Raw genomic sequence first — 576,716 nt, forward strand, 5'->3', positions numbered from 1 at the left:
CTGTGATAATAAAATAGAAAAAGTAAAAACTCCACAGGTCGCTCAACACAACAAAAACGAAAATGTTCCAATACCCATCTGGCAAGAGAGAAACACTACATGCAGCCACAGGAAAACACTGGAGCAATTACAAGGCAGAGACTGAAGCACTCATGAAGGCCGTCTAAATGGTTGAAGACTCGGCAGAAGAAAGCTCATCAGTCGTCTTTCTCACAGATGCACTGTCTGTCATTGAAGCTCTGATCAACAATAAAGCTCCGCAGCTAGCGAGGAGAATGCAGAGCCTGAGTATAACCTGCAAAGTAGCACTTCAGTGGATTCCATCCCATTGTGGAATTGCAGGCAAGGAAGAGGCAGACAAACTGGCTAAGCTAGGAGCTCAGTCAGAACAACCAACAGAACTAGTGCGTTACAAGGAGAAAGTCACCATCATCAAGGCAATAACAAGACCAAGGATGGAGGAAGATGCTTTTCATCTCCTTGACCGTTCTGAACAAGTGATGATGGCCAGGCTCAGCTCAGGGCACAACAAGCTCAATGCTCACATGTACAAGAAATACAGACTGACATCACCGCCAACTTGTCCATTTGGTGAAGAAGATCAGACTGCGGAGCATATACTTTCGAGATTTAAAAGGCATGACCAGGAGCGAGCTGCGACTTGGCCGATAGATACCTCAATCCACCAGAAACTGTATGGAGGCATTGAGGGTCTGCGGCAAACCACAAGTTTCATCGAGGCTACTGGTCTTACAGTGTAGTCGCGAACGACAAGAAGAAGAAGAAGTATCATTGAATATAGTATAATTAGCAATAATAAATACAATAATACATTTAGTTCACATTCCATTTTTTTGTTGTTGTAAAGAAAACATTAGGATGATCGTATGCTTTAGCTTCAAGTCATTAATTGTCTTGAAAAACATAAATTATGTTTTGTATAATACGTTTTACATCAATTTAAATTACATACGGTACTGAATTACAAGAAAAACACAAAATAACCCCTTCTTTAGCTGCTCTTTTTGAATGCTTAATTATAATATCCATAGGCATATCGAGATATCTGCACCCCATGTACAGTATAAGTTTTGTAAAATAAGTTATATGAATTACAGTGTATACGTATATGTGAACTTGTTTTATAAAATACCCTTAATGAACCTCAAAATGTAAAGAATGTTTATATAAATGTCTGATATAGTTAAATACTAAAGTTAGTTTTGTTTACTTGAGTGATATAATATTCACACTTAAAAATAAAGTCATCCTGTAAATGAAATTTTTAAACAATTTTCACCCTTTTAGGGCCTCATCTATGTAATTTGTCAGTGTCCTATATATAAAATGTGTATAATATGTAACTAAATAAATATTATGTCTATTATATTTACTTATTTAGGGTATAAATTAACCTTTTGGACATTGCTTCAAAAATATATGATTAAGATAAATAAAATATAGGTCTCATTTTGGGGCCTCATTTTAAGCTTATTGAGGTTAGCAAACTGTGTGTCTCCTCCTTTTTTTTTGGATTCAACATACTTCCAAATAGTTACATACGACGTTTGGTGCTTTCTTCACAAAAGGAAACATCTTTTTCCTATGACCTACTCACTAATCCCCCTACAAAGGCGGAGGGTATTTTTTGGCGTTGTTTGTCCGGCTATTCGTCCAGTCAGGCGTCATTCTCTCCGTCCAAAATTGAAAAGCTTATAATTCAAATCCTATTTGAGCTAGAATCTGTACATGACCTTCGCCTAAATATTGTATTAACAGCTCAGGGCTCGAGCTAACAACTGCGCGATCCGTAGATCTAGGCTGTCCCTACTGAGGAAAGGGGGCGGAGTTTTTTCTTCGAAATCTTTCAATGAAACATGTAAGTACATGTACTATACAATAATATTGTTGGTTTTAAAATTTGATTCAACACCTATTTCTTCAAGATAAGGATTGTTTCCATTCCAAGAGAGAATTACAAAATTTACTATTGAACTTGTACACAAAACAATCATTATTATCCCGTGATAGATATGCAACGGTAAATAGATAAGAAAGTTTTCGTACAAAAAACTAAAGGTCGTCTCAGAATAAGTCAAACTGTCAATGTAATAAATGAGAAGGAACCACAAATAATAATTTTCTGTCTCAAAAGACAAATATACTCTCTGTGACTGTAGTGCTTCCTGTCTTATTAAAGCATAACGTGCACTGATTGTCTGTATATATCTAATACGATAAGAACTAGAAACAAGAGCTGTCTCCATAGGATGACACATGCCCCCGATGGCACTTTGAATGAATATATAGTTATGGCCGATGTTAGAGTTTAGGACCTTTGACCTACGGAACTGGGTCTTGCGCACGACACATCGTCTTACTGTGTCACACATTCATGCGTAGGTATTTTAAAATCCATGTATGAATGACAAAGATATGGACCGGACACGCCTATCAATGCACTATCATGAAAAATGACCTTTAACGTCTAAGTGTGACCTTGACCTTTGAGCTACGGACCTGGGTCTTGCGTGTGACACGTCGTCTTACTGTGGTACACATTCATGCCAAGTTATTTGAAAATCCATCCATCGATGACAAAGATATGGACCGAACACGCCCATCAATGCACTATCCTTTAACGTCTAAGTGTGACCTTGACCTTTGAGCTACGGACCTGGGTCTTTCGCGCGACACGTCGTCTTACTGTGGTACACATTCATGCCAAGTTATTTGAAAATCCATCCATCGATGACAAAGATATGGACCGGACACGCCCATCAATGCACTATCCTTTAACGTCTAAGTGTGACCTTGACCTTTGAGCTACGGACCTGGGTCTTTCGCGCGACACGTTGTCTTACTGTGGTACACATTCATGCCAAGTTATTTGAAAATCCATCCATCGATGACAAAGATATGGACCGGACACGCCCATCAATGCACTATCCTTTAATGTCTAAGTGTGACCTTGACCTTTGAGCTACGGACCTGGGTCTTGCGCGCGACACGTCGTCTTACTGTGGTACACATTCATGCCAAGTTATTTGAAAATCCATCCATCGATGACAAAGATATGGACCGGACACGAAAATTGCGAACAGACTGACAGACCGACAGACAGACTGACAGACCGACAGACCGACAGACGGTTCAAAAACTATATGCCTCCCTTCGGGGGCATAAAAAACTCAAAACACATATATATCACAGCTTGACATTTTCTTCTCCAAAATAATACTCCCGAAATCTCCAATATAGTTCTCCCGAATCGCTATAAGTGACATAAAGTTTGCTGTTTGAAATTTACGTTAGACAGATCTCAGGAAGTAATGTGACTAAATACCTAAGAATATAAAGAATTACTTAGTTGTCGTAACAAGCTACTAATGATATATAAAACACTTTGAGTAAATCAGTTAATCTTATTTACACGTGCTTGTATTCTTAAGGCTTTTGAGGTTCAATGTTTAAAACAATTGAACCTTGCATTTATTGTAATGGATGATAATGGTTTTAACTTTGTCTTGCCTGTAAACACTACTGTGTAGAACATTGTATTTCATTCCATTCATTCAAAATATTCTTCTCAAGGTTTATGAACTATCTTTAGAAAAGTCTATCATATTTTGTTGGATTCCCAGTCATGTTGGTATTCATGGAAACGAGGATGTTGATATTGCAGCAAAGAAATCTCTTTCATTATCACAATCTAATTTGAAATTACCACATACCGATTTTAGGCCTAATATAAACAAATACATTTTATCTTAATGGCAATCGTCATGGAACAATGCTTCATTAAATAAACTTCATGATATCAAACCTACTCTAGGGGAATGGCACCAAGGGAACAGATCTGTTCGCAGGGAGGAAGTTGACTCATTCTTATCTTTTAAATGAAGATCAACCCGAATGTGTACCATGTCAAACACCGCTAACTATTAGACATGTTTTAATAGACTGTGTGGACTTTGCTACACAGCGCGGTGCATATTATGACGTTCAATCTTTGAAAGAGTTATTTGAAAACGTTTCAGTCGGAAATATTTTATCATTTTTAAAGCAAATAGGGTTTTTTCCAAAAGTCTAACATTTCATGTTTTTATTTACATCTTTTGCAATATTATTATGTTTGCAGCTGATATTTTGACGCATGCGTGTGTGCATTTTGCATGACTGCTTTTGGATGTGCTTTGCATTTTTGCGTGGATGATTTTAGATATGCTTTACATTATTCAGTGTGCTTTACATTTTTACATGGATGTTTTTAGGTACGTTTTATATTTTTACATAAATGTTTATGCTTTACGGTTGGCGTTCGCAGTATGGCTTCTTCTCGGCAATATATGACCATTTTGTGTCGATTCGCCGTAAAACCCAACTCACTCACTCATTCAATCAAGAAAATGCAAAAGACAATGCTGTAAAGCTCTTCAAGAATACAAACCTTATTGTCAAACAAATGTTGAACACATAATAATACATAATAAACACGTGTCATTTGCAATTGAAATTTTATTTGATATCATTTGGGAGTAACCTTTTGTCAATTTTTCCTTAATGATTTTAGATTTAATTTTTTATACTTTTTTGGCAATAACAATTTAAGTCAGTAATAGCGTCAGTTGGGTTAGCGGAAACGCACATTTTTTTTCTGACCTTACGCAGAATGGAACTCACGAACACTGAAGCCATGTAGTAGTATATAGATTTGTACGTCATTAACATTTACACAAACAATGAAGTCAAAGCGTACACAATAAGGACCAAAGTAAGCCATTAATTATAACTGTATCATGAATTCCCACTTAAAAATCGTTATCGTTATATAAAAGTTCAAATGTATGATCGCATCTACTTTTTCTTTTTAATTTGTTATTAGAAATAAATTAATGATTCTTTATTTTCAAACCCACATATTAATCACCAATAAACAGGGCTGAATATACCTTCACCAGGTGAATCAAAGTAAAAAAAAAGCGCTATGTTAACCACAACAGGCTCGTGCAAATACTTCGAAAAATCACAACGTAACTAAACATACATGAATATACTCAATGCATGTACAAGGCAGAACAAGCAGGAGTAATGTTTTATTTATTTATTTATTTATTTGGGTTTTACGGCGCACCAACCGAGTATAGGTTATATGGCGCCAAACAGGACTACAAGTTTTGGTTTCACATCTCATTTACATCGAAATAAAAACATGAAGTATGGAATCAAAATTTGCATACCTGCTGGAATCACAGAGTTACAGCAAAACCAAGTGTTAAGACCCTATTAGTCACCTCTTACGATCATGCAAGAGTAAGGCAGTGGTTCCAATTCTTTTCATTCACAGATCGTCCCAGAACCACATGGGGCAAGGAGTAATGTAGCCGAGTGTTGTGTTTTACATGTGTTCACTTGTTCGACACATGTTACTGACGACTATAAATACCGTAAGACGAGAACGGGCGCAGTGTTCCAGTGGTAAAACAAAGTGACTTAGAATCTAGGGTCATGAGTTCGAGCCCTCGCTTCTCCAGCTTAAATTAAGATTAGGCTTAGAGTCCTTCGTATTGATGCTTTACATCCAGCACTCGTAAGCACTACCAAAGCTTCTTGAATTGGAGCCTCTTCTGTATTTTTCATGCACCATTCTCAAAATTTAAATTACTATCGTCTTCTGTACGAGTCGCATAAATGATTTACCGATGACGGCAGATTTACAAATAAACACACTAAAGAATTGTGTACCTTCATTTCACATTTGTATTTGTCAGAAATATTACTTTTCATACGATTTTTAGAACTGCAATAAGCTTAAAAGACTATATACAATTTCCAAATAGATTAAACGGTACATGCATGCTTAAAACGGTACACTCCAAATGTGATTAGATAAGGTACGGCCACATTACTTGACTAAAACATAATAGAACTAGTCGTAAAGATCTTTTACAGATCCACACAGAACCCCCAAATTACTAAAATGCTCAGTTACATTCAAAATTTTTCCAAAAGAAACTGACCTAAATAGTGAATACGGCAACTATATTTTAGTTTTCCATAGATCTTCTGAAAAGAACGATCTTAAAGGCTCATAATGCCTTTGGTTCTGATATGTCTGCGGCAGTGCCACAGTTTTGTTATGAACATAAAATATGTCCCGTTAAACCCTGTTTTTCATTTATCGTTTACTCATACCCTTGAATGTTAATTAACATAGTAGAAAACATGATTGGATACATATTTTATGATTACCTGCCTTAAGGACTGTAACCATATAAATTCATGTGCAATATCAAAAGTAGTATTAAACTCCAAAGTTCGCAAATCCAGCTGAATGACTTTGACTTTTACAGTGATGCATTCGTAGTTTTGTGGATTTTAATTCTGCTTTTTTATTTACAAATCCGCCGTCTGAGCAATTCAAATATTTGATAAATTGTGGTTTTAAAGATAGCTAAATGAATATATTGTGAAAGATCATGAACAGTATTATTAATCTTAATGGGTTTCAACACAATGCTACAAAACTGTCATACAATGTTTAGACTGAGACAATATTGTTGTTTGAACACTTAGCTATAATGATGTTTTCAAAGACAATTTAGAATATATACTTCTTTAACATTATGCATGTTACTTGTTAAAATTATTATAGTAGAGAACGCTATACTAAGATGACTGTTTTAGAGATTTTTGATAAAGTATTTGCAGCAATTATATTTTCTGTAAAGATTGATCTGTTAGATTTCTTTTAGTAAGGATACGAGTTATATGACCTAGGGCTGTGCCTACGCCTTTAGTATCTTTAACAATAAAATGTAGCATTCAACTGCCATATAGGTATAACCCCAATGCCTTGGCTGTACTCCGTCAATAACGCTGAACCTCGTCTATAAGCTGGAACTCTCTTACTATCTCAGTAGATTACCAAACACAATGTCTCTGCCTGAGCTTTCCGATGGTCAGCCTATATTAGCTACCGTATATAGAGTTCAACTACCGTTAAGGTAAAACTCATAAGCGCTGGCCCTACAACTCGAAACTTTGCTGAAATTCTGCAACTATTCTTTAGTCTATGAACTTAAAACATGTCCTTTTTTTAATAATGTATCCGTCCTGACCGTGTAGTTGTAATAACATCCACATCAAGGTACTTGGATAAACTATTAGTTGAATCCTCGGTGCGTGTACATCAGTCGCTGGATACCGAATGATCTCTCTTATTTATTTATACCTTAGCAGACGTGAGCTTTGATTGGTGCTAGTTACAGAACTTGTTTCTGATTGGTTCAAATTCGTACAAAGTATTTTACAACGAGTACGTGCTCTAACAAATATCTGGTTCCCTTTAACTATTGTATATAAAATAGCGTGTGATCCTGGAATCCAGCTGTCAACATAATGAACCCGGCCAAATCAGCCACAAATGACCAAAAGTCTATTATCTACAACAAATCAGCTATAGTTATAGCAATGATAGAATGAAAAATGGAGTCAACCACTATCTGTGCTTATTTGGTACGTTAGTAATATATGAGATATACAAATTATTCTGACACTTTAACATTCGAAATCCAAAAGTAAAGCGTCTCGGTTGAAAATGGAAAAGGTTTCGAAAAAGAAAAAAAAACAGTGCTAAGAAGTTCTGTGTTGTATAAACACAAACATCATGAAAAAGGCGAAGAATGTTCCCGGCAGAGATAATACAAAACTAATATAGCGAATAAAGTCTTTGGACAAAATTTCTTCAGTCGTCTCAGAATAAGAATGAATTGTCAATACAGTTAATAAAAAGGAACTACAAATAAATTTTATTCTATCTGGAATGACAAAATAATTCACTGTGTCTGTAGCTCTCACGGTTATGAATGTTCCCAAATTAGACGGAAGTCGACTAAATAAAATTGAAATCACTTCAAGTAGTTTATTAATTTCTGTATAAGTTTCAGAAACGTCTATTTTCATTGCCGAAGAATCACTTATCTAAGCAATGCAGGTGTATGTGTTTCATTTCACAGACTTTTCAAAGGATTTATATTGCTATCACATAAACATTTTCTTTCGCAATATAAGCTATCGTTTACCGAAAGAAATTCGATTAATTTTAATTTACGAACGAAATTTTGCTTGTAGGAGATCAGTATATTTATATGTTTATGTATGAATGCAGAGATAATGAGATTAATTTCATAATTTTAGGGCATAGCATTTTTTTGTTGAAAATTCACCTAAATTCGCTTTTCGTTTTCATGCTAATGAAAATGAGTGTATTTGTGATTCACACAACTACGTCGGACTTGTTTTCATAACTACTACATCTCCAACTATACTACTTTTTATTTGTGATTTGTTTAACCATTATCATGCTGGACACGACTGATTCTGCCTTTTCGACCAGTGTATCATGATCAGCAAGTACATCCGATCATGACCTGCACTGTTTGCCATTCAGTCAGTATCCTTTTGGTATGCACCCCTAACAAAACAGTTAATGGTACTGTCCAAGTTGAAAGACGGACAAGTTCATTACTGAAATTTAGCATGGTGAGGGAACTATAAGATTCTACATTTTGTTTGTCTCGCCTGACATTTATTTCATGTGTTGACTATAATTGTTCTTTGCACAAATAATTAGACAGGCGAAATATGCAAGATACGTTGGAGTCAATTGGGAAATTGCAAAATATCGTCATATGCCAACAACAACGTTGCGTCAATGTTAAACACAAATTGTCTATTACGTTGTTGTTTTGATGCAAGAGGGAATTTCTAAAAACTAAACTTGTGCAATAACGACTTAATGAGAAAACGAATGGGATACCTGGCTAATCGGAAGAGTGATTAGATATGATTGTGTACCTGTCAAAACTGTATGCAACAAAAATCAAAGTGAAAATGAGATAAATACACGACAAAAGCTGTCTTTATATTTAAAATTGTAAAAAGTTAAAAGCTGTTAAGCTATCTGTAAGGGATATTCCTTGAAGAATGAAGGTATATAAAAAGCCATTGATGCTTGTCAAGTATTTAAAATGTAAAACAAGAGCACCAATGTAGATAGCAACGCTCCTTTATTTTCTGATTATGAAGACATTAAGATTTAAAGCTTAAACTTATTATAACTATTATTATTATTATACCAGATTTATATAGCGCCCTTTTCCAGTTCAAAGGCGCTTTACAGCAACTGCAGCCACACAGGGCGCGAAATCATCCTCTATTAGTACAGAAACAGAGCAACTGACCAGAGGGACAGAGTGAAATAGAGCCCCCAGAACAGACAGAGTGATTTTTTTAGATACAGACGTGTCCGGCTAACTTAGCCTAGCTCTTTTTGAATAGACAGTCTGGTTCTTTAACGTACCCGGTGTATAGCACCGATACACGTGAAGCCGTCTTTCCTGAGAAGAACCAGTACAGGCCTCTAATTGGGTGGGAGACACTCAAGAGCATCTCAGAAAATTTCCAGTGCCTGGACCGGGATTCGAACCCCGGTCCTCTGGATTGACAGTCAAGCTTGTTACCACTAGACCACCGGCCCACCTGCATATTTACTTTATATTCTTTATTTACATTCAAAAGTATGGAAGCGCACCTATATATGTAATCATATTTAGTGCTTCGATCTATAAAATCTTATTACAGAATTTGTCTTCTGTAATTGATATTATGTGTTACATATTATAGTAAGCATTTTTGCAGTCAAAAAGTTTTAAAAGACAAAGATAGATCAATATGCTGCTACAAATTGAATAGAAATGGGAATGTAATTTATGAAATAATGAAATAATAAGTATCAAAATTAGGTTTATCGTAGAATAACCCAAGATTGGAGTTCTTATGCATATGAATATATCACGAAGGCCTGGGTGATATATTTCTACGCATAAGATCGACAAACGAGGGTTATTCTAGAATAAACCTTATTTAGATACTTCAAATACCGTTAGACGAGAATCAGAGAAGTATTTTCATCAAACGTAAATTACAACTGCGTGCTAAGCCCATGTATTGGCCAAAACAAGGTGCGCGCGAAGCATAGTTTAAGGTCGGTTTATTGCAAAATAACTAGAGACTGATTTGCTCTGCAAGTATGTAAGTTATTAGCTGGTCGTGTTAAAATACTTAGTTTACGTAAGGTCTTTTACACGAGTTCTACAACGAAAAGATTGCGCGGTGAGCTCTTCTGAAGGCGACTTCTGCTGTTAACGAGATTAAATACATTTTTGTCGATAGAATCCTCTTTATAACACAAAAAATTGCACTTGGAGAATGTTACACAGCAAAAGCCTGAAGGCACGCATCGAATATGGCAGTTTCAAATTATGCCTCAAATACAAAAATTGTATTGACAATTTTGGTCCCATCTTTTACGAATACCATATCAACATTTTCCCCTTGTTGCAGCTTCAAGACTATTTGTTATGCATTCATCCCAAAGAGGACTGTATTTGACGTTCAACAAAGGGTATGAATACATCTTTTGAATGCCCACAAAATTGTTGACAACCCTTTGACTTTAACATATTGATAATTGCTGCACTATCCAGAATATTCACATCTACATCTGGCGTTTTGTATTCAGGGGTGTGGGGTGCATATCTGCTCTACATAGTTTAACAGTTCTGACTTGTTTCCTATTCTAAGACGTCCAAACTATGAAACTGAAGGTGGATATTTATTGTTCTCGTGTACGAAACACCCACTGAGGTTCCCCTTGCGTACCTGACATGGTATGTACAATTAAGAGAAAAGCGAAAATTGATCCATCAGTGAGGAAATCTTTGCTCTTTTCTTTATATGAAGGTCTACTGAAAAGCGGAAACATGTTCTGTTGTATTGGATCTGTAATAGGCTTTTGTCTTGTATAGAATCGTTCCATTATGAAATTTTCATATTGTTTCTTGCCAATCCTTTCTATTTGCATGAATGTCTCCTTAGTCTGATCATCAAGTATACCACGAGAATCTAACACTAGCAGATCTTCTTATACACTTTAAATGGATTTGCTGTATCTCCAGTGACTGTGCGTGTCATTTATCTGTTTTACAGACTTTAATTGTGTGCTATAGGTCTGTTCGTGGTGCCGTATATCTTTGGCTTCGTTTTGTAAATGGTTCTTACATTCCTACAAATACTCAAATACATACCTCCTGCCCTGATACCATTTATCTTTAAAGTTGGTCTGAGTTTCAGTAAGACCGATGGCTCTGCAATCGTCTTTCACAAGTTTGTTTGTTGTTGTTTCTTTCTGTTGTTATTATTATTATTATTATTACTACTATTTGTTCATGAGTTTGGTCAAAAGGAGAAAGCATAATCAGATTTGCTTACAATAAAGTGGCCATTTTCAAACTGCTCGACCACATCATGGTGAATACGATCTAAATCCATCATGTCACATGTATGTACTGAAAACCATCGTTCATAGTTTGAATAGTCATTGGCAAAAATCAATGGAAAAGGTTTGCTAGTGACATATGTAAGCTCAAGTGTATATTTATATAATAAATTAATTTCAGTGTCAATTATTAATAATATATTACGTCAAATATTTATAGGTTGTTTTATATATCATAAAACCCGATGCTATGATAAGTTCAGTGTGCATACACCACATATAGTCCCACAATTACAATGCAAATTTCTATGCCAAATCATATTAATGCATCCGAAATCGTTTACACATAAAAATACAATGTTACCACACTCTTTAATGAATTCTAAAATTAGTATAATACACTTGTTATTAGTCATATATCTAAACATAAAATACTACCAATAATCTTGATATTAGCGCAAAATTGCTGTTAATCCATCCATCTATCCAATTACTAGTGCATATCCGAATAATTTTAAATTTTAAAAGTCATCGAGCATGACCCTGTTAAAAAGTTACCATTGCTTAATATAATTCAAACCAAAAGAATAGTACATAGGAATGACTAACAACCTAAATATATCAGCAAATCTTCTAAAATTGGTCACATTTTCAAGAAAACAACTTCAAAAACCTGAACAGGAATGGAAGTCTGCTACAAACAAATGGGAAATACGTAACAAAGGGAAGTAACTTTGATCTATTGCTTTTATTTATCAGTTGCTACTATTATGCTGAAAACGAAATGTTCTGAAAAGAGACACATATCATGACTAAATTTGTACCCTTTGTAAAGCATTTTTCCTAAGCACGCTATTCATTGTCTTTACCAATTTCGAGATAAAGTACCTGCAAATTTATAAAATGTGGTCTAAGCACATTTGCATGTACGTCATAAGTCCAACAAGAACGTTACTGTTTCATGTATATAGATTATGACCATAGCTAAGCAATTTATACACAACCTCTTACTTTACACCGAATACATAATCATAAATACGTATGAATAAAAGCTTAAATATATGTTTTAGACCATTTATTTACCTTTTGACCTTCAAAACTAATACAAACATTGATAGTATTTCAAAACAACTTATCTGTTGGACAAAAATAATCCAGTACCAGTACAATGGTATAAAATATGTTAAAACAGTTTATATACAAAACGAAATATCAACATAAACAATATTCTATTGAGTATTCCTGAATTGTTTGTGCATGTTGGCGGCCATTTTTAAAATTTCTTGAAGGCTCTATAGCCTATATTTTGATAAATGCAATGTACAGGGTTTGCTGCTTTTATCACAAAGTGAACAATTTCCATGCTATCAAACACGATAGGTTTTTTACTATAAATCTTAGTTAAAACGAATATTGCATGGAAGAGGAAATTTATATTTTTGATGACATGAAATGAAAAATGTTATAAGTTTAGCCTATAGCACTCGTTGCTTAATCTGCTCATTTTCTGGCGGAAATGAACTGCAGAGTCTGCCTCTGAGACTGTAGACAAAAGTATACCATTGACTATTTGCATTGAGCGCCAGACATACGTATAATGATTAGACCTAGACAAGAAATAATTGTTCCAAATATTACTTCAATCTTTTGATAGTAAACTGATTTATATATTTTGGAGAAACTTTGATGAGTGGATGTCATGGAAAGTATGCTTTATGATATCACATACAATTCTATGACATTGTTACTTTAAGGATCATCTGTATGCGTGTTCACTTTCTTAGACAGTATAAATTATACTGATGAACCTGAATGACAGTTTTAAAACAAACCCGAAAATCTTTTGTATGTAAAGAAAGTCTTTGAGTTTATACCTACATTGTTCTTTAAGTGTTTTTACACCAGTATTTACATACCATGCCTATTAATAGCATTACGTGTGACAGGGATATACCCGGCGAGGATTACGTTTATTTACTGCGTGACGCGACATTAACTGGTTCAAACTCAGAAGTGGTGTTTTGCTGCTGCAAGTTCCATGGCGATACTCACTGTTTACTTTTATTGTTTTTGTCCCTTTTGTTTGTGTGTATAAATTTACATTTGTATTCTGTGTATATTATATACATATATACTCCTCTAAAATTTCGGTTTTAGACGGCTCCATTCTTTAAACGCTGCTTATTCTTGAATATTTTTCCTTGTTATTGGAATAATAGTCGATAGTGTATTTACAGCTTATATCAAGGACCGTTGTTCCTTGCTATTGGAATAGCAGTCGTTCTCTAGTAGTATATTTTTTATATTAATGATTTGTTCCATGTTATAAAAATAATATTTGTAAATCATATATTTACAGCTTACATAAAGTGTCTTTATATGCATCAGTAAATCCAAGAATTTGATTAAAAATAAATACAGTGCAAAGGTTTTGCTGTTCAAAAGTTGATTTATTGACCAACATTTTTTATTTTTATCCTGATTTATTTCAATACCGTCTAACTAGCTGCACCTTTACAAATTCATATTATTTGATATCATAAATCTGATAAGACCTCTGAATTAGCTATAAATCTCCAAATCCTTAATTGATATCAAATGAGAATACGCTCTAAATCAACAGTAAATCTCCTAAACATAATTTTATATCAAGTGTGATTATACCTGTGAATAAGCTATATATTACTTATACCTAAATGGATATCAAGTATGATTAGACCACTGAATCAATTACGTTTGTATTAATCTCAAAAACATTAATGGATATCAATTGTGAATAGACCTCTGAATCAGCTATAATCTCCAAAATCTTAATGAATATCAAGTGTGATTAGACCTCGAAACCAGATATATATCTCCAAACCTTAATGGATATCAAGATTACGATTAGATTTCAAATACATTGTAACAATTTTAGTATTTTTAGAGATGAGAAAAAAACCTTTAGCATAGGATTGAACAGTAAAATAAACCGTATTGCATTGTGCTGTAACTGAAACTGCATGTTGTCATTGAGAAATACTGCATATATTAATCATATTGCAATATCGTATGGACACCATCAAGTGCGGCGTCGTTTCGAAACAATACGTATAATGTAGTTATTATCACATATAAATGTCACTTTTCTTAATACATCACAGCCATATTTGATACCACAAGAGAATACAAAACAACTTATCATATATCAAAGAACGTTAATTAAACTGGTGTGACTACAAACAACCACAGAAACGCAAAAGAAGTCATATCGCTTGAGTTTATTTGAATTATGTCTCTTTATCAACAGCTATTTAGATTTTATTTTGGTTTTGCCATTATCTTTTTTCACTGAAGGTCTGTTGTTCTCTTTATCTAACATTTCAATTAATTAGAGTAGGCAGCATAACGTATGGTATTAACCCTTGTCCTGCTAAATTTCTACAATGAAATTGTCCATCTTTCAGTTTGGACTGTACCAATAACTGTTTAAAAAAGGTGCTTACCAAAAAAAAAAAGATACTGACTGAATGGCAAACAGTGCAGATCATGATCAGACTGCACTGATGTGCAGGCTAATCATGATCTACACTGGTCGCAAAGGCAGAATCAATCGTGTACAGCATGATTAAGTTAAGAAGTTAACGGTTTCATACATCAGGGTTTCGTGGACATGAAAAGAAGCATTGCAATTACACACCCTTTAGGAGATTAAACACTTGCTGCGACCTTAAGGATATTAGGTATCTCTAATTCATTGCAAGGTGTTCCCAGTCTAATAATGTTTTCTTTCATACAAACATCCTTTCCGTGATATAGATAATTAAGATCATACTGTTTGATTTGTAATCAACTTTTTGAACCGTCTGCTTTCTGAACTGAAAGCGTCGCCAGATATTTAAGTTAACACTTTTCACAACATTCCTAAATTAAACCGTTTAATAATTCATGCAATTTTGTATACATACTCTGCACAACATCTGTTCAAACACTTACAAAAGGAGTGGGGGTTGTCCTAGTGCTGAAAGTATGAATGTGGATGGAACAAAATGAAATGGCATAGCTGAAATATTTTGTTGTTAAAGAAGAAAACACTTTTACTGATTGTTGAAAACTGTCCTAAAAGATATCATGAGTAAAACCTTTTTTATATAGATAAGGAGACTCTTAACCGTTATAGGGACATCCACGACCAAGTGGTTAAGGTCGCCCGCTTAGAGTCACTTGCTCCTTACAAATGGTGTCGGCCCAGTACAATTTCTCCTTCTTTGCTGTATTATAGTAAAACAAGCACTTTTGGACATGGATTGTGAATTTCACAACAAAATTGCAGCATTGACAGCTCTGTATTTCTGAAGAGTAATACTATCCCAGTCAATATATCACAGAAAAACACCACGATCAACATTGAACTTTTTTGCTACACATCAAAGTATCTAGTCCATGTTTAAATTTCCCACTGACATCTAACATGGCCCCCAGTCTGGTGTAGTTTTTTAATCCTTCCGCACAGAAATGTAGTCCTGTAAGACATACATAAAACAACTATTAAAGACATCAGAAATGACAAAAAATGTACACAGTATCAATAAATACATTTGGAATTTAACTTGTCAAAGTAGGGATAGCATTAAATTGGGAACTTCAAAAATTCAAAGAACTACTTCCTAGGATACAACGACCCGGAAGTACTTCAATACCGGGGTGACACCAAATGTTGTTTCGAGACCTATCTTTTTGCGTGGCTGGTTTACGGAATGTCAACGGTTCTACTAGGTGCCAACACAAGCCTGAAATAATGTACAGGTACCTGTGGTCTTTCTTTACATGCGTCAAACGCTTGACAAATCACTATTTTTAATGTCTCTTAATCCAACAAAATCACGCTAAAATGTAACCGATATAACTCTTCTGCGCATGCCTGGAAGTGATATTCAGTTTGTAGCGCAAGGCAAAAATATGCATATTTTTGCATGTCCGCACGCATTTAGTGTATAATATGCATACAATACTGACTAACGGTTAGGGTTAGTATCACCATGGTTACAAAATATATACATTTAAGATATTTTTCGTTCAAATTTAGTTAATCCGGTATATACCGGAGTCTGTAATTTATATCAAGTCTGCATTGAGTCACAGTCAATATGTAACAGTTATATCGTTAGTATTAAATCTCTTTCCGACATCGAACGGTGTCATCGCACATTTCACCAGAACATTGGTTCATTTAATTTTGTCGTGTATTTGTCTTTCAATTCTTTCATTATATTTTTTTAGCTTAACCTCAGGTATTTCATGCATTTGCAACCTGTGGGTATGGACTAACCGAACTTGCAATACTTAGGTGATATACACCTGCAACATATTATAGCTATATCTTTAACATTCTTTTACATTTTATGTTTGCTTTTAGGATCAACTGGAAACAATAACGGTACAAGAAAGATATTGTATACATTTTAACTAAAACATATTGGTATAAAATATACGAAAGAGTCCCTTTTTCAACAAATATTCGTTCTTTTTACGCCCGTTTCAACCTTGTTGTTTATAGAACAAGTAAGTTAATGATCAAAGTCACAATGTCCTGGACACTAAAATGGTTTCTAGAGTGTATGTACGACTACGACTTTAAAACTGTTAATTGTTATTAAGTTCTTCCAGAGGGATTACTATGTCAAAGTTCAAAGTAACAGGGACCTGACTTAATTGTTTTTATTATTTTTATTTTGCTTTTTTTTAAGTCTTAGTCACAAAGTATATTAGATATAATGTTTCATTTAATGGAAGAATCTCGCTTAGGCAGCAGTTAAGTTCGGATCAAAAGGCTTGTAAGATATAGGACTGCAACTTGTAAGAGAGACGTCATAATCTGATAATCATACGCTTGGTGTAACCCGAAACATGATCAACGCACATAATGCCGTTTGCTTAGATTTTATATTTGCTTTTGAATCATTCGATGGATTTTTAACAAGAATTTATCAAATGTTTTTCTTATGTAGTTACTTGAACCTGACTCTGTTTTAAACACCTTGTTAATTTATTTCGATTTTTTTTTTGGTACAAGGAAAAACAAAGAATTTTTTATTGTTATATTACATCAATTTCGTTTGGTATCATTTGGTATAATTGAAGTTTTTTCAGTACCTGCCATTACTATCTTACAAAATCACAACATCTTTAGCTTTTCGTATGGCAGAACTAAAGAAGAAAGGAGTTTTTATCTTATGCTAACTAATGAAATACTGTTTTCTATCAGTTGAATATTTTTAAATCTCATCGCACACACAGTGCAAATATGAAATCTATATTTTCACACTGTGACTGAGAGATATAGCTCCGAATCCCCCCCCCCCCATACATTGTTTATAAATTTTAAATTATTTGCTTAAAACAGGATGGAAGTTGTAGTCGCATTTTGTTCTTTATAATATATTTCTCGATTCAAATTATTTTACTTAATGAGAATTTCATAACGTTAAGCAGCAAAAAGTAAAATAAAATGGAACTTTATGTTGTGTGCGTCTTTCTAACGTCACAACACGTCTGACGTCATGTCTGTTTATGCGCGTCTGTTTCCCGCGCAGAGATTGAAAATTGTTGGAAAATGCACATCTCAACGTAATTGAGCATAAAACAAAAAGAAAAATTGTTTGTTTTTCGTGAATATTGAATATATCTCACCTCGAAGTGAGAAAATGTTCACATTTTCACTCGCGCTACGCTCGTGAAAATATTTGAAATTTTCTCACTTCTCAGTGAGATATACTCCATATTCATTCAAAACAAACAAATATCCTCTATATTTTTTCTTTGCTGTATTGAGAAGCATAGCAATGACACATACAAGGAAATCTAAACATTTATGATCAATTTAGACAATTAATTATTACAACAGTTTGCAAAATGTATTCTATAGCAACTTTGAACCAATGACAAGATCGATGTACATTGAAAATTGTAACAGACACATTTGGAAGTTACATGGCACTGTGTGTCACCCAGGGAAAAATCAAATAACTCAATATCTCGGTGTCTACAGATCCAGAAGTTTTAACCTGCAATTGATTTGATTTCACTGTTTACGCAAATTGCGTTAGATGAGCGCTTGGTCTTAACTTTAGAGGAATATTTATGTTGCTGTACACTGTGACCACTGACCACTATGACAGTTGTGATAAGCAAATTTCTCACAGTTTTTATTCCACTAAAGCGCTAAAGCCGGTGCTAGGAATGTGAGGGGTGCTGTCCATTTCATAACCTCCCATTGAAAGACAGTCAAGCTCCTTTCTGCAAGGATGCGCTTTATAAACCTTCAATCATAAAATGCACCAGTATTTGATCAGATGACGTTACACTGAATTAAAAAAAAAACATACGAAAGTGAGGGACATTGAAATGATTACATTTATATTCATTATTCAAAGAACTAACACCGGTTATGATTAATCTAATTGTGCAAATTCTCCAAGAGGAGTGCCGCGTGTCGTTGGGGATGTAAGTTAATCGAGAATTTCAGCTCGTGTCAAAGAAAATATCTCCTTATAAATGGAGGTATTCGATTTTCAGATATGTCAATAACAGAAAGAGGTTTTACTGTAAGATTCTAATGGCTAAATTTTAGCAATTGTATCTTTGAAATCAAGTAATCAACTGCTAATGAATATTTATGTGCCAAAATATCTCAGATAGTGCTTTGTATGAAGGAAAAACAACTTATTTATCTTTGAAATTAAGATGAAAACCTCACAGATATATCTTACTTCAAAATGTCTGATGGAATGTTGAGTTATTTCTATATCTGTAGGGAAAATTTATGTTATCTATTGCACAAATAGTTGAATAACTGCGCGTTTGAAAGAGTTGCCTAGATGTGCAGAAAAGGCACTTAAAAGTAGTTTGCTTCAAGATTACTACACTACAAAATGGGTCAAATTAGGTGTGTTACCTTGATCATAAAAAATTTAGTCTAAGATTTGACCTTACAGTGGGACAAGGCAACATGTCAATGATATCAAAAATATCTAGCGCGAAGGCAATTTAATTTATTTCCTCCAAGACAGACAATGCCGCTCTATTTTCTCTGTTTAATAAATGAATGTTACCTCTCTAAATTTAAATGATTTAAATGATTTAGTTTTTTCCTGCTTGGACATCAAATTAAATTCTATAGCAGTTATAAATGTCGTAAACAGGACAAATTAGCCTTAATGCAGCCTAAACGAAGCGATACTGAGGCAAAGAAAATAGACATGTAAGCTTCGTTACATAGATAAATGACCTAAATACTTCCCGTTTCAATTTGTTTCAATGGCATACGTCGCCTATACATTTATGATCTCAATTAATTGCATATGAGTTTGTCTGTACAAGCATGGAAATAGCCGTTGCTGAAAGTTTGCATTTAGTTTAAGGCTTTCATTTCAATTGTGCATTTCCAATTTACGTGGCTTAGTGTTTCTTTGTGTTTGATATTTATTGTTATATTTTTTTCTAATAAAATCTGTAAAAAGATCCTTTGGAAGCAAAGACTGCAACCAAGAAGAATAATAGAATATGATCTGGAAAGTAGATCCCTCGGAAGCACCGAGAACAATGCAAACAGTGAAAATTGCAGACTCGGTTTGATTGAGTCTGTTCATGAGCAGTAATGGAAAATGCAACACTGCCCACGCCCCCTAGCACCGGCTTAAGCAGTATTCAATCTTCAAATCTAAATGAGTTGAAATCAATGATCCCAAAGGACCAGAAAATATAACAACACTGAGAAGACTCGGTTTGATTGAGTATGTTCTTGAGAGGTAATGAAATGTAAAGCACCTCTCACGCCCCCTAGCACCGGCGGCTTAAGTTGAACTCTATTACACATAATGTTAAATGGACTCCATGATCCCAAACGACCAGAAAATATAACAACTTACACTGAATTCAAGTACGGGGAGACTTTTTACAGCCGCCACACGACACTTAAAGATTGCTGTTGTGATAGTTAATAAAATTTGTAAAAATGATCCTTTGGAAGTAAAGAATGCAACCAAGCAATAGTACATCTCGCGTTTTCATAGCATGCGGTCTTCAAATAATACGTTGGTGTGCAATTTTAGGGTACTAAATGGTACAAATTCTTAATATTGTAGTAAATGATTTTGGAAGTATGTTACACAATAATATTACAAGTTATTATATCGCGAAAATTAAAACATAAAACGTCATCGAATGATGAACGCTTTAGATATTTCAATACAGGTGTTTATAGAAATATTTGAAATTTTAAGTTTCTGGCAATGTAAAATAAAACAGGTTAAGTAATCGAAGGAATATACAAAGCATGTAAACTAAATTCACATGGTATTTTTGCATTACATGCAATCTGACTGAAGTACTTGATCTTCTAAACGAAGATCTGAAAACGACACATTCACATTCGTCTTCTGTATATTTTGGATTTCCAATATTGCTATTTTTATTTTCGCAAATCTATTTTTGTTTGAACCAATCAGACAACTTGTTCGAATGTCAAAGAGTACGAAAAAGTTTTTAATTAATCCAGGGCTCGAACCTGGGACCTCTCGTTTACAGCGCAAGTGCCCTACCGACTGAGCTAACCGGCTATCTGAAATCTGTCGACATAAAACTTGTTGATATCGAAACTCAAGGCTTTATAAAGCTTACAGAATGCTGTAAGGTAGCTTTTGATTGGCTAGCGGAAGGGTTGTCAGAACGATGCCATCAATAGCTCGTTGTCAGATCCTATGCGTAGCGTAATAGGAGATGTACTTTAGTCAGATTGGCATTACATGTATCTTACACACTGTTAGTGTAAAAAGGCTGCTTTTGTTTCACATTAACATTGATTTACATCCTGACAGTGTAAAATTTTATCAAGTTCATCATTTGTGCGCAATTGTAAAATTGCAATATCGTTTTAATACTATGTTTCCTTAAGTGGCAAGAACGTTGAACGTGTCATTTTATTACATAAATGCTTACACAAATAGAAGTAACGCAATCGTATATAAAATGTATTACTGTCTTAACAAGGTTACATAAAAATAATAAATAATCCTGTATTATTTTGTTTTTCAGCTGTGTATCTTTATCTTAAGTTTGTCAGAAATGTTTTTTGCATGCATTATTAGACTGTGTCACAGGCTGAGCAATTATGTCAAACTTTTTAATAGTAAAAACGTGTCCGAATTTCGGAATAAACAGTGCATGTGTACATTTCATCGAACGTATGCACTTTACTTTTGACAAAACGAGATTTTGCCACACTATATATTCTAATTTACAATTGATACTGATCCCATGTATGACCTATTTCAGTAATTTGTTTATTCATGCCCAGGAAGCTTTCTCTATAAACATAAATGACCGTAACGAAAGAAAACAGCCTTAACAAATCTGTAACGAACCCCAAAGAATTCCGTTTGTTAGATGGGAAAGCTTAGTTACATTCCAGGTCTTCCGGACATAATTGACCTAAATCGTGTATGGAAATAATTGACCTAAATCTAAATCTTGTATAAAGTCAATAATCGGAAATAATTGACCTCAAAGACCTGCTCCAGTCCTACCTTTTAACCTTAAATTGTCACTGAAAAAAACATAAAAATCCTGACTATGAACAGTGACGCCTGTCAAAATAGAGTCTATTTTATATAAAATTCTTTATAACATATCTGTGGTGCTAAAGTGTGGCGCGTGGTCGTTAACTGTTACCTATTGTAATCATGTGTTGCATACACACAATAGAATTTGAATAGCCGTGGAGCAGGGCTTTAATCGTGTACACTGTCAATAATCGGAAATAATTGACTTAGGGTATTGGATCCCTAATGGTAATGTTTAGACAATGGCATTTGCTTGGTATGTTCTTAAAGTTGAACATGTTTCGCACTGTGTTGCAAATTTTAAACAACTTTTACCGTGCCGTTTTTTGTAAATTTTGTATAATTTATGGAATTCCCTAAAGCTCAAGTAGAGACAAATTTCAATGTGATGGCCACTATCTAAACCGTTTGCAGAGAATTCATTACAGCATTAATTTTGATAAAAGAAATATCAAACTATTGTTAAACAATTATAAAATACACAATAAAACTGTAAATATCATTTTTTCTAGGGTGCCTCAAGTAAACAAATTTAATGAGACAGACTTCTAACTCAAACAAAAATTAAGGTCAAATCCTGTGGGTCTGTCTTGAATTTTGCTCACTTCATTTAAAAATAACCTTGGGGCAGAAGTAAAACCTACCTGCATTTCTTCCACAATATGTAATCTAAAGAATGAAGGCAAAATAGAGAACTTTTACCGCAAGTTACTCAGTATTTTTAAAGATGTCTAACTCTACCCCTCCTGATTCAGAGGTAAATTCACTTTGAACAGCAAGAAATCGCTTATGAAATGAAAATTTTCCACTTTTGTACAATACATCCATAATAAATCTTAAAAGAAGTAAAAACTTACTAGAAAAAAGGAAAATATGGTCCCAGTGGGGCTTGAACCTACGCCCCAGTTAAATTGCAGTAAAGTAGGTTTATGGTAGGAATTGAATACTCTACAAAAAGGAGGTACTCTATTACGGGTCCGATACCTTAAATCGTGTACAAAGTCAATACTCAAAATTATTTTACCTAAATCACGAACACCGTAATATTTCAGTCTACTATAGTTCTTCCAAGAACAAATGCTCGTTTAAATTCCAGTTATGGAAAGTTGCGTTGCTCATCATTTATAGTAAGGTTTAAGACATTCAAACTTTTGAATTTAAATTTTTCATTTTTTGTCGAGCCCACTTACGGAGTTTGACTTAGTCATCACTTTTGGCGGCCGGTGTATGCGCGTCCGTCCAATTTTGTCCAAATTGTAACTTTGACATACATAGACAAATCTTATTTATATTTGGCATGAATATTTATCTCAATGAGAGGGAGTGTCATGCGCAAACCCCATGTTTCTACCTTAAAGGTCAAGGTCACAGTTGGAGGTCAAATGTCAAATTGAAGTTTGTCCGGAGCATTTCTTCTTCATGCATAGTGGGATTTTGATGTAATTTGGCATGGATGTTCACCATTATGAAACAGAGTGTTATGCGCAAGAACCAGGTCCCTGTGTCTAAGGTCAAGGTCTAACTTGACAGCTGGTGTGCTAGACATTCTGCCTTTGGGCATACTTGTTTTACTTTTCCAAGAATGTTTTCTTGTTTAAGGAATTTAATAATATTATAATTATAAGATCCATTCAAATATTTGACGAGCTGATTACTGTATCAGCAAAATGAAAATGGTGTCAAAGATCTTGAGCTATATAATTTATCTTGATCGTTTTTGTCAAAAACATTGCTAAACTAACATGAACTGTTTCCTCTAGCAAATCTTGAAGCATGATTGCATTTTGGTGTTCGACCAAGAACACTTTCAAATCAGTTTAGAACAGACACTTGAAATATATCCATGCTGCATATTGTCTTGCTTATGTAAAGAAATAGAAAAAAAAGTTCTTTTGTTTGAACACAGTCTTACTGAATATCCTTCTATCCCTACAATGTATCTAATTAAAAACTTATAAAAGTAGCAAAAACGTGTGAAAAAACTAATTTGGTATATTTCAAACCAGGCATATGAAATTTCTCATTACTTCAAACATTATTCATTTTATAGATCTAATGTCACAAAAAGTTTCCTTTCATAAACATTATTACACGAATTCAAAATTTTTCTGAGTTATAATCAACCAATAGTTAATTAAATGTTACAGTTAGACAGGAGTCACGATCGATCATCAACAGTGTTGATATAAGTGTTCAAGGTTTTCATAAAACGAGTTCTCAATTATATTTCTTTCTCAATTATTATCATGAATGTTTAAAGGCGTGAAAATCTAATCATATCTGCTTTCCTAGATACAGTTTGCTTTTATATTTTTAAACATTCAAATTAAATCTACAAAACGTGCAATAGGAGAATTTCATTGAAGGACATAATATTTTAGTGAGTCTGAAATTACATCAAATAATGTATTTTACAGCTTAGGGGAACAAAAGCCACGGTGTTATCAATATGCTATTCGAGGGTTCAACGCAATAAGGGCGTATCTACATATAATAATTATATGTAGATACGCCATTATTGCGCTGAACCCTCGTATTATCTTTTCGTTTGCTATTCTGTACGTTCTTCGTTTGTTTCTTTAAGAAATTTAAAAGGAATTTCAATCACAAGGTGGTCTATTTCGCAATACAAGTAAAATGTAAGTATTTCATTAAATACATAGCACAGACTTTAAGTTTAATGTGTATATACGCTTTACAGGTTATTTTTAGTTGAAAGAGGATGTGATGAAACATCTGTGTCAGCAGAATAAGGGACTTATACCAATTTTTAGTTGATAAATGCTAATGGCACGTCAAAAAGACACACCAAAATATACACGCTCATCACGTACATTCGTCATCGATATCAATTGAAGGTTTTAATCAGTTTTACCGGATACGTTTCTTTGTTGTATACAAAATGTATCATTTTTTGTTTGACATTTTGCAGTTATTGAAACTAGTTGTTTTATTATACTTTTTTTACATTATGTGAGACAAATTAAACATTTTGATTTTATGTATTAATTTATTAACTGAATGTTACTTTATTGTTTTTGGGCCCCCATCCTCAATTTTTCTTCGGGGCAGGGGGAGGGACCTCGTCCGTCAGACTGTATGTCCGTCCATCCAAATTTGTGTCGTTCATATCTCAAAAAAGCATCTGGCCTAGCGTCATTAAACGTCAAAGGATTATTATTCAACACGGGAAGTTTTGCATTTGGAGCTCACACAGCCAGACCAGCGTTATAGCCCTTAACTTAGTCAAAATCTATGTATAAAAGGGCCTAAGCTATGTCGCAAGTATCTCAAAAAGTATTTGACCCAATATTATGAAACATTGCAGTGACTGTATTCAGCATGTGAAGTTGTGTACTTTGAATTTTGTTAGAGATAATACTCAGCCAGACCAGAGTTTTGGCAATTCACTTTGTAAAACATATGCCGTAAAAGGCATAAAAGTTGTGCCGCAAATATCTCAAAGCGCATTTGACCTGGAGTCATAAAACACCAAAGGAAAATTATTCTGCATGTGATGTTGTGCACCAGGGATTTGTTCCAATTTCTGTGACAGACCAGAGCTATTGCCATAGATTGTCACAAATATGCATAAACGGGATAAAAGGTTATGTCGCATGTACCTTAAAAAGTATTTAACTAAGAGTCATATGTCATTACGGAATAGTATATAGCCTGTAAAGTGAGCATTTTGGTGTTCTTTTGGGATTACACTCAACCAGATGGGAATTATGAGCATTGACTTAGTGAAAAATACATATAAGTGCTTAAATGTTTGGCTTGCGCATATCGTAAAAAATAAAATAGTTCACCTGTTGGCATGAAACTATGCAGGAATATTATCCGGTATGTGAATGTGTGCACCTGAGGTTTCTTATTTCACTTTGCAATACCACAGTTATGGTGTTCGACTTAGTCGAAAAATAAAAATGTGTGACCCATGTATTATATTAAAATGTACTTGAATCATAAAACATTAAAGGATTGTTTTTAGCTTGTGAAGTTGAACACTTGATGTTCTCTTTGGGGTTTCACTTAGCTAGGCCAGAGGTATGGTCCTTCATTTAGTATAATATACACAAAGTTCTTAAAAGTTTGTGTTGCAAACAGCGTAAAATATATATATATATATTATAACAATGGCATTTGTACAGGATTATAAAACGAATTGTGCAAGAGTGATACTAAATGTTGAGTGAACATACGAGAGCAATTTTACTGCCTGTAAGAACCTAGTGCATACCTCTAAAAAAAACAAGAGCTCGTCGAACACGAAATGCGCACTTTGATGCATTCAGTAACTGCACAAGGAACAGAAATTATTTGTTCACTGTAAACAAAATTTCTACTGTTCTGGTTCAATGTGACCTTGACCTTTGACCTATTGACCTCAATGTCAACGGGGGTCATCAGCTGGTCATGATTAACCTCCCTATTAAATTTCGTGATCCTAGGCCCAAGCGTTCTCAAGGTATCGTCCGAAATGGGTTTAACTGTTCCTTGTCAATTTGACCTTGACATTAGGCCTACTGATCTCAAAATCTATAGGAGTCTTCTACTGGTCATAGCCAACCTCCCTATCACGTTTCATGATCCTAAGCCCAAGCGTTCTTAAGAAATTGTCTGGAAACCGTTTACATGATCCGAGTCACTGTAACCTTGACCTGTGACCTACTGACATCAAAAAATCAATGGGGGTAATCTACTGGTCATGATGAACCTCTGTATCATCTTTCATGACCCTTGGCCCAAACATTCTCAAGTTATCATCCAGAAACCGTTTAACTGTTCCTAGCAAATGTGACGTTGAACTATGACCTAATGACCTCAAAATCATCTGCTGGTCATTACCAATCTCCCTATCAATTTTCCTGATCCTAGGCCCAAGCATTCTTCAGTTATTGCCCGGAAACCGTTTTACTGTTCCTGGTCACTGTGACCTTGACCTTTGAGCTACTGATCTCAAAATCTTTAGGAGTCATCTGCTGATGATGACCAACTTCCCTATCAACTTTCATGATCCTAGGCCCAAGCGTTCTTGAGTTATCATCCGGAAACCGTTTAATTGTTCATGTTCACTGTGACCTTGACCTTTGACATACATATCTCAAAACCAATAGGGGTCATTTGCTGCTAATGACCAGCCTCCCTATAAACTTTCATGATCCTAGGCCCAAGCGTTCTTGAGTTATCATCCGGAAACCGTCTAACTGTTCAGGGTCACTGTGACCTTGATCTTTGACATATAGATCTCAAAATCAATAGGGGTCATTTGCTGGTAATGACCAACATCCCTATCAACTTTCATGATCCTAGGCCCAAGCGTTCTTGAGTTATCATCCGGAAACCGTTTAACTGTTCAGGGTCAGTGTGTATTGTATAGGACAATATTAAGATTTAAGAAGATCTCAAAACCAATAGGGGTCATCAGCTGGTAATGACCAACCTTCCTATCACCTTTCATGATCCTAGGCCCAAGCGTTCTTGAGTTATCATCCGGAAACGAATTGGTCTACATTCCGACCGACCGACATCTGCAAAACAATATACCCCTCCTTCTTCGAAGGGGGTGTGGTGTGGGGGTGGGGGCATAATAACAACAGTTGTTGTTACATACCAATGTTTTTATACGTGCATAGTCTAACGATGGCATGTCAATAATTATAGAAAGAAAACGTTTGTAAATTTTGAATAATTGTATAGGACAATATGAAGATTTAAGAAGCGTATGTAATAAGTCGGTATACAAATGTACACAGAATGAATTATTTTAACCTGAAAGCTTTGAATGTGTGAGCAAATAGTAGTTCATATTTTCAAAATGCACAGATACCATTGATGAAAAGCAAAATAGAAAATTAGGACGATTTATGAGTTACTAAAATACATATTTTAGACGAGATAAAACTGCAATTACTCTTTGAAATTAAGCTTCGTTAACAATGAGAATATAAATAATTGTTCACAGTGGTTTCCCGAAAGAAATAAGAAGGCAAGACCAAGTATTTAGTAAAATTTGGTTACTCCTTGTAAGCGTTTAACGGAGTTTAATGGAGCTATTGTTATTTAAGATTAACGAGTATGTTTTTCATTTTAAAACTGCAGTTTGGTTAAACGCCATACTGTCGTATCCGTAATAAAATGATTCAGTATGTTTACCCGTGTATACATGTCCAACTGTTGTGTTATTCATGTATATTTGCATATGATTGCCTCTTCATTGCTCTCTTTATATTCTTATTTTTCCATTTATCTTTTTTACGTCAATTTGTACACAATACTAGTGCACGTCTATACATTTCCACGTCGAGTTCTGTAATTTGTCCTGTTTGACTTTTGTCTTGGCTGTTTAACATTCCTAAACATACAACGAAAATCTATATAATTTGTTTAATCAAGATATAGAACTTTACAATTATGAATTGAAGCAGTCAAAGCCTAAGTAAACGATACGGAAATTTAGCATTAATTGAAAATTGTGCTGAGAAGGAATCAAAATGGTTTAATATCAACATCAACATTTCTAAAGCACGTGTCAAATCACACAAATCGTTGCTGTATCACTTTTTGTGACAACGGATAATTTTGTTTTTCAGATGACAGGAAATTAAAAATATCATAACTTGAGCCTATATTATTGGCAAATTACATACTATCATTCTGTAGAGGAAATTGCCTGATGATACGGTCTACATCGTCAGACAAAATTATACAATTTTCTATACCATTGACAGTAGCGCATACATCGGGGTGATGAATATTTCAAAGTACTATCTCGTTCTTTTGATAAACAGTTATATGTATCTCGGAGAGTACTACGTACTTTGGAGCTCAATATAATATCCGTTGTATAAAAATGTACAAAAGAATACATTGATCCTCGTTTCTGTCAATACCAACATAACTTAAAGTCCTAAATATGATTGATTCTTATTAGATAATGTAATTCAGTGACCTTATCAGACGAACCAAGTATAATATCAGACACTGCAGTTGACATAAAAATGTCAGTTTTTCCTTATATATCTGGTGTTCTATGTATAGCAGTATTTCCAAAAATTAATATGAAATAAAAAAACGTATCTCATAAAGGTTTGTTATGATTCAACAAATAAGATACAAAATAAATATCCTGTCTGTGTTATTTGATGGTGTTCTAACATTAAAATGTTTATAAGAATTACATATATACATAGAATGTGTACTGTTCTCTACATTTACAAGAACTATTTGAATTTAAATAGAAGACCATAATCAGTATATAAATATACACTTATTGAACGACAGTAGTATGACTTTAGTTGTTACTAGCACGACTAAATCTATATTTGCAGAAGGGCGTAGCCCAGGTGCCACTTCATGCGGAGTGCTACCAGCCACTAGAGGCACATAATTGCTGTTTAATGAGTTGAGTTGTTACCAAACGTTTGAACGCGAAGACACAGAGTGAAATGATGACAAAATGACTTCAAATATTCATGGGGATCTAATATCAATTATTGAGTTTTAAGTGATCCTCCACATAAATATGTTGGGTTAGTATGATAAATGGAGGCAGGTTAGGCATTATTTCCATGGACTGTCCTAAAGCAAACCATATAATTGCCACTTATTTGTAGCCTTGAACGACATGAAAATCTACTCATCCTCCAAAGAAATATAGGATTCACCACGTGACAACTTTTTAGCCAGTCAATACGCCAGGTAATCATCTGGGCATTATTTCAGAACCATCAACCGTCAATAAGCGAGATGGATGCCTTACTCAAATGAAAAAGTTCGAACTCACAGCGATAAGGGGCTATTGATTTGTCAGAAACCTTTACCAATCGGCATGTTCCATCTGAATATTTGTCCATGTTATTATTATAAACGGTTACATTTCTGCATTGAACTTTAATTACTTGGTTGCCCTAAAAGGCATCAAACACTTCTGAATGCTTAAGTAAGATTAACATACAAAACATATATAAAAGTGGCAAAAAGTGCTTTTCTGTCGTCACTCGTCTAAGTTTTAGTGCAAGTAGTAAAATGCTATTTTATAAGTCATAAGATTTTTTTATCCCTTCATAAAGGACCAATATTTCCACAGTCAAGCTCGAAATCAGCCGAATAAGGTCCATAATGATGTCAGCGCAAGCAGGGTTCAACTGGAATAACCCGAAGAAGATTTTGTATAACTGATCGTTTCATGTGGCTTTTTAGCGAGTGGGACAGGTCCTCGTAATCTACAGAATCCTTGGGCTTTGTTGGTACCTTCGCATAAGCAGAGTCGTGCACCAACCAATTAATAATACAATAAAACATACAGTATCCCTTGTAAGAAAACGCTGTTATTCTCATCTCCATATCTTCAATGTCTGTGATCTTACTAGATAAAGAAGTCTCATTTCTTTTTCGTGGCCCTAGACGACTGCAAAGTTGTTTAATAACTCAGATTAGAATACTCTTTATCTCTTATTTCATTATAGTCCTGTGTCCATTAAATTACCCGTATCAACTTCACTCCGCTATACAATGAAATCGCTATAACTTTTATCAGTTATTAATAGTGTCTGGAATTTTGTTTTGTAATCTATGATGTCATTCAGCCTTGGGTAACAAAAGTTGGAGAATCGAGTTATTGTGTGATATTCTAGGTACTATCTAGACGGGGTCTTTTTTTTCAGATGAAACGAACAAAATCTGACTCCTAGAAATACTTCTATGCATTTAGTAGTAGCTTGTAATAAAGTATAACAAATTCAGCTGAACCTCACTACCGACCACCTGCGTAAAGCAGCACCTTTCCGTAATCAGCCAGTCAGCAAGGTTCCGAAATTGATTATTTGTTCGAATTTCCACTTGTTTATGCAGCCTATAGCAGACATATTTTTGTTGCCTCCTTGGCAGACTGCTTAAAACGGGTTTGATAGAAGAGATGACTACCACCTTTTACAGTTATTCAAATTAATAATTTCTGTGAATTTTTAAGTGAAACAGTGTTCAATACCAGAAATAAGTTTCATAAAGAAAAGATATAAAGTCATCAGAACCTTTAAGCAATTGATATGGCGTAATACCCTTTAATAAATTAAGTTACCAAATGTTTATATCTTTTAGTACGCCTATGCATTTTCGGAGACGGATGTAAATATCACAACTTCACTGTACTTTACACACGCCCTCAGCCAATCTGGTCACCTTGGCCTTTATTCTACGCAATAGACCTCTGACATAATAAGGCGCCAAACTGGACTACTTTCAGTCACATAACTATTAAAAGGCAACCTCCATCAGTCCCGTTACTTGTATTTTACTTAATATTCCAAATTTGATCAGCGGAAGTGTTTCCAATTTGTTTCTTTAAAATGGAAATAATGTATTAAAATGCTGGTCAGCTTTTATGTTGCTCTCAGATGAGTAATTCAGTACGATTTGTATTGAGCTTGAAGTTTAAATTAAATTCACCAGGAGCATGGGAAGCTGGCGATGCAATATTTGTACAAATGTTGTCGAATGCTTAGGTACCTACTGATAAAATAAAATTTAATTACATCGTTTTGTGACATCACAAGGATGAAAATAATGAACATTTTGATTGAACATAAAGGGAGATGTAGACAACAGCTCATCTGAACTCTACTGATAGTTATAGACTTTATTTCTCCGAACTGCTGGATAAACCATCATACTGGTCACATTACAGAAAACTGTATGATTCATCACAGGTTATCAACATTTGATTAAAAGGGGAATTTTAATTAATCATTGTAAGGCTGTGAGTTATATTGGTCTTACTTTGATTAGATCTCTTGAGGATTACCTACGACACGAGACAGAGAAGTTGACATGCATTATATCCTCACTCACAGATCATGCATTTTAGGAATTTTTAAACGACAAATACTTGATTTGTGGAAGGACATCAATATCCACGAACTAAAAACATAATGCAATATTATAAAAGAAAACATGACAGTTCATAATGGACTTGATCAAACCTTTGTTCTCTATGTCATGTAAGTATACATGTTATCACGTTGACGCGCCAATCTTGGAGTCACATCTACGTGGCGCGGTATATTGTATAATTATGTATGACGTCCTTGACGTCACTTGTTTATGTGTTGTGTATTTCCGGCAGTCAAACGAAAGCAACAGAAGTAAACTGTAAAACAAGAGCTCGTCGAACACGAAATGCCCCCCTTGATGCATTAAGTAATTGCACAAGGAACAGAAATTATATGCTCACTGTAATCAAAAGTTCTACCCTTCTGGTTTAATCTGACCTTGACCTTTAACCTATTAACCTAACAAGAGATTACAGAGTGATCTTAGCGCCATCCACTGAGCCATTTTTGAATGTTCCAAATTTCAAGACTTGCTCAAGGTCAAAATCAAGGTCAAATTTCATTTCAGAACACAAAACAATGTGTATGTGGTCCAAATTTGAAAGCTGTGGCTTGAGAAAACTGAAAGCAGGTCACTAGATCAATTTCAAGGTCAAAGCTCATTTCGGTAGACAGAACTATGCATGTGCTTCAAATTTGGAGGCTGTAGCTTGAGAAATGTGAAAGTAGGTAATAGGTAAAAATCAATGTCAAATTTCAATTCAGAACACAAAAATATGCATGTGGTCCAAATTTGAAGCCTGTAGCTTGAGAAATGTGAAAGTAGGTCACTCTCAAGATCAAAGTTCATTTTGGTACACAAAACTATGCATGTGGTTCAAATTTGAAAGCTGTAGCTTGAGAAATGTGAAAGTAGGTCACTAGGTCAAAATCAAGGTCAAATTTTTGTTCGGAACACAAAACTATGCAAGTGGTCCAAATTTGAAGCCTGTACCTTCAGAAATGTGAAAGTAGGTCATTAGGTCAATCTCAAGATCAAAGTTCATTTTAGTACACAAAACTATGCTTGTGGTTCAAATTTGAAGGCTGTAGCTTGAGAAATGTGGAAGTAGGTCACTAGGTCAAAATCAAGGTCAAATTTTATTTTGGAACAAAAAACTATGCATGTGGTCCAAATTAGAAGCCTGTGCCTTCAAAAATGTGAAAGTAGGTCACTAGGTCAATAACAAGGTCAAAGTTTTTTTTCGGTACACAAACCTATGCGTGTGCTCCAAATTTGAAGGCTGTAGCTACAGAAATGTGAAAGTAGGTCACTAGGTCAAGATCAAGGTCAACTCATGTCAAGGTTCATCTTGCCACTCAAAACTATACATGTGGTCCAAATTTGAATGATGTAAGTTATGGACATGAAGATTCTAAGTTTTTCCCTATATAAGTCTATATGAACCATATGACCCCTGGGGCGGGGCCATATTTAACCTAGACGGATAATTTGAACAAACCTGGTAGAGAACCACTAAATGATGCTACATTACAAAATATCAAAGTCATAGTCTTTGTGGTTTGGACAAGAAGATTTTTAAAGTTTTTCCCTATGTAAGTCTATGTAAACCATGTGACCCCCAGGGCGGAGCCATATTTGACCCTAGGGGAATAATTTGAACAATCTTAGTAGAGGACCACTAGATGATGTCATATACAAAATATCAAAGCCCTAGGCCCTGTGGTTTTGGACAAGAGGTTTTTCAAAGTTTTTTCCTATATACGTCTATATAAACCATGTGACCCGCGGGGTGGGGCCATATTTGACCCCAGGGAAATAATCTGAACAATCTTGGTAGAGGACCACCAGATTTTGCTACATACCAAATATCAAAGCCCTAGGCCCTTTGGTTTTGGACAAGAAGATCAGAAACCGTTTAACTGTTCCTGGCCAATATGACCTTGACCTAATGACCTCAAGATCAATAGGGGTCATCTGCTGGTCATGGCCAACCTAACTATCAATTTTCCTGAAACTAGGCCCAAGCGTTCTTGAGTTATTGCCTGGAAATCATTTTACTGTTCCTGGTCACTGTGACCTTGACCTTTGACATACTGACCTCAAAATCAATAGGGGTCATTTGCTGGTCATCACCAACCTCCCTATTAACTTTCGTGACCCTAGGCCCAAGTGTTCTTGAGTTATCATCCGGAAACCGTTTTACTGTTCAGGGTCACTGTGACCTTGACCTTTAACATACTGACCTCAAATTCAATAGGGGTCATCTGCTGGTCATTACCAACCTCCCTATCAACTTTCATGATCCTAAGCCCAAGTGTTCTTGAGTTATCATCCGGAAACCGTTTTACTATTCAGGGTCACTGTGACCTTGACCTTTGATGTACAGACCTCAAAATCAATAGGGGTCATCTGCTGGTGATGACCAACCTCCCTATCAACTTTCATGATCCTAGGCCCAAGCGTTCTTGAGTTATCATCCGAAAACGGATTGGTCTACATTCCGACCGACCGACCTACCGACCGACATCTGCAAAACAATATACCCCTCCTTCTTCGAAGGGGGGCATAAAAATACTCAACGTCTTATATTTATAAACCACTACACGACACCCTGCAAAAATTATCACTGGTACAGTCTGTTTAACATTAATTCACTTAAGCTGTATATATAATGTTAGACATAAGCTTTTTACAACAAATTATATACATGTATGTTGTAACCAGTGACAAATTGCTCGGAGGTCATGACAACATATTCTTGAGAATTCCATTACCTTAGAAAACTGCGGTGAATAAATAAACTGTACAATCATTTAAATCAGTTAATGTATATACATTTTATGAATAGGTAATATTTTGTGTAAGACGCCGGATATCGTACTTTTGTTTGTCGTCGATTGGCGGCAACGATGCTACTGTTATGTTTCCTTTTAATAAAAACACACATGTCTCCTGTTAAGGGTTTTATTAACTTTTAATTGAGAGCTTTTAAGGAAATGAATACTCAACAAGAGCTGCTGACTGTTGACAGCGCGCTCGACTATTCGAAGAATTGATATAAGTATGGGGTCAAAATATCATATCAAAAAGACACTAAAGCATTGTTTTCTGAGGATTTTAACATGTAGATGGCTTCTGGATCTCACTGGCATTTCACTCTTATGAGCCTCCCTAATAAAGTTGCATACATCAGCTCTCAAAGATGCTTGAAACACTTTCTAAAGCCTGCTTCCCTAAGAAAATTGAAGGAGCAATTTTTTTTTTTTTTGAATATTTGTCAATATCATTTGGAAAAATTGGAGTTTATAAATGTAAAGACAAGTGTCAGATCAGGATTCGAACCTGAACTTTCCATTAACATTGTACAAACGTGTTTTGGGTGCTCTAACAAATTAAGCTACATGACAACGAGTTTCCACATTGAAAAAATTATTGGAATTTCTAATTTCCAAGCAAGCTATGAGATCTTTATGTCATACAGATTTGTAATATGGAATAACCACATTGAATCAACGATTTCCAACCATTATACACTCAACCAAATTCCTAATCGGTTAGTTTATATTGTATTATTTTTTTCTAGTAATGCATGTATTCACACAAAATTTCACATAACGATATTTGAACAGGTAAAGCAGCGAATTATTGTTTTTTTAGCCAGCTCGCAGTGAAAGCAATCGTATTAGGCATGTTGACCATTATAGCACGTTTTGCACCTGCGGGGTATGGACACTTATTTGCACGTGTTCGTGTACACTTTTATCATTGCTAATGAAAATCCTTCTTGAAAAACATGAAACATGGTGAGAATGTCTGAAGAAGAACGCGGCCGAGCCATCGGAATGATACAGGCCGGAACTCATTTACGGCAGGTGGGTTCTAGTTGTTGGAATTTCATAAGAATATTGACATAATTTGTTTGTAGCTATTGTATTGGTGGTTATTTCCGTTTTCAACTTATTTCAGGTGGCAAGAACCTTCAATCGGCGGCTATCCACCATACAAGCTCTTTGGGCGAAATTCAAACAAACCGGAAGTGTGGCTGATCGATCCCGACGATTCAAACAGAGTGTCACAACACCACAGCAGGACAGATACATGATCATATCACATCTCCGTGATCAATTTCTACCAGCTAAAACGGCATCTAGGCATACCAGGGGGACACATGGGCGTTATGTATCAACTCAAACCTCATTTATTAAATGTATAAATGTAATGTCAGTATGTTAGAATATTCACTAACAACACATCTGATAATTCATTTTAACACTTTAATCATTTTGCCATTCTTTGTCACACTTCAGATTTTACCCGTTGAGAAACAGTACTGTACGTAGTGAAACAATCTATTGAGTTAACTATTCATAAACAAATTGATTTATTTTACAAGACGCCTAGAAAAGCCTTACGGGTTAGGCTATACATCCGGTTAACATAAGACTAGAACGAAGGCTAGGCATCCAGTTACTTGACGGGTAGACACTGCCTTAGAACTAAGTAATGGCGAAGCAAATCTAAACATTCACAAATCAAAGCCCAGCAGTTCCAGCACCTAGCACTCTTTGCTAATCTATGCAAGAGTACATGATACGTCATTACATTGTTGGGACAAACCCGATAAATACACATTATTTAATGTCACACGTGGTGATTCAGTTTTACAGTACTATTCTTGGCAGTCAATCCAGTGGTTTAAGATTCAAATCCCTGTCTTAAACTTTGGAAATGTCTAAGATGCTCTCAAGTGTCTTCCATCCAAATAAAGGGACACCACTTGTTCTTTTGCAAGTATACAGATTTGTGCGAGTATAAGCTCTTTACATAAAGCTCATAAAAGAATCAATCAAGGTATTTTATAGTTCTTGTACTTGCATAAATATGTCTCTCCAGTATATCTGCTCCTGCTAGATAGCTAAATCGCCCTAGTAATAATCGCTAGTAATAATCATGAACAAGTGTTCAGGGGTAAGAAGTTTGACTACGGTCAGCTGATCTTTGCTCTTATTTGAAGAAATGGAAATACATGAATCATGATGTCGCGAATATACTGACTCTATCTATGCGTCCGCCATCCTATATAATGATTGTCAAACCCTAGACACTTTATTATGCCTTCTTCATGTAGGCAGTGGAACTGAAATACAAACTTTAAGTAGGCACTACCTATTTTAGATTATGTGTAGTTAACTGTATCAAAGTCTGAAAAATAATTAAAATATCATTCTCTGAAAAAGTGTTATTTGATCTGAAAAAAAAATGATCCTGGATAAAATATTTGGTAAAAAATGGAGACAACTCCGCTAAGACTTTTTATAGGCTTAGGTGACTATTGACTTAGTACCTCATGCAAACCATGCACTTTTTACAACTAGGCATGACAAAAGCATGCATAATTACTACAGTCTGAAAAGAAAACTATGTAAAGATCAAGTCAATTACTGCCCTGGAGAAATTGTGACAGATGATTTCTTTTTGAAAAAGTCAAAAACCCACAGAATTTCACGAGCTTAAATATGTTGAAAAAGCTACTGTTGGAAAGAGAACAATCTCTGCTACCCATATATATACGTCAAAGTATGGGAAATAATATCTAGAAATATGAGAACATCAGGACTGCTCGATGCATGATTGTGTTATCATACGTAGCATTTAACATAGATAGCTTACTTTTCCATTTCATTGATAAAACGTAGACAGGTTATGGATTGACAAACGGTGTTCACTCAACAATTTCACTTTATAAACTGATTGTTTCCCTTGTATAAAGAGGGCTTAGGGTAAGTCTCTACTACATGTCAATACCTGAGGTGTGTTATATGGAGAATACGGAAATACCCGATGTTTCACGATTGGCTCTCAGCGCATGTCACACAACGTTGGTGTACATGTTTATAAATAGATCATACATCAAAATAAGCCATCAATGTTCTATGTTCATAATGTATTTCTAATCATTAGAATTAAATGTGTTTATACGTGAAAAATGTAAGAAAATCAGAAATGTTCAAATATTTATTATACGTGATAGTTGTGTTAAAATTTAAGGCCACACCAAATTGATTACTTGGTCAACGGATTTCCCGCTCCATTGTATTCCAGAATTGAAAACAATTATTTTTTTTGAAAATCAGCTTCCGCTCGCTTCAGTTTTTGCAGACCGGTTTCAAAATTTCAGGGCGGGCGTTTTTTTACTGTTATGGAGCCTTAATGTCGGTGTGAAGAGACAGTAATTCATAACATTTAATACTTTTAAACCTAAGTGTCTATTAAAACACCAGAAGAACATTTATGAGGCTCTGTGTTGCCCCAGTTTGCAAAATTGACAGCCGAGATGACAGTTAGATTGTGTAAATAAATCTCGGAAAGATCATTATGAAGAGTTTCCGCAAGACATTTTTTATCAATATCTCATTATTTAAAACGGTGTCATCTAATAATGGCTCATGATTAGAACAACGTTTTGCTATGATCCTAAATATTATACATATATATCAGCAGTAACTTGGTTGTACTTAAATGATGAACAGGCTGTATAATTCAATTTGGACTTCACAACCAGTGTTACATCATAAATAATAAATTGTTGAAATAACTGTGATTTTAAGGAATGGTAAATTGCTTCTATCAACTATGAAAAATGAACACAATTTTCTGGCGGAGAAGGGGTACGCACATGGAACTTTATTAGGGCAAAGGAATCCCAAATAGCTTACAAACTCACAGTCCAAGAAAACATGCATTAAATGCTTACTTTTTTCAAGTAAAGTTGAAATACAAGAATATTATATTATTGTTTATAGATCCTTTTTCAGATTTGTTTTATTGGGAACCATCAGATCTATTTATCAAAAAGGAACTGAGGATGATAATGCATTTGTTGTTAAGACTTGCATCATCAAAAGTAAGCCTTTCCTTATCTGCTAAAGTTAAATGTGAAAATCAAAGAACAACAGAAATTGCAAAATTTGTAATTGAATTTGCAAGTAAACTGGGCCATCAGTGGATGATGGATTTCCTGGTATCTGGTGAAATTGCATGGAAAGTTGACAGACACTATGATATTTATGTCATAAGTACGTAATGTACTGGTGAGGTGATTGCAGTATTTTCCATATATATATAATGATTTCTGTTATACACTACATGAGAGTTATTTTTATGACATAGAATCTAAGGCGAAACCCTTTAAGTGGCCAGGGTACTGGCTTGCCAAGGATACGAACTTAGCGAACATATTTAGTTGTATACTCCAGAAAGATGGTCAAATTGCCAGATTTTCTTGTCTCCACCTGATGTCCCTCCAGTTTGTTTAAATGTCTAAATGTTTGTAAATATTACAATATTAATGTAGCGCGACCCGGTAAACATAGATATATTTGAGTCAGGTGTCGAGTGGCTGCCATGTATTTTGGGAACAGTTTGTCATTAAACCTTCAACATTTAAAGATATTTGGTTCTTTTATGTATTTTCAAGCCATATTGATATGTTTTTGCAGTGCTTGTTGAACTTTGTGACAAAGGTTTTATATTTATTTCTTCAAATCGCTCCTCGCCCGCTCCAACAATTGGTGAAATCCAAAAACAAATATTTTTATTTCGCTCGCCCGCTTTTTTGGAAAAAATCCGATGACCAAGAAATTAATTTGGTGTGGCCTAAGTTAATTCCGAAGCTGCACAAAGCTTGCCTATTGTTTCAGGTAGTTGAAATATTCCAATATATCAACTGTAAACTTAAAACTAGAAATTATATTGAAATTAAAAGTAATAAACCACTTTTTAAACACTTGTATTAAAAGACGATAACTACAAAAATTCATAAAAAGGGATGAATTATACATTTCAAATAGGGATCTAACTCTATGTAATGGGTATTTTTGTTCCTTGAATAAATCTGTAATAGAATATATTAACACTGAAAAATGTTAGAAAATGTTGCCCAAATGTTATTGACCGCCTTTAATTTCAATAAATGGTATTTGAACAGTCAGAATATATAAATTCTTGCAATTCCACGGGAGGAAATTTAAAGGTCATGTTTGATGCAAGATACTTTCCGCCAATTAGGCACTGCAAATTATCTATAATGAAACCTGAAATTGTTATTACTGGTAGCAATTATTTCATTTCAGAAATATCACAAAAATGTTAATAGACATGTAACATGAATTCAGCAATATATTGCAATGCTTAATAAAAAGTTTTGATGGCGAGACCATCTTGACTCTTACGTAATGAAGGGGGTTATCCCTTATTGTATCTATCCCAATTCAATTTTCTTAAATTTTAGGTTAAATTCTACTTTGTACTTGTGAAACTAAATTTATTAAATTTTAACATATATTCATTAGGGTTTTTCTACAACTTCTGCCGTTCTAACAACGCTAATCTTCGAGTAAGCTTTAACTTTTCCTATAAAATGATCAAAATCGGAGCTTTTGTGAGGATTGATTTTTACAAAATTACCAAAAATGAGAATGAAGCAAACACGTTGAGTTATAATGGAAAAGACATCTACAACAAATAGATATTATGGTAAATCGAGTTTAGACTGTACATTATATATACAAATATGAAAACAGGCCAAGAGTCACACAAACTTTGACTGATTAACAAATACATGGTTGATACACATCGCTTTCTGTTAATTTGTTTTGAAAATCATAATCAATTGCAGTGCCTAGAATTGTGGAACAATCAAATTTTTCAGCTTAAAGTGACTGATGAGTGAATAATCATGACGAAAATCACATTTATCAATGCTAGTCAAAATAAAGCGGAAAAGTAATTCTACCATTGTGGGCACCACTTCTGTAATTTGAAACACAATTAGGCTGGTCATGTTAACTTTTGGGGTTGAACTAATTCCAACATCAACTTTTTTGTGTGGAATAAGTAGTATATAAGGAAATAAAACATAGAAAGAAGTCCTCAAAAATATCATAGCACATTTTTGTGATATTGCATCTGGAATTCTGAAGTAACCTGTACTGTACGTATGGTGATCATTACTGTGGACCATACGCCATCTTGTTCTACTACTGGTATATTATGGCATAAATAATTTCTTTGAATATAGATAAAAAGATATTTTAAGATTTCAAGCAAGTACTTGTAGGCTACATTTAGTGTTTCATCATCTTTGTTAAAAAGCATCGAGGTGCCAAAATTAAGAGCAAAGGTGCCAAATTCAAAACAGAATTTTATCCAAATTGATACACAAGTATTTCGAAAACAAACTCTCCGGCTTTGGAGATGAAATGGGTTTAACACCAAACATGTGTATCTTAAAGTCAGAAACAAGAAAAAAACATTTATAGGGGATTCGTAAAACAAAAATGTATTTCAATGTTACTGCAGATTGGTGGGGTACTTGATAAAATCAGTATTTGCTTGATATTTATAAACAGTTACGGCACTTATATATGCTTCTTGAACTGCTTTTTTTATGTAATGCATGGATGTGAATAAAGAAATGTTTCTAATATTTCGTTTAATTGATTTTTAGATATATTTGCAATACTTTGTTCAATTAAAATCTAAAGGAAGCTATATCCTTATATATCAATTAATTTTACTAGAGTTTGGTTTTGATTTCTTTTGAGGACTTTTCCTGTAATGTATACTTAACTAAAGATAATAAATCACCTATAAAACTTCATGCTGGAATTAGTTTAAGGTTCTAAATTATTAATTTAGCAATATAACCAGCCTAAATGTCTAGTTAGACATCAAAGATAAATAATAGAGGCAAATTTACTAGATTTGTGATTTGGGGCCATTAGGTCAAGCGCCAAGGTCAAAGTGATCTTAAAGTTGATGATTATTTCCTTCTTATCAATAACCGGACTCACTGCAGTCAGGTTCAAAGGTTGGAACCTTGTTTTCATAAGATGATTTAATTCCTTTGGATCATCAGGTCAATTGTCAAGATTTTATTCTTTTAGAGACTGAAAATTACATATCATACCATCATGGGGACACAAAGGCATGTGTTTTGCAAACAGCTCTTGTCTAGTAATTTGTTTTGCGACATAAATATCATGTTTTCGACATTTCAATGTAGAAAACTATTTCTGCTGCTTGTATAAGCGATTACATAATTTCCTGAATTGTTGAAATGCCACACGCTGTTTGAAGTGGTAATGGTAATTTCAATTAATAGCATGATAAACACCATAATTTTGCATAATTGTTTCCTGCTTAAAACATTAATATCCCATGCATGCGTCATTTTACCTAATATGTGATTACTGGTATGCCTTTTCTATTTTCTTCTAATAAAATATTAGCATTTCACATATTTTTTTTTTTTTGAAAAACATTTTTTTGTTGGAACTGCACTCTGTGCGTCATTGGAGATCCCATGTACACCGTCGTATGAACACACCTACTGATGTCTCCGAATTTGGTTGAGTTCTGCTCAGCCCGGGGCTAGAGGGCGTGCACGGCAGCATGCAGTTTCACTACCGTACATGAACCTAGCCTTTTGTCATGTTTGGCGACCTTCCAGTTTTTGTTATTTGCGATCGTAAAAGGTATCTCCGTACACTCAGTCAGCTGTTATATTTTAAAGCGGGGACCATACGTAATTTTTCATACAAGTGCACTCTGTGCACCATTGAAGATTTCACGTACACCGCCCTATGAACACTTTGCGGATGTTTCTGAACTGTTCTTGTAAAATGTGTAAATGTTTACGTTATACTTCCCACGACTAGAGGGTATGGACGGTAGCATTCAGTTCGACAACCGTCCATGTTCAGGCTCAATTAAACCGAGCCCGCAATAGTTTCATTTTCGTCGTGTGGGGACGGCCTGTGGAGTTTCCACTTCTTTCCATTTTTTTCAATCTTTTAAGTTTTAAATCTGCAATGTCAATTGTGTGGATTTATTGTTGGTATGAAAGCGGATCATCAAGTTTATGTCATCGCGTTAACCTCTGATCCTCAGACTTAAAGATAACATTGGTCATGGTCATTGCATAATTTCTAAGTGGGTCAAAGATCAATGTAAAAGTGACTGATAATACAAAAACCGTTTTCAAAGCTTGATAATTCATAAACCTAAGAGCTTTAATCTTGGCAGGCATATTTCTCATGGACGGTGCAAGTCCACTATTGATGATGGGGTCAGTAGGACAAAGGTCAAGATCAATTTGTTGAGTTTAACGTCGCACCGACACAATTATAGGTCATATGGCGACTTTCCAGCTTTGATGGTGGAGGAAGACCCCAGGTGCCCCTCCGTGCATTATTTCATCACGAGCGGACACCAGGGTAGAACCCACGACCTTCCGTAAATAAAATCTAAAAAGTAGATCCCTCGGAAGCACCGAGAACAAGGCAAACAGTGAAAATTGCAGACTCGGTTTGATTGAGTCTGTTCATGAGCAGTAATGGAAAATGCAACATTGCCCACGCCCCCTAGCACCGGCTTAAGTAGTATTCAATCTTCAAATCTAAGTGAGTTGAAATCAATGCTCCCGAAGGACCAGAAAATATAACAACACTGAGATGAAGTCGGGGCGACTTTTTACGGCCGCCACACAGCACTTAACACCCGCTGTTGTGAAGTAAATAAAATCTAAAAAGTAGATCCCTCGGAAGCACCGAGAACAAGGCAAACAGTGAAAATTGCAGACTCGGTTTGATTGAGTCTGTTCCTGAGCAGTAATGGAAAATGCAACACTGCCCACGCCCCCTAGCACCGGCTTAAGCAGTATTCAATCTTCAATCTTCGTAAGCCAGCTGGATGGCTTCCTCACATGAAGAATTCAACGCCCCGAGTGAGGCTCTAACCCACATCGATGAGGGGCAAGTAATCAAAGTGTCAACGATTGTTAATAGAACAACCGTTTCCGCTTAATATCATAAGAATGTATTGACCTTGACCTCTTTCTTGTCAAAAATCAAGGTCTCACTGACTGTAATCCTCTGAAGGCTTTTAGAGCGATTCGACCTTTGCAAGGTACATAGCCAATGGACAGTAGAGGAACACTTACTGGTCGAGGTTCATGGTCACAGAAACTGTACAAGAAACTTTAATGACTTCACCTACGACATCCCTTGGCAAGCACATCCAAGGGTCTAAGAGTAAGTTTAAAGAGACCGTTAGTTAAAAGAACATTCTCAATGGAACAGGTCATGGCCACTGTCGTGCGAACTGAGAACTCGGGTACGCGTATTGTGTGATAGAAGTAGTCATCCGTCCGTCTGTTTGCAATTTAGTTTCCGCTAAATAAAAGGTCCTTATCTCAAATGTCAAAAAGCAACGATGAATATCCAACAGGGAAAGCCACGTTCTAAACACGCAGCCTCCCCAAACGTAAACCCAGCACGCGGACGAGCACACGACCAAAACACACACACACACACACACACACACAAAGTAAACACACAAGGACAAAACAAATGAAGGAACACAGTGGGGCACCGCCTGGGAACGGTCAATGGCAAAACCACCACTGGGGAGCTTAAACCGATTTATGGTGCACATAACATCACTCTTACCCCCACCATGTTCCAAAGTCACAGGACAGTGTAAATAAAAGTTATCCCCGCCAGGTGAAACCCTAACGTACGCAAAAGGCAACAGAAGGCATGTAATGTAAAACACTAAAAACAAAGACAAATATCAAACATGGAATGCCACGTACCAAAAACGCAGCCTCCCCAAAACGAAACCCACAGCACGCAGACCACAAACACACACATATACAAAGCCAACACATTAGGACAAAACGAACAAACAAAGGAACACAGTGGGGCACCGCCTTGGAACGGTCAGTGGCAAAAACACCACTTGGGAGCTCAAACCGGTTTATGGTGCGCACCCAACCTTACTCTTACCCCCCACCATGTTCCAAAGACACGGAAATAAAAGTAATCCCCTCCAGGTGATTCCAGGTAAGTCAAATGCTATTGTATATAAATATACGCACTAAATCACCACCACAATATACCAGACCACATTCAGCATATCGTAGTCTGCACAGAAACAATATGTTTCTGTTAGATCTTTCGGAAACAAATGTAACTTTCGGATTGTTCAATGAAAGTAACGCATTTAACCATACGTTAATAAAAATACCGTACCTAGACGTCTGGAAAAAGTGAAATCTCACATTCTGGTTTAACATAATAAGGAAATAACTCGCGAAAACCGCTTGTAATAGATTATATGGATCGAAAAGTAGGGCATTGTAAGATTGCACGTTCCGTAAACATAGTTGATCGTTAAACGTAAACTAAGGTAGTGTAAAAAGTGTTTTACATTGTATAACCTTTTATTTCTTTCGCAAAGTTCTGCTTAATCTTCCTCATCATGCCCCTGGCTATAGCGATTAAACTGTCCGTGCTTACATTTGCATACATAGATGGCTATACTGTACTTTTTCTTTGATATCATTCATTCCGTAAGCTTTTATGTTGCTATTTTTGTTTTACGTGGCTAAATGAACAATAGAGAACAAAGGAGTAGCAACATAAATACCCACATATAGGAACGTCCATCCGTCAATCCGTAGGAAACAGACTATAACCTACATGATTAATGAATCGATGTTCATACACTCAACGATCCATGTGGCAAGACTTACAAATTTGACCTTGACCCTTCGATGACATTCAAAACATAAAACCATAACAAGCAACATTTTCGGTCCTACAGCTCACATAAATGACACAATCTAGTTCATATACACTCAACAAACCTTGTGGCAAGACCTACAAACTGACCTATATATAGATGACATTGACCTTCATATGATCTTCACCTTAAACTAAAACCCTCAAGCCCGCCCGCTTAGCTCAGTAGGTAAGAGCGTTGGTCTACGGATCGCGGGGTCGCGAGTTCGATCCTCGGGCAATTGCGCTGATGCACTTAGAATTTGCCTGCCTGACACGTTTTGCTTTCCAATAACTGCTAGCTATCTGACACCGGTATGTATCCCTGAATTAAATGTACCTACAGTGACGTAATAAGAATGTTCGGTCAATGACGGCGACAAAAACCAATATAGGCCAGTGGGTAACTTTCTTCTGGTAATGCAAAATGCTCATGGTGTAACATAGCATGCATTGCACAAAACTATGCATAAGGGGAAATTTGATACACATTTTTCTTTCCGTCATTAAAAAATCACTGTGTTCACAATCATGTCTAGAAAGCTCAAGTACCTCGATATAGCCAATTAGTGTGACTCTGTGGGTGGACCTTCAGGGGAGGTAACTTGAGTCACGGACTTGGCAAAAAAAGTATTATTTTTCCTAACGTTTACTATCACGTTTATTAAATTTTGCAACTTTCCTGTTGAAGTATTGTCCATGTTTATTTTCTCGTTCAAATGGGTGTACAATTCAAAAGCTGATTACAGTTTATAAAGCAAACATGTTATTCCTCCACTATACATGAAGAACATTTTCTAACAGAAAAGACAAAAAAAACAAAGACAAACATCAAACAGGGAATGCCACGTACCAAAAACGCAGCCTACCCAAAACGAAACCCACAGCACGCAGACATACACACAAACATACTCACACACAAAGCCAACACACGAGGACAAACGAACAAACAAAGGAACAGTGGGGCACCGCCTTGAAACGGTCAGTTGCAAAAACACCACTGGGGAGCTTAAACCGGTTTATGGTGCGCACCCAACCTCACTCTTACCCCCACAATGTTCCAAAGTATTCACTAGGAAATATTAACAATTACACACTAACAATTCGGCGTAACAGAAACTTACAGAAACATACATCAACTCAGTGTACAGAAACATACAACAACTCATTTACACCATTATGGAATACTTGATGTTCGCAATTATATTAATACCAAGTTTTTGGTTCGGAAACTTTTTTTCCGTTCTTTTGCGACTTAAGTTATCCAGACCTGAAAAAATCCACCACATCAAAGATCAAGCTACTGTGATAATAACTAATGTCATTTTTCAAAAACGAAAGAAACTTACTTATTTGATGAAAAGATATGTTCTGTAGTTAGAGTAATATCTATATTGTTCTAAACAGAAAAAATATATATTGCGTACGATCACCGTCATGCAATATTACGGAAAATCATCACAATACCACTTTATTGTTGAATTAATACTTCTTTTTAATTCATGTTTTATCGATTGATTTTAATGTATGAGTCAGAATTCTCATTTTGCTTATTAAACATTGAATATTTACATTGACTACACTGTTTGGGGTGGTACATATGCCTACAACATTGACAGATTGTCTAACTTCAAAAACGTGCTGCTAGGATACTCCTTAAAGCTGACATTATGACACCCTCGGCGGACATGTTCAGGGACTTGGGGGTGGCTTCAATTACTAAACGAGTGACATATCACATATGTTTACTGATTTAAAAATTACTTGATAATATGATACCGCAATACATTAATAAATTGATCACAAATGTTTCATATTCTAACAATAGAACCTAAAGGTCGGTCACACAAACGAACATCTCAAAGTTCCTAGATCGAAAACAGCATTATATGATAGGTCATTCTCGGTTTGTGGTCCCAAGATGTGGAATGAACTCCCCTACGTGATCAGAAATCGCAAAACTTTAAGTCAATTTAAAACAAGAGATAGCTTTAAAAAAAGATAAACGGAACATTTAGATTAAAGACATTAGTTTGGTATATTAAAACACAAGAGGGCCAAGATGGCCCTAGGTCGCTCACCTAAACACACCATAACAGTGTTAACATGTTTGACATAGTGATTTCATGGAAACAAATATTCTGACCAATTTTCATTAAGATTGGACCAAAAATGTAGTCTCTTGAAGTGTAAACAAGTATTTTCTTCAATTTAACATAATGACCTAGTTTTTAAGCCAAGTTAACCTACATTCAAACTTGGTCTAGATTTGATCAAGGCAATCATTCTGACTAAATTTCATGAACCTCAATTGAAAAATACAGCCTCTATCGCATACAAAACCTTTTTCTTTGATTTGTCCTAGCGACCTAGTTTTTGATCCCAGATGACCTGTATGCAAAATTGACCTTAATTTCATCAAGGCTATCATTCTGACTAAATTTCATGAAGATCAATTGAAAAATACAGTCTCTATCGCATACACAAGGGGTTTTTTTTATTTGACCTAGTGACCTAGTTTTTACCCACAGATGACCCATATTCTAACTTGACCTAGATTTCATTAAGGCAATCATTCTGACTAAATTGTATATATATCCAGTGTAAAATGCAGCCCCTATTGCGTACACAAGGTTTTTCTTTAATTTGACCGGGTGACCCAGACAAACATTCTGATCAAATGTCATGAAGATCCGGTGTAAAATGCAGCCCCTATTGCATACACAAGGTTTTTCTTTGATTTGACCTTGTGTCCTAGTTTTTTACCCCAGATGACCCATATTCGTAACTGGCCTAGATTTCATCAAGGCAATCATTCTGACAAAATTTCATGAAGATCAATTGAAAAATACAGCATCTATTGCATACACAAGGTTTTTCTTTGATTTGACCTAGTGACCTAGTTTTTGACCCCAGATGACCCATTTTCGAACTTGGCCTAGATTTCATTAAGGCTATCATTCTGACCAAATTTCATGAAGATCAATTGAAAAGTTCAGCCTCTGTCGCATACAAAACCTTTTTCTATGATTTGTCCTAGCGACCTAGTTTTGATCCCAGATGACCTGTATTCAAAATTGACCTTAATTTCATCAAGACTATCATTCTGACCAAATTTCATGAAGATCAATTGAAAAATACAGTCTCTATCGCATACACAAGGGTTTTTTTTTTTATTTGACCTAGTGACCTAGTTTTTAATCACAGATGATCCATATTCTAACTTGACCTAGATTTTATTAAGGCAATCATTCTGACTAAATTGTATGTATATCCAGTGTAAAATGCAGCCCCTATTGCGTACACAAGGTTTTTCTTTAATTTGACCGGGTGACCTAGTTTTTAACCCTAGATGACCCGTATTGAAATTCAACCTAGATTTCATCCAGACAAACATTCTGATCAAATTTCATGAATATCCGGTGTAAAATGCAGCCCCTATTGCATACACAAGGTTTTTCTTTGATTTGACCTTGTTTCCCAGTTTTTAACTCCAGATGATCCATATTCGTAACTGGCCTAGATTTTGTGAAGGCAATCATTCTGACCAAATTTCATGAAGATCAATTGAAAAATACAGCATCTATTGCATAAACAAGGTTTTTCTTTGATTTGACTAAGTGACCTAGTTTTTGACCCCAGAAGACCCATTTTCGAACTCAGCCTAGATTTCATCAAGGCTATCATTCTGACCAAATTTCATGAAGATCAATTGAAAAATACAGTCTCTATCGCATACACAAGGGTTTTTTTATTCGACCGGGTGACCTAGTTTTTGAACCTGGATGACCCATATTCAAATTCAACCTAGATTTCATCCAAACAAACATTCTGATCAAATTTCATGAAGATACGGTGTAAAATGCAGCCCCTATTGCATACACAAGGTTTTTCTTTGATTTGACCTTGTGTCCTAGTTTGTGACACCAGATGACCCATATTCGTAACTGGCCTAGATTTCATCAAGGCGATCATTCTGACAAAATTTCATGAAGATCAATTGAAAATTACAGCCTCTATCGCATACACAAGGTTTTTCTTTGATTTGACCTAGCGACCTAGTGTTTGACCCCAGATGACCCATTTTCGAACTTGGCCTAGATTTCATCAAGGTAATCATTCTGATCAAAATTCATGAACCTCAGTTGAAAAATACAGCTTCTATCGCATACACAAGGTTTTTCTTTAATTTGACCTAGTGACCTGGTTTTTGACCCCAGATGACCCATTTTCGAACTTGGCCTAGATTTTATCAAGGTAATCATTCTGACCAAGATCAGTTGAAAAATACAGCCTCTATCGCATACACAAGGTTTTTCTTTGATTTGACCTAGTGACCTAGTTTTTGACCCTAGATGACCCATTTTCGAACTCGGCCTAGATTTCATCAAAGTAATCATTCTGACAAAAATTCATGAAGATCAACTGAAAAATACAGCCTCTATCGCATACACAAGGTTTTTCTTTGATTTGACCTAGTGACCTAGTTTTTGACCCCAGATGACCCATTTTCAAACTCTGCCTAGATTTCATCAAGGTAATCATTCTGACAAAACTTCATGAAGATCAGTTAAAAAATACAGCCTCTATCGCATACACAAGCTAAATGTTGACAGACGACAGACAGACGACGGACGCCGGACATCGAGCGATCAGAAAAAAGCTCAGGTGAGTTAAAAATACACAGTGGTGCTTATACATACTTTTCTTGCCCGCCCTATGAAGGCGTGTTCAAAACTGTGATATTTACTGTTGGAATTTAACCCTGGGTATTTGAGGCCCAAAATATCATTCATTTGTGTATACTGTTCATTCTTGGACATTGTAAAGTTCACGAAACGTCATTCTTATATATATCCATAAAAAATATTCATTATTCTCTACACATCTACTAATTGTTTTTTACTTAGTTTACCTAGTGTCACTGTTTTCGTTTTATTGGATGAGAGAGTTGCATGGATCAGAAAAAATAGTAACTCGTTGCCTTACCTATTATGTTGTTTTGTTTATCACGGCAGAGGAAAAGTTTAGTTTCTGTGATTTTATCTTTCTTTTAGTTTTATTATGATTGTCGATTGTATGATTGATGTATATTTTCAGAATCTCAGCTGACTTTTCTGAAGAAAGATTTAAAAGCTAGAAACAAAATTGCCTATGCCGAGGGTTCCAGAAGGAACCTTATAATACAGTGGGATTCATTTATATTGTTCTGTACTTATTTCAGTCTGAATTATTTACCAGCAGAATTATACGTACAGTTCCTTAGTTGATCATTTAAATTTACAGATAGTATGAAGAATTCTATCAATGCAGTCAGAACTATACACTTATTATTAGGGTACAGTGTTGATCATTTGAATTCATTCTGTTTTGATTAATTTGTCTTTAAATGGCATAGCGAAGTTTAATTTGCATATAATCAAAAGGGCTGAACCGATGACTCCAGATATATTAGAAAATATTAACACGGTGTTGGATTTTTCTTGTACATATAATCTGGTATACTGTTGTTTATTCTTGTTTGCATTCTTTCTTATGACAAGAAAATCAAACTTTGTTCCTACTCATACAAAACCTAACTTTCTTTTAAGAAAAGATGTGGAAAGATCTGGATGTAATCTAATTGTTCATATGAGGTAGACGAAAACCATTCAAGCGGGTGAAAAAAAATTATTGACTCATTTGACTGTCATAAAAGATTCGGTGTGTCTAGTTAAGGCTTTCATGCATTTCCACTATTGTCCATGAACAAGCTAAATCCAACCGAGCCTGAAACATTTTCGTTTTTGTCGTGTTGAGCGACCTGTAGAGTTTCCACTTCTTCTATTTTTTTCAATCAAATGGTTAATAAATTACCAGCTTGGGAGGGGTCTCCGTTTTTTAATTTAAAGTCAGGCAAAGTTGTTTTCTATAATTTATTCCTATCAAAATTAAGGTCAGTAATCAGAGATATTGGACTTGAGCCCAAACAGTTTTGCACGCATTCAGTTAGAAGAGGTTTAGCAACTCTAGCCTTCAGACTTGACATTCCAGCAGATCTCGTTCAGCTTATGGGAGACTGGCGTTCTAATGCGTATAAGAAGTATATTGAGTATTCTTTTCATGACAAATTTAAAGTTTCGCAATTAATAAGTCAAAATATAATCAAGCAAACATAAATAAAATATAATTTTTAAAGACAGTATGTTGTCTGACATCATCTTATAAGGAATTTCCGTCTTAACAGAGGAAATGTTTCTGTGGTCAGTTTGATGTTTCAACCTCCTGCGCAGAGATGTCTGCATAAGATGGTTTACATGCATGGGGTACTTCAAATTTGTAAAATTTTACAATTCATTTTTAATGATAGTCTAGATGACATTTTGCTGCTATATACAATTTCATAATATTTATTTACTTTAATTCAATTCAATTAATTCCGTCTTAATAGAGGAATTTTTTCAGTGATCATTTGGATGTTTTAACCTACTGCACAGAGAAGTCGGCATAAGATGATTAGAAGTCTACACCGATTGTTAAAGAAAGCTTCATTTGAAAGTAGGCAGCGATTTTGTCAAAAAGGCAGTCGACAGTTGAAATAAACAACTTTTAAGATTGTTGTTTGATGTCTGGGATGTTTCTTTTATACATCAGGAGATTCAATTGTAAAGTTTTTGCCACCGATTGAGGGAGTTACTGTGCCATCTTTTCCAGGAGCTACAATTGGTAAATTGTCATTCTTCGTAAGCAGAAAAAAAGGGTTAATATGTATGATAAGCAATATACGTACGTTTAATACGCATTTTGATTTGATGCTAAGCTTAAAATTAAAATACAAGTACAATAAATAAGGTTCTATGTCTTTAAAAAACCTATCAAAATTGCTTGGTAAATAAATTAAGTTGTTTCACACACAAACATTATACCATTAATATATATACACTTTCACGCTTCAGGTGCGTACGAAAGTCTACAAGAAGTTATCTGGTTTTTAAACTATACTGCCCTCGAACAATTCGCCATGATCGCCAGTAACATGCGCAGTTGCTATTGTGCGTATGCTTGTTTAAGATCCATTTAAAACTAGTGGTATATAGAGGAAAATACATCATTTGCAAATACGTTGTTGTTATGCTCGGAAATCTTGAATTATGGTTTCAATTTGTTTTATATTTTCAGTATAAATAAAAATGTTTGAGCTTTGCACGGTATAAGACTAGTGTTGATCTCATGTGAAGAAATCGAAAAAATGAAGGATATATTAACCATAGCAATCACTTTGCTATATATAGGTAAAATATACTATATGTTCACTGACGTAATTAAATTAAATTTAAAAGACTACATCTATTAAAGAAATGAATATATATTATGCATTATATCCTGTACATATATAAAACCGAGACATATTTGATTTTCTTTGTATTTTTATACATATTCATGCGGTCCCAATTGGAGAAACACTCAGAATGAACAGTTTAAAGTGGGTATGTTACATATCATATTTGCCATGTGAATTTCACTAAAGTGGATGTGCTAGCTCTTTATTATTATTGTAGAACTGTTGTGGTCAGGGAAAACTAAAAATGCGAGAAAAATCATAAAACATATACTTTTGAAAATTTTCTATGACGAGTAGGGCGAATATATTACACATACATGGCTCCTCACTGGCTCTTCACTGCAAACCATTTGTATTCTTTCCGATTAGTTGTTTTATGATAAAGATAAGTAAAATAACGGTTTCACGATACTAATGTTTGAGACAAAAAAGTCAAAATGCCTTTACATTGAATGTTAAACCGACATACTATATTAAACAAGTAAATATGCAACGTCTTTTTCGGCAATATTTCATTCGTGCAACTTGTGCATTTTTATATACATCTATCATTATCATTTAATTTTAAATGTGGTGGTTTCTTGTGTAATATTCAAAGCATAACATTTGCGACATGTGTATGTGGAGCTCATGTTGTAATTCTTGTTCATACAGAATAAATAGAATGGAAGTAAAAACAAATGATAATGCATATGAATGTAAAAGTAAAATGTGAACCACCATTTCTGCAAAATTGTCAAAAATAACTCAGCGCAATTTAACTCAGTTATTCGAAGAATATTTAGAGCAGGTGTATGCACCAGGCAGTCTGCGTTGCCGTCATAGTTGTCAGACATTGGTTAAAGTTTTTGTCTAATTAATTACTGCATGTACTTGTTAAAACTGCATGCACTTGTTAAAACTTCAAACAATGCTTCATTTTCATGTTTCGTACATCTTTCCCAGTTATGTTCCTTATCTAAACTTAGAAGTTGTGTAATAGTTGACACGCCTTGTTATTAAAAGGAATCGGTAAAACCGATGCATGTGCTTGTCCCAATATGGGAAATACGTATTAGAAACAAAATAGAGATATTAAAAAGAAGAAAATTGAATAAAGGGATATGATTTAAGAAAGGAACATAGTATTAAGTGTAATTGTTGCCTCTATCATTTTGTGAAGTTGCAATGAATTTCCATTTATACTTTTCAAATAATGCTCCGGACAAGCCTAATTTTGTATAATAAAGAGCGATAAATAAAAAAATGGTAAAGAAGAGTTATGGTTCTTTGACACTGTACTTCCTGTCAATGGCTTCTATCATTTTGTGAAGTTTAATAAAATGCCGGACAAGCCTTATTTTGTATAGTAAAGGGAGATAATTCAAAAACTAGGTAAAGTAGAGGACCACCAGATTATGCCACATACAAAATATCAAAGCCCTAGCTACTGTGGTTTCGGACAAGAAGATATTTAAAGCGTTTCCTTTTGGTTGCCATGGCAATTAGAGTTATGTATGGAATTCATTTCTTTGACTTAATTTCAATGAGGATCATTCAAGAAACATTCCTGTGAAGTTTCATCAAAATTGGACTGGTGGTTTAGGCTGGGAGGTATTGACGGACGACGTACGCAGACGACGACGGACGCCGGACAATCACTGGCCACAAAAGCTCACCATTGAGCGCTTCGTGCTCAGGTACGCTAATGGAAGTTAATTGAAAAACTAAATAAGGTAGAGTTATGGTTCTTTGACACTGCACTTTGTCTCAAGGGCCTCTATGTTTATGTGAAGGTTCAATCAAATGCCATTAGTTTTTTTTTTCAAGCTATACACAGATCATAAGTGTGGACGGAATGACAAAGCAATAACTATAAGCTCGCCCTTCGGGGAGCATAAAATTCATTATCAACTGTCATTGACAAGCGTTTACTGAAGTGTAGGTATTAAATAACATTCAGTAATTTTTTTACTGCGGAGACAACCAACGCATACATTGTATCTGACTGACTACGATAAAGGGCCTTGTGTAACCTCGTGTGACATAAAATCGACTACATTTTTAATCATGCCAACGTCACACTCGAAAACGTTTAACAACGTATTAAACTCAGTTTTACTGAATACCTTGGTCAGTTTATTAATATTTGATATGTGTCAAGATCTTTTCCTTCAACCGTCGAACTTTTGTTTATCCGAATAGAATCAACCCGAGTAAGAATTTCACAGGCGGTAATTTACATTTTCTCCACATAGGTCATGTATCGAATGTCACTAAATGGATGTTGCATTTTTACTTTTTTTAGTGTAAAACCCATTGGACGAATATCCATTGGGAAAAGTCAAGTTCGAATAACGTACCCACCCCCTTAAAATGGTATCCCCATAATTGTCTATAAGTGGATGTGTAGTGGATGTGTACATTACACACGATTACATAGAAAAAGTAGCACACGTAGACAAAGAAGTCAAATAAAGAACACAGTGGAGTACCGCTTTGGAACAAAATTTCAAAAACACCACTGGTGTCAAAACTTGTTAATGATGCAGCAAACCTCACATTTAAACTTTCAAACCTTTCGATAATGTTTAAATGTGTATGACAATGTAAAAAAAAAACAGGCTAATGCCTAACAGTAGTGCTGGCATTATACGTGCAACACAAAAAGTTTTTTTGTTTTTGTAATCATTGATATTGAATAACAAAATACATGTGTCCATTTCATTCTGAAATCGGCTGAACTACTTCCATTTAAACAAAACAGATTTCATAGGTCCTTGATCTACTTTTTCATTTTTATCAAAATAAGAGAGGTTTCAATATGGTGACTATGTGTGCATCTAAAGTGAGCCGTTTACGGTCTGTTGGTACAAAATATCAATGTGCCATTTACTCTAAAGGAGACACTCATTCCAGTACTGGTGTCATATGAGATGTAATTTTAAGATGAAATCCTAGTTGCACTCGATATACTGACCTCCAGGTTGATGCTAAACAATCTCTGTACAGATACAGATCACCTGTCTAATTTGAGTTATGAATAGCACTGAGTTATTAGCTGAAGTAAATGATCGGATTGCTGCAGTGAGTAAATACCATTTGAAGTAGGTTTTATAACCAAGATGGTCCCAATGTTGAAGCATATTATTAATTTCTTTACAGCTTGCAGTAGTTATAGACATGATGTTTCTGGCACAACCTTGACCCCCCCTGACCCCTTGTCCCTATTCTAAAAAATCCAATGCCGGACACTTTAAAACCCACAGGCTTTATCAAAGATACAAGCTGAAAATCTTTTAAATCTTTAGTTAAACCGAATGAAAACCTTTGATTTAACCAAAAAAAAAAAAAGATTTTGAAACAATTTAACCTCACTTAACCTCTTATCCCTATAAATTTTAACGACACCGGTGTCGTTTTCTTTAACAAGTTTATTAATCAATATTGTTTGTGAAGCGACGAGTTTAAACAAATATTGGCTCAATGTAAAGCGACACCGGTTTCGTTTTATTGGATTTATTTTCATTCATAAAACCGATATGTTTACATTTGTAGTACAATTCGTTTAAACTTCCTTTTGATCGATTTACGTTTTACAGCTGATTTAATATAAGTGTCATAGGTAAATCAAGTGCATTTTCTAAAAATGGCTATGTAGGAAACCACAAATTCAACCAATCAAAAGCCTGCCATTTTTCTGCCACGAAGGCAGCAAACTGTCATTTGCTTTTACTTTGGCCGAATCTTTGGCCGAATCTTTGGCAAAACTTTGGCAGATTATATTTATTAATAAAATGTAAGGTATTTGATCTTATCTTCAATTAGTAAGTACATTATTAGGGTACACACAGTAATTAGTTAATTAAAGTTTTTAACTCAAAAGTTTGTTTCTATCAGGCAATACGGATTCATATTTATCCAATACAGGTTCATCCGATATGTAGAATCTAATGTAACTATCCCTCATAAGTGAAAATGTTACTTCTGTAGATGTTGAATCGTCATAAGGATGAATGTCAAACATTGTCCCTTGTTTTAGATAAATTTTAATTTTTTTCTTATACATAGATATTAACTGATCAGTGTCAAAGTCCTCAGCTGCCTCAGCTGCTATATTTACATTATCAAATATATCAAAAAATACAGCATCATCCTGAAACCTATTATTCCGCCACCAAAATATAAAATGTGATATTGGGCTTTTAGTCGATTTATACGATTCACCTATAGGGATCGAACCCGTTAATAAAATCTTAATATCTATTATATAAATTCCAGGTTTTTTAACTATAAACACACCACTCAAAAGCACATCTAGTACATCTATTTTATATTTTTGGTTTGTGTTTATAAAATCTCTATAATCTACGGTAATTCCATATCCAACTTCAAATACATTTAAATAGTTCAAACCGGCCATATTTTTATATGTTGAATATATCCAGGCACCACGACGGTCAAAATACTTTTTCATTTGTATGTAATCAAAAGGAGATTTATAATAGTATTCAAAGAGAAACACTTCACGTCCCACTTTCTCTAGTTTTTCTTCTATTTTCCTGTCTTTCTTTTTAATTTTAAGAATTATTTCAGCTAAATCATCAAGTCGTTTTGTTACTTAACTCTTCGTACTTTATATTGTAACGTGCATCAACATTATTAATCATATCTACAAGTTGTTTCTTTAAATTTTCTAGCTGATAATTAATTATGTTAATTGCTTCAGTATTAGCAGTAATTAACTCTCCTTGTTTAACTGATTTTTCAACTACAAAGTCCAGTTCATTTTTATGTTCTTCAACTTTAACATTAAGCTGCGTCATATCTTCTTGTAATTTTTTTGTAATATTACTTAAGTCTGCATACTTTAAATTATGACAGTTGTCAACAACACTAATCCTATTTCGAATTTGTTTTTTAAAGTCATCTATTTTAGAATTGAGCTCTTTTTTAAAGTCATCTAATGCTGTGTCATGGTCATCACCTCTTTGTGAAGCTGCCTTTTCCAATTCAGCTTTATATTCTGCAAGTTTATTTGAAATTAATTCTAATAATTCTTTATGCTTATTTTCAGTTTCAGTATTTAGTTTATTTATTTCTGTTCTGATTTCTAACTGATACATATTTTGTAACTTTTTCTCAGCTTCAATAATCTTGTCTTTTAGTTCTTCATGTTTAATCATACTATCTTTTAATTCTTGAACTTGATTGTATAACTTTTCAAAATTGGTTCTAAATACTTTTTTTATGTTATCATCTGTCAAATCAGATTTCTCTTCAAGTTCTTTAATAGAATCAGTCATAGCTTTCATTTCTACTTCAATTTTACCTTGTAATTCAACTATTAATAATGAATTCTTTTTAAAATCTTTTGTTAATTCTTCAATATTCTTTACTTCTGCTTCTAGTGTTTGTTTTATACTTTTGACATCTTCAAGTTTATAGTCATCATTACGCTTTGAATTTTTTTATACACAAACCGTCTTGGAACTGCATCAGCGGGTTTATCTGGATTTCCTAGGTTTATAAGGTTATTACCTCCCATATCCAATGCTCTGTTCATTGTGTTATCAAGTTCCTTATTTCTGTGAAGATACGATTCCGTTTCCTTTTTAAGTTTTTTGAATTGCTTTTTAGTAGCATAATCACTTAAATCAATATCAAATTTAACTTTACTTATACTGTCAGGTTGATTAATTTGTTTTACATCATTAAAAACTCCCATCTATATAATTCCTGTAAAGTTTTTTCTTAAAAACTTCCTTGGTTTGTCAATATATAAGAAATTATATTTTTGATTTGTTGCATTAGCAAAAGAGTTAGGGTTAATATTTTGTTCATTACAAATCATATCATTTTCTCGTTTACCTGGACTTTCAAATAAAATATAATGTGAACAGTTAATTCGAATATCTTTTGGTGTTTTATAGTAAGACTGACTTAAATAAATAACACAACAGTTTTTGTGACGTCCTTGAATAAAGTATTTTGTTATTTCATTTTGAACTTTTTTATCTTCACATACAAAATCATCAAATATTACTACTTTTTGTTTTTCTGATTCAAGATTCTCACAAGGTTCAATTTGGTTGGAATCAGCTGAATATTCAAGTATTTCATTTGGATCTACTTTAATTTTTTTTGCAATTTGGCTTAAGTTGTTAATTAAATCTTGATATTTAGATTGTTCTAGGTTTTTAGCATACAAGTATAATTTATCATAATATATAAGAGGTTTTCGAAGTATATGCATTAATGTATTTGTTTTTCCAGATCCAGAAGATCCACATATTAACATTCTAAAACATGAATCTGGCATAAAGGGATATTGCTTAAATTGTTTAAAATCATTGGATTTATCACTTTTTGTATCATAATTTGGAATTTCCATTTATATAATATTACATTATTTTACATTATTTTACAATATCTTACATTATCTTACATTATTATATAAATGCAATCAAAACTTAATGAAATAAGAATAAGAAAAAACTTAGTCGGGCAAAAGATGAGAGCTCTTAGAGAAGAAATAATGAAAGAAAAAATTAAAAAAGCTACAAATCGGGATATGTACACTGAAATTTATAAACCAATTACTGAAGGAATAGAAAGTCAAAAAGAACAATTATCAAGTCAGTTAAAAGCATTACCTGGAATAAAACAACAATTAGCATTACTAGGTGATGAAATGAAAGACATACAAACATACCAGGGTTTACCACAGCTGTTCCAAGAACCGCTACCATCATTACCGGACTCCTCTGAACGTGTTAAAAATCTTGAAAAAATATTGGCAGATTATGAAAATAAAGTAAGAAAAGAACAAGCTTTAAAACCAACTTCCACATCAATAGATTGGGGAGATGAACCTGTCGGATGGGTTCCTCAAGATGAACTTAAAAGATTAGAAGATTATGGAAGAGAAAAGATTGGAATAACTGAAACATCTGATGATACAACTAGAGAATTTGAGGCAAATTTAGATATAAATATCGATAAAGATGTATTATCAGATTGGAACTTACCTGTATTATCAGAGTTAGCAATAAACAAAGATAAAGATGATTGGATAAAAACAAGAAAAGAGGTTACCGAAAGTTTAAAGAAATGTACTCGTAAAATAAATGATTACTTGGATTTGAGAAAAAAAAATTGGAAAATACTGAATGGGGAACTACAACACCAAATATAACTAACTCTGTGGATACAATTTACATTCATTGTGATCTTATTGATAATTCACTTGTTGATGGTAATTTCAGTGATATTATTTATGTTTTAAGTACTGCAGATTTAACAAGAGCTTATCCATTTACAAAAGAACCACAAAGAGTTGGATATTCTGAAATTAATAAATATATTGTAAATTCAATAAGAATATATATTACAGATGTATTTGGTAGAATAATTAATTTTAATGAAGTTGAAACAAGTTTTACACTAATTTTAAAAGAAATATGAAATTATAAATTTTAGTTTTATATACTGTACAAAAAAGTTTATGACAAAAATAAAGGAATATTTATTTATGTTGATGCTCACACGGGAAAAGAAATCATACACGGTACAGGTATCTTTGACACTTTAACAAAATTGCTTTCAAGTGGAGTTGCATCTTCAATTAGCACAGCTGGAAAAAAAGCTTTGGAAACAGCAGGAAAAGCAACACTTGAAAGTGGAACAAAAAAGGTTGGAACTGAAGTTGGAAATTTAGCTGCAGCTAAAATTGTTGAAAAACTTAAAAAGAAACCTGCTCCGGCAGTTGGTAATTTAATTGCCAAGGAATTACAAGAAAAGAATAACAGTAAAAATAATAATGAAAATAATAATAAAAATAATAATGATAATGAGGAGGATATTCATATGAGAATAAATCGAATATTGTCAGGATCTGGGACACGTAAACGTATTAACAGATTAATTTATAAAAACTAAAGTTTTAACTTTAATAAAAACTAAAATAAAAAATAAAATAAAAACTAAAATAAAAAATAAAACAAGAGCTGTCTCCATAGGATGACACATGCCCCCGATGTCACTTTGAATGAATAGTTATGGCCGATGTTAGAATTTAGGACCTTTGGCCTACGGAGCTGGGTCTTGCGCTCGACACATCATCTTACTGTGTCACACATTCATGCATAGTTATTTTAAAATCCATGCATGAATGACAAAGATATGGACCGGACATGCCCATCAATGCACTATCATGAAAAATGATCTTTAACGTCTAAGTGTGACCTTGACCTTTGAGCTACGGACCTGGGTGTTGCGTGTGACACGTCATCTTACTGTGGTACACATTCATGCCAAGTTATTTGAAAATCCATCCATCGATGACAAAGATATGGACCGGACACGCCCATCAATGCACTATCCTTTAACATCTAAGTGTGACCTTGACCTTTGAGCTACGAACCTGGGTCTTGCGCAAGACATGTCGTCTTACTCTGGTACACATTTATGCCAAGTTATTTGAAAATCCATCCATCGATGACAAAGATATGGACCGGACACGCCCATCAATGCACTATCCTTTAACGTCTAAGTGTGACCTTGACCTTTGAGCTACGGACCTGGGTCTTGCGCACTGCACGTCGTCTTACTGTGGTACACATTCATGCCAAGTTATTTGAAAATCCATCCATCGATGACAAAGATATGGACCGGACACGCCCATCAATGCACTATCCTTTAACGTCTAAGTGTGACCTTGACCTTTGAGCTACGGACCTGGGTCTTGCGCACTGCATGTCGACTTACTGTGGTACACATTCATGCCAAGTTATTTGAAAATCCATCTATCGATGACAAAGATATGGACCGGACACGAAAATTGCGGACAGACCGACAGACCGACAGACGGTTCAAAAACTATATGCCTCCCTGCGGGGGCATAATAATATATAATATATACATGTTTAGAACAAAACAATATTGTGAAAGATATGAATTAACTCCTATTCAATTAGATACAGCTTTAATATCTGTCTTGGGAAATAATGTTAAGCAACAAAAAAACGGATATCACTTTACAATTAATGATAGAAGCTCATATTTTGATTGGTTTAATGGTTATTTTGAAGTAAGTTTTAAAGTAAATAAACTTGCTAACGGTGGTGATTATGATGGTAATGATAAAGTTGCTTTAATTAATAATGCAGCTTCATTAATTGATCAGTTAGTGGTTAAACAAAATGGAAAAATTGTTTATGATTGTAATAATTTATACAAAGTAATAAATGTAAAGAGTTTGGTTGAACTATCTGAAGATTATGCAAAATCAACTGGAACAAATGAGTTTATTTATTTAGATACTAACGTTAGCACTGAACTCAGACCTGACCAAGCTGGATATAATAGTGGTTTTGCTATTAGAAAGGCATTAGTCCAGGGTAATAAAGAGGTAAATACTAAAATTCCATTAAATAATTATTCATTTTTTCAGGGTTTAGAAACTAATATTATACCTCAAAGTCAAATTCAAATAACACTACAGCTGACAGATGATGACGAATTAATTTTTAGAGCTAATGCTGCTGATCCAGGTAGAGTAATTGTAACAAAATTAATTCTATGGGTTCCACGTTTGATTTTTAATGAATTTGGACTTAATTTAATTGCTGAAAGATTTACATAAGCAAGATGGTCATACCTTCGGGAAATGATGACGCAATCAACTGATACACAACAAAATAATATAACCTTTAGAATAACAGCTGGTATAACAAAACCACAACATGTATTTGTTTATTTACAACGACCTGACAAAAGTAATTCACAAGAACATAATCCACATTTATTAGATACATTTAAAGTTAATGCAGCAAATGAAAATTGCACTTTGAGCTCTTGTCGTCTTGAAGTTGGTAATGGTGTTTTTTATCCAGAAACAGAATACACAAGTATATCAAGAATATATGATGATGTAATTGATTATTATTATAAACAAAATAATAAGACTACTGGAAGTCTTTTAAATAGATCAAATTTTTATAATTATTTTGGATTTGTTCATTTTAACTTAGAATATAAAACAGAAGTAACTACAGAAGATCCTAAGCATATTACATTAACAGCTAAATTAAATATTCCACCAGCAGCTAATATTCGTGTTTACGCAATTGTATTGTATGAAGAAACAGTTGAAATAAATACTATTGGAAATGAACTTGTTATTCTTTAAATAAAATAAATATAATTTATATATAATGACATCAAATTATATTGAATATAAAGTTAAAATTACAGATGGACAAAAGAAAAATTTAGCACAAGCTTATAATAATAGAATTCCACATACTTTTAGATTAAAACATGAACAATTACATGGAAACTTTCCTTTACTTTTAACAAAAACACAAATAAATCAAATTAAAAAAGCTGTTGCAAATAATAAGGGATTACAAATTACAATTTCAAAAAAAACAAATGTCCAGTCAAGGTCAAAATGGTGGATTTTTAGGAGCTTTGGCTGGTTTGTTAGGAAAAACAATTCTTCCAATGGCAGCAAAAATAGCTCCAAAAATATTAGCCCCTTTAGGCATTGGAGCCCTTTCTGGACTGGCCAGTACTGGTGTTAGTAAAATACTTGGAAATGGTATGATTTCAGTAGCTAATGATAAGAGAAATATGATATCACCATATCTTACACCTAATCAAAGAAAGCAACTAGTAGGATCTGGAGTGATTAAATTAACACAAAAACAGAAACAAAATGGCGGCTTTTTAGGTATGTTGGCTGCTAGTCTAGGGATACCTTTGATTACATCTTTGTTAAGTGGTAAGGGACATGGCCAGGGTATACAGATTGATTCACAACGGAGACCTTACAGACGAATTCCTATAGTAAAAAAAAATAAAATTTATAAACAAACCTATTTCTAACTTTGAAATTGAACAATGGGTAATACAATTAAAAATTAAAAACTTTAGGGGTGTATTTAGTAGAAATAATTTATTAAAATTAAAAGTAAAGGACGAGTGTGGAATAATCAATTAAGATGACTCTGTTGGGTCTGGAACACATTGGGTTTGTTACTTAAATAATATGTACTTTGATTCATTTGGACTTCCTCCACCAAAAGAACTATTTAAGTATATACCAAATGTAAAATACAACAATGTTCAATATCAAGACAAAACAAGTACACTTTGTGGTTATTATTGTTTATTTTTCATTAAAATGTTACAAGATAAAGTACCGTTGTATGATTTATTGTATAAAGTACTAAAAATTAATAATGTAAAACAAAATGAAAAAACTATTAAAAATTATTTTAACCAATAAGGACATGTAAATTTTCTTCCGGGTTTTAATTAAAACTTATTAAAACTGTGTTTTATTTAACTGGAATAATTAATATAATGGGAATATTCAATAATATAAATGAAAAAGTAAATTAAATAGAAAGATGGACGTCAGTCCTTGAGAGCTGGAAGCTCACACAAATTAAAAGAAAACCTCCATTGTTTTTAACAAGTTATACCCAAGATACCGATGGTGGATTATTTCAATGGAAAACTGTAAATGCTAGTCCTGGTTTAGTTCAGGGTGGTAATATTGTGGCAATTAAACAAAATTGCATCTTAATTATTCTTGTTGATGCAATTAAATTAGATAAAGGAGAAGCTAAATTAAAAATAAAAAGTAAAGAAAGTGTAATTCTTCAAAGTTATCATGTAAATAATAATAGAAAAAATGAATCTATTTCTATTAATTATGCAAATGAATTTAAAATAAATGATTTTATTTATATTAATTCTTTAAACGTTATGAATATTCAGTTAACAATTTATGGTTCTATAATTTAAGAGTTAATTTAAGAATAAGCTAATGTATCAATACCATTATCAAGAATATATCTTTTATCGTCATAACATGATAAAGATGTTTTATTTATAACATAACTGGAAAGATTGTGTTTATCAGAACGAATAACTTTAAAGGTGTGATTACTTTGGGTTGAATTAAACAAAGTATCTTTATAATTTTCATGAACTATTGTTTTCTTAACAACAAGTTTTTTAATTCCTTTACATTTTTTAACATTTACTTCATTTTCTAATAAATAAGAATACATTTTACTTCTTAATCCGACAAATTCAACAATGGGAATGCCGGCAGTTTCATCTTTAAATTTTCCAATTACTTTTTTATTATTATCGAAATAAAATTTTGAATTAATATCGTAATCACTATTATCAAATAAATCCTTGTCCTTATAAAAATCCTCATATGCATCTTTGGTTTTTATTTCATAACATAATGAATCAGTGTCAGTGAATAGTAATTTACAATTACCCTCGTACTTTTCCTTAATGTAATTATAATGAAAATCATACATTAAATATTTTGATAAAATTAGAATGCACATTCCAACATAACAAGGTCTGTTTAATAACAAACTTTCTTTTATTCTATGAATACCAAACAAATTCTTGTTAAACATCGTTGAACTAACAAATGAAGGTTTGGCTATGTATTTTAATAAAATATTTTCATCATGAGTTAATTTAATATTAACCCTCTTGCGTAAATTCTCCATCGTCTTACCGAATACAGAATTGTTCATTAACTTAAAAAAGTCCTTTTCAAATGAATTTTTTGCTTTAGATCTTTTTTGAATATTAAAATCAATATACTTTTTTAACCAAGGAGATGAATCAAAAGTTAATATTTTATGTATTTTTGTTACTTTTAACCCTAATTGTGTATATAGTTCAAGATTTTTAAAATGAACTACATAATTTTGTTTTTTCATTAAAGTTGGAACTAATATTTTTACATTACTTTTTCCTATTTCAAATTCTGTTTTAATATTTTTACTATAATCAGAAAGCCATTGATCTGGTATTTTATTTTTTTCTGGAGCTAAAGGATAATCGTTGTGGGTTTTATGTAATTCTTTTGGATATTCAAGATCACATTCAACTATAAAGTTAGTTTTACCTTTTGTAATTAATTTCTTGAATTGTTTTTCGGATATAAATTTAAAGTTTCCAGAGGGCAAAGGTTGACACATAGCCCAACCGTAAAGGTTATTGGCGTCGAGGTACATAATGTATTTGCTGTCAAGTTAAGGATTATAATCTTTCATATATTTATTGTTTGCTTTACTGTATCTGTTTGAAATATAACTTATTCCTCCTCTCAGTCCCTTTTCAATAAAAAGATACATATCAATATCAGTTATTAAATCTAACTTAATTCCAGTCATTTTTAACATTGCATCCCAAGCTAAACCAGGACTACTAAAATAATGACAAGGATCTAATTTGTAGTACTCTAAACATAGTTTTCTAAAATTTTCAAATACATCAGCTAAAAGTAATACGTCAGTTTTTAAATATAGATCATGATATTCTCCCATTGTTTTAATTTTAAATTTATTCCAAACATTTTTAGCATGTTCATATTCGTTGTCAGATATGTGTGTTTCATTTAAAATTGAATAAAACTCTTCTTTAGAAGGTAATTCGTTTCTTTTGAATTTTTTAAATGAATCCATGTAATCATATGGATAAACACCTTTTGTTTTTAATAATTCTATATTTTTATCAAATTCTTGAGATAAGTATTTAAATTCTGGAATATTTTTTACTAGGTTATCCAATGATTGAGACATAAACTGGAATGAATCAATAAAGACCAAGTCGGAAATCATAAATGCCATATATCTTTCTATATTGTTAGGAATAACATTAATTTCTTTTTTAAATTCTTCTTTTTGTTGCATAATAAAATGACCGTCATAACCTCTTAAATTATGAAAAATAAAAGGAATTTTGTGTGTTAGTTTAAAATTAATATTACATTCTGAGTGAGCGCTTCCTCTAAATTTTCCTGTTATATGACAATGATCACGTACTTTGATTGAATCTTCTATATAGTCTTTTTCACAGATATGACAAAACTTTTGTTTTTTAAATTCAATTTCATCTTTTTTAGACATTCTTAGTTCTTTGTTAAAGTGCTCTTTAAATATTTCTTTACAATATTCCTCTTCCTCAAGCATTTTTTCAATAAACTTATAAACTGCATTAGGGCCTCTATAAATCTGGGTTGGTTTAGTATATTTATCGTCATAACAACAAACAACTTTATAACCGTAACCACAATCTATATGATTTTGATCTGGTTCAGTAAATGAAGATTCAGTTGATGGTAAAGTAGTTAAAACTTTTTTAGTTATTGATTCAAAATCAGCATAAATTACAAAAGGTACTGCTAAACCTTTATGATAATTTTTAAATTGTACTTTACTTCCCTCTTTTGGCATTTTTACACCTTGGATACCATTAATAGCTAAACAATTTGGAATATGTTCATTTAATATTCTTTCTTGAGAAAAATGTTGCAGACAGCTTTTACAGAAGTGTTTTTTATTTGCATGTTTTGTTTTGTTAAACATTAATCTATTAAAGTCTTTTATCCAAACATAATGTTGGACTACAGTTCTTGAGGGCTTACAGTCATCATCAGTTATTTTATCATTTATTTTATCATTAGTAATTAGCAACATGTCACAGTGTTCTTCGTATTGATATTTTGATATGTACAATGGATAAATACTATTTTCTTCATAACCAAATATATTAAATGATATTTCATTTAAAACTTCAATTTTAGGTATTTGATTTAATGTAACAGGAAATTTAATTCCAGTATAATCAAGATCGTTTATATGTTTTTTTATAATTTGAAACTCTTTGAGGATTTTTTTCAACAGGAAATTTGTAAGCTAAATGACACCATCTAAAACATTGATTATCATCATTCTTTATATTTATTAATCCTTTCTTCGGATTTTGTAATGGTTTTGGTAATTCTAAATAACTTGAAGCAGCCAACGGACTATACTTATATCTATTTATATAATGAGCATCAACTGACTCTATTCTCCAGCCACTTCCTTCAGAACGTTGGTCTACGGATCGCGGGGTCGTGAGTTCGATCCTCGGGCGGGGCGTATGTTCTCCGTGACTATTTGATAAACGACATTGTGTCTGAAATCATTAGCCCTCCACCTCTGATGATTCATGTGGGGAAGTTGGCAGTTACTTGCGGAGAACAGGTTTGTACTGGTACAGAATCCAGGAACACTGGTTAGGTTAACTGCCCGCCGTTACATGACTGAAATACTGTTGAAAAACGGCGTTAAACCCAAAACAAACAAACAAACAAACTTCCTTCAGAAATCCAATTACCAATTCTATTTATTATTTCATCAAAAGCTTGACGTAAAGTGTTTTTTATTTCGTTTGTGTTAATAATTTCTAAAGCCTTTGATTTAAAATAAGCTGATTTATATATTGTATCAGTTTTATCCATTTTTGCAAAAGTTATTTTTAAAACAACGTTTATTTTTATACCTTTTAAAGTTTTAAGTTCAGATTTAAGTATTTCATAAGAGTCGTTTATAGTTAAATATAATTGATTTTTTGGATCTTGTCTATATGTAATTTTAATTTCAAATTTCTTATAATATTGTTTTGTAGATCTCTCGATTTCCATCTATATATTATATTTAGAAAATAAAATTCGTTAAGCAAAAAAGGATTAAAACAATAATTAAAAAAATAATTAAAAAAAATAATAAAATAAATAAAGTTTTAAATTATCTTTAAGAAGAATTAAAATATTTAAACTTATATCTTTTTCCATTATTTTTTGATATTCCACATTTTACTCGGTTTTCTCCTTTGCAGCACATTGTTATTAACCCAGAATTAATACCAAGGTCTTTAGACGCTGCATAATTGCTTTTATATGTTTTTTCTTCATTAGTATCACAGTCGGTTACAATAACTTTTTTAGGATTGTTTCGAATATTATTTGGTCTGGGACAATCACATAATCTTTCAGCATTTTCTTCTTCAGTTAATAGACAACCACAGTTCCATTCAAATAAATTATTTTTTAAAAGATAAGGATCTATAACATTTTGTAATTTATCAATGACATGATTTTTATATTCATCGCTAACTATTTGATCAAGTTTTGATTTAATAACATTTCTTCTTTTAAGAACTTTCTTATATGAATTTTTGTCTGGATTCATTATTTCTCCTAAAGTGCTAGATAATTTTGGCATAATCATTCTATCTACCTTTCTATTAACCATCTATATATAATATACTTATAGAAAAAAAATTTTTAAAAACGCACCTAAAGAAATTATATTGATTTGAGAAATTTGTTTATATTATCTATATCTTTTGAATAAGATTTTAAAGTCATTTTTTCTAAATTGTTATCAACTGTTAAAATTTTAATACCTCCTTGAGACATTCTGTTTAACCATTCTTCGTGTAATTTGTGTAGTTTTTCTAAATAATCTAAACCAACTTTGTTTTCTTCCGTTCTGTTTCTTTTTTGGAGTCTTTTAAAACATATTTCTGGGTCGGTTTTAACATAAACAAATACATCAATTGGGTCTTTTCCGTATGGTTTTATAATATAATCAGTTAAGAAAAGATTGTATACTGCCCACTCGGGGTCATTTATAACACCGTTGTCGTGATGTTGTTTTGTAAAAACGTTACTGTTAGTTAAATAACAACGTTCAAGGACAGAAATACCATCAAACTGTTTAGCAAAAGATAACATTTTTATATGACTATTTAAAGTTGTTAGCTGAAAAGGAAATAAATATTTGGAAGGTTCTTGAGCAGCAAGTTCAAAAAGGTTATATGAATTATAATCAGAGTCCATAACATTTTGCCATTCGTGAATTGGTTCTGGAATTATATTAAAATTAGGATTATATTCTTTAATAATATCTAAAAACGTACTTTTTCCTGATGCAATATTACCTTCAACTGATATAATTTTTCTCATTCATATAAAATACTTATAGAAAAAATCTTTAATTAAAGTTAAAGTTAATACAACTCTTCTTTTTTACTTTTATATCCGTTAAGTTTAAATTCCTTCATATACGTTTCAAAAGGCATTGAATATTTTTTTTCTTTCTGAATTTCTAATAGTATTGTAAAAATATCCTGAATGACTTGTTTCTCTTCTTCTTTATTTACTTTTCCAATCCGTGCTTTTGTTATAAGTTGTTTTATTTTGTGATGATGTGCTTTTAAAATAAATTTCTTGTCGTCAAGTTTTAGTCTGTTAGTAAATATGGTAATTACTGATGGAACAGCGCCAGCAACTGCTACAAATATAGGAATAGCTGGAACAAGTTCTAATGCAGCTGAACAACCAAAAACACCTCCTGTAATATATAATCCGGTACTTACTCTCCCACAAAATTTATAACTTTTTCTGTAAGCAGCAGCTAGTTTGGTTAAGTGAATAATTAATTGATCTACTGTTTCTATTCCATTACTAGAAATTAAATTTTTATGACTCATTTATATAATTAATATTAATATTAATATTTTTTAAATTAAATTTCTTCCAATTCACTAAATGGTACCCAACTATTAAATTTTTCACTATAACCTTTCCATTTTACTAAAGCTTGTTTTTTCTTATAGTCTCGTCTGATAACTTTTTCTATTCTAAAAACCTCTTGTGTAGTAGGTAAAAGTTCTTGTTCATAAAATGAACCTTGAATTATTTCATCATTTAAATCTTTAATAGTGTACGTTCTGGGATTTGTATTATTAATTTTATAAATTATAAATATTTCCTCTGTCCAGTTTGGTGTATATCCTTTTACAAAATGTCTTTTAAGTTTGCTTAAGCGAACTCGATCACCAATTTTAAATTTTGTTTTACTCTTTGGTATCTTTAAATCACCATATAAATTAAAGTAAACAGTACCTTTATTAAAGTTTTTACTAGCTTCGATTGGTGTCATTTTTATACTAGAATGTTTTGTTTTGTTATATTCATCAACCATATCCTGCAAATTATTTAAGTAAGTATAAGTATTATTTGCTGTAAAATATTTCCACATTATTCTTTTTAAACTTCTATTAAATCTTTCTATTACTACAGCCTTTCCTTCATTAAATGTATGATACATATTAATCTTATTTTTATTCAAAAATGATTCAAACTTTTTATTATAAAATTCTTTTCCTTCATCTACCCATAAATTTTGTGGAATCCTTGCAGTCTTCGGGGACTTTCGTCCCTGAATTCTATCTTCAGAAATTATTTTTTCAAATGCTTCTGTAACAGATTCTCCAGTTTTATTCTTTAATGGAATAACCCAAGCATATTTACTGAATATATCAATAACGGTTAACAAGTACTTTACTCCTTTATTATATTTTGAAAAAGCTTGCATGTCAACTAAATCAGCTGACCAAGTATCATCAATATCTTTAACAATCACTCTTCGTTTCCTAAATTTTCTTTTAATTGGTTTGTGTAATTCTTCTGCTAATTCATCGCTCCATGTGATTCCGGGGGTATACTCTACCCCCTTTTCCCGTTTTTTGACTTTTGTTTTTGTCCCAGCCCAAGTTTATATTTCGTTTTAATTATAGGTTTCACAACTAAATGTTTTGCAATCTTTTCCCCAAATGTTTTTGATTTAGTGTTATTTAAATTGGAAAGCATTTGTTTATCACATGTACCCTTTTTTACACCACTGTCATAGCAAAAATCATGGTTCATACATACTGCATCCAGTTCATTGACAGGGGGTCCATTATCTAGGGGATTTCCTGACCCACAGTAATTATATCCTGGGAGTGTTAAACCTTTCTTAGGTAATAAAGGTAACATTGCTTTGTGAATATCTAAATTACCCCCTGTACTTTTAACAAACTTTGATTTCATTTTTCCACAAGATGAACAAGTAGCCCTTATCATTTTTCTCCCGTTTTTTGTTGTAACATAATGAGGATTTATATTATCAGTAAATCTTCTTTCTTTCAAACAATACATTTTATTCTGTAAACTCATCTATATCATATGTATTTAAAACTTTTAACTGGGTTTAAAACCTGTGGGTTTTAAATTGTCCGGCATTGGTCAGTCCGGACCAAAGATTAAATCTTTTTTTGGTTAAACCAAAGGTTTTCATTCGGTTTAACTAAAGATTTAAAAGATTTTCAGCTTGTATCTTTGATAAAGCCTGTGGGTTTTAAAGTGTCCGGCATTGGATTTTTTAGAATAGGGACAAGGGGTCAGGGGGGTCAAGGTAGTGCCAGAAACATCATGTCTATAACTACTGCTTGCAGATTATGTTCCTCTAATTGTACCCTTTCGAAAAATAAACGTTAGCCACCTCAAAATCAAGATGGCCGCCATTTTGAAGACGGAGTGCCGCTTCTAATTAGCTCATTTGAGCCAAAGGCTCAAGGTGAGCTATTGTGATCGCTCACCGTCCGGCGTGCGTCACACTTTCCTTTAAAAAACATCTCCTCCTAAACCATCAGGTCAATTTTGATGAAACTTCACAGGGATGTTCCTTGGAGAGTCTTCTTTAACAATTGTTTAAAGAATTGAATTCCATACACAACTCTGGTTGCCATTGCAATCGATAGGAAAATCTTTAAAAATATTTTTGTCCAAAACCACGGGGCCTAGAGCTTTGATATTGGTATGTCATCTGGTAGTCAAAGGTTGGTCAAAGTTTCACCCTAGGGATGAATATGGCCTTCCCCTTTTGTCATATGGTTTACAGAGACTTATATAGGAAAAGCTTTGAAAATCTTCTTGTCCGAAACCACAGGGCCTATTGCTTTGATATTTGGTGTATAGCATTATTTATTGGACCTCTACTAAGTTTATTCAAGTTATCCCCCTACGATCAAATATGGCCCCGCACCGGGGGGTCAAATGGTTTATAAAGACTTGTAAAGGAAAACACTTTGAAAATTTTCTTGTCCAAAACCACAGGGCCTAGGCTTTGAAATTGGTATGTAGCATCATCTAATGGTCATTTACCAAGTTCGTGGAATCATTGCCCTATGGTTAAAATATGGCCCCGCCCCAGGGGTCACATTGTTTATATAGACTTATAAAGGAAAAGACTTTGAAAATCATCTTAGGGCTTTGATATTTGGTATGTACCATCATCTAGTTGTCTGCTACCACAATTGTTCAAATTGTCCTCCTACAATCAAATATGGCCCCACCCCGGGGGTCAAATGCTTTATATAAAAAAATCTTCTTGTCCAAAATCATAGAGCCTAGGGCTTTGATATTTGGTATGTAGCATCTTCTAATGGCTCTCTATATAGTTTGTTTAAATTATTCCCCTAGGACTATTTATGGTTCTGCCGGGGTGGGGGGTGAAATGGTTTATATAGACTATTTTAGGGAAAAACTTCGTGTACAAAACCGCAGGACCTATGGCTTTGGTATGTAGCATCATCTAATGCTCATTTACCAAGATTGTTCAAATTATATAGGGGGTACATGGTTTAAATAGAAAAACCTTTAAAAATTTCTTAAACTATAAGGCCCAGAACTTATATTCAGTATGCTTTATGCTCTAGTGGTTGAACTCTATCAAGATTGTTCAAATCATGATCCTGGGAATATAGGCGACGCCCAGGTGGTCCCTTATTTTACATAGTCTTATTTGTTTTTGAAGCAGTGGCAAAGAATTTGTTTAAGCAAGCAACTAAACTCGATATAGGGCCGTCATGGCCCTCTTGTTAAAGATTACAGTGTAAAAAAGGTTCCAGAACTTCCTGAAACTTATACAAATGTTCACCATTTTAAACACCATAAAATCTACTCCTGCAAAGGTTGATTACCCAGTCAATCTTGAGCCTGAACTCTCAAATGAATTTGAATGGTTGGCGAAGGTAAGCTTTATTACTTATAAAAATCTCAGTATACATGATCTGCGCATCATGCATCTAAGAAAAGAGGTCTAGGATTTGAAGTAGGCATTGCTTCATTTTTACCCCTTTTTCGTGGTGCAACCTTCTCCATTGCCACAGTATATTGTCAAGACTACAGTCAGATACCTTAACCCTTGCCAAATGCCTGTAATCACTGCAGATCGATGACATAGTGCTATAAGGAAATAAGTTAACACCTTTTTGAAATTTTATATTTTCAAATACTACAGATCAGTGCACATGTACTGATCTTGGTCCCATGTCCATATCATTATTACAAGCCTCGCTATGAGGTTTTGCTAAAAGGTGATAAGTAAACAAGAGGACCATGAAGGCCCTGTATCGCTCAACTGACCTATTGACCTAAAGATCATCAAGATTAACATTCTGACCAAGTTTCATTAAGATATGGTCATAAATGTGGCCTCTAAAGTGTTAACTAGCTATTCCTTTGATTTGATGCCGTGACCTAGTTTTTGACCCGACATGACCCAGATTCGAACTTGACCTAAAGATCATCAAGATTAACATTCTGATTAAGTTCCATTGACTCATTCTGCTCTAAAGCGTTATCTCCGCTTCTACTCTGGAGATATTTATCTGTCAGCCACCTAGGAGGCTGATAAGTCAATCTACCCTGAATACCTAGAGATGTTTTGAGAGATAATATTGATTTTTTAGTTTTTTGCTCGGGATATTGTTGTTAATTAGTGACATATGACATCAAAGTTAATTTCATGCAGCTGTGTAATACATTCATTTCAACAGACTGTTGAATAGACACAAAACATAAGATTTTGTTTAGGCTAAACAACATTCATAAAATGCTAAATTTTATCATGCACAGATTTAAACAACAAATAAGAAGAATTCTTAAAATATTTTTAAATAAATATTATTGTCATTTTCTAACACTGATTCTACTCTGTTATACGCATCCAGGCAATTAAAACATACCAAAATAAAGTTATTTCTCATAAAAAAAGTGTATGTATTTAATATGAAGATGTAACTAAATGAAAATAAGTGAATATTTTAACTATTTTAGACAAAAACTACAGCGCTGGAAATGAGATTATTTTGGACTAATTTTCAGAAATCATATTTTTTTTATGAAAATTTGAATTTTGAAACAATTTTGTTTCTAAAGTATCACACACGAGCTGTTGAAATAATTGAGTTATTATTAACATTGTATTCCATATATCAAGAGACAGTTTCGAATTTAACAACAAAATAAATAGATGAATATATATATAAATAATTCCGTACTTATAAAGAATAAACGCAAGGCCTTTTCTAGCTCCATATCTGGTTTTTAGTTTTATCTCTGCTAAATTTTGACAGATTTGTATGGAATTCTGGCACAATGTTAAATGATTTTTTATTGTAATAAAACGTAAGAGCGATTATAATCAGAAGTGAACTCATTTAGCAGTAAAATTGTTTGATCCCACAGATGGTATTATTTGCTGCACAGCGACGAACGAAAAAGTATATATTTTTGGTTGCATTATTTCAGCTGTCATTTCTCAATGAATCTTCGTTGGTATTTATTTATTTATTTATTTCTTCATTCATTTATTTACGTATTCTATTTTGTTTCGATCATATAAAGAATCATCCGTAATATCCAGGCTTTCGAGAAATAACAAATTATAACTCGAACGACGCTCGCTTTTACAGCTTTCTTCAATGAAAGCATTTATTTTTTCACAACATCCGGTTTTATTTATGTTTAAAAAATGTTACGCAACAAAATATTTGATTGGTCCAATTTCTTAGAAAGAACTGACAGATTTCATTTAAGACCAATGAAATGTGACGACTAAAAGCGTCAAGCGGAATTCAGAGCTGTTACTGTATAGACGCATGTACGCGGCGTGCGGTTTCCAGATGTAGATAACAACACCGCCTAGAAGCGGCACGCGGTATACAGATAACAATCGACCGACGCATTAATGCGTTGCAAGTGCAGAATGAGTTAAGATATGGTCATAAATGTGGCCTCTATAGTGTTACCTAGCTTTTCCTTTGATTTGACCTGGTGACCTAGATTTTGACCCGACATGACCCAGATTGGAGCTTGTCCTAAAAATCATCAAGTTTAACATTTTACTAAGTTTCATGAAGATACAGTCATAAATATGGCCTCTAGAGTGTTAACAAGCTTTTCCTTTGATTTGACCCGGTGACCTAGTTTTTGATCCTACCTAACCCAGATTTAAACTTGAGCTATAGATCATCAAGATTAACATTTTGACCAAGTTTCATTAAAATAGGGTCATAAATGTGGCCCCTATAGTGTAAACTAGCTTTTCCTTTAATTTGATCTGGTGACCTAGTTTTTTATCCTACATGGCCCAGATTCAAACTGGACCTTAAAATCATCAATATTAACATTCTGACCAAGTTTCATGAAGATACAGTCATAAATGTGGCCTCTACAGTGTTTACAAGCTTTTCCTATGATCTGAAATGGTGACCTAGTTTTTGACCCCAGATAACCTAATATCGAACTCGTCTAAGATTTTATTGAGAGTAACATTCTGATCAAAAAAATAAAGAAAAATATCAAACAGGGAGTGTCACGCACCAAAAGCGCAGCCTCCTCAAAACGAACCCCCCAGCACGCAAACGCGTGCACCACACACACACTCAAAGCTTACACATCAGGACAAAACGAACAACACACACACACACAAAGCCAACACATAAGGACAAGACGAACAATAAGCATGTTTCATTAAGATTGGGCCAAAATTGTGACTTCAAGAATGTTAACAAGCTTTTACTTTGATTTGACCTGGTGACCTAGTTTCTTATCCCAGATGACCCAATATCAAACTCTTCCAAGATTTTACTGAGGGTAACATTCTGACCAAGTTTCATTAAGATGGGGCCAAAAAAATGTGACCTCTAGAGTGTTAACAAGCTTTTTCTTTGATTTGACCTGGTGACCTAGTTATTGACCCCAGATGACCCAGTGTCGAACTCGTCCAAGATTTTATTAAGGGGAACATTCTGACCAAGTTTCATTAAGATTGGGCCAAAAATGTGACCTCTAGAGTGTCAACAGTCATATTGTTGATGACGGCGGACGAACGGACGGACGGAGGACTGACGACGACGGACACAGGGCGATCACTAAAGTTCACCTTTGAACACTTCGTGCTCAGGTGAGCTAAAATGTTCAATTTGAGGTGGTAAAAAGTGTTAACTACCATTTATCACCTTCTTGTTTTATAGGCAAGCAGACAAATATTTTATGCTAAAAGGTAATAAGTAGCAGATACGACCTAGAAAATTTCGAGAAAAATGATCACGAAATGGTGATACTACCACTAACGCCCTTCAGCATACAAAATTTACGTTATAATAACCTATGAGTTCAATTACTATAAACTTAAATACAATTACTTGATAAATTGTTTGGACTAGGTATATTTGTATCATTCATTTTAGGAAAATCAATCTGAGAGTTATTTATCTGATGACAAACAGGAAGAAATGCGGATGAATGAAAAGTTGTAAGCATAGTTACCAGTTGGTATCTTTGTATCACTGAGTTAAGAATAATGCCATTGTTTGACGTTATGAGGAAAGTGATTATAAGGATCTTACATGCCTACCTGTGTAAGACTGGGTTTTCCCTACCCGAGGGACAGTGTGAAATGGAAAACCGAGCGTTAGCGAGGTTTTTTATCCATGCTGTCCCGAGGGTAGGGAAAACAGCTGTCTTACACAGGCAGACATGTTAGATCATTTTTCTTGCCTATCATGTTCAAAATAGATCGTGGAGACAAATAGGTTTTGGTATTTCCTGACATTATTTATAAAGTTTATGACGTCACAATGGTACCAGTACTATGTGACTTTACCTTAGTGCACGCTATTTTAGACAAGGTTTTTCTCTAGGGAAAGACAGGAATATCTATCCCCGGCGCGTGCTCGGATAAATGTATACTATCCCCGCTAGGTAGGCAAGAATCAACAACCATCTCTGATTAAACATAAAGTCAATTTCCTTCCTCATTCTGTAAAGTCCTTAATTTTCAGAACCGAATTCCAAATTGCTAAGTCTTTGTAGAGCCATAAATTACTTTTATAATCTCCGGTTTAAATTTTTTTCATTATTTTTTATTACAAAAATACTGCTGTGACTGTACATTAGAATTGAGTTGTAATTTTAATCTGAAAGTTACTGAAATCTGAGCTGTGGAAAATCCCAAATTGAGAAGTTTAGTGAAAATTAAAGACTGATGATTAACTAAAAAGAAGAATCCCTTGACTAATTTAAGAACATTAACATGATCAAGTTATAATACATTTGGGGTTACCTGATATAAGATGTATACTGGCAGCACGCATTACCATGGTACTAAGGAATCAAATGAACATATATTGTAAACAATGGCAGCTGTTTAACTCGACCATTCGAAGAATAAGTAGAAATATCCTACTCACCACGGCGTCGGCATCACACATTGGTTAAGTTATTCGTACCAGTCACCATTTTGACAAACTCTTTTGATGTGATTTAGCTTTGAAGCTAAATAACACTTATGTACATGTTCAGTTTTAGGCAGGTCAAGGATTTTGGTTGAAATATGATGCTATTTAACTAAAAAATCTTGGTTAAGTTTTCTGTACCAGTTCATATTTAGTGTAAACTGTTTTGACATTTGGCTTTGAAACTTTTAGCACAAGTTTGTTATAACCGTTTCTATACGTCAATTTGTCAACTATTTTGACTGAATATGGCTCTTTTTGGACTCAGAAATTGGAACAGTTTTCGTACAAGTCCATGTTTTGTCAAAACTATTTGATATGTTACTTTGTAACTTTGAACACTTGTTTCATCTGAAGGCAAGAGTTCATAACTCTGGCAACTATTTTGGCTGAATTATGACCCTTTTTGGACTGGAATTTTTTTCAGTTTTCAAAACTATTTGACATGTAGCTTTGAAACTTTGAATACTTGTTTATCATCAAGATCTCCATCTATAGGCAGGAGAACATAACTTTGTCAACTATTTTGGTTGAAGCATGGCTCTTTTTGGACTTTTTTTAATGCCAGTTCATAATTTGCCTAACCTTTGAAACATTTTTACCATCATAGTCTACATATGTAGGCAAGACTACATAACTAGAAGGGCTTTAGCAGAGTTATAGTCTTTTTTGACATAGAAATAATTAGGTTTTGCATACCTTACCATATCTTGTCTAAACTGCTTGATATATGGCTTTGACACTTTGCATATGTGCTTGCCATTATGATCACAAGTTGTGACGATAGAAATTACAAACAAAATAATAATTTGAGTATAGATACCTGATATAACGTGTATAAGGAAACCAGGGGTACTTGATACAAGCTAAATCACTTATATGGATGATGCTACCTGGTACAAGATGTAAAAGTAATTAAGATTATTTTCTTGACACAAGTTGTATAACAAGTACGTGGATTTTGACCTGATACAAGTAACAAGTATGACTCATCTAATAGAAGTCGTGTTACTAATTTTATCAAAGTTCCCGGTACAAATACTTTAATAGATAAAAAATATTTTATCTAAATTGAGTTTAGTTACCCAATAGTATTATTATTCTTATACCTAACTTATATAGCACTCTTTTCATACAAAATATGTACGTTCAAAAGTGCTTTACAAAAACTTAAAGAACACATACATACATGAAAATATATTGGTAAAAGATTAAATTGAACAGTAATTAAAACAAGATCATCCATAAATTATGTTCAACGTTAAATTACATTACGAGACCAATCCCTTTCTTCTTTCATAGTTTTTGGTTTAACGTCATTTTCAACAGTATTTCAGATTTTGTTATTTATTTATAACATGTGTGAATCTGATTTGGTTTAACGCCATTCTCAACAGATTCCAGATTTTGTTATTTATTTATCACATATGTGAAAGAGATGCGTTTTCAAAGATTTTTTAATGCGGACAGTGTGCTTGAATCTCTGATGCTTGCTTGGAGGGCATTCGAAAGCTTTGGAGCAGCATGCTTGAAACTTCTGTCACCATACGTTACTGTTCGACTCCTCGGTACAACCAAAGACACCGGACCATTTGCCGACCTCAAGTCTATACGAGTAGTTGTGTGTTTATCTTTGGTACATGAGTGTCTGCGCTATTGTTGTTTATGTTGTTTTTAAAGAACATGACATTCCCTTGTATATTCGTCCTTGTTCAACTCTCCCCTTCGGATTCTTCACCTCCACCCCCTACCCCATTTCGCCTCTTGCCGTTTCCTTCCTTCCCCTCCATCAATATTTAGCATAATTTAATATGTACTTGTTGGCTGTTTGAAGCAACCCGTCTGAAATATTTTTCCATTACAGCTTCTTTTTTGTTGTTGGCCTACTATGTAAATGCGTGGCTCTGTGGCTGTGTTTTTGGTGCTCTGTGCTTCCGAGAAATCTACCCTTACCTATTATCTTTTCTACATGTCCAGCATATCGACAATTTACTTAAGACATTCATTATGCATGGCTTTGTATGTAAGTGTCAAGATTTTGAACTCAATGCGGTGCTTAACCGGAAGCCAATGCAACTCCTCCAAGACCGGCGTGATGTGTTCGTATCTTGGAGTCCTGGTTATGATGCGGGCCAATGTGTTTTGTACACATTGAAGTTTTTGCAGTGAATCTTTGGAAATTCCATACATCAGCGAGTTACAGTAGTCTGCTTTCGATGTAACCAGAGAGTTCACAAGAGACTTGGTAGCATCAGCTGTGATGTACTACCTGATGAGGCCAATTTGCCGGAGTTGAGTGTAACTAGCTCTACAGAGAGTGTTAACATGCTGTGTCATGACCATGTTTGAATCCATTCTAGCACCGAGATTCTTCACACAAATTGATGGTTTAATCCGAGAAGGTCCTACTTTCACGCAGATATCTTCGTTTTGTTTTTTTTGTGTGAAACAAAATGACCTCAGTTTTGTCAGTATTGAGCTTCAGCATGTTCTGCTGCATCCAAGAGACTATGTCGTTGAGACTGACTTCAATCCGAGATAGGGCTTCGTGTTGATGGGAAATATTTTTTGGCTTGAACGGTAAGTATAATTGTGAGTCATCGGCGTAAAAGTGATGATTCAGTCCATAACTTAACTTCTGCAGATTGAACCAACGGGTTATGTGTACATGGTGTAGTTTTTTGGTCCTAGGACAGATCCTTGTGGTACACTGTATTTCATATGGACTGGAGTAGATAGTTCGCCATTTACTGATACTGGGGCCGTCTTATCAATATCGTAACTTTACGAGAAACTGGCGAGGTCTATTTCTCGTAAGTTCCGATTTACGAGAATATTTATGATTCTCACAAACCGTCTTATCAACGTCCTCGTAAGTCCGCATATCGCAATCCTCGTAACTTTCTCGTAACTGGTTAAACACAGTGACGCAGTCTACATTTTTTTTTAACGTCGTGTAAATAAAACGGGCACTTGCTTAGTAACAAAACAACCGGCATAATCTAAACATAAACATATAATAAAATTTATTAATCTTATTTAATAAGCATATTTTATAAAAGTTTTCTTCGGCGGAGAGATAAATGTTTAAAATATATGTGTTCTCAAACACAAACAAACTATTTGCACCGGAAAACTAGATAGTTGAGATGATATTCAAGTGTTCATATTTCGTCTGTTTGAATTCGGACTGGTAAAAAAGCAATTTTTATGCGTACATCATATTCAGAAGATCTGACGTTGTGTAAAATGAACAAAGCACAGGGTGTAGTTCTCACCTGGGATAAACATGTCACTTTTTTCAAAACTAGTAGGAAGTATGTGTAGCCTATATTGATCCTCGATGTGTTTTCTGATCGTCCAAGAATTGGTTTATCGTGCGCAAATGATGAAGCATGTTTGATTTTTAAATGGTCTGATAATATTTTAAGTAAATATATTTTACAATGATTGATCCTACCATAGAAGAAATTTACAAACAATTCGAAAAATCGTGATTTTTTCGAGTCTGGATTGTGCGTTGGTGTATAATCTGAAATACATTTTCATCTTAATCACAGTCATTTATATTTAAATGTGGAACCACAAGGCATTAAGTCACCTTTTTATCAAACAAAATATCATAATGTCATAGGCTTTATTTTACTATTGTCACAGCAATTCCCGGCGTCGGTTCGTTACTCTCTTTCTTATTCCGTAATATAAAAAGGCTAACATAAGATAAAATAGGCCTAATACAAAATTGCACAAACAATAACTCACGCATTGTGTAAAGAAATACAAAATACAATGTCAACAATATATATTATTTTTTACCACAACAAAAGTGAATTAAATAATTCAAAATGATTTGAATTTGAAGTAGGCCTACTAGTAGATTCTATATGTAAGATTTACCATCTCACAATTAGGAGTAGAAATAAAATCTGGAAATAAGATCGCTGGAAAGTAGATCTTAGGAGTAGAAAGACTGTTCTGAGGGCCGAAGGAATTCGGCGGTGAAAAGTGCAAAGGGATTTAAAAAAAAGAAAAAGAAATAAAAAACAGACCGATATATTTCTTTCTCTCATTCAAATTCTCATTCAGACACGACGATTGGACATATTAAAAAGAAAGAAAAAAAAACATGACAAGTGTGCACAAAGACTGCATGGACAAACACACGGATGAATTACCTCTGGAACCTACGTTAATATCTGTGATATTACGTACATTACCGTGGATTCCCGTTTCAGTAAAATAGCAGACGACACAAACATAACCCTCGGGAACTCCGTTAATATTCGTGATATAACGTACATTACCGAGGATCTCCGATTCAATGAAAACGGAAGAATAGGCGAGCGGATCAGGCGACGCTCAAACCCCTAAAGCTTACTCGGTATCGTTTTGAAATGTTAAAATAAAGATATAAGTCATCAATTACGATATTTTCGGTTTACTCTGAGCTACAGTAAAATGCAAGTGTTTGTATTGTGAATTTGGATGACGAAAACGGCCATGTATTATGAAAATTTAAAATCATCACCAAATTTCTTTCTTAATTTTTCACGGGAATTATACCTCTAGATCTATCTTGAAAACCCACCACTCTCACTCAAAAAATTGGAGCCATCATTACCATCACCCGTCTTATACTTCCTTTATATATGTGTATTCCCAAACTAAATCTCTGTTTTTGTGAAAATTAATTTTCATTTCCAAGAAATAATGTTTATTTCAGACAGAACTGTTATGTGAAAATGATACAAAACAAGGCATTTAAAACTGAGACCTATGCATGTATCATTGAAGACTTTATATAAAATTTATACATGTGCCATGAAAGAATGTATAAAAGTATGGTTCCTTGTTCCGGTCTGAGTATAGTAATCTGGATATTGATAAGTGTCACGCAGACGAATTGTTATTGTTTGAAGGATTGTGTAAGAAATAAAGAAACTATTGATGTGTAAAGGAGGTCAGGAACATACCCTGAACATAACTTGAGGCAATTTTCGGACATCTGGGAAAACCATAGGACAGGCAATGGAGCTGATGTACAAACTTAGAAACAGTACGATTTTTTTTTACATTACCTGAAATGATTTTGGCCCGGTTAAATCCCCTATAAACTACAGAGGATACACCATTGAAAAAGATCCGATCTATCACGGCCCAATTTGCAAGATTTTCAAGTGCCTCTGGGTAATACATGAGCCGCGCCATGAGAAAAACGAAAAAGTGGCTTTGCGATTAGCATGGATCCAGATCAGCCTGCGCATACGCGCAGTCTAGTCATGATCCATGCTGTTCGCTTTTAAAGCCTATTGGAATTAGAGAAACTGTTAGCGAACAGCATGGACCCTGACCAGACTGCACAAAGCCACTATGTTGGTTTTCTCATGGCGCGGCTCATATTTGCTTAAAATAACTATGAATGTGTAGAAATATACACAAGACAATGTACGGTACCATGTTTCCATGCATTGCGTTGCACCAGTTGCTTGGTAAGATTAATGGATGGTGTCTCCGAGTGGTAAAGGTCGCTGACTTCGAATCACTTGCCTCGCTGTGGGTTCGAAACATCACGTGAGGATGTTTTCAGTATGGCTTACGGGAGGTCAGTATTTATAACAGTTTCCACTCGTTCTTAAAAGAATGCCCGGATTGGCACCTGTGATTAATTATTGCATGTACTATTCAGAATTTTTCGACCTGGCAGACATGCCTATCTTACTCTGTCGAAATACTTGAAGTTGACAGGACAGGTGTACAGAAACAGTGTGCGAGTTTCTAACGCTATGATTTCAACTAGTGATGAATATTTTGCACGCAGATAACAGTTTGTAACTTGAATTCATCAAAACAAAAACAACAAAAGTAGAAAATGTGACATTGCTTGTAAACGTGTATTTTTGCGATTTGATCTAGTTTTTGATCCAAATTTCAGACTTGATCGCGATTTTACGAAAATTCCAGCCTTGTTTCGTACAGATCATGACGAAATGACACTTATGGCTGTTTTTTTCTTAACCTAGTGATAACAAAAAACTTCCCATACTTCCAATACAGGTTCAAACCCCAGCTTAGTCTGTAAATCATATGAATGAGCATCTTTTTCACTTTGACCTTGACTCATCAACAGAAAAAACCTCAAGTGTCGTATGTTGAAAATAGAAAATAAGTCTGTGAAGTTAGTTTTTTTTTTTGTTGTTGTTTAATTCACACCGACAATTATAAATCATATGGCGATTTTCCAGCATTGATGGTGAATGAAGACCACAGGTGCCCCTCCGTGTATTATTTCGTCATGAGCGGGCACCGACCTTCCGTAAGCTAGCTGAATAGCTTCCTTACATGAAGAATTCAACACACCGAGTGAGGCTCGAGCCCAAGTCGGTTAGGTGTAAGTGATTTGAAGTCAGCGACCTTAACCCCTCGGCCATGGAGGCCCCTGTGAAGTAAGAGTAGGAAAGTGTTCTAGTTAATAAGCAGAAACGTTTCAGTCTAAGGGTCAGTGACCATGACCTTCGACATACTGGCACGTAAAAAGTATGGGTCATTTACATTCAATCTCCCTAGGACGTTTAATGGCTGTAGGCTAAAGGGTTCTTCAGATATTGACTGGAGAACATTTTCAGTCTACAGGTCACCATGACCCTCAAACAACTGACCCGTAATGATCATTTGATGACGACAGGAAATCATATTGTAGTTCTAAATTTGTCAGCTACAGCACTCTTCAAGTATACAGCAGACAAAGTTTTCAGTCTCAACGTCCTTGTGACAATAGAAGTCTACTTACCACAGACACCTGTATAAAGCTTGGCGTCAGTAGGCCAACGCACTCTTGAAATATTGGTCGGAAACTGTTTACAGTCTCAAAATTACTATGAAAGTTATTCCACTGATCCCAACAACAGGAAGGGTCATCTGCTGTCTACAGGTAATAGTCCCATGAAGTTTGACTACTGTAGGCACAAGTATTCTCTAGTTACTGATCAGACAAGGCAGTCTGAAAGACAGCTGTCCCCCGCCGCTGTTATAGATAGTGAAAGGGCTGATAGTAATGGGCGGAAGCACTGTTAATTATATGACAACATCTATGAATTTGAGAAATCTTCAAGGGGTTTAGAAGATACAGAGCAGACCCAAAATGAAGGCTCAAACCTTTGACCTTGAGTTGTGACCTTGACCCTAAGCCAACATGGCTGACTCATAAGTTCTTAAAATTGTCTTGATGAGGTGATCAATTGACCAAAGTTTCATGAAAATAATTCAAGGAGTTTGGGAGATACAGAGCTCAAACCTTTGACATTGAGCCAACATGGCTGACTGGCAAGGTCTGTATACTGTCTTGAAGAGGTAGAGGTGATCATTTGACCCAAGTTTCATGAAAATCGTTCATGGGGATTAGGAGATGCAGAGCAGACATAAAACGGACGGCTCAAACCTTTGAGCTTGAGTTGTGACCTTGACCTTGAGCTGATATGTTTGACTCATAAGTTCTGCACATCGTTTTAATGAGGTGATCATTTGACCTAAGTTTCATGAAAATCCTTAGACTAGTAGGATATACTTAGCGATACAAAATGTTACGGACAGTCGTAAGGACAGAGACCATTCCTATAACTTCCCACCACTTATGGCTGGGGATTAAAACGATGCCGACAGACCAACAATGAGCAAAGCAATTCACCACCTATTCAAAGTTGGGCATAAATATGACCTTTTGACATCTTCTCCCTATACGAGATTTAGAGACACAAAAGTATTTGGCTTGTGAATAATGGCCTTAGAACTTGACCTTTTAGCTATTGACCAATCCTCCTGTTACAGCGTTTATATTTAGTAATTTTAAACTGAACTTCACGGCATACATTTATGTCTGTAATCGATCAATTAACACTATGGTTAAGTGGTAGCATAAAAATACAAGAAGTTGTCTGTATTTTTCAAATTGTATTTCCATTTAGAACTTTATAATAAATTTTCAAAAATAACAGCTTGGCTTTCAGTTCTGTAAACACCATGCATGGCCAATCTTTGATGGATACCTGAAAATTAAAAAAAAATCAGTCAAGAGCCACATATTCCTAAGAGCTGTTTGAAGAACGTGTATGCCCCCATGATGGGTTGTTCCTCTGATCAGTATGACCTTGACCTACTAATTCCCAAAACATTTGGGATCATCTACTTCTTAAGCCTAATCATCCCATGTATGGTAACTGTAAGAGCAACTGAGTACACCAGCTAGTGTGACGGACGAATTAAGAAGGCCCAAGACCTTGACCATATGACAGTGAATATATTTATGACACACTGAATCATGAATAATAATATTTGTGATAAGTTTAAAAGCATAAAACAGGTCATGTGCCCTCATTTGAACAAATTTGAGAGATGACCTTACAATGATGCTATAGATCAATTTTAATGAAAACTAGAGTTGTCACAGGAGTGACGAATTATACCCCCCACAATATGTCCTTGTCACAGAACTAAGCCAATGTCGACAGTGAACATGCTTGACCTTTGACCTACTGACCTCAAAATCAAGAGAGGTAATTTATTATTAACATGGCAAGGGTCAGGGCTTTATACAAGTTTTATATAATATAAACTCTTTCAAATAACTCCGTATGTAATTACCTACTTATAGAATATTTCTTATACTATATGCTATAACCTACTTTTGACAAATAAAAAAAGAGGTTATTTGTTGGCCATGATCAACCTCCCTATGAAGTTTCATGATCCTCGGCCCAAGCGTTCTCAAGTTATTGTCCAGAGAAGGTTTAAATGTTCCGGGTCACTCTGACCTTTGGAAATCAGAATCAATACAAATCATCTGCTGGTCATGACCAACCTCCCTATTAAGTTTCATGATCCTAGTCCCAAGCGTTCTGAAGTTATTGTCCGACCTGTGACCTACTGACCTCAAAATCTGTAAGGGTCATCTGCTGGTCATAACCAACCTCCCTATCAATTTTCATTAACCTAGACGCAAGTGTTGTCAAGTTATCATCCGGAAACCGTTTAACTGTTTGTGTTTTTGTGACCTTGACCTTTGACTTACTAGCCTCAAAGTCAAACTTGACCTGTACTTTATCATTTTCATTAACCTAAACCCAAGCATTCTCGTGTTATCATCAGGAAACCGTTTAACTGTTCCGAGTCACTGTGACCTTGACGTTTGACCTACTGACCTCAAAGTTTTACTTGACCTGTATTTCATGATGTTACACCTTTGTACGAAAATTTTAGATTCTAGGCCCAAGCGTTCTCAAGTTATCATCTGGAAACCATTTAAATGTTCCGAGTCACTGTGACCTTGACCTTTGACTTACTGAACACAAAGTAAAACTTGACCTGTATTATATGATATTACACCTGTGTATCAGAATTCATGATCCTAGGCCCAAGCGTTTTCAAGTTATCATCCGGAAACCATTTAACTGTTCCGAGTCACTGTGGCCTTGACCTTTGACCTACAGACATCAAAGTCGAATTTAACTTGCATTTTATGATGTTACACCAGTGTACCAAAATTAATGATCCTAGGCACAAGCGTTCTCAAGTTATCATCCGGAAACTGTTTAACTGTTCAGGGTCAGTGTGGCCTTGACCATTGACCTACTGACCCCAATTTCAAATTTGACATGTATTTTCTAATGTTACACTTGTGTACCAAAAATTATTACAAGAGCTGTCAATGGACAGCGCGCTCGACTATTCTCAGTGCTTGATAGTATAATATAAGCAATGAGTAAAACTTTAACATTACAATAAGCATATTATAAGTCGAAAAGGGGCCATAATTCAGCCAAAATGCTTGATAGAGTTGCCTCCTCCTTTTTACAGACTAGGGTCATGATGGTAAACAAGTATGCAAAATATGAAAGCAATATCTCAATGGACTTTGAAAATATTTGGGGTGGTACGCAAACTTTAACATTTCTTCTTAGTCGAAAAGGGGCCATAATTCAGTCAAAATGCTTGATTGAGTTGCCTCCTCCTTTTTACAGACTGGGGTCATGTTGGTAAACAAGTATGCAAAATATGAAAGCAATATCTCAATGGACTTTGAAAATATTTGGGGTGGTACGCAAACTTTAACATTGATTCTAAGTGGAAAAGGGGCCATAATTCAGTCAAAATGCTTGATTGAGTTACCTCCTCCTTTTTACAGACTGGGTTCATGTTGGTAAACAAGTATGCAAAATATGAAAGCAATATCACAATGGACTTTGAAAATATTTGGGGTGGTACGCAAACTTTAACATTTATTCTAAGTCGAAAAGGGGCCATTATTCAGTCAAAATGCTTGATAGAGTTACCTCCTACTTTTTACAGACTGGGTTCATATTGGTAAACAAGTATGCAAAATATGAAAGCAATATCTCAATGGACTTTGAAAATATTTGGGGTGGTACGCAAACTTTAACATTTGTGTGACGCGCACGCTATCGCTCACGCCGACGCCGGGGCGAGTAGAATAGCTCCCCTATTCTTCGAATAGTCGAGCTAAAAATCGGTCAAGCCTTTCATGAGTTATCATCCGGAAACCATGACCCACATGACCCAGTTTCAAAAGTTTCATAAAGATAGAGTCACAACTGTGACCTCTATAGTGTTTACAAGCTTTCCTTTGATTCGACCGAGTGACCTTGTTTTTGACCCAACATGACACAGATTAAAGCTTTAAGTAAGTACAATTTGGCATTTTTGTGTATTTTTTTTTTACCTTGTGTCATTATGATGTGGGAGATGATGTGGAACAACTGCAATGTATTTCAAGTTTTAATTAATTAATAATTACTAGAATGAAAAGTGCACTGAAAATTTAACCTGAAATTTTTAGTACAAAAGGGGAATAATTTATGAAATATTGATGCCAGAGTTTTGTCCCTTGTGTCATATGATGTGGTTTTAAGTTTGAAGCAAATCCACACTGTACTAACAGGTGTAGACATGGATGCCGGGGCAAGTAGGACGGCTGTCCATATACTTCATATAGTCAAGCTAAAAAAGCTTCAAATGAATTCAGTTTAGCAAGTACTTACTTGACTTGTATTTAGAAACTCAGTAGATAACAGGGCAGCATTAACAAGGTGTCTTGGGCCATTGCTCACTCAGAACTGTCTACAGTAGGATGTCTTGTACAGATGTCAACTCATATAATACCTGAAAAAATTAAACATATATACATGTTTTTCCATCAAATAATGTAAAGAACCACCCTCAACTACTTCAACTGACTAACCAAAATTGTTCCAATCCTCATTTTATTTTCTCTAGATGAAAACAAATATCCTATTATCTTCTTTCAGTCATAATCACTGTATTACTTTAGCGCAATTTCTGAAAGAAGTTTAGTAGAATGTAAGAACTGTTTAATATTTTTTACATGTAAGTACAAATTGCTCCGTCTGCAATTCTAGTTTCAACACTGTATTGTGAAAAAAAAAAATGATAATCTACCCATTTCTAAAACTTTGGTATGGGCAAAACAATAATTTCAACCTACAGTGATATAGAATATGTATATGCCACTCTGTTAGTTTCTATAGGATGCCATAATGATTGGCTGTAAAAACTAATTGTGTTTATGGGGATGGGTTCTTCTCGTTCCTTTGTTAAAGTCAACCAATTGCAGTTTTACTATTTTAATATTAGTATCTCCATAGTATTTAGTATAACACATCCTGAAAATACATAATATGAACAATACTTACTATAAATACTTACAATCATGTAACACACAAAGTTGTTACACAAAATACCATACAGTTCATATTAAACATATCTCTTAATCAAATAATAACATTTCAGGCTCAAACATATACATGTGTGAGTAGTGGCATATTACGGCTAAAATACATAAACTTCAGGAAGTATGTAAACTAAAATGTACATTGCTATGCCATTAATTACAGGTTACAAAAACAAATTATGCATACCAGGTTGTGGACCTAAAAGCACCATATGTCACAGCAATATCTCAGCACAGCATAACACACACACACATTCTGTGATCCGGTTAGAGGTCTGTAAATGATTAAATGGTTTATAGTGCAAATATAGAATGAGACCGTGATATAAGAAAGTTTGCCAATTATGAAACAAAATATTAACAAACTGTCTAAATAGAATGAGCCAAAAGCATAAAAGATAAAATCATTACTAAGCACTTTACGAGATCATTGAATTGATAATTACAAACTGTAATGGCGTGGTCACACTACACGTAGTTAATCGTAGTAAGGAATGATCGTAGTTGATCGTAGTTGATCGTACTAAGCGTAGTTACACGTAGATAATCGTAGTCAAACGTAGTAATGATCGTAGTTCGAACTTATAATTTGTCCGTAGTAAGCAAATAATTTTTTCGACATGTTCAAAATCTGACTACGATTAACTACGATGTTTTGACCCTAGTGTGACCGTAGTTTGAACGTAGTTGATCTTAGTTAAACGTACTTGATCGTACTTAACAGTAGTGTGTATCGGTTTTGATCGTAGTACAAGAAAAACACATCGACAACTACGATCAACTAAGGCTCCACTACGGCTAAACTAAACTAGGGCTCCACTACGGCTAAACGCTTTTCCGTAGCTCAACGTAGTTGATCGTAATTTGTCGTAGTTGTTCGTACTTCGATCGTAGTATATACGTAGTGTAACGTAGTAACTCGTGGTAAGACGTAGTGATACCCTAGTTAACCCTACCCGATTTACTCGTAGTTGAACGTAGTTGTTCGTACTTACACGTACTTCAACGTACGACAAACTACGTTTAAAATGAACTACGACCAACTACGTGCGTGAACGTAAATGTGACCATTGCTTAATGAGTGAAATAAAAAAAAATCTGTATTTAATCCAATATGAATTCAACTGTTTTAAAATAAAAAGCTCAATACATGTATTCAGGGATATAAATTAGCATGGGCCCAGTAGTCCATGGCTCGTAGATTTTGGGCTGGGCCCCTTAATTGTTGGAGAAAATGCCTATATACCTAACCTTTAACATTCATTTTTGACAGTCTGGGTCCCTAAATAAAAATAGCTAGTTTATATCCCTAGTATTCAGTTACAGACAATGACCAGGTATCTTATGAAAGCCTAATCCAATGAAATGAAAGCATTTTAGAGGGAAAATTTTGACCTAGGGTCAATGCACATGAATGCACACAAAACACAATAAAACTAACAAAGGGAGATAACTCTAATTTTAAAATATTAATATCCAAACCCTTAAAATCAGGGCTGTCACATATACATCCATGTTTATGTGTATGGATGTATATGTGTATTTAACTATTCTACAGCTGAAAATAATATCATCATCATATTGGAAGTTGTTTATGAGAAACCAGCTTGCATGCATTAATCTTTAAATATTAAAATTTTCTAAATTAAAAGGGGCACAATTCTGCAAGACTAAAGCTAGAGTTATACAACTTGCCCTGTGATGTTATCTGATGACAGCAAAGTAATTTATAAAGGCCTAGTAGTTTTTGAGACACAGGCAAAACTGTCACCAAAATCTCTAAATTAAAAAGAGGCACAATTCTGACATAATAAAAGCTAGAGAGCTCTATGTGACCTGTCTGTGAGATCAACTAATGATAAAGAAGACATGACAAATCGAGGGTTCAACGCAATAAGGGCGTATCTACATATAATAATCATATGTAGATACGCCCTTATTGCGTTGAACCCTCGATATGTGACTGACCTTTTAAAGCATTTCATAAAGTAGTGCTTGAGAAACCTGCTGACATGTAAAACTCCTGTGGCACATTATTAAACATGATGGATTAATTTTTAATTTGTAGAAATTTCAGCTAAAATCTAATTTAGTTCATCAAGCCATATAAGCATATTTTCAGTTCATTGTGGTGTGTTCAATGTAACTGCTTTCTTGTTAACATCAAAACATAAGGAACTTAAAGGTAGCAAACTGATTTTTAAGTATGACTTTCAAGCTTTTGATGGTGGCAGAAGACCCCAGGTATTGTTTCAGGCAAGAGCAGGCACTTGTTTTAACAACCAACACTATGTAAACTAGCTGGATTATATCTTTCCTGCATGAAAGAACGCTATACCCCTAGCGTGAGTTTCAAATGCACAGCAACAAAGGGCAACTGATACCGCATCAGTTGCGAAAAGTCAAAATATTTTCAAGCAAATAAAAGGTGTACTCTATATGGACAAACAGTACTGTGTGCTATCTGGTATGACATATTATTTGATAAATTCTTAGAAGTAAAAGTGAATATGTATAGCATGTATAAGTCTTAAACATGTCCAAAATGTCTTAGGAAAGACAAAAATAACTTACTTTTTTTTCACAATTTAAAACTCTGTACTTGCAGACCTCTAAAAACCTGTGTTGACTCCAGGTTTCATACCTGAAAATGTAAAGCTAATACATGTTCAAACTTATCCTGGTTTATTAAAGCTAGTTATGACACAAGAGCTGTCACAGGAGACAGTGCGCTCGACTATTTCGGTGCTGGATAGTGAAACTGGGCACATCTGAAACTAGAGCTGTCACTGGAGTGTTAAATGACTCCAATTGTGGATGAAGATATTGCACAATAGCCTGAGCCTATGTCAAAAATATCAACTTAAAGTAATAAGAGAGGTAAAGATAAAATGTATTAAAACACTATATAAGTATATCCTAAGCAAAAAGGGGCTTAATTCATTAAATATTGGTACCAGAGTTATGCATCTTGTGTCATATGGTGTGGGTGATGATGATGAACAACTATTTTAAGTTTGAATCAAATCCATTCAGTAATAACAGAGACAGAGTGAAAGTGCATCAAAACATTAACCTAAAATTCTAAGTAAAAAGGGGAAATAATTAATGAAAAATTGTTGCCAGAGTTAAGCACCTTGCATCATATGGTATGGGTGATGATGATGAACAAATATTTTAAGTTTGGATCAAATCCATTCAGTAATAACAGAGACAGAGTGAAAGTGCATCAAAACTTTAACCTAAAATTCTAAGTAAAAAGGGGGAATAATTAATGAAAAATTGGTGCCAGAGTTATGCACCTTGCATCATATGGTGTGGGTGATGAGATGATGTTGAACAACTATTTTAAGTTTGAATCAAATCCATTCAGTAATAACAGAGACAGAGTGAAAGTGCATCAAAACTTTAACCTGAAATTCTAAGTAAAAAGGGGGAATAATTAATGAAAAATTAGTGCCAGAGTTATGCACCTTGCATCATATGGTGTGGGTGATGATGTTGAACAACTATTTTAGGTTTGAATCAAATCCATTCAGTAATAACAGAGACAGAGTGAAAGTGCATCAAAACTTTAACCTGAAATTCTAAGTAAAAAGGGGAAATAATTCATGAAAAATTGGTCCCAGAGTTATGCACTTTGTGTCATATGATAAGGGTAAAGATGTTGAACAATTGTTTAAGTTTGAATCAGATCCATTCAGTTATAACAGAGATAGAGTGAAAGTGCATAAAACTTTAACCTGAAATTCTAAGTAAATAGGGGAATAATTAATGAAAAATTGTGCCAGAGTTAAGCATCTTGTGTCATATGATGTGGGTGATGATGCTGAACAACTATTTTAAGTTTGAATCAAATCCATTCAGGAATAACAGGGGTAGAGTAAAAGTGCACCAAAACTTTTAACCTGAAATTCTAAGTGAAAAGGGGGAATAATTCATGAAAACATTGTGCCAGAGTTATGCACCTAATGACCTTGTGTCATATGATGTGGGTGATGATGTTGAACAACTATTTTAAGTTTGAATCAAATCCATTCAGTAATAACAGAGATAGAGTGAAAGTGCATCAAAACTTTAACCTGAAATTCTAAGTGAAAAGGGGGAATAATTCATGAAATATTGGTGCCAGAGTTATGGCCCTCATGTCAGATGATGTGCATGATGATGAGGAATAAGTATTTCAAGTTTGAATCAAATCCGTATATATATAAAGATATATATCTTTTGAATGAAGGAATTTTATGATTACTTCCTTTTAAACATTTTATAAACTTTTATTGACATTTTCCCTGGTTCTATATATATGAATTCAAGAGGACGGAAAAATACTCATTGTTTTTATTTGTCACATACCACCAAGAATACCTGACTAAAATTCGAGTGGGAAACAAGACGTCTGCTTTACGTCATGCTGCTATCTGCAGTTGACCGAGATTCCAGGACTTCAACTCAATGTTCAACATTGTCCACCATCTGTTACAAAAATAATGTCACTGTTTAGAATTTTATTTATAATACAATATTATGAAAACAGAAAGAGTTGGTTTAATGTGACAAACTACCTTTGAAGGGTTATAATGACTTTGCTTATAATTGGCAGCCAATTTTTTTTTATTATGAACATAAAAAATATCATTTTCTTGCTATTTCCTATTTTCTATAATTATTATCTCAATAATAACTCATATATTTGTCATAGGTTTAAATATCTGCTTAACAGTTTAAAAGGTATTATGGATTCCACTCCTTTTATTACCTCCCTTTATGACTTTGACAGTGGACTTGCAAAATCTCAGTTTGTGCGTAAACCCATGTATGCAGCGCTCTGTCCCAAAAGTTTGCCTTGAGCAGTGCTTTTTTCCAGGTCTGGTTACTGCACTGAGCAGTATTGTTGTCTGTAATATCTTCTGGCATTCTGCAACATTAATTAAGATTTAAAGACATTATAATAATCTGTGATACCAAACTTGTGTGATAAGAATGTTTCTTTTGTAACTTACATTGCATGACATATGTAATATCACAAATATGTCAAATCAAGATTTCAAGCCAGATAGGCATCTGGTTACCTGGCGGTTATAATGCAGGCTAGGTGGCGTTCAGTTAATTTATTGGAGGGCAAGTCAATTCCTTGGATTTAATATCCAATAAACATATCTTCAATACAGACAGGTCATATTAGTTGCAATACTGTCAAACATACCCTTTGATTGTAGGCATTTGTCCCATGCACAGATCTAGAGGTGGGGTCCGGACCCCCCTCGAAAATAAAAAAAAAAACAAGAGCTGTCTCCATAGGATGACATATGCCCCCGATGGCACTTTGAATGAGTAGTTATGGCCGATGTTAGAGTTTAGGACCTTTGACCTACGGAGCTGGGTCTTGCGCGCGACACGTCGTCTTACTGTGCCACACATTCATGCGTAGTTATTTTAAAATCCATGCATGAATGACAAAGATATGGACCGGACACGCCCATCAATGCACTATCATGAAAAATGACCTTTAACGTGTAAGTGTGACCTTGACCTTTGAGCTACGGACCTGGGTCTTGCGCGCGACACGTCGTCTTACTGTGGTACACATTCATGCCAAGTTATTTGAAAATCCATCCATGGTTGACAAAGATATGGACCGGACACGCCCATCAATGCACTATCCTTTAATGTCTAAGTGTGACCTTGACCTTTGAGCTACGGACCTGGGTCTTGCGCGCGACACGTCGTCTTACTGTGGTACACATTCATGCCAAGTTATTTGAAAAGCCATCCATCGATGACAAAGATATGGACCGGACACGCCCATCAATGCACTATCCTTTAATGTCTAAGTGTGACCTTGACCTTTGAGCTACGGACCTGGGTCTTGCGCGCGACACGTCGTCTTACTGTGGTACACATTCATGCCAAGTTATTTGAAAATCCATCCATCGATGACAAAGATATGGACCGGACACGAAAATTGCGGACAGACTGACAGACCGACAGACGGACAGACGGTTCAAAAACTATATGCCTCCCTTCGGGGGCGTAAAAAGAAAGAAGTTCAAAAGAAGGAAAAAATGTTTTTTTTCGAAAAATCAACATTAGGACTGCATTTACAGTGTATGTGGCAGCTGCTACATACGACCCTGACGTAATTCATATTTATGTTAATTATCTCAAAGAAACTAAGAATTTTACCTTTAAGAAAACTTAATTTTATTATTTTCCCACACATAACATGTTAGTCCTTAAAACAGTGAAAACAAAGAGTATATTGTATATAAAATTGCAGTGGAAAATGTGTTCTTAAATGCTCCTAAAATGCCCCAGAATGCAGGAAATGAAGCACTGAATTTCAAAATTTTGCAGAGAAGGGAGGGGGCGGTGGGGAGTTAGGCATGCCCCTGGACCCCCTAGCTTACCAAACACGCAAAAAACACACCATCAAAATATTTAGTGTATATAGACACACGTTTGTCATAGCTGGAACGGTCGATACGTAATTAGCTAAACCTTCCTGGTCTTGGTTAGGGGGCCGGTCAGACCCCTATTGGTTGGATCCGCGCATGTTTCCGTATCGAATATAGATCATTGATGCCTATTTAATTTATTTTTATATTATAACTTGTAAATCAAGTCTCGTGCACATTCAGTTACTTTTATTATATAGATGATAAAAACACAGATACGAAGTAAATAGGGTACGAGTCGACCACAAATAACCGTTGATGATGAATGTCTGCAATATTGATACTAATAAAATTATACCTAAATAACCGAATATTTCTACAATAATTATTACCAGCATGTTCCTCCATTTGATCTGACAACACAGGAAGCGAAGATAAACAGAATTTTTGTGTTTTAACACTCGCTTCTGCTTCGTGTCGCACTGACCAAAAGCGCGTGCTGTATGATCGATGACGTAGTTCATCCACTGTTGTGCAACATGTACACGGATAATCAAGTTTTACTGCAGAACAATCTGTAGTATTTTCGGCAGAAAAGTTTCGTAGTGGTTGCTCACACGGATGCCGCCGTTTTATTTACGATATCTTAAGTATTTACGAGACCCCTGACCCTCTCGTAACTTTACGAGGATTTTGTGTAGAAACTTACGATATCGTAGCTACGATAATTTTCATAAGACACCTGCCAGACTTACGAGAACCTTGCGAGAGACTTACGAGAAAGATACGAGAAATATTCTCGTAAGTATCTTGATAAGACGGGCCCACTGTTTGGTAGCGGTCATTAAGATAAGAAGTCATCCACTTTAGTGGTTTGCCAATGATCCCGAAGTCCTTTTCCAAGCGTTTAAGCAACGTTTCATCGTCGATAGTATCAAACGCAGCTGATAAGTCAAGCATTACCAACATTGTGATTTCGTTTTGATACAGGGATTGAAGAATGTCATTTTGAACTTTGAGATGTGCAGTTTCTGTCGAGTAATGCTTTCTGTATGCTGTTCATGTAGGTTCTTCGAAGTCAGGTGGCACTCAATGCGTTTATCTACTACTTTTTCCAGTACTTTTGAGACCAAAGGTAGGTTTGAAACAGGCCTGTAGGTCTTTAGTTCATTGGAATCAAGGCCTGTTTTTTCAAAAAAGGTTTAATGTTAGACTTTTTAAATTCTCTTGGAACATACGCGGTTTCCAGTGATGTGTTGATAATTTTTGTCGAAGCCGGAAGGAGCTCGTCAAGGCATGTCTTTAAAAGCCAAGCTGGTATTGGGTCTAATTCACACGACTAACATGGAGATGCCTGAATAATATTCTTCACTTCTTCTGGTGTTGCTGGAGTAAAACAGTTTAGGCAGTCCTCCATTGATGGTTGTGTTTCAGTGTCCTCAGTAATGTCAGATACAAAACAGGATGCTTTGTTCGTCCATATTTTGTCTATTTTCCTTATGAAAAAGTCACTAAAGTCTTGAGCGAGTTGTTTGAAGAATGCAGCTTTTGGTAAAGTGATGTCATTTGTAGCACCTTACAGATGTTTTGTGATTTTGAAAAGACTCTTTGAATCAAACAGATGTTCTGTGGTTTTGAAAAGACCCTATGAATCTTTTTGGCAAGATTATACCTTATCCGAGTAGAAATGTATTTTTGCCTTTTTTAGTAACCTATTTACTGTTGCACACTGATCTCTGTAAAGCTGGTGGTCTATTGTCAGTATCGATTTGCGCCATTTCTGTTCCAACTTGCGCCTTAAATATTTAGCATCATGCAGTTCTTGTGTATACCAGGGACAGGTTGGTCTCTGAATAGGTTTTGTGCGCAATGGTACATGCTTATCAATAATTGATGTAAGTTCTTGTGTGTGTATTTTCATTAACTCATCAACATCTGTCTTTTGCATGATTGCTTTCAAGGACTCTGACTTCAGAAGATTCCCTTTGAATGAGTCAACATCAATTGCCCTAAGTTTTCGAAAGGAAACAGTTTTTCTTATCGGTGGAGGCCTAGAAGCCTCTGCTTTAAAAGTCACAGAGAAATGATCGCGAGCGACCTTACCACTGTTGACTGACAGACCTAGATCAGTGACTTCAATGTTTGACACGATGTCAACGTTAGTTATGACAACATCCAGGATATGTCCATTGACGTGAGTGGCTTCATTTACATGCTGTTTCATTTCGTGTGCATCCAAAGTACTTACAAGGTTAGCTGTGTGTCTGTCAGTCGGAATGTCAAAATGAAAGTTTAAATCTGCAACAATGATAATTTGTTTGTCAGTTGTTGCAAATCTAGATAGAAAATTGGGCCATTCATTCTCAAGAAAGTCTCCTATTTTAAGTCCATTTCCCCGGAATGGTGGTGGTCTATAAAGGACAGCTAGACGCAAAATGAAATTTTACATGCTCAAATTGCAGTCCATGTATTCGAAAGTTGAGAAATCTTTGTCTCGTGTTGATGCCAAAAGGCGGACACAAATACCAGTGGTATAAAAAATTGAGAATTTAAGTTACTGGTTACGAATGTTATAACTAATTTGCGGTAAGATATCTGATACTAGTTGTATGTTCAACAGGGTTTCTCTTGCAATCTTGTGTGAAAGTCGGCACAGTAGCAGATTTGAGGGTTTGGAAATTGCGTTTTTCTTGTACATAGCTTTTCCACTTTAAACGTTGGAATCATTTGACTGGAATAACTTTTACAGTTTGAGAGGACCCGGTTGAACTGATTTTGAATCTGGTCTTGCATTTGCTGCTGCTGACCTGACGTTGCAATTAAATGAATTGTATACTGAAACAGTTAGGTTTTCTTACACTTTTGACATGTTTAACTGTTACATTATGTATGTTACAATCTTTATAAATTACCATTCGATAATATTGGTTTATTGTTTAAATTGTCTTACAGAAACTATTAACCACTCAACAAGATATTAGAATTGTATACATATTTTTCCCGATCTAAACGGAAAATGTCCCTCCGTGGTCTAGTTATTAAAGTAATGAAACTCTAAAAAAAGCGGTCTTATAGCAGAGCGTTGTAAAAAGACACCTTGTCCAATTATATCAATCAGCCCCAAATTAAAACAAACAAACAAACACAGTAACTGGTACAGGGCTGCTACCTTTAAACCAAAGTGCAGTTTTTAGAATTTACATTATAATGTCCAATTACCTTAGTTTCAGAATTGTAAGTGGAAAATGCAACTGTTAAATTACTTAAGATAAAGTGAAAAATGTTGTAACCGGTAGATATAACCATAAGTTTAAGAAACAAATTGTTTCGAAATTCGTGCTAAAGTGGGTAAAGCGGTAGATAGGGCCTTTTTACTTAAACTAAGGTAAAGAATCTCGCTAAATGTTTAAAGGGAGTAAGAGCTTATTTGTCAACTGTAAAAAGATTTAACGATTATTAAGAAGGATCAATATCATGAATTATCGCAGAAATACCTTATACTTGTATGTGCAAAATTCTGTATAAATGACGGCAGAAATAAAATCAGTAGACAGTTTTTATCGATTTTCTCGAAAGTGCCATTTTACACTTACTTCCTTACAAAACAAATACAGTGGAAATGGCCTCCACCATACAGCGGAGACAAATTTGTCATCATGTTTAGGGGATTTCACATTGAAATGGCTGCTTTAAAGTCTGTTGGATCTTTACTTCATTCAAGTGGTTAGACAAGAGCCTGAAACAGAAATAGCTTCTTCTGAAACTGCCGCGTCTTCCCTATATGCGTAGCGTAACTCGAACACGTAGCTTGCATCAGGTCACAGCATGCAGTCTCTTGATACTCCTTAAAGAGGCTTATTGTTATTACTGTGCGAGAGTCCCCAGTTTTCTTTCTGGCATCTTGTGTTTTTAATGGAACGTGTTATAATCTCTTTAGTAAGGGCATTTCGTGGACAAATGTCATCCCATTTCGTACCGCCAAGCCCTTTCCGTGTAAATATCTCTTTTCCTTGCTAACAATAACATCAACTACGCGCGTTGAATTTCTATCCATTTCTTTGGAATGTTGACATCCATAGCTGTATCAAGAGTTCTGTGCGAGGAAGTTTAAAGTCTAAGCAACCTGTTTCTGCAATGGCAATAGATCACGCACACGAGCAGACCAGTGCAGTAATAATTGGTAACGAAGGTGCAATAGGTGTAACTGACGATCAGGCAGCCTTGAGAAGGTGACTACAACTGGACTTGAGGTAAGTCGTATTGCTGCTGGATATGATTCCGCATCCGGGGGAAAAGATGCGAATGGATCTCTAAGTCATCTAGCAAAGACAAAATTCTTTGCGGTTTGCGGAGGTACAGAAACTGTACAGTGCTCTCTCAGAAAAACAAAACAAAACAAGGGCAATCCTTTTCAAGAAGATACGCTAGACATTCTTTCATTAGATACTAAGGGTGTTGAAACTGCTAGTGTAGCAAAATTGGTTCAAACTCATTATCAAAATGGCCAATGTTGTTTTAGGAGTTTGTAAAAGGCTTGGGAAGAGATGAAGAGAACCAAACTGAATTTCTTTGAACTGAATAAAAGAAAAAAGTGGAAACTTCACAGGTCGCTCAACACAACATAAACGAAAATGTTGCAGGTTCGGTTTGATTGAGCCTGTTCATGGACGGAAGTGGAAATGCATGCTACCGCCCACGCCCTCTAGCCCCGGGTTGAGCAGAACTCAACATTTACACATGCTAAAAGTACAAAAAGCACTTTAGAGACATCCGCAGATGTATTCAAACGACGGTGAACATGGAACCTTCAATGATACACGTGTTGAGGCGTGTAATTCCATGACGAGCGGCGTTTGGTCCCCAGATAAAATAATGGGTTTGCCCCAAACGCAAAAACAATGGGCAGAACTAAACAAATGGAATTTAGGAAGGGGGTCTGAGGTCATGGAGCCTGCGTATCACAGGAACTTGAAGCGTGAACCAGTGTCTGAAGATATAAAGAAGAAAATGTTTGAAAGAAGAAATGATGACTGCTGTCTATTTTTCAAACTCTTCATATCATGCAAATCCCCAGAATGTGAATTCATGAAAGTAAATAGACGTTTTTAAATGAGTATGTATAAACTTATTTATAATATTTGCATACTTATTCAATAAATCCGTTAAGTTTAAACGCAACCTGAAACGTCAATAGTTCCATGACCTCCGTAAATTTTACGTAATTAAAGTCTATTTACTTTGGGATTCAACTTTATCAAAAAATGCATTGCTTAACGACATTTTGTCGTTATCTATATTTTATAAAAAAGCGTATGAAAATGAAGCATGCTTCCTTTGATCACAAGACCAAAACAATTGTTCGTCACGTGACCAAAATAAACAATAAATAACCTACAAAAAGAATACTATCCACGTGGTCTATTAGGCCGGTGTAATGAAGTATTTCGACCCCCATAGAATAATGACCCCCCGGTCATTATTCTATAGAAAAAGTGACCCCCGGTCATAGTATTACGACCTCCAGATCATAGTACTATGCCTCCCCAAGTGATGTAAACTGAACCTCACGAAGAATATTGACTCCCATAAAAAAACGACCCCCGGTCATTTGGTCAAATTTAGTGATAACTCATGTATCTAAGGCCTAATTGCTGCATTTTATGCCCCCCACTCGGGGGAGGGGGCATATAGATTTGCCCTTGTCCGTCCGTCCTTCCGTTTGACCATTAGCCCCAGATACCATCACTTGACACAGAAATCAGAGCATTCGCAACGGGAAAAGGGATTCTATTTCTAGACGCTGTATCTTGGTGTATACATTTGTTTTTTAGCAAAATAACAATTCACAATACGTTCACAAAACACACCAGTGTCAGTAATCCCTGCAAACTTCGGTATGAAGTAATTCTTCAGAAGAAAACTGCACAAGAAACTGCTAGCATAGAACTTAGTGTTAATAGAAGTTGCAATACTTAGCACTGGCAGTAAAGTACGGTAGCGGCAACAATAGAAAGTAGTAGAAGTAGTTTTAGTAGTAGTAGTGGCAGTGGTAGTAGCAGTTGCAGTAGCAGCAGCAGCAGCAGCAGCAAAGGAATAAGTGACAGCAACAACAGCAGCAGGAGAAGAAGAGGTAGATGTACAAGACGTATTAGTGGAAGCAGGTATAGTAGTATCAGTAGTAGCAGTAGTAGTAGTAGTAGAAGAAGTACATGTAGTAATAGCAATAGAAGTAGCGGCACCAGTAGTAGTAGTACAATCAAAATGTTAGCTATTGGCAATGGAGGGTATTAGAGTTGTAGATCTAGTAAAATTATCCGTTAGGTTTCGTGGGGATCACTTTTTAATAGATATTATCGTCGAAAGTCTTTTTAGGAGCCGGTATTTTACACGGTAACTTTTTTAAATAGAATAATGTCCGGGAATCGATATTGTATGAGAGTTCGAATGTAGTAATTTCGGCAGTGAGTATTTTACATGGAAGGAGTCACTTTTTCTATAGAATAATAACCGGGGTCGTTATTCTATGAGATTCGAAGGTAGTCATCTTTAGGGAGTCAGTATTTTACTTGGAGGGGTCAGTTTTTCTATAGAATAATGATCGGGGTCGTTATTCTATAGAGTTTTCAAAGGGAGTCAGTTTTTTATAAGGGGAGTCAATATTTTACAGGGAAGGAGTCACATTTTCTATAAAATAATGACCGGGGGGTCGTTATTCTATGGGGGTCGAAATACTGCAGTATACCGGACCTATAGTCTATATTAAAACTGAGTCTTTTGTAAACATTTTAAATTAAAACTCTGTTCCTGCTAGAAAAGTTAATCGAAATTCATTATTACAACAACACCAAAGAGCTTGTTTTGGTCACATGGCATGAACAGAAAACTTTTAACTTTCACAGCGTGATTCTATTTTGATACGATACTGAATGATAGAATTGCACCCGTGTATACGTCAAAATAGGTTTGTAGCATACAAATGGGTTTATGGAGAGATATATTGCACGAAATGAACAGAAGAGGTGTTATCTAATTTATTTTTCATAGAGTTAGATACGATTCTGTCATAATACTTACGTAAATAAATCATATTTGCACAACTTGGGAAAATAATTGCAGCCGTAACGGAGGGGGCGAAAAATTCGTACCTGTTTCCCAAAAATACGAACATAATAATATTATGCACTTTAATTTGACTTAATGTTACATTGTAGCTAGTGTTTGTGATTGTCTTATCATTAAAGGGTATAATTAATTCGAAAAAAACATTCGCCTTTTAATCGCCGGTAGATTCGCGGTGTTTTCGTTCAAAAATATGCACGTACTGGCGTACGATTTCTTTTCTCCCCTGTAAATTTTGGGCTCATTCGATTAACGATAAAGGTCACAGGGGGCTGAACATGGAAAACGGTTTCCCTGAGAACCACCTGACGCAGATATTTGAAACTTCATATGGTGATGGGACATGCCATGTAGATGATCTCTATTGCAGAAAACCATTAGTGTCTCTTTGAATTTCGCTCCTATCCTCTTTTGACTTCTTCCCTATTACGACTATGCATTGGGGGAGACATGGGCCTCTTCTGATTTGAAAATTAATTGCCCTCCTTCGAAGGAGGAGGGGTATATTGTAAAAAATACTGTTTCCGGATGAAAACTGGAGTACGCTTGGGTCTAGGATCATGAGATCGGGAGATTTGTCATGACCAGCAGATGACCCCTTTTGATTTTGAGTTCGGATCAAAGGTTAAGATCATATTGACAATAGAACTTTTTTGCTAGAAAACTAGATTGTGTTTTGGTCTTAGATCACATTTGATACGGAGGTCATTTAAGACTGGTAAATGACCCATAATTATTAATTTAAGGTCAATATGTCAAATGTCCAGTGAGCAGTGACCAGATAATTTCTGTTCCTTGTCATTATTTGATGAAAGTGTATTACAAATTCTTGTTTTTTATAGAATCTCCAAACATCACATAATCATTTAATAGTCCATAACCTATGCTCACATTTACTGTTATTCCTCTTGTTCCAGTAAAAGCAGTGTTTCCCCATTGATTTGCCTATGAGCTTTGCCAATATATTATTTTATCCCCATTGACAGAGTAAAAGCAAAGTTTAATCCCTTTATTTGGAAAACACTGTTGAAAATGCTTATTAATCAAACGTAGTTTAACTAGAATCACCAAACTTAAGGTATCTGTTCATGCCCATCATCAGAAGCTGTCAACCGCTGTCCACATCAGTCCTTTCAGTGCTTTGATTATGAAAAAGAATTCTTATCGACTTAGTCCAAGTTGAATGGAAATGATCATACCTATATATTGTATTGAAACTTTTCCTTATATGAATTATGGAAATAAGATTTCTATTCCATACATATAATGTTCAGCTACAAGATTTCCGATACTTTCAAAAAATATAAATACGCTTTGCTCTAGCATCCTTTATATGGGAAGTTATCTTCTAGCAGTGATAGCCTCAAAACGCTTCCGTAGATTTTATGTGCATTACTAAGTACTTTAATGTAGATTTTATGCTATAAGAGTTTTCACAAGTGTTTTCCTACCAACACACTGTTAATATTACCCACGAGAACAAAAGACGGATTAGCAGTAATGAATGTATACTTCACTGTTACAATGGCTGTGTTACTGGTCTATCAATGCTTTACTGATTATCAAAAATAAAGCACAGAAGGTTAATAATATATCTACCAAATTATAGTCCGAATCACCAATTATACGTCTACATATACATTTCAATATATTTTCTCCAATTTAACCATTTAAAATTCATGAAAATTTTAAGTCCAAAAAAAAAAAAACACGTCTGCCCGACAACATAAATGAAATTAGAAAGGTTATTATCTTGAATATTGTTTTAGGTGAATTGGTTAGCGGAAGACTGAGAGACGAAGCGAATGTGGAATACATAAACAATGAAACTACAATAACGACTTTCGACACTGAACAAATATATAGATGGATAATAGAATATCCCACTGGACCTTTTGTGAGAATCGTCTTCACAAATGTATCACTGGAAAATAATCAGGTATAGTTGGTTAAAAAGCTTTTTTCAAAGTATTTCAGATAAATAAAATATTTATTTGCAGGGGATGGGGGCTATATAGGCATCATTTTGTCTCGTCCGTCCCTTTTGTTGTCCCGTCCCATTTAAAGAATCAAAAATGTATAAAGCTGAAACTTACAATACGTTTTGTAGTAAAACTACTAGGTCCCATAACTCTGACTTCAATTTCAGATGTAAAATGTCCCAAAATTCAATGACATTCCTTTCCGTATTTCTGGAACCTATTCATGCATTTTACTGAAATTTCACACAAACGTTTGATGATTTAATTATATACGTTTACACAGTCAAAACGTTCTATAGCTCTGCCTTTCATTTTTTACAAATTCGCTCCCCCATTTACATTCCCCCAATGGTGAGGGTTAGAGTGAGGTTGGATGCGCACCAACAACCGTTTTTTACAGGTTGAAAGGCATAAGGCACGTTTCTTTACAGAAGTCCCAAAATTATTACTTTCATTTTGATAAAACTAGAAATGTATTTCATTACTTAGCAGCTATATTAACATGCATTATTTTTACCTTTTACTGCATTAACAAATACTTAAATATGCAAAAACAACAATCGTATAAAAAAGTGAAAATGTATAAAATCTTGATTATTTTCAGATTTATTAGCTCAATAATCAAATACTGATTACATCGTTAATAAAAAAATAGCAATACAAATGATACTTAAACATTTGTGAAAATATGTAAAAGCGATAACATCAAGATAGATATGAAGCAAATTTATATAATACAAAGGTAGACATAGTACTAGAGATCAATTAATGATACCAAATTTAATTCTATCTCGCATTTACCCGTGTACCTGCCTGACACAAGTTAAAAGGCATAACGAAGTAAGTATATGGTTAAATCTCAGTGATAAGTCATTTCATTGTAATGTCAATTTACTTGGTAACTACTGAAGGTTTTTTTGTTGTTGTTGTTTTTTCTGTTTTTGTATGTAATGACTTTATTGTTTTATGAGGTACAAATTACACTTGATCTTAATTTTAGCTTAAATAGTAGATCTAAATTTATTTTATTAGACTTAAAACATGTTCAAATGTCAGACAGTAATCATGTATTTGACATATTATTTATTAACTGAGATAACTTTTCTTGCAATAATCCAGGTATAATTGGGGATTAAATGTTTATCAATGACTAGATATGTAGGACTATCTGCAAGAGCAGCTGCATGGAAATAAAAGAAGAAGTGTCAGAATATCTTAAATAATGTGCTTCAAAATGATCAAATTATGACTGCAGTATCACGTCAGAATAAGTCTTAAATGTTACATATCAGCAACCAGCATTATTTTATAACTGGTTTTCATACTCTAAAATGTTAGGTGCTATCTGGAACAAAGGTCGATAAAGGACTTAGTGTTCCTTCTAGCCATAATGGCATTCAGAGTTCCAAAATTGCATTCGAGCAAAAACCCTCAGACAATTATAAGAGTGATGCACCACTGTTTTGTTTTATCTTAATTGTCTGTTTGTTTGTTTAAGGCTGTTAATTGTGCGCGTGTGTGTCTTTGTCATTTGCAGGTGGGTGTCTACGCTGCTGTGGTTAACGTTTTGTGCTTACTGCGTTTAAGGAAGGGGAATTTCCCTTTTGATTATTCATCGTTGTCCCACTTTTCCCTTACACCATCAACCCCCTCTCTCCTTTTTATGTATTTTGCATATAATTACAATGTAGTTGTTCATTTGAAGCAATACGTCTACAATATTTTTTTCCGTTACAGCTTCTTTTGGTCGTGGGCCAACTTTGCGATGCATGACTCTATGGCTTATTTGGGGTGCTCTGCGCTTCCAGCAAATATACCCTTACCTCAACTCTTTTAAGGTGTAACCTTATGCGACCGATGAATGTACGTGGAAAAAAATTAGATTAAGCATACGCTATCAAGCAATACATTGTTATATGTTGTGAAGGCATTGTCATTGACCAATGTAATATAAATAACATTACCATGTCCGCATTTTGTCATAACTCTGAATGAAAGTATATGGTATATATTAAATTAATATCAATTTTATATTTGTGAGTCGTTCCTTAGCAAAATATATTTTTATTCTGAAAAGTTATTTCATTCTTCTTTTTGCAAAGGCAGAAAGTTACTCAAAGAATTAGTCTATAAACTGCTTGTATGCATTCTTCCGTGGTGGTTACCTCCGACTTCAACTCTGTTTAGCGAGCTAAATTTCAATGTTCATACAAAAATTTTGATTGTCTGGAATTTGAAATAATAAACACAAAATTTTATTGACGATCCAAATACCCTGTATTGGCTGTCTGTAAAAAATACTACAGTTCTGTTATTGCATATGTTCAGATTAAAGGGCATGCAGCGAACTTTCTAACACATAATTTATCAGTGAATAGCTAATTATCAACGCTACGAAGCATAAAAATGTACCGGGTATATGCAATATTATCATCATTTGACGCCTACATTATATTAATGTTTTACAAAACGAACTAAATAGCACTAAAACTTATACATTGAGTCCTTCTGTTGAAAATAATTTGGTCACTGATCACATCACTGAAGTTTCTAATTTAAAAGTTCGTATAGACGATCAGCAAATTAAACTACCAACCATGTACTGGATTCCTAAATTGCATAAACAACCATGTAAAGCCCGCTTCGTCGCTAATTCAAGCTCTTGTACAACTACAAATATTTCAAAACTATTAACATCATGTCTAACTGCTGTGAAAGCCCACGTGGAAAGATACTGCGATAAAGTATACGAAAACTCTGGTAAACATTTATTTTGGTCGATTAAAAATTCTAGCTAAATCCTGGATAAGTTTAAAGTTAATAATTACAAGGTATCTACAGTCAGTACATACGATTTTTCTACTTTGTATACCACTTTACCACATAACTAAATAAATGACAAACTAACTGCCCTAATTCAAAAGACTTTTGCCAGAGAGAATGCTACATTTCTCGCTTGCAGTTTTGGTAAAGCTTTTTTTACTAGCAATATTATTAAACATTATACAATGTGGACCTATGACGAAGTTTATAAAGCCCTTTCCTTTTTCTTGAACAACATTTACATAAGGTTTGGGAATGCAGTTTTTAGACAAGTAGTTGGTATTCCCATGGGAACAAATTGTGCACCCCTTGTCGCAGATTTGTTTTTATATTGTTATGAAAGAGACTTTATGTTGAGCCTTTCTCCAGATACGCAGGCAGATATTATAACTGCATTTAATAATACATGACGCCATCTGGATGATATTCTTGATATGGATAATCCGTTTTTTTGGTCAATTTGTGAGTACTGTTTATCCTAGGGAGCTTCAGTTAATTAAAACTAACAATTCGGATACTGATACTTCGTTTTTAGATTAACATCTCTCTATTTATGACAATATTATACATACCAAAATTTATGACAAGAGGGATGATTTTAACTTTAGTATTGTAAATTTTCCCCATTTGGATGGGGATGTACCTCAGACTACATCTTATGGGGTATATATTTCTCAATTAATTCGGTTTGCCAGAGCGTGTAGTCATGTCAAGCATTTCAATGAACGTAATCTATATATTACAACTTCTTCAGCAAGGCTATCGTTATTACAAATTGCGTAAATATTTTGCTAAATTTTACTATCGTAATTCTGATTTAGTTTTAAAATTCAATAGTAATTTAAACACACTTCTGCGAGAAGGTATTTCTAAACCAGGTTTACAAACTTCGTAAGATCTTGGGTCATGGTAATTTTCCAAATGTATTTGGTAAAATTATAAAACGTTTTATTAAAAGTGGTTACGACCCAACTGTTTTGAGCAGTTTTTAAATCCTACCAGGACTGAACTGTTTTGATATCTGTTATCTGGCCTGTTTCGTCGGGCCCTTAAGGGTGTTACCCTTGTTGCTCTGTCTTCTGAAAAGGCATTGAGTACATACGTTTTTTGGTTCTAAAGGATTGCTTTTTTTTTTTTTATACACGAACATTTTTGTGTTATACATGCCATGCCTTTTTGTTTCCATTACGTGTGTTAGAGATTCACCTGGAGGGGATTACTTTTATTTACACTGTCTCGTGTGGGGGTTAGAGTGAGGTTGGATGCGCACAATAAACCGGTTTAAGCTCCCCAGTGTTGTTTTTGCCACTGACCGTTCCAAGGCGGTGCCCCACTGTGTTCCTTTGTTTGTTCGTTTTGTCCTCTTGTGTGGGCTTTGTGTGTGTGCGCGTGTGTGTGTTCCTTTGTTTGTTCGTTTTGTCCTCGTGTGTTGGCTTTGTGTGTGTGCGCGTGTATTTGTGTGTGTTTATGGTGTGCACGTCTGCGTGCTGTAGGTTTCGTTTTGTGGAGGCTGCGATTTTGGTACGTGGCATTCCCTGTTTGATATTTGTCTTTGTTTTTTAGGGCACCTATAGAAATCGGCCACAGGCCTTAGTGCTGTTGAATAGAAACGAGAAACGGCGTTCCTATATTTAGATTTGTTGCGCCTGTTTGATTTCAAGTCAAGCCAACACATTCATATGTTATATTTCGACTTTCCAGCTTTGATTGTGGAGGATGAACTCGGGTACCCCTGCATGCATTATTTCATCACGGGTTTGTACCTTTGTAGAACCACCGACCTTCATTAGGCCGGCTGGAAATGAAGAATTAAACGCCCCAAGTTATGCTGGACCCCACATCGCAGAGGGGCAAGTGATTTGAAGTCAGCGACTTTTACCCCTCCTATATTTAGAAGTTGTACATTTAAGATATTTATTCTACATTGAACGTACAATTAAAGTTATGAGAAAAGTTAATAGGAATAGTTTGTATATTTCTGTTAAACATGGTAATCTTATCGCAGGATTGCTCCGAAAAACTACTCATTAGCAGAACCACTAACAACACAAGAGCGCAAACAATTGATCATCGTTACAATGGGAGAGTATTTGTTGTTGAAACGAGTGAGACCAACTTGACCATGACCTTCTTGCCATGTCCAATGGAGAGGAATACGAGCAGGGGATTTCGAGCAATAATTACAAAACAAGGTAAAATATGTTCACTTGTTATATTTTATGTATTGAGGATATGGTATACCGTGTCATTATAGAAAGACTGGTGCGGTTTCTTTTTTCATTAAATAAATGTTTAAGCTTTTGAAAACATTGTATGTGCTTGACTGTATCTCTTTTTTAAAAATCTTAAAATAAATATTCAGTGATCATGAAATTTGTTATTTCCTTGCCAAAATCCGTGTTCATTATTGACGATTTTAGTTAAAATGTGTTTTAATATTAAGAGCTTGAAAAGCATGTGTCGCGTAGTTGCAAAGTTTGCACTCTAATGTCAAATTGAATGTACTTTACCTAGTATTTAAACAAATATCTAAGCTTTAAAGTAATTGAGGACATAAGAAAAAATACAGGGCATATATGATTTTGCCAAGTGCAATAAGTAAACAGTTTTGTAACGAATGCAATAGTGTATAAATTATTATACACCCAAAAACATCATAAGATAATTTTGAAATTCGGTTGATAAAGGTTTGGCAAGTAACAATAATTAAACTTAAAGGCTGTAGAACCCAATTTAAGGCGAGTTATTGTTTTAAAAGAAAAATGACGTATCAGATCTTAAACTGTCCGCATTGTTTAGACAAACAGCTGTAATTATTTGCTCTGCACATGTCTATTGTATAAAACAATCGGTCATCGACTTCATATTATGATCAAAAAATTATTTTGAACCTATTACTGGAAAATTTCTACATTTAACAGAAAGTCACGTCTAAAATGAAGCGTGTATATATTTTTTATAAGGCGTTTACCTTTGTGCAATAACGCTTCTGATATTTATTATTATTATTTACATCGCAATACTAAAAAAAAAAAAAAAAAACATTGCAAGTTTGCTTGTCAAAGTAAGAGAGACTGCCAATAAATTCTTGTACATAATAACACATTACTTACTATTGGTATTTATAAATAAGACGATGCATTTATATATAAATAGCAAAGAACAGGATATATTATAACATTTAAGACGTGCCTGCTTGTGTTGCGAAAAGTTCTGTCGAGACGTGGATGAATGAACATCATATATGTGACAGACCGACGATGATGCTCACTTCAATGTCGATATTAAACTTTCCATTCCTGTACACAGAAGAAACGTGGGAGATAGTTGTTGCTCGCCACCATACTATTCATTTACATTTTACTGACTTCTATATGGAATGTTTCTTCGGTAAGTCAGTGTACGTTTTCAAATTTTAAATAATTATCAAGTAAGTAAGTTTGTTAACAAATGTTGACTGATTTCTACGCCAAACTTGTGCGAAATATAGATATAGATCATTGCCGACGATGGCAGTTAGAAATAAATGATATGTTAAACCACAGACATACGATAGTAGTTAAAAACATGATGGAGCGAGCGTTTTTGACCCCATTTAACCTTTAATCCTCGGTCCGAACCAACTAATGCCGGACAATTTAAAATCCACAGGTTTAAACCCAGTAAAAACCAACTAAAAGGTTTTAAACACATATAATATAATGAGTTTACAGAATAAAATATATTGTTTGAAAGAAAGAAAATTTACTGATAATATAAATCCTCATTATGTTACAACAAAAAACGGGAGAAAAATGATAATGGCTACCTGTTCGTCTTGTGGAAAAATGAAATCAAAGTTTGTTAAAAATACTATCACAGCAGGTAATTTAGATATTCATAAAGCAATGTTACCTTTATTACCTAAGAAAGGTGTAACACTCCCAGGATATAATTATTGTGGACCAGGAAATCCTTTAGATAACGGGCCTCCTGTCAACGAACTGGATGCAGTATGTATGGACCATGACTTTTGCAATGACAGCGGTGTAAAAAAGGGTACATGCGACAAAAAAATGCTTTCCAACTTAAATAAAACTAAATCAAAAACATTTGGAGAAAAGATTGCAAAACATTTAATTGTAAAACCTGTAATTAAAACGAAATACAAACTTGGGCTGGGACATAAGTCAAAAAACGGGAAAAGGGGGTAGAGTATACCCCCGGAATCACATGGAGCGATGAATTAGCAGAAGAATAACACAAACCAATTAAAAGAAAATTTAGGAAACGAAGAGTGATAGTTAATGATATTGATGATACTTGGTCAGCTGATTTAGTTGACATGCAAGCTTTTTCAAAAATACAATAAAGGAGTAAAGTTCTTGTTAACCGTTATTGATATATTCAGTAAATATGCTTGGGTTATTCCATTAAAGAATAAAACTGGAGAATCTGTTACTGAAGCATTTGAAAAAATAATTTCTGAAGATAGAATTCAGAAACGAAAGTCCCCGAAGACTGCAAGGATTCCACAAAATTTATGGGTAGATCAAAGAAAAGAATTTTATAATAAAAAGTTTGAATCATTTTTAAATAAAAATAAAATAAACATGTACCATACATTTAATGAAGGAAAGGCTTTAGTAATAGAAAGATTTAATAGAAGTTTAAAAAGAATAATGTGGAAATATTTTACAGCAAATAATACTTATACTTATTTAGATAATTTGCAGGATATGGTTGATAAATATAACAAAACAAAACATTCTAGTATAAAAATGACACCAACCGAAGCTAGTAAAAACTTAAATAAAGGTACTGTTTACTTTAATTTATATGGTAATTTAAAGATACCAAAGAGTAAAGCAAAATTTAAAATTGGTGATCGAGTTCGCTTAAGCAAACTTAAAAGACATTTTGAAAAAGGATATACACCAAACTGGACAGAGGAAATATTTATAATTTATAAAATTAATAATACAAATCCCAGAACATACACTATTAAAGATTTAAATGATGAAATAATTCAAGGTTCATTTTATGAACAAGAACTTTTACCTACTACACAAGAGGTTTTTAGAATAGAAAAAGTTATTAGACGAGACTATAAGAAAAAACAAGCTTTAGTAAAATGGAAAGGTTACAATGAAAAATTTAATAGTTGGATACCATTTAGTGAATTGGAAGAAATTTAAGTTGAAAAATATTAATATTAACTATATAAATGAGTAATAAAAATCTAATTTCTAATAATAATGGAATAGAAACAATAGATCAATTAATTATTCACTTAACTAAACTAGCTGCTGCTTACAGAAAAAGTTATAAATTTTGTGGGAGAGTAAGTACTGGGTTATATATTACAGCAGGTGTCTTTGGTTGTTCAGCTGCATTAGCACTTGTTCCAGCTATTCCTATATTTGTAGCAGTTGCCGGCGCTGTTCCATCAGTAATTACCATATTTACTAACAGACTAAAACTTGACGACAAGAACTTTATTTTAAAAGCACATCATCACAAAATAAAACAACTTATAACAAAAGCACGAACTGGAAAAGTAAATAAAGAAGAAGAGAAAAAGGTTATTTAGGATATTTTTACAATACTATTAGAAATGCAGGAAGAAAAAATTATTCAATGCCTTTTGAAATGTATATGAAAGAATTTAAACTTAACGGATATAAAAGTAAAAAAGAAGAAGAGTTGTATTAAAGGTTAATAAAGATTATTAAAGGTTATTAAAAGTTATTAAAGATTATTTAAGATTATTAAAGATTTTTTCTATAAGTATTTTATATAAATGAGAAAAATTATATCAGTTGAAGGTAATATTGCATCAGGAAAAAGTACGTTTTTAGATATTATTAAAGAATATAATCCTAATTTTAATATAATTCCAGAACCAATTCACGAATGGCAAAATGTTATTGACTCTGATTATAATTCATATAACCTTTTTGAACTTGCTGCTCAAGAACCTTCCAAATATTTATTTCCTTTTCAGCTAACAACTTTAAACAGTCATATAAAAATGTTATCTTCTGCTAAACAGTTTGATGGTGTTTCTATCCTTGAACGTTGTTATTTAACTAACAGTAACATTTTTACAAAACAACATCACGACAACGGTGTTATAAATGACCCCGAGTGGGCAGTATACAATCTTTTCTTACCTGATCATATTATAAAACCATACGGAAAAAACCCAATTGATGGATTTGTTTATGTTAAAACCGACCCAGAAATATGTTTTAAAAGACTCCAAAAAAGAAACAGAACGGAAGAAAACAAAGTTGGTTTAGATTATTTAGAATAACTACACAAATTACACGAAGAATGGTTAAACAGAATGTCTCAAGAAGGTATTAAAATTTTAAAAGTTGATAACAATTTAGAAAAAATGACTTTAAAATCTTATTCAAAAGATATAGATAATATAAACAAATTTCTCAAATCAATATAATTTCTTTAGATGCGTTTTTAAAGATTTTTTTTCTATAAGTATACTATATATAGATGGTTAATAGAAAGATAGATAGAATGATTATGCCAAAATTATCTAGCACTTTAGGAGAAATAATGAATCCAGACAAAAATTCATATAAGAAACTTCTTAAAAGGAGAAATGTTATTAAATCAAAACTTAATCAAATAGTAAGCGATGAATATAAAAAACATGTCATTGATAAATTACAAAATGTTATAGATCCTTATCTTTTAAAAAAATAATTTATTTGAATGGAACTGCGGTTGTCTATTAACTGAAGAAGAAAATGTTGAAAGATTATGTGATTGTCCCACACCAAATAATATTCGAAACAATCCTAAAAAAGTTATTGCAACCGATTGTGACACTAATGAAGAAAAAACATATAAAAGCACTTATGCAGCATCCAAAGACCTTAATATTAATTCAGAGTTAATAACAATGTGCTGCAAAGGAAAAAACCAAGTTAAAAGTGGAATATCAAAAACCAGCGGAAAAAAGATATAAATTTAAATATTTTTAACTTCTTTTTTGTATTTTTCCTTGGTGATTTTTTTTCTAAATATAATATATAGATGGAAATTGAGAGATCTTCAAAACAATATTATAAGAAATTTGAAATTAAAATTACATATAGACGAGATCCAAAGAATCAATTATATTTAACTATAAACGACTCTTATGAAATACTTAAATCTGAACTTAAAACTTTAAAAGGTATAAAAATAAACGTTGTTTTAAAATTAACTTTTGTAAAAATGAGTGCAACTGATACAATATATAAATCAGCTTATTTTCAATCAAAGGCTTTAGAAATAATTAATACAAATGAAATAAAAAAACACTTTACGCCAAGCTTTTGATGAAATAATAAATAGAATTGGTAATTGGATTTCAGAAGGAAGTGGCTGGAGAATAGAGTCAGTTGATGCTCATTATATAAATAGATATAAGTATAGTCCACTGGCTGCTTCAAGTTATTTAGAATTACCAAAACCATTACAAAATTCAATGAAAGGATTAATAAATGTAAAGAACGATGATAATGAATGTTTTAGATGGTGTAATTTAGCTTATAAATTTCCTGTTAAAAAGACCCTCAAAAAGTTTCAAAATATAAAAAACATATAGAAGAACTTAATTATAAAGGAATAAAATTTCCTGTTACATTAAATCAAATACCTAAAATAGAAGTTTTAAATGAAATATCATTTAATATATTTGGTTATGAAGAACCTACAGGTATTTATCCATTGTACATATCAAAATATCAATACGAAGAACACTGTGATATGTTATTAATTAATAAAGATAAGATAAATGACGACTGTAAATCACCAGAGACCCCAGTCCAACATTATGTTTGGATAAAAGACTTTAATAGATTAATGTTTAACAAAACAAAACATGCAAATAAAAAACACTTCTGTAAAAGCTGTCTGCAACATTTTACTCAAGAAAGAATATTAAATGAACATATTCCAAATTGTTTAGCTATTAATGGTACCCAAGGCGTAAAAATGCCAAAAGAGGGAAGTAAAGTACAATTTAAAAATTATCATAAAGGTTTAGCAGTACCTTTTGTAATTTATGCTGATTTTGAATCAATAACTAAGAAAGTTTTAACTGCTTTACCATCAACTGAATCTTCATTTACTGAACCATATCAAAATCATATAGACTGTGGTTACGGCTATAAAGTTGTTTGTTGTTATGATAACAGTTATACTAAACCAACCCAGATTTATAGAGGCCCTAATGCAGTTTATAAGTTTATTGAAAAAATGCTTGAGGAAGAGGAATATTGTAATGAAATATTTAAAGAACATTTTAACAAAGATTTGAGAATGTCTAAAAAGGATGAAAGTGAATTTAAAAAACAAAAGTTTTGTCATATCTGTGAAAAAGAATATATAGAAGATTCAATCAAAGTACGTGATCATTGTCATATAACAGGAAAATTCAGAGGAAGTGCTTACTCAGAATGTAATATTAATTTTAGACTAACACACAAAATTCCTGTTATTTTTCATAATTTAAGAGGTTATGACGGTCATTTTATTATGCAACAAATAGGAAAATTCAAAAAAGAAATTAATGTTATTCCTAACAATATGGAAAGATATATGGCATTTATGATTTCCGACTTGGTCTTTATTGATTCATTCCAATTTATGTCTCAATCATTGGATAACCTAGTAAAAAATATTCCAGAATTTAAATACACATCAACTGAATTTAATTGTGGAAGTGTTGAATTATTAAAAACAAAAGGTGTTTATCCATATAATTACATGGATTCATTTAAAAAATTCAAAGAAACAAAATTACCTTCTAAAGAAGATTTTTATTCAATTTTAAATGAAACACACATATCTGACAACGAATATGAACATGCTAAAAATATCTGGAAAAAATTTAAAATTAAAACAATGGGAGAATATCACGATCTATATTTAAAAACTGACGTATTACTTTTAGCTGATGTATTCGAAAATTTTGTTTAGAGTACTACAAATTAGATCCTTGTCATTATTTTAGTAGCCCTGGTTTAGCTTGGGATGCAATGTTAAAAATGACTGGAATTAAGTTAGATTTAATAACTGATATTGATATGTATCTTTTTATTGAAAAGGGACTGAGAGGAGGAATAAGTTATATTTCAAACAGATATAGTAAAGCAAACAATAAATATATGAAGGATTATGATCCTAAACTTGACAGCAAATACATTATGTACCTCGACGCCAATAACCTTTACAGTTGGGCTATGTGTCAACCTTTGCCCTCTGGAAACTTTAAATTTATATCCGAAAAACAATTCAGGAAATTAATTGCGAAAGGTAAAAGTAACTTTATAGTTGAATGTGATCTTGAATATCCAAAAGAATTACATACTGTACGTAATGATTATCCTTTAGCTCCTGAAAAAAATTAAAATAACAGACGAATGGCTTTCCAATTATAGTAAAAATATTAAAACAAAATTTGAAATAGGAAAAAGTAATGTAAAAAAATTAGTTCCAACTTTAATGAAAAAACAAAATTATGTAGTTCATTATAAAAATCTTGAATAATATACACAATTAGGGTTTAAAGTAACAAAAATACACAAAATATTAACTTTTGATTCATCTCCTTGGTTAAAAAAATATATTGATTTTAATACTCAAAAAAGATCTAAAGCAAAACATTCATTTGAAAAAGACCTTTTTAAGTTAATGAACAACTCTGTATTCGGTAAGACGATGGAGAATTTACGCAAGAGGGTTAATATTAAATTAACTCATGATGAAAACCTTTTATTAAAATATATAGCAAAACCTTCATTTGTTAGTTCAACGATGTTTAACAAGAATTTGTTTGGTATTCATAGAATAAAAGAAAGCTTGTTATTACACAGACCTTGTTATGTTGGAATGTGCATTCTAGATTTATCAAAATATTTAATGTATGATTTTCATTATAATTACATTAAGGAAAAGTACGAGGGTAATTGTAAATTACTTTTCACTGACACTGATTCATTATGTTATGAAATAAAAACCAAAGATGCATATGAGGATTTTTATAAGGACAAAGATTTATTTGATAATAGTGATTACGATAACAACTCAAAATTTTATTTCGACAATAATAAAAAAGTAATTGGAAAATTTAAAGATGAAGCTGCCGGCATTCCCATTGTTGAATTTGTTGGATTAAGAAGTAAAATGTATTCATATTTATTATATTTATTAGAAAACTAAGTTAACGTTAAAAAATGTAAAGGAATTAAAAAACTTGTTGTTAAGAAAACAATAGTTCATAAAAATTACAAAGATACTTTGATTTATTCAACCCAGAGTAATCACACCTTTAAAGTTATTCGTTCTGATAAACACAATCTTTCCAGTTATGTTATAAATAAAACATCTTTATCATGTTATGACGATAAAAGATATATTCTTGATAATGGTATAGATACATTAGCTTATTCTTAAATTAACTCTTAAATAACTCTTAAATTATAGAACCATAAATTGTTAATTGAATATTCATAACATTTAAAAAATTAATATAAATAACATCATTTATTTTAAATTTATTAGCATAATTAATAGAAATAGATTCATTTTTTCTGTTATTTTTTATATTATAACTTTGAAGAATTACATTTTCTTTATTTTTTAGTTGTAATTTAGCTTCTCCTTTATCTAATTTAATTGTATCAACAAGAATAATTAAAATGCAATTAAAATCAATTCTTACATTATTACCATTTTGAACTAAACCAGGACTAGCATTTACAGATTTCCATTGAAATAATCCACTATCAGTATCTTCGGTATAACATGTTAAGAACAATGGAGGTTTTCTTATTAATTGTCTTTCTATTTTACTTACTTTTTCATTTATATTATTAAATATTCCCATTATATTAATTATTCCAGTTATATAAAAACACTGTAATTAAATAAAGTTTTAAATAATGGTTTATTCCAAAAGTCTGTTTCCGTCATAAGATACATGTACATATTCATCATTAGATCATCATCATTATTCCACCACCTAAATGCGATATTGGACTTTTATGACTTTTACTCGGTTCAGCTTTAAACCCGGCCCCCGCTAATAAAATCTTAATATCTATTATATAAATTCCAGGTTTTTCAACTATAAACACACCCCTCAAAAGCACATCTGGTACAGCCACTTTATGTTGTTGGTTTATGTGTATAAAATCTTTAAAATCTACGATAATTCCAGGTCTTAATTGAAAAGCATTTAAATAGTTCAGACCGACCATATCTTCATATGTTGAATTTATCCAGGCACCATGACGGTTAAATACTTTTTCATTTTTACGTATTCATAAAAAACCGTATTTAAACCTTGGATCTGTTTCATAAAAACTGTTATATTCAAAAAGAAACACTTCATGTTTTACTTTTTCTATTTCTTTTTCCAATTCTTCTTTTATTTTTTTATCTTTCTTTTTAAGTTTAAGAATTATTTCAGCTAAATCATCAAGTCGTTTTGTTGTAGCAGCTTCAGAAGCAGATAGATTGTTAACAGTATTCTTTGTTCTAGCTAATTGTGTTTCTTGTTTCAAGAAAGCATCTTTTACTTCTATAATTTTTTCCCAATTATTAGAAATTTTTTCATCATTAGTTGCAATTTCTTCAACATTAGCGGTTATTGCTTTAGTATTAGCAGTAATTACTTGGGTATTAGCAGTGATTGATTCTCCTTGTTTATCTGATATTTTAACTACAGAGTCCAAATCATTTATTATTTTTTAAATTTTATTAATAAATTCATTAATATCTTCTTGTAATAAACCTTTAAGTTTACTTAAGTCTGCGTACTTTATATTGTGACGTGCATCAACATTATTAATCATACCTACAAGTTGTTTCTTCAAATTTTCTAGCTGATTATTAATTATGTTAATTGCTTCAGTATTAGCAGTAATTAACTCTCCTTGTTTAACTGATTTTTCAACTACAAAGTCCAGTTCATTTTTATGTTTTTCAACTTTAGCATTAAGCTGCGTCATATCTTCTTGAAATTTTTTTGTAATATTACTTAATTCTGCATACTTTAAATTGTGACGTGTATCAACAGTACTAATCCAAACTCGAATTTGTTTTTTAAAGTCATCTATTTTAGAATTGAGCTCTTCTTTAAGGTTATCTAATGCTGTGTCATGGTCATCACCTCTTTGTGAAGCTGCCTTTTCCAATTCAGATTTATATTCTGCAAGTTTATTTGAAATTAATTCTAATAAATCTTTATGCTTATTTTCAGTTTCAGTATTTAGTTTATTTATTTCTGTTCTGATTTCTAACTGATACATATTTTGTAACTTTTTCTCAGCTTCAATAATCTTGTCTTTTAGTTCTTCATGTTTAATCATACTATCTTTTAATTCTTGAACTTGATTGTATAGCTTTTCAAAATTGGTTCTAAATACTTTCTTTATGTTGTCATCTGTCAAATCAGATTTCTCTTCAAGTTCTTTAATAGAATCAACCATAGCTTTCATTTCTTTTTCAATTTTATCTTGTAATTCAACTATTAATAATGAATTCTTTTTAAAATTTTTTGTTAATTCTTCAATATTCTTTACTTCTGTTTCTAGTGTCTGTTTTATACTTTTAATATCTTCAAGATTATAGTCATTTATTACACTTTGAATTTTTTTAAACACAAATCGTTTTGAAACTGCATCGTTGGGTTTATCTGGATCTCCTAGGTTTATAAGGTTATTACCTCTCATATCTAATGCTCTGTTCATTGTGTTATCAAGTTCCTTATTTTTGTGAAGATACGATTCCGTTTCCTTTTTAAGTTTTTTGAATTGTTTTTTAGTAGCATAATCACTTAAATCAATATCAAATTTAACTTTACTTATACTGTCAGGTTCACTTATTTGTTCTATATTATTAAAAACTCCCATTATATATTACCAGTAAAGTTTTTTCTAAAAAACTTCCTTGGTTTGTCAATATATAGGAAATCATATTTTTGATTTGTTGCATTAGCAAAAGAGTTAGGGTTAATATTTTGTTCATTACAAATCATATCATTTTCTCGTTTACCTGGACTTTCAAATAAAATATAATGTGAACAGTTAATACGGATATCATTTGGTGTTTTATAGTAAGACTAACTTAAATAAATAACACAACAGTTTTTGTGACGTCCTTGAATAAAGTATTTTGTTATTTCATTTTGAACCTTTTTATCTTCACATACAAAATCATCAAATATTACTACTTTTTGTTTTTCTGATTCAAGATTCTCACAAGGTTCAATTTGGTTGGAGTCAGCCGAATATTCAAGTATTTCATTTGGATCTACTTTAATTTTTTTGCAATTTGACTTAATTGGTTAATTAAATCTTGATATTTAGATTGTTCTAGGTTTTTAGCATATAAGTATAATTTATCATAATAGATAAGAGGTTTTCGAAGTATATGCATTAATGTATTTGTTTTTCCAGATCCAGAAGATCCACATATTAACATTCTAAAACATGAATCTGGCATAAAGGGATATTGCTTAAATTGTTTAAAGTTATTAGATTTATCACTTTTTGTATCATAATTTGGAATTTCCATTTATATATAATAATACATTATCTTACATTATATTACATTATTTTACATTATTTTACATTATCTTACATTATCTTACGTTATTATATAAATGCAATCAAAACGTAATGAAATAAGAATAAGAAAAAACTTAGTCGGGCAAAAGATGAGAGCTCTTAGAGAAGAAATAATGAGAGAAAAAATTAAGAAAGCTACAAATCGGGACATGTATACTGAAATTTATAAGCCAATTACTGAAGGAATAGAAAGTCAAAAAGAAAAATCATCAAGTCAGTTAAAAGCATTACCTGGAATAAAACAACAATTAGCGTTATTAGGTGATGAAATGAAAGACATACAAACATATCAAGGTTTACCACAGCTATTCCAAGAACCGCTACCACCATTGCCGGACTCCTCTGAACGTGTTACAAATCTTGAAAAAATATTGGCAGATTATGAAAATAAAATAAGAAAAGAACAAGCTTTAAAATCGACTTCATCGATAGATTGGGGAGATGAACCTGTTGGATGGGTTCCTCAAGATGAACTTAAGAGATTAGAAGATTATGGAAGAAAAAAGATGTGAATAACTGAAACAACTGATGATTCAACTGACGATACAATTGAAGAATCAGACGAAGAATTGGGAGCAAGACCAAAAGTATTTACAGTTAATTTTAATAAAGATATTGATTTAGATCTTTTAGATGAAAAACAATATTATACGCCACAAGAAGTGTTTGATTTTTTTCACACTGAATCTGAAAATCCTGATGAAAAAATGACTAGGGAAGAAGTAGAGGATATCATAGAAAAGGTATCAAAGAAAATAAAAAAATTGGGTAATGAATCTGGTGCAATAACTAGAAAGAAAAACAAAACAAATTTCGATCTGAAGCAAAAGGAAGCAATTATAGCTAAGTCGGAAAATTATAAAAAATATAGAGACGTAATCATTGATATTTTAAAACAAGGAAAAAAGTATATGGGAAAAGGAATAAGATATCATAACCCATATAAAGTTTCACCAAATGGACAATATGGTAATTTAATTATTAACTTAAATAAACTTTATGGTCAAAACAAATTAATTGCTAAGGATCAAAGAACCGGAAAAGAAGTAATTAATACTGAAGTAGATAATGATTTGATTGATTTGATTAATAAAAGATATAACAATAATAAAAAACATTCAATTCATTCTAGAAAAATATTTAAAGAATTAACAGAAAAATCAGGATTACCTATAAATAAAAGATCTATGAAATTTAAAAAAGTAATTAGAGGACAAGGTTATGACGTTTGTCCATGTAATCCAAAAGAATTGGTTAATGAGTTGGAGTTAATTTGTGGTTCAATTAATGCTGGAAATAATAATGAAGAACTAAAAAATGAAGGTATTAGCATAATTGATAAACTATTAAAAATGAATTCACTCTTACCAAAAGAACATGAAATGTTATATAAAAATTATTTTTCTTGAATTTAGATTTTAATTATATATAAATGGAACAAAAAAATAGCATTTAGTTCTGAAACAGTTAAAGATAATAACAAAAATACTCCGAGTGATTTTACAATCAGATTTAGTCGTTCTTTAGTTTTAGATAAAAATAAAACTTATGTTGTTGGTTTGGATAGTATTAACACTATGACCTATTCTTGGCATTATATTAGTGATGAATATGACAATAAAAGAATTCGTTATCATAATGGTAAGGATTGGAAAGATATCATATTTACAAATGGTTGTTACAGTTACACAGATATTAATAATTATATTAGGGAAACATTAATAAGTAATGATGATTATGAATTTGATAAATGAGACATTGCTCCAATAAGTTTGGAATTTGATTTAAGTAGTTTTAAGATTTTGATTTCAATTAAAGATAATTTTATGTTGGATTTGGAAATATCAAATTTTCATACATTGCTTGGATTTGAGAAATAAAATTAAACAATACTGAATGGGGAACTACAACACCAAATATAACTAACTCTGTGGATACAATTCATATTCATTGTGATCTTATTGATAATTCACTTGTTGATGGTAATTTCAGTGATATTATCTATGCTTTAAGTACTGCAGATTTAACAAGAGCTTATCCATTTACAAAAGAACCACAAAGAGTTGGATATTCTGAAATTAATAAATATATTATAAATTCAATTAAAATATATATTACAGATGTATTTGGTAGAATAATTAATTTTAATGAAGTTGAAACAAGTTTTACACTAATATTAAAAGAAATTAATTAAAATTTAGTTTTATATAATGTACAAAAAAGTTTATGATAAAATTAAAGGAATATTTATTTATGTTGATGCTCACACAGGAAAAGAAATCATACATGGAACAGGTATCTTTGACACTTTAACGAAATTGCTTTCAAGTGGAGTTGCATCTTCAATTAGCACAGCTGGAAAAAAAGCTTTGGAAACAGCAGGAAAAGCAGCACTTGAAAGTGGAACAAAAAAGGTTGGAACAGAAGTTGGAAATTTAGCTGCTAATAAAATTATTGAAAAATTTAAAAAGAAACCTGCTCCGGCAGTTGGTAATTTAATTGCTAAGGAATTACAAGAAAAGTATAACAGTAAAAATAGTAAGGAGGAGGAGGATATTCATATGAGAATAAATAGAATATTGTCAGGATCTGGGACACGTAAACGTATTAACAGATTAATTTATAAAAACTAAAGTTTTAACTTTAATAAAAAATAAAATAATATATAATATATACATGTTTAGAACAAAACAAAATTGTGAAAGATATGAATTAACTCCTATTCAATTAGATACAGTCTTGGGAAATAATGTTAAGCAACAAAAAACGGATATCATTTTACAATTAATGATAGAAGCTCATATTTTGATTGGTTTAATGCTTATTTTGAAGTAAGTTTTAAAGTAAATAAACTTGCTAATGGTAATAATTATGCTGATGGAGACCAAATTGCTTTAATTAATAATGCAGCTTCAGTAATCGATCAGTTAGTGGTTAAACAAAATGGAAAAATTGTTTATGATTGTAATAATTTATATAAGGTAGTAAATGTAAAGAGTTTGGTTGAATTGTCTGAAGATTATGTAAGAACAACTGGAACAAATGAATTTATCTATTTAGATACTACTGATACTGCTGAGAGCAGGAAGGATCAAGCTAAATATAATTTGGGGTTTGCTAATAGAAAGGCATTAATCCAAGGTGGTAATGAGGTAAATGCTAAAATTTCATTAAATAATTATTCATTTTTTCAGGGTTTAGAAACTAATATTATACCTCCAAGTCAAATTCAAATAACACTGCAGCTGACAGATGATGATGAATTAATTTTTAGAGCTAATGCTGCTGATGCTGGTAGAGTAATTGTAACAAAATTAATTCTATGGGTTCCACGTTTGGTTTTTAATGAATTTGGACTTAATTTAATTTCTGAAAGATTTACAAAAGCAAGATGGTCATACCTTCGGGAAATGATGACGCAATCAACTGATACACAACAGATTAATTCAACTTTTAGAATAACGGCTGGTGTAACAAAACCACAACATGTATTTGTTTATTTACAACGACCTGACAAAAGTAATGCACAAAGACAGAATCCGCATTTATTAGATACATTTAAAGTTAATGCAGCAGATGATAATGATTGTACTTTGAGCTCTTGTCGTCTTGAAGTTGGTAATGGTGTTTTTTATCCAGAAACAGAATACACAAGTATATCAAGAATATATGATGATGTAATTAATTATTATTATAAACAAAATAATAAGACTACCGGAAGTCTGCTAAATAGATCAAACTTTAATAGTTTATTTGGATTTGTTCATTTTAACTTGGAATATAAAAAGGAAGTAATAACAGAAGATCCTAAACAAATTACATTAACAATTAAATTAAATACACTTCCCACTGCAAGATATCGTATTTACGCAATTGTATTGTATGAGGAAACAGTTGAAATAAATACTATTGGAAATGAACTTATTGTTTGCTTAAAATAAATATAAATTATATATAATGACCTCAAATTATATTGAATATAAAGTTAACCTTACAGATGGACAAAAGAAAAATTTAGCACAAGCTTATAATAATAAAATTCCACATACTTTTAGATTAAAACATGAACAATTACATGGAAACTTTCCTTTACTTTTAACAAAAACACAAATTAATCAAATTTAAAAAGCTGTTGCAAATAAGAAGGGATTAGAAGTTAAAATTTCAAAAAACAAATGTCCAGTCAAGGTCAAAATGGTGGATTTTTAGGAGCTTTGGCTGGTTTGTTAGGAAAAACAATTCTTCGAATGGCAGCAAAAATAGCTCCAAAAATATTAGCCCCTCTAGGCATTGGCGCTTTGTCTGGGTTGGCCAGTACTGGTGTTAGTAAAATACTTGGAAATGGTATGATTTCAGTAGCTAATGATAAGAGAAATATAATATCACCATATCTTACACCTAATCAAAGAAAGCAACTAGTAGGATCTGGAGTGATTAAATTAACACAAAAACAGAAACAAAATGGCGGTTTTTTAGGCATGTTGGCTGCTACTCTAGGAATACCTTTGATTACATCTTTGTTAAGTGGTAAGGGACATGGCCAGGGTATACAGATTGATCTCAGAGAAGACCTTACAGACGAATTCCTATAGTAAAAAAAAAAATAAAATTTATAAACAAACCTATTTCTAACTTTGAAATTGAACAATGGGTAAAACAATTAAAAATTAAAAACTTTAGGGGTGTATTTAGTAGAAATAATTTACCAAGAGTAAAACTCTCGGAGACCACAGGTTTACCAAAATCAAAGTTGAATAATGAATGTGGAATTATAAATCTAGACGACTCTGTTGGACCTGGAACACATTGGGTTTGTTACTTAAATAATATGTATTTCGATAAAACCAGAGGTTTTCTGAGAAATGCTTTGTATTTCGATCCATTTGGACTTCCTCCACAAAAGGAAGTAATTAATTATATACCAAATGTAAAATATAACAATGTTCAATATCAAGACAAAACAAGTACACTCTGTGGTTATTATTGTTTATTTTTCATAAAAATGTTACAAGATAAAATATCGTTGTATGATTTATTGTATAAAATACTAAAAGTTAATAATGTAAAACAAAATGAACAAACAATTATAAATTATTTTAATAAAAAAAGTTAAAACTATTGTTTTAATAAAAACTTACTAAAGATAAACACAAACATTGTGCACGATATTTCAAATATAAAAATAAGCGTTTACATTGTAAACGTTACTAAAAATAGGCGTTTACATTGTAAACGTTACTAAAAATAAACGTTACTAAAAATAGACGTTTACATTGTAAACGTTACTAAAAATAAACGTTACTAAAAATAGACGTTTACATTGTAAACGTTACTAAAAATTGGCGTTTACATTGTAAACGTTACTAAAAATAGATTTACTTTATTTTACTATAGGTTTTAACAATAATTTGTTAAAATCTTTTTTTTTCTTTTTTTAATTGTCCGGCATTAGTTGGTTCGGACCGAGGATTAAAGGTTAAATGGGGTCAAAAACGCTCGCTCCATCATGTTTCTAACTACTTACTATGTATGACTCAGATAAGTGCCTTTCATATTTTTCCAGTAATAAAACCGGCCTCGTTGCAGATGTGGCTATGTCTCTTATTAGCTGATGAATAATGCGTAACATTTTTATGATAAACGGCTGATCAGACCTATATATCACATGCATACACTTTTTCCTCTAGCTACATTGCCCTAATAGTTCTAGTACCATTGATTTTGAATGTTTTGAATCTGTTTAAGGTATTACTCAATATCTTATACTAATTGCATACGACTGATGATGTTCAGCTTCAATGTAAACGCTATATGCTTGAACTGTTCTTCCCTGGTCTATTCCCGTCAGACGAAGTCTTTGAATCAACAACTTGCGAGTCCTATCGTGTAGACGTTTACCCTTCATGTACAATGTGTTGGTCTATTTGACGCACCTAATGCAAAAACTGGTTTGCAAACTACAATAAAAGCAATACATTAAACAAAACTTACCTTCAATCAAACAGAAAACTTCATCTTTTGTCCATATACAATTTATTACGATGGGCAAATCTTTGAAAATAATTTAAAGTCACTTTTTATAACACATGTCATAGCTTACGTCATAGAAAACAATGTTAGTTTTATACTAATTGCATACGACTGATGATGTTCAGCTACAATGTAAACGCTATATGCTTGAACTGTTCTTCCCTGGTCCATTCCCGTCAGACGAAGTTTTTGAATCAACAACTTGCGAGTCCTATCGTGTAGACGTTAACCCTTCATGTACAATGTTGTCGGTCTATTTGACGCACCTAATGCAAAAACTGGTTTGCAAACTACAATAAAAGCAATACATTAAACAAAACTTACCTTCAATCAAACAGAAAACTTCATCTTTTGTCCATATACAATTTATTACGATGGGCAAATCTTTGAAAATAATTTAAAGTCACTTTTTATAACACATGTCATAGCTTACGTCATAGAAAACAATGTTAGTTCTGTCATCAGACGTTCATCTTTGTAAATAATGTATAGAGGTATGGTTTCTCTAAGAGCAGTCCCTGCCGCTATCACTGTAGCAGTAGCACGTCTTCTAGAAGTGATGATATATGGTTTTTCCCCCTTCCAATTGCAATTTTGGGTAGTGGAAAATCTAACGTTATGTCTGTCTCATCAACATTCCATATGGATGCAGGCATATTCAAAAGTTCATGTTTAATGAGAAATTTCTCAAGTTCATCAAAATAGTTAGCAATATTACTATTTGTGCCACCCTGTACACGAGCAATAGACCTTTTTCTGGTACTTCAGTATTCCATTTGTTTCGAACAATAAAATCACAAATCAAATGGTTTATCGCGGCCAGAAATTTGTACAAACCGGACAGAAGTTGCAAAATTGTCATTTGTGCAGGAAAGAAGCGTTTACCATAATGTCCAGTACTGGACAGGTATAGTGACATACGTTTAAGATATCATGCTTTCTGTTTATGCAGGTAAACTTGTGTTTGGTTAAATTTCAACAGAGCACAACTGTCTGAACAGTGTACAAACTCATTACTGTTTTTTCAGGCAAGGGTGAAAAAAAAGTAGTAGACAATGAAAGCAGTAACATTTTTATTATTCTTATTAAAAAAAAAATAAACAATGAGACAAACATTTCCAACATCTTTGGACGGTTCAAAAATCCCATGTTAAACATACGATAAAGCCCGAAACGCGTGAAAATGTTCCGAATGTAAATCGGGTGAAGTAGGCGCTCTATGTATAGAGTTAGATTATGTGTCTTGATACTGTACCAGAGGGGTCGGTCAATTGTGGGTTATTGATTACACTGGGCGAGTCTACTTACTTATAACTTGAGGATGAAAAAAAACGTGTTTTTTAAATGTTGCTCTTAAACAAGGGTGGCGGTTGAACTACAAAAAGTACAACAGTTAATTCACAACAAATCGTACGGTATGTTTTATAATCAGTAGAAGCTAGTCGTATTTACGCTTATGAGACCTGTTTCACCCATAAGTAAAGAATTCACAGGTCCATCATGAAATATTTTCCCCAGCGCGCATATACTTCACCTATTCAATATGATCGCGGCCTCCAGGCCACGATCAGTAATACTAATCTTTGCCAACTGTAACTTTAACATCTTTAAAAGCAAGCATATTTTCAGCAACTACACAAACCTGCCGCCGCTGATACCCATAACCTAGCCTAGACATCTTTTTAATATGCTGTGCCAATTCTGCTTCCTCTAGTGGTGTGAAATAAGTAGGATGCCCAACTGATCCAATATTTGCATGGCTTTTAATGTGTGGACGAAGTCCTGATAAAGCACACATTTACTGAACTCATCCAAATGTTAGTAATGTTAGACTAAAGTCACGGCCCGAGGTTTCGTAGTCAAGACAAGGTTACAGTCCATTGTGTCTGCTCTTAATGCATTTTCTTAACTGGGTAGAACTATAACATCCTTTGCACTGCTCATGCAGCTCTTCGTAATATTTTTCTGAGTTTGCGCTCGAACTCAGTAATACTGCATTTGTACCTGTACCTACTATGTGACTTATAACTAGTGCGTGTGTGTTCGGGTGTAACGTCTTTGTCAACAATTTTTCAGTCATTAAGTGACAGTGTCTAATTTGTAGCAGTGAGCACAACGGACGACTTTATAGTGCTGCCTCACTGGAAAAGAAATATCACACCGTGGCATGATATCCCACCTAGTCACATTATACTGACACCGGGCTTAGGTGTAAGGGAAGGACAAAAAGAGGTCTGTTAAATCAGCTAGTCTCTTTATGAAGTATAATTTACTCTTGTAACTACTAAGGTTGTCTGAAAACTATAAGCCACTTTTTGTCTTTGGTGTTATTCAGTTTTTTTAAATATATATATTTTGATACAAACGTCAATCAGGTATGACATTTCAAAATTTTTAATGCACCGTATTTTCGTTTCAGGAGGAAAGGGCGACAAGTATGCACACGCAGATTACACGAATGGTGAGGAAAAGACGTTGATTTACAATTATAGGTTTAAAAGATCCATAGACTTGTATCCAATTATAAGTTTATGACCGCACTCGAAAACGTAATATAACGGTTGAAGGTCACAGGGTAATACTATACTGAACAAAATAGCTAAACGTCTTTCGCTAATGTTCCGTGTTGTTATTAACAAACTAAAAGTTTAAAAAAGAATATTAAGTGACGCGAACGCATAATTTTATTCAATTTACTAAATCACACCATTTATAAAAAGTCACAAAACACATAGAAGCTGTGTTTTAGAAAACGAGTGAATACCATTTGTAAGAATACGAACTTTTCATACTAATATGTTTTACTAGAGAATAGTATATGACACGTATGATGAATGCTCTTTTAAGAAAAGGCACATTAACAAAGTTATTTTTTAACATCTTCCAAAATACATTTTAGTTTTAAGTATGTACATGTAAATTGTAAACATTTTTATTTATTTTTGTGACCTGTCAAAATTGGTTGAAATCGTAAAATAAATGAATATATCTGACGACATGCTTTGATTTTGTTGAAATTTCGGCATTTCATCAATAACATATTGTTCTGAGTGTACACTACAGCTCAAGAAGTATTTTTTATCATTTTGAAGATATTGGCAAAATGAATGGGGTGGGATGGGGGATGGGTTAGCTGTTTTGTTCAGTATATGTTGGTTGTATATAAGTTTAGTAAAGCGTTTATTTTATAGATAACAAACGTCCCAGAAAATCTTTATGTAATATTTACATGCATATTGATATGAAAAACTGTTGAAGTTCACCTTCTGGCAGGACACGTGTAAAGTTTTAAATATTTCTTTTCGTTGCTTCACTTAAATTTGAAGTGAGGCTACCTAAGTAGATATCTCTAGTTTCTCGTTTAGGAAATATCCTTCATTTAACTGATGCAATCAGTTTGATCATATAAATGCTATTCAGTTTAAATGTCGCAAATATAGGTCGCAGTAAGTGCTTTAAAATGGTCATATTGTCTGTTGACCGCCAGAAGGTGCTATCAGCAAATGATATAAGGCTTATAGCACCTTTTGACGGTCAACATACGAAATTGCCTACAGAAAAGATACATAATCTTGCATATAAAGGGTATAATTATCAACTACAACAATGCTTGCCATTCAATCACATTAATATTAAAAAGAACAAAACTAAAGTGCCTGTAATTTATTCTTTTCTCTTTTCAGAAGAGTAATTTGGTATGTTGTTCCATTCTATGATTAAAACTCGTTGTGTATCCGATATAAGCCTCAAACACAAATAAACGCATATTATTTAGAAAGATTCAGGACATAGGCTTGTTTATTCATGCAAGCTATATAAACTTGAATAGCTTAACCCCGCAGGATAGAAATGGGTTCAATGTACAATTTGTTATAAAATCGTCTATTGCATTAAATGGAAGTTATTGTCTTCGAGTGGCACATACAGGAACGTTCATTATCAACAATAGCTTTGGTGGCTCAACATAACATGGTTACTAAAATAGTATAGACGAAATAGTAAATGAAATGCAAGATATTTATATGGTAAAATTAATTAAAAAAAACAGTGAAAGTTAATACCAGTGTTGGTTAATGCAGATCTGTACTGCATATTAACGTATTCTGTTGCAATCATAATAGTGCTGTATTACCTATATATACAATAAAGTTATGACTTGTGTCTGTTTTCATATTCTGGAAATCTATTGTATACCAATAGATCAGTATACCAATCGTATTTTCATTTTTGAATTAGTTGGAAAACTGATGTAAAAAACATTTATTGTACTGTATGATATAAAAGCGAAGTAATTTCATCTACAAACAAAAAATAAACTTAATTTGGGTGCATGTGAACTTGACCTTTCCACATGTCATATTGATTGTAATGATGAATATTTGTACAGAGGTATGTAAATATACATTCATGCATTAAAAGTTACAGACCAGACAAAAATACCAAAAAGTTTTATATCCAGGTGTGACCTTGGCCTTAAGAGGTTTGGTCTTACATGTGACGAATCAGTTTGCTATGGCGGCTGTTTTTGCCAAGTAATTTTGTTACTTGAATTTTCATTCATACAAAGTAAACTAAATGACCTGAACAAAAAATATTTACTATGTTTGACTGCTTAGTGTTCCATTGATCTTGAGACAGGGACCTTGGTATTGCATGTGATACATTTTAGGCAACAGTTGTGCAACGTATTTTCAAAATAATTAGGTTAATGGCAGGATTATGAGTGACGGACTGAAGGACGGACTGATGAAAGCAGCCCATTCTTATACCCACTTTTTTCTTCGAACATAAACGTTTCAGATATTGTTATTTTTATTGTATACCTGTATAAATTCTGTAAAAAATCGGCTTTTCATTCACAATTAATAAATTATGAACAGGCAGAAAAATCCGTATTATACCTTTTAAAGTACGTATTGTACTTTTTGTATTGTATGCTGCCGGTCTACTTTCGCTTAGTTCAATTTTAATATTGATAAAAATTGAAATTTTAGTTCAGTTACCAAAGCAAAATGTTAAGGGTCATTAAAACAGTAGCTAGATCTGGGATTTTGTATTCGGCTCTAGTTGATCTTGGTCGGATCACATTCGGCGCTTTCAAGCATCGTGAAATCCGATCTGGCAAAATTCCACTACCAGATCAAGCTAAATACGGTTAAATATAATACCCTTATTGTATTGTTTCAGTACAGTTTGAACAGTTTAATAATTTTGTGAATCATAAATTAAGTAATAGAAAGAGCATTAAAACTCGAGGGTAAACGATTTGTACGAGGGGGCGTTTACCCGAGAGTTTTAATGTTCTTCCTGTTTTGTATCATAGCCATCCATATATGGTAGTTCAGTAGGCGTTCCACATTGCAATATACAGCAGTTCAGTGAGTACTTACAATCCTTGCTTTACAAATGTGTAAAGCCCAGGTAAAATAAACCAATGCGAGAGCAGAAAATCAATAGACTTTGCTGTATATTGTCCCAGACACGCTGGCATACTTTCCTATCCAGCAGTGCGGAAACTAGCGTGCGGGTATTATATACCTGCACACTTTTAGTTACCGCACCCTGCACTCAATGTATACAATTTAGCTGCACCAAATTTGTTAAGAAAAAATACCGAGCTATGATACAAATAGGTAAAATGACTTCACATGCCGTCCAACTGTATTTAATTACAAAAATACAAACTAGTTTCGCCTTTCGGCTCTTCAGTGTACATACAAATGTAACGTGACGTTACTATATAAAGTTCAATTTGCATATATATATATATATATATATATATATATATATACAATTTGCAAGGAATTAACAGCAGTAGACTTCTGTGATTTTTTCAATTATTTTAATTCAATCAATATTAATTTAATATTTTAATATATATATACTTCACTGACTACTTGACTTTATCAAATCGATAATTATATCTTTGAGTTTTCTCTAAGTCTGTTGCATTAGGTCTCATTCGTGCATTAGGGTATTCATGAAAGGAACAATATCTGACGCAGTTAGCATACAAATAGGTTTTCGTCTGTAACTTTTATACCAAGATTGTCGAAAACATATGTCCAAAGAAACAAGTAACTCTTTGCTGCTATCAAATGTTTATTATAAAATAAACACGTATTTTAAATGTGTGTTTTCACAGTAACGACAAGATAACATAAACAGTAAGTTACAGTATGGTAACGTTTATTTTTAGTGGCGTCGGGGAATATGCCAACAAAAATACTAGCCAATATATGTATTATGTAAGTGTTTGTTATGTGAGATGATCTTGGCAGTATGTGGGCGTCGCTAAAACGTACATGTACTTGTTAACTCATAATTACAGACCAATATTCGATATTGTCAAGTAACTTATATGTGAAGTTTGCAAAATAGCAGCATAGCGCAATGGGTTCATATAAACTGCGTTCCTATCCTATATAAAAATTCATTTAGTTATATAACAAAACATTTACTTGTTTTGACGTAAAAGTTTTTTAATCTAAAGTTTCTTGTTTAACGTGAGTCGTCGACGAAAGTCCTAACCTGAAATGAACTGAACAATTTATTTCCAGCTGAGCCCACGGCAGGTGTCATATTTACCTCCTCAGCATCCGGTCTAGGCCAGTACTTCTGGAAACGGTACCAATTTAAGTATATCACCCAGCACTGAACACTGGAAGGGATATTAGCCCCGATCGGGAATCGAACCCGGACGGCTGGCGTTGTGGCCTAGCCTGGTAACCACTACGCCACTGACTCTCTGTATTTAGAGAGCTTTAATGAATATAGGACATAATCTTATTAATTTACGTATGTACCAGTAAGCTGCATCTGGTAAAAGATTGCAGTTTAAAGTATTTTCTATAAAGATTTATTCAAAAGTCATTAAGGTAGTTCTGCACGTTTGATAAACTGGAAGTGATGGCGTAACGTCATTTTTTCCGGAAAACGTAGAATAAAGACTGGATTCTGCGTACGGAAATGAAAATCACTTTATGGATTAATCGCAACCTGTGAGTAAATTTATTACATTGGCTCTGTTGCATCATTTCTGAAGTCGTAATGTGACATTAAAACATATCACACGTTAAATTATTCAAAATAATGTCTTCAAATTAGCGTGAAATGTCCGGTTTACTTTAATCATGGTCAAAATCTCAAGAATAAGCGCACGGACCTATACATTTTATATCATCAAATCATAGGCCATGTCTTTATTTACAATTGTGAGAAAATTCATCAAAATCTACATTGTAGAACAATTTCTATACACGAAAATGTTATGAATGTTATGTTTTGCCCATAGACTCCCGTTATGAAGTATTGCATGTGTATTTTTCAAATCAGTCTAGCAAAAAAATAAACAAACTACCCTATCTTTTTTATTTGCTGAATTTTCTAGGTATATTCTGAAGTGTAATCAGATTCTGCATTGTAGAAACAATTCCGATCAGAATGTGCAGAACTACCTTAACTTTAGAGATGCTTGTTAGTCCCCTACTGGTTGAAAACCAGTTTCGGGGACTATATGAATGCGCTTTTCCGTCATTCCGTCCGTCTTTCCGTCCGTCCGCAATTTTTTGTCTGGTCCAAAATTCTGTCATCAATGAAGGGATTTTAATATTACTTGGCACAAAGGTACCTCATAATAAGACGATGTGTCATGCCCAACATTCAGATCCCTAGCTTAAAGGTCAATGTCATACTTGGCAGTCAAATGTTAACATGGCATGAACAGGGTCTGTTTCGTGTCCGGTCCATAACTCTGCCATCCATAAAGATATTTTAATATTACTTGGCACAAATGTTCCCCATGATGAGTTAACATGTCATGTGCAAAACCCCGACCCCTAGCTCAAAGGTCAATGTCACAATTGGAGGTCAAAGATCAATAGGGTTTTTTCCTGTCCGATCCAGAACTCTGACGTCCATCAAGGGATTTTAGTATTACTTGGCATAAATGTTCCCCATGATGAACTGACGTGTCATGCGCAACACCCAGAACCCTAGCTTAAAGGTCAAGGTCACACTTGGAGATCAAAGGTTAATAGGACATTTTTCCTGTCCGGTGTATAACTTTGTCATGCAAAACAGGATTTGAATATTACTTGGCACAAATGATCGCCACTATGAGAGGGAGTGTCATGCACAAGAACCTGGTCCCTAGGTCAAAGGTCTAGGTCACACACAGATGCCAAAGGTCAGATACAAGAATGACTTTGTCTGGAACACTTCTTCTTCATGCATGGAGGGATTTTGGTGTAACTTGGCATAAATGTTCACTATCATAAGACGTATTGTTGTTGCAAGAACCAGGTCCCTAGGTCTAAGGTCAAGGTTACGGTTAGAGGTCAGATGCCAAATTCAAGAATGACATTGTCCGGAACATTTCTTCTTTATGCATGGAGGGATTTTGATGTAACTTGGCACAAATTTCACTACCATTAGGCACTCTTGTTTTTTTTTTAGAATTATGTCCCTTTGTTGTTGCTATAAATAGCTTATTTTGTAACTTACTTATTGCAGGCCGCAGGGAAAAATCGAGACCAGTTTTCTGTGGTACAACATGCATGTTACATCCAATGTTTAGGTGTATTTTGACCTATCTCTACCTGGTAAAGGGTTTTGTAAGGACTTATATGGATACAAATTTTAATCCAAGTCTTTTGTTTATAACATACTGTATTATAGTGCAATATTGTTTATACATCATTGACAGATATCAGTTCATTATGCTATGCTGCGAAAGAGAAAATTAGGTGCCTTCCAGTAGGGGACTTTGTATTGCTTGGCAATACTTCATTCACTTGTTAACTAAGCACTGAAATTTATGCTCATTGTGTAACTTTGAAAAATTTGTTAGTCTTAAATGTTATAATGTTACGTAGATTTTAGTGAAATAAATGGTACTCCAAATAAAGCATGATATCTTAGTGCTAGACAGACATTGCACACAGTTTTTTATATTGTGGGAGTGGGGCATTTTATTCATTAAAATTATGTGAAAGCGACGTGTAAAAGGATCTTACAAATATAGAAAGAAATCGAATTATACCTGTATTATGCAAAACAGTTTTTCATATTGTGCATCATTTGTGTTTGACGATATGGTTCAGACAACTAAATTCTATAAAGGGGGATAATTTAAAACATAGGCAAGGTAGACTCATGACATTTATACACTTCATTTTCTTTTAATGTCCTTTATCATTGTCTGAAATTTCAACAAAAACGATTGAATAATTTTGAAGTTATTCTTAAGAAAAGAAATGTTATTTGTAAGTTTAATAAAGGGAGATAATTATAAAAAGTAAGCCATGTAAATTTATTGTAATTGTACAAAGAAGTTTTCTCTAATGTCTTAAATCATTGAATGAAGTTTGAATAAATTCCAGTCATCGCTTTTGAATTACGTATTACTAGTGTCTTGAGATTGACATTGTCTTTACGTGAATAGTTACAGTGCATGACCTGTGACCCTAATTTTAGACATTGTTTCTATTGGTCATGTTCTGTTTTAACTTTGCATCAATTTTAGATTACTAAAAAATATTTTCATAAAACATTTAGGGTACAATTTTCAAGAAAAGTAGCCGGTACATAATCACTGAAATAAAAGCTGCACAGAAAAATCGCTTAATCAAAATTTCATAGCATGACTTTTTGACCCCTCTGATTTACACAAAACATTGTTACATTTTTGGAGACAGCTATCAAAGTATCCACGATAACCGGGTAGGTTCAAGTTTCAACATAAATGTTGTTTTCGGGCATTAACATGCTGGCCCTCATAAAGTGATTTCTAGGGCACTTTTGTCACTAAAACCACCTGACTTTAAGGGAAGGACAAAAGGAGGATCTATTATTTTGATCAGTTCTGAACTGGAAAGAACTATGTATACTATAGCATCTTTTGCGCTGCTCATGCAGCTCTACGTACTATTATTGTTAGTTTGTGCTCGAACTCAGTAATACTGCATTAGTACCTGTACCTTCTTTTTGGCTTATGACTAGTGTATGTGTGTCCGGGTTTAACGTCTTTTTCAACAGTGTTTAAGGCATATAAACGACAGTGTCTACATGTAGCAGTGAGCACAATGGCCAACTTTATAGTGCTGCCTCACTGGAATATCACGCCGTACACACGTGGCTTTATACCCCACCCAGTCACAGAATACTGACACCGGGCTGAGGCGTATGGGAAGGACAAAAGGAGGTCTATTAAATCAGCTAGTCTCTTCATGAAATATAATTTGCTCTTCAACATCACAAAAATGAACTGAAAATTTGGTAACTTTTGCCCTCGCGCAAGTTTGACTTTATACTATACGCAACTCATTATCTTTGGTGTTGCCCATTTTTTAAAGTTATATATTTTGATACATAATTATTGAATGATTTTCGAACAAATGTCTATCTGGTATGACATTTCAGAAATATGTATTCACCGTACTTTCGTTTCAGAGAGAAAATATCCAAAGTTTGCAATCAAAGAGTACACGTCGAGTGAAGAAAAGACGTTTTGCATCACAGACATTCTAAATGGTGCTATAAAATCGAAGACAGAACACATTGTTGTAATATACCAAAATTTTGAACCTCTTTCGATAGTCAGAACGGAAGGATTTCGGCTCCAGTATTCAGCTGTAAACCATTCATTAGCTAATATCACAGATAGTACGGACAATAGATTGGGTAATATTAAATACATTAATCGCTGACATTTTCGTTCTCCGTTATGAGGCAGTAAGCGGTGCAGTTATTGTCTTTCCGGGCCGATTTTTGCCTCATAGAGCGCAGCATTGAAGTTTTACCTCTAAATAACATTTGTCAGTCATGAATTCATTCTTTCAAATTTGCGATTAGATTCATTGATTTAACATGCACTACTGGATGCACATACCATAAAACATGGTTTAAAACCCTGTAAAATATCCATTAAAATAGGTAACCCCATTAATTCTTGCATCACTTTATTTGACAGGTTTCAAAATATTAATGGGTTACATGTTAAAATACCATTAAAACACCCATTTTTGACCATGAATCATGCAATTAAAAATTTAGTTTGGTAGCTAAAAAAGTTAATGGCTTTGAAAAATAGTGAAATTCTGTATATTTTGAATTTAACAGGATTTTTCATGGCCCTTAAATTTGATTTAATGCCCATTAAATGTTCAGATTCTGTACGATTTCATTTAAGAGTAAACTTAATGACCCTTAACAGCAATGTGATGCCCATTAAATCCTACATTCTGCAAAATGTGATTCGTATATTTTCTTTTTTTTGGTTTTTGGCTTGCACTCCCATTGAATTCTTATAATTCCAGTCCCATATTGTTCTAAAATGGACTTTAATCACAATAAATACATAGTACGCACACATCGTCTATAATATATCATGATGTTATATTTAGTGGCATTAAAGTTATTTCCCCTCGATGCAGTTACGCCAAATTTTCAAATGTTTTCCAAATTGTGTTCCTACAAAAAATCGAAAAAATGTTAATTTATTTGATAACATCAATCTACATTATTTTGGTAAGTGTAAATACGTATTGATGCATGCCACTTTTCTGTTTTTGTTTTTCCTGTCCAAATAATCAGCATTTGTATAAGAAAATGGGTGGGGTAAGGAATTTACATAATAAAATGTGTTCAGACCAGTTTAGATTTTCAAATTTTCCAATCCTTGAGTAGAAACTAAGGTTTATAGAGAAGTGAACAGTACACATGATTGTGAAGATTTACAGTCTGATTTAAATTCATTTGGGGCATGAACAGACCAATCGCTTCTTCGTTTCAATTAATCAAAGAGTGTGGTACGCTTGCTTGGAGAGGGAGGAAGCTACTTGTGATGCAATCCCTCAAACATTTGCTTTTAGCTGTTTAAGTGCATGCACCTGAGCTCAAAGTACTGAAGTAGAGCTAAACTGTGATTGCCTATTGTGCACTGACATTTTCATCAACAGTTGCTTTGGAACACCTGATGCCTAATGTCTGTACCAATAAAACCTTGGTCAGAATGTTTGTCAATATTATAATGTTGAATAGTTAAAACTACCCACATGGTCACTTTAATTCTATCTATTAAACCGGTACCTGTAAACCCTTCTCAGTACAAAACAATACAATACAATATCCATTTATTTTCTCATTTCATATGAACATATGACAGAATAAGGATACAATATGACAAATGTTTGTAAGAGCTGTTGCATGTTTTACATTACAAAATAATGAGAGAAAAAAGAAGAAACAAATGTTCTTCTAGCATTTTACTAAACAGTATATATGTATAGATACTTTAACATGTGTAGTAATAGGTACTTTAAATCAATACGGCAAATATCAATATGAAGTTGATTGTCTTAAGATGTCTAATTCTGATGGCAATTTTTATGCCCCTTAATTAGATATACCATTAAAATATTACGAGCCCATTAAAATTGAATCTGACATATTTAATGAGACCATTTATCAATTTTTTTAATAATTAACGACCATTAACAGAGTATTAAAAAATAATGGCCGCATTAGTTCTTACTAATTAATGTGGAATTAAGGGGTAATTTTTAATGGCACATTAATATCATGCCTATTAAAATTTTTCATGGAGTTTTAAGGAGCCTGTTAACTTATTTTAATGGCTTATTTTAAGCAGCTTTTGATGGCCTTGTCATTTGAACAAGGTATATTTTACCAGGGTTTTAATATACTTATTTCATGGCTTTTTAATGTATGGCATTAAAACTATGGTCATGAAAATCCCATTAAATAGTAAGAAGTAATGGGTGAATTTTAATGGTGACCTGTTCAAACTCTGTTAAAACCGTTTGAAAAAATTAAGGCCAATTTCAGGACCCTTTTAATTGGATGTGCATCCAGTAGTGATGAATGTACTTCTTTCGTCGCTTAAGAAAATCTCGTTTCATTTCTCTTCAGAAAGCGTTAGTTTGTGAAGTATTTTTTTAAATTACCCTTTAATACATAACACAGCATATGAAGTAAATAAAAATTTTACTTATAAACTGTTTGGCTGGTCACCATGCTCTGTCCACTTAGATAGACTCATGATTATATTTTACCATTGACAGAAGAAATAAAATTAAACGAATAGCTTTCTTTCAAATACTATTTTTTCTCAGAAGTGTAAAATGTTTGTTATCTGGAGTTAAAAACTAGTTTCAACTATAGAAAACCTGCCTGATCTATATCAAATAATATCAAATTGTTTGATTTGTTTTAAAGTTAGGTTCAGTTTAAAAATTGACAATTCAATGTCAGAAACTCGGTCACTAATCTAATAAAGACAAGTCGTTATAATACGCCAAATCATTTACCTGAATACACGAAGCACGATCGGAATGTTTGCCTTTATGAATTCTAGCTGAAGTTTAAACTGACTCATCTGGCGTAGAAAAATGGGTGTGGACTGACTTAAACAAGCGCTATCGCGTGGTAAATTAAAATATACATCTAGGTGCTTTGTTAAATATATGAAAATGATATTTGTTTTACCTCCCATCGGATTCTAGCCCTTTCATTGGTTGAATAGTGTCACGTGGTTGCCCTCTATATTTCTATAGTGGGCCAGTGGGTTACCCTACATGAAAATTGCAATTCAAAATGGCCGAAATTTCTTCTATATTTCTTCTTTAATTATGACTTAACGTTTTATTTTTCAGGTTGACTATTCAATGAATGAAGAGCTATCCTACTTGCCCGGAAGAAGTAATTAAGTGGCCTCGCTCTCTATAAAGCATACTGATCCTACATATTTCCGTAGAGGGTCAGTAACAAACCCAATAATTAATATTATTCCAAAACTTTAAATTGCAAATATTGTTATTTGCTAAACAAAATTACTTCATTGAAGACTACGAAAATGAAATAAGAAACATTAACTGTGCTGTATATCATACAAATAAGATATGAACTTAAATATCGATTTGTGACTCTATATTTCATAGGTGTGTACTTTAAGAGCCGTCAGTTCGTCAAAGCTTTCGTGTCAGATCCATTAATATTTTATATTTCACGTTTTTTAAGACTTGTATACATACTCGTTATAATATTACGATATTTTTCATAAGGACAACATATGTTTATATGGTCCATTTTGTGTCCAGTTCATATCTCTTGTTAGTTATCATAGTTATCATGAGATTCAAGATAGTTTGCTATCAATTATCAAATCAGGACTGTCACAACGAGTTCCATAAACATAGCTCCAAGGTCAACATTGTCCAACATTGTTTTTCATTAAGAAACTTTGTATAAATATTTATCAAAACATGTTTTCGAATGACTTAGCCTGGGGTGAAAAATTCTTTTATGTGTAGAAGCCTGGTTTTTTTACACCATATAAAGCTTGAAAGATGCCATATGCCTTATGCTAGAAAATATATCAGATAGTAAACAAACATGACAATATCTAGCGTTTAATATTTATAATGTTACTGTATTTAATATAACTTAACCAATAGATGAGTTCGATTTCTGCACGTAAAATCAACGCTATAAGTGGCCTATGGACTTCAAAACACCCGTCCCTTACCGCCTTTTGTCTTAAACACTGCTTCAAATGAAGATTTTTCTTGTGTGTAGGGAAGCTATCCAGCTTGCTGGCGGATGGATAGGGATTCTACCTAAGTACTTATCCATACGTTAAATAACATTCAAAGGGACTACACGGGTCTTCTACCATCAAATTACTTAATTAAACAAACGAAAAGTGAAACCGACCTCGTCCAATGTTAGTTAAAGTCAGATCAGGTAAGTTATGGTTTGGAGCAGACAGGAAAATTCCCCTTCAAAAGTAAATAAATTTGGTCATGACATTGACCTTAAATCGACAATAACAAATGTCAAAATATTTGAAAATACCAATAATAGTTGCTTGACCGAGCTGCAAAACTCACATATTATGTAACATATGAGACATAGTTATAATAAATACCGTACGGATTCTCTTAAAATACTACCAAAAAAAAACCTAATCAGCAACTTACTTTAACAACATTTCACGTTGAATCATTATATTCAAATATACCCAATGCCCTAGGAATAAAATCCGTAAAAGTTCGAATAAGTTACACCCTTTAACAGCTTCACAAATATTTACAACTCTAAAGCATTATTACTTTTTGCAATCAAATTTATTTTCAAAAACAACACATTCCATTTTAATGATAAAATTTACCGACAGAGCGAAGGCAATGTTAATGGCGTGAAATTTGCACCAAAGTACGCCATATAGATGATTAAAAAATATATGATAAAAAACTAGAAAATATTCTAGATGATATTTTTATTGTACGGCCAAAATTGAAAACGGTTACAAAAAGAGCATTAATTTATTCAAGATGAATTAAGAAAGACAAGAGCAAACAAGACAAAAATTAATACTTCACTAATCAACATACGAAAAATTTGCCACATTATTAGAGAAGGTCGAAGAAATCTAAATGACGATGCTGCATTTTATTATTTTGTTTCACAAATTTAAATAAAATCATAAATGGATTAGAAAATCAGCCAAAATTAGGAAACTTCTAACGTCATTTATTGAATTAACAAGGAAACCCAGAAATATAGAAACTCTTCTACAAGCCAATCATCATATTGTGGTTTGCTCAAAAGATTTACTTAAGATATTCCGAACTCAGCAGTCTCGTTACCGGATACAGTTATCTTCGAACCAGATATTCCCATTTGCATCTACAACCAGTAAGAAAAGTCTAATAGTATCACTTCTGCAGATCCTAACGGGTGGAAACGGTTGAATTATATTGTTTTATATTACTAAATTGGATAAGGATAATCAAAATGTAAAAAATAAGGGCATCTTAATTAATCTGTTTTTCCCTATTGAATATTCGTATTGTCAATAAATACTTTTTGGATACGGTCTACGACCATATGAATTGTGTAAAACATCCGTAGTCCTCCGCACCAGTCTTGTAAATTAATCCTGCGCAAATCGTCTATGTTTTTCTAGTAAGAAAATATTTATACTTTTTATACTTTTACTCTCACACAAAAAAGGAAACCAAACCTGGACGCTTTTAACGTTAAGACTTACGTGTAGAAATCAACTGTACTACATTTTGCTGACGCTTACTGATTGATACATACAAGCGGTAAAGTAGCATCCTGTCAATTGTTATATGATGCGTACTCATTATAATAATGTTTCCATGTTTCTAGAGATAGTATTTGTATTATTATATGTTTATGAATGGAAAATCTACGTCATCGTTCGTAAACATTAAGATGTATTTGAACACTATGAAACTGTTTTGAACCCTTTATTCATTTTGTTTTGCAGGTATATCTTGGCCAAATTGGAGGAGTGGATATTCCATAGGTAAACTATTTTCTTTTGTGTTTTTTCGTTTTACGAGATATATACACAGTTGCAAAGTAAAGCAAACTGCATACTGTCAGAAAGTCTTATGAATGGCGACTGATTTTGTAAGATATGCTTGTAAATATACAAAATCTCGAACTATAATTGATGACGACGTTAACGGCTACTAAAATTAAAAGTTCTTACTACTAACGTAATTATATTTGACAGCTTTTGGTTGGCGGATGAATGAAGAAAATTTCCCTGCAAAACATGATTCAAGGGTTATAGTTGAATGTATCGCATCGAATTAAATATTACCCTACTTACTGTACAAGATTTAATCTTCTTGAACTTATGACCTAAACTGGATAAAGAGAAAACAAATGGCACTTTAGAACGAATATTATTCAGTGCCTTTTAAATTGCTGTTAAACATGTACAATCAAGGCATCATATTTGTCCATAATTACTATGTTACATGATCGTTAACTTATGAACAGCTTTTGTTTTAGATCTGGTACTTATGCCATGTACATATTATATTAATATATTTGTGCTGCTGTTTTTGGAAACAGTGTTAAATTTCAAAACTGAAACTTCTTTTTTGTGAATAATAATCCCTTAAATTAGGCGTTTCTTTGATTCAGTACATTATAAACGTCATTTGCAATCCAGACTGAAATATTATTCCAATCGTTGCTAAAATCGAAAATGCCTTATTTCTTGCTGCGATATTTGTTGAAACGTTTAACATACTAATAACAAAATTTCACAAAATTGTGTACACTAGGACTGTATGCATAAGGTATAGAATACATTTCCTTTAGCTCTCAACGAGTGCCTTATAATAATTATATTGTTGTACACAGAACTTGTGAAAACTGCCTGTAGTCTTGGTAAACTGGGGGTAGTAATACTGATGTTGATATTGTCGAAAACGGATCTGTATGAAATTTTCCGATTTACAAATTTGATCTTTGTTCGTTATAATAGTTCTATGCCACACTGCATATTATGTTTATTTTCGAATGAATTCTTAATGCCAGTAAATCTAAACAAAATATTCCAAAACCGTAAAACGTCACTTTTATTTTCTTCATAATCCAACAGTGTGGAATATATACTTATTTTCGCTCGCTTAATCCCTAAAATAAAAGTATTCTTAGTTTTATAAGTGTTCTGCTTATATAAGAAATCGAAAAAGAGTAAACCGTGGAACATGATTGGAATGGCAAACATGAATACATATAATTCAAATAAATGAGGAAATGAGTCCAACGGAGCAAATGTAAACAATATTTCGAACAGCAGCATGCTTATTTCAAAGAGCCTGCCTGAAACGTGCAACGCTAATATCACGCAAATCCCGAAAGACGAAAGGTTCCCCCACATCATATTATAATAAAGAGCAAACCTTAGAAATAAAGAGAAACTTACATAATTCAACACAAAAGAGCAATGATGGCCCTATATCGCTCACCTGAGTTAAATTGCTTGCTTGATCAAATAATTTGCTAAAGCTGCAAAAAAAAACCCCTGAGAAGTGACAAGTGGTAAAGATTCTTCAAGATGAGTATTGAAATCTGTTAAAAATTTATACAAATCTCTTTGCTGTAGCTTCAAAAACAAGAAAGTAGGTCATTAGGTCAGGGCTAAGAACATTAAAGATAAGTATTTGTCATCCGAATTTCAAAGTTGAGTCTTAAAAAAACAAGAAAGTAGGTCAAGGTCACAGTCAAGTGACCCCTAACTACTTGAGGCCATCAGATCAGTTAATCATAATAAAACAATCTCTGAAATATCATCAGATATTTTTTGAAGTATTATTTTCCTATATAACTCATAAACAATTGAACCCCGGGGCGGGGCCTTTCTTCACCCTAGGAGCATATTTTGAACAATCTTGTTAGAGAACCACTAGGCAATGCTACATACCAAACATCAAAGGCTTAAGACTTTAACTTTCAGACGAGAAGATTTTTAATTTTTTTCCCTATAAAGGTCTATGAAAAATCATGGGGCCCCGGAGCAGGGCCTCTTTTCACCCCAGGGACATAACTTGAATAATTTGGTAAATGACTATTAGGAAATGCAACATACCAAATATCAAAAGCCAAAGCCTTGGAGTTTCAGGCAAAAAGATTTTTAAATTTCTTTTTCAATATGAGTCTATGAAACACTTGGTACTCACGGGTGGGTCCTCTTTTCACCCTAGGGGCATAATTTGAACAAACTTAGTAGAAGACCATAAGGCAATGCTACATACCAACTATCAAAGGCCTAGGTCTTGTGGGCTCAGACAAGAAGATTTTTTTTCTGCATAAGTCTATGTAAAACTAGGGACCCCAGGCAGGGCTTCTTTTCACTACAAGGGCATAATTTGAACAATTTTCATGGAAGACCATTAAATTATGTCACATGCCAAATATCGAGTCTCTACGCCTTGCGGATTTTGACAAGAAGTTTTTTCTTTCGGTCGCCATGGCACCCAGAGTTCTGTGTGGAATGCAATTCTTTGAACAATTTAAGTCAAAAATCACTTTGCTTATGACAGAAGGCGTAACAAGAAAATGCTTGTAAAAAACATCCATTTCCACCACCAACACAACGGCCACCTCCACGGCCGCATGCCGCCACCACCACCACCACCTCCATCCCTACCACCACAGCCAGCCTCAACCCCACCCCAACCAATCACCGCCACATCAAATACCATCGCCGCAGCAGCCGCCGTCCGCCGCCGGCGCTACAACTACCGCCGAAGTCACTACCGTCTCCGATGCCTTTTGTCAAAAGCGTAAGAATGTTCAACAAAACTTGTAAGAAGATAAACAGTGTCTTATTGATAAAAAAAGACTTTTTGTCCCTGTTTTAAAAATGAATCAGTGCCTTGTTTGTCAAGAGTGGTTCTCTAGACGTGACGTCATGCTGAGACATCAACGTAGTAAGCATAGGAGCAACACCGAGTTTGGGAATTATTCACCATTACTACAAATATTGGACAATGCAAGTGAGATGATGTTTCAACATCCATTTTCCATGGACGATTTAGGACTTGAACGATTCCGAATATATAAATGGAACCTGCTAATCTTTGACGATTTGAAGGCTGAAGCTAAATGCGATCAAAGAAGTGCTGATCTCTTTACCAAGGGCAGTCTTTTTAGATACATCTGTTCCAAAATTTATTCCCTAAAATTAAAGCCTGCAGAATTAACGCTTTGAATACGCAGTATCTGGTGCTATTTAATAACCCTATTAATAGACAGCAAGTAGCTAAATTGGCATCCAGTAACAACTTTATGAAACTGTTTGAACAAGCGACATCAAGACCGCATGGTTATTTGGTAATAGACCTTAAATCGAGCACACCAGAACAACACCGTTTACGCGATAACATTTTCAAGGCAAGCAAACCAAAAAAAGAAAACTAAAAGATAGTAAATATAAACCAGAAGTTTGTTTGTTTGTTTGTTTTGGGTTTAACGCCGTTTTTCAGTCATGTAACGGCGGGCAGTTAACCTAACCAGTGTTCCTGGATTCTGTACCAGTACAAATCTGTTTTCCACAAGTAACTGCCAACTTCCCTACACGAATCAGAGGAGGAGGACTAATGATTTCAGACACAATGTCGTCTATCAAATAGTCACGAAGAACATACGCCCCGCCCGAGGATCGAACTCACGACCCCGCGATCCGTAGACCAACGCTCTTACTTACTGAGCTAAGCGGGCGGGTCATAAACCAGAAGACTTTCACAATGGTGAAGGAAACTTATCTGACAAAAATGATGGAAACACAAAAGATGATGTTGAGGAGGGGGATAATTATGATGTTGGTGATGATGATAAAAATGATAATGAAATAGAAAATAGGAATAATGACACCAGCTTTACACATACAGAAGCAACCTTTGTTCAAGGAACCTCCTGGTAAACGTAGAAAAGTTGAGATTATAGAAGAGCGATCACGTCGTGAGATATGGGATAAGCGTTTTCAGGATCCTCTCAGACAATCTGTTAAAGAACAATTTATAGCTAAAGTTAACAAGTATACAGAACAATTGCTCTCCTTTGAAGAAGCTTACCGTCGCACTGCTAATGACAAATTGCCTAAACTAAGAAAGAGACTGAGACAAAATTATGCCCGATTTCTAATTGACTTTTATAAGCTACAAAACGATCCTACTCAGAACAGATTCTTCTGTCGGCTAAGAAATTCAAAAGTCAGCACGACTTGACTGTCAAAGAATCTATTTGGCAAGCCATTGCGCCTAGAAAAGACCTATTTGATGAGTTGTGGCCCGATCATAAAAGCAAAGAAGAATATAAAATGGAGGAAAATAAAGAAATTGATGACGACCAAGAATCGGATGATGATGAATGAACGTTGTAAGGATTAGCGTGCTTTACCTTTCAACACGCCAAAATGGGTTCCATTGATGTGTACGATTATAACAGCAAAAATTAGAACCGTATGTACCTTACCCGGAAAAGTGGTATCAATATTTTATAGACTTGAGGGATGTATACGTAAGACCGGATCATAAGGGTCGTAACATAGTAGGTAGTGGAGCTCTTTTCAGAATAATGACCGAGTTAAAAGAAGAACAAGAAAGGGAAGCAATAAAACAAAAACAAGAAAGGGAAGATCTTCCTGTAGTAAAACTTGTGACACCCGTAGCTCAAGCGGTCGATAATGCTAGGTCCGAAATAAAACGGTCACAAAAGCATAGTAATCTAAAGCGACGTAGGAATGCGATTGACACAACTAAGAGACATGATTTGGACACCCCACGACGTAAGAAATATCGCGAAAGCATGACACAAGATACTATGGATTGGAGCACTATAGATTTTAAAATGAATAACTATGAACTCGAGGAGATGTTAAAAGAGTACCCTGTGACAATATGTGCTGCGGATCAACTTCAAATAAGTAGGGGACAATACGTCATTTCAAATACAGATACGAGCCAGGGATCGGGAAAACATTGGGTGGCCTTTTTTTTTCTAAAAGAGGACCCTGCGAATTTTTTAGTTCACTGGTAAATAGACAAGAACACTTTAAAGTTGTTTTTCGACCAAGTGATAAAGAAGCGTTATTGGATGAACTTCAGCTACATACAGGATACAAATGCAGATATATGCGGGCTGTATTGCGTATATTATATTATGAACCGATTTCTGAATGAAAAATGAAGGACATTTTAAAACCGTTTGATGTGCATTGCAAGAAGTTGAATGATGACTTTATTTTCTCTTATTTTAGTTCATTCATGTAGTCTGTAACAGTAATACAAGCTATGGCAATAAAATATTTAAAGAACAATATATCTTTATTATTCATAGCACATACATTTGAATTTGATTTAACAGAAATGTAAGATGGAACATTGGTAGGTGTCGTCGTGTACACAACTAAAACAACGTATTCGTTTTTTGTATTGATTTCTTCAACATCGTTTTCACAAAGTGGTATCATGCTTGTCAATAAGCGCCCCTCGCAGTTCTAAATGAAGTATTGCATCAGTGATATCTACCGATTTCGTAAATACTAGACGATTGTGTTTATTATTATTCTCTTGGACTGGAAACCAATCGTATTAAAATGCTTGGCCAAATCCTCGAACGACATCTTTGACATAAAGCGCTAATTCCTCATTCTCCGGATATAATTCGTCCAGTCACTTTCACTGATCGCCTTAATACTCAAATGCATCTTATGAAAACGAATCATGTCGACCAAAGTGTCTTTAAAAGATATAAAAGTGCTCTTTTGATTTAACCACTGTTTTATTTTTCCGTGGGGAAATTTTTGTGCTGTTATTTAACCAAGAGCCATTTTATACGGTTCATAGTCCAGCATGTAATTACGTAGACTGGCTCCCGTCCCTATGTTTGTTCTTATTTACATAATATCAGTTTTCTTCATAAAGAGGGAAGTAACTCCAGAAGGTTGTTTCTACATTGACGTTTTTTATTGCCCCTGGCTCCAAACATAGGGACTGGTGAAAGCTGGCTACCAGTGTCTCACAAATTTGTGAGACAAATTCCCATTAATTTCTTCCAGTGACAATCTGCTGCTATTACTGTGACCTGTTACCGAAGGGTTTCATCATTTAATGAACCGCAGCCAGTTTACCGATTTATGGCCTGTCATCAGGTTGTATTGGCTTATCAGACAACAGTAATGTTCTTTTACATATTTATCAGAGGATTTGTGATCTTATGATCAAGAACTAAATCATTTTCAACTTCACTTTTAATGATGAAACCCTTAAGTGACGTCCCATAGCTCTGACATGCATTGTCCAAATCATGCCCCCGTTTTAGTCTAATCCTGGTTAAGTAAATTTTGCATCCAAGTTTCCATCTCCAAAAACGAATGCAGATACTGGATTGAAACTTTACAAATATTTTAACATTTTAAGAGGGTAATATTCCTGTTTCTGGGAAAACAATTTGAATAGTCGAACATTGGTTGTCTTACGGACTGCTCTTGTTAAGAATAACACTCCAAAACACATAGACCAAAAAATATGAATAACAATAATGTATAATTTAAACGCTTTATAAAACACACAGTTCATCATTGGTTTAAAACTTTGTGTAAAATTTCATTAACTTTAGAACTTTAAACTACGATGTTCAGCATCTGTCGACTCATGATGTCATTGGAAATAAAATTGCAATTAATCTACTGACTTAGTGTTATCAAGAACTGGCTGTAGCTAAAGACATCTCACTGACGACCAAAACAGAATTCAGGGCCCTAAGTACTATTAACATCACAAGCACCCTTCATTATTATTTTTAGCTCACCTGAGCACAAAGTGCTCAAAGGTGAGCTTTTGTGATCGCCCTGTGTCCGTCGTCGTCCGTCCGTCAGTCGTCCGTCCGTCGTCCGTCCGTCGTCAACAATTTGACTGTTAACACTCTAGAGGTCACAATTTTGGCCCAATCTTAATGAAACTTGGTCAGAATGTTACACTCAATAAAGTCTTGGACGAGTTCGATATTGGGTCATCTGGGGTCAAAAACTAGGTCACCAGATCAAATCAAAGGAAAAGCTTGTTAACGCTCTAGAGGTCTCAATTTTGGCCCAATCTTATTGAAACTTGGATAGAATGTTACCCTCAATAAAATCTTGAACGAGTACGATATTAAATTATCTGGGGTTAAAAACTAGGTCACCAGGTCAAATCAAAGGAAAAGCTTGTTAACACTGTAGAGGCCACATTTATGACTGTATCTTCATGAATCTTGCTCAGAATGTTAATATTGATGGTCAAGGTCCAGTTTGAATCTGGGTCATGTTGGGTCAAAAACTAGGTCACCAGGTCAAATCAAAGGAAAGCTAGTTAAAACTGTAGAGGCCTTATTTATGACCATATCTTAGTGAAACTTGGTCAGAATGTTAATCTTGATGATCTATAAGTCAAGTTTAATCTTGGTCAGGTGAGGTCAAAAACTAGGTTACTAGGTCAGATTTAAGGAAAAGCTTGTTAACACTCTAGAGGCCACATTTATAACTTTATCTTCATGAAACGTAGTCAGAATGTTAATCTTGATGATCTTTAGGTCAAGTTTGAATCTGGGTCATGTGGGTCAAAAACTAGGTCACCGGGTCAAATCAGAGGGAAAGCTAGTTAACACTTTGGAGACCATATTAATGACCATATCTTTATGAAACTTGGTCAGAATGTTAATCTTGATGATCTTTAGGTCAATAGGTCATGTGAGCGATACAGGGCCTTCATGGCCTTCTTGTTTCTTTGTTTAATTACAAAAAAAAATATCATTTAAAATACAAACTTTTCTCCAGTGAAACAATATTAATATGGTACAACCTCTCCAAAGCAGCCCCCTCTTAAGCACAAGCCTTTCTATAAAAACATCATCAAAATTTCCCTAAGCTGAAATATACCATCAAATTTACCTCTTCAAAACCACAACCTCTACATAACAGTCAATATTTTTATCTCCCAAAGGGTGTTGCTCTACAGAGGTTGCACTGTACCCAAACGTTGCTCAGTTATGTACCAGTACAAGTCTGTTTTTCTTGACCATGAAACACAAGTGCTGTCTTTCTTTTCTGTTTTTTTTCATTTCTCCACATAAAGTACATTTGAACTTTTTTGATGTAAGGGTTAATTTTACCATAACAGTAAACACTTTCTGTAGTTTGAGTTTCCATATTTAACATTTTATAAAACCTAAAAATCCATAAAAAAGATCCTGAATTTATGTTACTTTCAAATGATTATCCACCTACAATATTTCACTTTTACATTTACTAGTAAACTGTTGAATCATGAACTCTTCTAGAAAATATCAACATCTGATGTTTTCTCAAATGACCCCTATCAAATTGGTAAGGAGAACTTGTCATTACATAGGATTGTTAATTGCCTTACAATTGATAGGGTTCTCAGTAGTTAATTATTTACAGGGGCAATCTAGGGTTACACTGGCCAACTTTCACCAGGCTGTATGGTTCAGCCATCAGACAAAACTGTGCTATTTAAGAGGTTTAAAAGTTTCTTATAAAATGTTTCCAGTATTAATGTAAAAGATAAAAGCCAGGGAGCCAGGCTAGTAATTACGGTATGCCTGGTCTTTGTATTAAAATATTTTTCCGCAGAGATCTGATAGTAACATGTCCATCATTTTTTTAAACTGTCTCTTTAGCCTGTCCTTTACACAAATTTCGTGTCATTGATCAACACAAATCAGCAACAAAGTTCAAGTCAGACACGCTTTTAAATGCTTATCTAACAATTTCTGTTTGCAAGATGATCAGAGAGCATAGTAAGTACATCTACGCAGATATTTTCGTGTCCTTCAGGTTCCGTACCGCTGTAACAGGGGTAATAGGAATTTGGTTGGAAACAATGTTCGCACCACTTGATTTCTATTTTCGGCTTATATTTACTCATATATTGTCAGAGCATATATACCCATGTAGAGTAATTCATATCGAATTCTATTCTTGTTTCTGTTATTTGCTTGTACTTAACAAAGAGACACCCTCCGCTTTCAGAAAGTCGCGTAAAGCACACTCTATATCTATCAAATAATGACCTTCTTGCAAACTGTCCCACATGTCCCTATATAGATCACCAGTGTGGATGATGGAGAAATCTACATTTAAATCCGTCCTGTTTCTTATATAGGCTGTAAATAATTCGACAAGTGTCAGTTGAAATCCTAAGATGCACTTTACTGAGATGCGCTCCATTAATCGATACTTTGTGATGTACTGGACACGTTTCGTTGAGTTCTACACTGAAGGAATTCACCATTGTCTCGTATATTGTTGGCCTCCTTTCCATGATTTGAGTTCTGAGGTCAGAATGATTTTTCCTAGTGAAAGCGTTGTTATATACTTTGCATTGGTATTTTTAGTAACAATGGTCATTCCAATTAATTCTGATTGTTGGTTAGAAATAGACATTCCGAACAAATGACTGACACGTTTTAACATGTAAGCCAGCCTTTGTTTGAGGATTAAATCTTTTGAATTAATCAGAATGCGTCGTATTACCTACCAATCAGAACACTGCTATTTCTTATATTGGCCAATTAAAACGTTGCTTTGACTCTATTTATTTTACTTCGTCCTTTGAATTCATACATTTTAGATATCAAAGTGTAAGGATCAGATAAGCTTACTTTGACGTATATTTCGCATGAATGATTACTCTTCCGCTTTCAAACCACAAACAGATAGACGTTGTGAAACCATTACGTAGGATACAAAACACGGGTATATTCGGTTGAGTAATTAAGGTGGAAATCGCATAAGTGATTTAACTTCTGGTTTGAGTTTATTGCCCGATAGTACTTATTGAGACCTTTCGTTTGATACCCTACGTGCCTTGTTTAATAATGAAGGAATTAGCCGGGTTTTAAAGCTTGAGTGATTTTGGCTCATTATTCGGTCCCTTTTGGAAATACGATTATCTAAGTTTACATTTTCCGAATAGTCTTGACGAGACTTTTCCAACGACACCTCATTTTACCAGGTTCGACTCTAGGAACGCGCAGAAAATATTAATTTAATGCACGACTGAATTCACTTCCGGTTTGAGTGTACCAACTTAAAGTACTCGTTGAGACCTTCGGTTAGATACCCAACATGCTTAGGTTATCTTTTGAATTAATAATAAAGGCGTGAACCCGGGTGTTTCCAGATGAATGATTCCGGTTTTAATCTCCATATCTGAAAAACGGATAGAGATAGACCCATAATAGTACATATTTTCGAAACCGACTTTAAAAGATCTTCCTAACGGTACTGATACTAAGCCTGTACAATGACTTTGAAATTAAATGATTTCATTTCGGGTTAGCACCTAGGTTATGGAATCAGAGATGCAGGAAGTGCACTATCACGCCTGAGTGCCAAATGGAGAATTGAATGACTTTTGCATCTGGTATAAATTTACGCATGAATACCAAAGTTCAAACATTAAAGACTTGTTTGATTAATATTCATAGCTATGAGTATACAGTACCAAAAAATAGTTGCACCGGCGTCGAAAGTTCATTCTAAAATAAGACTATGAGTTCATTTGAATGACCTCTTGTTAAAACAGATACATGGTTATTTACTTAGTTGAAACCGAGGGGTGCATATCGTTAACAAAAAAGTAATCTTCAGTAAATCTTTTTTAAACATGTATTTATCTTAAACAATACTTAATGTATTAATTTTAATGTGATAAATATTTCGTTTTAGATTAGTAATGTTCTTTGCTTTTTAATATAATCTGTTTTGCTCAAAAAATGTATCTGTTTATTTAGGTCTGAAATAAATTTATATGGTTAAATATAATTAATATTCTATTTGATTTTCTTGTAATATTTTGTTTACATGTTATCTCCCCGTCTAGGGCTGAGCACCTGACCCTCAAAGTGCGCGAGCACTCCTTATATAGTTATAAGAGACAGTCTTAAAATAGATTTATAATGATTGTTTCTATTTAAAACATTGTAAAGTCATTCTTAAAATAGAAAGATGATGTCATTCTTAAAATAAAATTCAAAACGGCCGCCGTGCATGATGTCATGCGCAGTCGTAGGGCCAAAGAGGGCCCAGTACCACTGCTAAATAATAATATGACTTGATTCAATTACGCCAGCGAAGACGAAGCCATTTTGTTTTAATCAAAATTCATATCTGAAATGAGCATGCAGGATATGGAATGTATCCTGTCTCCACTCGACGTCTATTGACCAATAGAATTGCAAGAAACTTGTAGCAGACAAGATAACACTGGTCACTTGTTTCGTGAAATAATTAATGACAGCTGTAAATAACAGATGCTCTCATTACAGATGTGCAGTTCTGTACCAAGTCGAATTTAAGCACAATTGACGCTATTTTCTTGTTAAATAAAATTATACAAGATCAAACGCGAAACTGTTCTACACCCTACTGTTTTTTCTGGATCTCCAAAAGGCATTTACAGAACATCTTTGTGGTTTAAAATGATTGACAGTGACATTGATGGTAAACTAAACTACTGCAAGTAATGCGAAACTTATATATTAACATTAAATCATGTATAAAACAATGCAATACTCTTTCAGATTTCCTACAATATGACGTGTGTCTATTCAAAGGAGAGAATTGCTTACCATTTCTCTTTTCTCTATTTATAAATAAACTAGAAAATGAGCTACTACATTCGGGGATAGTCTTTACCGAAAATCGTTATATCTAATCCTTTTCTTAGACAATGTAGTTATCATGTCCGAAATCGGTGAATGTCTTCAGGGTTCAATAAACAGTTTAACAATAACAAGGCATGTGAAACAAAATTGATTGAGTTTAACGGGAAAACGAAAGTAATTGTATTTCGAAAAGGAGGAAAATTATCCGACAATGAGAAGTGGTGTTACGGTGATGAAGAAATAGGATTTGTAAACACGTTTAGTTATTTAGGAATGGTTCTCACCCCTGGAAGATCATTCCGTACAACAAGCCAAGGGATTTAATGCTGTAGGATCATTTTTCTACCGAGATAATGTTTAATCTATCTGACTCATTTGAAACATCGGTACTCTTATATTCTAGTAAAGTATTGGGCTTTTCAAGTGCTGACTATCGAACGTGTTCATAGAATAATTTTTATGGTCATTGAACATAGTATTATGATGAATGAACCTGGATTTCGCGAGGTATGGGTTTACAACAGATCTGTTAACGTTAACCTGTTTGTGCCTGTTTTAAAACAAAGGCATTGAGATACAGTTATATCTAGCTTGCATGAAAACATGAACAAATACCATCTTTATTCTTGAAGAATTAAAATAAACGTTTGAAATGCCCGACTATCTTGAAATGTTTAACAGTTTAAATATCTATATATTTTTTCATAATTAAACTCTCCGTGATGTTAATTTGTGATCAGCAACAAGGCTAGATGAGAGAACAGAGCAAAACTACAAAGTAGCTTTATATTTATTTAAATGAAAACATTATAAAAAGAAAGTATTATATATCATTAAGCTTTTAATTCATACGTAGACGATTCCATTTCCAATTATAAAATACATATGATAATATTTATAATTGTATTTTATCGCCTGATCGAAAAGTAGGATTCGATCATATTTAGTTGTGTTTTATAACTTTTCTGTGATCAAAATACATTTGCAGATTTTGTTCAATAAAACTTTGATGTATAAAAGTGCACACAATTTGAAAATTTATTTTCGGAAGTCGATTATTCGAGCAGAAAACAATTTGCAAAAGAACAGTAAGATGAACTACTTTTGTTTAGATGAGATTTATGTATGAACTACCACTGTATAATATCCAAACCCTATCACAACTTGAACCTGAAATTGTTAAACATTTTATTTCAGTTGTTTGCATTAACTTTTATTATAGTCTCATCTATGTACATACAATACAAGAACATTAAATAACAACAATTCACAGTCATTCGATATATTTAAATTATAAGAGACATCTTTTTTAGCTCACCTGAGCAGTGCGGGTTTTTGCGATCGCTCGATGTCCGGCGTCCATCGTCTGTCAATATTTTGCTTGTGTATGCGGTAGAGGCTATATTCAATTGATCTGCACGAACTTTGGTCATATCATTGCCTTAATAGAATCTAGGTCGAGTTTGAAAAATGAGTTACCCGAAGTGTAAAACTAGGTCACAAGATCAAATCAAAGAAAGTCCTTGTGTATGCAGTAGGAACTGCATTTTACACCTTCAGTCATTTAAAAGACAAAAGAGTGTGGTTCATTCTTTTTTATCTTCAGTAGTTTTATATGTTTTCATATCTAAGTTCATACATTTTACTACCTTAAAGAAAGATGAAAAATGTTAATTTTCCTGGCTAAGTTTTTATGTGCTCACACTAAAATAAATGCAGTTAAAAAATTAATTTTACTCAATTTCATTACGCAGAATGCTCCTTATAGCTATCAACTTGAGAAAATGGAATATTTTAAGAGGAATAAGACAATTATTTTTGAGACTTTTGGGGCATTGAGATTTAGAATCACAACTGATATAATATTTAAGTAAAAACAAACATTGGTCTTGCTGTAAAAACAAGCACAGTTCTTTGCTTAATGTTTTTTATTTCAATAAAAACGTTTAGATAGTAAACTCATTTGTAAAAACAAAATGATATCAAGGAAAATACAAAACACAGAGCACTTTTTCTGCTACAGGCAGTCTTCTTACACCGGTTTACAATATCTTAAATGTATAGCTTTAGTTTATAATTCATTTTATTTGTTACATATTATATTTACAAAATTCTGCCTTTACAGCGTGTTCAGAAACCTATATGAGATGTTATACAGTATACCCTTGCAACGAACCTACAAATTGGGATTATGCAAACAAGCACTGCAAGACGAACAATCTTCGGCTTGTTTCTGTACAGTCAAAATACGAAATGAAGTACATTAACTATGTTTTACGGGACTTTTTATACAACAGTGGATGGGTATTAGAGAAAGTGAATTATACGGCACATATTGGTGAGTTTAAAACACACATTACAAAATTTCTAACCGACAACATTCAACTCGAAATCTTGACTTCTTTAATGTCCAAACGCACCCAAGTGACCAACTTTTTTTCCACCCATGTAACCTTCATTAAAATTGTTCTAATAATACATGTATAGTACAACTAAACTACACGGTGATAAGTTTGCAGTTTAGGTCTTCTCTGAATTGATGTGTTTTCGTAATATCAGTTGCAAACTTTTTCAGCCGTGTATCTTTTCAGTATAGTGTAAACAAATAAATAACTATCTTACATTGTAGAAACAAAAGTGTGGCTTACACTTAAGTAATATATCTAGTACAGCTACATTAATGCAATAGATTGTGAATACATTAAATACATTGTTTTGGTCTAACATATGTCATTGTCAGTTGGTAAGTAGATACATATTTTTCTCATTTTTTATGCAAATTATGTATATTTACCATTATGGAAAATCAAAGGAATACACTTTTTCTGTGGTTGCCTTTAAAGAAAATATATACAGGTGGACTATGTTTCAATATTTCGAAACAGTAAGAAAAGGTTATACGCCTGAGAAATAATTTCGCGAGGACGTATAACAAATTTGTATTGTTGGGATATATTGAAACATGATTCTGCTATGTATTATTTTCATTCTAATATGTCTTTATGTAAACAAATAGATAGATTAGGAAGTATTTTTACATGGCACACGTATGACACCATATATAGCACACGTTCCGAGTGTGTAGACTTCTGCTGAGTTATGTTTTTTTTCCGCGCCTGAAAATCGATAGTGTGTGTGAATTAAGTTATACTACGTTTTGTTATAACACTTGTAATAATGTTTTTTCTATGTCAAAAGTACTTCATCCATTACTTATTTTCTTTAAGCTCACCTGTCACGCAGTGACAATGTGAGTTTTGTTATCAAACTCGTCCGCCGACCGTCGTCTTCCGTCTGTCCACATTTTTTTTTGTGAACACGATAGATATCGATTTTCATCACACTTGCACATAACTGTATTTGCATAATATATCGGTTCCTTTCGAAAACTGGCTGTATCCCATCATGGTTTATTATGGCCCCTGAAAGGTCCAACATTTGCTATTTTGGCTTTTACAACCATATAGAGACTTTATTTATGGTTTGATTTGATACAAATTGCAAAACATCTTTAACAAGAAAAGGTCTTGGATTCCATGATGAATTCATCAGATCGAGTCGTACGTTTCGGAGGTATGGTCCCTGACTGACCCCTGAAAGAGCCAAAATTTGCTAATTTTTACCTTGTGAACACGATAGAAGTGATATTTTCCGTTCGATTTTAACAACACTTACACACAACTTAAGTCACAATAAGATCTCGGTTCCTTTCGAAAACCGGCTAGATTCCATCATGCCTTCTAGATTTACTACCCCTTTATGCTTTGATTTAATACGAACTTGCACAAAATGTTTATCTTGATAATCTCTAGGCCAAGTTCGAAACTGGATTGTGTGGCGCCCAAAAATAGGTCACTAGATCAAATCAAAGCTTGTTAACATCCTAGAGGTTATTTTTATGAGCCTATCTTCTTGAAACTTGGTCGGAATATTTATCTTGATGATTCCTATGCCAAGTTTAAAGGATAATAGGTAAGGATAGATTTCTCGAAAGAATAAAGCACTAAAAACACAGCCTCAGAGCCACGCATTTGCAAAGAAGGCCTACAATAAGACGAGGCTGTAAATGAAAAATATTACAGAAGGTTGCTTCAAAAATCCATCAAGTACATTTAAATTTTATGCAAAATATAGGTAGAGGGAGAGAAGGGTAAATAGTAGAAAGGGCTTGGGGGCGTTGAAGGAGAAAATAAAACCAGGATGAATATACAAAGGGAATACTACGTTCTTTAATCACATTTACACTACAATGTAAATAAAATTTGGAAAGTAGATCCCTTGGAAGCACCGAGAACAAAGCAATCAGTGAAGATTGCAGGCTCGGTTTGATTGAGTCTGTTCGTGAGCAGTAATTGAATATGCAACTCTGCCCACGCCCACTAGCACCGGTTTAAGCAGTATTCAATCTTCAAGTCTAAATGAGTTGAAATCAATGATCCCGAAGGACCAGGAAATATAACAAACACTGACATTAAGTCGGCCGCCACACAGCACTTAACTTCCGATGTTGTGTAGTGAATAAAATCTGGAAAGTAGATCCCTCGGAAGCACCGAGACCATGGCAAACAGTGAAATTTCAGACTGTTTGATTGAGTCAGTTCATAAGCATTATTTGAGAATGCAACACTGCCCGTGCCCCCTAGCACTGGCTTAAGCAGTATTAAATCTTCGATCCTAAACGAGTTGAAATCAATGATCCTGAAGGGCATATATTCATATACCAAAGTGAACACATACAACCACACCTAACTAATTAACATAGATAAACAGACAAGATACATCAACACTCTAGGGCACCGTTAATACCCATATGCACACAAACGCACACATATAAACTGGAAACAACAGTGCAGTTACGCCTTAGGATTCCGGTAGCTAAAAAAGGTGGGGCACGAAAACTAACTCATGCTAAAGTGGGAGGGGATTCCGAAACAAGAGAGCGCAATTGCAAGGGAAAAGGATGGCGTGGAGGTGGAGGAAAACACGCTTACAACAAACAAGACAACATACGCAACACAAAAAAAACAAGACCGAAAACCAGTTGAAAATTGGGGCACCGCCTTGGAACGGTCAGTAACCAATGAAAAGAAAACTTGGGGTTTACACGCGTTTAGGGCAAGCCAACCTCGAACTTACCTTATGTTCAACAAGTTAGACAACACGATATGAATAAAATCCCCGCTGAGAAAGGCTCTAACATTAGCGAAAAATGCCAAATCATATTGTTAAACATAAATGTAAGGTACATCTGAGGTATAATTACAATAATGTTCTCAACAACTTGTCTGAAGTCAGAGCATCAAGAGCCTAACTTTTAAGGGAACGATCAAGAAAGCTGCAATACAAAATTCCACTCAGGAGAAAAGCATCATGGAGTTTTACACTTTATTTGTCATCGCACCATCAAATAGGAAAGCGTAGCGATTAACTGTAGAGGGGTCAATCACTGAACATGCACTGTGCTTCACGATTTTCGCATCGTATCCTCTTTCGATAAGTTTTTACACTTTTTGCAAATTTCTGATTAAAATAAGGATTATCAAATTTGATAAATAGTAATGATACTTCTACGCCGTTTTACGCAGAATAATATTGAGTAAAAACAGTCACCCGGTGGAATCAAAGGAAAAGCTTGTTACACTCTTGAGGCCATATTCCTGACTCTATCTTCATGAAACGTGGTCAGAATGTAATTTTAAGATTTGAACAGAATAACATACATACTGCATTAATAGCTTCGACGATAGTGCTTGAGACATGCAACTTACTTTCAAATACATACAGTATGATGACTAATGACTGACTTATAGTAAAAAAAGAATAAAGCCAATCAAATAAATAGATATACAGATTTATCAGTTAAAACCCTACAGATCTGTTTTGTTTCGTTCAGTACACTAACTGCATACACATATAAAGTGACTAAATTTGAGTTATTCCTCAAAAATTATCATATTCAACCATCACTGCGTGGACAAACTGACATAAACCTATATTATATAATGATTTAACACCTGTATTGAAACCATTTCTTCAGATGCTTGAGAAGAATACCGTATTTGTAAATATTACTTAAAAAATGAGATGTATTTTCGTACAAAGTATTTCTTTCTTTCATTATATTATGTATTAAAGATATATGTCCTGTAACAGTTTTTGTTATAAAAAATAGGGCGATTTTCATAATAAATAACAATATGTTTTCTTTCGTATGATATAAGCAGGCGCCCTATTGATAACACGAAAAATAATAGAACACAGTCTCGTGATTTCTATAATAAGGAAAATGAAAAACTTATCATGCTGTAGTTACTTGCAAACATCTTAAATGAGTAATTTATATCTTTCCTTAATTCAAATAATTGGTTGTATGTTTGCTTCTGGGTTCAGCTCCATTTTTCTTCAACAGTATTTCACGTATTTATGTAACGACAGTCAGTTAACTTAACCAGTGTTTCTGGATTATCTACAAGTAATAGCTTATTCTTAGCAAGTATCTACAAACTTCTTCTTATGATTCAGAGGAGAAGGTCGAAGTTACTCCTGACACTATGACTATCTAAGGATCGCCAAGTCGTGAGTTCGATCCCTCGGCGAGGCGTATGCTCTTTGACGACTTGATAATAGGCAATAGGCATCATTTTATTAGTCAGAGCAAAGCCTAAATTCCATCTTTTTTTTTTTTTTTTTTTGCTGCATGAAATGTGAGAAATGCATTTGCAGTGTCATTTTATAGTTACGTTATAAATACACGCAATACTTGCTATTTTAATATGTAAGAAAGTTCAGTTTTAATATTTGACCTGTCTGTGACATTGAAATTACCTTAAAAAGGATCCTTTTATACGACAGTACCAAAACATTTCTGCAGTAAACTTATATATAACGATAAGCATATATGTCAAGCATTAGCACACTTTGCCATAAGAGGCCACATATTCCAATATAAAGACAAGCTATAATAAATAATTATGTAAATAGCTTTTCTTGTTCGGAACCAGTCTCCGGACACGTGTAATATCCACTTTATTTCGTTGTTATTCATGCAAGATTATTTAGATGTTTGTTCTTCATGTTGACAACAGACCATTATATTACCAGGCTGTATAATGTTAGATTTTATGATGCTAACTCACCTGTTTTTACAAAACAACTTTCTGTCTTAACGGGACATTATGGTAGCATTGCGCATGCGCAGTAGTTCACACTCGCCGAGGTATCAAGTAGGGAAGAAATCAAATTAAATTAATTAATTTAACTTCATAATGTTTGTCCTCTGATAACATGTGCTACTTTTAATTTCACGGTAATTGTTACATAAAATGCAGAGCTGTCGATTTTTGCACTAAGTTATTCTATATCTGTTGGAATTTACTAAGAATTCGTGTAAAAAAACTAAGACAAATATCAAACAGGGAATGCCACGTACCAAAATCCCAGCCTCCCCAAAACGAAACCTACAGCACGCAGACGTGCACACCACAAACACACACACACACATACACATACAGGCGCGCACACACAAAGACGAAATACGATTTTTTTATAGTCAACCTCGGTTTGCTTTCATAGCTGCTATTGAACGTCAGGTTACGTTTCATGTGCATTTTTTGAAGATATCATTGATAAAGAAATGTGTAAAAATAGTCTAATTACTTATTTCGATATCAAATTAACAGCAAAAAAAAAATGACATCAACATATTTGTCCGGCTACTGGTTCACCTCAAGGGGAAAATAACTTCTTTAATGACCCCATTTGAGGCCCCATGAAACCCATATTTTACGTCACAACACGATGCTGATTACAGTATCGGATGCAGACGGAGCTGAAGTTTGTGCAGTGTGGGCTTCATTTATGTCAAATATTTTTCTTCGGAATAATGGAGCCATAATATGAAAATATGTCCGGAAAATTGCTTCCAATCAGTATGCATATATTGTTTCAATTTTATTAATGAAATATTTGATGGCGTTTAACCAGTTTAGGGGATTAGAAGAAAATGAAACGAGTGCACAGCGGCATAGTTTATTTATAATGCACTTATTTGACCTTTGACCAACTATACTGTAATGACAAACCACAGAAGGCGACAGCCATTTTTAAATTTCATGTTTGATTCATTCCAAAGACCACTTTTATACTAATATCCGAGCATTAACAAAAATGCCATCAGAAGTCGCATTTTCCTCAGATATGGGCACACTATAAATAAAACCGCTACACGCGGAAACATAACTTTATGTTTTAATAAGGTATAACCCCATATTTTTCTACTAACATCATCAGCATTTAAATAACACATAATTTGTAAAATCTGTCAAAGTGGAACAATGCACATATTAACCATAGGAATATTATTTTGTTTAAACATACTTCATACCAATTCTTAGAACAATTTTCATACCCATCTTCGGGTACATCTATAAACAACTGGTGAACTGTATACCCTAATGCACTTCTGGACCTTACATTTGACATAATTTCTACTTGATAAATATTATAGATTTTGCCTACTAAACTTACACATGTTGTTACAGTTCTGGTATAGTTTTCATCAGTGTAAATAATTTAGTAAATGTCTGCAAAAAAGCTTTATTGAAAAACTTTAAAAGGATTTATCATGCTTCTAGCCTTTAACTTCGTTAATGTTTGATGTGTTGTCAATTAGTAGTTCGTATTTTTTGTCTTGTTATTAAACGTATGTCTGCGTCCAAAACGATGTCGCAGATAAGAGACTTTCAATTCTGGTGTTTTATCAACACTTCGGGAGTTCGGGAGTTTCTGTTGCCTGATAGGTAGGTTTTGAAAAAAAGATGGAAACGCTTACCAAAGATTTCATTTAGTTCGGCCTTACCTTACATTTTACTGACTATTCGAAGATAAATCTCATGTTCTCTTACAAGAATTATACCGTTCATATACTTAGTATTTTAACATTATAATTAACAATCGGGAACATTTTTCTGTACAACACAAAGAACTATAATATTCAACTAAAGCTGTTCCATTTAGGATGATAAAGGGGTTGCAACTTTATATTTGTAAGGATACGCATGTTTATTATTTCTTAATTCTAATTTGGAGTTAATTCAAAACACGTCTTGGATTTGACATTTCAGCACATTATTATATTCACACAATTTGGCCATAAACGTTCAAAATAACTTTGTAAAACCTCAGTCATTAAGTCCTTCACACATATGAGCCATGCCATGGGAAAACCAACATAGTGGGTTTGCGACCAGCATGGATCCAGACCAGCCTGCGCATCCGCCCAGTCTGGTCAGGATCCATGCTGTTCGCTTTTAAAGCCTACTGCAATTAGAGAAACCGTTAGCGAACAGCATGGATCCTGACCAGACTGCGCGGATGCGCAGGCTGGTCTGGATCCATGCTGGTCGCAAAGCCACTATGTTGGTTTTCCCATGGCACGGCTCATATATTAATGTGCAGGGAATACAAATGTAACACATGACTCAAGTTACGATATTATCCCAATCATTGTTGAGCGGATTTAAAGTTTTGTACGCACCGGCTTGACATACATGTATGACAAAATAGTATATAATTTGAAAGATTTTGTTATATGGATTGCCAATGTGCATGAATAATATACAATGATGCATCCCTAAATAGATACTAACATCAAATCTTATGTTGCATATTTAGTTTGTAATGTTTTTATTATATACTTTGTTTGCGATCATTTCAAAAGAAAGATGTTTTCAAAACTCAGTGTGCTTAAGTTTAATCACGTCGCTTGATACTGACATATATTTTGATTCAGGCCTGAGATACTACGAAAAAAATGGAGAGAAGAAATATATCTGGGAGAATACTTCACCGGTTACATTCTCTGCTTGGTATGTTAGATAGTATTCTTAAAGATTTTCTACACGAAACGTTTCGAAGCATCATCACTTTTTCTTTGTGTAAAGATTGCGTGGTACAGTGTCGAACAATCATCACTGGCACCAGAATATGAAGAAAACAACCCATTCCCTTGGTATAGTATGGCAAACGTCGTTGGTTTACAAGTAGTATTTGCGCAAAATTTTCTGTAACGTTGGCGAAAACTTAAAATACGTGTCTCTATGATCAGACACATTGAAAAAATATGTATTGTATTTATTTGTTTTTACATGTGAGCTACTCGAATAAAATGGGCTAGTATATTTCCCGTTGGTGACAATGTCTATCATACGATGCCAAGTGGTGCTCCATGTATATTGACATTTTAGTACTGGTCTGGTACCAGTGTAAAATGCAATAATAATCAATTTACAATGTATAACCAAAGGAACGATGCTTTATTTAAGAAATAAAATATAGCAGAACAAAGTTGTGATACTTTGAAAAAAATGCAATAAGGTTATTTATCTGCGGATTTATTATACAGCCAGTGTATACTGTTTTGTTTTGTTGAGATTTTAAACGTTCGCTATATATTCTTTAGACTCTAATATGCCACATATGATAGGTTGAAATGAAGGTAAAATGCGTGACGGTGGTACAGAACAGGGAGTAAAACGTCCCGAAAAATAAATTAGGGGTACGCAAACGTATCGATACAGTGCCTGTGAATTAAGCGTAACACTATCCTATTTTATAATTTCCTATCCTAGGTGTGAATATATAAAAACGTTTGTCAAATATGATAGCACTCTTTCTCGGTGCATGTGTGGTATAAAATAATACGTCAATGTGACGTAAATATTGCCGTGATGTAACGAAAACGTGCGTGGATTTGTTCTATTAGAATTAAGAAATAATAAATAGCATAACCACATATTAAAATGAGGTTTTACGCTTGTAGAATAATTTCAAGGTAGCATAGCAGGCAACGTTTAACCGATTTGTCTAGTTGAGGTATATAAAACGTGAATCTGCTTTGTATGATTACGATTCTAATATGCCTTTGCATGTAAGGAAGAAGACATTCAAAATAAGGAAGAACCATTTCGTGGTACATGTATTGCGCCAATTATAGTAGGTTGACGTGACGTCAACTCGTAACTGTGTTTTAACAGTTTTAAAATACGGTAAGTAACACGTCACGCGGAATTTAGGAGTACGTATATGTCTAATGAGGTCTTCTACGCGCCTAATGATCAAAACAATATGTTTTCGAGTTAAATTGAAATACCTTTCTTATTTGTGATTATAAAACGCCTTTTATATACATTCCGCACCTGTATTAGCGTCTGATGACCCTTTTAATGCTTCCGTAGAATCAAAATTTAGTACACGAAATTCATTTGAAAAAATTATTTCTGAATTGTCTAGTTCTGGCGATCTCAAATACGAAAATATCTGACATCCAGCTCAAGTCCACGCACACATACTTAGACGGGGTGACCCCTGTACGAGAACTTTTATTACAGATCAATGCAAATGCGACTTTCGTTTTAAAATTTAGCCTGTGTAATTTCATTTTCTTTACTTCCGGGGAAAGCTAAAGGGCGTCTGACGTCATTGTCTGTATTGCCTGACGAGATTGTATTATAAGATTCTTTCACTGGTGGTAGGTGCAGATGGGAATATCCGGCTTAAACGGTTACCCGAGATCAGTGATTTGATCTTTTTCTTCGATTTCATATTCAACCAATAATAGCAAATATGATTTAAACAAATGATTTTCTTATAACATTCTTTTCTCAAAGAAGCGTATTCACAAAGCGCGGGAACTTTACGTCGATAAACAGGAAGTACGTCGTGACGTTACAAAGACGAAAACAACGTAATAATTTCGGTTGTGTTTTGTCCTATGAAGTGAAACGTTATGTTTTGTTTTGTTTTTCCATTAAATGACGCTTTCTGTATAGAGAACTATTTGATAACTTAAATTAAAGATAAACTACCAACTTGAAGGTATTTTGTTTTTATCCCGTTTAACCTAAACCATACTTTTACTACACAACTATACAACGCAGATATAGATCGGTATACGTCATTTACAGCACAAGAGTTTTCCAGAACCGGTGAAATCACCAGAAATCTAAGTCTGGTATGCAAGAAAAAATGTACCGGACATCCTAAGGATATAGAACAGTGGATCACATGTGTTACCACTCCTACTTGGTGCCTGTATGGTACGCCTGTATTGAAAATACCTCACTACATATTCACTTAAGGATTTAGATACTATATATACACATACACAGATGGTAAAAGTCGAAAACGCGATGGTGAAATGCAAGTTTACGATGATTTAATCTCCAAACTAGAATTATGAAAGTCGAAATCACGAAACCACGATGATGTAAACGCGATATCATTGTGGTTTCGTATTTTCATAATCGTGCTTTCGACTTAAATCATTGTGATTTCGACGTTCAACATCATGCACTCGACTTCACTATCGTGTTTTCGACTTCCAGCATCGACTATTTTTTTTATTTCAACTAAAGAGATATGGGGTTAAGAAATAAAAATATCGATGGCCCAAACAGAACAAGATACGTTATGGATTCATACAGCTCGACAGCACACGATGATGAAGTCGAAAGCCCGATGATGACACTCGAAATCACGATGGTGAAAGTGAAAACTATGACGATGGAGTCGAAAATATCAAACAGGGAATGTCACGTACCAAAAACGCAGCCTCCCCAAAACGAAACAGTCGGAAGTTTGATGGTAAAAGTCGAAACCATGATGATGAAAAAACGAAACCACAATTGTGAAAATGGGAAATGGTATCGCGTTTTCATCATCGTGGTTTCGTGATTTTGACTCTCACCCTGTAGATTCGTGTTTTCGCCATCGTGATTTCGACTTTCACCATCGTGGTTTCGAATTTTGTCCTCCTCGTTTCGTGATTCCGACACCGAGGTATTGGGTTTAGGAATAAAATTCTAATGGTTCAAGTGGAACACCGTAATGACGATATGTGGAACTTAGAACAATCAATAGAGAGGTTAATATTTTCTATATTGACTTTTTATGTCTTATAACCCGATCTATTGGTTTAAATTTAAAAAGTAATACCAAACGCAAGTGATTTAAGAACCGTCATAAGCATTAATATCAATTGTGTTTTTACAAGCATATATATCCAATGCAAAACTATTCACTTCAGGAAACAAGGGCATCCCAAAGCAGGCAAAGAATGTACTCGAATAAACTTTCTTTACGTTGAAGAAGATACCTGGGAATCTGAACATTGTACCTTGGAAAAAGCTCAGTTTATTGTGTGTATGTCACCAATTGAAGGCAAGGAGGATACAATAGTCGGTAAGAAATAACATTTCATTCTAATGACTATTAAGTAGATATTTATAGTTTATTAGTTTTGAATCAAGAGAGAATAATGGATGAGTTAGTTTCGCAATATAATGCCGATAGAAGACGAGTGCATTTTTATAATCAATGCAAACCTATTAACGTTATTTCATATATTAGTATCTTTTAAATATTATGGATTGTTTCAAAAGTTCAAATAAAATTGACAATTCTAAAGAAAACAGATAAAAAAAACAAGATTTCAAAATATAACTCAACAACACACGTTTAAATGACACCATGCACCCAAACTGAAATTCATACGTCAGTATGGAAAATCCCGGTCCGCTGTAAGTTAAGGATAATAAAAAACGAGTATGTAATAATTTCTAATATCGTTGAAAATAAATAAGCTTTGATAACTCGAACTCGCTTGTCTCGAAATATCGAAAAAATCTGGAGGAAAAAAAATATATAAAAAACTGAAGTACCACGGCTCACTTGGCATCTTGGGGTGCCACGAAAGTATATGCAGTCGCGTCTGGAAGGTATGAAATTCAACTTTTTAGGAAAAATTTATCTAATGACTTTAAAAATCAAGCTTTGAATATTTATATTGCTTGGTCCAGTTAATGTTGATTTGTTTCTAGATGTCAAGTGATGTGACAGTTGAATATCTGGTTATATGTAAATAATTTACTACATTTTAAGAGTAAGTACTAGAAACCATTAAAGTAAGAATAGCAAGGGATATACTCTCATAGAATTTTATTTTTAACTAGATTTCTAATAATGAAGTCGTTGAGTAATACATTTCATACTCAGAAAGGCAAAAGTTCGATCTATTATCAATTTATTTCAAGACATTTTACAGACTAACTGGTCATATTATACACTTTACAAGGTGCCTCCGTGGCCAAGTGTTTACGGTTGAAAGTATTAAATCAGTTATACTAGTAGTCTCTGTGGGTCCTTTATCATTCAGCCATGCATTGCTCTGATATTGACATCAATAAATAACAGTATTACATTATAAAATACACAATAACTTGATGACAATATCTACTGCATATATTATTCCCATGTTCATTTGAGTCTAATTTAAAATTTAACATTTTTTCTACCACAACAGCGGTTGACTTATTTAGCTCAGCAATGGAAAAAGGTGCAATGTGAATGTACATTCTAAAATATCTGAATATTTTCTTCTTATTTTGTTATAATTTTTAATTATTTTCCTTTTTATCAAATCAAATCATAAATATTGACAACTGTTAACAAATTTTAGGTCACCTTGACTTTTATTAATGACTTAAATGCAATGAATTCATTGATAATTGAATTACTTTGAAAACATCATGCCAATAAGCAAAAACAGGTTTTAGTGATTCTAATTCTTTATTTTAAAATTGTAAAACATGTGATAAGGGACGTGGAGAAATAAATTCTTTTTGAGTTTCCATCATATTATTTACTTTATTTACATATTTAATTATTTTCGGTACGTTTGACCTAATCTTTATCAAATCTGAAGTATAAGCTCTTCCGCGGCCGTCGTACGGCTCTCTTTTTGAAAAATTTAAAATGTGTATTTTTAGTTAAAATAAGCATTGGTATTTAAGGTATGTCTACTATGAAATATTTTAACACAATAAATAAACTGGTACCATGCAGATTATCAGTTTTATTGACATTTTTGAAAATAAACGAAACGGAAAAAATAAAAGTGGAACAAAACATTTGGTCCCTAACTGTACTTCAGTTTTTTCCACCCGAGTGCCCATCATAACACTGATGCATTGATCATATCCTATTGTTTGTTTTCTATACATCTATTGCTATACTGTATTTATACACATGTACAATACTGACCGGGCATTATGTGGAGGATTATTATTGAATACATGCAGTGGTGTAACTGGCCATACATTGGCGTAGTTGGCCTTTTTCATTTGAAATGGAGGGGTGCAGGAGACTGCCTATTCCATTGCGGATTCAGGGATGCCTTACTTTTAGCATTTTATATCAGTGGAACAGAACTTCACTAGCTAGTATCAACATTTATATATATTCTTGGGGTGTCTGTGTTAGTTCTTTGAGGTCCTTACTAGTATTTCGGTTGGCTTCGAAATAAGTTTCAGACGTGTGAGCGAATTGATGTTAATTCTGGGGGTGTCAGTGTTAGTTATGGGCGAGACAGTATTAGTTCTATGGGTGTCAGTGCAAGTTCTGGAAGCAACTAGGTTAGTTAATGAGATGGTGTCTGGTGTAGTTCTGTTAGGGTAGAGGATGCTGGGTCGAATAAAAGCAAATGTTGCTCTTAAAATGCATTCTAGGTTCGCTTCAACTGTGTCCTACAAAAGGTAAAAAAAATGCACCTAAGTGGCACTATTTCATAGAAGTTCACGTTTACGTTATTCCAAAAAAATTGTCATGTTTACGTTGAAGACACATATGTAATATGTCGAAGCCACTTGCTTGGTTCTTGACTTACGACAGATGCAGTTGTCTCAATCCTGATGACACTCAATCGACGGACTTAGACTGTCGAGAGGTAACAGATCTGATTGAAAAATTCATAAGATATACTTATAAGGATCTGTCTGCTTTCTAGCTTCACTTTCTATGTCTCTTATCTATTTAGTTTAGTGTTTTCTGTGCTTGAAATATTTACAAAAATGAATAAAGCTGTATATATGTAAGGTTTAGGAAACATATGCAATAAGTGTCAAATATTTATGTAAAACTTTATTTGCTGACACCCTGTACGTAGTTTTTTTTTTCAATTTTAAACACTTTCCCACCTGTGACCAAGTGCCATTTTTGCAGCATACGTATATAATAATTATTTACAAAGGCATGTGAACTATTTTGTTGTGTCACTGGAGGGAAAGATGTTTAAAACGTAAAAATGATTTATGTTCATATTTTAATAGAAAAGAAAATGAGAAATGTCTACAAAGTCTTCTTTTTTGTTCATAAACTTGTAAAATGAAGTCGCTTTTATCAAGAAATGGTCTTCAACTATCATAACTATGCAATTTCAGAAGTCTATCCCTATGTCTCTTTTTCCTTAATCGGATAAGCAATCTGAATAGGAAAATGTCCAAGGTCCTTTATGTCTTTTCCCCAAAACCATTATAACGGGCCTTAAATTGTCAAATTCATATCCGCGCCAAAGTAGTCGAATTTCACGGCTATGTCGTGATTCCCGTGAAAATCGATTTAGCAAGAGTTCACGCCTATGCCGTGAGTCCCGTGAAATCTGGCGGGACATAACCCTACAAATAGACTGGACTAGATATCTTTAATGCACAACATCTTATGACAGTCTTGAGACGAAATTATGTCACTTTGGTTTTTCTTGGTAAGAATTTTGCTCGATCGAGGTAAGAAATTAATTTGTTAGATTTTTGTATAATTTTTGAATTACGATTTTGATTTAGTAAATTTTGTGCATTCTACAGAATTTTGTAAACGTTTACTTTTCGGCAAGACATTAGCTAGTTTCGGTATGTCAGGTTAATTTATTAAATTGTTCAGACTTTTGTAATTTTTTTTTTCGAAAGAGGAATCTAAAATGTTTCGTTTGTATATTCTGTAAGATTTATATTCGAAATTGTGAAATATAGTAAATTAGAAAATTATCTTTGTCATAAATCGTATATGTCAATCTTTTCATTGTAAATTATGGAACGCCGGTACTGCATTGCATTTTAATGTATATGTTGGCAATGGTTTACCCAAAGAGCAGTTTTATGCCCTTATTGTTTTTGCTATGGTGCTTACCGTATGTTATATATTTTAGTTTCTTCCACCAGGCGACTTTTTACCTGGTGATGATTTCACGACCCGGTAGTATTTTACCCGAGGTTCTCTTGATTTTACTCGCCTGGATGTTACTTTTCCCAACGCAGAGATCCTTCGTCCCATGGTTGTGCCTTAACCGCCAAGATGCTGATTTTTGTAGTCAAATGAGACAGCTCAGGGATACAAACACCGGGAGCCAAAAAGGAGTCAACGTTTTCACGGTTTAACGGGACATTATTTTACGATTAGTTCTTTTTTCTACTTTCAATTGAAATAAAAGGAAACACCTGTGATTCGTCATGCTAGAAATAAACTGTAATTTATAGCACTGTATATCTTCTAGAAAACATATACTGAGCTCATATCTTTTTCAGTTTTCTGTTTGTTCTTTTGTTCTAATAAGAATTTTTTTTCTTCATTGTAAATAATCATTTTCTGCAAATATTGTAATGAGTGTTGTTCAGATAGTTGGTGTCCCCGGTTCGTCAATCCTGTCACGCTCTGTTCGTTATTGTCCATCTTGTGGATATATTTTTATTATTTTGTCTTATTCAAATTTTCTCCTATTTCTTCCTGTCGAGCAGCTTTTTAAGAAACAAGTGAATTTTTAAAGAAATGGTAAAGATTTTGACCAGGTAAGAAATATCATTTGTCAAACATTTTTGATGGATTGATGCAAAGTGACTCAATGTTTAGTTAAGGACGTATGTTTTCTCAGTAATTTATACAGTTCTCACTTATATACACGTGGTATAAATAAATAAATTATACAAAACAGCATTAAATATTACATATCTAATTTGTGCATGGTGAATAAACAGTCATAGCGGACTCTTCACCGAACAATGCTGCATGCATTGGATGGACTTAAATTTAACTATTTTCACCCACGTAACCATTCAGGACTTGATAAACTAACTAATAAAGCACTAGTTTACCTTAATGAATAATAACACACAGTTTAAAGTTCGCATGAAAGCACATTATTCATTAAATATATAGAATGGGTCATGACTTCTTTACACGAATTCAACAGTTTCATTATCTTTCCTATAAGGTATAATCTCTCCTTTGGAAGGCGCTAGCTTTCCACCGCTCTGTCGATATCTGTCGTCTTATTACACCCTAAAAAACGATCTGGTGACCTAATTTGTACCTGATTGTGTCGTGCACTACACACCAGGACAAGGTCTAAAGGTGTCCGTGAGTAGTAATGTAAAATAGCGCTTCTAGGTCAATCTGACCCCATTTAACCTTTTGACCGCTTCTAAAAAAAAAAAAAAATAAACAAGTTTTCATAGTACTATATGAAAACCTATAGTAAAATATGATTAAACACTTCTGCCAAATTTTTACCAAAATCCTACCACGAAAACAGAGTACACCGAGAGATAAAATGTAGAATAGGTTTGGCCTTATATAACATACAGGAAGTAAAATATAGTGTGGTTGAATTTAGACCACATTTATTTTCTGTTTAAATCACTCTTCTACTTCCTTGTTTTGTAATCCTTTTACATAGATAAAACAACTGTTAAAGACATTAGAAATGACACAAAATGTACACAGTACCAATAAATACATTAATAATTATCCATGAAACAAGAAAATTTCAAACTAAAAATAACACAGACCGGGAAAACCAAATGCTAAATATAACAAATATAACAAGGTCAGGTTATTTACAAATCTATCTCTCTTTAATAATTGAAATTAAAAAACAAATAATATCTCCATTTGATAACTGAAATTCATATAAATTATTTTAATTAATATTGGAAGAATAAAATTACTTTAGGAGTTGTTATTATTTAAAAACAAAAGTAATTGAATAAATTATAACACATGAAAAATAAAATTATGATAATTTCAAAACCATAACATTATTATAATAAAGAATATACACTATATAAAACCGGTTTCAACTTTTATATCATTGAGTCGAGTTGTGTTACGCTTAGTTCCGGAAGTTTATCTGACGTTTCCTTATCTGTTTAAAGGTAGCTTGCAGTATGGTTTGTGTACTGGGTCGTCTTGTCTGTTAACGGTTACAGCCTGCTGTTATGACATTGACTGGTTCTGCACATAAAGAATTCTTCCGTCAATGTCGTGATAGCACTGAATTGCCTTACTTCGTTCTTGTCTCTTGTTTCGAAGGTTTCGGGAGGCAACGAACAATGGGGTTGAAGGTGATTCTGGCTGCAAAACCGGGCAGGTTTGATGATTTAGGAAAAACCAGCTGTATGGTGAGCCTACAGATGAGGTCTCTTATGAAAGACTAACGGTTCACCCCGGCGTCGGGTGTGCACGTAATAAATTCTACCTGGCGTCGGGGTTAAAATGAATGTACGCAACACGGCTTTTGCACTTTTTTAACAAACAAACAACTGAAATAACTCAACCGTTTGAGTATGCCATAGGCATATGCATGATTGAACATACGCTTTTGAATATTGTTCAACCATGCATCGTCGAATGGTTTCAGTTGTTTATACAACATTTACGAACATCGTTCTTTAATGGAATACAACATAACCGCGTTAAGGTATTAGAGCATTTAAGTATTATCATTATTCTGTGTTAATCACAATTTTAGGAGGGCGTAGGTTCGAGTCCTACCAGAACCCATTTTTTTTAGTAAAAATGTTTTTTTAATAATTTTAAATACATATAATATAAATGAATCAAAAACAAATATATTGTGTAAAAGAAAGGAAATTTACTGATAGTATAAATCCCCAATATGTTACAATAAAAAATAGTAGACTTATGTTAAGAGCTCAATGTGCATCCTGTGGTAATATAAAAACACAATTTGTTAAACGTTCTGGAGGTGCAATTGATATTAACAAAGCAATGTTACCTTTATTGCCTAAAAAGGGTATAACACTTCCGGGTTTTCGCTATTGTGGGCCGGGAAACCCCCTAGATAATGGACCCCTGTCAATGAACTGGATGCAGTATGCAAAATCCATGACTTCTGCTATAATGATACTAGTCAAATAAAAACAAATGCGATAAGCAAATGCTTTCCGACTTAAATAAAACTAAATCAAAAACATTTGGGGAAAAGATTGCAAAACATTTAGTTGTGAAACCTTTAATTAAAACGCAATACAAACTTGGGCTGGGACAAAAGTCAAAAAACGGGAAAAGGGGGTAGAGTATACCCCCGGAATCACATGGAGCGATGAATTAGCAGAAGAATTACACAAACCAATTAAAAGAAAATTTAGGAAACGAAGAGTGATTGTTCATGATATTGATGATACTTGGTCAGCTGATTTAGTTGACATGCAAGCTTTTTCAAAATATAATAAAGGAGTAAAGTACTTGTTAATCGTTATTGATATATTTAGTAAATATGCTTGGGTTATTCCATTAAAGAATAAAACTGGAGAATCTGTTACAGAAGCATTTGAAAAAATAATTTCTGAAGATAGAATTCAGGAGCGAAAGTCCCCGAAGACTGCAAGGATTCCAACAAATTTATGGGTAGATGAAGGAAAAGAATTTTATAATAAAAAGTTTGAATCATTTTTAAATAAATATAAGATTAACATGTATCATATATTTAATGAAGGAAAGGCCGTAGTAATCGAAAGATTTAATAGAAGTTTAAAAAGAATAATGTGGAAATATTTTACAGCAAATAATACTTATACTTATTTAGATAATTTACAGGAAATGGTTTATAAATATAACAAAACAAAACACTCTAGTATAAAAATGACACCAACCGAAGCTAGTAAAAACTTAAATAAAGGTACTGTTTACTTTGATTTATATGGTAATTTAAAGATACCAAAAAGTAAAGCAAAATTTAAAATTGGTGATCGTGTTCGCTTAAGCAAACTTAAAAGACATTTTGAAAAAGGATATACACCAAACTGGACAGAGGAGATATTTATAATTTATAAAATTAATAATACAAATCCCAGAACATACACTATAAAAGATTTAAATGATGAAATAATTCAAGGTTCATTTTATGAACAAGAACTTTTACCTACTACACAAGAGATTTTTAGAATAGAAAAAGTTATCAGACGAGACTATAAGAAAAAACAAGCTTTATTAAAATGGAAAGGTTACAATGAAAAATTTAATAGTTGGGTACCTTTTAGTGAGCTGGAAGAAATTTAATTTAAAAAAATATTAATAATATTAATTATATAAATGAGTTATAAAAATCTAATTTCTAATAATGGAATAGAAACAATAGATCAGTTAATCAATCACTTAACTAAACTAGCTGCTGCTTACAGAAAAAGTTATAAATTTTGTGGGAGAGTAAGTACTGGGTTATATATTACAGCAGGTATCTTTGGTTGCTCAGCTGCATTAGCACTTGTTCCAGCTATTCCTATATTTGTAGCAGTTGCTGGCGCTGTTCCATCAGTAATTACCATATTTACTAATAGACTAAAACTTGACGACAAGAAATTTATTTTAAAAGCACATCATCACAAAATAAAACAACTAATAACAAAAGCACGGATTGGAAAAGTAAATAAAGAAGATCCAAATAAAGTTATTCAGGATATTTTTACAATACTATTAGAAATGCAGAAAGAAAAACATTATTCAACACCTCTTGAAATGCATATGAAGGAATTTAAACTTAACGGATATAAAAGCAAAAAAGAAGAAGAGTTGTATTAAAGATTATTAAAGATTATTAAAGATTTTTTCTATAAGTATTTTATATATAAATGAGAAAAATTATATCAGTTGAAGGTAATATTGCATCAGGAAAAAGTACGTTTTTAGATATTATTAAAGAATATAATCCTACTTTTAATATAATTCCAGAACCAATTCACGAATGGCAAAATGTTATGGACCCAAGTTATAATTCATATAACCTTTTTGAACTTGCTGCTCAAGAACCTTCCAAATATTTATTTCCTTTTCAATTAACAACTTTAAATAGTCATATAAAAATGTTATCTTTTGCTAAACAGTTTGATGGTGTTTCTGTCCTTGAACGTTGTTATTTAACTAACAGTAACGTTTTTACAAAACAACATCACGACAACGGTGTTATTAATGACCCCGAGTGGGCAGTATACAATCTTTTCTTAACTGATCATATTATAAAACCATACGGAAAAAACCCAGTTGATGGATTTGTTTATGTTAAAACCGACCCAGAAATATGTTTTAAAAGACTCCAAAAAAGAAACAGAACGGAAGAAAACAAAGTTGGTTTAGATTATTTAGAAAAACTACACAAATTATACGAAGAATGGTTAAACAGAATGTCTCAAGAAGGTATTAAAATTTTAACAGTTGATAACAATTTAGAAAAAATGACTTTAAAATCTTATTCAAAAGATATAGATAATATAACCAAATTTCTCAAATCAATATAATTTCTTTAGGTGCGTTTTTAAAGATTTTTTTCTATAAGTATATTATATATAGATGGTTAATAGAAAGGTAGATAGAATGATTATGCCAAAATTATCTAGCACTTTAGGAGAAATAATGAATCCAGACAAAAATTCATATAAGAAAGTTCTTAAATGAAGAAATGTTATTAAATCAAAACTTGATCAAATAGTTAGCGATGAATATAAAAATCATGTCATTGATAAATTACAAAATGTTATAGATCCTTATCTTTTAAAAAATAATTTATTTAAATGGGACTGTGGTTGTCTATTAACTGAAGAAGAAAATGCTAAAAGATTATGTGATTGTCCCAGACCAAATAATATTCGAAACAATCCTAAAAAAGTTATTGCAACCGATTGTGATACTAATGAAGAAAAAACATATAAAAGCACTTATGCAGCATCCAAAGACCTTATATTAATTCAGGGTTAATAACAATGTGCTGCAAAGGAAAACCCAAGTTAAAGTGGAATATCAAAAACTAATGGAAAAGATATAAATTTAAATATTTTATTTCTTCTTAAACTTTATTTATTTTATTATTTTTTTAATCCTTTTTTTCCTTAGTGATTTTTTTTCTAATATAATATATAGATGGAAATTGAGAGATCTACAAAACAATATTATAAGAAATTTTGAAATTAAAATTACATATAGACAAGATCCAAAGAATCAATTATATTTAACTATAAACGACTCTTATGAAATACTTAAATCTGAACTTAAAATTTAAAAGGTATAAAAATAAACGTTGTTTTAAAAATAAATTTTGCAAAAATGGATAAAACTGATACAATATATAAATCAGCTTATTTTCAATCAAAGGCTTTAGAAATTATTAACACAAACGAAATAAAAAACACTTTACGTCAAGCTTTTGATGAAATAATAAATAGAATTGGTAATTGGATTTCTGAAGGAAGTGGCTGGAGAATAGAGTCAGTTGATGCTCATTATATAAATAGATATAAGTATAGTCCACTGGCTGCTTCAAGTTATTTAGAATTACCAAAACCATTACAAAATTCAACGAAAGGATTAATAAATATAAAGAATGATGATAACGAATGTTTTTGATGGTGTCATTTAGCTTATAAATTTCCTGTAACAAAACATTCTGAAAGAGTTTCAAATGATAAAAAACATATAAACGATCTTGATTATACTGTAATAAAGTTGCTTGTTACATTAAATCAAATACCTAAAATAGAAGTTTTAAATGATATTTCATTTAATATATTTGGTTATGAAGAACCTATGGGAATTTATCCATTGTACATATCAAAATATCAATACGAAGAATACTGTGATATGTTATTAATTAATAAGGATAAGAAAAATGGCGACTGTAAATCACCAGGGACCCCAGTTCATCATTATGTTTGGATAAAAGACTTTAATAGATTAATGTTTAAAAAAACAAAATATCAGCATAAAAAACATTTCTGTAAAAGCTTCCTGCAGCATTTTTCTCAAGAAAGAATACCAAATGAACATATTCCAAATTGTTAAGCTATTAATGGTACTGAAGGTGTAAAAATGCCAAAAGAGGGAAGTAAAGTACAATTTAAAAATTATCATAAAGGTTTAGCCGTACCTTTTGTAATTAATGCTGATTTTGAATCAATAACTAAAAAAGTTTTAACTGCTTTACCATCAACTGAATCTTCATTTACTGAACCATATCAAAATCATATAGATTGTGGTTACGGCTATAAAGTTGTTTGTTGTTATGATAACAGTTATACTAAACCAACCCAGATTTATAGAGGTCCTAATGCAGTTTATAAGTTTATTGAAAAAATGCTTGAGGAAGAGGAATATTGTAAAAAAATATTTAAAGAGCACTTTAACAAAGAACTTAGAATGTCTAAAAAAGATGAAAGTGAATTTAAAAATCAGAAATCTTGTCAAATTTGTGAAAAAGAATATAAGGAAAATGAAAATCCTGTTGAGGACAACAGTCCCCAAGGGCTAACGCCCGTCCGAGACCATTGTCATATAACAGGAAAATTTAGAGGAAGTGCTCACTCAGAATGTAATATTAATTTTAGACTAACACAAAATTCCTGTTATTTTTCATAATTTAAGAGGTTATGACAGTCATTTTATTATGCAACAAATAGGGAAATTCAAAAAAGAAATTAATGTTATGCCTAACAATATGGAAAGATATATGGCATTTATGATAAGTGATTTAATTTTTATTGATTCATTCCAATTTGTGTCTCAATCATAGGATAACTTAGTAAAAAATATTCCAGAATTTAAATATTTATCTCAAGAATTTGATAAAAATATAGAATTATTAAAGACAAAAGGTGTTTATCCATTTGATTACATGGATTCATTAAAAAAATTCAAAGAAACAAAATTACCTCCTAAAGAAGAGTTTTATTCAATTTTAAATGAAACACACATATCTGACAACGAATATGAACATGCTAAAATGTTTGGAATAAATTTAAAATTAAAACAATGGGAGAATATCATGATCTATATTTAAAAACTGATGTATTACTTTTAGCTGATGTATTCGAAAATTTTAGAAAATTATGTTTAGACTACTACAAATTAGACCCTTGTCATTATTTTAGTAGTCCTGGTTTAGCTTGGGATGCAATGTTAAAAATGACTGGAATTAAGTTAGATTTAATAACTGATATTGATATGTATCTTTTTATTGAAAGGGACTGAGAGGAGGAATAAGTTATATTTCAAACAGATACAGTAAAGCAAACAATAAATATGTGAAAGATTATAATCCTAAACTTGACAGCAAATACATTATGTACCTCGACGCCAATAACCTTTACGGTTGGGCCATTTGTCAACCTTTGTCCTCTGGAAACTTTAAATTTATATCCGGAAAACAATTCAAGAAATTAATTGCAAAAGGTAAAACTATCTTTATAGTTGAATGTGATCTTGAATATCCAAAAGAATTACATACTGTACAGCTCCTGAAAAAATTAAAATACATGATCAATGGCTTTCCAATTATAGTAAAAATATTAAAACAGAATTTGAAATAGGAAAAAGTAATGTAAAAAAAATTAGTTCTAACTTTAATGAAAAAACAAAATTATATAGTTCATTTTAAAAATCTTGAACTATATACACAATTAGGGTTAAAAGTAACAAAAATACATAGAATATTAACTTTTGACGAAAGTCCTTGGTTAAAAAAGTATATTGATTTTAATACTCAAAAAAGATCTAAAGCAAAAAATTCATTTGAAAAGGACTTTTTTTAAGTTGATGAACAACTCTGTATTCGGTAAGACGATGGAGAATTTACGCAAGAGGGTTAGTATTAAATTAACTCATGATGAAAACCTTTTATTAAAATATATAGCCAAACCTTCATTTGTTAGTTCAACGATGTTTAACAAGAATTTGTTTGGTATTCATAGAATAAAAGAAAGCTTGTTATTAAACAGACCTTCTTATGTTGGAATGTGCATTCTAGATTTATCAAAATATTTAATGTATGATTTTCATTATAATTACATCAAGGAAAAGTACGAGGGTAATTGTAAATTACTATTCACTGACACTGATTCATTATGTTATGAAATTAAAACCAAAGATGCATATGAGGATTTTTATAAGGACAAAGATTTATTTGATAATAGTGATTACGATAACAACTCAAAATTTTATTTCGACAATAATAAAAAATTAATTGGAAAATTAAAAATGAAGCTGCCGGCATTCCCATTGTTGAATTTGTTGGAGTTAGAAGTAAAATGTATTCATATTTATTAGAAAATGAAGTTAGTGATAAAAAAAATGTAAAGGAATTAAAAAACTTGTTGTTAAGAAAACAATAGTTCATAAAAATTACAAAGATACTTTGTTTAATTCAACCCAAAGTAATCACACCTATAAAGTTATTCGTTCTGATAAGCATAATCTTTCCAGCTATGTTATAAATAAAACATTTTTATCATGTTATGATGATAAAAGATATATTCTTGATAATGGTATTGTTATATTAGCTAATTCTTAAATTAATTGAAACTTAAATTAAAACTTAAATTAAAACTTAAATAATAGAACCATAAATTGTTAACTGAATATTTTTAACGTTTAAAGAATTAATATAAATAACATCATTTATTTTAAATTCATTAGCATAATTAATAGAAATAGATTCATTTTTTCTATTATTTTTTACATTATAACTTTGAAGAATTACATTTTCTTTATTTTTTAGTTGTAATTTAGCTTCTCCTTTATCTAATTTAATTGCATCAACAAGAATAATTAAAATGCAATTTTGTTTAATTGTTATATTATTACCATTTTGAACTAAACCAGGACTAGCATTTACAGTTTTCCATTGAAATAATCCACTATCGGTATCTTCGGTAAAACGTGTTAAGAACAATGGAGGTTTTCTTATTAATTGTCTTTCTATTTGTCTTTCTAATTTATTTACTTTTTCATTTATATTATTGAATATTCCCATTATATTAATTATTCCAGTTAAATAAAAACTAAAGTTTTAACTTTAATAAAAACTAAAGATTAACTCAAAAGTCTGTCATCATCATAAGATACATATTCATCCGATATGTAGAATCTGATGTAACTATCCGTCAAAAGCGTATAATTTTTTTCTGTAGATGATGAACTGTCATAAGGATGAATGTCAAACATTGTCCCTTGTTTTAGATAAACTTTAATTTTTTTCTTATACATAGATATTGTTTTGTCCGATCCAATGTCAAAGTCCTTGGCTACTATATTTACATTATCGATAAATATACTAAGAAATGGATCAGCATTATCATTCCACCACCTAAATATAAATTGTGATATTGGACTTTTATGGTTTTTATTCGGTTCCGCTTTAAACCCGGCCCCCGCTAATAAAATCTTAATATCTATTATGTAAATTCCGGTTTTTTCGACCACAAACACACCTTTTAAAAGTACATCTGGTACAACTAGTTTATATTCTTGGTTTGTGTTTATAAAATCTTTATAATCTACGATAATTCCAGATCCTAATTCAAATGCATTTAAATAGTTCAAACCGGCCATATTTTCATATGTTGAATATATCCAGGCACCCCGACGGTCATAATACTTTTTCATTTTTACGTATTCATAAAAACCGTATTTAAACCTTGGATCTGTTTCATAAAAACTGTTATATTCAAAAAGAAACACTTCACGTTTTACTTTTTCTATTTCTTTTTCCAATTCTTCTTTTATTTTTTTTGTCTTTCTTTTTAAGTTTAAGAATTACTTCAGCTAAATCATCAACTCGTTTTGTTGTAGCAACTTCAGAAGCAGACAAATTATCAACTGTATTCTTTGTTCTAGCTAATTGTGTTTCTTGTTTTAAGAAAAAATTTTTTACTTTTGTAATTTCTTCAGCATTAGTAGAAATTTCTTCAGCATTAGTGGTAATTTCTCCGACATTAGTGGTTATTGCTTTAGTATTAGCAGTAATTACTTGGGTATTAGCAGTGATTGATTCTCCTTGTTTAGCTGATATTTCAACTACAGAGTCTGGATCATTTTTATGTTCTTTAACTTTATCATTAAATTCATTAATATCCTTTTGTAATAAACCTGTAAGTGTACTTAATTCCGCGTACTTTAAATTATGACGTGTGTCAACAGTACTAATTAAGGTTCGAAGTTGTTTCTTTAAATTTTTTAGCTGATCATTAATTGTGTTAATTGCTTCAGTATTAGTAGTAATTGATTCTCCTTGTTTAACTGATTTTTCAACTACAAAGTTTAGATCATTTTTATGTTCTTCAACTTTAGCATTAAATTCATTAATATCTTCTTGTAATTTTTTTGTTATATTACTTAAGTCTGCATACTTTAAATTATGACGGTTGTCAACAGTACTAATCCAAATTCGAATTAGTTTTTTAAAGTCATCTATTTTAGAATTGAGCTCTTTTTTAAGGTTATCTAATGCTGTTTCATGATCATCACCTCTTTGTGAAGCTGCCTTTTCCAGTTCAGATTTATATTCTGCAAGTTTATTTGAAATTAATTCTAATAAATCTTTATGCTTTTTTTTCAGTTTCAGAATTTAGTTTATTTACTTCTGTTTTGATTTCTAACTGATACATATTTTGTAACTTTTTCTCAGCTTCAATAATCTTGTCTTTTAGTTCTTCATGTTTAATCATACTATCTTTTAATTCCATATGTTGCTTGTGTAAAATGTTTAAATTGACCCGAAATACTTCTTTTATGTTGTCATCTGTCAAATCAGATTTCTCTTCAAGTTCTTTAATAGAATCAACAATAGCTTTCATTTCTTCTCCGAGTTTACCTTGTAATTGAACTATTAATAATGAATTGTTTTTTAAGTCTTTTGTTAATTCTTCAATATTCTTTACTTCTGTTTCTAATGTCTGTTTTATACTTTTAATATCTTCAAGATTATAGTCATCTATTACATTTTGAACTTTTTTATACATAAACCGTCTTGAAACTGCATCGTTGGGTTTATCTGGATCTCCCAGGTTGATTATTTCGTTACCTCCCATATCTAATGCTCTGTTCACTGTGTTATCAAGTTCCCTTTTTCTATGAAGATATGATTCCATGTCCTTTTTGTATTGTTTCTTAGTAGCATAATCACTTAAATCAATATCAAATTTAACTTTACTTATACTGTCAGGTTCACTTATTTGTTCTATATTATTAAAAACTCCCATTACATAATTATTATATATTACCAGTAAAGTTTTTTCTTAAAAACTTCCTCGGTTTGTCAATATATAAGAAATCATATTTTTGATTTGTTGCATTAGCAAAAGATTTAGGGTTAATATTTTGTTCATTACAAATCATATCATTTTCTCGTTTACCTGGACTTTCAAATAAAATATAATGTGAACAGTTAATTCGGATATCTTTTGGTGTTTTATAGTAAGACTGACTTAAATGAATAACACAACAGTTTTTGTGTCGTCCTTGAATAAAGTTTTTTGTTATTTCATTTTCAACCTTTTTTTATCTTCACATACAAAATCATCAAATATAACTACTTTTTGTTTTTCTGATTCAAGATCATTAACATCAATTATTTCATTATTAGAACATTCAAGTATTTCGTTCGGATCTACTTTAATTTTTTTTGCAGTTTGACTTATGTGGTTAATTAAATCTTGATATTTAGATTGTTCTAGGTTTTTAGCATATAAGTATAATTTATCATAATATATAAGAGGTTTTCGGAGTATATGCATTAGTGTATTTGTTTTTCCAGATCCAGAAGATCCACATATTAACATTCTAAAACATGAATCTGACATAAAGGGATAATGTTGTTTAAAGTTATTAGATTTATCACGTTTTGTATCATGATTTGGAATTTCCATTTATATATAATAATACATTATTTTACATTATTTTACATTATTTTACATTATCTTACATTATTTTACATTATCTTACATTATCTTACATTATTATAGAAATGCAATCAAAACTTAATGAAATAAGAAAAAGAAAAAAGTTAGTCGGGCAAAAGATGAGAGCTCTTAGAGAAGAAATAATGAGAGAAAAAATTAAGAAAGCTACAAATCGGGATATGTACACTGAAATGTATAAACCAATTACTGAAGGAATAGAAAGTCAAAAAGAAAAATTATCAAGTCAGTTAAAAGCATTACCTGGAATAAAACAACAATTAGCGTTATTAGGTGATGAAATGAAAGACATACAAACATATCAAGGTTTACCACAGCTATTCCAAGAACCGCTACCATCATTACCGGACTCCTCTGAACATGTTAAAAATCTTGAAGAGATATTGAAAGATTATGAAAATAAAATAAGAAAAGAACAAGCTTTAAAACCAACTTCCACATCAATAGATTGGGGAGATGAACCTGCTGAACGGGTTTCTCAAGAGGAACTTAAGAGATTTCAAGATGAATTTAAGAAATTAGAAGATTATGGAAGAAAAAAGATGGGAATAACTGAAACAACTGATGATACAACTGAAGAATTAGAAGAAGAATTGGGAGCAAGACCAAAAGAAAAGAAAATATCTGCAGTAGATTTAGATGCTTTTCTAGATGATAATGTTTTAGAAGAATATAGGTATTACAAACCGTCAAAAATGTTTGACTTTTTAACTGCAGATAAATCTAATCCAGATAAAATAGATAAAGACGTACTTAAAAATACAATAGATGATGTTACTACGGATATCAAAAAATTAAATGGTCCAATAACTAGCAAATCAAGATCGAAAGATCCAAATAAGCAAAAAGAAGCAAAAGAATTAAAACATAGCCAAGGCGAATTAATAAAGTACAAAGACCGGTTAAATCATATTCTTGGTATGTCTTCTACATATGGACAAGGAATAAGATATCATAACCCATATAAAATTTCACCAAATGGACAATATGGTAATTTAATTATTAATTTAAATAAACTTCATGGTCAAAACAAATTAATTGCTAAGGATAGAATAACTGGAAAAGAAGTAATTAACACTAAAGTAGATAATGACTTGATTGATCTAATTAATAAAAGATATAACAATAATAAAAATCATTCAAGAAAAATATTCAAAGAATTAACAGAAAAATCAGGATTACCCATCAAAAAAAGATCTATGAAATTTAAAAAAGTAATTAGAGGACAGGGTTATAACGTTTGTCCATGGAATCCAGAAGAATTGATTAATGACTTGGAGTTAATTTGTGGTTCGATTGATGCTGGAAATAATAATGAAGAACTAAAAAATGAAGGTATTAGGGTAGTAGACCAATTATTAAAAATGAATTCACTCTTACCAGAACAACATGAAATGTTATATAAAAAATATTTTTCTTAAATATATAAATGGAACAAAAAATTGTGTTAAGTTCTGAAACAGTTAAAAACGATAATAAAAATACTCCGAGTGATTTTACAATCAGATTTAGTCGTTCTTTAATTTTAGATAAAAATAAAACTTATGTTGTTGGTTTGGATAGTATTAACACTATGACTTACTCTTGGCATAATATTAGTGATGAATATGATAATAAAAGAATTCGTTATAATAATGGTAAAGAATGGAAAGATATTATATTTACAAATGGTTGTTACAGTTACACAGATATTAATAATTATATCAGAGAAACATTAATAAGTAATGGTGATTATGAATTTGATAAATCAGACATTGCTCCAATAAGTTTGGAATTTGATTTAAGTAGTTTTAAGGTTTTGATTTCAATTCATGATAATTTTATGTTAGATTTGGAAATATCAAATTTTCATACATTGCTTGGATTTGAGAGAAAAAAAATTGAGAAATACTGAATGGGGAACTACAACACCAAATATAACTAACTCTGTGGATACAATTTATATTCATTGTGATCTTATTGATAATTCACTTGTTGATGGTAATTTCAGTGATATTATCTATGCTTTAAGTACTGCAGATTTAACAAGTGCTTTAAGTACTGCAGATTTAACAGGAGCTTATCCTTTTACAAAAGAACCAAACAGAGTCGGATATTCTGAAATTAATAAAAATATTATAAATTCAATAAGAATATATATTACAGATATATTTGGTAGAATAATTAATTTTAATGGGGTTGAAACAAGTTTTACATTAATTTTAAAAGAAATATGAAATTATAAATTTTAGTTTTATATAATGTACAAAAAAAGTTTATGACAAAAATAAAGGAATATTTATTTATGTTGATGCTCACACAGGAGAAGTAATTATACACGGCACAGGTATCTTTGACACTTTAACGAAATTGTTTTCAAGTGGAGTTGCATCTTCAATTAGCACAGCTGGAAAAAAGGCTTTGGAAACAGCAGGAAAAGCAGCACTTGAAAGTGGAACAAAAAAGGTTGGAACAGAAGTTGGAAATTTTGCTGCTAATAAAATTGTTGAAAAATTTAATAATAATGATAAAGAGGAGGATATTAATATAAGATTAAATAGATTATTGTCAGGATCTGGGACTTCAGCTCAGCGTAAACGTATTAACAGATTAATTTATAAAAAATAAAATAATATATAATATATACATGTTTAGAACAAAACAATATTGTGAAAGATACGAACTAACTCCTATTAAATTAGATACAGCTTTAATATCTGTCTTGGGAAATAATGTTAAGCAACAAAAAAAAACGGATATCACTTTACAATTAATGATAGAAGCTCATATTTTGATTGGTTTAATGGTTATTTTGAAGTAAGTTTTAAAGTAAATAAGCTTGCTAATGGTAATAATTATGCTGATGGAGATCAAATTGCTTTAATTAATAATGCAGCTTCATTAATTGATCAGTTAGTGGTGAAACAAAATGGAAAAATTGTTTATGATTGTAATAATTTGTACAAAGTAATAAATGTAAAAAATGTAGTTGAACTATTTAATGATTATGCAGAATCAACTGGAACAAATGAATTTATTTATTTAGATACTACTGCTACTGCTGCTACTGATGATAATAAAGGTTTTGCTTCTAAAAAAGGATTAATCCAGGGGGGTAATGAGGTAAATGCTAAGATTCCATTAAATAATTATTCATTTTTTCAGGGTTTAGAAACTAATATTTTACCTCCAAGTCAAATTCAAATAACATTGCAGCTGACAGATGATGATGAATTAATTTTTAGAGCTAATGCTGCTGATGCTGGTAGAGTAATTGTAACAAAATTAATTCTATGGGTTCCACGTTTAATTTTCAATGAATTTGAACTTAATCTAATTGCTGAAAGATTTACAAAAGCAAGATGGTCATACCTTCGGGAAACGATGACGCAATCAACTGATTCACAACAGATTAATACAACTTTTAGAATAACGGCTGGTGTAACAAAACCACAACATGTATGTGTTTATTTACAACGACCTGATAGAAGTAATTCACAAGAACATAACCCACATTTATTAGATACATTTAGAGTTAATGCAGCAAATGATAATTGCACTTTAAGCTTCTGTCGTCTTGAAGTTGGTAATGGTGTTTTTTATCCAGAAATAGAATACACAAGTATATCAAGAATATATGATGATGTAATTAATTATTATTATAAACAAAATAACAAAACTACTGGAAGTCTCTTAAATAGATTTAATTTTCAAAGTTTGTTTGGATTTGTTCATTTTAACTTAGAATATAAAAAGGAAGTAATAACAAAAGTTCCTAAGCATATTACATTACACTTTCGTTTAAATACACTTCCCGTTGCAAGATATCGTATTTACGCAATTGTATTATATAAGGAAATAGTTGAAATAAATACTATTGGAAATGAACTTGTTATTGTTTAAAAATAAATTAAATATAAATTATATATAATGGTATCAAATTATATTGAATATAAAGTTAACCTAACAGATGGACAAAAGAAAAATTTAGCGCAAGCTTATAATTATAAAATTCCACATACTTTTAGATTAAAACATGAACAATTACGTGGAAACTTTCCTTTACTTTTAACAAAAACACAAATTAATCAAATTGAAAAGTCTTTTAGAAATAAGAAGGGATTAGAAATTACAGTTTCAAAAAAACAAATGTCCAGTCAAGGTCAAAATGGTGGATTTTTAGGAGCTTTGGCTGGTTTGTTAGGAAAAACAATTCTTCCAATGGCAGCAAAAATAGCTCCAAAAATATTGGCCCCTCTAGGCATCGGGGCCCTCTCTGGGTTAGCCAGTACCGGTGTTAGTAAGTTACTTGGGAATGGTATGATTTCGGTAGCTAATGATAAGAGAAATATGATATCACCATATCTTACACCTAATCAAAGAAAGCAACTAGTAGGGTCTGGAGTGATTAAAATTAACACAAAAACAGAGACAAAATGGTGGCTTTTTGGGTTGGCTGGCTGCTAGTCTAGGAATACCTTTGATTACATCTTTGTTGAGTGGAAAAGGACATGGTCAGGGTATACAGATTGATTCTCAGAAAAGACCTTACAGACGAATTCCTATAGTAAAAAAAAATAAAATTTATAAACAAGCCTATTTCTAACTTTGAAATTGAACAATGTGTAAAACAACTCGGTATAATAAACTTTAGGGGTGTATTTAGTAGAAATAATTTACCAAAATCAAAGTTGAATAATGAATGTGGAATTATAAATTTAGACGACTCTGTTGGACCTGGAACACATTGGGTTTGTTACTTTAATACTTTGTACTTTGACCCATTTGGGCTTCCTCCGCCGAAGGAGGTAATTAAGTATATACCAAATGTAAAATACAACAATGTTCAATATCAAGACAAAACAAGTACACTCTGTGGATATTATTGTTTATTTTTCATTAAAATGTTACAAGACAAAGTACCATTGTATAATTTACTGTATAAAATACTAAAAGTTAATAATGTAAAACAAAATGAACAAACTATTATAAATTATTTTAACTAATAAGGACATGTAAATTTTTCTTCCGGGTTTTAAACTTTGTGCACTTACAAAAAAGAAACAAGAGGTTAAGTGAGGTTAAACTGACCCTGTTTTCGTGGTAGGATTTTGATAAATATTTGGTGGAAGTGTTTAATCATATTTTACTATAGGTTTTCATATAGTACTATGAAAACTTGTTTATTTTTTGGTTCTTTTAGAAGCGGTCAAAAGGTTTAAATGGGGTCAGATTGACCTAGAAGCGCTATTTTACATTACTACTTCCGTGAAATGATTAACCAACTCGAATGAAACAGATGTTTTGCTACAGGTAAAAAACACTTATGTACCGTAACAGAGCAGTATTGGTTCCGAAATTTTGTGAGGAAACGAAAAGATTAATGATGTAGGACTCTCCCATTTTTACTGAATATACACGACTTACATTACAATACACAGCTTTCCTATGTCTACACGCACTTAATTCCGAATATGATAATACCTTGTTTGGCCTTTATTGATTAGAAATCCTGGAGATTCCAATTTATAATGTTAATGTTTTCTTACTTTTATGGATAGTTAATATGTACAGGTGCTAGTACAGGAACTTTTGCAGAGTAGTTTACCTCGTGAGTCCGGTCTAACCTTGCTATAGGCACTGAAAGTAAAATGATAATTTTGCCGTCAGCGAAGAATGTAGTACTCGTTAAGTACTGAAAGTAAATAAAATCTGAAAAGTAGATTCCTAAGTAATGCCATACATCGTCGGCTAATTTTGGCAAAGTCTTCTGAATTTCCTCGGGAAGAATTTGTAAGTTAATTATAACAGGTGTTCAAATTTAACCCAGAGATAGTATATCTAAGCGTGCTTGTAGATTAGTTAAAAGTGTTTGAGTATTTTCCAGTAGTATTCGAATTGTTTCTATTACTAAACTCGATCTTGTATATGCTTCAAATATACGGCGATTCTCATCAATCTTACGTGGTAAAGTATTGCCAAATGATGTGATTTTAGAGTCTGACTTACTAGAACTTCGATGTTTGATTTCGCGGATTAGGATTCTACTTTCATTTATTACCATGACGCTATTTTGTACTGCATATATAACAGAATGCTGCGTTTGTGACATATTTTAGACTTGAGTTCTAATTTCACTTATTTCTGCTTCACTGATCAAATAACCAAGACAAAGCATCTCCTATAAATAGAATTAAAGACCTACACGTGCGTTTTTTATGTACATTTGTACCATATACCGTATTTGTCCTACAGCATCGGTGATATCTCGTTTCACCTGCTGCAAGTCTTCTGTTTCCCGGTACAGTCCTCGAAACATATTACGAAAAGTTGCAAATTCTTCATTATCAGCAAGATAGATCGAAAGTACAACACTTTTTCATGCCGTGTTCAACATATCCCATAATTTGATCGAATTCATCAAAATCAATCACAAAGGACAGTAGCCCCTTCGCCCTACTTCTCGAAATTTCATTAGTCATATAGGAAACATTATCTCGAATAAGTAATGTCTCGGCGGAATTTACGGCCGTCAAATACCACCTCGGACAATTGAGCATAGCAAGTACTGCCAGAATGTTTACTGTAGTAATTATTATTTTTTCCTGAAATCACAACAATGCAAAAATTGTTTACCCAATAAAAGGATAAGTTATGAAACCTAATCATGGACTTCGGAAACCACTGCTTAATTATCCTTATATCTATCAAGACTGAGAACGAATATTCTGTCGCTTCTTACTCCATCTATGTTTACTTATGTCTGTAAGTACCATTTTCAATGTCAATGTTCACGTCTGTTTCATCGCAAGATGAAGGGGATGAATCGAGCTAATAGAATCAGCATCTCGCTCGGCCATAGCACGTGATTTCAACCTTCTACGCTGCTCTGTTAGAGGAATATCTTCTCCAGAATCACTGTCTGAGCGTTCTCTGCAATACCTGTTTTGCCGGAAAGTTCGATGACCTTGTTCATCATTTGACGAATCTGAGTCTGAGCCAGAAGAAGATGAAATTAGAGGAGAAAAAACATAACAAGCTGAGCGTTACTTGGCACCTCCTTTATCTGTTGGTATTTCCAATTCGTTGAGATTTGCAGGTCGGAGATGTCCGCTGTGAAGCTTAGTAGTAGAACTTGTAAGTATATTTATAACGGTGTAACAGGTGAAGTTTGGTCAAGTACCCGATAATAGAGTTGCTATTTGACACCTAATTTATGCTTTCTGGCATGTTTACGACAGTAAACAGCTGCCTACCTTGTAAGTGATATCTTTAGCTTTTCTGTTTGTATACTCATTTCGTTTATTTTTAGCTTTTTTCTGTTCCTTTGTACTTAGAGTAAGATAAGATAGTGGAACTAACAACCAACACAGATTAAAATTTACAGATTTATTAAAATGACCGACGTTTCGACTCTTCACGAGTCTTCATCAGGGTGTTTCTATGTAGTAAGAGATATGCTTGATAATTGCGTTGAATGGCTTCTTTATGCGGACGTTGACTTAGGTATTAAGAATCGGATTTGTTAGACCCATTAACACCAAATCTAATTGCAGCTAAGGCCGGATTTAGAAACACATCCCATGTTCCACTTGTCAAAAATAGGCAATTTATTTGCCGAAACAAACACATTTTGCCGCCATTTTGTGTTTGCTATTTTTTGGCATGACGTCACAATGACGTCTCCATCCAGTTCGCACGTTTTGTATTTATACTTAAAATGGATTAGAAATAAAAAAAGAAAAACTTAGGTCCAGAAAGAAACCTCCAGTATTGTCACTTACGAAACTTAAGAGTTTCAGTAAGTCCAACGGCGCAGCAAGTCTTAAGTTGCGCAGTACATTTGGAGTAGCAGTAAATCCAGCAAGTCCAAAACGTCCAAGTTGTGCAGCAAGCCCAGTAACAAGCTCATTACTAGTAAAGCAGCAAATTCAGGCTGCACAGCAAGTCCAGATTTTGCAGCATGTCTAATAAGAGGAGAAAATTCAGTAGGCGCAGCAAGTCCAGAATGCGCAGTAAGTCCAATAAGAAGAGCAAGTCCAGTAAGCGCAGCAAGTACAGAGTGCGCAGCAAAAGGTCCAGTAAGAGGAGTAAATCCAATAAGAGAAGCAAGTCCAGTAAGGGCAACAAGTCCAAGTTGCACAGCAAGTCCAAAAAGAGGAGTAAGTCCCGTAAGTGCAGCAAGTACAGGTTGCGCAGTAAGTCCAAGTTGTGTAGCAAGTCTAGTAATGGGAGAAAGTCAAGGTTGCGCAGCAAGTCCAAGTTGTACAGCAAGTCCAGTAAGTGCAAGAAGTCCACGTGCGCAGTAAGTCCAAGTTGTGCAGCAATTCCAGTAAGAGGAGCAAGTCCAGTAAGCGCAGCAAGTCCTTGTAGCGCAGCAAGTCCAAGTTGTGCAACAAGTTCAGTAAGAGCAGCAAGTCCAGTAAGCGCAGCAAGTCCAAGTAGCGCAGCAGGTTCAAGTTGCACAGCCTATCGTGGGAGTGTAGCAAATCCAGGTTGGGCAGTAATTCTAGTGAGCGCAGCAAGTATTATAAGTGCATCAAGTTGAGGAACCACAATTATTGCAGTAGTACATTGCTTGGAAGATTGTCACCTTTGATAGTAAACCCAAAAACTTGACACCACTGTCAGCTTGTATTTTCTTAGAAGTGACGTCAACAAGTGTGCGATGAAAGCATTCAATTAAACAATTACTCTTTTGGTGGTTTAATGAAGTAGTCACATGATGTATGTTTAATGTAACCAGTGTTTCCTTGACAATCTCATTTACATTTTCCGATATGTTATCTGATAGGATCTCTAACGGACATGAATACCTTACAAAATCCCATCAAACATCAATTGTGCTATTTACGGGGGAAGCATACGCGTTTGGGATACCTAAAAAGAGGTCAATACAATGCAAGACATTAATTGTGTCTAGACAGTTGCAGGACCTACTATGTATTTTGTTCAATACAAATATTTTTGTGTTAGAACTAATTAATGAGTAACTATGCTTAAGACATGTATATGTATACAATGCAAGACATCAATTGTGTCTAGACAGTTGCAGTATCTACTATGTATCTACTATGTATTGTGTTCAATACATTTGTTTTGTTTCAGAACTAATTAATGAATAATTAATCTTAAGATGGCCAGTCCGCACCTTCAACACTTGATCATAAATCATCCGACACTATCCTCTCTCGCTCGCTTTTGGTGTGTGCCTCTTTGTAAAATATCATACAGTGAATGCTCTGCAATGCTATACACCTTCCAGTACGCAAAGTTTTTAATATATGTCTTAAACGAACCATAATATCCAATGACTAACATAAGCTTTTCTACCTATAATGTAAAAGGAATTGCATCAAAAGATAAAAGAATGAAAGTATTTGAGTTCCTGAAACAACAACAATTTTTGATAACTTTTCTACAAGAAATTCACTGTATACAAACTGATTCTAAGAATTGGAAAAGGCAATGGAAACATGATTTGTTCAAAAGTGGAAACAGTAGTAATAGTAAGGGGGTTGGGATTTTCATAAACGAAAGTCTCCAATATAAACTTATAGAATATAAGGAAATTATTATCGGCAGACTGCAAATGTTAAAAATAGACATAATGGGAAATATATATGTTTTAATTAACGTATATGGCCCGAACAATGATGATGTCAGCTTCTTTAAAAAACTAGAAGAAGTGATAATAGAAAATAACAGCGAAACATTAATAATAGGCGGGGATTTTAACGTAGTTTTAGATTATAATCCGGATAAAATGAATGGTAGACATGATACAAATAATAATTGCTCTAAAATAGTAAACAATATAATGTTAAACAACGATTTGTTCGATATATAGCGCATAAATAACCGCAATAAAAAAGGTTTTACATGGCACTCGAATCACAAACCACCTATATACTGCAGACTGGACTATTTTCTCATCTCAGAAAATATATTAAATTTAGTTTCAAAATGTAATATTTCAACCAGCTACCAATCAGACCACTCTATTGTGCATTTTAAACTAATGCAGAATAAACAAGAAAAAGGTCCAGGTTATTTTAAACTAAACAATAGCATTTTTTACACCCTGAGTATCAACAAGAAATTAGAAATGCATTAACTGAAATAGCCAACTTGAATTCAGAAGCAAATCCAAACACTCTATGGGCACTTATTAAAGGAACGATTCGAGATGTTTCAATCAAATATTCTATTAAAACAACAAGAGAAAAAATGAAGAACAAAAAAGATTAGAAAACACAATTAAAAAACTTGAATATGAAATTAACCTTAATCCCTTAGATGAAAGACTGGCAGTTGAACTAAATAAAAATAAAAACATTTTGAACGAACTATTAGATGAAAAGTTGAAAGGATTTTTAATTAGAGCAAAGGCTGAATGGATAGAAGGATCAGAAAAAAATACTAAATATTTTGCAAATCTAGAGAAAAAACGCTCTGAAACAAAGATAATAAATAGATTAGAAGACAATGGAAATGAAATTACTAAGAAAACTGAAATAATTGAATACATAAAGAAATTCTATGAAACTTTATATACGGAGGACAAATTAATACTTAAAAATAATGACTTTTTCGAATCGAACAATGTCAAATTGGATTTTGAACAGAAACAATCCTGTGAAGGTCTTATAAATGAAAATGAGTGCACGCTAGCATTAAAAGATATGAAAAATATGAAGAGTCCAGGATCAGATGGCCTAACTACAGAATTCTACAAAATATTTTGGAATGATATAAAAACGTACTACGTGAACTCTATCAATTATTCTTTTGAACATGGTGATTTAACAGAGTTACAAAAACAAAGCATTACAACACTATTACCCAAAAAAGGAAAACCTACAGTAGACATCAATAACTGGAGACCTATTTCACTATTATATGTTGATTATAAAATCGCAACTAAGGTTATCGCCATCAGAATAAAAAAGTTTTATTCAAAATAATAAGTAATAACCAAACGGGATTTATAAAAGGACGCTATATCGGCGAAAATGTACGAATTCTATTCGACGTCACAGAACAAGTAAATGAATCTGACGAAAAAGGTATTATTTTCTTCTCAGACTTTCATAAAGCTTTTGACAGCCTTGACCATTCATTTATTTTTAAACGTTTAAAACATTTTGATTTCGGCCACTCAATTTTAAATTGGGTGAAACATTTCTATACGGATGCTAAGAGTTGCATTACAAATAATGGACATATGTCAGAGTTCTTTCCTATTAAAAAGGGAGTTCGTCAAGGCTGTCCTTTATCCCTTTATCTATTCATAATATGTATTGAAATCCTTTCTACAGCTGTTAGGAATAATACAGATATTAGAGGTATAAAAATGTCAAATACCGAGACAAAACAAACCCTCTTCGCTGACGATGCAAGCTTCTTTTTAGATGGTAGTAGAAAATCCTTTGAAACCCTAATAAATACACTGGATAATTTTGGAAACGTATCTGGTCTAAGACTGAACGTATCAAAATGTGTAGCTTTAAGAATTGATTCACTGAAACACTCAAATGTTATATTCTGTAGCAACAAAAAGTTCACATGGACATCAGAACAAGCAACAACGTTAGGAATGGTATTTTCGAATGATTTAAACCAGACACATAAATTGAATTTAGAACCAAAAAAAAAGCAGAATTTAAGCATACACTACTTTCTTGGAGTAAATGGAGCTTATCATTAATTGGAAAAATAACAGTACTAAAATCGTTTGCGTTTCCTAAACTAATTTATCCATTAACAGTTTTAAGCAATCCCACACACGAAACAATTTTAGATTTAAAAAGAAGCATGTTTAACTTCCTTTGGGACGCTAAACCAGAAAAGTAGCGAGAAATATAATCATACAAGATCATGAAAATGGAGGTTTCAAAATGATAGATTTGGATTCCTTTATAATTTCCTTAAAAGCTGGCTGGGTTAAAAGACTACTCCAAGAAAATAATGCACAATGGAAAATACTATATAAACATGAACTTCAAAATTTAGGAGGTACATTCTTTTTCAAATTTAATTGCCATTCGACGGATATACAAAATATGAACATAAAATATAAATTTCTTAAAGAAATATTGAATGCTTGGTGCTCGATAAATTATCATACAAATAATGAGATCATTTCACATCAACTACTATGGTATAATCACCACTTGAAAGATAAAAGAGGAAATGTTTTCTTTTACAGAAAATGGTTTGACAAAGGGATATTATTTTTAAAAGACATTTACGACTACAGATTTAAAAAGTTCTATTCCTTCGATTTCGTTAAAAATCTTTACGATATATCAGAATGTGATTTTATGTTATATCATAAAATAATAGGGGGAGTAAAAGCCAATTGGAAACTGAGATTAAAACATAAAGACATAAATACATAGTACAGCAAGAATATTTGGTTTCAAAAATAAAACAGGATACTCAAGTCAATAAACTGTTCTACCAATTACAAGTGAGGGCGAAAAAAATTACTAATACCCGAAGTCAAAAATGGGGAACACTTTTTTTAAACGACAATCTAAATTGGAAAAGTGTATATACTTATCCCATTATCAGTACAATTGATACCATATTGAGAACATTTCAATATAAATACTTAATGAGAATAGCACCAACTAATGTATTCCTATACAAATGTAAAATATCTTCATCAAATATATGTGAATTTTGTTCAATGGCACCAGAAACATTTAAACATATGTTTTGGGAATGCCAATCAATACAAACCCTATGGAGTGATATTAAGACATATCTTAAAAGTTTCAAGAAAAAGTATCGCAGATATCCCTTTTAACTTTAAAACTATTTCACTAGGTTTCTATGGAAACATTAGGAAACGCAAACAAAAAAATTATTAATTTTATTCTAATTTTAGCAAAATATTTTATTGTTAAAAGCAAATACAACAAATCTCCACCAAGCTTTGAATTATTCAGAGTATATCTTCAATACAGAATAAACATAGAATATACAATTGCAAGTATAAAGAATAAAACGGACACGCTTAATGCGAAATGGAAAGAATTTCTTGATGTTGCATAAACAGTACCAAATACAATGTACAAATATATGTGTATGTGTGTATATATATATATATATATATATATATATATATATATATATATATATATATATATATATATATATATATATATATAATATATATATATATATATATATATAATTTGTGAGCAAAACAAATACTCTACTCTGATTACTCTTTGTATTTTTACATTATATTACAAATAGAGACACACACCAACCACTCCCCCCCCCCCCCCCCACTCCCCACACACCCCTTCTCCTTTTCCACGACACTCCCTCATCATTTCATTTCATTTATCATCATTTTCCATTATTCATCATATAGAAAAACATTTTAGAACAAAAACAAAATGCATGTCTTTTATTTCTGTTACTGTCTGTCATTGTTACAAAGTTTAGTTCAGAACTATAGATATATATAACTGAATAATCTTCTATTTGTATTGTCAGATAGAATAGTATATGTTGTTAGTTGTTTAATTTGTTCTAAAGTGAAATAAAAAATTGCCAAAAAAAAAAAAAAAAAAAAAAAAAAAAAAAAAGAGGTCAATGCAATGAAGCTAATATTGTATATGTTTCCAGACACTGGATGTTTTCCACTTACATCTATGGCACATTTTGCCCACGCAAATTGTGGTGTGTCCGTTTCTTGAACTGCTGGTTTGGGTTCTTGGTAAATGCGTTTTTGACATATAACACAACTTGTGATGTAAGAATTTATATGTTTATATACGTTACTCCAGTAATACTTAGATTGAATGACATTAAACGTTTTGTTTATACCCATATGCACTAAGGTTGTGTGGTATTGTGCTATAAATGTTTGATATAGGTGTTGTGGTATACATAACCTATGAAAGGGATCAGCATTGGATATGTAGTACACAGTATTACCTTAAATCATGTATTTTCGAACAACAGATTGTGGATCTTAGTCATTTCTATGATATTGCTTGACCTTTTTCAAGACCTTATCCTTATCTTGTTCTTCAACCATATTTAGTGACGAGTCATCATAAACAGGCTTGTTAACCTTATCTTCAAACTGGGGCTTACAGCGTGCAAAATGTTTTGGTTTGAACCTGTTTGTATTCAATGCACTTATTTGGTACATCTGACTACTGACTTCAGGATCTGCTAAGGTTGAATTATCAACCTGAGCAACAGAAGTTGGCACGCGAGAAAGAAGATTAGCGATCGATTTCCTGTGCCTGCAAGATACTCAATCTTAAAGTTACAACAACAATAGAAAAACCCCAAAGCGATACCGTACGGTTCTGCATGTGTGATTCCAACAAATATTTCAATCGCGTATGGTCACATTTAATTATACACTCTTCACTATGCAAAAATAATTCAGTCGTTCATGGTCACATTTAGTTATACCCTCTGCATTATACTAATATGCATTATGCAAATAATGATCTAGTTTCTGAAAACTATGATAAATTGCATAGGCCTCCTTCTCAGTAACAGACCACCAAGTTTGTGTATCACTTAATCTGTGTGAGAGATAATAGATATGACGTTCAACTACCTGATCTGATTTTTGGACATTTTGTGTAAGACATGCGTCTATACATTTATCACCAGCAATTGTGTACAACGTAAATGCGAATCGTGTATCCCAAAAAGCTGTGAGAGGTAATACAACTAGAGCAGATTTCAAAGCTACAAATGCTACCTGACACTCTGGTTTCCGTAGGAACCTCCCATATTTTCATGGAAGAGCAATGACTGCTTCGGCTATCTCGGAGAATTTGGGAATAAAATAACGGTAATAACTACAAATGCCAATAAACAACCTCATCTCACGAACGTTAGTTGGAGGAGGTAAAGCTATAATCACATGTACTTTTTTGTTTCTGGTTTAATACCAACCAAGATAATTTGTATCAGAAAGCTACACATCTTAAACTTAAGCCACAAATGGTACGTGCGCAACCTATCAAACACTTGTTGAATATGAGCCAAATGCTCTTCCAATGAATCAGAGTATTACAAAGCATTATCAAGATATCATCCAAATAAGCCATTGTGAAGTCACTTAACCCTTCAATGACACGATTCATTAATTCTTGAAACATCGCGGGAACTATTGTCTACCGAAATATCGTGACATTAACGTGATTAAAGTGAAAGGAACATCTGTGACAGTTAAAAGCCGCCTTTTCCTTGTCACATTCATCCATAAGAATCTGTCATTACCCACTTTTTAAGTCAAGATAGGTAACGAATTTTGCTTTTGCAAATAAGACCAAAACGTTATCAATGTCAGAAAGCGGATATGAATTTGACTTCGTGACTTTATTCAGCTGCCTAAAATCAATACTGAAGGGTTTGTTCCATTTTTCTTATCAGCCCCTAACAACTGGAGATGACCACGCTGGCAGACATATTTCAATAATCTTACCGTCTGTGTAAATTGCAAAATAGTCCTTGTAAGTTGCCTTGATTTCATGATATTTGGACTTGAATATTTCAGGTTTTTTTTCAGACTTTCTAACGACAGTTTTCAGATCGAATAGAATTGTAGGGGCATGAAGGGTCCATGGTGATGTATCTGGAATTAAATATTCTTTATAACCATCGAATTCAAAGTCAGTTTCATTCATAGAAGATTTTATGCGAAATTCAAACGGTTTGATTTGTTTTGTTTTTCTCATATGACATATGAATCGGAGTACTTTGGTTTTAAACTAATTTCATGAGCAGCATTGGATTTGTTGTCAGCTAATCTTAAAGCATATTGCAATGAAAGTTTTCCTCGGCGTGTGTAAAGAGATGGTTCCTTTGCTTCGCATATAAACTTTCAACTGGTGATGTTCGGAATGCACCGAGAGCAATACGAAGACCTTGATCATGGATGGTATCTAACATTTGTAAATAAGATTTTCTTGCTGAACCATAAACAATACAACCGTAATCTAGCTTAGATCTAATTAAAGCCCTATAAAGTGTTAATAAAACCTTGCGATCGGCTCCCCAATCAGTATTTGAAATTACCTTTAAAAGATTCAATGAATTCAGACATTGGGCTTTCAAGTATTTTATATGCTGCACAAAGGAAAGTTTTTTATCAAAGGTAACGCCAAGACATTTTGCTTCGTCAACAACGGGTATTTTTGTCCTATTTAGAAATAGCTCAGGATCACAATGATGTTTCCTTAATTGAAAAAAGTGGACACACTGAGTTTTCGATTGGGAAAATTTAAACCCATTTTCTATGGCCCAAGTTTGAACTCAAACACTGTTGTAATTGGCGTTCAATCGTTCGCATTTTTTGTATGATAACATATCAAAAAAGTCGTCAACATGTAATGAACAGTCTGTCCCTGGTAACAAACATTTCACAATGTTATTAATTTTGAAGGGGCCTCCGTGGCCGAGTAGTTAAGGTCGCTGACTTCAAATCACTTGCCCCTTATCGATGTGGGTTCGAGCCTCACTCGGGGCGTTGAAATTTTCAGGCAAGGAAGCCATCAAGCTGGCTTACGGAAGGTCGGTGGTTCTACCCAGGTGCCCGCTCGTGATGAAATAATGCACGGAGGGTCACCTGGGGTCTTCCTCAACCATTAAAGCTGGAAAGTCGCCATATGACCTATCATGTGTCGGTGCGACGTTAAATCCAACAAAATAAATAAATATTCATTTTGATGCTAAAACGTGTGACAGATAAAATAAAACCTGAAAAGAGTCAGAAAGGGTATCACCAACACGTACTTTAAAACTTCGATCAGATAAAAATTGTGATATAAATGTTGGCAAACGACCTTTAAAAGCTATGTCGTCAAGATCATTCATATTACCATATTTCCATGTAGTGTCATAAGCTTTTTCTAAATCGAAAAAGACAGACACTAGACGCTCTTTTTTAATAGATGGATCACGAATAAAATTTTCCAGTCGAACAAGATGATCAGTTGTGCTGCGTTGTTTGCGAAAGCCGCTTTGAAAGATTGTTATAAATCCTTGCGATTTGAAATACCAAACTTGTCTAGGAGATGCGCAAATTCATATCATGATTAAGACTCATGTAAGGCTTTGTGGATCTATATCAAATACTTTTTGAGCTAGGCGTGTCACAAAGTGAAAATGTGCATTTTTTACTATTTCAGGGGCCATAACTCTGAAAATAGGGGTCGGAGCGCAAGTTTATATCATGATTAAGACTCATGCAAGGTTTCATCAATTTATTTATTAAATACTTATTGAGCTAGGCGCGTCACGAACTTCGGACGGACGCACGCACGGACGGACGGACTGGCGCACGGACAAAACCAAATCTATATGCCCCAAACACTCATGGAGGGCACAAAAATTCATCATCGCGAGGACAAATTGACATAGAAATATATCATAAAATGACTTATCACCAGTATTGAAAAAGTTAAATGTTGGATAAATATACTGAATATGTTATTTCGTACAAAGTGTTTATTTCTTTCATTATATTATGTTTGTAGAGATATTAGTCCTGTAACATTTATTGTTATTAAAATTGGGGCTATTTTCTCGTAGAAAAAAAGAGACAATATTATGTTTTCCGCATGATATGTAGAGGCATCCCGTTTACACGACAAATGTTATTGTATCGTCATTTCTATTTTAAGGAACATAAAACATTATTATGCTATAGTTATGAAAAAATATCGTAAATAGAGTTAGTATTATTTTTCTTTAGTTTAAATACTTGGGTCATTTGTTCATTTTTGGGTTCTGCGCCATTTTATCAACAGTATTCCAGTCATGTGACGTTGGTATAACCTTACCATTAGGAAAAAATTACTTCTAACAGAATGTTTGTTGTCAAATTTTCATGGAGAACATACGCCTCGCCGGAGATCAAACTTGAGCTAAGAATATATGGTTCAATATATTAATGTAAAGTGATGTCAACAGTTGATATGATAATTCTTATATGTCTATGCATAATTCATGTTCGGTCATAGTCTTCTATGAAAACGTCTCAAAACATACTGAATTTTCCCTTTCACACACATTTCTCAAAAAGTGTACAAAAAGTCAACATTTATTTAATAGTCAGTGCAAAGTTCAAATTCAAATTTTACTGCTAAATGCATTTGTCGTGTCGCTTTATAATCATAATTATTATCAATACAGACGTAATTTCCCAAAGACGTAAAAAATGGTACTAGCAGTTTCCTCGCTTGGCGCTCAGCATTAAGAGGGTAGTGCTACTACTGGTCAGCCCGGTGTAATGTGACTGGGTGGGGTATCATGTCACGTGACTACGGCGTAATATTCCAGTGAGGCAGCACTACAAAGTTGTGCATTGTGCTCACTGCTACAAGTAGACACCGTCGTATATATGACTGAAAAATTGTTGAAAAAGATGTTAAACCCGGTCAAACACACACATTCATAATTTTGCTACTTTTGATATGTTGGAAGTACGTTAACTAAAGTTCAGTTTTAACCTTTGACATTTATGTGACCTTAACACGACGCTGAATGATCCTTTGATACGACAAAACCAAATATTTTTCTGCATTTTACCCAAAAATAAAGATAAAAACAAGGATGAAAATATGTCAAACATGAACACAATTTGCGATCAGATGCCACTGTTCTTGTCAGATAAATAGACATTATTTAGATATGTCAATATGCATAGCACTTTTTCTTAATATTGTTATCAGTTTTATTATACTAGCGGAAAAAAGAAACTGTGCATGTGTAAAATGTTCATGTATCGCTCAATTTTATAAATTAAAGCTTGAAACTTTACACAAGTAAGCTGTGTATCCCTCTCGGTCATTTACACTGGTCAGTGCATGAGTTGCACGGGTAGTTTGTCTGTCTGGCCAGTGTCTTCGTTTTCACGTTGTTTTTCTCGGGCAGTCAATCGCAAACACGTTTGTCGCCCAAACCTGTGAAAAAGCATAGTGTTGATACCTGTAAGACACAAAACCAAGATAATTTTGAAAAACGTCTTTGATACGCCATGCCAAGGTTGAATGAAACTGACAGATGCCGCGCCGTAGGCATGATTGAAGCTGGTGAACGTCATACTGACGCTGCCAGACAATTTGGTGTGCACAGAAATACTGTAGACGCCTTGTGGAAACGGTACCAACAGTGTGGGACCACCAGAGACCGGCTTCGGTCAGGACGTCCAATCGCCAGGATACGTACATCTGGGTGGTTCATCTCCGTGAACGACTCAGAACTGCTACTTTGACGGCTAGAAGTATTCCTGGCCTTAGCAGAATTAGTCACTGAACGGTACGTAATCGATTGCGTGAACGAGGCATACGTCCACACCGTTCAGCCATACGTCCTGTTCTCAAGCATCGTCATCGTGTAGCACGTTTTGCCTGGTGTAGACGACACATACACTTCCCGCAACTGGACTGGGCACATGTTTTATTCACGGATGAGTCCAGGTTTCATCTCGACAACAGCGATGGTCGTTCTAGAGTGTACCGTGTTGTATGTGAATGTTTCCATGACAGTTGTGTGATTCAACGACGTCTGTTCGGCGGAGGTAGTGTCATGGTGTGGGTTGGCATCTCATCCCGTGGCAGAACAGCTCTTGTGGTTGTGGCCGGCACACTTACAGGCATCAGATACCGTGACGAAATCATACGGCCTCACGTCCGCATCAGATACCGTGACGAAATCATACGGCCTCACGCCCTTCCATTTGTGCAGCAACGTAACACCACGCTGCAACAGGATAACGCTCGCCCGCACGGCGCGCGGGTCGTCACCGACTTCTTGATCCAGAACAATGTGAATGTGCTGCCCTGGCCTGCAATGTCACCGGATTTGTCGCCTATATGTGGGATGAGATGCAGCGTCGCTTAAGTGGCCTCGAAAATCAGCCGTTGACGTAACCTGACCTGTCACGTGCGCTAGTGAGAATCTGGAATGGTATTCCCCAGGCATTTGTCAGCACAATTGTCGCATCAGTGAGGCGTCGTTGAACAAGCATGCATCGATTCCAATGGTGGACATACACGGTATTGATGAGCTGAACTTTGTTTAGAGAACTTCTCTGAAAACTGATCTCTATCCAAGACGCTGCTGATGCAATAACCATATCAACTGAGCTGGTGTTAAATAAAGGTCAGATAAAACCATGTTTAAATTTTTTTTACGATTTCTTATAAACCTCCTAAGTTATAGCATATTATACACATGCACAGTTTCTTTTTTCCGCTAGTTTCTTTTTTCCGCTAGTATATATATTAAAAGTGTTCAGACAAATACTTAAAGCAATTTAGATGTTAGATAAAATATAACGAGTGTACAACGGCATAGTTTATCTGTAAATGCACTCATTTGACATTTGACCCAATTATACTGAAATGAGATACCCTAGAAGGTGCCAGCCTCCTTAAAACTTTATGTTTGATCCTAAGGATCACTATTTTACAAATATCAGAGCATTAAAAAAAACTGTCAAGCGAGTCACATTTTCCTTAGATATTGACACATAATTTCACAGTAAAGGAAGGTCAAGACAAATATTTCAAACTAAATCAAAACATGGGCGCTATATAATGTGGCACGTAGTTTAAGTTGGAAGACAATAAATAATGTTTTCCTTATTTTGGTCTTAAATTACGTATCGTGCTTTTCTTGAAACTGAAGTTCCACCTAGCTCTGCACTAATGTGTAAAAACAGTCCTGTTATTCTCACCTTTATTAGACTTAATCATGTTTTGTTGCAAGGGAATGTGGCGTTTCCTGTAACAAAATATATACTCAACAACAACAAAAAACACAAAACAAAACGCAAGAAATGTCTTTAAAATGACAATCGGCGTAGAGTATATAATGTTTGGCACATGGAAAAAAACAAAATTAAAGACGATGTACAGACAGAACAAATTTGGATATGCATCTTCATTTGCAAATATTTTAACTGAGCAGCAAATCTAAATGATCAATAGGTACCCTTTCAGTGATAGAAGGTCAAAATGATTGACGTCCTTTGCAGAGTCTGAAATAACTGCTTGTTGTGTCAGAAGCCCCCATAAGTAACCCACATGCACATTGTCTCGGGCCGCATACAATTAGCTAGCTAGACTAGAAAAAAAGACCCTAAAGGCTTTTGAATCACTTGTGACTCAAACAATTCCAGTTACTCTATAAAGTTCTCAATTTTAATAAAACTTAAAGGAGAAAATCAAGTTGATGCCAGTTCAACATTTGCAGATTGAAAAAACTTCAATAGCTGTTGATACATTTTTTTTTAATTTGGTAAAGAAATAGGTAATTACATATATATGATAGAATGGTGATTGTTTAATTTAATATGCACACTGTTGTTGTTTGCATAGTCATTATTTTCATAAAATATAAGTTTTTTTACAGCTTACCTAAGCGATGTAAGCAACGTGGAGGAGGAGGAAGAAGTTTACTTTCAATTTCTCTTGCGATAATAAACCTACTAAATATCCCCTATTTTATATGTGCCTTCTGATATAAAATGTCATTTATGACTTAGTTATAAATGGCTTATCTTTTAAGAACGCACCTATTCTGTGCCCAAATTATACAAAATTATAGGTCAGAATCTATTATATTCAGCTTAAGCCAAAAAAAAAAAACATTTAAAAAAAAATATAAAAAAAATAGGAGAATAATTTGATCAAATTGTTTACAGCTCTGATAAATATTTTGGTTATTTTTATCTTAAGTTGCATATGGAAACATATGGAAACGAATGGTCATTTTAGCTACGAGTCGTGAGCTAGAACTTATGAGACTTTTCATGTAGCAATGTATCGTTTTCGAAATCACCCAGATATTACTTTTAAATATATTCTGTCTGATGCTTACACGGAAATTTTACCACCGCCGTCAAAACCGGGCCAGAGTAATATAATATATTTTTTCAAAAGACATATCAAAGTCAGCTGTGTCATGTGTTGGCAAGTGGATGCACTGAACTGGATATTCTAGTAGATAATACATACGGAATTTCTACATCACATGTCCCGACAAAACAAATACGATTTTTTATATATTAAATTTTTCATGTTTGCTTATCAAGAATTATGTTTTCTGTAAGGTAATACAACCAGATAGACATGTGTAATTACAGTACAATCCATGCAAAATGTGTGCATTTAATGCTAGGACTATTATCAAACAAAATAAACGTGAATAACTTGTAAATAATTTGACGAAGCAAAATGCGACACATTGACTGATTAAGCTGGAAAATATCAATGATGCATGTTCACTGACACAACATATATCACGTGTGTCTGATATTTATTTCATATATTAAAGATATTTTATCGCACAAACTTTCAATTCTAGAAAGGAAATTGTAACTGTGACAACTCTATGACTTTGCAAGGTCTTTGTGACCCTTACCTATCTCTGACAGTCATAGTCATAGAGATTCTTATAATTCGTGTGTAATCTTTCAATCCAAACGAGGTAAATGTAGGTAGTCCAGTGGTCTAATGGAAACACGCTTGATTGTCCAGTAATAAGGAGTAAAGTCCCTGTTCCAGGCACTTGAAATTTCTGAGATGCTATAGAGTGTCTCCAACCTAATTCAGAGGCCAGTACTGGTTCTTTCCAAGAAAGACGGATTCTCGTGTATCAGTGCTATACATCGGGCACGTTAAATATTCGCAAAGAGCTAGGCTAAGTAAGTCGGACAGGCCTGCATCTTAAATCATTTTTCTCCCTCTATTAGTTGTGCTCTAACTCTGTCCTTCTGGTCAGAACACGTTATATATATACTAGAAGAGGCTTGATTTGCGCCCCGAGTGGCTATCTATTTAAAGCGTTTTGGAACGTGTTAATTATGAAATGGCGCTATACAGATTTGTTGTGATGAAATAATGATAATAATAAATATTGTATACTTCGATATGAAATTCTTTTAAAGTATCTTTTCTCGTTTGTGATTGATGATAAAAGACGCATTTATTTTAGATTTCCTTCGTACTTATCACTTAAGACTCCCTTAAAATAGATACCTGTGACGATACTGATAGTATACCGATCAACGTGACGTATTCTGGAAAGGTCTGTCAAAGATGGGACAGGCTAACAGAAGAGGCTATGCAGCATTTCGAGGCCCTGTTTCCAAACCAATACATTCCAAGTAACGCTTCAAACAACTGCCTTGATCCATCTTCTTCGGGGATATTTGGATGTTATATCGAAGGCCTTAACAATACATGGGAACCATGTGTTTTTCAACGTAAGTATCCTTTTAGCCAGGAGTCCATCAGGAGAAATTGTCACGTGCCATTGCATCAGAGAATAAAATTCGGCATGCATGCTGTATGTTATTTTTGATATGTGTGTAATCTGAAACTGCCACGTGCCATCCATGATGCTTGCCTCGTTTTCGCAGAATTAGGTCAAGGGCAAGCAAGTATATTTTTCATATGATCTCACTTGAAATATCATTATATCTTTGTCAGTTTTCGGAAAAAAATACAAAAATGGTATCAAAACGAAGCTAATCTATTTCATCATGCATTTTAATGAGTTTTCCCAAAAATGGCAAAATTTCGTTAGAAATCGACGTGTATGAACAATACATATGTCATAACATCGTCATGAGACATTAGGCTATTATTAGTTATAAAGGTTTTTGACGGGATATACGGAGAGTAATAGCCTGCCTACGATTCATATAACCCGAGGCGATATAAAGGGATATACGGTTTTATACATGTATATATATTTGTCATTAGTCACATTTATTAATATACGGAAACAAATTTATTGCTAAAAGTGGTTGGGGGTAAATTGACACATGTTCACAAAAATCTCAATATCGTCAAATGTAATCTAAATAAATAATACAAATATTTATTTTATTTATCTAAATATGATTTATCTCGGGTATTGGCTTTAGATATTTACCATCTAAATCAAACTAGGTCAAGGGTAATTTAAGTGCAAAAGACAATTAAGTTCTTGTTAATTTCGAACTATGTATCAGCGTAAGAAAATGCTACACATAATCCACAAGAATACATTATATGTAATATTAAACAAAACTTGAATTGATAATTGGCTCTTGTAGTGTGTAGTTCTGGTGCGTCACTTGTCAACGAAAGCATTTCAAGCGTTTTCGTACCCTTAACAAACAGAGAATATCTTGCATCATCAACTGATTCATTGATGCCATTCATCAAGCATACAAACTTCTTCATAGTTTCCAAATGTAACTTAGCGATCTGGTTTACCTAATGTTTGTATCAATGCATGACCATCGATCACTACAGCCGTTGACAAAGGTGCCGCTGGAAGGTCCACCGTGACATGAACTGAATTTTTTGTAAGGACTTCAAGTAGATCGGATTTGTCTGTTTGATACATCACTCCACCAACTTTTTCAAGTGACAGTGGAATTTGAGACAACTCATTTTTCAATGCAGATCTTATTTCTACAGTTATCTCAGATTTAGCAACATTGAATAATCGTTACATCAGTTTTCTGTCACCTTCTATTTTTATGTGTTGTTTGCTTTGTTTTAACTTGAACTTGGTACATTGTAGCAGATGTTTTTAATGTCAGTTTTTTCATCGGACCAAAGGAAGGTGTTGTCTCTGAAACTAGTCTCTCTCTTGAGTTCTTCCTTCAGCAAGATCCTTGCTTACTTCCGGTCTTGCTACATCTTTGGTTGCAACAGCTACTGTTTTGAACACACATTTACGTGTAGCTGAATTCTGTTTGCTACAGTATCTGTATCATGGTATTCTTCTGTGAGTACGTCAAGTCCTGTATAACAAAACACACCCAGTTTCTCAAGCTGTTTCATGAGAGATTGAACATGGCTTTCATGAATAAAATCCTATGAAAGGATCCTTTGAAAGCATAAAATGCAACCAAGCAGAATAATAACAGACTTGGTTCGATTTAATCTGTTCGTGAAATGTGCAACACCTCTCATGTCCCCTAGCACCGGCTTAAGCAAAACTCTGTTACACAAATATTAAATAGACTCCATGATCCCAAAAGGACCAGAGAATATAACAACTCTGAATCCAAGTACGGAAAGTTTTACGCGTAAACGTTCAAAATCGACCCCTGTATAGTAAACTCATCTTCGTCACCTCCTCTGTAGAGAGCTTCTCATCTTCTGCGATATATTAAAGAGAAAGGCCATTATATGCAAAATTTTCTCTTGTGGACTCTGTTCTAGATATTTCTATGATTCTATTGTTCATTTTGTATAGTTTCTTAATGAACTCTACGACTTGGTCCGAAGGGGTTTAGTTGAAGTGATTAGTTCTTCTCTTGACAAAGAAATTTCCATCCATGAAATCGCTATCAGCTTCTGGAGCTCTGTTCTACAGATCTTCCATTTTTGCTGAAAACACTGGTCCTTTTCGTGCATAGTTGCATAACTGATCATAAACCGTTATCCAAGGCAATGTGGCAGCAAGTACGAGGGAAGGACAATAAGTTCGCCAGTCTTTCAGTCAACAAAGACACTTTCACTCAAACATTTTCACTCTTGCTTGGGAGTTGAATAACTTGACCCATAGGTAAAGATGGAAAATCAGAATTTGGAGATTAGAGCTGTAATGAAGTTCAGAGGGATCAAATGCCAGAGAAATCCATCGCCGCATGGCTGATATGTATGGTAAAAGTAGCCCGCAGTATTCCACAGTACATTGTGTTCTGCCGAATTTAAACGTGGACGAAGCTCTTTCGGCCTGCTGATGCCATCAGTGAGGAGGTGGTTGATCGTGTTGAGGGTCTTGTAATGAATGATCGTCGCATCAAAGTCGAGGACTTTGCTAGATAGTGTTGAATTTCCCATGGAAATGTTTGCTGTATAATTCATGAACATTTGGGGATATCAAAGATTTCTGCCAGATGGGTCCCCCGAAATCTGAACATGCATGATCGTCAGCAAAGGTTTGAATTCAGTCAAGAGCTTCTGGAAATTTATAATGCAAAACCAGAAGACTTTCACACTCGTCTCGCAACAGGTGATGCCATGTTTCAAAAACAAAGCTGCTGAAAAACGAAAGCCACAGCCCGCAGACTTCGCACCACACACACACACATTCACATACGCGCGCAGGCACACACGTATACAAAGCAAACGCACGAGAACAAAACGAACAAATAAAGGACCGACTTAGAACGGTGATTGGAAAAAACAACACCACTAGGGAGCTAAATCCGGTTTATGGTGCACACCCAACCTCACTTTTACGCCCACCATGCTCCAAAGACACGGGACAGTGTAAATAGATGTAATCTCCCCCCAGGTGAATCTCTAACACAACCAAAGCAATTTCGTACTCAAACATCGGCTTTCAAAGAAATGACCATTATATTTTGGTACTCCAAAGCGGTGTTATTGATAAGACTATAAACCTGCGGCCTACTATGCAACTGTTACGGGCTGCTATTAAAGAAAACGAAGGGGAAGATAGCAACTGGTATACTGCTTCTGCATGACAATGCCCCTGTGCACAAGTCAGAACTTGCAGAAGCGGCTATTCATGAGTGCAAATTCGAACAAATGAATCACCCTTCTTACAGTCCAGACCTGGCCCTAAGTGATTACAATCTGTTTCGAAATTTAAGTCGCAATTGCGTGGATGATGAACTCAAGGCTGCCACAAATGCATGGCATAGACTGCTTAAAAGAAAAGTGGACTAAGTTCATTGAGGTAAAGGGGATTATGTTGAAAAATAATATTCAAACCATCAGCATACCTATACTTTAAACCCCGAGTTATACGAACTTTTTAACCTTCCCTCTCACTTCAGTGTGAAATTTCAATTTTTTTTCCTTTCAGCATGGATAAACAGAAGTAGCATATTGACCATATCTATGGGCGGCGGTAACCGCCAAAATTAGTAAAGATACAATCCATTCGTAAGCAAGTCAGTCAGTGCGTGCATTTCAACGTCGTCCACAAACCCTCATACGTTAAGATATATACCGGCACTGCACTGTGTTAGGCCTTTCCTGCCTGCATATTTGAAGTCACGTTGGGAGGATAAACCCCAGCACCAACACATAAATCTCCATGACCGGCTGATTCCATATGAAAATTTTAATATTCATAAATGTTCAAATTTATTTTGATAAAAGAATACGTGTAATGCGCGTTTAATGTTAATTTGAACAGTAATGTGTGCGTGCGTGCGTGTGTGTGTGTGCGTGTCAGGTTTGTATTAACCCAACCGATCTTTAGCGATCTTTGTGCGTAAAATTAAATGATATAAATACAAAATACACTAATGCTATAAGTCAGTGAACATATCGACACATGTGCTGGACAAAGACAACCATCATTGATGATCTTTCTATTATATAAATTACAATCTTCAAAAGTGATTTTAAGAAAAGAAAAAGAACAATTTTTATCAATATATTTAAACCAGAGCTTAATTCAAGACATAAATAACTAATACAAATAACTAGTTAAGAGAATCTTCACTTCATTTTGACGTCATTTGACGTTGTTCGTTTGCGACGTAATAGGCGTTATTATCACTCCTGAAGTTCTGCACAAGCAGTGAACCGATTGAGTTCTTTTCTTTTTGTTATTGGACAGACTCTGAATAAACCGCATATGTAATATTTGTGTTTCTTCACTTTCACTTTCTTCTTTTCTTTCCGTGTCTTTAAATAGTAGAAATAACGAGGATTTGTTATAAATATGTCGTCCATACACATCGATTTTTATCAAGTTTACCATTTTTTCAATAGCCTCATTAATATTCATTATTATATTACTTAATTTGCCTAAAATAAGTGTAAATAAAAGGCCAGTCCTTTAGCTTCATTTTGATATCATACTAATAATACTACCTGTAAAACTGACCAAGATATAGTGCAATTTTAAGTAGATGTATGACAAATGCACTTAATTGAACTTTGACCTCTATTCTGACCTTAACAGGGGGCTTTGCCCGTGGCATCGGTCAGAACCACAGACAACTAGTTTTAGACAACACAAATATGGTTTTGAAACACTTCTGCTAAGAATTCCATGGACTATGAGAAATTTATCCTGATGGACTACCAGCTATTACCTATCATGACTTAGCTGTATTGTTCGTTGTGAGAAATTATCAAAGATGTGCATTTTTAGCAAGACTTGTAAATGTTAGTACATACTTTGCTAGTATTTTATTTGATGTCCTTTGGAACAGCATTATTTCACCTAATAGTTCTTTGTTATTATTGTGCCTATTGGTCAAAGGAAAGTAAAGAAATAGAAACAGTTAATGTTTTTCATGAGACTCTGTTTTACATTCGTCGGTGATCGAAATTAGTGCACGTTCTTGTATTTTTCAGTCAATGAACCACTTTTAGAAGGAATACAAACTGGAAACAATCAAAGCAGTGATAACCTTCCACTTTCATGTCGTAATAGTTCAAACGTATCTTTGCTTAAACAATGTGACTGGTCGGTTAAGTGCAATGGTACCTGGGATGAAATTTTATGCTTTTACAAGATAAAAGGTCTGTTGAAAATTATTTACAAACTAAATGAGATCGGTTTAAGAAATATACGTTAATAAATGTATTACCAGAAATGGTTATAGGGTTGATAAGACGTATTGTTAACAATATTTCAGAAAAGATAGTATTTTCTGAAGAGTTTATTTATAACAAAAAGCTTTTTAGCGAGATAAATATTTGGTTTAAAACAAAAATACGTTTATGGTGAAACATAACAATACCAATAGTATTGTTTTTATCACTGAATTCAAGTAAAAAGACCATTATACACGGCATGGGTTTCATAATATGACTCTGGATAACGTCAATGAAAGATATATTCATATATATCACTTTAGGCCATCATCTTATAGACACAAACCAATTACATGCAAGAGACCGTCTACCTTCACGTCTAGTGCAAGGGTCATTCTACCGTTGCGGAAGCATGGAATGGATATCGATTTTGGCTAAATGTGATGGTGTTATAGACTGCATTGACGCATCTGATGAACTTCATTGTGAAAGAACAAATGAAGGTAATGCAGATAACTTTTTCAGACCATACTTCGTCAAACACTTCACTTGGCTGATGAACAATTTAATGTATCGCTAACTAGAATTATTTAGAAATACAATTGTTGCTAGACAGAGAAAGGTTCTGCTTGGAATGCAATTAGTTTGAATAAAAAGACGAGTTTTGCATTTCATGTACATGTTCTTTGTAACTGATATGAATATCTTGGTTTACTTTGTCAATGATTTTTAATATTTATCATGTACACATCCATAAATGCACTGATGTAGAATTACATATCGACATGACTGCATTATTTAACGCGACTGCGCCTATTGCATAATTGTTGTTCTTTTTTAAGTTTTAAAAGTTGCAACATTTTTGTTTGTCTGTATTGTAATATAATCCCCACTTTACAGAAACATAAGTGTTTTCCTATATGATGCTGGTGTAATAATAATAATCCTTCTTGGTTTCCTGTATTTAAATTATTGTAGAAGGAATAAGGCTCGCACAGAAGATCAACTTCTTCATATAGATATCATTATTTTGTTCTTCTTAAATGTAACAGAATGTGGTGAGAACGAGTTCTCGTGTGGTGATGGTAACTGTATACATATAAGTAAAGTATGCGACTTCATTTCCGACTGCTCTGACTCGAAGGACGAGTTTTGCGGTAAGTTACTTTTCATTAATCAATAGATTATTGCTTTTTTGCTCTGTAATTTATATATAGAACACTTGTTAGAATAATATAGAGTAAAGTAATAAGCCATTCCTTTAAATATTCTAAAAGTTCTCCTAAAATGATATTTTAAATTGACAGAGATGCGTGTACATCTACACGTTTCTGAAATTCTAATAATCCAATTATTGGAATGAGAAAAGCTTATAAGGTAAATCTCTTACGTCAATTTATTGTCGTCGTATTCATTTAAGATTTTGAGTCAAACAGACAGTTTTGGAACCGTGTTCAAAAATCGTTTTGATAGAATGTGATTACATACAGCATATTCGCTAAAATCTTTGATTGAATGGTGGTATTTAGATTGCCTTTAATTATTTCCTTGACACGAATGCATATTTTCAAACGTTTTATTCACTTGTTGAATGTTGAAACCTTACAGTTTTTAGGATCCTGTGATAATTACAGGAAACAGACAGAGCCTACCACCCTTCTAGGGTGGTAATATTTTTCCATTTTTGTAAAAAAAAAAGATAACGAACGCAAGGGGCTAGTATCACGGTAGCCTCCCATTCTTGCAATGTTTGCCATTTGGCAGGTGCGATGTCATGTAATGGGCAAATGTTAAACAGTATGTTTGTGTAACATTTCTGTGCATAACGTGTTTATAAATACATAGATCTAGTTGTAGTTCCTGGATATGTTTTTAAGCAACTCGTATTATTATGCATAAACTATTCAGACTCTGAAGTCAGTATTCCTTAAAATTAACTGATTGATTTGTTTTAATTGTTATTCATTTACTTATTGTTTTAGTAATTTATCTATGTACATTATCAAGATGATATTGATGTACATATGATGTAGTGATTAGTGATATGAGAACTAAAATTTTCTCTGTCTGACTGATATCTGTAATAGACTAGCTGAAAGTACATTTTTCTAAATTTCTTCTTTCGGGTTTATATCGGAATAAACTTATAAATGGGAATGAACTTGTAAGACAAGCTCCGATTTTGTATAGTTTACTGAAACTATTACCGAGTTGATTTGCACTACACTATCATTGAAAACTGGGTGATGGTTGACAACTTTCGCAAGTTATGAAATAGGCTGCTTCGTCTTCATTAAATGGCCAGTTGAACAATTTCTGGATACACAAAACAAGAAGTAAGTCATTGAAAGGACTAAAGTTTGCATCATCTTATGCATAAACAAGTAATATGTCAATATAAAGAGGTAAAATGAATTTTTCGATGCATATTTCCGTTTGGTGTAGAAAAAAAAACGATTTCAGTTAAATGTTTCCGTAAAAAAATTCATATGAAAGTTCATATTGTCATGTTTAATAGCTCTTTAAGTGATCTGAATACATTTTTTTTTCGGGTAAGTTCAAAGTATTTGCTAATTGTAAACGCTTGAAGACGCTTGAAGAAACAAAATAAGTTATAGGTAAGTACAGCAGTGAACGAAGGGAATATATGACAAGTACATTTTACTTGGAAGGTATTCTTTTATTTTGTACAAGCTTTTGTCGTCAGCTGATATTTGTATTTGGGGCTGTGTCTTGGTGTAAAATGGTTACTGATTGCCTTCTTACCCGATGCCATACATAAAACGAAATAAATCAAGTGATAGATATGTCATAAAAACATGTAACAATGACTGTTCCTTCGACACTAGCTATAATAAATAGAGAATGTTAATTGAGTGTCTTTTTATATAGAAATTATTAAACGAGTTTAATAATATAATTAAATGCGAGGCTCTGTCGAGCTTTTATAAATTTTATTCAAGGAGTTTAAGAAATTCAACTTCTGTCTTTACCTATTATAGACCAAGTAAATTCGACCAACGTTTTCTATACATAAACAACGTCGGCGTCAAAGCTTTATTTCACTAGTGTATCATCAAACTTATTAAAGACGCACGGGACAGTTTCTTTTTTTTTTCTCATTAATAGATTTTGATAAAATGTTCTGTATTAAAAGATCATGGTATGATATATTGAAAAATGAAATAAAAATACTAGGTCACCAGCTTTGTTTCAGTTTAATTTGCCCCTAGATATGGTGCTTTTTTTTAACATTTTTCAAAATTTTAATATTCCTAAAATATATTTCAGTAAAGTACAATAACCAGCATAAATTTGATATCTAGGCATTTTTATGACAGAAAACAATATATCTTTTTGAAACATGCTCAGAGAAATCAAAAGAAAATGATTTGGAAAGAAAGGAATACTTGTTCAACAGACCCAAGGGCTAATTTTGCATATTTTTGTCAATTTTAAGTTGGTACTTCTGTTATTTTATCGAGTTTCACATAATAGAATTTCATCAAACTCTGCACGTACCTTTGGTTACGTCTACCTTATCTAAAACAAACAGAAAATTGATAGGTCACCATATTAGATTTCGCTTAATCAAATTACAATGAGGTGAGGTGTGGCGCACATTTATACAACGCAGGTTGGTACCAAATACGTAATCAATTCTTATTTCAAAAAGGGCATATATTTAGCCAAACTCTTGACAGTATTATGTATTTGTCCACAGCTTAAGGCAGAGAAATTTAACAAGAGGATCAAATGGCCCAAGTAAAGGTCGCTCACCTTAGAAACATTTGGAATAAACTCGCTGAATGTGTGAATGCAGAACTGTTTTCTGGATTTCTGTAAGAAGAAATCATTTTATAATTTCGGCTGCCGTATCATTTACCTTTAACATATTGATTTTAAATGCAATAGGTGTATCCTCTCCATTAAGCCAATCATCTCGCTAAGTTTGAAGAGTAAAGGTTAAAGGCCTCTCGGCAAATGCCACGGAAACTCTTTCAGTGTTTGAGCAAATGACTTAGAGATATATCAAGATATCCAACGGCAGATTTCTTGATAAGCGGATTTTAACGTGTTTCTGAAGCATTTTGATTTCATAGAACGATGTAAGTTTCCTCCTTTCTCCGAACAAAGCCTACAGGTTACGAATACGGATGTACGGTATGGGTACGGTACGGGATTAGAAACAGTTGTGACTCAATACAGAGTTGGATCGCCGGTATAAATTACAATTTGAACTAAAAGTACTTTAAATGTATATATTTTCTAACCATTGTGATACTAACCCTAACCTCTAGTCAGTATATAATACATATTATACACTCGATGCGTGCGAACATGCAATAATTTGAGCACTTGTGCCGTACGCGACAGTAGATAATCACTTTCCGGGCATGCGCAGAAGACCGCTCCAACTCTGCAGTGAGCTACAGGTGTGACGGTATTAAAAAAATTTCTTCATTGAGTCATATTAAATTGTCAAAGTCTACAGTGTCTTATTTTACTTTTCCTTTCTTTCACTTGCTGCCAGACTTTGTTCCTTGTATAAAATAATCCAAATCCTATTAAAACACAGAAAAAACAATATGTCGACCATAATGCAACAGCACCGGCTAACTTCAAATGGCATCACTATTGTAAACAATGTATTCTTCCGCAAACTTGCCCAGCATCCTCAGCTGTCACTAGGCAACATCACAAAACTACATATAACCATCTTCCATATAGTGACCTCTTCTAACATACTCTAGAAGGATATTATTACTGATTAAATTGAAAATAAAAGCAATACCTAGCATGAAAATGCCTTTTATTACCCCGAAAATTTTTCGAACTATATAGTGTCAGGGACTACATTCGAGTGGACCAGGGAGGAATACCGGCGGATTACTACCGTCATACTATACGAAAAAATGTTCACTAGGATTTCCTAAATATGCCCATTTTTAGGTATTTCAATGTATAATGAATAAATGTGAGAAGTTTCAACCATATCTGCTCAGTGGAGGATTCACAAATGACATTTCTGTACGGCTTATGAAACGGGTTTCGAACATCAGCATTTCGGCTATTTTTTCCACAACACAGTATGCATAGATTTCTAGCGATATTTCAAGAAAAGCGTCAAACTTTTAATAAAACTGGTCTGGAGGAATGCGAAATAGTAGAATAAGTACCATAAAGAGTGATTTTATTACTCTTTTCCACAACTGCCAATATTAGGTCAGTTACAGCTAAAAGAAATCATGAAAAAGTACAAAAAAGTCACTTCTTTCAAAATTGTCGTCAATATTTTCCCTTTTTTCAGTAACAAATGTCTTTAAAAGTACTTTAATCAAACAAGTTGACATATCAACAATATGTAATGAAAAGCTGCAATAGCAGAAAATAAAATCTGAAAAGTAGATCCCTCGGAAGCACCGAGAACAAAGCAAACAGTGAAAATTGCAGACTCGGTTTGATTGAGTCTGTTCATGAGCAGTAATGGAAAATGCAACACTGCCCACATCCCCTAGCACCGGCTTAAGCAGTATTCAACCTTCAAATCTAAATGAGTTGAAATCAATGATCCCGAAGGACCAGAAAATATAACAACACTGAGATGAAGTCGGGGCGACTTTTACGGCCGCCACACAGCACTTAACACCCGCTGTTGCGAAGTAAATAAAATCTGAAAAGTAGATCCCTCGGAAGCACCGAGAACAAAGCAAACAGTGAAAATTGCAGACTCGGTTTGATTGAGTCTGTTCATGAGCAGTAATGGAAAATGCAACACTGCCCACGCCCCCTAGCACCGGCTTAAGCAGTATTCAATCTTCAAATCTAAATGAGTTGAAATCAATGATCCCGAAGGACAAGAAAATATAACAACACTGAGATGAAGTCGGGGCGACTTCAGAAGCCATGTTTTCTTCATACATTGTCACCAATTAAGTTAAGGGGCTTAGAAATAAAAAAAGTAATCTGTGGCTCTAAAACCAGGTGATTTGAGCAACAGCACAATGAAAAGTGACACAAATGAGACACATGCATGTTTCTAGGTAATGCTTCTAAGCTCCTGTCAATCTGATACATCACTCTGTGTGCATAATAGTACTTTCAAACATATAAATCCTGGAAATTTCACCCTCAGCCTCCTGTATCTTACAGATGTTTGATCTGTGAGGGTCCAATCCCACCACAGATATCTAATTTCACCAAAAATTTCACATTATTCCATTTTTCTTTCTCTAGTTTGCTCATTAAACTCATTTAACTCCAGTATTATTGTAGAAGACAAAAAATAATAATGAACTACATACTGACCCGGAAGTACTTTTAGGTATGACGGTATAAAAACATTTCTTCTTTGAGTCATATTAAATTGTCAAAGTCTACAGTGTTTTATTTTACTTTTCCTTTCTTTCACTTGTTGCCAGACCTTGTTCCTTGTATAAAATAATCCAAATCCTATTGAAAACACAGAAAAAACAATAAGACGACCATAATGCAAGAGCACCGGCTAACTTCAAATGACATCACTATTGTAAACAATGTATTCTTCCGCAAACTTGCCCAGCATCCTCAGCTGTCACTAAGCAACATCACAAAACTACATATAACCATCTTCCATATATGTGACCTCTTCTAAAATACTCTAGAAGGATATTATTACTGATTAAATTGAAAATAAAAGCAATACCTAGCATGAAAATGCTTTTTTTTTACCCCGAAAAAATGTTGAACTATATAGTGTCAGGGACTACATTCGAGTGGACCACGGAGGAGTACCGGCGTATTACTACCGTCATACTACATGTATAAGAAATGTTAACCAAGATTTCCTAAATATGCCCATTTTTAGGTATTACAATGTATAATGAATAAATGTGAGAAGTTTCAACCATATCTGCTCAATGGAGAATTCACAAATGACATTTGGTTAGAGACCACCAATTGTTTTCCCATAGACTTACATTGTAACATTATGGCGTGTACGGCCTTCCATACATCGAAACATGTATATTCCTTTACAAGTTTTTCAAGAACTATCTTAGTTCTACCAAAATATCGGACGAAAAACATATGAATAGTGATACTTTATTTAAGTAATTTTCGTGTGAATGAGATGACCCCCTGTTTACATCATTGACATGGCGGAAGAAATTCGTTTGATAAAACTTTTTTTCAATACACATAAAATGTAGCAAATTTTGTCAAAATGTATAATAAAATACTGTAAATGCAGTGAAAAAATAATCACTTCCTGGGTTTGTTTACATGACTGACCAATCAGAACGCACAGACGTTACCTTATTCCCAGGTACACACTTACCTCATTCCCAGTAAGTTCCCTGTACTTTTTTGAATTGGTGGTCTCTGACCTATAGATGAATGTTTCGTATCACATTTCCCAATTTTACAGTGATATTGTAAAACATGATCCAATACCAAATGTCTTACAAAGTTTCATCAAGAAATGTTCAGTTTTAAGAAAGATATGGACAGTTTACTGAGGTCACCCCCTGTCGTTTTATATGCCCAGACTCAGTCTCTGTCGTCGTCAGATTGCATTTTTTCGTGAAAATTTCAATTATCTGCATTTGAAATACGATTCATTCCGTAAAAAATAGAAATAAAGTCTAATAATTTTGATCATTCTCTAACCTTACAGAGATAAAAATTATCCTTTTTGGCCCAAAAGCTCAGATAAAAATTGGCACACCTGTTAAAAAAGGAGGCCACAATTTTAAAAAAGATCAAATTTCACGCTTATTTTTGCACGAAAACGTCTTTCTACATCATTTACGACAGATTTGTGGCCATTTACATTACCCGTGATGGCTTCCGACGAAATTCATGGTTTAGCTCTATTATAGGTTAGAGACCACCAATTGTTTTCCCATAGACTTACATTGTAACATTATGGCGTGTACGACCTTCCATACATCGAAACATGTATATTCCTTTACAAGTTTTTCAAGAACTATCTTAGTTCTACCAAAATATCGGACGAACAACATATGAATAGTGATACTTTATTTAAGTAATTTTCTTGTGAATGAGATGACCCCCTGTTTACATCATTGACATGGCAAAGAAATTCGTTGATAAAACTTTTTTCATACACATAAAATGTAGCAAATTTTGTCAAAATGTATATAAAATACTGTAAATGCAGTGAAAAAATATCAATTTGAAAAAATAATCACTTCCTGGGTTTGTTTACATGACTGACCAATCAGAACGCACAGACGTTACCTTATTCCCAGGTACACACTTACCTATTTCCCAGTAAGTTCCCTGTACTTTTTTGAATTGGTGGTCTCTGACCATTTCTGTACGGCTAATGAAACGGGTTTCAAACATCAGCATTTCGGCTATTTTTTCCACAATTTCAAGAAACGCGTCAAAATTTTAAATAAAACTGGTCTGGAGGAATGCGAAATAGTAGAATAAGTACAATAAAGAGTGATTTTATTACTCTTTTCCACAACTGCCAATATTAGGCCAGTTACACCGAAAGACATCATGAAAAAAATACAAAAAAGTCACTTCGTAATTCCGTCAACCCTTTCCTGTCTGTCTAAATTTAATAGTCTATTATCACGTTTTTGCAATTATACAAATGTATATTAGAATAAAATAGTTTTTGAATATCTAGTACACTGGTTTAGCATTAGAAATCTCACGGTAACTTTATAGCGTGTTCTTTATCTAATAAAGGGATTGAGTATTTCAGTCATGTAACGGCGGACAGTTAACCTAACCAATGTTCCTGAATTCTTTACAAGTACAAATCTGTTCTCCGCAAGTAACTTCCAACATCCCCACATCAATTATCAGAGGTGGAGCACGAATGACAGAAACAATGTCTTTTATCAAATCGTCACGGAGAACATAAGCACCGCCCGAGGATCGAAGTGACGACCCCGCGATCAGTAGACCAAAGTTTTCCCTACTGAGCTAAGCGGACGGGTTTGCGCGACCTAATAAAGGAGTAATTATAATCTTAAACTAAGGGAATTACTATAAGCTCTGTGATCATGATTTTAATGAAAGGACCGATAAAAATATTAACTTCGAAGAAAATAGGTTATTGACCAGCACTAATAAAATTTCCGTGGTTATACAACGTATGTTTCTTTCAATACCTCTAAATATTCCTCTAGTATAAAAAGTTTAAAACGTAAATTTAATTAATACATTGTTTCATCTCCCACTTGATAGATCAAATACGGGGACATATGGGTAATGTCCATTAATGGTCATGTATTACCTTTATTATTAAACGCGTGTTCGTCTCATACTATATAAGCGCATAAATGGGTAAACCGTAACTTAACAATTTAACATTATGAACAATTAGATTAAAGATTATTGTCATCGAGTAAATGTCAGAAAATTGATTATTTGAGAACCGGCGTGAAAAATGAAATATTGTGTAAATATTAATTAATTCATTCTCAATATTGATTTGACTTGTGCATGATTTCTTTTGTTGATTCGGCATTTTCAGAAACAAACATTATCGTTCATAATACTTTAACGGAAGATCATTTTCGGGTGCATTTATGTATTCTTTATTCATTACTTTACGATATATAGCTAAACATGAGCAATTATCCTATTTATGAGAATTTATTTATTGAGCAGTTGAAGTAAATTCGATTAATGAAAGAATAAAACTTTATTATTTTGGATTTTTATTTTATGTACACAATATCCGATATCTGCCCCATTAATTACCCCCTATTCGCCATAGACGGCAATAAAAGCAATAAGCGAGGAATAACTATTTAAGTCTGGAGCGTATGCAAATTTATTTTATCTGCTTCAAATATTTAAAATATTTCGAAATTTTTGACGAAATGAAAAATATTAATTTACACATGCACACCCGATTCGGAAAGCAAGGATTTTTTAAATCTAAAATTTATAATTTAAATGAATACTTATTACACATATTTTGATATTTGTTGATATCTCTAGTTGCGTTGATTCTAATGTAGAAGTATCGCATTATGTGTGACGTTGTAAACAACTTGACAAATAAACAAGCTGAATGAAATCAGCAAAATCTACTAGAGCACTATAATTTCAACTTGATTAATACTTGACAATAAGATGATTATATTTCTATTTCACGGTGTCTCGCTACTTTGTTGCAATCTTTTAATTGTCACTCGTCAACGAACGTCTGTAAACTCTCCTAGAATATAAAATATGCATATTGGACTGACATAATTAAATTCACAAAATAATCTCATTTAAAGTGTAATTATTCTCACAAAAAGTCAATGTTAAAAATGGAATTGCTTTCTGTCCTTTAAACGACGCATAAATTTGATAAAAGTAAGGGACTGAAAGACTTATAAAATATTATAAAACAAATTATGAGATATATCTTATAATTTGGAAGTACTTGGCAATATTTCATTGCTATATTTGGTCTACAGTGCAGAGGGCTGACATCTAAAAAAGAAAAAGTTCGTTTCATTTTTTTCCAAATTAATAGTATCACAGAACTTTCATTAACTGGTATACAATAAGCAAATAACATTACTTTTATAATAGGTTGTATGCAGTTTCTTCTGTTATAATGTCTGCGTCTGGTAAAGCGAATTTTGTAACATTCGCTTTTAGACAGGGTTAGTTTAATTAACTGTTCAGTATTTGTTTGGAAAGTTTGTTCAAGTTGATTTTTTATGTTATGCCCCGAGTAATATAGAAAATAATTAGCCTCCCTGAATTTAAATGGACCCGTATCTAAATTGATAACTTCACACGTCATAAAGACTGATTAAGGTTACTATATTAAAATGATTTGCTAAATCAAATACATGTTCACTCTTTGATCGAATGAGCTCTAAATGAAAGATTTAGGGTTAACTGCATTTTTAGAATTGTTTCATCCAATGGGTTATGACCTGTAGCATTATTTCACAGTTGCAATATAAATACGATCACTTAAGATATTGTGTCGTTAGTCTTGTGCATCTGTTACTAAAATATGAGACGAACACGCGCTATAATCTAATATAATAACAAGGTAAATATCAATGTTGACAAATGTAGAGAAAAATGGTTAATGAGAAATCGAAGAATCAGACGTTTTTGATGTCATAAAGTTTAAAAAAGGTGCTTACAAACGGACGATAGTACGATTTCATCGCTATATTTGGTGTAAATTGATATATAAACGCGAATATTTTAATCTATTGAACTCGTACTTACTTTACATTATTAGAACATAGAACAATAAGCGCTTACAAACATTTTTTATATGTAAATGAATGTTTTATACATGTACTAGTGTAGTTCTGGGAGAAGGTGATAAGTTTCAAAAATTACCCTTTTAATGATTCATAGTGGAGAAACTTTTACCTGTGAAAGTCTAGTTAATGTCTAAGACAGATGTTCTTACGGTAGTTAATATGATTTCAAAAATGACTTGTCTGCTAAAAATAAACGATTAGTCAGTAACAACAGATGAGATCAAATAGATTTGTGAAATATTATAATTTTAACAAGATTTGACGAAGGGTCAAATGGATACTTTTGGTAATAAAGGGAAACACGACCGTTAATTGACATTGTCCATATGTCCCCGTATTTGATCTACCAAGTGGGAGATGAAACAAAGTATTCATAAAAAATTATGTTTTACTTTTAATACTAGAGGAAAATTTAGATGTATTGAACGAAGCATACGTTGGATAACGACGGAAATTCAGTTAGTGCTGGTCAATAACCTATTTTCTTCGCAGTTAATACTTACGGTCTCTTCATTAATATCATTGTCAGAGAGCATATAGTAATTCCTTCAGCTTAAGATCATAGTTACTTCTTTAGCAGGTCGCGCATGATGCTATAAATACATTTCCGAGTAATAAATCCGCTGCCTATCGTTCTTATATGTAAATAAGTTACTATAAATAAACTGGATGTAATGTAGCCCATATACTACTAGCGACAACAATGAGTTTTCAAACCCTTTTTTAAATTCATCAACTTAAACAGTTAGTTATCTTAGTTAACATTCATGTCTTTCTTCCTCACATGTTCTCGTCCTCAGTTGACCGTAATCCTCTTGACTTGTTTACACTTTTGGCCCATTCTTCATTAAATTTGTTCAGAACGTTTATCTTAATAAAATGTCGAAGGAATTTGATATTTCGTGATCAAGGATCACACAATATGACACTTTGTTAAATAATAGAAAACCTTGCTAATATTACTGAGGCCACATATTCCATCTAATTATTCAAAATGTATTTTTAATCCTCCGTTCAGGCGATGTCTGTCCATAAGTCCGTGCCTTTCTCCGTCCGAGCATGAAAAGGGTTTTGAGTCAGAAAAAAACTTTAGCCTGAATCACCAAACCTCATATAAGCATTACCTAGCGCATGAACTTTGCTCACATATGATATTCTTAATACTGAATTAAAAAAGACTTTCCTCTATTGCATTCAAAGGGGCTCAGGGGAAGGTGATTGTGGTTGCTGATTTCTGCCATGAAGCGTTAGCATGCTGCCGAGGTAAGAACACTAAAACTTAACACGTTTTACACGAAGATGCCGACACGACATATTTGTTTGTCGATATTCGTGTTGACGGGTATGAATATGTGTTTTTGGCGCCCTTTGTCATGTTGTCGTGACTTCGCCAAAGCCTAATTTGTCGAGTTTTAGTGGGGTTTTTTGTGTGTCCTCGCCCCGCTGACAGGATCGACAAATGTCTGTTTGTCGAGTTGCCTTGTTTTTGCTTTGGCGTCTTCCGTTAGACATGCGCCGAACAATTACGGATATGCAAGAAGCGCAAAGAGATCTGGACTGATGATATTTGATATAGCGCACAGTAAGAAAATGGCCTATCTTGCGCTCACTTTTATGCGTAGTTAACAGCTAATGACTAGGGTATACGGTGATAATGTTCAAAATATCTCCCGTTATAGGCTCTTTTTCTACCAGTTAAAGTGCTATAATCCTCTTGCTCTGCGGGAGGTTCAAAATGTTTTAGCCGCCGTTCAGATTTCAAAACCTAATTTTCAAAATGTGAACATTTTATATATCTATCAACATTATCTAAATGTTTTTGTAGCACAACCTATAAACATGCACACAACATGTTGAATACGTATGCTAGTTTAGTATGAGTGTGTGATACTGCAAAAGGATTGTTGATGAAGTATGTAAAACTACTTTTTTCACTCATTTGTAAAGCATTGACTGAATTTTGAAGCTCGCTATTAGATTAAGCTAGCACTGAGGTGGATTTCTGTCGCAAACATGATATCATCATTAATTTAGTTTATCTGTGATCTTTGCAACTATTTTCCGATTCTATTGTCACTTTTCCCTGATAATGGTCTGTGAATAGTTACAAATACTATGTAAGACAGCCGTATAATAATTTCTAAAGAATGAAATGTATCATTTGTTTTTAACGTAAACCTCAAATTCAGTAAATAGATTATAAGCATTTAAAAGATAATTTGTTTCATTTTTCAAGCGCGGTATAGAATTTATGTCACATTCTCTTTAAAAGTTAGAAACAGGCCCTTTCGGTCGTCGGAAACATTAAACATTAAATATTAAAATTAATCAGACAAAATATGTGTTTATGACTAAATGTTTGTGCCATTTTAAATTAGCACATGGGCTAAGACATACTTCATACCACATATAGCACTGTAAATTGCAACTGTTCATCAAAACAAAATTACTTTTTGAAAACTATTTTTCCTACCTGGCTACCCAGCTTTTAATTAAATGGGAAGCGGGAGAAAGATATTTTAAGGTTTAAGAGTATTCATCAAAGCATAGAAATATTTGGTAAACCAACAATATCTTTACCAACAATCTACCTGTCCATTACATGTTCCATCGTTTTGTCCTTTAGGACTGGATACTTGAACTATTCTAAAAGGTTGTCCTTCTTTAAAACTTAATGCCATTTGTACAAAAATAAATGTAAACACTTGCTGAAAACTTCGTTAAACCTTTCTATGTGAAATTTTAGCTCATTATTGCACATGCATCAGCACGAAGATATGTAACAGTTTTATTGAATTAGTGAGTTTTTAAAGGCGCTGAACTGTCCGAAAGTGTGACACTTTTATGCATTCCTTTTCTGGAACTCAGTGTATATATCAGTAAACTGACAATTATTTTGTAGATTATTTTACAAGTTTTATATGCTCTCAATATTTATGTACAACAATGATTTGGTGTAGTTTGAGTTTGATATTGTTTTCTCAAAATATGGCGATTAGCTGTAAGGCTTGCCCCATAGATACTGTCTTATTATCAAAATATATCTGATACCTCACCAACATTGTACAATTTTGTTTGTGGTCACATGCTTCTATAATCACGCCCTTGTCTTATTGCAGATTTCTTATATGACAGTTATAAGAACAAAGTTTGATTTAAATGATACATACTATATTACTGAAACAGCAAGATTGAACATGTGTAAGACCAATGATACCGGAGAATTTAAGTTAAGTGTTAAGTATTTGTCGTGTGTCTGCGGAGCGAAAACACGAAATCACGACAAATAAGGTATTTTTGTGTTTTCCTTTCGGCTGGACGAATAAAAAAGCACGAAAACTCATATGGAATGTGTCGTGTTTGTGTGTCGGCGGCGCGAAGTCACGACAATACGACAACACGACAAATGTAGGCGCCAACATGACATATTCATACTCTCAAACGCAAGAACTCGACAGATACATTTGTCTTGTCGGCGCCCTCTGAAGGTAGGATTTCTTCGTAGAATGTGTCATGTTATCGTTTTGTCGTCCGCCGACACAAAACTTGATGACAAACACCTTTTTGTCGAGTTTTCATATTGTCGTGTTCTTGCTTGACAGTACGCCAAAACGCATTCGTTTTCTTTCTTCCAGCCATTCTTCTCTGGAACAAGCAACTAAGGGTACACTATACACATCCCATAAGTTTCTTGGATACTGTGCAATTTTCACAGTAAATATAATCTGAAAAGTAGATCCCTCGGAAGCACCGAAAACAAGGCAAACTGAAAATTGCAGACTCGGTTTGATTGAGTCTGTTCATGAGCAGTAATGGAAAATGCAACACTGCCCACGCCCCCTAGCACCGGCTTAAGCAGTATTCAATCTTCAAATCTAAATGAGTTAAAATCAATGATCCCGAAGGACCAGAAAATATAACAACACTGAGAGGAAGTCGGGGCGACTTTTTACAGCCGCCACACAGCACTTAACACCCTCTGTTGTGAAGTAAATATAATCTGAAAAGTAGATCCCATGTTGCAAGAACGCAGCCTCTTCAAAACATAACCCTTCAGCAGCGCATATATAATTATAAACGTGATAGAAAGCATCACAACGCAAAGAAATGGAACAACGCCTTTGAATGGTCAGCAGAGGTTTTTAAACACAAACCGTACACTCTATACCCCCATTATGTAAATACTTTATTAAACAGTATACAATGTATACATAGTAATCGCTTATACACGCAGTGGTTACTGAAGACACGATATGTAAAACACAAGAATGATGGTGTAAATAATTACATAAAAATCTTCCAGTCCTTTTTACTTTTTGAGTCCGTTCAGTATCATTATAACAGAGTTCCGCTAAAGCCGTTGCTAGGTTGCACATTTCTTTACAACTAAAGAGCAGACTCATACTAAACTTGTCTGCTATTGTTTTGCTTGGTTGTGTTCAGTGCTGTTACAGCAACGTTTATCAGCGGACCATTTACACGTGTATTGATGCCATTGCAGAAACACTACTAAATACAGCAAGCAAACGTTAATGCACTTCAGTGTCAGTGAACATCAGAAACTACCTATCATTTGTTTTCCTCAAATTTCATTAGATCTGAAGAGCGAAGTTTAGCGGTCAACTGAAAAAGGCTGAATAACAACAACAAAAAAAGAAGCACTGTATCTCGTAATAAACCGGACCATACCCTCTTGTAATGTAACGTTATTGTTTAACCAAATTTGAATGGTAAGTTGTCAGGACCAAGAACACAGAATTTCTATCAAACTTAGTATAGAGAAAAGTGGAAACTTCACAGGTCGCCCAACACGACAAAAACGAAAATGTTGCAGGCTCGGTTTGATTGAGCCTGTTCATGGACGGTAGTGGAAATGCATGCTACCGTCCACGCCCTCTAGCCCCGGGTTGAGCAGAACTCAACATTTACACATGTTAAAAGTACAAAAAGCAATTTAGAGACATCCGGAGATGTATTCAAACGGCGGTGAACATGGAACCTTCAATGATACACGTGTTAAGGCGTGTAATTCCATGAAGAGCGGCGTTTGTCCCCAGATAAAGTAAAGGGTTTGCCCCAAACGAGAAAACAATGGGCAGAACTAAACAAACTGGAATTTAGAAAGGGGATCTGAGGTTATGGAGCCTGCGTATCACAGGAACTGTCAAAAGACAAAATTAAAAAGCAGGTACCACATCCAAGGGGTGATTATACAATACCCAAGGCTATGAAAGCGGGAGTATCATTAAAACAAATATAAAGTAGGAAGGTAACAGTGAATAATAACTTCCGCGATTGAGGACAATGCTTGTCTTTCTAAACCATATTGAAAATGTTCATTAAAGTCTTTTGCAAATTGGATTTATCGAAATTTATATGTGGGAACATCCAAATGTAATAAGGGGACTTACTTATATTTATTTGAAATATTGAAATTTTATTTTCTACTGTTTTTCTGAATTTTCTACTGACAACAGGGTAATACCATAGTTTGCATTTACATTATCGAACTATCTTTTCACGCGATTGAATACGTTAGTAGTGCTCTTAAAGGAATTTAGTATGATTGTTTAAGCAATGTAGTAAAACAAAACATATTGAAATGTTTAAATATGCTGATCAACTATGCGAACGTAGAGTGAAATGTTTAGCGATCAAATCCTGTTCAATTGAAGGACTCGGGATGTAAGTTTTATACACAAAAAAATTCCTTATGAAAACCATAAATTTGTTGTAGGCGTATAATTGATCATTATATCATTGTCAGCCTAGTCTGCTGGAATTGAATCATTCTTTCTGTTACATTCTGAGGTTTCTTAAATTGATCATAAGTTTAGGAGGTAGTATGTATCCACTGGATTTATTAATAGGACAATAAAACATATTGTTTCCGTTTTAAACGTGTTTATGCATAAGAATAAACTTGCTCTTGAGTGCATCATTAATCAGTTTTTTATGTATTTTGCAATCAAACTGATTTGTCGCCGCATTAAACTGAACAGATACAGAAAACAATAGTATGTTTATGTATATATGTAGTTATTTTTTATTCGATTTGACGACAAAGAACCAGATAATAACTTTAATTGTAATCGAACATTTGTCCCATCAAACAAATATCTTTTGTCTAAGTATCTTTATTTGGTGATTTTCCTACCTTAATCACTTTATATATCTTCAGTATCTTAAATTCAAGTATCTTTCATGTGACTGCTTTATCTGCTAGAATAAACACTTTTTCAACAAATTTATCAATACTGCACTTGCAAATCGTTTTCAAGGACTTTGGCATCTGAAAATCCACGAATCACTAACATTATGCCGTTTTAATTTCCTCTAAGGTCACCATATCTATGACGTCATAATTTTTCCAATCGTTTACCTGAAAAGGGGTACATGGGTGTCAAGTTTTGGGTTAACTATAATGGTGACAATATCTGAGGTATCTTCCAAGCAGTATACACGATGAAGGTTTCCTAGATATACTTGACTTGCTGTACCCCTAGACATGCTTCACGTCTTAGACTTGCTTCGCTTCTTAGACGTGCTTCACTTCCTGGACTTGCTTCACGTCTTAGATTTGCTTCGCTTCTTAGACTTGCTTCGCTTCTTAGACTTGCTCCTTTAATTTAAATTGCTCCTCTCACTAGACTTGCTGCGCAACCTGGACTTGCTTCACTTGGAAGACTTACTCCTCCGAATTAGACTTGCTCCTTTTACTTGCTGCACAACCTGGACTTGCTGCACTTGGAAGACTTACTCCTCCGAATTGGACTTGCTCCTGTTACTGGACTTGCTGCACAACCTGGACTTGCTGCACTTGGAAGACTTACTCGTCCAAATTGGACTTGCTCCTTTTACTGGACTTGTTGCGCAACCTGGACTTGCTGCACTTGGAAGACTTACTCTTCCAAATTGGACTTGCTCCTTTTACTGGACTTGCTGCGCAACCTGGACTTGCTGCGCAACCTGGACTTGCTGCACTTGGAAGACTTACTCTTCTGAATTAGACTTGCTCCTCTTACTGGACTTGCTGCGCAACCTGGACTTGCTGCACTTGGAAGACTAACTCTTCCGAATTGGACTTACACCTTTTACTGGACTTGCTGCGCAACCTGGACTTGCTGCGCTTTGGAGACGTACTCCTCTAACTGAAACTCTTCAGTTTCGTTAGTGACAATACTGGAGGTTTCTTTCTAAACCTTATTTTTTTCTCTCTTTTCTTTTATTTCTAATCCATTTCAAGTATATATACAAAACGCGCGAACCGGATAGAGAGACGCCATTGTGACGTCACGCGAACAAAAATAGCATACACAAAATGGCGGCAAATTGTGTTTGTTTTATACAAATAAATTGATATTTTTGACAACAGCCTCCTTCTAAAGAAATATTCCATATTTCAAAATCATGGCAAAAATATCTGATTTATTCTGTCTGCATATCCTCTGTTGATATTGTAATGTGGGGACTGTCTTCATCATCTTCATCTTGTCTGCTCAGATAATCTGCAAAGATGTTGTCTGATCCTTTTATTGCCTCAATCTGGAATTTATATGACTGCAAAAATAATGCCCATCTCACTAATCTTCCATTATCTGGTGTGGATTTCTGGATATATGCTAAAGAATTGTGGTCTGTTTGTATGACGAATTCCTTCCCAAAAAGATACTTCTGGAATTTTTTTATTCCGAATACTATGGCAAGGCACTCTTTTTCTCCAACCGAGTAGTTCTTCTCACGATCGAGCAGCTTCTTGCTGGCAAAGGCAACTGGAAATAAACCCTCTTCATACTGCTGCAGTAACGCCGCTCCAATCCCGGTACTTGAACCATCACACTGTAAAATGAATTGTTTAGAAAAATCTGGTAGTCGAAGAATAGGCGATCTGGTGAGTTGATCCTTCAAGGTATTAAAAGCACTATCTTGACTTGCTTCCCATTTGACATAATTCAGCTGTCCCTTTTTCGTCAAATCTGTTAGAGGTGCTGCTATTTCGGCAAATGAAGGTATGAATTTTCTGTAATAGCCTGCTAATCCTAAAAATGCCCTAACTTGTCTTTTGGTTTTTGGAACTGCTGCTTGCCTTATGCGATTAAGTTTCTCCTCTTCCATCTGAACTATTCCATTTCCAACCATATGTCCTGTAAATCCAATGTTGCCAAACCCAATAAAACATTTTGATAGTTTAACTGTAAGACATGCTTCTTTAAGTCTTTGGAGGAGGTCTCGTAGCATAACAAGATGATCATTCCAAGTTGGAGTATGTCCTATCATATCGTCGATATAATTATCAACGTTGTTACATCCTGCTAGCAGCTTCCTCATCATACGATTGAAGGTCGCCCTAGAGTTGACCATTCCAAATGGCATTTCTTAAACTGGTAACTCCCTCTGTCTGTAGAAAATGCTGTCATTCTTCGCAACTTTCAGCAACTGGAATCTGCCAGTAACCTTTACATAAGTCGATCTTTGTAAAAAACTTATCATCTTTCAGTCTTGCCAGAATATCATCCACACTAGCCATAGGTTCTGTATCAAACTTGGTCACAGAATTAAGGCGTCGAAAGTCAATGCAGAATCTATTGCTTCCGTCTTTCTTCTTTACAATTACGATAGGTGCATTGTACTCGGATACAGATTGTTCTATAACATCAGCTTCCAGCATCTTCTTAATTTCATCTTCCACATTTTGACGCTTAGCGTATGGTATTTGGTACTGCTTCACTCGGATAGGTTTCTGGTCAATCAGTTCGACGTGGTGCTGTATGAGAGGAGTTGTTCCTGGTTGTTCGGAGAACACCTCACTAAATTCTTGAAGAAGATCTAAGACTTGCTTTCTCTGTTCCTGAGTAAGTCTTTCACAGATCTTGACATCACAAAATGTTTCACCACTTGTGTATCCTGGAAACTCTAGAAGACTTTCATCATCTACCGCTCACACCTTGAATATGGTTGTCATCTTCTTATAATTGCCACACTTGCTGCAATCGTGTCTTTGCGTTCTTCATACTTCTTTAGCAAATTAATGTGATATGTTCTCGTTCTATCACCAACATTTATTCTATAGTCAACTCCCGTTGATAGCCTCAACAACTTCATATGGTCCTTTCCATTGTAGCATCATCTTATTCTTATCTGTCGGAAGCAGGAGTAGTACTTTGTCGCCAAGTTTTTAATACTCGTTTGCGAGCTTTTTTATCGTAATGATGTTTGTATGTCTTCTGAGCTCTATTTAGACTTTCTCTTGCTATCTTGCACGTTTCTTCCAACCGCTGCTTTAAATCAAATACATATTGATATGTGTTCTGTGTCTCAGGATTTTCTTTCGCTGTCCATATTTCTTTCAACACTTGCATTGGTCCCCGCACTGTTCTTCCATATAAAAGTTCAAAGGGTGAGAATCCTGTACTTGATTGTGGTACTTCTCTATAAGCAAATAATACTGCCGAAAGGTATCTATCCCAATCTTTGGGTCTTTCTTGGCACATCTTCTTTAACATGCTCTTCAGGACTCCATTCATACGCTCACAAAATCCATTGCACTTCGGGTTGTATGGTGTGGTGAAGAGTTGCTTCACTGATATAAGACGACTTACTTCTTTCATCAGGTCAGAAGTAAATTGGCTGCCTCTGTCACTTAAAACTTCACCTGGAAGACCTACTCTCGAAAAGATGTCAAGAAGTGCTTCTGCTACTCTTTCTGTGTCAATTCGTGGTAATGCTACCGCTTCTTGGTATCGCGTGGCATAATCAACCACTGTTAATATATATCTGTTTCCACTGTCTGACACTGGTGCAATAGGTCCTATTAAATCTATGGCTATTCTGTGGAAGGGTTCTTCAATCACTGGCATGTCTCCCAAAGGAACCTTCTTAACTCGGCCTTTCGGAATGGTCTTTTGGCATTTGTCACAAGATCGGCAAAATCGTCCAACTTCACTTGAAATCCCAGGCCAATAGAAACTTGACGTGATCCTGTCCTCTGTTTTCTTCGCTGAAAGATGTCCTCCAACGATCGATTCGTGAGCAAGTTCCATCACTCTTTTGCGTTTGCTTGCTGGTACGACAATCTGTTTGATCTCGTAGTCATACGCCCCTTTCGTCTGAAGATAAACTCTATACAGCACTCCATTTCTTATTGCAAATTTGTATTTTGCACCACCCTTGGTTTCGAGCATGTCTTCTGTCTTTGCTAAATCCCACAGCTTTTGCAATGCTTTATCTTCCTTCTGTGATGCCTTTAATGTCTCCACATTAACTTCTGTTTCACAGGAGGGTTTCGGCACATTCAGTGCTTTCATTGGTAGCTCTGCTTTTCTACTCTGTGATCTTGTCATAACCGCAGCTACTGATGTATAAGCAATCTTCTTTTTCCATTCAGGATCAGGTCTATCAAGTACACCAGGAACATTCCCAATGACTAAGTCACAAAGCAACGATTTTGGTACCATTGCCTCAATTTCTCCAATGTAATACGGAGTGTCAACCCATATCTTCGCCATAGGTACAACTTTGGCGTCCCCATCTATTGTGATCATCACTATTTCTTTGCCTAGAAATTGCTCTTCTTTGACTAAGTCTCGTCTTACAGCAGCGGATTCGCATCCAGTGTCCCTTAACACTTTTACTTCTTCTGTTCCTACGAATCCTCTCTGTACCTCTAAGTTCCTCTCCCCTTTTAAGCTGTCAATGGTACAAACTCCTGCAAGTATTGGGACTGACTCCCCACTTGCCAACTTCAATTTTCCGTCTTCAGTATTGTTTTTCAATGGACTGTTTTCTACTTCCGTTTGAACACACACTGCTGCTAACTTCTGGTCATTCTTTGCTGGAGCTGATCTCATCTGCTTACAATCTCTGGCTAATTGTCCTGCTTTATTACAGATAATGCAACTCTTTGGAGTGTTACTCCTGCTGTTTTGTCTACAGTCACGCGCTAAATGACCTGCTTTATTACATATAAAGCAGGTTTTCCGCAACCCATTCTTCTCTTCTGTCTTTCGACTGGACTGCTCATGATTGGTAGAGTTGTGCTTCCTTTGTTGCGCAACACTCTTAGACAATATTGAAGGTGTCCCCTTATGTGCTTCGATGTACTGCTCTGCAAGACGTGTTATCTCGTCCATCGACTTTGGTGTTCTCTCTTTCAGAAACACTGCTAATTCGGCCGAACAACCTTCAATAAACTGCTCTCTTACCATTAAATCACATAAGGATTCATACGTCTTTTCTATTCCAGCCAGTTCAGTCCAACGACTGAAGTATCTCTTTATTCTTGACACAAATTGGAAGACCGACTCTCCTTGGTCTGGTTTACTTTGTCGAAATTTAGATCTGAATCCCTCTTCAGTCAACTGATACTTCCTTAGGATCGCTTTCTTGAGAGAATCGTAATTACAGGCCTCTTCTTGTGGCATGCTTGTGTACACCTCCAGTCCCATTCCTGTTAAAAGCGAGCTAAGACTTATGGCCCAGCTCTCCTCTTCCCACTTTTGACTTTGAGCATATCTCTCAAACCTTTCCAGATATGCGTCAATGTTATCGTGCTCTTCATCAAACTTTGGAATCTTAGGTCAGTACGCCTTACAAGTATCAGTACTGTCTACTCTGTTGACCCTCAAACGCTCAATCTCTAAGTCTCTCTCCTTCGTTTGCAGTTCAAAGTTCATCTCCATCTGTCTCCTTTCTTCATCACGTCGTTGAGCTCTCTCTTCCCTTGCTATACATTCCTCTTCCTTATCTTTGATGAAAAGGATCAGGTCTCCACCGGACAATCCAAGTCTCTCGCGAAGTCTCAACTATTCATCGTAATACATCATGCTTGTTATGATAGCTGCAATATTATTATAGTAAATCCCGGACGAGCCCCCAATTTTTTCAAGTTTTGGGTTAACTATAATGGTGACAATATCTGAGGTATCTTCCAAGCAGTATACACGATGAAGGTTTCCTAGATATACTTGACTTGCTGTACCCCTAGACTTGCTTCACGTCTTAGACTTGCTTCGCTTCTTAGACGTGCTTCACTTCCTGGACTTGCTTCACGTCTTAAATTTGCTTCGCTTCTTAGACTTGCTTCGCTTCTTAGACTTGCTCCTTTAATTTAAATTGCTCCTCTCACTAGACTTGCTGCGCAACCTGGACTTGCTGCACTTGGAAGACTTACTCCTCCGAATTAGACTTGCTCCTTTTACTGGACTTGCTGCACAACCTGGACTTGCTGCACTTGGAAGACCTACTCCTCCGAATTGGACTTGCTCCTGTTACTGGACTTGCTGCACAACCTGGACTTGCTGCACTTGGAAGTCTTACTCGTCCAAATTGGACTTTCTCCTTTTACTGGACTTGTTGCGCAACCTGGACTTGCTGCACTTGGAATACTTACTCTTCCAAATTGGACTTGCTCCTTTTACTGGACTTGCTGCGCAACCTGGACTTGCTGCACTTGGAAGACTTACTCTTCTGAATTAGACTTGCTCCTCTTACTGGACTTGCTGCGCAACCTGGACTTGCTGCGCTTGGAAGACTAACTCTTCCGAATTGGACTTACACCTTTTACTGGACTTGCTGCGCAACCTGGACTTGCTGCGCTATGGAGACGTACTCCTCTAACTGAAACTCTTAAGTTTCGTTCGTGCCAATACTGGAGGTTTCTTTCTAAACCTTATTTTTTTCTCTCTTTCCTTTTATTTCTAATCCATTTCAAGTATATATACAAAACGCGCGAACTGGATAGAGAGACGCCATTGTGACGTCACGCGAACAAAAATAGCATACACAAAATGGCGGCAAACTGTGTTTGTTTTATACAAATAAATTGATATTTTTGACAATGGGAAATTTCGATCACTGTCTTCATCCAACAATGTATTATAGGCCTCTCTATATTTCTATGTATTATTTTCACGACGGCCATTATTCCCACAAAATGCAATGCACTAGTAAAATATCTTTCTAAATATAGGCTCATGAAACAACCTATTTGGCGAGGAATATCAATTCAATTCACTAAAGTTGCTTGTTGTTAAACCTAAGCGAAGTGGTTCAACAATGGGTCGCCTGTGTTAAAAATAGACCACGAGGTCAAATCATATAAAAACGCTGTTGGCTAAAGGCAACACTTTCTACCTGATATACAACAATGTACCTGCATTTAGAACCAGACTGGCTCAGAAGTAAATAAAATCCATTAAAATATGAAAAATGGTGTCTTTAACTCATTTGTATATAATAATTTTCGAAAAGATTATTGTTTGCCTATTTGAAATGGCTGTCATCTTGAATAAAAATTAATACTTTTGGATTTGCTTCCCTTTTAACGTTCGCCATGGGATATTTTACGCTTGCATCAGCTTTTGCAATACTTTCATCATTCCTATCCCACTGGCAAATAATAGGTGTCAGTTTGCAATTCGCTCAGAATAAAACGAACCATACTTTAGGCCGACTGACATTAATTAGAAGTTCTTAGGATTGTCCGCATAAGTGTTAAATGTTTAAAAGATCTGTCGCGCAATGTAATATTTGAAGCAAAAACTTCAATGGTATCTTTACCTTTTACCTACAAAACAAAAAGAAAACGAAGTTAAAGTACAAAAAAAACTGACAAATTTTAAGTTAACTATTTATTCATATTTTTGAAAGTTTTTAGCAATTGAGCTGATACATTATCATTTTTTATAACATTATAATTTTTTCAGGATTAACACCTTGTGAAAACGACGAATATAGGTGTGATACATACAAGTGTATTTCTGAAGAAAAGAGGTGTAATGCAATTCCTGATTGTGTGGATTTCAGCGATGAGAGGACTTGTGGTAAGTTCTTAATATTTTAAAACTTGTTTTCAGGTTACGCATGACGTAAAAAAATGACGCCGTATCTAGATTACTATACATACGAAATGGTGCATATAATATTTCTTAAATGTTGTTGCATGGTTAAGAAAAGCTTGGAAATTGCTTTCAATAAATATATAGCTGTGTGTGGATATGTGTGTGCGTTTGCGTGTTTGTGTGCGTGAGCGTGTACGATTATGTCAGTCATGGAGTTCAAGAACCATAGTATGTATTGTATACATTTTGGTGACTCTCCCCTACTATATTGATTGGTTACTGTTTTATTTTGTCACTTTAAAGCGTTTTAAAAATAACTTCGAGGAACGCTTACTTTTGGGGAAAATAAAGTCAACACTAATTTTAATATAAGGACCTTTCATTAAAAATAGAATAAATGGGGAGAGTTTCTGAAACAATAAGCTTTTAACTTCCTAATCAACCCTCTATGTTGACATATGTAACATGCACTTATGTTGAATAACAAACCAAAAATAGAACAATTTTGAAGTCAAAAATATATTCATTAGTTTGTAATTGACTTCTATAAGTTAACGACGAGCTACACATTTACAGGTGAAAACAGAAACGCTTAAAGTATCATGAAATAAAAAAAAACGTTATATTTGAACAGATGTGATCGCTTGCAACAAACCAGAAAGAAAACGCGCCCGAATATGTTATGCTCTACCCATAGGTATACTATAAGAACATGGTCATGAACAGGAAATCTATTAACCAATTTCAATCGCACGTTTATCATCTTCGGCAAATAGATAAAATATGTATTTAACTCGCGGTGGAGAACCCACGTGACTTGAAGGTACAGTCGATGGCTAAATATTACTAAATATAGTAACTTGGTCAGTCGACTCAGTGTTGTTATATTTTCTGGTCCTTTGGAATCGTGGAGTCCATTCAACATATGTCTAATAGAGTTCCGCTTAAGCCGGTGCTAGGGGGCGTGAGAGGTGTTGCACAATCCCATTACCTCTCATGAACAGACTCAATCAAACCGAGTCTGCTTTTATTCTTCGTGGTTGCACTCTTTGCTTCCAAAGGGTCTTTTTACAGATTTTATTTACTATCACAACAGCAATCTTTAAGTGCCGTGTGGCGGCTGTAAAAAGTCTCCCCGTACTTGGATTCAGTGTTGTTATATTTTCTGGTCCTTTGGAATCATGGAGTCCATTCAACATATGTCTAATAGAGTTCCGCTTAAGTCGGTGCTAGGGGGCGTGAGAGGTGTTGCACAATCCCATTACCTCTCATGAACAGACTCAAACAAACCGAGTCTGCTATTATTCTTCGTGGTTGCACTCTTTGCTTCCAAAGGGTCTTTTTACAGATTTTATTATACCTTTTTTAATACTAGGTGGATTTTCTTCAAATAAAGAGCAAAAACCCTGGGAAAGAAAGCACGTTTTTCGTCTGTAAGTCAGAAATGTTACCATTATTTAGAAATCTTTGCCCAACTGATTTTGCGTCGAAGGAAGCCAAGTTTACATTCAACATTAGCTAGATTATACGAAGTTTTTCTCATCTTTCCTGTTATCCTTTCTGATATTGCAACGTGGTCCTCTTTTTGTGTACTTAATAGATGACTTCTAACGATTTCGGTTCCATCCTCTATCATCACAACTGTGTGACTCTGGTCTGTTATCAGCCATCAGATTGTCTTTCTGATCTATCTGGATGTCTATATTCTTTTGAACCATTTCTAGTGTTCTTACATTTCTCTGCCAAGACAGACTTACCTTACTGGCATACATCACATGACCGGCAAAACCTTGTTGCTTCATTTGTTATGGTTGGCCAGTGAAAACTTGTTCGTATTCCATCAACTGTCTCTTTAGCTGGTAAGTGTCCCCTGACTATTGACTTATGAGCAAATGTCATAACACTTCTCCTGAACTGTGTTGGGACTACTATATGTGTAACAACTCTTTTTTTTTTCTGCTCGGAGATTCTATATAATACACTCTTCGTCACTTCATAATGAAACCTGACACCTGTTTTTGTTTTCAGTTTCGCCTTATCTGTAGCATAAGTCCAAAGTGTCTTTAACGTCTTATTATCTTTCTGAGCATTTTTCATTTGCTCAACTTTAAACCTTTGTTCTTTGACTTTGCAAACCTAAGACGGTTCCGTAGTTTCTACTTTCATTGCATGCTGGGTGTTCGTCATCCCAGTTGCAGCAACATCTTCGCTGTATGAAGACTGTCTTTCATCTCGTGTTTTCCAGTTTATGTCTGGCCAATCTGAAACTCCTCTTATATTACCAATTATCACATATCATGTTTGGCACACCCTTTGCCTCAATTTCACCTGTAAAATATGGTGTATCAGCCTGTATCCTTGCTGCAGGAACTGTGCTTGAACGTCCATCAATCGCAACCATTAGATACCTATTATCCAACATTTGACTCCCTGATACGAGGTCTTTCCTCACAGCCGCCAACACACAGCCTGTGTTACTCGAAAGCTGGACATCCTTATCGCCTATATATCCTTTCTTCAATACCAAGTTCTTCTCACCTGTTGCTGACTCAATGGTACAGGTGCTTGCTATGACCGAAATGGTTTTTCCACGTGCTAACATAAACCGTCCATCTTCTATGCAGTCCTTTAACTGTTCGTCATCTAAACATATTGCTATAACTGAGGCCGCAACTTTCCTGTCATCAGACTGTCTGTCTTTCTGCGCTGGGTCTTCCTTTCTCCAGTTTGTGGGTATGGAATCTTGCATGCCATGCCTATTTTTTGTCTTTCCTCATAGGATCCCCTCCTAGCTAAAGCAGCACCGCTTATTTTTATGCCCCCGAAGGGAGGCATATAGTTTTTGAACCGTCTGTCCGTCTGTCGGTCTGTCCGCAATTTTCGTGTCCGGTCCATATCTTTGTCATCCATGGATGGATTTTCAAATAACTTGGCATGAATGTGTACCACAGTAAGACCACGTGTCGCGTGCAAGACCCAGGTCCGTAGCTCAAAGGTCAAGGTCACACTTAGACATTAAAGGTCATTTTTTATGATAGTGCATTGATGGGCGTGTCCGGTCCATATCTTTGTCATCCATGGATGGATTTTTAAATAACTTGGCATGAATGTGTACCACAGTAAGACGACGTGTCGCGCGCAAGACCCAGGTCCGTAGCTCAAAGGTCAAGGTCACACTTAGACGTTAAAGGTCATTTTCATGATAGTGCATTGATGGGCGTGTCCGGTCCATACTTTGTCATCCATGGATGGATTTTCAAGTCACTACGCATAAATGTGTGGCACAGTAAGACGACGTGTCGCGCGCAAGAACCAGGGCTATAGCTCAAAGGTCAAGGTCACACTTAGACGTTAAAGGTCATATTTCATGATAGTGCATTGATGGGCGTGTCCGGTCCATATCTTTGTCATCTATGGATGGATTTTCAAAAAACTTGGCATGAATGTGTACCACAGTAAGACGACGTGTCGCGTGCAAGACCCAGGTCCGTAGCTCAAAGTTCAAGGTCACACTTAGACGTTAAAGGTCATTTTTCATGATAGTGCATTGATGGGCGTGTCCGGTCCATATCTTTGTCATCCATGGATGGATTTTCAAGTAACTACGCATAAATGTGTGGTACAGTAAGACAACGTGTCGCGCGCAAGACCCAGGTCTGTAGTTCAAAGGTCAAGGTCACTATTAGACGTTAAAGGCCATATTCCATGATAGTGCATTGATGGGCGTGTCCCGCCCATATCTTTGTCATCCATGGATGGATTTTCAAAAAACTTTGCATGAATGTGTACCACAGTAAGACGACGTGTCGCGCGCAAGACCCAGGTCCGTAGCTCAAAGGTCAAGGTCACACTTAGAGGTTAAAGGTTATTTTTCATGATAGTGCATTGATGGGCGTGTCCGGTCCATATCTTTGTCATCCATGGATGGATTTTCAAGTAACTACGCATAAATGTGTGGCGCAGTAAGACAACGTGTCGCGCGCAAGACCCAGGTCTGTAGCTCAAAGGTCAAGGTCACACTTAGACGCTAAAGGTCATATTTCATGATAGTGCATTGATGGGCGTGTCCAGTCCATATCTTTGTCATTCATGGATGGATTTTCAAATAACTTAACATGAATGTGTACCACAGTAAGACGACGTGTCGCGCGCAAGACCCAGGTCCGTAGCTTAAAGGTCAAGGTCACACTTAGACGTAAAGGTCATTTTTCATGATAGTGCATTGATGGGCGTGTCCAGTCCATATCTTTGTCATCCATGGATGGATTTTCAAGTCACTACGCATAAATGTGTGGCACAGTAAGACGACGTGTCGCGCACACGACCCAGGTCTAGTTATTTCAAAATCCATCCATAAATGTCAAACTTATACTAACTCAAGTTAGGTCAAGGTCATACTAACAAAATACCCATTTTTGATAGGTCTTTCCCACTGACAGATAATTTTATAACCTTGACCCCTGAATGAATCTTGAAGATCCAATTGTCCTAAACTCTAACATCGGCCATAACTATCATTCAAAGTGCCATCGGGGGCATGTGTCATCCTATGGAGACAGCTCTTGTTCTCTTGGATATGTCTCTGCATTCCCTAGCTATATGACGTTCCTTCTTACATATAATATATACAAGCTTTTTAAAAGCTGGCCTTTCTCTTTGTGTAGGCTGAGACACTGGTTGAACCTCGGTCGAAGGCTGTGGCTTCTTGCTGCATGACAAATTTCTTTTATTCATCCGGTTAGATGTGATAGAGCCACCGTGAGCTTCAATATATTATTCTGCCAACTGTGTTGTCTCAGCTCTCGAGTTTGCAACTCTTTCCTTTAAGAATTAGGCAAGCTCCTTGGAACAAGTTTAGATGAACTGTTTTTGATCATAAGGTCTTTCCTCCATATGAGATACTAAGTCATACGTGGAAGATTCTAAGTGGTACGTTAGACAAATATAAATCTCTCTGCTGGCACCAGGACGCTGCCATAATTTATTGAACAGCGTGTTTAGGGTGCGTAATGTGCGATTGAAATGGATAGTTCATGATCGTGGTTTTTATAGTTTACTTAAAGTAGGGTATAATATTTATAGTAACATTTTATTTACGGTATGGTGTCAGTGGAATAAATAATAATAGTTGAAAATCAAGATATTAGAATATCTTTGCACGAATGAAATAAATACCATATATGGATGAGGTATTTTTAAAATCATTGTGTGTGTTAATTATATTGATTATGTACTGTTAATATTTTGCAATCCATGTCGTAATTTGAAACAAAAATAAAAATCAATGGTCACTCTTTATTCTTAAAATATCTGCTCAATAGATATAATGTCCTGTAAACAGTCTTTCCACTGCGATGGGTTCAGGTGCATCTCAAAGCAACAAATTGGCAACTCAATTCCTGATTGTGAAGATGGTAGCGATGAGAAGTCTTATTTTCTGTATTGGTGTTCGTGTGACGAAATGTGGAAATCTGGATATCATTCCACTGGGTATTACCAATTAGGTATGCTAAAGCCTGTATCATTTTGAACAGTTACGTTACACTGTCTTTGTCAATAAATTTATATTTAAGGTGACTCTGAAACAAAGGAATGCAGCGATGGTGTTTAAAACAAGTTGTTTTTTGTCTTCCGTTTTAGCACTATTTAGCCAGAAGTGCCCATGGTATGCTTTCAAGCTGGTTTGTTGCCAGTCGGCCGTCCACAGTTTTAAGAACACCTCCGTTTAAACATCAGAGCTTAAAAGCTGTTCCAATTAATTTTTGACCTCGATTAGTTAGTTATATTGCATTAAAAATTGTCACAATATAGAATCGTTAGAAGACTTAACAGGCGGGGGACTCTATGATAGGTAGTTCCTCAATCCAACCGGGACTGACTGAGATTTGTGTCTTCTGGGTTGTTTTGTCGGGTCCTTAAGGGTGTTTTCCTTGTTGTTCTGTTTTCTGCAAAGGCATTGATTACATGCGTTTAAGGTTCTTAAGTATTGCAAAATATTCAAGAGCATTTTTGTGTTTCACATAACATGCCTTCAGTTGCCTTTGCGTATGTTAGGGTTTCACCTGGCAGGAAAAAGTTTTATTTACACTGTTCTGTCCTGTGATACTGGAACATGATTTAGGTGTTCCTATATTTGTTTGTTTTGTCCATGTGTATTTTCTTTGGGTGAGTGTGTCCGTTTGGTCAAGATCCCAGTTTCTAACATAATTTGTTTTTTTCTCACTGTGATTGTAAAAATGTGGATTCCTGTTTATAATATTAGTTTTCATTTACATAAGATCATCAATCTTGGTGTACAGTACAGCAAGCTTATGTCAAAAATAGCTTTGGGTGACATTTGGGGTCACTGTTACTAAAAATAGAAAATGATTCCACACATCTTTAGTTTTGGTACACCTATTCTCATCAAACTTGGTGTTATGATGGCTTTTATCAAACACAGATGTTGGGAATGTATTTGGGGTCACTCTGGTCAGGGTCGACGTAACTGTACATAGAAAACAAAGAAAAACATGGTTTCTGCTGATTCACATTATTTAAAATTAGATAATTAATCTGCAGAGTTTGAAAGTTCCTATCTGGTCAAGAGCGTTGGAGTGATCGTTTGTGCTGTGGAACATATGGATCGCGAGTCAGATCCCAGTCGGAACCTATTTTTTGTGATAACATATTATTTCAATGCCATTGAGTCAAGTTTAAGGTTCCAATTACTAAGAATAGTTTTTACTATGATCAACAAAAAGGTGGTTGACAGTTTATAACTTTAGAATGAATGAACAAAGGCACAAATTTTCAGTAAAGCTACTAGCAGGTAATAGTACACATGAAACAATAAAGATGGTCCCAATGGTCACTTGTAACACTTACAACATAAGCACATTTTAAAATGGCCGATATTTTTCAGATAAATAGCTTTACAGTTCTATAAAATGATCTAAATCATTACAAAACGACACAAAGCGATATGGTAGCTCATGCTCAATTAATTTGTGATTTTAGTAGATGGCATAATTTGACTTGTACACTACGCGAATAATATCTGTAATATTTTCTTTACTTGAAATATATTTATAGCATATCTTGGTGAATATAAGGCTACGAAGATTGACTCTTTAACGGAGTTAAGGATAACATGGTGTAATAGCCATATTTCATATCTTGTAACTGGATGGTAATATTTAAATTAATTTGGTCATTTTAAAGACATTCAAAATTAAATTAAACTTTTCACCGAGAGATGTTTTAAATTTTATCATTTTTGGGGGAGATAATCGGTATTGAAGTTAACATTGATGCCTATGGGAAATATATAATTTCTTTGATTATGAGAATCTGAACTTGAGTTTCGAGAAACTTTTGCGGTGTAGAAAGCTGCATTTTATGATTCTGATACAAATATCAAAACGAAATCTAAAATTCCCCATAGGGAAAAGGAGAAAATCATTTTTCTAGTTTTCAGGGAAGGTAACTCATGAAAAACTAAAATTATTAGGGGAGGTAATCTAAAGGAAATTTTTGAGAACTTCTGTCATTATATAACTTTTCAATATGCACCTTATTTCTGTCGTTTGACATTTTTAAAGCTTACATCACAAAGTTGTATGTACGCTTTTGGTGTAATTGAGGCCTATTACACCATGTTATCCTTAACATTTTGAACAATTCAAATTTCTGAATATTAAACATCATTTCATCCATTAGTCAAAAGGTCAAACCATATATCATAGAAATATGGTGCGAATGCCCCTACCCTTAATTGGCCATCTCTGTATAAACCCCGGGCATTGCATATCTCCACTTAAAACTTGCCGAAGAATAATGAATTCTGATCAGAGGGCGATAGTTTGCGTTAAATTAAGTTGTGCATTATATCTTCTTTGGCAGCAGCACACTGCCTCTTCGCAAACATTTAAAGATTTTAGCATACAAAACACACGCTATCTTGACTCAGTATTACTACTTGTAGAGAAACCTGGCTGTATGATAATATCTTTCAATGGAAATAATACAACCTTGAGATAGGATTGACCGCCTGTCAAAAACGTAAAAGGTCAAGAAACCCCTCTGTGTTTAACGTTAGCTCAACAAATTGACCTCTTACACTATTTCCTTTTCCAGACCATCAAATATGATATCAGGCGAATGTAAAAATCTGCTTGTCCAGCAAGTAAGTAGGCTCGTGAGAGCTCTGGGAGCAGCGGATATCAAGCAGCAGTTGTACCTGACTTTCCGTCATATTTATCTCACTGTAGTATCCTCTTAGTATCTAGAAGTGCATTCTCATTCATCGTCAAAATCCCGAGACGAACCTCTGATTTATTCATTTTGATTCATTTAGTAAAGATGTACACACGTAATAAATGCTGCGAGTGTTTTCAGTCATTGTTCTTAATTTTTCGACATGCCAAATTCAAACATGAGCATAATTTGCTACATGTAGTAAGACAAAGTTTCGTGCATTCTGTTAACATTGTGTCCACCGTCTGTAAGAGATAAGACTGCAGAAGCGAATTCCTCCTTTGAATGAGCTGCTACATAATTCAGACTTCAAAGCATTTTATTTTAAATGTATCAATACATTCATAAATGTTTGTGCTAGTGACCACCTGATTAATCTATAGATAACAGCAGTTTATAAAACAATGCGTTATATGAACATATGCAAAACTGAACTAAAAGTGTTATTTTGGTGGTTTTAAACAATAAATTTGACATTTACATCATGCTTTTGAACAAGGGCTCTTGCATATGAATAGTTAATGACTGCATTTTAAATTGCTATAAACTTAGCTTCAAATGCATAAAGTATAAGTATGGACAGTTCTGGTGTTTTATCTGGCTGGATTAGATAACACCTTAAATCCAGGCTTCATCCTCTGGCCCAATAAGTAAAATGTTACTGTTACATGAAACTGAATAATTACCCAAATTTAAAGAGAGATATTCAATGTAATACATTATTCAACGGACTTTAATCATACTATATACTTCACATGAAACCATTTATGTCGCAAATACTTCGGCAGACAAGAAACTCACTGGCGCTTCGCTAAACCACAGTGAATTCAAACATACAATGTTTCACCTGAAGTACTTATTCTTCTGTTTAGGTTCTTCACCCTGTTTCTGTAACTTCACCTCTATTGGTCACCCTAATGGTGAAATAACAGCAACGATCAACATAGATGAAACGTTACTAACGAGTAGAGGCTACGGATATTATACGGATGCTTGTGGAGAAATGACCAAAAAACCTGGCACTGTATGCTACCTAAAGGTAATATGGGTAACAATTTGCAATAGTGCTTTACTTCCTGTACTTGTGGTTTTGTGAAAACTGACTACTTTCGAAATATACTTTTCAGGCGTATGCTATCAACTTGTTTCAGTTGGTTTGATTTTATTTGTATGATTCTCCTCAGTGAGCAATTCTGAGGTAGCGTAAATGAGGTCTGTCTCACTTCTTTATACATGCAGATGTGTTTATTAATTTCATTTACATCGGGATAATTAAGATAGAAATACAAAAATGTTTTGATACGAAATTCCGTCTTAGAAATAGGCGTTGAGCTTTGTTGTTATACTGTAACTAAACGTAATGACAGAATGAACGTGTTGAAATAATTACGGAATCCATAAACATCACAGGATTGTTTTTATTGTTGTTGTAGATGCGAAATAGATGTAAGTTTGCCATAAAGTCTGCTTTTCTTGTTGATGATCAGTATGTCAGTGATAATTCGACGAATTGCCAGTGCTCGGTTTGGACATACAGGTACGTAACGAAGTCAATAATTGTGGACAACAAAGGTTTAGGATAATGTGATAACATAATTATTTCCCTTAGCAGATATAACTGAATAGTACTGATCAGTTTCCACCGCGGAAAAATAAATAATACAGTGAACAAAAACGCTTGATGAGCCCCGTTAAAGTTTTAAATGCAGCAAGCGTTCCACAATTTTTGATTTTAAAATCCATGTTATGATATTTAAACCATTGAAACTAACCTTTTCATCACGTTGCGCTTAACCTTCGAACATGTGAAGAAAAACAAAACATGTGTGTCAAATTATGAACTTTCTCTGCATTTGTGACATTATTGTAGACATTTTTCTAGACTTTAAAACACGAAAAATTATTGACGTTTTGTACATTTTTAAACGAGCAGTTTACACGCGACTACAAATTTATTTTCAGATATTATTGTCACGTAAGCAAAACTTGCAAGGCTTCATAAAAAAAGTTTATTTGCGAACATGGCAAAATCCACTTCGGAAATTCGTTTAGTGATTATTTTCTGTTTCTCATACTACTAATAGTCTGTCTATATTTCTGAAGGAGTGTTATAGTAATTGCCTTTGATGACATTCTTATTTAGTGTTCCACACCAAAATTGAAAATGAGTAAGAATTCAGGGGACTATCGCCATCTTAAGATTTTAGTAGGGTAATATTTTGTTGATACAATGGAATATTTAAGGCAAAGCCTTTTATAAAGGCTCTTTTTGTCATCTGTATGTTCATAACAAGGTCAAGAGTATCATAGAAGATGCTGATTTTCCCTATGTTACAGAACATAAATGACCGTTTATAAGTTACTGCCATTTTACTGATGTTCAAAATATCACGGTGCTAACAAACGGGTAAGTTTCTACTATTTGTCAAGCATTTTTATCATCAAATCCTTCTGTAGTATAATTGAAGCACTATCATCGAAAGTGTTTAATAATATAATTTTTTTCCTTAAGGTTTGGCAAACGACTTTTTTCACTTTCTGTTATTTTGAACTTTATCCAATGTTTCCTTTAAATCTATATCTATTCTCACATCGATGAATTTTAATATAAACCTACAAGAAAGCTTATGAAAAGTTGAAAAGTCGAAGTTTGTAACGCGACAATTGTCGTGCAAATGTCAACTTATCGACTGAATTTGTAGGGCGAAAAGTATAAATTTAAGTCTTAATTTCTACTTTTGGTGCCAGTGCTTTGGCAGATAATTTCGCGATGCTTAAATTTCGACTTTTCGTTCTAGGGTTAGAGTTAGGGTCACTTAGTTAAGGGTTAGGGTTAGGGTTAGTTAGTAAGTCCCAGAACGAAAAGTCGAAATTTAAGAGATAATATCGCGATATTATCGGCTGAAGAACTGGCACGAAAATAAGAAGATAAGCCACCTTATTTCAACATTTCGCGTTAGATTATGGGCCGATAAGTTAATGTTTGCACGACAATTCTCCGGTAAAAATCTTCAAGATTTCTACTTTTCGTGGGACGTCTTTGCGCGAGAAGTTAAAGTTAAGGCTTTTAATTTTTTTTTACTTTTCGCGCTTGATTCTATATCGAGAAGTTGACGTTTGCACGACAATTGTCTTGTTAAAAACTTCAAGTTTTCGAATTGTCGCGGTAAATTTTTAGCGCCAAAAGTTGAAATTAGATGCTTTATTTCAAAAGTTTTCGCGTATCTGTCAGATCGAAAAGTCGATGGCTGAAACAGGATTCCGTATTATACGGATTTAATACTCGTCTTGAATAGTCTTAATCATGACCTTCTGACCTACTTTCTTATTTTTGAAGATAGGTCATGGAAATTTGTTCTCCAAAGGTTTGGTATTCACTTTGGGATTGGCGTATTTTTGAGATTTTTGCCATGCAAATGGCGGCAAATTTTGGCCAATAAATGATTAGACTCTCCTTAAGGCAGCGGGTTTTTAGATTTAGTACCAGTTTATTCAGACACTAATCCATTCAGAGTCTTGGAATAATCTTTAGCGTTTTCTATTTTTTTCTGCGTATGTTTCTCTTTGACGTTTATTTCAAAATTGTATTCGTATCCTACTGCTGTATATGACTCAAACTGATATGTTTTACCGTAACGCTTCCATGTACGCCCGAACTTTCTAACTTGTTGTTTTAGATGTTGCAAATGTTTTTTAAACAAATGGTTGGGCGCTCTCTGAATTATAATTTTCTCTTTTAGAGGAGCGGGCTTGTTTCAGACATCCTCTATTTCCGATTCAAACTCATTCACAAACTTGTTGAAATTCTGTGAATCAACGTTTATTGCATGTAGGTCTCTGGAAATTCGTTCAAATTTTGAAGTTTCTAAATGCACGCTTCTACTTAAATAATAGTGTCTTTTTTGAGAACCTTAACAACAGTGATTAAATGAAAATGTCTCTACATGAACACTCAGTTATAACTAAATCCAGGCTATTATCCTCTGTATGAGTACTGAAATCAACATGTTGTTCCAGGCCAATTACTACTGGGTAGTCCTTGAAGTAAGAAATATAACTCGTGTCACTGTTATAATATGCAAAAATGTTTTCAGTAACGAACGTGGTGCTAATCGATAGAGGTGATTGTCTATACACACCAACTATTGGTATTGTCAAATTTCTTGAAAACGGGTTTCCTATAACATATTCAAAGCTTCGAACGGTACCATGAGTTGGCAGTGTTGCATTTTCCATTACTGCTCATGAACAGATTCAATCAAACCGAGTCTGCAATTTTCACTGTTTGCCTTGTTTTTGGTGCTTCCGAGGGATCTACTTTTCAGATTTTACCCTTCGCATATTAATCATGTTTCTGCAAGTGATCGCAGCACCACCACCCTGTTTATTTTCTATTGGTAAAATTTTATTCATATCCGTTTTGGTTCAAAAGATAATAGGTAAGGGTAGATTTCTCGGAAGCACAGAGCACCAAAAACACAGCCCCAGAACCACGCATTTACATAGTAGGCCCACAAAAAAAGAAGCTGTAATGGAAAAATATTTCAGACGGGTTGCTTCAAACATCCAACAAGTACATATTAATATAAGCTTAATATTGATAAAGGGGAAGGAAATGGTAAGGGGCGAAATGGGGTCGGGGGTGGGGGAGGAATCCGAAGGGGAAAGTTGAACAAGGACAAATATACAAGGGAATGCCATGTTCTTTAAAAAGAGTCGCACTAAAAAGTAAACCACAATAGCGCAGACACTCATGTACCAAAGACAAACACTCAAAGACGATCAACTGAATAACATAGAAAAACAAACAAGCAACACATAAAAAACAGTAGAGCACCGTTATAGACTCACAAGCTTACAAACGCACCCAAACAAGTAGGAAAAAACAATCAAGTACCGTCTTGGGATTCAGCTGCCAAAATAAAGAGGAGCCACGAAAACTTACTAAAAGTAAAGGGAATGGGATGCAAAGAGTAGCGTAAATGCAAGAGGTTAGGGTTAAGGTAAGAAGTGTAAAACTTACGTTGTGCCTCGTCCGAGAACCAAGTTTCAGTCAAAATAGCGAAATCTGTTTTCTCATCGTTGAGGTATCGGCCCACAAAATCTTTGTTCACGACAGGTCTACAGTTCAGAGAGATGCAGGATACATTTGCTTATGAGTTATGACCGTAATAAACGCAACATTATGAAATCAGTAATATGTGAAAAATGCATCTGGGAAGTAAAAAATATCTAAAAAATATATAAAGTTTTACTTTTAATATAACTGTGACCTCGAAATTATCCCTATGATACGACAGTCACAAGATTATTTCGCAGCTGAATCGCATATGTAGATTAGTTTAGCTGCCAATCATGAACAGACTTTACCATCTGAGTCCAGATATATAGGCAGACTATATTTTGTGCCAATAATCACTGAAGTCAATTATATTATGATAATTTTATCTTATTAATGCAATATTCAAAGGCATTAAGACATTATGTTTAAAATAGAAAAAGTGGAAACTCCACGGATCGCTCAACACAAAAACGAAAATGTTGCATGCTCGGTTTGAATGAGCCTAATCATTGACGGTAGTGTAAATGCATGCTTACGCCCACGCCCTCTAGCCCGGGTTGAGCAGAACTCAACATTTACACATGTTACAAGTACAAAACTGATTTACAGACATCCGTGTTCATACGGCAGTGCACATGGAACCTTCAATGATACACTTTCATGTAATTCCATGAAAAGCTGTGTATGATCCCAGTTTACAAATTAGTTTGCCCTAAACGAGAATAATGAGCGAACCTAAACAAACTGGAATTTAGAAAGGTGACCTGAGGTTATTGAGCCTGCATATAACAGGAACTGCCAAAAGACAAAATTAAAAAACATGCACAATATCAAAGGGGTTATTAGAACCACCCAGGCAGAAATGTTCAAGCTGTAACCAATTTAATTGTTTCTTGGTGGGAGCGCGACTATATCAAAATATTACGAGTTTCAATGGTATATTTTATTGTTTTTCATGACCTCCGTGTTCATACGGCAGTGCACATTTTTAAGTTTGTCTTTTAGCAGTTCCTGTTTTTGTTTTGATATAAAGACCCGCTTAAATACTTTTATCCTAGCATTAACAGAGAATACGATCAGAGGTCACAATTTTCTACTATATTGGCAGACTGTTAACAAAAAAAAAAACAGAATGAAATTAAGGATATTGTTTGTAGCCTAACATACGGAATGGGAAGTTTTGTATGCATCAAATATTCCCAACAACTCTTTGAATAATTATGTAGGTGAAATTCTCAAATCTTGGTGCCCTGAGAGAAATCAAAGATTGCAGTCAAGATGACCGCCAAAATTTACAAGAAATGTTTGCTAATACCTTGCTAACTGTGTGACTGAAGTGAGCTTGATATGGTTCATTTGATCACATGATCGAAGTTTCATACTCCACAAGTATTCTGTCCACAAAGGTCAAAGTTTTTGACAAAACATAATTAAATATCATTGAAACTGTCAAAAATATTTAAACAACCAGTATTATTTTCTCTTTATGCCATTGAAGGTGGGAAAATTAATATCGCACTGTCCAAGCGTCCGTGTATACGTCCGCTAAATTCCTGTCCGGGCTGTAACTCTTCCATTCATAAAGTGATTTTTAAATAACTTGGCATAAATTTTCACCAAAATGAGGCAATGTGTAATTCGCGAGACCCAGACCCTAGTTCCAAGGTCAAGGTCGTTCTTAGACGTCCACGTTTAACAGGGTTTGTGTCCAGTCCATAACTATGCCATTCATTCATGGATTTTGTAATTACTTGTAAATGTTCCTCATAAAAAGACAACGTGTCATGAGCAAGACCCAGACCCCTAGCTCCAAGGTCAAGGACACACTTAGAGGTCAAAGTTTAACTTGATATGTTTCTTGTCCGGTCCATAACTCTGTCATTTATCAAGGAATCTGAAAATAGTTTGACACAATTGTTAACCATATTAAGAAGATGTGTCACGCTTATGACCCAGGCCTCTTATGTCAAGGTCAAGATCACAAAATGATATGTGATGTTTTGCTCATAAACAGAGGCATTCTTGGGCCTACTTCGGGGGCATTTGTCACCAATAGTGACAGCTCTTTCTCAAGTTCTAAATTGAGAAAAAAAAGATGACCGCGTCGATAATCGAACCCCGGTCTGCTGAGGCAATAAAGACATTTTTCCGTCATCGTAACCAACTGCGCTATAGCTGAAGTAGTGAATAATGACTTCAAAATATAGATATTTATAATCGAGACAGTTTACCTGTAGTATAAGCGTGACAAACGCTTTCCGAGTTTCATCGTAAAAAGTAGTAAAAACAGCAAATTCTCATGAGTTTCCGTAACGTAAAGTTTGTCAGTAATTGAGGTTTTACGCCTTCTTAAGAAATATAGTATTTATTTCAAGATATCTAGAAAACAAATTGTTGTTGAACGATCTGGAGGCATTCCGCTTTAACCCGATTTAATTACAACTTTGTACAATTAGTAAATCCAGGGTTGAGCGCATACATTCTTTGGCTTTTAAGGTCATTTTCAAAAAGGATCTTAGGTAGGTCTCGGTTTTGCCCCTTTTTCCATTCAAAAAACTATTTCATATCAGCATGTCAAAAACTTTTTCACAAAATTGAAGTTACGTTGCGGTGTGTTCATCCGTATATCGTCAAACGCATCATTAATATTCCTCTTTAAGTCTACCCCACGAAACATGTTCTTCAGAACTATATTGAAATCACTTTGTCCCATCTGGCTATCTAACCCCGAGTCCTGAAACATTAAAGACAAAACTTCGACAATCTGATTGGAACTGCAGTAGGAGGAATTCGTCATATAACTCCCTCTAGACTAATTTTAGAAATGTCTTCCTATTTGTACTTATTTTCTACATTTTTAAGTTAAAGACAATAACAATGGCTCCAGATTTATGTATGCAGTGTGAAGCAGTCTCTTTAGTCAAACATCGTTTCAAAATCTCCTTTTGGTAGGGGTTTCAATTCTTGTGCTGTTTAGCTCTTTTGAACTTAATAAACACAATATTTTGTTATGCTGAGCATGACATGAGCTATGTAAATGTAACTAGGGGTCTTTAATAATTAATTTTCTTGACTAAATCATCAAAAATGTTTTTTTTTTATCTTAACAGCATAAGGTGTCACAACAAGGCAATATTTACATTAGTTTTTTTCAAATTGTGCCTTTGAAGTAAAGGTCAATAAAACCACAATTTTCATACTTACTGCCTAAGTGTGGTTCTTCAGCTGAAGCTTTATCTAACCGATGCATACCAGTCTCTTATTATTTTCTTGACTACAAAGCTGAAGCGTTCCGAATTATCCCCGAAATTGTCCAGTGTTGTCGGAACATTTGCTATTCCTTCAATCGGCGTTAGTTGACGATTATCCGTTTCCAGAGATCTATTTGATTAAAATATTTTCCTTTCTAATCAAATAAATCAATTTGAAACAAAGGATGATAAACATGAAATATAAGATTGAGTCATGGTTTAAACAGCCTAACTTGCCAGAAGTCTGAACGACAACATCCACTACCACCACTACTTCTACTATCACTTCTGGCCTAGATCAAACAACTACCACTAATATTATCACCAATACTACTATCGTGACTACAAATGCCACTTTGGTCTGCACTACCAACTCTTTTCTTTATAGCATTTTAGCTCCAATAGTACCAAATGCTTAAATATTGCATAGGTAGTGCAGAAGTCGTTTGTTTGAATCCCGGGTAATATGTTTAGTCATTTGTATTTTTGGTAAAGCTCGGAGGTCGTCGGTAAAGAACACATAAATTCTGGTACGGAATTAACAGTGTAGATATCTTTTAATATCGCATACATGCATCAAATACACCAGTACAAAATTATGATATTTGTTGACATAGTTTAGAATATTTATATGAAGAATTGATTTTCTGCTATAAACAAACGTATATTCGTGAAATAACATTTTGTCTTGAAAAAGTAGCTACATACTAACTTGTTGCATTATTCTTTGTATAAATTGCTGGTCCATATCTTGTGCTATTGACCTGTTTGAAGTTCAACACAGATGTGCTTGGCTCAAGTCAAAACATATGGAAACAATTAAAATTCTTTCATGATGATATGAAGGAAAGTAATTATTGAATGATTTGCGGGTCAGTAATAAAACCGATTATCCCATTGTACTTCGGACCTTTGGTCAATTAATCATTTCTTCCATTTATTATCGTTACTACAAATGCCACTTCCGTCTGCACAATCAACTCTTTTTTTTAAAGCATTTTAACTACAACAGAAAGGTAACCAATACCCAAATGCTTCCCGGGCAATATCATTTGCCTATACATAGCTCAACATTACCAACAAGTATGACCAGTTAGCGTTATTCTCTCATGGGTGGGTCTACTGTTTTCTGATAATTTATCACACCCACTACATTTTATTAGCAAAGAACAAGGTAAGGCATATAAAGTTATAATGACATTATGCTCATAATTCCTAAAACCATGGAAGCTTAAAAAAGCAGACATACAAAAAGTGAAAATGTGGCTCTTAATTTCTTACTAGGCCAATTCAGTAAATTCCTGTCTCACAACAGTTGTAATATTTGTAAAGCAAACGACTCAAAATTTAGTAAGAAATGAAATCCAATTAGAAAATATACTTTTGAAGCTTTTGACTCAAATTCAGATGTTGTTGGCAACCATATTTTAAAACATAAAGTTGTGTGAGTCGGTTGGGGGTTATGTGAATGTTGTGAATAGTTACAATTCCATTTTAATAGATATTTCATAAAATACAAACAATTTATAAACATATTATGATGCGTAAAAAATAAGTTTATGTTGAATAAAAATTTACGTGCATTTTTTCTCATGAAATATCTGATAAAGAATGATTATTCGAAAACTAGTACTGTAACAGTTTCAATAAAAACCATGTTTTGTGACTTAAATTATTAACGTACAAATATGATTGTATATCATGGCTAAAAGTCACTATATTAAAAATTGAACAGCGCAAGTTATTATTATCAACACAAATGAGGCTACAGGGCTGTTATATTTCGATCTTCTAAGATCGTTCAGCACGACTTTTATGTCGTGTTTTTGGAACTGTTTAGTTTCTCATCATGATCATTTCGGCCTGGGTGGTTACAATACCCCCGCTTACATAGCCTTGGGTATTGTATAATCACCCCTTGGATATGTTGCCTGCTTTTTAATTTTGTCTTTTGACAGAGCCTGTGATACGCAGGCTCCATAACCTCAAATCCCCTTCCTAATTCCAGTTTGTTTAGTTCTGCCCATTGTTTTCTCGTTTGGGGCAAACCCATTATTTTATCTGGGGACCAAACGCCGCTCTTCATGGAATTACACGCCTCAACACGTGTACCATTGAAGGTTCCTAGTTCAACGCCGTTTGAATACATCTCCGGATGTCTCTAAATTGCTTTTTGTACTTCGAGCATGTGTAAATGTTGAGTTCTGCTCAACCCGGGGCTAGAGGGCGTTGACGGTAGCATGCATTTCCACTACCTTCCATGAACAGGCTCAATCAAACCGAGCCTGCAACATTTTCGTTTTTGTCGTGTTGAGCGACCTTTGAAGTTTCTCTATTTTACTAGTTTTCGTGATGAATTCAACCGATTTAACTTTGAATACAAAACTCAGTTTGGGTTTTAATTTGACCTATTATCGTTGATTTTGTTTCGAATATGCTCAAGTGGAAACCTTGATCAAGTATGATACACGAAGTATAAAAAGCCTATTTCAATTACAAAATGTGTAAGGCTTTGGCAGATATAATTATGAAGTTTTATGCAAATAGAAGTTAAGGCGGCCACCTTAGTGGCTGTTCCGAATTTCTTGGAGGGCACCATGATTTTATACTATCACTATCGATTTTCTTGCACATCAGATGGTCATTTACACTATTCTACAAACAATTTTATAGGACTTCTAATGCACACAGACCCCCTTCAAATACTGTAAAATAAGGACGCGTTACGTTTGAGATATTTTACAATTTAATACACTTTATTACAAATATAATTTGATATGCTCAGTCCTTGATAAATATTTTGAAAGTTGTGGACGTGATTGTTTTCAAATTGCAATGTTGTGAATGGAAAATATTTTAGATCACGAGCAATGTGCTACCTGTCAATTTCTTGTAATTGTTTTTCACGAGCTGTCCAAGTTATTTTCTACTTCTACTTCTGCTGGATACTCGTCTGCAGATCCTCTGAGCAGAGACAACATCGACGAGGTGCGCGAGTGTGACACTGTGCTCCATTTAAAAACGTGGGCTTACTTGACTCTCATACGCGGCGTCAGGCGTTCCAAGATAAAACTTAATTTAAAAAAGGTGAATTTGTGGGTACCAATGGTATGGCAGTCCATCACTCATTGTTTTTTTTTTAATTTTTTGTTGTTTTTTTTTTTTAATTTTATTTTTAAATCCAACATGTGTTTATACTATACAAGTGATATCTATTCACATTGTGAAATGGGTGTAGACAGCTCTTTTGAAATTGTTTAGATCTTCCACTGTTGTAATGTTAACTGGTAAATTATTCCACTGGACCTCATTTCGCGGGAAGAATGAATGTTTATAAACATCGAGTGTGGAGTGGTTTGTCAACCTTTTTTTTTCAGCCTGTGTATCTTGACGATAGTAGTGTATGGTATTCAGTTGGAACTGCAACTAGGTTGTTAATAACTTTGTACATGAGGATTACGTCAGGACTTTGTCGATGTTGTTCAAGTGTTGGCCATTTCAGATGTTGCAGGAGAGATGTTACACTTCCCGGGTTATTATAGTTAAAAGGCCGATTCATTACAAAACGTGCTGCATTCCTTTGTATTTGTCCAATCTTTTTTATGTTTGTTGTTTGTTGGGGGTTCAAGTTTAGGTCTAACGAGTGACAGGTATGCTCTTTCTTTTACTTTGATACCACAGTGTTTAGGTTCTTTTTATATTTCCAAGTGTTTTTGAAGCTTTTGATGTTAATGAATCAATGTGATGGTTGTATTTCAAACTGTCTGATAATTCGACGCCAAGATACGGATGGTTTTTTACAACTTCTAGTATTTGATCTTTCATCTTGTCTTGATATAAAGATTAATTTCTTTTGTTGGTTATTGACATGATTGCACATTTTTGAACATTAAGTTCCATTTTCAAGGTGTTGCTCCATTTTACTAATGTGCTCAAATCCTGTAGAGTAGCGTAATCTTTACTAGTGGTTATTGGTCTGTAAATTACGCAATCATCAGCAAAGAGTCTTATAAGAGATTTTATGTGACTGGCTTTATCATTGATGTATAAAAGAAATAATGTTGATCCAAGAATAGTCCCTTGTGGAACACCAGATGTTACTTTGGATATTTGGAATCTTTCGCCATCTACGAAAACTTGTTGGTAACGATTATTTAAGAATTCGTTGATCCATAGTAGAACTTCATTTTTGATACAACACTCCATTTTTACGGAAAGTTTACTATGTGATACTTTATCGAATGCTTTTGAAAAGACCAGTCATATCGACTTGATGTGCAAGAATCATATTACGTGATAGTTTGTCAGTGATTAGTAAGAGTTGTGATTCATAGGAACGCTTTGATCTAAAACCGTGTTGATTTTCGAGTAAGATGTTTTGATGGTGTAAATGGTCCATTTTGTTTTGCGACACAATAATATGCTCGATCTTCTTTGCTAGAACTGCTGTTAAACGTACCAGACGATAGTTTGATGGTTTTGTTCGATCACTTTTTTTAAAGATTGGTACAATGTTTGCGTTTTTCAAGTCCAAAGCTATTTGTGATGTGTCAATACTAGTAGAGTTTTGGAATAAATTTGACAAGATTGGAGCGATTTGATGTACACAGTCTTTCAAATTATAATTGGCATCTTATCTTATCATTTTTGTCTATCCATTCTTCGTATGCATTATATTTTTATCTATATTTTTGTGTTGGTGGGGAGGTGGGAGAGCTTTAATTGAATATTTGCTTGGTTTATTGAAAATCTAAAATTTAAATCCACCATAAACATAATAGTCTTGCGTTGTCATTAGAAAGTATCGCATGAGAATGCAAATACGTTTCATTCAAGAAAATTATAAAGTATATAAAAAAAATACTAAACATAAGATGAAACTATCAATGTAAAGTCTATGGCTTGTGGATTTTGCCTTTTCTGCGTTACAAACTGCACAAATATTTAAACTGAGGGGAAACTCAGCGATGATTTTAATAAAATGTACGCATTTTCTATTGCAGTTCTATTTGCATCGATTATGCTTTCTATGATTAACTGCACTTTTAAAATAATATGATTTATGAGATTAACCTTGTTTTAACATGTTCACATGTATTTACTTTATGCGCTTATTTTTGGTAGACTTCAAATGGTACATGTAGTGTTGATTTTTTGACTGTGATGAATTACTGTTTACAAATATTTTACCAGTACTCTTTGAAGCAATTGCATGAACTAATGATATGCAGATGGGTTAGTGTTACAAAATTATGCTTGTCATTAAGAAAAAAGTAAGTGGTAAACAAATTTAAAGACAATAGGGTCAAAAACAAAGGGCCAAGAAAGAAACAGGTAAACTACGCTTTTTCAACAACTTGAAGGGACGCATGGCACACTTTGACATTGTTTCTGAACGATTTAATGAGGCTCGTTCAATTTATTTCAGAATCAAATGTGATGAGGGCTATCGTGACGATTATTTTTTCTATGATCGTAATATAACGTACGATGATTTTGATAATCTTACGTATAACAACTACCATTACGATGAAGAGTAAGTGTTTTGTTTAATTTGTTGAAATATTATAAAATCATTTATCATGTACCTTTTGAGTCAATACTAAACAGGATATATTTATCTGAAAATCATACACATGCATTACCAGACCACCTTTACAGTTCAGTTTTGTCTTGTTAAGTAAAAATTGTGTTATATAAGACCAGCTGTGTTCAGATGGTAACTTTTCCCATTCCCATTTTGAGGTCTTTTAATGTAAGTTACACTTAGCCTATATGTATATATCAGTTGCAGCTATCTTGTACACGATGACATTCTTTTACGGGTTTTACAAGATGTGTTGAATTAATGAATAACATCATAGAAAATTATATGTAGTAGTTAATTAAAATCTAATTGCAAAAGAAAATATGTACCTTAATGTCATACATTTAATTCTGTTTGAATTGGAACGATATATTGTTTCGACTTTCAAGAGAAAATGAGTACCTGTCTGTGCCAAACCTTTGATTTGAATATTATTCTCGTAGCGATAATCTTTGTATCGTTTGTTTCTGAGCGATTATTTTTGGTAGCATTTAAAGTTCGTTGATTCAAAATGTGTAAAGTATGCACGAAGTCTTTAACTACAGCGTGCATTTAAATAGAGTCCTGTAAATGCAGTTTTGTATGTTTCAAGGTATCCTCAGGTTTTACAGACTTTTCCATTTTGTTCTGCAATTTGTCTGAATAGTAACTGAACCAAAAGGATTTTTAGCCCGCCCGCATAGCTCAATAGGGAGCAGATTTACGGATCTCAGGGTCGTGAGTTCGATCCTCGGGCGAGGCGTGTGTTCTCCATGACAATTTGATAAAAGACATTGTGTCTGAAATCATTTGTTCTCTACCCCTGAGTCATGTGGGGATGTTGGCAGTTACTTGTGGAGAACAGGTTTGTACTGGTACAGAATCCAGGAACAGTGGTTAGGTTAAATGCCAGCCGTTACATAACTGAAATACTTCTGAAAAATGCCGCTAAACCCAAAACAAACAAAATGAAAAACCAAAAGGATTTTACCTCCAATTTCTGTGAAGAAAGTTTTTATTTCATATGTTGTAATAAACTATTTAATATGATGGCACAGACACAAAAGTAGTATTGACAAGGTCAGAGAAAGAAATTGCGCTTCACACTACTTAATGTTATGTTCAATTAAGCAATGTCTCTGTCTCTGTCAAAGCGACACTTTAAAATACTGAAAAAAAAGCTTTAGTATACATGTATACGCAATACAAACAGTCATTTTAAGACACAATCAATCATATAGTGGACGCAACTTGACCCCGATGGTTGACCTTTGTATTATAATACATAATGAGGTACAACCTATTATTGAAAAGGGGTGTACGTAAAACACGAACTGCATGAGAAAAAGGAGATATAAATTTGTGTAATTATAAGTTAGTGTATTAGAAAGTTTTAACTCATCAAATGTAAGTATATATACTTTGATACTGAACTGTATACAAACTAATTCCATATAAATATACACGGCTACCCTAAGCACCCTTGATTTCTACAATGAAATAATCGATATGAATAATCAGCCTAAGGTCAACCATCGCGGTCAAGTTGCGACTACTATACTACTTATTGTTTACGCTTTACAATAATTAAAGGTATAGGTATCGGTTTTGGTGTAAATAAATATGCGCCATTTTGTTGTAAGTAAGTGTGCATGCTAATACTATACATTTAAATTGTACATTTGGTCACCTAAAATGCTCAAAATTAAGATTTTCAACAGATTTCACAGTTTTTCGCCGGCATATAATGCATTAACTGCTAAAACTAATTTCATATTTTATTTAATAAAGACTCCAACCATGACCTAAGGTGACCAAATCATTCAATGTTTCGGTGCATAGGACAGCAATATCTAAGCACCAAAAATGTTTCAATTCCGTAATAAAACCTGCGTTGGACCTATGCTGTCGGCATCCTAAGAATCCGCCGGCGATGTAATGTGTAATATTTTTTTGACATACATACCAGCAATATGTCGACATAAATTAATGCATCATCATCATTCGATCATTTTTGCATCCTGAAAGTCCGTCGGCAATGTAATATGTACTTTTTTAACATTCTTGCATACAAACTACTTTTTTCACTGGATCCGGGTATGTATTAACGGGAAAAAAATCGTGTATTAGGAAGGCAAATCATGTGCTGTTTATATAATTTTTATTTTTGAAATGCTGTATCAGTGCCAAATATCTTTTCTTGCGTCGCTGTTTACTCTCTTTTGAATTGGGCGTTAGGAAAAGTTCATCGATAGCCAAGAATGTATTGATTCGAATGTAACCAATGCGACTGTTTGTTTTAACGATCTTGGGAAGTAGCAATCTGTATGTTTTTATTTTAATGTCTCACAGAATGTATAAAACCTGTATTTCTGCACTGTAAAAAATACCGTATTTAATGGGTTTTACGGTTATACAGTAACGTATACCAGTCTGTAGTATATGTTACGGTATAAGACCGTTGAATCGGCGTGTATTCTTCGAACTTATTGATTGTACTTTGAAAATAAATTGCAAATTGTACGTATAGATAGAAGAAACTATTTTAAAGACACACATACTAGTGCATCTGTCCTGATTTTTATGGTCTAAAGCAGTTGCGTTCAATATTTACATCGAACACTGCAGTATATGAATGAGAAACGTCGGTAAAAGTGGACTCGGGTTCGTTCCAAATATATTTGTAACCATGTTGGAAGGTCGGCTATAGCTCAACACACATTGCTACGGTGAAAAGAAAACAACGCTAGTGCTTGCTAATGAGGACATTTCTCATAATGTACAGTCTGTGTGTGCTGTGTGAAGCCTGATTTTAATATTTTGGAGGCAGCTTTGAAGAATTGTGCTCTCAAAAAAAAAGAAACAAAAACAACACACTAACAACAGAATTGGTAAAGTTTAAAAGTTATGGTCACAAGTTATTGCGCATTTATTATCTGAACAGGTCAACAGTGCTCAAGTTTTTTTATGTTGAAAAAACACAGAAGTGTATAAAAATGTGTTCATATCTGATGATCTAACTCCATTTAAAATGAAGCTTAGAAACATTGTTAAAGCTCTCAATGTGTTGCAAGGGGATGTGTACAAAGTTGTACACCAGGGATGGTAACATTCATGGCACATGTAAGATGAAGAAGTGTCTTCTGTTGAAGATCAGTTTTGAGTTAAATATTGAAGTTGACTTGGAAGCTGTTGATTTGAAAGATGGTGACTGTTTAGGGAGACGCTAAGAGTTGATTATTTGCAACAGTTCTGAATGTTCTTCACATTCTGAGGTTGAAACTTTTTTTTTCATTCTGGTTGTGAAAAATGCAATGTTGATTAATTGTTCAAAGCTAGTCGAGGTAAGACAGATTGTCTTAAGAACTCTTGTTATACTCATTCTATAGAACAAAACATTCAAATCAGTAATATATAAATGTATTTCTTGAAAATGCTCCTTTGTAAGATACGGTCATTTCTGAAAAATAAAGTAATATTAACTTGTATACCATGGTTTTGTTGTCAATACGGTTAATAAACGACAGTAAAATAGCGTGGTGAAGCTAAGAAATCCGGGTAACATAAGACACCGTTAGGTAGGTTGATCTACCCTCCATTGTATGGCTTATTGTTGTACTGTCCTCTATTAACATTCGATATCTAGGTGCAACGTAAGTAACCCGATTCCCCAGAAATTGGGCCGTGACGTAGGGTTCTAAAGCAGCTCCCTATTGTTAGGTAATTGTCTGCTACAAACGTATCTGTTCTTAAAAAAGTCCCTCCACCGGGTCTGATGACGTCATTTATATAGATAAAGAAGAACAATATTACCTATACAGATGAGGTTAACTACTGTAGAATACCAAACGTGCGTATCTCAAAATCAAGAAAAAGGAAAAACTTTTAGACAAAAATGCATTCATAACGTTAATTCAAATGGTTGTGGTACTTGATAACTTTGCTCAAAATTCATAAACAATTATAGCAATTATTTATAAAATGCGTGTTGAACTGCTTTATTATGTAATGCATGCATGTGAATAAAGAAATGATACAAATATTTCGCTGAAGGAGGTAGGTTACCTTGCTACCAGGGTAAATTCAAATTAGTTGAACCACAACATTTTTTTTGTATTTCTGTAATTTAACGTTGTAATTGCTACAATCTCAATTTCGTTTATCTCTGTCCCTTCAAGTACAATTTTTATCCAGGTTTGAAGTACATGACCCTCCAAAGGTATTTTATATTGAAAGAAGAAGGAAAATACGGATATTTACCTTTTTTCAGTGTATTTTCGTTTCATTGCTATCCGTGGAAGTCTGCATAATTGATAGTTTTACTAGTATGCGCGTTAGCTTTCTAATATAAGCTTAAAATGTATATGTCGCGGGGCTCGTGTTTCCATGGTACATGTAACGCATTTTCTCTCATTTTTAAACAACTATGTATGAAAACGGGTTTTTCGACGGCTTCAGTGCCATTCCGTTAAGGTAGTTCTGCACGTTTGGATGGAAATCTTTTCTACAATGTAGAATTTGATTTAACTCTGATTTTTCAAAACTTCAGAATATACCTAGAAAATTCAGCAAATTAAAAAGATAGGGTCGTGTGCTTTATTTTTTGCTAGACTGATTTAAAAAATTTGGACCTTACGCAATATTTCATAATGGGAGTCTATGGGAAAATCATAACTTTCGTAACATTTTAGCGAATAGAAATTTTTCTACAGTGTAGGTTTTGATGAAACTTCTAGAGCTTAGCTTTGGTAAAAAAAGTAACAAATTATCAACGGAAACTGAAAATAGGTAATACAAATCAAACTGTCCAATTTTTATTTGAAAAATGGCCGTAATAAGTAACTTTTCACCTAACTATATTCCCAATAACATTAGTGACCAGCATCCATTTTCTTACATTCAGCATAACATTTCAATATAACTACATATCACGATGCGTTAAAGAGAAGCAAAATATTCATCATTATTCAGAGCGAAAGACTCGTAAAAATATTTCTGCAAATAATGGCTGTTTAAAAATATTTCAAATAAAGAAAATGCATAGAATTACGTACTTTCAAAATAAAAGCTATCAATTTTGCGCGGTAACTGACACGTAACGTCGTGACGTCAATGACGTGATTTTAAGGCATCAATGTTTTGAAGCGTTTCTGCGACAATTTATTCATTATTTCTGCATTATCAAACCATTTTGCATCAGATCGGAGACGGGTTCAGGATTTTCTTTCAGAAGAATGGATATACAAACACATTTAGTTTGTCAATAACGTCGTCGTAAATCGTCACGTTAGCTTCCGGTTGGGCATGCGCACATACAAATATTAAGGTAACCAACCTCCTTAATGAATCTATTTTAGATAAATTTGCAATACTTTGTTAAATTATAATCTAATGGAAGCTCTTCTTAAATATTGCCTAATTTGGAAAGTGGAACAAGGATGAATATTCTAAAGGGAATTCTACGTTCCTTAATCACAGTTACCCTACAACGTAAACCACATCAGCGCACACACTCGCGTACAAAAGACAAATACAAACACACACACAAACATAACTAACTTACATAGATAAACATACGAGTAATATATAACAACACAGACGCACAAGCACACAAACGCACATACATAAGCAGGACAAAACAACAATCGGGCACCTTAATCTTAATCACCACTGCTACGAGCCAGCTTCCAAAACTGTTACATAAGAATACCTGACCAAATATGTATTACATCCAAACATTGAACAATACCTTCACTGATCCTGGTATAGCATCTATAAGTTCCACACAATTCAATCAATGCGAAATATCACTTTGTATGAGCACTAACTGAAACTGAAATATCACAAAGCACTGCCGAAATAATTCTAGCAATTGGTTGAAAGATTATTCTCAAATTTCTTTTCTTCGATGTAATGTTCTGGTGACAATTTTCTATCACGAGTTTTGTACCCCCGGACAACCAAGTTGTAGGTGCGGGGGATGGGGTTGGTGGCGGGTGGAGATCAGGTTGTCTGTCGGTCCGTCCGTCCATAGACACAATCTTGTGCGCACCAACTCTCCTCATCCAACTGACCCAATTTAATTAAACTTTACACAAGTGATCAGTTATAACAGTCGTGCATGGTGCATGTAAGGTTCTTTTAAAAAAAAATGAAGAGTTATGGGACTTTGATTTTTGTTACTATACTATATACATAGAGTCTGCGTATGCAATCTCCTGAACCAATGCACAAAATTTAATAAAACTTAACACAAGTGATCAGTAGTAACCCTAGTTGTAAATGGTGCATGTTTGATTCTTTCAGAAAAAATATTCTGCACAGTTATAGCACTTTGCTTTTTGTTTACATACTATATACCTACAGTTTGCATATGCAATCTTGTGCGCGCCCAATCTTCCGAACCCTTACACACAATTTAATGAAATTCACTCAAGTGATCAGTACTAACCCTAGTCGTTCATGGTGCATGTTACGTTCTTTTAGATAAATATTCTGCAGAGTATTGGACTTTTTTTTCATCAATCAGATTGTATTAATATGCATATGTGTCGTCAAACAACACTGTGTCAGGATGCATTGTTAGGATTGCTACTGGAAATCAAGATTAAAATGCAATCTGTAGGTATGATTTAATGACAATAATCTGGATTTTATGGTGTAAAAACTAGGTCATTGGGTCAAATCATAAATCAGCCTTGTTAACAACACATGTCCAATATTTTATATTAGTCATCTCTATGACCAGAATGTCTGAGGGCTATATTTTACGTTTCTCAGGAGTATGTGGGAGGGTATGCGTGCTTAAATGGCAGTGTATGTTAGCGGTTGTGCTTGTGTGCGTGCGTACGGTAGTGAGAGAATAAGATAAGTTGAAAATATCAAAGAAAATCCTTTTAAAGACACCAAAAAACACTAGAACATGAAAAATATTTATAGAGTTTGAGATAATGTATGTTCAAGCAGTATCAGTAGTTGGATATAGAGGCGAACTCGTTCAACTTTAAATACCTTTTTACAAGCGTTACATAATGTTGATGCCAATCAACAATAATTGGCTTGTAAAATAGTTCTATTTTTAGCTATATTGGACCAATATTCAGCAATTCGAGACCGTTCAGTGCAATACGAGATAAACGCCGTTATAACATAACTCTGTATTATCAATCGCCGGTCTATATTTGTGCTATTTACCGGTCTATCGTTCAACAATAAATTTTGCTTCGCAAAAATAAAAGAACTATGACAATGTTTTTCTGACGTCATGTAATAAAACGCTTTGGCTTGCTGGTTAATTGCTGTGTACTATAAAACATCCAAGTTGTTATGTCTCCTTGATATTTCTGCCCTAGAAGTCTATGCAGGGTTGATATTGTGAATACTATTTTAAACACATTTTTGGGGGAAATACATGCACATGTGCGTGCACATCATTTTTTTCATTTTGTCTGATGATATGTATGAACGTATGTACTATATGTACCATCTCTTTACCATAGGAAAATTGATAAGCACTGAATCTTTTTAAAAATATTTTATTATTTGCTTTGCAATGTCTTAAGAAAATATACTTGGGAATAAATACTCAGATCATGCCTTCTTTCTTTCATAGATATATTGACCACCAGTTTGAATATGTCGGACACGAAGGATGCAATGGAGAGCACAGAGACAACATATCGTCCTTATACGATCCGCTTCTACTACTACGCCAAAGTAAAAAACCATCAATAGAAATAACGCCAGAAACAATCACGTGTATTTACGGTAAAACTTTATTTAACTTGAAAATTTGTTGGAAGTATGGAATATAAAGTATTTATGTATCAAAACTGTTAAGACGTCTTTTTTTAATTTCAGAAGGAATATGAACTTGTCAATAATGTTGTCCTGTATATTGGTCATTCTGACTCATTCAATAAGAAGACCTATCGTTATGACATAATATAGTATTATATAATAGATCATTCAAAGTACTGATAAATCTTTGCCTTCCCTGTGTTCATGCAGAAACTAGGAACTAGCTTATAACAAATAAGGTATCGAAGATAATGCAAATGGTACAAAATTTAACAAAATAAAGTTATTTGTGTTGCCTTAACAACAAAAATAGAATTAAAACTAATATGCACCTCGAGAAGATAGTGGTTTAAAGCAAAAACGTCCTAGATAAAAACAATTAAGGCCAAGTTTTTTTTTTCAGTGTAGTGTTATATAATTTCGTTCTCTGCCGACCGATTTCTTGCGATTTCTTGACACCGAACATGACTTTTCCCTATAAGCCGTTTATTGGCTAACGCTGAATATACGACTACTTCCCCAAAATAGCGCTAACTTATACATTCTGTTCCGGTATTTTGTCAGCATCTACTATAGTTATGTAAGGAAATGTTTTTATTTTTTTATTAAAATAAACCTATTTGATTTAAACGTCTTGTACTAGCGGCAGAGATTTTTTGTCGTGTAAAACTGCAGTTTCGTCAGTCATTCAACAGAATATTGATGAATCAGCATGTTTAAACCAAAAGTACATATTTTCAATCTATCCCAAAGTATGATTTATGCTTTTGACCCGATTTCTATTGTACAGTATTACAATTAAACTTATGTAGTCTACGGCCATTTTTGTCAGTTCTATTTACAAAGTCGTACTTTTTTAAGTTTTATAGACTCAGTCTTTCAAAATCTATTAGATATACTATTTATTATAATTATTTTTGGTGGCTATCGTGATTTCAAAATGGCCGCCATAAGTTTTGTTTATATTTCTCTACAAGATAAGTATGTACATTGTATATTACATAAATACCAATGCTTGTTTAGCAAGTTCAAATGTAACATAACATCCTATCTTGTGTCTTAAAGACAAGTTATATGTAAAAGGGAGTTAGATTTCTTGTAATTTTACAAAATTTGTATATTGCGCTATTTCTGCCAAACGTTGAAAGTGTGGTGGTTCTTCCCTCACAATTTCCATCTGTTGTTAGGCGATGTTTTCTCTCTACATTCATTATGGAATTCTAGTTTATTGTTTAAATAGTGCTAAACATTTACCGTTGTTGATATCTGCAATCGGTATATTTTCTCGAGTTTAACTATTATAATGAGAAAACATTGATGGAGATGTGTTAGGTATTTCACTTTAGTAAAGTCGTAGTCCGTCGTCGTGCGTCGTGCGGTGTGCATCGTGCGTCAACATTTGCCTTGTTAACACTCTAGAGGTCACACTTGTGACTCAATATTTAGGAAACTTGGTCAGAATGTTTGTCTTGATGATCTCTGGGTCAAGTTTGAAACTGGTTCATATGAGGTAAAGCATTAGGTAACTAAGCCAGATCAAAGAAAAATCTTGTTAACACTCTATAGTCAACAAATTAAGTTTAAAACTCGTGAGGATTGGTCGGAATGTTTGTTTTGATGACCTCTTGGCCAAGTTCGAATCTGGGTTATGTGGGTTCGAAAACTATGTCATCCGGTCAAATCAAATAAAAAACTTGTTAACACTCTAGAGGCCACATTTGTGACCATGTCTTTGTTGAAACTTCGTTTAAGATGACAGTGTGAGTTAAATATTTTCCTTATTGTTTTAAAATTTACACCTTTTTTGCCTTTCTCACTTCTTATGGGCAGACGAGTACAATATAGCATTTATGTTACCTCAAACAAACGGATAGTTTAGTTAAGCTGGATAGGAAGATGTTTTATTTTTACTGACTTAGTTTGTGGTTCACCGTCCAAAGGTGGTGCTACTGTTTCAGATCTGATATTGCGTACACTGCTTGTTGTTGAGTTACTGTAGTGTACCCTTACAGTATAAGACACAACACTCCACAAAATTTCGAACATTTTTTTTTTTAATTTTGAAGATATATTTGGAACAAACTAAACAGTCTTTTTAACATTCGGTTATAATAGTTAAAAACTTATTTTAACACTTCGTTTTGCAGCAGTATACAGTAAAGTACATTAAAAAATAAATTTTGAGTCAACAAATATTTTGATAATTTCACCTACAGCAGAAACACATTATTAAGAAAGCATTAATAAAATGTTTCAGTAGGAACGTATGTCCCTTTCTCGTGTTAAGGCTCAAAATTTCATCTTTATTACTGAAGCAAGGGCTTAAGCGAAGGTACTATCACATATTATGATATTCGTTTTGTTGCGCTAAATTGTATTGTTTCGCATGCCCGCTGTGCGCCCAATATGGTTTGGCATTGGGCTTGTTCACGGTAACAGAGTGTCATATGTCTTCTAATGCTAGTTTTTCTTTAATAAATTACAAGCGAACGTGTTAGATATTTCGTCAGTGAATATGTTACATATTTTTATACACTCTTTAATTAGACTACAGAGCTAATGTGACCGATAGAGAGTTTAATTGTGACAATGAGAAGTCGATACCAATGTCACTGCAGTGCGTGTATGACGAGGATGGTTCTGGTTACATGACTGGGTGTCGGTCTGGCAGTCATTTACACAATTGCAGTGAGTTTATTTGTTAAATAATTAGATGAAATGATGGATATTATTCTGCTTGAAATTCGTTGGTACCCGAAGAACAAGTCTTATTTCTATATATAGGATGCCTCCTTGTAACTTCGTATAGTATATGTATCCCTATTAAAGTATAGGCTATATAACAATTAAGTAATATCTAGAGCCAGTACGTTTATCAGCTAATTGCCATTTCTGTTTAGTACTAAATATTCTTTGTATATTTTTATCAAGTGAGATAGGCACCTTACAAATATTTTTAAGTATATATTTTGTTAAAATGTTCATAATTTTTCTTAATCACCAGCTCAATTTTTTTCTGTAATTCTTCAATGTAAAAATCGCTTTTTCAGTCACTTTGTTTTACATATTCAAATGATGTTTTTGACAGACACACGTAACTTTGTTTGGCGTATTTTATTAATTTACAACTTATTTTATTATTTCATTATTTCTACAAATGTGGTGTAAGGAGGACTTTCACGAGTTTAGTTGCTTTATGGACAAGTTATAACAACTGGATGAAATGATTGTTAAGCTCTTAAGACTTTTTATGTATAGAATCTACTTGGTCTATTTTGAACACCAATTAGAAACATTTGAAATTATTTTTTGTATCTCACATAATAATGACAATAATCACAAGTTTTCAGCCGTGTCTCTTTTTTTGAATAAATCACAAACACCAGGGTATCAAAATTCAAGATTTAATAATAGGAGGAATTTATGGTCGGTAGGAAGTGAGCATTTAGCAGTTGCAGGCAGTTACAGCAGTTAATTCAAAACACAACAGTGATCATAGATGACGAAATAAACAGACAATCCCAATAATGATAGTGGTCAATAAAATTTAATATGAAGAAAGAAGGCTTAGGCTATGCATCAACAAGACAATGTAATTACCTCCCGTGATATCATGTCACTAACACTTGTAGATGAAATTTACATGCATAACTGTTCAGTTCCTAATTTATCAATACAGCTGAGCTGAGGAGGCGGAAGTCCACTCTCCCTACAACGCCAACACCTTGCCCCCACCGGAAAGACTCCGTCTTCTTCTACAGTTACGGGACTGAACGTCGCTAAGAAAAATGGAGAAAAACCGTTTAGAGCCTACTTTCATACCCGCTTACGAGAAAACAAGAGTGGCCGCTATGCCGGGTCCGCTACACGGACACTCTCTGTGGGACCCGGGGTTCTTCTATAGTTACGCCCAAGCAATCAACTGCTGGAGGCAAAAAATCGTTTTGAAGCATTTTTTGCAAAACATTTCAGCCCACCCTTGCTCAGATGCTCAGAGACGAAAGTTTTCCCAGGATGGCCACCACTATGGTGTGACGGGCGACTATTGAGAATATCCGTTCAGAGCCTACTTTCATACCCGCTTACGAGAAAACAAGAGTGACCGCTATGCCGGGTCCGCTACACGGACACTCTCTACAATGGCCACAAGGTGTGATCCAGGGTTCTTCTATAATCACGCCCAGGCAATCAACTGCTGGAAGCAAAAAAAGCGTTTTGAAGCATTCCTTGCCTAACATATCAGCCCACCTTTGCTCAGATGCTCAGAAGTTTTCCAAGGATGGCCACCACTTTGATGTGATGGGCGGCTACCATCTCTACAACGCCCACCCGGTGCGACCCCGGGTTCTTCTACAGTAACGGAACTGGACGTCGCTAAGGAAAACTCGAGAATATCCGTTCAGGGCTGACTTTGATGCCCACTTCCGAATTTTCCCGGGTGTCCGTTATGCCGGGTCCGCATGCACGGATCACCTCTATAGTGGACACCAGGTGGGTTCTTCTTTGGCTACGCCTACGCAATTAACTGCTGGACGCAAAAAAAACGTTTTGAAGCATTCCTGGCCATACACATCATCCCATCTTTGCTTGGAAACAAGGTTTTCTTTTTCAGGATGACCTCCTGGGCTTTGTGGATGTCCACCTTCTCTACAGCGCCCACCCGGTTAGACCCTGGGTTTTCTACAGTTACGGGACTGGACGTCGTCAAAGAAAATAGAGAATATCCATTCAGGGCTGACTTTGATACCCCCTCACTCTGTTGGTTGCCTGACCGTACAATTTTTATCATTTTCATCTGTCCTTAGTCCAACTAACATGATAAATTATAACAATCATATAAAATTCGTCTACGAGCTATATATAACTTATGGTACTTACAAATCAGTATTTCCTACTATCATGATCTTGTCGAAAATTCATAGCATTAGTCTTCTTTCATGACCACTATCAATATTGTGATTATATATTGTTTATTTCCTCACCCATAATCACTTTGCCAGCAGTTGTAGCAGTTAACTGCTCTTACTGCTGCAACTGCTAACTGCTCACTTCCTACCGCTGTTTTAATGATCTGTCAGTATTTGTCATCTGCCAAAAGATTTTTGCCTCTTCATCTTCATGAGTATGTCTTCCTTGTAAGCCATTTTATAAAGACTAAATTTAATTATTGCGTTTGCAATAGATCTTGTAAAGTAGTAATCTATACGTAAGTTGGATGTTAACGGTTTGATTACAGTTTAATTGTAAAAAAGCAGATTTTTGGTCAAACGTTTAAAAGTTTATTTTTTGTTCTAGTAATTCATTTACATCCGATTTTGTATGTCAGAAATGTATATAAATATAATGTAAGGCGCTAATTTATTTATGTTTTGGAAGAAAAAAAAATAACCTCTTTTTTTAAAACGTTTTATTACACATTTAAGCAACGTTTGTATGTCCAGAAAATACAGTGAAATGCCCACAAAGCTACTGTATTCCTCTTAAATTTGTTTGTGACGGGAAAGTGCATTGTCCAACAGGCGAGGATGAACTTAATTGCAGTGAGTATTTCATAATAACAACATTTTTATAATTCTAATACGTAATAGGCCATCACAGAAACAGTGGAAGAAACCAGCGTTATTGTCCTTCATGTGAGCTGTATGAACATGAATACTTACCATTTTTCATTGTGTGCTTTTTATAATTAGAAGTAGTTTTTCAAATAGGTTAAGTTCATTTGGATAAATAACCCTTTCTTCCACTATTTAGCATTTGTTGCACTTAAATTTATGTAAAAACTTCACTATTTTATATCTGTATTATTGTGATCGCTTTGAAATTCTAAATAATCGAATGTCAATTTCGTTTTAAGGTATAAGACCAGTAATAGAGTACCTCCTTTTGAGGAGTATTCAGTTCCTACCATAAACCTACCTAGTTTGAAATTTTTCAGGGGGCGTAGGTTCAAACCCAACTGTCTCTAGTAAGATTTGACTTTTTTTAAGACTTAATATTGATTTATCATAAAAAATGTGGATTTTCGTATCATATAATAAGCGATTTCTTGCTGTTCAAATTGAATTTACCTCTGTAAACAGAAGAGGGTAGACTTCGACATCTTAAAACATACTGAGCATACTCTTTAGATTACATATTATGGAATAAATGATGATAGGTTTTACTGCTGTCCCAAGGTTATTTTTGAATGGAGTGAGCAAACTTTAAAACATCACCACAGGATTCGACCTTTGTTTTTCAATGTTGAAGTTCTCTCTCATTAAATTCGTTTACTTGATGCACCCTAGAAAAAATGATATTGACAGTTTGTTTTTGTGTTTTATTATTGTTTACCAATATTTTAATGTTTCTTTTAACAAAATTAATGGTAAAATGAATTCTCTGCAAACGTTTTGGACAGTGGCCACCACTTTGAAATTTGTCTGTACTTGAGGATATACCATAAATTATCCAAAGTGTATTAAAAAAACGACACGGTAAAAGTTGTTCAAAATTTGCAACACTGTGCAAAACACGGTCAATTTTAAGAATATACCAAGCAAATGCCATTTTTAAACGTTACTATTAGGGGTCCAATAACTTAAATGTGTTCAAGGTATCAAGTGTTTGATATAATACATTTTGTATAGTGGGCTGTTTTCTTAAATGAAATAAGCTCAATATGATACTAATTTATTTTCAAACAAAATTATTAAAGCTAGTAGCGGTCTTCACGGCCGATTGATTAAGGTGGCTGACTTAGAATCCCTTGCCCCTAAGTGTTGTTAATGTGAGTCCTGCTTTAGTAGTCATGTGAAGGAAACACCAAGCTGGCTTACGCAAGGTTCTATCCAGCCGTGCCCAGCATACTGCCCAAAGAGGGATCTTGGATCTTCCGCGACATCTTAAGCTGAAAGGTCACCAAATTACCTAAATATAAAGATATAAAACTACCAACAAAACTAATAATTTCAATAAGTATGTATGTATGAAGCGAAAACAAACGCAAAATAACAGTAACACGAAAAAACACGACATACAGATCTGGCTTTCGAATACGAAAACTGTTTGAATAGTTGAAAAATGAATATCTTTAAGCTCACAATTCTTTTATTTTTACCAGGACGTTTTATTTCAATTATCAATCATATAATCGTAAAACCTTAAATGCATTGGGTTTTTTGCAGCTTGTTCTGTTAGAGAGAGAGAGGTTATAATTATTGTAGAAGATACGAATCAACAATCAGATAGCAAAACGGCAGCTGTCAAGTTAGCAGAACAATTCTACAGCCCCGGCAGTATCATTCGATTATTACACTTCAAGAAGACTACTGGAAACACGAAGATTCCTATAAAACATGAACTATTAGAAATTCGTGAAGAGCGTGTAATAAAGTTCCGCGCAGATACACCAGAAACGAACGATTGCATTTATGGATCAATGGCTCGGAATTTACTGCATATCTTACGATTTTCAAGAGCTGATGGTGTTTTATTTATTGAAGACAGTGTGTATTCATCTTCTGTTGCCGACCTGATGTTTTCAAATCTTTCAAGGCCATCATTTTTCACTTACCGTGTCATCAAAACTAATGCTTCAACTAACAACAAACCAGACCGGTTTAGGTTTGTGAAAGACATTCGCATTATCAGATGGGAGGCATTATTTTCGATCGGGTACAGACGTTTTCCTGAAATATGCGAAGGTAAGGTAATCAAATTAATTCGGAATTATTACATGCATATGCTCTTCTAATTGGTTGTATCTCTCAAGTTGTATTCTCACAAGTCCAGACGTGCGATAAGGAATATGATTTTAATTCTGTATGTGAGATCAAGAGTCATGTAAATAAAATCTGGAAAGTAAATCCCTCGGAAGCATGTTCCTGTTGTGTTTTCCTGCAATGTGCGTTTAACACGTTTTCCGTCACTTTGTTATTATTTCCAAATGTAATGCCTAAAATGTAAAACATTGAGCGTGCTAGCAGTTGGATACTAAAATTAAAGTTAAAAACCTCAGAAGACTGCTGTTGTTATTTGCCTATAGGACTATTTCGGTTGAAAACCAGTTTATAAGATTACATTCTTCCGTCCGTCCGTCATTCTGTCATTCCGTCTGTCCGCAATTTCGTATCCAGTCTATAACTCTGTCATTCATCAATGGATTTTAATTTTACTCAAATGTTCCCCTTATGAGACGACGTGTCATGCGCAAAACCCGGACCCCCAGCTCAAAATTCAAATTTGGAGCTCAAGTGTCAACAGAGTTTTTTAATGTCCGTTCTTTATCTTTAACGTTATCACTTGGCATAAATGTACCCCATAATAGCACAATGTGTCATGCACAACTTTCAGACCCCTAGCTTCAAGGTCAATAAAATCTTGAAAGTAGATCCCTCGGAAGCACCGAGAACAAGGCAAAGAGTGAAAATTGCAGACTTTGTTTGATTGAGGCTGTTCATGAGAATTGCAACACTGCCCACACCCCGTAGCAACGGCTTAAGCAGTATTCAATCTTAAAATCTAAATGAGTTGAATTCAATGATCCCGAAGGACCAGAAAATGTAACAACACTGAGATGAAGTCGGGGCGACTTTTTTTTACGGCCACCACAAAGCACTTAATAGCCGCTGTTGTGAAATGGGTGTGTGAGTTGAGATTTATTGCGAGTCGACACAAACTGGTCATATATCGTCGAGAAGAAGTTATATTGTAAACGTGGATTGTAAAGCATACATTAAACCATTTATTTAAAAATGTAAAGCTTACCTAAAATCATCCATGTAAAAGTAAAAATGTAAAGCATATCTAATATCATTTATTTAAAAATGTAAAGCATATCTAAAATCAGTTATGTAAATATGTATGAACGTATGTGTTAAAATATCAGCTGCAAACATAATAATATTGCAAAAGATGTTAATAAAAATATGAAATGTCAGATTTTTTAATAAATTCCTATCTGCTTTAAAAACGATAAAATATTTCCGACTGAAACTTTTTCAAATAACTCTTTCAAAGATTTAACGTCATAATATGTACTGCGTTGTGGAGCAAAGTCCACACAGTCGATTAAAATATGTTATATTGTTAGCGGTGTTTGACATGGTACACATTCGGGTTGATCTTCTTTATTCAAAAGATAAAAATCAGTCAAACGGGTATGACCTATTCAATAGTGAGAAAGAACAACTTCCTCCATGCGAACAGATCTGTTCCCTTGGTGCCATTCTTTTAGAGTAGGTTTAATATCACGAACATGGAGTTTATTGAATGAAGCATTGTTCCATGACGATTGCCATTTAGATAAAATGTAGTTGTTTATACTGAGCCTAAAATCGGTGTGTGGTAATTTCAAATTAGATTGTGATAATGAAATGGATTTCTTTGCTGCAGTATTAGCATCTTCGTTTCTGTGAATACCAACATGACTGGGAATCCAACAAAATATGATACATTTTTTTAAAGTTCATGAACCCTGAGAAGAATATTTTGAATGAAAGGAGTTTCCATATTTCGGTTATGAGTTGAATGTAAAACAGAAAACGAGTTGGAAAAGATAATTTTTTCTTCGCTATATTTTGATATGAAATTTAAGGCTAAATCAATAGCTTTTGCCTCGGCTGAAAATATTGTTGCATTATTTGGCAATCGTTACTTTGATTGATGAAGGTGGCTGGCAGAAGCACAGTCAATCTTTGATTCATCTTTTGAACCGTCTGTGTAAATTGCAAAATAGTCCTTGTTAGTTGACTTGATTTCATGATATTTGGACTTGAATATTTCAGGGTTTGTTTCAGACTTTCTAAAGGCAGTTTCCAAATCGAAAAAAGAACTGTATGGGCATTAAGAGTCCATGGGTGTATATCTGGAATTGAATTTTCTTTAATACCATCGAATTCAAATTCAGTTTCATTCATAGAAGATTTTATGCGAAATCAAAACGGTTTGATTTTTGTTTTTTTGGTTCTTTTCTTATATGTCTCGAAGTACTTGGGTTTGAACATGATTTTATGAGCAGGATTAGATTTGTTTGCAGCCACTCTCAAAGCATATTGCAATGAAAGTTTTTCTCGGCGTGTGTAAAGAGAGGGTTCGTTTGCTTCAGCATATAAGCTTTCAGCTGGCGGTGTTCGGAATTAACCGAAAGCAATACGAAGACCTTGATTATGGATGGTATCTAACATTTGTAAATAAGATTTTCTTGCTGAACCATAAACAACACAACCGTAATCTAGCTTAGATATAATTAAAGCCCTATAAAGTCTTAATAAAACCTTGCGATCGGCTCTCCAATCAGTATTTGAAATTACCTTTAAAAGATTTAATGACTTAGTGTTTTTGTTATCAAAGTTAACACCAAGAAATTTTGCTTTGTCAACAACTGGTATTTTTGTACCATTTAGAAAAAGCTCAGGGTCACAATGATTTTTCCGTAATTGACAAAAGTGGACACACTGAGTTTTGGATTTGGAAAATTTAAAACCATTTTCCATGGCCCAAGTTTGAACTTTATTCAAACACTGTTGTAATTGGCGTTCAATCGTACGCATATTTTTTGAACGATAACATATCAAAAAATCGTCAACATATGATGAACAGTCTGTCCCTGGTAACAAACATTTCACAATATTATTAACTTTGATGCTAAAATGTGTAACAAATGAAGTTGGGCCTTGTGGAACTCTCTGTTCTTGCTCAAAAGAGTCAGAAAGGGTAGAACCAACACGTACTTTAAAATTGCGATCAGATAAAAATTGTGATATAAATGTTGGCAGACGATCTTTTAAACCTAAGTCGTTAAGATCATTCGTAATACCATATTTCCATGTAGTGTCATAAGCTTTTTCTAAATCGAAGAAGACAGGCACTAGATGCTCTTTTTTAACAAATGCATCACGAATAAAATTATCCAGCGGAACAAGATAATCAGTTGTGCTGCGTTGCTTGCGAAAGCCGCTTTGAAAGTTCGTAATTAATCCTTGCGATTCGAGATACCAAACTAGTCTAGGATTGATTATACGTTCTAGTTTTACATAAACAGCTAGTAAGGGCTATCGGTCTTTAACTACTTGGGTTCGTGCTATCTTTTCCGTTTGTTATGGGAATAACAATAGCTTCTCTCCAGGAGTCTGGAAAAATACCAGTTTTCCATGTAATATTGCTGTTGTGAAATAAATAAAATCAAGGTCACACTTTGCAGTCAGATATGAACATTACACGAGCAGTATCTGTTTGTATCCGGTCCTGAACTCTGTCATCCAAGAAAAGATTAAAACTTTACTTTACGTGGCGTAAGTTTTCCCCATGATTAGACGACGTGTCATGCGTAAAACCCAGAACCTTAAAGAGAATTCCTATAGTTTTTTTCCTTTCATAGAATTTTTTCAAATTCACATATATGATAGGAAATTCTGTGCTGAAAACAATGAACAAATAAAAACAATGGGTCACCATGCTCGTTTTTGTGAAAAATTGTTTTGAACACATCCACTGTTGCTGAATCTTCCAGCGATTTTCAACATTTTCATAATTTTCTGCTTTTTTATAAATACCAACCAACATATACATCAAGACAGCACAATAAGGTTGATTCTTTTTACAGATTTTATTATATACTTATTAAATATCATAGTCATATTTGTAATACTATATCCTTACAATAATGGGTACAAATGAAAAATAAATCTTGTTTCCTATTCACTTTTGTGAACTTTTTTCAATAAAAAATACCCATAGTGAAGAATATTTTTTTAAATTTTGGAAAAACTGTTTTATACAATTTTTTCTTATTTTTCTTGTGTATGAATAATTGTATTGCGAGAATAAAAATGGCTTAAAATGTATGGGTCACTAGGCTAAATTTTATGTAAAGACCGCTTGAATAAAACACCTGTTCGGACGAAATATGGCGCGAACCTGACCAAATTGATTACATGTATATCTGCTAGAAGATAAAAAACAGTTTCGAAAATTCTTAATTCTTTCTATAACTGAATACTAAATAATCTGAAAGGTGATATTGTCTTATCAATACTAAGTCAATTGTTTTACATTATATGAACAACACTGTCTTTGTACTAAAATGCGATGTGAAAACACAACCACAAAATGGCAAGAAACCTGGCAGGCTTGATACTTGTCAATACAACATAAATCAGTATCAACATTTGATTACTGATAAAACTTATCAAAAATGTTATTGCATTCAAGATTCCTCATATTTAAGGTTGTCTGTCACATGTTTCAACAAATGCTGACTTCTTTTCAGTTTTCCATAGAAAGTGTCGGCTGCGCAGAAAGATGCGCATAAAAACTATAGGAATATAGGAATTCCCTTTATTTCAAAGATTACACTTTGAGATCGAAGGTCAGTAGGTTTTTTTCTTTCCGATCGCTAACTGCCATGCAAAACACAATTTAAAAAGCAGTTGGCACAAATATTCCCCTTTATGAGACATGCCATGCGCAAAACCTGTACCCCTTGATCAAAGGTTAAAGTCAAACTTTGAGGTCATAGTTAAACATGACTTTTACCTGTCCGGTCAGTTACTGGACACTTCATTAAGGGATTTTGATATTACTTGGAACAAATTATCATATAATAAGACAACATGTCATGCCCAAGCTCAAAGGTCAAGGTCCCACTTGGAAGACAAATATCTAATGTTTTTTTTTCCTGTCCGGAAGCACTCGACACTCCATAAAGGGATTTTAATATATCTTGGCACAACTGTTCCCCATATTAAGACAATGTGTCCTGCGCAACACCCAGAACCCTATCTCAAAGGTCACGGTCAGATATAGAGGTAAAAGTTCAGGGGTTTTTTTCCTGTCCGCTCCATAACTGACATTCATTAAAGTATTCCAATATTGCTTGACACAAATGTTTCCCATGATAAGACAACATGTCGTTCGCACCTATATTCCTTACTCAAAGGTCAAGGTCACAGTCTGAGGTCGAATGTCAGTAGGAATTTTTCCCTGTTTAGTCCATACCTCTGTCATTCAGAAAGGGATTTTAATATTACTTGACACAAATGTTCCCCAAAATGAGGCAATGTGTTATTCGCAATACACAGAGCCTTTGCTCAACGGTCAAGGTCACATTTGAGGGTCAAAAATCAACATTGATTTTTTTTCTGTCCAGGAAGTAAAAATATTTTCTATTAGTTAATTTGCAATATGGGTCAAATTAAATAGACTATGAGCCAGAAGGGGTTTTGCTCCCCCCCCCCCCCACCCCCAGGGGGAATTTTGTGGACCATATTTTTTTGAAACTCCAATGTGTGATGAACATTTTGGCATAAAGTTTGCAACTGGCGAGTGGGGCTTTTCTCCGTAACAACACCTTAAAATACGTTACCCTCAAAACCAATAATTTTTTCATCAATTTTTACAGACAAATGGTACCATTATGTTAGTAAATCATTTCAAGTTTGCATATTTTATTACAAGGTGTATACTAGATGCTGCAATTTGATAAAATTTCAATATCTAAAATGTGATGTTAAAGAAGAAAAATATCGGAAAAAGATACGTTACCCTAAAAAAAGCAACATTTTTGGCATGAAGTTTTTATTGCAAATTTAGATGACGAGATAATTAGAAATTGAAGTTACTATTAAAAAGTTCAAAGTTCAGCAAAAACAATGATATATAGATTGCTAGTATAAGTTAAGGGAAAGCATACTTTTAGCGATTCTTAAAATGTAACGTCATTCTTCCAAAATATGCTAATTTTCAATCATACCTACTTCAAACATGTTTTTCATAAAAATGTTCTATCAATTTTATATTGACATTCTTTAGTTACATGTAATACAACTATATACTTATTTATCAACAAACCTCTAACTTGTAAGATGTCTTACATTGAATTCTACATTACATTTTACGTTACCAAACATACACATTATATTGTATGTCTTCATTTTCTTTTAAACACACTTTATCAGTTGAAAAAAAAAATAAATATAATTCTGTTCTCAACAGTATAGTTTTGCATTTCAAACTGAAGGTTTAACTTAAAACACGTATAAATATATCAAATTAAGTTACAATTTACGTTACCGAACAAACTAACTATATCTCTTGTGTTCTGTTACCTTAAATATACTGTAGCACTTAGAAAAAGCTTATCTACAATTCAATCAAAATATGTTTTAACATAGCTTTGCATTTTAACTTTAAACCCATGTATTTAAAAAACAGTCTACGTTACAATTTACGTTGTACGTTACCTAACATATAAGCTATACATTTTCATGTATTCTGTATTGTGAACATATACTTTATCTTGGAAAAATAGCAAACTTACAATGATTTTTTTTTTTTTTTAAATATTTTGCTTTCAGTTCTAAACACATTGTAGAACCTAATTTACATGGTCCATGATTACACCTTCACGAGAACACTATGCAGCCAAACATTTTTTAAACAATTGATATATATATTCAGCAATTTAAGCACATTGAAGTGCCATACTTATAATATATACAGACATTGCCCAACACAGTGCTCTATAAAGATGCTAAATTTAAAACAGGCATATCACGATATTTAGAAATCTTGTGCATGTTTATGCACACACATTTTACATTTTGTTAACTGCTGTATGTTGTAACTGTGATTGTTTTGAATGTACAGTAGATTCATTCATCAACATAGACTTCATCCAACATGTTGTCAATCTCAACTGTATCCTTAAGTAGATATACCATATACATGTATCTTCTATGGAGCCGGTATCCAGTAATGGTCATGACTGGAATACTGTGACTTTCTTTAATACGATATGTATATATTGATGGTAGTTCAATAAGACAATTATAGGAACTGCCTTAAAATAGGATATTCTGCAAGTGAAATTAATGTAACTCTAGTAATGTAACTCTAGTAGGTAAAGTAAAGTGCATTTGATTGCCCACTCTGAAGGCAAGTTCTTACAAAACTAACTCTTTTGGTGGCAAATATGGGTGAATTCCGTTACCAATTGACAAGTTTATTCCAGACAGAGGACCTATTTGATTTCCAGTCATTTGAACCTCAACTGGTTTCTAGAGAACCTAAGGTCAGAGACAAATAACACTATTGGGGAATATTGTTACTAAAAGTCAAGCCACTTGTGATGAAGTTTGGAGGCCACTTTTTCCAAAGGTTTGTGTACCTCATACTAGCAACCCTATTCAACATCAACATCAAAAGCCCGCTTGAGTACTGCCCTTCAGTCATACTGGGCAGTTGCCTTTTAATAATGTTGGGTACCAACAGTCAATCTATCATTGTTTTTTCTAGGTCACGAGGGCATTTGTCTAGGTCATGAGGACATACAGGCCTGGTGGTTGCCACCACTAGAAATCTTATTGTATTCAGTACCACCTTCTCTTACAGCGTTCCATCTTCCTGCAATCTTAACCTAAGTGCATGTACATCAAGTCCATCTCCATGACAGCAACTATGCAACAAATAAATGTTGAGCAATACTTGTCCTGCATCGCAAACTGCAGTGTCGTTGTTTGGGGATCAGTGTCCTTCATGTCTATTTTACTAATTCCTTCATTCCGAGGTTGGTAGTTTACACTACCCTTACTGTGCACATTTCGGGGGAAAGGGTTGGGTTATGACAACAATTACTGTATGGACCTTGCTCCTGAAACTATGGCTTTACACAATTATGGAAACATCGACTTGGAGGGGCTGGGTCTGTGGGATGTGTTCATGTCTCCTGTTTTGATGGATAGACCAATAGGGGCACGTTGTGCCAGAGTCTCACTTATTGGTCTGGTTTTGGCTTGCTTACCCTTACTCAGTAAATGGACGTGTGGATTTGGTTAAGTGGCGGTAAGATCAACTTATCTCCAGTGTGAGACTGCAGTCTCTAAAACTGATGGTAGATATGGCTGTGCAGCCTTTATTTAACCACAACATCCTTTGTACTTGGGTTAAAACACGAGTCCGTTCCAGATGGGTATTGCTATTTTGGGATCTTTTGAGGGACCTGTCTGGTTTAAGCAATAGAGATTCTTGGGCTGGAGGCCTAGGAAAGGGACTTTGGGTCATGGATCATTTACTTGAGACCCTCGTTTAGATATGTGTCAGCAGAGGCAAAGCCCAGTCCAGCAATAGACGCAGAAACTGTGTCCATTTGTTTGAAGTCTTACCAGTTTCCTGGGTATCCCAGGTTTATCCTTGTGAAAGATGCAGAAGATATGTCCATCCATCCGCCAAACTTTCAAGAAAACCCAAGTTTCTCAGATTTGTATGTTTTGCTAGGTATCTTGACTGTGTTTTAGAAATATAGGTCAGAATGAGTATCCCATAGTACACATTAGTATGGGTATTCCAGCACGGTAATAATTTGGTACATTTCTCCGTGCAACCCAAGAGTTTATGAACTAATACAGTATGTGTATCACCTGGCATACATTAGTGTCAGTATTATGGTATTTGCTCTGGGTATCCCAGGGCCTTGATAAATTGGTATTTTTTCCAGGCATCCCGGAAGTTTATGAACTTGGGTCAGGGTATCCCATGACCTTAAGTTTTGTTATTATAAGATATGTGTGGAATAACTGCTTCAGTATAGTAATTAACCATCTATTGGGGAATCTCGTCTGTTTTAAGAAGGAAGTACTTCTGGTCTGCTTCGCATTAGATGTATGATTGTTATTGGCAAAACCTCCATGTTAATTATCCTGCAGGGTATCCCTGTTATGTCTGCAAGGAATCCATTTGTGGCCCCCCAAGCCCTTATGACCCACTTTATAGAACAGGGCTGGGGGAGTGTAGTGAGAATGCTGTTAATGGTTACCAAGGTCACTGTCAGAAGTCACAGGAGAAACAGCAAATCAGCGAGGAGGACTAGGAGGATCAATCATTTACGAGGAGTATCTCCTCTAGACCAGCCTCTATCGAATGCAGTTGTATTTATCATCAACAACCGAAATCTAAGGCCATCTGCCTTTTAGCATTAGAAACCTCTTCCACGCCTAATAAGAGTGTATAGTGAATACCATTTTTCACTTCAAGCTCAATGTCACACTTAGTCGTCAGAGGTCATACCTTAGGACTAACATTGCTTTGCATTGCGGAGTCTATGTTATTTAATTATAATTATGATATGCAGTCATACTGGTATATTCAAAGAGCTATATATTCTTAATATACATTTAAATAATATTTCTAATGAATTATAAAATCTATATAAATTTATTTGATAATGTTGTTCATGTCTGGTGATGTTTATTTATAGTCCAATGTATAATTTTTTTTAAATCCTGACCATACAGGTAATACCAAAATTTTAAATATTTTTTCTTTAACACATATTTCGGAAAGGTAACGTATCATATGTGACATATTGAATAAGTTAACTCTAGGGACAGTTTTATTATATTTAAATTTAATTACTGAACTGTGTATTGGCCATTATCAGTATTTTACAACTTGAAAAATCATCATTGTTGATATATTTCTATGTTCTAGTAATTTCAAAAGAAGTAACGTAAGTTACGGATAATACATAACATCTATTCACCTAAAATGATACGAACATATGATAATTTCTATTTTAAATACATAAACATATCTAAGCGTCTTGTTTATTATGATTAATTGTACAACAGGCATGTTTATAGTATTAAATTAACATAAATGGTGAATTAAATGAAAATTTGCATGGTAACGTATTTCAAATCTCCATAACTCGTTGAAGCCCCAACGGGAACTTGCAAACTTTTGTCTGTGAATACCAACTACCATAAGGTTTAAGAAAATAATAGTGTTGAAAATTCCCCCTGGGGGGAGCAGGGTCAATTGTCAGCTCAAGGTCTAAAAACTATTGTTTGTGTATTTTCTTCAGAATTACTTCCCTTTAATTTGATGATTTCGTTCATTTTTTCTCATATTTTTCCACGATTTCGTAATGAAATATTATCAAAATTGTAATTAAATTCTTTTATATATTTAAAGATGATATAAGCAATCAATATAATAACTAGATTTTTATGAATGGAAATTTTAATCCAAAGTTTGTGTTGTAACATATTGTAATATATAGTACAGTATTATTTACACATCATTGACAGATATCAGGTCGTAAGTTGCTTTCCAGTAAGGGACTTTGTATTGCATGGCAATACTTAATTTACTTGTTTCTCTTGTTTTAATAACAATCACTAGGATTATAAGTGATACGATGTCATCTAAGATGATATATCGCACAGAATATTTATAATTATATTACAGCTGCGAGTGTTGTTCCCTGCTCAGGGGGATATAGATGTTCGTCAAGTCAGCAGTGTATACCATTGGAACAGATTTGTGACGGTATTGCTCAATGTAGCAGTAAAGACGACGAACAACTTTGCGATTTCAGTTGTCCTTATAATTGTTCATGTTCTGGGTATTCGGTTAGCTGCCGAGCAGCAAACATTAAACTAAAACAAGCGTTGGCACTACCAAAAAGCACTAGGAGTGCAGATATTAGTTTAAATCCAGAAATATATAAGCTATTAGAAGTGGACAAACTACGATTACATTTCTTGGTCAGGCTAAATGTATCCTCGTGCAGGATCAGAATTCTTAGCAAAGAGGCATTTGCTCATTTAAACAACCTCGTATCACTAGATATTGGATATAATGAAATAACTAGGTTGCCAGAGCATGTATTCTCTTTTTTGAGACACCTTCGACATCTAATTTTGATTGGTAATGTTAACATTCGAGTTATATCCTCTACAGCATTTCATGGGCTGGAAAACATTAATAGTCTGCAAATAACTGGAACAAAGCTGGAACGAATTTCTGCATATACCTTTTCCAATTTAACAGTAAAATTGATTAACATTTCATATAACAGGATACAAGAAATTGAAGATTTTGCTTTTAATAATATTTCAATACAGCAATTAGACATGAGAGGTAATGAAATTTTAATTTTCAACAAGCACATTTTTCGCAATGTAACATCTCTCCGAGAACTCCGTACACCTGCTTATAAATTTTGCTGTATTCGTCCATGCTACGTCAAGGAAAGTGAGTGTTACCCAAAAAGGAACGAATTTTCCTCGTGTGAAGACCTCATGAGACATCCAGTCCTTCAGGCAGTGCTATGGATAGTAGGGGTAGCAGCATTAGCTGGAAATCTTGGATCGATTATTTACCGTTTGGGTTATGACAGAGCAAGATTAAAAATCGGCTATGGTATATTTGTGACCAATTTGGCCACAGCCGACTTTCTTATGGGAGTATACCTCATTACAATTGCTGTAGTAGATTCATATTATCGAGACAGGTATTTTGAAATTACATTTTATTTAATTTATTTATGTTTATGTGAATGGCTTCTCTAATATGGTTGGTAAAGCTCATAATACCCAATGCAGATACATGTATGCTGAATTCGATTCTAAAAGTATTGAAAATGTGTTCCCCCTGATGTTGTAACCAGTTGCAGCTTTTCAAAATATTCTTACCAGACCTGTGTTAGAGATTGCAATTGCTAAGGCCAATTAATTATTGCCGGTTAGAAATCTAGATACGGTTACTCATGTACTTGATTTTGGCCAATTTATAGGGGCCAATGGGAACTAGTTTAAAACCTTATATATAATTATTATAAATAGATATTTGAATAGCATAACAGATATATTTATACGTTTTGGTCAACTTACGGTACGGTCATTTCTGTAGTTTGCTTTTTACAATATGTAGCCACATCACAAATTTTGAAGATAGTTTTGCAACAGTGTTTTTGGATATGTCGCAGTGGTGTCTTTACAACCATATTAAAAAATACATTCATGATCATAAATGCATAATTAAATAATAACTACACCATCATACAACTGTTAATAATTTACGATCAACTAGACTGTTCACACAGCAGTTGAAACATGAACGCATTGTATTTCTAAGTTCTAAATTTGATTATTAACTGTTATATTTTATTTGCAGGTACATTTTCAAGGATGAGCAATGGAGAAATAGCAAATGGTGTGTCACTGCCGGTATATTGTCTACTGTATCTTCCGAAGCGAGTGTCCTCTTCGTTTGTTTGATAACCTTAGACAGACTTTTAGTCATCAAGTATCCCTTCGGCACCGTCAAAATTGGACCTAAGAAGGCGCACATCGTTTGCTGCATCTCCTGGATATTTGCCATCTCTTTGGCTTTGGTTCCTATCATATTCACTGACATTTTTCAGAACAGATTTTATTCCAGATCGGGGGTATGCATCGCCCTTCCTTTAACGAGAGATAAGCCTCCAGGCTGGATGTATTCGGTTGCTATATTTGTTGGCTTAAATTTTTGTACATTTATTCTTGTGGGTATAGGCCAGTTGGCTATTTTTATAGAGCTACGAAAAGCAACAAGCACTATAAAGAAAACCGAGAGATCAAGAAAGAAAGATCTAAAAGTAGCAAGGAACCTCATTCTTGTTGCAACGACAGATTTCCTGTGCTGGTTTCCAATAGGTGTAATGGGTAAGAGAATTACATATAAGTTAATAGTTTATAAATAGCCATTCGCCATTAAACATAATACAATACAAACTTGAAAGCTACAGTTATCTATGACGATTTTATAACTCTATTCAAATAAAGTAGAGGGCGAGCTGTTATCCACTTTTGAGTGCCTGGCACTTCTGCGGTATAAATATCAGCATACGTATGCGACTTCTTATCCTCACTGTGTTCTTTAAAGGTATAATGGCATTGAGTGGATACCCTATCTCTGGAGATGCTTACGCTTGGACAGCAGTGTTCTTATTACCACTCAACTCGGCACTGAATCCTGTTTTATACACACTCACGGCAATAATTGGAAAACAGGTACTAGATATTTTACAATTTTGATCACTTCTTCAGTTAGTAAAGATGGGTTAAAGTCTTCATTTTGTTTAAACGGAAACGAGAAGCATGATCGTTTTGGAAAACGTACGTATTATGCCGTCTGTATGTCTGCCCGTCGTGTTTCGTGTACAGAGCATAACTCAATAACCATTAAAGTTTTTTACTTTAAACTTAGCACATACGTTGGTGGCAACGATGCAATATGCAGAGCGATTGAACCAGTTCGGTTGGTTATAGTCAAGGTCACAAAATAAGTTTCAAGTTCAAATTGTCCCTCATATCTCGTTTCCGGAGCACAACTTAATAATTGTTAAGGTACATGAATTTACATGGCATATTAGTATTTGGCGATGTGTCGATGTGAAGAGCATATAAACCTTGCCATTAGGTCAAAGATGGAGTTATGCATCTCGAAATAGCGCTTCCGAATTTGATCAAATATTTTACTTAATAGCATACTTAAAACCAAATGTCGCATAACACGACCTTCTTGTTTTAACAGACACTGAGTTGATTATTCGCATTACAGACTACGACGGGCTTTCAATAAATAATGTTACTCCCTATGTAGTTTCGTATTTGGTGGTTAATTTTAAATGTGGTTTTCGGCACATTATTGAGCAATGTATTTGAAACAAATTGCCATAAGAATGATAAAAATCGGTAGATTCAACGTGAAAATATAAACATTTAAGTGAGGTGTACCCGGGTATACTGGACCATTTTATGTCCAAAATGTTGAGATTGCAATATGCAATTCCTTGATTCTACTATTCAACAACTAGAACTGTAGTTCAATTTTCAGCTTAAACAGTTGAAACAAATCATCATCTTTACATAAACATTTGAAAACCCAAATAAAATATGATAACAGTTTTAAATGGTGTGTGCATATTTTTACTTGAAACATGATAAGTTAAGTACAATAAGCCTCTTCAATTTTGTCAGGCGTGATGTTCATCGTTGAAATCTTGTATTTTAAGTTGATACTAATTTCTTAATTCTTGATTGCGAAACAAGTTTTTACAACTTTGATTAATCAATCTCGAGACTCATTCCAAATGGAATCAACCTCGCATTTAGATATTTTAGTTGTTTTGTAAAATGAAAAACGCAAGAAGTATTTAAAACAAACTCAAACTCATCAAAATTTGCTGTACCTCGTAGAAAAATGATAGAATTTTATCATTTTACAAGTAATTCTATTTTTCTGCGACCCTGGATGTCCAGGACAAAGCTAAGTTATAATTATTCTGCTATGGTCCAGTACACCTGAGTACACCTCACTCAAATGATTATATCTTTATTTTGAATCTACCGTTTTTTATATTCATAAGTCACTTTCTTACCAATAAATTTCTCTAAAATGTGCTGAAAACCGCATTCAAAAATTAACACCGGCTACTGAACTACACACGGAGTAACATTTATTGCACGCCCTTCGTAATTCGCCATCATTTGAGCCCTAATGCAATCCTTCCTCACGAATATATAACCTTTTCCGGTCCAGTCGTGTATAAAACAAAGGGGGTTGACAACCTACCGTTTGACGCCGTAAATGCGCAAAGAAACAGTTCTATAATATTTGATATCAATTGTACAATAAAAGACATATTAGAATCGAAATGATTTATAGCAAATCCGTGTCTGAACACTATTTATACACTCCAGCAGTTATACGTCATAGGAAATAATCTCACTCCGACTGCGCCCTCATGATTTTTTACGTCCGACATATAACCGCCCTTCGTGTATATATAGTTTAAAAACACGGTTTGCAATGAAATATTTATTCAATTAGCTAGGTCATTCGCTAATCTGGGTGGAGTAAAACTATTTCATAACTTGTGACCGATCATTGGACTGTATAAACTATGAGAACGTAAGCAAAGACAAACGGCAGACAGTATGTTCAGATACCGGCTGCTTAAAACGATAATGTTGCGTAACAATTTTGAAAATGCTTATTTCTCGATTGAAAGCAATAATAGTAATGCATAAAGCAATTTGCGATTCCAATGTGGTTGTAAATAAACTTGATAAAGAGATATGACATAACATTTATTATTCTACCTTCTGACATGTTCTATCAAAAATAATTTCCTTTTCACAAATGTACATATCTTTAAGCTTTCTGTTAACCATCTCATGGTCCAATGTGTATCACAACTATGTAAAGTGTATACATTAAGTTTGTCCTTTATGCTGACTTCAGAAATTTAAAGGTATTTCCAATATTGATAAGTAACACTAAGGTAAGTAAGATTTGTGTACTGTTACTGTTTTGTTACGGACTTCCTTTAAAGCTAGTATTTAAACTTAAATTTTGTAATTGTCAGCTTTATCAGTATTAATAATAATAATACTTTCTACACCTGTAGTTCGTTTCTGCCATTTTTCGTTATAACAAAAGAAGTTTGGTTCAAATGTATTGTATGCAAACTGTGTTATTAATTTGTATCTATGGATTAAGCAGTTTTAGGCACAGTTGATTGTGCGCGCCCTTATACAACGGACATAAAACGCCAACTCTATATGTCGCCTTTTCTAGATTACTTTATTTGTTAACTATATTCTGACGTATATCTTTCTGTTTGGTGGAAAAGTTTACCCAATGTTATCAATTGAATTTCTGATTTGATAATTACAGAAATTCAACCCAAGTACTGAGGAGCAGAACAGAACAGAACTTCAAAAGGGTAAGCTATTTCATTCAGGAGTGCATGCAGAAATTGTAAATCCGCTAAATAAAATTATCAACAAGGAAAGTCTAGCATTTGTTAAATAAAAATAATCTCTCAGTGGAAAGGGACATAATCACCACACGAAATATAGAAATGGATTGTGAAGGCGATATATAGTATTAAGTAAAATCTATAAGAAGATCCTTTGGAAACATAGAATGCAACCAAGTAAAACAATATAAGATGCTTATTGTGCCTTTGCCACCAGTGCAGACCAAGATCAGCGTGCACATATTCTGCAGTGTTCGCTATTCAGTCAGTAAAGTTTTGGTAAACATGCCTTTGATAAACAAATGGTACTGCCCAATTTGAAAGATGGACAAATCCATTTAAGAAATTTAGCCGGGTAAGGATCTAAGGATCTAACTTAATTTTTACATTTATGAATAGTTTACCTCTCCACTTTAGTAATCATAGTTTTCATATCAGTTTTAAAAGTCCTCTTTTTTAAAAACAAAGTGATGCTTTCCTTGAAATAACCATTAGAGGACATGAAAGTTGTTAACTGAGAAAAGAAAAATAAGGTCGTAAGTGCAAAAATGCTATTTTGAGAAAACGAAAACACGAAAATCTGCCTACAAAGAAGACAACCCATTTTATGTGAAAACTGTTAGATTTTCTTAAAAGCATAAATCAGATGCATTTGATAAAGCACTAAATCATTATATGACTAAAGAAATAAAGAAATAATGTTCGAAAAATGAAAACTACTTTTTAATTTTCGAAAAATTTAAGGAAGTCATGCGATGCAATTAGGCCGTAAATGCCACATACTACCTTTTTTCTAATATTACAAATTATTCAAACTTTTGATCAAGTCGTAACTGCTACTTCTGGCCACTTCGCAAAATTTATGGTTGAAATTCAATATGTACTACTTCAGTATAAGAGTAGAGTACGCATAGTAAGGGCATGGCCTTAAATCCGAGTTATAATTTTGGGTCTTTCGCCATTATTAAGAGATTAATATACGACGGTCAGCTTCTTTTCTATGATATTGATGGCATTGTTAACGTTAAAAGCAATACAAATAATGATTTTAAGTTTTTGGAAAATATGTGAATTGAAAATACCAAGATAAATACGAAGCGGATGTATATACATGTAATAAAAAGGTCAATAAACGACTTGGTTTTGCCTTCCTGCCATAATGGCACATCTAGTGTCATAATTGCCCAAGGGCTTTATTACCTCCACACAGGTCATATGCATATACAAACAAACCGTAAGTGAAAACGTATTGTGCCTGCTCATCCATATCATTCTATTGACGCAATGTTAATTACATCTAGATAGAGTTTTATGCCTTATAGTTTAACATCACTTTTTACTGACGGATATGTTTAATAAACCATTAATTAAAAAATAACTGGATGGTAAAAGTACTTAATTTTTTAATATTCTATGAAACATAAGTTTATCTTGAAAATATAAAATTTGGCAAAAAAATTTCGAGCCGTTTTTTTTTTCAAAAAAATCAAAAAAAATTGAGAATGACGTTTTTCTTCATTTTTTCCATAATTTTTAAAACAAAAGTGACAATTATTGTCTAGCGCCATAGACCTTTGTATAACACCCATAAAGATGTACGTTTCATTGCTGTAAATTAAAAAACAAACAAATGAGAGAAAATAAACCATTTTTTTTATCTCTTTTTAACGTGGCGCCAAAACAGACGTGCATGGTAATGTTTGCGTCGTCACAGCTAACAGGTTTCACTTAAAAAAAAAAGTGCTATTCCATCTTAAATATCACCAAAAAACGCTTTTGTGTGCTCTCATCTTACCCTTTTAAAAATAAATATGTCTGACTTTACTTTGGTAAAATAAATACATTCTTAATAGGTCTATATATTCTTACTCTTCTCTTTACTCTGCGATCTTGATATCAGTTCAAAATTGTTGAAAATTATAAAGACGTAGAAATATAGTTATTGTTTCTAATAATCGGATAGATATAATATGGTACAGCACACCAGCTCAGCTATTCCTGTATATGTATTTATATTGACTTATATAAATCATATCACATTTGTTTCTTGGACAAAAAACATAACACTTGCAAGCAGCCAATTTCAATAGAGGTTAGAATGGAATCTATTTGCTGATACGACCTTCTTTTACAAAATACCCCTTCTTTCTGGTTACATTGAAAATGTCATAAGTAGCAGATACGACCTTCTTCTTCGACATTCCTTTTAAGTGCGACTGAAAAAAGGTCGTAAGTAACAGTAACGACCTTCTTTTACGAACTCACAATAACAGGTTTTACTTAAGACCTTTTTCTCATTCAAATTTGGTCAACTTAAACTATTACTATCGGCTTAAATATAGGACCATTGCATGCGTCTTTTAATGCAGATTCTGAATATGTATGGGTCATATAAGGTCGTAAGTAACACTTACGACCTTATTTTTCTAAGGCGTCGAAATGATTTCTTTCTGTAGGTATTTCAGTAAAATGTGTAACGAATAGCTGCCTTACACGTTTTTATTTCTTTAAAAGCATTAGATTGAATATTGAAGTCTAAACTCCTTCGTTTAAAGCTTTATAAACTATTCAAACTTGTCCGTTGTAACAGTTTTATTTATAAAGGACATTTATAAATGAGCGTTTAGAGTCCTGAACTCGTTCCATTTCTTCTACGAAATTCTTATATACAAATTGTTCATTCTCACCTTCAGAGACAGGTTCAGCAATCCTTCAATTTTACAACTGTGGTAGATCTATGGGAATTATAAGGGGACCATCGAAAGGAGAACACAGCGTGCAAGACGTGCTGACAAAAGAAGGGAACATTCCTGCTGTAGCTGTTGCAGCGATAAGTCTGAAACTTTCAAAGTACTTGACCATACTTCTTGACTCTTCCATCGCTGTAGCTCAAATATCGGAAAGAAACACTTACATTCGAATGGATAGGAAGAAGGTATGAAAAATAAAGAATTCATTTATGAACAAGTATACTAGAAGTGTCTTTATTTCTCAAAAATCTGTTTTCAAAAGCAACAAAACGAGATAAATTTCCAAAACAGTATGATATTTTGAATGGCTTTATTATCTTTTATAAAGCTAATTGTTATCCCTTACATTTATTGTTTTCAGAAGCAAAATGTCAGATTGGCACTCGATTGGAAGTTATCCGTGGTAGACGACAAAGAAAAGATACAAAACAATATTTACGAGTTTGGTATTCTTCTGCGACGACTTACTTCGAAACGGAACACATAATGATTGTTCTAACTTTGAAGTAGTAAAAAAGAGATAACAGAATTTTCCTTTATGTATGTTTTGAACTATATACGGCATATTTAGGTTTATTCTTTTATTCTATCAGAACAGTTATACATTTCTTTTGCCTACTTTGTAATATTTTTTTGTATAGTTCTATAGGTATTTTATGCGATCAATTAGATTGTGTTGTGTTTGATATAAACTGTTTATTCTATCTTCCAAGTTATTCGCAATTTACAAAAGTGATCGTACACTATATATTTTGTTTTGGATTGAATATATTCTATTAAGGACACCGTCGCCGAAAGAATCTCAACGTCAGTAAACGACTGACGCAGTGTCGTGTCAGTGTACCTATCGATTATCAATCGTTTCAGTCACCTGGAATGGAAATAGACGCATGCCAGTTTGAATTGATTTCCTTTTTAAAGAGAAAATGAGAATAAAAAAAAAGTTCATTTAATATCTTCCTGTACAATATTTGGTATATTTGAACGTGTATCCATCCGAAAACTCTATTGCAATATTCATGTTTCAGAATGGCGACTTGTCAAAATATATCATCGTATTGTACAGTTCAATATAAATAATTTATCAGTCTTGAATTTTATTTAATTTTATGATTTTACCTATTATTGTATTGTAATGACTTATATTCACTTGAATTGTATTGCACTACATTGTATTGTTTTGTTTTGTGTTGAGTTCAATTGTGTTGTGTTCCATTGTGTTGTGTTGTCTTGTCTTATGTTGTGCTGTCTTGTGATAAATTATATTTTATTTTATTTTATTTTATACTATTTTATTGTATTGTATTGTATTGTATTGCTGTAGCTGTAAAAAGCACGAAGAGCTCATGACGAGCTTTTAGTATCGTTGCAGCTACTTTGTTTGCCCGTATCGTCATTAACTGGTGTGTTGCAGCTTCATAGTAGCATGCCCAAAATCTGTAAGAATGCGACATTTTTTCTGTTTTTCACTCTAGCACCTGAAATAATTCCAAATCCTAATCATATTTGTTCGGGAGGTCTGCAGTGCCCATAATTTATTATCAATATATGTATTTCCCAATGTTGACATTCTTGCCCCTTGTCTGCAGTACAAACTATCAACTCTGCTTGCATTTCATATGTCAGGGTATAGTTATAGCCCGGCTAACGACCAGGATAGTCTTTTCAAGTTAAAATAAATAATCTTAAAAATGTTCATTGTTTCGCCTTTCTTCTCTGATCAGAATTTCCTTTTATATTTTATACCTCTGATTATTCCCTCTATTTGAATAGAAAGCGAACATAACTGTATAAAGTTTGAATGGCTTCGAGCGTAAACTCCTATGAACCGTCCTATGGACTAGGTCTAGATAAACTCCTATGAACTCCTATGGACTAGGTCTAGATATGACACTTTTTGTCAATAGGATAGGATTTTTACTACTTTCTTTTGTTTTGTTATGGTCTTTACAATAGGAGAAAATATACAAGTATGACGATTATAAAGATTCTCGGATTTTGTCTGACTTAGTACAGTTCGTTGCACGCCCTTGATATAACTACGTTTAGAATTTTGACACTATATTATGTGTTTGTATTCACTTGAATTGTACTTAGCTATCCTGTATTTTGTTGTATTGTGTTTCATTGTGTTTTGTTGTGTTGCACTGCACTACACTATTTCATTACATTGTATTGTACATATCGTACATATTTTGCATTTTTGTATCTTGAGAAGAAAGCGAACGTAACTGTTTAATACTTGAATTGCTTCAGGGTAGTCTCCCATGAACCTAACATAGATTCTGAATACAGACTAGGTGTAGATATGACGCTTTTGGTTTTATTACGCTCTTTATGATATTTATTTAGTGAAAAAATACAAATCTGCCGATTAAAACGATGATCGGACATTGTCCGAAAAATTAAAGTTTAATGTCCGCCCATGATAAAGCTAGGATATATTTTATACTGGCTATAGTGTGGGTGCAATGTGTATTCCTAAATCCAAATTGAAGCATTTATTCTGTAACTATATTCTAAGTTTTTTTTTTTATTTTGTTGCGTTTAAATCATGTCATGCTTATTTATGCTTACTTATATATTTTCAATTTGCAATTTCACATTGGTTTATTTAAACTTGTCCAAATGAACTCATTATATATATAGTTGTTTTAAAACCTCTGTAAATGAAACATATTAAAGGCGGTCAATCTCGATTAGGAAACTTGTCCTTATTTCGTTTTAATTTTCATTCTATTTATAATGTATGATTATTTCATGGCTGTAGGTACAGATGGGAATTTCCGGTCTCGAGGGTAACTGTTTAGGCGGTAACGAGGCATAATCCAACAGTTACCCGAGAGCCGGATATTCCCGTCTGCACCTATTACCAGTGACAGAATCGTTTTCGTGCATTCCGATTTCAAATGATAATAATAATGATAAGAGCAAACGAATGGCTTTCTTTTAAGAACTATTTCTTATAGCAGCGTATTTAAACAAAACGCTTGAAACCAACGTCCGTAAACAGAAAAGACGTCATGACGTTTCAAGGACAAATAACAATGTCTAGTTCCGGCTTTGTTTTATCAGTTGCAGCGTAACATTATGAATCTTTGATAAAATAACGTAACTCGAGACATATACTATCAGGAACAAAGAGGAGCTGTCAAGGTACTGGATTTTCATTCCGTATTTCTTTTTTTTTTTTCTTTTTTTTTAAATAAAATTGAAATTACTACATAAATCTTCTTCATACATGTAGTTCGTAATACGTCATTTACTGCACGAGAGTCATCTTACACCCCGGGATGTAAGATGGAGTTTTCCAGCACCGGTGAAATCACTAGAAATCCCAGTCTGGTATGCAAGAAGAGAAAATGTTTTTAAACAAAATGACGGTTTTTTTATTAATAAATCTCTTTTTAAAAAAGTGCATTTACTTTATCTTGAATTGAATCATTATATGAATATTAACACTGTTTCTGTCAGGAACAAGAAGAAAGTTTCTTAAAATCTTATTGACCGCCTTTATCATTATTTGTTGAATTGACTTTCTATAAACTTTTTTTCTATTTTTTACATCTTTTTTTGCTTATTGTGTATTACAGTTTGAAAATGTATGACCTTTTAGCTTACATGTACCAGATCCGAAGTTTCAGGGTCAGGTAGTAAACATAGTAAAGCTGATTACATCTCCGTGGACATTCACAAAACAAACCCTATAACATCCGTTAACAGATTATTTTGATATTCCGTGCTTTCTTTATTTTACTATGCCCCACTTCGAAGAAGGAGGGGTATATTGTTTTGCAGATGTCGGTCGGTCGGTCGGTCGGTCGGTCTTACGGTCGGTCGGAATGTAGACCAATCCGTTTCCGGATGGTAACTCAAGAACGCTTGGGCCTAGGATTATGAAAGTTGATAGGGAGGTTGGTCAAGACCAGCAGAGGACCCCTATTGATTTTAAGATTTGTGTATCAAAGGTCAAGGTCACAGTGACCCTGAATAGTAAAAAGGTTTCCGGATGATAACTCAAGAACACTTGGGCCTAGGATCATAAAAGTTGATACGGAGGTAGGTCATGACCAGCAGATAACCCATATTGGTTTTGAGGTCATTAGGTCAAAGGTCAGGGTCACAGTGACCCTGAACAGTTAAACAGTTTCCGGATGATAACTCAAGAACGCTTAGGCCTAGAGTCACAAAAGTTGATAGGGAGGTTGATCATGACCAGTAGATGACCCCTATTGATTTTGAGGTCAGTATGTGAAAGGTCAAGGTCACAAAGACCAGGAACAGTAAAATGGTTTCGGGGCAATAACTCAAGAACATTTTGGCCTAATATCAGGAAAATTGATAGTTAGGTTGGCCATGACCAGCAGATGTCCCTATTGATTTTGAGGTCATTAGGTCAAAGGTCAAGGTCACATTGGCCAGGAACAGTTGAACGGTTTCTGATCTTCTTGTCCAAAACCATAGGGCCTAGGGCTTTGATATTTGGTATGTAGCAAAATCTAGTGGTCCTTTACTAAGATTGTTCAGCTTATTTCCCTGGGGTTAAATATGGTCCCACCCCGGGGGCCACATGGTGTACATAGACTTAGATAGGAAAAATCTTTGAAAAACCTCTTGTCCAAAACCACAGGGCCTAGGGCTTTGATATTTTGTATATGACATCATCTAGTCCTCTACTAAGATTGTTCAAATTATTCCCCTAGGGTCAAATATGGCTCCGTCCTTGGGGTCACATGGTTTACAGAGACTTATATAGGGAAAAACTTTGAAAATCTTCTTGTCCAAACCACAAAGACTATGGTTTTTATATTTTGTAATGTAGCATCATCTAGTGGTTCTCTACCAAGTTTGTTCAAATTATTCCTCTAGGGTCAAATATGGCCCCGCCCCAGGGGTCACATGGTTCATATAGACTTATACAGGGAAAAACTTAGAATATTCATGTCCATAACCTACATTATTCAAATTTGGACCACATGTAAAGTTTTGAGTGGCAAGATGAACCTTGACATGAGTTGACCTTGATCTTGACCTAGTGACCTTCTTTCACATTTCTGTAGCTACAGTCTTCAAATTTGGACCACATGCATAGGTTTGTATACAGAAAAAACTTTGACCTTGTAATTGACCTAGTGACCTACTTTCACATTTCTGTAGCTACAGTCTTCAAATTTGGACCACATGCATAGGTTTGTATACTGAAACAACTTTGACCTTGTTATTGACCTAGTGACGTACTTTCACATTTCTGAAGGTACAGGCTTCAAATTTGAACCACATGCATAGTTTTTTGTTCCAAAATAAAATTTGATTTTGATTTTGACCTAGTGACCTACTTTCACATTTCTCAAGCTACAGCCTTCAAATTTGAACCACAAACCTAATTTTGTGTACTTAATTGAACTTTGATCTAGTGACCTACTTTCACATTTCTCAAGCCACAGCTTTCAAATTTGGACCACATACACATTGTTTTGTACCGAAATGAAATTTGACCTTGATTTTGACCTTGAGCTAGTCTTGAAATTTGGAACATTCAAAAATGGCTCAGTGGATGGCGCCAAGGTCACTTTGTGATCTCTTGTTAGATTAATAGGTTAAAGGTCAAGGTCAGATTAAACCAGAATGGTAGCTCTTGTTCGAATGGAAATGTTCAACTGCACTAAGTGACCAACAATCTAAAAACCCTTAAACGACTCATGCACATCTTTTAGATCATCATCAAACCTAAAGAATCTGTCATAAACCTGTCTGAATTAGTGAAAACGGTCCCTTTCTTTCGCATTATCATGGTCACGCAGTCTCTGTATCATTCTTGCATTGACCTTTCTATGAAGATATTTGGTTTAATTCCACAACTTCAGGGTCTTAATTGTACATTTTTCTTAAGACCATCACTTTGATTTGGGAAATATCTGAGCTCTTGTCGCCTAAAAACTGATATTATTTTCCATAGAAATCCTTCTTTCTCCTGATAACTACGAAACCTCTTTTCAATGGGAAAGTAGCATGTAAAAAGTTATGTTACAGCATAATAAATATACATTTATCAGATGACTTAACAGGCTTAACGACTAGTCATGGAAAAATTTGTAATCACATATAGATGTCAATTGTCTTATACGACTGGACAGGCGTAACCACATAAAAAGATCTTATATAACTGCCTGACTAGAAGCCTGTTGCTGTTAAAAGTTATGACACCACATAATGAGGTTAACCTTTCGTAATGTATGTCTGGATATGCTGGATTTGCAATCAAATCTCGGAGCGGCTTCACAAAATTAGCCTTAATAGGTTTGCTGGATATTAATATTTGTACCACTGTTTATGTTTTATATTTATTTATATTACTTTCTTCGTGTATAAATTTCCAATATGCTGCCATATTCAGGCACGGATCCCAGATGGCTGAGAAGTGACCTATACTCATAAAAGATAACCTACTTTTTTGGCAAAGGACTAACTTCTTCTCAAAATTTAGACCCAGAAACGCACCAGAGGCCACCATTTAATACCTGTATATCAAACATTTCCAGGGGAGAGCCCCCTGACCCCGCTATAATGAGGGGAGTACAGCCACCAATAAATACACCAGAAGCCACCATTTCATACCTGTACTTCAAAAAAAATCAAGGGGGAGAAACCACTGACCACCCTAATAAGGGCAAAGGCAACCCTCGAATATGACATCTTTGTTCTAGAATGGTGCCCCCCTAGTCAAAAAAATCTGGATCCGGGCCTGATATTTATCTCAGTGTTAGATATTGTTGTTGTTTTTTAAGCTCACCTGTCACGAAGTGACAAGGTGAGCTTTTGTGATCGTGATTGTGTCCGTCGTCCATCGTCCGTGCGTAAACTTTTCCTTGTGACATCTCTAGAGGTCACACTTTTCATGGGATCTTTATGAAAATGGGTCAGAATGTTTATCTTGGTAAATTCTAGGTCAATTTCGAAACTGGGTCATGTGCCTTCAAAAACTAGGTCAGTAGGTCTAAAAATAGAAAAACCTTGTGACCTCTCTAGAGGCCATAATTTTCAATGGATCTTCATGAAAATTGGTCAGAATGTTTATCTTAATGATATCTAGGTCAAGTTTGAAACTGAGACATGTGCCTACAAAAACTAGGTCAGTAGGTCTAAAAATAGAAAAACCTTGTGACCTCTCTAGAGGCCATATATTTCACAAGATCTTCATGAAAATTAGTCAGAATGTTCACCTTGATGATATCTAGTCAAGTTTGAAACTGGGTCACGTGCCTTCAAAAACTAGGTCAGTAGGTCAAATAATAGAAAAACCTTCTGACCTCTCTAAAGGCCATATTTGTCATGGGATCTGTATTAAAATTGGTCTGAATGTTCATCTTGATAATATCTAGGTCAAGTTCGAAACTGGGCCACGTGCGGTCAAAAACTAGGTCAGTAGGTCTAAAGATAGAAAAACATTGTGACCTTTCTAAAGGCCATATATTTCATAAGATCTTCATGAAAATTGGTCAGAACGTTCAGCTTGATGATATCTAGGTCAAGTTTGAAACTGGGTCATGTGCCATCAAAAACTAGGTCAGTAGGTCAAATAATAGAAAAACCTTGTGACCTCTCTAAAGGCCATATTTTTCATGGGATCTGTATGAAAGTTAGTCTGAATGTTCATCTCGATGATATCTAGGTAAAGTTTGAAAGTAGGTCACGTGCCTTCAAAAACTAGGTCAGTAGGTCAAATAATAGAAAAACGTTGTGACCTCTCTAAAGGCCATATTTTTCAATGGATCTTCATGAAAGTTAGTCTGAATGTTCATCTTGATGATATCTAGGTCAAGTTCGAAACAGGGTCATGTGCGGTCAAAAACTAGGTCAGTAGGTCTAAAAATAGAAAAACATTGTGATCTCTCTAGAGGCCATACCCTTGAATGGATCTTCATGAAAATTGGTCAGAATGTTCATCTTGATGATATCTAGGTCAAGTTTGAAACTGGGTCACATGCCTTCAAAAACTAGGTCAATATGTCAAATAATAGAAAAACCTTGTGACCTCTCTAGAGACCATATTTTTCAATGGATCTTCATGAAAATTGGTCTTGATAATATCTAGGTCAAGTTCAAAACTGGGTCACATGAGCTCAAAAACTAGGCCACTATGTCAAATAATAGAAAAAAATCGACGTCATACTCAAAACTGGATCATGTGGGAAGAGGTGAGCGATTCAGTACCATCATGGTCCTCTTGTTTGTATTATTGACAAATTAAAAATTAAAATCTGAAAATGTAAAAAAACAATTGACTACTCTGAGATTCATTCAAGTTTAGGTTGACATTTTGGAATGGCTGTAATCTCTTTTCTTACTTGAATAAAATTCTGGGAAAAAAATAGCAAGTTTTGTCATAGTTCTATTTAAAGGTAACGAGTAAACCTCATCTACAATCATTGCATCATTCTATGTTATTTCGAACATCTTAACAGAAGTTCAGCATATAAGAACTTTCATGATTTTACAAAACAAATGTCACCAAATGCGATAAGTTTACTATAAGAAACATACAGAAAGGAGTCACAATTTCCCCCCCCCCCCCCCCCCCCCCCCCCCCCCCACCCCCCTACACACACACACCTTATAATGAACCTACATTCGAATAATAAGAGTGCCAGACTGTCATAAAATACGCGCGTTATCGAACTTTGCCTAATTCAAGGGGCATAATCCAAGAGTGCCTGGGGCGATTTTGGTGGTTATCGAACTTTGCCGAGACATTGTCTGCAAGTTTCGTGATGATTGGATGAAAACTGTTTGGCTCAGAGAGCGGACAAGGCTAAATTCGCAGTATTTTTTAGTAATTCATTTGCCATAATCCAAGAGTGTCTGGGGCGATTTGGCTGGTTATCGAACTTTGCCGAGATATTATGCCCACTAACATTGTCAGTAAATTTTGTAAAGATCGGATGAAAACTGTTCGATTTAGAGAGCGGACAAGGCTAAATTCGCCGTTTTCGAATAATTCAAGGGCCATAATCCAAGAATGCCTGGGGCAATTTTGCTGGTTATTGAAATTCGGCCGAGAAATTATGCCCTCAAACATTGTCAAGAAGTTTGGTGAAGATCGGATGAAAACTGTTTGTTATAGAGAGTGGACAATGCTAAATGTGCAGTTTTTCAAGTAATTCAAGGGCCATAACCCAAGAGTGCCTAGAACGATTTGGCAGGTTATCGAAATTGGCCAAGATATTATGCCTACAAACATTGTCAGGAAGTTTAGTCAAGATCAGATGAAAACTGTTTGATTTAGAGAGCGGACATGCTTCGGACACCACCCGCCACCCGGCGCCACGGGAATTTTCATAATACGCCCCGCTGTTTCAGAGACGGGCGTATAAATAGTAAGAACTGTTTATAAACTGAAAGTAAAAGCGAATAAAAATGAGTTTTCAATGAGATTGTTGATTATACTACATATATATCTATATGCAAATATATGTCTACAAAGAAAATGACAAAACATATACTTGGAAAAGGATACAATAGGTAAATATGAAATGGGCGTATGTTTTAAGCACATTTGTAACACAAGTACTTAGTGTGATTTTTATGATCGTCCTGTGCACGGCGTTAACCTTTATTCGTCGTGCGTTGTCAAGATTTTAGTGTTAACAATATAGCTGTCACAGTTTTGGTTCAGTCTTAACAAAATATTGTCAAAATGCTTGCCTAAATTGATCTACTTAATACCCCAGTCACACATACAGCGCGGATAGCTACGTCTAGCCACGGATGGAAACGTAGTAATCCGTATCGATCCGTACCTTAAAAAGTAGTAATCTGTATCAATCCGTAACAATCCGTATAGCTCAGGTACGGATCGATACGGATTACTACTTTCTATCCGTGGCTAGACGTAGACTGGGGTATTAGATATATAATATACTCAAATTACTTACTAACAAAAAGCTGGATAATATTTATCTTTTTACTCCTGCGTTATTCAGAGAAGCATGTTTAAGAAATAATGTCGAGTATTTGTTAATATTTCAACAGCCGTTAAACTGAAATGATTCATAGTCCAAAGTCGTTTAAATATGTAACCTGGAAATTAAATCATGGAGTTCACAATCTTTTTAGAGGTTTTGTTGTATATATATTCTATGTTTGTGTATAGGGCGGCTTGACACATAAAGTATGTGCTCTTCACCACTGTACCTATGAGTCGTGCAACATCAAGTTGTAAAAATGAAATGAATGAACTGGCACGCAGAAAAGTGCCATTCAAATATTCCTCATGACATTGCAAACACAACCAGCCGTGTCCAACTGTATAAAAACAGTTTGGTTGATTCCGAAAGACAAGCATCAACACATCCCGACATGCACCAACAGTTGCCCGATGAACTCCCCAGAAACAATACCAGATAAATTCCCTTGCGAAGAATTAATGGCAAGTTAAGGCCTTTACGCGCGCGCAACGCTCCTTGCCTATCCGGCCCGAATCCGAAGCAACCCCCAAGCAAAACTGTTCACATGTCTTCTTCAAAGTTAATATCTTCCATGAAAAAGTGATTATGGAGATTTTTGTAAACCATTTGTTTTAAATCATTATTCAGTTTGTGTAAGGACCTGGCTGGATCCTTATTGAAGGTGGCCACCAGTTCAACCGTGTAATCACTATGAATATCGTAGATGATAAGACAAAAGTGTTATGTAGTAATTGTGATGACCATCTAATCTGCCTTCTGTTCCCAAAAATATTTTATATTATGTGTCATTGGTTACTTGCATTTGATTCAGATCAAAACGGCTGCTGTTTGCCACCCAAAAACCATCTACTGAGTCAACAAGCAATCTATCCATCCTAATATCCATGTGATCATAAAACAATTCAGGCGGCGAGACCACACCCGAAATCCGAAACCACACTAACCTATATCTCAACCCTAAGACAACAACAACAATCCTCTCCAAATTGTGACAATGCGAGATACTTACCTTAACACAATGAGTGAAACCATTAGGGCACCGCCATAGAACCATGTAAACTAAAATTCCGAGTATGTATCAAATTTTCGTCCGAATTTTGGACAGAATCTCTAATATTTAAACAATTTCAACGACCAAAAGCTTCTAGATCACCCATTCGTCCAGACCCCCGGTCATACCGTACGAACCTCACCTGCCCGAACTAAAATGGACCAAGCAGAAATGCGCCGAACCGCCCCTCCAACATGCAGAGATACACCGCAACATAAAATCAAGCAGAACCATTTACCAAAGCATATTCCGGATCTTGGAAAACTATCCCGGCAAAAATATCGTCCAACGGACTAAGCTGACCCCCAAAAAACTCAGACAAGCATCAAATGTCAGTATCTAATCAAAAATTTTAGTTAATATATTAAGAAATAAAGCATACAGTAAAATCTAATTTGAATCATAGAGTGAACAGGTGCTGGAAACAACCGTACGTTGCATCAAACTTCCATATACCTAAAAATGTAAACATGCCCGCAAGATCTCATTCCCAGTTATACACAGTGTTCGTCATTACTAGATGTAAGCGCCCACGACCTTGCCTCCAAACAAACGTAACCAAGCAGAGATGCATCGAAATGCAATAAAATTATATACAGACACCTCTTGGAATACTGAAACAATTTATAAACACCTGATTAACTCCGGAACGTTAGATAAAAACCCGTCGATTACCAAGCCACTACAATCTGACACGCGTCCGACGTTAGTATCTAATCAAATATTTTCAGTTAATGTATTTAGAGTGAAAATATATGGTATTATCAAATACGGGAGTGTAAACCAGCAGTCCATGAAGCCGAAATGCCAGTTAGAGACAACTGCATTGAAAAACAGCTGGGCACCGTCTTAGAATTATACGACCCCCAAACACATCCGTAATTCAGTGTGCTCGCAAGTCATGCAATCACCCGCCATAACTACACACAACGTAGTAGGCTCCCAGAAAAACTCGGACAAGTGTCAAATGTTAGTATCTAATCAAAATTTTTAGTTGATATATTAAGAATTAAAGCATACAGTACTATCCAATTAGAATCAAACAGTGAACAGCTGCCGGAAACAACCGCATGTTGTATTAAATTACCATACACCCTGAAGATGCCAACATGTTCGCAAGGTCCCATTCCCAGTTATACACAGTGTGCGTCACCACTGGATGTAAGTGCCCATGATTTTGCCTTTAAACGAATGAAACCAAGCAGAGATGCATCGAAATGCACTAAAATCACACAAAGACATCTCGTGGAAATACTGAAGCAATTTACAAACACCTGAGTAACTCCTGAACGCCAGAAAAAGAAAGAAAAAACTCCGTCGATAATCAAGTTACTGTTAACAGACAGGCGTCTGAAGTTAGCTTCTTATCAATTATTTTCAGTTAATGTATTTAGAGTGAAAATACATGGTATTATCAAATACGGGAGTGCAAACCTGCGGTTCATAATGCCGAAATGTCAGCCGAAAGACAACTACATTTAAACACAGCTGGGCACCGCCCTAGAATTATATGACTTCCAAATATAACTGTAAGCCAGTGTGTGCGTAAGTTATGTAATACCTCAAACATATTAAAAACAGTTATTTAAATGCCAAAAGGAAAGCATGGTACCGTCTTACACTGCAGCATTATAAACTGTCAGATTTTAACCAGTGTGCGGCATTACTTGTACTCTTGTTCCTGGACTAGATATGGTTGTTTCTTAAATAAACTCCCCCACACCCCTCAAAAAAATAAAAAGAATTTGTCTATAAACTCTGTGAAAATATATCTACGTTTAACTAAAATAATTTCACGGCTGATCAGTAACTCTCAACCCTTATAATATGACGTTGAAACATGATGACGTCATGACGCAACTGTTGAAAGATTCGGAAAATAGACGCATTGTCCGCGTTATATATTCTGGGATAAAAACTGCCAGACCGTACGGAACATCATCACCATTGCAACCCCCTCCCCCCTCCGTTCCCAGGCTCGAGTACCCTAACTGCAAAACCTCGGCGCCGCGCATCCCTGCCACCTTATCACCAGATGCACAGTGTAAAGGATCGTGTATACGTTGGGGCACCGCCTTCTGATGGTATTCAGCATGAAACGGTCAGCGGCACACCTATCATGGAGTTCACAATCCTTTTAGAGGTTTTGTTGTATATATATTCAATAATTTGAGCTGAAGAGGAACTATGTAAACTTAGAGCTTAATCAATCCGTAAGAATACATGCAAGTGAGGACTACCACGATTTAGATATTCCATACGTGCAAAATAATCAATAACAGACCTAAATGCTGCATATTGACCCTTAATAATGTCACGAAACAAAATATTTCCATTTTCTTTCAAAATGTACAGAAGACAAGAGAGGATTTTTAACTATATTTGAGCCACGCCATGAGAAAACCAACATAGTGCATTTGCGACCAGCATAGATCCAGACCAGCCAGCGTATCCGCGCAGTCTGGTCGGATCCATGATGATCGCTAACGGTTTCTCCAATAGCAATAGGCTTTGAAAGCGAACAGCATGGATCCTGACCAGACTGAGCGGATGCAGATAAGCAGATAACTGGTAGATGTGATGTAAAACTTTAAAAATACATGAACAACATACGATTGTTTTGAAGAATTGGGCCATGAAAAACTGGGAAAAATATTAAACAGGAAATGCCATGTTCCAAAAGTGCAGCGTCCCCAAAACGAAACTCAGTTCTGTTTTTGATAGTTTTATGTCAGGCCAAAAACAACCCCCCCCCCCCCCCCCCCCCCCCCCCCCCCCCAATACTGTGCGGTACTCTAGATAGCAGTCTTTTATTAAGAAAGGATCATAATTCTAGAAGAATATATGCACAAAAAAGTCTTATATTTATGGTCATCTTCACTTTAAGGCTCTTCAGCCGTGAAACCTTCAAGCATGACCTTTCATATGTGTTTTCGGAACGAGTTGGACACACAAGATGTTTCCCTATATTATATACAGCAAAACTGTCAAAGGGCCATAACTGCGGTAAAAATAATCACAAAAAAACACCTTTTTATGATCATCTGCACATCAAGCTTGTTCACATATGAAAGTTTGAAGCATATCGGGCTAATAGTGTGGGAGGAGTTGGACACAAGATTTTTCTCTACATAGCAAAACTATCAAAGGGCAATAATTTTTGTAAAATTAATCACAAAAAAAGGTCTTCCTTTATTGTCTTCTGCACATCAAGGTTGTTTATCTGTAAAAGTTTGAAGCAGATCCGAATAATAGTGTGAGAGGAGTTGGACACATAAGAGTTCGGGACGGACGGACGTACAGACGGATGTACGGACGGACGTACGTAAGTACGGATAGCAGCAACTCTCTATGCCCCGCATTAATGTGTGGGGACAAAAAAAAGGTAAAATGTTAATGTTTATTACAAATATCTAGATATCGATTTCGCATTTTTGTAATTATCTGTCTTTTTATCAAACCCAGAAGATAAGAATAATACTGATAAAAACAGAAAGTTTACCATGTCTTTTTTAAAATAATCGCTTCAGTGATAATTGAATTATTTGATCATATACGATGTTACGATGCAAATGCATATTTTTTGTGTTTTCTATCCCTTTATTGTGTCGTTGAAACTTCACATATATGCTTTAAATGGTAAATAATACCTTACAAGACATACAGTATGGTTGAGGTTTGTTCATTTCATGTCAGTGAATAAGTAGCAAATTATACTAAGTTTGTAAAATTAAAAAGAGATTTATAATTATACTAAATTTGTAAAATTAAAAAGAGATTATTCTCCTTTTAAACAAATATATTTTTCTATTTAAGATCGGAGGAGAAGTACTGCTCTAAGTATTTGCAATTACCACAAGAAAGGTTTTTCTAATGGAAACGCTCGGAGAATCGGAAAATGAATCATCTATAGCGTTTGTTCAGGATTTGAGGTTTCTGCACTTAAATCGGGAACTATTGCATCTGGAATAGAATGTAATTGAACGAAATCATCGAGGAAACGGTTGCCTATTTTTTCTGTTAAGCGGCGTTATGGCTTGTATAAATTTAAGTCACGTCTAACGTTTGCTTGTTGCGAATGGGTATCAGACATGCAAATGAACTTCGGATAAAACTCATTTGGCAGCAAATTAAAATCAGTCATTTATGTCAACAGAATACAAGGTTAGCCTTTGTTTTCACGCTTTTATTTGGGACTTTAAAGAGCTATTTCAATGCAGTATGTGTGTGTAGTTTAGAGGGCGTATTAACTTTTAGATAAAAGGCAGACAAATGCCTGCTTTGTTGTAAATTTAATTAAAAATGATTTAAAATCAGAAGGTAGGATCAAAAGAACATTAGGTTACTTTCTTTATAAATTTAAGTTTATTAGATTCGTCTACAAATTAAAAGTCTCGGCAACAGCCTTGTCTTTTATATTATCTTCGCCTTGCCTAATAATATTTAAATTTATAAGACAGTCACCTAATATTCTCTTTATTTTTTGAACATTAAAACAAAATGATATGACTTTAAAACATCCCTGTTGCCATGGTTACTTTTCTATCGATGCTGGAAGTATCCATCGCACACTCCAGGATGTAAGATGACTCTAGTGCCGTAGATGACGTATTACAGACAGCATATATGTAGAAAATTATATAGTAATTTAAATTTTATTAAAATACCTTGTCAGTTCCTTTTGATTCTTGATAGTATATTTCTCGGTTAATCAAAAAGCGTTATTTTATCAAAAACTCATAACGTTACGCTGCAACTGATACAAAAACAGGTGTAACAGGCCAGTTTCTTCCCCTGTCAGCTTTTCTTCCCCAACACCCACCCACCCTCAATTTTTGCAACAAAAAGGAATACTTGTTTTAGTTAGACTGTTTGAAGAATAAATAGAGCTATCCTACTCACCACGGCGTCTGTGTCACACCTTGATTATGTTTCTTGTACCATTCCACATTTTGACAAAACCTTTTGAGATATAGCTTAGAAACTTTCAAAACATTTGCACCATCACCAAATCCAGCTTTAGGCAAGACTACATAAATCCATCGAAAATTTATGCTGAATTACGGCCCTTTTTAAATTACAAATCTTAGTTAAATTTAAACTGTTAGATGTATGGCTTTGAAAATTTTATCACTTGTTTATTATAACAGTTTCTTTTTGTAGGCAAGAATACATAACTCTGTCATCTATTTGGCTTGAATTATGGACATTTTTGGACTTGGAAATTGGTACAATTTTCGTACAAGTCAAAGTATTGTCAAAACTATTTGACATATGGCCTTGAAAATTTTATCGCTTGTTTATTATAACAGTCTCTATCAGTAGGCAAGAGTAGATAACTTAGAACGTTAAGATACGATAACTCTGTCAGCTTTTTTTGACTGAAATATGGCCCTTTTTGGACTTGTAAATTGGTACAATTTTAGTACATGTTCACGTTTTGTCAAAACTATTTGACATGTGGCTTTTAAACTTTGAACACTTGTTTATCGTCATGATTTCAATCTGCAGGCAAGAGTATAACAGCAAAATGACAGTAAACAGCAAATATAGCCCTAAAACGTGTTCAATGAGGAAAATAATTCCATGGTTGAGGTTTCATACTTGAAAACTAGGAGAAGGTTTTTATTCTTAATTTCAGTGTGGGTCTCACAGATGAAACTTACTGACGCAATTAAGCCAAACAAGTCTGTTCAAAACGTATTCATTTGTCCTAATGTTGAAGTTTAATACAGGTTAACATGAAACAAAGACAAAATTTCCATGCTTCCGTCACAATATTAATAAAAGGGGGTTGCTCGTTTTTTGTTGTTTTGAGTGTCTGGTCCACACCTGGAAAATGTGTCACCCTACAGTTGTCAACTTTAAAAGAGTGGTTGATTGTGGTCAGTATATGTCCCCTTACCTTTCTGACATTAGTTGGTCCTCTCTGACATTAGTAGGTCAGAGATCAAGGTCAGTGTGAGTTCAGGCTGCAAATTATTCCATATTTATACCTATTTATCTATACCTAAAATAAATGTTTTTGCATATAGCTGTACAACTTCATAGAACCATTACTTTTCATCAACAGGTGTTTCCTTTTGTGTATGGGATTAGCAGGTCACATTTCAAGGTTACAGTGCCTCAGTCAGTCATAATAGCATCCAATTTACATTGACCTTGAAAATTGTTTCTTATCAACCGATAACTTAAGACAGTTTGTGCCAAAGACTATAAAAGTAGGGGATCATTGTCTATGGTTAGTATTATATTTGGGTTTAGTAGATCAAAGATCAAGGTCACAGAAACATTAAGACAATAAAGAGTTTCAAATCATTAACTAAAGAAATGCTTAGGCCTAGCGTCATAAAACTTATAGCATGATTGTCCTTGATCGGCGCTTTTGTTTACAGGGTCAGATCTTCTACGGACAAGGTCACAGCAGACTGTAGACAAATATTTACTGCCTAGGTACCTGTGACTGAACATAATGGGGGACACATTTTGTTCAGCAGCTTTTAAATCAAGTTAAAGCAGACACATTTTACTTAGTAAACTGACATAATATGCTTCTTGTAATATATATATTCAACATTGTTTTTGTTTAATTTCTTATAGTATAATATTTCAAATTGATTGAAATGTATGCGATTACAAATTTAATACTTAATGAGTTTTTAGCTCACCTGTCACAAAGTGACAAGGTGAGCTTTTGTGATCGCGCAGCGTCCGTGGTCCGTCGTCAGTCCGTGCGTAAACTTTTGCTTGTGATCACTCTAGAGGTCACATTTTTCATGGGATCTGTATGAAAGTTAGTCAGAATGTTCATCTTGATGATATCTAGTTCAAGTTCAAAACTGGGTTACGTGTGGTCCAAAACTAGGTCAGTAGGTCTAAAAATAGAAAAACCTTGTGATCTCTCTAGAGGCCATACTTTTCAATGGATCTTCATGAAAATTAGTCAGAATGTTCAACTTAATGATATCTATGTTAAGTTTGAAACTGGATCACGTGTCCTCAAAAACTAGGTCAGTAGGACAAATAATAAAAAAACCTTGTGACCTCTCTAGAGGCCATCATTTTTATGGGATCTGTATGAAAGTTGGTCTGAATATTTATCTTGATGATATCTAGGTCAAGTTTGAAACTGGGTCACGTGCCATCAAAAACTAGGCCAGTAGGTCAAATAATAAAAACAACTTGTGACCTCTCTAGAGGCCATATTTTTCATGGGATCTGTATGAAAGTTGGTCTGATTGTCCATCTTGATGATATCTAGGTCAAGTTCGAAACCCAGTCAAGTGCGATCAGAAACTAGGTCAGTAGGTCTAAAAATACAAAAACCTTGTGATCCTCTAAAGGCCATACTTTTCAATGGATCTTCATGAAAGTTTATCAAAATGTTTACCATGATGATATCTAGGTCAAAATTGAAAGTGGGTCACGTGCCTTCAAAAACTAGGTCATTAAGTCAAATAATAAAAAAAACTTGTGACCTCTCTAGAGGCCATATTTGTCATGGGATCTGTATGAAAAATGGTCTGAGTATTCATCTTTATGATATCTAGTTCAAGTTCAAAACGGGGTTACGTGCGGTCCAAAACTAGGTCAGTAGATCTAAAAATAGAAAAACCTTGTGGCCTCTCTAGAGGCCATACTTTTCAACAGATCTTCATGAAAGTTAGTTTGTTTGTTTGTTTTGGGTTTAACGCCATTTTTCAACAGTATTTCAGTTATGTAACGGCGGACAGTTAACCTAACCAGTTTTCCTGGATTCTGTACATGTACAAACCTGTTCTCCGCAAGTAACTGCCAACTTCCCCACATGAATCAGAGGTGGAGGACTAATGATGTCAGACACAATGTCGTTTATCAAATAGTCACGGAGAACATACGCCCCGCCCGAGGATCGAACTCACGACCCCGCAATCCGTAGACCAACGCTCTTACCTACTGAGCTAAGCGGGCGGGCTCATGAAAGTTAGTCAGAATGTTCACTTTGATGATATCTAGATTAAGTTTGAAACTGGGTCACGTGTCATCAAAAACTAAGTCAGTAGGTCAATAATAGAAAAACCTTGTGACGTCTCTAGAGGCCACATTTTTCCTGGAGTCTGTATGAAAGTTGGTCTGAGTATTCATCTTGATGATATCTAGGTCAAGTTTGAAACTGGGTCACATGAACTCAAAAACTAGGTTACTATGTCAAATTATAGAAAAAACGAAGTCATACTAAGTTCTAAACTTGGTCACGTGGAGACAGGTGAGCGATGCAGGACCATCATGGTCCTCTTGTTATATATAATGATAGGTCCTACATTTTGTTCCGACAGAGAATTGTTTTTTAATTTTACACATATTTATTTCAATATTTCCTTAATCTTTTTCAGTCATCATTTGGATATGTCACCATGCCTACTTTTAAGATATGAACAGGACAAGTGCGTGACAAATGTGAAACTTAGTTTTAGATATGAAGTATGAATGTAATTGTATGACAGTTTTTTTTTTTTTTTTTTTGAATTTTCACTTCAGCACAAAGAATATTACATTTAGTGATACAAATAATTATGTAAACATAAAAAGAAAATTTCTATTTCTGAGGAAATATCACGTGAGTAACAAAATGTAAAAATTTTGCACATTTTTATTATATTTACTTCAATGTATAACTTTTTTCTCATTTTTTACTGTGCAGCCTACATCATAAACAACAGTTACATACCACAAATAAATAGGTATCCATCCTTTTCATCTAAGAAATTTAAATCAATTACTCGGATTCACGCGCATTTTTACAAAACAAAAACTTATTTCTAGGACTAGCTTAAACGAATTTTGTTTTTATATTGCTTATCTCTGACAGCATATATTATTTCCTACATATATTACAACAGTATAAATAAACTACCATTATGACTTCCATAAATCATGCGCAGAAATAAACAGTTAAAACTGCTCTCTGCAATTCCTTACTTTCCGTCTTCTTACTTGTAAACAGACATTTCTGTTTACAATGCATTTTGTCTTTCCTTTAGATAGAAACATATCTTTTGGCTTTTTATCGAAAAGAAACATTTTCATAAGTAAACTGTTTGCGCTAAAGGTTGCACACTACCAACTGTCGGAAATGCACGTAATGTTTCAAGAGGAGATATATATTGTGTTCCAGTCTGATGATTTTTTTCACCCAGTTATTGCCCTTTGATTATTCAACAATACTATACTTTAATACAATTCTTGTCTGGAGCATTTCTCAGAAACCACTGGATGAAATTTAGTGATACATCGAAGGAAGCTTCACTATCAAGAGGAAATGCGCATATTTTCTTCGTGTTTCGATCGGATGATTTTCATCGAATAACTGTCCTTTTATTATTAAACAATAGTATACAATAGTACAATTCTTTTCTTGAGTTCTCTGCAACCACTGGATGGAACTAAGAGAATCTTCATAGAAAGCATCTTTATCAAGAACAACAGCGAATATGTCTTTATGTCGGCTGAATTTTCACCGAGTAATTGCCCGTTGATTATTCCACTGTAGTATACTATAGTACAATTCTTGTCCAGAGTATTTCACAACAACCACCGGTTGAAGTTTTGTAAAACTTCATAGGAAGCTTTATTATTAAGAGGAAATGCGCATATTGTCTTCGTGTTTCACTCAAGTTATTTTTCATTGAGTTATTGCCCTTTGATTATTCAACAATATTATAATACAGTACAATTCTTGTCCAGAGTACTTCTCTGCAACCACTGGTTAAAATTTAGCGAATCTTCATAGTAAGCTTCATTATCGAAAAAAATGCGCATATTATCTTCGTGGTTCTGTGGGCTGATTTTATACCGAGTTATTGCCCTTTGATTATTCGACATTAGTACATTATTGTACAATTCTTGTTCGGAGTTTTTCTCAGCAATCACTGGTTGGAAGCTTCACTATCAAGAGCATATTTTTCTTCGTGTTTCGGTCGGATGTTTTTCATCCAGTTATTGCTAATTCATTATTCAAAAATAGTATACTGCAGTGCAATTCTGCCAAGGAGTATTTCTCATCAACCATCAGTTGGACTTTAGTGAAACTTCATAAGAAGCTTCACTGTTAAAAGGAGAAGCGCGTATTATCTTGGTGTTTGATTATTTAACATTTGTAACTATAGCGCCAACATAGTCAGGAGTACTTGTCAGCACCCACTGCCTGGCATTCAGCAAAAATCACAGGACACTTCATTTTCAAAGGAAGTGCGCTTTTTTTCTTCATTATCCGCTGGTATGAGTTTTCAATAAGATAACTATCGGACAAATAACAAGACCAATATTTTATAATTTAAATATAAGCATTATTGTATAGATTATAATGATTGGCTCCTCAGGAAACTCTCATCGTTTTTATTTTTGTATTTTACCTTAACGGTGTTTCCCATGTTGCTCTGTCTTCTGCAAAGGCATTGAGAACATGCGTTTTAGGTTCTTAAGGATTACATTTATATACATATATACAAGAGCATTTTTCTGTTTACATTACATGCCTTCTGTTACCTTTACGTATGTTACGGTTTCACCTGGCGAGGATTACTTTTATTTACACTGTCCTGTGACGTTAGAACATGGTGGGGGGTTAGGTACACCATAAACCGGTTTAAACTCCCCGGTGGTGGTTTTGCCACTGACCGTTCAAAGGCGGTGCCCCACTGTGTTTCGTTATTTGTTTGTTTTGTGTGTGTGTTTGTGTGTGTGTGTGTGTGTGTGTGTGTGTGTGTGTGTGTGCGCGCGCGCGCGTTAATGCGTGCGTGCGTGTGTGTGTGTCATATGCGCCTTCACGTGCCGGGTTCACGTTTAGGGAGGCAGTGTTTTTAGAACGTGACTTTCCCTGTTGGATATTCGTCCTTGTTTAATCTGTAAACCTTAAAAAAGGCCTTTGAACAATGCATCTAAACATTCAAATAGATGTTTTCGAGATCGAATCTCAATTCTATGATATATTAATTTTCTCAGAAACTTTCCTTACATCAGATATCGACAGTAATGACCTTAAAATTCCAAATTTCGGTCTCCCTTTCAGAAAAGATCTAGTTGATAGAATCGATGGAGGTGTTGCAATCTATTTACGTGATACCTTACATAGAAATATACGAAATGAACTCACGGTCAACGGGTTAGAAGCTATCTGGATTGAAACAAATAAAAATGACAAGAAATTACTTTTAGGCGGCGGCTTGTATCGACCACCTGATGCCAATAATAAGTACTGGTCACTAACACATGGCTAGTATATTCTTCAAAAAACAGTAGAAGAACATAAACATTTAGGAGATATATTTTCAAGTGGTAGTAAATGGAACCATTATAACTCGTACGTGACAGAGAATAGGAATATCACTCTAACGTCTTTATATATCTTTTATAAGACCACTTACTGAGTACAGTGACGTCTTTTGGAATAAATGGACTGAAGAACTTAAACGCGAACTAGAAGCGATACAAAATGAAACAGCGAGAATTATTTCTGGTGCGACGAAGCTTTTTAACATTAACAACCTGTATATCGATTTAAAACGCAAAACACTGTCTAGCAGAAGAAAGAAACGTAAACTTTTACTATTCTATAAAATGAAAAATAACCTTTCCCCAAGTTAGTTATTTAACCCTATCCCTCCTTCTACACAGATAGATATCAATTAAGAAATAACACGAATATACCCTGATTTTGTTGTCGTAAACAATAATTCAAGGATTCATTTATTCCATCCGTGAATTGAACCCGTTGTCCGAAGATATCAAAGCAAGTCCTTCCTTGGCAATACTTAAGAAACGCTTACAGCTCATCTAAATCCATGCTGCATTACCTACCAGGAAGTAGGAATAGTCAAATGTTAAATACTTGTCTCCGTCTTGGCTGTAGTTCCCTAAATTATGACCTTTTTCGTAAATCAGTTTCAAATAGTCTTTACTGTACATGCGGTGGTATAGAAACAGCAAATCACGACCCCCCCCCCCCCCCCCCCCCCCCCGCCCCCACCCTCCTGCACCGGCTTAAGCAGTATTCAATCTTCAAATATAAATGAGTTAAAATCAATGATCCCCGAAGTCGCAGCAATACATCGTTGCCTTGAAGCGATTGTAAACTTTATTGTATGTATGTGATATATGTACATGATATATAAATAAATAAAACTGTTTAAACTTAACTTATTATTGGTTATTGGATATCTCTTTGGTGATATGGCAAAACAATTAATAGTGTGGTTTCTATGTGATCCATGTGGAAACTGGTCAAAAATATCTTTGATCAATTCAGGGTGATGTGCACAACTATCACTGCGTCATATTTCTATCTTCAACGATTTCATAACATCCCTTTCCGCTTTTTTGACGACAGTCATCCTGATTTTTGTCTCAGATTCTCAGATTTACCGTTTGTCATCACGTTCAGAAATCGAACCTTAAGATGCGAACTTATGGGTAGAATCTTGAATGCATACCTGATTTTGCAGGTACTACAAAGAAGTTTTGAAGGTACCGTAACGGAAAGAGATAATGCAACTGACTGATTACCTCGCGACCGTGAAATTATATAAGACTATAGTAAGAGTTACGTCTTATAAATGACGTACAGCATTAAGTGACGAATCGGTGGCTAAAAACTCCACTAATACCTAGTCTCGGTGTTATTTTATTTGGTCATCCTCTCGCGAATAGCTCAATCAAACTATGTTTACTATTGTTTCGCTTGATGGTATTCTGTTTCCACAAGATTTTCTTATATATTTTGTGATATATAGGTTATTTGTTTGATAAAGTGTGAGATCGAAATATCTTTCGCCGTGTGATTATCAGCTGCGGTATTTTCACAAGTGGTGTAGCCACGACTTGAATGAGAATGTAAAAATTTGTGTTCACGAGTGGAAGATATTTGATTCTAATTTAATGTCTTCATTGGATTTTAGAAACTTTTGTATATGTAATATTCTTTTTCCAGCAATGAATATATATTATATAGTTCTAATATTTCAAAAATTCATTACGGTTGCAATTTATATTAATAAAGAATAAACACTACCAAATCAAATTTAAGCAAACGCAGGTTACAAGTAGTCCAAATATAAATATCCTTATCTTGTTTCCTTCCCAGTGTCATTTCTAAATAACATCTTGTTTTCTTTTTTCTCTACTGCGTTTTTTATGTATTTGAAGAATTCTATTGAAATATGCGTGCTCCCATCTCATGGTAGATGCATATGGTGGCGTAAGAATTTTAAATCCGAAAGGAGATACTGGAAGAAGCGAAAATTCGGGGAGTTAATTTAGATGGCTGTAGTTAAGGAAGCATAACGTTCTTACATAAAAACTATTACCTTTTTTCTTATTATATAGGAGAGATATAGTTTTTGACGGAAATATAAGTTCTACGTACAAATGTCGAAAAAAAACGTTACCAGGCAAGTGGGTCACATATGAAATAAAGAATAGCCTGATTTTATGGTGTTCACCCTAAAGCATAATCGTGACTATACCAAAGTAGACTACTGCACACCTTTGTTTTCTATTTCCCTTGTAAGTTATATAAATTATATATATTATTTTTTTGCATAATAAATACGTATTTAATGGAAGTATAATATTGTTGAAAAAGCTGTCAATGGAAGTTTCATTTTGTTGAAAGCCTTAGCATGCTCATAAATAATGAAGATTATTCTGCTCATTGAGTTATTGCCCTTTGATTATTCATTGTACACATATATCATATGAAACCAGCAATTTTAATATAATATCGGTTTCGCGACATATTTTAATTAAGTAAAATGCCAGATAGAATGTGATATATACAGTTATAGGCAATGCCGATTTGAATGCACTATTATTTTAATGTTTCGATTCTCATGTAAATCTTTATGAACTCAATTAACAACTTACGTTGTTTAAAGACATTTAAAAAAAATAGGTGTTTTGGTTCCGACAGACAAGGCAGCCGGTAATATACACGTGTAATTATCATTACACGCTTGCATTGAATTTAATGTTTTACGAAATGATCGTAATAGTAAAAGAACATACACTTTCAGTCCTACTATTGAACAGAGTTTTGGTCACTGATCATAGCACTATCTTAACTGTTAACGTCATGTCTAACTTCTAAACTCAACGTGAAAATATATTGTGATAAAGTTTAAGAAAAGTCAGAATAACACCTTTTTGGTCAGGGATTACCTCATACGAAATTCAAGATAATTTCAAACTGGTGATTTAAAGGCAAATATTTGCTGCTGTAGGTGCACGTTGCGTCACAGAGGTAAATGCTATATGAAATGCACTTGACGACATGTAAGAACGCGAAAAGACGACAGAAAGTCTCTGTCTTTGAGGTCAATGTAATTCTTCAGAATTGAAAACAGTTTGATGGAAAATGTGAAACGGATTAAAGGAAAATAAAATTTGTATATATTATTTTTACTTTGAAAAAAATGGAAAGAAAAGTTTTTATCTAAACTAGAACGTTACTTCAGAGTGTCATAGCTTAATTTCGAAGAAATTTCTTTTGTCAGTTCACTACTCTTTCGTCTTTCATTCTGGTAAATTCTATAAGCAATAAGTAGACTGCTTGTTGCCACGTAAACAGCTGTTCCTGTAGAAATATAGTACACCATACGGTAGTTACCCATAGCATCACGAACGATTCCTATAAATATAAAACAACGTTAAATAAAACCAAGTCACGAACCATTACAGAAAAATCAAAACGTCAAGTATAATAAAATAAGAAAATAAGTTTAATTGACATCTAAGAACAGATCACAAAGTCCAAATTAAATTAAAAATGCAGATCGCATTTGCCCTTCCATGCATTGTCAAAAGATGAAGCGGTACATCGAAAATATCAGAAAATATAGTGTTGGAAACGAAACTGGTTCGGTCTATTTATTTGTTCTTCATCTTCCGAGATTTGTTCCTATTGTTAAAGTAAACGCCATGAATATGGTCCAACACTACAATTATATTCAATACTCCCAATACATACTCACACATCCTATAATACATTATTGTGCACGGGAGACCTTATTCTAGAGTTTAAATATTTGCTTGTATAACATTGTTATTTTACATATTCGTGTACATTTGTCAATATGGTAAGGATCATATGACCTAGAATATTAAACAAAAAAACAGTACTACATCATAGAACTGCATTACCTCCTAAAATAGCGCTAAGAAAGTCGCCAAATCCAATTGATACGTTTGCACATGCCATTGCAGCTGGGTACTTCTCAGATCCCGCTGCTTCAAAAACTACTGCCGGCGTAAGCCCATTAAACATTCCAAATCCAGTCCCACGTAAAAGGCTTGCCAAAACCAGAAACGTGTAAACGTTTAGAAGTTCCAATACAAGGATGTGTCCAACAGCTACAACTACAGACGCGTATACCAAGTGGTTTATCACTGGCCATCTCGTACATTTCAAAACTGTAAAACTAGCAAGGATTCTCCCAAGTACAGCTGCAATGCCGGTGAATGACATCAGCACTGAACCTTTATTACGTGAATAGTTTTTACCAATAAGCTGGTCTACAATGAAAAGTGCTTCAATATTTCCTGCAAAAATAAAAAACAGCAAAGCAAATACATTTGAAGAGTCTATAGACCAAAACATGGGAATGAAACTGTATGATATCTTAAAGACATCAGTCAAACAAACGCTGACTTCTGTAAAAATGCCGTATTACCAGGCATGATTAGTTGCGTAAATAAAGCTAAATTTATCAACACGCTTATGTATAAAGATAAAGGCTTTAGCGAAGAAATAAACATTTTCATGTAAACAAATATAGAAAATTGTTAATTTATTTATAATCAAATACATGTTTCATATTTTCTACACCAAATATTATAGCATTAGGCAGAAACAGTACCATGTTTTGATTGGAAAAACATGACAAAAGCATTGAGCATAAAACGACTATGAAATCTACAAAAGATAAACATTCTTTTTTAATTTTCGTTTAATAATTAAATTTATAAGAAGATCGTTTTGAAGCATACAGTTCAACCAAGCAAATTAATAACAGACACGGTTTGATAGTAAGTTCGCGAGAGATGATGAAATAAAAAAAAACACCTCTCATATCCCAAAGCACTTTTATATATTTAAATGTCTAGTAATTTGATTTTGTGAATGATAAGCATTATATATCTTTAAATTAGTAGCTTGCATTTCTGCTACCAATGAAACCGCGCCTACAACATTTTCATTGATGTCACGTTCGGCGACATGTGGTTTTCCACTTTTAATTTAAATAATATAAAAATTGGAAACTGACCTGTCATAAACATCAGCAAAGTATTAATAAGAACTGTACAAAGCACCATATCTTTCAGAACTAGAACATCACAAACAACAGGTCGAGAAACTTTTTCTTGTTTTGGATCGTGATCTTTTCCCGAGAGTAGATACATTACAAGTCCAAACGGCAAGCACTGCATTACGACTCCCGCTAAGAGTATAAAAGCTCCGGACAAGAAGTATTTTGCTATTAATATTTCAAACAGCATAGGTATAGCAATATGTCCACAGCTGGCTCCTATTGTAAGGGATGTCAAGAAAAATCGAGGGTCATCTTTGAATGCCTCACTTACAGAGATAAACGTCGACAAATAGCAAACACTCATTCCAAGTCCTGTAAAAATCCCATTTAAGGTATGGTTTTAAATAAATAACACGCTTACTTAATTATTAGATAAATTGCTAAAGTGGACAGTGTAAAAATTTTAATTGCTCATTACCAAAACAGACTTTTCTAACATATTTAGATGTTGATATATTCCCTATACTCTAGATTGGGTAATTGTTTTAATTTCGCAAATAATGACACGTGCGAAAACAAAATATTAGTGAATGTTATTCTACTTCGTGTCATAAAACACAAACACTTGTGATTCGAAATTTCTTAATACCGCGTTGAAGGCATATCGTGAAATTGCTAAAAAAAAAAAAAATAACAAGTCTACAGTATCATATTCTTTTTTTTTTCCATCTGCGTCGCAAATGAACTACCACCTAAATCATTTTGAGATTTCGTACACAAAACGTGTATCTATCACGTACAAAACTGCCGAAACTTACCACATATGACTCCAGCAAGTGCAATGATTTCTGCTATGTGTGTTGCAAATGAACAAACAAACAGTCCTGCAGCAGATAAAATAATACCAAAAATAGTTGTTGGCCCAGTTCCGTATTTGTGAATAATGCCACTCCATAATAGACCTGAAAAAGTCTTGAAAGCATTGTAAACAATAAAAATAAGGATTCACTATCTAACAAAGTTATGTAAAACAAACAGAAAAATTATCAAACAATAGTTTAACGCTTATTCTAAAGTGTATATTCTTGAGGCTGTGACTTCAAATAACTAATATATAATAAGTATATTGGTCTACTAATACTGACCATATTTATATAAACGGTGTGTTAGAGGTAACCTCACCGGAAACAATATTTATTCTCACCATCGCAATTAACACATGTTGAATTTAGGACAAGTGTTAGTTTGACTACCAAGAGTTCTCAGACTCGTGCATTCTTTCAGTTTAACGACGCATAAATCTGATATGTCAAACGGCAATAAGATGCGGATATTTAGCAGACATATTTCTACGAATCTATTTGCCCTTAGTCTCTTCGATTTGCCATTTACATCAAAGTAAACTAATTGTTGTAACTTATTTCATGCTCATTCTATCTACTGAAACACAGTTTCACATTATTGAAGCTTTTAATGAAACCTTAAGGTACTCTGATGATTTTCTAAATATGGACACCCTATATATTTTAGAAATGGTGAAACACATTTGCTCAAAAGAATTTCAACTGCCTCAGTTTTAGAAGCAGCGTCACTTTTAGACTAACATGTAACAATTGTGAAAAGTAATTAAGACTAAAGAGACGAATTATAAAATTGTCGGATCCCTCGGGCGACATCATGCGGTAATATTTCTGTTTTGTATGAGCTTGCACAAAGTCAGAGGCTTTAAATGATAGAAATCTATCTTTATATTACCAAGACCTCATAAAACACAGTTAAGTATCTTATAAGCTACGGAAGGCTTCTACATAAATTATCCTACAAATCGTCATAGCTTTTAAAGATATTAAACACAAACCTTAAAAGACTTCTCAAAGTTTGGTCTTGCACACTCCGCATAGTATTGGCATACAGTTTATTAACTTCGAAAAGCTCAACATAATGTTGATCTAAATCAAATATTCGTTAAATGTATAAGTAAGTTTATCAAAAGAGGATACAATGCAAAAATCGTAAAGCACAATGCATGTTTTGTGATTGACTCATCTACGGTAAGTCGCTACATTTTCCTGTTTAATGGTGAAATGACTTATAAGGTGTAAGACAACTTGATGCTTTTCTCTCCTAAATACTATAGAATTGCGTCCTGCGGCTTACTTAGTCAAGCCCTTAAAAGTTACGCCGGTGCTCTGACAAGTTGTTGTGTGCACCTTAGACTGCCTCTATTTAGATGTTTTACTTTATCTTGTATTGTCACTAATGCTAGCCTTTCTCAACGAGGAGTAATTTTATCTATACTGTTTAGTCTAACTTGTTGAAAATCTAGTAAGTGCGGGGTAAGCATGCCCTTTATGTAATGTAGGTAACTGACAGTTCCAAGGCAGTGACCTATTTTTAACTTGATTTTTTCTGTCCATTTCGTATTCAATGTTGTTGCTTGCGTGTCTTTTCTCCCCCATTCACATTGCCCCTTGCATTTACGCCCTCTCCTTTTAAAATGCATGAGGTAAGGTGACCAACAGTGGTCCCTTACCGGTGCCTTACAGTTTTGTTTTTCCTGCTTGTTCGTTTATTTGCTTTATGTGGATGTGTGTGTTGAATACTCATTCTTGCTTTTTCCTACTATCCCCAACACCCCTCCCTTTTATCTGCCCCTTACACATTTTTGTATTCTGCATTTAATTAAAATGTACCAGCTGGATTTTTGTAGTAACCCGTTTGCTATATTTTTCCGTTGCATTTTCCTTTTGTTGCGGGCATTCTTAGCGTTTGGTTGCGTTTAATGATTCCAAAGGATATTCTACAGGTTGTTACTTAAACTAGATCAAGGAATTACGCTTCAGTGTTTCGGTGAAGGTTCCATGTATATCGCACACGAACACATCTGATGACGTCTCCTAAGTTTTGTTTTCTTACTTGTAACATGTTCAAATGTTGAGCTCTGCAGAAATCTGAGCTCTGAGGCGTGAAGGGTAGCATATTTTCCACTATCTTCAGTGAACGGGTTTGATCAACCCGAGTCTGCAACACATTCATTTCTGCTGTCGTGTTGGGCGACCAATGCAGTTTCGATATTTTTATTACAACGTTTGTAATTTCATATTTTCATGACAGAAACAATATAAACCTTACGCCTTTTCGGTATCATACATTTGATTAAATTAGGAAAACACAATCATATATTTTCATCTTTCAAAGGTTCTCTAAAGAGATATATACCTCCTCTAGAAGCCGATGAATATTCCTTACACAAAAAATAGGAAGTATTAATATACGTCCACCGGAAGTCATTAAGAAGCACATACCTCCTCTAAAAGGCATTGAGAGGTATATCTCTTGTACAAGAAGTCAATAAGAAGTATGTAACTCAACTGATAGTCATTAATATATAGCTAAACTTCTACTAAAAGTCATTAAGAAGTATACATCTCACCGAGAAAGCAATAGAAGTATATCTACCTCCACTGAAAGCGATCGAGAAGTATATATCTCCACTGAAAGTCGTTTAGAAGTACATACCTCCACAGAAATTCATCAAGAAGTATATACCTCCACTGAAAGTTATCTAGAAGTACATACCTCAACTGAAATTCGACAAGAAGTATATACCTCAACTGAAATTCATCAAGAATATAAGGATCTTACATGCCTGCCTGTGTATGACGGGATTTTCCCTACCCGAGGGACAGTGTGGAATGGAAAACTGAGCGTTATCGAGGTTTTTTATCCATGATGTCCGGAGGGTTGGAAAATCAGCTGCCTTACACAGGCAGATATGTTAGAGCATTTTTCTTGCCTATCACGTTCAAAATAGATCGTGGAGAAAAATAGATTTGGGTATTTCCTGACATTATTTATAAAAGTTATGACGTCACAATAGTGCCAGTACTTCGTGACGTCACCTTAGTGTACGCTATTTTAGACAAGGCTTTTCCCTAAGGAAAGACAGGAATATCTATCCTAGGCGCGTGCTCGGACAAATGTAAACTTTCCCCGCTAGGTAGGCAAGAAGTATATGTCTCCACTGGAAGTCATTTAGAAGTATATACCTCAACTGAAATTCATCAAGAAGTATATACCTCCACTGAAAGTCGTTTAGAAGAACATACCTCCATTGAAATTCATCAGGAAGTATATGTCTCCACTGAAAATCATTGACAAGTACATACCTCCGCTGAAATTCATCAAGAAGTATATACCTCCACTGAAAGTCATTTACAAGTACATACCTCTACTGAAACTCATCTAGAAGTACATACCTCAACTGAAATTCATCAAGAAGTATGTCTCCAATGAAAGTCATTTAGAAGTATATACCTCCACTGAAATTCACCAAGAAGTATATACCTCCACTGAAAGTCATTTAGAAGTACATACATCCACTGAAATCCATCAAGAAGTAAGTACATCCACTGAAATGCATTAAGAAGTACATACCACCACTGAAATTCATTACGAAGTACATACCACCACTGAAATGCATTAGGAAGTACATACCTCCACTGAAATTCATCAAGAAGTATAACCCTTGTACAAAAGAAGCGGTAAATCGTGTGGTATTGAACACATTGAGGAGTTCAGCAAACATAACGCTATATCCATAGCCTAAACCAACAGAAACAAACTGTATGAACAGTCCAGAGATGAAAGTTCCATATTTTCGTCCGTTTTGCGTTTGCATTCCTCACTTGTCTCTATAAGAAATCTGTTCTGAAACACACTAACTAATGTATATTGCACCTTATGTTCGTCACGAAATAGAATATTCATTAGAACAATATCAAAACAATTTTAATTACAACTTAATTGGATCTTTTACATATATATATATATACATTTATTATCTGATTTAGTACTTTAGAGAACATACTGCAGTTATAGTCCAGTGTGTAGAAAAACAGATAATGGTTATTAGATATTGCATTAGGAATTAAAAAGCGTTTTTATTGCAGTTTTCAGTCATTCATGTACTATTCAAGAAGAAACTGCTGTTATCGTAGGGTTATTTTTTTTTTGCAAGTCTTCAACCCCATGGTGCTAAATTTGGTTATATAAATACCATGATCATAAATACCTTCTTTTATTTTGTCATATGTACAAATGCTGTAAACAAGTATTTAACAGTTTAATAGAACTGACCAAGTTTGAATATTCAAAAGGTAGTAAAATATATGAAAAATGTGTTAATATGTGTTTAGAACACTATTCTACGCTAATTGACCTTTCATAATAACGCAGATGTAGACTATAGTGACGTTTCAAGAAAAAATTATCACATTACTTTAAGTCCAATGAAATTTGGTCTGAGACAGAATGCGTCAATCTGATTCTAATCAAATATAATTGAGCCGCACAACATTGTCATTCATCCTGTGAAGTTGTGCAAGAGTTATTGCCCTTGATTTAGTCAAAAGTATACATAGCAGGTTATAAGCAGAGTTTATGAAGAGGATTCCTCTTGAAAAAGAAACCGATCGGGTTGCACAGCGACAATGTTGTGAGAATTGATGACATTGTTCAAATACCTTTTGAGATAAATGTAACATAAATTAGGAAGGACAGGTGGGAACAAAACATAGCGGAGTGGCCGACCTATGTTTCTTTTTCTCGAAGAATTCTCTTAATGGGTCATTCGGGTCGGTGTATGGGTAGAGCGTCGGACTCCAAATCCGGACGTCGTGGGTTTGAATCCCGTCAGCGAAATTTGACCTAGCTGCCAAAGTCCTTCTATTCAGCGCGAGAACTGTTTAGTTTCCAGGAAGTAGACATCGAGAGTACTTGAAATAAGTTGTAAAATCTTGCTGTACAACTGATGTTAAATTAATAAGTGTTAACTAAACATTCATTCGTGCATAATTAGCCTTTTTCATTCTGACATTCATTTGCTTGTTTCTGTTGTTTTTTTGTGTTGTTGGTTTTGTTTTGTTTTGTTTTGTTTTGTTTTGTTTTGTTTTGTTTTAAGCGTTTCTATAGAGAACCGGTTCGGTCTCTCAGTGTCCTAAAGGGAGATTAAAGAGGGACAAGCTGAAGCAGTCCCAAAGAAAAGGAGAAAAAATAATAACTCGGCCGTAGCAGTGAAGCGAGACTAGGCGAAAAGTAGAAACGAACTTCCGGAAAAAAGGAAAGAACCTAGATATCCGATACCATTGGATGTTAGAAAATTGAGCGATTATTATTTGTTGTATTATTAGCTGAAACGGTTTGTAATTGCAATTTGTGGGTAAGGCAGTAGAACCTATCCTCCAAATACAATAACGCTTATTGTAAATAGGATTCAGAAATATCTTAGAAATAATTATGGTTTCGCAAATTTCTTATTTTATAAAAAGGTTGAGTCTACCTTTGCTGAATTTCAAAAGACTGTAGACGCAAAAATAAAGCAGCTTACGGCCATGGGTTTTTGTGTTAACACGGAGTCGTCTGTTCAAATTCCGCCGGACGATGAAATAAGTTCGTGGGAAACTTGAGTGTTTGACTTCCATACAGCTGTCAAACTGAGCAACACTATGTTTTCTGTAACGCTAAAACCTTTGGCTTCCGCGTATACCAAGAGAACTTCGACTGTCAAGCCGACCAATTTGACTTTGGATTCGATCATTCAAATGACAGAAGTTTTGTGTGATTCTTCAAGTCTAAATCAGACGAAACTTAGACGAAGGTATTATTCATTATGACTGTCCAAAAAATCTACACAGTGTTTTCAAGTTGTATCAGACGTAACTGCGTTTGATCCCCGGCAAGGGCGCCTTTTACAGAAAACCGCTTGGGGGTGGGGGGTGGGGGTAAAAATGAAAACCAAAACCCAATACTCTGCTGGTTCAATTCCACAACGTAAAATGAAAACAAATATTGAAGCGTTTTAGTCAAGAGACAGACATTTCTCATTGCAAATCATTCAGCACGTGTAACCTGTTGCACAGCTCCTTAAAATGATAAATATACTGGCAAGGCAGTAACGAGTAGAAGCAAACATATGAGCAATGCTGAAAGAGCTTAACAAAGAAAAACTTTCAAGACATTAAGTGAAATAAGTAATGTTCTAGACACAGTTTCAGCGGTCATCGACCTCAACTGATGCTAAACAGGAAAATGATGACTGTAACATTATCTACTTCGCGACGTAGTGATGACTGTAACGTGACGCAACAGTCTGGCGTCAAACCAGATGATACTCTGCAGGCCTCAAGCTCGGTAGAAACGCGAAATGCGGAATGTAGTGGTAAACCTGCGGAAACTATAAGCATCCGAATCATATGACGATTGTTCCATCATCTGTAAAGACTGTGGTTTTGTTAAAAGATGGGAAGCGTTTTATAATGGATATTTGAAAGTAAAGGAAATCATGAAATTTGGATTAATTTCTATGTAATTGCATTCGTATATATCAGGTGTAATATGGTTTGGAAGGATTGAATTTTATCCGTATTGCATCTAATGAAGACCGGAACTGTTTATAGTAATTAAGAAATTAAAAGAAATTGTGTTTCGTGTGAATTTAGAAATTCAACATATTTTTGAAAAATTATTTTTTGTTTTCTCTGTCCATTTTCCATAACAAATCTGGATAAGTTTGATTTAAAATTGGTAAATATGCATTGACATTTTGTCACGTGACTTAATATTCCTGTACCTTTCCAGAAAAAATAATATTAATGAAGGGGCGACCATTGGTATACATGCGCATTCAATCGACGCTCTTCAGCATGTAGAAAATTCGAAAATTATTGCTCAAGTGACATTGGTCTTCAGAAATAAGAACTTCAAGCCACATTTTTAGAAAAATAACCTCCTCTGATTGGTCAAAAAAGTAGGTTGCACACTATGGCATAAAAGTGCCTAAAAGTATGTGTCGCATGTGTCTCAAAATGTATTATTAGGGATATCAATCAGCATGCGAAATTGTGCACCTGGAATTTTGTTTGAAAGTTCTCTCTGCCAGACCAGAGATATTGCCCTTGACATAGTCTAAAATATTAATAAAAGGGCCTGTGTCGACCTAAAGATATATACATAAAAATCTTCTTGGACATATAATACTATAAATTTTTGTTGGTTGTTTAGATGACCATTAGAGACATGTTCTATTTCGATTGTTAAAAAACATTTTCCATGTCATCATATTTGTAAATGTATGAATATTGAAAAATAAATTATAAAAAATATGTATTTTGACTAGGATTACGAAACAATGTAGGAATGTTATTAAGTAACAGTATGTTAAATTGTGCATCAAGGTGTCTTTGAGATTTCATTTAGCCAGACCAGATTTATAGCCCTTAGCTTAGTCAAACATATGCATGAAAGTGTATGAAAATTGGTGTCGCCTGTATCTCAAGAGGTATTTGACTAAAGGTCGTAAAACTTTACAGGGTTGTTATATAGCTTATGCAGTTGAGCACCTCGTGTTCTGTTTGTAATTTCACTCAGCCAGATAAGAGTTATGGTCCATGACTAGGTGAAAAACACACACGAAGTGCTTAAAAGTTTATGTTGCAGTTATGAAAAAATATTTCACCTAATTCGGTATACATAAAAGATAAGAGGTGAGGGTAGATTTCTCGAAAGCACAGAGCACCAAAAACACAGCCTAAGAGCCACGTGCATAGTAGGCCCACAACAAAAAGAAGCTGTTACAGTAATGGAAAAATATTTCAGACGGGTTTCTTCAAACATCCAACAAGTACATATTAATTTATGCTTAATATAGATGGAGGAGAAGGAAATGGTAAGGGGCAAAAATGGGCCGCGGGGGCATGGTGGGGGGGGGGGGGGGAGGAGTAAGCTATATAAGGGGAAAGTTGAACAAGGAAGAATATACAAAGGGAATGCCATGTTCCTTAATAACATTAACACTACAACGTACACCACGATAGCGCAGACACTCGTGTACCAAAGATAAACATACAACCACGACTAACTGAATAACATAGAAAAACGAACAAGCAACACATAAGGAAACAGTAGGGCACCGTTATAGACTCACAAGCATACAAACGCACCCACACAAGTAGAAAAAACAATCGTGTCCCACACTGAATCAATGTAAATATATATTAATACCAAAGGCATAAAATGACTTTTTCTTTGACTTGGGATGTTTACTATGGAAATTATGCTGTTCCAGACATGTATCATATGTAAACCAGCTATGTTTAGACTATATCGATTTCGCAATGTATTTTAATTGAAATAATTACCAGCTATAATATATTTCAAAGGTAGAATACAATATTTATATTACGTTAGTATATATTTGTATGCTATAGTCAATTTTAATCTGTCTGCGGGGCGGTGTTTCGCAACCGTCCACTGCATTATTGTGCAGGATATGTAGTATATTCGGCAACCTGATTTCTTATTCACTGGCCATCTACCTTACAATGTAACCACTATGGCTCTACCTATTTTGCTCGTTTTTTTTTTGTGATTAACATTATTTGCATAAGCTACAGATTAACTCCGCCCCGCCAGGTCAAATGAAAGGCACTATATGCCGATTGAAATATATAAAAAGTCTGAATAGTTGTACTTATGAAACAAAATCAATGAGTGTCATCGCAAAGAGCAATAATTTTCGTCCTAATCTGTTTTCTATTTACTTTGTTAACGGTTTTGTTTACTTTTTTTATTTCAGTTGATCGTAAGACCTTGGTATCTATTTGGTTATGTATTTTATGTATGTGTCAGTTGACCGCAGATCAATATATACCCTGTTGTCTTGTTAAATTTTGGGGAGGCTTAGTTCTTGGATCTATCAAGGCCTGTAATTGCGGTTGTTTCATAGGTTGCGTCACAGAAAGAAATGTCATTTGAAATACGCTTATCTCACACGACAATGACGACAAGACATGTCAGAAAGAAAGGCTCTGACTTTGTGATCAGCATAGTTCTTCAAGAAGTTTAATCAGTTTGATGAAAAGGAAAATTGATAACAGGAAAACAATATTTGTATATAATTATTTTTGACATTTGAAAGAATGCAAAGGCAAGTTCATGTATATAACTAGAAATTCACTCACTTAAGAGTGTCATAGTTTAATTTTGAAGAAATCTCTTATATCAGTTCGCTATTCAGTCGTCTTTCATTCTGGTCAATTCTATAAGCGATTAGCAGATTGCTCAATGCCACGTATAAATACGAGGTACACCATATCGTACCAGTAGCATCACGAAGTATACCTGTATATAAAACATCGTAAAATATATTTAAAATACGTATCATTCCTACATAAAAAACATCGTTTAATATGATTAAGTAAGAAAGTTTGATTGATATCTAAGATCACAAAGTTCGCATGTGTTGGTACGAGGACTGTTAAAAATTACGTCGACTTTTTCTCTAGCTGTTACATACTTCAATGAAGCAAAACAAGAAATTATCCAGCATGATTCGAAATCTTTCTGCTAACTGTACTACAACTTTGACAAAATTATGATTTACAATCAGGAGTTACGCCTCCTTACACAAACATGACGCACAGTGATCATATTAAACGACGCTAACACACGCCGTGCCTTCATCGAGATGTTTCATAAATTTTGAATTGATACATATATTTTGGATTTTCTTTTATTAATTTAAATGAACAACACGTAAGTCGAAATTAATTGTTTGGTTATAATACTAAAAATGTATGAACAAGTATGCCAAACATATCAGACAAGGCGCTCAACGTGGGTACTTTGTCTTTATCCAATGCGACATACATTTTTTTCAAGCAATTCTGGACCATTTGCGAATCGTTTGTACCACTTGAAGATCAAGACACTGATTACCGAACATTGTTATGGTGTCTGCTTCTTATGTTTATTAATTTCATTTGCTGCTCTCCAAAATTTCTACAGAACCAAACAACAGTCTGATTACTAATGCGAGTTAATTACGACATAACATGCATTATTACCGCAATACTACTCTCGCTGCATGTCGCCCTGACGTGTTGCTGCACGTTTACACGTTTACGTATTTTTGGGCAAACAAGTGAACTATTAGTACTAACATTAGCGATCAACTTCAAATCATGACAGTTGAAAAAGCAATTGCGCCTGTTACGCGTAGTTATGGTAATTAAAACGTTCTGCGTGCTTCGCCTATCAGCAAAAATGTTACAAAAATGTATGAACAAATTACAGAAAGATGACGAATTACTATAATATATTTCACATTGCTCTTTACACAATATACGGCTTTTGACAGCCAGTCTACGCCTTCGTAAAATTATTAAGCTCGACATATAACCGCCAATCGTGTATAAAAAGTGTTAAAACACGATTTTGTTATAAATTATTTCTTGAATAAAATGTATTACATATTGCCCAATTTCTATCGCCATTTTCTCAAAACTTGTAGGATTTACATAATAAACAGCAATATCAAAATATACTACCAAATTCAATCAAATATAGCATTGAAATTAAAACCTGATTTCAAATGTATTAAATACTGGATTATCACAGGAGTCTGACGCCCGTGCGCAATTTAGCCGTCATTTAAATGATGATTTTATAAGGTGGGCAATTCATGCTTAAAATTTTCTTTAAAAAACTGAATGTTTATAAAGTAATAACATATTTGCAACACACTATAATGTATAACAATAACCGAAATAGTATGTTGAATAGGCATGCATGTGCATGTTTTCTTACAAAATAACCGCTAATCACGAGTATCCGAATATCAGTACAGTTTTAATGATAATCGTGTTTTTAAGATTTATCTCAATAAAGTACAAGTGTGTGCATATATATTATGGACATTTAAAGTCACTATATTTAGAAATGAACAATACAAGTAATCATCTTTAACACAAATAAGGCTTTCTACTCTTCACTTATTTTGCATGCAAAACTCAATGTGGATCTTCATTTCGTTTGTATTTTTTTAAATTATTATTATTTCCAGTGGACTAAATGTATTCATCAGTACTTCAATTACCCAACTGCATAAAAAAGGAAATATTGCTGATAGTAACTATATTTTCTATGATGATATAGTGTCAAAAAAATATATACTATAATATTTGTCGGACAAAATCAAATGTTATATATTGAGTCATATAAAGTTCACATAAATCACACAACGTGTTAGGCATTGGAAAATATACTAGACTACCATGGAAGATTTTTTGGGGGTTTGGTTTCTTTTGTTAGGAATATATTTGTCTGATAATTCTGTAACCTTAATTTTGGATACTACCCATAGATGGTTTGAGTCTGTATCAGGCAGATCTTTGAAAAAAGTTTGATAGGAGTTACTTAAATCTATATTGAACTGTTCCCACATGGCTTTGTTAAATAGATTCATCTTTCTTTTAGTCTGTAAGGGTGTGTCAATTTGCATTTTTATTTTGTGAAAGACCAATTTATGACCTAAATTTGGAAGATTTGCTGCAGTACAATGAACTTTGCTTGATTGGTTTGTAAGAAATTGATCAAGAGTATTAAAGTTTCTAGTTGGTTAACTTTACAACCTGTTCCAGACTAAAATTAGTTAGAACGTCTTCAAAACTTTAATAGATAGGTAAGGGATTGAACCATTTTCCCAGTCAAATGATGGCATATTAAAATCTATCAAAGTCAAAACGATACTAGATTTGGGGATTTTCTTGATTGAGTCCGAAAAGTAATTGAGACTTTTTTCGTCATTTTCAGAAGGTTTATAGAATTATGATACATATATGCATTATTATGCCAAAAAAACTGTTCTTTACCCATTCCATGTTTGAGTCACATTTGAGTCCTGGCTTTTCTTCTCAGATGAATCTTTTTTAGGCTGAAAGGAGCATCCAAACTACTTTGCTTGTATGTCAGATATCAGGTTTTTCCTTGTGGCTGATCTTGTGAAAGTCAGAAACTTTATTTCTGATTGATCTACAGTTTATGTTAATTACTGATATTTTTTCACTAATCTTTAGAGTTTGGTTTGTTTTACCTTTCTTTATTTGTGGCAAGGACCCTAGCCTTTGGGCAGGTTAATGGACTTCTAATGAAAGAGGTATTTTAAGGATATACAGGGTTTACCTCCGTGTTGTTGGTCAAGACACTGTAGTTGTTTGTATCAGACAATTCGTCCAAGACCTCTATAAGTGATGAAATGTAATTTAATGGACCACATGTAAAGTGTTATCTCCAGTTGCCTTACATTGCGTGTGGAGCCACCGATCTCAGTTTTCGCATCTGCAACCAAGTGATCAAGACTTCCGCCTGGTAGTAGCCACAAGGGCTGATTGTGGTCTGGGTTTTAGGTCTACGCCTGTGGATTGATTTATTAACAAAATGAATATGTAAATTATATAGTGCGTGTTTTTTCCTTAACATGTTTTTTATATGATATTTCTAATGGGTTTGAGAGTACTGTTTGTTGGGATGTATCTTACTCTTCCAGGCCTGAGATTAATTTTGTCTTGGGACTGTTTACTATCAACAAGGAATAATATCAAGGGGATAATGGTATATACTTTCATGTTTCTTTTAGCTACGTATTCGCAGCCACACAAACACATACATGAACGCACGCACGCACGAGAAATGTAGACAAACACAACACAGCACAATACACAATGAATGATGGCCTTCGTTCTGTGCTGCGACCCACGTGCTGAATATGAGGTACAAACAGATGAGCAGCTGTTAACCAATGAAAAGAAAAGGGTGCTCAAACACATAGCACAACCTACCAAAACTTGTTGGTAAAATGATACAACAACGTGATTTGTTTACCGGTACCGGTAATTGACAAAGCACAGTATCAGGATATGGTATGGTACGGTTCCGGATACTAGTAAGTACCAATGGAAGACTAAGAATTTCGTAGCTCTGCCTCTAATTATATTGATATAAGTCTCCTTTTAAAGATTTACCAACAAATTTGAAAGTGAAAGAAGGTAAATTATCTTTTTATCATGCGGCTGATATTTGTTTGCGGTAGTCCCCGACTCATGCAGAGAAGATAAAAGTCATAAAGAACTATATACCTCTCTACTGAAAGTCATTTTGGAAGTAAATACTTCCACTGAGAGTCATTAAAGCAGCATGCTTCCAGCTTTGGCTAAGAAAAATCTTTCTTTCAAATTGAAGTTTGGTCATTTTATGAACATTAGAATATGATTTTATGTTTCTAAAATATTTTAAAAGTTCCAAATAAAGAAAAAATATGACAACGTCGGGAATCGAACCCCGGACCGCCACGGCAATAAAGACATTTTTCCGTCGTCGTAACCAATAGCGCTATAGCTGAAGTAGTGAATAATGACTTCCAACTATAAATATTTATAATCGAGACAGTTTACCTGGATTAAAAACGTGACACAAGCTTTTCGATTTTCATCGTAAAAAGTAGTAAAAACAGCAATATCTGATGTGTTTCCGTAACATAAAGTTTGTCAGTAATTAAGTTTTAAAGTATTTCCACTTTTCTCTATTTTCATAAGAAATATAGCATTTATTTCAAGATATCTAAAAATATATATATATTTTTGTTGTTGTCGAACGATCTGGAGGCATGCTGCTTTAAGAAGTATATACCTCCATTGAAAGTCTTTAAGAAGCATATATCTCTATTGAAAGTCATTAAGAAGTATATACCTCCACTGAAAGTCCTTAGTAAGAGTAAACCTCCACTTAAAATCATTAAAAAGTATATACCTCAATTGAAAATAATTAAGAAGTATATACCTCTATTGAATATCTCTAGGAAGTATATACCTCCACTGAAGTCATAAATAAAGATATACCTCCACAGAAAGTCATTAAGAAGCATAAATCTCAACTGAGAAGCTATAAAAAAGAATAAACCGCCACTGAAAATCCTTACGAAAAATATACCTCCACTGAAAGTCATTTAGAAGTTTTAACCTCCATCAAAAGTCATTAAGAAGTACATGCCTCCACTGAAAGTCCCTAGGACGTATATAACTTCATTGAATTTATAAATAAGGATATATACTCACTGAAAGTCCTTAAGGAGCAGAAACCTCAACTGAAAAAAAACTATTGTAAGTATACATCGCCACTGAAAATCCTTAAGACGGATATACTTCAACTGAAAGTCATTAAGAAGCCTATACCACCACTGAAAGTCATTAAAAAGAACATGCTTCCACTGAAACTAATTAAAAAGGAAATACCTCCATTGAAAGTCATTCAGAAGTACATTGTATAAACCTCCACTAAAAGTCATTTAGAAGTAAATACCTTCACTGGAAGTCATTAGGAGTATATACCTCCACTGAAGTCATTAAAAAGGATATAACTCCACTGAAGTCATTTAAAAGGTTATAATCTACTGAAGGTCACTTTAAAGGATATACTTCCACTGAAAGTCATTAAGAAGCATATACCTCCACTGAAAGTCGTTACGAATTACATATCTCCACTGAAAGACATTAAAAAGGAAATACCTCCACTGAAAGGCATTGAGAAGTATATACCTCCACTGAATGTGATTAATAAGGATTTATCTCCACTGAAAGTTATAAAGAAGAATTTGCCTCTACTAAAAGTCATTCAGAAGTATATACCCCCCCACTGAAAGTCATCAGGAAGTATAATATATGTAAGTTAATCGTTAACTAGTAGTGTAACTCCATTATAAGTCATTTAGAAGTAAATACCTCGAATGAAACTCCTCAAGAAGTACTATACATCCAATAAAAGTCATCAAGAAGTACATACCTCCGAAGTTAGTCATAAAGAAGTAAGTGCCTTGTACAAAAGAAGCGACAAATCGTGTCGTATTGAACACATTGAGGAGTTCAGCAAAAATAACACTATATCCATAGCCTAAACCAATAGAATCAAACTGTATGAAAAGTTCAGAGATAAAAGTTCCATATTTTCGTCCATTTTGTATAAGCGTTTCTCTCTTTTCTCTTAAAGAAATCTGTTATAAAACACACTAAATGATGTATATTATACCTTACGTTCAATATACAATATACCAGTATTCATTAAAACAATATCAAAAACAATTTCAATTATAACACAATTAGATTTTACATGTAATAATATATTTACATTAATTATCTGATTTAATAATTTAGAGAACTATCAATATAGTCTAACAGAATAAAAGAAAATACATTGCATTTAAATATATATAGTTTGTTTGTGTCAGTGTAACATTGAAATATCTTTCACGAGTGAACACCAGGTGCAATATTTTCAAATATTAAGAGAGAGACATTTGTAAAATATCAAATGCGACATAAGAAGATTGGCTCTATATAATGTAAATTTGAATTACTGTATAACAACATACTTTGATTTTTCTATTAAAGTAAGAACATTTTAAACTTCTCCGATAGTTGCTGTCCAGTAACAGGTAGTACAGTACCTAAAACTGATGGCAGACGCTTAATCCGGGGGAAACTTTTATGAAAACACGTCAAGTAATAAGAAAATATGAAAAAAAATTTACCTGAATCGAAACGTTTACTCCAAAGTATTATAGTCCGGCTTATAAATTCTAAAATATGGCCGAACCTTGCACATTTTAGTAGAGACTTAAGATAATACATTTCTTAAAGAACAATGTCAGAAGATAAATTCTGGATATGGAACACTCGAATCAGTCAACCATGAAAGCCTGGGTAAACTGTTTTATGACGTCATCATTAGGACAATGGAATCCGTAAAAAAAAATTGATCATGTTCAGCAACGTATAAAATTTTATCGCCCTTTTCGAAGTTTCTAATAATCTGGTGACAAAACAATTGGGCTATGTAGAGCTTCTCAAAGTTACATTATTTAAACAAATATCAAAGAAAGGTTACTTTTGGAATAATTTGTATGAACAGAGATAAATTATCTAAAACGACGTATCACAAATCGTAAACTTCCTATTTTCAAACAAAGACAAACTTTTTATGAAATAGTGTTATAAAAAAGAGGAAGCATGTGTTCATAATCAGATTGTATCGCTTTAGAATTCTTCCAACTATAAATGCCTTTTCGGGTCATTTTAAACTTGTCCACACATACGGGAGAGTAGCCGCATATTTTGCTCATTCTAAATGTTGTATTTTCTTTCTCGTGGATACGAACTAAACCTCGTATCTATGTAATAATCCATTCATACGTAGATCTTAATTCGTATTAAATACTTTTGCAGCGATGTATTACTTGATATAGCATAATGAAGAACAATGTAGAGTGGTTAATTTCATGACTATTTCGCAACAGAGCTAGGCTAAGGAATGACATAAAAATTCTAAGAAAAGCAGACCCTTTACAAGTGTTAAAAAATAAGGAAGGTATATAAAACTGAAAGAAGAAATATTCCTTTAAATAATACCTGTAGGGATATTTCAGAGAAATTTTATTTGTACCGCGATGTTGCATATAGCTGTAAACTGTATGAAAACATGCACATACCAAATCTTCTAGCGTAATACTTAGACTTTTTCAAATACCTTTCAAACTATTACATGCACATATGTTTACTCATTTAGAAAAGTATATCGTTAGCAAAATGTAAACATTACAGCTAATTGACACAAGCAATATCATATACTTTTATTTTGATCAATGCTTCAACCCATTTAGAAGCGGCTCAATAAAAACCATAATATATTTATTTAAGTATCTAGCTCATATTTCATTGTTTATTGTAGTGAATTAAAACATATTTTAGAACTCCATTTTAAAAAGTGGCATGTGAGATAATGTTTTGACACGAACTAATGCAAGTTGGTCCAGATAAGGTAAAATATCCGGAAAGAAGGTGTGTTATGTGTGTGTGTGTGTGTGTGGGGGGGGGGGGCGAATATACTTTTTAACTGATGAATAAAACTGAACACTTGCGCATGTTTGAAACAATTTCCTTACTAAATTTCATTTTTGAGGTGTTTTTACATGTCAGAGATACATTAATTCTATTATATAAATTAATGAGAAACAAATGTAGGATTGCTTAAATGTTTTTCTTATAGTGTGGCGACTTTGACCTAACATATTTATATCAAACTGTATTTCTCCAGTGAGATGATACACTGTGCTAGTCTGTCGTATGACTGTAGACAAACATTTTTATAAATGTACTTTTACATATGTTTCTAAGTCGACGAAGTACATTACAATTTGGACAGGCTACCTCATTAGTGTATATGTTAAAATTGCTTCTGCATTATAAATGATGAACCTATGTACCATTACTACGACTTCACGTAAAGGTGGAACAATTGCGGTATTGAAAATGCGTATGTTACCGGATGTGACCAATGGGAAAACTGCATTGTGACACCACATTAATACATTTGCTGTAGGGTTCCCGAGAAATATAACTCCCAAAATATATAAAATTTGACTGAATATGTCAAGTAGTAGTTATAAGATACACATCACTATCGTGGTTTAGAAATTTATATTTTGGTATGAAGTATGAGTTTTCTTTAAAGCGCGTGTGAAGACTACCGGCCTCTATAAACTAAACACGTCCATATGGTTCATACCCAGATGTGAACCACTAAACCACAGTCTATTTCTTAATGAAAGGAAATGTAAGATGAACATAAGCATTTTTACACAACTTAGTACTCTAAAACAATTGCATTTGATGAAATGAAATGAAATAAATAGTTCTACCGAAGTTAATTGGCTTTCCAAAACGGGGCTACAAATATCAGAACTTTTGGACGATGCTTTCAGACGTCGCGTCGTCATTCTTTTGTGCTTACACTGAACATAAGTCATAAGACACTTTCATGATGATGCATGCTAGTATAAAAATATGCCATAAGTTGAAATGTTTATCTATAAAAAAGTACTGCAAAACTGAATCAGTGTAAACAAAGTGTTAAAGAAAGACAAATAAAAATGAACTTATATGATATAAATAGCAAATTTGCGGTTTCCATTTTGGTATGTACTTTACATTTAAAACACGAATATGTTTTTTTTTCAGAGCTGATTTTTATTTTACACTGTGGCCATAGACCTTTTGTATGATAGGTCAATAATATCTCTGAAAGACTATTTCATGCTTTGTGTGATTAAATTGTGTTCTGATGTCAATTTTCTTTTAATCTAAAAATATTCATATGTCAGATATAAATACAGTTTGATTAACGTAAGAAATAAATCGCGACTTCGTACTGTTTATTTGAGTATATCTTTTATTACGTTAGTTTGCAAAAATATACAGAATGATACACACATCATGCCGTTACAAAGAGTAAAACAGCTTTGTTAGATTTATAAAAAAACATTTCACTTCAAAAATCACGTTGTTAAAAGTATCGCATTTTGATTAGATATATTAAAAACATTTTGGTTCAATTCCTGCGCATCTGAACCCTGAACCATGATAAATCAGTTGAACAAACACTCGACGGCCTTCTTTATTTTTATTCTTACATGGTCATTGAAATGTTATGATAAAACATTTCTGGGCTTCATTTATCCAACTAGTTATAAACCGGACGTCATACCACCATTTTTGACATCATAATGGACTTCATAATGCTGTCTCACCGGTCTGCGCGTCAACCGTTGATTATCGCAGTTTCTAATACAACCGAATTCATTTTCCTAGCTGATTATGGTGTATTATTTTATATCAGTTCCTGACATCACAATTATTACGTCAAAGCGGTAGACGGTATACAGTCGCGCAGGAAAAGAAATCAACAGAAAATAGGCAAATAGATCTACTATCATTTGATGGATGTCGTCAAGGCGTTTCCGGTGATTTTACCCATGCCGGCAAAACCCATCTGGCACGCCCCATGCCAGATGACTCTCATGACTCTCGTGCTGTTAATGAAAACTAGTGGTTCATGCACTGATTATATATTGTTTATGTAAAAATACGAAAAAACAGGTACCTTGATAGTTTCTCTCCGTTCCTTATAGTATATTTCTCGATTCAAAATACGCTAGTTTACCATAAGAACATAACGTTACGCTACAAACGATAAAACTAAAGTGGAACTTTGTTATTGTGCGTAACGCAAAATATCATGACGTCACTTCTGCTTACGGACGTTAATTTCTCGCGCTCTACTAAAAGAAAGAGTGTTACAAAGAAAGTATTTCTACCTGTTATTTGTAATATACGGTATGCAAGAAAAATAATCTGCCAGAATAAAATGCTAACATGTATACGGTATGCAAGAAAAAATATCAGTCATGTATTTACAAATCGGATGGAAATATCCGTCCCTCGGCCACCTGCGCATGGGCGGTAATTTGGCAAGCCTCATTACCGCCCAATGCGCAGGTGCCCTCGGGACGGATACTTCTATCCGATTGACAGATATTATTTATCTGATTTAGTGATTTGCTCTTCATTTTTTGTCGTTCTGATGCCTATTTTTATATCACTCTAACTACGCCCCGTGATACATATCCTTATTTCTTAAATATACAGAGACTGGCTACTTTCTTCTTTGTTTAACTTGCAACCAAATCCAGTAATGTCAGAATGTGCAATTTATTTAATCATCGGGTAAATCACCATGAATGATTCAACTCAGTTATTCTTTCTGAGACCACAAACATTTTATTAATCTAAATACATATATAAGTGCCTGGATACTTGTAACTAACCAATATTATAACACATTAATCACGGTAATGCGACAAATATGCACAATCTATTTCCGTTTACCTATTACCTCCCTTTTAATTGCGTTAACTGATTTTTTTTTCTCAGGAAAATAATACATTTGATTGCGGATAATGTCACAAAGGTGTAAAAAGAGTTGTCTTAAGTGTTTTGTATTGAAAAATAAATATCATATTGCAAACATTTTACGGTAATTTTGATAAAAAAAAGAAGGACCGATAGCTGTTTATAAACCACAGTGAATATTTTTGTCTTTTTCTGAAATATATAATTTTTTTTATTATTTCAATTTTGCATTCCTATAAAGATAATTTATATAACAATTTTATCAGGATTCATTAAAAGATATAACTACTAAGAGCATTTTTATCAAAATAACGGAAGTCGTTGCGCATGAATAAACTTGAGAGTAAACCTGCTATTAAAACTATAAATAGAAAGATATTAACACAAAACACCCAAAATCCCAAAAATATTAAAGTTTTATTGAAAATTGAGCGAAATATGACGATTTAAAAATAAATTTGCTGAAAATATCCTTTATATGAGTTGTCTGCCCCTGACAAGAGAAGGTGCGAAAAGTCAGTGTTCCATATCCAGATTTCTATTTGACATAACCTTCAATCATTTTATGTTCATGACTTGTCTCTACTAAAAAGTGCAAGATCGAATGACTTATAAGCCGGGCTATTAGTATTTACCCATTCGCGAAAAGCAGATAAGTAGTCTTTTTTTGGTATCTGTTTGAGACACTGACAAATGCCTCAGCTAAGAAAACTGCTGGACTTATATTTCTTTCCTAAAAGCATTTTCGTAAGCCTTGTGAATAAAGAAAGGTCCCAGGGACTAAGATCAGGTGAATAAGGCGGATGGTTTACAACAAGCCAAAAAAGACTTAACAACTTCGCACTTGTGCGAAGAGGCGTTGTCATGTATAAGATGGACTCCTGACCATCCTTTGCTTGGACGTTTTGTTTGTAGAATCGTACTTTGACTATATGACCAGATGGACAAGGCTCTTGAACGACTGGCCCACTAGAATTGAAGAAAATTGCGTACATCATCTTTTTCGAACTTACGGTTCTCTTGGCAATACATGGGCCTTTTATAACTTTTCGCTTCCATTGCTTATAATCAGTCCTTCTCTGTGGCTCAGACATGTGCACCTAGGTTTTGTCACCTGTGAGCAGGTTAGAAATAACCTGACTATCACAGATTTGTACGTTTTCAAAAATTCCCGCACATTTAAAGCGCTACTTCTTTTGCTCCTCGGTGAGCAAATGAGGTACCCACCTGACGCAAACCTTTCTCGGGTCCAAACGCTTTTTCAGAATTGTTTGCACACTGCCTTCTGAAACAGTATAACTTGCTATATCTTTCACCGAAAATCGCGCATCACGTTCGACCACAGTTTTTTTCAGCAGCAATGTTTACCTTGAAACAGAGGTTTTAGGCCTACTAGAACGAAAAACGGTTTTAGGCCTACCAGAACGGGTATCATCTTCGACAGATAATTTCCAACCTTAAAAAACTTTTAACCCACCTAAAACCTGTGCGCATTGAAATGGCCGGAGGTCCATAATTCATCGAATATCTGCCTTGAATCTATATCAAGCCCATGATATAGCTGTCCAAATAGATGATATGTTTAATCACATGGTTAGAAAAAAACGCTACTTTCAATACAGCACAGGGTTATAAAGGGAGGTAATCAAAAATATTGGATCCAGTAAAACATTCAATATTCAATTAATATTCAAAACTTTGTCAAAATCAGAGAAAACAATACTCAGAAATTGGATTGAACAAGAAAATAATATTTTATAATTATATTCATAAAAGAATATATGGATGCCACATCTCAAACAAAAGCATAATGGACCTTTAGATTTCATAATAATCAGAATATACTAAAAATGAAAAAAGTCATATAATATTGGTTAAAGGTGACTGACCATCCTTGATAAGAAAATTATATAAGTTTACCCGAGCAAATACAGAAACTCTCTCCTCTAAATGGATTTTGTAATAAATATTCTTAGTTACTTTCGATGTATTTATCACATTGCAATTACATCCGATTGAAGTGTTAATATTGTCAAGAATTAAGACCCTGTACCTGCAGTTTTAGTTTGTTGCTTTTGTAGGTAGTAGCACGAAATTAATAAATAATTAATCTGCTCATGACATGGAGTAAAAAAAATTGAAATACTCACGTTTCCCATTCTAATTAATCTCCCGCCACAAGTGGTGGGGGTTATAGGAATGGTCTCCTTCCGCCCTTCTGTCCTTCCGTAACATTTTGTGTCCGCTATGTATCTCCTAAACCCCTTGAAGGATTTTCATGAAACTTGGGTCAAATGTTCACCTTATCAAGACAATGTGCAGAACCCATGAGTCAGCTATGTCGGTTCAAGGTCAAGGTCACAGCTCAGGGTCAAAGGTTTGAGCCTTCCATTTCGTGTCCGCTCTGTATCTCTTAAACCCCTTGAAGGATAACCATCAAACTTGAATCAAATGATCACCTCATCAAGACAATTTGCAAAACCCTTAAGTCATCCATGTTGGCTTAAGGTCAAGGTCACAACTTAAGGTCAAATGTTTGAGCCTTCCATTTTGTATCCGCTCTGTATCTCCTAAATCCCTTGAAGGATTTTCATTAAACTTGGATCAAATGATCACCTCATCAAGATGATATGCAGAATTGATGAGTCAGCCATGCCGGCTCAAGGTCAAGGTGACAACTTAGAGTCAAAGTTTTGAGCCTTCCATTTTGTGTCCATTCTGTATCTCCTAAACACATTGAAGGATTTACATTAACCTTGGGGCAAATGATCCCCTCATCAAGAACTCATAAGTCAGCCATGTCAACTCAAGGTCAAGGTCACAACTCAAGGTCAAAGGTTTGAGCTCTGTATCTCCTAAACCCCTTTTAGGATTTTCATGAAACTTGGGCCAAACGATCACCTCATCTAGACGATGTGCAGAATTCATGGGTCAGCCATGTCAGTTCAAGGTCAAGGTCACAGCTCAAGGTCAAAGGTTTACCCTTTCACTATCCATAAGAGTGGCGGGGATTTAGCTGCCTTGTTCCTTCTATTTTAAGGTAGTTATTTCACCGCATTTCTTTTTGCAATTTACGATTCAAGTCAAGACGCATGTGTTTTCTTTATAGCACTATACATATAACTTGCTTTATTTAGTTCTGTTTAGACAGCGTTTTGCTTCTACATTATATCTATTGGGCTGATTTTTATGTAAAAAAGTGAAAACAATATGCAAAAAAAAGCCGATAAAGTGGTAAAATGTAGGACATTCAATTGTCTGTCTTTCATAATGCAGAGTAGTTCTTTTCTATAGAATAGAGAAAAGTGGAAACTTCACAGGTCGCTCAACACGACAAAAACGAAAATGTTGCAGGCTCGGTTTGATTGAGTATTATCAGAATGATTTTCATGAGATTCATGTTGCAAAAATTGTAGGCTGTGGGTCTTAAGATATCATACAAATATGAAACGATTTTTTTTTCGTTAAAGCACGACATCGACGTTATTTTATTTTTGTTGTAATTTCTACCCTCATAAAGTTTTTCGCAAGTTTAGACATTTAGTGACTTTTTGTGACTTTTCAAAAAAAATAATTGATCTATTTTGTTGGGTTTATTGTCGCATCGACATAATTTTAGGTCATATGGCGATTTTCCAGCTTTAATGGTGGAGGAAGACCCCAGGTGCCCCTCCATGCATAATTTCATCACGAGCAGCTCCCTGGGTAGAACCACCGACCTACAAGAATTTATCCTACCTTCATGCAAAATAAAGGCAAAAATCAAGGGGTCAGATAAATTTTGCTTTATCTGGTCAGTGACTAGATAAAGCTTGGCGGACTACTTTTTGGATTTTTTTTTAAAACGACGCCATCTTTTTTTGAGAATAACTGCTAAAAGACATATTTATGCAATTATTTCCATAATCGCGCTTTTATTAGGTACGTGAGACCATGTCACAAATATATAGTGTATGCATACCGTATTTGCAATTACTACAAAAAGTTTTTATAACGGAAACGCTCAGAGAAACGGAAAGTGACTCAGGTAATGTATAGCGTTTGTTCAGAATTTTAACTTTCTACACTTCAAGGAATATATTGCATCTGGAATGGAGTGTTATTGAATAAAATCATCGAGGAAACGGTTTGCCTATTTTTTCTGTCAAGCGGCGATATTGCGTGTATATAAGTCTCGTCAATCGTTTGCTTGGTGAAGATGGGTAATCCGGCATTCAACTGAATTTCGGACAAAACTTCATTTGGCAGCAAATTAAATTATTCTTTGATGTTCAGCAGAACAGAGAAGTCGGACACAAAGCAAAACAAGGTGAGCCTTTGTTTTTCGGCTCTTATTTTGTAATATTTTTATTTTAAAGACCTGTTTGTGTAATGGTGGGGCGTATTAATTTTTCTGTGCAAGACAGACTCGGATCCAGTTGGTAAATTTTGAATTTTAAATAAAGAAGAATTTAGATCAGAAGGTAGGATAAATAGAACATTAGGTTACTGTCTTAGAGCCTCGACTTTTATATTTTCTCCAACTCACTTAATAAATTTAAATTTATAAGACAGTAACCTAATTTTCTCTATGTACGAGTAGCCACGAGTAAAAACATGAAATTTGGTGTTCACGAGTGAAAGATATTTTATTTGATTTTAATGTGCTGTAAAGAAACTTTTATATGTTTAATATATTTCTACTCAAAGAAAAATAAATTTGACCGGGTGGGTTAATGTTTACGTACTATTGTAACAATTAAAAATATATGCTCGCTTTCTATTTATATTGTCTGTAGTTTGCTGAAGCGCTTTATGTCATGAAATAACTAATCACAACCAAGTCAAATGTATCACACGTAGTCCAAATTTACAGAGTCCTAATCGTTCTTCCTTTCCTTTCCTTCAGCCCTTTTTAAACAGCTTCGTGTTTTGTTTTGTTTTTGTGCTCCCCTAACCAATTGTTGGAGGCATGGGACAGGGGCCATTTAGAGTTGCCCGTGTCCGTCCGTCTGTCAGTCCTCCCTCCGAATATATGTTGCATGTATCTCAAAAAGTCGTTGACCCAGAGTCATTAAACATTACAGGATCGCCATTCAAATCTGTGCACTTTATGTTTTAATTGGGATTTCACACAACCACACCAGATTTATGGCCCTTGACTTAGTTAAAAATATGCTTTAAGAGACATAAAGAGCATAAAAATGTGTGTCACGTATGTCTCAAGAAGTATCTGACCTAGAGTCATAAAACATACAGGATTGTTGTACAGCATGTGAAGTTCTTCTCCTGATGTTATGTTTGGAATTTCACTCAACCATACCAGAGTTATAGTGAAAAATACACATGAAGTGCCGAAAAGTTTAGTTGTAGTTACCGAGAGATTGGCATATTTTGGACATTTTTCGTTTTTATTCTATATAAAATCTCCATACCTTCCTCTGTCCAATGCCGCAATATGAATTAAAAACTTTTTTTTGATGGATTTGCAGAAAGAAAAAAAAACAGTAAATATTTGATGTGTTTACAAAAAGACCTTTCTGAAAAAAAACAGTCAGGCTATAAACTTAGTCACGGTATTTCTGGTTAATCAGTTTAGCATTTGATTTCCTGAGTATGAATAATTATAATGTGGTCATCCAAGGTTTTAGAGGGATCTTTAATGGGAGTTATATTGCTTTGATATAACCAAAATGATATAGGTAAATGTAACAGATTTTGACTGGCTGTCTTGGTCGAGAGGCCTAATTATTTGTGAATAAATATTAATAATGTTCAAATTGTAAATCTATTAATACATGGAACGGAAGAATGACGTTGTTGTTGATGGTAAAATAAAGGCAGTTCAGTATTCCATAAACGAGGAGCATAAGAATAACGTTCATATAATATACTTTCGTCTTTTTCTAACAACAGAAAACCTAGCTTTGCGAAGTATTTAAAGTGACTCAGTTCTTTTATTTATGACGGAAATTACATAAAATGTCTGTTTCTTTAAAGAGTGATCTATAAAAGTGTCTCGCAGTTTTGTAAAGAATTAACTCATTCTTAAATTTTATCACTTTTAATTCAGTGTGGAAGGAATTTGAGACAAAAACAATTGATTTTTGTGTTACTCTTCTTTTCTGACAATTTCAGGAAAATTTGAAATACACTTTGGTAATGTATGGGACTGCCACATAGCCCACACAATTTTAGCTCATTTGAAGTATTGATGAGAGACCTGAAAATGTTTTAAGATATATAGAGTCTTACATATTTTGTTACCTTAACAGAATTTGATGCATAAAATCTTATAAAAACAGTACCCTGGTAAAGCTTCATCTTTTCCCTTCATTTTGGTATGTTACATAGCATGCTTTTTCTTTGTAAATGTGAAAGAAAAGGCATCCCTCACCGACTAGTGTATCCATAAATATATTTCACCTAAAGTCATGAAACCATGACAGGCGGACACACCAGTGTCCTATAGGCATACCTCTTTTAACACTTCTGCGTTTTAGTTATTTGAAGCATTCTGTTGTATACGTATTGCATGCGCCCCATCCTGCATGCTAGATAGAAATGAAAATGTATTTTAACGGGAATATAATATCGCTGAAACAAATATTAACGTAAGTATACCTTTACTTTAAAAAATGTGTCACGTGACTATATGTTTAATTACTTGGATATTTTAACATTTTTCGCTATAACTCTCTCACTTTAATCATTTATGTATGATATATCACTGAATTTATATAAAAATAAATTAAAACCAAATGCATAAAATGAGTAACAACTGTGCACATTATCTTTGACTTGGGATGTTAACTATGGATATTATGCTGTTCAAGACATGTACTATATGTAAACCAGCTATGTTTTACGGTGCGCGTAAAGTGACATGTGAAACTTTTCTATTATTTCGTTTTTACGAAATAAGATTTCGTAAAAACGAAATGTCATTTCGTAAAAACGAAATGTAGTCCGTAAAAACGAAATGTTATTTTCGTAATTTGTTACGAAATACATTTCGGTTTTTACGAAATACATTTCGTTTTTACGAAATAAGATTTAGATTTTATGAAATGAGATTTATATGAGATTTATAGGTGGGCCGGTGGTCTAGTGGTAACACGTTTGACTGTCAATCCAGAGGTCCGGGGTTCGAATCCCGGTCCAGGCACTGGAAATGTCTGAAGATGCTCTTGAGTGTCTACCCCCTAACTAGAGGCCTGTATTGGTTCTTCCCAGGAAAGACGGCTTCGCATGTATCGGTGCTATACACCGGGCACGTTAAAGAACCAGACTGTCTATTCGAAAAGAGCTAGGCTAAGTTAGCCGGACACGTCTGTATCTGAATATTTCTCTCTGTCTGTTCTGGGGACTTTATTGCTCTGTGTCTGTACTAGTAAAGGATGAACTTCGCGCCCTGTGTGGCTACGTATGTAAAGCGCTTTTGAACGTGTTTATAATGAAAAGGGCGCTTTACAAATCTGATATAATAATAATTTCGTTTTACAAATTACATTTTGTTTTTACGAAATAAGATTTCGTTTTTACGATACGAAATAAAAAAAAGTTTCACATGTCACTTTACGGGCGCCGTAATGTTTAGACTATATCGATTTCGCAATGTATTTTAATTAAATAAATTACCAGATATATTTCAAATGTAGAATACAATATTTATATTACGTTAGCAAATATTTGTATGCTATGCCGAAATGTATAAACAGTCTGGATATTTTACTTATGAAACAAAATCAATGCGTCTCATCGCAAATAACAAATTATTTTCGCCACAATCTGTTTTCTGTTTAATATTTTGTGAACGGTTTTGTTTTCTTTTTCATTTCTGTCCATCTTAAGACCTTGTTATCTATTTGGTTATGTATTTTATGTATGTGTCAGTTGCCCGCAGATCAATACATACCCTGCTGTCTGGTTAAATTTTGGGGAGGCTTAGTTCTTGGATCTCCCTCTGTGTGTCTTATCAAGGCCTGTAATTGCGGTTGTGTGTACAGGGAATGTTTCATAAGCTGCGTCACAGAGGGAAATCCAATTTGAAACACGACATTTACGACAAGGCATATCAGAAAGAAAAGCTCTGACTTTGTGGTCAACTTAGTTCTTCAAGAAGTTTAATCAGCTTGATGAAAAATGGAAATTGATTAAAGGAATATGACATTTGTATTATACTTATTTTTTTTTACTTTGAAAAGAATGGAAAGAATAACTCTTATTTAAACTACAACTTTAATTAAGAGTGTCATAGCTTAAGTTTGAAGAAATCTCTTTTGTCAGTACACTATTCAGCCGTCTTTTATTCTTTTTAATTCTATAAGCAATTAGCAGATTGCTCGTTGCCACGTAGATAGCTGTTCCTATAGATCCGAAGTACACCATATCGTAGTTACCCATAGCATCACGAAGTATACCTGTAGATAAAACAACTTTAAATATATTCAAAACACGAATCATTCCGACATCAAAAAATAACGTTAAATATTATTAAAAGAGAAAGTTTGATTGACATCTAAGATCACAAAGTTTACATACATGATTTTGACAAATACGTTAAGAGAAAAAAAACTGTTTTATTTTTACTGTGCGTTTCTTGTTCACAATCCGGGATCTCTTCTTATTGTTAAAGTAAACAACACAGATAATTGCTATAAATTGTTGCATAAAATTATCTATTGCTCATAGGAGAAACTACAATTCATTACAATGCATGTGAGATCGAATTCTATATGAATATAAATTATAAATAAATAAAAATGAAAAACATCCCACGAGAGGAAAACCCATTGGATGTTTTTTCTTTTTTATTTATTATATACTTGTCCAGGAGTAACTTTGAATATAAATTATATAAATATAGAATTCCGTCTCATATTTGATAAATTAAAGGGTCCCCATTCAATTTGTATGTAACATTTTGACCCACCAATCAGTTATAATCAATGAGACCCACTTATCGGTTCCTAACACATTAGGCTAGTTTCATAGAGGAACCTCAACCCTTCACCACCCTCCACCCCCACCCCCGCGAACAGTGCTAGTTTACATATTCATAAAACTACATTACCTCCTAAAATACAGCTAAAAAAGTAACCGAGTCCAATTGACACGTTCGAAAATGCCAGTGCAGCAGGATACTTTTCAGATGACACAACTTCATAAACTACTGTCGGCCTAAATCCAGTAAACATCCCAAATGCTTTCCCACGCAAAAAGCATGCCAAAACCAAAAGCGTGTAAACGTTAAGAAGTTCCAACACAAGAGCGTGTCCAACTGCTACAACTGCAGACAAATACGCCATATGGTTTATCATTGGCCATCTTGTGCATTTAAAAACTGCAACACTAGCAAGGCTTCTTCCAAGTACAAGCGCCATGCAGGTGAATGACATCACCACTGAGCCCTTATTGCGTGAATAGTTCAAACCAATTAGCTGGTCAACAATGAAAAGTGCTTCAATATTTCCTGCAAGAATATAACAGCCCCGGGTTGCAAACACACATATAAAGAGGTCAGTATATGAAAACGTGAAGAAAAAGTGTGAATCTATTTGTAATCAAATATCTTAGGTATTTTCTATATATATAGTATTAAAGCATTAAGCTGAGATAATACCATATATTTGTAAAGTTGAAAAACATGGCTAAAACCGTAATACGCCTCTCAAATTACAAAGCAAAATATCTAATAAGCATCCCTTTCAAGTTTCGATGATTATACCGTTTTTAGCTTTAAGATATGTGTACCCTATGAGTAAATCTTACTTACATTATATCACACCAAGAAAACAAAATTCGTCTATTAATTAACTATTTATGGCATGCAGCTAAATTCTTGCTGTATTTTTTTTTCATCATTTTCTTTGCGCAAACGATAGATAGATAGATAAATAAAAAATAAACAAACAACATTACATGAGTAACATTATATTTGCCTACCGGTTTCGTTTATACTCATCTGGGCAAATAATACAATATGGCGTCAATGTTTTTTATTAATATAATTGTATTATTTGCCCTGATGAGTATAAACGAAACATGTGGGCAAATATGATGTTACTTATGTAATGTTGTTTGTTTATTTTTTCTTTATAATATACTTGATCCGGTACAAACTTTTGCATTTATATATATATATATATATATATAACTTACAAATACCATGTCTCCCCGTGTATATACCTTTAGCTCTGGCGGTCATTTTGTGCAGCAAAGCGGAACGTGTCGGCGATATGCAACACTGTGCTTAGTACTGATCACTCCTGTGAGGTTTCGTCGAAATCTGTCCAGCAGTTTGACCTGTGAAAGCCAGACAAGATTTTTCTAATTCTTTTAGCTCTGATAGCCATTTTGTGCAGTAAAGCAGAACGTGCCAGCGATATGCAAAACAAGGCTTGTGAAAGCCGGACAATATGTTTCTACTTTTAGCTGTGGCGGCTGTTTTGTGCAACGAAGCGGAACGTGACGGCAATATGCACAATTAGAGTTTGTACTGATCGCTCCTGTGAAGTTTCGTTGAAATCCATCAAGCAGTTTGACCTGTGAAAGCCGGACAATATTTTTCTATTTTTAGCTGTGTTGGCCATTTTGTGCAGCGAAGCGGATCGTGCCGGCGATATACATAACTAGGGTTAGTACTGATCACTCCTGTAAAGTTTCGTTGAAATGCAGCCAGCAATTTGATCTGTGAAAGCCGGACAATATTTTTCTATTTTAGGCTCTGGTGGCCATTTACTGCAGTGAAGCGGAATATGCTGGCGATATGCGCAATAAGGGTAAGTACTGATCACTCCTGTAAAGTTTCGTTTAAATCCAGCCAGTAGTTTGACCTGTGAAAGCCAGACAAGATTTTCTATTGTTAGCTCTGGCAGCCATTTTTATGAGTAAAGCATAACATGCAGGCGATATGCACAACTAGAGTTGGTACTGATTACTCCTGTGAAGTTTCGTTGAAATCCAGCCAGCAGTTTGACCTGTGAAAGCCGGAAAGGATTTTTCAATTTTTAGCTCTGGCGGCCATTTCGTGCAACGAACCGGAACGTAATGGCGATATGCACAAATAGGGTTGGTACAGATCACTCCTGTGAAGTTTCGTTAAAATCTGGCCAGCAATTCGACCTGTGAAAGCCGGACGAGCTTATTGCAGACGAACGCATGGACAGACGGACGGCAAAGGCAAAAACCAATATATCTCCCCCATTTTATAGGGGAGACATAATGTATGAAATTATACTTTCAATTTTACACATGTTACGACATGACACTTAATTGTGAATGCAGCCATACATACATAGTCACGTATGTAGATATAGCCGAGAATATATTTTGAAAAGGATTTTCTGCATTTAAAATTAATGATTAATGATGAAATATTTTGTAAAAGGTAAACATAGGATATTATAAAAGGCAATAAAATTGACAATAGTAGATGTAGAAAGTTGATATTGACCTGTCATAAACATCAGCATTACGTCAACAAGAATAATACAAAGGACTGTGTCTTTCAGAACATGGACATCACACACAACAGGTCGAGATACTTCTCCTTGTTTTGGATTGTGATCTTTTCCCGAGTGTAGATACATTACAAGTCCAAACGGCAAGCACTGCAGTACGACTGCCGCTATGAGTATAAAAGCTCCGGACAAGAAGTATTTGGCTATTACTATTTCAATCAGCATAGGTATAGCAATATGTCCGCAGCTGGCTCCTATTGTAAGGGATGTCAAGAAAAATCGAGGGTCATCTTTGAATGCCTCACTTACAGAGATAAACATCGACAAATAACAAACACTCATTCCAAGTCCTGTAAAGTCATATTTAAGTGTGTGAGTGACAAAATGTTTGATTTAACACTTTTGACACTCCTACTTCGATAGATAAATAAAATACAGAGTATTTTGTGCTTTGAGTTCTGCTCTTTGTGTCAAAAGCGAACAAACAAACAAACACTTAGTTTGAAGACAGATATATATCATATTTTACATACAACTCTAGCAAGAGCTTTGAGTTTAGCTGTTTCTTTTGCAAAAAATCATAAATACTACATCCAACTCAAGCAAGTGATACGATTTCTGCTACTTCTGTCGCATTTCGCAGTTGGAAAATGGTTATACTTACAGCTTTCACTTACCACATATTACTCCAGCAAGCGCAATGATTTCTGTTATATGTGTTGCTAATGAGCAACCAAGCAGGCCTGCGGCAGATAAAATTATACCAAAATAGTTGTTGGTCCTGTTCCAAATTTGTGAATAACGCCACCCCATAATAGGCCTGAATTAAATTTGAAAGCATAGTTAACATTAAAATAAGTTTCACTTTCTAATTAAAGTCAAGAAGAACCATTTTATAGTTAAGTTCTTGAAGCTGTAACTTACGATAAATTACCATGTACACTACTTATACTTTAGATTGACCATATTTGTATATACAGAGTGTTTGAGGTTCTTTTTATTTTCACCGTCTCGATACACAAAAGCTGAATTTAGGACAAGTGTTAGATTGGCCAGCAACAAACGCATTTAAGACAATTCCAATGCAGTATGTCAGTTTTCATAACATTAGTATGTCTTTGCAGCATGACACATATATCAACTTCATGCTTTCTTGTGAAATATTGTGGATAATTAATGTAATTGATCCGTATCAGTGACACTATGAGTGATTTAGCATCTTCTGATCTACTTGTACATTGTGTTCGCGCATTGTTCTTTATAGTTTATTTCCCGATTTAAATAACGTTCATTGATGAGAACTTTACAACGTTATATTGGAAATAATAAAATTAAATGGAAATTGACGTCGTGTGCCTCTTTGTAATGTAACAAGAAGTATGACGTCATTTTTGTTTACGCGCGCGTGTTTCCCGCACCGAGTTTAAAATTAGTTGCAAACGCGTTTTTCAAAGTAAATAAGCATAAATAAATACGAAAACTTATTTATGTTTGGTTGAAATATAACATTTTCTAAAATCACGATGGGATATATTCCATATTCTTAAAACAATAACCTCTATACAAAAATAATATCAAGAATATATTCCTCCACTGAAAGTCATTGAGAATTATATACCTCCACCTTACATCATTGAGAAGTATATACCTACCTCCACTAAAAGTCATACGTACTTTTATACGTTTTACTGAAAGTCCTTTGATATATCGATCTCCACTGAAAGTCATTTAGAAGTATATACCTCTACTGAAAGTCATTACGAAGTATATTCCTTAACAGAAGGTCATATGTAAGTATATACTTCCACTTTAAGTCATTAAGAAGTACATACTTCCACTGAAGACATTAAAATGTATATACCTCCACTGGAAGTCATTAAGAAGTATATACATCCACTGGAAATCATTAACAAATATATACCTCAAATAAAAGCCATTTAGAAGTATATACCTCCAATGAAAGTCATTAAGATGTATATACCTCCTTGAATGTCATTAATAAGTATACACCACCACTTAAAGTCATTTTGAAGTATATAACTCCACTTAAAGTCATTTAGAAGTATATGCCTCAACTGAAGGTCATACGTAAGTATAAACTTCCACTTCAAGTCCTTAAGACGTATATACCTCCACTGAAAGTTATTAACAAGTATATACTTCCAATGAGAGTCATATAGAAGTATATACTTCCAATGAAAGTCATTAAGAAGTATATACCTCCTTAAAAGTCATTAAGAAGTATATACCTCCTTAAAAGTCATTAAGAAGTATATACCTCCACTAAAAGTCATTAAGAACTACATACCTCCAACGTTAGTCATTACGAAGTATATGCCTTGTACAAAGGAAGCTTCAAATCGTGTCGTATTGAACACATTGACGAGTTCAGCAAACAAAACGCTATATCCATAGCCTAAACCAATAGAAACAAACTGTATAAAAAGTCCGGAGATAAAAGTTCAATATTTTCGCCCATTTTGCATATGCATTCCTCTCTTTTCACGTTAAGTAATCTGTAATAAATATGTTATAAAACAAAATAGCTGTATATATTTCAGCTTCTGTTTGTCACAAAATAAAACAGTAATATTAATATAAACAAAAATAATTTTTATTATATCGAAATTGGAATTTACATAATTACATGTATACATGATGTATATACTTTTATAATTTCATCTAGTAATTTAGGGAACTTTTTTGTGGAATGAAATTTAAAGATAATAATTATACAATACACATAATCAAAATGCTGACTGGTCGTTTTTTTAATTCGAATGATACATTTATATACATATTACTTACTGTATGATCTGACATTTCTCTTCAAGGTTTAGGAGTTTATCATCAAAACACAAAAAAATAAACAATTGCTGAAAACTACGCTTAACTTGTTTATGTGAAATTTCAGTACTTGGACATTAGTGCAATTTGCAAATACATCAAAACGAACATATGCATCAGTTCCTTGAAAATGGAGAGTTTTCCAAGGCGCTGGACTTCCGAAAGTGCGGCCTATTAAAGTTAAGTTATGCAGACCCTTTCATAATTCAATGTTGATTCATTCAGTAAAATGACAGTTGTTTATAGAGTAATACGCATGTTTTATATGATGTTCAATTTTCAAGTGAAACAATCCTTTCTTTCTACGATTTGGTGTTGTTTCATTTTTTTCTCTATAAATGTAAGGCTGGCCGTTCATTTATTGTAGAGAACTCCAGACTTGTTAAACTTTCAAAATATCTTGCCTACTTTAATTTATAGTCAAAACCAATTTTGAAAAGGGTATTGAGTTCAGATCTTTGTGACAGCACAACTGTTACTGAAAAATCAGTTTTGACTTTATTTGCAAATAGATTGTTGCTTGCAAACTTTACTTTCGGGGAAAATGTATTAGACAATATACCGTCTGAACAATTCTGAAAATATACATAAACAATGAAGGTTAGTTTCGATTTTGGAGCAAGTCCTCAGTATCCGCTAAGGTACTAAGGGCCTACATTTACTGGGATTCAGGAAAATATCAGAAATGCTTTAATCAAAGCTAAATATTTTGCGCTTTGTTTTTGTTTTGAGAGTGACCCGTTTGTAAAGATTGTATATCCGTTAATATTAACCATTCTGCAATGACCTTCTTATATTAAAACTACACTTCGATATTTCCCTGAAATATGGAACACCATGAAAATAGAACAGTATCACTCTTTATTATAAAACATAACTTTACATAAATTACTGATGACCCATGTTGTCCCAATCCTACGTTGTTTGCTTTTTCAGGGTTTGTTTCTTTCTAGATAGTTTTGCCAAACATACAAAGTATATTAGTATTAGGAGAGTGAATAAATGTAAGACTTGCATTGCTGGGCAGCTCTTTTCGCAGATCTGCAGTTTTTAAAACACTGTATCTTTCATTCATTGGGACAGGGGTCACGTTAGTAGCGAGAGCCAACATGGCTGTGACGTAATAATCACCAACCCAAAAAAATTGAGTCTCGTGAGATTTCAAATAAAATTTCTTAACTACATCATAACTCATAATAAATGCTGAACCAGAGCAATAGATGAGGTAGAAGTCGTCTGGATACTCGTCATAAGATGTGTATCACTTACTGCTCTTATTTCTATCGACATCCATGTGTTTCCAAATATGGCAAGCAAGAAGATTCTTCTTTTGCCATCTGTTATCAGTATCTGACAGCATTAAAGTTACTACTGTGTTTATGTCAACTATTATGTCATCGTCTGTCTTAAGAACAAATGTAGCATTTTGACAATTTTCCGTAACCCATTTTAATCCAGAAATTGCTTAATAAGTTTCTATAAGAATCAGTAAAGTTTACTTGAATAATATCTTTATGTAACTCATTTGCAATGTCAAGAAAAATTTGTAAGTTGTCGTCTGCAACTTCACCCGTAACAAAGATTAATCTCGCTTGGTGTTTTTCCAAAACAGCACGTGATTCCCATGTGTTTCGTATCATGCGCCTTTTTTCGGCATTGTCAGGTTTTGAATGAATATAAATCATCAAAAACGTTTCATTCGAGCACTTTTCTTGCTTTTTTTAGAAACTGTGTGTTTTCTCTTTTGACGAAAAACTGTGTCTTAGTCACAAAAATCGTCTCGTGTTCATCCGAATCTAAAAATAGAAATATATTGTATAAGGCCTATGGTTTCATCAATGGCACTGTCAGTAATATTATTTTGTGGATGGTTTCAAATTTAAGGGGTATAAAGTTTGTTCCTTTTGAAGAAGTAAGCAACAAACTAATGGAAAATAAGACATGTAGTCATCATGTATAATTGCCCAGTCTTGTAAAATGCTGGAATGTTCATATGTGATTTACTAATCCCTAATGATAATGTGATTCCCGCGCAAACGCGAGGACGCGATCCAACATGATCACTGATAAAATAACAATTCATATTCCTTGTACATTACTTGACAAATAAATAAAAGTATTCGTTTCATTTTAAATGTCCAAATGTATAAGGCAAAATAGCTCAGTCGTGTTAAATGAAGAATGATAACAACAACAAAGAGTTCGCTCGAATCCTCATGAGAATTTTTTCAGATAATTTTTGTTTTTCTTTTCCAATTCATCTTCATTTCTGATTTTGTGTTCTTTGTTTCTTTCTTTGATTGTTTATATTTGCATATATGTCTTTATATGACATAATATTGTGTTTATTATTCGTTTTAGTACATGCATTTAAGTAATATCGTTTTTGATACCGTAATAAATCTTTCTCAACAGCCATATCGGCTTCAGATATTTCTCCGTTGTTGTGTCAGAGAGAAGACGACGGGATCTTAATTTGTAATGCAAAAATGAAAAGAAAATTAATTGTCCTCGCTGAGTTTTGAACCCACCTGAAAAAAAGATCCGTTGAACATAAACAGTATAATACTGTATGCTTTAACTCTGAGCTAATTTGAATAAAAATTTAACAACGAACATCTAAAATATTTAAATTTTGACAAGATAAAAAATGTTGATTCCCTGTGATACATTTAAATCTATTTATAGTCATGTTTGTAAATTGGCATAGTAGTTAACTATACAGATATATTTTCTTATTGGATAAAGTATTATTCATTCTCAGAACTGGTAAACTTTTGAAAATATGCAAATTTAACTTCATTCAGTTATTGATTATAACACTAATGATTTATGACATACCTCTAATAAATCAACTACCGTACTGCAAAACAGAACAAAAACTACAACGTATTTGTTTTGTACCGTTTGCAAACCGCCTACATCCCTGAAAGTTAGTGAAATTGCCATGGAATGGAAACGTCCACTTTTATGGAATGGCATTCATATTTCTGACTTTGAACCGTGATAAAACTTTTTACTTGTTCGAAAGGTAATCGTTCTTTAAATAGTTTGGACTTCTCTTATTGTTTTTCATTCAAGTAAGACCAAATTATATCTTACATCTCGCTAAAATGTAAGTGTCTTCTACATCTCATCAGCTGAGAATTTGCATCTCAGAACAATTTAACTGACAGTCATTTACCTTCTAAGTAAAATCTAATTGTAAACTGTAATTGTATTTTATATCCGGTACAATCTAATTGACAATCCTTAACATCTTAGTAAAATCCAATTGTATATCTTGGTACAATCTAATTGACAGTCCTTACCATCTCAGTGCTATCTAATTGCATAGTCCAATTGTCTTTTATATCCCGGTACAATCGTATTGACAGTAGTCCTTACCATTTTAGTGAAATCTAATTTCAAAGTGCAATTGTCTTTTATATTCCGGTAAAATCTAATTGACAGTCCTTGCCGTCTCAGTGAAATCTAATAGCACGGTGCAATTGTCTTTTATATCCCGGTACAATCTAATTGACAGTCTTTATCATCTCTGTGAAAGCTAATTGTAAAGTGCAATTGTCTTTTATATCCTGGTACAATCTAGTTGACAGTCCTTGCCATTTCAGTGAAAGCTAAATGTAAAATGCAATTATCTTTTATATCCCAATACAATCTAATTGATAATTCTTACCATCACAGTAAAAGCTAATTCCATAGTGCTATTGTCTTTGATATCCCGGTACAATCTAAATGACAGACCTTACAATCTCAGTAAAACCTAATTGTAAAGTGCCATTGTCTTTTATATCCGGTACTATCTAATTGACAGTCCTTACCATCTCAATAAAACCTATTTGTAAAGTGCAATTGTCTTTGATATCCCGGTACAACTAATTGACAGTCCTTACCATCTCAGTAAAAGCTAATTGTAAAGTGCAATTGCCTTTTATATCCTGGTACTATCTAATTGACAGTCCTTACCATTTTACTGAATGCTAATTGTAAAGTGAAATTGCCTTTTGTATCCCGGTACTATCTCATTGACAGTCCCTACTATCTCAGTGAAAGTTAATTGTAAAGTGCAATTGTCTTTTATATCCCGGTACTCTCTAATTGACAGTCCTTACAATCCTAGTACAAACTAATTGCATATTGCAATTGTCATTTTTTATCCCGGTACTATCTAACAGACTGTCTCTACCATCTCAGGAAAATATATTTTGAAAGTGCAATTGTCTTTTATATCCCGGTACAATCTAATAGACAGTCCTTTCCATCTCAGTAAAAACTAATTGCAATTTTCTTTTATATCCCGATACTATCTAATTGACTGTCGCTACCATCTAAGTGAAAGCTAATTGTAAAGTGCAATTGTCTTTTATATCCCGGTAAATCTAACTGACAGTCCTTACCATCTCAGTAAAAGCTAATTGTAAAGTGCAATTTTCTTTTATATCCCGGGACAATCTAATTGACAGTCCTAACCTTCTCAGTAAAAGATAAGTGTAAAGTACAATTTTCTTTTATATCCCGGGACTATCTAATTGACAGTCTTAGTAAAAGCTTATTGGTAAGTGCAATTGTCTTTTATATCCCGGTACAATCTTATTGACAATCCTTACCATCTCAGGAAAATCTGTATGAAATTATAGTGCAATTATCGTTTTATCCAGGTACAGTCTAATTGAATGTCTCTACCATCTCAGGAAAATCTATTTGGAAAGTTCAATTTTCTATGATATCCCGGTACTATCTAATTGAATTCTTTACCATCTGAGTAAAATCTAATTGTAAAGTGCATTTGTCTTTTATATCCCGGTAGAATCTAATTGACAGTCCTTACCATCTGAATTAAAATCTAAATGTAAGTGCAATTGTCCTGTTTATCCCAGTACAATCTAATTGATAGTCTCTACCATCTCAGTAAAATCTAATTTTATAGTGCAATTATCTTTTATATCCCGGTACAATCTAATTGCCATTCCTTGCCGTCTCCGTAAAAGCTAATTGTAAAGTGCAATTGTCTTTTATATCCCAGGACAATCTAATTGGCAGTCTCTACCATCTTATTGTGCAATTATCTTTTATATCCCGGTACAATCCAAATGACAATCCTTACTATCTCAGTAAAATCTAATTGTATACTGCAATTGTCTTTTATATCCCGGTACAATTTAATTGACTGTCTCCACCGTCTCAGGAAAATCTATTTGGAAAGTGCAATTGTCTTTTATATCCCGATATAATCTAATTGGCAGACCTTAACATCTCAGTGAAAGCTAATTGTAAAGTACAATTGTCTTTTTATATCCCAGTACAATCTAATTGATAGTCCTTACCACCTCACTGAAAGCTAATTCCATAGTGCTATTGTCTTTGATATCCAGGTACAATCTAATTGACAGTCCTTACCGTCTCAGTAAAATCTTAATGTTAAGTGCAATTGTTTTTAATATCCCGGTACAATCTAATTGACTGTCTCTACCATCTCAGGAAAATCTAATTCTAAAGTGCAATTTTCTTTGATATCCCGGTACAATCTACTTGACTGTCTCTACCATCTTAGTGAAAATCTAATTGTAAAGTGCAATTGTCTTTTATATCCCGGTACAATCTAATTGACATTCTCTACCATCTCAGGAACATCTGATTGTAAAGTGCAATTGTTTTTGATATCCCAGTACAGTCTAATTGACAGTCGTTACAATCTCAGAAAAAAATCATATTGTAAAATGGAATTAGCTTAGATATCCCTGTACAATCTAATTGACTGTCTCTACCATCCCAGTAAATTCTTATTGTAAAGTGCAATTGTCTTTTATATCCCGGTACAATCTAATTGACAGTCCTTACCATCTCAGTAAATTCTAATTGTAAAGTGCAATTGTCTTTTATATTCCGTTACAATCTAGTTGACAGTCTCTGCCATCGCAGAAAAGTCTAATTGTAAAATGTAATTGTATTTTATATCCTTGTACAATCTTATTGTCTTTACCATCTCAGTAAAATATAATTGTGATGTCTAATTGATCATCTGAGTAATATCTAACTGTAAAATTAATTGTATTTTATATTCTTTTACAATCTAATTGTCTTCTATCATCTCAGTAAAAAATAATTGTAAAATCTAATTGTCTATTACACCTTAGTAAAATCTGAATGTCTTTTACATCTTATAGCATTGCAAGTATTAAACAACTTTTGCCGTGCCGTGTTTTATAAATTGTGTATAATTTCTTCAAATCGTTCAAACTGTCCTTTTTGGTGCTCAGAATCATGATGCTTGATTGCCAGTATAATGTTTACATCCGGCCATTGATCAATTCCTATGAAATATCTGTATACTTATAAAGGGGATATATTTGAGTTAATTAATTTCATAACAATTATAATGAAGATTATTTATTTGTATAAGATCCAAGCACTGATATTTTTGAGCAAATAGGAAACGTTTGGCGCACAATAACAGAGAAGGGATGGATAATATCTAGCAACCAATGACTATTCTTGAAGTCACGAATATTTCGAAGTATATTTACTTTCTGACAACATCGGTTAAAATCGCCTATCCTTTCCCTGTTTGACGATTATCTATGTTTGATTTGATGTCAGACATGAGTCGACATTGTCATGAGCCCGGTAAGTTGCCCAGGGCGAATTAAATTTACTTAAGGCTTAACGGGGAATGTTTCTTAATGGGATCACAATTCAAGTTCGACCCAGATGTCTTCTGATACCGCAGATTTACGGTAATGGGTCCGTAATGACAATCGGCAAATTACGTATTACCCAAAGCGATCTCGGCATTCACTGGTGTTGTACGACAAGCCCTGTTCTTTCTTTAACAATTTTATGGGCGACTTCACAGCGGTATTATACGAATAACACTGTTGATTTTACGCACATTTTTGATTATGAAAGAAATCATCGCATGCTTGATAAATAGTCTAGTGATTAGGGCCTCGATCGCTTATTCTAGTGGTCGTGGGTCCGAGCCCTACTGGGGTCATGACCACGCCTTCTCTTGGCACCAGTATTCAATTTGGCTTTTCCTGAAAGCAGGCTGGGGGTGATTCAAATGAGTGTCAAGTTTTCATCACAGTTGAGCTAAAATACATAAAAACAAAGAAAAATATCAAACAGGGAATGCCACGCACCAAAAGCGCAGCCTCCTCAAAACGACCGCCCCCCCCCCCCCCCCCAGCACGCAAACGCGTGCACCACACACACACACACACACAAACACACTCAAAGCTTACACATCAGGACAAAACGAACAACACGCTCAAAGCCAACACATAACACATAACAGTGGGGCACCGCCTTGGAACGGTCAGTGGCAAAAACACCACTGGGTAGATTAAACCGGTTTATGATGCGCACCCAACCTCACTCTTACCCCCACCATGTTCCAAAGACATGGGGCAGTGTAAATAAAAGTAATCCCCTCCAGGTGAATCTCTAACATACGTAATGGAAACAAAAAGGCATGGCATGTAAAACACAAAAATGCTCGTGTATAAATATATAAAAAGCAAACCTTAAGAACCAAAAACGTATGTACTCAATGCCTTTTCAGAAGACAGAGCAACAAGAGAAACACCCTTAAGGGCCCGACGAAACAGGCCAGAAGACAAATATCAAAACAGTTCAGTCCTGGTAGGATTTAAAAACTGCTCATCATAGAGTCCTCCCCCTCTTCCGTCAGACGCAATCAAAGAGGGAAGCGTAGTGTCCAAATGTAAACGGGTTGAACACTAAACATACGGTATGTCTCAAAACAGTTGGGTCGTAACCTCTTTTAATAAAACGTTTGATAATCTTTCCAAATACATTACATTTGGAAAATTACCATGACCCAAGATCTTACGAAGTTTGTAAACCACATCCCCATAAAAAACGGGTTTAGAAATACCTTCTTGCAGAAGTGTCTTTAAATTACTATTGAATTTTAAAACTAAATCAGAATTACGATAATAAAATTTAGTAAAATATTTACGCAATATTTAAGCATTAACTAAATATGCAATAATAAGTCAAATTTTATAAATGTCTTATAAATTTACATTCGTTAAATTCCTTCATAAGAACAAAGTTCAGTCATAAGTACATAAATTTTGCAATTTCCTTCACCTTAACTCAGTCTCAGTATTGTTAGATTATGTGCATTCTGATCATGTTAGGCCCAAGACATTTGCCGATGTACGCAAAAGCTTCCTCGTCTAATGCAAGAAATTAAATGAATGTCGCCGAAATGTGTCGGTAGTAAGTTCTCAGGCTACATTAGTGCTGTTAAGACGTTATCGCTACATTCCTTTGAATTCTCGCATACCAGAGGTTTGCCGTGGCCCCCTGTTCTCGGGATTATGACGTATGTCAAATGGAAGAGAATGATGACTACAAACGGAGAGTAATTGTGTCATCCAAATTTTTTAACTGAACAGGCTGAGGCACTAGGAAGGAGTTCAAAGTAAAATGTTCAAGCGACTGATTGTTCGTATCAGGAGAGGCCTTATTAGTTTTCCAATATAATTTCAGACTTTCAGTAAAGGAAGTCCGCTGATAAAACACATTCATAAAACTGAACGGCATTTATCTATACTATCCTTAAACGTTACGTTTTTGTATGTGACCAGAATTTTGTTTAAACAAATGTATTACCAACAATATTTATTTTTACCTAGACAAATATCTGCTTTTAAAAATTAATGGACATGGTGAGAATCCAGAATATGGATTTATCACAACAGGAAAAAATGTATGTTTTGGAATTCACAGAAATATATGTCACTGTTTTACGAAAGAACGTTTTTATAACTCTACATGCATGAAAAATAAAGTACCTAGAAATAATAAAAATCATAAAAGTCTCAAATTAAAATTTTCTTGTTTGCTCTTTGTTTAATTTATAAAAAACAGAACAAAATGGAATAGAACAAAAAGGAGCATACTGTATTAGACTATATCTATATAGTTTGCAATATCAACTTAGGACACTGCAAACACTAGAATGTGTCTGTAGGACACAGAGTGTGCCCCCTACTGATACATTTTTCACAAATAAGTGGAAATAATTTAAATGTTTGCAGTCTTAATGGGGTACAGCCTAAAAAAAATATGAAAAGGATTCATTATTCTATACCATATACTTTTTGAGCTATGAGCATCACAAACAAAAAGTCTACTATTTTGGCTATTTCAAGGGCCATAACTCTGTAAAAAACGCTAAATTTCTCAAGAAGAATGCCAAGTGTGCAAGGTCACATTATGATAAAGACTCAAGCAAGGTTTCATGAATTTACATTGAATATTTTCTGAGTGAGGCACATAATTAGGTGAAAATGTGCATTTTCGGACTATTTCAGGGGCCATAATTCTGGAAATAGGGGGCGGACCTAGATGAAAAATAGTAGGGCGCAATTTCATATCATGATAAAGACTCATGCAAGGTTTCATGAATCTACATCAAATGCTTTTTGAGCTAGGCGTGTCACAAGGTGAAAATGTGCATTTTTGACTATTTCAGGAGCCATAACCCTAAAAATAGGGGGCGGAGCCAGACGAAAAATAGTACGGGCGCAGGTTCATATCATGATAAAGACTCATGCCAGGTTTCATGAATTTATATCAAAATACTTTTTGAACTAGGCGCGTCACGAACTTCGGACGGACGGGCGGACGCACGGACAAGAGCAATTCTATACAGTTTGTCAGTTTTTATTTTAATATCAACTTGGTCCATACGGGCATGATGACAGTATTGAATATCCAACGAATGCATCAAATTACATACACAATAGATTATGAACAACAGATAGATACAGATTTACAAACATACTGCAGATAGCAATTATTTTCACTCTAGAACACGTATTATGTTTCTGAAAAGTCTCAGTCACGCAATTTAATTTAGTTTCCTCGTGCTTATGTTACTGAATTACACATTAAAAATGTTTACTTTAACACCGTCCCGTCATCTGTCAACAACAAAAAAAAAAACACACACACATTTGGATATAAATAGATATGATGTTCCACAAGCTATAAAAGCATGTCACAATTTGATTTTAATACATAACGAGGAAGTAAATGTTTGACTACAAATCTTGACAAATAAGTTACCTTACTTCTTGCTATTGTTGTGATAAATCGCTACTGAAATTGGATTTTGAAAGCGGAAGACAAGGTAAAATAGCTATTTCAATAACATTTTATAAAAAATACATTTCCTATTTTTCAAAATGTTACTTCGTTTCTTAAGGCAATATCTTTCTAAAAATGTTAAGAAATTAATTGAATTTACTGCAAAAAAGATTCTGCTCCATAAAATTGTTTCTCCTACTTTTTCTCTCTTGATGCAAGAAAAAATGTAAACAAAAGGGAGACCACTACTTCCAACAAAGGGATAAGTTCCAGAATGCATAATTAGTAATGTTTTGTTACTTTCCTTTTAGTGATGATAGACCATGAAAAAAACAGAAAGTGAATAATTGCTTCTCCCTTAGAATTTCATAACTTCCGCTGCGCATGCGCAGTGAGCACTTAACGATTCGAAGTTTTGGAGGCAGATCGCTTGTAAATGCGAATTTATAATGATTTAATTTCTGCAATAATAAAATACTTGTGAGGTAATCTATCATCTGTAGGAATTTCTTTTTGTTTGCTGCTGTATTTATGAAAATTGAAACTTTCTATGTTACTAAATAAAAGCAAAGTTTCACCGCTGATTTTGTTCCTAAAGAACATCACTTTTCTACCAAAATATCACGAGTGTATTTATGAATTTTCAAGCGATTTGCAATTTCTACTTTAAATCGGCGGCCGCCATATTTGTTTACATTAAAGGTCAAGGTCATTGAAATACCTAGATAAATTTTAAATTAAAAAGAGGATTGGGTGAAGGAACGTGCTGAATGTTGGTAAGCCTTTATTATTTTTTTTTATAGGGAAAGTCATGTTTTTACTTATATATCTATGAATAACAAATTAATTAGGCCAAAGGTTTTTTATTTTATTTTATTTACGGGAGCGCCGTACCTAAATATCTATCTATATAATAATGTCAGCTCCTCTCTCGAGTGTTATAGACATGGGGTGCGCGTCGACTTGTTAGTTAAGGTGTAAAAGAGTTTTAAAAAACTGGTTGGTCAAACATCAGCTGAGGTGAAAATAGGCTACAAAAATGTTAGCTTGGTAAGTGTGATTAGAAAAGACAAGACTAAAAACATGGCAGTGGCTAGGGGTCCGGTAATCAATATGAATATTGCACGGTATTTACAAAGAAAACTATATTTATATCTTTAAAAACGGGATATGATTTAAGAAGTTTGCTCCCGAATTTTTCTTATTGTTTTAAATACTTTGTAAGTGGCAGGAAACAGAAGTATTAATAATTCTTTTACCCCGGGAAAAATACAATCGCAAATTCGATAAATGATAAATAGTAATTTGTACGCCGTAATAGGACATTTTTCTCTGGACTGATGAAGTAAAACTATAAACTTAATGTTTTCTTTAGTATTTAAGACATGTATTATGCTCATGATTTCCTGAATTCAGTTAACTGCTTGAGTAAATTTAATAATGGTGACTACCGGAAATCGTTCTTAAAATTACATATTCATTATGCCCCGAACCCGAGAGAGAGCTAATTATAAATAAAATATTTACAAACAAAAACGTAATAACGGCAACTTTATGACAACTTATCAAAACTTCACCGATAATTATACCTTACACTGGTACACTGGTAACACAGTACATACTACTACATGTATTCTAATTAGACTCCGGGTGTAGAGGTCCGATTACCGGACCCCTAGCCGTTTCCTAAAAACATTGCTCTCTGGTCTAGCACTGGATGGTTGCCGCAGCCATCTTGAATGCATCAATGTCAGGGATGGTAATTATATGGCTAGGCAGGTAATTCCGCAATATAACTGAGTGTGGAAAGAATAAAAATTTGTGGTAATCAGAGGTGACCTGTACTGACCTGTGTCTGAAACTATGCGGGAGCATCTGTCTAGAAAATCTGGATGGTATTTGAATGTAACTTGGGAGATTGATGGCAACATGATGATGGTAGATTTTATATTAAAAAAAAACAACAGTCTTCCTTGCATTTCTGTAACACTGGAGAATGGTGAGAAATCACCTGTGGCCCATCGAAGGAAGTGCCCGATGCTGAACCATTTCTGTTGTGTGTATGTTTGATTGGGTGTATGGGTGCTAGATGGTAGCTGCATATTCCAGCTGTGGACGAACATTGTATGCTAATGTTTTGACATTTTCGTTGGTTGTTGTGATGTTTCGTTTTATGAAATAGAAAAAGTGCAAACTCCACAGGTCGCTCAACACGACAAAAATGAAAATGTTGCAGGCTCGGTTTAATTGAGCATGTTCATGGACGGTATTGAAAATTGATGCTACCGTCCACGCCCTCTAACCCCGGGTGGACAGAACTCAACATTAACACATGCTACAAGTACAAAAACAATTTTACCCGCCCGCTTAGCTCAGTAGGTAGATCGTTGGTCTATGGATCGCGGGGTCGCGAGTACGATCCTCGGGCGGGGCATATGTTCTCCGTGACTATTTGATAAACGACATTGTGCCTGAAATCATTAGTCTTCCACTATACTTGGGATGCAGTTACTGCGAAACAGTTTTTACTGGTACAGATCGAAACACTGTTCGGGTTAACTGCTCGCCGTATAGACTGAATACTGGTTGAAACGCAATAACCAATCAAAAAAGCAAACAACAAAAACAATTCGGACATCCAGGTTTCATACGGCGTACACATGACTCATGTATAATAGTGGTAATCATGAAAGCGGCATATGGTCCCCATTTAAAATAATGGGATGCCCTAAACGAGAAAACAATGGGCAGAACTAAACAAACTAGAATTTAGAATGTGGATCAGAGGTTATGAAGCAAAAGTTTTATTAGCATTTGAAGATATTCTAGTGATATGTATATTCCAATTTAGATCTGCGGTTAAGTCAACACCAAGATATTTTGCACTGGGAACTGATTCTAAAATATGTCCGTTGAGTATATATTTGGTTTTTTATGATCTATTTTATGCCCAAAACATCTACTGATGTGGGAGGCATATAGTGATTGCCCTGTCCGTTCGTCCTTACGAGGTTAACCAAATGGGACCGTTTCGTCTAGCATCAATACCCCTTACTAGAATGACTTGATATTAATGCAAATGTAAACTGTGACCATTCCTCATCTTCAGACATTGCCTGACCTTAGTTTGACCTTGACCTCATTTTGGACTTGGTTGCTTTATATGGGCCATCTTTTGGTTAACCAAATGGGACCGTTTCGTCTAGTATAGCATCTATACCCCTTACAAGAATGAATTGTCACTTAAACAGATGTATTTTTTGATGTGTAGTACCTGGCATTTTAAAAAATTAAACTCCATGTCCCACTCATTTTCCCATTTTTCTAGCTCGTTAATATCATTCTGTGGCCTTACTTATTTGGCCTCTCGAGATGACTTATTTTAAGTTCTGATATTTTATAGTTGTCACCCCTCTAAGCTTCGAAGGGGAAAGAGACAGTCAAATGTTATCACGCTGTCCCAAAATAATCCTATCATTTGGACTATAGATATTGCCACAGGCGCCATGTAACGGTGTCCTTATGAAAAAAGAATAAATGTCATACCATAAGGATACCGTTAGATTGGGCCTGTGAACTTTCCCTTGACTAAACCATACTTTTCATTGACCAATTACATCATATTGTTTGTCAAAACCCAAATGAAAATAAGGTTCAAATTCTTAACTTTATTTTTATTTTTTCCGCCACCCGTTGCTTTGATCTCCAATAGAAAATAAATTTAGTGTTATTTAACCTAATGCTTATTTCACAACAACATATAGGGTTGCCACTTACCTTGAAAAGTCAGGGGGGAAATGATTTTTAAAGGTCATTGAATTGTCAGGGAAATCTTGATAATGGTCAGTGAAAAAAGAAATTTTAGGAAAGTCAGGGAAAAAATGAAATTCGGGGCTGATGTTTAAAATGTTCAGTGGCTATGGCAGTCTTCAAGCAGTATTTATAAGTATTTCCAAACCAGTTTTGGTGTAATTGTGTTAAACATAATTCAAATGTGTTTGAATCAATTTCGTTTCTATGTTAACTTTGGAATTTTGAAGACTGAAAGACTTTGCAACCCTTGCCTCCAGAGCAGACTAATCCTATACTTTTCCTGCATATAATTATATTTGCAGAAAATATTTGCAGAAAATATAGTATTGTGAGGGGTGTGTTTATAGCCAAGTCAAGTCAAGTCTGAAGTCACTGAATATAATGTTTGCACCCACATATTCTTGGTATTTGTTAATGAAAGTTTGTTATATCTGAAATAAAATAAATATAAAAGCCCCTATTGGACCGATGTAGGGGAGGAGTAGGAGGTCGAAACAATATGGTGTTATTGGTCAGTGAAAAGTATGGTTTAGTCAAGGGAAAGTCAGGGAATTTAATTTTCTCAACTAAGTGGCATTACTCTGACGTAAATTTACGCTCGCTAAGTCGCAGACTGGTTTATCGATTGACTTTTTTATCGGTATACTGCACCTACTATTTCGATACGACAAATACCAATTTTCCACAATATACAAGATGGCAGGTGCCGTCGCATATTTCAAAGTGGCGGTGAAAGTTTGAAGACAAAAAACGAAATAAATAAAATACAATCATTCTCAACATCATACAAGCTGGGAGAAGCCCTCAACCTCATCATCGAGGGTGTTGACGACGAGATGGTAGATCGCATCTACACTGGGGATGATCGGTTCCTCTGCAAACTTGTCACTTCCGTGTACCCTTTGATTCATCTTGGGTAAATGATTATTGTGAGAAGTTTGTTGGTGTAGTTAATATGACAATTTTTGACTGTATTCACTGCAAATCCAAACATATCAAAACTTTATATTTGTGTTATTTAACACCTTTTTAGGCCAAAGATTATAGGTCCATATATTTTTTGTCCGTCCTGACATTTTTGCAAAAAGAATATTTCACATGTTACGATCAAAAGTGTGCACTATTATCATACGGGTTTGGTCGCGGAAACAAGTAAATATGACATTTTTTGCTGATCAGGATATATCTTCAGCCTGTACAAACAATAACTGTTATTTTGAAGTGTTCAAGCATACAATGCATTTTAGAAAATGTCAAAATTCTACAAAACCCCATATTTACTCAAATTTGAAAAAAGCACAAGGGTGTAGGGACATCCTTATCCTAACTCTGATGGACATAATTCTAGTTTGATTATGTAATGTTACACGTATGGAAAGTGAAAGTAGAAAGGTCATAATTTTGGCACAAGAAACTGTCAAATATTTTTTACTGTCTTAAGTATTCTTTTTCAGTTAATATAATTATAAACAGTACCTGTCTGGTATAAAAAGATTGTAATAGCAGTGTCGGCAACTACTCACAGGCAGACTTTCGACTTCTTTATCACAATTGTTTATTATGCAGGTCCCAGAAAGGTCACAAATTAGCTATATAGCTAACGCTGGCTATATATAGCTAGAAATAGCTATAAAACCAATAACAATTGTATATTAAAATATGTCAATATCAGTTGTAAAATAGTTATTATCCCATTCAAATGGTTTATGAGAGAAGACAATCACAAAGAATGGAGATCTATACAGTTTCAGTTTCAATACATGTTGCGAATTTCTGCGATAAGTCATTTATAAATATATCTTATCTAGGGTGATTATCACAAGCGAAAAATTCAATAATAATTTATCGCAAAATACTGCTGTATTTATTGAAAATGTGACAAAGATCTTGGTTTTGTGTTCTAGTCTTTCATCTTATAAACCATTTGGACGCGATTATGACCATTTTGCATTTTTTTTTTTTTTTGACATATTTTGCATTATTGATATTGGTTTTATAGCTACTTCTAGCTATATATAGCTAGATTTCTGGGACCTGTTATGTATGAGCGAAGTATAATTGATTTTTATCCAGTGATACACATTGTTGTGTCTCCTGAATAGCTTGGTAGAAATATAGGGTTTTGTCATTGTTTATGTCACACTTTCGTTTCCGTTTATTGGTGTATTTTAATTATATTTCAAATAATTAATTAACAACGATCGCGTCTCTTCTTTTAAGCCGTTAACTTTTTAAGCGAATCTACGTTTTACCCATCTGAGACTAAACAGTTGGCGTATTTTTCTGAGACTGTAGCCAAATCAAGAATTTATCGTGTAAGATAACAGGGACGTAAAATTCAAAGTCGGCACCGTGAAAATGAAAAGGCTTAAAATGCTGAAAATGCAATAAAATGTAAAGCCTAAGGAGGTTAGGTGGCTATTGAAAGTTCTTCATTTGAACAATATCATCTTAATGAGATTATCAAATACGTTTTTGAAATAATAAACTGATTTGTGTTTTTTTTTTAATAATCATGAATATAGAAAAAGTAAAAGGTATGTGTAAATTTCATGAAATCATAGAGCACAACAAACACAGCCAGAGACACAGACCGCCAAAAGGCCTGCCACAAAAAAAAAGAAACACCCACACACACACGCACGCACGTACGTGTACACAACCTGATAGCGAGGACAAAACGAACGGATATGTGTATATTGGACATCCCTTGGTTAAAGTTTTCTATAGAAGAAATTACGCATAGAAATGTGTCACAGGAACAAAAATGCCCTGTTGGCAAACTTAAGTAGAAACATTTGAACAGTGCAAGTAAAGCAAGTGTATTAATGCCATGTAAAATATGCAGGCAAACCCTGAAATGTTTAGAAAGTTTAATATAAAGTGATCAATCACAGTAAACTTGCAATATTTTACAAGTTCGTGTTTGTGTCTCAAAAGAACTATCCAGCTTTAACAGTGTTTAATGTTGGGAGGAAGACCCCGGGTGCCTCCTTTGGACATAACTTTAGCCATGAACTGGTACTTGGAAAAAGCCAGGGATTGTTCAAAAAGCCAACTTGATGGCTGATTCGTATTAAAAAATAGACAACTCGTGCGGGGTTTCAACATACGAGCGGATACATGCTACAGACCATATCTCAAAGGTGCACCAATTTAACATTTGAAAATATTAACAATTACTACGTTTACGTTTAGTTTACGTTAACATGCAATTAACAGTACTATGCAACAGGCTTAAAATCAGACAAAATGCATGTTTAGCTAAACAGTATAGATATTTATAACTAGTACAAAAAGTCTAGCCATATTATATATTAAATATACATGTATACTAATTGGATGTTTTAGATTTAAAGCATCGCTTCAGGGGAATCGTTTTGCGATAGAGATTCTGTTGTGCATATCATGTGAGGAAGCCATCCAGCTGGCTTACGGAAGGTCAGTGGTTCTATGGCCGCCTGTGATGCAATAATGCACGGAGGGGCACCTGTGGTCTTCCTCCACCATCAAATCTAGAAAGTTCCCAAATAACCTATATTTGTGTCGGTGCGTCGTTTTACCCAACAAATCTATTGTGTATGCAAGTTTCTACGGCAACGACCGAGAAACCATTAAACCTCGATGTATTGGGCATATCGGAAAAAAACAGAACATCCGTCTTACCCTGCTGTTCAAATTTCAAATGGCATGTGTTTTATTGGTAAACCAAGAGAGCAGCAGCAGAACAAAAATTATCAGCCGTTGAGAAAAAAAAGGTACGCTAAATATTACATTCTTGGCGAGATATTGAAGATTTTTTTCATGGTTGCAATTAAATCTATTAATCTATATCGAAATCTAGATACCGAAATATCATTTAGCAATTTACGCAGTTTGAATCTGCGTTTGCAAATATTAGATGTTCTTTACAGTTACTAGAAAAAAGTTACGTTTCGCGTGAGAAAACTTTAAATATTTGCAATGTGTGGGTAGATACATTTATCAAAAACCTGTCAAAATTCGGATGCAGAAGTCATGCATTAAATTAAACACTGACGAAGATTTAAAAAACGATAACAACAAAAAAAAACTCGTACATCCTTAATGTGTGCGTAAACGTTACGATCATTGCCTAATAAGTATGCAATCTTTACATTGTAGAGAATATAAAATAATAAATAATTCTCATGGTTCGAATATGCGATTTGTGTTAGGATTAGGTAAGAGTGTAGATGTAGTTACCCTAACAGACACATTGTTAGGTCCATTTTGCGATATACAATAATACACAATATGCCTGCGTGGGCAGTTGCACAATAAAATATATCATAGAATGACACAATGTTTCAGTGACGCAAAGATTTTGAAACGTAACTAAATATCTGCTGTTACTGTTGATTTTAAAGTTGTTTTGTCCCGGAGTGTATTGTATAAAGCAATTCATTGAACTCTGACTTTTCAACATATTAAGTCTGGCATAATTCATTTTGTTATTTATGGTTGTATCGCAGTAACCTAAGGAAAAAACTGCGAAATAGATATTAAACACAAGATTAAAATCTTAGATAAAATTAGTAATGAATACTAGTACGGTCCAAGTATCGTACCAGTGCGATCGAGCTATTGAAGCACACACTTTCCAGGATTAAGTTATATAGGACTCTATACGAAAAATGGTTATATTCCTCAAAGTATCCGGGGCTGCTCCAGTTGCAATTTTAGACACTGTCATTATCCCTGCCAGTAAGCATGCGCGGTGTGAAAAACTGTGAATTTAAATGATTATCTTTGTAATATGTAGTACAAATGTGACAAACAAAATATATTAACGCTAGAATAAAGCAAAAGAACGCATTTCTTGCTGAACATTTGTCAACACTTTTAAGGGGAGGCCCCAAAATCCCAATCCGCCGGGAGACAGAGACCCCCTACCCCACCTACCCCATACTCGCAACATTTCTGCTTGGTTCGTACAGTTATGCTGCTCATATCTAGCGTACAGTTCAAAATCATCCAGGTACGCCCCTGACAGTTTGTTATGCCGATATTACGACGAGGCACCAAGAAAGACTACAAAAAATGCACGAAGGAAGCGCAGCATCAGAGGGGGAGTCGTCGAGTACAATAGGCATCGCACTACCAAATGTACCTCCAAATGTCCCCGTCGAGTTTAATAGAAGAAATTTCGACAGAAAGCGAAGATGATTTGGAGGCGATGAAGGCAGAAATTGAACAATTAGGCTACGAAGAAGCTAGGCTACTCAAACTTCGAGAAGAGGAAGAATTGCGACACAAATTGAGGAGAAACGGGCGAAGGTCAATGCTCTAAAAGGCAAAAAAGAATTTTCAGTAAAATCAGCATTCTGACAGAAATAGCTTCTTCTTAAATCATGACAGATGATCTGAGAAAATCAAAGACTGTTAAAGCTATAGCAAAAAAAAAAAGAATTCAAAAGTTTAGGTTTATTGATCAGGTCGGATATCCAGGCACTTCAGCGTATTGCGTTGCGTAGCAACAAGCGGAGGTGAAAGCAAACGCCAAATTGTAATTGGAAAGCGTTTCTTGTTTCGCTAGTGCTGGTTTATTTTCTTTGCTTAAAGTGACAATTTAAGCAATATTAATAAGTCAGTGAATTTTTAATGTTGCATGATATTCCAGTTATCACTTCCGAGAAAAAACCTTTTTTTAGGTTTCAGACGTGATATTCAACATTGACTGTCGGTATAAATAGATCCGTGTATGCGGCAAGGTCGCTGCAAAATATTTTCACATTGAAGAAAATTACCTTTCGGTAAATCAGAGTTCTTTTAAAAGTAGATAAAATAGCTCCTCTCTTTGGGATTCCATACGCAAATATATTCACTTTTCTCGTCCTATTTTGTAGCCTGCCATTAAAAATAGTTCTAAAAGCCAGGAAAGTTTATACTGTGGTGTCAAAATTGATTCAATCACATCAAATTTAATTAAATCAACACGATTTAACGATAGGTGTCATAAAGTCAGTACATTATGCGTGAAAATTGGAGAAGGGACTTTTTTTCTGTCTCGAAGCGTACCAGAATCACAATAGTAGATCTTTATCTGTATTTAAAACATCAAGGGATTTTTTTTCTGTTACAGGACTATTGTTTTAAATGTAATATGACATCTACCGTGTTACACGTTGAGATATAAAGATATATAATAACTGCATGCAAGCTTCATTTTACGAAGGGCCAGACCAGGATGTATTAATAAAATGATGGCTTAAACTACTACATCTGTTTACGAAAATACTGACCATTGCAATTATTTAGAACTGTGAACGATAATTTGCAGCTATGTCTAGAATCATTTTAGTCATATCTAATATTTCTTAATATATAGTTAATATCCATACTTTTGGTAAAGTGTTAGGCTGTCATAATAGACTGGTTCCGCATACCACAAAAATAAAGCATTCATTCAAGTTGCCTAAATCATAAAACACTTGAATCGGCAGTTGACAACAGATTACATTTTGAAGAAGTTCAGTTTTATAAATAACTGGTAATTGTAGGTCAAAACACTTGTGAGTTGGTGATGTCCAGTATTATAAATGGTAATATATAGAATTTATTTTATGTTGGTGTTTTTGATCTTATTTGTTATTGTATTTCAGAATCTCAGCTTGGAGATTTGAGAAGGGAGCTTATTCCAACAGGAGGGCTTATGCAAAAGGTTCAAGAAAGAACCTTAGATTACATTGGAAGTTCTTTTTACTGTTCTGTCTTTATTTCCATTTAGACAGTTTACAAACATCAACTGAATCAATGCAGTTGTACGCACAATTTTTAAATAGAACTTTAAATTCTACTGATTCTATCAAGAATTATATAAGTGGAGTTAGAAGCATGCATATGTTATTGGGTTTCAGTTTAGAACATATTAACACATTTTTAATAAACCTGTCTTTAAAAGGTATAGCTAAACTACATAAGCATTTGGTTCACCGAGCCGAACCCATCACTCCAGAAATTTTACTGAAAATCCATGATACTTTAGATTTTTCAGTATCGGACAGTTATACCTTTTGGTGCTTATTTCTTTTTGCATTTTTCTCATGTCAAGAAATCAAATTTAGTGCCTACTTCAAAAAAAGATTTGTTAGAACCCAAATTCTTGTAACGGAAAGATGTAAGTGTTTCGGGAGTACATCTGTTAGTTTCGATGAAATTGACAAAACCATACAAGCAGGAGAAAGAATTCTTCACACTCTTTTAACTAACATAAAGGGTTTAAAGTTATGTCCGGTCAGAGCTTTCAAACATATGGTTAAACATACTCCGGCTCCAGGAATTTCTGCGTTATTTGTATTAAATTCAAGCAAACCAGTGACGTATCAAATATATCAATCACATCAGTTATCAGAGATATAGGTTTAGAGTTCAACCTTTATTCAACGCATTCCTTCAGGAGAGGCTTTGCAACCCTTGCTTTCAGGATAGAAATTCCTACAGATCTCATTCAACTAATGGGTGACTGGCACTCTGATGTATACAAAAAGTACATTCAGTACTCCTTAAAGGATAAGAATAAAGTGTCTCGATTTATAGGTTCAAATTTGTTAACATATACAGAATCTCAATAAAAGTAGTTGATTTTTACTATGGTCCATAACTTCAATTTCCTATTCCTAACAGATTAAGATACAACAGGCAGTATTGAGTACAAAACAAGTGCTCACAACTTCAAAACATACTTTTTATAAAGGTTTTCGAAAATAAGAAAAAAGAATGAAAAATCCATCTTTTTTTAGTCTTCTTCCTCAATGCTCATTTTTCGACATTTTATCCCCAAACCCTTCCCCTCCTGGTAAAAAAAACTGTGGACCTGGTGTTTATTTTTGAAAAATTTCCCGTAAAACAAACAAAATTCTAGCCTTATGTGTTTGATCACAATCCACTGAGCTGACAGACACTGATACCATTTAGCTTTACCTTTAATCTAGCTAAAAATTCTGCTCAAAGATGTTTGTATGCTGTTACAAATCTCTGAGTTGAAACAAATCCCGTATTGAAACCTAACCAGAAATCGTGCCAGAAGTCTGTCACGCTATAATTTCCTCAAATGAAATGCCGTGGACTCCCTTTTACTTTAAACTATTCAACTATTTATTTGCCAAAAAAGCATGCAAAACTAAAATTTATTTCCCAAGTAAATTGATTCTGCTTATGATTAAATGGGAAGAAAAATCAGTAGCTGTTTAATGCAGGTCTTTAAGTCAAAGGAGTTCTTTATCATAGGTGTACTGTACGTTCCTACACATTGAGAAATTTAATTACATTATGAATTATTAAATATTTAAGAGATTCTTGCAAATGCAATATCGTTTGTACTTTTCTATAAGTGTTTAGGACTATTTTTCAGGGTATATCATTACAAACATTGAAATTTTGGTCTGTCACCTTTGAATACTATAAATAAAAATGTGTCTTTGAGGTAAGTCTTGTGCATGTCTGTTAGATTTTTTTATTCTCACTCTGAAACAGGTATTCCCACATACATTTTTGTAAAAATCTAGGTGTTTCTTCTTTTAAGGGAGGACATCAATGTAAGGCAAAATCATACAGTGTTAAGTCTGCTCAGACACGAGAACGAGAACCAGACAAACCCAGCTCCATCATGGAAGAGGATATTGGATCAGGAACACCCAAAACAACCATAATTGTTGGGGCGGGCGCAAGAGGGCATGGATACCCATATTATGCAGTGGTCTTTCCTAAACAGCTCAAGGTATGTGTATCGTTTTTACACGCCCGAAGGGACGTATTATCTTATACCTCCGGTGTCCATCTGTCTGTCCGTCCGTTTGTCTTTCCGTCCGTCCGTTAGCAATTTCGTGTCCGCGCTGTAACTGGCTTGAACCCCTTGAAGGATTTCGAAGAACTTGACACAAATGTTCACCTAATCGAGACGACGTGCAGAGAGCATGTTTTGGATGGATCGCTTCAAGGTCAAGTTAACACTTAAGGGTCAAATGTCATATCAGTTTGTTTAATGTCCGCTCTGTAACTCTTGAACTGCTTGAAGGGTTTTGAAGAAACTTGGCATAAATTTTCACCACATCGAGAAGACATGCAGAGCGCATGTTTCGGATGGCTCACTACAAGGTCAAGATCACATTTAGTGGTCAAAGGTCATATGACTTTGTTTCGTATCCACGCTGTAACTCTTGAACTGCTTGAAGGATTTCGAAGAAACTTGGCACAAATGTTCACCACATTAAGACGATATGCAGAGCACAAGTTTCGGATGGCTCTCTTCAAGATCAAGGTCACACTTAGGGGTCCAAGATCATATGACTCTGTTTCATGTGTATATTGCGGTGCTCTTGTTTTTATTTGGCAGATCTCACTTTTTTTGTTCACTAACAATATTTTGTTTAATTACTTCCCTTTTATGTTACTATAAAAAGCTAATTTTGTAACATTTTTATTATTGGCCGTGGGGAAAAACTGAGACCACTTTTCTGTGGTACAACTTGGATGGTACCTCTGATATGTATGTGTACATTTACATATCTGTACCTGATAAGGATTTTTGCGGACTCAGATTTTTTTTAATTTCTTCCCATTGTTGTTTCTGTCCTAGGCTTTAACAGTCAAATTCTTTACATTTTGCTCCCATCCTCTGATAAAACCTTTCGGGCGTATATTGCCTCGCTTGGCGGAGCTCTTGTTAGAAACTTGTGTGAAACTCAGTCTCCCAATACCATAGACAGGGTAATTTTTGCGTCTGCTTTATTTAGTGATTTCATGGTTATCAGTCGCAGTTGTTGTGGTAAGAATTGGGTAAACATGAACGTTTTTGTCTGTGGCATTGATGCAGATTAATATACATTTTATCCATTTTCCACACAATACCTCATTTTTCATATTAAAATATTTAAATGGGGAGTTTATGTAATAGCTAGTCACATTCATTGTTTCATCATTATATATATTATTATTTTCATTTATGATATGTGTATTATTTGTCATTGTTAATGGGTGTACTGTTTTTTTTTCTCCATTTTTTGCACCATTCCTTTACTGTAACAGTCAAAAAATAAGATATCAGTTCAGAAGTGATATTTACTAATAACATTTGAAGTGTCCTGTTGCTCTGCTTCAACTTCTGTATTTTATTTGCAACTTTATAATACTATGAAATGATTGATATCTTGTGGGGGGCGAGTATTTTTGTGTGGTTGTTTAAATCCAGGAATATCAGTTCCAGTGAAGTACTATCCCCATGATTTTTTTTTTCAGAAATGGAAGAATTTTGGTGCCCACAAAATAAGATGATTATAACACAGTAGTTTTGTTAATGACATGGGTACATTCTCTTCTAAACATTTGTTTCCCATTTCAGGTTGTTGGTGTTTGTGAACCGAGAGATCACCATAGACAGCATGAAGTAAAACAGCACAATATTCCACCAGAAAATGTATTTAAAGGTCTGCTTTTCATGTAAAAATGCTGTTCTTTGGATGTCTCAGACATTTGTTAAATATTGGTCCAATTATAGGCTTCCCCTGGTTTTTCAAAGTTACAAGTGTGAATCATAAAACATAGGACGTCAATGTAATAGGATGTCAATGTAATGACATAACCTTGGAGTAAATCAGGTTCAAACACGTAGTGATATAGTACAGTTATTTACCTCTCTACCACAGATTCACTGCAAATCTAGTTAAGTTCTCTTGTAAAGCATTTTTGGCTGTACTTACATAATAAATACTCTAGTCTTGGACTTACAGGAAAAGGTCAGATGGAATGAAAGGCAAGGTGATATGGTTGCTAACTTTGAATCATTTTTTCTGCATAGCTGTTAGTTCATAACATTACGGTGTAGAATTATTTCATGTGAGGAAGGTGGATGATTCTACCCAGCTGCTCACAAGTGCATTATTAACTGTCCAGACGGGCAATTTGGAATTGTCCGCCATCAGAGCCAGAAGCGGGAATGTTGATATATGACCTATATAATTGTATCATTGCTGTGATACTTCTGCAATATTCTCCTGCTTCACTAAAATTTGTAACAAGTATATCTTTTCTGTTTAGTTTAAACATATTTTACTTCAACCATATGTGCATATTACATTCTACAATATCGATATTATACATGCTGAAAAAGGATAAGATCCAAAAGCTAGGCGTATAAAGGTCTTCTGTTTAGACATGATTTTCAGTCAGATCTGTAAGTTTGTTTAAGTTATGTATTCTGTACATTTCAGAGAATCTTAAAAATCAAATAAATGCTTTTTTGTCAAACAGTAGGATAGAAAAGATGTTTTTGTACATTTTAAAGAAGCAGATTGTCTAGTAACATGAATAGTTGATTTATTAAATCATCAATGTCTTTGCATTGTTTATTATCCGAATTACAATGGTTCATAGTTCAGATGTGCAGGAATTGAACCGGTTAAATATCCAAGCATTTGAATGATGACCTATGTAAAATCAGACAATAAACAAATAAATTTCTTGTACCGAAGTAGTAATGAAATGGATGTCACTATCATAATTAGCATCATAATGTTATATCAAGCAGCTGTGCATCAGCTGTTGTATATCGCAGATTTTACCACGGTTGTTTTCCTTCTTTGTTTAGTTTAACAATACTTAACCAGATCATTTTAGAATACAAGATATATGTGGTGGTGAATGTTGTTATTTCAATTTCAGACTGGAAAGAGGCTGCTGAACGTGAGAAGTTTGCAGACAGTGTGATCATTTGTACACCAGACAGGTTGCACAAGGTGAGTTATAGTTGGTAAAATTCGCTGTAATTTTGACATTGCTTCTGCATTTGCAACGATAAACCCTATACAACTCCATATAACATACGTGTTTACAATTCACGTATACTTGCATGGCTTCAACATCATGTAAAGGCAGAGCATTTAGGAGTCACACATGACTGACTTAAGGATTGTTTACATATTTCATGTAGTCTAATGAGACACGTGTATTTTACCATACGTTAACAATGAGATTCAATACTAAAACATTTATTTTGACAGACACTGTTAGTTGACCATTTAGTTGTTTCAGAGGTGTGTAGTTTGGAAAGTATGCAGTATTGGGCTTATATAACTACGGTAATTAAAAAGAGAAAAAAATTATAATATAAGACACAAATGGCAGTTTTAATGATTTGTATTTGGTGTGAAATAAATGGTTGTGTTTACAGTAAACTTGCCTTTATATTTCATACCCAAATACAATTTATTTCTCAACTATATTTTGTTGTACCACACTTCCTGGTTTTGTTGTGATAAGGACATGGAGAGTCATATTACAGAAGAATATATATTTAACAATACTTAGACTTGACTGTAATGATAATAAACATGATATTTTTCATAACAACCTTTAATATTTCTTAGGCCTTTCATTTCAGCCTGATATTACATGATTACATTTATGAAGAATGCAGTTTGCCAAATGTCAGTATGGGTCCATTGCCATAAATGTCTCAAATTATATATTTTAAATATTACCTACTTGGAAAATATTAAAACAAAATATCTACATTCAAAATGACATTTTAGCGGTGCTAAGAAAAAGGGTGCGTTATTTGGACCAGGCATTAAAATCCAATATCGCCAGGTCATTACAGACTGTCAACTGATGTGGATGCTGAAGAATAAATCATCGGCATGAATACCTGCATTCATAAAACACTAAGTGTTGTAAATCCTAGTTTTGCCATTCAAAACCCTGTACATAATTATAATGTGTGGCAAAGGGGAATAGTCATTGTCTGTGTATAGATTGTGATAATTGTCAAAAATAATAATATAATTGCATGTATAAATGATATGCCCTAGAAATCTTGTTTGCGGGTTTTAACATTTTACTTGTCTAGAAATTTGTTGTATTTATCTGTTTGCATGTTGTTATACTTTTAGGATCCTGCCATAGCATTTGCAAAGAAAGGTTACCATATTCTACTAGAAAAGCCAATGGCTGTAAGTATAATAAAATGTCCATCATTGTTTATTAACAAGAATGTGTTTCTCAATGTTCTGAGAGGGTTATCATCTAAACTTTCTTTAGACATTTAATTTCTAGTTACATTGGATCTATCAGATCCATAATAAGATTTTTATTTGAATAGCAGTTTCATTTTGCAAGATCTATTATGACATATAGGTTAAAATTTAAAAATGTCAATGGCCACGTTTTCTTTCCGTTTTTAAAAATAAAGCAAAATATTTTAGAAATTGTACACTTTTTTCCATGTACCGGTAAATATTTCTTTTCTTAAAATTAAGATATCCAAAAAGTTTTGTAACAGTTCATTAATTTTATAAATAATGTCAAAATTTGAATATTTTATAAAAAGATTGATGTAAAAAAAATGACAATAGAAAATACCCAGTCAAAATCTTCTTCGTTTTTGCTGATAAATTCTAAACAAATCAAGATATTTTGAAAATTTTAAAAGTTCCCATTACCATCCTCAGAGTCGTTTAGAGTGATGTACAATATCAATGGTTGTGTCACCATGCTAAATTACTACAATGAACTTGTCCATCTTTCAATTTGGACAGTACATTAACTGTTAAAAGGGCTGCTTACCAAAAGGATACAGACTGAATGGCGAACAGTGCAGATCATGATCAGCCTGCACGTCACCGGATGTTCAGGTTGATCACGATCTGCACTGGTCACCAAGGCAGAATCAATATTGTCCAGCATGATAAGGGTTAAAAGAGAACACAAGTAAAATGTTTTTACTAAAACCTTGTTATAGAAAAGGCGCATCAGACTGTTAGTGCTCCTTAAAGACATAATGTTGAAAGAAGGCTGATATGGCATAATTTGTAAACATAGCATAATTGTATTGTCACTTTCGTGTATCAAAGTTTCACAATTTTTAAACTAAAATAGCAATTAATATAAGATATGAATTAATAATGAAGCATCAGTGTTGTTTCGATAGATCTTTCCATTTTTATGATACAAAGTAAAGATAAATTCCTTGTTTTGTCTTCTAGGTAACAGAAGCAGATTGTAAAGAAATTGTTGCGACGGTGAAAGAAAATAACGTAATTCTGGCAGTATGTCATATCATGCGTTACAAGTCGTGGGTGAGAAAAGTGAAAGAAATCATAGACAGTGGCGTGATTGGAGACGTTGTTAATATAAACTTTACAGAACCGGTAGGTTTTTTTATCACATGTGACTTGTCAACATCCAATCTAAGTTTTGAAAATATCGCATTAAAGTAAATCCATTTTTACTTGGGAAGGAAGAGAAACGGTTGTGATTTAAACTACCTAGAACAGAATAAGTAACAGCTGAGACAAGACATAGAGGCAATAGAAGTCAATTTTAAGACCATTTCCAAAACTTTATAAGAGTCAAAGATTAGTGTGTTTGTGGACACATGTTTTCCTGCATAAAGAAAGTCAAAATCGTATATGGGGAATAATGAATTAAACAATCGATACAGGTCAGCAAGTTTAAATTTTCCATTTATAAGATACAGCATGTTTTTTACAAACTATGTGATATTTGATGACAAATAGGTGGGTTTTTGGCATTTTGCACACTCCTACGTTCGAGGTAACTGGCACGTAGAAGCAGATAGTTCTTTCTCGCTGCTGGCGAAGTGTTGCCATGACGTGGACCTGATCAGTTACTGGATGAGGGGGAAACCATGCCAACGTGTCTCCTCATTTGGAAACCTCAGTCATTTCCATAACGGAGATAAGGTAGAGCTATCAACAACTAGCAAATATAAAATGTAGCATGCATATAGAAAGAACAGGTAAAATAATTGAAAATACAAAGGTTCTGTTTTGATTAACTAAGTAACTTAACAGATTACTATTCATACTGGTACATGAAATAGTTGAAAAGTTTACAATATTGTAACAACCTTTAAATTTAAACATTTGTCAATCACAATAACTTTATTTTTGCTAATATTCGCGAGTTTCATCCATTGATAATCATTTTTCTTTTTTTCCAAAAAAGTGGTAAACTTACATCTCAGTATACAACATTTGTCTGGATCACTACATCATGAATTCAGTCTTTTAGCTATGTTCAGGTGAGTTATTGTGATCGCTTGATGTCCGACGTCCGAGGCTGTATTTTTCAAATGTTCTTCATGAAATTTTGTCAGAATGATTATCTTGATAAAATCTAGGCCAAGTTCGAAAATGTGTCATCTGGGGTCAAAAACTAGGTCACTAGGTCAAATCAAAGAAAAACCTTGTGTATGCAATAGAGGCTGTATTTTTCAATTGATCTTCATAAATTTTGGTAAGAATGATAACCTTGATGAAATCTAGGCCAAACTCGAAAATGGGTTATCTGGTGTCAAAAACAAGGTTCCTAGGTCAAATCAAAGAAAACCTTGTGTATGCGATAGAGTCTGTATTTTTCAACTGATATTCAGGAAATTTTGTAAGAATGACTACCTTGATAAAATCTAGACCAAGTTCTAAAATGGTTTATATGGGGTTCAAAACTAGGTCACTAGGTCAAATCAAATAAAAACATTGTTTATGCGATAGAGGCTGTATTTTTCAATTGATGTTCATGAATTTTAGTCAGAATGATTGCCTTAATGAAATCTAGGACAAGTTCGATTATGGGTCATCTGGGGTCAAAAACTAGGTCATTAGGACATATCAAAGAAAAACCTTTCGTATGCTAAATTAAATCTAGGTCATTTCAGAATATGGGTTATCTGTGGTCAAAAACTAGGTCACTAGGACAAAACAAAGAAGAACGTTTTGTATGTGATAGATGCTGTATTTTTCAATTGAGGTTCATGAAATTTGGTCAGAATGATTGCCTTGATCAATTCTAGGTCAAGTTCAAATGCAGGCTCAAAAACTAGGTCACTAGGTCAAATTGAAGAAAATATTTGTTTACACTTAAGAGACCATATTTTTAGTCCCATCTTAATAAAAATTGGTCAGAATATTTGTTTCAATGAATTCACTAGGTCAAACATGTTTACACTGTTATGGTATGTTTCTCCGGTGAGCGACCTAGGGCAATCTTGGCCCTTTTGTGTGAATAAATTAAAACTCTGCATATTTACGGAAAGGCACTAAATAAAGTTTGCTAATTTAGGTTTTACAAAATTTGTTAGGAATCATTGGTCACGTTACAGAACCTTTGTATAGTTCAGTTATTAAAACTGCTAGTAACACACTATATTGGTATAGTTCTGACGCATTAACATTCTTTGACAGGTCGGCTTTCAGCATTTTGCTCATTCTTTTGTACGTGGAAATTGGGGCAAAGAATCTACCTGCTCATTTTCACTTCTTACTAAATGTTGCCATGATGTTGACCTAATTTGCTACTGGATGCCCAAGAAGTCTGAAAAATTGTCCTCATTTGGAAACCTCAGTCATTTTCATAAAGCAGATCAGGTATCATAATGCTGCATGCCGGTGGTGCGTAAATCTTGACAGACAAACATCTGTGTTTATTACATACCTGTTTTATTTTTAACTCGGAACATATAAAAAATAATATTGATATTCTTCTGTATTGATGCTTAGAGTTCATATTTGATGTTTGATAATAATCATAATTGTGTTTTCGTGTTAAGAAGTTAATTAACTTGCTTATTTTCCATTTATTTGAATATCAGTCTCATCTTGCAAGATCAGGATATGAAAAGAAATACTTACCGGTACATTGGACAAAATCTTAATGTATTCTATAAAATCATTTAATTTCATGGGGCCCGGCATGAAATTTTGATGTTTTGGCAAAAACGACTCTTTCTTATGGATATGAATTCGTGAATTTCACTGTTTGAAGATGGGTGCTAATTTTACTTTTTATCCCCCGCCGATGAAATCGGGAGGGTGGTATTGAAATGGCGTTGTCCGTCCGTGCGTCCGTCCATCCGCAGCCATTTCTCAGTAACTAGCAGGTAGAATTTCATGAAACTTGAAATAAATATGAACCAACATACTGCGATGATGCTCGTCAAGTTTTTTTTGGATTGGTCAATTTCCCTTAGAGTTATTATGTCTCCCACCACACAATGGTGTGGGAGACATATTGATTTACTCCAGTCTGTATGTGTGTCTGTCTGTGTTTTCCCTTAGAGTTAGTATGTCTCCCACCACACAGTGTAGTGGGAGACATATTGATTTTATCCAGTCTGTGTGTCTGTCTGTGTGTCTGTCTGTCTGTCACAAAGCTTGTCCGCACTCTAAGTCGAACATTTCTCATCCGATCTTCACCAAACTTGAACAAAATGTGTTTGACCATAAGACCTCGGCCAAGTTCGATAACTATCCAAATCCGCCCAGGCACTCTCGAATTATGACCCTTGAATTACTGATTTGATCCATTCGTCTAGACCATCCAGAGAAACTAGTCATTTTTCATTGGGCAGCACTGTCACAAAGCTTGTCCGCACTGTAAGTCGAACATTTCTCATCGGATCTTCACCAAACTTAAATAAAATGTGTTTGATCATAAGACCTCGGCCAAGTTCGATAACTAGCCAAATTTGCTTAGGCACTTTTGAATTATGGCCCTTGAATTACTGATTGGATCCAACATACTTTGATGATGCCCGTTATATTTTTTATTAATTTGTCAATTTTCCTTAGAGTTATTGTCCTTTAATTGTTTGAAAATCCACATATTTGTACATAACGAAGCAACCAATTGGTAAAATTTCTTTAAACTTCTTTCATTTTTTCCAGGAAGAACATTTATTATAAACATGTGAAGTTGTGTACCCACACCTGGTGACCACCTTACCTTGGCCACACGCCCTCCCCCTCCCGCCCAAAAAGAAACAAAATTTTCACTCCTTTTTTAATTTTTTTTCACCCAGTCATGCCCACCTACCCGATCATGTATCCCCCACCCCCACCAATTTTTTTTCATTTTTTATATTTCCATCACAATATGTGATTTTTGGTTGTTCCCTCGCCCGGTCATCTCCACTGCCCCCCCCAGCCCCCCCCCCCCCCCCCCCCCCCCCCCACCCCAAGAAAAAAAGAAAAAACATTCATTTTCTGTTAAATTGATTTTGACTAATGAAATTATTCGCTTCTTACTAACATCCTTAACTTTTTGCCAGATATATTTTTTTGCCATTCCTCACCACAAACCCTTTCGGCGGGAGATACCAATTCATCGAATTTGCTTGTTGGGATTTAATTTTATGGATATGTGCAACCATACGTTTCTACAAAAATAAGAATATTAATGATTTCACGGCACTGATTATCAGAATGGGTATGTAATAAAAAGGTTATTGCATTGAGAAATATTCACTAGTTCTTCTAGAGTAATGTTTCTCTATTATAGTCACACAGGATCTCTGCTTTAATACTTTTGTATATACATTGTACCTAGATACAAAATTAATGACCCATAGTTATTTTATTCTCCTCTACCTCTCTACCCCCTTACCCTCCCAAAATTTATAGGTCTAGTATTTTTAGACTGAAATTTACTGATTTTGATTTTGAAATTTGATATTACCAGTTTGCTCTGTGTTTTTCGAGAATTGATTTTGAGAATATTGTTTGAAACTGATAACAAGAGAATTTCAGAAATAGATACAGATCTGCTTTAGAGAAAAAATTATGGTGACTTTTACCCTGAAACTTGATGAGTACATGCCGATAGGGAGTTCTTCATGGAGGATTGACACAACGCTTCTACCGCACAACTGGGGAAAAGTTAAGGGCATACTTCTATTTGTTTGAGCCCTGCAGGGACCATCATGTAAGAAAGTCATCTGGATGGTTTGCCAGAGGTCAGTGGTTCTGCTCGGTGTCTGTCTGTACCTGAGATAATGTCTCTAGGTGCTTCTCTACCATTGAAAAGCTTGAAATTCACCATATCTTCTGAACTGTGATGGTCTGATTCTTGACTGAAACCCCAGCAAAAATGGGCCCACGTGTTACACATACAGTCTTCTGGCATTGCAGTCTGGCTACCAAATAGATAATCTTTTTAAATGTTTTTAATCATTTCTCTTATATATTCTAACCAATCCTTAGTGGCTCTGATTATCTCCAGTGTTTTGAGAAGAAAAGGGACTTAATTATACAAAATTTGAATAGCCTCAGGAGTTATCTCCTGTGAACAAAACACAGGGTCTGAACACAGACTACTGGCATTGCAAAACATACTTTTTCTGTTTAGACATCATATCCATTTTCACCATCTAGCTGAGAATAATTTATAAAAGGTTAATTAATCCATGAACAATGTCTAAGGTTTTAGAACGGATATAACAGGGTTAAGGTTGAACATGATATGTTAAGCATCACAAATATAAAAACTACAGTGAAACCTGTTTTAAGAAAGAGCAAAAAAGTGGTCTCATAAGACAGGCGGTTTTTTAATACAGGTTCAAATTATATGAAATGCACTATAGAGGGACTTAAAACTAATGGTCTTATAACACAGGTTTTAGCTTAATACAGGTGGTCTCTTAAGCAGGTTTGACTGTATTTGATAGATGGCAACATTGTCAAAACATCAGTGTTTAAATCCATTTAAAGGTAAACGTATTATTTGAATCATTCGAAAATGAAATCCAGTTATTGAAATTTATTTGAAGATGAACTTTTATTATTGAAATTAGTTTAAAATGGAATTTTACCAGTATTTTTTTTTTTCAATTTAGAGAGAAAATGATAGTATTTAAATCAGTTTAAATAAATGTATAAAACATTATTATTTAGATTAAAGAAAAGATGAAATGTTAATATATCAATCAATGTTTTAACATTTCAGCCAGAAGGAGCTGCAGACAGGTGCTTGGATTGTCCAGCTAGTATAGAAAACAATTGTCCATATTCCGCAAAGAAAATCTATCTGGATAGAGTAAAACGGGTGTGTATAACAAGTTCTTGCTTATCTCTAAGTCTTAATTATTTTAACACTTTGAACTGTGGAGCCCATGTGACTAGCCGCTTATGGAGCACTTTGATTCAGCTGTTGAGCCCATGTGACATTTGTGAACGGGGTTGATTTTAAATCAATAGCCCTTCATCTCTGGGTTAGGAGCTGTGCTACGGTTGTCATGTGAGGAAAGGAAGTCATCCTTTAGGTATGCAAAAGGTTGGTTTTACTCAGGTGCCTGCTCTTGCCTGAAATACTGCTTCATGGAATATCCCGGGGTTTTCCTCTATCATCAAAAGCTACAAGGCCATGAAATAACATGATCTGTAATCATGCAACCGAGTAAAGCATCAGACAGGTAAATTCAGCTTGCTGTTTATTGGCAAGGATGTAAATTGACTTAGATGTAAATTTATGTCCTTGATATTTTTATAGGGATTGATGACACTGAGGACAGAAAAATATACCCAGTCTAGAATTGTAAAATTAGATCATTACAATAAAATAGTCATGGAAATGGTTGTTCAAAATTACATTTTGTCGCAGTAATTTATTATTATTATATGCCAAACAGTACATAGATAAATATTATAGCTCAGACTATTTTCTGATGTTTTCAGCTTGCAAAAAGAAGAAATCAAATTCTTAAGCGGCACATATGATATCCAGGCTATGATATGAGGTGAAGAAAACAATCTTTATGTATTACTTATAAATATTACCTTAATAGATTTTATGCAGCTTTAGTGTTTTATCGTTTTCATGTATATTCACAGGGACATAGGGGTTGGCCTACGAGCGTTTTTTGTGATATAGTTGATATAGAAAACGTTACAGATGCTCTCAGGAAAGGTCCGTACGGCAAATGTGTTTATGATACAGACAATGATGTTATGTCACACCAGGTAACTCTGTCATTGCATACTGTATGAATAAGTGAATATTTTTTGTGTCATAAGTTCATTTGAAAATCCAACAATACATCTTTAGTGTATAAATTGCTTCTGCCACACGTCTACAGCAAAGTTAGTGTCAAAATGCTTCTACTGCATATCTACAACAAAGCCAATGGCACAATGCTTCGACTGCATATCTACAACAAAACTAATGGCATAGTTCATAGTCCTACTACCGCATATGTATGGCAAAGCTATTGGTACAGTGCTTCTATGGCAAAGCTAATGGCATAGTGCTACTACCGCATCTGTATGGCAAAGCTATTGGCACATAGCTACTATGGCAAAGCTAATGGCATAGTGCTACTACCGCATCTGTATGGCGGAACTTTAGGCACATCGCTTCTATGGCAAAGCTAATGGAATAGTGCTACTACCGCATCTGTATGGTAAAGTTTTTGTCACAGTGCTTCTATGGCAAAGCTAATGATATAGTGCTACTACCGCATCTGTATGGCAAAGCTATTGGGATAGTGATTCTATGGCAAAGTTAACGGCACAGTGTTTCTGTGGAAAGCTGTTGGCACAGTGCTTCTATTGCAAAGCTAATGGCACAGTGATTCTATGGCAAAGCTAACGGCAAAGTGCTTCTGTGGAAAGCTAACGGCACAGTGATTCTGTTGCAAAGCAAACGGCACAGTGATTCTATGGCAAAGCTAACGGCACAGTGTTTCTGTCGAAAGCTGATGGCACAGTGCTTCTGCAGAAAGCTAATGGCACAGTGCTTCTATGGCAACGTTTGTCATCTTTTAAACTCTGTTTCAAAAGAGTGAAGCGCAGTTAACTCAAGTTGATATATTTGATTGTTGTTGTGTCACATTGTTGATAATACTTGTGTGGCAAGTGTCCCAATTAGCTACTTATATCATTTTTCCCTTCAGGTAGTGAATATGCAGTTTGAGGGAGGAGCTACAACTACACTTCAAATGGTTGCATTTACAAAGAAACTTTGTGCAAGAGAAGTTAAGATATATGGGACCAAGGTATAAAATATTTTACTGCTTTTTTAATTTACAAATAGTCGTTTTAGAAGACAAGCTGTTAGATGTACATAAAGTTATCAAGTAATTTGTCACTTCAGCACAAAATGTCCATAACTGTTCTTTTATCTGACCTGTCACAACAGGTTGCAACTTTATTTTGGTGTATTACTTAGAAACAATTTTCCACTTTTTGAGCTGAAGTAACAAAATATTTGTCTGTCTGTCCGTCCATACATCATATTTCGTGTCCAGAGCATAACTTGATATCTATCCAAGGTATTGACTAAAATCTTGATGTATAGGTAGTTGGTGATAAGGTGATACGTAGAGCGCATGAATGTGGTTGGCAAGTCAATGGTGTCAGTGGTCAAAATCACAAATATAGGTCAAAGGTTATATTTGTGTGTCATAATTGTTTCTGAGCAAAACTTAATATCCATTCAAGATATAAGGTTTAGACTTTGCATATAAGAAAATGGCGATGAGATGATGTGCATGTTAGCTCGTCAAATTTCAAGATTATATATTAAGTCCAAGGGTCAAATCTGTTCCATATTTTGTGTCCAGAGCACATTTTTTTCGAGGTATTGACTTCAAACTCACAGTGCATATAAGTAGATCTTGATGAGTCCACATGTAGAGCCTATGAACAAGGCCAGTAGATCAAAGGTCAAGGTCACAGCAAGGTCAGATCTGCCATCACATTTTCATGTTCAGAACATAACTTAATAAGCATTCAAGGTAACTAATTAACATCACACTTGGCACATATGTTAGGTGGTGGTAAGACAACATGCAGAGCACATCATTAGTCCTCCACCTTTGATTCATATGGGGAAGTTGCCAGTTACTTGCGGAGAACAGGTTTGTACTGGTGCAGAATCCAGGAACACTGGTTAGGTTAACTGCCCGCCGTTACATGACTGAAATACTGTTGAGAAACGGCGTTAAACCCAAAAAAACATGGACTGGGTTGGTAGATCAAAGGTCAAGAAGTTCTCAAATTTTACTTCCTCCGTCTCTGTTCTTAAACTTTTGGCAGCATTTTCCTATTTTGTTTTTTCTTTAATTTGCACAATATCTTTAGCTTTGATTCAAATATTTTATCTTTGATTTGCATGTATTATCTTCAATTTGCATATTTTGTCTTCAGGGTGAAGTTACTGTAAATGATAGAGAGCATCCTCTAATCAAGGTGTTTAACTTTTTGACACACAGAACAGGTATGTTTTTGTATTTTATGCCCCTCTTCGAAGGAAGATGTCGCTCGGTCTGTCGGTCGGTCTGTCGGTCCATAGACCAATGAGAGAACGCTTGGACCTAGGATCAGAAAGTTGATAGGGAGGTTGGTCATCATTATCAGCAGTGACCCCTATTGATTTTGAGATCAATAGGTCAAAGGTCAAAGTCACAGTGACCCTGAACAGTTAAACCGTTACCAGACAATAACTTGAGAACGTTTGGGCCTAGGATTACAAAACTTGATAGGGAGATTAATCATGACCAGCAGATCGAATGTCCAGTGCACCATGACCAAATAATTTCTGTTCCCTGTGCAGTTACTAAATGCAACATAAGGGCATTTTGTGTTCTACAAGCTCTTTTTATGAAAATTCCATAATTATATAATATAAAATATTTATATCATTTATGGTCTAGTAACAAATTTGACAACTTTGTTGCAAAGGGGTTCAGGCTGACAACTTTGAATCATTGCAGATTACCTCTCCACTTCAGATAAAGCATTATTTCCTGCAATGAAGCAATTCAACTGTCTTTGGAAATACAATGTTTGCCTTTGCCTTAAATAATGCCTAGTTGGGTACCTAGGATTTATGTCTACCATAGAAAAGTGGAATGTCACCATAAGATCTTAACTTTGTCAGTCTGACTTGAAACCAAGGAACAGTGGCAAACTGATGAAAAATAGTTGCATTTTGTTTTTTAAAATTTGAAGTCAGACTGGCACGATTTTAGGCAATATGTTTTCCTACCTTTTCTTACAGAAGACCCTAGGTGAACATCTGGGCATTATTTTAGGCACTTTCTGGCATCTCGGTAGAACCACAGACCTTCCAAAACCCAGCTGGATGGCTAAACTTATACAACAAACCATTGAATGCTCTAATTGCACTCAAATGTTACAGGGTTTGAAGTAACCCAAACAGACAGTATATAGAAAATGGCTATGGTCTACATGAATTGCTCAAATTAGCCCTTAGGCTGGTGTACAAGTCATCATTTCACACCTTAAATGCGACTGATTTGACGAGCAGTATACATACTGAAACACATTGTCAGTAAAAATATCTTCACTCATAAAGAATTGCTCTGTGTTATTCCTAAAAACAAGAAGGGCTATTGCACACGCACTGGCTGGTCTGATAAATTGATAAATGTCTGCGTTTGCCACGTTTTTTTTTATAAAGTCCTCAGTCTGTTTTCTTCATTTGAAACTTGTTTGATTTTCTGGTAGTGTACTTAGCGACAATGTGTATGTATTAGTGTGACAAGATGTGTGTTTTTAGAGTTTTGCCTGTTCTTAAACTTGGCAACTTTGGTTAATATTCTTCAAAGAGTACAATATCAGAAGTCTATGAAAAGTTGATAAATGTAATACAAAGATGGACAGAAAATCATCCCAAATATGAACCAAGCAACTTAAGAAGAAATATTGTTGATACTCATAAAGAAGTTGGTGTGGGCATCTCGAGAACACAGGAATATGAAGGTGCTTTTAACAGTTGCAGATGCTACATTAAAACTTCACACCTATCTTTGTAGTAATAACACAGAGTTATGGTATCCAGATACACAAAATTTGCCATTTCTTGTACTTAGAAAGCCTAGGCTGAAGTTTTGCATTCAAATTGCTCTCTCTAGTGTCAGTACATATACTAAATTGAAATTTGTACAAGATTTTTAGGCGGATAAAGTAGGGTGAAATGTGCTTGTTCCATATTTTCTTAATTGTATTTTGGCAAAATTACGCCCCATTTTGGACTTTTGGAAAAGGCAGGTTAAATTTGGGATGGAAATTACTGTCTCCAAAAACTAATGAGGATACTAGATTGAAACTTCACACAGATGTTAGACACTATTGAACAAGGTCGCAGCACCATGTTTCATGCATGAATTTGGAAAGTATACCAATTTTTAGGAGAAAATCCTTATTCCTTGGAAGTTTTCGAAAGCCGAGTGAACAGTCTTGAGATATTTTCAGATCCATCCGTTTGTAATGGTTCTGATCCCTTAATGAATTATTACACTTATCCAGGGACTTTGATCAATCAAAGTGATCTTGGTCTCTTGAAACGAACCAATCGAAGTACTTGACTTAACACGTAACATTGAAAAATTATGCGTCTTTGTATTATAGACAGTTTCGATCCTGAAGATGAAATGGCACCACGTGCTCTGATGGGACACGGAGGCGCTGATTATCAAGTAATCAAAGCGTTTGTTACCGCCCTTCACGTAAGACCATACTTAACCTTCTTTTATGAGAAATTCTAAAATTCAGTTGGCTCTCTGTTGCAATTTCAGATGGTACGTTTCACGACAAATCCTTCATATGCCTGCCCTGCCTTATGCTTTTCTTCTCCCAGTGCTCCTCTTCCAACTACAGCTGATATTTTTACATGCCAAACTTCCCACGCCAAGCTTATGGGCTATGTTAACATAAAAATAAATGTGTTTTGGTATATGTGTGAGCAAGCTTACATTTTTTCTGTATTGGATTATTTTTGCCTCGGTACCTTACAGAATGATAAGAAATTATTGTCGATGTCACTGAATATAAGAAACTAGAAAGGAAAACTTGCCCATACACATTCATGTAAGAAATTTACCCATCTGGCTAACTTCACAATTGTCACAACCAACTCTTCTTATGCCCATCCTGTTTGTCACTTTATTTACCGCTCCTGTCAGTTTCCATTGCAAGACATACCATCTTGAAGTTGGCCATAGAAAATTTTAAATCTTGGTATTTAATTTTTATTAATACATATGAAGGTTATGAATAGCAATTATGAATAAAATCAAATTTTTCTTTTGTAGAATCAAGACTCCAAAGTTATCGAGACAGGACCAGATGACACACTTGCTAGTCATATAGTGTGCTTTGCTGCAGAAAGGGCCCGGAAAGAAAATAGAGTGCTCAATCGGAATAGCCATGGAGAGTTTGAATGACTCCACTGCCTTGATGAAATAAAAAAAAACGATTTATTTTCAGAAAGTATAGATCTGTTTGAAACATTTCTGTAGATTATCAATGTGTGCCAGGGATCTATCTGTTCTAAGAGGAATCTAAAACAATCAATGAATGGTCCTATGTGTTGACATCAGCTCTACATTTAGCCAAGTGACTAGAACATCGGAATTGTCTGCAAACAGTATTTTCAGAGACATGACCTTTTCCAAGAAACTTGAAGGTCTGTGTCCATCACTGAACAGGAAATGCATGGATAAGTAAAACAGTTTCTTGAAAATAACACGTGTCTGAAATTTGGTCGCGAAGGTGTTTGAATTCTCATTTGTTAGTTTATATATATCATGTATCAGTATGAATTGAGGACCAGAATTGTCTATATTGTAGAAAAAGAGCAGTTTTCAGACTGCTGTTTTCTTGATATTTTATACATATTTTGCAAAATCGTTTTTCAGTTTATGTACTTGTAAGACTGCCTTAAACAAACATTGAAGAAATAGAGAAATCAGTGTTCAGATTCTGTTTGAGTCTTTGGTGAATGCATGCCCAGTATTTCAGACAAAGTATATTGTAAAGACAGATGTACAAAAATGTTCAGAAATTCAGAGGTTACTTTGTACAGTGTACATGGCTTAAGCATTTGACTGGTTGTTTCCTAACAATACCTTGCAAATAATGACCAATGGTAATGTACTCTCCCTAATACGCAACTTTAAATTCTTCAGACCATACTTAACAATTTAACTTTGAAATTTCATCATCATGTTTATGTTACCAGATGTAGTCCATGGTTTGAGTCTTTTGTGAAAGAATGACGAATGTTTCATACAAAGTATACTGTAAGGACATATACAAAAGTGTTCAGAAATTCAGAGCTTACTTTGTATCTTGGGGACCAATCGATTACAGGTTTGTTATCCGCTGGTGAGGGTTTTGCTTACTATTAGCTTCATCATTGGAATGTGGCTATTTATTTTTGGTATTTGTCATCGTTTTCATACACCAAGTTTATTCAGTTTCATTTGCCATAGGCTTAAAACAGATTACTGTAAAAGTACCAAGTTGGGTCAAAATTTTGCGAATTTGAAATTTTGCGTATGTTCGGGAGGTTTCATATTCGCGAAATTGTTAAAATGGTTTCCTACTTTAAGTTGAATTATACTTAGTCTAATGGTCAATATTTACGCGAGGATTATTTTTCACGAGATGTAGGTCCTCGCAATTATAGCAAATATTAAACCCTCGCTAAAATTATTGCTTTTACAGTAACCCTGCCACTTAAGCCCAGTTTATTTCCTGATGAATTGATCGTTTTAATCGAGGTTTAACGCTTTTGATATATTTCCTCAAACGGTACTGTGTGGTTTCTTAGTTGTTAACTGTTTGTGATAACATTTGTATATTGTAATAAACTATTTTTGTATGTTTTTTAATGTTTCATGGTTGATTAAAATGCATTATTATATAAAGTATAAATAAAACATGATTTTTAATTGTAACGAATGTTGTTTGAGTTAGCAGTATACCATAGGATATTTAACAGTTTTAATTCTCCGACCATTAGTGAAATCGAGAGGAGAGAGGAACAATATATTTTCCGACCGCCTATCTATCTAATACTCCGCCCCAGTCTGTCTTGAGATATTTTAATTAAATTTGGTATGCTGGTAAAGGATCGTAAGGAGATTTTGAATGTCTGTGTATGTTGTTATGTCAGTACGAATGTGGTTGATATGGCAGCCTGGTGTTAATGAAAATATAATAAAAATACTAGTAGATCATTTGATGTAAAAAATATGTGTTCAAATCTTTGAGTTTCATCATGAAGCGTACATAATATAGATGGTTATTTTTAGCTCACCTGAGCAATGCTCATGGTGAGCTATTGTGATCAAGCTGTGTCCGTCGTGCGTCAGTGCATGCGTGCGTCTTCGTCCGTCGTCAACAATTGTGCTTAAAAGACATCTCCTCCATAACCACTGGATTTTGATGAAACTTGACATGGATGGTCTTCTACCAAAGTTTTTCAAATGGTTCCGTTTGGTTGCACATAGGAGCCACCAGAGCTAAAAGTAGAAAAGTCTTCAAACGACATCTCCTAAACCGATGGTCCGATTTTGAAATAATTTCACACAAATAGTCCTTATGTCACCCTCTACAAAGAATGTTCAAATTTTATTGATTCGTAAAAAAGCATGGCCACCAAAGGGCGTGGTCACTTTTCCCTATATGCATATATTGTGGAAACTTTAAAAATCTTCTTGTGTGAAACTGCTAGCCTGATTTTAGAATAGTTTTACACAAATAGTCTTTGTGTGACCCTCTACCAAGATTGTTCAAATTATGTTGATTCATCAAAAAAACATGACCGCCAGAGGGCGTGGTCACTTTTCCCTATATGTATATAGTGGAAACTTTAAAAATCTTCTTGTGTGAAACTAATGGCCCGATTTAAAGGCCTAGATTCACTACTATATAAGTGTCCCCCCCCCCAAATCCAATATACAACTCCCATCTTATCTGCTGCTTATCAGCGATTATGTAACCGTAACTGATTAGAGGGCAATTAGCACAGCAGGGACCCCAACTAGACCATGAAGATGTGTGCAGTGGAGTTGAAAGAAATTAATTTTTCTTCAGTGAATGTGGAATGATAATAATATTAATTATTATTTTGATATTATATAGATGATAATAAGTATTACTTTAATGTTATAACAATGATGATAATAATAATAAAAATAATCATAATAATATTTATAATTATTATTGTTATTATTATTATTATTATTATTATTATTATATTACATAAAGGATGATTAAAGATACAGTAATAATATTGAAAATAATAATGATAATAAAACACAAGTATAGTGAAAACTTCAGGAGTTCTTTGTGCTGACAAACAATATTTTTCTAACTGGAAACTGGGTTTCTTGTATTCATGTAATCAACATTATTTGAACTTAAAATTATTGTGTTCCATCTATACTGAATTTTCATTTTCAGTATGTTGCCAAAAGTGACTTTTTTTCATGCTATGCTTTGTAACTTTGAAATGCACATACTGTTTTCAATTTTTAGACAAATGTTATTTACAGTATTCTGCAAGCTTTAGATGAGTGACAGTCACAATTTTCTGAAATATCACAATTCTCCAGACAGACTTTGAAAAAATAAAAACTTGCATATTTCTTTAAGTAAGTTTATCATTATTTTATTACTGTGAAAATAAGTTTCTGATTATCTTATTATTGTGTTTGATCAACAAATATTTTTCTTTACACAGAAATGCCAAAAAAACCCAACAAACTAGTATAACTTTAAAAGTTATCAATTATATATCAATTGAAGATAAATTACATTGTTTCCCCTTCTCACTAATTGATACACTTGTAAGGTAGACTGACTCTCCAATAAACATTGACCCTTGTTAATTGGAACCATACTGTGATGGTCATTAGCCCCCAACTGTGCTGGTGAAGACAGAAATCCCTTGGCCCACTGCCAAAATCTAGGCCTTTAAGAATAATTTTACACAAATGGTCCTTGTGTGAACCTCTACCAAGATAGAGTATTCAAATTATTTTGATTTGTCAAAAAAATATGGCCGCCAGATGGCGTGGTCATTTTTCCCTATATGTATATAGGAGAAATTTTAAAAGTCTTCTTGTTTGAAACTGCTGGCCCGATTTTAGAATAATTTTACACAAATAGTCCTAATGTCACCCTCTACCAAGATTGTTCAAATTATTTTGATTCGTCAAAAAACATGGCCGCCAGATGGCGTGGTATAGCCTTGTGTAACCCTTTACCAAGGTTGTTCAAATTATTTTGTTAATGTCAAAAAACATGGCCGCCAGTGGACGTGGTCACTTTTTCCTATATGTATATATATGTAAAATATCTTCATGTGTAAAACTGCTAGCCCGATTTTAAACTCATTGTACACAAATGGTTCTTATGTGACCCTCTGCCAAGATTATTCAAATTATTTCGATTCGTCAAAAAAACATGGCTGCCAGGGGACGTGGTGACTTTTCCCTTTATGTATACCATACTTGTCCAACTTATTGCCCGAAGGTCAAAAGATGGCCACACCCCTGTGTCTGACATGTACTTACCACAGGGTTTTTTTATATTAGAAACTTTGAATGATCTCTAGGTCAAGTTTGATACTGGGTCATGTGGGGTCAAAACCTAGTTCAGTAGGCCAGATCAAAGGAAAATCTTGTTAACACTCTAGAGTCCAAAGTTTAAGTACTCATTGAGTATTGGTCAGAATGTTTGTCTTGATGAACTCTATATCAAGTTCGAATCTAGTTCTTGTGAGATCAAAAACTAGGTCACCCGGTCAAATCAAAGGAAAAACTTGTTAACTCTAGAGGCCACAGTTGTTACCCAATTTTTATGAAATTTGGTCGTTTGTATCGATGATCTCTAGCTCAGGTTTGCAACTGGGTCACGTGGGGTCAAAAACTAAGTCAGTAGGCCAGATCAACTCTGCTGAGCGATAAAGGGCCATCGTGGCCCTCTTGTTTTGTTTTCTTCCAGTCGTACATCTGTCTGTATGTACCTCTGTCTCTTGCAAAAGGAGGATTTTTCCATTTCCTAGTACAACTGATTTTGTTTTTAGGAGTACGTTATTCACAGAGGAAGTATGGGGAACATGTACATTATTTTATTTTGTCCCCCCTCCCCCATCCCCAACCTACCCCACTCCATAGTGATGGGAGACCTACTGTTTTGCCCCGTCCGTCCACCCACACTTGATTTCCGATCAATAACTTAAGAACCATTTGATCTAGAATCTTCAAACTTTATAGGATGGTAGGGCTTTTGGAGTAGGGGTCGTATCTAGAACCTTCAAACTTTAAAGGGTGGTTGGGCTTTTGGAGAAGAAGACCCCTAATGTTTTAGGGGTCTCTCCATCGAAGGTCTATTTTACCTGGGGCCTGAACATAGAAAACAGTTTCCGATCAATAACTTGAGAACCGCATGACCCACAATGTTGAAACTTTGTAGTATGATTGGACATGCCAAGTAGATGACATCTGTTGATTTTGGGATCACTCAGTCATAAGTCAGGGTCACATTGGCCAAAATCCGTCACACTTCATTTCCGATCAGTATTTCTAGAACCTTTTGACCTAGAACCTTTAAACTTGATAGGATGATAGGACTTATGAAGCAAACGACCCCAATTGTTTTTGGGGTCATTCCATCAATGGTCAAGGTCACAGGGGCCTGAACGTGAAAAACCGTTTCTATCAATTTCTTGAGAACCACTTGATCCAAAATATTAAAACTTCATAGGGTGACAGGACATATAGATCTGATGATCCCCTTTTGATTCTTTGTTCACTATCGAAGGCCAAGGTCATAGGGGCCTGAACATGGAAAACCGTTTCCGATCAATAACTTGAGAACCACTTGACCCAAAATGTAAAAACTTTATAGGATGATTGGACATGCGGACTTGATAAACCCTATCATTTTTGGGGTCATTTTGTCAAAGGTCAAGGTCATAAGGAGCTGAACATGGAAAACCGTTTCCAACCATTAACTTGAGAATCACTTGATCCAGAATGTTGAATGCGATGACTGGACATGCAGAGAAGATGACACCTATAGATTTTTGCGTCAATCAATCAAAGGTTAAGGTCACAGCCATAACATGAAAAATCATTTCCGATCAATAACTTGACAACCATTTTACCAAGAACCTTCATACTTCATATGATGATAGGATTACAGAGTAGAAAACCTGCCTTTGGGGCCACCCATCAAAGGTCAAGGTCACAAGAGTCTGAACATGGAAAACGTTTCCGATCATTAACTTGCGATCCACTTGACCCAGAATGTTGAAACTTCATGGGATGATTGGACATACAGATTAGATGACCCCTTTTGATTGTGGGGTCATTCGATCAAAAATCAATTTCACAGGGGCCAGAACATGTAAAATTGTTTTCAATCTATAACTTGAAAACCACTTTACCAAGAATATTGAAACTTCGTATGATGATTGGACATGATGAGTAGATGATCCCTGTTGCATTTCAGTCACAAAACCAACCATCAATGTCTCTTTGATTTTTGCTCCTGTCCCTGATTGAATTCTTGCCAGTTACTACTATGCTTTTAGGGAGACATGCGCTTTTCTATAAAAGCATCTTCTAGTTTGTCCATTTGAATGTCTGTCTGCTATGTTATTTTGTTGTTCCCTCGAGCAACATCATACGGTGTCTATGTTTCACAACATGTTCGTTTTGCAAGAGCTTGCTCAAAGAAAGAGGATTTTAATGATAGAAATCTTCATATCACCCAGGAATTATTAAAACAGGGTTTACCGTTATCATAAGCTACGGAAAGCTTTCAGTAAATTTTACTACAGATCGTCCGAACTGTTACAAAAATACAATACTAACCTAAAATCACTTTTAAAACTTAGACTTACTCACCCGGAATACTATGGAGATGCAGTTTATAAAACACAGTTCTTATTGTAAAAAGTTTATTAAAAGAGGATACGATGCGAAAATCGTGAAGCACAGTGTATATTTAGTGATTGACCCCTCTATAGTTAATCGCTACGCTTTCCTATTTGATGGTGCGATGACTAATAAAGTGTAAGACTACATGATGCTTTTCTCCTAAATCCTACATACAAACGGACGGAGGGAGTTGAATTTTGTCTTGCAGTTTTTTTAGTCTGCCCTTAAAAGTTAGACTCTTGGTGCTCTGACTTCAGACAAGTTGTTGAGTACATTGGTGTAATTATACCTTAGATTACCTTAATTTTATGTTTTACTTAATTAATTTGGTATTTTTTCGCTAATGTTAGAGCCTTTCTCAGCGGGGATTTTATTTACATTGTGTTGTCTAACTTGTTGAAAATAGGGTAAGTTCGATGTTGGCATGCCCTAAACGCGTTTAAAGCCCCAGTTTCCTTTATATAGGTTACTGACTGTCCCCCCCCCCCACCCCCACCCTTATTTTGGCTCCCGGAGTCCTAGGGAGGTGCACGATTGTTTTATCCTGCTTGTCTGTGTGCTTGTGTGTCTAAAGCGGTGCCCTGCAGTGTTCTTAGGTCTTACTTGTCTGTTTTTCTATGTTAGTTAGTTGGGTGTGGTTGTGTGTTTATCTTTGATATATGGGTGTCTGCGTTATTGTGGTTTACGTTGTAGTGTAACTGTGATTAACGAACGTGGCATTCCCTTTGTATATTCATCCTTGTTCTACTTTCCCCTTTAACTTCCTCCCCAACCCTCTTTCTACCCCTTACCACTTCCTCCCCCTCTATCTATATTTGGCATTAATTTATATGTACTTGTTAGATTTTTTAATCAACCCGTCTGTAACATTTTTCCGTTACAGCTTCTTTTTGTTGTGGGCCTACTTTGCAAATGCGTGGCTCCGAGGCTGTGGTTTTAGTATTCCGTGCTTCCGAGAAATCTACCTTTACCTATTATCTTTCGTCTTTACAACGCTGTTCAAGTTTCATTTTTTATTTTCTTTGATTTAATCATATTTTATTATATATATATATATATATATATATATATATATATATATATATATATATATATATATATATATACACAAACAGATATTCAAAATAACAACAAAATGCAAATGTGTTGTGCAAAATGGTTTTAGCTTCATTCATTAACCTTTTCTCATGCATTTTCTTTAAGAGCAGACACTGATTGTGTGCTACCGTTTAAGTGTATCTCCAGTAGTTATGCACTAATGGGTTCAATATCTAATATGTTTCATAAAAATCAAACTGGTGGAGAAATATATGGTTTGTCTTTTAAGGTTTAAAGTTGTTTTCATTTGTACTTCAAATGATGCAAACCTATTTGACCTATAAGCGTGACCTTTACATTTGAGCTGTTGATCTAAGTCTTGCACGCAACTGAGAATATGTAACTGAGAATAATAATTAATTATGATAAAAGGTGTGCAAGATTATTTGAATATAAATATATTAAAATGTTATAGATTATACAAATCCTTGACGTCCACTTGTGACCTTGGATCTAGGCTTCCGGGTCTTGCATATAACATGGTCAACTAGAGTGAATTAATGCTTACACAAAATTGCAGACCAGACAAGAACAAGAGCTGTCCGTTAGACAGCCAAGCTCGACTTTTCGAAATATTGTCCCAGAAGCAGGAAGATTTTACCCAACAAGGTTAAATATCAAAAGAGTTTTAAGTTCAAATGGGAACATAATTGGACCAAAATGAAGGTCAGAGTTATGGGACTTGCTGCTATCAACTAGTTTTATAACCCAGAAGGCACACGTGAAGTTTCAATTCAATATCTGCATTAGTTTTGGAGATAGTAAATTGTATGTAAAACTTTAACCAGAATTTCTAAGTCCAAACGGGAGCATAATTTGCCCAAAATATAAGTCAGAGGTATGGAACTTGACCCAGTGAGGTTGGTAATTGGTGTAGAAAAAGAAAAAATAAGTTTCAAATCTATATGCCTTTTAGTATTAGCTGTATGTACTTGCACGCAAAACTTTAACCAGAATTTTCTAAGTCCAAAAGGGGGCATAATTTGGCCAAATTGAAGGTCAGAGTTATGGGAGTTGCTGCTATCAACTAGTTTTATAACCCCGAAGACACATGTGAAATTTCAATTCAATATCTGCATTAGTTTTGGAGATAGTAACTTGCATGTAAAACTTTAACCTGAATTTTCCAAGTCCAAAAGGGGGCATAATTTGCTCAAAATACATGTCAGAGTTATAGGACTTGACCCAATGAGGTTGGTAATTGATGTAGAAAAAGAAAAAATAAGTTTCAAATCTATATGCCTTTTAGTATTTGTCAGGATACTGGTTATATGACCCAGGGAAGTGCCTACGCCTTTAGTATCCTAAACAATGGTTTGGGTCCAATCGCTAAGGTGACTATGTCTTTGACTAGCTGACAAACGACGTAGAATGTCCTTTGTTAAAACGTAAAGCTGGTGAGACCAAATATCTCAGATATAGAATTTTGCTCTGGCTACCTTGCCTAAATGATTCGTGTACCAATGATTTGTAAATGATTTCTATTATGAGCTAGACAATTTCATGGATCAGGCAAATCACTAAATGTTTCAAACTAACAATCTTCAATTAAAAATGATTAGCTCAAACTCCTATAGGCTGGAGACTCTATACTTGACTGGTCTTTTTGTTGAAGTTCCCGTAAGACAATGTCGTTCAATCAAAAACATACGAGTCCTATCGCATAGATGCTCGGCCTCTGTCCTCTCAAACTCTATAAGATTGCCCTGACTCCTGGATGCTCAGCGCCTATATGCTATCATATGTAGCATTCACCTACCATATAGGTATATCCCCGATGCCTTGGCTGTACTTCGCCAGTAACGCTGAACCGTCTATAAGCTGGAACTCCCCTACTATCTCAGTGATTACCAAACTCTGGCTCTCTGTCTCAGCTTCCCGATGCTCAGCCTATATATGCTTTCGTCTATAGCATTCAATTACCTTTAAGGTAAAACTCTTATGCGCTGGCCCTATAGCTCGAAACCTTATCGAAATTCTGCTACTTTTCTTTAGTCTAAGAACTTCCAAAGTTTTCTTTTTAATAATTTATCCGCCCTGACAGGGTAACTGCAATAGTCTCCTTCTCAAGGTACTGGGGTAAATTATTAGTTGAATCCTCGATGTGTCTTCTTCCACCGTTGGATACCGAATGAACTCTCTGTCATCCATCTACGTATTTATACCCCAGCAGACGTGCTATTTTTAGAACTTGTTTCTGATTGGTCCAAATTTAAACATAACATTTTACAGCGAGTACTTGCTCTATCAAATATCTGGTTCCCTTTAACTTTTGTATATGACATAATGTGCGAAGCTGGGACCCAGCTATCCATATAATGAACCCAAATCAACCATAAATGACCCAAATTCTATTAATAACAGCAATTCAACAAAAATTATAGCAATGGCAACATGAAAAGGGAGTCAAGCACTATCTGTGCTTATGTGTTACGTTATCAATATATTAAATATACAAATTATTCTGACAGAATTAGCTGTATGTACTTGCACGCAAAACCTTAACCAGAATTTTCTAAGTCCAAAAGGGGGCATAATTTGGCCAAAATGAAGGTCAGAGTTATAGGACTTGCTGCTATCAACTAGTTTTATAACCCCGAAGACACATGTGAAGTTTCAATTCAATATCTGCATTAGTTTTGGAGATAGTAACTTGCATGTAAAACTTTAACCAGAATTTTCCAAGTCCAAAAGGGGGCATAATTTGCTCAAAATACATGTCAGAGTTATGGGACTTGACCCAGTGAGGTTGGTAGTTGACCTAGAAAAAGGAAAAAATAAGTTTCAAAGCTATATGCCTTTAAATGATAGCTGTATGTACTTGCATGCAAAAGCTTAAAAGTTCTCAAAGTGGTGAGAATATGTTAGAAAGTCATCGTATTTGTTCATTGCTGAGTATGCGCGGTCAACATTTAATGTCATTGGCGGAGGGCCACAACTAAACACGCCCACTTGTTTCACCTGAAAAAGAAAAAACGCTTATATATGTTGCTTTCAAATTAAACGTTTATGCTTCCATTTCGCTGATTTTTCATTTTAATTCAATTTCATATTGGATGGACAACCCTGATTTTTGCTATCCGAATTGTTCAATTGATTTGTGTCTAGATTATATATGGAATTGTCAGAAGCAAGCTTTTAGTTTGTAAAATTTAAAAAAAGGAAGACACAGGCCGTTCTACTAAGGATCTTTGCATGATACAAAATCTGAATTTAGTAAATATCAAAACTATTCTGCTGATATTTTTTAACAAATGTTCAGCTTTCGTCAGAAAAGAGGAATTTGATGAATACGATGACGGACATTTTGGGAATGAGGTCGTGTTAGTTGTTAAGAAATTATGATATTTGTTCGTTGCGCCTGCGTTATCGGTAGTCTGTGTCATTTGGTCATTTGTGGAGGTCCATAACTAAACACGCCCATCTGCTTTAAACAGTTTGCATACATGATAATGGACCCATAATGACTTTCGGCAATTTACGTGACATTAAGTAATATAATGTTATTTCGGCATTTCCCGGCCGCTTACGTAGCTCACACGAACAACCTGCCGGAAAATGCCGGAATCGCCTTCGGAGAATACGTAATCATAAGGAATTTGTCGAAATTCGTCACGGGTCCGTGATATAAAACCTTGACTTACGAAAGGGTGTTCATGGTGAAGAGATTTGAAGAATTCCTCGAACGAAGGGCGTCCAAAATGGGTCGTCGCTCCCAGACCTGTGAACAAACTTTTACCGCACACCTTTTGGAAATTTCTCTCGCATATATACTGAAATAAAAAGGCTAACTTTCCAGATTTTATGTAAACATAACTCACTGTACGACAATGACAATTTTTGTGGCTGTATGATACAAGAAATACGAAGCAGCTATAACTTGTTTTGCTTTTCAGAGAAAGGAGGTGGAAGTTGTTATACATAATATATATACAAATAAAACGGAAAGTAAAAAGAAAAGAAGTCTAGCTTTATTCTAAAATAATGGAAAGATTTTAATTGAAAATAAAAGCAATTATCCTTAGGAAAGTGCTCTCTGTTCACAGTTGGACCGTGGTGTTACGCACGTTTTTTATTACACGGCAAAATACGACAACTTGACCTCTCCCAAGTATGTCCAATCCTTAAGGATATTATGAAATTATTTACATTGCCCCGGAAAACATACAAACTGTCATTCAAATATTCTATACTTTACTCATAACTGATGTATTCGCTGTATACCATGTTCTACTGAAGTTACATGCGCCTATAATATATTAAGTACCTTTGCTCCTGTTCCGTGATGTATATCCTAATTTATCACGGAATTCTTTTTATAATAAAGAAAATAACTGCTATGTATGACTATGTTTAGAAAAAAGGTTATTAACAACATCGTTGTACGTATGTCAAACTTCTGTAGAAAATGTGTTACATTTACTAATCGATGATGGTCGTTCTCTTCAACCTGTTTAATGGAGGAACATTGTTAATGAGCATCGTGTAACAGGAAGATCTCATAAGCATTTTTAAAACAAGTCCTTAAAAAGTATATACCTCCACTGAAAGTCATTACCAAGTATATACTTCCGATGAAAGTCATTTAGAAATATATACTTGCAATGAAAGTCATTAAGAAGTATATACCTCCTTGAAAGTCATTAAGAAGTATATACCTCCACTAAAAGTCCTTTAGAAGTATATTCCTCCACTGAAAGTCGTTAAGAAGTATATTCCTTAACTTAAGGCCATATGTAAGTAAATACTACCACTTCAAGTCATTAAGTAGTATATACCTCCTTGAAAGTCATTAAGAAGTATGTACCTCCACTTAAAGTCCTTTAGAAGTATATACCTCCACTGAAAGTCGTTTAGAAGTATATTCCTCCACTTAAAGTAGTATATACCTCCAAAGCTAGTCATTACAAAGTATATGCTTTGTACAAAGGAAGCGGCAAATCGTGTCGTATTGAACACATTGACGAGTTCAGCAAACAAAACGCTATATCCATAGCCTAAACCAATAGAAACAAACTGTGTAAAAAGTCCGGAGATAAAAGTTCAATATTTTCGCCCATTTTGCATATGCATTCCTAGCTCTTTTCACGTTAGTAATCTGTAATAAATCTGTTATAAAACAAAAAAGCTGTTGTATGTATATTTCAGCTTCTACTTGTCACGAAATAAAACAGTAATATTTACGATAACAGAAGTATTTTTAATTTAATCGAAATAGGAATTTACATAATTACATGTATACATGATGTATATACATTTATAATTTCATCTAGTAATTTAGGGAACTTTTTAGTGGAATGAAATTAAAAGACTTTAATTATGAAAATGATGACTGGTCGTTTTTAATTCGAATGATACATTTATATACATATTACTTACTATATGATCCTACATTTCCGTAACAAGGTTTCATCCCCTGATTTCTCTTTAACCCTGACCATGCTAAATTTCTATAATGGACTGGTCCATCTTCCAATTTGGGCAGTACCATTTATCTTTTGAAGGGGTGTTTACTAAAAATTTACTGACTGAATAGCGAACAGTGCAGACCATGATCAGACTGCACGGATGTGCAGGCTGATCTTGGTCTGCACTGGTCGAAAAGGCAGAATCACTTGCCGCCAGCAAGCTAAGGGTTAAGGTTTAGGAACTTATCATCAAAACACAGAATTATTTGATAAAAGAACAACTTTACCAACAATTTACCTGGCAATTACATGTTCTACCATAATGTCCCGTATGACGGATTCTGATAATATTCCCAAAATGTTGTCCCCCATTAGAAATGAAGGTCATTTGTACCGAAATAAAAATAAACCATTGCTGAAAACTACGTTTCCGAAACTTATGTGAAATTTCAGTACTTGGACATTATTGCAATTTGCAAATACATCAAAACGAACATATACATCAGTTCCTTGAAAATGGCGAGTTTTCCAAGGCGCTGGACTTCCGAAAGTGTGGCTTGTTAAAGTTAAGTTAGGCAGTCCCTTTCATATTTCAATGCTTCAGTCAGTAAAATGGCAGTTGTTCTATAGAGAAATACACATGTTTTATATGCTGTTCCATTTTCAAGTGAAACAATCCTTTCTTTCTATGATTTGGTGTTGTTTCATTTTTTTCTCTATAAATGTAAGGCTGGCCGTTCATTTATTGTAGAGAACTCTGGACTTGTTAAACTTTCAAAATAGCTTGCCTACTTCAATTTATAGTCAGAAATCAATTTTGAAGGGTATAAAATTTAGACCTTTATGACAGCACAACTGTTACTGAAAAATCAATTTTGACTTTTTTTTTTGCAAATAGATTGTTGCTTGCAAACTTTTTTATTATTATTATCATACCAGATTTATATAGCGCGCTTTTCATGATAAACACGTTCAAAGGCGCTTTACATACAGCAAACGCAGCCACACAAGGCGCGAAATTCATCCTCTACTTGTACAGACACAGAGCGATCTGACCAGAGAGCCAAAGTGAGATAAAGCCCCAAGGACAGATAGAGAGGAATTATATTTAGATACAGTCTGTCCGGCTAACTTAGCCTAGCTCTTTGTGAATAGACAGTCTGGTTCTTTAACGTACCCGGTGTATAGAACCGATACACGCGAAGCCGTCTTTCCTGGGAAGAACCAGTACAGGCCTCTTAGAAACTTTACTTTCGGGGAAAACTCATTAGACAATATACATTTGTACTGTCTGAACAATTCTGAAAAGATACATAAAAAAATGAAGGTTGGTTTCGATTTTGGAGTAAGTCCTCAGTATCCGCTAGATACTAAGGGCCTACATTTACTGGGATTCAGGAAGATATCAGAAATGCTTTAATCAAAGCTAAATATTTTGCGCTTTGGTTTTGTTTTGAGAGTAACCCGTTTGTAAAGATTGTATATTCGTTAATATTAACCATTCTGCAATGACCTTTCACAGAGTTTATATTAAAACTACACTTCGATATATCCCTGAAATATGGAACACCATAAAAATAGAACAGTATCACTCTTTATTATAAAACACAAATTTACATAAAAGACTGATGGCACATGTTGTCCCAATCCTACATGGTTTGCTTTTTCAGTGTTTGTCCCTTTCTTCCTAGATAGTTTTGCCAAACATACGAAGATGTATTTGTATCAGGAGAGTGAATAAATGTTAGACTTGCATTGCTGGGCAGCTCTTTTCGCAGATCTGCAGTTTTTAAAACACTGTATCTTTCATTCAGTGGGACAGGGGTGACGTTAGTAGCGAGAGCCAACATGCCTGTGACGTAATAATCATCAACCCAAAAGAATGGAGTCTCGTGAGATTTCAAATAAAATTTCTTAACTACATCATAACTCATGATAAATGCTGAGCCAGAGCAATAGCTGAGGTAGAAGTCGTCTGGATACTCGTCATAAGATGTGTACCACTTACTGCTCTTATTTCTATCGACATCCATGTGTTTCCAAATATGGCAAGCAAGAAGATTCGTCTTTTGCCATCTGTTATCATTATCTGACATCATTAAAGTTACTACTGTGTTTATGTCAACTATTATGTCATCGTCTGTCTTTAGAACAAATGTAGCATTTTGACAATTTTCAGTCACCCATTTTAATCCAGAAATTGCTTTATATGTCAGGTTTCTATAAGAATCAATAAAGTTTACTTGAATAATATCTTTATGTAATTCATTTTCAAAGTCAAGAAAAATTTGTAAATTTTCGTCTGCAACTTCACCTGTTACAAAAATTAATCTCGCGTGGTGTTTTTCCAAAATATCACGTGATCCCCATGTGTTTCGTATCATGCGCCTTCTTTCGGCATTGTCAGGTTTTGAATGAATATAAATCATCAAGAAGGTTTCATTCGTGCACTTTTCTTGGTTTCTTAGAAACTGCAAGTCTTCTCTTTTGACGAAAAACGGTCTCTGAGTCACAAAAATCGTTTCGTGTTCATCCGAATCTAAAATTAGAAATACATTGTATTAGGCCTATGGGTTAATCAATGACATTATCAGTAATATTCTTTTGTGAATGGGGTATAAAGTTTGTTCCTTATGGAAAAGTAAACACCTAACTAATGGAAAAATAAGAGCTGTAGTTATCATGTATAATTGCTAGTTATATCGTTGTCCGGCCTAAGTTCGTGGATAGTGTAAGTTCGTTGATTCCCTATCATATATGACGTCACACTCCAGCTTTGGCGTACGCAGAAAATCCGGAAGTAAACACAAACTTTTGTCAAACACCAAAAAAAGTCAAAATAAGAGGATTTAACAGGTAAGAACACCAATAAAAGCCCAAGCATGCAAAAATACCTTCACAAGTTGTATTCACTAATCCCAAATTGCCCCTAACTCATAATCCCCTTAAACACCATAGAATTACATTTTTATTTCCTAAATACGATCTCGTCTGCTTTGCTTACATTTTAACTTGATAGTCTGGTTTTGGTTTTCACAATATTGCGTGAGCACATAAACTGATGACGTCATCCACGAACTTGCTCGGACGGGGCGTATGTTCTCCGTGACTATTTGATAAACGACATTTTGTCTGAAATCATTAGTCCTCCACCACTGATTCATGTGGGGAAGTTGGCAGTTACTTGCGGAGAACAGGTTTGTACTGGTACAGAATACAGGAACACTGGTTAGGTTAACTGCCCGCCGTTACATGACTGAAATACTGTTGAAAAACGGCGTTAAACCCAACACAAACAAACGAACTTGCATTAAAATGAAAGTAGGTTGACTAACAGACATGCATGTTTTGTTTTGCATATTTCTGGAAGGTTTATGGTATTTTGATGCCTTTTGCGTGTCTGTTAAAAGGATATATATTAAATATTTTATTGTAAGTATACATTTGTTGCTGTTTGCTAATTTTATTCAAATATGAAATGGTTGTTTCTTATATCCACGAACTTTGACCAGACAAGGATATATAATTTAATAATCCCCAATGATAACGTGATTCCCGGGCAAACGCGAGGACGCGTCCATTTTTCATGATAACTGATAAAATAACAATTCATATTTCTTGTACATTACTTGACAAATAAATATCAGTATTTGTTTCATTTTAACTGTCCAAAAGGTATAAGGCAAAATAGCTCATAAAGACTTTTTTCAGATAATTTGGCTTCTCCTGTTCTTCGTTTCTGATTTCGTATTCTTTGTTTCTTTCTTTGATTGTTTATATTTGCATGTATGTCTTTACATAACATAACATTGTGTTCATTATTCGCTTTTGTACATGCATTTTATTCATGTAGTCTTTGATTCCGTACTAAACCTTTCTCTGCTGCCATGTCGAAGAAATCTAATTTTTATGCAAAAATGAAAGAAATTAATTGTCCTCGCTGAGTTTCGAACCCACACGAAAAACAGATCCGTTGAACATAAACAGTATGCTTTACCTCTAAGCTACTTTGTAATTGACACGAACACGTTAAATATTTAGATTTTGACAAGTTACAAAAAATGTTGAATTCCATATCGATACATTTATTTGCTAGTACTTAGATCTATTTATAGTCACGTTTGTAAACATCACGTTATTGTTGGGGCATAGTTGTTAAGTTCTAACAGGATAAAATATAATTAATTTTCAGAACTGCTAAACTTTTGAAAATATACAAGCTTAATTTCATTCAGTTATTGATTATAACATCAATGATTTATGACAGACCTCTAATAAATATGTGGAATTAAACCTCAACTTCCGTACTGCAAAACAGAACGAACACTATCACGTATTTGTTTTGTAAAGTTTGCAAACTGCCTTCACTCTTAAAATTTTGTGAAAATTGCCATTCTCTACAAATGTGTATAGAAAAGTCCACATTTATGACATAACCCCGACTTTGAACCGTCATAAAACCTTTTACATTCATTGAATAGTATGGACTTGTCTAATTGTCAATTTCATCTCAGTAAGACCTAATATAATTATATCTCACATCTCGCTGAACTTTAAGCGTCTTCTACATCTCATGATCTCAGTATTTACATCTCAGTACAATCTAATTGACAGTCCTTAACATCTCAGTGAAATCTAATTGTAAAATGTAATTGATAGTCTCTGTAATATCTAACTGTAAAATCTAATTGATAAACTATGTAATACCTAACTATTATATTATTGTCTTTTATATCCCGATACAATCTAATGCCTTTACTATCGCAGTAAAATCTAATTGTAAAGTCTAATTAATTATTACATCTCACTAAAATCTGCATTTATTTTACATCTCATCGTTGTGGGGAAATTTTTAAACATTTTAAAGATAAATTGTTAAATAGAATGTGTTTATTTACATGTAAGATCCAAATTATCGACCGCTCATTAACACCAGATTTTATTCTAATTACAAGTCAAACCTGTCTACAAAGAACACCCTTGTGAGAACCAAAATGTGGTCTTTGTTTGGAGGTGGTCTTTATTCACAGGTTAAAATACACTGTAAATGTTAAAATGGGAAACAAAACATGTGGTCTTTAGAGACTGGTGGTCTCTGTTCAGAGGTGGTTTTTAACACAGGTTTGACGGTACATATTATTTATTGTACGCCCATACAGCCATAAACGCGAATCATGCTGTATATCGTTTTAATTAAACTAAAGAAATATAAGAATGAAAAAATGGCAAAATCCTAATAGATCTACTATCACCGGACTGCTTATATTTACCTTGATTTATAAACAGTATGAACAAGAAAAGAAGCACAGATATCGTTGTAACTCTAAGTGCCAAATATGGCTGAATTCGAAACTTGTTGGATGTATTTGTGACATGTAGTAGTAGGGTATGTGTTCTTATAAAACGTAACAACGGTCTCCATATCATCATTCTGGTGTAGTGGTTTTCTGGTGAAAGCTCCGAATTGTGGTCTGTAATACAAGAGAAATGATATTTTGTGGTGTTAATTGTCAGTAAAATGTTTATAAAAGGCCATTCATCAACTTCTATGAAATATCTGTATACTTATACAGGGAATGTATTTGAGTTAATTAATTATGTAACAATAATGAAGCTTTGTTATTTGTAAAAGATCCCAACGCTGACATGTTTGAGCAAATAGGAAACGTCTTGCCATGCGTCGAGAACAGTTCACATCTTTTTCGTAAACTTTACACAAAATAATAATTTACTTGAAACTTTCCAACAATATCCTTATTTTGTATAACTGGTGGTGGTAAGATACTTATTAGTTAACCAGCTGTGTAGATAATTCCTATTACCTTCCCAGCTTATTGGATGCTTTTGACTCGTACTGCAACTGTACTATTTTCTGATAATTACCCAATTCGGACAAAGAGTTGCTGGTTGGTCTAGATATCATCCTAATCCAGCAAGGATGGAACTAAGGCTGACATTGTTATGCCTTTTCATCTTTATAGTTGCACATTACATTTTCCCCCGCTCAGCAGATCAGAGTAATTTACTGTGCGACCATTTCCCTCCAAAATCCAGTATTGTTGGTATCTCAGTTGCCAACGTCCTTAAAACAGTAATTTCATATAGAAAACACAAAGAGAAGCCCAGTGCTAGTAAGACCTCCTTATTATTTCTTTTTTGTCTTCTGGCATGTCAGACCCCAGACATTGAACCAAACCCAGGCCCGCCAGGCGCTTCCTGTCCTACCCAGTACCCGTGCGGGATATGTTCCCAAAATGTGTCCTGGTCACAAAAAAGCATCCTGTGTGACAAATGCGAAACTTGGTTTCACATAGACTGCAAAGGCATTGGCAGTCATACTTACGATAAACTCTCAGACTCAAAGTTCAGCTGGTAATAGTGCGGCTCTCTTAACCACTCAAGTTCACTGACTGAATCCCAATATACTCTCAGTGACACTTCGTACTATTCTCCTCTAGGACACGACCACAGTAAAGTAAGTTTCAGCTTAAATAGCTCTTCTTTTCTCCATGAGGCCCCAGAAACCCCAAAGGCCTCATCTATCCCAATTCCTAAAAAGAGAAAGGTTACTCCCAAACCTAAACTAAAAACATCTGAACGTCTCACAGTCCTTAACATTAATATTCGCATTGTCAAAAACAAAATCCCTGAATTACACCTAGTCATCGACCAAATTAAACCAGATGTTATTTGCCTTAAATTAAGTTACTGAAACATGGCTTAAGCCAGACATCAGTTCCTCTGAAATATTTCCTGAAAATCTTAATTATAAAGTATATAGGGATGACAGGAGTGAAGGTCAAGGCGGAGGAGTAATGATAACTATATCTAACTCACTGATGAGCCAAGATCAACCAGACCTCAAGACCTCGTGCAATATAACCTGGGCCAAAATTACCATCACTGGCCTTTGTCGGAGCCTACTATAAACCCCAAGAATTAGACGCCGATTCCCTGTCCCAACTCTGGTTATCCCTTAGTAAAATACCCAAGGGCAGCATAGTATGACTTCTTGGACTTTTTTAGACTTTTACCTCCCTGACATTGATTGGTCAAATGAGTCCCCTAAACAAACTTGTAAAAACAGATCCTTTTATGAAGAATTTATTGAAAGATGCTCCCATTATAATCTTGAACAAATAGTTAAGATCCCAACTAGGTTATCCAACACCCTTGATCTCTTTTTCACAAACCATCCATCCCATGTCAATCTGGTTAAATCCCTACCGAGTCTAGCCACCTCAGATCATGATATAATATTCCATGAACTGAATCTTAATAGGGGCCGCCCAACCCAACCTAGACGCCCTATTTAGCTCTACAAAAAGGCTAATTGGGAAGGACTAAAATCTGATATGAAGGCTTTTGGTGCTAGCTTTCTCACCGAAAACCATTCAGACTCTGAAGTAGCGTGAAATTCATTCAAGGATTGCCTTAATGAATCCCAGTCAAAACACATTCCATCCAAAATGTCTAAACCCCGTGCCGACTTGCCATGGTTAACCCCTGGAATTATCAGGCTTATACACAAGCGTGATAAACTATACCGGAAACTGCACAAATCTCCCTCCCCAGCCCGCCAACAAAGATTCAAATCCTTTAAGTCTTCTATCCAGTTTATTTATTTATCTATTTGGGTTTTACGGCGCACCAACACAGTATAGGTTATATGGCGCCAAACAGGACTACAAATTTTGGTTCCACATCTCATTTACATCGAAATAAAAACATGACGTATGGAATCAAAATTTGCATATCTGCTGGAATCACAGAGTTACTGCAAAACCAAGTGTTAAGACCCTATTAGTCGCCTCTTCCGATCATGCAAGGGTAAGGCAGTGGATCCAATTCTTTTCATACACAGATCGTCCCAGAACCACATGGGTCCTTCTATCCAGAAGCAAATAAGAGCACAATAGCACAATACTGGTCATATATAGAAAGCATCATATTTGACCATGATTCACAACCTGGTAAAATCAAAAAGGTTTACAGCTTCATCAAGCACAACAAAAAAGAAAATGTCGGCATTGCCCCCCTCAAATCAGATGGTCTTACCCACATAGACCCCGTCCAAAAGGCTAATATCTTAAACAAACAATTTGAATCTGTCTTTTCCCCTCCCCAGCCCCTTATTCTGAAGCATATATGTTCCAACGTCCTCTCACCCCCAGTCTCCAAGATGAGTAAGATACAGGTCACCACTGAAGGTGTGGGAAAACTGCTCCATGGCCTATCCCCATATAAAGCCTCAGGACCTGATGAATTATCCCCACGCATCCTAAAATAACTCCACCATGAAATTGCTCCTGTACTTGCCCATATAGACAAGTTATCTCTCGAATCTGGCTTAGTACCCAGTGACTGGAAAAAAGCCACCGTAGCCCCCGTATTTAAAAAGGTCTCAAGTCTAAACCTAGTAACAATCGTCCAATTTCTTTAACTTGCATTGCTTCCAAACTCCATGAACACATTGTTGTTTCCAATCGTATGACCTATTTTGACAAGCATGAGCTACTTAGCCAGTTCCAGCGCGGCTTTAGATCAGGTCACAGTTGTGAGACTCAGCTCATTAATTTCACTAAGGAATTTTACAATAACACTGAACAGGGTCAAAAAACAAATATTATTGTCATGGACTTTTCCAAGGCATTTGACAAGGTCGATCACATAAGATTAATTTATAAGCTACAATGCCTTGGTGTCAACCCACAAATCACCAAATGGGTCAAATCTTTCCTGTCCAACCGATCCCAGAAAGTCGCTGTTGATGGTTATTTTTCCAGTGAACTTCCTGTACTGTCTGGAGTTCCCCGGGGGTCTGTTCTTGGGCTCTGTCTCTTCCTGGTATATATCAATGACTTACCAGACTCGGTCAAATGTAACGCAAGAATGTTTGCAGATGACACCATAATATACCTTACCATCAACTCAATTTCAGATAGTATATCTTTGCAACAAGACCTCAATAGCTTAGAAACCTGGGAGAAGACATGGTCCATGGAGTTCAACCCGGACAAGTGTGAAGTCCTTAGAATCTTTTGAAAGAAAGATCCTGTGGTCTACCCCTACAAACTTCACAACATAGAGTTAAAAACTTGTGAGGCAGCTAAATACCTAGGCATAACCATTTCCAAAGATTTAAACTGGTCCAAACACATTGACAATATTACTTCCAAAGCAACTTCCACTCTTCGCTTCATATAACGAAACGTCAAAACTGACAATAAAAAGGGTCAAAATTGCTGCCTACAACACCCATGTCCGCCCTCAACTGGAGTACTGTTCAAGCGTCTGGCATCCTTGGCAAAAAACCCTTACTAGCAAAGTCGAAAATGTTTAAAGGTCAGCTGCTAGAAACGTCATGTACGACTATAGTTACACCAGCAGTGTTACACAAATGTTGAAAACGTTAGAATGGAATACACTCCAGTATAGAAGGTTACACAATTCATTAGTAATGTTTTATAAAATAAGGACCCAGACAGTTGCAGTCGACCAATCTCATCTTATTCAAACTAGAAACCTAAATTACTTAATCCCCTTGTCTCACACTCAGTACTTCTCTAACTCCTACTTCCAAAGGACCATCCGACTCGACTCTGGAACTCCCTACCAACTTATGTCAAATCTAGCCCCAGTCTCAGTATATTTAGAGAGAGGCTGGCGGTGGTCAGTATGTAATTCTTTTGCCTCTGTCCTATTTTAACTGTAGCATACTGTCTTTTTTTAGCTTTTATTCTTTTAACATTGTAACATATCATTTCTTTAACAACTGTTTCTCTGGCAGCGCCGCCCAGTGATAGTCTGAAATCGACGGTTGGGTGAAAGATGTAGATGTAGATAACAGAGAAGGGAGGGATTAATTCTTAGCAATTAATGACTATTCTTGAAGTCACGAATAGTTCGTGCATCCATAGATCAAACCAGGCACTAAAAGCTAAAACTGAATTAAAATTACATAGGGTGTAAAGATTGTTAAAAAGGTAATTCATATTACTAAACAATACATCACAAACTTGTTTTGATGTTGTTTATAACCTTAGGTCAATGAAGAGTATGTAAACAAATGGCAAGCTGTGTTTAAATCAACGGTTAATACAAAAGGATTGGACCAAAAAAAGTTCAACGCGTCAGGGAGATAGGAATGCGGTTGTCCTAGTTATCTTTAATGTAGGTTTGGACAGATAATATACTGTGTTTCAAAATCTAAATTTAAAGCGGATGTAAACAAGTTTTTTTTCATGAAAATCAGGATTCTAAACTGAACATAACTTTAAGAATACGGAACAAGGTAAGAACTTACCACTATGCAATATTTCCACTCCTAACATGACACTGTATTCAAACTGTGTACTTTAACTTCACTAATTGTTTGCATTTTCTATAAAACCAGTACATTGAGTATATCACTTTCTTATTTACTTCATGACAACATCGGTTAAAAACGCTTTTCCTATCCCTGCTTGACGCTTATCTCGTATGTTTGATTTGATTTTTTTTTGTGTTTTGAGTAAATAAAGGTAACGGTATCTAAGTTCACATTTTTAACACAATAAATCTTGATACGACCACTGATTTATGTTTAGCTTTTATCAATCCATTCTTCGTACTGTTCAATGTTATTAAAAATCTACCCCAAGGTATTCTTATCAGTCACTCAGACATGAGTCGACATTGTCATGAACCCGATAAGTTGCCTAGGGCGAATTAAATTTACTTAGGCTTAACGGGGTATGTTTCTAAATGGGATCGCAATTAAAGTCCGACCGGGATGTCTTCTGATACCACCGATTTAAGGTAAGTAAGTAAATTATGACTTGTGTTATACATATTCAATACATTGTATATACAAATACATCAGTAATATAAGGAACACCCGGCCCCACGGGTCTATAAGTCACTTTTGAATTACAAATAGTATATAAAACAACGTGTAGTAATTAATCAGGTATAGTTAAAGAAGATCAAATTCAATAGTTAAACGTGGTTTTCAGGTTCAAGTAAAGTCTTTTGAAACCACCCCTCGGGTGAATTTTTGTTTTAGTTTTTTACGCCGCATAGGCCTTGGTCTATCATAAAGAATACACCAAATTGTTCATAATAAATAGAAGAAACTATTAACACAGGTTATTCCTTTTTGGACAACACGTTTTGTCTTATACTAATCACCAATGATAACGAGATTCCCGCCGAAACGCGAGGACGACTCTATTTCATGATAACCGATGACATAACAATTCATAATGCTTGCATATTACCTGACAAGTAGATATTAGTATTTCTTTCATTTTATTTGTTCTATGATTATATGGCAACATAGCTCAGTCGGGTAAAACGCAGATAACAATTGGATATAAGCAAATCATTTTGTGGGTTCGAATCCTCATGAGGGTTTTTTTAATTTTTCATTCTTTTTTCATTTTTTTCTATTCGTTTTCATTTTTGTTCCCGTATTTTGTTTCTTTCTTTGATGGTTTGTGTTTGTATGTATGTCTTTATATAACACAACAGTATGTTTATTATTTGCATGGCTTAAATGCATGCATTTAATCAATATCATCTTTGATATAATGCTAAACTTTTCTGATCTGCCATATCGGCTTAAGATACTTCTCTGTCGTGTTGTCACAGAGTTCATGAAGGAATCTAAATGTTTATGCGAAAGTGAAATAAAAATTTAATGTCGATGCTGAGTTTCGAACCCACACGGCAAAAGCTCTGCTGAACATGGACTGTATGCTTTACCACTGAGCTAATTTACAATTGGTACAAAATCTAGAAATATTTAGATTGTAACATGTTAGAAAAATGTTGAATTCCCTATGGTCCATTTTAATCTATTTATAGTCATGTTTGTAAATATCAAGTTATCGTTGGGGCATAGTATATCACATGTGCTTTGACTGTTCATGTGCTATTTTGTAGAAAATAACAAGTTTACAAGTTTACAAGTTTATTATTAAATTCTCTTAGTATGTACATAACATAAACATGAGATTCACATTTCAATAATAATAATAATAATAATAATAATAATAATAATATCAGCAGAGGACAACTCTTATTGAAAAAAGTGAAGGAATCGGCGTTAAACTCAAAAGTTTAAGTAAAAGTTTCATCTTATGAATTGTATTCACGTATTATAGTGGACGCAACTTGACCGCGATGGTTGACCTTTGTATTATAATACCTAATGAGGCACAACCTATTATCGAAAAGGAGTATACGGAAAGTTTTAACTGATCAAATGTAAGTATATATACTTTGATACAGAACTGTATACAAACTAATTCAATATAAACATACACGGCTACTCTAAGCACCCTTGATTTCTACTATGAAATAATCGATATGAATAATCAGTCTAAGGTCAACCATCGCGGTCAAGTTGCGACTACTATACTTTTATTCAGTATTCTGATTTATCATGAATTTAGTACATCATAACCTAGTCTATAATTAGAAATTTTTCAAAAGTATTTTGTTATTACTTTTCTTATCATCATGCGTCTAACATGTTTGTCCAGGTACTCCGGGGGTTGAAAGTGTTACAAACCATGTACATTTTAAAAAAATGCAAACATTGCAAAATGAAGGTGAAAGTAGAGCTGTCAAATTGACAAAAAAAACTGCAGTATTTCAACAAATATAAAAGTAAACTATTTTTCATTTCCCGGAGTACCTAGATAAGTATGTAAGACACACAATAAAAACAAATTTAGAGAAAAAGTATGTTTGAAAAAGAAGTTTGATATTGTACAAAATATAATGTGGACAGTTGAAGTACATGTTTTGTAAGACAAAATACATATTACCAAACAAGGTGACCTCTATATAAAGTATTCTCTACTTCATCTGAACAACTTTGTATATATATGTTATACATATTATGGGTCTGTCGGGTATAATTTCCAAAATGAAAATTTACCCAAGGGGTAGTCTCAAACACTTTACATGAACCTTAACGAAAGACATTGCTGAAAAATTCAAAATAATTTTCATGCAAAATCCCATTATGTGTATTGTATTTATATTTAAATGTCATGTATGGCAATAAGATAAACATAAGCTGTTAATTGTATTTAAGTGTATAAAGATGTCCGTCTGTACAAGAAAGCTTTCACAATATATTTTGCAGTTTTTCTTGTATGTTCTCTTAACAAACAACATAGTTTATACTCTGGGGTTTTCTGTACATACGCACCGTCTGCTAATATGTTACCAAATATTTGCTGTCTAATGTGATCGTACTTCACACAGTCTAATGAAAAGTGCATTTTATTTTCAACTTGATTATACTCACAAAGTTTACATGTTATTTTATTGACTTCCTCGCCAGTGTAGCGTCCCGTTTCAATTCTCAAAGCTAAAATCCCACACCGAAACTGTGCCAACACCGAACGTTCATTCTTTTCAAGGTTTAATAGTACATATTGTTCTGTTGAGAAATTAGATTTAAATTTTTATATGTTCTTAACTTCGGGCTATTATTAACACTATTATTCCATTGTTGGGCAATTATACGGTGTTACAAGCCTTGTGCGCGTTGAGCTACATTTACGTCCGAAGAATGCCGAATAGCCTGACGAGAATACGTAATCATACGGAAATTACCGAGTGTCATTACGTGTTCACTACCTTAAGGGGACGCATACTGCTACATTCACAGTTCATACAGAAATGAGGAAGGGGTGCATATTCAAGAAATCGATGGTGGGAAGATAAAAAAACATATTCCTAAACTGATATAATACTGATGGACACCTGTAATATTCAGTACTTTGTGGATAAGGATGTGGTACTATGAATGTAATAGGAAAACAGAGGTCTTTGTGAAAGTACATTCAACACAAAATATTAAGCTTTTGTATAAGGAAAACACAGGTTTTTTACAATACCAGTGTTACAAAAAATGTTGAAGGGATGAAATTTCCTTTCTAACACACCAGGTTTGCTTAAACATGTAAAAATTTAACGCCACGTCATTTCAGCTCGGGATGGACGCCATATTTCTCACTGATAAAAAATGTAAACAAAAAAATCAGAGTGGGATTAGCACTGCAAGGGCATAACATGACATTCTACACAATGAATACCTTAGAACAGATATCTAAGATGCTACACAGGTCAGGTGGGTTAAATGCATAACGTCGATCACTTGAAATTGATCTTGAAAATGTGGTTAATTTTAGTTTATTTACATGGTTTCTAATTTTCCCACGACTTCTCGGCGATTCACTGCAAAAAGTATTACTGCGCCGGACGAAAGGTAACTCTAATAAACAACGGGAGATAACTTAGGTGTCAGCACGTGTCTATGATTTTTAAAAAAAAACATGTCGATGATTATAATTTCTTATCAAATAACGAATCCTATTCAGAGATTCGTCTTTAATATCAGAAAATTATTAATTTCTATGGACATTTATCAAAAAATATTACTTACAATGGACTACTTTGCGCATCAAACTGGTTTCCGCTTCAGTTGTGAGGTACTTCCGTTATACTTTATGACAACAATAACAAAACACAAAATGAATCAATAAAGTCACTTATAAACCGACTGCTACTTAGATCAGTTTAAGTATAGTTGTTGTTACAACATTATACTTGTTCATTACGTTATGAGATAAAGTTTTTCTTGAACTGCATAATCCATTAATTACGTTTAGACGATATATTGCTTTTACAACTTATCTGACCCCGTTTTTTACGTGAATGAAAGCATTCTCGTGCAACTCGTGCAAACAGAGTTATGAAAAGTATGGTGGAGAATTCAAGGACAAATTATAAATGACATTAAAGTGAGGATAACTATATATTCGTCCAGTTTTGATCATTGACATTCCTGCTGTGTATTAGTAAGTTTTGTGAATAAGATAAGAATGTTACTTTTGCACATATACACATTGATTGGACCTCTCGACCAAATTCCATACCTTATTTTAGGGATTTTTAAGACAATACATTTTCAAAAGTTTGTTCAATGTGTTTTGATATTTAAGTGCATTGTAGTTCATGAATAACAAGTTGAAAATTAATAATGGAAACATTTCTAGGCCTTTATTGTAAGCCACTCGACTTCTGTAACGATAAATGTTTAATGTATTAAGGGGAATATACTCTTTTAGTTTTGGTGGCATTCCTTGACCACCATATCTTTTCTTATGCACTACTTTGTAAACAAACTAAATAATGTGTTTTAGCTTACATATGCAAAATGAAAAGCAAGACAGTGAACTTATTTCACTTTTTTTCTTTAAATTAGAATCTGTAGGAGATTGATAAATGTTTGGACAAGGTAAAGCACTATTATTTTCGCACAAAAATATTAATTGTTGAATTTGAATGTATACAATGAGTCTTGTGTAATTCAACAATAACTTTCTTGTTTCAGTTTTTCTCATTTTTATTTTAGTGAGCAATCCTTTGTGTACTTATAACAGTTGAAACAGTATCTATTTCATGTACCAAAACTTTGTACTTTTTGCAGGTAAATTTTATCTTACCCAATCCACTTTTTTCTAATTTCAAAGTATGCGTCCCCTTAATGTCAAAATTTTCCTCAAACAAGTTTCAGGGCGACTTCACAGCGGTATAATACGAATAACAATTTTGATTATACGCACAATTTTGATTATCAAAGAAATCAACGCATGCTTAATAAATTGTCAAGTGGTTAGGGCATCGGTCGCTTATTCTGGAGTCGAGCCCTAATAGGGTCATGACCACGCCTTCTCTTGGCAACAGTATTCAATTTGGCCTTTCCTGAAAGCGGGTTTGGGCGTGATTCAAATGAGTGTCAAGTTTTCATCAGAGTTAAGCTAAAATACATAAGCATAAACTAAATATGCAAGAATAAGTCAAGTTTTATAAATGTCTTATAATCTTACACTCATTAAAATTAATTCATAAGAACAAAGTTTTTATATGCTTTTTGATAAACTTCAGTCATAAAGAGAATAGATTTGTACATCTTCTTTTCTTTTTCTTGTCGTTCGCGTCTACACTGTCAGACCAGTAGCCTCGATGAAACTTGTGGTTTGCCGCAGATCCTCAATGCCTCAATACAGTTTCTGGTGGACTGAGGTATCTATCGGCCAAGTCGCAGCTCGCTCCTGGTCATGCATTTTACATCTCTGAAGTATATGCTCCGCAGTCTGATCTTCTTCACCACATGGTGCCTTGATGATTGTGACTTTCTCCTTGTAATTCACAGGTTCTGTTGGTTGCTCTGACTGAGCTCCTACCTTAGCCAGTTTGTCTGCCTCTTCATTGCCAGCAAGTCCACAATGGGATGGAATTCACTGAAGTGCTACTTTGCAGGTTATACTCAGGCTCTGAATTCTCCTGGCTAGCTGCGGAGCTTTATTGTTGATCAATTATACAGTTTCCTTCACCTTAACACAGTCTCAGTATTGTCAGATCATACAAGTCTGCCCTCTCAACCCATCCTCCCCAGCCCCCTCCACCCCCTTCCCAGTCCCCTCCACCAACCCTCCCCAGCAAAATCAACTGATGGCTCTATATGTCTAGATCAATAAAGGTTTCAATTCAAATATTAACTTATAAGTGACAAGCAGATGTTTATAGACAAGCACTAAAATTGTGCATTCTGATAGGTCCAAGACATTTGCCCAAGTATGCAAAAGCTTTCTCGCCCGATGCAAGAAATTGAACGAATGTGGTTATAAGTTCTTAGGCTACATGAGTGCTGTTAAGACTTTATCGCTACTTTCCCTAGAATTCTCGCATACCAGATGTTTGACGTGGTGCCCTAGTCTCGGGATTATGACGTTTGTCAAATGGAAGAGAATGATGACTACAAACGTATCTAGTAATTGCGTCATCCAAATTAAACTACTAAGATGGAGTTCAAGTAAAATGTTCAAGCGACTGAATATTCATATACAGGAGTGTCATTTTAGTTTACAATATAACTTCAGACTTTCAGTAAAGAAAGTTCATATAAAAAGTCCCCTGATAAAACACATTCACAAAACTGAACGGCATTTATCTGAACTATCCTTAAACGTTACGTTTTTGTATGTGACCAGAATTGTAGTTTTAACATATTTATTACCAACAATATTTATTTTTACTTAGACATAGTTCTACTTTACATCTATTATTAATGGACAGTGGGGGTCCGAGAATCCAGAATATGGATTTATTACAACATGAAACAATGTATGTTTAGGAATTCAAAGAAATATATGTCACTGTTTTACGAAAGACCGTTTTTATAACTCTACATGCATAAAAATAAAATACCTAGAAATAATAAAAATTATAAAAGTCTCAAATTGAAATTTTCTTGTTTGCTCTTGGTTTAATTTATAAAAACAGAACAGAATAGAACAAAAAGGAGCATATTTTATTAGACTAGATCTATATAGTAATATCAACTTAGGACTTCACTGCAAACGTAACACTATCATTAATTTTGCATATTGTGAACTAGTACGTGTGTAAGAATTAATTTACTTTAAAAATGATTCTAAGCACGTTCTTAGTAACTGGTTTAACATGTATATTATAAGATATTTATTCATTAAACATTCAGACCGACAATAAGTAGGAATTCATTAGTTAAGGGAGGTAACAGTTTTGTAAGTATGTGAGTTTTTATTTATCAACTTGGCCCATACGGGCATGGTGACAGTACTGAATATCCGATGAATGCATCAAATGACATACACAACAGAACATAAACAACAGATCTATCTATCTTCCGTAGACGTCAAACCCCTTGCGGGAACGTAGACGTTTTGCGCGTCAAAATCAAAAAGAGAAAGAATATAGTGATAAAAATTTAGAGTGGAAGAAACTAAAAATAACTTTGGTGATATAAAAAGGTTAAAACTCGAGTTTGCAGGATAACTATGGCGAGACATGTTCAAGGCTGCAAACTGCAGCACTGGACTGCTCTAGGGAAGGGAGGTGGGCGACACTAGGGGGAGGTTGGTTCCAATGGTACACTGTTCTCGGAAAATAAGAGAACTTGTAATAGTCAGTGGTTGCAGTAATTAACCTATAACTTAGGGAATGGCCATAGCGGACACATCGGGTCATTGGGGTCAGGTAATCTACGACTGGGATAGCAACCAGATCATGATGAATCTTATAGAAGAGTGATAACCTAGAATCTATACGCCTTAAATCCAGTCGACGAAGGTTTAAGGAGTGTAGCATATCTGTTACACTGGAAGTACGGCCGTAGTCGGTCTTGATCCAACGGGCGGCTCTCCTTTGGACGCTTTAAATTTGGTCAATTTGAGTTTGGGTGTGGGGCGACCATACCTCGGAGGCATATTCGAGCTGGGGTCGGACTAGAGTCTGGTAAGCAATGGTCTTAATGGGTTGGGATTTGACCTTAATGTTTCTTCGTAAGAACCCTAGGGTTTGGTTAGCTTTCTTGGTTGACCTGTTTATGTGATTGTCCCATGATAGGTCATTTGAGATATCCACGCCTAGGTATTTAGCTGAGCTGACCGATTCAAGTTGGACTTCATGTAGGTAATACTGGGTAGGGATAGGATGTTTCCTTCTAGTGGCGTGGATCACTTGACACTTGGAGGGGTTGAACTCTATATCCCACTCCAACTCCCACTTTTCTAGAAGTTTTAGGTCATTTTGGAGAGTGACAGATTGGTCTGCAGATGACAAAGTTAGATATATTGCCGTGTCATCTGCAAACAGACGGACTTTGGAACTGACGTTTTGTGGGAGGTCATTTATGTAAGCTAGGAAGAGCAGGGGACCAAGTATAGATCCCTGCGGGACACCTGATGATACTGGGATGGCATCAGAGGTAGTGCCATTTAGGACTACTGATTGGATCCTATTATCTAAGAAGCCTTTGACCCATCGTAGTGTGTTAACCTCTGACTCCATATTCGTGCATTTTTAGAAGGACTTTCTCATGGCTAACCTTGTCGAAAGCCTTACTAAAATCTAGTAGTATAAGATCTACTTGTTTCTTATTGTAGACTGAAGTGACCAGATCATTTACTAACATAACTAACTGAGTAACGCATGATCTTTTTCCCTAAATCCATGCTGTAGGTCATACAGAATACCATGGTTGGTGAAGTGCTTAACAATAGATGATGAAACAATGTGTTCAAGAACTTTGCATAGGACACATATTAATGAAATTGACCTATAATTTACTGGATTTGACCTATCACCTTTTTTTAAAAATGAGGGCAACACATGCGGATTTCCACTGGGATGGAAGTGATCCTTCCTCTAAGGATTTCTGGAATATGACCTCAAGGATGGGGGATAGTTCTACGGAGAGTGTTTTAAGTATTATAGGCTTGATTTTGTCAGGACCACTGGCCTTATGGGGGTTCAGGTTGCTGAGAAGTTTCTCAATACCATTTGTGCCTATCCTAATATCTGGCATAGTAGGGACTGAATTACCATCTGCAGTTAGTTTCATTTTGCTGAGCGAGGCGAGGTTTAGTGGTGATTTGGTGCTAAAAACAGACTGAAACTGTTTGTTCAGTACTGTTGCCTTAGCTTGATCATCCAGATGGAGTTTATTTTCATACTTAAGGGGAGGGATAGAGGAAGATTCCTGTCTCGAGTGTTTAATGAGCGAGTACAGTTTCTTAGTATTTGGTTTATTTGGGAGTGAGGCATCAGTGTTGTTCAAGTTTAGGATGTGCTCAAGATACTGGCTATAAGCCTCTTTGACCTTTTTCCGCACTAGATGCTTTAAGTCTAGAAATTTCTTTCGATCAGAAGATGAGCTAGTTTTCTTAACCTTTTTAAAAGCTCTGTTCCTCCTTCTGATTAGTTTCTTAATGTCCTGATTGACACATGGAAGGTGATCTCTTATAGTTGACTGTTTGGATGGAATCCATTTTTCTATAAGGTTGTTTAGGGTATTTGAGAAATTTTCCCATAACTCTTCTGTGTTTAGTGCGGAGTATTTACCTGGTCATAACCTGGTGGTAGTCAATTAATGACTGTTTGTTTTATTTCCTGCCAGTTTGCTTTTTTATACAAGGGAATTTTTCGAGGTTTCTGGTAACATATCCTTGCGGATGTATTGACTTTTGTTTCTACTATATTGTGATCACTGATGCCCGGTATGATGTTGACCTGATTTACTAGAGTTGGGTTTGTAGTAAGGAATAAGTCTAGAATATTATTTCCTCTAGTTGGTAAGTTGACCATTTGAGTTAGGTTTGAATCATTAAATGTTTCAATAACCCTGGAGCAATGATATTTCTATCTTCTTCCCAGGTACCTATCACAATATCGGGGTTTGTGGAATTTACTAAATTACTAAATTCAAGTTTTTTGTCTACTACTGACAGATAGATACAAATTTAAAACATACTACAGATAGCAATTATTTTCACTCTCAAACACGTACTAGATCTATTATGTTTCTGAAAGGTCTCAGTCACGCAATTTAATTTAGTTTTTTCGTACCTACGTTACTGAATTATACATTAAAAATGTTTACCTCAACACCGTCCCGCCAACTGTCAACAACAAAAAAAACACACACACATTTGGATATAAATAGATATGATGTTCACAGGCTATAAAAGCATGTCACAATTTGATTTTAATACATGGCAGTGGCTACGATTACGGTACCGTAATCCTAGCCTCCGGTTCTAGGATTACGGAAGTTCCGTATTTCTAGACAACCCTGTGAGAATAGGCTAGGATTACGGAAGTATTTAAGAGGCATCAAATTTATGTTAGGACAAGCATAAATGACATTGTAAGCTTACTCATTTCACTTAATTTCACTAAATATTTCGTGCTATCGATCGGCCGTTTTGGGTTAGTATAATCTTAATGGCGATGGGCGGAAATATAGAATTATCTATGTTTCGTATATACCTGCATTTTTTTATCAAGTCACCACAAATGGTCTTTAATAACATACAATGGTTATAAATCATAAAATTCAAAGTATAGAATTTTTTTTAAATCTTACTTTGACACTCATATTTCTAATATATTTCCGCGCGCCGCCATTAAGTTTATACTAACCCAAAACGGCGGATAGAAAACACGAAATAATAAGGCAGGCATGAAAAATTAAGTGAAATAAGTAAGTTTACAACATCATTTATGCGTGTCCTAACATATACTTTATGCCTCTTAAAATACTTCCGTAGTCCTAGCCTATCCTCATAGGGTTGTCTAGGAATACGGAACTCCCGTAATCCTAGAACCGGAGGCTAGGATTACGGTACCGTAATCGTAGCCACTGCCTTAATACATAACGTAGAAGTAAATGTTAAACTACAAATCTTGACAAATAAGTTACCTTATTTCTTGATATTGTTGTGATAAATCGCTACTGAAATTGAATTTTGAAAGCGGAAGACAAGGTAAATTTCAAATTAAAACGAGGATCGATTGAACAGGCTGGTAACATTGCCCGATCGGGCTTACGACATAAAAAGTAATACTTTTTGAAAAATAATGAAGATATTTCATTCAAACTTGGTCCATTTATTAAGCATAACATATGATGCTTATCAAGATAGAAATAACTTGTTGCCTTCAGTTTTGTTAGAATTACTTCCCTTTTTCAGATTTTTATGATGCATAATTTTTGAAGTCCAAAAAAATTATGTTTTAATGCGATGTTTAAAATAAAAAAGTTTCAATGGCTTTCTATTGCTCCAAACTTTTGCACCAATACCTTTATTCTATATATTTAGGGTAAATACTTTGTTTCTAGTGCAGATGTATGAGCAGTGTTTTTAGAACTAACATTTCTCTATAATGTTGTAATGTCACGTAATAAACTCCGGTGACAAGGAATAGTAAACAACACTTTGAAAGTCAACAGTTTTTATTTAATGTTCAACCCAGGTTCTTAAGGAAAAGTGAGACGCACTGACAATGATAGCTAACCCATAACTAATAGAGTCTATTCAGTTCGGTTCCCCGTGCCGTTCTCTTGTTTTCTTCTGTTAATCAGAGTTATATAGGAAATATACCCAAGAGCATTGTTGGTAATTAGCTATCATGTCCGAGCGTTATTACAAATATGGTGATACGACATTCTGCGGACTGCTGAATCTGCATGAATCTGCAATGTATAATGGAAATATGCCAGCGTCCAGTTGGCTACCTGTATGCCTGGTACAGAGAAGAACTGAACTTTGTTAACCTTAGGATAGCAATATACAATTATACATGTGTATGAAACAGAGAGAACAATATTTCGGAGAAGCAATATTTTAGAGTACTGAACTGTTTCTATATTACTTTATAACTATGTCCCGAATGGCCATTACATTACAATTTCCTTTCTTTCTTCTCTTTAGAATAAAATAATAATTTAAGTATGAACATGTCATAATAATAAAGTAACAGTCCTACCATACATACCATACACCTTAGTGCTATCGCTGGTTATTTCGCATTTAGACTTCTGTAATGTTATTTTATACGGTATTTCTGATTGTGACATCACAAAACTGCAACGCATTCAAAATAATGAAAATATGTGTGCGAAGTTAGTTCTGAATCGTAGAAGAAGAGACAGTTCTAAGCAGGCACTCTACGATTTGCACTGGCTGCCGATCAAAGCCAGAATAAACTTTAAGATCTTGACGTACATGTTCAATTGCCATGTTGGAAATGTGCCTGCATATTTGATTGAACTCTTAACACCGAAAATCCCCCAGCGCTCCCTCAGATCCTCGGAGTCATCAGTTGACTGTTACACCGTCCCTTTCAACAAGCGAAAAACTTTTAGTGATAGAAGCTTTAGTACTATAGGGCCAAAGTTGTGGAACAATTTGCCGCTGAACATCAGACAAAGTTCTTCATTTGACTGCTTTAAGAAAAAGTTGAAAACGCATTTCTTCAGAGACTACTTTGCATTATTCTAAGTTTTGACTGAGTTTTAAAACAGTGATGCTAGTGACAGTGATAGAAATTTAATGTTTGTCTGTGATAATTATATGTTAGTAATATTTTAAAATATAGTATTATCATTAACTTTAAATTAATAATTGCTATTTTAATTCGTTTTAATTAATCTTATTTAAAATATTTTATATTTAATATTTTATTTCAACTTGTATTGTAAAACGCCATTGAATATGTTTTAAATGTAGAAATAGGCGTTTAAGCAAATAAACCAGTTTCAGTTTCAGTTTACATGTGATACGTCCCGGATTGCCCGGGATTGTCCCGGAAATTACATACTCGTCCCGGTGTTCCGGACAGTCTTGAAATGTCCCGGAAAATAAAAATACAGGAACAAATAAAAATAATCCCCCAAAAAACTTGTTTTTTTGTCTATAAGTTGTTGAATTTTACACAATAAACAGTCCCCGGTGTCACATTGTTTATTCCTAATCAGTTTCATGCCCTCGAGCGGGACACGTGTTGATTAAGTCCGCTTTGATCACGCGACGATCTTTTGATGACACTGATTAAGTTACCGTCAGTTATTATGATGACCCTGATTAAGAACTGACAGGATTATGCAGTCAGTAACTGTTTTATGGTACTTAAATTAGGAACAATAGTCGTAAATCTCTTTGTTTTTAGCACGTTGGCGGTAAAGCTACATGTAGCCTTTATGGAAGAGATTATTGAAAACAGTCAATTAAACGATAATTATTTTAAAAGGTTGTAATAATTTAAGATCAAGATCGATTGTCACACATATTCTAAATTAAAATATTGAATGCCTTTGCCGACCGACCCATGGAAATTGACCCGACTCCAAATATTTTATATTGGCGATTTTATTTACAAGATATATTTTATTCCTTTAAGGATTCAATTTAATTATTAGATAAATGTTTAAGCTTTAGAATGATACCAAATTAGCTAGAATCTAAATCACGATGACCAGGTTGATTCTTCGTATATAGTAAGTCTCCTAATTCTGTTCACCTCGGGAACGCAATAAATTCACGTGCCGAACTATAGATGTGTATTACCCGTACATGTATTTACCTCCCTTGGAAAGCTAGACGACATTTGCAGTAAATTAAAACATTGTAAGCGAGTGAACAATGTTTATCTCGCAAAACTACATGTAATATTACGATATTTTTGCATGAAACAGATGAATACCAATGTCACGATGTATGTCCCGGACAAAAGGTAAAAATCCCGGAAATTTTAACTCAGAATCCCGGAAACGTTCTGAAAAATTATGGCATGTATGGTCCTACAATAATAAAATAATAGGCTGGGCATTACATTACAGTAAGTGAAAGCAGAGTAAAATGTATACATTCATGTACTAGCGCAATAATTTAGAGCATCAGAAAGCCATTGAACCCTTTTTTGTTTTAAACTTAGCATTAGAACTTATTTTTTTGGACTTCAAAGATTATGCATCATAAAAATCTGAAAAGGGGACATAATTCTACCAAAACTGAAGGTAACCAAGTTGTCTTTATTCTAATTTGTATCATTTGTTATGCTTAATAAATGGACCAAGTTTGAAAGAAATATCTTCATTATTTTTCAAGAAGTATTACTTTTTATGTCGTAAGCCCGATCGGGCCATGTTACCAGCCTGTTGAAGCCAATGAAGGAACGTGATGACTGATGGTAAGCCTTTATTATCTTTTTTATAGGGAAAATCATGTTTTTAGCTTATATATGTATGAATAACAAATTAATTAACCTGAGTTTTTTTTTATTTTTCGCTTTACAGGAGCACCCTACCTAAATCAGTAAATATTGAAGGAAGTGGCTATTCTTACGGTCCTGTAGGAATAGCCTCGCAGGCTATTCTTACGGCTCTCCCGTAAGAATAGTGTAAAACCTGCAGGTGGTTATTCCTATGGCAGTTTTGTATTACAAGACATTGTACTGAAGTCATTCAACTGATATACATTTTCAACCGATTTCGGAAATGACGTGTAACCACACTTGGTCATTGTGTTACAAATAATTTGTCAGGTCTGAATTGCCACAAACATCAAGTATAAAACTAAATTAAAGGGCAATTAACATGTTTAGAGTGGTGAGAGATTCGTACTGTTTTGAAAAATTTGCATGCAAATATTTTTTAGTGTTTCAATATTAATAACCCACGAGAGAAAACAATGTTCTTGATTTATTCTTGACAAATCAACCTTCTCAAGTTCATTCTACCAAAATATTACCCAGTCTTGGATCGTCAGACCATAATACTGTCTTTCATGAAATGAACATTAAAATTGGTAGACCTTGTCAAGTAAAACGTGAAATCAAACAATTTAAAAAAGCCAACTGGGATTCATTCAAGTCTGATCTCAATGAATACTTTAAAAATGTTTTTGTTAAACTCTCATCTAGTGACCCAAACATACTGTGGGAAAAATTTAAAAATAATGTCAATGAGCTATCAAGTAAATACATACCAACCAAAATGACTAAACCCAGAAGTGATCTTCCCTGGGTAACAAAAAAGAACATCAAAATGATACATAAAAGAGATAAATTACACACTAAATGTAAAAACGCTAAAGGAAAAGAACATTATAGCAAAATGAGACAGCAACTTACTATTCTTAAAGCCACCATTCAAAGAAAAATACGCATATCATACTGGGAATATTTAGAATCGGAAATCTTTTCTAATGACTCAGAGACTGGTAAAAACAAAAAGTTCTATTCTTTTGTGAAACATAAAAAAACAGACAATCATGGTGTAGCACCCTTAAAATCTGAAGGTAAAACTTATACCAAACCATATGATAAAGCAAAAATTCTAAACAACCAATTTAAATCTGTTTTCTCAAAACCTAAACCAGTCAGTCTTAAACAACTTTGTGAATTAAATCTTTTTGAAAGTGACAAAATTCAGCAAGTAAATAAAATGACCGATATAGATATAACTGTAGAAGGTGTTTTGAAAATGCTCAAAGATCTGAATCCTAACAAGGCGTCTGGTCCGGATCAGCTGTCGCCAAGATTACTTAAAGAACTTTCTCTCGGAACAGCTCCTTTTCTCACTAAAGTCTTCCAGAACTCACTGAGAACTGGTATAGTTCCAGAGGACTGGAAAACTGCTATCGTTGCACCTGTATATAAAAAGGGTCCTAAATATAAAGCTAGCAATTATCGGCCAATCTCCTTGACATGCATAGCCTCCAAACTAATGGAGCATATCATGGTCTCTAACATCATGCGCCATCTCGACAGCAACAATCTTCGCACACCTTTCCAACATGGCTTCCGTTCCAAACATAGCTGTGAGACTCAACTATTATCCTTTACACAATCTCCAATCTGGAAAACAAACAGATCTCATTGTAATGGATTTCTCGAAAGCTTTCGACAAGATCGATCATCAACTTCTTCTCTATAAACTCATGAAACTTGGTGTCAACAAAACATCTCTATCTTGGATTCAATCTTTTCTTAGTAATCGCTCTCAGTCTGTAGTAGTTGAAGGCTCACACTCTGATTCTCTACCAGTTCTATCAGGGGTTCCCCAAGGTTCAGTATTGGGTCCTTGTCTCTTCCTTTGTTTCATCAATGACCTTCCAGACTCTGTTAAAAGTAGAATACGCTTATTTGCTGATGACACCATCATATACCTCACCATCGACTCATTAGTAGACTCTAACAAACTTCAAGATGATTTGACAAAATTAGAAGAATGGGAACGTAAATGGTCTATGGAATTCAATCCTGATAAATGCGAAATCATAAGAATCTCCAAAAAAAGAAAAAATATCATTTTTCCATATAAACTACATAATCAAGAACTAAAAACCACAGAAAATGCTAAATATCTTGGGATTACTATTAGTGATGATTTTAGTTGGAAAAAAAACATATTGAAACTACATCTTCAAAAGCTAATAACACTCTCAGATTCATAAAAAGAAATGTACAATGTAATAACCGTAATATCAAAGAAACTGCCTACAAACTGCCTACAAAACATACGTCCGCCCACAGTTAGAATACTGTAACACCGTATGGCATCCATGGCAGAAAAACTTAGCATATGAGATAGAAAAGGTACAAAGAGCTGCAGCCAGATATGTTATGAATGCTTACTCATACCAAAGCAGCGTAACATCAGTGCTTGAAATTCATAAATGGCAGACATTAGAACAGAGAAGAATACATGCATCTTTAATTATGTTGTATAAAATATCACACAACCTAGTCTCTGTAGATCATAACCACCTGACAGCCTCTAGAAATTTAAACTTTATCATTCCATCTTCAAGAACACAATATCAGATGAACTCCTTTTCCCCCTGCACGATCAGATACTGGAACGCCTTGCCTTATAACATCAAGGACAGTGTGAACCTTCAGTGCTTCACATCTGATCTAGACTCGCATATGTACTAATGTCATCATCCTGTTTTTATTTTTAACAAAGTTGTACATATTACTGCTCTTACTCACTTAACACATGCATATCATGTATCATGTAACATAGCAACATGTTTTTAACAACTGCCCCGACCTCCCAATTATGATCAGAAATTGATTGTTGGGAGTATCCCCGTAGATGTAGATGTAAATAACATGTGTATTTACATCTTCATCTGTACAACCAACAATCGTTCTCTTGACAAATTTCACTTAAATAAGTATTTTACACTAACGATAGATTACGTAGAGCAGTAGGAATAGCCACAGGCTTTTCACTATTCTTACGGGAGAGGCTATTCCTACGGGACCGTAAAAATAGCCACTTCCAATATTGAAATAGAAAAAGTAGAAACTTCACAGGTCACTCAACATGACAAATAGGAAAATGTTGCAAGCTCATTTGGCTTCTTGAGTCAAGATGACTTATTTTTATGATCTGATATTTTATAGTTTTCATTCCTCTAAGTTTCGAAGGGAAAGCAACAGTCAGAAGTTATCACACTGTCCCAAAACATCCTATTATTTGGACTACTGGTAGATATTGTCACAGGTGCCATGTAACTGTATAGATTATGGCATGGCATTTATATCGTAAGAAAAAAGAATAAATGCCATACTATAAGGATACCGTTAGATGGGGTCTACCCAAATAAAAATAAGATTCAAATTCTTAACTATTTTTATTTTTGTTGCCACCCGTTTCTTCGATCTCCAATAGAAAATAAATTTTGAGTTATTTAACCTATTTCTAAAATGATCTTGTTTCAAGCTCAGTGAATTGTCAGGGAAATCTTGATAATGGTCAGTGAAAAAGAAATTTTAGAAAAGTCAAGGAAAAATTAAATTCTGGGTTGATGTTTAATATGTTCAGTGGCTATGGTCAGGGGTTCCATTTGACCCGGGACCCCGGGTCCGGACCCGGGAGATTTTCAAAAGACCCTCAAAGGACCCGGCATGATACGGTCCTTCGGGACCCGGAGGCATTTTCCTTTGATAATCATTTCTCTTATCATTCATTTCCTTCAGTAAAACTATTTCCACGATAGACACGTGTATTCCAAAATAAACGCTCGCGGTCATGCCCTCCTGCCTTTGATCTTCTGCTAAATCCCGCCCTTTCTCCTGTAGACATGCCTCGCTGATTTTTTTATCAGCAAGTTACGTCACGGCGAGTGCACATAGGTAACAAGAATCAATGAAGTGTTGAAATTAATCAAAGAGTTATTTTATACTTCTTTGAATTAATTGATAAAGCGTATTGATCCTGTGGACAGTCAAAAAAAGCGGCAATTATTAAATTATCGTAATCAGCTGATTACCGAGCATGTGAAAAGTGCCCTGCAAGATTTTTTTCATGCAAACCTTAAATAAGACCATTGCTTAGTGATCATACCGTAATTTCAACAAGAAACTTCACAAATTTTGATGAATTTTGAAAGCAAAAATAAGATTAGAATGTCCGTTCACGAGTCTAATTACACCCGATGTCATATGCAGATCTAGATGCATATTTCCAAAATTCCTTGAAAAAAAACTGACTTTCTATGCAGTTTTTAATGATAAGTAGCATAATTATATGAGGAACTATCTCTGATTCAGCTTAGTTTGCCAAATAAACTGAGCAAAAACTACTTTCCGGTGACATTCCGAAAGTGTACCAGTATCCGGATAGTACATTTTGGATACATTTTTATAGAGTGTTATAGCACTGTTCTGTTATTAAAAATAAAATGAAACATAGAAGAAAAACCTGATCAAAATAACATGAATTTTGATAAATATTAGTTTACAATATATGACCTGAAACTGACATTTTTATTATGCTGTAACATGATCTTGGGTTTATTGTTTTCTTAGGTAAAGATCTACGTATTACTAAAAAAATATAGTCAATTATATGGACGTGTTGGGACAGGACTCCTGTATTTTGGAAAAGGACCCTGCAAAATCTGGGCCCAAGGGTCCTGGGACTCTTGGGTTTTCAGGTCTAGTGGAACCCCTGTATGGTTGTCTTCAAGCAGTGTTTATAAGTATTTCCAAACACATTTTGGTGTAATTGTGTATAAACATAATTTAAATGTGTTGGAATTTTGAAGACAGAAAGGCTTTGCAACCCTTGCCTCTAGTTCAAATAATTGTACTCAAGAGTTGAATATCGTTATATTTTTGGACTGGTCGATATCCCTCTCTGAGAATTTTAGGTAGACAACGTAAAATATCAGAATATAAAATCAGTCTACCCAAGGTCTCATTATTTAGACAACCCTTGCCTCCAGAGCAGACTAATCCTATACTTTTCCAGCTTTGTATGTTTAGGCATATATGTATAGGATCATAAATATAGTATTGTGAGGGTTGTGTTTATAGCCAAGTCAAGTCAATTATTGTCACTGACTAATATCACCATTATAATGTTTCACTCATAATTATATTTTTGGTATTTGTTAATGAAAGTTTGCTTAACTGCTTATGATTAAGTGGGAAGAGAAAATAGTTTAAAGCAGGTTTAATAGTAGAGGTCTTAATCAAAGGAGGTCTTTAGCATAGGTTGGACTGTACCTACATATATTGAGAAATATGATTATATTAAGGTAGTTCTGCACGTTTGAAAAACCGGAAGTGATGGCGTAACGTCATTTTCCCGGAAAACGTAGAATAAAGCCTGGATTCGGCGTACGGAAATGAAAATCAGTTTATGAATTAATCGAAACCTGTGAGTAAATTTGTTACAATGGCACTGTTGCTATATTTCTAAAGTCAAAATATGATATTAAAACATGTGGCACATTAAAAAATTCAAAATAATGTCTTAAAATTAACGTAAAATGCCCGGTTCCCTTTAATCATGGTCAAATATCTCAAAAATAAGCACACAGACCTATACATTTTATTTCACCAAATTATAGGCCATGTGTTTATTTACAACTGTGAGAAGTTTCATCAAAATCTACATTGTAGAAAAAATTCTATCCGCGAAAAGTTATGAAAGTTATGATTTTCCCATAGCTCCTATTATGAAATATTGCGTGAGGTCCAAATTTTTCAAATCAGCCTAGCAAAAAATCAAGCACACGACCCTATCTTTTTTATTTGCTGAATTTTCTAGGTATATTCTGAAGTTTTGAAAAATTGGAGTTTAATCAAATTCTACATTGTAGAAAAAGTTTCGATACAAACGTGCAGAACTACCTTAATAGGAAAAAAAAAATTATGAGGTATATGTAGATGCAAAACATACCCTATGTACATTTCATAAAACATTTAAGACTAATTTTCAGGGTATATCAGTCCAAACATTGAAAATTATGTCTCGCACCTGTGGATACTATATATAAAAATGTGTCTATAATAGTTTAAGGTAAGTCTTGTGTATGTCAGTTAGATATTTTATTTTCACTCTAATTAAACAGATATTCCCTAAACATTTATATAAAATTCTAGGTGTTTCTTCTTTTAAGGGAGGACATCAAAGTAAGGCAAAAACATACAGTGCAAAGTCTGATCAGACAAGAGAACGGGAACCAGACAAACCCAGCTCCATCATGGAAGAGGAAATTGGATCAGGAACGCCGAAAACGACTATAATTGTTGGGGCCGGTTCAAGAGGGCATGGATACCCATATTATGCAGTGGTCTTTCCTAAACAGCTCAAGGTGTGTGTATCATTTTTAGAAACTTGCATGAAGCTCAGTCTTCCAATACCATATAGACTGGGTAATTTTTGTGTCTGCTTTATTTAGTGATTTCTTGGTTTAACAGCCGCATTTGTTATGGGAAGAATTCATGAAACGCGAGTGTTTTTGTCAAAGGATATGATGCAGATTAATATTCTTATCCCTTACCCTGCTATAATTTCTATAATGAACTTGTCCATCTTTCAGTTGGACATTACCATTAACTGTTAAAAGGGGTGCAAACCAAAAAAATACTGACTGAATGGCAAGCAGTGCAGGTCATGATCAGACTGCACGGATGTCGCAAAGGCAGAATCAGTTATGTCAGACTAGATAAGGGTTAATATCTGAGTGGTATTATGTACAAAAATAAGCAAACTAAACCATCGCATATATTTCCTGATCTGCAGAATTTTCCACTTTTCACATCAAAATGAGCCGCACCATGAGAAAACCAACATAGTGGCTTTGCAACCAGCATGGATCCAGACCAGCCTGCCTATCCGCGCAGTCTGATCAGGATCCATGGTGTTTGCTAACAGTTTCTTTAATTGCAATAGGCTTTGAAAACGAACAGCATGGATCCTGACCAGACTGCGCGGATGCGCAATGCAATGCCACTATGTTGGTTTTCCGTGGTGCGGCTCAAATATTTGAAAGTGGAGTTTATGTAATAACTAGTCACATTGATTCATTGTTGCATTATTATATATATTATTATATACATTTATGATATGTGCATTTCTTTTAAAATGAGTCATTGTTAATGGGTGTACTGTTTTCCATTTTTGCACCATTCCTTAACTTAATGATAATTGGATGCATGCATTTCTAAACATTTGTTTCCCATTCCAGGTTGTTGGTGTATGTGAACCGAGAGATCACCACAGACAGCATGAAGTGAAACAGCACAACATTCCACCAGAAAATGTTTTTAAAGGTCTGCTTTTCATGTAAAAATGTTGTACCTTTAGATGTTTCAGACATGTGTTAAATATTTGTCCACTTAAAGGCTTCCCCAGGTTTTTCAAAGTTACAAGTGTGAAGCATAATACATAGGATGTAAATCAGGCTCAAACACGTAGTGATATAGTCTAATTACCTCTCAACCACAGCTTCACTGTAAATCTAGTTATGTTTTCTTGTAAAGCATTTTTGGCTGTGCCCTAATCTCGGACTTCAAGTAGAACGTTCAGGTCGGATTAGAGGCAGCATGGTTAAGGTTGCTAACTTTGAATCACTTTTACTACATCTCTGTTAGTTCAGCCTAATGTGGGAAGTTGGGATGTTGATTTTTTTCGTGTGAGAAAGGTGGCTGATTCTTCCCAACTGCCAACAAGTGCCTAATTAATTATCCAGAGGAGGCCGGCTCTTGGGGTTGTCCTCCACCATTAGAACCCAGAAGCTGGAAAGTTGATATATGATCTATAATTGTGTCAGTGTGATGTTAAACCCAAGGGAAAAAGGTTCAGATGGGATATATAAGCTGTTACTGTTCTTTATCATTCTGAGATGCTTATTGAAATGTAATCAGGAAGAACCAGTCAGATTATGATGAATTTCATGTACAAAGTAGTAATGAAATGCATCAGCTGTTGCATCAGCTGTTGTTTATCACACATTTTACCACTGTTATTTTCTTTCTTTGTTTAACTTTACAATAGTTAATTAGATAATGTTAGAATGTTATATGTTATGTTGAGTATTGTTACTTCATTTTCAGACTGGAAAGAGGCTGCTGAACGTGAGAAGTTTGCAGACAGTGTGATCATTTGTACACCAGACAGGTTGCACAAGGTGAGTTATAGTTGGTAAAATTCTCTGTAATTTTGACATTGCTTCTGCATTTGTAACGATAAACCCACTGTAATTTTGATATTGCTTCTGCATTTGCAACGATAAACCCTATACAACTCTATATAATATGTGTTTACAATTTTCATTTACTTGCATGGCTTCAACATCATGTAAAGGCAGAGCATTCAGGAGTCACACTTGATTGACTGTAGGGATAATACACGTTTTTTAGCTCACCTGTCACAAAGTGACAAGGTGAGCTTTTGTGATCACACGGTGTCCGTCTGTGCGTGCGTCCGTAAACTTTTGCTTGTGACCACTCTAGAGGTCACATTTTTCATGGGATCTTTATGAAAGTTGGTCAGAATGTTCATCTTGATGATATCTAGGTCAAGTTCGAAACTGGGTCACGTGCCATCAAAAACTAGGTCAGTAGGTCTAAAAATAGAAAAACCTTGTGACCTCTCTAGAGGCCATATATTTCACAAGAGCTTCATGAAAATTGGTCAGAATGTTCACCTTGATGATATCTAAGTCAAGTTTGAAACTGGGTCACGTGCCATCAAAAACTAGGTCAGTAGGTCTAAAAATAGAAAAACCTTGTGACCTCTCTAGAGGCCATATATTTCACAAGATCTTCATGAAAATTGGTCAGAACGTTTACCTTGAAGATAGCTAGCTCAAGTTCGAAACTGGGTCACGTGCCATTTAAAACTAGGTCGGTAGGTCAAATAATAGAAAAACCTTGTGACCTCTCTAAAGGCCATATTTTTCATGGGATCTGTATGAAAATTGGTCTGAATGTTCATCTTGATGATATCTAGGTCAAGTTCGAAACTGGGTCACGTGCGGTCAAAAACTAGGTCAGTAGGTCTAAAAATAGAAAAACCTTGTGACCTCTTTAGAGGCCATATATTTCATGAGATCTTCATGAAAATTGGCCAGAATGTTCACCTTGATAATATCTAGGTCAAGTTTGAAAGTGGGTCAAGTGCCTTCAAAAACTAGGTCAGTAGATCAAATAATAGAAAAACCTTGTGACCTCTCTAGAGGCCATATTTTTTATGGGATCTGTATGAAAGTTGGTCTGAATGTTCATCTTGATGATATCTAGGTCAAGTTTGAAAGTGGGTCACGTGCCATCAAAAACCAGGTCGGTAGGTCAAATAATAGAAAAACCTTGTGACCTCTCTAAGGGCCATATTTTTCATGGGATCTGTATGAAAATTGGTCTGAATTTTCATCTTGATGATATCTAGGTCAAGTTCGAAACAGGGTCATGTGCGGTCAAAAACTAGGTCAGTAGGTCCAAAAAATAGAAAAACCTTGTGACCTCTCTAGAGGCCATACTTGTGAATGGATCTCCATAAAAATTGGTCAGAATGTTCATCTTGATGATATGTAGGCCAGATTTGAAACTGGGTCACGTGCCTTCAAAAACTAGGTCAGTAGGTCAAATAATAAAAAAAACCTTGTGACCTCTCTAGAGGCCATACTTTTCATGGGATCTATATGAAAGTTGGTCTGAATGTTCATCTTGATGATATCTAGGTCAGGTTTGAAACTGGGTCAACTGCGTTCAAAAACTAGGTCAGTAGGTCTAAAATTATTAAAATCTTTTGACCTCTCTAGAGGCCATATTTTTCAATGGATCTTTATGAAAATTGATCTGAATGTTCACCTTGATGATATCTAGGTCAAGTTCGAAACTGGGTCACGTCGATCAAAAACTATGCCAGTAGGTATAACAATAGAAAAACCTTGTGACCTCTCTAGAGGCCATTTTTTTCATGAGATCTTCATGAAAATTAGTGAGAATGTTCACCTTGATGATATCTAGGTAAAGTTGGAAACAGGGTCACATACCTTCGAAAACTAGGTCAATAGGTCAAATAATAGAAAAACCTTACGACTTCTCTAGAGACCATATTTTTCAATGGATCTTCATGAAAATTGGTCAGAATTTTTATCTTGATAATATCTAGGTCAAGTTCAAAACTGGGTCACATGAGCTCAAAAACTAGGTCACTATGTCAAATAATAGAAAAAACGACGTCATACTCAAAACTGAGTCATGTGGGAAGAGGTGAGCGATTCAGGACCATCATGGTCCTCTTGTTTGTGTATTAACGTCTGCAGAAGCCCGCAGGATTGTTTTCGGTCTCGTTCACAAATATATCCCAAGGGCTTCTGCAGACGTTAATACACAAAACAAACGTGTATTGTCGCTATTCTTGCATAAAAACATTACACGACGACTTCATGTATTGTTTTTATATGTGATGACTTGACGATTCTGGTACATTTTTTATTTACCATTCCTGTTGTTCTTGGAAACCGTAGCTGTTTATATAAATTCTTCGAGAAATTAGATAAAAACATACCGACTGATACTTACCAAAATCATAAATATGATTCCTAAAAACAAAGAATTGCACAGGTAAACACGCGATTCTTTAACATTCACGGGTGTCTACAAAATCTTAATTGACGCCGAGTTCTAAAAGAGGAGTAAAGAAGGGAAGAAACGAGTACGAACATTGTTGGGGGCTGTGCATTTGGCGTTAGTTACTTATAGACGCCTCAGTCACAATCAAATGCATACTTTTTAGGTGCTCCATGTTATACACCCAAATTTAAAAGTGCATGTTTATATATTCTGTCTTCAGCACTTCAGGAGTTACATATCACTACCCAGTTGCAGGTAGAACTACTTTCAGGTATCTGATGTACATATAAAACAAATGCCATGCTATCCAGTAACAGAAAAAAGGCCAAAATTCAGCGTTATATTGTTTCACCTAAAAAAATGTGCTTTTTGTCTTTTCATTTTAATTAAAACCTGAACCAGCAAGATCTTTTTGTGCTATTTGGTTTATAGGAAAATTCGTCTTCTTTCAGCTGCAAGTTATTTCAACTGTTTATGTCACCAACAACAGAAGTTATATACTGAAGACTGACATGACCGTTTTGTTATATATTTTGCCTTTTTGCTCTTCCTCTTATCAAATATGTGATTTCATTATGAAATAATTCTTTTTTACTGTCTTATTTGTCTCTTTGTGAACTTCAGTCTACCTTCTTCTGAAAATAATAGCATTCTTTCAGGTGGAAGTTTCTTATCTCCTCAAATTTGACTCTGAACAGACAATGATAAATGCGCCAATTTTTTCGTCCTGTCCGTAGACACCTATTTTCTTTGTGAAGGTTGCAATATTAGAGTTTGGTCACTGTGGGTATGAAAGCTGCTAGGATAGTGTCTAAGTTGATAAACATTAGACAGAATTAAACTGGGTTATATAGATATAAATAATTGTTGAATTGCAAAAAGTCTTGTCCGTAGACACGTCTTGTCCGTAGACACTAAAGAAACAAAGGTTTTTTGACAAATATCATTTATAAAATCATACTGGAGCTATTTATCAAGTTTCAATGATACACCACACTTAATGTTTATACAAAATATAGAATAAATATATTTCTAATGAAACTTACGTCTTCCAAATGCAAAATGTTAGCCATTTATTCTTGTGTGTACAATCTGAATCTGAGAAGTACAATGGATATAGAATATGTTTTAATCTTATACATGACTTATATAAATGTTAAAAGCTATCAAAAAAGGAATAATACATTTCTTTCTAACCCTCCTTTTGTTATGGCAAAAACAAGGCATGCAATGGGGGTGTCTACGGACAGGACATTATGCAAATACTATTCAATATATTTTCTGTTTACAATAAAAACCAGCACTGGACCTTAGAAATAAATTAAGAGATCTTTGAAATAAATCAAGAGACTCTGAAATGTAAAAAAAAAAACAACAATCTTTTACAAGTTAGTAGTAAAACAGAAAGAATGAGAAGATAGAAGCAAACACTTATAAAAAATAACTGAAAGAAGTAAGGCATATAATGCATTCAGACTGACGGACACTCACAAAGACAGGAGTAAATCACTGTGGTGGGAGACATGATTAAGCTACTCTTACTCATGCACTAAATTTATTAATGCACAATCAAAACCAAAGCTGCATACCTTATTTTTTAAGTTTGGCTCTTGTTAGCCAAAGCATTCTCTACAGCAGACACTGATTAGAAACCAAGTGGTCTACCAACAGACACAACCACCAAAACACCTTTCTATCAAGTTGGGGGAATGGCAAACATATACTGGTTCAAGGACCATAACCTTTTTGTAAATAGGTCAAATTACACACAGAACATAACATGTCTACACCCTTATCATTTGACATTTGGTCATATTCTAGTAGAGTATGGATCTATTGCTAGACATGGTGTGGGCTGTCCACTTTCAACTTAAACATTTTGTTATAATCCACTCAAGATGGCATATTTCTGTGCTCTTCAGGGCCAAGATATCATGGTGATTGGTTTTCAAGATTTCATTCTAAACTATTCATTTGCCTTTCAACTTTTATTCTGTAACTGACTGAAATCACATAAAATTGAAGCAGTTTAAATCATCTTAAAAAAGAAATTACAAGCAATTTACTACGTGATTAGTTTTCTTGCAGCTTTCTCCGTTTCAAAAATGAGAGCTATTTTATTTTAGATTTGTTTGTTTTTGGGGGGTTCAAAGCCCTTTTTCAACAGAATTTCAGTTATGTAACTTGACAATTGTTAATTGATTCTATGCTGTACAAACATATGTCATATGTGTATTTTACAACATACAGCTATTTAAGCAGTCAGCAAGAGAGTTTGTTTCATTAGTTTTCTTTTTAAGACACAGTTGTAATGTTTTTAAAATGTTGTTCTCAGCTATAAGTTTAACAAGTTCTTCCTACTTTTTTAATGTTTCTACTTTTATGAACATGTTTAGATGAACTCATAGTCTTCTTTTGTCAGAGGGCAATGTGACTGTCTTGTCCATATACACTTGCTCATGTTGAGTTTTCACAGAGTTCTTCATGTTAAACTTTGTGTTTATACTTTTTTACCATATGTTGATTGATATGGTTGATAACAGCATGTAAATTGTAGTCAGGTGGTTTCCACCATCCAATTTCAGGAAGATTGTGGTTTATTTTGTTAGTTGACTTTACAAGTTATTACAGATAAATAAACATAGTCTAAATGGTGTACATAACAGGCTGCAAGGTCAGTTCTTAAGCACATCAAATACATGAGCATTGATTAGAAACATTATTACGCTATCTGTCTTTTAGACAGAAATTATGGTCAAATGTCTTGTCCGTAGACACCAAGCTGAAGGAAATTTTTAACAGCCTATTGAGGATCCTTCCAAGTATCATTATTTTTAGTATATAGTGAAATATGAAAACAATTAGTCCTAATTTATGTAAGCAATAGCACAGAACTTGTCACATAATGACACTTTGATTTAGTCACAGTCGTTCAAATCTTTCAATTATTCGAAGACACATTCTGAAGACTGTCAGTTATACTTCTTTTCTTAAATTTGTTTGTTATTTACTTGTTCTTGATCATTTTAAACATAAAAAGTTCAACAGAACTAAAAGACTGTCTTCTAAAACCTATGTAGAAAGCACTTAGCGATGATGTCTTGTCCGTAGACTTTTTGGGTAAATTTTGGCTTTCATTTTAAAATTGCGATATCTCTGCCAAACGTAGTCGTAATCACAAAAATGAGACCATTATGTAAAGAGAAATGACTGAATTTTTAGAAAATAACATATTTGAGTTGAATAAATGCATTTCAAAAGGTATGCAAAAACTGAAAGCAGGTAGAAAACAAAAATTTCTAGAATTTTGAACTTCAAAAGAAGATAATAACTACAAATCTTTGTGTAATTTATTAGATTTTTGGGTTTTCTACATTGCTTCTATGTACCTTATCATGTGGTAACAATTTTGTTGGGTCTCAAAGAGTTATTTGAATAAAACAGTCCTTTAAAAATGGTCATATCTGTTTTATTTTTTCCCTGAAGATTCATCTTTATATCGAAAAAAAAATATTGTCGAACTATCAGACAGCGACAACTACCATTGTTTTTGTAGAACCAAGGTATATGGTAAATGAACATTTCAAAATAAAAGAGTTTTACAAATTTTTATTTTTGACCCCAAGTGAAACAAAAAAATGCATTTGATTGTGACTAAGGCGACAGTAAAACATTCTATGGTTTAGATTGCATCTTTAATGCTTCAAGAAGAGGTTTTTATGAAAGAAACAAGACGCAGATACCAGATGTCAGTCTGCGCAGAAATACATATACGTCCCTGGGAAAGCATTTCAAAAATAAAAATCGGGTATTAACAGCACGTGAATTGCCTTGTTTGCACACGATTTTTCTCCCGTTAATACATTGGCGGATCCAGTGAAAAAAGTAGTTTTTATGCAAGAATTAAGGATTGTTTACATATTTCATGTAGTCTTATAAGACACATTATTTTACCATACATTAACAATGAGATTCAATACTAAAACATATATTTTGACAGCCACTGTTAGTTGACCATTTGGTTGTTTCAGAGGTCTGTGTTTTGGATAGTATGCAGTATTTGGGCTTTTATACTAATGTAATTGTGTAATAAGTGTTCATAAAACACTTGTAAATCCTAGTTTTGCCTTTCAAAACCCTGTACATAATTATAATGTGTGGCAAAGGGGAATACCAGTAGTCATTGCCTGTGTATAGATTATGATATTTGTCAAAAATAATAATACAATTTCATATATATAATGATATGCCCCTGAAATCTTGTTTGGGGGCTTTAACGTTAAAAAGAATGACTTCACTGTGATGACTTTTGTGTGTCTGGAAGTTTGTTGTATTTATCTGTTTGCATGTTGTCATGTTTTCAGGATCCTGCCATAGCATTTGCAAAGAAAGGTTACCATATTCTACTGGAAAAGCCAATGGCTGTAAGTATTGTCATACATTGTTTATCAACAAAGATAGGCCTGCAACAAACAAGCTTTAACAGAAAAATATTGCAGACGGGTTGCTTCAAATATCCAACAAGTACTTTTTAATTATATGCAAAATACACAAAAAAAGGGGGCGGGAAGGGGTAAGGGGTAGATAAAAGGGACAGATGTTGGGGGAAAGTGGGAAGAAGGAGTTTCCCAATGTTCTGAGAGGGGTATCATCTAAACTTTCTTTAGACATTCAATTTCTAGTTACAGTTGAATCCATTTGATCCATAATAAGATTTTTATTTGAATAGCAGTCGCATTTTGCAAGATCTAGATATGATCTATAGGTCATTCATTCTAAAATCTCCTAATTTGGTAGTAGAATCTTATTGAATTTTTGAAATACTTTAAACTTTAAGAATGTCAATGGCCAGGTCTTTTTTCAAGCAAAATATTTTAGAAATTGTACAAAATTGTTCAATGTAAGTATTGCTTTCCTTATCATTAAGATATCTAAAAAGTTTTGTAACAGTTTATCAATTTCATACATAAGGTCAGAAGTTGAATGTATTAAAAATGATTGATGCACATCCATGAAGTCTGATCAAGATCTGCACTGTTCTTCATTCAGTCAGTCTCCATTCAGTCAGTATCTTTTTGGTACTTTCCAAATTGAAAGATGGACAAGTTCATTATAGAAATTTAGCAGGGTAAGGGTTAAAGATTTAAAGAGTTGCTATACCATTCTCAGAGTCATAGGAATGACGTATAATATCAATGGTATTGTCTTATATTAACCCTTACATACTCTGCTAAATTTCTACAATGAACTTGTTCCTCTTTCAATTTGGACAGTACCATTAACTGTTAAAAGGGGTGTTTACCAAAAAGATACTGACTGAATGGCGAACAGTGTAGATCATGATCGGACTGAACAGATGAGCAGGCTGATCATGAACTACACTGGTCGCAAAGGTAGACTCAGTCATGTCCAGCATGATAAGGGTTAAAAGAGAACTCTGGGAAAAACCTTGTTAAAGAAAAGATGGCTCAGACATTTAATGCTCCTAATAGCCATAATGTTGAAAGAAGGCTGAAAATAGCATAATTTGTAAAAATAGCATAATTAATTTTTTTATGGTCACTTTCGTATACCAAATTTCACAATTTCTAAAACAAATAGCAATTAATTTAAGATATGAATTAATAATGAAGCATCAGTGTTGTTTCGATAGATCTTTCCATTTTTATGATACAAAGTAAAGATAAATTCCTTGTTTCGTCTTCTAGGTAACAGAAGCTGATTGTAAAGAAATTGTTGCGACAGTTAAAGAGAATAACGTAATCCTTGCAGTATGTCATGTTATGCGTTACATGTCATGGGTGAAAAAAGTGAAAGAAATCATAGATAGTGGCGTGATTGGAGACGTTGTTAATATAAACCATACAGAACCGGTAAGTCAGAGACATTTCATGACATGTGACGTGTCTTGGAAAAAAGGACCATTTTATGTAATTTTTGAAATATTGTATTTAAAATTAAAATTATTTCTTACTCGGAGCACTTAAGAAAAAAGAGTCACCTAGAACAAGATAAGTAACAACTAGGACAGATACAGAGGCAATAAAATTGAGCTTAAATACCAGGTTTAAAACTTTAGAGTGAAAGATTATAGGAGTGTTTCTGGACACATGTTTTTCTGTATAAAGAAATTCAAAATATCATATACAGGTCGGCAAGTTTAAATTTTCCGTTTATAAGATACAGAATGTTTTCTTACAAACTATATGATATTTGATGACAAATAGGTGGGTTTTTGGCATTTTGCACACTCATACGTTCGAGGTAACTGGCACGTAGAAGCAGATAGTTCTTTCTCACTGCTGGCAAAGTGTTGCCACGATGTGGACCTGATCAGTTACTGGATGAGAGGGAAACCATGCCAACGTGTCTCCTCATTTGGAAACCTCAGTCATTTCCATAAAGGAGATAAGGTAGAGCTAACAACAACTAGCTAATATAAATGTAACATGCATATAGAAAAACTCGTTTAAATAATTGAATATACAAAGGTTCTGTTTTGAATACCTACTTTAAATTACAGATTAATGTTCAGATTGGTTCATGAAATAGTTGAAATGTTTACAACATTGTAACAGTCTTTAAAATTAAACTCGAAACTGTAAAACATGCGTCATTCACAATAACTTTTTTTTTGAAAAAAGAAAAAGATTAAAACATATCACTGAACACCTCATATATCTGAATCACAAAGTCATTAATTCAATATTTCATGAATAATTAAAACTTGATGAATTAGAGCGAAGTTACCAAATAAAGTTTGTGCAAATTTAAGATGTTTTACAATATTTGTTAGGAATCATTAGTCACGTTACAGAACCTTTGTATAGTTCAGTTATTAAAACTGCTAGTAACACACTATACTGGTATAGTTCTGATGTATTAACATTCTTTAACAGGTTGGTTTTCAGCATTTTGCTCATTCTTTTGTACGTGGAAATTGGGGCAAAGAATCTACCAGCACATTTTCACTTCTTGCTAAATGTTGCCATGATGTTGACCTAATTTGCTACTGGATGCCCAAGAAGTGTGAAAAAGTGTCTTCATTTGGAAACCTCAGTCATTTTCATAAAGCAGATCAGGTATCATAATGCTGCATGCCAGTGGTGGTTAAATCTTGACAGACAAACATCTGTGTTTATTACATGCCCTGATTTTATTTTACACTCAGTGGAACAGATAAAGTAAATAAGTACGAGAATGGGTATGTAATAAAAAAGATTTTTGTATGGAGAAATGTTCACTAGTTCATTGGCAGAGTAATATTTCTCTACTATAGTTACACAGGATCTTTGCTTTAAAACATTTCTATACACCTAGATACAAAATTTATGACCCATAGTTATTTTATTCCCCTCCATTTTCCCTTTCCCCCAATACCCCCTTACCCTCACAAAGTTTATAGGTCTAGTAGATCTACTGATATCTTAGTGGACTAATATGCATCAGGCTTTTAACCCTTACCCTGCTAAATGTCTAAAATGAACTTGTCCATCTTTCAATTTGGACAGTACCATTAATTGTCAAAAAGGGGTGCTTACCAAAAAGACACTGACTGAATGGCTAACAGTGCAGATCTTGATCAGACTGCAAGGATGTGCAGGCTGATCATGATGTACATTGCTCGCTAATGCAGAATCAGTCGTGTCTAGCATGATAATGGGTTAAGACTGAAACTTACTGATTTTGGCTTTGTAGTGAGATAATTTTCTTGTTTGCTCTGTGTTTATCAAGAATTCATTTTGAGAATATTGTTTGAAACTGATAAGAAAATTTCAGAAATAAATAAAGTTCAGAAACAAAATTATGGTGATCTTTACCCTAAAACTTTATGAGTACAGGCCAATAGTGTGTTCTCCATGGAGGATTGATTAACGACACAATGCTTCTACTGCACAACTGGGGAAAAGTTAAGGGCATGCTCCTATTTATTTTAGCCCTGCAAGGGCCTTCATGTTAGGAAGTCATCTGGATGGTTTGTCAGAGGTCGGTGGCTGTCTTTACCTGAAATAACGTCTTCAGGTGACCCTGATATTGAATCTTCTGAACTGTAATGGTTTGACCCTTGATTGAAAAACCAGCAAAAATGGACCCACATGTTACACATACATTCTTCTGGCATTGCAAAACAAACAGTTTCTGTTTAGACATGATTCATGACATTAATTTAATTTCCATTTTCACCATCTAGCTGAGAATAATTTATAAAAGGTTAATTAATCCATGAACAATGTGTAAGGTTTAAGAACAGATATAACAGGATTAGGGTTATAAAATAATGTGGTAAAACAGTTTAAAAGTAAACTTATTATTTGAAATATTTGATATTGAAATTTGAAGAAGAACTGCTATATAATTATTGAAACCAATTTAAAGACAGAATTTTACCAGTACATATTTTTTTCAAATCAAAAATAAATGATAGTATTTAAATCAGTTGAAATAAACATATGAAACATTATTATTGAGATTAAATAAAAGATGAAATGTTAATATATCCATCCATGTTTTAACATTTCAGCCAGAAGGTGCCGCATACAGGTGCTTGGATTGTCCAGTCAGTATAGAAAATAATTGTCCATATTCTGCAAAGAAAATCTATTTAGATAGAGTAAAACAGGTTTGTATATGAAATGCTCTTCTTACCTCTAAGTGTTAAAATTACTATAATAGCCCTTTAAACTGTGGAGCCCATATGACTAACTTGTTAAGGGTATTTTAATCCAGCTGTTGAGCCCAAGTGACTGATTTGTTAATGGGGTTGATTTTAAATCACTTTCCCTTCACCTCTTGGTTAGGAGCTGTGCTACGGTTGTCATGTGAGGAGAGGAAGCCATCCTTTAGGTATGCAAATGGTTGGTTTTACTCAGTTGCCTGTACTTGCCTGAAAGACTGCCTTGTGGGATACCCCAGGGTTTTCCTCTACCTTCGAAAGCTACAAATTTATGATATGGTATAACTTGATCTTAATTTATGCAACCAGGTAAAGCATCAAACAGGTAAATTCAGCTTGCTGTTTATTGACAAGGATGTAAATTGATGTAGATATTTATGTCTGTGATATTACTATTTTTATAGGGATTGATGATACTGAATGTCTTGAATTAATGCAGTTGTGGGAAATCAGGGATCAGAAGAATGTACCCAGCCTACAATAAAAATAGTCGTTGAAATGGTTGTTCAAAATTATATTCTTTCCATATAGAGTACTTAGTGTGCAGTAATTTATTATTATGTGCCAAAAGGTGCACAAATAAAGTTATAGTTCAGACATGTTTTCAACTTGAAAAAAAAAAAAAAAAATTTTAATTGGCACATATAATATCCAGGCTATGATATGAGGTGCAAGAAAACAAATTTCATTTACATGTATTATGAATATTCCCTTTATGGATTTTATGCAGCTTTAATGTTTTTTATTGTTTTCATGTATATTCACAGGGACATAGGGGTTGGCCTACGAGCGTTCTGTGTGATATAGTTGATATAGAAAATGTTACAGATGCTCTCAGGAAAGGTCCATACGGCAAATGTGTTTATGATACAGACAATGATGTTATGTCACACCAGGTAGCTCTGTTATTACACTCTATATGAATAAGTGCATATTTTTACTGTCATAAAATTATTTGATAATCCAGCAATACAACTTTATTTTGTAAAATGCTTCTACGGTGCATCTACAGCAAAGCTAGTGGCAAAACTAATCGCACAATGCTTCTACTGCATATATGCGACAAAGCCAATGGCTTAGAGCTACTACCACAACTGTATGGCAAAGCTAATGGCACAGTGCTTCTCTGGAAAGCTAATGACACAGTGCTTCTGTCGAAAGCTAATCGCAAAGTGCTTCTGAGGAAAGCTAATGGCACAGTGCTTCTATGGAAATCTTATGACACAATGCCTCTGATGAAAGCTAATGGCACAGTGCTTCTGTGGAAAGCTAATGGCATAGTGCTTCTGTGGAAAGCTTACGACACAGTGCTTCTGACTAAAGCTAATGGCACAGTGCTTCTGTGGATCTCTAATGGCACAGTGCTTCTGTGGAAATCTTATGACACAGTGCTTCTGATGAAAGCTAATGGCACAGTGCTTCTGTGGAAAGCTAATTGCAAAGTGCATCTGTGGAACGCTAATGGCACAGTGCTTCTGTGGAAAGCTAATGGCACTCTGCTTCTGCTTCTGTGGAAAGCTTATAGCACAGTGCTTCTGTGGAAAGCTTACGACACAGTGCTTCTGACAAAAGCTAATGGCACAGTGCTTCTGTGGAAAGCTAATGGCACAGTGCTTCTGTGGAAAGCTTACGACACAGTGCTTCTGACTAAAGCTAATGGCACAGTGCTTCTGTGGAAAGCTTATGGCACAGTGCTTCTGTGGAAAGCTTACGACACAGTGCTTCTGATGAAAGCTAATGGCACAGTGCTTCTGTGGAAAGCTAATGGCACAGTGCTTCTGTGGAAAGCTAATGGCACAGTGCTTCTGATGAAAGCGAATGGCGCAGTGCTTCTGTGGAAAGCTAATGGCACAGTGCTTCTGTGGAAAGCTAATGGCACAGTGCTTCTGTGGAAAGCTTATGGCACAGTGCTTCTGTGGAAAGCTTACGACACAGTGCTTCTGACGAAAGCTAATGGCACAGTGCTTCTGTGGAAAGCTAATGGCACAGTGCTTCTGTGGAAATCTTATGACACAATGCTTCTGATGAAAGCTAATGGCACAGTGCTTCTGTGGAAAGCTAATGGCACAGTGCTTCTGTGGAAAGCTAATGGCACAGTGCTTCTGTGGAAAGCTTATGACACAGTGCTTCTGACTAAAGCTAATGGCACAGTGCCTCTGTGGAAAGCTAATGGCACATTGCTTCTGTGGAAATCTTACGACACAGTGCTTCTGACGAAAGCTAATGGCACAGTGCTTCTGTGGAAAGCTAATGGCACAGTGCTTCTGTGCAAAGCTAATGGCACTCTGCTTCTGTGCAAAAGCTAATTGCACAGTTCTTCTGTCGAAAGCTAATTGCACATTGCTTCTGTCGAAAGTTAATGGCACAGTGCTTCTGCGGAAAGCTTATGACACAGTGCTTCTGACGAAAGCTAATGGCACAGTGCTTCTATGAAAAGCTAATGGCACAGTGCTTCTGTCAAAAGCTAATGGCACTATGTTTCTGTGCAAAAGCTAATGCCACAGTGCTTCTGCGAAAGCTAATTGCACATTGCTTCTGTGGAAAGCTAATGGCACAGTGCTTCTGCGAAAGCTTATGACACAGTGCTTCTGTCGAAAGCTACTGGCACAGTGCTTCTGTCGAAAGCTACTGGCACAGTGCTTCTCTCGAAAGCCAATTACACATTGCTTCTGTCGAAAGCTTATGGCACAGTGCTTCTGTTGAAAGCTTACGACAGTGCTTCTGCAAAAGCTAATTGCACATTGCTTCTGTGGAAAGCTAATGGCACAGTGCTTCTGTGGAAAGCTGATGGCACAGTGCTTCTGTGGAAAGCTAATTGCACAGTGCTTCTGTGGAAAGCTAATGGCACAGTGCTTCTGTGGAAAGCTAATGGCACAGTGCTTCTGTGGAAAGCTTATGACACAGTGCTTCTGTGGAAAGCTAACGGCACACTGCTTCTGTGGAAAGCTTATGACACAGTGCTTCTGTAGAAAGCTAACGGCACAGTGCTTCTGTGGAAAGCTAATGGCACACTGCTTCTGTGGAAAGCTAAGGACACAGTGCTTCTGAGGAAAGCTAATGGCACAGTGCTTCTGTGGAAAGCTTATGACACAGTGCTTCTGTGGAAAGCTTACGACACAGTGCTTCTGCGAAAGCTAATTGCACATTGCTTCTGTGGAAAGCTAATGGCACAGTGCTTCTGTGAAAGCTTATGACACAGTGCTTCTGTAGAAAGCTACTTGCACAGTGCTTCTGTGGAAAGCTTTTGACACAGTGCATCTGTCGAAAGCCAATTGCACATTGCTTCTGTGGAAAGCTACTGGCACAGTGCTTCTGTTGAAAGCTTACGACAGTGCTTCTGCGAAAGCTAATTGCACATTGCTTCTGTGGAAAGCTAATGGCACAGTGCTTCTGTGGAAAGCTAATTGCACAGTGCTTCTGTGGAAAGCTAATGGCACAGTGCTTCTGTGGAAAGCTAATGGCACAGTGCTTCTGTGGAAAGCTTATGACACAGTGCTTCTGTGGAAATTTAATGGCACACAGCTTCTGTGGAAAGCTTATGACACAGTGCTTCTGTGGAAAGCTAACGGCAAAGTGCTTCTGTGGAAAGCTAAGGGCACACTGCTTCTGTGGAAAGCTAACGACACAGTGCTTCTGAGGAAAGCTAATGGCACAGTGCTTCCGTGGAAAGCTTATGACACAGTGCTTCTGTGGAATGCTTATGGCACAGTGCTTCTGTGGAAAGCTTACGACACAGTGCTTCTGACGAAAGCTAATGGCACAGTGCTTCTGTTGAAAGCTAATGGCACAGTGCTTCTGAGGAAAGCTAACGACACAGTGCTTCTGAGGAAAGCTAACGGCACAGTGCTTCTGTAGAAAGCTTATGACACAGATCTTCTTTGGAAAGCTAAGGGCACAGTGCTTCTGTGGAAAGCTAACGACACACTGCTTCTGTGGAAAGCTAATGGCACAGTGCTTCTGTGGAAAGCTTATGACACAGACCTTCTTTGGAAGGCTAACGGCACAGTGCTTCTGTGGAAAGCTAACGACACACTGCTTCTGTTGAAAGCTAATGGCACACTGCTTCTGTGGAAAACTAACAACACACTGCTTCTGTGGAAATCTAACGAGACACTGCTTCTGTGGAAAGCTTATGACACAGTGCTTCTGTAGAAAGCTAACGGCACAGTGCTTCTGTGGAAAGCTAATGGCACACTGCTTCTGTTGAAAGCTAACGACACTGTGCTTCTGAGGAAAGCTAATGGTACAGTGCTTCCGTGGAAAGCTTATGACACAGTGCTTCTGTGGAAAGCTAATTGCACAGTGCCTCTGTGGAAAGCTTACGACACAGTGCTTCTGACGAAAGCAAATGGCACAGTGCTTCTGTGGAAATCTTATGACACAGTGCTTCTGACAAAAGCTAATGGCACAGTGCTTCTGTGGAAAGCTAATGGCACAGTGCTTCTGTGGAAAGCTTATGGCACTCCGCGTCTGTGCAAAAGCTAATGGCACAGTGCTTCTGTCGAAAGCTAATTGCACATTGCTTCTGTCGAAAGCTTATGACACAGATCTTCTGACGAAAGCTAATGGCACAGTGCTTCTGTCGAAAGCTAATTGCACATTGCTTCTGTCGAAAGCTTATGACACAGATCTTCTGGCGAAAGCTAATGGCACAGTGCTTCTGTGGAAAGCTTATGACAAAGTGCTTCTGAGAAAGGCTAATGGCACAGTGCTTCTGTGGAAAGCTTATGACACAGTGCTTCTGTGGAAGGCTAATGACACAGTGCTTCTGTGGAAAGCTAACAGCACAGTGCTTCTGTAGAAAGCTTATGACACAGAGCTTTTTTGGAAAGCTTGCAGCTCAGTGCTTCTGTGGAAAGCTAACGGCACAGTGCTTCTGTGGAAGGCTAACGACGCAGTGCTTCTGTTGGAAGCTTACGATGCAGTGCTTCTGTGGAAAACTAACGACACACTGCTTCTGTGGAAAGCTAACGACACAGTGCTTCTGTGGAAAGCTTACGACACAGTGCTTCTGTGGAAAACTAACGACACACTGCTTCTGTGGAAAGCTAACGGCACAGTGCTTCTGTGGAAAACTTACGACACAGTGCTTCTGTGGAAAATTAACGACACACTGCATCTGTGGAAAACTAACGAGACACTGCTTCTGTGGAAAGCTAAGGGCACAGAGCTTCTGTGGAAAGTTTATGACACAGTGCTTCTGTGGAAAGCTAACGGCACACTGCTTCTGTGGAAAGCTTATGACACAGTGCTTCTGTGGAAAGGTAACAGCACAGTGCTTCTGTCGAAAGCTAACGATACAGTGCTTCTGCAGAAAGCTGATGGCACAGTGCTTCTGTGGAAAGCTAATGGCACAGTGCTTTAGTCGAAAGCTAATGGCACAGTGCTTTTGTGAAAAGCTAATGACACAATGCTTCTGTCGAAAGCTGACGGCACATTGCTTCTGTCGAAAGCTAATGACACAGTGCTTCTGTCGAAATCTAACGGCACAGTGCTTCTGTCGAAAGCTAATGACACAGTGCTTCTTGCGAAAGCTAACGGCACAGTGCTTCTGTCGAAAGCTACTGACACAGTGCTTCTGTGGAAAGGTAACAGCACAGTGCTTCTGTCGAAAGCTAACAGTACAGTGCTTCAGTGGAAAGCTAATGACACAGTGCTTCTGTCAAAAGCTAATGGCACAGTGCTTCTGTCGAAAGTTAATGGCACAGTGCGTCTGTGGCAATGCTTGTCATCTTTTAAACTCTATTTCAAAAGAGTGAAGCGCAGTTAACTCCAGTTGATATATTTGATTGTTGTTGTATAACATTGTTTATAGTACTTGAGTGGCAACTTCTAACAACTTAAAAATCAATTTTCTGTCAATTTTTATTCAGTCATTTGCGTTCTAATTAGCTATTATATACAAAAATTCCTTCAGGTAGTAAATATGCAGTTTGAGGGAGGAGCTACGGCTACACTTCAAATGGTTGCATTTACAAAGAAACTTTGTGCAAGAGAAGTTAAGATATATGGGACCAAGGTATGAAATATGTTACTGCTTTCTTTTAATTTACAAATAGTCGTTTTAGCTGACAAGCTCTTAGATGTACATAGAGTTATCAAGTATTTCGTCACTTCAGCACAAAAAGTCCATAACAGTTACTGTTCCTTTATCAGACCTGTCACAAAAGTTTACTACTTTATTTTTGCATATTGGTTAGAAACAGTTTTCCACTTTTTGAGCTGAAGTGACAAAGTATCTGTCTGTTTGTCCAACCAGTCATCATATTTCATGTCAAGAGCATAACATAATAACCATTCAGGTATTGACTAAAATCTTAATGTTTAGGTAGGTGGTGGTAAAATGATATGTAGAGCACATGAACGAGGTTGGCAAATCAGTGATGTCAGTGGTCAAAGGCACAAATGTAGCTCAAATGTTATATTTGTGTGTCATATTTTGTTTCTGAGTAGACTTAATATCCATTTAAGACTTTGCATGTAGGTAGATAGCGATGAGATGATGTGCAGGTTAGTTCCTCAAATGTCAAGATCACAAATTAAGCCAAAGGGTCAAATCTGTCCAGAGCACAATTTGAAAGCTATTCAAGGTATTTACTTGAAACTGTTCATATAACTAGATGCAGATGAGTCCACATGAAAAGCATATGAACAATGTCAGTAGATCAAAGGTCAAGGCCAAATCAAGGTCTGATCTGCCATTACATTTTCATGTTCAGAGCACAACATAATATACATTCAAGGTAACTAAGTGACATCAGGCTTTACACATAGGTATAGGTGTTGTAGGAAAACATGCAGAGCACATGGACTGTCTCGGTAGATCAAAGGTCAAGTTCACAAATTTTACTCTTTCTTTTCATGATCTAAAACTTTGAGCCAATATTGCCCCATTTTGTGGGGTGCTTGTTTTTTTTTTGTTTCCACATTATCTTTAGTTTAAATATGTTATACTTCATTCAAATATATTATCTTTGATTTGCATGTATTATCTTTGATTTGCATATTTTCGTCTTCAGGGTGAAATTACTGTAAATGATGGAGAACTTCCTCCAATCAAAGTGTTTAACTTTTTGACACATAAAACAGGTATGTTGTTGTATTTTTATAAAAAGATTCATAATTATATTATCTGTGGTCTAGTGACAAATTTGGCACCTTTGTTGCAAAGGGGTTCAGGCCGATAACTTTGAATCATCACAGAATATATTTGTGGGTTTGGAACTCCACACTAAATAGAGCATTATTTCCTCCAATGAAACTTGAACAAGATTTTGAGGTGGATAAAATATAGTGATAGGTGCTTGTCCCATGTGTTTTGGCAAAGTTACGTCCCATTTTGGACTTGGGAAATGGCAGGTTAAATTTGGAATGGAAATTACTGTCTCCAAAAACGAATGAGGATACTTGATTAAAACTTCACACAGATGTTGGGCACTATTGAACAAGGTCGCAGCATCATGTCCCATACATGAATTTGGAAAATATACCTATTCTTAGATAGAAAATCCTTTTTCCTCGGAAGTTTTCGAAAGCAGAGTGAACAGTCTTGAGACATTTTCAGATCTATCCATTACTAATGGTTCTGATCCATTAATGAATTATTACACTTATCCAGGGACTTTGATCAATCATAGTGATCCTGTTTTCTTGAAATGAATCAATCCAAGTCCTTGACGTAACACATCACATTAAAAAATTATGCGTCTTTGTATTATAGACAGTTTCGACCCTGAAGATGAAATGGCACCACTTCCTCTGATGGGACACGGAGGTGCTGATTATCAAGCGATCAAAGCATTTGTTACTGCCCTTCATGTAAGACCTAACACTACCTTCTTTTTCTAAACTTATGATCTTTCAGTTCACAGAAGAAAATTGTAAAAAATTGAGTGGTACATACTGTAAAATCATTTAATTTCGTGGGCATGAAATTTTGTGGTTTTGGTCAAAACGACAATTTCTTGGGGATATGAATTCATGGATTTCAACTTTTGAACATAAAATGAATGGAAATATTATTTGTTCATTGGGATTAAATTTCATGGATTGACTCAACCATGAAATCCACGAAAATTAATCCTCCACGAATATTAATGATTGCACAGTATGTACATATAGTACATACACTTACTATTATTATAAGAAAAAAAAAACAGATGTAGTCATGTTAGAAAGTAAAATTATTTTTTTTCTTTTTCTGCATGTGAGAAATTCTAAAATTCAGTTGACTCTCTGTTAAAATTTCAGAATGTAGGAGTCACAACCAACCAGAATTATTGTCAGTAAGAATCTAGAAAGGAACAATTGCCCTTAGACCTTTATATAAGAAATTTACCCAACTTGGCCAACTTCACAATGTGTTACAACCAACTCTTCCTATGCGAGCCCTGCCATTCACTTTATTTACCACTCCTGTCGGTCACTTTGCCGCGCCCACTCATTTTGACAATTCCACATTTCATTGCCAAACGTATGGTCTTGAAGTTCACAATTGTATAGTAAATTTTAATTCTTTTAACTTAAATTTCATAAATTTCATTAGAACATATGTAAGCTATAAGTAGCAATTATGAATAAAATCAAATGTTTCTGTTGTAGGATCAAGACTCAAAAGTTATCGAGACAGGACCAGATGACACACTTGCTAGTCATATATTGTGCTTTGCTGCAGAAAGGGCCAGGAAAGAAAATAGAGTGCTCAATCGGAATAGCCAAGGAGAGTTTGAATGACACCACCGTCTTTAATGAAATAAAAAAGTCGAATTATTTCCAGAGAGTAAACATTTCTGTAGATTATCAATGTGTGTCAGGGATCTGTTCTAAGCAGAATCTAAAAAAAATCAGTGAATGGTCCCATGTTTTGACACCAGCTCTAAATTTAGTCAATGAGAATTGATAACCAGAATTATTGTCTTCAAACAGAATTTTCGGAGACATGACCTTTTTCAAGAAACTTGAAGGTTTGTGTCCATCACTGAACAGGAAATGCATGGATTAGGAGAAAGAGTTTCCTGAAAAGGACACGTGTCTGAAAATTGGTCGCGCGAGTGTTTATCTACTTGTTAGAATTCTCATTTGACTTGTTAGTTTATATATATCATATTTAGGTACCGTATGACTTTAGAACCAGAATTGTCTATATTTTGGAAAAAGAGCAGGACTCATTTTTAGTTGTTATATTCCAGGACTGAATACCGTCAAAAATTCTTTGTTTTCAGACTGCTGTTTTCTTGATATTTTATACATATTTTGCAAAATCATTTTTCAATCTATGTTCTTGTAAGATTGCCTTAAACAAACATTAAAGAAATAGAGAAATCAGCAGTTCAGATTCTTTTTGAGTCTTTGGTGAATGCATGCCCAATTATTCAAACAAAGTATATTGTAAAGACAGATATACAAAAGTATTTAGAATTCAGAGCTTACTTTGTACAGAGTACCAGATTCAAGCATTTGACTGGTTGTTTCCTAACAATACCTTTCAAATAATGACCAATGGTAAAGTACTCTCCCTAGTACGCAATTTTAAATTCTTCAGACCATACTTAACAATTTAACTATGAAATTTCATCTGTTTATGTTACCAGATATAGTCCATGGTTTGAGTCTTTTGTGAAAGAATGACCGATATTTCATACAAAGTATACTGTAAGGACATATACAAAAATGTTCAGAAATTCAGAGCTTACTTTGTATCTTGGGGACCAATCAATTACAGGTTTATTATCCGCTGGTGAGGGTTTTGTATACAAGTAGCTGCGTCATTGGAATGTGGCTATTCGTTTTCATGCACCAAGTTTATTCAGTTTCATTTGCCATAGGTTAAAAATAGATTGCTGTAAAAGCACATATTTTCGCTGGGTCAAAATTTCGCGAATTTGAAATTTTGAGTATGTTCGAGAGGTTTAATATTCACGAAATTGTTAAAATGGTATCCTACTTTAATTTGAAGTATACTAATGGTCAGTATTTACGAGGATTAATGTTCACGAGATGTAGGGTCTCGCGATTACAGCAAACATTAAACCCTTGCAAAAATTTCTGCTTTTACAGTAACCCTATCACATGAGCCAAGTTCATTTCCTGATGAATTGATTGTTTTAATCGAGGTTTATCCCTTTTGATATGATATTTCCTCCAACGGTACTGTGTGGTTTCTTAGTTATGTCTCCCCCCACTGGGGGAGACATATTGTTTTTGCCCTGTCTGTCTGTCCGTCCGTCCGTCAAACTTCATTTCCGATCAATAACTGGAGAACCATTAGCCCTAGAACCTTCAAACTTCAATGGAGTAGACGACCCTTTTGTTTTTGGGGTCACTCTATCAAAGGTCAAGGTCACAGGGGCCTGAACATGGAACACCATTTCCGATCAATAACTTGAAAACCACTTGACCCAGAATGTTGAAACTTCATAGGGTGATTGGTCATGCAGAGTAGATAACCCCTATTGATTTTGGGGTCACTCTATTAAAGGTCAAGGTCACAGGGGTCTGAACATGGAAAACGATTTCTGATCATAAACTTGAGAACCACTTGATCCAGAATGTTGAAACTTTATAGGATGATTGGACTTACAGAGTAGATGGCCCCTATTGATTTTGGGGTCACTGCGTTAAAGGTCAAGGACACAGGGACCTAAACATCGAAATCCATTTTCGGTCAGTACCTTGAGAACCACTTGACCCAAAATGTTGAAACTTCATAGGATGATAGGACTTACAGAGTAGATATACCCTATTAATTTAAGGGTCACTACGTTAAAGGTCAAGGTCACAGGGGCCTAAACATTGAAATCTATTTCCGGTCAATAACTTGAGAACCACTTGACCAAAAATGTTGAAACTTCATAGGATGATAGGACTTACAGAGTAGATATACCCTATTAATTTAAGGGTCACTACGTTAAAGGTCAAGGTCACAGGGGCCTAAACATCGAAATCTATTTCCAGTCAATAACTTGAGAACCACTTGACCCAGCATGTTGAAACTTCATAGGATGATAGGACTTACAGAGTAGATGAACCCTATTGTTTTTGGGGTCACTATTTTTGTATGTTTTTTTAAAATGTTCCATGGTTGATTAATATTCATTATTATATATACTATAAATAAAACATGATTTTCAGTTGACAAGAATGTTGTCTCAGTTAGCAGTATACCACAGGATAGTTCTCCAACCAAGTGAAATCGAGAGGAGAGGGGAATAATAGATTTTTCAACCGCCTATCTATCTAATACTCCGCCCCAGTCTGTCTTGAGATATTTTACTTAAACTTGGTATGGTGGTAAAGGATCATAATTAGATTTTGCATGTCTGTGTGTTTTGTTATGTTAGAATGAATGTGGTTGGTATAATGAAAATATGATAAAAATAGATCATTTGATAATGTAAAAAAAGTCGTTGAGTTTCGTCATGAAGCATTCATAATATAGATGGTTATTTATTTTTTTTTGTGTCCAATCATATGTCTGTCTGAACGTACCTCTGTCACTCACATAAGGAGGATTTTGCCATATCCTAGCTAGTAGAGAATATGTTGGCTGTTCTGCTCACCCTGGCGTCTGCATGTCACTTTCTTGGTGAAAGTTTTTCGGCAACCTTTGTTTTTCTAACATGTCTTTGTTACTATTGCTTATATCTTACTGTAACTTCATATAAAAATTGTCCAGCATACAAACAAAGTATGTGCAGGAGTTTGGCCCATTATACCCAAGGTCAAGGTCACCAAGTTGTTATACTTGGAATTATTTTCATGTTAAATCTTTTTGAAAGTTTTGTTTATAGACTTATCTTTGGTACTTCAAAAGATAAAGACTTGAAATTAAAAATCATTTGCATATATGGTTACAATCTTCATAACTCTAATTGTATTTTTGACAGAATTATGCCCCTTTCATACGTAAAAGTATTTTGGCAATCTTCGCTCTCTGGATATAACTTTAGCACAATATAAGATAATGACTTGAAACTTAAAATGTATCTTAATCATCATCCTCTGCTATAATGATAAATAAAATAGATAAATAATAATAAAAAAAAAAAAAAAAGATAATTTGAGTTAAGCAAAGTCTTTATACTTTATATGCATGTAGTTTCTTGGACTGTTTTTTTTCTGATATAATTTAATTCCATCAAAGTAAAGAATGTCAGTACCGCTTCCTGTTTGACCTTTAACCCCTCTGAGTAGTAGGGTCATTTTATACCTTGGTGAATCTTTTAAAGTAGAGGTTATGGAGACATAAATTCATTTTACTGTCAAATCACCGAATAGTGGAGCGCGTTTTCCTACAGACAGCTCTTGTATTTTGTCTTCCCCCCATAGTGAGGGAAGACATATTGGTTTTGCCCTGTCCGTCCACCAAACTTGATTTCCGATCAATAACTGGAGAACCACTTGATCCAGAATGTTAAACTTCGTAGAGTGACAGGACATGCAGGGCAGATTACCCTTATTAATGTTTTGGTCACTCTGTGAAAGGTCAAGGTCAGAGGGGTCAGAACATTGAAAACCATTTCGGATCAGTAACTTGAGAACGACTTGACCCAGAATGTTTAAACTTCATAGGGTGATTGGACATGCAGAGTTGATAAACCCTATCATTTTTTGGGCTCATTCCATCAGAGGTCAAGGTCACAAGGAGCTGAACATGGAAAACCGTTTCCAATCCTACCCAGAATGTTGAAACTTCATGTTATGACTGGACATGCAGAGTAGATGACCCATATAGATTTTGGCATCACTAAATTAAAGGTCAAGGCCACATGAGCCATTACATGAAAAACTGTTTCCGATCAATAACTTGACAACCATTTGACCAAGAACCTTCGAACTTCATAGGGTCATAGGACTTACAGAGTAGATGACCTGTATTGCTTTTAGGGTCACCCATCAAAGGTCAAGATAACAAGGGCCTGAACAAGGAAAACCGTTTCTGATCATAATCTTGAGAACCACTTGACCCAGAATGTTGAAACTTCATAGGAGGATTGGATAGGCAGAGTAGATGACCCCTATTGATTTTAGGGTCATTCAATCAAAGGTCAGTGTCAAAGGAACCAGAAAATGGAAAACGGTTTTCAATCTATAAGTTGAAAACCACTTTACCCAGAACATTGAAACTTCATAGGATGATTGGACATAATTAGTAGATGATCCCTGTTGCATTTCAGTCACAAAGCCAATCATCAATGTCTTTTTGATTTTTGCTCCTGTCCCTGATTGAATTCTTGCCAATTACTACTTTGCTTTGGGGGGAGAAATGCTTTTTTCTACAAAAGCATCTTCTAGTTTGTCCATTTGAATGTCTGTCTGCTATGTTATTTGTCTTTACAACGCCGTTGAAGTCTCCTGTCGGTACGAAAATAACACAACTGTCATAGTCATTTTTTATTTTCTTTGATTTAATCATATTTTATTGGCTATATATATATATACAAACAGATAAACAAAATTACAACAAATATGCAAATGTGTTGTGCAAAATGGTTTTAGCTTCATTCATTAATCCTTTCCCATGCATTTTCTTTAAGAGCAGGCACTAATTGTGGGCTACCTTTTAAATGTATCTCCAGTAGTTATGTACTGATGGGTTCAATTTCTGCTGTGTTTCGTAAAAAACATACTGGTGAAGAAATATGAGCCGCGCCATTAGAAAACCAACATAGTGGCTTTGCGACCAGCATGGATCCAGACCAGCCTGCGCATCCGCGCAGTCTGGTCAGGATCCATGCTGTTCGCTAAAAGTTTCTCTAATTGCAATAGACTTTGAAAGCGAACAGTAAGGATCCTGGATCATTGCTGGTCGCAAAGCCACTATGTTGGTTTTCTCATGGCGCGGCTCATATATGGTTTATTTTGTAAGGTTTAAAGTTGTTTTCATTTGTATTTCAAATGATGCAAACATATTTGACATTTAAGGGTGACCTTGACATTTGAGCTGTGGGAATAAGTAACTGAGAATAATTATGATAAATGTGTGTGCAAGATTATTTTAATATAAATGTGTTGAATTTTTATAGATTATACAAATCCTTGACGCAGGGCCGTAGGAACAGGGGAACGGGCCCCCCAATAATTTGACCGGTTATGGTAATTATCTTAGCAATTTTCTGACAGCGAGTCAGTTTTAGCAGTGACCTGTCACCATGTGTGCCCCAAATCTGAAAATGCTTCCAGTTATTTTTAATGTTTGTACCTAGTTATTTGAATAGCTGTTCGTGAATAAAAAGAGTAAAAGACCGGATAAAAATTACCTCAAGGTTGAGTTAGGGGAAGGGGGCTAGCACGTGATACCTGTTTTAATGGTGGTCATTTGTTTCAACTTACTTAGAAATCCGACCAAATATGACAAACTTCTAGGCCGGACATAGACGGACAGACGGACAGATGCACAGATTTACTGATAGGGTAACACTTTTTTACCCCAATTTCTAACGGCGGGGACATAAGAACAGATAAAAAATCATAGAGGTTTTACACTACGTGCATTTGAAAACGAAATTGATTCACGGGAGTTGTATGACTAAAATTTCTAATACCGAGATGAACCTACAAATATAGGTTGTCTCTCGTCTTCTTCAACTTTAGCCTGTATATTATGTATTTCAAGTCTATAAATTATCAACATACCAGTCATGTATAATTGTGAATCGATGGGAACACAGTCGTATATGACGTTGTTTCTATGCGAACACGGAATTAAATTTGTATATGGCGGTATTCTAATGCGAACACATAAATATAACACTCGTATATGTGTGTTTGTCGTTATGCAAAAGTCGTGCATACTAGTAATTGATAATTTACAGTCTTAAATTGCAATGGTGTGGCATCTACATAATTAGCAATAGTAAAATAATTTACAATTTTCTTTAGTACATATGAATTTCACTCTTAAATGGTAATCTCCAATGTGCGACTGTTTTCATGCGTTGAGAGTCAGACTTCAACGGAGATGGCACAAATGAGTATCCAAAAATACATACGTAGCCTTCGACTTTGACACCTTAGATGCAAACTCAGTTTAGAATCTACAAAGTTGTCTGTAATTTTGAATTTGATTCGAAGAGACCTTAAGTCTCCAGGTCACTTCCTGATTTGGATATTAATGCAGAAAGTCACATTCTGAAGGTCGGCGGTTTAACATGATGTAAAGAGGGAAGCTAAAGTCTTGTACAGCGGCTATGCCGACGAAAATAGGATTTGCAGTCTGCAGTTACGCAATTATTGTCATAAATTCACTATACAAAACAAAGCTTTAAAAGTTTTCAAAGTGGTGAGAATATGTTGGAAAGTCATCGTATTTGTTCATTGCTGAGCATGCGCGGTCAACATTTAATGTCATTGGCGGAGGGCCACAGCTAAACACGCCCACTTGTTTCACCTGAAAAAGGAAAAAAACGGCCATCATATTTCGATTAAATAAATAGACGCATATAATATGTTGCTTTCAAATTAAACGCCCATGCTTCCATTTCGCTGATTTTCCATTTTAACATTTTATATTAGATGGACAACCCTGATTTTTTCTATCGAAATTGTTCAATTGTCTAGGATTATCTCAAATACAATATGGAACTTTTATCCTATAAAATTTAAAAAAGTGGAAGATACAAGCCGTTCTACCAAGGTGCTTTGCATGATACAATTCCAAGTCTTCCTGTTCCATCTGAATTTAGTAAATATCATAAATATTGTGCTGATATTTTTGAACAAATGTTCAGCTTTCGACAAAAAAAAAGAGGAACTTGAATAATACAATGGCGGACATTTTGAGACTGTGGTCGTGTTATTTATTAAGAAATCATGATATTGCGTAATCGGTATTCTGTGTCATTGGTGGAGGTCCATAACTAAACACGCCCACCTGCTTTAAACAGTTTGCATACATTTCTTTTCCTTATGATAATGGACCCATAATGACTTTCGGCAATTTACGTGACATTAAGTCATATAATGTTATTTTGGCATTTCCCGGCCGCTTATGTAGCTCACACGAACAACCTGCCGGAAAATGCCGGAATCGCCTTCGGAGAATACGTAATCATAAGGAATTTGTCGAAATTCGTCACGGGTCCGTGATATAAAACTTTGACTTACGGAAGGGTGTTCATGGTGAAGAGATTTGAAGAATTCCTCGAACTGAGGGCGCCCAAAATGGGTCGTCGCTCTCAGACCTGTGAACAAACTTTTACCGCACACCTTTTGGAAATTTCTCTCGCATATATACTGAAATAAAAAGCATATGTAAACATAACTCACAGCTTTTGTCGATTTATAATGCAAGAAATGAAGCAGTTCTTTTCAAAGATATAACTTGTTCTGCTTTTCAGAGAAACGAAATGGAAGGTACTATAAAGTAATCCTATATACAAATGAAATGAAAACCAAAAAGAAAAGAAGTCGAGCTTTGTCCTACAAAAAATGGAAAGGTTTTGATCTGAAATAAAAGCAGTTCATGGTTGGGCCGTGTTGTAACGCACGTTTTTTTACACAGCAAAATACTACAAGTTGACCTCTATCAATGTCCAATCATTAAGGATATTATGAAACTATTTACATTGCCCCGAAAACATACAAACTGTCATTCAATTATTCTATACTTTACTCATAACTGATGTATTCGCTGTATACCATGTTCTACTGAAGTTACATGTACATATTAAGTACCTTTGCTCCGTGATTTATCCTAATTAGGGCACGGAATTCTTTTTATAATAAAGAAAATAACTGCTTTGTTTAGAGAAATGTCATTACCAGCATTGTTGTGCGTAGATCAAACTTCTGTTGAAACTGTGTTATGAAGATGTGAACATTCACTAACCGATGATGGTCGTTCTCTTCAACCTGTTTAATGAAGGTACATTGTTAATGAGCATCGTGTAACCGGAAGATCTCATAAGCATTTTTAAAAAAGCGCGTTTATGACCATGATCAGCTTATTACCTGTACTGCAAAAATCATTCATACAGATATTAGTTGTTCAAAGTACCATCGATCTTTAAAATGGTATTACTAACAAGTGTAAGGGCGACAATCCATTTAGTAGATGTAACGCACGGAGGTACTGATAACCAAAGGAGACAATACTAAATTATTTAGCCAGGAAGCTGAATATGCTAAAAATATTCAGTGTGGTCACTCATTCCACACAACCACTGCAATGTGAGTACTCTTTACTAAGACCTTACTATGATATATATAACTTCAAGACTGGTTACCTTAAAATCTACAGTCCACAGTACTTACATACATTTTTTATTTCAAGTCCAGTCTCACTTGGAACCGCTAATGTAATTCAGGAATTTGCCTTTAACTTTACTGGTATACTGGTGGTCAAAACAACCTCATAGCATCTAACATTAGTAAGCTTAAAGGCGGTCTAAATGTGCATATGTTTTTCAAGTTACCTCACGAATTATATCTGTCAGCCATTCAAACTGTTTCTGTGTCCTAGTCACCCAGATGAAGTAGACTTTCTCGCAGGGAAATCTCACGTTTTCTGTTTTGGATTTGAACACGATGTCCTTGAGAATTGAGGCGAATGGTGTGACACCAATACCTCCCCCAACCAGAACAGCCACCTTGTATCTGTACCAGTCTTGGTGACCTTCACCGAATGGTCCATCTAAGTAAAGCTACAACAAGAAACGCCACGAAATAATTATGAAGCCGAAAGGCTTATTGGAAATGAGGAAGTATATGAAAGAAGCTATTTGATTTAAGATTATTTAGATCCGTTGAAAAGGTTTCTTAACAAATTTTCTCTTCATGCATCTCATTGGTTTTCATGTAAAGCCGTACATCAAACTTCATTTCTTTCTCTCTTTTTTTTTGGTACAGAAAAAACCTTTTCATTGGAACCCTACGAAATCCAACAACTTCAGGAGCAAAAGAAGAAAATCATCTTCAGAGGTTTCTGCTTTAGAAGTATTTTCAATGAAAAAATTCCGGACCAAGTAACTGCCTCAGTTTTGAGTTTTTTCCATTTTTTTTTTTTTTGTTTCCTGCTTAGACTAATTTTTACTATTGTATGTATTTTTTATAGGTCTGTACCTTAGGAAACGGCTTTCCATCTCTGTTGTTAATATCGTAAGTCTTTCGCATGTTCATGGTCCATGGTCCGACTGCCCGAATGTGTAGACTAAGGTGTTCTTCGTGAGGAGCCGAGGTCAAGGTGAATGGGTGATACTCCCCTTCGCCAAGCTCTATGCAGGCAATGCGGACCCACTGGCCAGACTTGTACTCGAAGTTAAGTGGTCGTTTAAATGTTAAACCAAGTACGTCTGTCAAATAGAAAATAGATTTACTCATTTTAGATGGAAACATGATCATTTGCTTGCAAGCGGGAAGCCGTCTAGCTGACTTACGGAAGGCACATATGTGACCATCATCATCAAAACTTGTAAAGTCACTACATTTATATGACCTTAAATTATGTCGCAGCAAAAAACACATCAACAACAACTACAATATAACAAGGTTGTCAAAAGAGTGCAGAAACGTGCACTCGCGAGTTGTCTGCAAAAGAACTATTTTTGTTAATTTCTGCTAGATTAAACTATGAAAAAGTACCCAAAAACGATTGAACAAAATTCTTAAATGTTTAGATAGCGCTACATGTTATTTTTCGTAAAGCCATCAGTGAATTGGCAGTATTCTGGTCGGTTGTTCAAGGAACCGATTTGTATTGTAAATTTACCTGAGGGTAAAAGTTCTGCTTTTTGGACGGAAATTTCCACCTTTTTCCTGCTGAAGCTGATCAGCTTGTCAAAGACGTAAATCACTAGTGGACCAATAAGATAGTTCTGTGTCAGTGGAGCCTGCACGAGTCTTCCTGACCCGTGCAATATCAGGAAAATATACAGGAAGATGTAGAAACTGTGAGTAAACCAGAATGCGCTGAATAAATGTCTTCTTGCGTACGGCATGGCGAACACGTACATTACTATCACAATAACTGTCAGTACTATTCCGGTAATGCCTGTAAGAAACAAGTATTTTGTAAGTAATTTTTGTATGCATAAAATTTCGATTTGAAGCTTTCTCCACAACAATTTTCAGTAAAGGACTTTATCGGCCTTTGACTGATTTTTTGCAAGAATATTTAAAACAGATCTTAAACTGATAAGACTGTAAGCACTTGACCCAATAAACGTCTGTCCGGTTGATAATTTGGTCTCAGGCTGATTCGTGACTTTCAATTACAATTCGGTATATTTTTATTTCTTTAATTTGTCTTCTCAATGTTTTTTATTGAACTAAATACTTATATGAATGTTTAAAATTATTTTGCCTTTTTCTTATATATCTTATTCCAATTATTTTGCAATTGCATTTAGATGTTATTTGAACAAACATTAGAATTAATTGTATTTTCATGTTTGAGAAACGAACAATAAATATACAGCACACCTGTTATTGTTGTCCATGCCCAGTAGTGGAACGATGCTAGTTTATCAGTCCTTGAAGAATAAAAACATTTACATGTATTAGTTCTTATTTCATATTTTCACCAACGTAAATATAACCATTACCGTTGATTAAACATAAATTATTGCAATAAAATTCATTGTATTCACACGAAAACTGCCGAATGATTTTTCAATAAATCATATAACCACGCATCATGGAATAGTTTATACAAGAGAAGAACGTGCATTACAGAACTTACGATCTGAAGTATTCCCTAAACACACAGTTGAGGTCGTTTGAAGGCCAAGTACTTATATGGTACAAGTTAATACCATGTCCAACACAGTGTGTTACTGAAAAAAAATTGTGATATACTCTTTTGATATATCCTGATGAAATAAAGTTTAAATATTCTGTACTTGAAAAAGAATTAAAATATCTCCATAGAATTATCTATTTGTTAGAGTAATCTCAAGAAAATGAAAAGAACATTGTTATATTCTGACACAAGCCATATTAGTTAAAATCAATCACAGCGTCCGCAATCATTTATCGCATGTGAGTCTGTACTAGATTTCATTTTCAACTGTCCGCGCATGTTCAAAGAGTGTCCTAAGTAGTCGTTTTATTGTAAAACCAAAACTCTAAAAGTTATATACTACTAACTGATTTATTTACGCCACATGTTGAAATGTTTTCAAATCACTATTTAGAATTATTATTCAGTTCAATTCTATGAAGTTTTATATGGGACTTTTTAGTTGTAAGTATAGTATAGGCCTAATATAAGTGGGTTTTATCGGATTTATGAATAAAAAGAAAAGGCAAACTAATTGCCTTGCTGAGTGGTACTAAGCGTCACACTGACAATTATAGGCCATATGGCGACACCCCAGCTTTGTATGGTGTACGAAAAGCCTATGTGCCTCACAAGCATAATATCAAGCACGGACAGAACCATCGACCTGTTGCAAAGCAGCTAGATAGCCTCCCCACACGAATTAGCAATGACAATGGAGTTATCTGAATTGAAAACTTTATAGAAATATCATGATTACCTGTAAACACCAATGCTAAAGCAGCAACAAATTTATGCATTGCGTGTAAACTGTCAAATGGAATAAACCGGTGTAGAAACGTCTCTCTAAGGAATGTGATCGTGTTTCGGCTCATTGTGATCAACAGACACGAGTAAGTCCACATCATTCCGCTTGCCGCTCCACGTGTCACGGTGACGCCATATCCGGCGATGCGTCGCAATCCCACGTGCTCTCGTTCAAAAGAATAATCTGAATTGAAAAATTGAATAACGTCAAAGAATTATCGTTAAAACTAAATAAAAATAAATGACTGAATAAAACTGAATTAAATCAACGGTAAACCTTTATCTTCACAGCTATCTAACATTAATTTTTCAAGTCCGCTAATATCAGCATTCATTTACTTTGAAAGAAAAAAACAACAGGCGTAAACGTATAATTTGTCAGCATATCTTCCTCATGTTTTTGTCCCCTTATGTCCAATATCTTCTACCAATATTTTGTCTTGCCCCCCCCCCCCCCAACCCCCCACACACATTAAATACCCCGCCAAAATAATTCTTGTTCTAGACCTCAGTCCCGATCAGTATTTGTGAGGCGGCAACGCTCCTGGTATATTTTTTGAAAATTCATTGGAGAAGAAAAAAATAAAATGTCTTACAGTATGCCCTCTCCACAAAAATGCCAATGGAAATGAAGATGTACAGGGTGACCCAAAAGATCTGTCGTTTGTAATTTTCCACGTATTTATTGAAGCTATAGAGCCGCTTCTGCCAGCCTGTCATCGGTAAGTCTTTTGTCTTAGTCTGTACTCGAATTTTTGAATGTCGACGGTCCAGTGTGGCGTGGCCATTTGCAGTAGCATCTTGTCTGTGAAATATAAACATTTTAATTTCAACTTATTACTCGTACAATCGGTGTTTATTTGATAAGTCACATGACAATGTGGAAAGAAACATACTGCAGTACTACTGTTTGTCTTATATAGATTCGGTTACTCACTCGTACGACTGGATAAACGTCTTTCTTCTGATGCTGAATGATTCTGTTATGGATTGTTTCCCTTGCCCTGAAATCATACAATATTTAAATTTCATAACGGTTAAGGCTCAAATATAGGCCAATTCAGATTTAAGTAGTCCAAATATAACTAGCCCCAGTCTTTCTTCATTTCCTTGCACCTTTTCTAAATAGCATTGTGTTTTCTTTTCTCCGGCAATATGTATGTGTAGCATTCTGCCAAACTTGGCATAGGTCTGCTAATTAAAAATGGTGGCGCTAGAAAAGAGAAGATGAATGAAGCTAAAATGAGTAAATAAGCGGTTTACATTAAATGAGGCAAACTCCTACTCAGTGATCTCTCTTGCCGCTTCGCTCACTGATGAGCGAAACGGCAAGGGAGAACACTGTGTAGGAGTTTGTAAATGAGGCGCTAAGCTTTCTTATATAAAATTTAACGCCCCTTTTTATTTTTATTTTTTTGTATAGTCGAGATATAGTTCTTTATTGGAATATAAGTTTCTGAAAATCTGATATTCTAGAAAATATCGAAAAAACGTTATCAAGTAAGTTTCCAGGGCGTTCGGTTGACCCGAGGTCTCGGGTTTTGACCCGCGAAAATCGAGAAAAACTCATATTTGACCAGCACAGAATATGCCCCGTGCGTCGGCTTGACTCGCGGAAATTTTCTTTGATGCGTCTCGAGTTCGAAAGTTCTGCCCCTTGTCAATCAAAACTACTTAATCCGGCTGTTTTATTTCATATAAAATCCAGTTACTGTAGCTGGATTTTATATGAAATAAAACTGCCGGATTTAGTAGTGTTCAGCCTTTAAACAACTCCACCACATTTATCTTCCCATTAAATAACAGAAAAAAAAACTATCGCTAGGGAATATAATGGATGCAAAGAACAGACTAATTATATTTCATATGATATATACTATAAACTTGAAAAGTGGAATCATATGCATTTTTCAAGTAAAAATCAAGCTTAAATAAATGTGTATGTAAAAAGGGTGGAGGAAATTATAGCCTTTAACCTAACATACCAAACTCTTCCTGTTACCAGTACGAAATAATAACTTTCCAAATATGACTTTTCTTATTTTGACTAAGAAAAGGTTATAATGCAGTAATTCGGTCAAAAATGTGCTTCCGTGGTGTAAGAAGTCCCTAATAAATAGATCCTATTTTTTCCATTTTTCGCGCATTTGCGCGTAAATCGGGGGTCAAATGGGCATTATTTCACTCGTGGAATGAATTTTACATAAAATAGGACACTTTTCGTGCTAATATTCGCATGTTTTCGAGTTGTTTACTTGAAAACGAAAGTAGGGTGTTTATTCTGCGGACCGCATTCTGAAATGCGGCAATGTGAGGGTACCTGAGTTCAGTTGACTTGCATTTCACTACATACTATTCAACACCCCTTTTTCTTTTCTTATTCTTGAAGCAAATGTATGGATACCTTGTGGAAAATAGGTCTACGACGGAGTGAAATTCTAGAAACTGTAACAAAATTGTTCTGATGTAGCTGAATTTTATATGAAATAAAGAACAATTTCTTTTATTGGTATATAGCCAAAAGTCAAACTGCACGCTGAAGTTGCCCCCTTCAACTTCAGAAATCTCTACCTATAGGTAAGGGAGATCATTGCGTAGCAGACTGGAGAAAATAACTATTATTTAATTAGTCCGATTTCTTTATTTCTAAAGCATCAACTTCAAATACTTATGTGACATTGTCGTTAATTTAACACATTTAAATGCACAGCAACCGAAAATTGCTTTTATAAAACATTCACCAAAAACACACTATGTGCAGTAAGATGCGCATAATGTCACTTTAATACACACGCAAAGAGGTACTTGTTTCTCGCCATTTGATGCAACACATTAACAAGAATACGCTTACAACATGTGCTAAATGTTGAAACATTATGAAGTAAAAGTCGACACACAATCTTCAAGCAAACCCCAAAAAGCATCTATAGTTCTGATACAGCAATAATTATTGTTAATTTTCATCAGGGGTACTTCTTCTTTCCTGCAATGCTGCCAATTTGCTAGTTTTTCTTACCTACCGTTTCTTAAAAATGCTGTAATAATGGCTATTTTGCTTAAAATCTTGCTATTTCACAAATATTCAATTAAATTTTACATAGTCTAGTATATATTTCACTTCCGTAATAGTTAGGGTTCAACCGAAATCAAATGTTCACTCTAAGATATCGTGTTACATAGTGCTGTAATCAAATATTACAAAAATTCTAGTACCCCCGTAACGTGCGCCTCTGGATTACCTTTTAAATGTTAATATTCTATAAGTGCAGGAAAATAATAAGAATTTTCTACCAACAAACCAGCTTAAAGGAAGAAGTTAGTAACTCATTAGCTTAAAGTGAAAGCAGTTACAAAGTCAGCAAATAAAACTGTACTAATTAAGGTGGACCCATATTCACAATCGGCAATTTCCGTGTGATTATGTATGGTATGTCGGCATTTTTCGGCCGTTCCACACACGAGCTAGTGCCTTTCCTTTATATGCAGAATACATACTCGTATGGAAATTGGCGATTGCCAATACAGGTCTAAGAAATATCAGCACCCTATGTTCTACATGACGTACACCCACACATTTTACTTACATTGCGTCTTTGCTCCTATCAAATTTCAAAAATATACATAAAATATATATTAGCTAAAAATAAACGATAATAAACGCATAAATTGTATCTTTTGTCCGCTTTAATGTAGGATCCTTTCTGTAAAATGTCATGTTGTATACATTGAGTCTGAGTTTATGTTTTCATAATAATCTAAAGTGTTAAACAGAGAACCAATAATAAATGAGCCGTGCCATGGGAAAACCAACATAGTGGGTTTGCGACCAGCATGGATCCAGACCAGCCTGCGCATCCGCGCAGTCTGGTCAGGATCCATCCTGGTCGCTTTCAGATCCTATTGCAATTAGAGAAACTGTTAGCGAACAGCATGGATCCTGACCAGACTGCGCGGATGCGCAGGCTGGTCTGGATCCATGCTGGTCGCAAACCCACTATGTTGGTTTTGTCATGGCACGGCTCAAATGTTTAACATGTAGTTCTTTGTTCGAAACACCTGACACTGATAAGCATTATCTTGTAAAGCAGTAATTTTGAGAAAAAAAACAAACTCCTAATGATTAAAATTTATATTTGTTATAACAATATATTAACAACAATAAATGAACACTCCAACATTCAATGTTTTACGAATAAATTAACACATTTTTACAGTCCCTAGATACATTTCAAAACAAGTGAGCAAGTTGGATCTTTTAAAGGCGACAGACGCTAATTTGATGACAGCCTGCGCGTGTTTTACGGATTTTATATCATTTACGACATTACCTTGTAGCTGAAGTGTTGCGTTTTCCAAAGTTTGTTCGTACTCTTCGGATGCAAATATCTTCTTGAATGCAGCTAATGTCATATTCTGCCCGGATCTGAGCCCTGCTTGTTGGTATAGGGTAGATACTAGTGTTGCAACATCTGATGAGTCAAGGCTCGAGTCAGAGAGATCTAACATCGACCTGTTTGTGAAGAAAAGATTAGTCGTATTACTAAAATACAGAATTCTTTCTGGTTTGCTTTAAGATACATAAATTATGTTTAGCAAACATCGAAATTTTGAAATACAGCTGTGTACTCATGTTCACTAAATAATTTTGATTCCTTTTCCTGTTGGCCAAAATACGTATCACATTGCTTATTTAAACTAAAGCTTGCTGGCTTGCATGCTGATCTTGGTCTGCACTGGTCGCTATTCAGTCAACGACAGTTAACAACCCTTCGAATAATAAATGGTATTGCCCAAATTGAATAAAAAAAAAAACATTCCGTTTTAGAAATTTAGCAGGGTAAAGAATAAGTCAAAATATAGTATAACGGTGTGCCGTTGGGACCATCGCCTCTTATTTTGTTCTGGCCATGTGCGAAGCATGATGTCACGACGGCGAAGAGCGAAGTGCGAGATCAATATGACGAAATTGCGAAGTAACTTCGCGCTTCGCCACCGTGATCTCGCGCTTTACAGACAAACAATATTAGAGAGAAGGCATTTTGGCCCTCAAGGAATACTGTATTAAATCCTTAAGCAATTATCATGTTTGTTTCTAGTCATGTATATAACTGTGGCACATTTTGTCGTTACTTTATCTGTCGTCTGCAGCTAGTATTGGCAACAGTCGATGTTGCTTTTACGATAAAGGCAAGGTAAGTGGTAAAAATTAAATAGATGTAGTTATGATGTTAGACCCGTAGCAATGGCCGCCGGTAATTTCCATGGGATTACCTATTCTAACACGCAGATTCGGCATTCTTTGGAAATAATATAGCTCATGCTAGCACCTGGTTTTTCGTTCATTCTAGACAATGCCAAAATTGTATACGAAAATATGAAAAGGAATGGAAATTTTCGACCGTTATAACGTGTACATGACCATAAATTTAGCTTACTTGATCATTTTCGTGAAACCTTCCTGCGTAAGTTCCCCTTTCCCTCTAAGATCGTGCATGTGGAATAACATTTCAGCTTTGTCACCAGCACCACCTTAAATTACACACAAACATTATATATATCTGCTACCTTGTCATCTTCAAAACAGGTACAACTTAATGTATATAATAGGGATAAAAAATGAAGGAATTTTGAAGAACGTTACTTTTTTCAACCGTCTTCTGTCACCTTTCTAATGATCCTTATATTGAAGGTTCAAAACTAGCCTCATTTTCGGTACAAAGTATCCATATCATGCCTCATTCATGAAACTGTAAATATTTTCTTATGTGCGACAAAACCAGGATTTCATTCATTGCTACAGTTCGTTTTCGTAAACATCATGTTTGTAAACATTAAAGATTGCGTTCTGTAACCTTAACTCAGGGTTCCATATTTTAATTTGTCTTGTATAAGGAAAATGTGAGCTCAAGCTAAAACAAAACATAATCAAAAAGTAGAAAGGTCATTTTGCAAGTAGAGAAAATTTGATTTAAAAACGTGTAAACATGTATGACCTAGTAATCGAACTGTAAGTGTTTAGATTTATCAACAATAAAGTGACATGCCTCAGTTTTCAGAAATTCAGAAAATGCTTTTGTAAAAGGGAGAATAAATAAAGTGATTCCTTGCGTGTTAGATAGCTATAAACTATGTGGTAAAGGTCTCAATAGCTTTAGTCACGCGATTAAAATTATATACAGATAAGGTATTTCAGCGTTGCATTTTACATAAACGATCAAATACCAAATTGAGTAGAATGTGTTTGTCATTTTCAATAGTTTATGTCAAGAACTTGAAAAGAAGTGGTCTAGTGGTTAATTAAGGCATCGGCTGCTCAACCCTGGGGTCGTGGGTTACAGCCGCACTGGGGTCACGGCCACACCTTCTCATATGACAATAGTACTGGTTTTCCCAGGACGCGGACTCGAGGTTGGTAGCTTTCATCATAATCGAGCTAAAATAAACATGTATCTGATCTGAAAATACTAAAATATAAATTTCATTTGGAGGCATGTCACTTTAAAACAAAGAATTTCTACAGTGACCCGTTCAAGAGGTGTAACCTTGTAATCCAAATGAAATATATATACCTTTTGCAAGTATTGTGAAAACTTCCATAAATTCCTGAAAGCTGACAAAACCATTCCTGTCTTTGTCTACCATCAGAAACATGTTCCGTACAAACATGGAGGTAGGTTTGAGCCCTAGGGCGTCAGCAAATTCAGTTCTGGTGAGCTGGATTTTGGAAACAGAGTTTGCCGTATCAGCGTCGAAGTTCGGCGTTTCGGCATCTTCTCTTTTGTAAGCCTGAAGTGTAAGTTTTTTCTCAAAAAAAAAACAAAAATATACTAGTTTTACTCACGGCATATATAATAACTCAGGAAAAGGTAAGAATGTGAGAAAAAACAAGCCATTAATCACTTATGATTAAAAGTGACAATTTTCTGAGGTTTTGTCAACAGATTTTCATAAGCCGTTTACCGGTTACATGTATTTTGAACTTTTCCATTGCTTTTCTATTGCTGAAAAATCGAAAAGCAAAAAACCAATTTCTAAAACGGATACACAATTTAACAATTGCAGTGTCTGTTTAAGACTTCACTACAAATAATAACACCCCAGCGAAAAAGGTTATTGAAAATTTAATGTCCTTTTTCAACGTCCGATCGGGAGATGTGTTCAACTTGATCGATTAGCTAACCTGGAGGCAAACAACCCTGATGAACTGATCCAGCAATTTCTTCCTTATTTCTTTGGTCGTGGCATCTTTCAGAATCATAATTTCCTTGAAATTAAGGGTTTGTCTCTCTACATGCATCTCTCTTAGAAACGTCTCCAGTGCCGTTACAAATTCGCTTCTGGCTACTTGGTCAGCGAACCTCAATACCTGAAATTATAAATTTTGGTTACAAAAATCATAGGTAAGTTATTACGACTGCTCTTTTCATTTTTTTTTGTCCATCATTTCAAACGCTGTCCATGTCTTTTTTAAACATCATTTATATTTTACCGAGATACACACAATAAAACATTAATAACAAATCCATGCTTAATACTTGTTTCTCTAATTTTGAGAGGATTTACGTTTAACAAAAAGAAAAACGGCTGAACAAGTTGCCTGAAAATGCAAGTATAGAAACCAAAATAAGAATATTTCTAGAGAATCTCTTGGAAAACTAACCAAGTCAATTTCTCCAGGAACTCGAACTGATATTACAGTACACCCTTTGTCTTCTGATAACCGGAAGTTGACTTTATCCGTGAAGCGTAAATCGATCATGCGCAGTGGTCTTTTTCCTCTATCTGTCACGTGAATCTTCTTCCGATCTTTGTCAAACTTTACCTTAATGTTTCGCTCGCCATCTTTAAAGCCAACCCACTCAACAGCTGCGAATAATTTTGAAATACAGTTACAGCTTTCAATCATTAAAAGATTCCTACTTTTTCTACAAAAAGCGGCTGACAACAAATACAATACGTCAAATTTTAATGGCAAGAAACACGAGTAAAATATACAGGCGCTCATGGACTACACACTGAATGTGCCCAGTCTACTTAAAAACAAACTATACAACATGGGTTATAAAAGGCAAGGTTTGAAATTTACAACCGCTGCATAGATAAGCTGAAAAAACAACTTTCTTTAAGACCCACGACTTTATTAACGTATATCTAAATATAAGAAGTGAATTCTCATCCCACCCCGCCGGTCCTTTCGTCCGTAATAATACAAAGGATTTATTAAGACAGCAAAAGCTATATTTATGCCTGCGAAATGTTTTACAACTTTCCATAACATTTATCACTTTTTAATCAATCTTTGAGCTTACCTAGATAAGTATTTGGGTCTTCGTCTTTCCGGCGCGGAGCCTGTTGTCTTCGAGCAGCCATTAACTTCCTTTCTTTCATCTTAGCCATCAGTATCATAATGCCAATCGTTCCTGTAAATTGATAAAAAAAGAGATTTTCAAAGACTTGATAAACTGCATTGTCCTGAATTCAGTGAAATAAGATCCAACTTGGAATGTTCACAAACACAGATATAAAGTATCTTAAGTGGTAGAAGGTAGAGTCCTACGCAATCGCATTTCTGCCATTTTGACAATCTTTTCTGTTAGCTTTTCGTTTGACAGGTCAAAAAGGATATTGAAGAAACGACAAAAGCTTTAATGAGCCGTGCCATGAGAAAACCAACATAATGGGTTTGCGACCAGCATGGATCCAGACAGCCTGCGCACGCGCAGTTGTCAGGATCCATGCTGTTCGCTTTTAAAGCTATTGGAATGAGAAACTGTTAGCGAACAGCATGGATCCTTACCAGATGCGCGGATGCGCAGTGGTCTGGATCATGCTGTTGCAAACCACTATGTGGTTTTCTCATGGTGCGGCTCTAATAATGTTCTTATACTGTTTACTTGTATTGTAATGCTTTACACAGACTTTTTTTACTGATATTCAGAGATGATTTATACCTGGTATGCACAACCCGAGTGCAAGGAAAGACAAGGCGAAAGACGCCTCACTACCAGAGAAATAGTCATAATGTTGCAATGGTGTGCATTTCTCCAAGACTGGAACCCCATCAAGCTGATCCGAGGTGTCTGCTCGTAACTGTTCTGGTTGGAAACACTGATCGGCTGTAAAGGTGATCAAATAAGAATGACTTAAATTTATACAAGCTTGCATAAAAGAATACAAGATATTTGCCCTCCACCCACATTACCTGGAGCCGAGCCTGAATTATAGTAATTTATTATCCCGTTATTATTATTTTGAATCCAGGGCTTTGAAAGTTAGAGTTAAGTTCCATTATGTCGAAAGGTACATTGTAGTATGCTTTGTGTAAGTTCAAATTCCCTTTGTCGATGCAGGTGTGATTACATATCTGTGTTCTGTGCAGTTGTCCTTCACCATCATTTAGATATTCGTGTTCTGTGCAAGTTCTCACCAACATTTAGAGTCTGAAACTAAGACTTCAGAGCAGTATGTTTACTAAGCCATAACTTTGTTTATAACCATTTTGTAGGAACTGAATTTTGTCGAGCTATTTGTAACTTCAGATTGAAGATTCGTGCGAGGTTTCATTACACTCAATGTAACATTAACAATCATAGAGAAAAAAGAAACTTTAACATTCTAAGTTTCAGACTAAGCGTTGGCGAATAAGGGACCAAGATCACGCTTTAAATGCACACCCGACACGCGCTGGATCCACCTATGGGATAGCTTTTATATCATAATTAGGTAAATATCAGAAGTAGTGTTACTCACATGAACCGTTGATAAAAAACGGATTTGCATTGATATCGTTGGCACTGATGTTAGTAATTGCCAAAACAATGTCAAGAATTGTTGTGTTCCAAATTTCATCGATGGTTGCATTATCAAATAACCTGCAATTAAAGGAATTATCTTTAAAGGTTCGATGGAATAGGTAAACAACGGAATATATTTGTATACATAATTTCACCATGTAGGGAAGCGTAACAAGCACCATTTTTTCATTTCAGATCGATTTTTATTTTCCTGCAGGGCATGTGTTAGTCCCAGTGGTCACAGACAGGGCTCTAACCTTTTGAATAGGCTCAGACTCTATTTTCCTCTAATGTTATAGCACAAGACGAAAATGCACCATTTACATACAAGAAGGCAGAAAAATGTGCCCAAAATCAAGGTTATGTGAGGTCATGTTTCAGAAATCAAATACTGAAATTTCTCTAACATTTTGACTTGTAATACTGTGCTAAATTTATAATATCTGTGGAGTTGAAAAGGACCAATGGATGAGTGAAAGCCCGTGAATGGTTCCATAATCGGTACACCTTCTGTACCTTGAATCACAACAGAAAGATAATACTTTGAATAAAATTTGATAAGATGTAAACACCGAAACAAACAACCACTATTTGAGCTGCACCATGAGAAAACCAACATAGTGCGTTTGCGACCAGCATTGATCCAGACCAGCCTGTGCATCCGCGCAGTCTCTAATTGCAATAGGCTTTGAAAGCGAACAGCATGGATCCTGACTAGACGGCGCGGATGCGCAGGCTGGTCTGGATCCATGCTGGTCGCAAACGCACTATGTTGGTTTTCTCATGGCGCGGCTCAATTGTCATTTACTTACCCATTGTCTCTGTTTTCAAACCAGAATCTGTCCCCGTGTCGTATACGAAGAAACTGGTCCAGAATGATTGTACGGAATAATTCGCCGGGGCCGTCGGGAGTTGTTTCCAGGATACCGCCGCTGAATAAATCTAAGTTATCCGGAGCAGACGTGTTGCCGTACAACAGTTTTACTCTTTGAATTGGCTGAAAAGATTTACCCTTACCCTGATAAATTTCTATAATGAACTTCTATAATGTCTTTTAATTTGGACAGAACCATCAACTGATAAAAGGGGTGCTTACAAAAAGATACTGACTGAATGGCGGACGGTGCAGATCACGATCAGACTGCACGGATGTGTAGTCTGATCATGATGGTCGCAAAGGCAGAATCAATCGAGTCCAGCATGACATAGTTTAAATTGCGAATATAATTTACTTTATATCAGTTTCTATACATTTTTCTTGTCTCAGTTCGCAAACACAAGAAAAAAGTTACTTTTATCATGTGTTAGTTATTCAAATAATACATGTATATACCAAATTTAAAAGAAACCGCTTTAAATTTAGATCTTAAATGGATAATAGTTACAACAAGATACTCTAAAACAAAATCTGTAAATAAAAAAACTAGCGATATCTGACAGATTACCTCTTGCATATAGTAATTGTTTGTGTAGTTGTATAAGCTTTCGGATTCATTGTCTGGAAAATCTGTAGAATCTACAACATAAGTATTAATGTCTTCCCATGATGCCTTGCGTTCCAAGCCATATGCTTCCCTCACAGAATTGTAGTCCGGAAGTCCATGGTCACGTGCTCTCTGGATATTTATAGCAACAAGATCTCGGCGGGAAAACTCAAGGGGGCCGAAAAGATGCTCTGAAAACGAGATTTTGAAATAGACAAGATATATTTTACCTTACTTTTAACAACAAAGGCAAGTGCTGACCGTTTATGATCTTTGCTTATGACAAACAAGTCTATTCCAAATTACTTTTAAAGTTTCATTAATTGAAAATAAATTATTTGAAAGTAATTGACAAGGGCTGAAATTGTTTCTCTCAATGACAAAGTGAAAATTATTTTCAAAATCAGACTTTTATTGTTTTTTATTTACATTTAAGATTATTTATGACATGCCAATTTCGCAGCATATGCTGCACATCCGTGATAACCTATGACATTTAGCAACCGCTTACAAACCTGACGAAATTTCTAGTGGGGACCCGGGCATGTCCCTGGAATAATTCTGGCAACTATACCTCAAATGGTGCAATCTGACGTACATTAGATATATCTGAGCATGAATATTTGAGACAATGTTATCTTTTGAATTTGTAAATTTTCAAGAAAAGGCAATTTGACAAAGTTGATAGCTTTTGATCTTACTATTGTCTGCTCAAACCACTTCAGAATCATAAGTACTTTGATGTAAAGTTTTGAGAGTGAAGCTAGCTAAAACTTTTGACTAAAATAATAGATATGTCAATTTTTGACGCTTTCAAAAATGTTTACTCGTCAGAGTTTAGGTAGGTGTGGCTTGGTTCTGTCTTTGTATGAGGCGAGTTACCACCATCGCACCTAATGCGTCGCCATACAGCGTTGAGCTTTAGTCCTGCTATTGGCCAGTTCAGCGAGTAAAAATAACAGGAATTTTACCTCTTAAATCCGGGACAACGATATGATCTTCTCTCTCTACTCTAGTGGTTGCTAGACCCATTAACATGTTCTCAAAGGCTTCCGGGGAAGAGTTCAGAAATTCCTGAAGACAAATCAGTTATATTTTCAAAATCATAGTAACACATGTTAAAAGTAATTGTGAGGCACATTATAATATGGTTATTATAATAGTAGCTTGATCTGGAATGCTGTATTCGGCTCGAGTGGATTTTGCAAGGTCGGGTCGCACGAGACGCTAAACCGCCGTGGCAAATTCCACGAAAGCCAAATACAAAATCCCCGATCTAGCTACAGTTATTATGACACTTGAATACCTCCACTTTTACTACAGTTATTTAATAATATGACACTTGTATACCTCCACTTTTTTGTTTGTTGTTTCCTTCTCGAACGAAATCTTCAATGTTTATCAATGTTAGAATAGAACCAAGTGATGTTTTGTGGAACATACATATTAAATGAAAATAGTCCCGCAACATACGATACAAAGGCTACAATACGGATTTTTTCTTCCTCTTCGTATTTACTTGTGAAATACAAGCTGTATGTTTGACAAAATTTATATAGGTATGTAATAAAAATGATTTTGGCTCTGATTTTCTTTGAAAACATGGGTCAAATATCAATTGTATTAATGTATATACTCGACCTGTGGATTCCAATAAGCATTGCATAAACGAACAGCATGGCTGTTACCACTGCCTCCCGGGATTTTGATTGGCAAAAGTTTAAAGTTGCATTGTTTATCCCTGAAAAAGACGTATCATTTATTAAATCCAAAATCACAGTCAGTAAATGTTGACAATGCATAAATTCTATCCTGTCATTTACATTAATAACAGCAAAATGGTATAAATACATGTCAGTATTACTTATTAGTAATGCATTTTGTTTAAATGAACAGGGAAACTGGAGGTGCATTTGTTTGATTATTAACCCTTACCCTGCTGCATTTCTATAATGGACTTGTACATCTTTCAATTTGGACAGTACCAGTAACTGTTTAAAGGGGTGCTTACCTAAAAGATACTGACTGAATAGCGAACAGTGCAGATCATGATCAGACTGCACGGATGTGCAGGCTGATCATGATCTGCACTGGTCGCAAAGGCAGACTCAATCGTGTCCAGAATTGTAATCGTTAATCCGTTTCCAATCGTAACAACAGACGTATCTTAATTAAGTTATGTTCCACTGAAATAGACTTATAACTAATTTGATTCCAAAATGATAATAAGAAAAGAGAATATACTAAGTTGGACGTACCTTATCCATGTACCCGGTGTGACAAGCGTGTGCCCAAACCTGAACGCCGCCGCCTGAAACTCTTGCGAAATACCCGGATGAACATTTGGATCGTAGCCTTTGTAAGGGTCTGTAAAGAATAATCACAGTTGAGTGAAAAATATAAACGTCTGTCCGAGCTGCAAAATGATTTTGTGTCTATGAGATAAACCTCGGATAAAAAGGCAGAATTTATATTCCAAAACACAGCAGCATGCATAGAAAGCCTTTCCTGTTTGTTCTGATCAGTTTTGTCAAGTTGTCATCCTTGTACCTAATGTGTACATTACGGGCCCATAGTTTGCCAAAATCCTACCACCAACTATCATGTAATACAAGTAATCAGAAATGCTGATTACAGTCAAGCCTGTATTTAGCAGACAGCCAAGGGAGCGACACAATATGACTGCTTAAGGCATGTGACTCATTAAGACAGTTGAAATAAGAACAAAAGACCAGTCATGAAAGTGAGATGACTGGCTGCTTGAGGCAAGTGGCTGTTTAATACAGGTTGCTGATAAGATGGCTTAGACTGTATTACATTTACCTGTACTTAAAGGTGGACCAGTGTATGAATTTAGTTTGCAAATGCGAACATTTCTGAACTTCTTGGTATTGCTTAGAATACAAAATTTCTTTTCGGTATTTCTAACAGAAAATGACAACTCCGCCCGATACAATTTTGCAGTTACAGTTTGAATCCAATAAGTTCGTTCAATGGTCGAAAACGCGACGATTTGCAGTTTGCAGTTAAACTGGCGAATTGCATACTACTAACCACATCTACTTCATCTATGCAATTGTACTTACTTACTTACATGTGTACTCTACTATTTGGTTTTCTCATGGCGCGGCTCATTTCTGAAAATCTTTTTCTTCGAGTATTTCCCTTTCATCAGGTTTATCATAAGCTGGCATTTTGAATGGTGTTCCATCCTTCTCCAGTCTGAGCCAGTTTGGTAACCAGTCATACATCACGATTTTCTGCAATATATATATTGTGTGGGGTTATGCTATTAATTTTGAAATGTACTTAAACGTTATATCTTTAAAATCGCTTGAATAAACAATGTAAAATGTTGATTTTTTTTCATCACCAGGCTCTCTTCTCCGTCGAATCATTGTGTTTTTTATGTTTTGTTTTGTTATTTTGTTGTACAATAAACTGATACTTAATACCATGCAGACAATGTAACAAAGTCTACAGCCTTTGTTATTTTAATCATTTATACACTCCACCCCCCCCCCCCCCCCCCCCACACACACACACAACTCCTCCGCCGCAAAATGTGCTTAAATAGATGGCGAGCAAATATGCATTTTTACGTGCAGTCTATTTAAAAAAAATATTAACGATTTTCACATCATAGGAAGAGCCTATCCTGCCGACTTGAGGTTGTCCGCTGTCATCATGTTGGTTTGGCAAACTATATTGCGTCCATTGACGACATTTGGTGTGGAAAGACAGTTTCCTAGTATCCACTTACCTGATGTACTGCAATGACTTTTTTCCTGGCGATGTTGAAAACTTGTTCGTCATTTAAGCCTCCATGTTGCTTATGTATCTGGTCAGCCACATAGTTATGGTATCGGAACCAAAGTACTCCGAATGCTAGAAGAAACGGATTTTCGTTCCCCCTCGGATTGCCAAGACCTGAAAAAGGAGCACAGCTATGTCGTTGAACCCGACTTCGTGATTTACATTTTGTAAATTTACATTGATATAAACGTTTAACATATCAAATGTATTCTATAAGATAAAATAAGCTTTACACCGTAGTCTCGACCATGCTAAATTTTATAGCACTGCAAAACTTTGCAATATTACAGAGATGTGAATTGTCTTGACTGTAAACAGGGGAGATAACAAACATGAGACAAAAATTATTCTACAGAGTTGCGCACCATATTAATCTAACATAGAAAAAAACTAAACGGTTTATAAATAGGTTTTTAATGTACATACGCCAAAATCTCGCAACAGGTTTGAGTTCATGTTCCCTAGGTGGGGCCGGATTCGCCATGGGAAGCTTGATGTCATTATCAGCCGGAAAACTTTGTGAAATAGGACTACTGGGATCCTGTGCCTTCAGTCTGCCCGGCTTCTCCTCACTCAGCTCTCGAATGGCGTCCGTCCATGCCTTACCCACGCCATACATCAAAGTCCCGTCGATAAATGGGGTTATTTCATTAAGCTGTGATAAAAAAAGTAAGGAACTATAGTTTCAACAATCCGAACTCTTGCAAGGTCAAATTTCACACGAGACTGTGCTGGTACGAATGCCTTCAACTGGTACCGCTTGGCCAAATTAGACTTTACGAAAAATGCGGATGAGCTGCGAATTTTGAAGCTAAAATACAGTACAACTAACATTAATGAACCAGCTAATGGAAGGACAAACAGATGTCTCGTAACACAAAGTGTTTCTTGTTACAACATAATTACAAAAAGAAACTGAAGATCTATTCTCTTAATGCAAGTGGTCTCTTAATAGATGTGGTCTTTCGAGCAGGTATATGTTGAGCTTAGACATTCTTCAGGGTCAGCGTAAATCTACCCGGAGACTTCCTAAACTACTTTAACAGCATCATCACTGTCCTTTCAAAAGTGTTTAATTATATTTTATTACTCTTTGATTTATAGTAACTACAATGTCAATTTCAGCATAAACAAAATCGGACATAGCCTGGCTCCCTGGCTGCATGGTTATTTTTTATATAAATACTGGAAACATTTTATAAGAGAATTTTAAGCCTCTAAATTAGCACAATTTTATCTGGTTTGGAGCCAGGGGCAATAAAAATTGTCAATGTAGAAACAACCTGCTGGAGTTACTTCCCTCTTAATGAAGAAAAACTGCTTTTTCCCTTGATATGAATAACTTGAGAAAATTATGTAGTCTGTATACTAGATCTATTTTAAAAGTATGGTATGTTGGAAAAACATATTCAGTAAACAGGTATGTAAATGACTGAATATGTTAGGCAAAAAGTGTCGCTATATCTTGTGTGGATCTGTTGTTTGGTTATAATTATGTATTGTCATAGTATAACCTATATCGCATTCCGTATTTTCATTCAATTTAAAGTTTCGCGAGGTATCGCATTCGGGTGATCTTGTTTTTTATCGCTTAAAATACGGTCGTCAGGAATTTAATCAGTGTGACTCAGAACAATGAAAGACAACCCGCGTATAACAAACTGTTTCAACTTAGAATTTTTTTTTTGGTAAGACAATTATGTGGTAATAGTTTTTACAAGTTCTTCAATTGCTCTTGCTACAGGTAACACGTACGTGATATCTACGTCTGCCATTTCATTCTCCCCAAGTTCGAGCCAGTACGGTATGGATGTAAATATTTTTCGAGCATAATGATTTAGTGCATGTGTTGCTAGTTAGTTTGTAGATCTTTGTTTTAATTGAAACAACAGCATTATTAAGATACCTTATACTACAGAGAATTTACAAAAATTTGAAAATGGTCCGTATTTTGGTTTGGATAAAAATCTTCAAATATTTTTGTTAAAAAAATAAATTGCTTTATGCCAAAAAACCTGACATTGCCTGATCCGTTAAGTTAGTCAAACAAGGAAGGAAATCAAGGGTTGGTTTAAATTCTCGAGTAGTTTTTGTAAAAAAAAAAGTTTGAAACTATTCTACATATGAGCCGCACCTCGAGAAAACCAACATAGTGCGTTTGCGACCAGCATATAGATCCAGACCAGCCTGCGCATCCGCGCAGTTTGGTCAGGATCCATGCTGTTCGCTTTCAAAGCCTATTACATTTAGAGAAACCGTTAGCGAACAGCATGGATCCTGACCTGACTGCGCGGATGCGCAGGCTGGTCTGGATCCATTCTGGTCGCAAATGCACTATATTGGTTTTTCTCGCGGTATGGCTCATATGAATTTTATTTCAAGGGGCATGTCTTGTATCTGTTCTATAAAAAATCCATTTGTCTATTTAAGTCCCATGGAAATGTAGGGGAAACTGATGTTTTTATTCAAAATGTATAAAATATTTATATCATTTTAAGAGTAGTTGTTTAGGATTCACAAGTGCACACTCATGAGCTCTTGAGACAAGATTTCACAATTTGTAGATTAGATATTGACTAAAAATGGTCTCTATTTGGTAATTTCTAAAATTTGGCCTGTATAAATTATGTTCACATCCACTTAAAGTAAAAAAGTTTTCCATTAAAAAAAAAGCAGGAACTTCGCCAGCCTCTTCATTTTAATTTGAATATATAATTAGTAAACAAAGGTCAATTGCATGAAGGTGGAGAAGGTCGTAACACTTATTCTCTTTGAGTAGGATCAAAGATCTATGAAACGAAATAGATCTTAAAGTCTCACTAGAACATAGAGCGAAATCTTGTTAAATCTCGTGGCATCCAAATGAGGTCTCGTGTATCGTTGTAGACGCTTTCATTGCTCTTTACACAATGAGCGTCTTAGCGATGTTGATACGATTACGGCCAGAAACAAAATTATTAATTTATTGATGGGGCTAACTATGGGACTTTAATTTTGTAATTATAGTATCTAGCAGGCGATTCACGTAATCCAGTTCAAGTGGGTCAAGCACTGAAGTCAACTGCAATATCTATAATTTCCCTGCATGTTTATTTTCGTTTAAATTACTTCCTTTACATCTAAGTAGTTTGTTTTCTCATTTAATTGCCAAACTAACTCGTTATTTCGACTTAGTATCTTACACTGGAACGTCTGTCCGTCTGTCAGAGGAAAAAATGTTTATGACTAAGTTTGTCATGGCTACTTCTAGGTTTAAGGACCTACATGTATTACATGTTCGTGTAGATTTTCTCTCTATTTCCTTGTCAAAGGGGCTCAGACTAGACTGAAGCGCGTTAAAAAGTGATATCATAACGAGCGACCACTGACCGATTATCTTATATATGACTCTCTAGGTCTACCTAGTGCCCTCCGTGACTGAGTGGTTAAGGTCTCAGAGTTCAAGTCACTTGCACCTAGCTGATGTGGTTTCGAGCTTTACTTGGGGCGTTGACTTCTTCATCTGAGAAAGCCTTCCGTTTGGCTTACGAAAGGTTGGTGTTTCTACCCAGGTGCCCGCCTGTGATGAAATAATTGCAAGAGAGGCACATTGGGTCTTCCTCTAGCAAAACTGGAAAGCCGCCATATGACCTAAATTTGTGTTTGCGCGACGTTAAACCAACAGAAACAAAACAAGTCCAGGTCTACTAAAGGGTGGCAAAGATATTGATATTGACCAGAATCAACGTCCATGCATACATCATAGTTAGTAAGCCGATATTTCGAGTTAATAAATAACACGCACCTGGCACTAAAATGCACTCGAAGGAAGTGAGCGGAATGTTCATATAAATGCAATTGATCGCTATTTGTTTAAGATTTTAAAGAGTTGTAATAAAATCACGTTTTGCAATTTTAATGCAATATATCATTCGTAACAATTTTCTCCCTTACACACGTTTAAACTAATACAAGAAATTTAATGTTCAGACAGTGTTAAAGGCAAATTAGCATCACTGAGCGAAAGCAGATGGGAAAAAAATGTGCTATTATTCTATAGTTAAGGACCTCTGACTTCATTTCCCGCCTCTATATTTGTACCCCCAACCCCCACCCACCCCCAACTTTCGGCTCTTTTGTTGTTGTTGTTGTTGTTGTTTCTTTGTTGTTGTTGTTTTTTTTTGGGGGGGGGTTTAATGAACACTGTTTGATGAATACCCATTACTAGTTACATAAGCATTAAGAATAGAAGGGGACAGCCTATATATATATATATATATATATATATATATATATATATATATATATATATATATATATATATATATATATATATATATATATATATATATGCCAACACATTCATTCTCTCGGTACAAGCACAGATTACTTTACTTGTAATCATTGATTCTTTGGTAAATATACGGAATCAGTTAAAAAGCATTTAAAGCAAAACGCTTAAATTATTATATAATATTCTTAACTTGATACATCCGACAACCTGTGTTTACTGGCCATTTAATGCAGTAGCAATTGATGTCGGTTAATAGGACAGGTTTACTGTTAATGTTGTTTCCAGTTTTGTTTTAATATCCATTACTAATCAGAGAGCATTTCAAATAAAAATGCTTTAAATTTTTATTTTCGATAACTTGTTTTATCCGACAACCTGCAAATACCGACGCATATACTTGATGCCAATCAGTGTAGGTTAAGGTATGTTTAACTGTACCTGCTGTCTTGGATTGTTTGGTGAGTATCCAGTCCGTTGATCATACCGTGAGCGAAATACCGGCAACTCTATATTTCCTTTACCATCGGGGTCATAGTTCGGCTTTCTATTATTGTCTGGCGGGAAATGAATGTTGAAAAATTCTCTCGGACACCCGGGTCTTTGTGCATCAAGAATCTCTTCTACAACCTGCTGGCCTGTGATTTAAAACATAGACAATATTTTCCTACATTCATTCCATTTTCTATACAAGCTGTTTAACCCTTACCCTGCTAAAATTCTAAAATGAACTTGTCCATCTTTCAATTTGGATAGTACCATTAATTAACTGTTAAAAGGGGTGCTCACCAAAAGATACTGACTGAATGGCGAAGAGTGCAGATCATGGTCAGACTGCACGGATGTGCAGGCTGATCATGATCTAGACTGGTCGCAAAGGCAGAATCAGTCATGTCCAGCATGATAAGGGTTAACAAAATCAGATGTACTATACTATATTGTTAATGTTTGGCCCATATATATCACAGTTCTAAAGTCGAAAATCAAGACTCAAAATTCAAAACACCAAATATTCAAATTTCTATGACTTTTTGCAGTATATATATATATGTACTATTAGACGCCATTTCCGCTGGAACGGAAATGACTTAACAATTACTTTCTAAGATAAATTTATGCTTGTTTTTTTGTTGTTGTTTTTTTTTTTTTGTTGTTTTTTTTTTTTTTTTTTTTCATAAAACTTACCGAAGAACACCATAAATGCACTCCTATTTCTCATGGAGCCAAGTCCCGGTGGTCCATGATGTCCTGCATAGCTTATTTCGAAAGGGTTTGGTCTGTCCTTTCCTGATGGCATGTAAACACCGTCACTGTACGCCACTTTACTCTTCCGTAATAACTGACCATCTATTTAGAAAGAAAATAAGACTTGTCTTGTCTTTTAATATTTCATCAGATCCGTATATTATATTAACTAATTTGAAGAAATGAAAAGCTTTAAGTGTCTTTGGCTTTGACTTTTATGAAAACTCCATGCGGCGTCGTGTTTCAACACAGTATACTGTGGTTCTTTTGAACGCGACGCCTCTCAAATAAATTAGTAGCAACGACCTTAACCACAGTTCATCTTATTTAGCATTTCCTTCATACAGGTAAAATATTTTCTTAATAGTCAATACAATTTCCAAACGATTGTCTTTTTTTTAAGAAACTCTGGGCATTTTTACCACTAACAATCTGGTCCGAACGGAATGCGTAAAATTGGATGTATTGCACAAGCATACTTTACATATTAAAACTTTAAAGTACAAATATATAAGTGAATGTTATGTTTTCAAATTTCAAACTTTCAGCTGGCATGAGTATCCAAAACACGCTACAGAAACAATCGGACTTACTGGGAGGTTATGGCCGCTGATTTGAAACAAAGCATATGCACAAGATACTGCTTGCCTGTAGCCGGTCAGCCGGTCGAACTGACATTCAGCGGTTAGATGTTTAGCACTCTTGTTTGTTTGCTTTGTTGGGTTTTCATCTTTTAGTAGCTTAATATCATGTGGTTAACATTATTTTCTATCATGGTCAGACGTTCGAATCCCGCATAAGGAGTATTCTCTTTCCGAAATTGAACTGTTGAGACTTAGATGGTGTTCCATAAGTTACACCAGTTGCATAAATTTACATATTACCGTAGATTGAGTAATTTTCGCGTCATTTTTATTTCGCGGTTCGCGACCTTCTGATTGCACACAAGAAAATTGCTGTACCTGTTAATCTTGTTAGAAAGATGAAACTTTTAAAAAGTTTAGGGAGAAAATCTGTCACCTTGTTGCATTACTTACCAATGGCACCCCAGTCTGGATGTATAAGATTATTGAACCAGCCATCTTGTGGAGTCAGCTCGAAATCTTCATTCGCCGCATATGTTGTATCTATGGTAAACCAAAAAAACAAATACAGTGTTTTATACGTTATATACTGGAATTAATCACTTGCCGAAAACGGGCGTCTATATTTAAAATGATAAATCAGTACTATTTGCAGGCATCAACTTTTCATCGCGTTACTAACGCAGTAAAGTTCTTTCGGCATATCCAGCACAGTTTAATCTAAGCGATGAATCTTGAATACTGCATACACTTACTTCCTTTGTTTGTTGTTTTGTGTTTATAAAGTGGATGACTCCTATAGTTTTTGGGGTCAGTATGTCAAATGTCAATGTCACAGGGGCCTGAACCTCAAAAACGGTTTCAACCCAATAACTTAAGAACCACTAAACCCAGGACCTTAGAAATTGATATCATTACTCAGCTTATAAAGCAAATGGCCTGTTTGTTTTTTTAATGTCAAAGGTCAAGGTCACATGGGCCAGAACCTTGAAAGCCATTTCCGCTCAACTTGAGAACCATTTGACATAGAACCTTCAAACTTGATACCACGATGATTGGGCTTATAACGCTGATGACTCCTATTGTTTTAGGAATTATTAGGTCAATGGTCAAGTACAAAGGATGGTGAATTTGTTTTATTTTGGTTACCTTTAAGAGACACGTTCTCTTCTTTCCTATTTTTTTAAAATGGATTCCTTTTATTAATAGATTGAGATCAACAAAGCGGCATCTAGTACTAAGTTACTAACATAACCGACGATCGCGGAAAATCTAGCAAATTTTAAACACTCGTAAATTACATAGACTTTTACCACATCGTTTTGATATTTTCTATATATCCGTTTTGAAAAAAAATGGACATATTATGTAATGGCGCCTGCGACTGTTTATCCGTCTGTTCGTCTGTCCGTCCGTCATACTTCGTGACCCGGAAGCATAATTCAATAACCATTCAGGTTATTGACTTTAAACTTGGCAATTTAGTAGATGGTGATGAGAGGATTGGCAGAGTAAATAAAGTAAGTCGGTAAGTCAAAGGTCAGGGTCACAAATGGAGCTAAAAGGTCACATTTGACCCTCATATTTCGTGTCCGGAGCATAACTTAACAACTACCCAAGGTATTGACTTTAAACTTGACTAGCAGGTATATGGCGATGAAACGATATGAAGAGCACAAAAACCAGGTCGATAAGTCAAAGGTCAATGTCATAAATGGAGCTCAAAGGTCAAGCCCGTCCTTCTTATTTCATGTACGGGGCACTACTTAATAACCATTCATGGTCATATTGACCTCAATCTTGGCAGGTAGGTAGTAATAAGACGATGTGTAGAGTACATAAACCAGGTCTGCATGTCAAAGGTTCAGGTCACAGCAATGTCAAATCTGACTGTCACATTCTGTGTCCAGAGCATCACCAGATAACCATTCAAGGCATGGACTTCAAACTTGGCATATAGGTAGATGGCAATGAAACGATGTGCATAGCGCATGAACTTAGTATGTAGGTCAAAGATCACCAATTGAGTTCAAACTGCTTTTTATTTTGTGTCCAGAGCACAACTACAAAACAATTTAAGAGCGCAGCAATCTATATCACCCCCTCTCCCCTCCCTACTAAAACGATCACTATACTTTTATTCCTTAGTATTACAGCGCATGAACTAAGTTAATGGGCCAAATGTCAAGACTACAGCAAGGTCAGATCTGTTTGTCATATTTTGTGTCCAGAGCATAACTTTATAACCATTCAATGTATTGAACTTGGCATGTAGGTAAGCGGCAATGAAGAATGTGCAGAGCGCATGAACTGGTCGGCAGGTCAAAGGTAATTGAGTTCCTACTATCTGACCTTAGTATTTTGTCTAATTTATTCAAGGTAGTGACTTCAAACTTGGATAAAGATGGGTGGTGACGAAGTGATTTGAGGAGTGAAACAGTCCACATTACTTACCCACACACATTTACCCCAAGCCTCCCCCTCGCCGCCAAAAATCACTTTCAGTTTCTTGTGCCTTATTATTCCATGACCGCTGCCGCACTGAAAAAAACAACAGCCCACCCACTGCTACATTACATACATTACATTTCACCTCAGATATTTTCTTTAAATTTTACTTCCTCTTCCTTTGATCTAAAACTGCGGTTGTGGTTTGCTCCGCTTTGCTAAGCTCTCGTTATTAATTCATTTTATGTCTATATATTTTTGGCTCATTATTTCTCATTATTTCTCAATGTCACATTTTCATTTTATATCAAATTCTGTGAAAATGAAAATAGTAATGTTTTCTTCACCCCACCTGTGAGCAAGTGTACAGATCATTCAGTGGTTGTGATTTTATTCTTGTACGTGTACGTGTAAAAATAATTAAATATTTCAGCAAGTGTCTGAGACAGCAACATTCAGAACGTTTTCGGTTTTTACATATTTAGGTCAAGCATGTTCAAAATATACTAGTAAAACCTACATTTTAAAGTTACATGTAGCCAGCAACTTGTTTGAAATTCCGTTCCTTTTTCATTACACGCGTATTGCCGGGAATTAAAAATGGATTCATATCAGTTCGCGTACTCGTACATTTCTTGAAATATCTTGACATTGTCACAGTTACGGTTGCTGGTATTTGGAATGTCACGTTCACATATTTGTAAATAATACTTATCTAAGAAAAAACAACTGTCGTGTGATAATTCACATTTAATGCATCAGTGTTAGGGTATATTTGTATCAGGTGCGAACTGATTAAGATATGTTAAAACCACGTAATTACACCAGCGTAAAGTTATTTGCGACAAGAGATTTTCTTAAAATTGCGCACACGTTTTTATGTTACTCAAGATTGGTGTATACAATGTTTATGACTGACATGTCTGTGCCGAAGAATGAGGAAATTCTTAATTATAGAAGGCTCTTCCGCATTCGCCTACATTTTCGAAAAAAAAAATGCTACTACTGTAATGCGACATCACGTGGGGGTCTGAACATTTGGATGTTTAACAGAGGTTATCGTTCTTGGGAGATTAATGTTAAAAGAAAATATCCGACTGGGAATGAAAATGTGTTCCTTTCTAGACAGGGGTTTCTATCAAGGAGGTGTCGTCGTCGGACGGAAGGTAGACGGTAGTCAGGATCAATTCCCGGCTTGGACACTGGAATTTCTGAACCACATTAACTGAATAGTGAATAAAGAATCGTCAAGACCTTGAGAGGAAATGAAATTGGAGATGCGGGAAAAATAGTTAATTGCGAACTGACTTAAAACATAAACATATTGACAGAGACCGAAATTATACTATAAAGTTGTTAAATGTTTACATGGAGTCAAGCATTACTGCGTTGATCCCAATGAAATCCTGCTTTTGCCGGCACCGAGAAAAGCATTACCCTATCAAGGAAGCTGGCGTTATGACAACCGGAATGTTCCCGTTTCAATAAGTACCAGACATGTTAAGCTTTACAAGAAAATTCCTTTTTAAAGCAATAGATTCTGAATAGATTGCTTCTCTTTCGCGTGACATGCTCAGTAGGTCCTCCTGTCGCTTGATCTTGTAACAGACTATAATATTGCATGATCATGTAATATCCCATGTTATTGGCCATGCCATGATATTGCTAGTTGTTTTATTTATTTATATACTTATTTTTTGCTTTCACTTTCCTTAAATGAAATACGCATGACTTACACACATGACTAACTTCTAGACAACGCCGGTGACTACAAAATACCTTTACCATAAACTCAGCCAACATAGTCATTACTTCCCGATACCTTTATCTGGACGTTTAAACTCTGTAATCAATCATTTTTGACATTAACAATGAGAGAAACCAACTTGGTTTATCAAGGAACAATAGTACTTTAAGCCATATCAAAACATATCGATAAAATAAACCCCCTAAGCTTCAAGGAAGCATAAGTGATCTTCTTTCATTTTCTTATTTTCTTATTTTCCTTAAAAATTGGTATGCACAATGCAAATGGTTATTTTTGTTAAATTTACCACCACAGACTCTTATCAAATTACAGATTAGACTGAAATTTACATTATTTGTTTGGTGATGAATTATTTATGTGTTCCGAGCAAATGCATTATGCGTCCGCCACTTAAGGCTATCCTCCTTACACCAAATCTAATCTAAACCCCCCACCCCCTCCGCCCCACAACGCCCCGGGCACACACACAGTAAATCGCACGTAATACTTATGCCCTGTTTAGAAGAGGTTAATAAACTATATGATATGCCTTTTTTTTATTATAAATGTATCATAGTTTCAAGGTTAGGTGAAGGCTGGTACATACAGATATATTTATGATATGGTATCGTTCCATCATCGCCGGTAGAGAGGCGGATCTTAAATACTTTGCTCAAGTGGTTCAAGTTGTTACTTTTCATCCACGTATTTTAACTTGTAAACGCAAACCATTTTTGATAAAGATGTTTTAAATGTCCGCCCCATGTACGTTCTGCTTGCGCATGTTAACAGCTCTTTCCCATCGCATAACAATGCTTGCAAGGTTTCGTTTAAGTGCACAGAAAAGGAAGACAGTTATAAAGTACATGGGGAAAATAATCAAGGATTTTTGACTGGCAAAGTTATGGTGCCCCTAAAGTGACATGTTACGCACTTTTTTTTCACCTATGGACCATTTGGCTTAATTTATCGAAATTTCATTTTCACAGATTCGTTAATAATTATGTTTTGCCAGTTACTTGAAGAAATGTTTAGTAGAGAAATGGAGGAAAGAAAAAAATCCTCATTTTTTTCCAGTTAAAGTGGCATTATCATGTTTCATTTAAGCCAGTTGTTATTTTTATTTCACTGTGGAACCTATAACTTGACATTTTAGTAGTATTTTCAAGGGGATCTTTTGCATTTATAGAAATGTATACAAACCCTAGTACACATGTGTTCATACCCACATTTTAGCACAAAGTTTGGAAGATATTCCATAGTGTTGACCTGTCAGACAATAAATATCTCTTAGAAGATACATAACCCCTACTTTTCTTGGTGTTGTTTTTGGTTTATAGGTCATTTAAGAACATAAGGCTAGTAATTCTTTTTAAAGTGGACTGGGCAATGTGTAACACCTCTCAAAAGATTGTTAATTTTATTACAACAGATAGCAAATTTATTTCTACTACTGTATATCCTTGAAACGAATACGAATTTAAGGACCCTTTGGTGTTTATCAAGACAACATGGTGAGGACAAACAGATAGTAAAGGCACATTCCAAACATTCTAGTCATGAAAAGTTTGTTGTCGTGTTTTAGAATATAGCTTGAACATACTTTTGTTGCCCAGTGCCACAATCTGTTAGGCCTCAATGTCTTTCCTTGTAAATGAATAAGCACAAAATAAACAGTCTGCACTTCAGTCATGAACTGCGTACCATAGTTCTCGAAAATAATTATTTTTCTTCTATATTTTGAATGGTGTCACCGAAACCCTTTAAAACTATTTTGTTATACGAGAAAGCATAAATATATTTTTGATCAGCAACACTCTAATTACGTTTAATGAAAATACCACGTAGAGCGTTCAGTCGTTTCAGCCACCATTATTTTAACGAAGAAAACGGATGTTAATTTCATTGCTGTAGGGCTGTGGTACAAAATTATAATGAAAACTGATACGTGCTGGTGACGATATTGATTATAAAATTATCTAGATTAATGGGGAGCTATTTTTTTTGTAATTATTAAAAGACAATTCTGTAATCTAAGAAATATCCGAAACCTTGACCAAATAGTTTCTTCCCGGTTTCTGTTAGTTTTGCTGTTACAGGCAAAAGCCGTCTCCGTGCGCCTCCTCCTACGGGGCACTATTTAATAATCATTCAAGGTATTGACCTCAATCTTGGCTTATAAGTAGATAGTAATGAGACGATGTGTAGAGTACATAAACCAGGTCTGCATGTCAAAGGTTCAGATCACAGCAATGTCAAATCTGACTGTCACATTTTGTGTCCAGAGCATCACCAGATAACCATTCAAGGCATGGACTTCAAACTTGGCATATAGGTAGATGGCGATGAAACGATGTGCACAGCGCATGAACTTAGTATGTAGGTCAAAGATCACCAATTGTGTTCAAACTGCTTTTTATTTTGTGTCCAGAGCACAACTACAAACCTATTTAAGAGTGCAGCAATCTATATCACCCCCTCTCCCCTCCCTACTAAAATGATCACTATACTTTTATTCCTTAGTATTAGAGCGCATGAACTAAGTTAATGGGCCAAATGTCAAGACTACAGCAAGGTCAGATCTGTTTGTCATATTTTGTGTCCAGAGCATAACTTTATAACCATTCAATGTACTGAACTTTGCATGTAGGTAGGCGGCAACGAAGAATGTGCAGAGCGCATGAACTGGTCGACAGGTCAAAGGTAATTGAGTTCCTATCTGACCTTAGTATTTTGTCCAATTTATTCAAGGTAGTGACTTCAAACTTGGATAAAGATGGGTGGTGACGAAGTGATTTGAGGAGTGAAACAGTCCACATTACTCAGTACCCCTCCCTCCCCACACACACACATTTACCCCAAGCCTCCCCCTCTCCGCCAAAAATCACGTTCAGTTTCTTGTGCCTTATTATTCCTTGACCGCTGCCGCACAGAAAAAAACAACAGCCCACCCACTGCTACATTACATACATTACATACATTACATTTCACCTCAGATATTTTCTTTAAATTTTACTTCCTCTTCCTCTGATCTAAAACTTCGGTCGTGTTTTGCTCCGCTTTGCTAAGCTCTCGTTATTAATTCATTTTATGTCTATATATTTTTGGCTCATTATTTCTCAATGCCACATTTTCATTTTATATCAAATTCTGTGAAAATGAAAATAGTAATGTTTTCTTCACCCCACCTGTGAGCAAGTGTACAGATAATTCAGTGGTTGTGATTTTATACTTGTACGTGTACGTGTAAAAATAATTAAATATTTCAGCAAGCGTCTGAGACAGCAACATTCAGAACGTTTTCGGTTTTTACATATTTAGGTCAAGCATGTTCAAAATATACTAGTAAAACACACATTTTAAAGTTACATGTAGCCAGCAACTTGATTGAAATTCCGTTCCTTTTTCATTACACGCGTATTGCCGGGAATTAAAAATGGATTCATATCAGTTCGCGTACTCGTATATTTCTTGAAATATCATCCTCTTGACATTGTCACAGTTACGGTTGCTGGTATTTGGAATGTCACGTTCACATATTTGTAAATAATACTAACCTAAGAAAAAACAACTGTCGTGTGATAATTCACATTTAATGCATCAGTGTTAGGGTATATTTGTATCAGGTGCGAAGTGATTAAGATATGTTAAAACCACGTAATTACACCAGCGTAAAGTTATTTGCGACAAGAGATTTTCTTAAAATTGTGCACACGTTTTATGTTACTCAAGATTGGTGTATACAATGTTTAAGACTGATATGTCTGTGCCGAGGAATGAGGAAATTCTTAATTACAGAAGGCTCTTCCGCATTCGCCTACATTTTCGAAAAAAAATGCTACCACTGAAATGTGACATCAGGTGGGGGTCTGAACATTTGGATGTTTAACAGAGGTTATCGTTCTTGGGAGATTAATGTTAAAAGAAAATATCCGACTGGGAATGAAAATGTGTTCCTTTCTAGACAGGGGTTTCTATCAAGGAGGTGTCGTCGTCGGACGGAAGGTAGACGGTAGTCAGGATCAATTCCCGGCTTGGACACTGGAATTTCTGAACCACATTAACTGAATAGTGAATAAAGAATCGTCAAGACCTTGAGAGGAAATGAAATTGGAGATGCGGGAAAAATAGTTAATTGCGAACTGACTTAAAACATAAACATATTGACAGAGACCGAAATTATACTATAAAGTTGTTAAATGTTTACATGGAGTCAAGCATTACTGCGTTGATCCCAATGAAATCCTGCTTTTGCCGGCACCGAGAAAAGCATTACCCTATCAAGGAAGCTGGCGTTATGACAACCGGAATGTTCCCGTTTCTATAAGTACCATACATGTTAAGCTTTAAAAGAAAATTCCTTTTTAAAGCAATAGATTTTGAATAGATTGCTTCTCTTTCGCGTGACATGCTCAGTAGGTCCTCCTGTCGCTTAATCTTGTAACAGACTATAATATTGCATGATCATGTTATATCCCATGTTATTGGCCATGCCATGATATTGCTAGTTTATTTATTTATTTATTTACTTAATTTTTGCTTTCACTTTCCTTAAATGAAATACGCATGGCTTACACACATGACTAACTTCTAGACAACGCCGGTGACTACAAAATACCTTTACCATAAACTCAGCCAACATAGTCATTACTTCCCGATACCTTTATCTGGACGTTTAAACTCTGTAATCAATCATTTTTGACATTAACAATAAGAGAAACCACTTGGTTTATCAAGGAACAATAGTACTTTTAAGCCATATCAAAACATATCGATAAAATAAACCCCCTAAGCTTCAAGGAAGCATGAATAGTGATCTTCTTTCATTTTCTTATTTTCCTTAAAAATTGGTATGCACAATGCAAATGGTTATTTTTGTTAAATTTACCACCACAGACTCTTATCAAATTACAGATTAGACTGAAATTTACATTATTTGTTTGGTGATGAATTATTTATGTGTTCCGAGCAAATGCATTATGCGTCCGCCACTTAAGGCTATCCTCCTTACACCAAATCTAATCTAAACCCCCACCCCCACCCCCCTCGCACCGCAACACCCCGGCACAAACACAGTAAATCGCACGTAATACTTATGCCCTGTTTAGAAGAGGTTAATAAACTATATGATATGCCTTTTTTTTTATTATAAATGTATCATAGTTTTAAGGTTAGGTGAAGGCTGGTACACACAGATATATTTATGATATGGTATCGTTCCATCATCGCCGGTAGAGAGGCGGATCTTAAATTGAAATACATTTTTACTTTGCTCAAGTGTTTCAAGTTGTTACTTTTCATCCACGTATTTTAACTTGTAAACGCAAACCATTTTTGATAAAGATGTTTTAAATGTCCGCCCCATGTACGTTCTGCTTGCGCATGTTAACAGCTCTTTCCCATCGCATAACAATGCTTGCAAGGTTTCGTTTAAGTGCACAGAAAAGGAAGACAGTTATAAAGTACATGGGGAAAATAATCAAGGATTTTTGACTGGCAAAGTTACGGTGCCCCTAAAGTGACATGTTACGCACTTTTTTCACCTTAGGTAATGTGAGACTTTTTTTATTTCGTTTAAACGAATTAGTTATATCGTTTAAACAAAATAGTTATTTCGTTTAACGAAATAAAAATTTTGTTTAAACTAAATAACTAATTCGTTTAAACGAAATAACTAATTCGTTTAAACGAAATCATTTCGTTTAACGAAATAGTTATTTCGTTTAAACGAAATCATTTCGTTTTTACGAAATGTTATTTCGTTTAAACGATATCATTTCGTTTAAACGAATTAGTTATTTCGTTAAAACGAAATGTTATTTCGTTTAAACGAATTAGTTATTTCGTTTAAACGAATTAGTTATTTCGTTTAAACGAAATAACTAATTCGTTTAAACGAAATCATTTCGTTTAAACGAAATAAAAAAAAGTCTCACATTACCTAAGTGGAAAAAAGTGCGTAACATGTCACTTTAGGGGCACCGTACTATTCATTTCAACAGGGTGTCTGTTATTACTTCCGCGAAGAAAAAAAAACATAAGTTGTTTAAATTCATTTCAACAGGGTGTCTGCTATTACTTCCGCGAAGAAAAAAAACATAAGTTGTCACGAGAGAATGGACCATTTGGTTTAATTTATCGAAATTTCATTTTCACAGATTCGTTAATAATTATGTTTTGCCAGTTACTTGAAGAAATGTTTAGTGGAGAAATGGAGGAAAGAAGAAAATCCTCATTTTTTCCAGTTAAAGTGGCATTATCATGTTTCATTTAAGCCAGTTGTTATTTTTATTTCACTGTGGAACCTATAACTTGACATTTTAGTAGTATTTTCAAGGGGATCTTTTGCATTTATAGAAATGTATACAGACCTTAGTACACATGTGTTCATACCCACATTTTAGCACAAAGTTTGGAAGATATTCCATAGTGTTGACCTGTCAGACAATAAATATCTCTTAGAAGATAAATAACCCCTACTTTTCTTGGTGTTGTTTTTGGTTTATAGGTCATTTAAGAACATAAGGCTAGTAATTCTTTTTAAAGTGGACCGGACTATGTGTAACACCTCACAAAAGATTGTTCATTTTATTACAACAAATTTAGCAAATTTGTTTCTACTGCTGTATATCCTTGAAACGAATACCAATTTAAAAGACCCTTCGGAGTTTATCAACACAGCATGGTGAGGACAAACAGATAGCAGAAAAACATTCCAAACTTTTAAGCCATGAAAAGTTTGTTGTCGTGGTTAAGAATATAGCTTGAACATTCATTCTTGTGTTGACTACTTTCACAATCTCTCAGGATTCAATGTCTTTCCTTGTAAATGACATTTTGAATGGTGTTACCGAAATCCTTTAAAACTATTTTGATATACGGAAAGCATAAATATCTTTTTGATCTACAACACTCTAATAACGTTTACTGAAAATACAACGTACAGCGTTCAGGTCGTGTCAGTCACCATAAAACTGATGTTAATGTCATTGCTGTAGGGCTGTGGTACATAATTATAATAAAAATTGATAAGTTATCATCATCATCACCACCACCACCACCACCACCAACACCATTATCATCATGATCGTCATAAACTCCCTTCTTGTAAACATAATTGAGATGTCGTTTAATGATCTGCAAAGTACGCAAAATTCGGGTATCTGAATAAAATTCTACACTTTAGACATTTTTAAAAAAGGCCTGATGTGCTGATTTGTGTACTTAGGAGCATTTAGTACTCTGGAGCTATCACTGTGGATACCATACACTTTCACAGGAGAAATATATAACTTCCTACTGTGTGTAAGGAAGGATTTTAGCTCTTTCATTAACCTTTTTGACAAGTTTACTAAAAAAAACTCTTGAATTTTATCAGAAACCAATTGTTATGGCTCATTGTAATCGAGCAACTGTTGATAAAGGAAAACCTCTTGACACAAGGAAACCCTTATCAAGAAATCGAAATAAAACCAATTCTTTTCCTGTGTTTCATTTCGACTACAAGTCGGTTTAGGTATAAACACACTTAATACTGGTCTTTATTCTATATGAAAAATATTATATAAAATTGAAAAACGTCCAATGGGACAGCACACGCCAGGACTCACCTTAAAAGCCTTTAATTTTTTATTGCTAAATAAGAGTCAAGAGGGAAAAAAGGATCATTATTGAAGCAAGAATAAGGTAAGGTACTTTCAAACAAATACACCGTAAAATCAGCTAAAAAGAGATCCTAAATTGTATGATCTATGATTCCACGACATATTCTGAAAGCTGTTACATGCCATCATCATCATCTCGAGTAATTGCCTCACTCAACAGAGTATATTCGTAATGTATTTCATTTTGAAAATTCTACAAAAATGTCGATCATAGGTCTGTTGTGTGATTTCAGCAAAAGATGTAGTGAACATAAACAAAATAGCTCTATAGAGCAAGCAAAAAAGACCTGAGACTGTTTGAATCCGCCATTATGAGATGCCATCTTTACGCGCCCTTTTCCTATTAAACTGGTCGCCATAGTCTGTATAGGTTATAAGGTATTTAATGCCTCCGCTACTAATTTCTATGTAAAAACCACAATATTTAGCATGTTTTAGCAGCATTTCCTGCCTTTCAATTCTTGTGAGACTACCCTTGTCATGCTTGGCAATAATGCAATGAAACCATGGTCACGTGACCCAGACACGTAATGAAAACGATAATACTGCGTAGGTAAACATCAGGAAAAGACAGAGGGCCAATAGTACTGACAATACACTGGTTAGATATTCAGAAAGTATTTCATTGCACGACATTGAAAATAAATCTTTATATTTTTCCTTCACGGCAAATTATGTGTTGAACTATACAACGGTCAATAGCACAAAATATTGACTGGTGATTTATACAAGAAGTCATATATAATACAATAGAATTGACTTTTTCTGATTTAACATAACTATGTAACACTGGTACATGAACAGAAACTATGAAAGGAAATGGGGAACAATCTGCAATATACGGAAAATGCGAAAACAGTATGGAAACCGCAATAGTTTAAGACATGTGATACGTAATCTTGGGTGCATTTAAATACCAAATAAAAACAGCGTGTATCTTTTGAGTCTGTGACCTCATTGCAGTACAAGGAAGACATAAATAAGAATAAAAAAATACTCGCATGCCCATACGGATGCGTGTGCATTCTTGGAGGTCATCAGCCTAGTTTGATCACCTACTATTGTGTAGGCTGGTCACTACTAAATCAAATGTAAGCCTCCGCAAGTAGTCCAAATATAAATAGTGCTAAACTTCTTCCTTTCCTCGTGTCCTTTCTCAATAGCAGCGTGTTTTCTTTTACTCTACCGCGTTCCAGTATGTATGTGTAGCATTCTATCGACATCGGCATGTTCCTATCGCATGCTAGGTAAAAATGGAGGCGTAAGAATTTTATGTCTCGGAAAAGGACATTGAAAGAAGCGAAAAGGAGTAAATTCATCGGGTTGTATTTAACGAACTGTAGTTTTCTTATATAAAAGTTAACACCCCTTTTTCCTTTTGTTTTTCTATAGCAGCGATATAGTTCTTTATAGGAATATAAGTCTCTGAAAATCTGATATGCAAACCGTTATAAAGTAAGTGGATTTTATATGAAATAAAGAATAGCCCGATTTAGTGGCATAATAAGAAGCAGGGGGTGTTTCTGCACACGTACTTTAGTTACTCTCTATTGCTAGAGGTGAAAAGTAATTATATAAATTTGACGGCGGTCGTAGAAACTTCTGTTACACATTCTTTTTTCAATACTTTTGACAACTGAACAGGTCACAATTCCATCCAGACACACACCTCCGCCATCTAACATTTCCCCACCATTTTGAAGCTCGTCCGCTAGTTGAATTATAGATATCCGTTAACTAGAGGCAGTTCGATGCCACGGAAGTTAAACTGTATGTGACTATAGTAGGGTATCAAACTAGGCGTCTTTATAAATGTAATAATTTGCGTAAAAATAAGGACTACATGCTCCTACAATGTTTGATGTATTGTATGCATGCAGATAAGTGTGATATGTTATCAAAACAGTTTGATAATCGCTTATGTAATAGTGTACATTTGAAAGGCCAACTTTTTATTCGCCTCAGATATTGGATTTTTTAATATCTACGCGAGGTTTTAAAATATAAAGGCCATATTTTAATGGTTTTTTCTTCTTCTTTGTATGTTGGACGAGTTGTTTACTATTAAACTGTTTGTACTATCGTATATTTACACATGTTATATAACAAATAAACTTTTCATATAGGTTTAGGGAAGTTTCGGAACACCTCTACTTGGGAGGCGTGTAGTACTATCTCGTCATCCTATTTTATTTTGTAATTTTCTGTATTGCTGAATAATGTTGTTAAGACTAAGTGCAGTATGAAACCATTGATTGAATACCATTTATTCTTGAGTCGATTTTTTTTTTTGTTTTTCTTTTTTTGCAAGACAAAACTTGTTGATATTTTAGACGGACTTCAACCGTTCAAGGGTAAAGATGTAATATGCTCGTTATAGATATCAATAGATGATTTTATGATATTGCCTGTATATTTTATACATTGAATTGTGTGATCACTAGCCTGGGAAGCCGTCCACAAGTTATGCTTAATAGTCTATTATATATAAATATCAATTGTTTATAGATATTCAGCACACTACTCGTTAAGTAAATTGGGGTTGACTGAAATACTAATCATATCAATCTAGCCGCCTTGGAGAGAGAATTTTAACCGTGACTTGTTTAAACTGAAACTCAATTAAGACGTCAACCTTAAATTATGTATAATGAACGGTTACTTTACATGATATTTACATTTTAAATTCGTATTACCTTAAATATTAAGGTAGAGGGTCCGTTATGATAACCCGTAATTTACGTGCAGTTTCGTATTCATGTATGGCGATTCGGGATCATTCGGACATTAATACAACTCTTGCGAACATTTGACTTTCCGTTTGTGCCGGAGAAAGCCGAAATACATCCGGGGAATACGTCATCTAAAGAAATTCCACTTACATTAACATGAATGACTTCAAATACGTGTAAAGTACAAATAAAAATCTCATTAAACCCATTACAAAAATGCTTAATAGGAATTAATGGATATAACTTTCTTTACTATAAGGTCGCTTTCCATGTGCTGTGGTTCAGATCATTTAATGTATGCACATATCCAAAACTTTGTTATGTAAATTGCCCAAACGATTCACTTCAATGGCTTCCTCTTTCAAACTTATAATTCATGTTCTTTCTCTGTTTTGCTTTCAGTGTTATAAAAATGTTTGCTGTTTTACATTCTCAATAAAAATAACCTGGACTTTTTCCAAAAATAATAATGCACAGAAAGTTCTTTTAAATTAAGCATTCTTACTTTATCAATTAAAATCTGCATTTCATTTTACTTTGAAAATAAAGATTCAAGTTCCGATTTTGAGTTATTACATAACGTGATAATAAAAGAGTGTTTCTTAACAAATCTAAATACATTTTTTTGTATTTGCTTACGTTTTATCTTGGTTTGATTTAGCTTAATCTGCTCTTATTCTGTCCATGCATAGATAAATATTTTAAACTGACCAGGTCAAATTAAATAAAATGAGATTTTTAAAGTTATTTTTTTAATGGCAAATATTCTACTCACGTTTACCTAAAAAGCAGCCGTAAATCCATAGATTGATCCAGCATATATGTTGTGCAGATCCACGCATTATTTTAGATTTAACCATATTAAGTCTCCTTAAAATATTAACTGCCGTATTCTCACGAATGTGACGGGTACCTGTGCGTGGTTTTTATTTATATTACTAGACCAGGAAGTTTAAGATTGCAAAAAATTCCTCGAAGTAATTGACGTGAACTTTTTTTTACGTGAGCATTAAATATACCCTGCTGATGTGTTTTTGTGTTTTTGTTACAAAAATCCAGTCTTGTGTAGCTATGATTTTGTGTGTATTTATTATATAAGTTAAGTGAAGTAAGTTTTAAACCGCATCGAAGTAAAAGTTAAACTCCTGTTGAAAGTTTGAAGTTGGACACGCATCAAGGAGATGGCGCAGTTTGAGTTAGGAGGTGGTGTAGAGTGAGGAATAAGCCAATGTATAGGAAGGAGATGGTGCAAGCCTTCAACAATGAATAAAAAATGTAGGCATAAATTGATGACATTAACTGTAAAGGTTGACCTAAAATCTGACCAACGGCCTTTTACTCCTTCATGGCCTCATTTGTGGATATCACAAATCAATTTTACGATATCATTAATTCGTTTTAGGATATCACAACTACATCGTATTTTTATATCATTGAATGTATTTAAAGATGGCATAAATTGATTCACAGATATCTATTATACGATTTCTTTAAATCAGTTACATTGTTTGATATCCTTCAATAACTTTAATAATATTTTTTATTCTATTTTATGATATCAATACATGATTTTTGATACCACAAAATAAATTAAATAAATAAACATTTAATAGAATTAAGGATATTACGAAAAAAGAAGAATTTTGTGATATCTAAAAATCCAGTTTTATGATATCATTTAGTAAATTTTAGATATCTTAAATTCGATTTTATGATATATTTTTAAATCGATGTTATGATTCATATAAATAAAAATTAAAAATCATACAATAGCGCTACTTTGTACGAAAATGTGATAGAATTAATTCAAATTAAGGATATATATGAATATCAATAAATCGAATTAAGGATATTCATCGATATTATGGATATATCTAATTAAGAATATACATTGATATTCATAAATCTAATTAAGGATATACACTGATATTCATAAGTCGGATTAAACATATACATTGATATTCATAAATCGATTTAAGGATATACATTGATATCCATAGATAGAAATAAGGATGCAATAAAATCAAACACACTTTGACATATCATTAAATGATTCTTTGATATCAAAACATGTATTTTCATATATCAAAAATAAATTTATGATATCAATTAAATCGAAGTAATGATAGGAAAAATCTGAGTATTTAGAAATATCCAGTTTTCTAATTTATGGTATACTTAAATCATCTTATGTTATATTTAAACCATTTTAGGATATAACAAAGTATATTTAATGATATCTTTGCATACGATCAATGATATCATTCAATATACTACAGTTTCAGATATCACAAAATACATTAAATGCTGTCATAAAATGAACAAAGGATATCGCAAAAGGAAATTAGTATATCACAAAATAGTGATAAATTATTAATAATTAATAATTATTGGATTGGAGTGTGGTTAAAGGAGTAAAGTAAGAAAAGGAACAATTTTCTGAAATAAAAGTTGTCTTATATTATAAAACTGCCATCAAATCTTGCAGACCCACAATCTTCACGGCTTTTGCGCCCAAAATAGGATTATGAGTCAACTTCCGGTTAGCACACAGGAACGGTCAAAGATAAATGGTTAAACGGGATTTTCCCTTATTTAAATGGAATTTTGCCAACGTATCTTAATTCTTAAAACTATGAAAATATCAATGACAGGTTTCGAATTTCTACACAAAAGGAAAAATTGTAAATTCTCAGTCGTTAAGGAAGAAAGGTCAGCACGTTTTAACGAGACTTATGAATGGGCATTCCTCCAGATTTTCGTACATTTGAGCCGCGCCATGAGAAAACCAACATAGTTGCTTTGCGACCAGCATAGATCAAGACCAGCCTGCGCATCCGCGCAGTCTGGTCAGATCCATGCAGTTCGCTAATGGTTTCTCCAATTGCAGTAGGCTTTAAAAGCGAACAGCATGGATCCTGACCAGACTGCGCGGATGCGCAGGCTGGTCTGGATCCATGCTGGTCGCAAAGCCACTATGTTGGTTTTCTCATGGCACGGCTCATTTATTTCCAAATTTATGGGAGTAATAATTGTGAAAACAAGTTTAAGACAATGATTTAGAGAAGTTTCGACGGTGTTGATTTATGAAATCACTAATGTCGTCTGTAATTGTAAATATATTGAATTCAATGTAGAAACCTGAATACAATTTATCGATATCGTTAATCACCATTCTCGCATACTAGAGGTCTACCGTGGTTCCCCGGATGAACTTCGGCTCGGGATTTTGACGAATATCTGATGGATGAGAATGTTAATCACGCAATGAATGGAATGTTGTCCATTTCATACCGAAATAATATTAAATCCAACAGTTTTAATAATTAATAATTAGTTAATAGTAATCTATATATTTTCTTAATTTCACTGTCTGTTTAAAAGATAAAAGGTAAGGATAGATTTAAAACTTAAATAAATCATGCAGACCAGTTTCATGAAAAAAAAAAGAAAATCCTTGTAAATTTTAAACAGCAAAATATTTGTCTCAAATTTGATATCCTTTAGTTAACATCTCTGTAAAAGTTCGCATTTTACTCTTTAGTGTTCACTAAATATGTTACGGTCAGTGATTTGAAATGGTCTTAAAAAGATGTCACATTGTTTCTATAACAAAAGGTTGGCCCGTTCTTATTCTCTCTTTGTTATTGCAAATCTCTTTATTGAAAACACTCTGATATTTGAATTTAAATTTACCCTTACACCGGTAAAAATCCTCATAAAACTGATAATATAACAATAGAAACTATTCAAGTTATCTGTCTGACTCATTTTGAATGTACAATGTTGTATATAACTACTTTATGTCTATAATAAGTATTATTGTGTTCGCTGTTTTAAAGCCTCCCGATGCGATTCGTAATAGGTAATGCACAAATCGGACAATACGCCTACCTGCGACTGAGGACGGCGTGTTACAACCACATTTGTAATAAAAACCAGATTTGTAATAATTATAACAATTCTCGTTTTTATTATAAAAGTGGTTGCAAAGGTTCAACCACATTTGTAATAACCAGATTTGTAATAAAAATTGCAAACTTTTTTTTCGGGAGATGTGTTTTCCCACGTGATATTCAAGCTAAGGCATGCGTTATTAAGCACGTGCAGGTCGAATTGAACTGTCCTGGGTCACTTAAGATTCCAAATGTTTTACCCGAAATCCTTGTTCATGGACATATTATACTTTAGAAAATTATTACATTTCTCGTTTTTATTACAAAAGTGGTTGCAAAGGTTCAACCACATTTGTAATAACCAGATTTGTAATAAAAATCGCAAACACTTTTTTCGGGAGATGTGTTTTCCCACGTGATATTCAAGCTTAGGCATGCGTTATTAAGCACGTGCAGGTCGAATTGAACTGTCCTGTGTCGTTTAAGACTCCAATTGTTTTACCCGAAATCCTTGTTCATGGATATTTTTTACTTTAAAAAGTTATTACATTTCTCGTTTTTATTACAAAAGTGGTTGCAAAGGTTCAACCACATTTGTAATAACCAGATTTGTAATAAAAATCGCGAACACTTTTTTTTCAGGAGATGTGTTTTCCTACGTGATATTCAAGCTTATGCATGCGTTATTAAGCACGTGCAGGTCGAATTGAACTGTCCTGGGTCATTTAAGACTCCAAATGTTTTACCCGAAATCCTTGTTCATGGACATATTATACTTTAGAAAATTATTACATTTCTCGTTTTTATTACAAAAGTGGTTGCAAAGGTTCAACCACATTTGTAATAACCAGATTTATAATAAAAATCGCAAACACTTTTTTTTCGGGAGATGTGTTTTCCCACGTGATATTCAAGCTTAGGCATGCGTTATTAAGCACGTGCAGGTCGAACTGAACTGTCCTGGGTCGTTTAAGACTCCAATTGTTTTACCCGAAATCCTTGTTCATGGACATATTTTACCTTAGAAAATTATTACATTTCTCGTTTTTATTACAAAAGTGGTTGCAAAGGTTCAACCACATTTGTAATAACCAGATTTGTAATAAAAATCGCGAACACTTTTTTTCGGGAGATGTGTTTTCCCACGTGATATTCAAGCTTAGGCATGCGTTATTAGGCACGTGCAGGTCGAATTAAACTGTCCTGGGTCGTTTAAGACTCCAATTGTTTTACCCGAAATCCTTGTTCATGGATATTTTTTACTTTAAAAAGTTATTACATTTCTCGTTTTTATTACAAAAGTGGTTGCAAAGGTTCAACCACATTTGTAATAACCAGATTTGTAATAAAAATCGCAAACACTTTTTTTCGGGAGATGTGTTTTCCCACGTGATATTCAAGCTTAGGCATGCGTTATTAAGCACGTGCAGGTCGAATTGAACTGTCCTGTGTCATTTAAGACTCCAAATGTTTTACCTGAAATCCTTGTTCATGGACATATTGTACTTTATAAAAGTATTACATTTCTCGTCGGTTACTAACATAAAGATACTGTTGTACTGATTTTAATATCATTGACATTCTTATCATCATTATAAACATGATCATAATAATAATAGTAATAATAATAATCCTCATCATCTTGGGCTGGTCCGTTCTAGGATCAATGGTAAGATTAATTACCCTAAACTGCATTACCTAAATACTGTTGAAAGCAGGTTCTCTGAACCCAACAAACAAATATAATATTCATCAAAACCATTATACAGATTGCCAAAATTCGAGACGTTTGCAGTAATAGGTGTAATAGGACCACTACAGATAGAGAATAAATGGTGGTTATTTGTACCAAAGTATTTGGAAATCTGACTAAAGCGAGTTATGATTCGGGCACAAACATTATATATTACACAAAATAACAAAACAAATCTAAGTTCAAAGCTGTGACCTTGATCTTGGAGATAGCAACAAGGATCATGATCGCAACACACCTTCTATCCATGCTGGTTATTTGTTCCAAATAATTTGAAATTTCTGACTATGCATGGGCAAGTTATACCAAGGACAAAAACTTATACATGTATATATAACTGCACGAACCTTTGCAACCACTTTTGTAATAAAAACGAGAATTGTTATAATTATTACAAATCTGGTTTTTATTACAAATGTGGTTGTAACAACGGCGTCGTGTGATCTTTTCTGTGTCCCGCCCCAACCTATATCACTAAATAAAAATAGAAATAATAACATAGCATTGTCAAGAAGCAAATTTATCTACAGTTGTTTATTAGTGCTTATGGTTGTTTAAAACACTTATTTGATGTACATTTTGTATAGCAGCCCGCCCGCTTAGCTCAGTAGGTAAGAGCGTTGGTCTACGGATCGCGGGGTCACGAGTTCGATCCTCGGGCGGGGCGTATGTTCTTCGTGACTATTTGATAAACGACATTGTGTCTGAAATCATTAGGCCTCCACCTCTGATAATTCATGTGGGGAAGTTGGCAGTTACTTGCGGAGAACAGGTTTGTACTGGTACAGAACCCAGGAACACTGGTTAGGTTAACTGCCCGCCGTTACATGACTGAAATACTGTTGAAAAACGGCGTTAAACCCAAAACAAAACAAGAAAAAAAAAAAACAGAAAAAAAAACATTTTGAATATTATACATAGCATTTAGGGAAAATCCCTGGTCAAGAGGTCACTTTTTATACACAGATTTTCTTTGTTCAATGGAGAAAAAATAAGCCCTGCTTTTTTTATCACACATGGATGCGACACCTTTTTTTCTTTTTGAGACAAAAAGATATCCTTTTCTGACCCAGAGTCCGTTCGATCAAAAACAAACCTAATCTCTGTCACTTTTTACCTAAACTTAGTGTGATTTTCGCTACATTTACATAATGTTGTATGCCTGTTTGACTAAATCTTTACAGTTTTTTTAATAAACTGAAATCATATAGTACTTTGCTGATTCATCTTTTGATCTTTTGAAAACACTTTCGTTTTCGACTTAACCAATTGGACCAAAGGATTATCTTTAATTTACACTTCCTGATCTTAAAACACACCAGACAATAAGTCTGTTGACTGTGCCTTTATCTGACCGACGCATGCCTAAAGTTTATCGAACAATTGAAGAAATCTAGGTTTCATAAATTTTCCTCATGTTATTTTAAGCTGAATACTCTTAGATTCGACTTTTAGATTTGTTTGTACTTTCAAGTAATTGCGTAATTATAATAAGAAATAATTGCTGAACATTTAGAAAAAAAAAAAGATTTTTCTTTCAAATAATTAAGAAAATCAGTCCTACTAAGGGCAGTAATTAAACTGATTTAAATTTAAAAAGTTAACATTTTTATTAAGGCTGTTTCCTAAGATAAAGATACACATGCACTGCAGCTTCGTTTTCTTCTGTCATTTGTTCCACAGAGTTCTGATTAAAGACATCTTTGAAGTGAAATTCGACAAAAGCGTGTGACAAACATTTCGCTCTTATCCATTTTCATAGAATATATTTCGTTTTATAAAATGAGATTCACGAATCTGTGCCATGTGTAAAACGAAAAACTTTTAAAAGGTGTTTAGAACCGGATTCGGCCTGTGAATGAAACACTTTATAGATTTATCAGAAATAAAAAAAAACAGTCCTGACAATTGGCATTTTCATAACCGGAGAATGCCGAATTTTCTGGCTTGAATACGTCATGGAAATTACCGAATGTAATTATTGGTTCGCTACCTTAACCCGCAGATTCGAGGTTCTGATTTTTCGTTGTAACCGCTTTTTTTTTTTTTTTACATAAACCAACTTTTCGATTAAACGGTCATCGTTGTCTTATTTAGATCACCTAATAGTACAAGATCGCGAGATGATCCCTGTGTGAGACAATATGTTCTCTGTTCCGATTTCAATTCTATAGAAGGTTGTGTGTCCGAGGTCATTTACCCTCAACTTTTGATTCATGCGGGGAAGTTGTCACTTAGTTATTATTATACCAGATTTATATAGCGCCCTTTTCATGATCAATTTCACGTTCAAAGGCGCTTTACATAGTTCAAATGCAGCCACACAGGGCGCATAATTCATACAGACACAGAGCGATCTGACCAGAGGGACAGAGCCTGAGACAAAGCCCCCACGACAGAGAGATCAGAAATCAGATACAGGCTTGTCCGGCTAACTTAGCCTAGCTCGTTGCGAATAGACAGCCTGGTTCTTTAACGTGCCCAGTGTATAGCACTGATACACGCAAGGATAGTTAGTACTGATGCAGAATCCACGAAGGTTGGTAAATTTGACTGGTCACCCGACATTACACCTAAATGAAGTAATGTCGAAAAATAAACTAGTGTTAAACTAAAAACAAGCGATAACCTATCTATAAAGGTCTTTAGTAAAATCTCAATACTATGAAAGGGATCAGCTTTATATACAACAGATCTATTTGTCATGTTCGGCTTATCGCCAACAAAACAAATCGATAGAAAAACTATATTACTTAAATCATATTTGATAAAATATCTAACATTATGATTGACATGTTAATAAGTTTTTTTTAGTCAGAAATCGTTCATGACTTCCGAGTTCAATAACTGTTAAATTTACAGTCTTAATCAATATAATTATATATAGGTACTTCCTATGTAAATAAAGGTGTATAAATACGCAATGCATGTTACATGTATAGACCTCTTGATAATTTTAATTTTATCAATTATTTCCGTCTTGGGTACAACGGACCAATCGAACGTTTGTAGATTTTCTATCTTGAAAAAAATACAGATATACCCCTTATACGTCAAAATGCTATTTTTGTCATCATTACGTTAGCGTAGTAAGATAATTTGAGCCGCGCCATGAGAAAACCAACATAGTGCATTTGCGACCAGCATGGATCCAGACCAGCCTGCGCATCCGCGCAGTCTGGTCAAATTCATGTTGTTCGCTAACGGTTTCTCTAATTGCAATAGGCTATGAAAGCGAACAGGATGGATCCTGACCAGACTGCGTGGCTGGTCTGGATCCATGCTGGTCGCAAATGCACTATGTTGGTTTTCTAATGGTGCGGCTCATTTCATTATAAATTTTAAAGGTAATCATTTATAGTGACATTTTTTTGTGTTCATATATTATGTTTGAAATTTATATAAGGAACGAAAAGAAACATTATACAGAGTTAGATCCCTATTTGAAATTTATGTTCTATCATATTTTATGAAATTTTGTTATTACCTCCCTTTAGTATGAAAATATATAAAAGTGAACTATTTCTTTGATTTCGATGAAATTTCTAGTTTTACATTTAAATATGTAAGGTTATTGGATATTTCAACTACATGAAAGAAAAGGCAAGTTTTAAAACAGTGTATAGCTTTAGAATTAACCAGTTTTCAATCTAGCTTGAATGCACAACCGTTATGGTAAAGGGAGAAACTCACATTTCTAATGAAGTTTGGGAAAAATAGATACTTGTCAAGGTATATCTTTGACAAATATTATACAATAGTTCTTATATTCATATCATTCCCTTGGTAAAGTGTGTTTATTAACCCTTACCCTGCTAAATTTCTAAAATGGACAAGTCCATCATTCAATTTGGGCAATGCCATTTATTATTCGAAGGGGTGTTCACTGAAAATTTACTGATTGAATAGCGAAAAGTGCAGGCCATGATCAGACTGCACGGATGTGCAGGCTGATCTTGGTCTGCACAGGTTGCAAAGGCACAATCACTTGCCGCCAGCAGGCTAAAGGTTAAATTTATACCCCTGCTAAAAATCTTGGTTAAGTCAACTTGGGTAGGAAAATCAAAGTTTAGAAATACCTTAAATGAAAATGTAACATGTATTAAGACCTCAGTGAACACATGTAAGTATAAATCATCAGTTGTTGAAATTTTTTTAAAAAATCCATTGCCTGTTAAAAATCTGATTAACCACCTTTAAAAGTACATGTTTATCTATTAACGACGGTGACATTTTCCACGCGAAGAAAAATCCCCAATATAGGCAAGCTAATTTCCTACTTTTTATATTCTTAACAAAGAAAACGTCCATTTAAGAGTTCGTCGGGTGTATAAATCAAATTTGACGTATGCAGTTTTGCTGACAATAAATCTAGCTATCACAGTTACCCAATCAGTTCAATTAAGTAATTTGTTCACAAATATTTTACAAAAGAAAAGGTTCATTTTTACCTGCGTAAAACAGTCCTGACAGGTCAATATGACATGGCTATTGTAATGAAAGTGTATTACTAAGTTTGAACAACCCCGTACAAACTTTAGGAGTTATGTAATAATATTTACCGAACAGGCATGGCTACTAAGGAAATTCTTCCATTCAATGGCCTCTGCATATCATCAGCCTTGCGTTAAAGTATACTTATCATTTATGATAGTGTTAGCTGAAAACAGCATTGATATAAACATGTTTGTTTTTCCATTTGAGTGAATCGATTTTCTTGTCAAGGAAAATTGTTACATTTGTTTTACTGAAAGATCATGATCAGAAAGAAAGCCGTGTTCATCCATATCAAATAGATTTATGAAATAATAAATGTGTTTATATCTTTCCTACAACACACGTGATTCTGATTTTGTGTTTTTAAAACAATCACTCTTTGTTATTTTATAAGATAAGAGAAAGTTTATCCTATATTATATATATCGTGCCCGCGAAAAATGGCATATTTTTCTTTGTCATTTCATATTCGACCGGCAGGTTCGACTTTGATGATAACACGATAATATACCGCAACCGTAGCTAACCGGAAACTGAGGGCATAATGATAGATTATCAACTGATCTGAGTTGTCTCTCCTGAGAAGATATTGTCACAGATTGTAGGACATTTGCCCTCCAGGACATTTGCCCCCCAATGAAAAAATGTACTACCGGACATTTGCCCCCCAGTTGAAATGGCAGATAGGACATTTGCCCCCCCCCCCCCCCCCACTTCTTATTTTCAGAATGGACGTTTGCCCCCCAATATTTTTGTCCTATGTGCCAGTAGATATACTGTGTTTTATGTTGTTTTATTATCAAAATTACTCTAAAAGGCAATTTTCAGTAAAAAATAAACACTATTTTATTGATAGAAATTTGATGAATATGTTAATTACATTCAGGTGTTAAGGTAAATAATAGCCTATTATTGAGTTATAAAAGTGCTCATAACAATGTTATAATATTTTAGTTTGTGCAATGTTTTTAACACTCAAAACTTGTTAATTTGGCAATTATCTACTAGAAAGATGTAAGAAACAAAGACATTGTTATCTACAATATGATAATTATCTTCTATCAAGTTCCTAAAAAATCACTAGGGGGCAAAAATATTGGGGGGCAAATGTCCGTTTCAGAAATAAGCACTGGGGGGCAAATGTCCTATCTACCATTTCAACTGGGGGGCAAATGTCCAGCAGTCCACTTTTTTATTGGGGGGCAAATGTCCGGATCCCATTGTCACACTATCCGACCAGCAGAGCTGTCTACCCTGAGAACAAAATGTCACATCTGACCTACAGAATTGTCGACCCGGATAACATTAAGCAACATGATAAAGCGCAGAAATATTGTCATACAATCAACTACTGTACCAATAACTGGAGAAACACTGTGATGGAGATTGTAAATTTGCCTGAAAGCAGACATGTTATCTTTATTATCACATATGAACGACAGAGTTGTTTCCCTTGAGAACCTATGACAGTATTATATAAATATCATATCATACATATGGCAGTTGTGTGACATTGATATTGTCAACCCGAGGGCAGAATGTCACCCGAGGCGAAAGCCGAGTGGTGACATCCTGTTCCGAGGGTTGACAATATCAATGTCACACACGCTGCCATATGATATTTATTTTATTATACCGAAAAAAATTTTGTACATTAAAATGTTTAAAAATGTTTTTAATTTCTTTAATTTAACAGTTTCATCTTTAGCGCGATAATCGCATGTGTACACTTTGAATAGTGACGTCACTACTATATGTATACAGGGTAGGCAATCATATGACTAAAAAATTAAAGCAGTTAATTGCCCTTATATGACATTCAAAATATCAGCGCGGTCACATGACCTGACAGTCAAGTTCGCTTGGTCACGTGTCAAAAAGGTTGAAAATGTTTTTGATAGTCAAAATATCTTTCTCGGGTAATGGGATTTTAGGTATAAAAATGTAAATATGACTTCCTTCCTTTACGAACTCAACCTCCGCGCCTTCAAACCATCATCCCTGCAAGCAAATCACGTGACGATGGTACTACCATGTGATCCTAAAATGGCGACACACTTGGAAACGCCTGGTAAATCAAATGCTTGCCATTATCTTCATGCAAATTGGCTATTATGAACATAATGAAAGTTTTTAATGTATCTATATTTTGCAGTATGCCTTTCGTCAAATTCTCTTACTGTACTCAAAATGCCGTCAAATGAATTCATTGTTTACATTTTTAGCACGCCAGAAAAAGAAGTAATTTTATTATCACTGCATTATTTTTTTAGTTTTTACAAGCAAAAATTAAAACTATTTAACTATTGAGATAAAAACTTTGTACAACAAAATTAAAATATTGAAAAATATAACTCGGCTGAAATTCAGCCCAATTTATACACTGTACCGATAAGGGGAAGTAACACTGTGATGGAGTTTGATACGAACTGCAGGCTCGTATAATTATAATTACTTCATTTATGACCTGCAGAGTCATCTCCCCTGGAAAGCAATTAAACACATCTAACAACATAATGGCAGACTATCCTTTATTACTTTATTTCTGATATGCAGAATCATCTCCTTTGAGAACCTTTTTCGTGTATATATTTTATTTTATTAATGTCTCATCACATGTACAGCATATATTAAATCACATAGTAAAACAACAATGTACATATGCCGCTCTATACAGAGCTATAAGAGACAGAATACATATATACATATTAACAATGTTCCAGATCTTTATATAAAACACGGACTTAAAACATCACTCTTTATAAAAAGGGGTGAATAGTTACACTAGACTAAAATAAACTAAAACCTAGTCACATTATGTACCAGAATTTATAAATATTGTTTTTAAAGTTCTTTAAAACGAACAAGGTACGGACGGTATTTACAGATAAGAAAATTGTATCTATTTACAAAATAAAATACTTTTCCTACATTTTAAAATATAAAAGCAGGTTCCAGCAGTGTGTCTAGCTACTTCGTTATTGGAGAAAAGCCATATAAACTTATCAGAGTCGTTCATCTGTTCAAATGTGGCAAAAATATCTTTCGCAGCATTGTATAACTTATCTCTTAACTGCTTATATAACGGACAGTAAAGTATTACATGTTTTTCATCTTCCACACAATTCTTACAATAAAAACAAGTTCTTGCATTAACATCTAGGTTCTCATATCTACCAGTCTCCAATTTCAGTGGAGCTACCCCACATCGAAACTTTGCCATAGCACTTCTAAAATGAGACGGAATAGTAGATTTCACATAATTTTCTGTACCAAAATCACTTTTAAATAATCTATATGTCCGTAGTTTATTATTTCCATTACCCCTTTGTGATTCTACTTTATTCAATGCATCCTTCCATCCCTGAAGCTCAACCTCTACCAATTTGTTTTCTACTGCTTTAACACAACTTTTAACATTTGGTGATGGCAAATCTTTGATGTGGGAAAGGTTTGTTTGTTCTAACATTTTACACATACGAAATACACTATTTTTACAGTTGCGGGAAGATTCATTCTCAGCCCATAAAAATATTTTCTTATTGACACGATTATGCGTCATATTTTTAAAACGACAAAACGGACGAGTAACTGTACCCCATTGTTTAACCTTTGCTGGTATCCAACCCATTTCCCCATTAATTGCAGTATTTGGTGTATATTTGCCAAGAAAATACCTCATTGCACGATTTTGTACAGCTTTAACACAAGAAAATTCTTTATCTCCCCAGATAGCTGCAGAGTAATTTAAGACTGGCCACACCATGGAGTCGTACAGTTTGGTGAAAGTAGAGAATTGGAAGCCACCAAAGGTTTTACTTTTAGATATTACCAGGCCTAAAGCACGGCCTGCAGATAAAGCTGCTGTCTTGGCCATTTCTGCATAATCCAAAAACTCACTGAGTAATACACCTAGATATGTATACTTAGAAACTACCTTTAAACTATCTGTTCCCATTTTAAATACAAAATTTGTTACAGCTTTCTTATTTGGTCTAAAATGTACAATATTTGATTTGTCACAGTTAACCAACATATTATTATTATTACACCAAATATTCACCGTGTCCAACATATTTTGCAAGTCTTCTGGAGATTCAGCCAACAGAGCAACATCATCAGCATACAACAAGATACTAATTTTTTCATTACCAATTTCAATACCTATATCCAGGTCCTTAATGGCAGTTGTTAGATCATTGATGTAGAGATTAAACAAAATTGGTGACAGTGGGCATGCTTGTTTTAAACCAGTACCAACTTTGAACCAACGTGATTCAAACCCATTTACCCTTACACAACATTCCACATTCCTATATAAAGATAATATTGCATTATAAAACCTGCCACCGATACCAAATTCTTTTATTTTATCCAATAATGTTGTTCTGTTGACAGAGTCATAAGCTTTACGAAAATCTACAAAGCATAGAAATGTATTAAGTTTCTTTAGTTTTCTTGTTTCTATTATGCTAGTTAAGCTATGAACATGGTCAATAGTACTTCTACCCTTAATAAAACCATTTTGCTCATCATGAAGAATATCATTTTCTTTACACCAATTACTTATTCTATTGCTAATTATGCTACAATATAGCTTATACATAGACGAAGCAAGTGTTAAACCTCTGTACTGAAGAGGATCCCGGGGATCAGCAGTTGATGATTTTGGTATGGGTGTTATTACCCCTTTAGACCAAGCAGATGGCATAATGCCTGCATTAAAACAGTAGTTAAATAAGCTTGTGAGCGCTATTAAAGCAGCATCATTTTTTAAAACATCTACTGGTAAGTTGTCAAAGCCTGGTGCTTTCTCAGATTTGGCATCCAATAAAACTTTATATGTTTCTGTAACAGAGATTTGATTGTCCAACTCTGGAATACCACTATTAATTTGGGTGTCATCAACTAGCTGACCCGCGGGATCCACATCAATACCAGTACAATCCACAGAACTAGCCATTTTGACACCTGTGTTCAAAAGCTTTTCAAATTCATCTGCCCACCTATCCAAAACAACCATTGGGTCCCTATTAATAGAACCATCCTGCATTTTAATTTCAAAGGGTATAGACTTAACTCGCTCATTTCCAATTCCTATTTTGCCTATTTCCCTCCAGAATTCAGTTGGATTTGATGTAACTAGATTTTCTACATCTTCCTGTGCTTTTCTAACAATCCCTCTCTTAGTCTTTTGAACACATTTGTCAAAAATTCTTCTTTTCTCTACAAATATATGTTTTAGATATTTCTTTTGTACGGATTTACATTTTAACCATATTTTCTCTGCCTTGTTCATATCATGCCAAAGCAATGACAGTTCATCAGACCACCACGCTTTACGTTTCCGAAGCTTTTTATTTGTTGTTCTATTTGACGAACACCTAAAAACTTTATGGTTTAACCTATTATACATTTCTGAATTGACCACATCAATAAATTTATCATATTGGGTATCTAGATTTTGCTGACATTTAACTTGATGCTCCAGGTGTAAAATGACATCATTAAGATTTTGCATAACAACATCGCCAGACATAAAATCAGAAGGTACATTTTTTACGTCAAATACAGTTTTACTCTTACTCAAATCATTTCTTACATTCCTGTATCCTCTGTTTGACTTGTCAAAAGTAACCTCTAGATTTAATTTCCACCTTAAAAAGGAATGGTCTGGTGCACTGTTTGGCGAGTCAATTTTTGAAAAACAGTCGGACTCATACAACAATTCTGATGTCCTTAAAACTTCAAAATTTGAAAATGTATGTAAATGCTCATATGGCACAAGACAATAGTCAACTACAGATGAACCTTGTGGTCCAACAAAAGTAAAGTCGTTTTTGATAGTGTTCCTACCATTTAAAATACAAAAATTTGTACTAATCAAAAAATCAGACAACATATTTCCATAATTATTACTTGAAAAATCAATGACTTCTCTATATGGAATGTTGTCAACACCAGGTATAAAAGCGAAATTGTCCGAACCTGTATATGACCTGCATTATATTCTTACAATCTCATGCAGGTACATGGTTTTGAAAAATAATATTCAGGGGAGGACACCTAAAATTTGTAGCTACTTTTATTTGATTGTGTTATTTCCCTTGAACTTATTAATCCGATTTATGGGACATCCGAGTTAGTTTGGATAAAGTTGTATTTGGTTATTAAATGTTATTTTTCGATTCAAGTTCATAAAATATAAAATATTTTATTTCATCGAGGTACCGTCAAACGTAATATGGCACCACTCCTGACAAATTAATGTTTAAAGCTTTTAAAAATAAAGTTTTGCTTTTCTTGCACTTAAGGCATTTTGTACTTAATGGTAATTGTTTAAAAATTAAAATCTTGCGGCTCTGGTTTGTGAACTTGTAAAAAAATGCCATGAACAGCACAGGATTTCCTCTGTAGATGTAGTTTGCTTCGTTTTAATGCAAGCTCACGAATGAGACGAACTTTGTTGTTGAACTTTAAATTAATCAAATATTACAGGTTTTTAATACTCATGCATTTGTACTTGTATTAATTAAAAACTTCAAAAAGACTTGGCCACTGACATTCAAAATAGTTACGTTTCCACCATGCTATACTATACCATCACTTTACGTTGCACTGTACGTAAAGCTGTGAACTTTTGCCTGTTCTCACAATAACTTTAGTTGACCACGGATGTTGTACCATCTGCAATACAATGCCACGAAAATTAATGTTTCCATGACTACTAATCCTGAGCATTCGGTAGAGTGGCCGAGGTCATTGTTGTACTTGGCACCCGCCACTTGCAGTTGTTTTAAACACCATTTGAATCCTGTCTTATTACGGAGATATTTAGCTGGTTCCCCGCGACATTATTCCCGCTTTGTAGAAGAATATTTCTTTCAAAATCTATATATAACTTACGTTATGTAATGTTATATGATTACCAACAATAAATAAATATTGATATGATTTGATGTTTAAAATCATGACGGCGGGCATATTAGGTTACGACAGTCTATGAGAAGGTCCTTTGAAAGTGTAGCCTAGGATAAAAAGAAGCAAAACATTAATAGCAGATTCTTTTCATAAGAGATGATAAAAAGTGTTACACTTCTCACGCCCTCTTCCCTTGTATTAGCTTAATATGTATAAATATTGAATAGATTCTCTCCTATGAATGGACAAATATTCTGAACTTCACCGAGTTTTTTTAAGATATATTTTCCACTAATAGATCAAATAATATTATTGATAGTATTTGATTTTATAAAAGTTCAAATACGTTAAACAAATGTATACCAATTTCTCTGACCATTTGCTATATTATTGGTCCTTTTAAAAGGTAAATACTATAAGAAAACTTTACAAATCTTTGCAAACACTTACAACAGATATAACAGTACAGATCGATATCTATAAGAAATAACAGATATATAAGTTATTAACAAAATGTTTTTAAAAGCAGATATTGAGGTAAAGAAAGTTTAAATACCATTAAATGCATCAAGGATGTTAAACATGTGGAAATATTTTTGTTGTGTTTTATAGTCTACATATGTCTAGTGAGTTGCAAAAGAGAAGAAGCTACTGCATATATAGAGAATATGAATTGTCTATGGTACTATCTGGAGATATTTTATGTGGATTTCTAAAGGTTGGTTCAATTTATACTTAAAACATCATTTTTCAAGCGATAAACTAGATAAACTAGATTTCTAATTCGAAAATATGCATATTAATTGTCAAAATATAAACTAAAGCCATTTGTAATACAACACTAACCAAACATCTGTAAAAATGCTACAGGATTCGTATCGGGTTTAACCATATACTTCTTCAAATTATTGGATTTTTAAGTACATTTCAATTTTCTTTTGTAACAGTTAAATTATAAAATTGCCCGTGTCTACGTATGAAACACTTTTCTCCGGTGACATTTGTCAATAAAATAAAAACTTTCTATGTAAATGTAAAAAATCATAATTGTAAAGCTTTCGGCTGCTACCCTTTATAAGAGATCGTACATTAACTAATACTGGAAATTCTGTAACGCTATTTGTTGATTCGTCCTTGATTTGATAGCTTTTAGACCTAATGGGCTTGAAAACTAATGCGTTTTTAATGTCTTCGAGCGTTATGTAACACCTACCTGATATTTCGTTTTCATTTATACCAAATAACACATACAATTAACGTCATATCTAACTGATTAATATATTATAATTAAACTTTTAATAGGGATTGATATATCAGGAGGCTAGTATGTGTCTATACAGTAAATGTAAATTTCTAGAGAATTTAAGATTTTGTCTTTTGTTACTATTTCATATAAAACGTTAGACCAAAGTGCTGCCTTTATATATCTAAACTGTCATGTCATTAATCATAACTGATTGTCCATACGTGTCCGTACATCTCTTGGTGCTTTCTCATTTATATGCTTCTAAAGGATCTTTTACAGATTTGATAAGTGTTTCTTTCAAAAAGACCCAGCTTTGATATAAGGTTTGCTGCTGAAGAATAATTATCTTCTAATACACTGTACGGCATTGCACTGCACTGCACAACATTACACTACACTATATTACACTACCCTGCACTACACTACAACACACCACACCACGCCATACCATATGATACCATACCATACCATATCTTATCACGCCACGCCACACCACACCACGTCACGTCACGTCACATCATACCATACCATACCATACCATACCATATCACACATCATATCATATCATATCATATCATATCATATCATACCATACCATACCATACCACATACTGTTGCGGTATAGGACTTGAATATTTACACGGGGAGAAAATGTGTAGGCGGCTATGCTATGCTATGCTATACTACACTATACTAAGCTGTGCTCCGCTACACTACACTACACCACGCCACTCTATACTGCACGATACTGTACGATACGATACGATACGTTACGTTACGATATAATACTTGAAAAGTTAAAATCTTCTAATATAAAGAATGAAATATTTTTATGGATTCGTACTGAAATACCTTATTTATTTTTTGTACTATTTATTTTGACAACAAAAATCGTTGATATGTAGTCTCTTTTTTTAAAAAATAGTGATTAATTACCTTCGTAGTACAAAAACCGAAGCATCAGAAGTTACCTCGAGTAGTCAAACGACTGTGAAATTTGCTAAATGGACTGGTTTTGACAAAAGAACGTTTGTTCGAAAATTGAAATTTGGTATGTTAATAGTATATTGAGTCAGTTAGTGATACGAAATATTCTTTTCAGTAACATACCGCTCTATATATATATCGTACGTACTTATCTTTTTTCTTTGATTTTAATCGGCCAAAGTCTCGCGTGCCATCATTCCACTTTGTACAAAAGAAACATAAGATGACTGTTCGTTTTTCGAATTAATAAAATGTAAGGCCCGTTATCAGTCTGTAAGAAAAACATAAAAGTTTGCATAATAAGAAATGAAATTAAATGTAGAATTCGCTACAGCTGGACAAGGACCTCATTACCCACAGTAAACATGGCCGTGTAGTCTTGCTGCTTTTATGATTTTGTAATCATTTCTCGTATATATTTGACCGATCTTTCTTGTGGACATAATTATACAAAATTTGAATAACCCCAGGAGCTATGTCCTTAGAACAAAATATAGGGTCTGACCACAGAGTAATGGCCATAATATGGGCTAAATAAATGATATCAGTCTCTTTGAATGCTTTTAAACAGGTGACGGTCATTCATTTATTCATTTAACATGATTTTACATTAAAGAATTAGAAAATTAAATGATTTTAATAGATTTTAACTCTGGATGAAAAACTACCCCATTAAGATATCAAAATGCGTCAATAATCTTCCGAAAGGCACAATAAATCTTTGATTTTCCCACGGATATATGTGTTAATTGATTCCTGCCACGGAGAAGGGCAACAATCAATAACTTTCAGGAAGTTACAAGTAAAAGTTTCGATTGCCAGACTTTTATGGTATTGCAACAGACAGGTTTATTTAGATTGTCTACAGCTGACCCTAAATGAAGACATTTTATTTCTTTATACGACAAAAGCTTAAAATGGGAATGTTTTAAACATTTCAAAGAAATAAATGTATCATTTCTCTAACCTCACACATTCATTTCGTCTGCCAGCAATAAGATCAAAGCACTACTTAATTGCAAGGTTGTTATTGGGTATGAAGTGTATACTGTAAAATCGATAATTTTCGCGAAGGCTTTATTTAACGATTTCACGATTGGCAGACAGCCTCACTCGTGATGTTAAAAATTCACGAGTGTTTGATTTTAGGAAGTGATGGAGATTCATAGCCAAGAATATTTCTAACTCGTGAGTGGCATTATTCGCAAACATTAGGCAAAATTAAATTATCGCAAATCTTATAAAATCTACAGTAATTATATAGAACAGGGTATAGCCATAACCAAAAGAACATGCCGAACCACTCAGACTGATTGCTACATCTTAGTGGAATGTAACGCTTTAAATAAGTGTAAAATATGAAATTCAAAATGTTACAAATAAAATGAGCCGAAATCAAAATGAAATTTTGCACGTATTCCAATGTTGAATACACAATCGTATATATCGTCAGCGTTATTGTTGTTACGTCAGTTATCACGTGTATAACTTTTTCATAAATATATCGATAATAAATGAAATACCATTGGCCTTTCGAACATTTTGTTTAGGGTAATCGTTTATTTCCGCAAATTAAGTGATGACGTCAATAACAACATGGCGCTGATGGCACTTGTTAAAATATTTGACATTTCGTCTTGTCAGTATGACGAACATAAGCATTAATTTTCATGAACGTATGTACATTGGTGTTCACTTTATTGATAATTCTAATAAAGGAAGATCTTAAACCCTTGTGATTCATCTACGGAATCCTGTAAGGACCATGTCGTATGTAGTCCTCGCGCTTTGAGGTCAACGCAGGACAATGCGACACGACATCGCGACAATGCGACACGACACACGACAATAATATCGTAGTGTCGTGATACATTGTCGCCTTTCAAAAGCGCGATATTTCGCATTGTCGAGTCGCATTGCCATGTGTCGTATTGCACTGTCGCGTTGCCGTGTCGCATTGTCATGTGTCGTGTCTCGATGTCGCGTCGCATTGTCGTGATGTCGTGTTGCATTGTCGTAAGTCGCAGTCTGCCTTTTTTGGTGCTCGCGAAGCGCGACAAAGCGACACGACACACGACAACGCATTGTCCTCTTGAAATGTCCTGCGTCGTGACTGTGCCAGAATCGCGACACACGACAATGCGAAACGACACACAACAACGCGACGCGACAACGCGAAGCGACGCTCGACAATGCGAAGCAACATTTTAATGATGTCGTGTCGCATTGTCGTGTGTCGACCTCAAAGCACAACGGACGACATACGACATGTTGGTGATAAATACAGGAGGAAGAACTCTGTGGCACCGCCTCCTGAAAGTCTGCGAGCGTTCCTAAAATGTTGCAGTCAACTGCAAATGGAAGTGGACCTGTAAGTGATGTCTATGTGAGGATGAACTCGTTTGACACTGACTCCTAAAAGTCTGCAAATGTTCCTGAAAATTTTGCAGACCAGTTCAAATGAATATGAACCTGTTAACGATGTCTATGGGAAAATGAAATTGTCTTGCACCACCTCCTGAAGGTCTGCAAGTGTTCCTTTATGTATCAGTGCAAATAAACTGGAGCCTGCTGGTGATGTCAACAGGAGGAAGAACTTGTTTGACAACACCTCCTGAAAGTCTGCGAGTGTTGCTGCAAGCGTCGCAGACCAGTGCAAATAGATTTGAACCTTTTGGTAATGAATACAGGAGGAAGAACCTCCTTATAGTTTGCGAGTGTTCCTGAAAATGTTGCAGACTAGTGCAAATGAATATTTACTTGTAAGGGATGTCTATGAGAGGAAGAATGCGTTTGGCAGTGCGGCACAACACACGTCAATTAGACGCGACAATGCGAAATATCGCGCTATTGAAAGGCGATAATGTCATGACACTACTATATCATTGTCGTGTGTCGTCTTGTGTCATGTCGCGTTGTCGCGATTTCGTGTCGCATTGTCGTGCGTCGACCTCAAAGCGCAACGGACGACATTCGACATGCTCCTAACAGGATTCCGTATTCATCAGTAGAAACTCCATCGAAAAAACGAGAGCTATGAGCATGCTGTCGAGACAAGAAACCTTTGAGCCTATAAATGTAGATTATTTAACCCTTATCATGCTGGACACGACTGGTTCTGCCTTTGCGACCAGTGTGGATCGTGATCAGCCTGCACATCCATGCAGTCTGATCAAGATCTGCACTGTTCGCCATTCAGTTAGTATCTTTTTGGTAAGCACCCCTATTAACAGTTAATGGTACTGTCCAATTTGAAAGATGAACAAGTTCATTATAGAAATTTAGCAGGGTAAGGGTTCAATTCAACCATCTGAAATATTCCATGAAACATTGTGTGCACAAAGATCCCCTTTACTGGTACCATTTGATTTCTAGGGCGATCCAATACATTAAATAAACAGCTACCAATTTCACTGATCATTTCCTGTATTATTGGTTCTTTTAAAGGGTAAATACACAATAAGAAAACATTTATAAATATTTGACAAAACTTTACAAAAGACATAATACTACAGATCGATAACTATCAGAAATAACAGATAGATAAGTTGTTATTATATCAATGTTTATAATGCAGATTTTGAGATAAAGAAAACTAAAATACAATTAAATACACCAGGACCTAAAATCCATGGACGAATTGTATTCCGTAATAAAATAGTGCAAATGTGTTTTAAAGACAAAACAGTGTCTTTGAGTGAGTATAGATTTCGTTATCTGAATGATTGGAATATGTTTTGTGATTGTTTAAGGTAAGTTTTAAAAATATCCCTTTCACTTTAATGGTCAGCTAGTTTTTATATCAGAAAAAATGCAAAATATAATGTAAGAATAGAATCCAAGTCATATTATTAACATATTCAACTCTATTAGAAGATCCCTTGGAAGTAATAAAAAAGAAGAAGAAGAAATAGCAGGTAAGGTTCACGAGAAGCAGTAAACACTGCAACACCCCTCAAGCCCCTCTGGCACAGAAATTACAGTTTTAAGTCGCTTTTACCTCAGTATTGTTCCAAAGATATTTCTTCCCTTTTGTATTCATTTAAAAAACACAATAATTGTAAAACTGTCGACAGCTTATCTTTGTGACAGCTCGTATATTATGTTACGAATTATCTCGACCGGTATACAGATGTTCTTACATGAATTATCTTTCCACATAGATTTCATTAAACTCGTTGCATAAAAATCATAACTCGACTCGTTTAATGTTAAAAGAAAAAAAATGTAAGATTCTGTTTATGTGTTAAGTCATTTTCTGCTACGGCTTCTGGTTCAGACCCTCGACGTCAAACGTGCGACCTATGAATGTTGGTCTGTATATAACATGACTAAAAGTAAATATCGTTGTTTTTGTTGATCACTATTATGTTGCTTAAATTATAAATACAGAATGATAGATATACACAAACATGTATGTCACACAAATTTACTTGAATTTTACTTTTCAACTGAAAAAGATGTAGACATAAGAAGATAAAATTCCACATAAATATTGCTCTTTAGAAAAGTGCTTACTATGGTCGATGGTGTATAACCTCGCCTATTCATTTCCACATGTTTTCAAAAGCCAAATATAGGTCAAATCTACCAAAATCACAAACAAACGTTAATAGGAAGCGTAACGTCAGTTTGGATCAGCGTTAAGGCGAGGCTCCAATTAGCTACGTTCCGAGAACACAGCCTCCAAAAAAAAAAACACACACACACACACAAAATAGCGCGTATGTAGCGCGTATGTATGTATGTATGTCCGACCATCTAGGTCGAATTTTGATACTTAGTACCACATTGTGGCGTAACACTGTACTACGTTTAAATTTTGCTAGCTTGAGCTTCAGTTTGCACTTAATTTGTTGATCGTAGCCTTAGGTTTCATCTATATGACATATATGTACAATCCTATAAATCGGCAGCTAAATATTAAGGTATTAAAGGCACTGTGTTTGGGGAATACGATCTCAGTGACCTTTCGAATATTTCGTCTAGGGGCGTTTACACTTCTGCAAATTAAGGGTTGACGTTATTAACTGCGTGCATTTGTCCAGTCAGTTTCGTATACAGTCGTAACTATAGAAACGTCGCGTCAATATGATGAACGTTGTTACCAGTAACTGTTTACACTTAATTAACGGGATCTTATATGAACAAACCAAACTCGTCATAATAAACATCCGGGCGTATTCTGTCCATATTCTATTTGTATCCCAGTTTCAGTTATTGCAATGTTTGTAGATGGCACGTATTATGCCAAGACAAAATATACCTGTTACGATATAATCGAATATTTACTTTTTAAGCCTTTTAGTACAATTTTATAAGGCATATTACATCAAAGGCCCGACTTTGCCAGGCTATTGTAGTAGATACTGAGTTTCAGTTATTTCACTGAAATGATTGCTAAACATCTTTTGTGACATAAATAGAAATTTTGCTTTTAGATTTTTCAATACTCTAAAACACAAAAACAAAAGTTGAACAGGAAAAGCCATATTGAAAGAACCCGGCCGCCCATACAGCACTCCACATAGCACAATTGTTTGCCTGTATGTACATAAAATGTAATGTTCTATTGAAAAATATAAAAACTGACAATTGTTACAGTAAAAGTATTAATCTATAAATTTTTAAATCTAACATTGGCGTAGAAATAATATTAATATGTTTATTTTCTTGTTGTGTGTATTTAAAATAGCAATTTCTAACTTGTTCGTAACAGACAAAGGAAAGTCTCTGTTTCAAAGGATTTTCAATACTTTGATATCAGTATTTGGGTAAATGTTTGAAATTTTAGATAGAATATGATTTTTTGCAATGTAACATCGCAGTTAGGACTGGACATATATAAAAATCTTATAACTGGTGAGCGCGAATGGGAAATAGCTTTTAGGAGTTTGAGTGAAAAAAGAAAAAAAAAAGATAAAATACTTAAAATCTGGTATTAATTATCGAGAGAAATTTCGATTTTGTTAGCCGGTATAAGAATCTTTCACTGCTTAAAGTTAGAATTTAAATGTCTGTCTCGGAGGAAACTGTTCTGGCTGTTTTGGCGGTAACGACTACGTATTAGAGATGCAGATATATCCATTCACACCTACAAGTAGTGATAGACTCTCTTTCTTGCATACGGTATTCTTCGAATCATAGGAGAGCTAGGGTAAGATGAATGTTTTTAATTAAACACTATTTTGTTATCATAGCATACGAATTTACGTGTTAATTGCTAAATTACAGAACGTGAGGCACTCCGCGGAAAGACGGGAAAATCATTTTACGCTATCTGTTGTTATGAGGATGATCTGCAAAACTTCAGATGACAATGAGTTTAATCTATTCACTGTAAGTCGAATGTCAAATTTTATTGTTGCTTTTAACATATTGAATCAGCTAGACTGTTCCATTCTGTTACGTACCGCCGAAAAGACGGATGGAGTTTCGTCGACCCATACGTTATAAAGTTCACCGTTTTAAAGAATTTAAGAATGTTCAGTTAAAAAATTATTTTATTTGTGGCTGATACATTTCTGGAAATAGCTCGTATATGTAAATAACAAAAGAGTCATTAAAACAGTACTCTGATTTGCAACGATTCATTCGGCTCTCGTGGGTTTTGCCAGGCCGGATCACAGTCGGCGCAAGTGCCTCGTGGGTTCAAGGCCGAACAGTACCTTGATATGCAGTGTTGTATTCAGCTCGAGTGGGGTTCGCCAGACCTGGATCCCACAAGGGGCTTCTGTTATGCTTACCATTTAATACAGTATTTGAAGGTGCCAATACAATATTTGACTTTGACTTGAATCTGAGTTTATGTAATTGATAGTGTTTGATTTTTTATAAGCTTAAAATGTTTTTATGTACATATGACAATTCCCTGTACTTTTTGTTTCTTTTAAAAGGGAAATACAACAATACGATAATACAAATCCTTGACAAAAATTTACAAAAGACGTGACACTTCAAATCGGTATTAACAGATAAAGTGTATATTTATATCAGTATTTATAAATGCAGATTTTTGAGATAAAGAAGGCTTAAATACCATTTAATATATCAATGCCCTATTATACGAGAAATTGTATTCTGTCAGAAAGTACAACAAATGTATTTTAGAGACAAATGTTTGCAAAAATAACAGTACCTAATATTGAATACTATTATCAAGAACTATACAGTTTGGAATATTTTTTATGGACTTTCAGAGGTAAGTTAAGTTTTAAAAAGAAATCATCTCTTTTTACCCTAGCAACCGGTTAGTTTCTACATTGAAAGATGCTTTGAAATTAGATCTATTTAATTTTTTGAGTCACATCATTAACAGAACATTTTTAATAAAACATGTGTCGGTTTCACTTAAATACTGTTCAAATAAATGGAATTTTAAGTTTAATTATCAAAACTGCCTGTGTTTACATATGGAATACTTTTTTGTTGTTTTTATGTTCATACTGCTAAAGCTTTCAGTAGCTTATCTTGAAATGAACAATTGCCTGAATAGTTCGTATGACTCATCAGGTTCAAAATAATATTTTTTTAGAATTCATTATCGTCAAATATTCATTTGATTTCCTATATATCATATATTTTAGAGATATATATATATATAATTCTCGAGTCTCTGTCAGCCCAGTTCTTTATTTTCATTCAAATCGAAAGAGTGATAAAGAAAATCATGAAAAGTGCGTATTATCCGTCAGCGAGTTCGCATTTTCCGGCCTCCGGAGAATGCCGAAGTAGCCTCGGGAGAAAACGTAATGTCACGTAAATTGCCGATTGTCTTTACGGAAGTGAAGTTCTCACAATACTTTAATAGAGAATGCTATTCAAGAGATATGTCGATCTCGTTTTTTAACATGGTTTTATTTGTAACGTTTCAAAGGTATAAATTATGACACATTAATCAGATAAAAAGTTTTTATACGATCAGTAGATTTCAAATTGGATTTTTCTTAGCGTTGAATGCCAAATATTTTAGACCATTGATTTGTGGTTATTCTTTTCAAAAAGTAACTAAATTATGAGCTATCAATCATATGTAATTGTCCTAAAGTGTCAATTTGATTTAATGTTTCTTCACGAAAGGCACAAATACAGGTGGGCGACTTTGATTTTATATACAGGATTTGAGCATAACTATTCATCCACACGGCGTATATGTAATATATAGTGAAAATGCTTGAAAACTGTATATCGAGTATTTATTATCATTAAGTCAACCCGGTAAGCTCAATAGGGAAAGCACAAATCTTTGGATCACGGGGTCTTGAGTTCGATCCTCGGCCGAGGCGTATGTTCTCCGTGAGTATTTGATAAAAAACATTGTGTCTGAAATCATTCATCCTTCACCTCTGATTCATGTGGGGAAGTTGGCAGTTACTTGAAAGAACATGTTTGTACTGATAGAGAATCCAGGAATATTAATTATTAAGAAACGTCATTGACTTTACTGCTTAAAACTGTTTAGCGATGTACTACTTTACGAGGGTCCTGCAAAAAGTCCTGTCACTATTGGGCTTCCGTAGTTTTATCCAAGGTATTTTTAAAACGCTTCATTGCACTTGAATGTCCAATACAGTCATATACACTGACCAATTTACTTGTCACATTGTAAAATGGACGAAAGGACTGAAATTCGTAGCTATATTAAATGCCGCATTATGCTTGATATAGATTCAAAGCAAATATTTGATGAATTGTGTGGTATATATGGACCTCGGGCCATTTCAGTGCGCACAGTTTTTAGGTGGGTTAAAGCTTTTAAAGCTGTGAAATTATCTGCTAGTTCTGGTAGACATAAAACCTCTGTTACCAAGGCAAACATCGCTGCTGTAAACGCTGTGGTCGACCAGGATGCGCGATTGTCGGTGAAAGATATAGCCATTTGTACTGGCATATCAGAAGGCAGTGTGCCAACAATTCCGAAAAAGCGTTTGGACCTGAGAAAGGTTTGCGCTAGGCGGGTACCTCATTTGCTCACCGAGGAGCAAAAGAAACAACGCCTCAAATGCGCCCGGGAACTTTTGAAAACATACAAAGGCTGTGGTAGTCGGGTTATTTCTAACTTGCTAACAGGTGACGAAACCTGGATGCACATGTTTGAACCACAGAGAAGGGCTGATAATAAGCAATGGAAGCGAAAAGATAAAAAACGCCCCTGTATTGCCAAGAGAACCATACGTTCGTAAAAGATGTACGCAATATTCTTTAATTCTAGTGGACCAGTCGTTCAAGCGCCTTGTCCTTCTGGTCATACAGTCACTGGACGATTCTACAAGAACTCTTTACTGAAGAAAGTGAAAAGGTTTTTCAATAAGAAACGTATAAGCAAAGGATGGTCAGAAGTCCATCTTACACACAACAACGCCTCCTCTCACAAGTGCGATGTTGTTAAGTCTTTTTTGGCTTCTGAAAAGGTGGAAGTTGTAAACCATCCATCTTATTCACCTGACCTGAGACCCTGTGACTGTTTTTATTTCCAAGACTTAAGAAAACATATACCAAAAGAATACTATTTATCTGCTTTTCGCGATTGGGTAAAAAGGTTACAAAAATGTGTTTCGGTAAAGGGGGAATACTTTGAAGGTTTGTAATAAAAATAATTTTGATAAAACGTAGCACTAAAAAATCCGAACCCAGTGGCAAAACTTTTTGCAGGACCCTCGTAAAAGTGAAAAGTTGCCTTTTGGGTACACTTGTAAGAATAATTTTCGACAAAGATATCAGTTACGTCTTTAAGCAAACAATATCTTATATTTATATTTTGCGCATAAAAAGTGGAGGAAAGGGGAAAAGTACAGTGTTCCGTTTGGATAATCGTAACATTTTATTGAATCCTAAACCGCGATGTACGATGGTACGATGACGAAAACGCGATGGTGCGATGGCACGATGATGAAACAACGATGGTACGATGGTGAAAACGCGATGGCACGATGATGAAATCGCGATGATGCGATGGTACGAAGGTGAAATGTCGATGTAATATCGCGTTTTCATCATCGTACCATCGCGTTTTCACCATCGTATCATCGTACCATCGCGTTTTCATCATCGTACCATCGCGTTTTCACCATCGCGCCATCGCGTTTTCATCATCTTACCATCGCATTATCACCATCGTACCATCGCGTTTTCATCATCGTGCCTTCGCGTTATCACCATCGTACCATCGCGTTTTCACCATAGTACCATCGCGTTATCACCATCGTACCATCGCATTATCACCATCGTACCATCGCCTTCCGGTGGTCATATGCAGTGGTACAGTATATGTGTCAGTAATAAATCTCATTTTCACATTGCACTATGTACCTTCTACATCCTTACAAGAATAACTATTATATCCAGCTTTTTATTTACTTTCATGCATACATAAATACAAAGGACGTGGCCTTGAAGATTTTACACAGTTTATATGAGTTGAGCACTGATCATTTTGAAAAACATTTTGCAAAACAGCAGAATCTAAATGGTAAATTTCTTCTCACAAAATACATTGAGATACATTCATCTATTGTTGACAAAAATTCACGTGCACGGAACTACGCCTTTCTAACCGGAAGGCGATGGTACGATGGTGAAAACGCGATGGTACGATGGTGAAACCGCGATGGTACGATGTGATAACGCGATGGCACGATGGTGAAAACGCGATCGTACGATGGTGATAACGCGATTGCACGATGGTGAAAACGCGATGGTACGATGGTGATATCGCGATGGCACGATGGTACGATGATGAAAACGCGATGGCACGATGGTGCGATGGTGAAAACGCGATGGTACGATGATGAACGCGATATTACATCGACATTTCACCATCGTGCCATCGCGTTATCACCATCGTACCTTCGCGGTTTCACCATCGTACCATCGCGTTTTCACCATCGTACCATCGCATTTTCACCATCGTGCCATCGCGTTATCACCATCGTACCATCGCGTTTTTTTACCATCGTGCCGTTGTGTTTTCACCATCGTGCCGTCGCGTTATCACCATCGTACCATCGCGATTTCACCATCGTACCATCGCGTTTTCACCATCGTACCATCGTATTTTAACCATCGAAACATCGCCTTCCTGTTAGAAATCCGTAGTTCCGTGCACTTGTATTTTTGTCAACAATAAATGAATGTATCTCAATGTATTGTGTGAGAAGGAATTTATCATTTAGATTCTGCTGTTTTGCTTTTAATGTTTTACAAAATGTTCAGTGCTCAGTTCATTAAAACTGTGTAAAATCTCCAAGGCCACGTCCTTTTTTTGTATGCATGAAAGTAAATAAAAAGCTGGGTGTAATAGTCACATGATATTATTCAAACTCAGCTTATTCTTGTTAGGATGTAGAAGGTACATGTTGCAATGTGAAAATGAGATTGTATCAAGCCTGTATTTACTGACACATATACTGTACCACTGCGCATGACCACCGCAAGGTGATGGTACGATGGTGAAAATGCGATGGTACGATAGTGATAACGCGATAGTACGATGGTGAAAACGCGATGGTACGATGGTGATAATGCGATGGTACGATGATGAAAACGCGATGGCACAATGCTGAAAACGCGATGGTACGATGATACGATGGTGAAAACGCGATGGTACGAAGATGAAAACGCGATATTACATCGACATTTCACCATCGTACCATCGCATCATCGCGATTTCATGATCGTGTCATCGCGTTTTCACCATCGTGCCATCGTTGTTTCATCATCCTGCCATCGCAACATCGCGTTTTCGTCATCGTACCATCGTACATCGCGGTTTAGGATTCAATAAAAAGTCACGATTGTCCAAACGGAACACCGTAGAAAAGACAGAAATGATATATTTGTAATAAGCTAGACCATAATTAAGCCTTCACATGATCCAGTCTTTACATAAAACGTTATACTATAAACACCTCTATTGCATATAAGGATTTATCTATATAATTCTATTATTAAAGCTCTTCTTTCATAAACATAGTTATATTTTAGCTTACCTCGTTCTCGAGGAGCGCTTTTGCGATCACTGACCGTCCGTCGTCCGTCTGTCTATCCGCACTTTTCATCAGATGACATCTCTGAAAGTACTGGTTAGAATTGCACTAGTCGTGGACAACGGCATTCTGACACGATCCTCTTATCAATTTTGTTCAAATGTTTCTTTTAGGGGCAACCAGATCTGAAAATAGAAGAAAAAAAAACCTTTAAATTACTTCTTCTCATGTACCGTGTGATGGATCGTCATCAAGCTTCGTCTGTAGAACATTTATAAGGTTTTTCCCACTGTCATTCAAATCGGGGTGATTGGTCCTTTTTATAGGGCCGTTGGAGCTAAATATAGAGAAAAAAAATACTTTTCAACAACATTTTCTGATGAACCGCTTGATGGATCTTCATCAGATTTGGTCTGTAGTATCATTATAATGTCTTCTCCTAATTCTTCTGAATAATGGCGCTTGAGCCCTTTTTAGGGGCCACTAGAGCTATAAAATAGGAATACCTGTAGTTCACCTCTTCTCTTGAACAGGTTGATAGATCTTCATCAATCTTGGTCTCAGTTGAAAATGAGGCGCTCGGTCCTTGTAGTGAGTGACCTCAAGAGCTAAAAATACCAATACAACTTTATTCTCATGAATTGCTTGATAGCTCTTTTATTAAACTTGGTCTGTAGCATCATTGCAAAATACGCTACAAAATTTGTCCACATGGGGCACCAGGCCACTTTTAGGGGTCGCTGGAGCTAAAATTAGAAATACCTTTAAACAATTTTTACTCAAGAACTGCGTGGTGGATCTTCGTAACAGTTTGTCTGTAGCTTCATTATAAGATTTTCTCCTATTTTGTCAAGTATTTGACGACTCCCTGGTGAATTTCCATAGATACCGCGTTCTTAACAATAGAAATGAGCAAAATTCACCTACGGCAAAAATTCAAACAATGCACCATACATTCGGATTGAAGTATTTTAAGGATACTCTAAGGGATAATTATTGGACATTTTTTGTTTTTATTTCATATTAATTCACCATACTTTCCTCTATCAGATGCCAAAAAAATTAATTTAAAAGTTCAAATATAAAAGCTTTAGTTGATGAATTTCCAGGATAAACAGTAAATATTTGACAGGTGTTTACAATATCGCATTAAAATTGGCAATCTGTTCCTTTTAAGGGTGATCTATAAAAGTGTATCGCAGTTTTTTAATGAATAAACCCATTCTTGAATTATATCACTTTTAATTCATTGGGGAAGGAAATAGATAATCAAAAATAATTGATTTGTCTGTAACTCTTTTTTCTGGCAATATAGGAAAGATTTCTGATACATTTTGGTAGTTTATGGGCCTCCCATATTGTCTCATTTAAAGTACTGATGAGAGAGTTGAATCTGTTTGAAGATAACAATATAGGTTACATATTTTTATCTTAAAAGAATCGTTATTAAAATAGTACCATGGTATTGTTCATTCCTTTACTTTCAGTTTTGGTATACTACACGTTGTCTTTGCTTTAGAAATTTGGAGAGAAAAAGCATGTTAAAGTCGGCCACCCATCTACTCCATAGAGTGTCCTTAACCAGTCAGTCAGTGACTAACGAACTTCATTATTCATGTTCAACTTTCAAAAAATCGATCTTCCCAGACAATTTGACCGCGGTCATTTGTACTGTTATAAGGTTACGATATTAGAAACCTCTTGAAATTTAATTAAACACTATTTACACTTTACTTTCACACAACTGTGTCATGAACTTATGTTGTATAGAAAACAACGAATTATATTATTATCACGGTCTACCTACTAACCCCGTACGAGGTCGTATATCAAGGTATAGCGGACGCAACTTGACCCCGATGGTTGACCTTTGTATTATAACACATATTGAGGCACAACCTATTAGTGAAAAGGAGTGCATGTAAAACACTTAATCTCTTTGCATTTAAAAACACAAGCTGCACGAGAAAATGGAGATATAAATTTGCGTAAATATGAATTAGTGTATTGGAAAGTTTTTTTTTAAAAAAAAATGATCAAATTTAAGTATACATACTGTATATAAACTAATACCATAACCTTAGGACGGCCAGCACATATTTATGCAATCTCGCCAGGCATATGTGTTTTTGACAACACAGAAAATGACGTCACTCGACCTTCAGCTATTTCCGTAAGTAAATAAAATGAAAGTAGAAATGCTAAACTTGAAAACGAAAGCCGCAGTTTGATTCGTAGATAGTCAGGGGTCACGCGCAGGGGTCATCCCGTCTAAATGGATGCGCGTGGACTTCTTTTTCTTTTTCTCTTTTTTTTTTGCTATTGGGGAGCCAATTTTCAGCACTTTATTACGATTTGAAATTACCTGGGCTTTAGTACAGCATGTCTGCTTTTAATCTACGAAAAAATATTTTAGCTCTGGATAAACAGAAATCCCACAGGGCTCCGTAACGGATCAAGGGTACATTGATAATTTTGGAACTTCATCAAATCGCTCAAAATGTCATTTTTGATGTTGTCTGAGAGTGTCAGTATATGCCTCAGATGTAAGATATAACCGTATTTGAGAGCTGCAGACATAGACATTTCAGAAATGTTTTCAAAATAAGTTTCGTGTAATAAATGTTGTTTCTACGGAAGCGTGAAAGGGCCATCAGACGCTAATACGTTTTAGTACGTTAAGGCTGCGGAAAGGATATAATATATACGGCTACACTAAGCACCCCCTTATTTCTACAATGAAATAATCGATATGAATAATCAGCCTAAGGTCAACCATCGCGGTCAAGTTGCGACTACTATATTTTATCTGTAATGACACTTAGTAAATTTCCGTCCGATTACGTATTCTCCATATGCGATTTCGACATTCTCCATATGCGATTTCGACATTCTCCGTATGCGATTTCGGCATTCTCCGTATTCGATTTCGACATTCTCCGTATTCGATTTCGACATTCTCCGTATTCGATTTCGGCATTCTCCGTATGCGATTTCGGCATTCCCCCTATTCGATTTCGACATTCTCCATATGCGATTTCGGCATTCTCCGTATTCGATTTCGACTTTCTCCATATTCGATTTCGGCATTCTCCGTATGCGATTTCAACATTCTACATATTCGATTTTGGCATTCTCCGTATTCGATTTCGACATTCTCCATATTCGATTTCGACATTCTCCATATGCAATTTCGGCATTCTCCGTATTCGATTTCGAAACTCTCCGTATTCGATTTCGGCATTCTGCGTATGCGATTTCGGCATTCCGCGGTATGGACAGAAAGTTGGACATTCTTGTGAGCGGCATTATCGTCCGAAGAATACTGGAACGACATAGCAGAATACGAAATCGAACGGAAATTTCCGACATCATTTCAAATTGTCATTACGTACCCACAACCTTAAGTTAAAAGTAGTTTAAGATATGGCAATTTTTGTGTTGAGAGATTTTTCGAAATATAATCGTTAAAGATTTCAACGTTTCCTTAATTTCACTGCAAGACCTTGCTTTAATGGGAAAAAATGTCAATAGGACACTGTATGCTGACAGCGCTGGTTGCTGGTTTAATTTCTTACTGTGTCTGCACGTTTTATTTCATACACTTTGGTGATGTTTTAGTCTAATAGGCGTGAATAATATAAAATAAAACTCATGTCTGATCAAAATGTTTGACATTATCGCTCACACAGTTAACGCTCAACGTGAGCGGCACGTACGATAAACGTAATAAAATGCGCAAGAATCCCATGAACCCTAGCATAGAAAAACATGATTTATGTTCTTGTCCACTGGGGCCATGATTTCAGGGTTTAACAGAATTCGATTTCAGAAAGAGTGTGATGAGCATTGCACATTTCATTACCTCTCAAAAAACTCAATTAAACTTAAGTCTTACTTTGACTTGTTGTGTTCCTTGAAAGCCTTGAACTGAGAGAAAACTCGAGAAATCGCAACTGTCAACAGGCTATCGATATACACAGGACCTATAAATACTAATTATTTGAATTTAACCTTCTGAAATATCTGAAGTCAGATTTCCCATAAATATTTTTTCCATAAAATATCAGACTTTGTGGATATCATATGATTTCTGAACGATCCAAATGTATTAAATAAATATGTACCAATTTCTCTAACCATTTGCTATGCTATTGATTCTTCTAAAAGGTAAATACAATGAAAAACCTTTCAAATCTTTGACAAAGACATTACAAAAGACATAACGCACTGGATAGATATCCATCAGAAATAACAGATAGATAAATTGAAATTATATCAATGTTTATAAATGTTGATTTTGAGATAAAGAAAACTTAAATACCATTTAATGCATCAAGGACCTAATATATATGAACAGTTTGTATTTCATAAGAAATTTGTTGCAGATGTGTTTTTATAAGTCGATGATTTTCACAAGTAGCAGTGCCTGCTAGTGGATAAATATTTCGAAATGATAAAAAGTTTGGAATAATATGTGCTGATTTTTAAAGGTAAGATTAATTTTTAAAACAAGTTCTTTCTGGCAACAAAAAAGAACAGGGACAAAAATCTAACAGGAAAAGTTACTTTCAAAGAACACAGCCGCCCGTACTTCATTATATTCATTTTTAAGAGTTATGTCCATATTTCGGAGAAAAAAAGTTCGAACATCACCAAATCATAGGAAGAAAGAATTGTTTTACATAGATAAATTACACAGCATATAAATCATTTATAATATTTTACAAAATCATTGTCAATTTACTCATATATGTATTGAATTCCGGTAAGGGACTGCATAAAGGGGCCACACTTCTGGACAGTTCAACGCCTTTAAAACTCATCATTTTTAAAAATCTGTTACATGCCTCCGTTTTGATGCATTTGCAACAATGTACTAGCGCTTAAACTTTAGATAACTAGGTTAAACATAGTTTTTGACAATTGTTTACTTTTATTTCTTTACAAATGGCATTCCTTTTTAAAAGGGCAACTCTTTTAGAATATTTTAAGTATCCAATTCTACAGGACAGAATGGTAAAAATGTATTGGACAGATACGTTGGTTTTAAAGATGTAGTTCGTTTTCTAAAATTTCTGTGGTTTCGTGATATACTTCTAAACCTTTAACATGAATCGTAGCTACATTCAGTGCATGACATTACCGAATCAAAATTTTTTAGAATTATTAAAGACGCACCACAAAATAACTGTATTCTTTTGTATTTCCATGATGGTAATTATACATGCTTTGCATGAAAAAATGAGAAATAACAAGTATCAAGTTACAAATTGAAAGTGACATATATAAGGCCAACACAATGTGTTTAATGTCTAAATATATATTATTAAATTAATGTAGCAGTACGCACAGTACTTGATGTATTAAGATGAGTTTAGACCACACTTTGTTTCTACAGTGTAAGTTATTATTCTATGTTTATAAAACTATACTGAAAAGAGAATGACTGAATAAGTTTGCAGACGAAGTTGGGAAAACACATTAATTCAAGGAGGGCCTAAATTGTCCACCTGTCATCTTGTAGAATAGCTGTATTAAACCAGTATTATCAGAATAATTTGCATGCTGTTCATATGGGAGGAAAAAGAAGGTCGTTAGGTCGTGGTGGGTCTTTAAAACTTTGTATCAGTTTTACCTAAATATTTATTGTTATGAAATGTCATTGTGATTACATATGTATAATGTCTTTCCTTTCAATTATCATAAATATGAACAAACCTTTAACAATAAAATAAGTCTCTAAGGTGTTAAGCGTGCTTGTCTAATATTTTCAGAGTGACGGTTTTGACCTCGGATGACTCAGCTTCAAGTTTGGCCTGGATTTTATAATGATCATTCTTGCTAGGTTTAAGATCAGGTCCAAAACGGACATCTAGGGTATTAAAGGGGTTTTCCTTTATTTTTACCTAGTGACCTAGTTTTTGAGGTACTCAGATTTTAAGAGTATTTTTGAGCGATATATAACTTAGAGCGATTGGGGTCAATATTGATGTTTCAGACTTCTGGTGCCTTTCATTTTGTTTCTATTTAAACTGAAAAAAAAAATCATAAATTGGCTTGTCAGAACTTCCACTAGTCAGGATGTTTGCTTATCTTTATTCAAATGGTTAATCGATCCCCGTAATTAAAACGTTATTCGGGCACATTGTTGATATTTCTTTGTGATCTATAGCCAAGGAGCAAATATCTTGTCTAAGAAAATTTCCTAGTGTTTCAATATAATTTGTACGATTTTGCCGTTTGGATCTAGTAATTTCTACTATGCATTTGTGCATTATACTGCAAATGTGTGCTAAAGTTCGTTAGACATGTTCAACCTTTAAGCATTTGTTCAACTCTTCAATTGATGTTAGCTTAATCAAATAGTATTGTGCTATAAAAGGCGAGAATGACGGGTAATTGTATATCTTTGTATATCTTTGACTAATACAAACCATGTTTACTCTTTAACAAATGCGTAAGGTTATGCAGAAGAGTGTATAAAACGACTTTTGCAATTGAAATTATCCCGACTGCTATTAGACAGTAAATACAAAGGGAACAGGCCTGTAATGACTGCGGTTTTGTATTCTCTTCAATTATTCCGATATTCTTCGGCCGTAAATGTAACTTATATGAACAATGGTTTCCGTAACAACCGGAGAATAACGAAATTACGTAGCTGGTAAAAAGGTTAATGTTTTGCTGGACTTGTTTATACAAAAAAAAATATTTAAATATTAAAAATATTAGATACGTTATTTTATACAGTTAATAGTGGTACGAATTATACTTATTGAATTACGCATCGACATATATATTTCCTGTCAACCTATCTCTTTTCTTTGATCTAAATCGACCGAGGTAGTCTCGCGTGCCATTATTCCACTTTGTACAAAAGCGAACATTAATATTGCTTTATTATCAAAACAGAACATCAGTTTTACTTGGTTGTTCATTTTTCCAATAAATAACTCGGTAAAGAAAAATTAGGCCCCGGTCGAAATGTAATAAAATTTAGGATATAATTCCTCTATTTTTATACATGTATTTTTTTTTAATATTTTTTCTTTTGGTCTCATTTATTACTTGGCGAGATTTTCTTGTAGGTCTTTTTCATTTTAATGTTTTATCATAAGGTATTGAATTTAAATCATTTTATATACGAGCCCGAATTGTACTACACATTCGTACTGGTTCAACATTTGCATATATATACTCAAATCTCTGTTTTCATGTCTCACAAATCAGTAGTGACTTTTTAGTCTTTATAACTGATTGGGACCAGAGAAGCTATATTTTCTCTCTCTGAAAGTTAACTGGATCTCGAGGATACATTGAATATATATAGATAATTTGCGTTAAGGGATATAATTATATTCAGAACAGTTGACTTTCCCATACGTGAGATCCGCTAGGATACAAGTTCGCATTATAAATTATTATATAGTAGAGAGAATTAATTAATACGAACTAAATCACCACCACAATATACCAGACCAATTACGGCAAAGCGCCTAGCAGTACAAACGAACACGCATATGCCACAGCAAGTCCACTAACCCCATAATATATATATATATATATAGCGTTAACAAGAAACGGTCATTTTCATGTTATGGCTAATTACACATGTATAAAGTGTAACTGTTCAGAACCTAACTCACAAAACTGTTCATACAAACAAACATATTTATTTTTGCATTTACATAGACATTGTCCTACGTGTTCATTTTGTCAAATATAAATTTTTGGCATAATGTATCAGAAGTGTTAGATCAAAACTGGGTTCTATTACAACAGAAATACGCCAGTAATATGAAGTAAATGCCCGGTTAACGCTCGCTTTAATAGTTGTTTAATTTCCCACATAAGAATACATTCATTGAGTCAATTAGTAACGAAAGATTTCATGATTAGATTATTTCTCCAGGTGACCCTTAATTAACTTTTGTAAGACTAACTCTTAAAGTTTGGATGTTTTTTAAGCATTTCCTTGGCGATCTGTAAAATTAAGCGAGTTTTATATCACATTTAATTAATTGAAACTCCAAATAAACTTTTTAAACCACTTAAGATATTTAGGTCCTTGAATCTTGTGCTTATAGTTTTGTCGAACAGAAAAGTGAACTACTTTTATGTCGTGTTATTGGTACTGTTTAGTCAGCTTGAACATTTCGGCCTGGGTGGCTTCGATATTCCCGCTTTCATAGCTTTGGGTATTGTATAATCACCCCTTGGATATGATGCCTGCTGTTTAATTTTGTCTTTTGGCAGTTTCTATGATATGCAGGCTCCATTAGCTCAGATCCCCTTTCTGAATTCCAGTTTGTTTCCTCATTGTTTTCTCGTTTAGAACAAACCATGTTTGGTGGCTGCTGCCAGCAGTGACAAAAAGAATACTCAGTTTGAGAAATCTTGTCAGTTCTTAAGACCATCCTAACAACACAACCAAAAATAGTTCCAGGCTTTTCAGGGAAAGGGAAACAATTATCTACACAACGTGCATAATATACAATGCATGATATATGCCTTAATATCATTTTTAATGTAATTTCGGCGACTAAAATCAATACAAACTAAAGTCAACGTTTTAATTAAAACAACCACGTGTATGAATACAAATATGCAAATTCATGGTCACATGAATAAACGATAACCTCATGTCATGTGAACTGGAGCGATGATATTGATTAGCTATTGCATAGTACTGCCCTAGAGTTCACATAGCTTATAACGTAGAAAAGGTAGAAACCTAGCCTGGTATTCTAGACATGTTTCCTAACCGCAGTGTCACATGTATAACTCCCGAAATATAAGAGAACGATGACTTCTGCTAGCAATAATCCACGGCTAAAAATAGAAACGGAATTTCAACGGAAAAGTTTCCGAACATTTCCGGTCCATAGACCCATATAGGTTTTCCAGCAAGTTGTAACAATTTTCAAATATGTCAGAATAAACTGAAATGTTCTTCATAGCTATCAACTTGTAAGATATATTAATGCAACCCTAGTGATCTAAGAATGTCAACAGTGTCTCGTTTTCGTTTCAAACACGCAGAAATATGACCAAATGTTAATTTGGCTATTTATAGAAAATCGATAATCAGCAGTGATATGGATTTCCCCAGGCGATGATACTGCCAATTAACGATGATATTAATACTCGCCCTTTTGAAACGGCAGTCTATAGCAAGTCGTCGGATAACAGATTTGACCACCTTAAAAATTAAATTGTTTTAAGACAGGTTCTGTTCACTTCACCTAAATTCATTTGAGTCGCACCATGAAAAAACCAACATAGTGCATTTGTGACCAGCATGGACCCAGATCAAGCTGAGGATCCGCACAGTCTGGTCAGGATCAATGCTGTTCGCTAACGGTTTGGCTTTGAAAGCTAAAAGCATGGATCCTGACCAGGCTATGTGGATACACAAGCTGGTCTTGATCCATGCTGATCGCAAACGCACTATGTTAGTTTTCTTATGGTGCGGTTCAATATATCTGATTTGATACAAATATATGTATAAAAATTAAAACGGTTTCGTTTCGCCAATTACATATTTTTCGATTTTTTCTCGGTCTGACTGAAGTTGTAAGTTTGTCTGCATTTTTGTCAGCATTTTTGCGAAGCCTGCTGTTATGTAGTGCGGATGTTTTTGTAAAACGGATGGAATGATAATTGATGCACCTCTAAAATACACTGGTTGCAGAACTGACATTCTGACGGGTGCATTTGTGGTGTATGTTTGTGTTGTTTTCATTCACAAAAATCTCACAGATATCTGATAAGGACCAAATCAGTGTGTATATAATTCATGACAGGCACTGTCCAAAAGCTTTAGAAAGGAATCTTAAAAGCTGAATGATTTGGAGAAAAAGCTTATATTATTTATTTATAGTAAAACATCGTCTATGTAATTTATGTTGTAGTTTTCGTCGCAAATAATCAAAAAGGATCAAAACTATTCGTTAAAGACTGAATCATTGTGTATATAAACAATGACTGGCAGTGAAAAAGGATTAATTATATAACCAAGGCCATTTTGAAAAAAGAGCTTCCGGTTTATATTAATAATTCCTCAGATGTCGCTTTCTTAAGAATATTTTATACATTGACTAGCAGCCACCATCAGCGCTTTGAGCGCTTTGGTTTAACTGGGGTCCATACGCTGCTTTTCATGGAATTACACGCTAGTGTATCATTGAAGGTTCCATGTGCACCGCCGTATGAACACATCTAAATTGTTTATTGTACTTGTAACATGTGTAAATGCTGAGTTTTGCTCAACGGCGTAGACAGTAGCATCCATTTCCACTACCGTCCGTGAACAAGCTCAATCAAACCAAGCCTGCAACATTTTCGTTTTTATCGTGTTGAGCGACCTGTGGAGTTTCAACTTTTTCTAATTTCTTGGGACAGTACGCGTAAGCACCCCATCATGATTCGCCGACATCCATAATCTATATACTCCACACGTCAATTCAATTTACACTTACAAACGATGTTGGTAGTGGACACGTAATGACAATCATTATTTTCCGTTCGATTACGTTTGCTCTGTATGCAATATCGGCATTTTCCGGTAGTTACGGAAACTATTGCACACGTGACCTACATTTACGGCTTCCTAATGCCGAAATAACAGATCGCACGGAAAATGCCGAGCGGCATCGCGGGTCCGCTTTCATAAAATGGCAAAGAGTAGTTGCAGCCATATAAAATTTTACATTTAGAAATCTTTTTTCTTCAGCTTTGTATAAGATTTCCATACGTACATGTGTATGTTTTTCTTTATTATTAAGTTATGCATAAGGAGCTGACAAAACTGGTAAGATTTCAAATTTTCAGCAGTTGGTCACCATTTATTACTGCCATACGTTCCGAGTCCTGTGCCTGTACTATTACATTCACAGTTTCTACATTTTTATTGACAGCCTTATTTGCACTCTTCTATTTCTAAAATCAATTTTCTTTAGCCAATCCAGCCAACGACGCGTTAGATATATTCAGAATGATTATACGGTAGAGTAATCCATTTAATACGAGGCGGTTCATATTTTAAATGCTACGATTTCAATAGGTACATAATTAATGCCAGTTTTACCTTTGATGTGAAATATGGAATATCTTAAATGTCAGTAAAAGTGTTTCGGTCGCCTTGAATAAATCTCCAGCTGGAACTGGAATTTCGCTTTCTATAGTAAGATTTTGTTCAGTTTCTGTTGTTGTTTTTTTTCATATTACGAATAGCCTCAGTCAAATTCTACTGTAACTTGTAATTTGGACATTGCGACAAAAAATTTGCTCGGACTGAGATTCGAAATTGCGACTTTTTTTCAGAAAAATATTTCTACATCTTCACCATTGCATCTAGCCCCTGAAGACATTTATGATGGGAAGATGGATAAATTGCAAAGGATTATTTCGTATAACGCCTAACAGAAATCAAAGCGAAATGTAACGAAAAGAAAGGTGAATGACTCGTCCTCACACATTTTTATTGTAAAGATATCTAGAGTGTATCATCTTTAATATGCTGTACTTATCGTTTGACTTTGTTAACGTATGGTAAACCTAAACAACTAGTGAGTGGATGCACGCCTGTTGCTAATCAAGGCTAAATATCATAAATAGGAAGTGTTGTCATTGGAACGATTTACGTTCCAAACAAAACATTCCAATGTTAAAGAAATATAACAATTTTACTGCAATTTAATTATTGCACACTACTTTAGCCCGACGTTTCAATGATCAGGTCGAGCTATTACATTCCACGTTTGTCGGTGTCTGCGTTGGTATCCGCGCCTTGACTTGGTTAAGTTTTTATATGCAAGACAGTTTCCCAGTAACTAATGCACAGGTTCCATTATTCAATTTTGCTTTTCACAAACATGTGTCTCGTCTCCGGCTGATCAGTATTTGTTAAGTTTTTGTATGTAAGCTAAATTACCAGTAATCACTTATGGGACGTAATGATGGACTGAAACTTCACGCACTTGTTCACTGTGATGATATAAGATGCAATCCATAGATTCCATAGCTCTGTTTTGCATTACCACAAAGTTATGTCCCTTTTTTGACTTTTTGTATCCGTTCATTTTGCATTTTTAGTGACGAGGCTAATCAATAATCGTCTGACAATCAGTTAGGAACTTAAGGAAATTATTTTAACATTCATTTTGAACTGTTATTCTAACTATTGTTCCATTATAGTCAAATCTATTAACAACATACGTGTCGAATGATATATTTACACTTTTACCTAGCTGTGACACAAGTATTTAGTGTATAAGAAAAAAAGCTGCCTGCACCCGTTACGTTAATGTTCCCAGCATTTCGTTAATTCATATTTTACAATATTTTGGAGCAGCAATCATAATATAGTTTTGCGCAAGCCGTTATAACGGGCATAAGGGATGTTGCATCGCGAACAGCATGTTCAATCAAACTGCGCCTGCTATGTTTTGGTTGGTTGCGTTCATGCAGGAATTTTGCCTCATCACAATCATCTACGGGGCCAGTTGAACGAAACACTATTCATCGCATCAAAGGGCCCATGTGAAAGAACACTCCTCCTCATTGCATCAAAGGGCTAGACTTTTATAAGAGTAGACATGCTTATCGGCATCGGAAAATTTATTGTATATTTTTAAACTTTCGTTCGCTAGGTATGCTGTTCAGTTGAACCGATCTGCAGAACATGTGTTTTGCGTAAAAGACATATCAAATTCTTTTCAAATAGGTGTAAGTTTTCCGTAAGTACCATTATTATATACCATATTATATTTGGCATCCCCCGACTAAAAAACGTATTATATTGACCATTTGGCACCTCATTGGTATAAAAAAAAGAAATATATAGTATATCAGAATTCATGTGCCATGTTTTATCTGCTTGATATACTGCAGATTAACCCTTTTTACACTTAAGCCAAACCTAAGCTGAATAGAATATCTAAAGTGCATAAATACACACAAACTGCAACTCAAGGCTAAATATTACAAAAAGAAACTTGTCATTTACTTACCAAATAGATTCTAAAAAAGAAATAGATAATAATTATATTAAAATTAAATTACTGTGCGCTGTTTTCGTGATAATTATATTGAGAAACGGCCTTACGCCTTTCAGCCAATTACTTCCGAAAATAGATACGAAATTGATTTAAATCGATTTGCTGAGCACAATTTTCTATTGACTATGAAAAAGAACAGCATCATAACGTCAGTTACGTTACATGAGCAACTGTTTTGACCGTCATAACTAGCTTTCAGTTACTCGTATTGTCACAGGCGTTTTCCTTATTGCACGTGTCCTACTAATTAATAGAAATTATTTACACATGAAACTCCTTTGACATAAATATGAGGTTTGTAAGAAAAAGGATATGTCCTCTTACTTCGCGTTGATGTTATTACGTGTTAAAATAACCTTCCCAGTAACCTTACATAATTAGAATAGGCAGAGCTATTGCACTGACCTGGTGCCTCCGCGGCCGAGTTGTTAAGGCCGCTGACTTCGAATCACTTGCCCCTCACAGATATGGGTTCGAGCCTCACTCGGGGCGTTGAATTCTTCATGTGAGGAAGCCATCCTGCTGGCTTACGGAAGGTCGATGGTTCTAACAAGGTGCCTGCCTGTGATGGAATAATGGTCAGAGGGGCACCTGGCGTCTTCCTCCACCACAAAAGTCGCCATATGACCTATAATTGTGTCATTGCGACGTCAAACAAACGAAACAAAATTGCACTGACCCATGCTTCGGCGGCTGCATTTGCGTACACCTTGGCGGCCCGATTCGTTAGGATGTGTTTGTAAGCTGATATGTCAATATACATGTACACTTACGGGAATGGATTGACACTACTGTGATTATAAAGATCTTATACCTCTATTTTGCATTTTTTCAAAGTTATGTCCCTATATTTCGACTTTCAGATTTTTGGTTAACTTTTGTATGTAAGCTGGTATCTCAGTATCCACTCATTCAAAATGGATTGAAACTTTACACACCTGTTCACTGTGATGATCTGACATGGATTGCACAGGTTTAATAACTCATTTTGCAAAGTTATGTCCCTTTTTGATTTGGCAATTTATAGGCAATACTTTTTAATGTAAGCTTGTTTCTCAGTAACCGCTTGTGGGAATGGATCCGAGCTTAACAAACTCGTATACTGTGATTATATGACATGCAACGCGTAAGTCCCATAACTCTGTTGCGCATTTTTACAAAGTTATGTCACTTTTACAACTTTTTTGTGTACTTCTTAATTGACAAGTATCATAAGAGGGCAAAAGTCTCTGAACTGTCGCCCCTTTCGAACTCATTTATGTCAAGTTTTCATTATTAGTCCCCTACTGGTTGAAAACCAGTTTCGGGGACTATAGGAATGCGCTTTTCCGTCATTCCGTCCGTCCGTCAGTCCGCAATTTCGTGTCCGGTCCACAACTCTGTCATCCATGAAGGGAATTTAATATTACTTGGCACAAATGTTCCCCATGATAAACGACGTGTCACGCGCAAAACCCGGACCCCTGGCTCAAAGGTCAAGGTCACAATTGGAGGTCAAAGGTCAACAGGGCTTTTTTCCTGTCCGGTCCATAACTCTCCCATCTATGAAGGGATTTTAATATTACTTGGCACAAATGTACCACATAATAAGACGATGTGTCATGTACAACTTTCAGACCCCGAGCTCAAACGTCAGGGTCACGCTAAGCAGTCAAATGTTAACATAGCATGAACAGGTTCTGTTTCGTGTCCGGTCCATAACTCTGCCATTCATTAATGGATTTTAATATCACTTGGCACAAGTGTTCCCACGGACCCCTAGCACAAAGGTCAAGGTCACAATTGGGGGTCAAAGGTCAACAGAGTTTTTCCTGTCCGGTCCTTAACTCTGCCATCCATGAAGGGATTTTAATATTACTTGGCACAAATGTTCCCCATGATGAGACAACGTGTCATGCGCAAAACCCGGACCCTTAGCTCAAAGGTCAAGGTCACAATTGGAGGTCAAAGGTCAATAAGGTTTTTTTTCATTTTTAGGATTAATTTCCCTTTGTTGTTACTAAAAATAACTTATATGACAATTTTTTTATAATCGGCCAAAAAAATTCAATATGAAAACAACTGTGGGTTTTTATATATGCACATTTTAAGGGGACGCATATTGCTACATTCATAGTTCATACAGAAATGCGGAAGGGGTGCATATTCAAGAAATCGATGGTGGGAAAATAAAAAACATATTCCTAAACTGATATAATACTGATGGACACCTGTAATATTCAGTATTTTGTGGATAAGGATGTGGTACTATGAATGTAATAGGAAAACAGAGGTCTTTGTGAAAGTACATTCAACACAAAATATTAAGCTTTTGTATAAGGAAATAACAGGTTTTTTACAATAACAGTGTTCCAAATAATGTTGAAGGGATGAGATTTTCTTTCTAACACACCAGGTTTGCTTAAACATGTAAAAATTTAACGCCACATCATTTTAGCTCGGGATGGACGCCATATTTCTCATTGATAAAAATGTAAACAAAAAAAATCAGAGTGGAATTAGCACTGCAAGGGCATAACATGACATTCTACACAATGAATACCTTAGAACAGATATCTAAGATGCTACACAGGTCAGGCGGGTTAAATGCATAATGGCGATCACTTGAAATTCATCTTGAAAAGGTGGTTAATTTTAGTTTATTTACATGGTTTTTAATTTTCCCACGACTTCTCGGCGATTCACTACAAATGTATTACTGCGCCGGACGAAAGGTAACTCTAATAAACAACGGGAGACAACTTAGGTGTCAGCACGTGTACGATTTTTAAAAAAAACATGTCGATGATTATAATTTCTTATCAAATAATGAATCCTATTCAGATATTCGTCTTTAATATTAGAAAATTATTAATTTCTGTGGACATTTGTCAAAAAATATTACTTACATTGGACTACTTTGCGCATCAAACTGGTTTCCGCTTCAGTTGTGAGGCACTTCCGTTATACTTTTTGACAATAACAAAACACAAAATGAATCAATAAAATCACTTATAAACCGACTGCTACTTAAATCAGTGTAAGTAAAGTTGTTGTTACAACATTATACATGTTCGTTACGTTATGAGATAAAGTTTATCTTGAACTGCATAATCCATTAATTACGTTTAGATGATATTGCATTTACAACTTATTTGACCCCATTTTTTACGTGAATGACAGCATTCTCGTGCAACTCGTGCAAACAGAGTTATGAAAAGTATGGTGGAGAATTCAAGGACATATTATAAATGACATTAAAGTGAGGATAACTGTATATTCGTCCAGTTTTGATCATTGACATGCCTGCTGTGTATTAGTAAGTTTTGTGAACAAGATTAGAATGTTACTTTTGCACATATACACATTGATTGGACCTCTCAACCAAATTTCATACCTTATTTTAGGGATTTTTAAGACAATACATTTTCAAAAGTTTGTTGAATGTGTTTTGATATTTAAGTGCATTGTAGTTCATGAATACCAAGTTAAAAATTAATAATGGCAACATTTCTAGGCCCTTATTTTAAGCCACTAGACTTCTGTAACGATAAATGTTTAATGTATTAAGGGGAATATACTCTTTTAGTTTTGGAATGTGGCATTCCTTGACCACCGTATCTTTTCTTATGCACTACTTTGTAAACAAACTAAATAATGTGTTTTAGCTTACATATGCCAAATGAAAAGCAAGACAGTGACCATATTTCACATTCTTTCTTTAAATTAGAATCTGTAGGACATTGATAAATGTTTGGACAAGGTGAAGCACTATTATTTTCGCACCAAAAAGTCTTAATTGTTGACTTTGAATGTACACAATAAGTCTTATGTAATTCAACAATAACTTTCTTGTTTCAGTTTTCTCATTTTTATTTTAGTGAGCAATCCTTTATGTACTTATAACAGTTGAAACAATATCCATTTCATGTACCAAAACCTTGTACTTTCTTGCAGGTAAATTCTATCATACCCCACCCACTTTTTTCTAATTTCAAAGTATGCGTCCCCTTAATCCAAGTATGTTGTTATAACATATTGTATATATAGTACAATATTGTTTATACATCATTGACAGAAATCAATTCATTATGTTGAGAAAATTAGGTGCCTTCCAGTAGGGGACTTTGTATTGCATGGCAATACTTCATTCACTTGTTTTATCTTAATTTTATTGAGAAAGATTTTGAATAGTCCAGCATTGCTGTCCCTCAGAAAGCTTTTGTTTTTTGTTTATTGTTGTTGTAACTCTTTTATTTAAATTTTCTTTTGATTAAAATACTACTGATCTATTATTTTCCGTTTAAAACATGAGCATTCTTGGTTGTTTCAATAAGATGACGAACATGCAAAATCTAGTATCCAATATCATTCAAAGTGTTATATAAAAACTAAAATATCCATTGTTATACAGCAATCTAATAAAATGATATAAAAACTCACAGAAGTTAATTAGATAAATCATGGTCATTATCGGAAAGGTTTTGTTCAGGAAAAAAAACAGTATTTTAGGTGAAATATATATAAAAGATCCATGATATGGAGAAGACTTGCACATGAATTCTTTTTGTTTTATTTGTCTGGTCCTTTGGAATTAAGCAGTCCATTTAATATAATTTTGTTATAGAGTTTCGCTTAAGCCGGAGCTAGAGAGTGTGAAGGGCGTTGCATATTACATTACCTCTCACGGGTAGACTCGATCAAACTGAGTCTGAAATTATTTTGCCTTGTCGCGTTATATGCTTGCTAAAGATCTTCTAATTGAGTTTTAATTCCATCAGAATACAAATGGTGTCTATAGATTGAAAAAGACAGATAAACAGAAACATCTGCTTTGACACTTTACACTCTACTTCTGAATTCAATATATGGACTTCAGTATATGGACCGATCCATTTATCAGATATTATCACTTGTTAAATTTGCTAGTGTTTGTTTAGAGCAGTTTGTCAAGGATTTTGATGATAAATTCTGTGAGAAGATCAAGAAAAATAACACTCCACTTCTGAATTCAATATATGGACCGAATCCATTTATTAATTTCATCCCTTACTAAATTGCTAGTGTTCGTTTGTATTTTTTTCTCCAGAGCAATTTGGGAAGGATAATAAAATCTGTGAGAAGATCAAGAAAAGTAATAGTAGACTCAATTTGATAGAGCCTGTTCATGAGAGGTAATGAAATCTGCAGGATCTGTCAAGCCCCCAAACTTCTATATATATTTGAAAATTATCAGTATTATTTCAAAACATAGACATAAACCTTAACAACTGGTATATTAAGTTGAAGGTAACACTGTCAACTAATTTTCTGATTCGTTCTAGATAAGAGTTTAGAGCGTTTTGACAAAGTGATTGAGGATAAAATTTATATAGCCGAAAAAGACGTCGGCATTACACTTTTGTCATTAAGTTTGACAGTGTGATAAAAGAAAATACATTAATACTATAAATTCTCTTTACGAGAGATGTCTCGAAAATGGACGATTGCTTAAGCCAAGAGAAATACGAAAACAATTGATATTCAAGTCAAAAAGAGATTCGGTTGCAAAGTTTCTAAAATGAATTATGTTGTATAAATCGTTAAATATTGGTATTACAGCTGTCATTTTTACAGGCTTCAAAATTGCAGATGTTTCGAATAAAATTTCTGTCTAGAGTGACACTAAACTATCAGGCTATCTATCATTCCGGTATTTATTTCTATGTAACTTTTATACATGTATGCTTAATAATATAAAGATAAAAGATTCGACAAAATATAAAGAGACAGATTTGCAGACTTTCTGAATATTTGCATAAAAACAGTTCGTCAAATGTTCAAGCCTGGCACTCAGAATATCACTTTCATATTTTCCCGGGGTTGTAGTAACACACATCTAATCGAAAAAGTATTAGTAGTCTTCTAAAGCATTTCAATCAAAGATTCGTTAGATATTTGGGATAAGAGTTTGAGAATATATGGAACTGACAATTAATTGACTACTAGACGATTCATATATAAAAGTCCTGCGATCTGAATATGAAAGTTTGTTCTTTTAGCGGATGTATAGCTGCAAATGTTGTAGTAATGAGAAAAATACCAGAAAAACTGTTAGTGTAACCTTAGCAGAAACTCATACTAAAATTGCAGCCTCGCTTTCTATAGCTTTTGATCATTTTATTACATATTATATGACGAATAGCAGTATATTTTTTATTAATTTATTTAAAGTCTTGCCATTTACAACCATATAAAATATTCAGACATGCAGGTATGTATATACAATAAAACATTATAACATGGAAGTTTTTCATTAAGAATTAATGATTTTTTTTAAAAGAAACACGAAATCTGGGTAATTACGCTGCTTCAAGTATCTCGCTTCTATGGGGCATGATGAGCGATGCACGTTTTATTATCACTCATATAAAGCCTCGACTCCGTCAAACCAAGTCTGCTATAACTTTGCTAGGCTCTATTCAATTCTTCCAATGGATATTTTTTTTAGATGCAATAAGTAAGGAACTTACTGCTTTTACTCATTGGAATTGTAAACCGCGACCTGTATGTTACCTAGTGGACGCTCGGCTCCTTCGGCTGTTATTTCGGCATTCTTTGACCGTAAATATAGCTCATACGAGCAATAGTTTCCGTAATAACCGGAAAATGACGAAGTTACATACGGAGAAAACGTAATCAAATGGAAATTACCGATCGTTAATACAGGTGCCCTACCTTAATTAATGAGTGTTAAATCTTACTGACATTCAGAAGCAAGTTAAAAAGATGGAATTGTTTAGCAAATGAAGAATGCATATTCTCTAGGTTTAGATAATGGAGCAAGGGATGTGTCGAAGTATGAAACTAGCATAAAACGCAACTAAGCAAAACAAAAGCAGATTTTATTGGACTCTAGGTTTTAGACCTTAAATATTGAATAGCTGATAATTTTAGCTAGACAAAAAGATATTCAAATATCAAAATACACTATGTCATCAGTTAGTGGTACGAATTATACCAGCTGAATTACACATCGACATATATATGGATGGCAACCTATCTCTTTCTTTTGTTTGATTTAAATCGACCAAGGTAATCTCGCATGCCATCATTCCACTTTGTACAAAAACGAACAACGGTTAACATAACACTATCAAAACAGAACATAACTTTTTCTTGGCAGTTCATTTTTTCAATAAAGAACTCGGTAAAAAAGTAGGCCCCGGTCGAAGTATGTAAGAAAATTTAGGATATAATTCCTGTTTGTTCTGGAATTATTCAGCCGGTTGAGAAAAGTTCTTTTTACATCAAATGATTATTTGAGCCGTGCCATGAGAAAACCAACATAGTGGGTTTGCGACCAGCATGGATCCAGACCAGCCTGCGCATCCGCGTAGTCTGGTCAGGATTCATGCTGTTCGCTTTTAAAGCCTATTGGGATTGGAGAAACCGTTAGCGAACAGCATGGATCCTGACAAGACTGCGCGGATGCGCAGGCTGGTCTGGATCCATGCTGGTCGCAAACCCACTAGGTTGGTATTCTCATGGCGCGGCTCATTTAAAGACATCAAATGCTAATGACCTTCAGTCACATTCAAAATCCAGGAGTCCATTTAAATGTCCAAAAGATTTTCTTATAGATCTTTTTCACTTTAATGTTTTATCATTAGATATTGAATTTAAATGTAGACAGTCGACATCAAATGTATTTAACTTTGGTAAATATACAAAACTGTGTATGAAGAGTTTACAAGAAACGGTCATTTTCATGTTATGGCTAATAACACATTAGATTTATACAGTCTAACTGTTTAGGACCTAACTCGCAAAACTATTCATACAAACAAACATGTTTATTTTGCATTTGCACAGACACTGTCCTACATCTTGTTTAATATGCCATGTTGTTGTATGATATGTTATGTTTATGTCAGATGCCCATAATGGCCTTGACTTCCAATAAACTTTGAACTTTATGTGTTCATTTTGCCAAATATACATTTTTGGCATAATATATCACGAGTGTTAAGAGCAAACCTAGGTTATATTACAACAGAAATACGCCAGTAATCTATAGTAAATCCCCGGTTAACGCTCGCTTTAATGGGTGTTTAATTTCCCACGTAAGAATACATTCATTGATTCTTAGCCTGTTAAAAGGCGACAGGATGTATGCAGTGAAAGCGCCCAAACAAGCTTTTCGTGTGCATATTCCTGTAAGTGACTCTTAACTCTTAATTTCTTTGTAAGACCACCTCGCAAAATTTGGATGGCTTATTTTAAAAGCAATTCCTTAATGATATGTAACATTAAGACACTGTTATATCACATTTTATCAATTAAAACTCTAAATATATTTTATCTTAAACTATCAAAGCTATTTAATTGCTTGAATTATGTGTATTAAATTTTTGTGGAAAAGAAAATGAACTTCCTTTGGACAGTATGTATGTTTTGCGAACATCTATAATACTTTGCTCGTCATTATACGGAAATTATTGCTCCTGTGAGCTACAATGTCCGAAATAACAGACGAGAATACAAAATCGCACGGACTTTGCCGAGTGACATTACGGGTCCGCTAGCGTAAAGGCAGGGCTGAATAGTTCCAACGTCGATAAAATTTTACATTTAGAAATTTTGCTTTTTCTGTCTTGTATTAGATTGCTATATGTTTATGACTTTTAGTTCCGTATATTGAGCTGAGAACAATTGTAGTCAGACTTCGGATTTTCAGCATATAGTCACCTGTTATTACTGCCGAGTACTGTTCGAGTCCTGTGCCTGTACTATTACATTCGCAGTTTCTACATTTTTTATTGACAGCCTTATTTGCACTCTTCCATTTCTAAAATCAATTTTCTTTAGCTGATCCAGCCAACGACGCGTTAGATATATTCAGAATGATTATTCGGTAGAGTAATCCATTTAATACGAGGCGGTTCATATTTTAAATGCTACGATTTCAATAGGTACATAATTTATGACAGTTTACCCTTTGATGTGAAATATGGAATATGTAAAATGTCAGTAAAAGTGTTTCACTGGAATAGCGCTTTATATAGTAAGATTTTGTTCAGTTTCTGTTATTTCTTATTAAGAATAGCTTCAGTCAAGTTTTGCTGTAATATGTGTATAGTACATTTGTTGTTAAACAAGTTCTTCTAGATTGTGGTAATAAGGCTTGGCACCAACTTTCATGACATCTGACCAGTGCTCGCATCTGTGTTTGGGAATTTGGAAACTGCGACCATTTCCTGCTCTTAGATTTGAAATTGCGATTCTACTATCTCACCATTGCACCTATCTCCTGTACATATTTTAGAAGAGATAAATTGCATAAGATTATTTCGTATAACGCCTAACAGATATCAAAGTGAAATGTAACGAAAAGAAAGGTGAACGACTTGTTCTCAACGCATTTGCATTATAAAAGAGATCTAGAGTGCATCATCTTTTTGTCCGACTTTATTAACGTAAGCTAAACCTAAATTCTTTAAAAAGGAACAAGTAGTGTATGGATGCAAGCCCATTGCTAGTCGAGGCAAAATATTATAAATGGAAAGTGTTGTCATTGGAACGTTCAACATTCCAAAAATATTTAATCAAAATTTAATTATCACATTAGTTCGAGGTTTAGAAGATCAAGTCAAGCTATTGCACTCACCGTCGGTCGGTGACTGCATTGGTATCCGCGTCAGGATTTGTTTAAGTTTTTTGTATGTAAGCCAGGATCTCAATAACTAATACATAATTCAGTTTTGCTTTTCACAAGCATGTGTCCTGTCTCCGGCTGAGTAATGTTTCTTAGGTTTATATATGTAAGCTACTGTATCAATAATCGCTTGTCAGATGTAATGATGGATTGAACCTTCACGCACTTGTTCACTGTGATGATATAAGATGGAATCCAAGGTTCCATAACTCTATTTAGCATTATCACAAAGTTATGTTAATTTTTCGACTTTTTGTATCCATTCATTTTGTCATTTTTAGTTACGAGACTAATGAATAGTCAAGCCCTGTTGTCCTATGACTTATTTTGTTTTATAATAAGTATAGTGGCAAACGCCCATTCAGTCAATTAATAACAAAAATGTAATTTGATTTTTGGTGATGGGCCTGTAATTACGATAGGGAAATTCATGACAATCAGTCGGGTACTTTAAGAAACCATTTTGACATTCGTTCTGAACTATTATTCTAACTATAATTCCATTATTGTCAAATCGATCAACAACGTACGTGTCGAAATATATTCATACCTATGTTTGGAGCCAGGGGCAATAAAAAAAGTCAATGTAGAAACAACCTTCTGGAGTTACTTCCCTCTTAATGAAGAAAACTGATATATGTAAATAAGAACAAACATAGGGACGGGAGCCTGTCTAGGTGTTGCATCGCGAACAGCAGTTTCAATCAAACTGCGCCTGCTGTGTTTCGGATGGTTGCGTTCGTGCTGGAATTTTGCCTCGTAACAATCATCTGCGGGGGCCAGTTGAAAGAAACACTCTCCATTACATCAAAGTGCCCAGGTGAAAAACCACTCCCTCTCACTGCATCAAACGGGCCATTATTTTTTATAAGAGTAGACATGCTTATTGACATCGGAAAAGTATCGTGTATTTTTATATTTTTGTTCGCTAGTGTTGCTGTTCAGTGGAAGCGATCTGTAGAACATATGTTTTGTGTAAGAGACAAATCAAATTATTTTCCAATTGATGTTAATATCCGAAAGTGTCATTATTACAAACTATTATATTTGGTATCCCCCAACTCAAAAACGTTTTTATACAGACTGTTTTGCACCTGGTATACAAAAGAAATATATAATATATCAAAATTGATGTGCTATGTTTTATCTGCTATATGTACTGCAACCTAAGCTGAATAGAATATCTAAAGAGCATAAATCTTGAGGCTAAATGTTACAAAACGAAGAACTTGTCATTGAAACACTTAGCATTCCAGATATATTCTAATGAGGAAAAAGATAGTTTTATTAAAATGAAATTACTGTGCACTATTTTTCATGATAATTATATTGAAAATGTCCTTGCGCCGTTCAATCAATTACTTTCGAATTTCAAAATAGATACGAAATTGATCACAATTGATTTGCTGTGCACGATTTTCTATCGACTATTACAAAATTGGTATCATTTATGTAACATAATATAACTGTTTTGACCACCATAACTAGCTTTCAATTACTCGTATTGTCACAAACGTTTTCCGTATCGCACGTGTTCTACTAATTAGTAGCATGCGTATATTTAAAAATATTTACACCTGAAACTCCTTTGACTTAAATATTAGATATATAAGAAAAAAAATGTCCTTTTACTTCGCGTTGATATTAAAAATAACTTTCCCAGTAACCGTAGAGCTATTGCACCGACCCAGGGCCTCCGTGGCCAGGTGGTTAAGGTCGCTGATTTCGAATCACTTGCCCCTCAACGATATGGGTTCCAGTCAATAATTTTATCAAGTTAAATTACCGTGCACTATCTTTCATGATAATTATATTGAAAAACAGACCTTGCGCCATTCAGCCAATTACTTTCTAAAATAGATACGAAATTGATCAAAATTGATTTGATGTGCACGATTTTCTATTGACTATTAAAACGAACAGTATCAATTATGTAACATAAGCATCTGTTTTGGCCATCATACCTAGCTTTCAAGTACTAATATTGTCACAGACATTTTTCTTACTGCACGTGTCCTACTAATAAGTAACACGTATATACTTGATATTATTTACATATGAAACTCTTTTGACTTGTATATGAGGTGTGTAAGACAAAAATGTCCTCTTAATTCGCATTGATATCAAAAATAACTTTCCCAGTAACCTTACGTCATTAGAATAGGCAGAGCTGTTAAGGTCGCTGATTTCGAATCACTTGCCCCTCACCGATGTGGGTTAAAGCCACACATGGGGCGTTGATTCTTCATGTAAGGAAGCCATCCAGCTGGCTTACGGAAGGTCTGTGGGTTAACCCAGGTGTCCGTTCGTAATGAAATATTGCGTCGGTGCGACGTTAAACTCAACAAAAACAAACAAAACAAAGTTGCACTGACCCATGCTTCGGATGTTTTGGTGTATATTTTGATATCGCCAAGAGCGGAAAGTTCTGTGACTCAAATGTTGCCCCTTTCGAACTCGTTTATGTCAAGTTTCGTTATTTTATCTTGCTTTAGTGACAAAGATTTAGAATAGTCGGACATTGCTGTTCCTTCGACAGCTCTTATTATATTGTTGTTGAACTTGATGTAGTAATTTTTTATTATCACCACGGGAATATAGCGAATAAACAACCTACAAACGGATCAATATATAAATGACATTGACTCTCATATGACCTTCATCTTCAAATTTAAAAACCTTCATAAACAAATGTTTGATCCTACAGCCCTCATGAATGATCCAATTTAGTTCATACTGACACTTAATAAATCTTTTGGCAATACCTACAAACTGACCTATATATATAGAAGACCTTAACCTTCATTTGATCTTCATATTTAAACTTAAAACCTCAAAAGAGAAATCTTTGCTTATACATTCTGGGCATGACTTTGTGTTTTGAAAATACAGCTCCTTGCTTAAATTATATATAAAGGGTCCATAATACAGAAAAGTCCATTTAGTGTCATTCTGTTATAAGGTTCCGCTTAAGCCGGTGTGAGGGACGTTATATGTTACATTACCTTATAGAGATGGTACCTAAAAATTCAAATTGCATCAGATACTACTTTCTATTGAAAACTTGATACATCAGTACATCGATTTTATAATGATTTAGCTTTCATGCATCTTTTTTCGTGCTGAAAGGCAATGTTTAATCCAAAAATTTGGTCCCACTTGGAAAACTGAGCACTCTCGTATGCATAGTCTTCGAATGTGTTTCCCTAAGATATAGTCCACTTCAAGATCAGTGTGCAATATCATTTTCAATTATAAACAAATTGATTCAAAGACAAAAATAGTGTTTATTACTGGTGTGGTATCCTCGTTGGTAAGAAAAAAAACATTCGCCAGAAAAAATAATATAGGCCTATAGATTATATGGACATTACGTCATCGAGTCCTCGACATTTTTTATCAAATTTCTTTTCCAAGAATAACCAAGAGTTCAAAATGTAAGAAAAGAGATAGAGAGAGAGAGAGAGATTCCATCTTGTAGTCACAACAAAAAAAAGCATACCAAACATTGTGCCGAAAGAAGTTATTCTACTTTTTATGGTACGCGTCCTGTGTTTACAAATGTACCTGATTTGCATATTGACCCGAGCGTTCTGAATGCGCGAAACTACAGTTACAGAAATTTCTGTAAAAGCAATGCAGCTGTCTCTAGTAAAAAAGATATCGTTCATGTTTAGATAATCTGTTGACCTTCAGCTGGTCCAAGACGTTTCCTTATGGCACTTATTTTGTATTAGCAGTTAGAATTAAACTGTGAGTGTACTGAAAAACAGTCTAGTTGTACCATGTAATAAACATGTTTTGATCAACCCCACTTGGTGCATAAGTGTGAAGACTTAACGAAAGCATCTTTGCATTGGTACAATACCTACCTTTTATAGAATCTTCGCATTGGTAGTACACGCTCCTAAATTCTCACTCTTTTAATGAGGTATTAGTACTGCACAAATACGGCTTTTTTATTTTAGCAGTACGTACCTTCAGCCGTCAATAGTATAAATAGATAAAAATATGTTTCTTTTATATTTTTGCATTTTATGTAATTTGTTTTTAATTCAACCGTTTGTACTTATTTTTGTATAAAGTTGACAATATCTTAACCTTAATAACTACTGAAATTCAAGTCTTGGCAATTTTGTTCAAAGTATAAAATTGCCACAAAGTGTATAAAGGTAACTCCTTATGCTTTTAAATATCACAAGAGAGATTCAAAAAAGCTTTAAGTAATAAATCCTATGACGGCGAATATGCATGTATTTTCTTTTGAATCCTTAAAAAAGTCAGAACTCAGTTAACTAGCACGAATTGTCGTCTTAGCTGAAAAAATAAGATATGAAATAGTTATAAAAACAAAAACTAAATACGGGCATGGGAATTGAACTCCCGACGAAAACGCTCTTCGGGTCAGCGGAATTAGTGCTTGGTTTAAACCTATTTTTATTTTGCAATATGTACATTTTAAATAATAAGTTACATACATGAATTTTGGATTGGACTGGACGCCAGTAGGCTTAATCAATTTATACAGAATCTTGGCGATATTGAACTTATAAAAAGGAAATGCTCTCTTATATAGTATTTGAGTATGGCCTAAGTTATCGACAAAAAAAAAACATCGTAATCTAGCAAAGACTAAACAAAAATAAATTAATTGAAATATATTGTAGATTCTGGTAGAAAGAAATTAGAGAGTATATGGACATGAAGATGAAATAAGGCGACAGGGTTGTTAGTTTTGTACAATAGTGAATTATCTAAGGAACCGTTTCGAAATCTCTATATAAGATTTGACTCCTCTTGTGCGCAATCTATACACAAACATGACATTAAGCTTCATGTCAAACCACGTGAATTATGTTTTACTAATGGATTTTTAATTGATTTCAGTCAGCAACGTCACCAGATTAAAATGCATCTGTTATCTGTATTAAATTTCTCTTTTATGCTAGTTTAATTTCCCAGGGAAATGTTTGTTAATTGTTTCTTGTTACGATGAAAAGAGACAATCAATTGAGCCGCGCCATGAGAAAACCAACATAGTGGGTTTGCGACCAGCATGGATCCAGACCAGCCTGCGCATCCGCGCAGTCTGGTCAGGCTCCATGCTGTTCGCTAACAGTTTCTCCAATTCCAATAGGCTTTAAAAGCGAACAGCATGGAGCCTGACCAGACTGCGCGGATGCGCAGGCTGGTCTGGATCCATGCTGGTCGCAAACCCACTATGTTGGTTTTCTCATGGCGCGGCTCAATTATTGGTTGATGGAAATTATCAGTAAAAGCTTTGAATATTTTTATTTTAGCGAGACTGTCAAAGTTAAGAGAATTCTGCATGTCATTCCTATTAAATTACTCGACATGTCTATTTGTGTATGATGTTATTACGTGAAGATGTATGATTTCTTACCAGAAGATATTTTGCGGATTTAATGTACATGAACCATAACTCACAAGAGACACTCTGGTAATAGTATCAAACAGAACTATGTAAAACAACAATTAATTACAAATTACAAAAGATTATACATCTTTGTAATAGTTCAATGTGACATAAATGGTAAAACTAAATATATTAAAATCATATTGTCGAATAAGGAATATGGAACTACAGTAAACCTCGCTTATAAGGAACAGCTTGGGACCACTAAAAATTGTTCCTTATAACCGAGGTTCCTTATATCCGTATAGCGAACTAATTCCTTGTAACCGAGGTTTGTTAACGAACACAATTTGTATAGCGAACACTATTTGACTGACGTTTGAAAAGGGCTCTGGGTCGACTATGAATCTTAATGTGAGAAAGTTGTGAGTCTAGTACCGGTCCTTTCCTAGAGAGATGGTAAGGTAAACTGACTGCGTGTATATGACTGAAATAATGTTGAAACACGGCGTTTAAACCTAAACTAAGCCAAAATGTACGTCGGTAAGAATGACGTGATTTGTGTTTATTTTTGTCGGCTATTTCTATCTTCTTTTTTAGAGAGCACTACACTATGGTTATCAGATATGTTGCAGCCCTTACCTTGCTCGACAGCATGTTATGTGTATAAGCATCAATACTAATATAAAATAAATGTTCAAATAATTAATACAAAAATGTTAAATTAGACTACCAATTAAAATTTAAAAGTAGGATGTTTATGACATACAGTGCATTGCGACTAGACAACGCCGCCATACATACGGACTAAAGTGTAAATTATACCTATAGTTTTGAGCCTGTCCGCGACTGATTTTCGTTCACTATTGTTAACATGAAATACCTAATACATGTAGCTCTCAAACATAACCTCGAGTAACTATAAGTAAATGATGATATTATTTATTTTCTTTTTATCATACAAATTAAAGATCAGAAAAATGAAATAATATGTGTTTATTCATGTGCATAAAAGCGCATGAAAGTGCCGACGTTACTCTGACGTCATCAGCGATTCTCTTGTTTATTTCCAGTTTTCAATAATTTTTATTCTTTATGTCTGTTCGCTATAACTGAGGGGTTTTCCATTGAATTTCGTACTTTGGGACTAGAAAAAGTGTTCCTTATAACCGAGTGTTCCTTATAAACGAGTTCCCTATAACCGAGGATTTTTACATTGAATAAAGAAGGAATTAGATCGGGGAATTGAAAACTGTTCGTTATAACCGATTGTTCCTTATATCCGAGTTCCTTGTAAGAGAGGTTTACTGTAGTTCTCTATTACGTTTTCAAATTGAAAGTACTGCTTACATATCTAAAATATTTTATGATTGTATTTTATACCTATTTTTGAAAGGAGTTTTATATTGCATTTTAAGCATTGTCAGTTTTTGTGTTCTATTCCTCATTCGACGTTTGAAAAAGGAATAGGGAATCAGTTCCTTATTCCATATTAGACATTTCGATCTAATATAGGTTCAGTTCCTCATTCGAACTTTATACCGCTATTCTGAGGCGTACTCTTGAATATTCGTAGTCATACATTATCGCTTACATTTATTTCTGTATACCTACTTTTTTGAGGTGCTTTCTTTAAAAAAAAAACAAGACAGTTATAAGAATGGGATATGAAGAGCGAGCGGGTATGAGCGGCCTAAAACAGATCATTTTCGTTCATTTGGGTTGAAACATTATAACGAAACTTGGGCTATAGGTAGCTAATAGTAAGAACAATGTTTGATTTCCTTTAGGTTCAAAGAATTTAAGGCTTAGGTCACTTTTACTTAAGCAGAAAGAGTAGATTCAAATTAAATAAGGCCTATAGTACGTACAAATGTATACAGAAACCCAAGATTTTGATTGTATATGAGGTCATTGGGGTAAAGCTCAATATCAGCATTACTTAAGTAATCTGCGCACTTTGAACTTTTATACTGTAGAAATTTTGGAGGGCAGCGGACGGGTAGTGGTATTAATCCCGGTCCGGTCATTTTTTATAAAAATGAGAACCATTAAGATGTCATAGGGGCAATTACTAAAAGCATAAAACAATTTCTACTAGAATCATGCAAGTTTAAAACTTTAGTTCGGATTGATCTACTGTCACCAAATTTAGTGTATAGTAAGGTTATGTTAAGAACTTGCTTTGGATTGTATTTTGCGTCACTGCTTCTAAAATATAAAATTGTTTCCTCTAAATTTCAACGGTTTGGATACACAAACTGTCAACACATCTGGTATGTAAATAGCTTTCAACGAGACAAAGGTTGGAATTATCTTCCGGATCAAAGTCACTTTAAGTAAAAAAAGAAAATGGTTTCCACTCAGTATCTGGGTATGTATTTGGTGAGTAGATAGTTGTATTGAGACAAAGGTTGGGATAGCATTTCGGTCACTAATGTCACTGTAATAACTGCTACTAAAATAGGGAAACGGTTAATGCATTCGTGACATTGCCGCCATCCATGTGTTGTTTTGTAAGCAAGCAAGTGTCCCATCAGAAATGCGGTCCTTTATTAGCTCACCTGAGCAATGTTCAGGTGAGTTTTTCTGATCGCTCGATGTCCGGCGTCCGTCGTCTGTCTGTCGTCTGTCTGTCTGTCAACATTTAGCTTGTGTATGCGATAGAGGCTGTATTTTTCAACTGATCTTCATGAAATTTGGTCAGAATGATATCCTTGATAAAATCTAGGCCGAGTTTGAAAATGGGTCATCTGGGATCAAAAACTAGGTCACTAGGTCAAATCAAAGAAAAAGCTTGTGTATGCGATAGAGGCTGTATTTTTCAATTAATCTTCATGAATTTTGGTCAGAATGATTTCCTTGATGAAATCTAGGATGAGTTTGAAAATGGGTCATCTGGGGTCAAAAACTAGGTCACTAGGTCAAATCAAAGAAAAAGCTTGTGTATGCGATAGAGGCTGTATTTTTCAATTAATCTTCATGAATTTTGGTCAGAATGATTATCTTGATAAAATCTAGGCCGAGTTCGAAAACAGGTCATCTGGGGTTAAAAACTAGGTCACTAGGTCAAATCAAAGAAAAAGCTTGTGTATGCGATAGAGGCTGTATTTTTCAATTAATCTTCATGAATTTTGGTCAGAATGATTATCTTGATGAAATCTAGGCCGATTTTGAAAACGGGTCATCTGGGGTCAAAAACTAAGTCACTAGGTCAAATCAAAGAAAAAGCTTGTGTATGTGATAGAGGCTGTATTTTTCAATTAATCTTCATGAATTTTGGTCAGAATGATTATCTTGATGAAATCTAGGCCGAGTGCGAAAACGGGTCATCTGGGGTCAAAAACTAGGTCACTAGGTCAAATCAAAGAAAAAGCTTGTGTACGCGATAGAGGCTGTATTTTTCAATTGATCTTCCTGAAATTAAGTCAAAATAAAAACCTTAATGAAATCTAGGCTGAATTTGAAAATGGGTCATCTGGGTTTAAAAAGAAGGTCACTAGGTCAAATCTAAGAAAAACCTTGTGTATGCCATAGAGGCTGTATTTTTTCAATTGATCTTCATGAAATTTTGTCAGAATGATTGCCTTGACGAAATCTAGGTTTGGTTTGAATATGGGTTATCTGGGGTCAAAAATTAGGTCACTAGGTCAAATCAAAGAAAAACATTGTGTATGCAAAAGCTATATTTTCCGATTGATCTTCCTGAAATTAAGTCAGAATGATTGCCTTGATGAAATGGTGGTCAAATTTGTATATGGGTCATCTTGGATCAAAAAGTAGGTCACTGGGTCAAATCAAAGAAAATACTTATTTATACTCAAGGTTTTTGCTGCAATTTTAATGATAATTGGTCAGAATATTTTTTTCCATGAAATCACTAGGTCAAATTATGATGTGTTATGGTGTGTTTCTCAGGTGAGCGACCTAGGGCCATCTTGGCCCTCTTGTTGTTGGTAACATAATTAAATGAACTCACTGGAAAATATGAGCCGCCATCGGCTAACTAGCACTTGAATTACCCGGATTTTGTGGTTGATAACGTTATGACGCATGTATTCGCGAATAAGGACCTATTTTGTACTTACAAAAGTACGAAACGCCAGGGTAGCACTTGTTGACGTCAAATGTAAAAAAGCATTTAGAATGTGAGCTGAAATGCGTCACAGTATTCCTATGCAAGGTGACTTATACCTGATTATCATAATTAACATGGTTCACACTGTAAGTGTATTTCATTAGTGCATTGGCTGTCACGCGGTGATACCCATTTGATAATAACTCTGAAATATGTGATATCAGTTATAGATGTGATACAGTAGAATGTGATAGAATATGTGATATGATATGTAGAATTTTTTTTATAAACATATAGTCTCTTGTAGTTTAAATTTGAATAGCCATTTACTTGTGTTTTAGTATGTATATATCATGTTTCATATTGTAAGCGTGTAAATTGCAGAGACTGAAATAAACTAATTAACTATATCTATGTAGAAACCATTTCAGATGGATATATTTTTATTACTTTGTTCTTTAACATATAACGGAATAAAGCGCCAACTCAAAATACGCACAGTGACGATGATGGTTTGAATTACCATGCATAAAGTACTGTGACGCCTATTCAGACATATACGAACTTACTTGAACCAACACCTAAAAACTGTGTATATGAATGAAAAAAGTAACGTATTCGTGCTGTTATTTAATTTGTAAAATTTTTCGAATATGTTTTTCCGTAAATTGTATGCCTACACAAACTAAAGGTGCATTTTAAAGCAGCATGCCTCCAGATCGTTCGACAAAAAAAAATAATATTTTTTTTAGATATCTTGAAATAAATGCTATATTTCTTAAGAAGGCTTTAAAACTTAATTACTGACAAACTTTATGTTACGGAAACACATGAGAATTTGCTGTTTTAACTACTTTTTACGATGAAAATCGAAAAGCTTTTGTCACGCTTTTACTCCAGGTAAACTGTCTCCATTATAAATATCTATATTTAGAAGTCATAATTCACTACTTCAGCTTTAGCGCTATTGGTTACGACGATGGGAAAATGTATTTATTGCCGCGGCGGTCTGGGGTTCGATTCCCGACGCGGTCATCTTTTTTTCTTGATTTGGAACTTTTAAAATATGTTAGAAACAAAAATTCATATTCTACTGTTCATAATATGACCAAACTTCAATTTGAAAGAAAGATTATTTTTTTAGCCAAATCTGGAGGCATGCTGCTTTAATGGCCAAAGATCTCACATTTGATATGAAAAATAAGACGAATATGTGATGCTCGCCTTACTTCTGAACTGAGTTATAGAAAGCCTGTGTTAGAACTGTCATATTGACAGTATACACTGTCTATGCACGATCAGCATACGTCCATCATAGTTTGACAGGGGTTGAATATCACTAAATCAGACTGTTATTTCTCTTACGTATACAACCCATCTGCTGGAAAATCAGATTTTATTCTTAGATTTGTTTTCCTACAAACAACTATATGTCTAAATTGATTGTTTGAAAGCTTATTTATAGACGCCACCGAAAACCCATATTGGTGACTCTTATTCCAATGTTAGTAATTTCAGTTGGAGGAGCAGGGACTCGAATTCACAATGTTTTCATTATTATTAATTCTTCTTTCGCAGGTGCTGGCATCGCGACAGTTGTGGTATCATTCCTGTTCACTCGAAATACTAACCCGAAATTTCGATTTAGTAACCTAAAATTTCGAGTTACATTACTCGAAAGTTTGAGATAGTAACTCAAAATTTCAAATTAAATATCTCGAAATTTCGAGTTAATAAGTAAAACGCACCTGGCACTAATGCTCTTCCGTATTTTTCCCTGTACGGCACTTAAAAATCAGTTGTAGTATGATTTTAGGTTCTAATATATAATCGATGAATTTCAAGTGTTAAAATATCCCAACGGAAACATATTTGAACTAAAAAATTTAATGGCATAGATAAGGTTGTGTCAAAATGTAAGTAACTGAATGCGTATCAGCATGATGACAAAAACTGAAATGAAATATTTGATTCTGAAACAGCCTTTTTCTTTTAAAGTATAAGTCATTGGCATATTCAACAGTAGTACACTTTACAGCACATGTATCAGTTGAAATCGAACAAATGCCGTATTTTCTGACATGCATCAGCGGAAATATTAAAACGGTGGGGAAGGGTGAAAGAGGTGCAAGTGCATATAAATAAAAAAGCGTCTTTCACTTTCACCCGTCGATTAAGGTAGCGGATCCGTAATGGCACTCGGCAATTTCCGTGTGATTCTGTATTCTCGTTAGATAATTCGGCATCTTACGGACGTAAATGTAGCTCGTCATGAACATGGCTTTCCGTAAAAACCGGGGG

At 34.6% G+C, this 576,716-nt stretch overlaps 7 protein-coding genes and 2 long non-coding RNA genes across 26 annotated transcripts in view; 3 read left to right on the plus strand and 6 right to left on the minus strand.

Annotated features, from left to right (window-relative positions):
* Positions 1-52,443: 52,443 nt before the first annotated feature.
* Positions 52,444-303,860, plus strand: LOC123523149 (uncharacterized). Of its 2 annotated transcripts, XM_053549270.1 has the most exons (29): positions 52,444-52,675; positions 105,042-105,211; positions 110,083-110,269; positions 111,264-111,467; positions 130,158-130,199; positions 138,191-138,421; positions 144,060-144,098; positions 157,893-158,105; positions 165,558-165,633; positions 168,852-169,006; positions 208,649-208,879; positions 213,969-214,136; positions 214,475-214,654; positions 215,204-215,308; positions 239,116-239,232; positions 244,572-244,754; positions 248,361-248,527; positions 248,922-249,025; positions 261,230-261,337; positions 268,980-269,134; positions 271,715-271,855; positions 274,591-274,707; positions 276,334-276,852; positions 287,396-288,443; positions 289,106-289,635; positions 289,856-289,983; positions 292,655-292,703; positions 295,433-295,674; positions 295,851-303,860. In XM_053549270.1, the coding sequence occupies exons 1-29, from the start codon at positions 52,633-52,635 to the stop codon at positions 295,974-295,976; spliced, it is 5,778 nt and encodes a 1,925-aa protein (XP_053405245.1). In that variant the 5' UTR covers positions 52,444-52,632; the 3' UTR covers positions 295,977-303,860. The 2 variants fall into 2 exon arrangements, with proteins under 2 accessions (XP_053405245.1, XP_053405246.1); XM_053549271.1 differs by lacking the exon at positions 261,230-261,337.
* Positions 85,944-90,205, minus strand: LOC123523151 (uncharacterized). Its single transcript, XR_006681047.2, has 3 exons — positions 89,943-90,205; positions 89,046-89,166; positions 85,944-86,036 (listed from the first exon to the last, which is right to left on the minus strand). It is a non-coding gene; the product is annotated as an uncharacterized LOC123523151 (long non-coding RNA).
* LOC123523152 (uncharacterized) lies at positions 94,099-96,949 on the minus strand. The gene is made up of 3 exons (XR_006681048.2): positions 96,546-96,949; positions 94,515-94,673; positions 94,099-94,231 (listed from the first exon to the last, which is right to left on the minus strand). It is a non-coding gene; the product is annotated as an uncharacterized LOC123523152 (long non-coding RNA).
* A 17,125-nt stretch (positions 303,861-320,985) lies between the features above and the next one.
* On the minus strand, positions 320,986-323,152 carry LOC123565888 (monocarboxylate transporter 6-like). The gene is made up of 3 exons (XM_045359659.2): positions 322,804-323,152; positions 321,680-322,078; positions 320,986-321,167 (listed from the first exon to the last, which is right to left on the minus strand). Exons 1-3 carry the CDS (start codon positions 323,150-323,152, stop codon positions 320,986-320,988), a joined length of 930 nt encoding a protein of 309 aa, XP_045215594.2.
* A 44,528-nt stretch (positions 323,153-367,680) lies between these two features.
* On the plus strand, positions 367,681-400,878 carry LOC123523143 (putative oxidoreductase YteT). Of its 8 annotated transcripts, none has more exons than XM_053549282.1 (14): positions 367,681-367,886; positions 376,656-378,338; positions 380,199-380,393; positions 382,014-382,098; positions 383,333-383,406; positions 384,562-384,621; positions 385,654-385,818; positions 386,188-386,373; positions 391,412-391,510; positions 392,296-392,424; positions 393,357-393,458; positions 394,612-394,681; positions 396,838-396,935; positions 397,521-400,878. In XM_053549282.1, exons 2-14 carry the CDS (start codon positions 378,330-378,332, stop codon positions 397,650-397,652), a joined length of 1,404 nt encoding a protein of 467 aa, XP_053405257.1. In that variant the 5' UTR covers positions 367,681-367,886; positions 376,656-378,329; the 3' UTR covers positions 397,653-400,878. The 8 variants fall into 8 exon arrangements, with proteins under 8 accessions (XP_053405257.1, XP_053405260.1, XP_045156743.2 ...); XM_053549286.1 differs by lacking the exon at positions 367,681-367,886 and adding an exon at positions 387,874-388,056 and having other exon boundaries at positions 375,008-378,338; XM_053549285.1 differs by having other exon boundaries at positions 367,682-367,886; positions 378,280-380,393.
* An 11,377-nt stretch (positions 400,879-412,255) lies between these two features.
* Positions 412,256-421,276, minus strand: LOC123523144 (beta-1,3-galactosyltransferase 5-like). The gene is made up of 3 exons (XM_053549288.1): positions 420,981-421,276; positions 415,945-416,145; positions 412,256-413,213 (listed from the first exon to the last, which is right to left on the minus strand). Exons 1-3 carry the CDS (start codon positions 421,006-421,008, stop codon positions 412,324-412,326), a joined length of 1,119 nt encoding a protein of 372 aa, XP_053405263.1. The 5' UTR covers positions 421,009-421,276; the 3' UTR covers positions 412,256-412,323.
* On the plus strand, positions 420,859-465,965 carry LOC123523145 (putative oxidoreductase YteT). 10 transcript variants are annotated; one of them, XM_053549277.1, is made up of 14 exons: positions 431,166-431,298; positions 431,949-432,051; positions 441,493-441,687; positions 442,564-442,648; positions 443,432-443,505; positions 450,319-450,378; positions 451,663-451,827; positions 452,182-452,367; positions 454,476-454,574; positions 455,396-455,524; positions 460,546-460,647; positions 461,648-461,717; positions 462,349-462,446; positions 463,230-465,963. In XM_053549277.1, the coding sequence occupies exons 3-14, from the start codon at positions 441,577-441,579 to the stop codon at positions 463,359-463,361; spliced, it is 1,311 nt and encodes a 436-aa protein (XP_053405252.1). In that variant the 5' UTR covers positions 431,166-431,298; positions 431,949-432,051; positions 441,493-441,576; the 3' UTR covers positions 463,362-465,963. The 10 variants fall into 10 exon arrangements, with proteins under 10 accessions (XP_053405255.1, XP_053405254.1, XP_053405252.1 ...); XM_053549280.1 differs by lacking the exons at positions 431,166-431,298; positions 431,949-432,051 and adding an exon at positions 420,859-420,968; XM_053549279.1 differs by lacking the exons at positions 431,166-431,298; positions 431,949-432,051 and adding an exon at positions 421,340-421,474.
* A 2,040-nt stretch (positions 465,966-468,005) lies between these two features.
* On the minus strand, positions 468,006-511,865 carry LOC123565534 (dual oxidase 2-like). The gene is made up of 32 exons (XM_053550317.1): positions 511,712-511,865; positions 496,799-496,888; positions 495,702-495,863; positions 494,958-495,154; positions 490,673-490,901; positions 490,194-490,360; positions 489,571-489,690; positions 488,689-488,807; positions 488,072-488,171; positions 487,402-487,504; positions 486,392-486,621; positions 485,759-485,943; positions 484,903-485,024; positions 484,104-484,268; positions 483,462-483,572; positions 482,813-483,018; positions 482,333-482,518; positions 481,722-481,938; positions 480,588-480,681; positions 479,481-479,662; positions 478,737-478,751; positions 476,090-476,156; positions 475,749-475,957; positions 475,106-475,336; positions 474,307-474,400; positions 474,048-474,097; positions 473,335-473,616; positions 472,689-472,918; positions 472,043-472,270; positions 471,390-471,479; positions 470,733-470,861; positions 468,006-470,016 (listed from the first exon to the last, which is right to left on the minus strand). Exons 1-32 carry the CDS (start codon positions 511,794-511,796, stop codon positions 469,891-469,893), a joined length of 4,821 nt encoding a protein of 1,606 aa, XP_053406292.1. The 5' UTR covers positions 511,797-511,865; the 3' UTR covers positions 468,006-469,890.
* Positions 511,866-576,286: 64,421 nt separating this feature from the next.
* The window catches only part of LOC123523142 (uncharacterized), a 3,212-nt gene continuing 2,782 nt past the window's right edge, over positions 576,287-576,716 (minus strand). Inside the window, exon 2 of the mRNA XM_045300802.2 lies at positions 576,287-576,716. This exon is cut by the window's right edge and continues 1,184 nt beyond it. The gene's annotated coding sequence lies outside the window, so the exon portion shown is untranslated.

This window comes from Mercenaria mercenaria, chromosome 8, assembly GCF_021730395.1.
Source record: "Mercenaria mercenaria strain notata chromosome 8, MADL_Memer_1, whole genome shotgun sequence".
NCBI lineage: Eukaryota > Metazoa > Mollusca > Bivalvia > Venerida > Veneridae > Mercenaria > Mercenaria mercenaria.

What these genes read in the sequence shown, in the direction of transcription:
- LOC123523144 (XM_053549288.1), bottom strand. Translation starts at nt 421,008, where the DNA reads ATGTTAGGAGTGGAAATATTGCATAGTG. An exon ending in AGTGGAAATATTGCATAGTG is followed by an intron (nt 416,146 to 420,980) that starts GTAAGTTCTTAC and finishes CTTGTATTACAG; the next exon opens with ACCACAATTCGGAGCTTTCA. An exon ending in CATACTGTTTATAAATCAAG is followed by an intron (nt 413,214 to 415,944) that starts GTAAATATAAGC and finishes TTCTAATTTTAG; the next exon opens with ATTCGGATGAACACGAAACG.
- LOC123523143 (XM_053549286.1), top strand. An exon ending in CACCAGACAGGTTGCACAAG is followed by an intron (nt 383,407 to 384,561) that starts GTGAGTTATAGT and finishes TTATACTTTTAG; the next exon opens with GATCCTGCCATAGCATTTGC. An exon ending in ATATAAACTTTACAGAACCG is followed by an intron (nt 385,819 to 386,187) that starts GTAGGTTTTTTT and finishes GATGACAAATAG; the next exon opens with GTGGGTTTTTGGCATTTTGC.
- LOC123565534 (XM_053550317.1), bottom strand. Translation starts at nt 511,796, where the DNA reads ATGGTTAAATCTAAAATAATGCGTGGATCTGCACAACATATATGCTGG. An exon ending in ACCTGTTGCGAGATTTTGGC is followed by an intron (nt 490,361 to 490,672) that starts GTATGTACATTA and finishes CTCCTTTTTCAG; the next exon opens with GTCTTGGCAATCCGAGGGGG. An exon ending in ATCTACGCACAACAATGCTG is followed by an intron (nt 470,862 to 471,389) that starts GTAATGACATTT and finishes TTTTTATTTCAG; the next exon opens with TATATATGCGAGAGAAATTT.
- LOC123523149 (XM_053549270.1), top strand. Translation starts at nt 52,633, where the DNA reads ATGAAGGATATATTAACCATAGCAATCACTTTGCTATATATAG. An exon ending in GGAACCATGTGTTTTTCAAC is followed by an intron (nt 208,880 to 213,968) that starts GTAAGTATCCTT and finishes TGTATTTTTCAG; the next exon opens with TCAATGAACCACTTTTAGAA. An exon ending in ATGCTTTTACAAGATAAAAG is followed by an intron (nt 214,137 to 214,474) that starts GTCTGTTGAAAA and finishes ATATCACTTTAG; the next exon opens with GCCATCATCTTATAGACACA.
- LOC123565888 (XM_045359659.2), bottom strand. Translation starts at nt 323,152, where the DNA reads ATGAGTGTTTGCTATTTGTCGACGTTTATCTCTGTAAGTGAGGCATTC. An exon ending in TTTGCTGATGTTTATGACAG is followed by an intron (nt 322,079 to 322,803) that starts GTCAGTTTCCAA and finishes TTATTTTTGCAG; the next exon opens with GAAATATTGAAGCACTTTTC. An exon ending in TCTTAGCGCTATTTTAGGAG is followed by an intron (nt 321,168 to 321,679) that starts GTAATGCAGTTC and finishes TTATATTTATAG; the next exon opens with GAATCGTTCGTGATGCTATG.
- LOC123523145 (XM_053549272.1), top strand. Translation starts at nt 434,773, where the DNA reads ATGTCACGATGTATGTCCCGGACAAAAG. An exon ending in ATTTCCATAAAGGAGATAAG is followed by an intron (nt 452,368 to 454,475) that starts GTAGAGCTAACA and finishes TTAACATTTCAG; the next exon opens with CCAGAAGGTGCCGCATACAG. An exon ending in ATGATGTTATGTCACACCAG is followed by an intron (nt 455,525 to 460,545) that starts GTAGCTCTGTTA and finishes AAATTCCTTCAG; the next exon opens with GTAGTAAATATGCAGTTTGA.